Source organism: Eulemur rufifrons, chromosome 20, assembly GCF_041146395.1.
Source record: "Eulemur rufifrons isolate Redbay chromosome 20, OSU_ERuf_1, whole genome shotgun sequence".
Lineage (NCBI taxonomy): Eukaryota > Metazoa > Chordata > Mammalia > Primates > Lemuridae > Eulemur > Eulemur rufifrons.
Genome location: NC_091002.1, coordinates 51,742,278 through 52,285,657, shown reverse-complemented (window position 1 = coordinate 52,285,657; position 543,380 = coordinate 51,742,278). Strand labels below are relative to the sequence as shown.

Here is a 543,380-nt window from a genome sequence, read left to right as displayed (position 1 = left end):
GATTTTAAAAGGAAATGTTGGCTGGGCCCACGCGGGGGGGTCCACGTGTGGTATCAGGGAGACGCCAGAGACGGAGAGCCCCACCCGGACGCGCGCACCGCGCACCCCGCCAGGGGCAGGCGCGTCTCCCCACAGACCACAGCGCCGACTCACACTCAGAGTGGACTTTTATTAGGAAATCACCCTGCAAACACACCGGAAGTGCCGTGGGTTCAAAGCGTTTCCTGAGGAAGGAGGGTCACAGTATCAGAGCTGTCAGAGGGACGGGGGCGCAGCCTGTGAGCCCGGGCGGCCCCTGGGTGCCAGGCTCCCCCGCACAGCCGGGCGCAGCGCGAGACCCACACACGACAGACACGGGAAACACGCCAAGCACACACATCTGCGCTACGCTTAAATCATAATAAATACAGAATTCCGTTTGCTGTTGTCTGTGCCTGGAACAAAAGGAACCCAAAAGGGAAAAAGAAAACCAAAATGTCTTTCTCTCCACCAGACTAAGGGGGAAAAAAATCCCCAAATTATCAAAATTCCTCAGTTACAAAATACTTTTTTAAAAACTCCATTATTAAAAGAATAAATAACAAAATATATAAAAAATAACTTGGTTGCATCAAAATTATAACTAGAAGTTATATCAAGATTTTTTTTGCGGCCTATATTATAGTCAAATAGTTATTTTGCTTTGATTTCACTTTTTTCCCTTTTATGGTGCCCTGGTGTGGGATCTATTTGAAATAGTATAAAATTAATAAATAAAAATGTTAAATAAATAGCAAACGTTAACATAAGAGGTTGTGAATATAAATACTTACATCTTGACAAAATTAAATAATTTACAGAATAATTAAACTAACTACTTTTTAATTTCTTCCAGGAAGTGCAATTTCTCTACTTTTAAATACTAACTCTGACTTGCAGTCACAATTGACTTGGACTCTATTTACACAGTAGGGACATTGTGTTTTTAACACATTAAATTAAAATTCACCTTTTTTCACATCTCGAATGGATCTAAAAAGAAGTGAAACCTTGGTGGCCTCCTGCTAGGAATTTACCCCCAACCCTAACGATGTCATCCCCACCTCTGTCACCTCGGACACAAAGATCAAGCCAGACATCACCCAGAAAATGTGGCAGTGACAGGCCAGGGCCCCAGGTGGCCACACAAAAGCCAGAGGCCTGGCCTGGTGGTCCCTGGGCTTGGCGCCCAGACCCGGGGTCTAAAGGCTGCAGCCCCCAGAGGGGGCCGAGGCCCAAAGACACACACGTCCGCACAGGCTCGGGGCACCAGCAGCCCCAGACACAAGGCCGATTTTCAGGGGTGTCCCAGGTTTAAACTCCTTGAGCTGCCTGTGGGCCGCGATGCCTGTGAACCGTCTCGCGTGGTCGTCTGGAAGGCCGAGTCCTAAACTGCCTCTGGAACAGAGCTTTGTTCCACCCTTAACACAAACTGAATTAAACGAAACAGAAAACACACGTGCCACAGGCCCTCACTGAACACAGACACGCTGCCCCGGGCGCTTCCTCCAGGCCAAGACTCGGCCCTCCCCACCCGCCGCCGTGCCCGCGGCCACCCTCCCGGCCTCGACAGACAAAATACTGTGGTTGCAAACTCCAAAACTTCCCTGAGAACCTTGTCCATGAGCTTCCACTGGAGACTTTGAGCTGCTTTTCGGATTTCTTCCAGAAAACAAAAATAAATCACTTTGTAATACTTCAGTGCCCCGGCGCCCCCTCGGGGGCAGGTCACAGCCCCAAGCCTGGCGGGGGCATCGTGGGAGACACTGATTTCCAGGCACCCCTTTGGATAAACCCGCCCGAGGCCGCAGCGGGCTTCGAACAAGAAGTCACTGCGCGTTGGGGATCCCACCGCGAGGGCAGGGCGTAGGAGGTGAGGATGAGGCGGGCTGGGCGCTCCTCGGGCAGCACGGCCTAGACCTGGATGCCCCTCACGGCCTGCTTGATGCTCTCCAGCAGGTCCTTGTTCTCAGGGTTCTGGTAGCACTCCCGGTTGGAGTACATGTCGGTGAGCGTGCTCACGTAGGCATCGAAGTTCTGTTCGCATATTGGCTCCTAGAGAACAGCACCAGGTTAGCAAGCGCCACCCACGCAGCGGTGGGGCAGCATGACCCACGTCCCCATGTGCCCTGAGACAGGCCCAGGCCAACCAGGACAGTGCTGGCCCCACCCCCCTCGTGCACAAACAACCAGGAGTGTTTCCCTCTGCAGCGACCCCAGCAACAGGCTCTCTGCTGTTGGAACCACCGTTTAGTTTGGGCTTCCTAAGGGACCCGGGAGGGCCACCCGCCTGCTGGGGCCATGGGAGCAGAGAGGATCCCCACAGAGGGCTCAGGACCCTGCAGCAGGACCCAGAGGCAGGTGGGTGACAGACACCTGCCCTCCCTGCCCTCGGAAGAGTCCCTGGGGGGCTGCCAGCTCAGCCGTGGTGCCCGCAGGCCCGGGTGCTGCCTACCAGGTGCGGAAGGCGGATATTGGCGAGACTTTGGATGAGGGCCTGGCTCAGGCCAGACAGCTCCAGAAACAGGGCTTCGTTCTGCTCCTCGATGAGCTTGTTCTCCTCCTCGATGCTCTTCAGGTTCTTCTCCATGGAGGAGATCTGTGCCAGAGAGAGACTTGAGTGTCTCCTGCCCACGGCCCCGTCGTCCTGGGAGCTCACTGGGCCGGACCGCACATCTCCCTAGCAGAGGGCAGAGCCCTGGGGTGGGAAGAGGCAGGGACCCTGCCTTCCTGTGGGGGTCCTGCCACGAGTGAGGGGCGGGCAGTGCCCTGGCCCTCGATGCAGGAGGCAAAGGCGAGGGCCCTCTGGAGACAGCCGACCCCGGGGAAGCCAGGGAGGGGGTGCGGTGACTGAGTTGGGGCTGTAGTGGCTCCACTCTCTGGCCTCGTCTGTCCTACAGGGTGGGGTGAGAGCACAAACCCCACAGTGCCCGCTCTCAGTCTTGGACACCACCAGCTGTGCCCTTAACCCCGGGGCTGCTCATTCCTGTCTGTAAGAGGGGAGTGACCACACCCCTCACGGGCGTCAGACGGCCCTGGGGTCTCCCCCCGGCTCAGAAAGCTGACAAGCTGCCTCCCCAGGCCAGGCACGGGGAGTCTTCTCGCCGCCCCACCTGGCCACGAACCTGCCCAGGGTCACGCTGGCCCCGAGGCCCTTGGTGTCAAGGGACAGCCCCCAGCCTGACTGCACATCTCCGAGGAGCCCTGGGGGCAGAGGCCAAGTGCCCAGGAAGACCGTGTGTGTGGCACGCGGGAGCAGCCTCCCGGGAGGCTGTGTTTGGGCCTCGCCCTCTGCCAGGAGTGCCAGGCGGGCAGCTCCGGAAGGCACGAATGGGAGAGAAGGACCCGCCTTCCCTTCGCCTTCGGCCTTCTGGAGAGAGTGCCACTCACCGCGCTCCTCAAAGGGACGGGGGCTCCTGAGTCCTTCCAAAGAGTTGCCAGTGAAAGGCAGGAATCTGTCTTTAAAACACTGGTCTTGGCAAGTAAGGAGAAATCAGGACGCTGCTAAGGGCCCCGGGGCCTTGAGAGGAAGGAGCAGGGAGCACAGGTGTGGCCCCCCCCAGGGCCGCAGCTCTACGCCCCAGAGCCCTCACTGGGGGACGGAGACAGGTCTCCGTGGCCGCGGCCTGTGAACCTGGGGGTGGCTGCGTGGGCGTGTGCTCCACACGGCGAAAGCCCTCCCAGTGGCCACGGGCCGGCGCGATTCGTATGCAGGCTCTTGACGTGAGCCTGTCGACCAGTACAGAAAAGGGCAGAGTGACAAGACACGTGGGGTAGGGACACGTCACGGGCCCTCTGCAGCCTGGGGCACAGGGCTTGCCACCTTCCCATCTGTCCCTGCCCGGGAAGGGACTCTGCCCACAGGCCCTGAGGGGCTGGGTCACCTCCTTGTTCCTTGTCCTTCCAGCCACTGGGGACACACTGGGTGTTTCTGCCCCCCTCCACGCTGCCAGCATTGCTCCAGGCTCCACTCAGCTGCCCGAGGGTGGGGACGTTCTTATTTTCAAAATAAAATCTTTACTGTCTTTTTTTCTGATTACAAATGCTCACTTTGGGGAAATCAGAGAAACATGACGCACACGTTTGACGTAATTTGTGACCCTGCTCCTCACAACAGCAGCTGCATCGACCCCACTTACTCCGGGACAGTCACTTAAGCTAAAGAAATGCGGTCATCACGCCACGGTCGCAGGAGTAGAATCCTATTCTTGAATTTGCTGGTGAAGAAATCGAGGAACAAAGAGGCCAGAAGGGTTGTCAGGTGACTCGGCTGGCACCTGGCTGCGCCAGGGATCTCTGTGTCGCCAAGCTACAGAGATCAGGCCGTCAGGCCCTACACTGGTGGGACCAGTAACCCTGACAGGACCGCTGACCCTGACAGCCCTGCTGACCCTGACAGCCCTGCTGACCCTGACAGGAATGCTGACCCTGACAGGACCGCTGACCCTGACACCCCCGCTGACCCTGACACCCACGCTGACCCTGACAGCCCCTGCAGACCCTGACAGCCCCGCTGACCCTGACAGGACCGCTGACCCTGACAGGACCCTGACAGCCCTGCTGACCCTGACAGGACCGCTGACCCTGACACGGCCGCTGACCCTGACAGCCCCGCTGACCCTGACAGGACCGCTGACTCTGACAGCCCCGCTGACCCTGACAGCCCCGCTGACCCTGACAGCCCCTGCTGACCCTGACAGGACTGCTGACCCTGACAGCCCCGCTGACCCTGACAGGACCGCTGACCCTGACAGCCCTGCTGACCCTGACAGCCATGCTGACCCTGACAGCCATGCTGACCCTGACAGGACCGCTGACCCTGACAGCCCTGCTGACCCTGACAGGACCGCTGACCCTGACAGGAATGCTGACCCTGACAGCCATGCTGACCCTGACAGCCATGCTGACCCTGACAGGACCGCTGACCCTGACAGGACCGCTGACCCTGACAGGAATGCTGACCCTGACAGCCCTGCTGACCCTGACAGGAATGCTGACCCTGACAGCCATGCTGACCCTGACAGGACTGCTGACCCTGACAGCCCTGCTGACCCTGACAGGAATGCTGACCCTGACAGCCCTGCTGACCCTGACAGCCCTGCTGACCCTGACAGGAATACTGACCCTGACAGCCATGCTGACCCTGACAGGACCGCTGACCCTGACAGCACCGCTGACCCTGACAGGACCGCTGACCCTGACAGGACCGCTGACCCTGACAGGACCGCTGACTCTGACAGCCCTGCTGACCCTGACAGGACCGCTGACCCTGACAGGAATGCTGACCCTGACAGGACCGCTGACCCTGACAGGAATGCTGACCCTGACAGGACCGCTGACCCTGACAGGACCGCTGACCCTGACAGCCCTGCTGACCCTGACAGGACCGCTGACCCTGACAGGACCGCTGACCCTGACAGCCCTGCTGACTCTGACAGCCCTGCTGACCCTGACAGGACCGCTGACCCTGACAGGAATGCTGACCCTGACAGCCATGCTGACCCTGACAGCCATGCTGACCCTGACAGGACCGCTGACCCTGACAGGACCGCTGACCCTGACAGGAATGCTGACCCTGACAGCCCTGCTGACCCTGACAGGAATGCTGACCCTGACAGCCATGCTGACCCTGACAGGAATGCTGACCCTGACAGCCCTGCTGACCCTGACAGGAATGCTGACCCTGACAGCCCTGCTGACCCTGACAGCCCTGCTGACCCTGACAGTCCTGCTGACCCTGACAGGAATGCTGACCCTGACAGCCATGCTGACCCTGACAGGACCGCTGACCCTGACAGCACCGCTGACCCTGACAGGACCGCTGACCCTGACAGGAATGCTGACCCTGACAGCCCTGCTGACCCTGACAGGACCGCTGACCCTGACAGGACCGCTGACCCTGACAGGAATGCTGACCCTGACAGGACCGCGACCCTGACTGGACTGCTGACTCTGACAGCCCTGCTGACCCTGACAAGACCGCTGACTCTGACAGGACCGCTGACCCTGACAGGACCGCTGACCCTGACAGGACCGCTGACTCTGACAGGACCGCTGACCCTGACAGGAACGCTGACCCTGACAGCCCTGCTGACCCTGATTGGAATGCTGACCCTGACAGCCATGCTGACCCTGACAGGACCGCTGACCCTGACAGCCCTGCTGACCCTGACAGGACCGCTGACCCTGACAGCACCGCTCACCCTGACAGGACCGCTGACCCTGACAGGAATGCTGACCCTGACAGCCCTGCTGACCCTGACAGGACTGCTGACCCTGACAGGAATGCTGACCCTGACAGCCATGCTGACCCTGACAGGACTGCTGACCCTGACAGCCCCGCTGACCCTGACAGGACTGCTGACCCTGACAGCCATGCTGACCCTGACAGGACCGCTGACCCTGACAGCCCTGCTGACCCTGACAGGACCACTGACCCTGACAGCCCTGCTGACCCTGACAGCCCTGCTGACCCTGACAGGAATGCTGACCCTGACAGTCCTGCTGACCCTGACAGGAATGCTGACCCTGACAGCCATGCTGACCCTGACAGGACCGCTGACCCTGACAGCACCGCTGACCCTGACAGGACCGCTGACCCTGACAGGAATGCTGACCCTGACAGCCCTGCTGACCCTGACAGGACCGCTGACCCTGACAGGACCGCTGACCCTGACAGGAATGCTGACCCTGACAGGACCGCGACCCTGACTGGACTGCTGACTCTGACAGCCCTGCTGACCCTGACAGGACCGCTGACCCTGACAGGACCGCTGACTCTGACAGGACCGCTGACCCTGACAGGACCGCTGACCCTGACAGGACCGCTGACTCTGACAGGACCGCTGACCCTGACAGGAACGCTGACCCTGACAGCCCTGCTGACCCTGATAGGAATGCTGACCCTGACAGCCATGCTGACCCTGACAGGACCGCTGACCCTGACAGCCCTGCTGACCCTGACAGGACCGCTGACCCTGACAGCACCGCTCACCCTGACAGGACCGCTGACCCTGACAGGAATGCTGACCCTGACAGCCCTGCTGACCCTGACAGGACTGCTGACCCTGACAGGAATGCTGACCCTGACAGCCATGCTGACCCTGACAGGACTGCTGACCCTGACAGCCCCGCTGACCCTGACAGCCATGCTGACCCTGACAGCCATGCTGACCCTGACAGGACCGCTGACCCTGACAGCCCTGCTGACCCTGACAGGACCACTGACCCTGACAGGACCACTGACCCTGACAGCCCTGCTGACCCTGACAGGACCGCTGACCCTGACAGCCCTGCTGACCCTGACAGGACCGCTGACCCTGACAGGACTGCTGACCCTGACAGGACTACTTGTACTAATGACACTAATACCGGTACTACTGCTAATCGTCATGAGCCTGGCAAAGCTAATGCACTGCTAACACTAACACGACCGCCAGCCCTGGCAGGGCAACCAGCACCGGCAGGCCACCCCATTGCAGCGTGACCTCACAGACACCGCGCACGGACTGCCAGCACGCGCCCAGTGTCCCCGTGTGTCAGGTGCCACGGTGTCCACCAGCCCAGGCCTGACAGCAACCTTGATGGGTGCTGATGGACACTGCGCTGTCCCCAGGACGGACGTTTGGGTTGGGGGGGCAGAGAGCCTGGGGCTGGGGACAGTGCCACCCACCTGGGACTGCAGCTGCACCATGGCGGCCTCCATCTCCGAGTTGGACTCGTTCAGGTCTCGGATCTCCTGGTTCAGCTGCTTGATCTCCTCGTCGTTCTCCAGCACTGCCCCAGAGAGAAACCCCAGTGCTGGCTCTGCCTCAGGCCCGGCCCGCGTGGCATCGGGGGGCCTGCTCTCTAGATGGAGCCGGAAGCCCCCGGTGTGGCAGACACTTCTGCCTGGCTTTGCAAGCTCGTCTCTCACTGGGGCTCGCACCCCTCACTCCGCACTGGGAAATCTGACTTGAACACTGGGAGAGGGGTGTTTGCTGTTCGCCTCCTCGCCTATCTGGCAGGTGGGAAAGGTTCAGTTTCTCTGGGAGGTATTCATTGCTAAGACAAAAGTGGAATTTTGTGCAGATCACGCTACATTTCCTAGTCACCTAAGTGGAAATGAGTCACCCTTTCCACACACTCATCAGACATGGCTTCTTGTGCCAGCAGAATTGATCCCAGTGGTCACCAAAGCCCAGGGTCGCGCAGGCATGGCGGCCTCCAGCCCAGGGCCCAACACATGGCATCAGGAGCTTCAGAGCCACGGTCAGGAGAGCCGTCAGCTCAGGGCAAGGGGTCTGTCTCCACCATGACTCATTCCTGGAGGGGCTTCATCTCCCTACTCCCTTCCAACCAGCAGGAAGAGGGGCCGGGCTCTCGTGCACCTGGGTCCCCAGTCGCGAGCAGGGAAACGCAGGGGGCCGTGCTTACCGTCACTGGTCTTGAACTTTGGGCTGAGAACCTCTTCCCCTGAGAGTTTTCCCTTCTTTCCAGCAAATGTTGCTCTGGGACAGCCTGACAAACTGGAAGCAGAGGTCACACATCATTGACCAGCACAGGGTCCCACACCGTGGCCAGTCCGAGGTCAGGCTTTACGGGCCAGCACAAGGCAAGTTCCAGCTCACCCCGATGACCCTGTGGGCCTTCCTACGGCCAAACTGCTTCTCGTCACCTCTCTGTCCTTCCTGGAGTGGAAGAAGCTACCCCCGGTCAGGCAGGGGCCAGGCAGGTGACGCCCCCTGCCTGGCACGCCATGGTGGACCCTGCCTGGTGCTGGAGGGGCCGGGCTTTGCTGCCCTGAGCGCTGCTCCCTCTGTGTCTCAGGCCCACCCGACTCGCCTGCCGGTGCTCTGCAGCCCTGACTGTGCCCCGACCCCGAGGAGGCCCCCCTAGTGGACACTGCCCCAGGAGACCCTTCAGGTTGTGGCTGCAACGATACTCACAGATGATTCCTTGGATATAGACATTAAAACAGAAAAATGCATAAAAACATGTGGATTCTAAGGCATGATTTAACTTAATGCAGCAATTGCATCCACATCGCAAGTAAAGGTAGACTGAGGCAAGTTGCAGCGTCCATGGGAAGCCCAGAGCGTGATCCTCCGCCTGCCCGACCCAGGCCCCAGCAGCGGCCCCTGCGCCCCTGCGTCTGCCCCAGCCCAGGCCAGACGCAGCCCCTCCTCCGCTCCTCGCCGGGCCCTCACTGGCGCTGCGAGCTGAGACCTCACCAGCTGGCAGCCTAGAAGGTCCTGGCTCGGAAATTTCCGCCTCAACTCCTTTTGCCCCCCCTTCCCGGGCGGCAGCACGCCCCAGCCCCAGCTCCTCCAAACTTGTCCGGCAGGCCAGGCCGTTCCAGCCACTCCACCGAGGGCTTGTGCCCGGACCCTTCGGAGAAGTTCCTGCCTCCTCCCCAGGGAGGCCTTCCTTGCCCGTCCCTGCCGCTCTTTCCCCAGGGCACCGCCCACCACCCGCCACAGCAGGTGTCTCACTTATCTGCTTAGGGCTGCCCCCCTGCTGTGTGTCACTTACTGCTCCCGGCTGCCTCCCCGCCTACCCCGCCAAGGCTGCGCTCCACAAGGACCAGGGCTGCTTGTCCTTTCGTTCTCGGCCCTATCTCCAGGGCTTGGTGCACAGTGGTGTCAATGCTTTGTTAATTGAATGAGTTAATTAATCTTGCAGGGTTAGGGTTGGGGCAGAGGAAATAAGGAAGGAAGGAAGGAGGAGAAAAACTTTTCCTGAGAAGTTAAGAGGACGTGAGTGTCGGACACAAGGCTCTGCTCACGTGTGGCCCCCACGTCCAGCTCAACACCCGGCCCGGAGGGACTCGGGGAGGCTGTGGAGGGAGGCCGGAGAGGAGGCCTGTGGCACAGACGTGGCCGGCACCACCCAGCACCAACACAGCGTCTTTGGCTCCCTCCGTCAGCTACCCGCTTGGCCTTGCCTGTCTTCTCTTTCTTTCTTTTCTTTCTTCCCTCCTTCCCTCCTTCCTTCCTTCCATTTCTTCCTTCCTTTCTTCCCTTTCCTTCTTCCTTTCTTTCTTTTCCTTTCTTCCCTCCTTCCTTCCTTCCTTCCTTCCATTTCTTCCTTCCTTTCTTCCTTTTCCTTCTTTCTTCCTTTCTTTCCTTTTCTTTTTTTCCTCTTGAGACGAGGTCTCGCTCTGTTGCCCGGGCTGGGGTGCCGTGGCGCGATCACAGCTCACTGCAGCCTTGAACGCCTGGGCTCCAGCGACCCTCCTGCCTCAGCCTCCCCAGTAGCTGGGACACAGGCACGCACCACCATGCCCAGCTAATTTTTTTATTTTTATTTGTTTTTTGTAGAGACGAGGTCTCACTAGGTTGCCCAGGCTGGTCTTGAACTCTTGGCCTCAAGCGATCCTCCCACCTTGGCCTCCCACAGTGCTGGGGTTACAGGTGTGAGCCACCACGTCTGGCCCTCCTCGGGGGTCCTGCCCCGCCCCAGCTGGGGCCCCTGCGTACTGCACAGACGGGGACCGTTACCTTCGGTGGGTGAGGAAGCTCCCATTGGCGTGGCCAGAGCCATCGCAGCCGGGCGTGGGGCAGGCTGGCCCCTCGTTCTTCAGGGACTTCCAGGAGAACGACGAGCCGTTGAGGGAACCTTCCTTCTGCCGCCGGGCAGCCAGCGGGCAGCCAGACGCGCTTCTGTGAGAGGCGTATTTACCGCTGATGTGGCCAAGCCCCACACAGCCTGGAACCGGGCACCTGGCACAGAGAGGCCAGAGGTGAGGACGGAGGCGCCAGGGTTGGGAGGAGAAGCCTGGAGACCCTCCCGAGACAGACCCAGAGAATCCGCGTCGCACACCAAGGGGGCTCCTGAGTGCCGGGCGAGGACAGCCAGGGTCCCGGAGCCCTGGGGGAGAAAGTGGCCTCCAGGCGGGGTGTGGAGACCGCAGGGCCATGCACAGCCGGGGCTTAGCAGGCCCTCCCCTCCCCACCCTCCAGCAGCTGTGACCCTGCGCCTGGGGGCGGCTCTCGGGCCCTCACCAAGGCCTTGCTGCCGGGGTCACTTCTGTGCCACTTCAGCACGTAGACTCTTGCTGTCAGCCAAGACCACCCAGAGGACAGCCCCCGGGACCTCGCACTGAGCGTGGGCCTGGGGAGGCCGGGGGGGCTGTCGACCACAGGAGGATGACAGGGGCACCCTATGCCACTGGGATATCCCATAATCAGTCCTACCAAGGCTGGCCTGGGTGGCGTTTTCCTTTCCTTTGCTCTGGGTGTTCACGGAGAGACGGAGGCCCTCATGGAAATAGCACAGATGTGGGCTGACGAAGGCCCAGCACAGGGTGCGCCGGAGACACACAGGACGGTCCCTCTCCGGGTGTCTGTCCCACTGCCTCGCGGCTGGGAGACCAGATCACCCAGGAACTCACACCTGGCCCAGGACAGGATCTTCGATCTGCAAATTGCAGTCTCCTTTCTCCAGCAAAGGAAACTCATCCAAACTACCATCGGTCACACAGTCACTGTGCGCTCAACTCCTGGTGGCCCAGGACCCCAAGAGGGGACCCCGTTGCCCCATTTACAGAGAGGGCCCAGAGCATACAGAGGAGTCCAGGGCAGGCAGCCCTCAGGAGGACAGAGGGCCGTGAGCAGGGGCTCGTGCTGCAGGGGGGGGGGCCCGGGGAGGGCAGGGCAGGGCTCGCTGCCCCCACGATTCTGGCCTCATCTTAGGGCAGTCATTGCAGACATCTTCCCAGCCACAGCGGCCAGGGCCCGGCTTCCTCCTCTCTCCTTCCCGGTCCCTTTCCTATTCATCCTGCCCACGGGCTCTGGGACACTCAGAGATGTGCCCTGGGCCAGTCCGAGGTCGTCCGGCCAGCCGGCCAGAGCCCGGGGCCAGAGCACCGCCAGGGGCTCCTGTGGAGGCCCCGGTTCCATGCGTGGCCCCCGCAAGCCCGGATGCCTCAGCCGGACCCGGCACAGACAAGCCTGAGGTGGGGCCTGGGCCAGGGAGAGGTGCCTGCTGAGGCTGTGACATCCCAGGAGCAAGTGGCCAAGGGAGAGGTGGCTCTTCAGTCACTCTACACGGTGGAATCTGAACTGAACTTTTTACTGACTTTCTCGCAAAACCCTAAGACCCTTCCTCGGGAGGAACTGCTGATGCCCCTGGAACTGCAAACCTGGAGAGTATTGCGGACACGGTTTCTTCCTCCCAGCACCCGGTGTGGCACGTCACACCGTTGGGGACGCCGTGCTGAGGTGAGCGCGGGGCACTGGGTCGGTGCGGTTTCCTCGCTCCTGGGTCAGCCGGGGTTTCCTCACGCGTGGCCGGGCCCAGGGACCATGGGTGCATTTCATTTGTCAGATGCCAGTGTGGCCAGGGGCAGGGGGTGGGGCGGAGGAAGCATTCACTTCCTGACTCCAGGCTGGAACCTCCACAGACTGGTTTTTTTTTTTTTGGAGACAGAGTCTCGCTCTGTCACCCCAGCTAAAGTGTGGTGAGGCCATCACAGCTCACTGCAACCTCAAACTCCTGGGCTCAAGCGATCCTCCTGCCTCAGCCTCCCGAGTAGCTGGGACTACAGGCATGCGCCACCATGCCCGGCTAATCTTTTTCTACTTTTTGTGAAGACGGGGTCTCGCTCTTGCTCAGGCTGGTCTCAAACTCCTGACCTCAGGCGATCCTCCCGCCTGGGCTTCCCCGAGTGCTAGGATTGTAGGCGTGAGCCACCGCGCCCGGCCCACCAGAGTTTTATGACCAGTTATAAAGCTGTGGCAAAAGGGATTTACCACTGAGTGCCGACGTGACTTAATTTTAAAGGGTGCCGGCAGGAGATGTCAGCCCCTGCAGAAACACGGATATGCGTGTGATGGGAGCCCACGGAATCCTACGCCTCCGCAGGACCCGGTGCGTCCTGCAGAAACACGGATGTGCGTGTGATGGGAGCCCACGGAATCCCACGCCTCCGCAGGACCCGGTGCGTCCTGCAGAAACACGGATGCGCGTGTGATGGGAGCCCACGGAATCCCACGCCTCCGCAGGACCCGGTGCGTCCGTCCAGTGTCTGCTCCAGTCTGCACTTGTTTAAAGATGCTCGTCAGTTATGAATACAGTTAAGGTGTGTGGCAGGGGGCCCCTAAAACGGAGGTGCTAGGTGGGCGGCCCCCGTTTGCCGTGGAGCTGCTGGGACTTTATCCTGCAAACGCTGAACTGTCCCTGAGTCACAGTCTCCACTTGGCTTCAGAACTCTTGTTTTTGTAAAAGCAATGTTGACAGCACATTAAAAAGAGGAAAAGCATTTTTCCTAGTTAATTTGAAAAATGCTGATCTTGATTTTAATCCTTTGCAGACGTAGCGCAGTTCCCTGATAATGTCCGTGCGGCAGGCTGCTTGCTAAATCAGAGCATTGTGTTTACGTGGCCACAGACCAAGCCCTGGTTCCTCGGGGGGAAAGTACTTTCCACACAGCCCGGCATTTAGCATGCAGCATCCGTCACACAAACAGCCTCCTAGTTTGCATTGGCAGTTTCGCACTCATTCCAGTTTTATTGTAAAAATTAAATAAATAAGCCAACTACAGCCCTGTTACCCCAAACAGCTGGGGGGGCTGTCCCCTTCTGAAGGAAGTGACGTGAGTCCGTCAGGCCCCTCCCCTGTGGCCGAGCAGACGTTTGGGCACAGCTGAGCGAGCGAGTCTGGGGCGAAGCCGCCGCTCTGGGCTCAGCGGGGAACGGTCAGGGCAAACCTGCTTCCCGCGGGCCTGCCAGGCCCTGCCCCACACAAGCTGCCCCGGGACGCAGAGGGCAGGCACCATGGCGGCCACAGCCGCAGCCCCCACTGCTCACCCGCCAGGGCACCCACCGTCCATTCTGCCAGCGCCAGGCGAGAAACCCCCGGTCCTGGGAAAACCGGCCAGGGGGTCACAGCACTGTCCCCACCCACGAGTGGGCGGCGCCGGGGCCGCGTCTCCTGCTGGGAGAACAAGCTGGACACGAAGCAACCCCCCCCCCAAGCAGGGTCCCGCAGAGCCAGGGCTCAGCCATGACCCCCCAGAACACACATCAGCCCCCCCCCCCCTCGCTGCTGTGAGAAGGGCAGTGGAGTCTTTTTGCTTCAGAAACTCGGGTCACTTAAGGCTGAAGATGTCCTCTCTCCTCCTCCAGCAGCGTCTGGTTCCCAGTTCTGATCGTCCCGGGCGTTCTCACCCTCCTGCCCTCCGCACGGGGGCGCGGACGGTTGGACACACAGAATTCAAGGTCCAACGTCTTTCTAACCATCCTTTCCTTCCGGACTTCTGCGCCTGACCTTCCCTGCCCGACGAAAGCCCTGCAGAGGCCCTGAGGCCATGCCCAGCCGGCCCCGGCCCCGGCAGCAGGGCGCTCTGCCCCTCAAACGCCCCAGCTCTGAGAAGCCCAGAGGGGCCAGCGGCCAGGCTGGACAAGACACCGGGCTCACGGCACCGTGGGTGCCCATGCACGGGATATGAGAGCTTCCCTAAAAGGGCATGTTGGCACAGGGCCACTACTGAAAAGGGGATCTAGGAGGGCTTCTTAATTATGAAACACAGAAAAATCCCAATTCTGCAAAGCAATGAAGAAGCCAGCATGGCCTGACGTACTTCATCAGCTCGGGGTCCTCCTTGTCGTCCTTGGTGGGGGCCACTTTCACTCCGCTTTTCTTGGCACGAGGGCAGCCTGACAAGCTGGTTTTGAAAGAGGAAAAGGGGCCACCTTAGTCCCGGAGCAGCAGCTTCCGCACCCGCCTCATCCCCTCCCTCCAAGGTCCGGGAGCCCCGCGCCGAGCCGGGTGGGAGGACGGGTCATCGGCCCCCACTGCCCAGGAGCGTCTGCGGCCGCAGGGCCTTCGCACAGGGCGGGGCTGGGAGGGAGACGGCTGCCGAGTGCCGGCTCCCAGCCTCGACTCTCTCTTCCTGCACGGGGCAGCCTGGGAGCAGCAACAATCCGGACTGCAGAGGCGGGACGGAGCTCCGCTGTCAGCACCGCCCAGGTCTCACTCAGACCTTCGTCCCAGGAAGTGCTCCCCACCCCCCGCGCGGGCCCAGGACCGAGGGGCGGCAGGCTCACCTGCGGTGGGAGGCGTAGTTCCCGGTGATGTGGCCGGAGCCGTCGCAGCCGGGCGTGGGGCACCTGCAGACGAAAGGCAGCTGGGACCGGGGCCTGCGAGGACGCCTGTCCTCAGTCCAGAGACCCGGGACCCCCGGCAAACGACCGTCTGGGCTCAGTCCTCGCGGGCACCCACCCCACCGCCCCCAGGCTGCAGTCCTCAGTGCTCCCCTGCGGAGGAGCTTGGCGGAAGCTCTGCTCACCGGCCTCCTGCCAGCAGCAGGGAGTCTCAGGGCTTTGGTGTTTTGCCCTCAGCCCTCCCAGGGCGGCCAGGGCAGCCGACTGCGGCCCAGACACCGGGCCTGGGTGTCGGCACCAGCCTGTCGGCCCCCTGCATCCAAAGGGGTGATGGGCTGCCGTCTCCACCTTCTACAGGGTCTAGGCTGGACTAGAAGCATCCAGAACACAACCTCAAACATGAGAGCTCAGGAAGGCAAAAGTAACACTGAGACCAGTCGTCTTCCTGGACGGGCCGCGAGGGCTGCGGCACAGCCGGGCGGTGAGCTCGCCACACACCAGACAGCGCCGGCCGCTCCAGCCCAGCGCCTGTGGGCGTAAGCGCAGGGGTCACAGCCGGTGGCTTTGGCAGGGCGGTAGGTGCCAGCAGAGGGTAAGGACGGGAAACACAAAAGTCCAACTTCATACACCCAAAAATGCTTGATGAATGTATCACATAATGTGGTAAAAAATTCCACTCCAATATTACAAGTGTGGACGTTCTTTAGTTATTTTCTCCCTGACGTCCACCGAGGAAGGTGTGTGAGTTCCGGCCGGTGTTGTGGGGCTAAAGCCACCCCTCCCGGGTGCCGATCCGCCACGTCGACTTCCGATTACCCCTGTTCTGGGAATGCCTCTAGATCCCTGTTTCATCTGCTGTCACCGTGAACCCTGCCCTGACCTCAGGACAACCTTGACCGTGAACCCTGCCCTGACCTCAGGACAACCTTGACCGTGAACCCTGCCCTGACCTCAGGACAACCTTGACCGTGAACCCTGCCCTGACGTCAGGACAACCTTGACCGTGAACCCTGCCCTGACCTCAGGACAACCTTGACCGTGAACCCTGCCCTGACCTCAGGACAACCTTGACCGTGAACCCTGCCCTGACCTCAGGACAACCTTGACCGTGAACCCTGCCCTGACCTCAGGACAACCTTGACCGTGAACCCTGCCCTGACGTCAGGACAACCTTGACCGTGAACCCTGCCCTGACCTCAGGACAACCTTGACCGTGAACCCTGCCCTGACCTCAGGACAACCTTGACCGTGAACCCTGCCCTGACCTCAGGACAACCTTGACCGTGAACCCTGCCCTGACCTCAGGACAACCTTGACCGTGAACCCTGCCCTGACGTCAGGACAACCTTGACCGTGAACCCTGCCCTGAGGCAGATTCGTGCAGCAGCCTCAGGTGTCCGTCCCGTTCCTTCCCCGCCGTCTAGAAGCCCGGGGTCGGGGGTGACGGTGCGGAGACCCCCCGGCCCGGCTCCCCTCACCACTGCCGGGACAGTTTCTCTCTGTCTGAGACACGGGGTGGGTCAGCCTCGTTCTCTGGCCTCTCAGCTTCCTCAGACTCTAGGGCAGGTTTGCACAGAGCTGCCCACCGTGGCACGGCGCTGGCGAGCGGGACGAGGTGACCCGGGGCTGCAGGTGGACTCAGCCCTTCGGTCTGCAGCTCTGCGCCTGGCCCCGGTGAGCCCCCCAGCCCCGCGGGACCTGGGCCGGAGTTCGTGCCTTTGTGCAGACAGCCTGTCACGGGGCGCTTGGCGGAGGCTCTGGGGCCCCAGGGGGCCTCCGTCTCCGTGCTGTGCACATGGCCCTTCCTGGCCAGCGTCTTCCCCAGCACGCGCAGCTCTGGACTCCGGGGCAGGACGTCGTGCTTGGAGGACAGGCGAAGTCGGGCGCTCGACGCAGTCCTGTGGCAGGGCTGGCCCCGCCTCCTGCAACCTTCTCTCTGGCCCCTCGGAGTTTGCCTGGGGTGCCCTCCTGGGGCGTCTTGGGTTTTCTCATCCTTGCCCTGTGGGTCACATGTCAGACGCCTCCCGGGCCCACCTGTCAAATCATTCCTCTGTCTCTATGGGATCACACTGTGGGCACCACGCCCTCCAGCCGTGGGACGCGTCACCAACATGTTCCCGCTCTCCAGAAGGCCAAGTCCAGGGAGCTGGAGACAGCCCACGGCTCCTTCTGAGCTGGCAGTTGTCTGGTAGCCGGTCCTCTTCTCGGTGGCAGGGAAGCCCCTGGCAGCGCTCAGGGCCAGCGCCGTGAGCAGTGGCCACTCGGGTGTCTGGGCCACAGACCCACCCAGGCCTCAGCAGGGCGAGCAAAGCCCCGGGCTGGGAGTAGCACCAGTTGTACAGGGACGCTCCGATGGCGCCTGTGTGTGCGTGTGGGCGCGACTCCCACGAGGTCAGCAGGCACCTGACACACAGGGGAGCCGTCCGGGACACCCCCCTGAGACCCGGTTCAGTGTCTTTTCTCAGGAGTCACATCCAAGCGAGGACAGTGTTCACGTGGTCAGAGGAGCAAATGTCCTCCCGGGGGCCCCTCACAGCCCTGTGGACCCACAGCGTCAGATCCAGGAACAGCGTCAGATCCAGGAACCCGCAGCCACCGCCGCCGTCCCCCACCCGCTCCTGGGCACCGTGTCTGGGCAGAAGGAAGCAGGGGTGTCTGGGGACGCCCTGCCCCTCGGCGGTGCCCACCAGGGCTCCCCTCCGAGCCCAGCCCCGTGCTGGGGGCACAGAGACTGCCACGCCCAGCAGGTGGGCCGCTGCCCTCCCTGCACACGCTGAACTGGGCGGCCTGAGCCAGCCGCGTCCTCCCGGCCCCACGTCCCCGTCCCTGACCACACGGCGCGTAAGGAAGGGAACAGCAAACACCCTCGGGATCCACGTAAAACACGGAAACTGCATCATCCCAAACTGTCTCCGCCACGAAAGGAGCCTCCCGTGCCCTGGCTCTGGCCGGGTCTCCTGTGCCCGTCGCTGCCACAAGGCTGGCCAGGGGCAGCCTGTGCTTGGTGCACGCGGGCCCGGTGGGGGGGGAGTGGGGAGCGTCACACACAAGCCACATGGTGGGCGGCCACCAGCGTCCCAAGCCCACGCTGGTCTGCGGGAGGCAGGGAAGCGGCCTCCCCGCGGAAAGACCCCCGGGCTGGAGAAGAGCTTCAGGGGGAGCCAGGACCCCCTGCGGCCCCCAGACCTTGCTGAGGCCGACGAGGCACCGGCTTTCACTGACTCAGAGAAGGTTTTCTGTCGCTGTTTCTGAAGAAGTTTCCAGCGGAAGCTCTTCAGAGGCTCTCAGTCTTCCAAACGCACCGAGCGCCCCCGACAGCTGTGCCCCCCGACCCAGATCACGCCAAGCTGCCTCCATCCGCCTGAGCCTCTGCCTCGCACAACACAAGGGACACCAGCAATGTCTGGGGACACAGTGCACGCGGCCACCTCTCTCGCTCTTAAATTACTTAGGCCCTCAAGTTGGAAAACCATGGAAACCAATCAGAGTTACAGAAGAAAAGCAAAATCGGAAAAGAAAATAGGAAAAAGGAAGCAGGAAGGACGGCAAGAGCAGGAGAAGGGAGAGGGGAGGGGAGGAGTCTCCGAAGCCGCAGGGCTGTCTCCACTCTGGGTTTCTGGGGCAGAACGGGTGAGTAAGTGAACGTGTGAATCTCCTCTGGCGACCTCAGCCTCAGAAAGCGCTTGTGTGAAACCCGTCGGCTTCCGGACACAGACTGAGATGGGGAACCCGGCCCCGGCCTCCTCTGTGGGAACGGGAGGGCCGTGGGCAGCCCGGGTGGCTGGGGCCGCAGCAGCCTCCACAGAGAGACCCAGTCAGGGCTGCCACGGGGGCTCTGGAAGACCCAAAGCTTTCCGTCCTTCCCTGGGCCAGCTCAGGTCCCTAGAAACTTTGGCAACTTCATTTCCTCGTTTTAGAGGCACCAGTGCCTGGCTGCTGTCTGGCCCCAAACAGAACGCGCCAGGGAGCCTTGGCCTGGATCCAGAGACCCAGCACAGAAGCCCACAGGACAGAGGGACAGCCCTGGAGAGCGGGACCTGAGGAGACAAGAGTGGGACCTCCTTCCTCCAGTGCCCAGGGTCCACGGGCTGTGAGGTGAGGTCACACAGCCCAGCTGAAGGCGCGAAAGCCAAAGGCAGCGAGAGTCCCCAACTGCAGCCCCGAGAGGACACGGACACCTGGAAGCCTCTGAGTGCTTGTGCCGGGCACGCGGGGCTGCTGGGCAGGCTAGCGGGTGCCGCAGGGCCGGCCGTGCCCACGCGCCCGGGACAGGCTAGCGGGTGCCGCAGGGCCGGCCGTGCCCACGCGCCCGGGGCAGGGAGGCACAGAAGCAGAAGGGCCGGGCTGGCAGAGAGAAGGCGCGGCTAGCATGGAGCAGAGCACGTCAGGGGCCCAGGGCCAAGGCAGAAGCAGCTGGAGGGTCACAGCAGGAGGGAGGGGAAGAGCTTTCTCGTCACCACCAGCGTCCAGATCATTCAGCAACAGCCACCCAGCCTGCAGCCGCCAAGCCACGGCCAATTCCGGGCTTTTCCAAAATCTCTAGGGCACGAGGAAAGCAGGCCCAGACGGCCCTGCGGGAGGCTGCAGGAGGAGCCGGGGTGGGGGGCGAGAACCGCGCAGGAGCTGCAGCAGCCCTGGCCCCCGGGAGGGGCAGACAGCAGCCCTGGCCCCCGCCAAGCGGGATCGGCCCGTCCACAGCCCTGCCCCTGCCCCTTCCAGGACTGCGGGGCCAGCCCGGGCCGGGCCTGGGAGGGGCCGATCTTGGCAGGGGCCTCGCGGGAGGAAGGAGAGCGAGAAGCGAAGCAAGCTGCCCTAGACAGGAGGTCAGGGAGCGCAAACATACTTGAGGTCAGCAGAGTGGGCAGCCATGAGGTTTCTGAGGCTCTTGTCAGCAAGAGGGCAACCAGAGAGGCTGAAAGAGAAGAGACGGGATATCGGGGTAAGCCAGAGAGGGGAGCAGAGAGGAGAGGAGGAAGACCCACCGCGAAGCACCCAGGCCGGGCCGAGCCGGGCAGGGACGAACCTGCGGTGGGAGGCATAGTTCCCGGTGATGTGGCCACTGCCGTCACAGCCGGGGGTGGGACAGCTGGACAAAGGAAAAAGAGAGTCAGAGGAGGGCAGTGCACACCTGCCGGCCTGCCCCAGGCCGGGCCTGCTCCGAGAGGGAACCGGCGCCCGTGCCTGGCTCGCCCGCAGCCGCACGGCAGCTCCCGCACCCGGTCCCGGGAGCACAGCCCTCGCCTTTCCGACCTGGGTTTCTCCCAGCGACTTAACTCAAGGAGGAAAACGCAGCCGGATTAAAGTTGAATACGGAGCTAGGATGCCTCTGAGGCACACGCTGTCACGTATGTGCACACGTGTGTGCCTATGAACACGCAGGCAGGGAGCTCCTCCCTTCTCCCGCCCCTGAAGCAGCAAAGCCTCCCCCGAGGAAGAGGCTGCAGCCCAGAGCCTGGGTCCAGCCAGCCCAGGGAGGGCAAGTCACACGCTGTGGGAGCCCAGTGGGATTCAGGGCGGAGAGAGGGGACCCCGGGAACGAGCACGTGTGGGGGCTGGATGTCCTGTGGCCCAGCTGTCTGCGCTGCCTCCCACAGTCTAGGACGGGGGGCTGGCAAGGGGGTGCTGACCAGAAGTGCTGACACTGGCATCCGACAGCACATGACCCCTGTCTAGCAGCAAGTGTGTCTGTCTCGACCGAGAGGACGAGCCCAGGGGGGATGGGCCATGGGGGACGAGCCCAGGGGGCACGAGCCCAGAGGGGACGAGCCCAGGGGGGACGAGCCCAGGGGGGACGAGCCCAGGGGGGACGAGCCCAGGGGGGACGAGCCCAGGGGGGACGAGCCCAGGGGGGATGAGCCCACGGGGGTAAGAGCCCACGGGGGGACGAGCCCGGGGGGACGAGCTCAGAGGGGACAAGCCTAGAGGGGCAGCCTCGGGCCCCGCTGGGCTGCAGGGCCACGGCTAAGTCTCAAGGCGGGACGCCGACGCCGCAGGCGCTGAGCCCAGGGCAGAAAGCACCGGCCGTGGACTCAGGGAAGGGCCCCGGCCTCTGGTCGCCCCAGGGGCGTCCTCCAGAGCTCTCTGCTCTCCCCTCAGCTCCCGTCCTGTGCACTGTCCTGATCTGTGAGCTGGGCCCGGGGCTCTTCCTTCTCTGAGTCACCTTTAGTGGGTTGTGTTAAGGCCCCATGCAGTGCAGAGATGACACCCTGTCACCTGTGGTGGGCTGCCTGGCTCAGGGAGGTGGGACGGGGCAGGGGAAGGGCCTGGACCGAGCAGGCCTGGTCACCATGGGTTGGGACCAGGGCCTGTTCCTCCCCAGACGACTGAAGGTCTCCTAGGAGTTGTGCTGGCCCAAGCGGGGACTTACGTGAGCAGCTCTTTCTTTATGTCCTTGGAGAGAAACTTCAGCTTAAAGTTGGTCAGGGTGACTTCCCCCGGGTACTTCCGCTCCTCAAAATTCTCTTCCGACACTTCCTGGTCATCTGCTTCAGAAGAAGCAAAAGAATGGGCTGCTGGCTCTGACTGCAAAAGACCAGCAGGGAGATGTTTTAACCGGCTGGCGGGGAAGCCCGGGCTCCCAACCCGGGGGGCAGGGGAGAGGGACCCTTCAGGACAGTGACAACAGAGGCATTTCCCGGCATCTCCTGCCTTCTGGACAAGGAAGGACGACTCGACTCCCCGCGACGGGACACAGAAGACACACCCTGAGGGGCTGCTTTCCTCCCCCCCTTCCGCCAGAGCCCCCGAGCTGCCCAGAGACAAGGAGGCCTGGGGGTGCTCAGTGCGGCCGGCTCTTGACACCCTCCGTGGCCACCACCACGACGTCACCGCAGCACGGGAACACCGGGGCCAGCTCCCTTCACAGCCAGGGATGGTGCTTGGCCGGCGACAGGTGCCGAGTGAGTGCCACTGCAGCACCGTGACGACGGTCGGCACCGTGACGGCCACAACACGCAACTCGGGAGACCACCTGGCCTGGCACTGCCCCCACCACACGCGGGCCCAGCACCGCGGGCCGGGCCGGGCACAGCTGCCCCCACCGGGGAGCCGGGGTCCAGGGAGGCTGGGAAAGGCCCAGGGACACACAGGGCCCGGCGTGTCCGGGACGGTAAATGGGGGCTGCCGCCAGGGGTGGGTGCGGGGGCCAAGGCTGAAGACGGAGCGGCCTTGCCCAAAGCAGGGGGAGGCCAGGAGCCTGGGGCGGAGCTGGAAGGAGGGGCTGAGTCAGGAGTCCAGGGCAGTGGTAGGAAGATGGGGAAGCCCCAATTCAGGAGGCATTTCTGGGGGTGACCGTGCTGGGGAGATGGGGGGAGGAGAGGCAGCGTTTGGGGGTGAGCCCAGGCTTCTGGCTGCAGAGTGGACCATGGACCACAGCTGCGGGGTGGAGCATGGGGACAGGCTTCGGAGGGCAAGGACCCCAGGAGTCCTGAGACCGGAGTCACCCACCGACGGTGGCTGTATCCCTGGGAGGGGACGTGTAAGGGGAGAAGCGGGGCAAAGCAGCCGGGGGAGACCAGTGCTGAGCCGGGGGTCGAGGAAAGAGGCAGCAAAGGAGACAGTTCGCAGTGTGGGGGCCCCACACCCCCTCCAGCCCAGGCCACGGCGGGCCGGGAGGACACGGCAAGGAGGGCGGAGCAAGGAGGATGAGGAGGGTGAGGAGGATGAGGAGGATGAGGAGGGTGAGGAGGATGAGGAGGATGAGGAGGGTGAGGAGGGTGAGGAGGATGAGGAGGATGAGGAGGGTGAGGAGGGCGAGGAGGATGAGGAGGGTGAGGAGGGTGAGGAGGATGAGGAGGATGAGGAGGGCAAGGAGGGCGAGGAGGGCGAGGACGATGAGGAGGATGAGGAGGGTGAGGAGGGCGAGGAGGATGAGGAGGATGAGGAGGATGAGGAGAGTGAGGAGGATGAGGAGGGTGAGGAGGGCGAGGACGATGAGGAGGATGAGGAGGGTGAGGAGGGCGAGGAGGATGAGGAGGGTGAGGAGGGTGAGGAGGATGAGGAGGATGAGGAGGGTGAGGAGGGCGAGGACGATGAGGAGGATGAGGAGGGTGAGGAGGGCGAGGAGGATGAGGAGGATGAGGAGGATGAGGAGAGTGAGGAGGATGAGGAGGGTGAGGAGGGTGAGGAGGGCGAGGAGGATGAGGAGGGTGAGGAGGGTGAGGAGGATGAGGAGGATGAGGAGGATGAGGAGGGTGAGGAGGGCGAGGAGGATGAGGAGGGTGAGGAGGGTGAGGAGGATGAGGAGGATGAGGAGGATGAGGAGGGTGAGGAGGGCGAGGAGGATGAGGAGGGTGAGGAGGGTGAGGAGGATGAGGAGGGTGAGGAGGGCGAGGAGGATGAGGAGGGCAAGGAGGGCGAGGAGGGCGAGGACGATGAGGAGGATGAGGAGGGTGAGGAGGGCGAGGAGGATGAGGAGAGTGAGGAGGATGAGGAGGGTGAGGAGGGTGAGGAGGGCGAGGAGGATGAGGAGGGTGAGGAGGGTGAGGAGGATGAGGAGGATGAGGAGGATGAGGAGGGTGAGGAGGGCGAGGAGGATGAGGAGGGTGAGGAGGGTGAGGAGGATGAGGAGGGCGAGGAAGATGAGGAGGGTGAGGAGGGTGAGGAGGATGAGGAGGATGAGGAGGATGAGGAGGGTGAGGAGGGCGAGGAGGATGAGGAGGGTGAGGAGGGTGAGGAGGATGAGGAGGGTGAGGAGGGCGAGGAGGATGAGGAGGGCAAGGAGGGCGAGGAGGGCGAGGACGATGAGGAGGATGAGGAGGGTGAGGAGGGTGGGGTGGGCGGGGTAGGCGCTCAGTCCCACGAGTCAGACGTGAGCATCGGAGGCCGCCAGGCCCAAGGTGGGAGCAGACGGGGGGACACAGCTGGGGGTGCCCCGCGCCGGACACCCCACCCCAGGCAGGACCCCGCCGGGCACAGGCGAAACCAGCCTCAGCAGTCCCAGGCAGACGGGGGTCCCGGCCCGGCCTCCCCCCGTCCGGGGCTCAGTCTGGGCCCCTCCTGGGCCCTGGCAGCTGAGGGGAGCTAGTGGCTGAGCCACGCGACCTGCTCCTCTGTGAAACGGGGTGATCAGGACGCCCACCTGCCAGGGCCCCATGAGGGGGTCGGCCCAGCCCCCACCTCCCGTCCTGAGGACCCTGGGCTGCCTCAGAGCCGGGCTTGGCTCTTCAGGACACGCGTCCTCGGGGGAGCCCAGAGTCAGCCGCACCCTGTCGGGAGCAGGTGCTGGTCGGCGGTACTGCCCCCCGGAAAGAGGCCAGTGAGCATCTAGAACCTCACGCCCAACGGCAGACACTCGCGGCCAGTTACCGTCCCCGGCCAGGAGCTCGTGTCACGGTGACCTTTCCCCCTAACACACGTCAACAGTACAAGTCACCCGCCAGCGCCACGGCAGTCTGCTAATGGCACGGCAACCCCAGGAAGTGACCCCGTAAGGACAAAAGTGGGGCGAGCCTTAGCTCTGAGAACTCCCACAAGGACCATCCCGGCCACCACTCGGCACATCGCCAGGTGCAGACGCAGAAGCCGACGTGAGGTGAGACCCCGGCGTCCTCTGCGCTTGCGAAGACAGCCCCGTTTCCCTTCCGGAAACGTCCCCTCGCTTTCATCTCTGCGCAGAAACAGCCCGCAGTGGAAGCTGCCTGTGTGGGTCACTCCCGTCTGTCCCCTCTGCCGCACGCGCCCGGCTTGGGACTCTTCCAAGCCAGGAGCCACAGAACCGGGGCGACCCCTCAAAACCATCGACCCTGACACACTGCGGGGCTCTTTTTTTACATGTTTTAAGGAAGAATTGGGAAAGGAATGGCCACTGCTGCCCAGACCACAGTCCAACGCCAGTGCCAGCTTGGGTCCGGTCTCAGGAACTCAGGCCGCTGCCCACCACGGGGGTCCGAAGCCCACGGGCCCTGGGCCAGGAGTTTCCCCGAGGCCTGAGCCCAAGCAGCCGAGCCCCTGTCTGGGTGGCAGGGGTGCTCAGCAGGGCTGGGGGTGGGCGGCTCAAAACCCTGAGCCTGTCCCCGGTCATCTCCCGGGATCTAGAATAATCCAGGCCTCCAGAGCCACCACGTTCCACAGAAGTGGGCAGACCACCTCCCTCTTGAAGGGACAAGCCTACAGCCTGGCCCCGCGGCCGAAAGCCCCTCCTGGAGGGCAGGACTCTGAGCCCCAGCGGCCTGGGCGCAAGGCCTGCCTGGGAGGGAACGGGTCCCCCAGAGGCCCTGCCGGAGCCTGTGAGGACGAGCGGCCGGAGAAGCGTGGACGCTGCCGCTGTCCTCAGGCAAGGCAAGCCGGCGGCAGCTGCCTGAAGCTCTCTCAGGCCCCCGGCACCCACCTCCTCCGGCTCCTCCTCTCTCAGGCGGCTGGGCTTGGTGTAGTCCAGGGGCCGGTCCCACTCGTCCTGCCGGGAGGCCTGGCTGGACTGGGGCGAGGTCATGGAGCTACTGGGGGCGCTGGCGCTGCTCTGGCGCGGGGCGACGTCCGGAGACTTCACGCCGGGGCTGCTGCTGCAGCTGCTGCCGCCGGGGAAGGCGTTTTCCCGCCTGCGGTGCTTGTGCATGCTCAGGTCCAGGGTTCCGTTTTCGTCCACCTCGATGTCCGCAGACTGCCGTTGGAAAGGTGAGCCCGGTTAGCCGTCCCCGCCCTGCCCTCGCACGCCCTCTGGCGCACTTTAATCCGATTCACAGAGTCCGAACACCAGTTCCCACCGAAGGAAACGGTGCCCAGCACGGACAGACACTGGGAGGCAAGAAACCCAACCGCCACGTCCCGGTTTCACGTGAGGGAGGCCCTGCGATTCCTCCTGCCTCCCGGCAGCGGGAACCCAGTCCCCCGGGACGTGTTGGAGGCATGGTAAGACCAGGCCCTCCGAGCCAGGATGTATCGGCAGCTGCAAGACTGCGGGAAGCACGTGTGAACAGGGCGTGTGCACAGCCCTCAGACTCTGGGAAACACACGTGCACAGCGGCCGACCGAGCGGGAAACACGGAACACGCCGTGTGCACCACCCGCAGACCCAGGGAGACGTGTGGGAACCTGGCCCACGCAGGGCCCTGGGCCCCCCTGCTCAGCACACGGCTCTCTCTTGGGAGGACACGTCCGGCCTCTGCAGTCACCGGGGCACGTGCAGGCGGGACAGGAAGGAAGAAGGGGACTTGCTAAGTGCCCTCAGCTCCTGAGGACATTTGTGCAGGGAGCGGGCGGGCGGCTGCGGATTCTGCCCGCGCACCTCCCTCCAGACGGCTCCGTGGGACACACCCACCTTGCCGGGCGGGTCCTGGGGCTTCGTGCTGAGGTTCTCGGGCATTTCCCAGCAGCGCGTGGAGAGGTTCAGGATGGCGGTGGCCGCCATGTGGGCCGCCTCCGCGTCGTGGGAGTAGTCGAAGCCTGCAGAATAGGAGGGGGTGCTCCTCACGTGCCCACGGGAGGGGCTGTGCCTGGGGGAGGAGGCCTTTGGGAGGGGTTTGGCTGCAAAAAGGGAACAAGACCAGCTGACACAGCCTGAACGCAGGTGACGACGCAGACACATCGGGGGCCGTGGGGGGCTGCGAGGGGCCGGGGCACCACTGCGTGGACGTACCCAAGGGTGCGGCTCCCACTCCCACCTGCCCTCCTTCAGCCCTGCGTCCGGCCTGACCAAAATTTGGGCAGAAAGAGCAAAACCCTTCAACGATATTCCAGCAGCCCCGATGTTTCAAACAAAACACTTTGTCTATCAGCAAATGCCTGCTGAGAAACTGAAGATTTCTGCACCAGTGACAGGATGAGTGTTTGGAACATCACTCAAGTGGGAAACCTTTGTCACATCGTCTCAAAAGGGCGTCACCATAGGTAGGCGGACTTTGGTGTCCCCAGTAACAGCCACTGCCTTAGTGGAGCAACATTATCATTCAAATAAGCATGACAAATTAAGGCATAAAGTGTTATCTTTTCTAGCAACGCACCCAGGGCTCCGCCCCCCCCAGCACGGCACCGAGGGCTCCGCCCTGGAGCACAGGTTCCGCCAGCGTCGGGGGAGAGGCCCACACCCAACTGGCACCCGCGCCAATCGGTGCTGCTACGATCAACACGTGGGAAGCGCATCCCTGTCACCGCTGGTGACAACACCCACCCAGAGGGGACACTCTCACGCGGTCGCTGGGGCCCTTTTCCACCCCACAGGCCTCTCCAGGGCTACGAGGCTTATGGCACAAATTACTGCGCCGAGTGACAAGACAAGACAAGAAGGGCTGTTCTCGAAGATTCGTAGGGACTGTTTCGGTCGGTACAACTACCCAGAACATCTGTCGCTGACGCGACCAGTAACGCCCAGAAAGAGCGCCCCACGCGGGCAAGCAGGGCGGGCAGTGGGCACAACGCCGTGCGGGACTGGACGGTGGGCAGGAGAGGGGCTCTCAGGGCAAACCCCCTCCGTGAAGTTACCCTTAAGTCTTGGACACACGTGCCCATAAAGGGCCCATGATAATCAGGAGACACGTAACAGTCAATGGTGAACACGGCAGCAGCACTGCGGGCGAGACGTCCCCCAGGACAGCCGTGACCGTGCCCGCCGGGACAGCTAAGGCCTCGGGCCTGCACCCTGGTCCCCCAGCGAAGGCAGAGGCCCCTACTGGCTCCTCGAGGGGCCCTTCCCCACGGCCCTCGAGTCCTGCTGCTCCCGGGAGCAGCGCAGGAAGAGAAACAACAATTCTCCCAAACTTACACTGAAAGGCTTTAGGTGAGGTTTCGCTGGTCTGAATCTTTGGGGCAAGCATGCGTTTGCCGAAAACCTGAGCATCGAAACTTGCGTAGTCGAAGGTGACCTTGGAGAACTTCTCCAGCTCCTTGGCCAAGTTGGCCCGGGGCGTGGTAGGAGCCACACTGGGCCGGTAGCTCCCGTACGGAGGGACCTCAAGCTGCTTCACGAAGCACATGGGCCTGGGGTGCAGGACAGGGGCAGAGCCAGTGAGGAGGGGATGCAGGGACCCGGTGCCACCCCCAGACACCATCCCTGGCCCAGGCACGGCCCCCCCGGGGCCCTGAGAGAATGGGGACCCAGGGGTACACACATCCCACCGCTAAAGCCTGGTCAGAATTTCACCGCCCGGAGGGAAGGGCTCCTGGCGCAGCCTGTGATCTGCGCGAGGAAGAACTGCCTGCAGGGAGGAAGCAACCAGAACCTCAGAGAAACCATGGCCTGTCAGGCTGGCAGCGTTAGCGGAGGTGGGAGCCCCGGAGACTTTCCCAGGACTTAGGAAAGCAGGTTTCAGACAACTCAGCTACAGTTGGTGTGAGCTGTCGGCGGGGACCCCAACCGCGGCACAGCCCAGGACGACGGCAAGCCATTCCGAGCCAGAATTCTAGCAGCAGAATATCCTAGAACTCCCCGGCAGGGCGGGAGGTGGGAAGCTAGCTGGAGGGGACACTGGCCGGGTCAGGAGCGTTTCTGTGGAGCAGCCTCGGGGCCAGTCCCTGCTGGCTCCCCACCAGCCGGGGACTCCGCCCTCAGCTGCTCTCTGCTGAAAGCCAGGCTGGTGTGCCGTGACCACAGGCACGCAAAGGCCACAGCGAGACCACAGGCACGCAAAGGCCACGGCGAGCCCTCAGTTCCCTGTTGCCAAAGCTCTTGGGAGACCGAAGGTTCTTGCGTGCACAGAAAACGGCATGAAGACACGGCACAAGGGCACAGGAGGCGGGGAAGGGAGACTGGCGGTGGGGCTGGTGACCACACAGGGCACAGGAGGCTCCGTCTCGTCACCCCAGAGAGGCAGAGGGTCCTGTCTGCCCCAAGCACGGACCTCAGTCGGGAAAGGGTGCAATAAATGGGATCGAGAAGGCGCCAACAGTGAGGCCTGCAAGGAACTAGGTGCCACCAGACGTCGGTGTGGACCGAGCACCACCAGGGACCACCAGGCTCCGACAGGGCCAGCTCTGAAGGGTCTGGGAAAACTGGGCACCACGGGGGGTGTATGCCCCTCCCCCGAGACAGGCGGGCAGCCTGGGCAGGGCCTGGCCCGGCAGCATCCGGAAAAGTTGCAGGAGTGAGGCCAGTGGGCACCGCAGGACAAACCCCAGGGCACGACACGAGGAACTCGGGCCAGACAGAACCCACAGAGCCCAGCGGGCGGCTCTCCCCCCGGCCACAGTCCCCAGCTCGCCGTGGCCTGGGGGGCAGAGTGTCACCTAAGCCACGTGAGCAGCCCTGTAGTGTGTTGTCCTCCTTTTACAGGTGACAAACTGTCGATGTCCCAGGGCGTGCAGCCTCCGTGGCGGAGCCTGTCTGACCCCGTCTCCGGCCCACCCAGCCTCACACCCAGGCCAAGCTGCTCGTGTGACATTTTGCCAGTGACTTAGATCAAAGCAAGGGAGAGACTGAAGTGGCAACTGACAGGCAGCTGGAAGGCAGCAGATCAGATGGAGGGAAAAGGAGGCGTCAGGCCACCGTGAGAGCCAGCCGGGGCTCGCAGGGCTGAAGGTGCCCCGTGGCTGGGACGGGAGGTGCCCCGTGGAGCACGTGTGGGACCACCTTTGAGGGACCCTCCAGAGCAGGCCAGGCAAGGGCCAGGGCGTGGCACAGCCAGGGTGAGCGACCAAGGCCATCTGGCTGGGTCTTCGCCAGGCAGGTGCCCGGGAGGGACGGGGCCAGGTGGGAGGGACTAAGCCGCCATTCACAGTCACACCTGCCAGGCCCTCCGCACTCTTGCTCGGGGAGACAGACAGGGAACAGGGGTCTGAGAGCCAGGGAGGACGTGTGTGTCATTCTGGTTCCTCAGCCAGACGGGGAGCGGCAGGGGGGTACGTCCTCCCGGGCAGGGGGCGCCTCGTGGGCGGGACCGGCCCCACTGTGTAGGGACCCTGAAGCCAGGCAGGCCGGGCAGGGTGGCCCTGGGCAGGTCTCTCGGTCTTGGGATATTTGTAGCGTGCACTTCGCAGTGTCACGTGGAGGGAGGGGACACCGACCAGATGCATTCTGAACGGTTTTCACAGTCCCCTCATTGCTGAGAGCCAAGCCTACACGTGCACACACGCATGCACTCACACACGTGTGAACATACTTGTACATGTGCACATGCAAACACGCATCCCTACACACATATGTGCACACATGTCCCCTGCTGTCTCAGAGCCTCGGGGCCACAAAGGAGGGAGCACTCTGGGGACCAAGGGCTGCGCCCCACCCCCCGCCTTGGCTGAGGGTCTACCCCGGGGCAGGGGAGGCCAGCAAGGGATGCGTCCGGGACGGCCGTGGCCCTGTCTGGCGCAGCCTGCTCTCTCCTGTGGGGACCGGAGCCCCACAGACGAATCCCTGAGTGGTCCCACGTGGTCACGTCAGACGCCTTTGGGGAGGCAGAGAGCCCTGCAGCTACGACGGGCCAGGCGTGCAGGTGCTGGTGCTGGGGGGCGGCTCGGCCAAAGGTGGCGGGCATTAGACTCCGTCCAGTGTGACCCCGAAACTGCCCCGAGCTCCGAGCCTGGCGGGGGGAACCCTGGGGCACGTACACACTCACACACGCGTGGGCACGGCCTGGGGGAGCCTGGGAAGTCGCCTGCTCAGCTCCACGGCTCCTCACACTCACCTGAGGATTCGATCAGAATTGGAGCTATTCTTGGAGGGGTCTCCCGTCTGCGGCTGCTGCTTCTCATGAGATTTGGCCAATTTTTCGGCAGCAGCGATGGGACAGCCAGATAAGCTAGAGGAAGGAACAGGAGGGACACCTGAGCCTTCTTCTCCAGGCCTGCCCCACCCGGGGGGCGGAGTGTGGGTCTCGGAGCAGGACGGTCAGGCGTGCGGGCTCCAGGCGCGCAGGACGCCCAGAGCCGGGAACCGGCCTGTCGGTTCTGCAGGACGGGCTTCCCCTCCGGCTCTGGCCTCGAGCCCTCAGAGCACAAGCCACCCAGTCAGTCTCTGTTTCGGGAAATTCCAGGCCAATGACACGCATGCTAAAGGCTTTCAGAGCTCTGGACAGAGATGCCGCCCTGCCTGGGTCCTCGCCTCCCTCCTCCCCCTCCCCAGCTCCCAGGGCCAGAGTCTGGAACCATCTCTGGCTCGTGTTCAGCCCAGGGCCCCACCCAGGCCACGACCTGGGCGCCAGGAAAGTGCTCAGTCTCAGACGGGCGGCAGCTGCACCCGAGGGGCCTGGGCAGCCCTCACCAGCCTGGGGAGGTGCCGGGATGGGGAATTTGGCCTCTCGTCAAACGAAGGGGCCTCAGAGCTCTGGCAGCCCTTTCGGCTGAGCACGCACCCCCGGGGCAAAGGCACACCCCACAGAGGCCACGGCCTCCCCTGGCACTTCGGGTGGGCCGGGGTGAGGTCCCTTCTCGTCACGGGAAACGAGCCTCCCTTCCGGGGGGCCCAGAGCAGCACCCCGGCCGCCGAGAGGCTCCTGCTTGTGTCCGCTGACGCGCAGAGGTTCTGCGAGGACTGCGGGACACAGGCCTCCACCTGGCTCTCTGCACATGAGACCCCTCCACACAGCACGCGCTCACTGCCCTGCAAGCCGCCCTCCTGTCTCTCGGGACCCCCCAGCTCTCCGGGGTGCAGGCAGCAACGCCACCGGGTGCTGCACCTCTGGGGCCTGCTCTGCCCGAGGGCAGCCCCCTCCCGCCCCAGGCCTGCCCTGACCTCACGCCCACCCTCGGGCAGCGGGCAGGGAGGAGGGCGGCACTCGGGGGCCACCTGGCAGGGGGGCCGCGTCCCAGGTGAGGGCCCAAGGCCTGGGCAGGACACACGCTGCAGGCCCAGACCAGCCCCCACACGCCCCCACCGCCCACGGTGCCCGCGGCTCAGCTCGGCCCTCCTACCTCCTGTGCGTGTTGCGGTTGCTGTTCACGTGGCCCTGGCCCGTGCAGCCGGGGGTGGGGCACTTCAGCACGTTCTCGTGCATGGCCAGGACTGCAAGAGAACCGGGGAGGGAGCCACGCGGTGAGGGCCCCGGTGAGCGCGCGGCCGCGGGAGGGCAGCGTGGAGGGGAGAGCCCTGCTCTGCGCAGCTGGGGACAGGCCTCGCGGAGCAGGGCCCCAGGCGGCTCCAGCCCCGGGACCCCCACGCTCAGCCTGGTCAGGACACGCCCCCCCAGCGTGGGCCCCCGTCCTGTGGCAGTAACTGCACTCAGCTTTAAAACGTCTCATTCTGTGTTTTACGCCTCTAAACGTAATTTTCAACATTACTGCTTCCAGCCTGGAAACCAGAGCGGGCATTCATTTTCTGAGCATCCAGAACACAGAGGTCACTACATGAAAACCTGGGCCTTTCCAGCTGGGGGGACACTGGCCCGTCCCCTCCCCTCGACCTGTGTCTGTGGCCGTCTTTCAGGGGCCCTGACCCAGGCTGGCGTCTCTGGGTGGACGACCGGGCAGACGGCGTGTCCTCAGCCTCACGGGGCTCAAGCCTGGGCCTGGGCAGTTTCAGGCGGTTTGGGGCGCGGGGCCTGCAGACACCGCTGGACAAACACAAGGGACAGGCCCTGGGCAGCCACCCCTGCCCACAGACACCACCCAAACGCCACAGACGGCCCTGAGCTCCACGGCTCGCGCGACTCACTCTCGGGGGGGATCCTGTCCTTGTGGGGACAGCCAGACAGGCTGCGGTGGTGAGGGTACAGCCCAGTCACGTGGCCAGTGCCATCGCAGCCCGGCGTCGGACACTTGATCTCACGCTTCTCAGCTCTTGAAGGGTCTGAAACACACAAGACGCAGCCGTGGGAGCCAGGAAGCTGCGTGGTGGGCGGAGAAGGGGCAGAAACAGCTCGGCCCCTCACTCGGGCCGTCCAGAGAGAAGGGAGAGACCTGCCCCGGAGCTCGAAAAGGGACGGGGGCTGGACAGCGAGATGACCCTGGAGACCCCCACAGGCTGTCTGCGTGGAGAAGGCCAGAGAGCGCCCGGCTGCCCCACAGAGTGGCTGCACAGCGCTTAGAAGCGACAGTCCAGACGGCAGCTGGACTCCTCGTCCTCCTCCTGCCGACAGCGTGGAGGCCTCGCAGGCAACGTCCCTCCCAGGGGACGTCTGTGGGATTTGACGAACACGGAGGACCAAGGGGGGAAGAGCCTTTTTCCCAAGGCTGCGTGACTAAGAAACGCCTGGGCAGAACTTTGACACCAAGTCCCCGCGACCGACCGCGACTGGCGTCTGGCGTCTGCAGGCCCAGGGAGGTCCCTGCTGAGCGTGGGGACCGGGAGGGACACGGACGCGTCCTCAGGGCAAAGCTGACGTCTCAGAGAAGCTCCTTGTGGATGAAAGACGCCCCCGGGAGGCGGCAGAGTCAGAGCTAAACTCAGACCCCAGCAGCGGGCTCCCAAGGGAGGAGCCCTGGGGACGGGAAGCCACACGCCCACCCATCGGGACGGGGGGGCCCCCGAGGGGCCCCCGAATCTGTGCCCAACATTTGCCTCCTGAGCTGCTGCCACTGCCCCCAGCCTCTGCCCAGAATTCTCGCTGCGTCTGCGCCCAGCGTCAGCCCCCCGAAACCCGTCCCCCCACACTGTCCCCACAGCCCGACTGGCACGTCCTGGCACTCTCGGCTCAGCCACCTGCGTCACCCCGAGGCTCTGTCCCCGCCGTGCCCTCACAGTCTGTTTCCGAAGGCAGGACACCTTGCGTCTGGGCAGCCCGACGTCTCCCCGCAGGCCCGAGTCTCCAGACGCCCGGGCCTGGCTGTCACTTGGGGACCGTGCCCCTCGTACTGTCCCACCACAGTCTGCCCTGACCTGCGGTCCCCAAGCGTGCCACACCCAGACTCCCAGCCACACCAGGTCCTCCACTCTTGTCCCCGAGTCGCCGCACCTTCAGCCTGTGTCTCCTTGTGCCTACGGCCCTCGAGCCCTGGGCCTGACGGTGCTGCCCCGTCCGAGTCCCCGAACAGCCGCCCCAGCTGTGTCACCCTGAAGGGCGTCCCCCAGAGCCACCCTTCAGGGCCATCTCACCCCGCCTGTGTCCCCTCGATGCACGGTGTCCCCCGAAAATGGGTCCCTCGTGTCTCCACCAACCCTCCGGGCTACGAAGCCCTCGAGCTGTGTGTCACTCGAGTCTGTCTCTCCCGTGACCTCGGTGCGTCCTTGGGTCGTCCCAAGTCTGCGTCTCCTGTGCTTTTCAGTTCCGGGCTGCAGCACCTGGGTCACCCAGTGCCTGTCCCCCTGCTCATCTGCTCCCTGCCTGGTCCCAGCGAACCCCCCCCAGAGCATCGCTGCAAGAGCACCAGGGACTCCCACCGCCCAAACCCACCGAGAGAGGAGAGGCCGGACTAGGGGTAGGGAAAGAAGAGACTGAGGTCAGAGCAGCTCCCTGGTCTTAGGAGAATGGAGGCCAAGTGTCCAGGTCAGGGGGGCTTCGGTATCAGTCCCAGTGGCGCGCACAGGGCCAGAGCTGACCTGCCGCAGACCTGGCCCCCCTGGTGGTCAGGTTGGCTCTGTGGGGAGCGGCCCCTGGCCAACCCCGAATCCTGCAGCCTGAGCCCGTCCCTGGGCCTAGCAGGTCCTTGAGATGGGCAGTCAGTGCTGCCCAGACCCGGACACCCCAAGTAGCCGTGGTGGCTACGGCTGGTCACCAGGGGGCCGTGCTCAGCCCTGGCGCCCCGGCCACATCAGCCAGCCCGGGCCCCTCCCAGCAGCCCTGCGACCACAGCTGCGGTCGACTGTCCTCAGGCGACACCCGCGAGGCCGGGGTGCTGCCCCCACACCCTGCACTAGTTAGGGCCGAGTCCAGACGCAGGAGCACAGCCCGCAGCAGGCTGCGCCCTGCAGACAAGCCAGGGACAGACGGACACGCCTCACGGCCACCCGCTGGTCCCAGCCTCCCCGGGGGTCAGAAGGCCCAGCCCGGCTACAGGAAGCAGCTCTCCAGGGCCGGAGGCAGCCAGTGTGGGCTCCGCCACAGGTGTCAGGCGGGGGGCAGGGACCAGAAAGGCGGCAGGTGCTGCTGTGAGCGGCCACTGTGGTGGGGTCACTGTCCCTGCCACCCCCCTCTGCCACCTGGTTCCTTGCCACGTGTCAGCTCTGCGTCCCTGTCCAGACCCCCGGCACAGCGGCGCGAGCCCGTTTCCTCGGCCCCCGGCCACGGTCTGGCCGTGTCCGCCCTCCCCTCCCCCAGCCTGCGACACGCGTGTGCCGGGCGGGCGGCCGTCCCTGCCGCGGGGCCCGGGTGGCTGTGCAGGCCCCGCCCTGCCCTACCTTTGCCGTAGTAGCTCTTCCGCATGGCGTCCAGCGGCCTCGCCGCCTTCCCCGGCTCGCCCAGGCCCAGCGGGCTCTGCTCGGCGGGGCCGCAGCCCGGCTCGCACACGGCGCGCACCTGCTCGGCCTTCAGGGCGATGGCCTGCTCCAGGAGGCCCAGGTTCCCCCGGGTCATCATGTCGTGCATCTCCGACTCGTCCGTGACCGCCGACTTCTGGGAGCCTGCGTCCTCGTCCTTGTCGTCGTCCGAGCGGACCTCCACGATGACAGAGTACTCGGGCTTGGGACTGAGCGGCTCTGGGCGCCGGAGCTCAGGGGCCTTCTGGGCGGAGGCGTGGGAGGCATCCTCCTCGAAGATCACATCGGGAGCCGCCCCCTCCTCGCCCTCCTCCCCTTCCTCCTCCTCCTCCTCTGCTTCTTCCTCCTCCTCCTCCTCCTCCTCATCCTCCTCCTCTTCCTCGTCCTCCTCGTCCTCCTCCTCCTCCTCGTGACCCAGGATGCCTTTTTGCTTGCTGGACTCCTCACTGGCCACATCCCCCAGGGACTGGGGACACAGCTCCTGGGAACGCTCGCTGGTGACTTCAACCACCTCCCCTGCGTCCTCCGGCTGGATGAAGAGGTCCTTTTCCCCCTCGTCACTGGTGGCTCCCTCCACGGCCTCCTCCTGGAGCAGGTGCACAATGCTGGGGCCCGGCTTGGCCACTTGGCCCAGGTCCTCCCCCACCAGGGTCTCCTCAGCGATTCGGCCCAAGTTGAGCAGAGAAGCTGCGATGATTCCCTTGTAGCTGCCGTAGCTGCCCTTGGAGGAGCCAGTGGGGCCGCTGATGGGGCTGGATCCAAAATGGGACTTGAGGGGGCTCCTTCCTGCACAAAACCAGAAACGCCATGGGGGCGCGGAGGAGAGCACAGGGGGAGTCCCCAGGTCTCCCCGCGTCCCGCCTCCCAGTCCTAGCACCGCGGCCCGGCCCGGGAAGACAAGGAAGCCCCCTGTGGGGGGTTGCACGGGCGTTTCTGTCTGCCCCCCCAACCCAGATGTCATGGCGCACTTATTTTAGGAGGTAGGTCATGGCTGCTGATGTATTTTTAAAGCTGAGAATCATTTTAATTTATTTTCTTAATGCTCTTCCCCCATTACATGAGCTTTCTCAAGTCAGATGAACCGGCGTTCGTAAAATGGAGCAAATAGGATTTTCAAAAACTACTTCATAACTGCAAAGCAGTAAATCACTGGTGGCTCGCACTTTGGGAGGCTGAGGCAGGAGGATTATTTGAAGCCAGAAGTTCAAGACCAGCCTGGACAATATAGCAAGACCCCCGTGTCTACAAAAATTTTAAAAAGTAGCCAGGTGTGGTGGTGCACGCCTGTAGTCCCAGCTACTCAGGAGGCTGAGGTGGGCGGACGGCTTCAGCCCAGGAGGTGGAGGCTGCAGTGAGCCATGATCACACCAACGCACTCCAGGCTGGGTGACAGAGCCAGACCCTGTCTCTAAAAACAAAAAAATTTAAATTTATAAAAAAAAGAAAAGCAGTAAATAACTTTTATTTTAAAGGGGCCCAAATTTAATTCTTTTAACCACAATAACGAAGACACAGTGGGTGCCCACTACAGGCAGGCCCGTGGGATCATCCGCAAGGACTCCTGGGCCCGCACCCCGGCAGTGGCGGGACGGCCCGGCCCCTCGGGGGGAAGAGGCTAATCCCAGGGCTCACGTTGCAGCTGCAAATGCCCTTCCTTGCGAGGACACAGGCTAGTTGTGCCTTTTCCACCTGGAACCCAGGGCTGCCTCCATTCCAGGGGCCGCACTGACTCAGGGCCCCAGGAGCGAGGGAGGCGGCAGGACCTGCCTCGATTGGCCTCAGAGATAAAATGCGAATACTCCTCAGACCCTTCAAGGCCAGGCGACACCAGGAGCCGGGGGGCTGCTGGGCCACTGGGCCTTAGACTCAGCCCGGCCCCGGGACGCCTTGGTCTGCAGGGCTCTCAGGGGACACAGACGCCTCCCTCCCGGTCTCAGGGGCTCCTGTGCCTGCTTTTTTTTTTTTTTTTTTTAATTTAAATCCTTTTCTATCTTTTTATTTTGTTTAAATTTTGTTACTTTTTTATTTAAATAATTTTTAAAAATTCACTATGATGCTTGGTTCTGAAATCCTGCACTTGCTTTTGCCGAGGGCCAGGCACCCTGACACGGCCAGTCCTGGTGGGACCCTCCACTTCCCTCCCTCCCCTCGGGGCTTCCCAGGCGCCCACCTTCAGAAGCCCCAGGGGGTCCTCAGTCACCTGCTGTTCCGTCCCCCTGTGAGTGACCCTCAGCCCTGCCCCAGGGCGGCTCTCACGGGGGGGGGGGGGGGGCAGGCAGAACGGGGTCTGAGACCCCACCAGGGACACACAGAGACACAGCCGTGTCTGTCCCTCGCACACGCAGGCAGACACACCTGCTGGAACACGCTACAGCTGCGCACCCCCCGTCCTGCGTCTGTCCCGTGTCCCGCATGTGCACAGGGCTCGCACACAAACGCGCCGCAGACCCGGCCCGCGGGCAGGCCGCTCTCCCAGGAAGCCCAGCTCACGGCAGGACAAGACGTGCCTTGTTCTCGGGAAGCGCTTTCTCTCGCCCAGAGCGCGCCCCTCCCCGCTCACAGGCTGCATTCTCCAGGACACACTAAGTACCCTTTATCCGGGGCAGAGCGGGCGACAAAGCACCTTCAGCTGGCTCGGGACGATGAATCTCCTCCTGTCCAGACATCTCGGCCTCGGCCCCCTCCAGAGTTCCTTCCGATTCATCTGAAACAGAGGCGTCCTTCACCTCGGTGTCCCCACTGCCGTCGCTGTCCACACCAAAGCCCTCGTCCAGAGCCAGCTTCAGGGGCTGCGACTTCCTCTTGGACTCCAGGTGCTCGGCCTCAGCGCCCTCCAGCTTCCTCTTCTTGGCCAGAGGGCAGCTCTGCAAACTGGAGGGAGGCGTGGGCGGTGGAGGAGCCGGCTGGGGCCGCAGACCCCCGTGCGCCTCCCGGGGGTCCCCGCTCCCTCCGCCCCTGCAGCCACTCCTAGCCAGAAGCCCCAGACTCTGATCTGTCTGAATTTTTACATCTAACTGTACACGTTTAAAAGTTCCCGATTGTGTTTTAGGTTGTATTTCCTGCTTCGCTTGCGCGCGGGGAAGACCCAGCTGCCGCGAGCCAGGTCCACACCCGTCTGAGCCGAGGCTTAGGCCCGGCCGGTGTCCACGCGCACCCTGATCTGATCTTGGCCCGCTGCCTCCCGCCTGGAGCCTGTCCTGCCCCCCCACCCCCGCAGCCCCCCGTGCCCACACCGGCCCTCCGAGACCGGCACAGGCCGACCGCCCCAGCAGCAGGGCCAGAGGCCGCGCTGACTGCACCACGCCCGCCCTGAGCCTCCCCGGAGGACTCGTCTGGTCCTGGCAGCGGCCGACAGGAGAGCCGTGATGCGGAGCTGGGGGCCGGGCAGTCTAGCTGCCCCTGCGCGGGGAGGCCACAGCCACGCTTGGCACCACGAAGGCGCCACGGTAACGTGGCCGAGGGGGAGGCCCCGCGGCACAGAAGAGGTGGCTCGGCCTGGCCTCAGCCGCCTCGGACCCAGATGGGAGGTTTTCAATCCACAGAAGAGTCCGGAGCAGGGGTGGGGTCTCGGGGAGGGAGGGGGGCCTCTTACCTACGGTGCCTGGAGTACTTGCCCCGGACGTGTCCCGAGCCTGTGCATCCCGGCGTGGGGCAGCTGGGGACAAGCGGAGAGGTCATCCTGACAGCAGGGCCCACCCCAGACCCCCGCCCTGGGGAGCAGATTATCTCCGTCTCGGAACGGCTACTGTGCTCAGCTAAAAATTAATGAAATAACTCGCCCCATTTAAATAAATGAATGGCTCCTAGAGTTCTACGAGTGTGTTCAGTTAGGGATCTGCAGGTATAAGGCTCCTCACACAGACGCAGTCGCCCGGGTGGCTGCCACACAGGTGCTCTGCCCGCTGCCAACGGGCTTCCAGGGCCCCATGGACGAGGCTCGCGGGGCCCTGAACACGGCACCCTCAAGAAAGAGGGCTCAGCGCTCGCTCGAGTCTGGCCGGCGCCCAAGGCAGGAGCACCAAATTCCCCACGCCTGTCACTGACGCTGCCGGGCCCGTGGCCGCTGGGGGCAGCACCCCCTGCTCTGTCTGCCGGGGGTGCCCCTAACCCCAGCGCCAGGGGTGCCCCTCACCCCAGCCACCGGCCCAGGGCAGGAAGGACCACGGGGCCCAGCTGGCCACACAAGCCGCACTTGCCCACAGTGCAGGGGGAACAGTGTGTGGAGCCAGGCCCCACCCTGACCCCCAGCTCGACAGCGGCCGTGGGGCGGGTGGGGGCTCCAGTGAGGACCTTCCCTGCAGCCTCCCATGGTGGGGCCACCGTGGCCGATCTTAGTGCTGATTTTCAATGTGTTAAAAAAGAGAAAAGAAAGGGAGGGGGAGGGGGAAGGGGGAGGGGAGCGGGGAGAGAGAGGGAGAGGGAGGGGGAGGAGGGAGAGGAGGGAGGGGGAGGGGGGAGAGGAGGGAGGGGGAGGAGGGAGAGGAGGGAGGGGGAGGGGGGAGAGGAGGGAGGGGGAGGAGGGGGAGAGGGAGGAGGGAGGAAGAGGGAGGAGGGAGGAGGAAGGAGAGGGAGGAGGAGGGGGAGGAGGGGGAGGGGAGAGAGGGGGGAAGAGGGACGAGGGGAGAGAGAGAGGGGGGAGGAGGAGGAAGAGGGAGGAGGAGGAGGGAGAGGGAGGAGGAGGGAGAGGGAGAAGGAGGGAAAGGGAGGAGGAGGAGGAAGAGGGAGGAGGGAGGAGGAGGAGGGAAGAGGGAGGAGGGAGGAGGGAAGAGGAAGAGGGAGGGGGAGGAGGGGGAGGAGGGGCGAGGGGAGAGAGAGAGGGAGGAGGAGGAGGAAGAGGGAGGAGGAGGAGGGAGAGGGAGGAGGAGGGAGAGGGAGGGGGAGAGGGAGGAGGAGGGAGAGGGAGGAGGAGGGAGAGGGAGGGGGAGAGGGAGGAGGAGGGAGAGGGAGGAGGAGGGAGAGGGAGGAGGAGGAGGAGGAGGAGGAGGGAGGGGGAGGGGGAGGAGGAATAGGGAGGAGAGAGGAGGAGGAGGGAAGAGGAAGAGGGAGGGGGAGGAGGGGGAGGAGGGGCGAGGGGAGAGAGAGAGGGAGGAGGAGGAGGGAGAGGGAGGAGGAGGAGGGAGAGGGAGGAGGAGGGAGAGGGAGGGGAGAGGGAGGGGGAGAGGGAGGAGGAGGGAGAGGGAGGAGGAGGAGGAGGAGGAGGAGGGAGAGGGAGGGGGAGGGGGAGGGGGAGAGGGAGGGGGAGGAGGAATAGGGAGGAGGGAGGAGGAGGAGGGAGGGGGAGGGGGCACCTCACGCATCTCACTGCTGATTTCCTTTCCAAACGGAGGGGGTTGCCACGGCCCCCCAGTCTACTCTGAATTCCAGGCCCACACTTGCTTTCACTCTCTCAAGAACTAGCTTTGAGACTTTTCACAAAAAGCTCCTTGTTATTGGGGATTTGAAGCTGAGGTCCCAATTAGTCGATTAATCACTGAGTTAATCAGGCAATTAGGTGACAGCTGCCATGGAGGCCTGTGGGGACTGGCACTACCCCCGAACACGTCACCTGCTCCAAGCCACTCCTCTGTCCCCAGTTCAGAAGAGTCCTGGTCCCCTGCCAGGTGGGCCGGCACCTTCCAGCCGCAGCCTCTGCGGGTGCGAGACAGGCTGAGCCCAGGTGCGAGGAGCTGATGAGGCCACGCAGGGACAGGGAGCCGGAGCCCCGTGGACGCCTGGTCCCACCCAGCAGCCAAGGGGCAGCGGGCAGAGGGGACAGGAGACCCGGCCGGGGTCCCCAGAGTTCCTCATGCCGGCACACGTCCGCCTCGGGCCTCGCGGCGCACACAGGTGCTCCCACGCGCACACGCGGTGCGGCATGTGCTCCTCCGTGTGCTCGGGCCGGGCTGCAGGGGAGGGAGCGGCGGGGGCTCCAGGCCTAAAGAGCCCTCCCCACGGTGGGCGGAGGGACAGACCATGGATTCCTCTCCTGCCCCTCGACAGCTCGACCCTGAACTCCCCCGAGTGACGAGGGTGGCCTCAGGGATGCGGGCGCGGCTTGGCAGGGGGCACGGCTCACGGCCGCCCTCAGCAGGCACCCGCGTGGCAGCGTGAGGGACCCGGGCGTGAGCAGCGGGCATCGGGGTCCCAGCGCGGAGCCTGTGCTTCGGCCACCCCCCTCCGAAGGGACCTGCTTCCCTCCCACCCCGGGGCAGACGCAAGACCCCCCACTCCCTCCTGTTTTCTGGGCGGAGCCGGCTGTGGGCACAAGAAGCGAGGCCCCAGCAGAAGGGCCAGGCGCAAGGAATCGGGGACAGGTGTGGTCTCTTCCTGAACTTGGCGACGGCCCCGAACAGCCCGACAGCACCCACAGCCAGGGCCACCCAGCGCGGAGACGCCAGCCCCCGCCTACTCCTCCCTAACCTTGGCCTCTAGCGGGGCCACCCAGGGCTTGGGGACAGCAGGTGCAGCCCTGCTAGAGCACACGCTGAGGCACCTCAGTCCTCCCACTGGCACGAAGGGAAAAGCCACGAACCCGTCTCTTCTCCTGGGCCCTCAGAGCGTTCACGGGGCACAGGGAAGCACGGCGCCCCCAGAGGTCAAGGCAGCGGCTCGGGCAGCTGCCCAGAGCACGGGGGTCTTCCTGGGAGCTCCCCCCGGGCCGGCCGAGGGAGGGTGAGCTGGGCGGGGGACACTGGGCTGTGACACTCTGAGTCAATGGGGCGCAAGCACCTCCCGTGCCTGTGGCCCCCCAGCCCCTCCCCCCACGTGTCCCCAGGCAGATGCCAGGTGGCACCTCCTCAGGCGACACCGACACCGTAATCTCTGCTTCTCCAGCAGTTCAGCCCTCGGGGGGTGTCTCCCCTCCAGGGAGCTGGTCCTGCGGGTTCTGGGGCCGGAAGTGTGGCCCGGCTCGGCTGCAGTTCACCCCCCGCCCCACACTGTGACCCGGGCTGGGCTTCCAGGAGGACGGCAGGTGACGTAGCTCTTTTAAACCCCACCCTAAACACGGAACGATGACACCGTCAGGCAGTGCCTCCGCGACGTTCCCAGAGACCCAGACTGAAACGAGCGGCCACGGAAGAGCTGGGGGCTGAGGGCGCCCGGGCCACACCCCTCGCCCTCCGTCCTGAGTTGCAGCCTCAGGGCTGGGGACACTGTCTCATGTCCCACCTCCGTGCGAGTTTGCGAGGTGAACTTTGCGGTCCTCCTTTCCCTGATTGCAGGAGCCAACCCACCCTGGGTTTGTTCACAGATTACTGAGCATCTTTGCCCCAAGACGTGGGAAGCAAACAGTCACGGAGCCCAGGCGGCCAGAGCATCGGCACAAAACCAGCGTCTGCGTCTCGAGTCCCGGAAGACTCAGGATGTAGAAGACCCTGTTCTCCCACCTCTGGCCACGCTGGGCCTCCAGCCGCCAGGCACAGAAGCCCTTGTGAGATTCCACCAAGAAAGTGCCTTGTTCCTGGTTCGGGGGACGGTGGTGACAGTCCGGGTCCTGGTGGTGGCCAGGCGTGAGCACGCTTGCGTCCCGCCCTGAGGCTGGGACATCCCATGGCGGGGCCAGGACGGGGATAAGAAGGGCAGAGGAAGAGCCAAGGTGGCCGGACGAGCGGCCGGGGACAGGGGCTTGCCGAGGGCGTCTGGTCAAGCCGGGAAGACCCCACCGGGGACACCTAGGGGCCCCACAGGGTCACACGCACAAGGGCAGTGCTTGGGCTCCCAGGACGACCCTTACCTGAGGTCTGCGGCTGCGGCCTCCGGGGCTCCTGGGTGAGAGAGAGAAACAGGGAAAACGCTCGCGGGAGGTTGGATTTCAAAGGCCTGCTGCCTTAACAGCACAAACTACGTCGAATAGCTGAGGTCTACCACGGACGACTGGGGTGACCCCGGGGGGACTGGACTGTTTCTCCAGGGCCCCACCCTTGCCTGACCCTACAGTGTCCGAGGTCAAGGACAGGAGCTGCTTCTCGCAGCCAGGGCTCACGCCAGGCCCTCCCCTGGGGGCCTCGCAGTTTTGCAGAGTGGAACAAGCGTCCCCCACGACAGGCCCTCTGGGCCCCCAGGGGCAGGGCCGCATCCCGCTCTCCAGCTGCAGACAGAATCAGCTTTGCCAGGAAGCCCCCCAGCAGTCCAAGCTGGGCAGACAAGAGGACGCGTGGTCACGTGGCCGGCCAGGGCTGGGGCACGGCCTGTGACAGGTGCCCGGACCTCCTGGCCACTCCACGGGCACAACGGGAAGCCCCCCAGGTGCCAGAGAAGCGAGACTGGCCAAGGGGGTGGGGCTCGCGTCCCAGCAGAGTGAGCAGAGCCCCGGCCGCCCCTCCACGCCCCACACCGTCCCAGCCCCCGTCGGCACCAAGACGGACCTCCCAGAGGGGAGGGCTGGGGGCAGAGGGGTCTCCTGACTGAGCTTTGCTGCCCCCGCTCTGCAGAGCTGGGTCTGTCTCCGCATCTCTGGCCCCAGCGGGGGTGTCCAGCCCGAAGCCCCTCAGGGGTCCTCTCAGGTGCCGGCTGCAGAGCCCGGCAGCCCTCAGGGCGGAAGCGGCTGAAGAGGCTGAGGGTCTCCCTGAGCAGGTGCTGCGCCACGGGGCCAGTCCTCCTGCGGGACCTGCTGGCGGCCGCGGCACTCGGCACTCGGCACTCGCGGCGTCAGAGAAGGCGGCAGCCAAGGGCCTGGGGCTCGCGACCCGGCCAGGAGGGAGGGGCGTACTCACCTCGCAGGGCCTTGGACCGGGTGCGAGCTCGCTTGTCATCATTTTCCAAGCTCATCTGCAAGCAAAAGACAACCGCGCTGTTAACGGGAACCCAGCCTGCGCCTTCCAAGTGCAGAACCATCGGGGTCGTCTGGCCATTTTCTGGCTCGAGCTTTGAAGGTGAAGTTACTTCTGTGGCCCCGACTGCCAAGGGTGGGCGCCCAGGACAGGACAGGGCGGGGCCAAGAGCGCAGGTGGGAGGCCGTGGGGAGGTGACGCTGGACAGAGGCTGCCAGGCTCGCGTGTCCTGCCCGCCCCTCCCACCACGCCCGGGCGTGCGGCTGCCGGCGAGAGCTGGAGCTGGGGCCGGCCCCACCGAATCTCGAGAATGTTGTCTTGTAACACGAGGGTCCCCTGGCCTGGGGAGGAGCGACGCTCGCTGCCCCCTGGTGTGGCCGATGCTGAGGGACCAGGGCGGTCATTGCCACAGACCCCGTCACCACCAGCGGTGCCAGGCGAGCCGAGTGCTACTCGGCAGAAGGCACCGTGCCCGGCACACGAGGGTCACCCTGTCGGAAACAGGCAGTCTGGGGAGCCCCAGCCCCTGTGGCCTCCAGCCTTGGGGTCCGGCCGCCTTGCCTGAGCCCCCCGGCCCCCACCCACCCACATTGCCCGACTCTGACCAGGCCCCATGGGGACGCTGCCCACAACACTGTCCCGCAAGGGAGTCAAGGGAGCTTCCTCAGGAGGTGACAATCACAGAACGGACAAGCCTGGGGACCACGGTCGCAGACGGGTCCCTGGGAGCTACAGGGCATCACGCAGAATCCTTGACCTATGTCGCCCGTGACAGATCTGGGCAGGAGGTAAAATCCCACACTCCGCCCTGTGCCAAACGGTCCTCTCCCAGGGAGAGGCCAGGCGGGGAGCGCTCCATACCCGCCAGGAGCCGGGCGGGAGCAGCCCAGCGTGGCCACCCGTCAGCCGTGGTCGGGAAGGTGAGGCAGCAAATCCTCACCTGTCCCAGGCCACAGGCGCCAGGGCCGCCCAGGCTCCGTGTGTGAGGCTGCCAGAGGGACGGGGGGAGCAGCAGCAGGAGGAGGGAGGCGGCAGGAGGGGCTCAGCAGCCCCGTCTTAAGTGGGGTTTAGTCCCTAAGAGCCAGCAAGAGACAAATGTCTACGGTACCACCTGGGAAGAAAGAAAAAGGAATTCCCCCAATTAGTAAGATGAAAAGCGAACCTCCCCCGTGTGGTGGCACCAACGCACACGGATGCACGTGATTTGTTAAGGAAGAAAAATCAAAACCTGGGTAATTTACGCAACCTGCTGGCTCCGGGCTGGGGGCCCGGTGCCGTGAGCCGTGCGTTCGCTGCCGCCTTCCAGAACAGAAGACAATTACTGCGATTTCCCTGTCTCGGCAGAGGTTCCCCACGGGCCCATGGCTCCCATTTAAAGTGAGGAGAGGAGCAGGCGTCGCGGGACTTCATTACATTAGGAGCCTTCAAACGTCGTCTGCGTGAGCCCGAGCGCGGCGCCTTCCGACGCGGCCGCACAATGGGCTGGTGCGTCCGACTGCCGGGTGCTGCGTTCGGCTGAAATGCAATCTGCAGCCTTTTTGTGTGCGTCAGTTTTCCCGAGAAATTGGCAAGCATTCTGCTAGGTTAAAGCGTGCCTTGGCAATTTGGATTTCCTGCAGATAAATTATTCAAAGAGCAGAGAATGGAGGGGCTGCGGGATGCGTGGTGGGCGCTGCTTGCGGCCTGTGAGGGCCCATTGACGGAGCCCACAGCTGCGGCAGCCACTCTGTGGAGCACCTTCCCACTTGCAATGTATCCGCACCCAACGGCCAATAGTGAGACGTTCTCTTCAGTGCATGCGGCTTTGATTTTGAAAGGGAAAAAATGGAACGTGAGGGAGGAAAACCAGGCTCTCTAATATGAGAACGAGTCTGTAAGAGCTGGATGAGTTGGGACAGAGCAGGGAACCACGGAGCGGGGAGCCACGGAGCGGGGAAGCCACGGAGCGGGGGAGCCACAGAGCAGGGGAAGCCACGGAGCGGGGAACCCACGGAGCGGGGGAGCCACGGAGCGGGAACCCACGGAGCGGGGGAGCCACGGAGCGGGGAACCCACGGAGCGGGGGAGCCACGGAGCGGGAAACCACGGAGCGGGGGAGCCACGGAGCGGGGAACCCACGGAGCGGGGAAGCCACGGAGCGGGGGAGCCACGGAGCGGGGGAGCCACGGAGCGGGGAACCATGGAGCGGGGAACCGGTTTCTGGGCTGCTGGGATGGGCTGTGCCGGCCACAGGCAGCACCTGGGCGGAGCTGGTGACCCCAGCACTGTGCGACTTGCATCATCCTCCTCTTCAGGGGAGCTCGAAGCCCTTGGGAACTGGGTTCTCTGCTGTCCTCCTGCCTCACGATGGGTGCCCAGACCCCCAGGCCTTCTGTCTGCACCCCCACAGCAGCCGTGCCTGGAAGGGCAGCTAAGTGGTGCAGAGACAACGCAGCATTTCTCAATTTCTCATTGATTTTTTTTTTTTTTTTTGAGACAGAGTCTCACTCTGTTGCCCAGGTTAGAATGAGTGCCGTGGCGTCAGCCTAGCTCACAGCAACCTCCAGCTCCTGAGCTCAAGCGATCCTCCTGCCTCAGCCTCCCGAGTCGCTGGGACTACAGGCATGTGCCACCACGCCCGGCTAATTTTTTATATATATATTTTTAGTTGTCCATATAATTTCTTTCTATTTTTAGTAGAGACAGGGTCTCACTCTTGCTCAGGCTGGTCTCGAACTCCTGACTTCAAGCGATCCTCCCGCCTCGGCCTCCCAGAGTGCTAGGATTACAGGCGTGAGCCACCGCGCCTGGCCTCTAGTTGATTTTTAAAAAACCATTTACTTGTTCCAAGCACAAACCGACCAGGTCCCTGTTTTTGTGCAGCCCACAAATAATTCAAAGTCCCTCCCTTGAGGGTGAAAAGGCCCTTTTGTTGAAAGAGGCCAACCTCACGCCGTCGTCGCCGGGCCGGCGATCTCTGAGAGCGAGGCCGGCTCTCTGCCGACTCTGCCACCGGCAGCGTCTCACAGTCTGATTAATATTTCAGTGCTTCTGCCTCCAATGCGAGAACCGTGGGGAGGAGAATAATTTACAAATGCAAGTACGTCGTGTTTCGCCACATCTGTTAACCAGGGAGAACTGTCTCTTCGTCCATTCATGTAACTCGCTTTCTTAATACCATACAAAAGTAGTCTCCTAGAGAGGATGGCTTTGCTTTGTTCTGTTTTGTATTTCTTTTTAATAAAGTCAACATTAATCACGTAGTTTCTTTTCAAAATACACACGGTTCGCACCAGGACAGGCGACAAAGCCCAGCCCCTCTTCCAGACCTGTGTGCACGCTCCCCTGGCCAAGACCGGTCCTCCGAGCTGGGCGTCTACAAACTTGCGGAGCAGATTGGTCAGCACCACGGCCAGTCTCTGCTCCCCCAGCGGAGGGCAGGGAGGGGAAAGGGCCACCGTCTGGCTGCTCTCCTGTGGCCCGTGTCGCAAGGGCAGCAGCCACTTTCCTGTCCCCGCTGTGAGGCCGTCACAGCAGGCGGCATTAACGCAGGTGCCTGTTCCCACCACTGGGGACAGCTCCGCGAAGGGTTAACGAGTAACAGTTGAGCGCTATCCATGCTCCTTCCCAGACGCTCCAGGGGACTGTTTGCTGCCTGCCTACAGGGCCTCACCGACCCTTTCTGTTTTGAGACAGAGTCTCACTCTGTCACCCCAGCTAGAGTGCAGTGGCGCCATCGTAGCTCACAGCAGCCTCAAACTCCTGGGCTCAAGCGATCCTCCTGCCTCAGCCTCGCGAGTAGCTGGGACTACAGGCACATACCACCACACCCGGCAGTTTTTCTGTTTTTTGTAGAGATGGGGTTTTGCTCTTGCTCAGGCTGGTCTCGAACTCCTGAGTTCAAGCGATGCTCCGGCCTCGGCCTCCCAGAGTGCTGGGGTCACAGGTGTGACCACGGCGCCCGGCCTCCCCTCCCTCCCTTTCGAGCACACACCTGTGTGCGGTGCAGCCCACAGAGACGTGGGAGCCTGCTACCTCCGCAGCCCCAGTGCACATCCTGCTTCCATCCTCTGGATCTCGGAGGCTCAACTACGTGCCCTCACCCTGCCCACCCCAAAGCGGCCATCGCAACACTCCCTGGCTCCTTGCAGGGACATCCGCCCTCCCACTTTGGAGGATGTCCTGCGGCCCGTCTGAGACTCGCCTGACGTTCCGTGCACTGAGCAGCCCGCTTGCCGCTGGACAGACCTGCCTCCTCCCTCGGGTACAGAGAGGCCCCCCGTGGAGCATTATCTAGCAAGTCTTAGGGGGATTCTCCCGACAGCTCTCATCCTGGGGTTCTGGCTTACTCCAACCCCCAAATTAAAAATTGTGGCTACATCGTGGACACCCTGACGAAGAGCTGTGTCTGCACCCACCTGTTCAACAAACTCCAGCATTAATGGAACCTCTAGCCCCCCAGGGTAGAACCCGGCGGCGTGAGGCGAGGCCGGCCAGGGGCCACACCAGTGGCACCTCCCTTCCTTGCAGGAGGCTCCCCAAGGTGGCAGGAAGGAGCGCTGGCAAAACACCCACACAATCAACCTCCTCCTTGGCTCCAGAACTCTACAGTCATCCACCGGATATTATGCAATTTGGGGCCCAAATCTGTCCTGTTTTGAGGTCAGGAAGGGGCTTAAGGAGCTACCAGCAATGCCTGCACTTCCTCCCACAAACACGCCACCGGCCTTCCTCCCGGCCGCCCCTTCCACGTGGTTCTGAGCTGTCCACACGCCTGGTGCTGAACTCAGGCACACGGCGCTGCCCGAGCCCCCCGCGAGGGATTTGCCTGCCCGGCTGCCCCCCCCACCCCGTGCTGGCTCCGTGACCCACCCACGGCTGTCCGGTCGGACCCTGCAAGGCGGACTGTGCTCTACGTGGCTGTGTGACATGCTCACACCGCGGCCACCACTCGCCTCTGAGCTGCCACCTCTCGCCTCTGAGCTGCCACCTCCTCAGCCACCTGCTCAGAAGACGTCACCTACGGGCCAGGCACAGTGGCTCACACCTGCAATCCCAGCACTCTGGGAGGCTGAGGCGGGAGGATCGCTCAAGGTCAGGAGTTCGAGACCAGCCTGAGCAAGAGCAAGACCCCATCTCTACTAAAAATAGAAAGAAATTATATGGACAGCTAAAAATATATATATAGAAAAAATTAGCCGGGCATGGTGGCACATGCCTGTAGTCCCAGCTACTCGGGAGGCTGAGGCAGTAGGATCGCTTAAGCCCAGGAGTTTGAGGTTGCTGTGAGCTGGGCTGACACCACGGCACTCTAGTCCGGGCAACAGAGTGAGACTCTGTCTCAAAATAAATTTTAATTCAGTATTTTAAAACATCAACACTAATGCAAAAAGTCCATGATAAACAAAATACCAAAACTTCAAGTAAAGACAGGGTCAGTATTATTGACTCAGGCCGTAGGCTCCAGCTGTGGTCAGCAGAGCTCTGATCGCCACAGCGTACATTCTCAACACCAGATTCAAAAGAAAAACGTCAGGTTTTGAGAGTAAAATATAAGCTCCCACCTCAACCGGGTAACCCTCCCTGCCTCCACCCTGGGCCTCCACCGGCTTGGTGGCCCTGCCCCGGGTGGCAGTTGGATCCCTGCTGGACATGTGAGGAGACGGGGCTGGGACTGTGGGCCGGGAAGGGCTGCTCACACCTGTCGTTGGCCTCCTCTCCGTGTCTGAGGCTCACCCGGCCCGGAACCCGGCCCGGAACCCCGCCCGGAACCCGGCCTCACCCGCAGCATGTTGGTGGGAGATTCTGGGGCAGGTCCTGGAGAACAGAGACCGAGTACGAGCAGTGTCCCGGGGAGGGGTGTCCCCTGGGGAGGCGGGGCCTGACCACCTCCATCGTGGGCTCTGGGCAGGTGTGAGAGGAGCACCTGCCATCCGCCTCCACCGGGGACGATCGGAGTGAAACGAGGCCGCAGACCTCATGAGCTCCTGGCAGCCAAGTCTGCTGTCGGCCCCGAGGGACTCTCAGCCTGCCCAGGCAGAGCAGGGCAAAGGAAGAACCGGTCGCTGAGGCACAGCAAGGAGCCCAGGTGCGATCACACCTCAGAGCAGGAACTGTCTGGAAAGAGGGACTCTGCAGGCACATTCTAGCTGGGCTCTACTCAGTCATTTTTCTTCTTTTAATTTAATTTTACGTATTTATTTATTCATTTATCTATTTAGTTTTCAGATGGGGTCTCACTCTGTTGCCCGGGCTGGAGTGCAGTGACATCACCATAGCTCACTGCAGCCTCCAACTCCTAGGCTGCAGGGATCCTCCTTCCTCAGCCTCCTGAGTAGCTGGGACTACAGGTGTCACCATGCCTGGCTAATTTTTCTATTCTTTGTACTGACAGGGTCTCACTAAGTTGCTCAGGCTGGTCTCGAACTCCTGGCCTCTGGTGATCCTCCCCCCTCGGCCTCCCAAGGTGTTGGGATTATAGACATGAGCCACTGTGCCCCGCCTCTTCCTTTAATTTTAAAGTGACAAGATCACTCATGGTCCTGGTCCCCATTTATTCTTCGCCTAATCTGGATCTTGAAGGTGATTAGGCCAAAGTCACCTCCGTGCGTCACGCCTAGGAGCCGAGAGGAGGCTCTGCACAGGCAGCCTGCGGCGGGGCCCCAGCACGCGGCTGCCCTCCGAGCGCCTCACCTTGCTGTGCCTGCCCGGGAGGGGTCTCCAGGTCCTGCAGCTGCTGGCCCTGCCTCCGTGTGTCCACTTGGGTTTAGCAGCTCACCCCGGAACTCATTTTCTGAGGATTTAGAAAGATACAGGGTCACCAAAGGCAGGCCTGAGAGCCAGCCGTGCTGGCTCAGGGGAGAAGCAAGACACCGGGGTCACGTTTTCAAGGGACTTACACAGTCTCTGCTTTCTGGAACCCACCAGAAAAATGGACAAGCTCATGGCCCCACGGCCCCTCCAGGGACAAGAGAAAATCTGTCTGTGCCTTGGGAGCATCCTCAGAGCCTTCTGGCACCCGCTCTCCTCCGCACCCCACCTGCCCTGGTGCCGTCTCGGGGTGCTGGTCCCCTCCAATGCGGCCCCTCCACCAAAGGGTGCCGGGGCAGGTCAGGTGAGCCCACCTTGAGAAAACTGGCATTCAAATTCCAGCTTTGGAAATGAGCTGTCTGATGAGTGATTATTCATGTCACAGCTAGGGCCTCCCCTGTCCCCAGAAGAACGCGCAGCACAGACCCACTCGCACAGAGATCGCTCTGCACAACTTCTCGGGGCCCCTGAGGACGGTGAGGTCCACCCCCCGGTCCCCGTCAGCTCTGCCGCCCACAGGGCCGGGCCCTCCTTGCGGCATCTTCTCTCGCCGCCCGGTGCCGCCGCCTCTGCCCAGGGCAAAGGCTCCAGTTAATATTTAATTCCTTACATACATTCGCAAGTCTCAGCCAAGGCTGAAAGCGTCAGCTGGACATGACAAAGAAATGCATTGTGTACCTATTCCCTGCACGTCACTCTGTTTCCATGACAACCCGCTTTCTACAACCGCAGCGGCATTTCAAAGGAAGGTCATTAAGCAACCAACAATAAAAACAGGAAATGAATATTTCTGCATTCTGCTCTCCGCTCCTCCTTGGAAGTGAGTTTGGATTCTGCTGAAAGCCGGCCAGGCACGCCGCCGTGCCCATCGGTTTTCTTCTCCTCACATCTTCGATACGAGCTTCCCCAGGTGCTGTTTTCCTCCAGATTTCCACCATCCTGGCCCCAGGCAGCCCCGTGGCTCTGGCCACACCGTCCTCCTGTTACCTAGAGATGTGCCCACCCCTGTGAGGGCCTCGGGTCACCCTCCCGACACAGACACACGGGAAAGGAGATTTGGGAGTCAAGGAGACGGCACAATGCGGGTCTTCGAGGAAGGGTCACCACTAGGATTTGGAACCCACTGTGTGCACCTACTATGTGCCTCCCGCATTGAGCTGAGAATCGCCAGCCACAGGCGACTGCTGTGATGACAGAGCTGTGAACGCAAGCCCTGGTGCCCTGACCGGTGAGCAGGGGGCAGCGGGACCCTCCCCACAGCCCAAGATCTCTGGGCCCCCCGGTCCCCTCTGCTACTGGCTGTCAGCACTGCGCCGCGGTAGGTCCTCTGCGTGGGGCCGAGTCTGCTCACCAGGTAACCAGGGCCTCAAACCCCGGGCAGGGGTGGGGGTGGCGCTTCAGAGACCCCAGGGCACTGAGCCCACAGGGCAGACGGAGCCTGTGGCTGAGGGGTTAGAGCAGCAGGACCCAGCACGGGGAGGAGGAGGGGGAGGAAGGACATGTTGGAAGATGAGGAATGAACACGTAGGAGCCGTGCCAGCTGCAGGGACCGCGTGTGGGCTGTGGTAGGTGCTGCGGAGAAGCCGCCTCTTCTGAGCGCGACCCCCCTAGGTTCTAGGTCTCTCCTCCTCGGAGAAGCCAGGTGGGTGTGAACTACAAGTCTCTCTGCAAAGGGACCCCCGGTTTCCTGTGTGACGGGGACTGGGTGTGGGACTTCTCCACACTCGCCCCCCCGGGGGTCTGGAAATGAGCCCCATGGAATTCTCATTGCTCACACCCCTCGCACCCCTCGCACCCGGTCCCTAGGCCAGCCCTCGGCTCAGCGCCCTTGGCCCACGTCTGCTCAGGCGAAGCACCGGGATCGTCCATCCCTGCAAAGAGCCCCCCCTGCCCCCCAGGCAGCAAAGCCACCCAGTGTCTCTGGGCGAGAGAGCAAAATGGCACCCGGGGAGGCCTCTGCTCCACACTCCTGGGATCAAACACAGACCCCCGAGCTCAGAGCCACATTCACAAGGACCCAGCTTAACCGTGACGCGACTCTGCTTCCCTTTTCCAGGGAATTTCTTGGCAGCAAACAACAGTCGCTGCCAGCAGCCCAGTGGGGAGTCCCAGCCCTCCTCCCGGGGGCCCCTCGGTCCCCGCAGGGCCCTGCCCCGTGCACCTGGCGCCTGCACGTTGCCCCCGGAGAAGACCCGCCTGGGTGCAGCACAAGCAGCGTCCCCGGCGGCACATCAAGCCTCCGTGCTCCGGCAAAAGTGCAGCGGCCCCAGGCTGAGGAAGGACCTGCGCAGAGACTCGGGGGCTCCACAAAGGCACCGTCCAAAGACATGCCACTGCGCAGACAGTCCGTGGTGTGGCCAGGGGGCTCACGCGGGGCCCTGCCACCACAGACCTGACCGACGGTCACCCCCTCTGAGATTTAAGTTCTGCATCCGCAGAGTAGAAGGCAAAGAATCACAAGGAGATGGAGGGACACGGGTGGGAAGAGCCCCAGGGACTGCGGGAGGCCATCGCTGCGCCATCAGCGTCACCTTTCTCAACAAGACTCCGAGGTGAGGAGGTTGCATCAAGGTGATTTCTGTTTGGGGCCTCTGAGTCTCTCATGAGCTAACCTGATCCTGCTCCTAGATGCAAACAGGGCTCTGGGCGTCAGAGGCCGCCACACCCTGAGCTGTCTCGGACACAAGCCACACCGGAGCCGAGGGGTGGTGCTGGCCGTGACCCCTCTGGGTGCCTGGCGTCTGCACCTGCCCGCCCTGCGGTGCCCTGCACGGCCAGACCTGCTGCCACAGGCCTGCGGCCGGCAGGAACCCGGCACAGCAAACATGGCCACCCAGCTGAGACAGATGTTCACGGGTCCCCGGGAAAGGGACTCGCCCGTCACGGGACCAGACGCCAGCTCAGGCCAAACGCAGCCCGGTCTGTCCCGTCCTGAAGAACCCGCCGTCTCCGGCTCAGCAGCACCGAGACCAGCCTGACCCGGCCCCAGACGCCAAACCTGCAGCGAGAGCAGCACAAAGACCCAGACCCAGAGCCCAGGCCGGGCCAGTGCGGGCGGAGCTGCCAGCCTGCAAGGAGGCTGCCCCTGGGGTCACTCGGCCGCCTCGACCCACAGACAGCCTCACTTCCTGGTGGCCACTCCCAGCACACAGCCCCACGGAGGACCCCCCACGGAGGACTCCCCACAGAGGACCACCCCCCCCCACAGAGGACCCCCCACGGAGGACCCCCCACGGAGGACGCCCCATGGAGGACTCTCCCCCCATGGAGGACCCCCCACGGAGGACACCCCACAGAGGACCACCCCCCACCGAGGACCCCCCCCACACGGAGAAACCCCCCCCCCACAGAGGCTGCGTCTGCTGTGACGCGTCCTGGGTCACTTGAGCCCTGCGGCAACAGCACGACACCCCACCCCTGCCAGGAGCCCCCAGGGTGGTCGGCTCCGGCTCTGCTCCAGCCCTGGCAGCCCAGCCCCCGCACCGTGCAAAACCTCCCACCCCCAAAGTCGGAACAAATAGCAGGAAGGCCGGGCGAGAGGCCAAGCGCTGAGTGTGGAAAGTCAGGGGGTCTTCACTAGGTGCCACGTCTCCGGGGACCACGGCTGCTGCCACCTGCCCCCAGCACGCAAAGAGGGGAGGGGTGGCCACTCGAGGGGGCCCACGTCTTGGCTCTCCCATGCCCCCCACCCAGTGCACATGGAGCCAAGGGTCTGGCCGCCACGTCCACGGGGCCCGTTAGCCCCTCAGCCCTCCTCTGCCCCCCACGTGGGGAAGTGAGGTCTTGCCCCCCAGCGGAGCCAAGCCCTCCGTCCGGGTTTCACACGCCTTCGTCCCACCGTCACCTGGAGGGTCCAAGGTTGTCAACACGACCCTCGTTCCTTTGAGATACTGATGCCCCCTTGCCAGCTCTTCAGCGAGCTTGAGGCACCCACGCTCAAACATCTCCACACCTTCACAGCCACGTTTCTCAGGGGGCCGAACGCGCCCACCCTGTTCCTCACTGCACCCCCCCCCCCCCCCGCAGCCGGCCTCCACCGACAGCAGCCACGGCGCGTCCGCCCCTCCTCCTGCAGCGCCACTCACCCCCACCCCCTCCTCGTCACCTGTGCAGCCTCCTGCGGCGCCACCTGGCCACCTGGTGACATCAGAGGCCCTCTCCTCTCCAACGCCCCCTCTGCCCACAACACCTGCTTCTCGTGTGACTCGGGCTTGTCCCTCCCCCTCTCAGCCGTCAGCTCCCCAAGCCAGAACCCTGGGGGTGGTCCTGGGCCCCAGATCGTGCCCGTGCTGCTTTCCGAATCCTGCCAAAATCTGACCACTCTGACCGCTCCAGCTGTTGTTTTGTTGCAAAATTTGACAAATTCATCCTAAAATTCATATGGTAACTCAAGGAATATAGAATAGCCAAAACGATTTTGAAAAAGAACAAAGTTGGAAGACTCACGCTTCTCCATTTCAAAACTCAGTGCGAAGCTGCGGTCGTCACGGCAACGCGGCACTTGACCCGAGGACAGACAGGCGGGAAAAGGGATAGAACTGAGAGCCCAGGACAATCCCGGACACTGACGGCCAAGTGATTTTTGAGAATGGTCCTAAGACAATTTAATGGAAAAGAATATTCTTTTCAACAAATGTTCTGGGACAAGGGGATATCTGAAAAAAATGAATATGGACCCCTCTCCCACAAAAATTAACCCAAAACGGATCACAGATCTAAAGATAAGAGTTTCTAAAACTCTTAGAAAACACAGGAGTGAATCGTCCTGACTTTGGGTTAGGTAATGGTTTCTCAGATACATCAAAAGCACAAGCCATAAAAGAAAAAATTGGTATGTTGGACTTTATCAAAGTTTAAAACTTTTGTACTTAAAATAACACCATCAATAAGGTGAAAAGACAACCCACAGACTGGGAGAAAATTCTTGCAAATCATGTATGTGATAAAGAACTCTTACAGCTCCATCATAACACAAATAACCCAATTTAAAAATGGACAAAGGATTTGAATAGACATTTCTCCAAAGACAACACACAAATGGCAAATAAACACATGAAAAGATGCTTAGCGCCCAGTAATTAGGGAAATGCAAATCAAAGCCTGGACTCAGACACCACGGCACAGTCACTAAAATGGCTGCAACTGAAAGAAAAGAACAGCCGATAACAAGTGCTGACGAGAGTGTGGAGAAACTGGAACCCTCGCACATGGCTGATGGGAATGTAAAATGGCGCCATGGCTCTGGAAGACAGTCTGGCAGGCACCCAAACGGTTAAACACAGAGTTATCATATGACTCAGAAATTCTGCTCCTCTACATCCACCCAAGAGAAATAAAAATATGTCTACATAAAGCCTTGTACACAATTATTTATAGCAGTTTTATCATCCTAGCCAAAAAGTAGAAAAACCCAAATGTCCATTAACTGCTGAAGAGATGATGCAAAATACAACTGCGTAGTGTCTGGCAACAGAAAGGAACGGAGCGCTCACACACGCTGCAAAGTGGGTGAACAGCAGAACTTTATGCTCCGTGAAAGAAGTAAAATGCGAAAGCTCACATACTGCACAATCCTGCGTTTACGAAGCGTGTGGAACAGACAGACCCGCACAGAGGAAAGGCGGCCGGTGGTGGCTCAGGACTGGAGGGCCGGGTGCAAACGCAGAGCCACTGTTAACGGCGTGGGGTGACAAAGTGCTACCAAATCAGATTGTGGTGACAAATGCACAACTCCACAAATACGCTAAAACCATTCAATCGTGCACTTCTGATAGGCAAATTACACGACGGGTAAATTATACTCCACTAAAGCCGTTTTTAACAAGTGGCATGTGAGCCACCACTGAGCCACCTCTGGGCACGTTGGCACGGAGCAGGGGTCCCGGCAGGTCACCTGTGGCCCTCCAGCCTGGGCCCCGGGAACCCACGTCCTGGCCCGGCCTGGCCCATCATGGCCACTCCCTCACCCCGAGGCTGGACCACTCCGGACTCCCCGTCACCCCTTCCTGCTGGGGGCCAGGGAGGGCTGGGGCCAGGGGTACGGCCGAGAACAGGCGACGGCAGTGCCGTGGGACCGGCCGCGAAGGGCAGGGTGAGGTCTCTCGGACCCCCTCACCTCCCGCTCCCCTGGGGCAGTAACGGCTACACACGGTCAACACGGGCCGGGAAGGCGGCTGCTTCCGTGCAGCCAGGAGGCACCATGACCCAGAGCAGCACAAACTCATCTCCATCCTGCCAGGGCCGCGTCAGGGCGTGTCAGCCGCCGGCTGCATGGCTGAGCTGGGCCTGCAGCCTGGTCACCACCCAGAGACACAGGGACACAGGGACACAGCGGCCGCTGCCACGCCCGGGACACTGCGGCTGCTCCAGCCACACCTGCCGGGTCCCCCGCCCTGGAGAGGGACGGCGTCCTGGGCTTTCATCACACCTTCCTCAGAGTGAAGCCGAAAACCTGGGCCCTGGGACTCAGTACAAACTCGTGTCTTGCCATTGGAAAGGAAAAAGTTTGTTCTTACTTTCCGTCTCAATCCTCGTTTATCCCCTCCTTGCTGCTACTCAAGTTCAAAGCAAAGCCTAGCGAGGCAGGAAGAACGGGTTCAGAATAAAGATGCAGGAACAATTTAAGGCCCTCACGAAACCAGCCACAGGTCAACGGAGACTTCTGGGGGAGCCACCACCCAGAATTCCAGTCTCTGGGCCCAGAGACCCCCGACACCCACGGGCCTGAGGCCCACGCTGTGCCCCAGACCGGGCAGCCCCGGCCCTCGGAGGCAGCAGGCTCACAGCACGTCCACGGCTCCCAGAGGAAGCTGCCGAGAACCAGGTCCAGCGTCTCTCCAAGGTCAAAGTGAGGTCCCCATGCCAGTCTGAGAGCCACCAGGGAGCTTAACGACACCACTCCCGGGACCCCCCCGACGACACTGGACGACGGAATGAACGTTCCGGGAAGCTCCTCCCTGCACAGTGTGGACGGGCCGGGGCAGGCGCAGGACAGACGCAGACGGTCCACGAGCACAGGACAGAACAGGTGTGGCCTAACACGGGACAGAACAGGTGTGGCCTGGCCCGGGCAGGGACAGGGAGTCGCTTCAGAAGGTCTCATACCGGTGTCTGTCTTCCCCAACTTGGAAATCAATTACGAAACCAAAATGGAAACTTCGGTGAAAGAGTTGAGGGATAGAGTTGAAGGAATCTTCTAGAAAACTGAACAAAAAGACAAAGCGAAGGGAGACGAGGAAGAACGGCGGCGTGAGCCCGGCCGCCCGGGGAGGGACTCCAGAGAGCGAGAGCCACGAAGGCAGGAGGGACGGTGTGAACTAAAAATGGGAAGAGATTCCACAACTGAAGGAAATTATATTTTTAGATGAAAAGGCCCATTAGGGGCCCAGCACTGTGCACAAAAACAGACCCACACCCAGCCACTTCCAACACTGAAATTTTAAAGCCCCAGGACTAGAAAAAGGGCCCTAAAACCTTCCACCGAGGGGAAACGGTCACCAACAGAGCCCATGACCAGGCTGGTGTCACATGGCTTGGTGGCAGGGGAGGCGCAGACCACGAAGAGAGGCCTTCGCAGTTTTAAGGGCAATTTTCAACTTCAGGGTGTCCCTTTATGCCCAGACAAAATATTAATCAAAGGAAGTAGTGGAATAAAAGTGTTTCCAGAAATGCATGGCTTCGAAAACTGCCCAGAGGACACCAAGCAAGGGGGCTGAGGTGCGGGGGGTGGGGGTGTTGTCTACAAGGAAAACAAAGATTCGTGTGAGAGTGAACCCTGGTACACGCTGCCTGGCCCAGCAGCGAAGCATGAAAAATCCATAAACAGAGACGTTCAGTTCCGCAGGGGAGGCCGAGGGGCTGCTGTGAGGCAGACGGCGGAGGGAACAGCTCTGAGCCCCAGGGAGGCCGAGGGAGGCGTCCGCCACCCCACCGCCCCGGGCGAGCCAGCAGGCAGCGGGAGGTGCCCCCAAGGCTCGGCCTGGGGCGCAATGTGGGGCTGCCCCACGGAGGACAAGGGGGGCACCGAGGACAAAGGGGCCCAGCAAGCGGCCGGAGCCAGCCGGAGAGCCCGGGGTGTCGGTGCAGGGAAGGGGATGGGCGAGTAAGCGTCGAGGATAACGGGGGAACTTCTCACTGTTGGAAGTTTTGCGTGTGCAAAGGCGGAGCTCGGAACCACGCTGTGGGGAGCCGGGCTGTCAGCGGGAACGCGTGAGAAACAACTACAGACCTAGGTGTGTGTGTCACTGTGTGTCACACACGTGCGTCTTCCCAGCCCTGCCCGCCGGGAGGCGCTCAGCGCCCGGGCCCTGCTGACCACAGGTCCAGGGAAAGGGACCCGGCTCTGGGCCTGGGGCCGGAACAAGGAGCAGAGCGGGCGGGGACAGTGCTGGGCCTCCACGGCCGGTCAGGGCCACTCTGAGCACCAGGACAGAGCTCAGGACACACTGACAGAGTGAGAAGCCACACGGCTACAGAGATGGCCACGAGGACACACAAACTGACAGTTTGGGGGGGAAGGACATACCTTCGCGGTTTCAGGACACCCCCAAACACCAGCTGGAAAGGAGTGGGCGGTGCTGGGCAGAGACGCTGGTGCCCTGTCCATCCGTGAGTCCCCGTCACCGGTTAAGGGGCAGGTCCAGGGCGGGGAAGCAACCGCACACTCGGGTGTCCCCGAGCCCCCGAGACAAGCCCGGGCTGAAGGGCGTCCAGCTGCTGCTCCTCACGAGCCTCAAGGGCACGAAGGACAAGGCAGGCGGAGACTGTTCCGGGCTGCCAGAGCCCACGACACCCAGACTGAGCACAACACGCCACCCAGCCCCTCCTCGGAAGGGCTCGGGGACCCCGGCTGTGCGGGCAAGGAGGGTCGCGCGGCAGAGGGTCCTCCCCGTTGGGAACACCCCCCCTCGCGCTCTGGGTGACGGCATCACATGGGCAAAGCGCTTCCAGATGGTTCAGGAAAAACAGTTTTGTCCTATACCTGAAATGCTTCTGTGGGTTTGAGATTGTTTTTTAAAAAAATTTAAAAATCATAAGGATGGGGCTGTGATGTGAGCAGCCAGAGGTCACCGGAGGCCTCTGTAAGGAGGAGACTGCAGCCAGGAGCCAGGGGACCCTCAGGCAGGACACCCCAGCCCCAGGTCCCCGTCTAGGATGATGGCTCTGCCCCGAGGCCTCCTGGCCGGGCACCCGGGACAGTGTGACAAGGTTGAGAATCTCCTCGGGGAAGGCGGAGCCTGTGCCTAGACAGTGGCGCCCGGGGGCTGCAGGGAAGAGGACCCCCCCATTTGCCACTTGCCCCCACCCTGCCCTGTAGAGGGTCTGGAACAGCCCCCAGAGCCCCGGGAAGGGGGGCGCCCTGTCGTCCCGGCCTCCAGCCGTGTGTCCACCCCACGCGCTGGGGGAGCACAGCTGGGGGAGCAGAGCTGGGGGAGCACAGTTGGGGGAGCACGGCTGGGGAGCACAGCTGGGGGAGCACAGCTGGGGGAGCAGAGCTGGGAGAGCAGAGCTGGGGAAGCAGAGCTGGGGGAGCACAGCTGGGGGAGCACGGCTGGGGGAGCACGGCTGGGGGAGCACAGCTGGGGGAGCAGAGCTGGGGGAGCAGGGCTGGGGGAGCACAGTTGGGGAGCACGGCTGGGGGAGCACGGCTGGGGGAGCAGAGCTGGGGGAGCACAGTTGGGGGAGCACGGCTGGGGGAGCAGGGCTGGGGGAGCACAGTTGGGGGAGCAGAGCTGGGGGAGCAGGGCTGGGGGAGCACAGTTGGGGAGCACGGCTGGGGGAGCACGGCTGGGGAGCACGGCTGGGGGAGCAGAGCTGGGGGAGCAGAGCTGGGGGAGCACGGCTGGGGGAGCACAGCTGGGGAGCACAGCTGGGGAGCACAGTTGGGGAGCTCAGGTGGGGGAGCAGTTGCCGCAGGGCTCAGCTCCGGGACTGCCGTCCTTCCCACTGGAAGAGCTTCTGGCAGGAAACACGGATGGGCTGAGGGGAAAATGAGGGCAAGTTTTGGTCTTTTTTTTTTTTTTTTTAAGCTGGAATCCGGAGAGAAGTAAAATGAAGACTTGCTGAGTGGCGCAAAGACCAGCTTTTGCTGAGTTTAGGTGAAAATGAGAGAAGGGAGAGGTGGGGGCAGGGGGAGCCGGCAATTCTATAGCTTTGCACATTTCTCTCATTATTTTGCTTCTAAATCAGCCTTGCTGGTACTTTCTCTATTCAATAAAAGCCAAATGCAAGCCATGTCCCTTAATCTCTCCAACAGCAGCTCACTGCTGAGAAAATAATACAGATGTAACTTCCAGCATCATACACTTTCTTTTCCATTTATATGCAAATAGTGACCTTTCACCCAGGCTGCCTCAAAGAAGTGTTTCCTTAAAAATGCAAATAGCATGTTGCAGGCAGTTACTGTGGCTGAGTCTTTCTTATATTATTATCATTATTTCTTTTAACCTTACCAACGCTGTAAAAACAACAGCTAAACTGCGCGGCAGTAATAATGACTTTCCTCCAGGCAGCCTGTCCTGCCAGCCTGCAGCAGGGGCGGAGGGTGCCCGGCCCGGCGGGCGGAGAGTCCCAGGAGGGACACAGATAATGTCACCCTGCCCCTACCCCAGGGTGGCCTGAGAGAGCAGCCCGGCTCACGTCGCAGCCCGGCGCCCAGAACCAGGTGGCACGAAGCCATCTCAGGACACTCTGCCCCCCAGACACAGATAGGGTTTCCCCTGAGATGTAAACATGCTCAGCCCCAGGTGGAGCCCAACACGGGACCCCCGTCCTGACCTCCATCCCGCTGGCACGACCTGCTCTTAGAGCTCAGGGGTTGGCACACTGGCCCCCGCCAGGGCGAGGAGCCAGGAGGGGTCACTGCAGAAGCAGGCAGCCCCCAGGAGCCACCAGGGCGGCAGAAAAGATGCCTCGGCGGGCAGGGGACGCACCACAGTGCACACAGGAGGGGAGCAGGGGTCCCTCCCGCTCCCCTGGCCCACCCCGCTGACCAGTCCAGGCCACCCGCCAGGAAACCGTCCCGGGAAGGGCCCCCAGCCACGCTCACCCACCTGCCACCTTCTGTGTCTGTGGCTGCTGTCCCCAAGGCCGGCCTGAGGGTGCTCAGGAAGGAGGGAGGGAGCGTGGCCAGGCTGGGCCACCATCACAGACACCTTGTCAGCCCAGGCAGAGCTGGACTCACCTGTGTGAATCCGGGGCGGGGGCAGGGGGGGCACAGAGAGAACAAAGGCAATGGGAAGGGGCTGCGACAGGGACAGGCCGGCCCAGCCCCTGTCCCCACCGGTGTTCCAGGTGCAGGACAGGAACTAAGGGCTTGGTTTCAGAGACAGCCTCCTTGTGGGTCTTTGGGAGCCATCAGAGGACTAGTCGGCCTCCCAGGGATGAGAGGGGCCCACTCTGGAATTCTGCTCCAGCGTCTCTCATGCCTTTGTTCCAGAGACTTCTCTCTCAGTCAGAGCCGCCCAGCTCCGCAGCACGGGGAACGGAGAAATGGCCAACTCCTTCTTCCTTAAAACCACGCTTTAGCCGGGCGCAGTGGCTCACGCCTGTAATCCCAACACTTTAGGAGGCCGAGGGGGGAGGATCGCCTGAGGCCAGGAGTTCAAGACCAGCCCGAGAAACACAATGAGACCTCATCTCTACGGACATTTTATAAATTAGCCAGGCATGGTGGCACATGCCTGTAGTCCCAGCTACGCCGGAGGCCGAGGCGGGAGGATGCTCGAGCCCAGGAGTTCCAGGCTGCAGCGAGCTGTGATTGTGCCACTGCACCCCAGCCTGGAGACAAAGTGAGACCCTGTCTCTAAAAAAATTTTTTTTTTTTTTTTTTTTTTGAGACAGAGTCTCACTCTGTCGCCCAGGCTAGAGTGAGTGCCGTGGCGTCAGCCTAGCTCACAGCAACCTCAAACTCCTGGGCTTAAGCGATCCTCCTGCCTCAGCCTCCCGAGTGGCTGGGACTACAGGCATGCACCACCATGCCTGGCTAATTTTTTCTATATATATTTTTAGTTGGCCAGATAATTTCTTTCTATTTTTAGTAGAGACGGGGTCTCGCTCTTGCTCAGGCTGGTCTCGAACTCCTGACCTCGAGTGATCCACCCGCCTCGGCCTCCCAGAGTGCTAGGATTACAGGCGTGAGCCACCGCGCCCGGCCTAAAAAATTTTTTTAAAAACGTAAAACATACTTTACTGAGGTCCTTGAAGATAACCCAACCAGAAAGAGCTACCTCAACATTCCCGTTAGGGTCTGTCCACACCCTGGCTCACCTCCAGTTCAGAAAGGAGGCGGCTCAGGGGACGCAAGTCAAACTGGCCTGTGAGGCTCGGAGTCCCCGGGGATGACGGTTTTGACAGTGGCCCCTTTTGCTTCTCCCGCCCAGGCTCTCCAGCTGCAGGGGGACCAGTTCCTGTCTGGGTGCAGAAGAGCCAGCCCGGGCAGCTGCTCCCTGCTGGGCTTAACTGCAGCCCCCGCTCCAGGGCTCAGCGTGGCCCCTTCTGCTTTTCAGGTTGGAAAAATGGGGGGTGCACGTGCTAATTTCCCAGCATGGACGGACAGCGCCCAGCACAGAGCAGAGCTTGAGGAAAACACACGCGCTTCACACACCGGGGGTGGCCTGGCCGAGTGGCCCTGGGCGGGACATGGCCCAGGAGGGGCCGAGTGACCCTGGGCGGGATATGGCCGCTCAGCAGGAGGGGCCGGCACCAGGACAACGCCCAGGCCCGAGGCCACGCCCGCACCGCACCACACACGAGCTCCCACTCGGGCTCCCCTGGGTGCCAGGGCTGCCGGTCACCAGCCCAGCATGAAAGCTCGGGCCCTGGGGATGGAGGGGACCCCTCACCCAGCTGCAGGCTCTAGCTCAGAAGCTGCTCCTGGGATGTGCAGTCGGCCCGGGGCCTGGTGCGGGCCCCTCTCGACAGGCCCCAGGCCGCCCACTACCGGGGTCAGAAAGCTCCACTAGACGCAAGTCAAACAAGAAACCGCTTTTCTTTTCCCGTCCAACTGACAGGCCTGGGGAGCAGACGTCTGACTCTGGGGAGGTGCCCCCGGGTGAGGAGGTGCCCACGGCCCCTCACGACTCCAAAAGTTGGGAAATTGCTCGTCTGTGTGCTGTGGGGGGAGCAGCTCGTGGTGACCCACCACGATGCCCCGGTGAGACCCGGAGAGGTGACCGCGGCTGTGTCTCGCCAGCGCAGGGCTGGGCATGGCCTCCTTGGAAACGGCGTGGGCAAAGCAAGCCAGAGCATTAAAAATTGACAGTGAGAGGAACTCCTTTAGTGCCGATTTGTAGTCCAGCCTTTTATCTGGGCGGACTTGGTCTCAAATCACCAAAAGGCCGCGCTCAACCTCGCAAAGGAGCAGACAGTGAAGGGAAAATCCAGAACCGAAAACCCGCCAACTGCGCGTGGGGGCAGTTTTTCTTCCTGCTTCGAGTTTGCTTCCTGTCTCGGAGCCAAAATGCAGACCCTTCCCCGGCGCGCTTAGCCCCGACCTGGGAGCTCCCCTTGCTGGGTGCAGGGAGCCCCGGGCGGGAGCGGGGACACATCTGCTGTCACACGTCACAGAGCCGTCACAGAGCCGGCGGCGGCAGTGAGAGCAAAGGTAAGCGGAGGGGCCACCTGGGGTGCGGAGGGGCCACCTGGGGTGTGGAGGGGCCTGGGGGGGGTCGGGTACCTGTACCAACCCTCAAAAGAGAAGCAAAAATCCAACTGCAGAAGAGGGAGGCAACTGAGGACCTTGGGGACAAGACTGGGCTGGACGGCAGGCCGGGGACAGACCCAGATGTCCCCCAGGCCGTGGGGAGGAGACAGGACAGCAAGGGCCGTCCGTGCTGTGCAGACGAGCCCAGGGCTGTCCGGGGCGCTGGGCAAGAAGGCTGGGGGGCTGCGAGAGGGGGCCCTTCCGGAATCGTTCCAAATCCCAGCTGTACACTCAGCTGGGAGCAGACGAGCCTCCCAGCCTCCGCATCTAGCACAGAACACGTTAACGAGAATCAAGCGAGTTCACATAGCACCACGCACAGTGAAGAAATAACGTCACATGCGTTTATTTGCCCTGCACAAACTAAGTCATGTTTTTGGTCCCGTTTATAGGTAAAGGCCCAGTCTCGGTGAAAATAATGTTAAATGTAGCAGGGCTTCCCAGCTTCCAGTCCCTGTTTTTCCCTGAACAGAACTTTGGTAAAGGTGGGACGTATGAGAAATGACGCGATTTCGTGTGCTGACTGGTGTTAACAAACCAACTGTTCAGTTAGCAGTTTGGTAGCTGAGCGGGTCCGTGTGAACCACCCACGTCGGGGTCCCTAGGAAGACAGATGCCCCGGGAAACCCGGAGCCCGGAGGGTCCCTGTCTCCACGCTCTAAGCCTAGGACAGACAGGCAGCACCTTCGGTTAGAAGCCGCCTGGGCAGCCCGCAGAGAACAGCTGCCGAACGAACCCTGCAGGTTAAGACCCAGCTGCTCTGACAACTCTCAGCACGATGCACGCAGAAATCAGGCCGGGGGCGGGGCAGCCTCCCCAGCCGTGTGGGTCTCTGAGCCGGGAGACACGAGGGCGCTGGGCCCAGGTGATAGGGGACAGGCCCCTCTGCCCCGCCCCACACTGGGGCCGTCTTCTCCCCTCGCCTCCCCGATGCAGGGACTGTGGGCAGCGACATGGGGAGAAGGGAGCGGACCCAGATGGTCGTGCCCAGGCCCTCAGACCAGCGCCGAGCGCAGCGGAGGTGTGAAGCCAGGCGTGAGGGCAAGGTGGGGCCCAGCAAGCTGAGCTGTCAGCAGCCCGGGCCATATGGCGCCTCCACGCTTCCTCCACCGTGTCCGGATCCCGAGCGCTCGTCCCTGCCTTGCCCAGACACCCTGGCCCACAACGAGTGCTGTGCCTGCTTGCTGACACGCGTGTGGACCCCCAGCCGGCCCCCCACGCCCTCCCAGCACAGGCCCTGCCCCCGGGCCACAGCTCCAAGTAACCCCAACACCGTGGCCTGGTCCAAATGACCCCAAGCAGCCCCAGGGCGAACCTAGACCCTGCAGCTGCCTGAGCACGAGGTCACCACGGACACCCACGACTGCCGGCGACCTCTGTCCTCTCCGAGGGCCGGACCGGTCCTGGCGGAGACAGATGGACTCCGCTGGGTCAAATTAACAGGGCCTCTGAGTTACTTTCATTTTCCTGATTATAAAAGATTTTATTTCAATTTATTTTATTATTTTTAGAGAGAGGGTCTCGCTCTGTCACCCAGGCTAGAGTGCAGTCATGTGATCGCAGCCCACAGCAGCCTCCAGCTCCTGGTCTCAAGTGACCCCCGGCCTCGCCCTCCCAAGCAGCTGGGGCTACAGGTGTGAGCCACCCACCTGGCCAATTTTTCCCACTGTCTGTAGTGACAGGGCCTCAGTATGTTGCCCAGGCCTCAAGAGGTCCTCCTGCCTTGGCCTCCCCGAGTGCTGGGATTATAAGTGTGCGCCGCTGTGCCCAGCCAACATTGCGTTTTTAAGTGCAAATTTGAAAATAAAAAAGAGATGCCCTAACCTGGGCAACAGAGCAAGACTTTGTTTAAAAAAAAAAAGGTAATAAAAAAGGGATGAAGCAAGGGGTAAAACTCATCTTCTCACAAAAACACAAGAAAAGCGCACAGGCTCCCAATGGCCTGGCTGGGGGAGAAAGGTGGGAGGGAGGCCGGGTGGGACCACGCCCCTCGCAGTGTTCGCTGGTCTGTTCTCTCCGACAGGCTCAGTGGAAGCCTGAGAGCAAAACATCTTGATTCAGGGGAAAGCGCCTCTCGCTCATTTTTGTTTTGAGTTTTTCAAAGGGAAATTTGGGGAAATTCAGCCACCTATGGAAGACGGGTGATAACACGCTGAGACCCTCCAGAGGCCACGCAGGCACGTTCCGCCCTAAGCCCCTGCGAACACCGGCTGGGCAGTGGGCGGCCCCGGCGGGGAGCCCTGGGGAAGGGACAGGCCGGGTGGTCGGGGGGGGGGGGGGGGGGGGGGCCTGCAGGGGCAGAGGCAGCTGCTCTCCTCCCTTCCGGGAAACGGGACGTGATTTCAGTCTGACTAACCCAGTGATGCTGGCTCCCCAGGACAGTCTTCCTGTAAACACACACCATAAAATTCCTGATAAAATCACATCTGCAGACAGCTAACTTCTGTTTATTCACAAGTGAGTTCACAGGACAGAGCAGAGGGGAGGGTCCAGGATGAGGAGGATGAGGAGGATGGAGGGGCTCGGGGGAGGGGAGAGAAGGGACCCCCAGCCCACGCTCCCCGCTGGGCTCCCCTGCCCAGCCTTCTGCAAGAAGGAGTCAGCAGAAAGGGGGCTCTGGGTAGAGTCTTCTGGGATTGGGGTGGGCCGAGCACTCATCTCCGAGGTGCCGAGTGACGTGCAGGTTGGCCAGCATCCAGGGCCTGCTCGAGGGCCACGTGACCACCAGCCGCACACCCCGTCTCGGGCGGAGCCAGCCCCTGCCCCCCCCAAGCCAGTGCTGTCCAAAGTGCTCTGGCTGCTCCTGGCCCCACGTCCCCCCAACCCGGCAGAGGGTGGCAGCTCCATTCCCTGCTGCCCTTTCCCAGAGGAGGCTTTGCCCACCAAGCCCACCCAGGGCAGCTCGGCCCCCACTGCCTCCGAGGGGCCTCTCTGGCACTTGTCACTCTGCTGGCACTTGTCACTCTGCTGGCACCTCTCCTGCTCTCTGCCCAGTGTGGGGCCGTGAACCCGGCATCCCAACAGGTGCAGACACCGCCAGGCGGGCAGCACCAATAGAGGTGGCCATCGCCCGGACGCGGGGTGGGGGTGGGGTAGGTCTTCCCTGCACCCAGGTCATCGTCCGCACGTGTGGCGATCCCGGGCCAGCGGAGGAGGGAAGGGGCTGCAGGCAGCAGGCAGCAGCAGGGAGCGTGCCCACCACGGCCAGGGCACAGGTCAAGGCCCAGGCCACCATCCGGGCTGCCTCCCGAGCGCGCACGGCTGAAGTGAGCTGCCCGCGTGTACACCCACACGGCACACCCCCCGCCAGCCCCGGCCTGGCGTCTCTGGACACGACCAGGACTTTCAAGTAGAGGCTGCTTTAACCCCCAGGACAGAGCAACTCGCAGCCCCAGAGGCCAGAAGGGGTCATCCAAGAGTGGGTGCTCGGCCGGGCGCAGTGGCTCACGCCTGTAACCCCAGCACTCTGGGAGGCCGAGGCGGGAGGATCATTTGAGCTCAGGAGTTCGAGACCAGCCTGAGCAAGAGCAAGACCCAGTCTCTACTAAAAATAGAAAGAAATTATCTGGACAACTAAAATATATACAGAAAAAATTAGCCGGACATGGTGGCGCATGCCTGTAGTCTCAGCTACCCAGGAGGCTGAGGCAGGAGGATCACCTGAGCCCAGGAGTTTGAGGTTGCTGTGAGCGAGGCTGATGCCACAGCACTGTAGCCCGGGCGACAAAGCGAGACTCTGTCTCAAAAAAAAAAAAAAAAAAAAAAAGAGTGGGTTCTCCCCACTTGGGCACCAGGGGCATTTAGGGGTTATGAGTGACCACTAGCTATGCTGGAACCTTCCGGGAGGGGCCAGAGCATTGGCTCCAACATTTGGGGTTGCCTCCAGGTCTGTGGGCAATGCCTGAGGGTCGCACACAGGCCCCCTGATTGCACTTCAGACAGGAGCAGCCCCTTGCCTGGGTGAGCTCCCAGGCCCACGTGGGGACTCTGTGGTCCAGGGGGTCGGCGCCCAGGCTGACCCAGGGTGCAAAGACCTCCCAGCCCAGCTCCCAGTGACTCCTGCTCAGCCTCCTGGGATAGCAAACGCTCGTGTGAGGCCCAGCCTCGCCCGGGGCCCGGGCGGTAGGGGGCCCTGGTAGGAGCTTCGGCCTCCACAGGACAGAGAGTTCGCAAAGCTGCCTCTTTCTCCTCTGCGCCCTGACCCAGCCTCCGCTGCGCAAGGGACAGCCGGCAGCGGGACAGTGCCCCTGCCTGGCCACCGCACGACTCCAGTCCCTGCTCCCCCACTCTTTTGTTTACCGTCAGTTAACCGGCCATATGGAAGGGGTGGTAATCACAGCCAAGAACCGGTGGCGGGGGGCAGGGATCAGGGGCCAAGTCCTGGGTGAGCACACAGCACTGCCCAGGCCGGAGCGAGGTCAGGGCAGACTCTGCCGGCTCCTCCGAGGAGACAGAGCCCGAGGGCACCCCCAGCACCACCCTGGGCCCCCCAGGCCTGTCCCAACACCCTCTGCCTTTTGTTCACTCGGCCACTGGCCTCAGAGACGTCCTCAGGTTTCTCTGTGATTTTTTTAAACCACCGGGACAAAATTCCCCACCTCCCTTTCCCCAAAGGATAATCACGATCATCACTGTGATCATCGTCTTTGTGGCCACACAGTCCGTGCCCCAAGACCAAATCCACGCGCAGCCCCCGACCCCCCCGGCCCAGATGTCTGGTCATTAAACACCCAACTTCACCAGCCAGTGATGTCAAAGGTGAGGCTGAGGCAAGGCAAGCTCTGGGTGACTCAGGAAGAGCAAGAAGCGAGGACCCACAGCAGCAAAGCCCGAAAGCACAAAAGCCACTGGGGGCCTGTTTATGTTCCCGGTTTATGAAGAACAAAGTGAATTCCATGGGCAGAACCAAAGTCCCCAGCCCCAGAACTACGAGTGACGGCATTAAGGTGCTCAAAGCTCAAACTGGCTTCTTGGCCAAGACGGATTTTTAGCCTCCAATATGCAAATCCAGTTGCACGACCCCCATAAACAGCCCCACTGCACGACCCCACGACCACGAAGGGCGGAAGGAGCCGGGAAGGAGGCTGACGCCTAGTCCTGCTCAGCCACCCCCGACACAGGCTCCCTAGATACCGACCCTCAAGTTCAGAAAAACATGACACGCAAAGCAAACGCTCACGTGAGCATCTCCACTCGGTACCTTGGGTACAGGTCACGCGCGAGACGCCCCAGACTCTGAGACCCCGGTTCAGAGAGACCTTCTGCTCCGGGGACCGCAGTGCCCCCGGCACGGAGCCACCGGGTCCCACGGCTACGGGCATCTCTGCCGTTCCTCCTCCGGAACGTGCACAAAGTTTCTCCTCGTGATGCGGCCCCCCTCCCCGCGGTGGCCTCGTCAGATGCACAACATGTCCCCTGGATCGCAGGGAGGCACAGGGCGACGGAGGCAGCGCCCGGGCGGACACGGGCGGACGGGGAGGAGAAGAAAGCCGCGTCCTCCAGAGCAGTTTCCAAAGCCACCCCCAGACCTGCCTGGGCTGCAAGGAAAGCCTTCGTCTCGGAAACCCACTCTGCCCGCCGCCCTCTCCGCCTGTCCAGGGGGAGAAGCCACGCCGGGGACCTGCCTTTGTCAGCGAAAGAACGTAGCGTTGACTTACCTTTCCCCGCAGCTATTGTCTGTCCTCCTTCAAAATGACATCACGGAAAGCAATCATGAAATTTACATGGGGGTGCAGGCTGGCCGGGGGAGGGGAGGCAGCTGCCTCCCTGGCAGTGGTCACATGTGGGGCAGCCTGCGTGTGGGTCTCAATTAAATGTCTTCTCCGCTCCGTGCGCGAACTCCTGAGCCAGCTAAAGGCGACGTCTCATTTACTTAATGACGGCTCTCATTAGCGGTGGCACGGGCTGGCGGAGGAGGCTCCTTTGTAAATACGCTACCCATGAACCCTTGGGGCGCCAATATATCTGTTTACTCTCTGAGGTGAAATAAATTTACAGTACAGCATCGGAAAGACGGATCTGGCGAGTTGGGGGCGAGAGGCGCCCGGGCTGGCGGAGCCCGGCCCCTGCCCCGAGCCTCGGCCCACAGAAGGTGCCTGCCCTCGCCCACGCCGACTCCTGATCTAGACCCGGCACGCTGAGGTTTTTTTTTTTTTGCTGTGAGACACACAAAAGGGCAGAGAGCTTTACAGCTGCCTGCTCTCCCCCCTCTGCTTCCTCTGCCAGTGGTTCAGTCCAATAATTCCTAATAGCAGCGACCAGAATGACAGATGCCCTGGGTTAGCACGGCTACAGCGAAAGTGCTTTACAATATTTATTGGTGGTTAGGAATATGACCCACCGTCGTAAAGAACAGGCTGTAGAATTTATTACTCGAGTGAACCAGGAATATTACACATTGGCTCATCTGCATATTCAAGTGCCAGGGACTTAAATGGATATGTGTTTTTCTTTTAACTGCGTAAAAGGTACCTATGGCTACAGACCAAAGATTAAAGTCATGCACACAAAGACTAGACCAGGAAAATACATTTTTCTGTTGTCACACTGTCCCTTTCTGTTTTAATTTTTAAAATAATAAAGCCATCCCAGAGAGAACTTGGGGATGCCTGAGGCGCGGGCGTCCCAATCCCTAAAAGCACGTTGCCCAAGTTTTCTGCTCTGTCTTCTTCCAACTCTTTCTCAGACTGCCTGAAACCAGCTGCCCAATGAAAATCCAGGAGAGAAGAGCCCACAACACACACAATGGAAGTGCCGCCCACCGGGTGCAGCTGGCTGTGTGCTTCCTCATCTGCCAGGTTGTGATCTTTCTCCACGTCCAGGGACGACACAAGGGCCAGGGTGCTCCTGTTCGCTGTCCAAAACCCCCTCGTGTCCTGATAAATCAGGCAAACAACTGTCTCTGGCCACCCCAGGACGTCAGAAGCTATACTGCGAAACACAAGAATGAAACCTGAATGTCAGACACCTGCCAAGGCCGCCACAGGCCAGCTGGAGAACCAGTAAAACTCAGGTCTCAGAAGTTCCACGCAGAGATTTCAACAGACACTAAATATCATTTCCTGGTAAATTACACAGGAAAAAAATACCCTCACCTCAATTAGCACTGAAGGACTCAGGCCCCCAAAAGTGTGAACGAGACGGAACTAAAACATTTAGCTTTCTCTAAGACAGCATGTTTTGAAAATGTTAGATTCTTAGGACATGCAGTTCATGCTCTGCACATTACAAATAAACCTATAAGCTTCAGCCCAATAGCAAGTATGCTAGATTTTTATGCACACACATTATTCTCAACAAATAAAACACCAAATGCATGCAGGGCGATCGTTTAGATTGAGCAAAAGGAAATGAACGCAGCCTGCGCTGGTCAAACTGAGGATGAAATATTAATTAGCCAGATGAGAACAGTTTGCGGCTCCCGCAATGACTGCCTGCCGGTTTTTTATTCTTTCATAAACTCATATCCATTAGCATAAAAGGACACATTGAGCTGAGAGCTCTCCTGAAAAGCCATTCTATCTCCTCTGGACACGCTGCGAGTGCCGGGATGGTCCACATCCGAACCTCCGGCATTCAGAGATTCTATTAAACTCTTATCGGCCGGCTGCAGGCGCAGGGCAGCCCTGCGGGCCATTGTTCAGGATGAAGATGGAATCGGAGGGAGGCCGGTGCTGAATCAGCCGTACTCCCCAACGCCCGCGTTCCCGACAGCTATTTAATTCAGAGACGCCCCAGCGAACGTGAGGGACAACAGCAACATGGGGGTGACGATGGGGAGGAACCAGCACGTGCAACAGAAGGACCTCAGGAGGCACGATGATTTTTTCAGGTAGTAGAAATTATATTTGCACAAACCTAAGTTCCCAGCATTTCCCATTCCCCTCTGGACAGTCATGGGCTTCCTGAGGGGTGTAGCTCTGGGAATGGGGGCCCCAGGCCCCACCTGGGGCTGCTGGGGGAGGGGCATCCAGGAAGTGCTTGAAACTTAGAATCAGTGGCGGCTGGCGGAGCCCAGAGCCCCGGGAGCTCCCACTGGGAGATGGCAAAGCCGCACGAGCGGTCTCAGAAGATGGGTTTGGGTGAGCACAGGATCAAAATCTGTAGCCGACACCATCAAGAGAACAAAGAGGGGGTCACAGGAGGGGAGCAGGCAGAGAAGGCGTTTGCGGCCAGGTCTCAGCTTTGCCACCTCCCTCCAGCCGCGGGAAGGAGCCTGAGCGCCGCGTGGACCGAGCTCTGATCAGCACTTTGGACAGCTCCCCCCGCGCCGCGGCCTTTGTTCTGGCGCCCGGAAGACTCCAGGTCTGCGCGGCATCCAGCCCTCGGCGAACTCCGGGCTGAGAGAGGCGATTCCAAGCCCGCAGCTCCCAGCCCCGACAGCTCCCTGCTTGTAAGTGACAACACAAAGTGTCATCTAAAACTTTTTTTCTTACATGGGATGAACATTTAGCAGGATTTTTAAAAATCATAAAATACTCTCTTTCCCATAACTGAGCATGGAGCACACTATTCCTTTAGGTTTTATTTCTTAAACGGTAGGGACGTCGCATGCCAACTTTTAATATCAGGTTTGGGAAGATCCATCTACAGGGAAACAACTCCGTCCGATTGGAGGGTTCTCAGAATCCTCACGGGAGGAAAAGGGAGTTTGCAAAACTAAACTGGAACCAAACTTGCTCCCCAAGACAGAGCTTTGTGTGCGCTGGGGAGGCAGCTTAGCGGGCGCCTAGCGGGCAAGATCACTCCAAATAAAGTGCAATCACTTGTGCAAATCTGCACACAGACACTCCGAGTGTCAGTTCATTTGCTTCATAAAAACTCTTTCAAGTAATTTCGGTCTAAACTTTCTGCATCTGTAATTGGCACCACCTTCTCCGGTGACCAGCTGGGGGTGAGGGTTTCCTTGTTTCCTTCTGAAAGCTCCCGCAGATGGGCGCCTGCCTTAATGCCGCAGCGACAATTAGCGCCGTTGTGTGCGGCGAGAGGGTTAGCATTAATATTGTATGGAGCAGCTGAGGGCGGGGGCGCTGCCCCGGGCCGGCCCCGGCAGATGGAGCGAACAAAACCGGAGCCGCCGTCACCCACACTCCGGGCTGACTCTGTGCGTCTGTCTCACACTCGGGCAGAAACTCACAGATACTTGGCAACTGGCTTGTGAGACTCACACACGCGTGCACACACGGACTTTGCCTGTGATGAGGACACAGGGAGCAGCAGTCTGGCCGAGCCTCAGGGGGACATCTGTCACACACACACTCTCCACCCACCTCCTCACAGGGCCTCGCGCCTGGGCCGGGGTCTCCCGACACCCTCCGGCTGCATTTGTCTGCGGGGCGGAGCCGAAGGGCAGGTGAGTCCGCTGAGGAGGCCCGGCCGCCGCCCTCCCCACGCCCTTCCGCAGGGCAGCCCTCCCGGGCTCTGGGCCGACAGGACGTCTGCGAGCCTCGGGGTCCGCGGGAAGGGTGGCTGTCGTTCAGGAGGGACCCTGTGTCTGTCACCTCCTCGGCTGCCCAGAAAAGAGCGCTGAGCTCGGGTGGGAGGACTGCGTCGCCGATCAGTCCCTTCGGCATCTCGGCAGAGACGTGCGAGCAGCCGGGCGGGCCGAGGGGCCGGGGTGGTACGCACCCAGGGAGAGCCCGCAGAACACCATCCTGGCCGGGGAGGTGCCCCTTCTCTCCGGGCCTGGACACATGTCACTTCCTGCTGGAAAAAGTTGCTGCACAAACTTGTGTCCCAGGGCCCTGGGGAGCCCCCTCCGCATCCAGCCAATCGAGACCAGGGACAGATAGTCACAGCCAATGTCCCCTCGCCTGCCAAGGAGGGTTCCTCGCCCGCACAATGGGCCTCCACCCCAGACAATGCCCCCCGCGGGGCGGGAGACGCAGCCCCGCCCCACACTAAGGAACGGCAGGGAGGAGGGGGAGGGGCTGGCAGCGAGGTCAGGCCTGAACCAGGGTGAGACCGGTCAGGAAGGTGGGTGGGTCAGTCCTGGCCTCTTCCCACCCAGTCACTGGCTCCCGAGAGGGCAGGCCCCCCCCCCCCGAGACCCCTCGGCTGTGGCTGATCCCACTCGTCGTGGGGGAGGCGGAAGGGAGGGGAGGGGGCAGGGGGGGCAAGCAGAGGGGGACACGGCCGGGCCAGGCCAAGGGAAAGGGGTGGTGGGGGTGGGGGAGTTGGGCCATCCAGACGGGGGAGGGGCGGGGGGGGCTGGGGAGGCCTTTTCTGGGATGGTCCCTCCTGCCTCCCCCAAGTTCAGGACCCTTCGCTGCCCACTGAGACCCTTTGCAACAACGAGCTTGACCACAGCTCTGAGCTGCCCCTGCCCAGCCGCCCCACGCGGGGGAAGCCCCCACTCACCCCCAGCAGCGCAGGGTCACCTCCGGGGCCTCCGGGCTGCAGGGGTCTCTCCGGACAGGGGGGGTCTGGATGAGCTGTGGCTTCTCGGTGACTTCCATCCTCAGCAGCACCTGGGGCAGGTAGGGGACCCCTGGCCGCCCTCACCGCTGTGCGGCCCCGTCTGCAGTGAGGCCTCTGCTGAGGTTGCAATGGGAGCCCAGGGGCGTCCCAGGGAGAAGCAGGCGGCCATGGGGCCCCCAAGCTGGGGCAGCCCTGGGGGCGGGTCCAGGCAGCTGAGGGCTGGGGCACACACAGGCCCACTGGGGGCCTCCTGGGAGGTGGGCAGGGAGGTGGGCAGGTGTGCGGGAATCCAGGTTACCGCCAGGTGTCTGAGAGCCGGCCACGGCCCACAGGACCGGACAGCTGAGGCTCCCGCAGAGACTGGGCTGGAATTAAAAGGGGAATCTTCTCCCCTGGAGGAGGCAGCTGTGAGGGATGGACGTGCTGAGAGGCAGGTGAGGGTGCAGGAAGGAGGAGAGAGGAACAAACCTGTGGTAGGCAGAGAAAGGAAGACAGGAGGGGAAGGTGGGCATGAGGGGAAGGGGGGATGAGGGGGAAGGGGCATGAGGGGGAGGGGGCATGAGGGGGAGGGGGGATGAAGGGGAAGGGGGATGAGGGGGAGGGGCATGAGGGAGAGGGGCATGAGGGGGAGGGGGCATGAGGGGGAGGGGGCATGAGGGGCAAGGGAGGATGAGGGGAGGGGGGGCAGGAGGAGAGGGGGTGCATGAGGGGAGGGGGGCAGGAGGGGAGGGGGCAGGAGGGGAGGGGGCGGGAGGGGAAGGGGGGCGGGAGGGGAGGGGGGGCGGGAGGGGAAGGGGGCGCGGGAGGGGAAGGGGGCGCGGGAGGGGAAGGGGGCAGTAGGGAAGGGGGTGCATGAGGGGAAGGGGGTACAGGAGGGGAAGGGGGGCAGGAGGGGAGGGGGGCAGGAGGGGAGGGGGCAGGAGGGGAGGGGGGCAGGAGGGGAGGGGGGCAGGAGGGGAAGAGGGACAGGAGGGGAGGGGGTGCGGGAGCAGAATTGCAGGGAGGAGGGAAATGGGGCCCAGACATGCAGGGTGGAAGGTGCCGTCCAACCGGGTCCTGTCTTTCCCCAGCGAAGACATCCGTATCAGACAGGGGAAGCAACCTGGGCCGGTTTCCAAACTCTCTGTGACTCAGTTTCCTCATCTGTCAAATGAGGGCAACAAGAATGCCAGTGAGAGCCAGCAGCGGTGTGCGGACTCCCTGCCCACGGAGGGTCTCCCACCCCCGACAGCCCTGTCCCCGGGGGCCTGGCAGCTCCTGTGTGCTCACCTGAGTGGACTCCCCACCCTTGGGGAAGATGCATCCCTTGGATGGAGTTAATCAAAATCGATTATTTAAAGAAAAACTAGTGAGAATCCAGGAGACATGTGTGCTGCTTCCTGTCCGTAGGGCCCCCCAGCCTGGTAATCCGTGCTGTGGGAAACACCTGGACAGGTGCAGACTCCGGTGAGACTGGCAGGTGACACTGCCGTGCTCTTCTCCGCTCCAGGCCCCGCCCCCACTGGACCTGAGCTTGAGGAGCGAGTCCCACCCCACGTTCAGGACGAAGCTCTGGCTGGGGGGGTGGTGTCACCCCAGCCTGGTTCAGGGGGTCTGTCTGGGCAGCCACGGTTGGGCGCAGGGGCCACGGCTGACCCACGGGAAGCCCCCCAGAGGTCACCCGCCACAGCTGGGTTCCCAGCGAGACCCTGAAGTGGGCGGTCGCCAGAGCAGGGGTCCTGCCTGCTGGGCCTGCCCTGCGCTCCAGAGGTCACTGACCGCCCAGGGTGCTGTGCGTCCCCATTGCTGCCCCTCAGCCCTCCAGGCTGGTGCTGCTGTGGGGGGGACCCCTGCTCCGTGTGCACCAAGACGCCCCTCGGGTCTTCCCATGTGGCTCCCCTGCCAGCCCCGCCAGGCCTCTCGGGGCTCAGAGACCCAGGAACTCCCCTGCCGGGGACACGGCCTCACCTCCCTTAGACTGGAGGGTTCCAGGCACGGACTCAAGCCACGCACAGGCCAGCCTGCGGCTCGGGTGCACAAAGGGACACACCCTGGAAGGAGCTGTCCCATGGGGATGGCTGGGCTGGGGGACGCGGCCACAGGGACACAGCTGGGGCTCTGGGCACAGCATCTGGAGGACAGAAGCCACTGCAAGGACCCAGGTCACCGGGCCTTCAGGTGTCTGGGAGGGCCCAGCCCACAGGTCCTGGGGTCTGTGGGCAGCTTGCAGCAGCCTAGGCCGAGGGACAGCCAGGGACCGGGGGCACCTCCAGAAGGCAGTCACTGTGGGGGCCGCGGCACAGCAGAGACGCCTCCCCGCCGCCCGCCAGTCTAGGCCAGATCCCAGCAAGGGCTGGAGCAGCTGCAGAGAGAGGCTTCCTCCCCGCCCACCTCGGGGCTCACAGGGCCACAGGGCAGGGGCAGCTGGACGAGGGACAGAGGGCTCAGCCGAGCTGGCTGGGAAGACGCGGGTGGCCCAGGACACCGCACCTGCCCACGGTCGTGCTGGGGGGACTGGACCTGTTGGGGGAAGGGGTGTCAGGTGAGGCCAAGCGGAGCACAGGCCGGGTGGCCTGAAGGGGTGGGTCTGGGGTCAGCGGGAGGCTCGGGGTTGCTGAGGGCCCAGGACGCCGAGACAGTGACCCAAAGTACGCACACCGGTGGCCCGGCCACCCTGAGGCAAAGGAGAGAGGGAAGGAGGCAGGTGAGCCCAGAGCAGACCAGGTGGGCAGTGGCGGACAGACCCTGCCTGACGGCTCGGGCAGCGTCAGGGAGGGGAGGCAGCGGCCAGAGGGCCCCTGAGGGCCTGTCCTGCCAGGACAGAAAGGAGGTCAAGGGCGGAAGGCAGGGCAGAAGGAGAGGCCGGGGTGGAGGGACAAAGGGCAAAGGTCACAGGTCTGGTGGGCGGGGCTGCTGGGGGCCGGGGTCAAGGGGATTAAACACGGACAGGAGCACAAACAGGCAGGAAAGGAGACAAAGGACGTGGGGACACTGCGGGCACAGTCCCCACACACGGAGCAGGCGCAGACAGACGGACCGACCGCCAGGGCTTCCTGGGACTGGCTCGGGGAGGGCGGGAAGAGTGAGCGGGAGCCCGTCTGTCCCCGCGGCGCCTGCCACCCTGCGGGGTCCCCCGGCATCCGCACGTGTGCGTGGGCGGGTGCACACGCGTGTGAGGAGGGAGGGCTTAGCGCCTTGCACTGCTCCAGGCTCTGTTTAAATGGCTTTGGAATTGTGCTCCCGGAACAGATGGCCTTGGAGATAAAGCCACCAGGCGCCTGGACGGAGAGCGACCGGGGCGGTTGCCATGGCAGGCCGGGCTGGAGGAGTCGGCTCATTAGTGGACAGAGCGAGGCCTGCAAACGTCAGGACAGGCCCGTGGGGAGGGCACCCCGCACGGCCCACCGAGGGAAAGACCCCCACCTGCGCGGCAGGCCCTGCGGTGCCCAGCACGGAGCCGGGGAGCCGGAGGCACAGCCGCCGCGGGCCGAGGTCCCGCCCGGCCGCTCTGGGAGAAACTCCCCGCGGAGGGCGGGGAGGCTGGGAGGGCAGAGGGGTCCCCGGGCAGGTGCTTCAAATCACACCCACCAGGACAGCACAAGGGACACTGGCCACGGAGCCCGGAGAGCCCGGGCCCTGCTCAGCCTCTAACTGTCCAGCTGGTCAGGGGGCCGGGGCCGGGCCAGGCCCCACAGCCTCACCCTCCCCTGGACCCCCGCCCCACGCAAGCCCCAGACAGCCCAGCCCTCGCCAGGGGGCAGTACGGACCCAGCACGCCCCAGAGCCCAGAGCCGCCCTCCCACACCACCTCATACAGGAGACCACACACCACACACATGCACACCTGCCCATCACAGGAACATGCGCAGCCCACACCCCACACAGATATACACGTATGTGCCACACATGCACACACCACACACATGCACACCTGCCCATCACAGGAACATGCGCAGCCCACACCCCACACAGATATACACGTATGTGCCACACATGCACACACCACACACATGCACACCTGCCCATCACAGGAACATGCACAGCCCACACCCCACACAGATATACACGTATGTGCCACACATGCACACACCACACACATGCACACCTGCCCATCACAGGAACATGCACAGCCCACACCCCACACAGATATACACATATGTGCCACACATGCACACACCACACACATGCACACCATACACAAACATGCACAGTCCACACCCCACACAGATATACACGTATGTGCCACACACACCACACGCGAACATACACATACCACACATACACACATGCACACCTACACACCACGCAGATATACACGTATGTGCCACACATGCAGATACCACACACGAACACATACCACACACATACATACCACACACATGCACACATACCCATCACACGAACATGCACAGCCCACACCCCACAGATATACACGTACGTGCCACACACATACCACACACGAACATACACATACCACACATACACACACATGCACACCTACACACACCATACACACAAATACACACATACATACCACACACAAACATGCACACCCCACACACCACAAATATACATGTACATACCACACATACACACACCACACACACACATACCACACATGAACATTCACACCCCCCACACACACACATGCACACATACACACCACACACACAAACGGACACACAAACCCAGAGCCCTGCGCCTGCTGCATGAGGCTGTGTCGACCCCCGACCTCAGCGCAGGCCCAGCCTTGAGCCTCCGCAGTGGGGGTGGGGTGGGGGGCACAGTGGGGGGCCCAGCAGGCGTGGGAGGGGCCGTCCCTGGGTGTGGGCGTCCCTGAGCCTCCAGGGTGACAATCCATGGTGCGTCCCTCGACCTGACCCCCACCCCACCCCCAGAGCCCCAGATAGCAGCACCAACGCCAGCCAGGTGCACACGCTGGGCGTCGGAAAGCGGGGAGGCCACAACACGGGCTGGGACCCTCCCTGGCACTCACCAAGGGGACACTTCCCGTCCGCAAGGCTCCCTCCCAGGGTGCAAGGGGGCCAGGTGGACGGGTCACTTCAGATACACCGTGGGCCTCGCGGGCTGGCGGAGGTGGTGCAGGTGTGTGAGGCCCCGGGAGCCTCGTCCTGCCTGAGCGTGGATCCTTCTGGAGGAGCCCAAAGGCCACGGGAGGCCTTGGGTCGCCTGGGCCAGAGGGTCCTCCTGCAGCCACGGCCGTACCCCAGTGTGCAGACCCACCGGGACACCCCCTCACAAAGGGCTGCGTCCGCAGAGTGGGCCCCAACCTCCGAGGTACCCTCGACGCAAACACATGCCCGGCGCCCTCCCACCGAGCACTTGGGGAGGGCCGGGGTGGGCAGCACCAGGGGGGTTCTCCTCCTTCACCCCGGAGAGCCGGGGTCTCCCCGCCACCCTCCCTGCCGCGCAGGCCTCCTCCTGAGCCGCTCCCTGCTCCCCCAAGGGGTGCCGGCCCTGCCCGGAGCTGGGGGCTCTGGCGGGCACAGGAGCGGCCAGGGCCCCCCTGGTCAGTGCTCCGAATGTGCAACAGGCGTCCGCGGCCTCGCTCTGGCCCACGCCGGCTTCTGTCTCCTCCCCGCAGCAGCCATCAGGCCGGGGGAGCAGGGGGGAGGGAGGGGAATGGGCACAGCAGTGTCTGCCTGCAGCAGTCTGGCCACTAATTCTCCCTAATTGCTTTAAAGTTGTACTAATGGGACTGATGGAAAACAGAGTCTTGGGGGTTGGGCGGGTTCCTGTCCAAGAAGCCACAGCCCATCCCCCAGCCCCAGCAGACACCGAGGGCAGGGGACGTCCCTCAGCTGCCAGCGCCCCAGCCAGGGTGGCTGTGTGTCTCCTGAGCCAGCCGGGCTCCGTGGGGAGGGGCCAACCTCAAAGCAGGGAGCGCCCAACCCCAGAAGGGGACACGGGTGGGGCGATGTGGGACGAGACCAGGTGTTCAGTCTGTCACACCTGTGGAACCCGGGAGGCTGCTGGGTCACCGTGGCACTCCACGAACCTCAGCCCCCACTGTGCCAGGGCCAGTGCTGACGGGGGTCGCAGGGGTCGTGCCGGATCCCACAGCCTCTGTGCACCTGGGCCTGTGCACCACAGCTCAGCGTGACCGTGACAGGTCTGTCCCACCGCCAGCCAGGAGACCTGCCCGGCCGGCGCCAGCACAGCCGATTCCTGGCACGGGATCCTCACGAGAGGCTCTGCCCACAGAAGTGCTCAGCCAACTTCTCTGCACTGAGGGAGCCCGGAAAGGACCCGGAGCGTTCCTCAGTCACTCCCAAAGAGATCAGAAATCAAAGCCCGGGCCTTCTTACTATCCTTGGGCTTCTGGGGACCTAAGGGACAGAGACAGGCCCCCAGATATTCCTCTTTCCCACCTTCTCACTTCCACGTAGAGAAATCTGGGCTGACCCAGACAAAGAGTCAAGTGCAAACTCAGACTCCTGGGCACCTGCTGTGTCACTGCACCTTCAGCGTCCCCACTGGGCCCCCAAATACACCCAGAGTAGATGCCTGTGCCCACAGCCAGACACAGTGCCTGCAACACGTGCACCACATGTACACACACACATGTACAAGCACGTGCAGCCAACTGCAACCCCATATCCCCCCAAGCCAGACGTCCGGGTGTGTGACTGGGCCCGGCGGAGGTGGCAGAGCAGGAGATCACGGAGCACACGCCACCCTCTCATTCAGCCCTGCCACCAGGTTCCAATGACGTGTCCCCAGCCTCCCCGCTCCAGAGCTGGCAGGAGCCCCCACCAGGCTCAGTCTGAGGCCTCTGTGCAAACCCACCACACACACTCACAAGTACACAATGCACATGTAACACATGAACACACCTATGTGCACACATGCATGTGCACATGCACCAAACACATACACACATGCACACACTGCACACATTTGTGGGCACATACACCTGTACATAAATACATGCACATACAGGCATACATACATGCACACCACTAGTACCCTATACACTCACAAGCACATGCATGTACATATATGCACATGAGCAGACACACACACGAATATACATACACTCCACTCACACGCGTATATGTACACCATTTATATGCACATTCACACATGCACAAAAACCTACACGTGAACATGCAAGAACCATTCACACATTCACACATGTATGCACATTTACACACACAGGCACATTGTGCGTGCAATGCACACAAGTATGAATGCACGTGCATGAATATATGCATGCCATTCACGTGCACGTGCATGTTTGCATATCTGTGTACATGTGTGTACGTGCATACACCATTCACATGCACATGTGTACTCACCTAAACATGCACATGCCACATGTGTGTGCTCACACTAACATACATGCTTGCTAATGCTGATGTCCCCAAAGTGTGTGTTGCTGAGCAAAGGGAACATGTAGCCTAAGACTCTGGTCCCCACCCCCCCTGGTGCCTGTTCTCTCATGGGGCGAGTGTCACGGTAACTGGCAGGGCTGGGACTTCCGTCCACCCGGGGACCTCGCGGCTCAGGCTCACCCTGGGGCTGGCCCTGCAGAGGGGACATGGGGGAAGGAGGTCACACCGTGGCCCCCAGGAGGTGGCCACAGCTGCATGAACCAAGGCACGAACGAGGGCAAGTCCCGCCTCGACACTCGGGGAGATGGTGTGCGTGGGAGCCATGCTGGACACCAAGAAGCAAGTGGCAGGAGCTGTGTGTTGGGAACAGGGTGGCCCTCAGCAACACAGGCGTGAGCTGTGTGTGACTCCTGGTCATGTAGAGAGGCCGGTGGGTGGGCTGGAGGCAGAGAGCAGGAGGTGAGCCTGCCCAGAGGCTGTGAGGTTTGGGAGCCAGAGGAGAGTGGGCAGGAGGGCCCAGCAGAGCAGCACCAGGCCAGCCATGGGGGCAGCAGGACAGGCCTGGGCAGCGCCAGGCCAGCCACGGGGGCAGCAGGACAGGCCTGGGCAGCGCCAGGCCAGCCACGGGGGCAGCAGGACAGGCTGGGAAGCCCGTGGAGGGACCAGCCACGGGGGCAGCAGGACAGGCCTGGGCAGCCCGTGGAGGGATCAGCCACGGGGGCAGCAGGACAGGCCTGGGCAGCCCGTGGAGGGACCAGCCACGGGGGCAGCAGGACAGGCCTGGGCAGCGCCAGGCCAGCCACGGGGGCAGCGGGACAGGCAGGGCAGCCCGTGGAGGGACCAGCCACGGGGGCAGCGGGACAGGCAGGGCAGCCCGTGGAGGGACCAGCCACAGGGGCAGGAGGACAGACCTGGGCAGCCAGTGGAGGGACCAGCCTGCCAGGGGCCGGGCCAGGCAGCCAGCCTGGAGGACAGCTGCGGGGGAGCCGCCGGAAACAGCGGGATTTGGGAAGTGGGAAGGCAGGAGCCAGGCGAGGTAGCTGGCTGACGTGCTGATTGGCAAATGAGTAAACAGCAATTGCTTGATGAAAAATGTTTATGGTGCAATTAGCAGCTGTGCCATAGATAAAAGTCTAACTGTGTTTATTATAAACTTGTTGGGCCCCAGGAAACAGCTCTCCACGACCGAGCCAGGCTTCAGCTCTGTTTACGTGTGAACCGCCCTCCGTGATGCCCGGCCGACAGTGCTCTTGCCTCCCACTTTCTGCAGACCTGCAGCCCTGGCGTGACCCAGCGCCGCCCCCTGAAGCCGGAACAGAAAGGAACGGACCCTCCCGAGGCGGCCACGGCCTCCCTGCCCAGACCCTCGCGCACCACCATGCTGAGACACGCGTGCACACACCTGCTGGGCTTCAGGGTCCTGGAAGAGCCCCAGAGCCTGGCCCCCACCCATGCCCCGGCCCCCCGGCCCTCCCAAGCCTTCGCCCAGCTCCCCCCCTCCTGCTGGACTCTGCCTGGAAGCCCCACGTGCCCCCTGCCTAGCGCCCACCCGGCTCACCCTCTGCCCCACCCGGGGGTGGGTTTCCTTCGGCTGCCTCCTCGCCGCCCCCCATAACATGTTGCGGTTTGATTTTTAAGCTTGAAAATATTCACACACACAAGGATGAGCGCTCGGCGCACACCGGCCTCCCCGGGGGGTTCCCTCTGGGATTGGTTTGCGTCCGCTCCCGGCATGTTTCGCAGCTTCAGCGTCTACACACACGTCAAGGACGACGCGTGACGTTTCTTCGGTGCATCGGCGGCGCCCGACTTCCTGGCACTGGTTTCACGGAAGACGGTTCCCACGATGGGGGTGGGGTGGAGCTCAGGCTCTGGTGTGAGCCACGGGCAGCGGCTGTAGAGACAGACGCAGCTTCTCTGGCCCACCAGCCCCTCCGGCCGTGCGCCCCCTTCCCGAGTTTCACGGAAGACGACTTTCCGCAGACAGGGGACAGGGGACAGGGGACAGGGGACAGGGGCCGGGAGGGCAGGCGGCGCCACGGAGCTCTGTGGCCGGGTCCCTAACAGGCCACGGACCAGGGCTTGGGATGGCAGGTTTACGTCAATGGCCTCGCACAGAACAAAACCCTCGAAACCTGCTTTTGTCACTGGACGTTATTTCTGAGGTTTATCCAGGGTGACCTGACCGCGGGTGGCGTCACACCACGGGAGCAAGCCACACCTCTGTCCTCCAGGACACTGAGGCTCACGTTTTGCTGTTCCAGGTGCATTCTCAGCGACCCTGTGCCCTGCGCCGGTGCCACCGAGGCGGCTCTCCGGGCTCGTGCTGGTGCCCCGCGCTCCACACCCGAGGCCCACGACATCACAGGCCCCCTGTGCTTCGAGCGCCTCGGTTTCCAGTGTCGCCAGACTGCAGCGTTCCCCAGGTGACCAGTGAGGGTCAGGTCTTTTCACACAACTCGGGGCCATGGAGACAGCCACGTGGACAGGGGCTGCCACACGCTCAACTTCCCAATTTGGTGGCCGAGGACCCAGACCTTCCAGGGCAGAGGGTCACAGAAGGTGGGAGAAGCTTCTCACAAGCTCTTGCTTCTGGGGGACTCTGGGGCCTAGAACATTCTCCACACCGAGCAGTGAAGCCCCGAGCCCTAAGGCACTCGAGGAGACCCACCCCCAGGGGCCACAAGCATCAGGGTCTCCAGCTTCTCAGCTGCGGCCCGGCACCTGCAGGGCCCCCTCTTTTCCGGGGAGAAGGGGAGGCGGATGCAGGAGTCCCCCAAGCCATCTCTCCACCTCCACTGTCTTCTGGAAAACTCATCTCTGCTCAGCCTGTGCTTGTCCATCTTTTCCTACGTGATTGTGGTTTTCTGTTGATACGGAGCCGTCTCCCCCGTAGTTTGGAGGCTAGTCCTTGCTGGTCACACGTCACAATGTCCACATCCGGCTGTGGGTCCCTCCCCTTGGGTCGTGACTGCTCCGTAGCCCTGGACCCACTCGCAGAGCCCACATGGCCCTTCCTGGGGAGCCTTCGCCATCCTCCTGGGGGCTCCCGGCCTCTTCCTGGGAGCCGGGACCCTCCCCGCGGCCGCCCCCAGCGCTTGGCTGCTGCACACTCTGCAAATGTTTTGAGTGTTTTTAGAATTCCCTTTCGTCCTAGGAGGAGGAGGGCAGCGGGGACGCCAGCGGAGACAAGCACCTTTTAGGGTCCCCAGTGCATTTGCACCCGCCGGCTGTGGCCGTCACCTGCTGTCTATGGATGTCACCCACCGGCTGTGGACGTCACCCACCGAGGCTGTGGCCGTCACCTGCTGTCTATGGACGTCACCCGCCGGCTGTGGCCGTCACCTGCTGTCTATGGACGTCACCCACCAGCCTTGGCCGTCACCCACAGCGGCTGCGCAGCACCGGAGACACCGAGGGCGGGGGAGGAAGAGACCGAGAGAGGCCGAGGTTTGTTTCTGACGACAGATCCTGGGTGTCTGGAGTCCCAAGGGCAGGGCGGGGGGGGGGGGGGAGGCCACCCCCTCAGCGCCCTCCGTGCGGTGACGGGTGACGTGCCCCTACGTGCTCCACCTCGCGGGACTCACCCACACTCCCACGGCCGCGTCATCGCTCTCGCTGTTCCCTGCCCCCCAGCCTGCCAGCCTGTGAGCTCCACCGTCTGCTTCTGAGTAAACACGACCTCCAGTCTCAAGTGGCCACCTGGCCACAGGTGCACCTGCCCCCCCACGGCGGCCTCTGCGGGGCCTGAGGCGGGGACAGCCACCACCTCTGCGTCCCGCCAGCACCTCGCCCAGCCCAGGGTCAGAGGTGGCCTCCGGGCAAGGCGCCCACCGGCCCGAGAACAGCGGCAGAACAGTGGACTGTCCCTTTAATTTCTCCCCTCTAGACTACAAAAACAACATTTTAATTTAAATTCCAATTCCACATTCATTCACAGAGCAGCTCTGAGCAGGGATTTCATTAAAGGCTTTAATAGATTTTACAGGACTTGTCACATCAGGAAAGGTGATGGAGCAAATGCATTTTCTCTGCTTCCAGGATTTCAACAACGGCTTGAAAAACAAACTCACCATGACAAGGCAGAGACGTGGGCCTCGCACAGACGAGGAGAACCGGGCCTCACTGCAGGTGAGCAGAGCGCTGGGACCCTCCCTCCTGCCACCAGCACCAAGGACAACACAGCAAGGCCCAGGGACCGTGACAAGGGGGTCTCGGGGGGAGAAAGGGCCCCAGCACGCCCTGGTGGGCTGCCCTCAGTCCGTGGCCCCTTGGTGTGGGGCAAGGGAAGCTGTCTGCACTTTGACCTGGCCCCTGTCCCTGGCCCCTGGGACTTGGGCAACACCAGGAACATACGCACGCAGGGCGGCCAGCTCACCCCGGTCTTCCCGGACTGTGCCCATCTTGAAACTGGGAGTTCCTGGAAGCCCCCCATCCGGGCAAACCAGGACGTGGACCTCGGGGCTGGACAAGCAGCCCCCACCCGACGGCTTCCCGCTCACGGCCCCCAGGTGCACCTGCCCGGCCCCCACCTAACCCAACCCAACCTCACCCTGCTCTGTCCTAGGACCCCCGCCCCAGGGCTCCCGGCCCCAGCCTGCCCGCAAGGCGGACGCCACTTGCCCTATCAGCCCCCGCCCAGCTCTGCCCACCACCCCTCTGCCCTGCTGCCACGGACACCCCCCCCCCCCGCCACCCCTGCAGCCACCAGGTGCTCCAACAGGAACATCCAGTAGATTCCTGGGCCCCCAACCCGGCCACGGGGCTGGGGGTCCCTCCCTCTGACACCGCACTGCCGAGCCCGCCGGTGGGCGTCCTCAGTAGCCCTGGGCCCTCGGCCCCCAGCGGCCCCCAGCGGCCCCCAGCGGCCCCCAGCGTCAGAGCTCGCAGGACAGCGGCCAAGCCCCTCCCCCAGCCCGCCTGCGCCGGCCCCAGACCCCACCTCCTCTCCCCCCAGGCCTTCCCTGCACGCTGAGTTTCCAACAGTCAGAGCAAGTGTTCAGGGAACCATCAAATCAGGGCACCAAATCAGCTGTGCTAAGAAATTTGGCATTTTTTCCCAAAAATGTCCAAGTAGTCAACCTGGGGGAGACCGGCAGTTTTAGACTTTCTTACACTGATTTATGGTTTGATGTTGAATTTCATGTGAAGGAGCGTCGTAACTGTGGGCAAGGTCTCCACACACGGGCGCCACGGAGGCATGAACGACCGGTGGCTGGCGGTGCCCCAGCTCAGCACTGACCCCCACTGTCCCTGCAAGTCGACGAGCCCCCCCAGGGCAGGACGGACTCCCCAGAAGAGGCAGCCCGGCCTTCACCTCCACGAGACTTGCTGGACGCAGCAGCCCAGTCTGGCAGGACAGAGCCTGCGCCCCGGCGTCAGCGGTCCCCGTCCGAGTCCCAGCTCTGTGATGAGAGAAGGTCACATGACCTCTAAACCCCAGAGTCTTAACCGAGGGTGGGGCCGTCGTGAGCATTCAGTGAGCTCACGGAGGCCAACACAGGGGCCTGCACACGGCGGGTGCTCACTGGACACAACCACGAGCCTCGGCCCGGGGCCTGGCTGGCACAGGGTCTCCCCAGTTCCTGCTGAAAGAATGGAGGTGCAGTGTGGAGTCCAGGCACCCCAACAGCTCCCTTCACCACCCCCCGCAGACCCCGCCCCAGCAGCACCAGCCCCCAACCCCACCCCAAAACACTGCAAACACTCACGAGGTCCACACACTCTCCAGGACGGCCCTGAGCGCAAAGGCAGATGAGAATCGTGTCCAGACCAGTTGAGGTCAGCTCGCCCCCCACCAGCCCCTCCCGAGCCTGAGCCCTCCCACGTAAAGCCCACCCCGTGCCCCTGGGGAGCTCCTAGGACTGCCCGTTCCCCAAGCCAGTGTGCTGGCTCCGTCGCCGGCTCCCGTCCGGCAGGGCACGTCCCGGCACCCGGCCCACCCCACTTCCCACTTCCTCACCCTGCCCGGAGCCCCAGGGGGACCTGCAGGCTGCCCGTGGGCCACCTGCCTCCCGGCTGCTGGCTGGGATTAGCCGACAGGCAACAGGGGGGGGGCGTATTTATCCCCCAGCCCTGCCTGCGGGGTCCTCACCAACAGGTCCCAGCTCCTGCCCGACAGCCCCCGCAGCCCTCCCGTCCTCTGGGGCCTGACGGTGGACCCAGCAGCACTGTCCCGAGTGGTTGCTCTACACCCTGGTCGCACCCTGATCCCTTTATCCAGCTCTCCTCAAATGCCCAGTTTGAGGGTGACATCTGTCTCTTACCTGGACCCCAGCTGACACGGACCTTATACCAAATAAAATTGGTAGGATTTATAGCAAAATAAATCCTAAATGTGTCAAAGATTTAAAAGTTTTCAAAATAACTATGAAAGTACTAGAAAAAAACATAACAAATAACAAGCCAAGAAAAACAAACAAAAGTCAAATAACAAAACAAGAAAAATATTTGCAAGTATTGAGGGATTAAAGCCCTTAATATGTAAACAGCCTGTACAAATTAATAAGACAAAGTCCACTAACCCAATAAAAAAGTGGGTCAAGAATATAAATACAGAACAGGGAAGGAATGAGGTTGAAACAAATGAAGAGTTCAACCTGACTCACAGTAGGAGAAACACAGATTCAAACTGCAGAGACTCTCTCTTTCCAACTCTTAGATTCGTACCGAGCCAAAGGTTCCGCAGCTCAGACACGCGAGGAGGGCGAGGGGAGCCAGGCGTGTCTGCCCGCCGCTGCGGACTGGACGCCGGGCCCAGCTCCGTGGACGCGACTGACCAGGGACCCTCCGCCCCAACACGGACTCACCCCGGGGAAACGGCACGAGTCCACGGACACGGCCACCAAAAAGGTCGAAACAGCCAAAGTGCCCGTCAGCGAGGATGAAGTCAGCTGGGCGGCAGCCATGCCACGGCCGAGACGCCCTGGTAACGTGGCGTCCCCAAGGCCACGGTGCCACGGGACGGGCAAGGCCAGAGTCGGTTGTGGGAACACGCATGTCCGTGACGCCCGGTCTCCGTGGGGGACCCCGAGAGACAGCCGCGGAGCAAAGGAGCGAGGCTTCCTTTCCTGTGTCTCTCTTTGTGCCTTTTGCTTTTTAAAAAACTACTATTTACTTTTTAAGCCTTTTGCTTCTCAAACTATCTACAGGTATGACCTATTTCCCCCCAAAAAGGAAAAAAAATTTAAATATTAAAATACTTAAAAATACATTTTTAAATTCCCACTCCTGCGGCCGACCCCAGGGCCTGGGGGGCTCCAGAGGGACCCTGACGTGTTGGGCGCGACAGGCTGTCACCTCCCGTTCCAGGGGGCCCCTGGGCCTCGCCAGCCCCGCAGGGAGGCCCAGGTGTGAGCGCGGACGCTGCCGCCCCCTGCTGGACCGGGGCGGGGACACAGCCCGGAGGCCCAGGTGGGGTTCCGGAAACTTCAGGGAGCACCGAAGACCCCAAGACCCTGTCAAAACCTCACAGGGGCTTCCGGGGCCGTGTTGTGTGTGGCCCAGAGCTCACTGTGGGAGTCCGCGGGGCCACACCCTCGTGCTCAGCGTGTTCGTTGTGCTTCGATTTATAAATAAACAAACAGCCAAGTGCCAGCGCCTTCCGGAGCTGCCTGGGCGGAAGGATGGAGTCGAGGTTCACCTGCTCCCCAGAGGCAGCGGGAGCAAGTGACCAAGGGCCCCTCCAAAGTGGGCCAAGACCCAGGCCAAAGTCCCAGGACCCGGGAGCAAATGCCGCCCAACCCCCCAGCCACCGAGGGCCCAGGATGGGGTTGGGGGGGTCCTGCAGGACTGGACAGGGGCCAGGACAGGGCTGGGACAGGGGGAGATGGGACCCCCACCAAGCCCGCCCACCTGGGCTGGGGCTGAGTTTCAGCCACACCCTTGTGAGCCGCCCAACCCCTCCCGGCCCCCCGCTGGCGCCTGAGCTCGTGGACCACCCTGCGCCGGCCTCACCCTCCCTCCCGCCCAGCCAGCGCCTCGGGGCGCCCAGACGGCCCCTGTCACCCTCCCCCCAGGCCTGCTGCTCAGAGCCTGGACCACAGTGCTCTGCACGAACACGTGGGCACACGCGTGACTGTGTGGGCACATGCTCTCACATCCACAGAGCCACTGTCGTCGTGGGCTGGGCGACACGGTGTCCACAGTCCAGGACAAACGTGCTCCAATCCCACCGTCCACCCCTCACACACACCCTCCCCCTCCGTGAGCCCCACTGGCCCCCAGCTCTGAGCGCCCTGGTGACACCTGCTCTCGGCCCCAGGGGTGAAAACTAACACAAGCTAAATAAAATCCCTGACGTGAGGGTCGTGGTTTTGCCTGCAGAAATGGATCCTTTAATATTTCTGGAATGAGGAGTTTCAGTGAATGAAAATCCAACAATATACAGAAAGGGTACTGTATCACGACCAAGTGAGGTTTACTCCAGCATGCAAGATTAACGTTTAGAAAATCAATGCAATTCAGTACATTAACAAACTAAAACAGGAAAACACAAGATTTCCACAATCGACGCAGGAAAAGCGCCCGACAACATCCAGCAGCCAATCCTGACAAGGACTCGGCAACTGGGAACAGGAGCTCACCAGCCCGAAACAGCCCACCCCCAGGTCACTGCCCCGGCCCGGCTGCGGCAAGGAAGTTCGCTTTCCCCACAGCTACTCAGCGCTGCTCCGGAGGATGAGCGAGAAAAAGACATAAAAGGCACCCAGGTTGGAAAGAAAAAAGCAAAACTGCCCTTAGTCACATACAGAATCACCGTACAGAAAGTCAGAGGAAATCCACAAAAAAGCGCCTAGAACTAACAAGTGAGTTTAGCAAAGTGGCAGGATACAAAATCAATATACCAAATCTATGAGATTGCTACATCCTAGTAAAATGCAATCAAAAAATTCTTCAAACGCCGGGCACAGTGGCTCACACCTGTAATCCCAGCACTCTGGGAGGCCGAGGCCGGAGGATCACCTGAGCTCAGGAGTTCGACACCAGCCTGAGCAGGAGCGAGACCCTGTCTCTACAAAAAATAGAAAAAATGAGCCGGGCATGGTGGTGCATGCCTGTAGTCCCAGCTACTCGGGAGGCTGAGGCAGGAGGATCCCTTGAGCCCAGGAGTCTGAGGTTGCTGTGAGCGAGGCTGACGCCACGGCACTCTAGCCAGGGCAACAGAACGAGACTCTGTCTCAAAGAAAAAAAAAAAAATCTTTAAAAATAATGCTATTTACAGTAGCATCAAAAATTATGAAATACCTAGAAATAAAACTGACAAACGATATCCAAGACCTATACATCCAAACTGCAGGCCCGGCATCGTGGCCCTAACAATCACGATACTGTGGAATACATGTTTGCTCTTTGTCCTGTCCTAAAATCCTCGGCGTAACCAAAGTAATCAGTGTCTCCTTGTTTGCGAAGCAGTTGCTGGTGGCTCCTCCCAGGCAGCTTCGGGTAGAGCTGTCTCAGGAAAGACCAAGGCAGGGTCAGAGGTGGGACTTTCCGCCCCAGCCCCCACCGTCCGGGGAGGGGAGAAGGTGAAGTCGGTCACCAGCGGCCAGTGATGTGGTCAGTCACGCGGCAGCTGAACACGGGGTGTCCCTGGAGGGCGGTGCAGGAGGGGGTGCAGGGGAGCTCCCCCCCACCCCCCACACAGCTCTTCCGTGTGGCCGTTACCTGCATCCTCTGTGATACCCTTCATGCTAAACTAGTAAACGTAGGTGACTCCCTGAGTTCTGTGAGGGGCTCTGGCAAATTAATCCAGCCCAAGGGGGTCCTGGGAACCCCGATACCTAGCCGCTCAGTCGGCAGCACCTGGGGCTTCCACCTGTGCAGTCTGACGCCACCTCCAGGCAGGTGTCGGGATTGAATTGGGGGAGCCCAGGGGTGTCCGCGGCACAACTGGTTGATTGTGTGGGGGGGGGCGGGGACTCACACGTTTGGGCACGGAGGTTTTCTGCGTTGATTGCTGTGCTGAGAGCAGAGGAGGAACAGTTTGGGTTTTTTCCTTACAGAACGACCAACCCAACCATTAAAATGGGGAAAAGCTGCGACCAGGCTCGTCCCCGAAAGAAACAAGCGAATGGCACACGACCAGGTGGCGGAGGTCGCGGAGGGGGACACGACCTCCGGCCGCGGGGACAACGCGGGCGAATCCGCGAGACGCCCTGACGCTTATCGGAACGTCCAGAACCGAGAGGACGAACCGCGCGGGGGAGGGTGGGGCAGCTGCACAGGAGAAGAGGAAACACGCGTCCACGTGAACGCTCACACACGCGTCTCACAAACGCACACACAGGCGCACACACAGCATCAGTTGCCGCCGTGAACACGTCAATCACGGCTCAACACGGCCCTGCAGCGGCTCCGGGACACCGTGTCACCACTCGGTCCCGGAGACTCCGTGACCTTCCCGCACTCAAGATCCCATCTCAGAACCTGTTTCCCAGGAACTTGACCACAACGAGGAGCACGTCCATGCTAGGGCCAGAAGGGGAAACTGAGGCACGGAGGTCAACCGCAAACCCAGGCCCTTCTCCAGCTCCACCCCTTCCTGCTTCTGCCGCATAACGAGACTGCTGATGATCTCACCCCAGAACGTGTCCCTGTGGGGTAGGAGGGGACAGTCCCTGAAACTGTGTGGGGTCCTTGAGGGCAGCTCAACCCCACTCTGTGGCCGTGTTGACAGGACCCTTGAAGCCCACCACGCACCGCTCGAGCCTTTGGACCCAGTGGCAGGGGGGCCGTCACAGCCCCTCCGCACGGCCGGGCAGTGGGGGCCGCGGGAAGTGGCCGGAGGTCCGGAAGGTTCTCGATCCGGAGGAGGGGAGGGTGCGGCTGACCCCAGGCCGCCCCTCTGCCCCTGCCCTCTCCAGCCACCGACGCGGCACTCGGGGACGGGACGTGCTCAGGGTCTCTCGCCCGCCGTGGGCAGGCACTGTCACCGCCCCTCACAGACGGGGCGCGAGGGGGACCGGGCTTCCCAGGGCTGCGGCGAGCCAGACTCGAGCCCTGCAGCCTGGCCTGGAGCACGCGGTCTCCACGGCACGCGGTCTCCACGGCACGCCTGTGGCGTCAGGCTTAACACGGCCTCACAGACGGATGATCATTCACTAGAAAATACGTGGAGATTTGGGAGCAGTGGAACAAATGGAGCAATTACAATTGCCTTGGGTTAGCAACGTGATCCGATACAAAACCGCAAAAGTCCGCGTCAGGGAGGCTAGAATGAGCCAGGCATCAGAGAATGGCCTGAAACGGGGTAAGAACTTTGGTACCTTTGTCGGAGGAGGAGGTCCCAGGTCTTCCCCGAGGACTTGCTGCCCCCGAGGGCCGAGGGTCCTGGGAGGGGAGCCGCGCGGCGTCCAAACCTCAGGGCTCCGGGCGAGTCTGAAACACAACACGAGCCCATCTCTGCCGCGGGTTAAAAACACCTGGGAGGGCTTCGAATACCAATGCCAGGCCCCAGCCCAGACCAGGAACCGCGAAGCCGGGGAGGGCGGTGGGCGCCCAGGTGATTCTAGCACCATCCGCGATGGGAACCGTGGGTGTAAACAGTCCACAGGCAAAAACACGCTGCGTAAGATTAGCTTGCCAGGTTCTGACACAGCCTTAACTTTCACCACGAGAACATTCGCCTGCTGTTGAAATTGTGCACACACTCACCCTGAGTTTGATTTGTTATGGAGAAGTGACTCGGTTCTTTTACAAATTGCTGCCTTGAATTCTGTGGTCATCGTACTGCCTTCTGGCTATAAAACTCACTCAATTCAGGCCAGCTGTGACGTCAGTGACGCTGTCCCCCGGGAACCAGCTCGCAGGACGGCTGTCACCAAATCTGCGCTTTACCTCCCTGTTTCTGGCAGCTGGAGGCAGAGCCCTCCCCGGAGTCCCCGAGCCACATGTCACTCCGCCCGCACCCCACCGCACGTCTGGGCTGCTCTGCGTCCCTCGTCCCTCCCGGAGCCGGGGCCCCTCTCTCCACAGGGCCACAGTCCTCGGGGCCTCTGGGTCCCCTCCTACCCCTCTGGCTGTTCCTTCTCCAGTTCTTTCCTGGGCTCCTGTTCCTCAGCCTGGGTTCTGCCCCCCAAGCCCACCCACCCAGGCACTCGGGGGTCTCCGGTCTCCACCTGGCGACGTGTGCGAGGAGGGTGTCTGTCTGGCGCCCACAGCGCTGGAGCTCTGACATCCAAAAGGACAGAATCATCTTCCCAAGAAGCTGCTGCTCCTTTGGCTTCAGTCTGCAGCAAACATCCCCAAGTGCTAATCTCAGCTCCCACTAAGACGCACGACAGGTGAGCACACCTGGGCAGGTGTGACCCGTCTGACGCTCTCTGGGCCCCACTGCCCAGAACTAGAGTGACATCGTCGGGGCCTGCGGGGTGGGGAGATGGCATCAGGAATGAACCAAGGCCCAGAGAGGCCACGGTGCGAGGCAGCCTGAGATGGCGGGGTGGGGGGTGAGCGGATGGCGTTTCCGGATTCCAAGGCTCCGCCCAGCCGCAGCTCGTCCCCTGGCCACGGCAGGCGCGGCTCTCCCCACCGCAGGCGTAAAGCGGAAGGTCAGAGGGCGGAAGTAGCTTGCCTGAGACCACCCAGCTAACACTGGCAGACGTGTGATCCCAGCCCTCGGACCCCAACCTCAGCCTGACCGTCTCTGTCCCCACAGACGCCGGCATCCGGAACGCCCTCCGGGGCATGCTGCCCCCACGGCCCGGGCCCTGCCCGCCAGGCCCTCCTCTCAGGGCAGGCTGGGGTCTCCGTGGCTGCCGCCCTTGCTGGTCACCTGCTTCCGGCCTCAGTCCTTCCAGCCACCCTCCACCCGGTGGCCAGAACGATTGCTCCGAAGCATAAACGTGGCCCTGTCACTCCTCCACCTTACACCCTCTGTGGCCCCGCTGCCGGCAGACAGAGGCCCAGCCCACCTGCCCGCTGGCCTCCCCGTCCCCGACTCAGCCACCCGACACGCGGGGCTCCCGCCAGCCTCGCTCCCCCCCGCCCCGCCCGGGCACGCCCCACTCGCCCCAAAGATGCCGCTCCAGGAGCCTGCCCAACCCCCCAAGGCTGAGGCCGCCACCAAATGAGTCTCCAGTGTGACCAAGGTCACGGCTGTGTGGTTGGGTCTCCCGGCAGCAGAATGGGCCCCTTGGGGGCAGGGTCGGACTTGTCCCTCGTCTTAGTCTGTGTTCTGTTGCTCATGACAGAATACCTGAAACTGGGTAATTTATGAGAAATGGAATTTATGTCCTACAGTCTGGAGGCTGGGAAGTCCAAGGCTGAGGGGCCGCATGTGGTGACAGCCTCCTGCCACGGGGACCCTGTGGCATCCGAGGCGGCAAAGGGCGGAGCAGGTGGGAGGCCGACGTGTGAACGTGCTGGCCCGGGTCCCTCCTCTGCGTGGAAGCCCCCAGCCCCGAAACCCATGAGCCGTGAATGGGTGGACCCACTCCTGGGCAGAGCCCTGGGGACCCAGGCTCTCCCTAAGGGCCCCGCCTGTCCCCACGTCCACCCTGGGGTGACGTTTCCGCGTGAGCTGTGGAGGGACAAACGTCCAAACCACAGAGCTCTGCACCCTCAGCATCTGCCCGCCGTGCCCGCACGCAGACGGTGCTGGACGCACGGCCGGGCCTGGGGCTCAGCGCGGGGGCCTCCCTTGGGTGCGCCCAGGCCAGGCTCTAGGAAGGTGCCGGGCCCCAGGCTCCCACCCCACTGTCCCTGCAGCATGCTCAGAACTGGCCACTGGGGGTCAGCATCGGGCCGTGTCACACAGGACCCGGCTCTGCCAGGAACGAGGGGACCCGGCCCTCTCCCTCTGGGGTTGGGCAGGGCTGGTCCGGGAGGCCTCCTGGGAGAGCCAGTCTGCAAAGTGCTTCCCTGCACCAGCCGCAGGCCTGAGGCCAGGGCCTGGTCTCCTGATCTGCGGGTTCCCTGCACAAGCTGAGAATCACATACACACACACACACACACACACACACACCACCTCCAGGAAGTCCTCCCTGCTGCAGCCTGCCCCTTGCCAGCCTCCTGTCCCACTCCGCTGACTTGAGGTCAGTGTTCCCTTCAGGTGCCCACGTGAGCTGCCCAGGCCCAAGGCTGAAACACCAGGCCAAGTCCCGAGCAGTGTGGGCAGTTGGGGCTCCTGGGACAACACACGTCGGCCCAGCGCGTGCAAGCCTGGGGCCGCGTGACCTCAGCCTGATCCTCTCCTCACTCGGAGGCAGGAGAACTGTGACCCCAGTTTGACAGATGGTGACACGGAGGCTCAGAGAGTTTGGGTACCTGGCCTGGGTCACACAGGAGGGACAGAGCCAGCTCCAGACCTGCACCCCTGGTCTGCCTCCCGGAGGGGACAGTGGAGGCCACGGTGGCCCCCATGCCTGACCCTGGTGCAGAGCGCAGGTCCGCGGGGCTGTCTGCCCAGACTGTGCCCCAACAGAGCCCGGGCTGCATGCGGTGAGCACGGCTTGTGTGGCGGAGCCATGTCGGGCCGGGTCACAGGCGGCAGCCCGGGCTCACCCAGATGGGCAGGCAGGGGACAGGGGCCGCGTCCCAGCTCTGCCTCCAGCGTCTCGAGTGTCCACGGTGTCCACGGTGACGAGCAGCGGGTCTCAGGTCTCCGGGCGGGGTGGCTCCCGCACGCGTCACGCGCCAGAGCCCCCGGAGGAGCCTCGGCTCTGAGTTTCCAGGGAGCCCAGGGTGGCGGCACCTTAGTGCCCTGTGGCCCTCGGGTCGGCAAACGCGTGACACGGAGACCCCTCATCAGAGCCTCGTTCCCATCGCAAAACGGGGCAACAGCCCTGCTGCCTCCCGGGCCACTGCGGAGACAAACACACACAGACGTGCTTTCAGCTGTCAGCAACTGACACACAGAAGCGTCCAGAACTGGAGATGGACAGGGGTGCTTGGGTCTCAGCAACTGGCAAACGGGCGCACAGGAGCCAGCCTGCCATGCTGGGGGCAGGGCCCCTCCCCCATCAGGATGCTCTCACGCCCCCACAGCCTCCCCCGGGGACACCCTCTCGTGTCCCCCGGTGACCCCAATGACACGGCTGTCCAGGACCAAGAGGTTTCCTGGGAGGTGGGACACCCCGTGCGGAAACCTGGACAGTCCAGACATGTCCCGACGCTGGGTCATCCTCCTCCCACAGAGGGGAGGTGGGAGGTCACGGGGTCACCAGGGCAGGGCTCTCGAGGGGGCACCACCGACACCAGGTGCTCACAGCATCCTGACACGGTCGCCGTGGCTGCAGGAGAGCAAGGCCCTGACTTGCCCACGCGTGGCGGTGGGGCCTGGCCTTGGCAGAGTCGCCCTCGTGCCAGCTGGCACACCAGCCCCAACACGCACACCCAGCCCCAACACGCACACCCAGCCCCAACACGCACACCCAGCCCCAACACGCACACCAGCCCCACCACGCACACCCAGCCCCAACACGCACACCAGCCCCAACACGCACACCAGCCCCAACACGCACACCCAGCCCCAACACGCACACCAGCCCCAACACGCACACCAGCCCCAACACGCACACCCAGCCCCAACACGCACACCAGCCCCAACACGCACACCAGCCCCAACACGCACACCCAGCCCCAACACGCACACCAGCCCCAACACGCACACCCAGCCCCAACACGCACACCGGCCCCAACACGCACACCGGCCCCAACACGCACACCCAGCCCCAACACGCACACCCAGCTCCAACACGCACACCTGCCCCAACACGCACACCCAGCCCCAACACGCACACCAGCCCCAACACGCACACCCAGCCCCAACACGCACACCCAGCCCCAACACTCACACCAGCCCCAACACGCACACCCAGCCCCAACACGCACACCAGCCCCAACACGCACACCAGCCCCAACACGCACACCCAGCCCCAACACGCACACCAGCCCCAACACGCACACCCAGCCCCAACACGCACACCCAGCCCCAACACGCACACCAGCCCCAACACGCACACCAGCTCCAACACGCACACCCAGCCCCAACACGCACACCAGCCCCAACACGCACACCAGCCCCAACACGCACACCAGCCCCAACACGCACACCCAGCCCCAACACGCACACCCAGCCCCAACACGCACACCAGCCCCAACACGCACACCAGCTCCAACATGGGGACATCGCACCCACTTGGATACAGCTGCCCAGCCCCAGCAGGGATTCGGTTGCCGTGGCAACCTCAAGACCTTTGAAAACCCGCTTCTTCCAGTTCTTCCTCTCCCACCACCTGCCACCCCTGGGGGTGGAGGGAGGAAGCCGTCCAGGGCCCTGGGGGAGGGGCCCAAGCAGTCTGTCCTGCCACACCTGCCGAGCACACGGGGATGGGGACAGAGGGGACCCAGGCCCCAGTCCAGGACTCCACAGAGGGCTGGGCAGGAAGGACAGATGTGTGTGACCTGCAGGGCCTGTGGCCACAAGGGCCAGGACGAATGGGGAAACGGAAGCCCCTTCTGACCGTAGAGTCTCCTTTGCTTCCCAGACCTGAGCCCCGACTCACATCTCTGCCCAGCTCAGCCCCTCAGACAAAAGCCCCCACCCCAGACTCTGGAAGTAGCTCCCGCCGCCGCCTGGCCAGCGGTTCCAGGCTGGGCAGAGCTGCAGTCCTCACCGGGGCCCGGGGTCGGCCTCAGCCCCCTCTCCTGACCACTGCCAGGACGGTCGCAAGAGGGGCCCTTCCATGACCCTGGACAGAGGTCCGCCCCAGCCCCAGGTCCGGCCCAGTCCGGGCTCCCAGCACTGAGCCTAGGCCCTGGCGCTCAGTGGGGCCCAGCGATGTCGCTTCCCAGACCATTGGTGCACAGCAGCAACGGAGCGAAAGTGACGCCAGCGCAGCCCCACCAGCAGGAGGCCCGAGCGGGTCCCCAGGGCTGAGGCTGCCTCCGCCCCCGTCCTGGATCAGGGCGAATTCCCCACCGTGCAGAGTTCGGAGATCCAGAGGGAGATGGCACAACAGGCCCAGAGGGTGGGTGCCGCCCCCGCCCCCAGGTGCAGCCTCGGACCGGCCAGGACCGGGTCCTGCAGGTCCCTGAAGCTGCACCGACGCCCCTCGGCCCCCCCCCCCCCGACCACGACCTGCTCGCCGGACGCAGGGGCCACAGAGAGCACGAGGGCAGCAGACGGAGCCCCCCCAGCCGCCGGCCCCCCTCACCGCCCACCCAGAGCCTCTTCCAGGCTCCTCCAGCAGGGGGCCCCGGGCACAGGCCCCCCAGGCAAGAGGCGCCCCTCAGGCTCCGGACCTAGGGAGAGAGCTCAGAGCACGTCCGTGAGACACGCATGCAGGAACACGTGCAGCCAGCGCGTGCAGGCCCGAGCCGGGGCGGGGAACGGCAGCGACACGTCACGTGTGTGAATGTGTGTGGACCGTGTCAGCCCGGCAGGAGCGAATGGGATGGGGCATGTGAACACGGCACATGTGGGTGAGGTGCCACGAACACGGGACAGGAAACGCATGTGGGACAGTGAACATGTGGCCACGGGGCCCCACCCCTGCGCTGAGCAGCTGCTGCTCTTCCTCCTCCTCCTCCTCCTCCTCCTCCTCCTCCTCCTCCTCCTCCTCGCCGAAGCCCCCCCACCGGTCCCTCTCCAGCCACCTGCCCCCGCCCAGCCTCTCCGCGAGCGGCCGGGAGACCCTACCCCGCCATCCACACGCTACAGCGTCAGCAGGACACGGCAACGCACGGCCCAGGATTGATCTGGACACGCTCGTGCGAATGTGGGGTGCACGTATGTGACTGTGCCGGGGGGGGCATGTGTGCGTGTGCTGGGGTCTGTGTGCAGGCGTGTGTCTGTGCATGTGCGTGTGCTGGGGTCTGTGTGCAGGCGTGTGTCTGTGCATGTGCGTGTGCTGGGGTCTGTGTGCAGGCGTGTGTCTGTGCATGTGCGTGTGCTGGGGTCTGTGTGCAGGCGTGTGTCTGGGCATGTGTGTGTGCTGGGGTCTGTGTGCAGGCGTGTGTCTGGGCATGTGTGTGTGCTGGGGTCTGTGTGCAGGCGTGTGTCTGGGCATGTGCGTGTGCTGGGGTCTGTGTGCAGGCGTGTGTCTGTGCATGTGTGTGTGCTGGGGTCTGTGTGCAGGCGTGTGTCTGTGCATGTGTGTGTGCTGGGGTCTGTGTGCAGGCGTGTGTCTGTGCATGTGTGTGTGCTGGGGTCTGTGTGCAGGCGTGTGTCTGTGCATGTGTGTGTGCTGGGGTCTGTGTGCAGGCGTGTGTCTGTGCATGTGTGTGTGCCGTGCGCAGGACACGCGCACTGACCAGGCCAGCTCCCTCCTCTGAGCTCCGGGTCGGCGCCAGGCAGGTAGAAGGCGAAGGAAACGGGCCGGGCCACAGGCTCCCTCACCACTGGGAGCCCCTCATTCTGGCCCTCCCAGCTGCCAGCCTGGCTCTGTCCCCCCTGCCTGGGAGCCCCAAACTGGGGGATCCGGAAGACGGGACCTGCCTCAGCCCAGCCCCCTCTCCTCCAACCTGCCACACTGCCTCAGTTGCCCACGGAGGGAGAGCCTGGCCCGAGGGCGACAGTCCCGGCCCCTGCAGCACCCAGGGCTGACGCCCACTCCCCACAGCCCCAGAAGCCAGCCGGGCCCTGCAGAAGGACAAGGCCCTCCGGCCTGCAGGGCCATCTCGAGGCCCGGCGTTCCTGTCTCAGTCCCAGCGACTCGGCAGGAGCCAGGGACGGAGTCGAAAGCCCTGGGACTGAGGCGCGAGTCAGCCCTGCTGTCCGGGGATCATTTGCAAGAACACACAGCCCGAGAGGGACTGGGCTCGTGGTCCCCGGCGGGCACCGGTGGGGGCACCACAGGGCACATGGCCTCCTGCCCACCCTCATGCATGTCCACGAGCGCTGAGCGCCCACTACCCCTCCCACTGGGATCACCCCCACTCTGCCTGTGATCACGTGACCACAGCTGCCTCCAGCCTGGGGACCGGCGAGACCCCTCGGCCCTCTCCTACCCACAGGGGACTCTCCAGCCACGCTGAGCACCAGGTCGTGTGCACCGAGACCACCCAGAGACAGGCTCAGTGACGCCTCCTCAGCAAAGCCCCCTGGGATTGAGCCGCAGGTGGAGGTGGGAGGGCCTGGAGGCCCCGGCACAGGGCGTCCTGGTTGCTGGGGCAAGGAGGAGCACAGCCAGGGCCGGGAAGATTGCCCCTTGGGGCCGCCCTCCTCTGCCTGGATCGATGGGGGGGGGGTTGTGGGGGAGGAAGCAGCGAGCGGAGCAAGCGCCTCGGTAATTGACTCAACCCACCCCAGCCCCGAGACCCAGCCGGGCCTCCTTCCTGTTAGCGTGTGCAAGTCACGATGGAAGCCGTGCACACAGTTCCCCGAGCCGGGCCCTGCCGCCCACACGCGCCACGCAGGGTGGGGACACACGGGCAGGGCAGGCACAGCCTTAGAGCAGGGGGTGCCGCGCCCCAGCGGCTCTGCCAACCCCTCCCGAAGGCCTTGGTCACGGTGCTGCCTACAGGGTTTGTCCTGCCATCCTGACCTCCGACCTCCCTGCCCCCCACAACTCCCCAGGGCGGGGCCCTGCAATGGCTCCTGCCCCGGCTTGCTCAGCCCCTTCTGCCCCCGACCTCTGGCCTGAGGCCCTGGCCTCCCCCAGTTGCCCGGCCTCCCCTGCCAGCCTCCCTGCTGTTTCTCCCCAGCCCCTCCCTCTAGACACCCTGGCCTCATTCTCCATCCCCCGTCTGCCTCCCCGCTGCAGGGTCGGCCCAGGGAGAGCGGTTTTCCCTCTCTGTTCCCTGCTACATTCCTGGGCAAACATCTGTGAAGCTGGTGAAGGACTCAGGGCCTAAGGCCGGGGTCTTTGGGAGGTGGCTGAGAAGCCCCCGCAGGAAACGCTCTCACCTGCCCTGAGCCCAGGGCCTCCCTCCCCCAGCCACTGCCTGTGGGCCCGGCCTGCACGGGAGGGTCCGGGAGACAGAACCCCGAGCCAGGGCCTCCCCGGGACGGCCCAGTGCTGGCTGGCCGGGAGAGGTGGCAGGTGCCCAAGGGCCTGGTGGGCGTCCTGAGTCTCAGGGTGAGAAACGGTCCCTCCCAGTTTTGCAGATACATTGTGTTTTCTGCCTCCCTGAGAATCCACCTCGAATCCCGAATCCCGAATCCCGGGGGAAACTGGCCCTGAATCACTGTCACTTTTCTCAAGAGCGAAGCAGCCCGCTTACCTGCTCAGAGGCGGCTGGAGCCGGGGCCTTCTGCTGGCCCCAGTGGCCTGTCCCCAGGAGCGGGCGGGGGCAGGGAGCAGGGCAGAGCCCACCCCCTACCGCAGCTGAAGTGGTCAACATGCACCCAAGTGTTTTCACCTGTGTCTGTACGGCCGCTGCGTGTGCGGGCACACACCTGTGCACACGTGTGTGCAGACCTGAGCCGCGGGAGAGGTGGGGGGCGGGGGCGGCTGCCACACCCTCCGTGCAGTGACGATGAGAACGAAGCTCGAGCTCGCCCAGTGCTCCGGCCGTCTGGGGTCCCGGCACTCACACACCCGGGCACAGTCCCCGGGCTTGGCCCTCCAGCACACGCGTGTGGTCTGCCTCCCCCCCAGGTGCCTGTGAGAGCCCCCCACGCAGCCGTACACTGACTCGTGCCCCCGTCCCGGCACCCCCAGACACGCGGGGCACCCGGGCCCCCCACCCTCCACCAGACGGAGCTTAGCACGCTGCCTCCCTGGCCTCCCTGTCCACACCCCAAAGATGCCGCTCAGGGTGATCTGAAAAGGCCGAGGAAGAGACGCGGGAGACGGGAGGGACGTGGGGACCAGCCCGGAGCAGAGCGCAGCTCTCACCGCCCAAGCTGACTCGCCCGCGGCCGGCGGCAGCTCAGGGCGGGCGCCAGGGTGGCCCCAGCAGCCTCTCTGCAGCCTCTCGCGGGGGTCCGCGCTCCTCTTTCAGCAAAAGACAGAGGAGAAGTGGGATTGTCTGTGGCCAAGTTCTGCTTCCACCTGACGACAAAGAGACCCCCAGACCCCACGCTCAGCTAAGGGCACACACAGACCACCTCAGACACGGTGCCGAGCCCACCGCAGAAACCCCCATTCGGGCAGACCCAGGCCCACACACGCACACGCACCAGGCACACACCACGCACCCGCACGGGGTCAGACACGAGACCCGACACGGCTCCCGTGTGCACAGGTGAGGGTGCCCAGGGCCACGTCACCCACAGACAGAGGCACCGACGCCCGCGGTGCCCGCTGCCTGCAGACCTGGGCACAGCCCGAGGCCCCGGCACGGCGTGCCTTCCTGACACGCAGGCACACGCATGCACAGCCCCGGACACGCCCCTCAGCCCCCACCGGGGAGTCCGCCTGGGTGAGTGAGTGCTGAGACCTGCGACAGCCAATCGCAGGCGCCACTGCAGGGTGGGGGGGGGGCGCCTCCTGGGGCTCCGCGTCAGCGAGTGGGACCCACCTCCCTCCCTCACCCGCTGGGAGCCTCCCGGGGAGCCAGGGAGCCAGTGCGGCTGCGGCAGCCAGGCAGGTCCTGGAAGCTCCCCCAACCCCGGGCGGGCAGCGCAGACGGGGACCCCAGCCGGGTGTGTTGGTGAGGGCCACGCCTGCCCCCACACCCCTGCCACCGCCTGCTCCAGCCACTGCCAAGAGCACACCAAGGCCACCAACTTCTGGCCACGAAGCCCCGACAGGTCAGTGAGAGAAGAGCAGGGCACGGGGGGCCACGGGGGGCGCGAGCTCTGGGGCACCGGGAAGGAGGCATTTGGGGTCCGGGGCTGCAGATGCGTCGGGAGGTGCGTTTGCCCGGGGACCACCTTGGTTTAGTTTAGACGGCGCCCTGGGGACGGCCAGGGCCGCGGTGGGTGGGCACATTCGAGTCCCCTGTTCCCAGGAGGGTGTGGTCAGCGGGAGGGGCTTTGGGGAACTGACCTGCCCAAGTGCCCCCCGGAGGAGGGTGCAGGAGGCCCCCCCGTGCCCCACCAGGCTCCCTCCAGCCCCAAGGCCACGTTGGACAGAGTGACCCCGTGTACCCTTGACCTGGCAGAGTGGCCACAAGCCTTGCCAGAGAAGTCGGGGTGGCTGCTATTCTCATGGCCGGATCCCGGAGTTTCTGGTTGTTTCTTCCCCAGAATCCAGGCCGAGGCGGCCCCTGCCCGGCTCCGAGGCCCCCTGGCCTGCCGGGGCACCAGGCGCCCGCAGCCCCAGCTCACGATGCAGGCCACCGGGCACCCGGGACCCCCCGACGGCAGAGGTGCCCCCTTCCCCGCCGAGACGGGCGCCAACGTCTCCCAGGACAACGGCACCAGGCCCAACGCCACCTTCCCCGAGCCACTGCCCGCCCTGTACGTGGTCCTGCCCGTGGTGTACTCCACCATCTGCGCCGTGGGGCTGACCAGCAACACGGCCGTCATCTGCGTGATCCTCAGGGCGCCCAAGATGAAGACGGTGACCAACGTGTTCATCCTGAACCTGGCCGTGGCCGACGGGCTCTTCACGCTGGTGCTGCCGGCCAGCGTCGCCGAGCACCTGCTGCAGCACTGGCCCTTCGGGGCGCTGGTCTGCAAGCTGGTGCTGACCGCCGACCACTACAACATCTTCTCCAGCGTCTACTTCCTGGCCGCGATGAGCGTGGACCGCTACCTGGTGGTGCTGGCCGCCGTGCGGTCGCGCTGCACGCCCTGGCGCACCTGCCGCGCGGCCAAGGTGGCCAGCCTGTGCGTCTGGCTGGGCGTGACGGTGCTGGTCCTGCCCTTCTTCGCCTTCGCTGGCGTCTACAGCAACGAGATGCGGGTCCCCAGCTGCGGGCTGAGCTTCCCCCGGCCCGAGCGGGCCTGGTTCAAGGCCAGCCGCGTCTACACCCTGGTCCTGGGCTTCCTGGTGCCCGTGTGCACTGTCTGCGTCCTCTACGCCGACCTGCTGCGCCGGCTGCGGGCCGTGCGGCTCCGCTCTGGCGCCAAGGCTCTGAGCAAGGCCCGGCGCAAGGTGACCGTCCTGGTCCTCGTGGTGCTGGCCGTGTGCCTCCTGTGCTGGACGCCCTTCCACCTGGCCTCCGTCGTGGCCCTGACCACGGACCTGCCCCAGACGCCACTGGTCATCAGCGTGTCGTACGTCATCACCAGCCTCAGCTACGCCAACTCCTGCCTCAACCCCTTCCTCTACGCCTTCCTGGACGACAGCTTCCGCAAGAATTTCCACGCCGTGTTCCGGTGCTGAGGGGCCCGAGCGCCCCCGCCCCCGCGGAGCACCCTGCCTGTCCCCAGCCCCGTCTTGTCCTCTCCACACAGAGAGCCTCGGAGACCGGCCACCAGACCTGCAGGACAACCATGTCCCGTCCACGCCCCTGCTCCCTGGACAGCCCCTGGGTGGCACAGCAGGGACTCGGGTCCTGGCAGAAGGTCCCCACACGGCCGGCATCCTGGGCCACCCGCCCTCAGGGCGACGGGCAGACAGACGGCCCCCAGGCGGCGGACGGCCCCCCAGACATCTCCCACGTCCTCTCCGGGACCCGAAAGCCCCAGACACAGAGGTCTTGGGGGGAGGGAGCCTGAGCCGTGACCTTGTCCTTGAGCACTGGGGCCACAGGCAGGACCCCTGGGTCTCCTCCAAGACGGGATTGGCAGGTGACAAGCGTGGGCACCTCGGGCAGCAACGCTGGCATTGCGGTGGTGTGAGGCTGCACACGCCAGACGAGACACGAGACCCGCTCTCATCTCCCCAGGAGGCCCGTCTCCCCCCGTGCTCCCGCACCGTGGCCTGTGGCCTCCTCATGGTCTGCCCCAGGACGGGGGGCCCTTCTGCCGGAACCTCGGGGCCACCACAGTCTCGGGGCCATCTGTCACCGGAGCCCCTCCCTCCCCAGGTGTGGCCTGGGCCTGGACTTAGCCGGCGGGAGCTGGGTGCCGACACCCCGGGGCGCAGGGTCCCGCAGCGCAGGCTGCTCAGAGGCCGGCGGCTGCCCGTGGGAGAGGCCAGAGGCAGGTCCTGGAAGACCACCCAGGTGTGCCGTGGCCAGACCCCCTCGGACCCCCGGCTCTCGGCTGGTTCCAGCCTTGCTGCGTGGCCAGTTGCCCGGTACGGTGTCCGTCCTCGTGACCCAGAGCGCTGACCAGCCCATCCAGCCGGCACGCAGGACCCACCCGTGACCTCCCCACGAGTGCCTGCCCGGGCGGCTGCCCACCTGCCCCGCCGCCCACCCCAGGCCGCGTGGGCCCCGCCTGCTGAGCCCGGGACTGCGGGGGCCACAGCACCGCCCTGCGGTCCCCTGCCTGGCCCGGAACAGCCCAGGTGCCCCCGACGGCAGCGTGTTCAGCACCTGCTGCTGCACAACTGACTTCTCCAGAGCTGAGCAGCTTAAAACAACCTTTATTATTTCACAGCTTCTGCGGGTCGGGGACTGTGAAATGGCTTGTTTGGGTGGCTCTGGCCCAGGGCCGCTCGTGAGATTCCAGTCGAGACTTTGGCCAGGACTCTGGTCAGCCACAGGCCGGGCGGGGCTGGAGGAGCCGTCCCCAAGAAGGCGTCCGTGACACGGCGCTGGCAGGAGCCTCGGCCGAACACAGGCCCCTGGCGGGGCCGAGCGTCCCCAATGCGGGGCCGAGCGTCCCCAATGCGGGGCAGAGCGTCCCCCTCGCGGGGCTGAGCGTCCCCCACCCGGGGCTGAGCGTCCCCCTCGCGGGACTGAGCCGTCCTAGGGAGCCAGAGGGAGCCTCAGGCCGTTGGTGACGAGTCTCCAGAGTCCCTCGCGTCCCCAGCACCACACTCTGTGCCTCGGAAGCAAGTCGCCAAGGCCAGCCCCACGCGGGGGCTGCGGACTCTGAGTCACCACCGGCACCCACCTCCGCAGGGACAGGGACGGCCACTCCTGGACCCGCTTCCTGCCGCTGCTGCCGCAGTCACAGTCACACCTCGCAAAGCCTCATTACCACGTCCCTGTCCCTGCCAGCTCCTTGAGGAGAGGAGCTGACACTCCGCCTGCGCCTCCGACACCTGGCGGGTGAGAACGTCTGTGCCAGGCAGGTGTGAGGCGCAGGGAGGTGTGAACACAACAGGGCTGAAAGGCCGGAGGAGCAGGGGGGGCACCGGGCCAGGAAGAGGCCTCGGCCCCCAGGCCCCTCTGGCCCCAGCAGGACAACGCAGCAGGGACGGTCCCACCAAGCTTCCTCTGGGAACCAGACCCGTCCCCCCCCAGCCCCGCAAGGGAGCCCAGCGTCTTCCCCTGGGACCAAGGCGGATCAGGCACAGCCACGTGGTCCCCGGGCCACCCCCAGCCAAGGACAGAGGGGGCCTCCCCCAGGGCCCAGCAAGGCCCAAGGACTAGGGAGCCACAACCAGCCAAGAGGGAGGGGAGGGCCAACCTCTCGCCAGGGTCTGTGCCCTGCACCGAGGACTCCCTGACACTGAGGGGCACAGGGCAGGGGCCCACGCTGGGGGGCTCACTCTGCTCTGCCCCCAGCTCTGGGAGAGCCTGTCCCGGCTTCCAGACCCCAAATCTCACGGCCACCCCCACCGGGACTCTCAGCGGGGCCCGCCCGGGGCCACTGCGCCCCCTGGTGGGCAGAGTCCAAATCAACTGGTGACCCCAGGCTTTCCTGAGGTGGGGTGGGACCCCTGAGCCCTCGGGACCCCCCCACCTTCCCCCACAGCCCACAAGGAAGGCTCCACAGTCGCCTCGCCCAGAGGAGGAAACCGAGGCTCGGAGAAGCCAGAGGACTTGACCAAGCCCAGCAGCAGGGGATGGGGTGCAGGGCAGGGAGAGGGGGCACAGTCCTACAGGCCCCACCCCTCCTGCGGCCCCTCGCCCCTGCGGGACCTGGCTCCTGGCAGACGCCAGCCGTGGGGTTGGCGCTGGACCCACCCTGCGGGGACGGTCCGCAGCCCAGGACCCCACCTGGGGCCTCCCCGGCCAGGACCACGGCGTCCCCCGGGCCAGGGGCACTGAGGCCCCCAGGGGGCCTGTCCAGCCGCCCACATTCTCCCCCGATGCTAAACCTTTGCTTTCACAGCAGTGTCTGCTGTGGACAACGCCTGTCCCCCCAGACCCACGTGTTGAAACGCTGACCCCCTAGCGGGAGGGATCAGGAGGGGGGCCCTGGGGGGTTAGATCATGAGGGTGGACCCTCCTGCGTGGGGTCGGGGACACTCCGGAGCCGGCACGGCGAGAAGACGGCCCTCCGCGAGCTGGGGCAGCCCTGGCAGACGCTGAGCCCACGGCGCCCTGCTCGGGGCTTCCAGCCTGCAGGACTGCGGGGAATAAAGTCTGTGTTTCCAAGCCGCCTGGTCTCTGCCGCTTTGTCACGGCAGCCGGGGTACGAAGGTGCCCATCCTCCAAACTCGCACAAAGCCAGCCCTGGAGACGAGCACTGGGACCCGAGCACTCCCACGGCCCGGGCAGAGCGGGGCCTGGACGGAGCCAGGGCGAGCCCAGCACAGAGGCTGCTCGGCCTCCAAGGGGCCGTCGGCTCATCGTCCCCCAAGCTGTCCTCGGACCTGCTCAGGGAAGGGACGTGGGCAGCCATGGGCTTGGGCTGAGAGGAGATGAAACTGCCCCCCAGGTGGGACGGGGACCTCTCTCCCCAGCGGGCCGTCGTTGGTTGTCGACGGAGAAACTGTCTGTGAAGAAAAGGAAGCAGCCCCCTGCCAGCAACCGTGACCTAGACTCGCCCCTCCCCGGGCTGTGCCTCGGGGACCCCACTAGGGCAGAGCCTGTCGAGAGCGCGAAGCAGCCGGGAGGGCTCCCTGACCAGACCCCACAGCCCCTCCCACCCGCGGGCCACCAGCCGGTCCCCTCGCGGCAGGACTCGGAAGCTCGAGCCGTAAGGGGAGCCCCGGTCGGTGAGCAGGTGCTGGCAGGGACTCCGTCACTGCTGCAGGACAGCTCCAGGGCTGGCCGCGTGCACGGCAGATGAGCCTTGTCACATGCAGGATACACGAAGATGCAAATTACACCAGCACAAATTCATGAATTTTTAGCCTTGGCAAGAAAACAGTGCAGCCAGCCAGCTCCTGCCCTCAGAGCCTCCTACCACAGGCATCGGGAGAGCCCGGCCGCCCCAGGGACAACCTCACGTGGCTCTCGGAGGCAGGCGGCAGCCCAGGCCCTGAGGCGGAGATAGCCAGCGCTTCCTGGTTTTCGCAGGTGCCTGAGGTCACCTGGCCAAGGTCTCAGTAAAAAAAAACAAAAACAGAGTCTTTTCAATGTTGCAGGCATTTCAACAGTTCATCCGCAGGAGGAGACACCAACCTGCAGACCAGGCAGGCTGAGTCCTGGGCATCCCCAGGGACAGGGACAGGGACAGCCCCGCAGTGTTCCCGGAGCCCCGGCTGTCCTCGCAGCTTGGCTCAAGCCAGACCCGCAGGCCTGTCCCTCACGCTCTGCGTGCGAGGCGTCTCTGACTCGGCAGCAAGCTCAGGCCTCCCCCAGAGACTCCCGACGCTGGTGACGAAGCAGGTGGTCGCTGGGTGGGGCAGGACACGTCCGGCTGCCACTCGCCAAGACAGCCGGGCTCTCCCCCCACAGCCTCCCCCACGGCCCAACGCAGCGCCCATCTCTGACCTCAAGCAAAGGAGAGGCTGTGCGGGGAGTCCTGGAAGGACGTGGGGGTCCCCAGAGAACGTTCCTGCCTTGTCCCAGACAGAGCAGCCGAGACTGGGGACGCAGGGCGTCTGCCTTGGGAACAAGGGAGCAGCGCCTTCCTCCGGCCACTTCCCGCACGCTGAGCAGCAGAGTTCACCGGACAGCCCGTGACAGCTCGTCACGTTTCTGGAAAGCGCCAGGGCCTCCCTCAGGCGTCCTGCAGGGAGTGGTCAGGCCCAGAGCCGCGCCGCGGCCGGGCACGGGCAGTCGGCAAGTGCGTGCCCTGGCCGGCAGCGCAGCGCAGGGAACATCCAGAAAAGCAGCTGCCCGGCCCGCTCAGGGCCTCCAGCCCGGGGCTTAGGCCGCCCGGACGCCCCCTCCTTCGGCAACCCTGGCTGCACAGGAGGGGCCGGAGCAGGTGTGGTAGCTCCAACCTCGGGGCAAGGCCCGTCCCAAAGGAACACTGCAGTTCCTGGGCTGTCCCCAGCCTGTCAGCTGCCCTGAGCAGACGCCACAGGGCTGACGGCAGCCAGAGCCCCGCGGTGCAGACAGCAGGCAGCACGTGGGTGCACACGGCTGGACACGGCTGGACGTGGGGTTCCACAGACTCCGCAAGGGGACAGGCCCAGACAGTCACCTGGAGCACGGAGGCAAGTGCGTGGGCTCCAGCCAGGCACGTCCGCAGGGCGGTGGGTGCTTCCGGGTGGTCCTTGTGCCCCCAGCCCTGCACTGGGAGGGCAGCTTTAATCTGACGGGGGCCACGGAGGCAGCCCTAATGCTGGGACCTGTCCCATGATGTCACCAGGTCCTCCTCGGGCCCACGGAGGCAGCCCTAATGCTGGGACCTGTCCCATGATGTCACCAGGTCCTCCTCAGGGCCACGGAGGCAGCCCTAATGCTGGGACCTGTCCCATGATGTCACCAGGTCCTCCTCGGGGCCACGGAGGCAGCCCTAATGCTGGGACCTGTCCCATGATGCCACCAGGTCCTCCTCGGGCCCACAGAGGCAGCCCTAATGCTGGGACCTGTCCCATGATGTCACCAGGTCCTCCTCAGGGCCACGGAGGCAGCCCTAATGCTGGGACCTGTCCCATGATGCCACCAGGTCCTCCTTGGGGACCTAGTGTCCCTGGGCCAAAGGGAAAGCTCATCCAAGGCTCAGGCTGTGTCAGCCTACAGGGCAGTGACCTGCGTGAGCTCCGTGTTGGGCGTGGACGGGCTCTGCGGGCTGACAGGCACCATGGGCAGGTCCACGCCTAGTCATGCGGGCCGCGGAACCGTCTCGGAGGTCTTGCAGGCCAGGGCCACGTCCTTGGCGATGCTGCGCACGCGGTCAGACACCTGCGTCTCCCGGCGCAGGGCGGATGCGCAGCAGAACTTCCGGAAGCAGGCCTTGAAGTTCTCGTCCAGGAAGGCGTAGAGGACAGGGTTGAGGCAGCTGTTGACGTAGCCCAGGGCTGTGCAGAAGCGCAGAACGGCCACGGCGGTCTCGCTGCCCGGCTGGACACCCAGGCCCTGGACCAGCACGAAGACCTGCACGGGCGTCCAGCAGCCCACGAACACAGCCACCACCACCAGCACCAGCCGCGTGATGCGCCGCAGGTTCCGGTCCTTCTCGCGGGAGCCCGAGAGCAGGCGCACGCCACGGAGCCGCCGGATCATGAGGCTGTAGCAGACGGAGATGATGAGCACGGGGATGATGAAGGAGAAGAGGAAGATGCAGACAGCGAACACGGGGCCCCAGTAGTCCTGCGGGGTGGGAATCTCCACCAGGCACTCGATCTCTGCAAGGAGAGAAACGGGGTCAGGGTGGGCCCCGGGGACAGGGAGGGCAGGTGGCTCAGAGGAGCCCCCGGAAGCACAGGGAGCCTGGCACGGGGGGAGGAGCCGCCCACCAACCTTCATCCTCGACCTGTGCGGAGCCCATGATGGCGACGGGAACCCCAACCACGGAGGCCAGGGCCCAGATGGCCACGTTCACAGCCTGGGCCTTGCTGGACGTCCGGACATCCAGGGCACGGATGGGGTGGCAGATGGCCACGTAGCGGTCCACGCTCATGGCGGTCAGTGTGAAGGTGCTGGTGAACATGTTGTAGTAGTCGATGGCGATGACCGCCTTGCACAGGGCGTTCCCAAACGGCCAGAAGCCCAGGAGGATGTCTGTGCCCTGGAAGGGCAGCGTGAGCAAGACCAGGGTGTCTGCCAGGGCCAGGTTGAAGATGTAGATGTTGGTGGCCGTCTTCATCTTGGTGTGCCTGCAGAGGACAGGGAGGAGAGGGCTTCGCGTGGCCACCCTGGCTGGACCCGGCAGCAAAGGGCGAGGGGCTCATCTTTTTGGGGCCCCAGGGAGGGACACCATCGCTGAGTCCCTCGACATCCACATCCCCCAGGGGCTGGCGAAAGGGTGGGCTCGGGGACCCAAACCGAGAGCCACTGAGTCACCGCAGGGGACGGAGCCTGGAATCAAACTCTGTAACACGCTCCTTGAGCGATTCTGACACACACAAAAGGGTTCCGACCCTGAAGACTGGTGGAGGGCACGCGGGCGGAGCACACCGTGGGCTGTGCACGGCTCCAAAGGGGCACAATAAGAGAAAGAGCTTGTCCTTCCCCCTCGAGTCTCCCCAAAACCCCTCATGGACTCAAACGCTGGCCCCACAGCTGCCAGAGGATTCTGAGGGCCCAGCGTCTGCAAGAGAACAAGACCCCAGTCCACAGTGCCGTCTAGCAATGGAGGCAGGAAATGGTGACAGGGACAGGAGGGATGCTAACGGGGTCTGAGTGTATCCAAGTGCCTGGAACAGGGCTGGGAAAGTTATGGGTGATTAATAAATTTTTATTGAATGAATTAATGGTCATAACACTAGAGGGAGAATTATGGTGGTGATGATGATGGTGGTGATGATGATGATGAGGGTGACGGTGGTGGTGATGATGATGATGCTGATGAGGATGATGATGAGGAGGATGACGGTGGTGGTGATGATGATGGTGGTGGGGACGACAGTGGTGGCGAGGATGATGATGATGAGGATGATGGTGGTGATGGTGATGATGATGAGGGTGACGGTGGTGATGATGATGATGAGGGTGACGGTGGTGATGGTGATGATGGTGGTGGGGACGACAGTGGCGAGGATGATGATGATGATGGTGGTGGCAGCGGCACCAGAGATCACAATGTTCTACATCAGTTCAGCTGCCAGATTTCCATCTGGGATCTAGTTCTGCCTCTTAGGGAGGAATTAGGAATAAACACAAAAAGGCCTCCATTACAGCCAGGTAACAACAATGAAAATGATCGTGGCAGATACCTGAGCCAAGGTCTTCACGTGGATTTTATGTCACTAAATGCCATTTGATCCCTGCTCTATCAAGGAGGAAACCGAGGACCTAAGTTGCTTCTTAAGACCTTAGAGCCCGTGGGAGGCCGAGCAGGGCTCAGAGCCAGGTGTTTCTGACTCCTGGGCTCCGCCCCAGTCCACTGGCTCAAAGCATGACGTGTGCTGCCTCCAGGCCGGCGTGGCAGCTCCTGACACCGTTCGCTCTGGGGCTCTGATGGGCAAGATGGCCTTCCTGGTTTGCTCTAACCCAGGAAGCGGCTCTGAGAGTTTTAAGCCCCACTGCAGAGGACAGACAGAGAAGAGAAGCAGCAAGACCAGGAAGGGGCCAAGACCCACGGACCTGCCCAGGCTGCTGTACGTCTGCCCCGCGACACACCCTCCAGCCACGAAGGCGCAGGTGCATCGTGGAAGCGTCTCCCAGGATCCTCCCCCGGGGGTTGGCACTGGGGAGGGGGCAGCTGCCCTTCCTCCCCGCTGCCCGACCATGCATCACACACACATGTACACACGCAAGCACATACATGTGGTTATACGATCCTCCTTCCATACTTTCCAGATGGGAAGAAGAAGGACCAGAGGGGAACGAGGTTTGCTCAGGGACACTCAGAGGATGGGGCTGGGGAGGCAGGGCCTGGACACCCCCACTTCCCTGTCCTGCCTCTACCGACACCTTTCCTGACACCCCTGGTTGGGGCCTTTGAGGTTACAAGGAAGAACCATTCTCTTTAGAGCCCTGAGCACTTTCTTCAGGATTCACCCTGGGTCAGCAAGAAACTTCATTCCCGCTGTGCCATGTTCTTGCTCGGGGGCCTCCCACGGTGCCCACTGCCTGGAGAACAAAGTCCCCCCAACCTGCCACTCCAGACTCCACCTGCCGTCCCAGCCCCTTCAGCCCTCTCGTCGGCATGGGCGGGGCCACCGTTTCCTGCGCCCACGAAACGCTCCCCTTCCGCCTGGGTCTCCGCTACCCTGTTTGCCAAAGCTCATCCATGGGAATGGGGGTCCTGTCCTCCCCACACACGGTCCCCTCCATGCTGTCCCCCTCAATGTCCCCCCAACACTGTCCCCCATGCTGTCCCCCTCAATGTCCCCAACACTGTTCCCTCCACACTGTCCCCCTACAGTGTCCCCCCACACTGTCCCCTCCACACTGTCCCCCATGCTGTTCCCCTCAATGTCCCCAACACTGTCCCCTCCACACTGTCCCCCTCAATGTCCCCCCACACTGTCCCCTCCACACTGTCCCCCTACAGTGTCCCCCCACACTGTCCCCCATGCTGTCCCCCTCAATGTCCCCAACACTGTCCCCTCCACACTGTCCCCCATGCTGTTCCCCTCAATGTCCCCTCCCACTGTCCCCATGTTGTCCCCCTGCACTGTCCCCCATGCTGTCCCCCTACAGTGTCCCCCCAACACTGTCCCCCACGCTGTCCCCCTCAATGTCCCCCCAACACTGTCCCCCATGCTGTCCCCCTCAATGTCCCCAACACTGTCCCCTCCACACTGTCCCCCATGCTGTTCCCCTCAATGTCCCCCCACACTGTCCCCTCCACACTGTCCCCCATGCTGTCCCCCTCAATGTCCCCCACATTGTCCCCCTCAATGTCCCCCACATTGTCCCCCATGCTGTCCCCCTCAATGTCCCCCACACTGTCCCCCATGCTGTCCCCCTCAATGTCGCCCCCACACTGTCCCCCCACACTGTCCCCCCACACTGTCCCCCCACCGGCTGCCCCGGCCCCCCCCTCCCTTGGCCCCACCACTTTCTCTGCTCTGAGCACCAGCAGGTCACAGACGCAGCCACAGGGCAGAGAAGGGGCTTCAGACCGTCCACACCTGCCCTGGTCCCTCCCTCTGCCCCTGAGGAAGGGGGTCTCGTGGGGTCGCCGAGAGCTCACAAGGTCACTCCCACAGGCAGCTCGGCATGGGGTGGCCCCGCAGCTCAAACCAGGGTTCGGGAGGTGACACCTCCGCCCGGCAGGGACCGGGGAAGGCAGGGCGGGCCCCACTGCCCTGGTCCCCCTTCCCCTCGCCAGGCGCCTCCCTGGGGGGCTGAGCACCCAGCGACCCCGGACTGACCCCACCCCCTGGACGGGGCGAAAAGGCATTTCATGGGGGGCCAGGACCCCGGCACCTGCTCCGGCCCCCAGACGGCCTACCTGAGGATGACGTACATGACGAGGCTGTTCCCCAGCAGTCCCCCCACACACACGGCCAGGTACAGCCCCACGATGGTGACCTTGAGCCCGAGGGGCAGGAAGGCACCGTGGCTGGTGTTGAGCAGCAGGTGGGGCGGCAGCAGGCTGTGGTTGGGGGTCAGCAGGGACAGGTTGTCCTGAAGGTGGCCACCGTAGAGAACCTCCCAGAACGGGGCGGGGAAGAGCGACTCCATGCCGCCGTCCTGCAGAGCCGCCGGGCACAGCCCCTGGGACAGAGCACAGACAGGTGACTGCAGTGCCAGACACGCGCAGCCCGGGCCTCGGAACACGGCACGCGCGGCCCAGCAGGCACACAGATCCCCCGGGCAGCACCGACCCGAGGCACACGGCACACGCGTGCAGGTGCAGGAGCACGGGGGACCTGAGGACGTGTGTGCACACACAGGGACACATAAAACACAGAGACACACCAGCACCCACAAGGACATGATCTCAGTCGGCTCACAGACTCACACGCGGGCTGCGCGACAGCAGCTACACATGGGGACACGTGTCCACCCACAGGGACTCCCCGACACATGGCTGCTCATGTGCTCACAGGCACAGGGACGCAGGGACACACGTGTGCCCACCAACAGAGATGGCGATGCCCAAAGCGCCCCGTGCACATGCAGACACAAAGGAGACCGAGACGCATCCAGGCGCCTGAGACACAGACCGGGGCGGCGGGCACAGCTCCCTCCTGCCTCCCAGCCCTGCCCGGGCGGCTGCCGCCACCCGCGGGTCCTTACCTCAACCTCCCAGGGGGCCGCGGCCACCCTGACCCTCTGCAGCCAGCAGGCAGGGCAGGCGCAGGGCAGGCGCAGGGCAGGGCGTGGCAGGGCCGCCGGCCTCAGCACAGGACCTGGCCGGGTCTGGCCGGGGCGGCGGCGCAGGCGGCTCCTTCTCTGCAGACGCCAGACCAGACGCAGCAGCCAGAAGCTGGGGGAGGGGGAGGCGGCTGCAGCTCCAGAGGGGGAGGGGCTCTGCCGGCTGGAGGAGGGGTCCCGCAGGGAAGGTGTGTCACCTCACCCAGGGCCCCACGCTGGATGGGGACAGACGGGCCAGGGCACACATGCAGAGGCGGACGGCGAGGCTCAGAACCACAGACCCAGACAGAGACGCAGGCACAGAGGCTTCCACAGGTTCACAGCGACTCAGACACAGGCACAGACACACACAAGGACACACAGACTCGGACACGAGGACGGCAACTCGGGGAGACGCACACAGAGACGTGGGACCACGGGGTGGCCAAGCGGGCACACGGCAGGCCCCGCGGGCGCTTCCGGCAGATCTGAGCCTGCAGGATGCGGCGCTGGCCCAGCGCTCCCTGCGTGGCCCGCGCCCACTCGGCACAGGCGCGAGCTCGTTAACCCCACCGCACCCCCACCCGGGCTCTGCCGGGAGCGCACGAGCCGAGCGTGGAGCCGCCTGCCGCCGCGCAGAGACGGGGGACCCGGGTTGGTCTGTCGCCGGGGGGCACGAAGAGCGTCTCTGCCACGGCGGGTCCCCCCGCGGAGGGTCCCAGAGCGAAGCCTGGGGTCAGACGGGCCCCAGCACCCCCCCGCCGGGCAGCTCCTGTGCCGGTGCCACCTTCTCAGCACGGGGGCGGGGCACACACGGTCCACCGAGGTGAAAGGTCACAGGTCAAGCCACGCGGGTGACCCCTAGGCTGAGTCACCAGCCCCCAACCGGTCACGGGGTTGTTCTTCCCGCTGGGCTCTGAAGGAGAGCCAGACCCTGCTCAGAGCACCTTCTCCAAAGGGGACCTTGTTGCTAGGCAACTGGCAGCAATGTTGCTAGGATACTTGGCAGATCGGGAGAGGACGGCACAGGCAGACGCTCCAGGACTCAGCATCCGACCTGACCCCCAGGACTCACCTCTGCCTCTTCACTGCAGCCGGGACGCAGGGACACGTGTGAAGACACGGGCAGGTCCACAGAGACACTCAGGGACGCATGGGGACATACATTCCAGCAGACACACACAGAGGCGCCCAAACAGGCACACGGGTGAATGCACAGAGACACGGGTACATACTCAGAAATGCACATGCCCTCCAGGGACGCACAAACACGTGGGCCACACGCATGCCCACCCCAAGCTGCACGCAGGCACACGGGCAGACAGGAGGGAGGGGACAGGCAGACACAGACCAAGGGCCTGACTCCCAGGGGACACACACACACACACACGCTCCACATGCAAAACGCAAGGCCCCGCTCTGCTGACCTCGGAGCCCAGGAGGGACAGGAACCGGGCAGGCTGGGCTCACCGAGGCCCCAGCAGGACTCTGCCTGCAGACCCTCATTTCCTAACGGCCTTCAACTGCCTCCCGCCCAGGACCCCCGCTGGTGAGGGGAGCCATGGGCACTGTGAGGGTGGGCAGGGCAAAGACCCCCCGGGGAAGGGGACAGAGGATGCTGATGCTCCAGCCCAGGAGCCAGCGTCAGGCCAGGGCGGGAGACGGGGAGCGCCCACCCCTGCAGCTGCAGACCCTCCCCCTCTGGAGGGGTCAGATGGGGGCTGGGAGGAGGAGGAAGCAGTGAAGAAGGAGCAGGGGGCGGGAAAGACGGGGAGAGGAAGAGGAGGCAAGAGGTCAGCCAGCGCAGGTCAGAACTTGCTCCCATCCCCCCACCTCTTTCGACCCTGGTCCTTCTCGCCAGGGTCCACCTACCTGCCGCCCCCGGGGTCGCCCCCAACCCTGCCCTGCCTGGCCTCTCAGGGGTCGAGAGCGGCCTCGATCCCTGTGGGAGACAGTCGGGGTCCAGGCCAGGCCTCAGCACCCTCACTCCAGAACACTTTTGCCTCCTCCAGCCCGTGTTCCGTGTCATCCCGCCCTGACACACATGTGCCAGGATCACACCTGCGTTCTTCCTATGTGGGCTGGGCCTGCTCTCCCCTCCCTCACGCCTGCTCTGCGCTTACCCTGCGCAGATCCTCCCCCACCCCAGCCAGCTCCAGTCCTGCCTCCTCCAGGAAGCTCCCCTACCCTGCCCACCCGCCCCGGCCCTGGGAGCCCTGCAGCCTGGGCCACGACTCAACCGTGCTGCACCAGGCCGGGCCTGTGAGCTCCAGGCACAGACGATAACCCCTGCGAGCGTGTCCAAGGGAGCCCAGCACGGGGACCAGCTGGAGGCAGACACCTGGTCCCCCACGGGCACAGTCTCAGGTGGAGGGACAGCCTTGGTCACCCGGCCAGTGGATGGCCAGGAGGGGGTGCTGAGCACACTCTCTGGGGGGCCCAACCCAGGCCCTGCAGGGCTCCCACAGGGGGTCTGGTGGTGCAGGGGAAATGGCCCAGGGGGACAGGACGCCCCCTCCAGAGGGCCAAAGGCAGAGCAGGTCTGACACAGAACATATGTGTCATGCAAGGGACACAGGGGACATGTGTTACATGAGACAGCACGTGTTGTCAGAGTAAGACAACCTTAAACACACATGTCATATGCAAAACAACATGCAGGTATACCCAGGACAGCCCAAGACACGAAGTTCACATGACTGATGACACAGAACACACGTCTACAAATTCCGGTTGAAGCCAGACGTGGGCTGGACCGGGAGGGCCTCTGTACTTGAGCAGGCCTGGCCACCCAGGCCACAGGGCAAACACGCCGCACTCCCACCCGGAGACTCAGCCTCAGACAGACGGGGGACCGGAGCGCCGGCCCAGGGAGCTCACTGTCCCCTCCCCTCCTCCCCCACAGCTCCCCACCCTGGGCTGGGCACAGGCAGCCCCACACAGAGCAGCTGTCCCCCGGGGAATTCAATCACCAAGCCATCCCTGGCCATTTGTGCTATTAAAAAACTGAAAGAATTTTAATAGTTCTCAGTTGTATCAAAATATCCGGGAATACCGGGTGCTGTAGGCTTAAACAAAGAGAAAAAAAAAAACAAAAAAATAAAAAGTAAATAAATAAATTACTTTATCCTTGTGATTTTAACCATAAAAAACTTATATATGACAAAAGAATTGAGTTACAGTTTTTTAATGTAATGTTAAATTTAACTTTGTAGTCACTTAATAAAGCTTATTAATTTGAAGTTTTTTTTTTCAAGATTGCCATGTCAGCCTAGCTCACAGCAACTGCAAACTCATGGCCACAAGCCATCCTCCTGCCTCAGCCTCCCGAGTAGCTGGGACTGCAGGTGCCAGCACCACACCTAATTTTTTCTATTTTTAGTAGAGACGGGGTCTCGCTTTTGCTCAGGCTGGTCTCAAACTCCTGAGCTCAAACGATCCTCCTGCCTCGGCCTCCCAGAGTGCTGGGATTACAGGGCAAGCCACCTCCCCCGGCCTAAACGTGTTTTTAGATCTCAGCATCTCCATTAGCCCTTGAAAAATCCTTACGTCCTGAGGACAGAAGCAGCCGGGAGACCCTGGTCCGGAGGGCCCAGCACAGTTGCTGGGACAAGTGTGGAGAAATAGCAGGGTTAGGGACGGGAGTGGGGTAGGCCTGGGAGCACCTTGCTGGGACTTAGGGGGTGCAGTGTCAAGTTTTCCAACCCTACAAAAACAGAAAGAAGAATATAAATTCTTTCTTGCAGGAGAACAGAACATTCCCTACTTCCTGTGTGACCTCCACCCCACCACCAGGAGCCAGCTAGCCCCAACTCGTGTGAGTCCCTGGCCTGGACACAGGGAAGCTGAGAGGAGGATCCGGGTCCTGGTCTCAAAGGACTCACCCCAGTGGGAACATAGAGGCAGCTCTAGCCTGAGTTTCCTGTATCCTGGAAGGCTGCATGGAGGAGGTGGCCTGGTGGGTGAGCCTCTCTAAGCCTCTACTGCTTCTTCCCAGAGCCCAGGGAACTTCCACAAGCCAGGCTGGTGCTGAAGCTCAGGCCACAAGCTGAAGGCAAATGCAGGAGGGGAGGCAGCAGGTCAGGAAGGGTTTTTCCACCTAACTGTGGGAACAGGGGTGCAGGCTCTGGACACAGGGCACAGGGCCACGGTTTGCCCTTCCACTGAGAGGTCAGGGCGAGCTTCCAAACACAAGGGGACAGTCAACAGCCTCCTGCAGAAAGGCCAGAACCTCAGCTGAGACCCCATCCCATAAACCAGGCTGGTCCCACTCCCGGGTGCTCAGGCCCCAGACTCCCAGAGGCAGGTCTGTGAACGCAGGGGGGCGTCGCGCACACGCTCTGGGACACACCCACTAACAGACTATGGATTTACGCTGATTCTTGCCGAACTTAAACCATGGAATGAGCAGGTGAATGAACGAATTCTAAAATACACCAGTTAATGCCTGGATAAATTATAGAATTAATTAATAAACTGAGAAGTGAACTAGTTATAAAATAATGTAAAATTAATGAATGTACAAATAGATTTCAGAAATCCAAGACCTAGGACCCCAGACCCAGAGACTTAGGGTTCAGTAAAACCCAGGGGGAACCCTGGACCCCCGAGGCCCCACACTTGCCCTAGAAGAGTTGAGGGGCCCCAGTTACCCCTTTCCGTGAACGCCGGTGACCGCAGATGCAGAGACAACCGACCTCGGCCGCAAAGGTCCCCCCTGCCCCGCCCCCCACACCAGCCCCAGAGACCCCTCAGGCCAGGAACCCGGGCCCCCAGCCCCCGAACTGCAAGCCTGCCGCCGCCTGGAAAAGACGGTGCCCGGCTGGGAAGGGTCCCTACTGCGGGGCGCCCCTACGCCGTCCCCTCCAGCCCCCCCAGGCCCCCCACGCCCCTCCGGAAGGGCCGCCCGCCCGCGCCGGGCGGAGGGAGGGGCGGGACTCCTGGTTGCCAGGCAACAGCGTCAACAACCCCCAGAGAGCCCCGGCAGACGGGTTCCCACCCGAGAAGGCACAAGTATGGGGTGTGGGGACCGAGGGGCGGGGACCGGGCCCTCTGCTGCTGGAGCTGAGGGTGGGGAGGGGCGTCAGCAGGCGCTTGGACCGTGGCTCTGCCTCCGTGGGCCGGGCCGGCGGGAGACGGGGAGGGCGCCGGGGGAGGGGCCCGCTGGGGAAGGAAGGAGCCGGCTGGGCTGGGGGCTGCGCTGGGACCCTCGGGCTCCCTTCCTTACCCCCATCCTCCCTCCTCTGCCCCCCCATCTAGGCCCAGCAGGGGACAGGCCAGCATGATGGGGACTCCCCTGCACGGAGCCAGCTGTCCCCTGGGCTCTGAGCCTTCCCACACACGTGCACGCACAAACAGCTGCAAAGACCTCCCACGGACACGCGCCACGCACACAGACACGCACAGACCCAGTTATGTCCACACACGTCTCCCCAAGGGCCTGGGTCCTCTGCCCAGGACAAAATGAAGGCCCAGGCCCCCACCCCGTCCCTAACACAGGCTGAGGGAGGGTCCCGGCCCGTGCAGGGCAGGACAGACCAGACCGGTCCCTGGGGTTCCAGTGGAGTGGGAAGGCGCTGGCTGACCGGTGACCCCGCGACGTCTCCTTTGTGCTCTCCAGCCCTGGGTAGGGCCTGAGATCAACGCAAGAGGTCTCAGCATTTTCTCGGTTCAAACAGAACAGCCGTAGGGTGGGAGAGGTATTTCCTAAAACTAGCCGGTCGCAGTGCCGCGGCTGAGCTGCTGGGGACGGGCACTCAGCGGAGGAATCCGCCTGGGAGAACAGGCAGAGGCCAGACGTGCGGGCCCGCGGGCCGACCCGGCAAGTCCAGCCGGGCCAGAGCGGAGTGAGCGGTGCGGTCGGGCCGGGCAGGGCCCAGTGCCCGCCCGGGCACCGACGGGACGCGCTCTTCCCTCGGCAGGGCGGAAGGATGCAGCCGCCACCGAAAGAGGCCGGGCGCAAGGGCACGCGGGAGCGCGCCGGGAAAAGGCCCGGGAAGGAGCGCGCCAAGGGGGCGCCCGCGGCGGAGCCCCCCAAGCCGGGCTGGACCCTGACCCTGGAGAGGTTGGCGGCCATGCTCCCCGCGCAGCGCCACCGCCACCTGCTCTTCGGCGACCTGCTAGAGGACGTGGGCGCAGCCACCTCCATCTTCCCGCGCGAGTCGGTGGAGCTGCGGTACCGCATGCCCGACCCGCGCGTGTGGGCCCAGTCGCTCGAGCTGCCGGCCGAGCGCCAGAAGGCGCTCCTCGGAGTACTCAAGGCGGCGGAAGCCCGCGGGCGAGTCCGCGCCCTGCGGCTGCGCTACACCCGCATGCGGGTGAGGCCGGGGGGCCCGACCCGGAGGCCAGAGCGGCCAGGTCCCCTGCGGGCGGAGGCAGGGCGAGGAGGTGGCAAAGGGAGGGGACAGACTGAGGCGCCCCGGGAGGGCGGGGAGCAACGGGGCAATGCGCGGCGCCTCTCAGCGATTCCGGGCACCCGCAGGAGGAGGAGATCTCGTTCCTTATCCAACGGCAGAAGTCCGCGCGCGCCGCCATCCGGCTCGAGCTGTTTCTGCCGCCGCAGCTAAAGCCCACGCGGATCCCGGACCCCCTGGACCGCCAGGAGGTGCCAGCAGGCCCGGGAAGGGGCAGAGCGGGGCCCCGCCCGCCACCGCACACACCTGGCGCCAGCCTCTCTCTCCCGCAGCGGAGGCGCGTGGAGACCATCCTGGAGGAGAGCGAGGGGGGCACCTTCCCGCGGTGACGGCGACCTGGAGTGTGCAACCGCGCCAACCCTTCCGCATAAAGTTCTCGTTCTCCGAGGCTCTCTGGTCTTTCTGCTCCCCCTCCCCAGGACCAACCCCCGGAGGCAAGGAGGAGCACGGACGCCCTTCTCCCACGTCCGGCCTCGCAGACATCGGGGTACAGGGAGCGGGGCTCTCTCAACAAAGAGGGAGGTGATGCGAGTGGGCGGCTGTCGCAGCAACAGGTTACAGGGACACTCCGTTCCTCCAAACTGGCTGCCCCCATCAGGCAGCCTGGTGCCCTGCGGGTCCACGGGAGGACCCCAGTCTGGGGGGAGGACAGGAGGAAGAGCCTGTTCCCAGCAAGTCACACCCCAGGAGTAAAGGCAGCCTCAGGCTATGGCGGGCCCCAGAGTGCGGGTCATCCCATTGCGGGTGGGGGTGGGGGGCATTCTGGGATTCTGGGCAGGGGGAGGGACTGCACCAGCTAGAGCTGGCCTTTGGAGAGCTGCCAGCGATGCCCAGAGGACCGAGAGACTGGGGAAGGAGAGCGCCTCTCTGGGAGGGCCCTGCTGCCCCAGACAGCCAGCCCACCCTCTAGTCTTCCTGTCCATCCTGAATAGCCTGGGGGGGGCACGCCCCACAGAGCACAGGAAGGAAACCACCCCTATTCCATTCTGACAAACCCACAACCGACAAACCTCCAGACTCTGAAAAACCGCCAGGTTTCTGGGTAGATCTTACTCTTCTCCCCCAGGTGGGCTCTTTGCAGACCCCAGGACTTGTCTTGGCCACCTCTGGCTCTCCCCCCGCCCCCCTGCCCAGCAGGCTGCCCACGAGAGGGCGCAGCAGGGACTCAGGAAAACCTGTCCCCAGCCAGGGCGCCTGCCGCCGGCCTGGAGCACAGAGCAGCTCTGGAAGGAGGGCAGAGGTCAGAGCTGGGATCGGTAGGGATCCCCCTCAGTGGCAGCTAATGTCTCTCCCTGACCCCAGCTACAGGATGGGGACCTGTGCCCTCCGTCCTCACAGCCAGCCCTTCCCCCTTCCTGGGCTGTTGATGCCCTTGGCCTTGATCCAAGCCTAGCAGGGGGAGAGATGGGGAGGGGGCCGGAACGGGGGACTGGAGCAGGGGCAAACGGACAGGGAAGGGGAGGCGGTCTGTGTCCGGGAGCGGCAGCTACTCGCAGCCTGATGCGGGGCACGTGATGACAGCCAGTCCTGGTGTCCTCCGGCCAAGCGCCCTGAGTTCCGAGCCCCAGGATTCTGTCTCTTGGGGACTGACTGAGTTCCTAGAATGACTTCATCTATTTACTAAAATCATATATTATTTCATCACTTCTCTGAGCCTCCATTTCTTCATCTTTAAAGGGCGGGTCTCACTTGGCACCGTGGCCCCCCACAAAGTGGATGCTCCACGAGGGGAGGGGTCGCTCGTGTCAGGCAGGTGCCCTGCCAGGGCCAGCAGGACAAGTGGCTTCACTGAGAGGGTGGGGCTGGCCCGTGGGGAGGGGGCTCTAGGTCCGCAGAGGAGGCTGGGGAAGGTGGCCCAGGATGTCCAGCGGGGCCTGGAGGAGGCTTCTGCCCCAGAAAGCTCTGGGAGAGCAGAGCCTGTGGGCCCAGGCCCCGGGTACTGGCGGCCATGATGAGGCAGAGGGTCCTGGGCTCCAATCGCACTCCCACCCTCAACTGCCCGGCTCACCTGGATTCTGGGGATGCTTCGTGGTGAGGGGCAGAGGCCAGGGAAGTGCAGAGCAGGCCCCAGGGTCCAGGGGACACGGGGGAATGGTGGGGGGTGTAGGTGACCTGTGGTGGAGAGAAGGCGCTGGCCACTGCCCGCGCCACAGTTGCACCTCCTGGCATGGAGACACCACACCAAGCACTGCAGGATCAGCCAGGGGGTGTGGCCTCACAGGTGCTGGCACCCCTCTGTTGAGCCTGCCTGTCCTCACCTGTGCCTACCTCTCAGGACCGTCATCTGGGCTGGATGAGCAGCAGCCCACCTGTCCAGATGCACTTCTGGCCCCTGCCCCGCCAGCTTGGCAGTCAGGTCGGCCGGGCCCTGGGCACACGGCACCTGAGGCAGCCTGTCCAGGGCCCCTCCCCTCTGATCTCCCCTCCAGCCCTTCCCCCACCCCTTGTTGGCTCAGCAGGGCCCCCTGGATGCAGTGCCCTCCCCACCGCGCACCCAGTCCTTGTCTGCTTCCTACCAACCGCCCCGCCCCCCAGCAGTCAGCTCCAGGCTGTTCTGTCCTGCTCCCTGCTGGGTCCCACCACTTGGCACACCAGAGACACCCAGATACTTGCCAAGTCAATGAAGAACACTTGTAAAATCGCTTCCCTTTGCCCCTCTCGGAGTTCTGCTAAACGTGTGCACCTACTCCTTGTGCAACTAGAAGGCATTTTATGAGCAGGACGCTGACACCAGGCGCTGGCAGGGCTGGGTGCCCGAGCTGGGGCGCACAGGGGCTGCACACAGCCCGGCCTAGGGGGGGCCACAGACACTCTGCAGACCTTTTCCAGAGCAGGGTCAGGGCCACTCTGACCCTGAGCCAAAGCAGGCTAGGATGAGGCGCTCAACCCACACCTGCACCGAATCATAAAGACGACGAGAGTTGGCCAAGAGAATAGGGGATTCATTGCAAAGGGGACTTAAAATTTAGAACATCTTGGGGCGACTGGAGGGGTCAGCAGGGATTTAGCAAGCCCCACGCGAGACATCCGGTGTGGCTCGGGACGCGGGAACCGGCACCTCTAGTTGCCACCAGCACCGCAGCACAGGACCCCCCCTCCTCGGGAAGACTCCCCCGCACAAAGCTCTCAGCCGCGCTGAACAAATGCGGCTCGGCGCGGTCGGTCCGTCCTGGTGGCCTCCTCTTGCCCAAGCGGAGCAAGGAGCGTGCGGGCCCAGCTCCCGCGCCTCCACCCTGGAGTCCCGCGGATGCCCCCCAGAATGGCACAGCAGGAGGGGCCCCACCGAGCAGAGCGGGGGTCACGGCCGCACCCCCGTCTACCGCCCGGCCCGCTCAGCCCGCCCGGAGACCAGAGGCTGCACCCCCAGAGCCTCACCTAGCGGGGCACCCCCGGCGCCGGGGGCACGACGCGCCGCGCGGGGCGGGGCGGGGCGGGTGGGCGCGCAGCCGGCCGAGCGCGGGGCGGGGCGCGGCGGGCGGGGCGGGCCCGGCGCCACCCGGCGTGAGGAAGTCCCGGCCCCTCGCTTTGGGGAAGTGCGGCCGAGGCGCCTGCGCACTGTGCCCCCGCGCCCCCTCCCCGACGACCGGGCCGGACCTCGGAGCGCGCGGGCCGGCGGCAGCGCGAGTGGCTCGGGAGCGCGGCCGGTGAGTGCGCGCGGCGCCGGGCACCGCAGCCCGGCCGCCCCGGCTCCGACTCGGGGCAGTGAGGGACGGGAGCCTCGCGAGCCGGCGCCCGGGGTCCGCACTCCAAGGACTCGCGCCGCGGGGTCCACGTGGACCCTGGGCCGCGGGGGCACTGGAGCCCGCCCCCCGCGCGTGGGGGAGGGGCGCTGCGGCCGGTTCCCCTTTTTCTGCAGCTCGGAGCCTGGAGAAGTGATTGCTCCAAGGTGGGGGCCGGAAGAACCCAGGTTTCCGCGTCTCCCGTCCCCCCCAGCCTGGTGGGGAGGGGCCGGGGCGGGACACCCTGTCGCCCCCGCCCCCACCCCGTTGGATCGGGCAGCCACTTGGCCCCGCGAGCTGTAGGGGAGGCGCTGCGCCCCCGGCCCCAGCCGATCGGGGGGCTCCTGGCGCCAGCCTCCCTCCAGAGCGCTGCAGGAGTAGCTCCTGCCGTCTGACTTGAGTCCGCGCCGCCGCAGTGCACGCCCCTTCGGCTGCCAGGGTGGGGCCCACACCCCAGCGGGCCCCTCCCGCCCCCACCCCCACTTTGGGTCGCCGGTGAGTGGGCGCCACGGCGAGTTCCTTGAGGTAGGGGCAGGGGCGTCAGCGGCTGGAGGGGGGGCTCCTGGAGGAGACAGGCCCCCCCAGGCTGGCCGCTACCAGCTGGGCGAGGAGCAAGGTGGGGGGGTCGCCACCACCACTTCAGAGGTGGGCTGGGGTGAGGGTCACAGGGCCAGGGAGGGCTGCCCTGCTTGGAGGGGTGGCCGGGCCCCACCAGCCAGAGGAGGGGGCAGCAGGCAGGAAAGGCGCTGGGCAGGGTCAGAAGGACTGGGAACGGGCCTCTCTGTCAACCCCCTCCCAAAGGTTATGACATTTTTTTCTGAGATTGTCACATTTTCTTATTCTTTTTTTGGACTGGCCGGGCTTGGGGACGTTCTTTTTCCTTCTGTGGAGCAAAGCAGCAACTGCTCCTCAGGGAGCCTCTGTCCCCAGAGACCAGATTTGCTGCCTGTCTGGCCTCTCCCCTCTCAGACTTGGGGGGCCAAGCCTTGGGGGGCTGGGGAAGGGGAGGAGCCCCCCAATACCAGGACGAGGGGTAGGACCCTAGTTCAGACTCCGTATCCCCCTGGGAGAGGAGGGGTGGCCCAGGGCACCCACGGGTAGCCTGGGGACATGGGTGGCTGCAGCTGACCTGGGAAGGGTGCGGGGAGCCAGGGACAGGCCACCAGGTCCAGGGCCTGCAGCTGGAAAGAAGGGGCCGGCCCCCTCCTCAGCAGACCCCCAGCACACGGCCCCAACCCCCTGGACGGGTCCCTCGCTCTCCTGAGAGCCTGGGTGGAGACGGCTGCCCAGGAGGGACAGTCTCAGGGTGCTGCAGTCCAGAGTGGGGGTGGAGATGAGGAAGTCACCCCGGGCTGGGTACAGCCACCAGACCTCAGGCTGCCACGCCCCTTCCTTTCCCTAGAAACTTGACCCCTAAAGGAAAGCCCAGCCTCAGGGCTAGGCTGTCTCCCCGTCTGCTCCCTGGGGGCCTGGGAGACCCACACATCTCAGGGGACCCTGCGCCTGTCCCGGACCTGGGTCAGGGCAGCCGCCTCTGTGTGCCCAGACCCGGGGCAGCGGGTGCCCTGAGCGTGCGAATCTCTGGCTTGTCCCCTCTGAGCCAAGCTCACACACTCAGGCCCCACGGCCCAGAGAGGCCAACAAGGGCAGAAACAGGGATGCAAAGGCCGCAAGCCCGGAGTGGCTTGGCGGGAAAATGAAGATCAAGTGACAAAACAAAGTAGAACTGAGTCCTGGGCCTCCTGGCCGCTGAGGAGGGCAGTGGGCCTGCAGGGAGGCCCCGAGGGCCCTCACCTGGGCAGTGGCGGGCTCAGGTGTTCCAAACTGCCTCCAGGACGCTGACTGGCCGCCCTGCACCACTGCCCAAGGGGACGCTGGGACCCATGGCAGCTTCTTAGGTGGCACTAGGGCTGTGGGTGGCTTCGAGCCTCTGGTGTGCACCACCTCAGGGACTCCGAGGAGGCAGCGGGAGCGAGGCCAGGGCACCCCCTCTTCCCCGGCTGGTGTGCCCTGTCCCCCGCGCTAGGGCCTTTGGGCTGCAGTGTCCATAGCCTGGGGGCGTGGGCAGGGGGGAGGGAAACCCTGGGTGACAGCAGGGGGTCAGGAGGTGTCACGACCCAAGAACCATGTTCCCTGGGAGGCACATGTGCCTCTTTGCCAGGGCCCTGCCCCACTTCCCACACCCTCAGGAAGTCCTGCCCTGAGTCTCACTGAAATCCTCAGTGCTGCAGGCCTGACCTGCTGCCCCTGGCTGAGTCCACTGTGGCCCATAGACAGACCTGGACTCTCAGTGGGGGGCAGCGGTACCCACCTCCCTCCCCCAGAGTCGGAGCAGAAACCCCCAGGAGGGCCGTCTGGCCGCCACCCCCACGCACAGCCTTAGCCCCAGACTCTTGGGGCCCCAGCCCCTTTGGGAGGGGCCAGGAGCCGGAAACCAAGAAAGAGGAACCCAGGCTTCCGGCTTCCCAGGGACTGGGCAGATGGGGGTGTCCCGGAACTCCTGTGGGGGGCCTCATCTGGGGCCCGGGCTGGGAGGAGGAGCCAGAAGCTGCTGCGGCCCCCTCCTCCTTGACCTTGGACCCTTCCCGGCCCTGGTAGGGGTCGCGGTGGGAGCAGAAGCCGGGCAGAGCTGGGTCTGGGTGGGGTGGGCAGCAGCAGGCCCCTCGAGGGCTCTGAGGAGGAGGAGGGAGGAGATACCCTCTTGAGACCCCTCCCAGGGGACAGGTGGGGGCTGGGGTCAAAGGTTCTCGGTCAGAACCGTGGCCCCTCTCCCCAGACCCCCAGGCTGTGGTGAGGGTCCGGTAGCTGGCACCACGGAGCCCGGGCAACCTCCTCTGCCCACCCATGCCCACCCCGCATGAGGCGGAGAAGCAGGTACGCTGGGTCCCCCCTGCCTGTTCCCTGGGGAGTGGGGGTGGGCCACGGAGGGGCCACCAGGAGTTGGGAGACCCCCGAACACTGGGAGACCAGAAGGGTCCTGTCCCTGGGAGCATGGCCACCAGTGGGGTGTGGCCTGGGGGTCTGGCCTGGAGGCTGAGGTGGCCCTTTCCCCCAGCACACAGGGCCAGAGGAGGCAGACCGGCCCCCCTCCATGACCAGTCATGACGCAGCCCCGCCGGTGGCCCCCGGCCGCAACCCCTGCTGCCTGTGCTGGTGCTGCTGCTGCAGCTGCTCCTGGTACGTGGCCCGCCTGGGCGGGAGGGGCAGGGGGGGACCCTCTGCTGGCTCCTGAGGCGTCCCCCGCAGGCCGATCCCTGCCACCCTCAGCGCCAGCCTGTCCAGGGCTGCTGGGCCCTGGTGGCCGGTGGTCAGCGCCTGGCGCCCGGGAGGCTTGCCCGTGGCTCCTGCACCTGTTGCCGTGTGCACACGTGCGCCCACACGCTCAGCGCATGCTTGTCCGTGCCGCCGTGAGCCCCTAGGCTGGGCCCCGGGCCCCACCGGCTGTGCGGAGTGGAGGGTTGTGTGGGCAGAGGCCGGAGTGAGGGAGCAGCTCGCCCGCAGCCTGCCTGGCGGCGGAGACGAGCACTGGGGCATCTGCTGTCCGCGGGGCAGGAGTGGGGTCCCAGCTGGTCAAGGGTTTTCTCGGAGCGTAGCGAAGCTAGGGGGCGTTTCCCTGCCTTGCAGAAGCCTGGCCCTATGCAGGCTGAGGCCCTTGGCTGTTGAGGGGACAGCACTTGGGGGCCCAGAGTGGGCTCGGCTGCCCAGAGAGCAGCAGGCAAGATGCGGGGGGTGAGAGGAGTGTGACTAGTTGGGGCTTGCGAGGAGCTTGGCGTGGGGGAGGCAGGAGGTTTGGGTCTTGCATCTGGGGGGCGGGGGCAGGGCAGGAACTGGTCCCCACCTCTGGGACTGAGAAGTCTGCCGGCCGCCCAGGCCCTGGGCTGTGGATCTGGCCTGGCAGTGACGGAGCACTAGGCCCCAAGGCAGGGAAGAAGGTTCCCGAGGCAGGGGTCAGGGGTCAGGGGTCAGGCTCCAGGACCTGGCAGGTTGGACTGTGGGCCAGGGGCTCTCACCCGCGTCAGCCGACACGACACGCTGTTGACACGTCGGACCTGCGGCAGGACCGGGCCCATGTCAGGCTGAGAGCCGGGTCTTGCCTGGGGGTGGAGCACAACGGGAGCCCCCAGGGTCCCCGCAGGGACCTGGACAGGAGGGGAGAGGTCGTGGCCTGGGCGCTGTGGCAGGGACAGCACCCTGGACCCTTGGGGGCCGGCGGGGAGGGGCCGACAGCGAGCGTGGACGCGTCCCAGGGGGGAGTGAAAGGAGCCAGTTCTCGGGCTGCTCCCCCGCAGCAGGTTCACACACGTGCCAGGCACCCCGAGTCCTGCGTGTGCCCGCGTGCCCGGGCCCGCATGTGGCCGCAGTGGCGTGTGTGTGCGTGTGGAGGCCCGTGTGCCGAGGGCCCGCGTGTGGCCGCAGTGGCATGTGTGTGCGTGTGGAGGCCCGTGTGCCTGGGCCCGCGTGTGGCCGCAGTGGCGTGTGTGTGCGTGTGGAGGCCCGTGTGCCGAGGGCCCGCGTGTGGCCGCAGTGGCGTGTGTGTGCGTGTGGAGGCCCGTGTGCCCGGGCCCGCGTGTGGCCGCAGTGGCGTGTGTGTGCGTGCGGAGGCCCGTGTGCCGAGGGCCCGCGTGTGGCCGCAGTGGCGTGTGTGTGCGTGTGGAGGCCCGTGTGCCGAGGGCCCGCGTGTGGCCGCAGTGGCGTGTGTGTGCGTGCGGAGGCCCGTGTGCCGAGGGCCCGCGTGTGGCCGCAGTGGCGTGTGTGTGCGTGCGGAGGCCCGTGTGCCGAGGGCCCGCGTGTGGCCGCAGTGGCGTGTGTGTGCGTGCGGAGGCCCGTGTGCCGAGGGCCCGCGTGTGGCCGCAGTGGCGTGTGTGTGCGTGTGGAGGCCCGTGTGCCGAGGGCCCGTGTGTGGCCGCAGTGGCGTGTGTGTGCGTGTGGAGGCCCGTGTGCCGAGGGCCCGCGTGTGGCCGCAGTGGCGTGTGTGTGCGTGTGGAGGCCCGTGTGCCGAGGGCCCGCGTGTGGCCGCAGTGGCGTGTGTGTGCGTGCGGAGGCCCGTGTGCCGAGGGCCCGCGTGTGGCCGCAGTGGCGTGTGTGTGCGTGCGGAGGCCCGTGTGCCTGGGCCCGCGTGTGGCCGCAGTGGCGTGTGTGTGCGTGTGGAGGCCCGTGTGCCCGGGCCTGCGTGTGGCCGCAGTGGCGTGTGTGTGCGTGTGGAGGCCCGTGTGCCGAGGGCCCGCGTGTGGCCGCAGTGGCGTGTGTGTGCGTGCGGAGGCCCGTGTGCCGAGGGCCCGCGTGTGGCCGCAGTGGCGTGTGTGTGCATGTGGAGGCCCGTGTGCCGAGGGCCCGCGTGTGGCCGCAGTGGCGTGTGTGTGCGTGCGGAGGCCCGTGTGCCTGGGCCCGCGTGTGGCCGCAGTGGCGTGTGTGTGTGTGTGGAGGCCCGTGTGCCCGGGCCTGAGTGTGGCCGCAGTGGCGTGTGTGTGCGTGTGGAGGCCCGTGTGCCGAGGGCCCGCGTGTGGCCGCAGTGGCATGTGTGTGCGTGCGGAGGCCCGTGTGCCCGGGCCCGCGTGTGGCCGCAGTGGCGTGTGTGTGTGTGCGTGCGGAGGCCCGTGTGCCGAGGGCCCGCGTGTGGCCGCAGTGGCGTGTGTGTGCGTGCGGAGGCCCGTGTGCCGAGGGCCCGCGTGTGGCCGCAGTGGCGTGTGTGTGCGTGCGGAGGCCCGTGTGCCGAGGGCCCGCGTGTGGCCACAGTGGCGTGTGTGTGCGTGCGGAGGCCCGTGTGCCGAGGGCCCGCGTGTGGCCGCAGTGGCGTGTGTGTGCGTGCGGAGGCCCGTGTGCCGAGGGCCCGCGTGTGGCCGCAGTGGCGTGTGTGTGCGTGTGGAGGCCCGTGTGCCGAGGGCCCGCGTGTGGCCGCAGTGGCGTGTGTGTGCGTGTGGAGGCCCGTGTGCCTAGGGCCCGCGTGTGGCCGCAGTGGCGTGTGTGTGCGTGTCGAGGCCCGTGTGCCAAGGGCCCGCGTGTGGCCACAGTGGCGTGTGTGTGCGTGTGGAGGCCCGTGTGCCTGGGCCCGCGTGTGGCCGCAGTGGCGTGTGTGTGCGTGTGGAGGCCCGTGTGCCTGGGCCCGCGTGTGGCCGCAGTGGCGTGTGTGTGCGTGCGGAGGCCCGTGTGCCCGGGCCCGCGTGTGGCCGCAGTGGCGTGTGTGTGCGTGTGGAGGCCCGTGTGCCGAGGGCAACGCCACCTTCTCCGCTGCCAGGAACGAACGGCGGCGCAGGGCGTGGCAGGCCTCCCGGGAGAGCAAGCTGCAGCCCCTGCCCAGCTGCGAAGTGTGGTGAGTCCCGCGGCCCGAGGGTGCGCAGGGGTGGGCTTGGGCTTGGGCCGGGCTCGGGGCTCAGGGCTCGGGGCTCGGGGCTCGGGCCTGACGTGGCCCGGCCCCCTGCAGTGCCACGCCGAGCCCCGAGGAGGTGCAGAGCTGGGCGCAGTCCTTCGACAAGCTGATGCGCAGCCCGGCGGGCCGCAGCGTGTTCCGGGCCTTCCTGCGCACGGAGTACAGCGAGGAGAACATGCTCTTCTGGCTGGCCTGCGAGGAGCTCAAGGCCGAGGCCAACCAGCACGTGGTGGACGAGAAGGCGCGGCTCATCTACGAGGACTACGTGTCCATCCTGTCCCCCAAGGAGGTGCGCCGGCGCCAGAACGGGCACGGGTGGGGGGGCCTGTGTCGGGCCCTGCCGGCCCCTGACCTCGGTGCCCCTTCCTGCAGGTGAGCCTGGACTCCCGGGTGCGCGAGGGCATCAACAAGAAGATGCAGGAGCCGTCGGCGCACACGTTCGACGACGCGCAGCTGCAGATCTACACGCTCATGCACCGGGACTCCTACCCGCGCTTCCTCAGCTCCCCCGCCTACCGCGCCCTGCTGCTGCGGGGGGCCGCGCCCTCGGCCTCCGAGGCCTAGGCCGCACACCCGGCCCGTGGGCAGACTCTGGGTCACCTTCACACGCTCACGCCAGCGGGGGTGTCGGGGCGCACACCTGAAGGCCCAGCTCGCAGGCTGGGGCCCCGGCCTGGAGGCAGCCCCGGCCCCAGAGGGGCGGCCGGCCCGGTGCTCCTGCCTGGCGAGAGGAGGGGCCCTCCCGGGAGGGGCCTTGGACCCGTGAGCCCCGTGGGGCTCCTCCCCGGGCAGCCGGCAGGGAAGGCCTGCAGGACCTCCCGGTGCCTCGGATTGTAACGTGAGACCTTCCTACGTGAGCTGTCTGCGCCTCAGAACCAGGCTCAAGGGCACAGGACCCAGTTTTTCTTTTATATGTTCACGAACTTTAAACCTGGAAACATGTCCTTACTGTGTTTTATCTAAAAAAAAGAAAAACTGTTTTCATATTTATCTCTCTGTCCTCACCCCCAAATAGGATGTCTTATTATTGAAGATATTTTTAAAAGAAAAGTCTCTGCTGTGTTTCCAGGTTTGTGGGGAGAAGGATGAGGAGGAATCGCCCCAGGCTCGGCCTCGGTGCGGGCCGAGGGCTCTAGCGCCCACTCGCGGGCGGGCAGCCCCGGCGCCCTGCCCCGCGCCCACCCCCACTGCACGCCGCGGAGCGGTGGCCCCGGCCTCCTGGGCCGTGACACGGGTCAGCACAGTGTGGCCACAGCACCTCACGAAGGCTTGGGACGCAGTGGGACATGCCACCCGGACCTGTGGTGGACAGGGGTCCCCAGCAGGGATCAAGGGTGTCCCCCGGAGGCAGGCCAGCAGGGAGAGTCCCTTGATGCTGGACGCAATGCCATCTTCGTCACGCAGGCCCCTCCAGGCAAGTGCTCACCACTCCATTGTCCCGAATTTCTGGGAAGTCAAGCAGTTTGGAGCTGGGATGGGCTCAGGGTCCCGAGAACCCCACTCTACAGGGCGAACCCCACAGACAGGGTGCGGACAAGCCGTCCTGGGGGGCAGGCACCCGGGCCCTGAGCTGCCCGTGCCTGAGCCGGAGGGGAGGACGGAAGGCGGGGGGCTGACCAAGGCCTGCGTGGGACCCCAGGGTCTGCGTGAACACGGGGCCCTCTCCCCACCTGTCCGCACAGCTCGCTGGGCCTGCTCTGCGCATGCCTGTCCCCCGGTCCTCGAATCGTACGGCAGAGGTGACCTCTCTGAGGGTCGGTCGAGCTCTTCCCCAGCCCTGACCCACCAGGGCCCGGCCCAGGCCTCGCCTGACCCCAGGGAGACGTGCTGTCCCACAGCCGCGGGGGACGGGTAGGACAGGGGGCCCTCCAGGAGCAAGGGCCAAGGACAGCGAGGTGGCAAAAAGAAACATTTAATAACGAGGGAAATGAGCAGAAAGGTGCACTCAGGCAGGCGGGGTGGGGCAGGGTGGGCTGCCTTCGGGGGCCTCCAGGGAGGCTGTGTCCGTCCAGGACGGGGGGACTGGCACTGGCCACGCCCGGGGCTGCAGGACGTCTGCAAGAGGCTCAGCAGAACTGCAAGAAGTAGGCGCGGCATCCAGGGCGCGGGCAGGACAGGCCCTCCCGGGGCGGGGGTCCCCACCCACCCCCGAGACTCCGGGAGGCTGGCTGGGCACGGCCACCCATAGTTCACAGCACGAACCCCACGGCAGCCGGGACACCCACCTGAGAGCAGGGTCGGGGGGCGGCCTGGGCTCACCCACCTACCTTCCAGCGGTTTCCGCACTCGTTGCAGACAACGAAGGTGGTCATCGGCTCGTCGGAGCTGCGGGTCTGCACCTGTGGGCAGGGCCGGGTGAGCCCGGGGCCGCCTCTGGGCTCTGCTGCCGGGGGCATCCCCGGCCTTGGCTGCTCCGCAGTCCCTGCACCCCCGTGGGTGACCTGCTCTGAGGCTGCCCAGCAACCGCAACCCTCCACAGCTGAGCCTCTGGGGAGGGGGGGGGTGGTCCGCCACGGCAGAGGCCCTCGTGGGGGCCTAAAGCACCTCACGCTGGCCTGAGCCCTGCAGGGCCCGGACTCGGCTGAGGGCAGGAGAGTGGCTGGTAGGAGGGGCCCCGTGGTGGGGCGCTCGCGAGGATTCCCAGTGGCCCGTGCCTTCCGGGAGGCCCGAGGGTGGGCCTCCCCCCACAGGTGGGGCCGATTCTGACCAGCAGCTGGGGGTGGGAGCAAGCGCGGCCCTGCACAGACCAGACCTGTGCGGCCCACACGGGAAGACTGTCCTCATGAGCCGTCTGCCAGGTGCAGCGGCCACCGCGAACACGCTCCTCCTGCCAGGCCCCGACATCTCGTGAGGGTCCACACGGTCTCCCCAGGGCGCCTCAGTGTCCTCCGCGGCAGGGTCTGAGGGTCCGCGACCACCCCGCCCTCCCACCAGCACCCACACTCGTGACACCTCCTTGCTGAGCCGGGCCGGTCCCCCACTTCAGCACCCTGGGACAAGAGGGACCTACCACGCAGACACTGCCTGGGGCCAAGCGTCCTGGGTGGGGGAGCAGGCCCCGAAGGTGACTGTCACTCCCTGGCCTCGCCAGGGCCCGAGAGGCCCAGAGAGACCCCAGGCCGGACCACAGCCCTGGCGCCACGTCCACGGGCGAGCGAGCGTGGACCTGCCACCGGCTGCGGCGGGCACAGGCACGAGTCCAGGAGGGCCCCGGACGCCCAGCGCGGCTCACCTGAGTGTAGGTGCAGTTCTTCTTCCTGCACCTGTTGCAGGTGAACAGGTCGGTCTGCGTGCCGCCCGTGCGGGCCATCTGGTGCTCGCGGATGGCCTCCTTGGTCATGGCCTTGCGGATCTCCTTCAGCTCGTCGCTGGCCATCTCCTGAGGGGGGCCCGGTGCTCAGCGCGCGCTCGCGGGGCGGCCCCCAGCCCGCCCGCCGGCTCACCTCTGACGTCATCACCGCGATCTGCTGCGGCGTGATGGCGCCACACAGCACGTTGCGGCGCAGGTCGGGGTTCTTGGCGTCCTTCAGGTTGGAGATGCGGCTGCGCACACGGTTCTTGTACTTCATGTCCGTGTTCCCGACGTCCCGGAAGATGCGTGCAGGCGTTAAGGACCCACCTGAGGCCGAAGCCGCTGCCCTCCAGCTGCCACCCGGCACACCGCGGGCCGCGTCGGGCTGGGGACCGTATCGGGCTGGGGGCCGCGTCGGGCTGGGGACCGTATCGGGCTGGGGGCCGTGTCGGGCTGGGGGCCGGGAGGCTCTGTCTGGCCACACAGGGGTCGGCCTGCCCACCCGGCCCTGGTGAGCTGGGCCACAGCGCTGGGCCCCACAGACCCACTCCTGGCTGGCACGGAGCTTCAGGCTCGAGGCCCCGGGGACGGGACCAGCCCCTCGGCCAGTCCAGGAGGCCTTTCCTAGGGCAAGGCTGCCCGACCGCCTGGGCAGGTGACCGCCAGGCAGGTGACCGCCTGGAGAGGGCCCTGACGGCCTGGCAGTGGCGTCCAGCAGCCACCAGGGCGAGCCGGGCCCCGTGGCCTCCTGACTCCCCCAGAAACCCTCGGCCCGGAAGCCCCTGCACAAAGGATATATTCCTCAATCTGCGCCGACAGCCGCTCGCAGTCCGCACCAGTGGCCACGTGGTCATCTGCAAGAGGGGGCCCTGACAAGCTGCCCCACCGACTGCCCTGCCTACACCCCCCCGGCAGCTGGAGGGGAGAGCCATGGCCCTGGGGGGCACTGCCCACGACCCAGCCACTCTGATGTCCCCAAAGACCTCGCCCCCTCCGGGGTCGTGACGGTGGGCTGGGAGGGGAGGGCCATCTCTCTGGACGGAAGCCTCTGGGGACAGGCAGGGTCCCGGGCCCCCCGAGTCTGAGCCGTCCGTCAGGGTCGGGGCCGGCCGGCACTCACGGTCCGTCTGCAGGGCGGCGGTCAGCATCTCGCGGCACTTGTTGCGCACGGCGTCGCAGGTGACGGGCACGGGAGGGAACGTGGTCATCCTCGGGGTGGGTGGCGTCCTGGGCAGCTCCGGCCTCTTGCGTCTGGAGAGAGGCAGTGCCGGGTGGGCTTGGGGAGGTGCCCACCCCCGCGAGACGCTGGTCCCCAGAGAGCAGACGCCCTGGCACCGTCCCCACCTCCCAACCCTGTGTGCTCCGCAGAGCCCAGCTCCAGCTGTGAGCCTGTCCCCACCCAGCTGGCCAGGCGAGGGGCCGAGGTCCCCCGTGGGCCAGGGCGCCCTCCCCAAGTGGGAACAGGATGCCAGATCCTCCCCCGGCAACCGGCGCCCGGGCAGCTCCGCCACCTGGTCAGCCTGGGCTGTGCGGTTACTGCCGCCTCTTGGTGTTCACACTCTCCAGGAGGCCCAGGGCACGGGCCTCCTGCGGACACCTCTCCGCTGATGGCAGCTACGGCTGCTGCCCGGTGGGGGACAGGCAGAGACCTACAGCTGCCCGTGGGGGACACAGGCTGGGGGTCACCCAAGGCCGGATTCTGCTGTCATGGGTAGCCCTACTTGGCGTGCACAGACTGGGACAAGGACAACCCTCTCGGGGCTGCCTGAGAACCGGGCTCCGTCCACCCAGGGGCAGGCGGCTTCCTGGAGGAAAATCAACTCAAGCAGGCGTGCAGGTCGCTGCGGCCGCACAGCCCTGAACCCAGAGCTCAGCCTGTCCTGCCCAGGCCGGTCCCAGCCGTGCCACCCGGTGCAGTCGGGGCAAAGCAGCCTCTGCCCACGGCCTGTCACTGAGCACCCAGCCTCCACGGCGGCAAAGCCCCGACTGCGCTCCGGCCGGCGGTGTCCTCGCTGCGCCCGCACGGCAGGAGCCGGGAGCCGGGCACCGTTGGCCTGGGCGAGACTCTGCAGGGAAGGGGCCCTCGGGTGAGACTGAGGGGCAGCCGGGGCCGGCCACTGAGAACTGAACCCCAGTCTCGGGGGCAGGGGGCAGGGGCTCCCACGGCCCACTCAGGTGTGCAGGGGCTCTCTGCAGGGGGCGCGTCAGGGTGGCTCACTGACAGCCGTGTGTCCCAGGGGGTCAGCGCGTGGGCCAAGAGATGCAGCGTCCAGCAGGGGGTGGCTAACCCTGTGCACAGCCCCCCCGAGACGGCCCCTCCTGCAGAGCAGGGCCCAGGCACCCCCTTCTCTGCTGAGGGAACAGGCTGGGAGGCGGAGGGTGTGCACCTGCCTTCCGGGTGTGCTACCTGGGATCCGCGGCCCCTGAGGCATCCTTGGAGGACGACGTGGGCAGAGCTGTGCCCCTCCCCCGCTCCCTGGCTTTGGCATCTGAAGCATCTGCAGTTGCCCAGAAACGAGGGGACGGGCTGATCAGGGGGGAAGGACAGATCCCACCCGGGCACAGCTTCAGCGAGACCACTGGCCCTGCCGCCAGCCCTGACCCCTGGCCCCTGGCCCCTGACCCCTGGCCCCTGACCCCTGGCCCCCAGCACCCGGCCAAGCCAGATGGAGCCAGGGCCGGGAGCCCACCAGGCCTTCCCGCCGACCGGCCCTCATCAGCCTCTGCAGCCTGGAGGCCACCTCCCAGGACCCCTTCCCACACCCGCCCCCGCTCAAGCCACCCACCGCTGGACCTCTGCGGGGTCCACCCTCCTGCCTGTCCCAGCCGGACAGACCAAACGTCCCCCCACGAGGCTCTTCCTAGACCCCAGCCTTCGGTGGAGCCAGGCCCGGGGCCTGCGCTGGGCTTGCGCCAGGTGTGGCCCAACGGCCACCCAGGGCTGCACAGAGGCCCAGGTCAAGTGGCTGCTCCACAGGGTGTGGACAGAGCCCCCCCCCAGCGTCCAGAGGTGGGGCTGCCCTCCTGTCCCAGGCAGGGGCATCTCTGTCACCCATCACCCCACTGTGCCCAGGAAGAGGCTGCCTTCTGTCCAGCTCAGCCCTCCCTTGGCCTGAGGCGGCCCCTTTGTTCCCTCTGAGCAGCTGCGCCGGCCCCACCTCCTCCCTCCCCCTTCCCCCCTCTTCCTGGAGCATCTGGCCCTGCCCCCACCTTGCTGTGACCCCCCAGCTCAGCCCAGTCCCTCTAGGGCTCCTGGCCACCCCCACGCTTGTCAGCTCAGGTCCCCTCAGGTCCCGGCCTCCACTCTCTTGCCTCCCTGTTTACAGGGAACCCCTCCCCAGCACACACCCTCCCACCCAGCCACGCCTCCCAGGCCACCCTCCCAGCTGACGCTGAGGGCAGCCGCCAGTCAGCTCCCGCCCCTGAGCTGGGCGCTTCCTGGCCCGGGGTTGCCGCCACCCCACTGCCACCCCGCTGCCAGGCGCCCGGCCAGGGCAGCACTTCCCAGGGGCCCCAGAGCTCGGCCGGCACCGCCTGGCCCGCACCCAGCAGCTTCTTCCAGGACTTGATGAGGGACTTGGCCAGCGCGATGACCTCCTCGTCGGAGCTCTGCTTCCGCAGGGCGTTGACGGACATGCCGACCCGGGTGGACTGCAAGGCAAGCGGCCTGGTCGGGTGGCAGTCGGGGCCTGTCCCCGAAGTCAGAGCCTCCCAGCAGGCCCTAGCGGCTCCCACAGGGCAGGGGCTGGGCCTGGCGGGGGAGGCAGACGCCTCTCTTCGTGGGTACTGTCCCGTTGGGAACCCCGGAGCCTCGGCCATCAAGGACAGGACAGGCTGTCCCTGGACTCCCCTCCCTGTCTCATGGGGCACCAGAGGGGAGCAGGGACCCTCCCCTCAAGAACAGGTATTTGTGCCAACCAAGGACTGGGGGTGGGGGGCGGCGGGCAAGCCCTGCCAGGTGCCCTTGGAATGGCTGTCCCCTGGACTGTGCCCAGCTGTCCCGGGCCTGGGGCAGGCAAGGACCTACCTGGAGCAGGTGCAGTGTGACAGGCATGCCCTTCAGCTCCCGCAGCAGGTCCACGGCTCCCTCCTGGAAGGAGAAGAGCGGCCTTTGTAAAGGACTTTAGATCTCAGTGGACAGTCTCACCCCTCCTGCCCACTGCAGGGGACACAAGGCAGTGACAATTTGGAGATTCCACCTGGGGCCAGAGGTAAGCCACAGTTCCTCCACCTGGAGACACCCCGGGCTCTGCCCACCTGTCCTTGCTCCAAGGCAAAGGGCCCTTCCTGCCTCGCCCCACCCCAGGCCAGGGTGAGAAGGGAGTCCCAGTCACTGCAGGTCACATGACTTCCTGACCCACATCTGTGGCGATGACCTCACGGGCCTCACTGTCACATCGGGTCACAGACCAGCCCAGAAGGGAATGCCAGCCCCCACGCACACTGGGGGCGTTGAGGGCCGCAGGTGCAGGCAGCCCAGGCTCGCTCACTCCGTCTGTCCAGGCCCTGGTGTGCAGGGCAGCTCTCCCCAGAGTGCCACCGGCTGGGAAAGGCCACCTGGGGACCTGTGTCCTGCACTGAGGCCAAACCCTCAGGGCACCTCCTTCCTGGCACAGCTGAGCCAACACCCACAGGGCCCACAGCCCACTCCTGGCCGGTGCTCCAGGCTTCCGGGTTATCCCCAAGCGGCCGCCTGCACTCTTGCCACAGGCCCCTGGTCTCCTCCTCTGCCTCCTCTCACCACTCGAGCTCCCGTTTCCTCCAAGACCTCACCCGGGATGAGGCCGGGCACAAACAGGTCACGCCTCCACTCCAGGCATAGTGTCTCGGTGTTCCTCAGGGTGCCGGGCCACTCACCCCAGGACCTTCGCACCTGCTGCTGCACTGCCTGGAACACGCTCCCAGGGTATCTACAGGGCTCATGCCCGCCCGCCCGCCCTCCAAAGCTTTGCTCAAAGCTTCTCAGCAAGGCCTCTCCTACTTAAAACTGCAACTGTGCCATGCACCACCCTACCCTCCTCCTCTGGTTTGCTTCCAACAGCCCCAGTCCCCTGTGGACGTCCCGGTGGGTCTCCATGTGTGTATCCTTCCCCGCACCATGAGGTGAGCTGACCGGCTGCTCAGATGTCCTGCAACCCACAGGCCATGGCAGGGGCTTGGCCTACCCACCCCCCACTCCAGGCGGCAGCTGTCCAGGGTGCAGTCCCCTCCTCACACAACCCCCCAGGCAAGCCTGTGCAGAGTCCAGCCTTCAGGTGAACCCCTCAGAGGGGACACGTGACCACCAGAGCCAAAGGCACTGTTCCCTGACAGTGCCGCACACCAGGGAATGTGGCTTCCAGTGGGCTCAAGACCAGAGAGGCATAAAACCCCCAAGTACAGCCCCCAAGTTCCCCAAGGGGCCTCAGGCACTGGGACCCTCCAGGAGCCTCTACTGGCTCTAACTCCCCACTCCACAGCGCTCCCCGACTCTGCTCATGCTTTGACCAGACCCGCCCACCCCGGGTTCCACCACCCACACTGGCTCCTGGCTTCATCTTCTGTGCTTTGTCTCCTTTAAGAAGGGAGGCAGCTTCATTCTCTGCTCATCTCCCTCACACACCCCTACTTTGTGCTGCCCACAGTCTCTCAGGGGTGTGAACACAATGGAGGGGGCTGCTTCCAGCATGAATGAATGAGTGGGAGCCCGTCCCCTTCCCAGTGTAGACCCCAGCCCAGAACCGTGGTCAACAGGAAGCTGGACTCAACCCTGCTCAGCCCACAACGCTCTCCCCAAATCCCCACTGCAGTCACACAGGGGTGGCTGCGCAAGCCGGTGACTCGGCCACCTTCACCACCCCGGGCTGGCCCCGCAGACACACAGCCCTGTCCCAGCAGCTCACAGTCTGGGTGGGAGGGCACAGGTCATGTTTATTGAGCCCGCCGGGCACTCCGTGTGAACCCCTGGACCCCTCCCCACCCCCACTGGGCAAGTACCATCTGCTAAGGATGCTTCTGTGGGAGGTGGCGGAGACTGCACAGGTTGCCAAGGTCATGATGCTGGAATTGGACCCCCACTGGCCTGGCCCCTCCCAGAGGCCTCACAGGCGGCCTCCGATGGCTCACTGTGGCCGCTGACAACAGAGGCCCGGCTGCACAGTGAGCAGAGCTGGCCGGAGGTCCAGCGCCCAGACACTGCCCGGCCAGGCTCGCCCGAGCTCCTAGGTCTCACACAGCATTCTCTTTTCCAAGGTGTCTACATATCTACCCACACCCCCGTCGCTGCTGGCTGAGTCCTGGCTAAGGAAGGGAGAGAATTTATTAGAGAAACCTGGTTCTTGCAGGGTGAGGACAGAGAAGAAAATGGGCCCCACAGCCAGGGAAGGCCTTTGGCCAGCCTGTGACGGGGGATGACGCCGGCCAGAAAGGGCGCAGGAGGCCCTATAGCTCCAGGGAAAAGGGGTCCAAACTCTCGCAGGCGGCAAAGGGCATGGAGACCAACGGGGGAGAGGGCTCCAAGCGGGGGGCAGGGCTCGGCGGGGGACAGTGGGGGCCCCTGAGGGTGCCCAGGCCGGGATGGGGAGGCACGGGGGCCAGGCGGTCCGTAAGAAAGGGCCGAGTTGTAAGGGGGGGTGGGGCCTGGGAAGTTGTCCACTGGCCGGGCAGGGGGTCTGGAGTTCGGGGACAGGGCAGGGTGCAGGGCCCGGGTCTGCGGGGTCTCGGCCAGGCAGGAGGGGTCTGAGTCCAGAGCGTGGCTCCCGGGACAAGGTCCAGGCCCGACCGCGGCCCCTGTGGGAGTGCGGGGGTGAAGGGCGGGACAGGGGTCTCGGCCACGGGCGGGGGTCTCCCCGCGTCCCGGGAGTCTCTGCCGGGGCAGGGCCTCGTTCTGCCCCTCAGGTGGTCTCCCCGCCCTGACGGGGGTCGGCGAGCTCGACGGGGTCTCGACGGGGCGGGGGTCCCGGGGTCCTGGCGGCCCGCGCCCCTCACCGCGCTCTTCTTGGTCACCATCTTGTCCAGCCTCCGGGCGATCCGCGCAATCTCCTCCTCTTTGCCCATCATCGCCACGGGAAGAGCGGCCCCCGCGCCCGCCGCGCCCGCCTCAGCCGCCCGGCCCGGAACCCGGCCCCGGCCGCAGCCGCCTCCTGCGCCCGCCGCAGCCGACTCAGCCCCGCCGCGGGCCGCGGACCCCCGGCCCAAACCCCCGGCCCCCGCGGCCGCGCGTTGCATCCCGGGAAGCGTAGTCCCTGCGCCCACCGCCCGCCCGCCGCGCGCGCGCGCGCTCGCCCCGCCCCGGACCACAACTTCCAGGAGGCCCCGCGGCGCGCGCGGGCTCCCGGGAAGTGTAGTCCTGACGCACCGCCCGAGCTCGCGGTCCCGCGGCCGCCCCGTTCGCTCCCCGCCCCCCGGCCCCTCCGCTCTCGGGGCGCCCCTGAGAGCAAGGCCAGCGGGGTGCCCCCGCAGCAAGCCTCGGCCCTCCGAGCCCCGCGCTCCGGCCTGGCCGGCTGTGCCCGCTGGAAGTCCTGCCTTTCGCCCTCCCGGGGCCGCGCGGAGTCACCCGCGCCGGGAAGCCTCCCGTGGGGCTGTGGCGTCCGGAGGGGCCGGGGCTGCGGTGACAAGGCCTGGCCTGCCGGGTGCGCTGCGGGCTCTGCACGCTGGCTGCTCCGTGCCTCGGTCTCCCCACCGCGAAACTGGGCCGGCAGCAGTGTCTGCCTCGCAGGGCTGCGTCGAGATGTGAGCTGGGGCAGGAACGGAGCAGGGGCTTCCCCTGCCTGGGCGGGCTGGGGCGGGGAGAGGTGCAGGGCAGCATCCCCCAGATGCCCGCCACCTCCCCAGTAATGCCGCAGGTGCTGGGGGGCGGGGCTGGGGGGTGCGATGTTGGGGGGGGTGCAGACCAAGGGGCTGATGTCCATAGTGTTTGGGGGCCCATGGTCACTGAAGTTCAGACCGAGAAACTGTGAGGCCAGGTGGCAGGTGGGATGGCCAGATGACAGCGGCTGACCATGCCTTGAGCTCTTGGTGGCATTAGATAGAAATAAGCTCCCCAGCAACCAAAGTGAAAAGGGAAATATGGTCAGTTATGAGATTCATTTTTCCCCCTGTTAATGATGGAAGAGATTCATCTTAATCATAAGGAAAAGGATGGAATTCTTTGTAGAGAGCAAAGCTTTTCCAAGACACAAGGCTCCGCGATGGATGAAGACAACACCTCTAGTTTCCAGACTGACTCTAATTCTGCCCGTCACTGTGAGCTGGGGCCTTCGCTCTGAGCCCGGCCCAACCAGGCAAGTCCCTGTGGCCAGAATCCCGTGGTTTGAGCATGTGTGATGCCTTTGAGGGTCCAGCCATACCAAGGGGACCAGGAGAGGCTAGAGCCTCTGACCCTTCAACCACCCTCTCCGTGGCTGACAGGTAACCAACCAGGGTCCCACAGAACCAGCACAGGAGCCGCCTTGCGCAGGAACCAGAACGAACCCCAGAAAACATGGCTTCAGAGATCCAGGCTGCAGGGCTCCAACGCCGGCTCCCTGTCATCCATGGCGACGCTGGACCGGAGGCAGCCCAGCCAGCGCTCAGAGATGCAGGCCTCTCCGACAGACAGGGTGGAGGTGATTCGAGGACCACGTAAAGGCAACCCTGCCTGAGCTGGGGGAGACCTCCAGACACCAGAAGCAGCCCTCCTGGGTGGGAAGCTTGAACTCAGGTGGTCAGCACAGAGGAGAACGAAGCAGGCAGGTGTGTGTCCAGGTGACCCCAGCATAGCTTCATCACCAAGATTAAAGTCAGAAAGGGCAGAGGGCCGGGACAGGCCTCCGCGAAGCATCACCGTGCCGTCAGGAGTTCGCGCAGAGTTTGTGCAGGTTGTGCTGCGGTGCCAGCAGGGTGCCAGCACCCCACCCCCCAGCCCCGAAAAAGTTGCTGTCACGGAGCCAGCAGGCAGGCTGGTCCCCATCTGATTTCTCCGCAGGGCAGACAAGCACAAAGTTCTGGGCAGGGAGCACACACAGACACCTGGAAAACCAGACTGAGGCCCCCCCTTGACCCTGCCTGAGTCAGCAGACCCAGTGAGGGGACTTCGCATGAGGGATGCTTTTAAATACTCGGCTCATTTGGATGTTTCAATCCACAGAGACGCCCTGGCACAGGGACTCTCAAAGCATCACCTAGGAGGCTGGTTAAGGACAAAGACTCCTGCCTTTGCACCCCCGGGGTGGGGCCCTGGGGTCTTTGTCCTCTGTGATAGCTCTGTGCGGGTCAGAGGTACAGGCCGCAGGCCAGCGGGGTGCAGGAGGAACAGTGGGTGCTCCGAGGAGGGGACAGGCTCAGGAGGGCGGAGGCTGCATTTCAGGGGTGCAGAGGGTGTCCGAGGGGTCGGGAGGTGGGATGGTGGTCTGAGTTTCTGTCCCAGCCCCAGGTTGTGGGGAAGGACAAATGCCCTGCAGGACACGGCCTGTCCAGACGGAGGGTGAGACAGAGACAGGGTCTGGGAGCCGTGGAGGGGCCGGGTAAGGCAGGAGGGAGGACTGGGAGGGGTCTCCATCGTCCAAGGGGTCAGTGGCCAACCTCCCGATGGAAAAAGGACTGAGCGGGAAGAAATCACCGTCTGCTTTCTGCCGACCTCTGGGGGGACACATCAGTCCCTCAGTCACAAGCGAAGCCACGAGCCACATCTGGTCAGCAGTGCCCGTGACTGACCACAGCACGGACCACAGCTGCTTCACACCAGCGACTGTTGCTTCTGACGCCACACACGTCACCGCTGCTGCTCGGCCCAACCCCACATCTTGTGTTGTTTTGCAGTGAGCTAAGAAAGGCACTCGGAGGCCGGGCGCGGTGGCTCACCCTGTAATCCCAGCACTCTGGGAGGCCGAGGCAGGAGGATCACTTGAGCCCAGGAGTTTGAGGCTGCTGTGAGCCGTGATGACCACACTGCACCCTACCAGGGCAACAGAGCGAGACTCTGTCTCAAAAAAAAAAAAAATTAAAGCAGCAGCACTCGGGTTTCTGTGCCACACGTTTTAGAAAATATTTTCACAACCACGCGTTAGGATAATCGGTTTCCTGTATAATCCTATGAACCCTACAGTGTGCACGGCCCCGTGGCGTGGTGGAAGGACAGAAGGACACAAGGACGTGGCACTGAGGGAGCCCCCTTTGGGAGCTAGCACTCTCCCTAGCTGAGCCGCAGGGGAGGTCGGACCACCTGCCACGGGCCCTTTGCCTTCTCCACGAGGTGCCAGGTGGACCAGGGACTGGGGAAGGGCCACAAGAGACAGAGCTCACGGGAGCCTGCGATGTCTCAGGGGGCCTCCATGGGGGCCCACCAAGGCTGCAGACAGAGGTAGCCCCAGATCCTGCAGCCCCTTCAGGAGGTCAGGGGATCCCTGCAGGGCCTGGGGGCCTGGCCGTGGGCCCAGCCTGCTGGGCTGCGTCAGGGATCTGGGGACCCTGATCGGCTAGGTGGCCTGGCCCATGCTAGGGCGATGATTGGGAGAAAAGAGGGGACAGGACAGGTGGGGTGGGTGGCAGAGGAGGGGCTTCCCACTTGGGGGCCACGGCCCCCCAGGCCAGGAGTCCCGACCCCTGACATGGTCCAGCCCCGAGTGGAAGCAGCCCCTGCAGGGGGAAGGGTGTGGACCCATCTGGGGCCATCAGCTAGCCTGGAACCTGGTGGGGCCACCCTGCCCGTGGGGCAGCCGGTGATGGCCCCAGTGGCCAGTGAGGAGCGGGGGCCTCTAGGTGGCGGGAGTGAGCCACAAACCAGCTGGCCCGGCTCTGACGCCGCAGGAAAAGCCACCGCTACCCGGCCAGGGCAATGTGGCCAGTCCTGGCGAGAGGCCCTCGCTTGCAGGGCTTGTGGCACTGACCAACCCCCAAACTCCCAGCTCCACACTTTAGAAATCCCTGGTCCTGGGGTCCCTCATGAACCTGTGGGAACCTGCTCAGAGCGTGCACACCCCAGACCCCTCTGGGCCTTACCGACCCTGCGAACTTCCTCCTCCTCCGCGTTTCCCCCAACAAGCCGCCTGGGCCACCAGGCCCTCCTGTGCCCTCAGGAGGCTCCACCCGAAGGGTGACAACATCAGAACCACTGGATTCTCCTTGGGACATGGACCCCAGCAGGGTGCCGTCCCTCCAGAGCCTACCCCAGCCCCTCTGCCATTGAAGATCCCTCCTCTCTGATGCATCTCTGGCGGGCACGCACGCACCCACACGCACGCACACGCACACGCACACGCGTGCACACGCACGCACACACGCGCACACGCACATGCGCGCGCACACACGTGTGCACACACACACACGCACCCACACGCACATGCGCGCACACGCACGCGCACACACACGCGCACACGCACACACCCACACGTGCACACACACGCACATGCACACACGCGCACACGCACACACGTGCACACGCGCACACACACACGCACACGCACAGGCGCACTCGCGTGCGGAGCCACCGTCGACTGCTTGCCGAGGCATCTGTCTCCCAGGGGACGCGCTCCGAGGGAGGACCCTGTGCTCCCCTCTCTGCCCCATCCCCGGCCCTGAGAACAGAGTCTGGCACCCACTAGGTGCTCAGGACACACATGTGGGCTGAAGGGAGGAAGGGCCTGCGGGTGGCGGGGGACACGCCTGCTCCGTGCTCCATGCCATCGGGCCTGCCGTGCCCAGAGCAGGAGCCAGGACAACGTGACCTGCAGCTGGGGGCACAGGACCCCGACCAGGAGCCACCACGGGGCGAGGGAGTGCCCTGCTCACCCTCCAGACCCCCAGCCCCTGACACCCACACCAGGCCCCCGGACCAGGAACCCCGTCTCCCTGGGGCTGAGCCCCCCTTGGCTCATCCATCAGGGTTTTGTTGCCTCCTCCAGGAGGCCCTCCACACTTGTCTTCAGGGACAGAGACACACCGTCTGCCCTCAGGGGCCCTAACAGGGGTCTGGGGAAAACCCCAGGGTCCACTCAACTGGGCCGGTGGCACCTTTGTCCCAGAGGTCAGCCCCCTCCCCCGTCCCAAGTCCAGGAAACATCGGAAGCTCAGGCCATTTATTTTTCTATTTGTGTCCCCCGCCCCCCGCCTGCCCAAGCTGGCCGTGACCCCAGGGGCCGCATCCGCGCTTCCCCTCGGGCTGAGGCAGGGCCTCGGTGGGAAAGCTCGCGCTGCCAAACTCACACAGAGTCCCCAAGCTGCCGTGACCGACCCCCACCATCCCAGCCCGGGACCGGGGCTGTCTCTGCAGCCCACTCCACCAGACCCTCCGGCCCACTGCGACCCCAGCCAGGCCTGGGGTCTTGGATGCTGGCCTCCGAGGACAGCAGGGCAGTGACCAGGGACTAGGTCCAGCGAGAGTGCCCTGCTGCAAGTGCCCACAGCAGAGGACAGGGGACGGGGCCTAGACCCACTGCTCCTGGCTCTGCCAGCGCCGCAGCCAGACCGCTGGACCTCAGTCCCACAGTCTGCGGAATGGGAAGAGCCCGGCGGGCAGTGGCTCTCTCGGAAAGTCCCCAGCCCCGCCCAGGCCCAGCCCCCTCCCCCAGAGGCTGTCTCAGGGAGGCAGGAGGTGTCCCCAGAGGCCAGTGGCAGCCCTGGCGGCCGCTCCAGGCTTGCTCGAACAATGCGCTTCCCCCACACAATTCCCAGAAACGCTGCCCTGTCAGCCCGCCAGCCTGGCGGCCCCTCCACCCTCCCCCTCCCCAGGGCCCCAGGCAGCCATGGGGTCAGGGGCGACGAAGCACGGAGGTCTGACTCACGGGGGACTCACAACACCAGGGTCCCTGAGGCAGTGCCTCCCGGAGGCCCAGGCACGCTGGCCTGGCCCTGCCCGCCCTCCCGGAGGACCAGCAGGCCCGGGAGACCCCTGGGGCAGCTGGGGGCAGGGGGGGAGGGCCGAGGGTCTGTGCCCCTCTCTGCCCCCCACAGACCCGTGTTCCCACGCAGCTGTGCTGAGGCTGCGGGAGCTAACTCAGGTCGCAGCCCTCCGCGTTCGCAAGTCTCTCTCAGACAGAGAAGCAGGACCCTCCCAGACCCTGCTGGTGCCCCTGAGCACTCGCCCGGGCTGCTCTGCCCACAGCAGCTCCCCCGCCCCAGGGCCTGGCCACATGCCCCTCCCTCTGTGTAAAACACACCTCGGAGGACCCCGTCCCCTCGTGTGTTTCCTTCAGGGGCTGCCTCGAAAGTCACCTCATGAAAGAACAGCCAGTCAGCACCCCAGAACAGGCCCCTTCTTAGCCCTGGCACCCCAAATTCTGACTTGGTGTAGATTTGCTGCTGTTTCGCCGCACCGGAATGGAAGCGTCCCACGGGCAGGGACCTGGTCTGTTTTGCTCCCCGCCAAGTCCCTAGAGCAGGGCTTGGTGCACGACAGGTGCTCAGTGACACACAAGCAGATGGAGCGATGACTCCTGTCCCCACGCAGGACGGGCTGGGTGGCCCCCAAGAACACAGACCCGCTCCTCCAGCCCATTTGGTAGCCCTAGCCAGTTGGGCTACCAAAGCCACTTGTCACCAAAGTGACAAGAACACAAGCAACAGAAAAGAAACGCAGAGCAGCTTCCAGCCCTGCAGGGCTGCAGCCGGGTGGGGAGGTGACCCCTGCGGGGGCCCTCTCCTGTCCTGGCCTCCCCCGGCCTCTGTTTCCCAGTCTGGCAGGGAGGGAGCGGCCGGGCCAGCCCAGGGCAGGGAAGTCACCGTGGGCATTGCCTTCCAGCGGCCTTGGGTACCCGAGCGTGCCAGCACACAGCCCACAGTGCAGGGCTCACAGAGAGCTCCCCTCTGCCTCCACAGAGCCTCCGAAGGGACCCGGGCGCACACAGGTGGGGACAGGCCAAGGGTGGGGCCGCTGGACAGAACGTCTGGCGCCTGCTCAGCCCAGGCTGGCCCTAGGCTCCCTCCTCAGGCACAGCCAGCCTTCCTTCCTGAGCTGGCTGTTTCCTGACCCCGCCCTGCTGTTGCCATGGGAATTCAGAGCAGCCCCGGCCCCCCGGCCTGGTTCCCATGGAGCTCCTGCCCAGCAGCACTTGGGGAGGCCCACACAGCACGCAGCAACACCCAAGCACACACAGAGCCCCGCAACCACCCCCAGAGCAGAGCACCCCCAAAAGGCTGCACAACATCCTCCCAGGGCTCACACGTCTGGACACCCAGCTCTCACCCAGTGTCCCTAAAAGGGGACTCGAGCCCACCACAGCATAACAGCCCCAGAATTCAGGAACAGCTTCTACATTGCCCGGACCACAGCCCCCACCTTCAGACCCCCCACCGCCCTGACGCCCCACGAGCACACCAACACCCGTGCCCGCGGAACACCCGCTCTACATGCAGCTCTCGGTCCGCAGGGCACCAGTGAACCGAACACGTGAGCCCTGACCCCACGCCCGACACTGCAGAGCCACCACCCAGGCCAGCGTGAGCACTGGGACCCTCACACCTCCCGCGCTGCACGTGCCAGAAGGCAGGGGCACCTCCTGCCCACCCCACGGCCCTTTCCCGAACTTCAGAGCCAGTGTCTGCGCACGGCGGGGCCGGCAGCCGGAGGGTTCGAGGCCGGGAGAGCCCTCCGTGCCGAGAAAGGCCCCAGTCTCCACCTGAGCCAGACCTGCCCTTGGCCAAGAGACACACAAAGTGAGCTCACCTGGCTCTGAGGCATCAGGTGACCTCCCCAGAGACGCTGACCCTGGGAGAGAGGCTCAGGCTACCCCCGGCCTCCGATGCCCCCACCCTCTGCCAGGTCAGGCCAGGCCGGGAGCTGCAACGGAAGGACCGGCTGCCGCGCACAGAGGCAGGAGGCAGGCTCCGAACCGGGCAGCCAGCTCCAAAACTGAGGTCTCAGGAGACCAGAAGGTCCCCTCCACCTGGAGCTGCATCCGACAGGGACCCCCACCTCCGCCCTCGGGGAGTGGGAGAGTTCGGGCCCCGCAGGAGGCAGTAATTGGTCCCAGCCTCGCTGCTCCTGCAGCCGCAGGGGCCGGGCTGGTGGGAGCCTGGGAGGTCTGTGCCCAGGCAGTGCCTGGGAGGTCCCACCACCCCCTGCCCGGAGCCGCGCCAAGCCAAGACCCCACCCAGAGCCACGGAGGGGGACTACCCGGCATCCTTTGCCAGCCTCACCCGGAGGCTGGGGCTGTCCAGGCGGAGGGAGGAGCAGGTGGCGGGCGAGGACAGTGTCCACTCCACACCCAGGCCAGCCCCACCCGTGCAGGGAGAGCTCACCCCGACTCTCTCTGCCGGGGGTTGTGGGCCACCACATGGGCCCTCCCCGAGGGTGGGCAGCGGCCAGCCTGGGCCAGGCCAGACTGAGGTGCGGTTCCAGGGACATGGGGATGCCCCTAAAGTCACGAACTGCTCCCCCTTTGAGCAGGGCGGGGCCGCAGCTCGATGGCCAGAGAGGCCTTGGTAACCCCTCCCTTTCTGGGCCCGAGGGCCACCCTTCACTGTGCAGGACCCCTGGTCCTCGACCCACGGGTCCCAACTGCCTCGGGGAGTGCAGCTTGTCCGGCTCTGGGTCCACCTTGCCCCACACCCCGGCTGACGGCCACGCAGACCACACACAGACCCGCGGACCACACGGGACGGATGCTCCTCCCTCGGCAGAGCTGGCCACACCCCCGCCACCCTGTGCAGCCCTCGTGAGTCCCCCAGCCTTGTGGCTCCGGGGTCAGGGCCACCTGACTGCAGTCCCCACCCGCGCTGCCGTCCTCACCTCTGCAGGGCAGTGAGCAGGGTGGGGGCAGCCTGACCCCGCAGAGGGCAGGCAGCACCCCCGGGGGCTCACAGGACATGGCGGCCGACACCTGCGTCCACAGTGCAGCCCAGAGCAAGGGTCACTGGCCAGCGCCAGACAAGGCAGCTCTGGGGGGTGGGGGACAGTGGGACAAGGGGCAGTGAGGTAATGCCAGACGCTGCCCACCACCAAGCTCCGAGACGCCTGGATCACTCTGGGCTCTCGGGGGCTGCAGAGGACCAGGCAGGGCCCGGGAACCGCAGATCCACGTCGGTGTGCAGAGGCCTCTTTCCCAAGCCCTGGTGACCACCGCCCCCGACCAGCCACCTCCCAGGCTGAGCCCAGCCCTGGTGACCCCAGACTGCACCCATGAAGCTGCGCATAAAGGTGGCCTCTGCCGCGTGCTGGCTGAGGGGAGGTCGGGGAGCCCTGGCTCTGTGGCCCCATCCCCTCGCCCGAGTCTTCCTCCCAGAGGCCGGCGAGCACCCTCCTGCCGGCTGCCCAGGCCACCCAGCCACCCTGACATCTGCTCGATGGGACGGGGAGCGGGCAACACGTCGGAGAGCCCGTGAGCCCCTCCGTCCCAGCAGCCGCTGCCCCTGAGAAAAGCCAGAGACCCCCCTGCCTGGTGCCCCGACGGCCCCCCGACTTGCTGGCACCGGCTCAGTGTCCTTGACAGAAGTGCCGGGGCCTGAGGGAGCTCTGGGGAAACCCGGCCCCCTACCACTTCCATGACGGACGGCCACTGCCAAGACCTACGTGACAGAATGTGACGCAGGACGTGGGGAAGGGCTGGACACCCAACAGCAACAGCCCCCGGGTGAGGTGTCCTGTGGGGGCGCTGGCCTCTCCTGGGGGCAGTTCAGGAACAGCCCCAGAGGGACGCTTGGACCCAGGGACCAGCCCCACTCGTAAGCACAGACCGTGTGGGCCAGAGGGGACCTGGGCAGAACCGGGAGCCTCTGGCCACACAGGCCCAGCGTCACGGATCCCTGTGGCCTCAAGCCCTGGGGCTCCCCACACTCAGGGCTGAGGCTCCAGACACACGGGGGGCTGCAGAGCTTCACGGCTACGAGTGGCCATGCAGAGGGGTGGGACGTTCTGAAACCTGCCCCCCCAACAGAGCCAAGCTTGGCAGGGGGAAGGAGGACCTCCCTGGGAGAGACCCATCAGCTTCTGGAGCCCAGGTCCCCTCCAAATGGGGTGGGAGGGGACAGTGAAAATTAAAAAGATGGAGTCGGAGCACCTGTCGTCCCAGCTGCTCAGGAGGCTGCGGCAGGCGGATGGCTTGAGCCCAGGAGGTCAAGTCCAGTCTAGGCAACATATCCAGACCCATCTCAAAAAAAAAAAAAAAAAAAAATGAAGACTAATAGAGGCTCCTCTGGAAAGACACTCCCTCAGGTGAGGTGGCCATGGGGCGGGGACACCAGGAAGGAAGGCCCCAGGTTCCCCTGCCTTCCCTGGCTCCGTCCGGCTTTGCTTTCTTGCTGCAGCAGCGGCCTGGGCAGGGCAGGGAGCCAGCCAGCTACGGGCGGCGCAGCCTCCCACCCGCCACGCAGCCTCCCACCGGCCACAGGCCCTGAGGAGCCAGGATGAGGCCAGGGGCTCGGAGCCCCCCGTTCTCCTTTCTCTTCAAGGTCTGTCTGGAGTGGTGCCCTCTCCCTTCCTGTTGGGAGTGGAGGAGGAAACACCAAGACCACCTTCTCCTAAAGCCACCCCCTGGGCAGCCTGGGGGAAGGTGCTCAAAGTCCCCCAGTGCTGAAAGTTCCACGTGCGTGTGGAGCGCGGAGGCCTAAGTGCCCTTTGGGGGCTCAGCGCACACCCCCCACACGGGGGCTTCTCCCAAGGCGCCAGACCCACGGAGGCACTTACCGCTGTTGGCAAGGCAGCCTCCCAAGACCCTGGTGTTAAAATAAGGCCCCCTCCTCCCAATGTGATCTCATGTAGCGGGGTGGCAGCCGGAGTAGGGCACCGCCACCCTCCCCCAATTACCGCCCAGGGGTCTGACTCCGTGGGTGGGGTGGCAGCTTAGCTCGGAAAGTCTGACAGCCCCGGCCCACATCGGCAGCCCTTTCCCACTCGGGGGTCTCTCCTTCAGAGAGGGTGCGGGGGACTCTGCGCGGGGGAGGCCTCGGAGGAATCTGGCCGGGCCTGAGAAGAAAGGGAGCCCCCAGGGAGGGGGCGGCCCCGCCCCGCCCCGCCCGGCCACCGCCGATTGGCCCCGCGCCGCTATATCTGGGCGCCCGCCCGGCGCGAGGCCACCGCCGTCCCCACCGCCACCGCCCGCCCGCGCTCCGTGCCAGGCCCGCAGTGCCCGCCGCCCGCCCTCCGCGCTCCCGCGCTCGGTTCCGCCCAGGTCGCGCCCAGCTGGAATGCAGAGATCGCCGCCCGGCTACGGCGCACAGGACGACCCGCCCGCCCGCCGCGACTGTGCATGGGCCCCGGGATCCGGGGCCGCCGCTGAGCCGCGCGGCCTCCCCGCCGCCCCCGCCGCCCTTGCCGCGCCCGCCGCGCCCGCCTCGCCGCCCAGCCCGCCGCGCAGCCCGCCGCGCAGCCCCGAGCCGGGGCGCTATGGCCTCAGCGCAGCTAGCCGCGGGGACCGCCAGGCAGCCGACGAGTCGCGCATCCGGCGGCCCATGAACGCCTTCATGGTGTGGGCAAAGGACGAGCGCAAGCGGCTGGCGCAGCAGAACCCGGACCTGCACAACGCGGTGCTCAGCAAGATGCTGGGTGAGCGGCGGGGAGGGGACGGGAGCGGGGCAGGGGCGCGCGGGGGTGGGTCGGGGCGGTCCAGGGACCCGGGGCCGGGGTGGGTGCCGTGCCAAGCCCTCGCAGAGCGCCCAAGGCGCACGCAGGGCTCGGCTGGCCGCCCGCCCGCCCGCCCGCCCGACGGCGGCCCCCTGACCGGCGCCCGCTACCCGCAGGCAAAGCGTGGAAGGAGCTCAACGCGGCGGAGAAGCGGCCCTTCGTGGAGGAGGCCGAACGGCTGCGCGTGCAGCACTTGCGCGACCACCCCAACTACAAGTACCGGCCGCGCCGCAAGAAGCAGGCGCGCAAGGCCCGGCGGCTGGAGCCTGGCCTCCTGCTCCCGGGCCTAGCGCCCCCGCAGCCGCCGCCCGAGCCCTTCCCCGCCGCGCCCGGCTCGGCCCGCGCCTTCCGCGAGCTGCCCCCACTGGGCGCCGAGTTCGACGGCCTGGGGCTGCCTACGCCCGAGCGCTCGCCCCTGGACGGCCTGGAGCCCGGCGAAGCTGCCTTCTTCCCGCCGCCCGCGGCGCCCGAGGACTGTGCGCTGCGGGCCTTCCGCGCGCCCTACGCGCCCGCCGAGCTGCCCCGCGACCCCGGCGGCTGCTACGGGGCTCCCCTGGCCGAGGCGCTCAGGACCGCGCCCCCGGCCGCGCCGCTGCCCGGCCTGTTCTACGGCGCCCTGGGCGCGCCGGGCCCGTACCCCGGCCCCCTGTCGCCGCCGCCCGAGGCCCCGCCGCTGGAGAGCGCCGAGCCGCTGGGGCCCGCTGACCTGTGGGCCGACGTGGACCTCACCGAGTTCGACCAGTACCTCAACTGCAGCCGGACTCGGCCCGACGCCGCCGGGCTGCCGTACCACGTGGCGCTGGCCAAACTGGGCCCGCGCGCCATGACCTGCCCCGAGGAGAGCAGCCTGATCTCGGCGCTGTCCGACGCCAGCAGCGCCGTCTACTACAGCGCCTGCATCTCCGGCTAGGCCCCGCGCCCTCGCAGCCGCCCCCGCAGCCGCCGCTCCGCTGAATCTCTGCTCCGCTCTGTCGCAGGTGTATGTGTTGGCGACGTGTAACAGCCGCCCCTTAGGAGCCAGTGACGCTACCGGCCTTGCCCCACCGCCCCTGCGGCCTCCCCAGGCTTCCGGGCCACCTGCCCTCAGGGGACTCCAGGAAGGTGACTAGGGCGGTCCCACATGTCCAGGGCTTTCCCAGGAGGCCCAGGCCTAGGACCTGTTGGCTGGCCCTGCCAGGGTTAAGTTTTGGAAGCGCCTAATCCTTTTTCTTCAGTATATTTTCTAGAACCAGATTGTATTTTTTACTTTGCCTTTTTTATATACATAATACAGTATATTTAATTTTTATTAAACTTTTAAACTTTTTCTTTTGAGGGGTTTCAGTGATCCAAAGCATCACTGTAGCAAAGGCTTTTTAAGTACGAGAAATAATGACGTTTGTTTGCTGTAAGGGAGGATCCCGGAGCTGGGTCCCCTGGGCCAGGAGCGGCCACGCCACAGTAGAGCCCGGCTGTTCCTCCCCACGCTCCCTGGGTGGTGGCTGGCAGGAGGGAGAGCAGTTCCCCCAGCGAGCCCTGGACACGCCCTTCCCTCCCGCTCTCCCCGCAGCCTGACTCCCAGCTTAAACCCACGGCACACGCCATCCTCCCGGGACACGTGCCCGGACCCAGGGTGGGAGGCGTGGGGTCCACACCACCCTGAGGCCCCCTGTTCCCCTCCTGTACAGCCCCTATTTTAACTCAAGCCCACTGGGGCAAGGACAGCAGTCCACCATGCCCACTGGGGAGCACCGTCCTCACCTCCTCCTCAAAACCTCCTCCAGGCCCAGGGACTACCCAGAACCACCCCCCAGTGCACCCCCCCCCCCACTGCTGCCAGGGGTGAGCTGTCCAGCCTTGTGCAGAGAAAGCGTCCACGACCAGGCAGGAGGGCCCAGGCCTCACAGCTCAAGACCTCAACTCTGAGGACCCGTCACAGTAGCCCTGTGGCCCCTCCAGGAGCACTGGACACCCTCCTTCCACACCGACCCCTCGGTCTTCCCTGCCCTTGCCGAGCAGTCCCCTCACTGCGTGACCCTCCGTGTTCAGGGAAAGTTGGAATAAGCCCCAGAAGTGAACCCCTGCACACACACTCGCCCCAGGGCCAAGCAGGTCTCCTGCACCAAGAGGAGGGTTTGTGTGTCTCCCTCTTGGGGGAAGGACCGTGTCCGGACCCCCACTCCCCCCAAGCGTGTGCCCTGAGGGTGGTGCAGCTGGTCCCCGCAACCCTGATGTGGAAAATCACTCACCACTCAGTCTCCCCCTGAGAACATGGGTGTCTCTAGTTCTGCATGTGTGTGAGTGACACTCCCAGGGTGGCCACCCACACGGGTGACTGCATGCGTGGCACACGGACATGCAGCAAGCCTGGGGCTGGCTATGCGTGTGCCAGCGTGTCCATGTGTGTGGGTCCACTGCCTGGAGGCTCGGTGACCTCATTGAACCAACATGAGCCCCACACCTCAAATGGTGGAGCAAGGGGGCTGCCCCGGGTGGGTCCCCCTGCCTTATGCCGTCAGCAGCAGAGCACAGAAAAGGGACAGAGACACACAGAAGGGGACAGGAACAGATAAGCTGAGGAGGGCAGGAGATGTACTCAGAGGTGCACCAGATTGCGGAGGGACAGACGGGACAGAGGAGCAGCCCACAGGATGCTGAGGATAGCAGCCACTCCTCCAAAACACACAGTAGGGAGGCAGGGAAGCCGAGACTGAAAGGGACACAAACAGGGTGGTCCCGTCCAGCCACATTTGCAAGGTGGGGCTCCGAGGCACCAGTGCTGACTTCCCGGGTTGATGCAGTGGGAGAGGTGCACACCACCCACGAGTGTGCAAGCCCCACCCAGCTCCGTGGCCCCAACTCCAGCTCCGGGCCACCCCTGGAGCCCCGGGGTCAGCAGCCCAAGGAGCATCCCTTCCGTGGGAATAGCTTCAGCCAGACGGTGAGCCAGCAACCAAAGCCTGCAAGTGGCAGCTTCAGGTGTGGGGCCATCCGCACCCCCCCCAACCAGGGCAGGAGACAGAAGATGGGCACAGTCTGTCCTGCTGCCTAAATGCACGTGAACAGCCCCGAGTGCCTCCCTGCTTAGGCTGGGGCATCTTCCTTCCTGCTCCTATCCCAGAAGCACCCACAGCCGCACAAACAGGAGTGCCAGACAGACAAACACAGCCCGGTGCAGGCCAGAGTGACCACCAGGACACATCCCCCTGTGGGCTCCTCACTCCATCCCACCCCAAGGGTCTGCCCCTCCAGGTCAACAGGGGTGGGAGGCAGCACAGGCCCATTGTCTGTGGGAGGAGGGGACAGAGCGGGGTGCTCTGGAAGCCCCTCCCCCAAGGGCCAGGGTGGGAGGCCAGTAGGGGGGCCCAATTTGGCGGGAGTCCCAGCCCAGGGGCTGGAAGTACCCAGGAGCAGGACCAGAGGGGACATGAAAGGGGCAAGGGCAGCTGGTTCTAATAGCAGCTTCTCAGCAGCGGTGAGCAGGTGCTGGAGGTGGGGGGTCTCACCGCAGGACCCTTCCCAGTGCCCTGCCTGGGGAACCCCCCGTGTCCCCCAAGAACTGAACAGCCCTCCTACGCAGGACCATAGCCCCAGGGCCAGGTGGCTCCCACCCTGGGCACCAGCTGCTCCTGCTGAGTCAGGCCTTGGTTCCTGGAAGTTCTAGAGGCCGGCCTGGCACTAGCCACAGCTCCCTCTGCTCCACTGCCTGGACCTGCCTGTCCCTGGAGTGCCCTGGGTGCCCTGGGTAAGGTGTTCATCCCACCCCAGCAGGCAGCCAAGGGCAGAACCAGAGCGTGGGGGCTGGGAGTAGGTGTGGGACACCCCTCTCCCCAGGAGATACGGTCACCACCTTGCACGCCCTTGGGGACACCAACACAGCCACACGCCAGATGAAGAGACATACCGGACTCCAACAAGGCTATGCGGGGCAGGCAAAGAGGACACGTGTGCAGGGGGCACCTACGTTTCCCTCTCACTCAGCGGGACAAACACCCTAGAAAACCCAACTGCTTAACTTACATTCTACAAAACCTACATAAAATTGTAAGTGGACAATTCAGTGGTCTTGGCGTATTCACAGGGTTGTGAATCATCACCACTATCTAACTTTGGAGTTTTTTTCTTTTAAAGACACGAGGTCTCACTGTGTCGCCCAGTCCGGCGGGCAGCGGCTGCTCACAGCGCGGCCCTGGCGCACTGCAGCCTGGCTCCAGCCGTCCCCCGCCGCAGCCTCTGAGCAGCTGGGACTGCAGGCACAGTCACCACCCACCACGCTGGCTGTAGTTTGAGACCTTTTTCATCACCCCCCAAGCAGGCCTGTCACTCCCCATCCTCCCTGGCCCTGCCCCAGTCTCCACGGATCTGCCTGTTCTGGGCTTTTCTTACAGATGGGATCACACGGTACGTGGCCTTTTCTGTCTGGTGTGGCTCACTGAGCACGGTTTGCAAGGTTCATCCACATTGTGGCGTGTGTCAGAACTTCACACCTTTCGTGGGTGAATGTTATTCCATCATTGCATGGCTAGGCCACATCCTACTCATCCGTTCATCCACCATGGACATTTAGATCGTTCCTACTTTTTGGCTAACAATGCTGCTATGAACATTTGTGTATAAGGTTTTGTGTGAACATGATTTCATTAAAATTACAGAAATCTGTATCTCTAATGACCACGTCTGAACAATTGGTTGAGGACCTCGAACCACATGCTAGAGTAGCTGCCCCCCAAAGGGGAGTCCAGAGAGGCTCACCTCCAAACCCAGCAGGTCCCCCCCAAACTAAAGCTGGGCAGGGATTGGCTGGATCCTCACCCAGCCCACCCACCACTTCTGCCCCAGGCAAGGGCAGGCTCGGGCCACCATGAGGAGAGGGCTGTGGCCAAGGGTGCTGGGGGCCCAGGACCTGGGGAGGGCGGGCTGGGAGCACAAGCTTCCTCCTCCTCCTGTCTCAGTCTGCTCCGGGTCTGCCCACCACCGGCACCTCGGCTCCCAGGGAAGCCCCGCGCCCCACGACCCCGCCCCGTCCCCCGCGACCCCGCCCGCGCCCCACGACCCCGCCCCGTCCCCCACGACCCCGCCCCGTCCCCCACGACCCCGCCCGCGCCCCGCGACCCCGCCCCGTCCCCCGCGACCCCGCCCCGAGCCCCACGACCCCGCCCTGTCCCCCACGACCCCGCCCGCGCCCCACGACCCCGCCCCGTCCCCCACGACCCCGCCCCGCGCCCCACGACCCCGTCCCCCACGACCCCGCCCGCGCCCCACGACCCCGTCCCCCACGACCCCGCCCGCGCCCCACGACCCCGCCCCGTCCCCCGCGACCCCGCCCCGCGACCCCACCCCGCGACCCGCGACTCCGCCCCGCGCCCCACGACCCCGCCCCGCGCCCCACGACCCCGCCCGCGCCCCACGACCCCGCCCCGCGCCCCACGACCCCGCCCGCGCCCCGCGACCCCGCCCCGCGCCCCGCGACCCCGCCCCGTCCCCCGCGACCCCGCCCCGTCCCCCGCGACCCCGCCCGCCAGCGAGAAAACAGGAAGCGGCGGCGGCGCTGCAAGTGCGGAAGCGGCCGGCGGGCGCGGCGCTTATCTCGGGCCGCAGCCCCGACCCCTGGCCTCACGCCGGGCAGGGGGCGCCAGGGGCGGCCCAAGGACGGGGCCTGCTCACCTGGCGGGCAGCCCTGGCCGCCCCTTCCCTGAGCCACAAGCTATCACGATCAGCTGTGGGGGGGGCTACAGGGCCTGCGACAGGACCCCACTGAGCCAGGGGGTTGTCCCCCTCACACCGAGGTCCCAGCGACAGCGGGAGGTGGCCCGGGAGCCAGCATCCGACCCCAGGAATCCCCCTCCCCCGCAGCACAGCAGGCCGCTCTGCCCTTCCCCAAGGCCTGAGCACCCCATTTCCCCCCAAAGGACTCACTTCCCCCAGCAGGTGCGAGCTCCCTGCTGGTTCTTCCCGGATTTTAATTGGGAGGGGGAGCAGGGAAGACGGAGCCATCGTTGTTTGTTTCTGTGTTTACAAAGCTGGGTCTTTTCCTGGGGAGGGGGCAGGATGGGGGCTGTCCCTGGGCCTCCCCAAGGGTCTTGAAGGCCACTGACAATGGGCCCCGGCACCTGGCACCCCCCCCCCCAGTGAGTGTGTGCTTCCTGGGGGGGGACTTGTTTGTTTCCAAGTCAGCCACAGCTGGAGCAGGGGCTCCTTGCACACTTCGAGGCTCCAGACCGCGGGGCCAGGCATCCTCCAGGTCTGGGCGCAGGTGTTTCCTCCTGGGGTCGCTCACACGCTCCCCTGCCCTCTCCCCAACCTCGGACACGGGTCTGGCCTGTGCTCTCCTGGGGCCTGGGCATGGCCAGCTGACAACACCCACTCTCCCCACCTCCTCTCAGCTCAGCCCAGTCCAGCACAGTTGGGGGGGCGGTGGAGGGGAAGGTGCCGTCACCCCTGCGGAGGGAGAGGTGCAGTGGCGGGAGAGAGGAGCATGGGAGCAGGGTGAGGAACACACAAGTGGCGAAGACAGGATTAACTTTGGGTTCTGCAAATCCAGAGACTAGTTTGCTGGGTGCCCGAGTTCCAGATGTTCTTTCAAAGGCTCCCAGTCTGGGGAGGCCGTGGGACCCAGGCTCCCTTCAAAGCCTGCCTGGCCCCTCCTGTCAGCACTGCACGTGGGAGGGCCTGGCTCCTGGGCTGCGGGAGGTTGCACAATCATGGCCAGTGCCCTGCAGGGCCCATCTGCCACCCTGGCACAGTCCCCTCCTTCTGGGACACAGCCCCCACCTCTCTGGAACAGCTGAGCCCTGGAAGGCGCGAGGATGGGATGGGACATTACTATGTAGGCCCAGAAACATGTTTTGCAGAGGAAGAACCAGGCTCGGGCCACACAGGGAAAGCACCACCAGGTAGTCCGTGGACATGCAGGCTGGTTCGTGGCGTCTGCCCCTGTGGCCCTACGACCGGGACCTCTGTCCCCATGAGTGAGTGTCTTCCCATCTTTGGGTTGGCCTGCTCAGTTCCAGCCAACACGTGTGCGGGCCTGGGCCAGGTGCCTCCGTCCTCACGAAGCTGCAGAGCAGCTGTGGGGACACGTCCTGCTCAGTCTGCAGCGAGCACCTCAGGGTCCGGGCAGCCACCCACAGCCTCCCTTCTAGTCTGTGGCTCCTGGTAGCTCTGAGCCTCTTCACGGGGTCTGCACCTGCCCCCAGACCTAGCCTGGTTGAGATGTGCCCACTCTGGACAAGTGAACTTTGCCCCAGAAGCCCAAAGCCCACCCTGCTCCCATCCCTCGTGAGGGAGGACCACGGGGCCAGGGTGCAGGGGGTTCCTGCCCATCCATGTGGTCCCGGCCCAGGACTCGGCGTCCACATGTGTTCCCAAACTCTGAGGCCTCCTCCTGCCCCCAAGAGGCTGTGGTTTCTGTTTGAAACTTTCCCAGCGGTGGCTGGTGGGGGGCTGTCCCTGTTGCCCACCCACTTCTCCAGCCTCTGACTGCTCTGAACAGCAGGAGGGGAGCACTGTGGGTGGGAAGCAGACTTCGAACGGCCCAGGAGGTCGTCCCCAGGTGCCGAGGAGAAGAGAGTAGTGCTCTCCCCACGGCCCCGCACTGGGGCAGGTGCAAAGGCAAGAAGCCAGCTGGTCCTGGGGAAATGGGGCAGTGGGAGCCTTCGTGGAGGGCCTGTCCCCTCCTGCCCCTGGACCCACGCCTGACCCCTGGACTCTCTCACTGACCCCCAGCTCCTAGCTCAGCCGCCCCCGCCAGCCCTTTTTTGCTGCCATACACCTTATGTTCCCAACCACGTTGGATTTTTTCTCTCCACCTGGACACCTGGCCAGGCCCCAGCATGCCCAGAGATGTGAGCCATGCCCAGTCCATGCCCTCGTCTCCCAAGCTCCCTGGAGTGCCTCAAACACACCTCCACTCCCTGTTAGCACTTCCGAAGTTCAAGATGAGGACGGCCCAGGGACTCAGGCCAGGGCCCTGGGGTTGCCTGGCCCTCCCCTCACCCCTTCATGCTCAGGACCACCAACCCCCTGGTACTCAGTGGGAGCCACAGCCCCTCAGCCTCACCTCACCCCCACCCCCCAGGCAGCCCCCCAGGCCACACAGCCACAGGAATGTTTGCAGATGCCAACTCTAACATCCCTCTTCCACTGAAGACCCTGCACTGCCCGCACCGCCTCAGGACAAGTCCAAGCTCCTCCCCCACGAGCTCTGACTCCACTGGAGCCCCTGCACCCTGCCTGTACCCTTCGTACCTCCCACACCTGCCCACGCTGCCCCCCTGGAGCACGCAGTGCAGGAACTAGACCTACTAGGTGCATGTGCGTGGTACGTGGCCGGGGAGACTGCCAGGAGGGCTGAATCTGCAGGTGAGGCAGGTTCTGAAGTCCAGGAAGCTCAGCTCTGCATCCTCTGGGCAGGGAGCGCGTGGCAGACAAAATGCTCTGATCCTGTGATTCGAGGCAGGTCTCGAAACCTCCCCGTGCCTCAGTTTCCTCATCTACAAAACAGGGACAGTCGTTGCTGTGCAGGCTAAATGCACTGACACACATGGGGAACCGTGGAGTGGAAAGCAGGGTCAGGATCAGCTTCGGTGGTTATTTCTTGCTTGTGCCACTGGCCTCAGTGCTTCCTGGGCCCCTCTTTCTGGGGCGGGGCCGACAGGTGTCAGGTGTTGTACTTGCTCTACTCTTTGCAGCTGTGGATGGGGGGTCAGCCCCACACCCTGCCCAGCAAATGTAGGGTTCCAGGGACCACACGGCAGATCCCGGGCCGGCCTGGTCAGTCCTGCAGAGGGGGCTGGGCCGGTCCCTGGAGCCCAGGCCCGGGCCACCCCTCCTGAGGCAGCAGGAAATGGCCCTGCCGGGCTCCGGCTTCCCTTCAGGCCTGTTTCCTTTATCCGGTTGTTTTGCTCTTAATTCGCCAAGTTCAGCCTTCCCCTCCCCTCCATTTCCACCCCCTCCCCTGTTAGGTCCACAGTGGAGCAGGACGGATACATGACGTTTTAGGGGCCCCAGGAGTCCCCCGCCCCCAGCTCGGAGCCGGCCCAGCCCGGGCCGCGCGCAGCGTCCCGCGCCCGCCCCCTGCTGCCCAAGGCTGGGAGGGCGGCCCGCCTCGGCCCAGGTGCGGCGGGAGAGACGCTCCCCGCACCCCGCCCCATCGAGGCGCAGACCGGAGCGGCCCAGGCCCCACAGCCACGCAGGCGAAGGGAAGAAGAACAGGACCCGCAGCACCAGCTCCGTTTATTGAGGTCTCGCTCCGCGCGTGGAGGGCGAGCCACCTCCGAGGCCCAGCGTGGCCGGGCGGGGCTCCCTGCTCCGCATCCTGGGCCCCCCGGGGAGCGCGGACTGCGTCGAGGGAGGGGCTGAGGTCGCCCAAAAGGCGTCAACGTAACGAGGCTCGTCTCCGGGCTCTGCCGCAGCCCCGCTAGTTCTCCGCCCCGCGCAGGGCCCCGACAAGCCGCGCTAGGGTACCCCGGTGGCCGCGGCGCGCAGCGCGAAAAGCTTCTCCCAGCAGGTGGCGACGGCGTCCAGGGCGCGCAGCAGGAGCTGCCTTTGGCCGCGACGCCGGGCCGGGCGCGTCTCCAGCCGCCGGATCCGCTGTCGGGGACCGGGCGGTCAGCGAGTGCGCACGGGCCCCCGCGCCCACCCCTGGGGAAGGGGCCGCAGCGGGCCGGTGGGTGCGATAGGAGCCCCAGGCCGTGGAGCCAGGAGAGGCGCAGCGGCCCTGGGGGTCGGGGCAAGGTTTGGACTGGCTCACACCCAGGGACGCACACCTGGCGCAGCGTCCTGCAGTGGCGCCGCATCACCGCCTCGGTGCGCACAGCCACGGTCCACGCTGCTTTCTCCAGGGCCCCGCGGCGGCCCCCGGCCGCCGCCCCGCGCAGGGTCCGACCCAGGGACGCGATGGACAGTAGGATACTGTGCTCCTGGGGAGGGAAGAGAGGAAAGCGGGGGGAGGGGCGTGAGGGCGGGAGGGGACTGGGAAAGGAGCCCCATCTGGCGCCCCCGGGGAGGGGCAGACGGGCGTGGGGGGGCGCCTCCTCCGTACCTTCTGGGCGCCACAGGAGACCCCAGGCCGTTCCTGCCGCCCTGAGCCCCCAGCTTCTGTCAGGTTTTTCCGGACGAAATGGAGGTGTCTAGAGCCTGGCGAGGTCCCTTTGGGCCCCGGCCCGACCCGCCTCATGGCGGCCTGCAGGTCCTCGAAGATGACCGCGCGATAGTGGCGGAGCACGTCGGGGACGCTGCAGGAGCGGAGCCGGGCCCGGCCTGGCGCGGTCCCCAACAGCACCAGCAGGAGCGCCCAGAGCGCAGACCTGGGGGGCACCTGGAGGAGACGCCGGGTTGGCCTCCCAGCACAGGGAGCAGCCCGGCCTGCATTTTGGTTCAGCCACCACAGAAGGTGCACCCCGTGCCCGCACGCCGGGGATCTCAGTTGCATAAAATGGAACTGTCAGCCCAGCAAGGGCTCCAGGCATAGGCCCAACCGGATAAATCCCTGAGACAAGAGATAGGCCTGCAAACCAGACAGCTCCATGCTGCGTGCAAAGATCTGCAGGGTGAGTGATGAGGGGCTGGGGAGGCCATTTCACTGAGACCTAAAGAGCCCCCTAGGAGACAGAAGGGACAGGTCCAGTAGCAGGAGGGCTTGACCCTGCGGTCTGTGTGCCAGTGAGGCCAGCAAGGGATGGTGCGCCCACCAGACTGCCCAGGGCAGGGCCCACCTGGCTCTGCACAGCTCGAGTGGGGCCAGCGCTTAGTGGGGTACAGCAGGAAGTCCCCCAGTACAGCCTCACCCCCGGCCATGCTGACCCAACCCCTCAGCTCCCAAACCCACTGGCCCCCTCTGGGTGCCCACAGCACAGGCTGCACAGGCGGGAGCTGGGGCTGACCCTCACTGCTCCTCTCTGTGGCCGGGCAGATCCCACCACCAGTAACTCATCACAGTCAGCTCACGGAGACGGGAACTGGGGTCTCCCTGCACCCCCAGGCCGACTGAGGCAGGGGCAAGGGCTCAGAGCTCCAAGCCACATGCCCCACTGGAAGGGGAAGGCTGGGGAGACCCAGGGGAGGAAGGGGGTCACGACAGCAAGTCCCAACCAACGGTTGGGACCGACTGCAAAAGCCGCCTGCGCCTGTGAGCACCCACCCACCCAGGGCAGAGCGGACTGGATGGCACAGGAAGCCCAAACACCACGGCGACGGCTGACTGTCCCCAGGTTCCCAGCCACTGCAAAGGGGCCAGCCCCCTAAACCTGCCCCAGGGAAGGGGCAGACAGCCAATCTGGGGCTGGAAAATTAATCATGCGAACCGACCAAGATGACAGGACTCGGCTTCCCAGCCCAGGCAGGGCAGGTAAACAAGCAGCACCCCAACCCTCACCTGGAGCCCTGTTTGGGGGGAGGGTCCTGCCCAACCATGAACCAGCTGTGGCTGGAAGAGCAGATGCGGTCTGCCGTGGCCCCCTTCTTGTAACCTGCTCCCCCAACACACAGCGGCCAATTTGGTGAGTTCAAGAATTGCCACGTCACCCACTCTGCCTGCTGCAGGTCAGAGGTCACTGTGAGAACAAGAGCCTGACCCTGAGCAGCCCAGCTGGCCTTGCTGAAGGGACATCAGCACCTGCTATGCCCCAGGTGGGCAGGTTGGCTGCCCGGGGAGTCCCAGACGCCTTGTCTGCACCCCCCCCCCAGGGCTCAGCCTCAGCACCCTGAGAGAGGAAAGGGTGCCCAGCGCCAAGAGACCCCTCCCGCAGTGCCGGGAAGGCCAGGGCGCGTGCACCCACAGCCAGCCTCCGTGATGGGAACCGGCAGGGGATTTCCCAACGGGGCGCAGGGGGACAAGCAGCGTCTCTTGGGCTGTGCTCGCTCCCAGCCATCGGCCCAAGTAAGCCCCCTCCCCAGAGGCCCGCAGCCGCTCACCATAGGCCTCTCGGGGTCTCGCCCGCCCTCACTCCCGCCAGCGGGTCACGCACATGATCCTGGGGTCCTCAGACGAGGGAGTGCAGCCACACCAGGCCCCACCGCCAAGGCCAGGCAGTGCAGCAGGCGGCTTTTGAAGTTGGCTCCTCCAAGCAAAGGAGGGAGGGAGCAGGAGAGGGAGGAAGGGCCACGCAGTCTCAGCCCTGCCCCCTCCCTCTCCCCACCTCCTAACCGATGGCTTCAATTAACCTGACCCTGGAGCCCAGCAGCCACCTGTCCCAGAGGATCCAGGGCTGCTGTGGGTCTCGATTCAGTCGCCAGCCCCAGGGAGACCCTGCTCTGCCAAGGAGCAGGCGGGGTGCCCAGTGGGCAGAGGGCAGTGCAGGGTCCAGTGGGGGGGGAGCCAGGTGAGGCTGGGGCCTGCCCAGTGGCAAGTACCGCCTCTCCCAGGGACCTGGCTGATAGGTAGAACCTAGCGGGCCCTAACTGCTCGCCCCACAGCTGCCAGGCCCTGCACCCTGACATTCAGGGGGTCCTGCCCCAGCAGGGCCTGAGATTTGGGACTTCCTGGGGTCCCACCACTGGCCCAGCCTCACCACTCCTGGGCTGAGGGGGTCTTTCACTGGGGAGGCCACACCCCGAGGTTGGTACTGTGAGGCCTGCCGTGCCACAGTGCCTGGGTGTGAGCGCTGGCCCTGGTGGGCGGCAGAGAGAAGATGCCGCAGAACAAGAGCAACACTGGAACACGACCAGCTGAGAAGCTGAGGCGTGCTCTCTCAGGGAGAGAAGCTGGTGAGCCACACAAGCACAGTCACGTACGAAGGTGGTCCTGAAAGATTATAATCCTGGACTGGGCGTGGGGCACACGCCTGTTCCCAGCTACTGGGGAGGCCGGGGCAGGAGGACGGCTTGAGCCCAGGAGTTGGAGGCTGCAGTGAGCTGTGATCACACCACTGCACTCCAGCCCGGGCAACAAAGATTATAATGCTGTATTTTTACTGTGCTGCTTCTATGTCTCAACGCACAAATACTTTCCATTGTGTTACGCTGCCTACAGTACGCAGTGTGTCACACACCGTCCAGGCTTGCAGCCGAGAAGCAGTGGGCTGTGCCACAGCCTCAGTGTGCGGCAGGCCCAGGTGTGCGGCGGCCCAGGTGTGCGGCAGGCCCAGGTGTGCGGCGGCCCAGGTGTGCGGCAGGCCCAGGTGTGCGGCAGGCCCAGGTGTGCGGCAGGCCCAGGTGTGCGGCAGGCCCAGGTGTGCGGCGGCCCAGGTGTGCGGCAGGCCCAGGTGTGCGGCAGGCCCAGGTGTGTGGCGGCCCAGGTGTGCGGCGGCCCAGGTGTGCGGCAGGCCGTGCCGTCTGGGTTTCTCTAAGTGCACTCACTCTATGGTGTTCACACAAGGCGATCACCTGACAATGCGTTTCTCAGAACTGTCTCCACTGTTAAGTGACATGATTGTAGTCTGACCACCTCAAAGTATTTGAGAGAAGCCCCCACAGATGAGTACAGATGCCCTAGAACGTTCCGAGGGCCCTGCAGGAGGGCTCATCAGAACGTGGCCTGACACGTTCTTCTCCCTGTGACTCCTCGACACCCACGGAGCGTCGCCCCCGCTTGGCCCACGATGGAGGCCGGGCCAAGAAGCCAGGCCCAGGCGCAGGGCGCAAAAGGCCACCAGCAGCCCTGGGGGCTGCGGCCAAGTCACCGCCCTGCCCGGGCCCTGGTTCCCACGTCTGTAAAAGGACACGCTGGCTCTCAAACTCCAAGAGCTGTAGGGCTCGTCCTTCAGAGAAAACCCAGACTCCCTCATGCCCCTCTCTCCAAGAGAGATCACAGGAAACTCCCAAGTTTCAGTCAAACATCCACGAAGCTCTGGCAGCCACTCCTGGGGGGGGTGGGGGGGACAGGGAGGACGGACTTCCAGATCCAGACTGCTCATCTGTGAGCTGGACCCATCCCAGGGTACCTGTCCAGCACCGACCACCCAGCAGTGCCTGACCCACACGGGGGAGGCTGGTCCTTTGCCCCTGGGCCAGCCGTGTCCTCAAGGTTTGCAGGACCACAGAGAAGGTGGACCCCACCTTCCAGTACATGGGGCCCCACCCCAGGTGCTGATGGCGAGGCGAATGCTCCTCTCGTGGGCACCCCCAGGGCTCCCCCAACCTCGGCCACTCTCAGCTGTCCGCGGCAGGGCAGGGCCACAAGGCCTGGGACAGGCCCCCAGTGTAGAGGGTCTGAGCTGTGGGCCCGTGACTGACCACCACTGCAGGCGCCGCCACCGGTACCACAAGACACACAGGCCCCCTCCGGGGCTACTCGCACACGGAGTGTCCGCGAACAGGGACTCTGCCGGCTGGCCAGCCTCCTCTTCACCCCACTGACGGCACCCCCTGCCCCCTGGGCAAGCTGAGAGACTGTCCACCCACAGCCTCTGGCCCAGCCGTGACCGCCGGCCAGACCGCCCAGCCGTGGCCTGCACGCCCCCTTCCGAGAGGCCGGCTCCCGAATGAACACACATGGACTCCAGGTCTGAGGAATCCTTTATCCTCACACAGCTCAAAGGCTGAGAAGAAGCCAAGTCGCCCAGGCAACACAATTTTCAACCTAGAGATGAGGACAATTACAAGTGCTTTAGGATAAAATCGCTGATTATAAATTGGCAAAAAGAAATTCACCTGCAAAAGTGAGAAAACCTCTTCCTAGCGACATGTTCATTCCACACACACCGGGGGGGCTGTCGGGGGTGGAGAGGCACCCCAGGCAGCGGTGGGCTCTGCTCTCTGCACTCAGGCCTGGGGGAGGCCCCAGCAGTCCCAGATCAAGACTGGGGACGTTCTCTGCAGGTGGCAGTGGGGGCTCCTGCTGGCGCCTTGGTGCTACAGTTTGGTCCCCACACGCTTCTGACCTGGTGTCTGCAGACCCGTGGCCTGGCGCCCCCCTGCTCCCCCTGTTCCCACACACGGCTTTTACCCAGAGCTCCCGAACCCCACTACCTTCTCCGCAAACCCTGGGTGACTCCTGGCTGGGTGGTGCTCCCTCTGGGACACAGGCCGCGGGCTGCAGGAGCCCGCCCCCGCCCCAGGACCGAGGGAAGGCCGGGCTGGGGCGGCAGAAGCACGAGCCAGGGAAGGGCCCCCGAGCAAGCCAGCAGGTCGCCAACCCCGACAGCTACGTGAAAACTCTTTAATGGAGGAGGACAGGCAGCTGGAGGCCTCCCCGTCCCTGCCAGGCGCCGCTCCGAGGCCCCAGCCCACGCACACTGGACCATCAGAAGGTGTTCCTGATGCGGCCGGCCACCAGCACCAGGATCTCCCCGATCTTCCTCTGCCAGTTGGCGATGTCCTTGGACACGGCGCACCACAGCTCCCCGTGCCGAGGCTCCGCGTTCTCACAGCGCTTCCTCACCTCCCCCTGCTGCTCCTGGGGGCACACGGCGCTTCAGGCAGGGCTCCTCCCCGGCCGACCCGACCCTCCCGGCCTCACGCCTGCCCCCGCGCAGACCTGGCCCCAACGGCACCAAGCCCAGCTTCCCGCACCAGGAGGCAAAGCTGCCTCTCGCTGTCTTTCAGGTGTGTCCCTCCAGACAGCCCCTCCTCCTGGGGCGCGTGGACCCCCAGCCTTGGCTCCCAGTGGAACTGAGCCGGGCTCCCAAGTCTGAGCCTCACACAAGGGCCCACATCCGCCCTCTCTGAGCTGACCAGACTCAACACGGTCTGGCTTACTGCTTCCCAGGGACCCCAGGACAGCCTGACGGCACCCCAGGCGCTGTGACAGCGCTTGGCTCTGGGAGAAGTGGGGACAGGGGCTTCCCCAGAAGGCCACCCCTGGGCTAAGGCCCTAGTCACAAACAACTCGTTAAAATGTGCTAATAGGCCACTTAAAATGGACCAAGCCTCTCAATTTCAGGGTATGGGGCCCTAAGGCTGTAACGGAGGCTGCCCTGGGAGGCCGTGGAGGCCCCGTGCCCCGGCCCTGCCCGTGCACCCCCGGTGCAGAGTCATGCTGGTCTCGGCCACTCCTGGCTGGGGGAGCCCACTGAGTCCCGGCAGGCACCGACAGCGGGGCCTCACCTCGGTGCCGTGCTGCAGCTCAAACTTGTAGAAGAAGGCCCAGGCGTCCCCCAGGTCTGAGTCGATCTTCACAGTGCGGTGGAACCACTCGCGGGCCTTGGTGATCTTCCGCTCACTCCAAAACAGCCTGTTCCAGGAGGAGGGTGGTGGGAACCCAGAGTAAGTGGCCACGGCGCTCAGGGCTGTGCCGTGACCCGACCGTGAGAGGCGTGGGGAGGGCGCCCGGGGCCCGGCGACCCCTTCTCCTGCAGCCCAGGGAGGCTTAGGCTCAGGCCTGGGCCGCCCGGCAGTACCCGGGGCTGTTACCCTGAAGCCGTCCTTCAAGTGTCAGACCCGCCTGCTGCTTACAACAAAAAATCACATACAGAGCAAGGTTTTCAAACTCCTTAAAATTATTACTTTTCTCTGTGTCAAATACAAGAAGATAAAACTAAACCTGACAAAAAGTTAAATTAAGACTTTCAAGTGTCAGCCTGCTCCTCAGTAAGATACCTGCTGGATCATTCCGCCCCTCCAGCCTCCAGCAGCAACCCCAGCAAGCCCTAAGACCTCGGGCTTCCGGTCCCACTGGGGCCCGGGGGCTACGGCACACATGCCCCGGTGCCCGCCAGACACAGACACCGGAAAACCAGGCCTGCGGAGGACCACACTGGCGTGAGGGTCAGGGTCTGCGTGGGCCTCCCACCGCCAGAGCGGGCGGCACAGCGGAGTGCTGGGGTCCCCGACAGGCTGGGACCCTGTTGCTTCCACTCACCTCCCCGTCACCAGAGGCACCGCAGCAGACGAGGACACAACTAGGCCCTCCATGCCAGGCAGCTGTTTGGCCTGGCCTCGGTTACCAAACGGAATAACTCCATGCTGATAACCTGATTGTTTTTTAAGCCTTGCGGTATTCTTAATTGCTTGGCGCTAGATAAACTGTGATTTAAAGAGCACAAACCCAGATAGCAGACGCACAGGACGCTGGCTTGGGAGCGGCGAGGAGTGACTTATTTACCTTAGCAGAGCCTTTTATGAGGTTTTATGGCTGCCCTATCAGAGTGTCACACGAAAGTCACTCGGGAACGGAAGCACAAAAGCAGGACCCAGGGACCCCGAGGGACCCGTCTCCTCTGGGGCTGCAGGCACCGAGGGGAGGAGCCCGGGCAGGACGTGAGAGCCCCAAGCCCGAGGGCAGCCACACCAGGCCTGTGGAGACCGAGCGCCCGTGCCCAGGCTGGCGGAGCAGGGACGTCTCAGCGCACCACCACGCATGGCGCCCGGCGAGCACGGGAGCTTCTGGGGCCAGACACACGGCCCCTGCCAGGCAGGCTGCCGTCCTGCACAGCAGCCTCAGGAGCCCACGTGGGGCCGGGGTTCCTCCTGACAACCCCCTGCATGCCCCCAGTCACCCCCGACCTCCCGGCCCACCACACGCAGGTCCAGCTCTTCTCAGGCCATCTCCCTCTGTCTAGCAGCGGGCAGAGGCCCTGTGAGTCAGGACGGCTCTCAGGCCCTGCAGGCAGCGGCCCAGCCACGCCCTCACCCAGCCGTCCCACCCCCAGGGGCCGTGGCCTGCGCTGCGCGTGGACAGCCGCACCCTCTGCCATGCGGCCACGTGGCTGCCCTCCAGCTTCCAGAGCTGCGTCCCCAGGGAGCCGCTGACCAGCAGCCAGCACGCCCGTGCCCAACACACGGTACGAGGCCCCTCGATGACCTCTTCCTCCCCTCGAACCACGCGCTGCGAGGGGCGGCTGCGACAGCCGCCTCCACACCCCCAGCACACAGGGCAGGTCAAGTCAGCCGTTCTGGATTGTTTCTGGGGTCGCAGAGCTGGATGCGTCTGATTTCTTGCCCTAACACAGTAAGAACAAATTTCCTGGCTGAAGCCCCTTGCATTCCGTACGTTCGTTACTTCAATTCGGTGCGGACCAACACCAGCAAATGCATCCACCTCGGACCCCAGGCCAGGTGCAGGTATGAACTGACAAGGGGCGGAGACAGAGAGAGCAGTGCCCCCCAGAAGATGCCAGAACAGAGGAAGGGCCAGACACACCCAGGGGGACCCTCGAGAGAGGGAGGTACCAGGGAGCCCCCGAGAAGGCCCCCTCTCTCCGGGGGTTTGGGACGGAAGCCCAGGCGACCCTGGCAGTGGGCGTGCGTGTCTCCTCTGCCCGCAGACGCGCCACCCCGGGAGACGAAAACAAACCAACGTGTCCGCAGACGCCGCGGCCCAGCAGACCAGGGCAGCCCGCCCACCCAGCACCTTCTGGACCACCAGGGAGGGAGACACGGGCGGCCCCGTGGGTACGCCTCACTCACTTGGCCACAGCCAGGAGCACGTGCGGGTCGTGCTCACACTTCTTCAGGGCGTCCACGCTCTTGGTCTTCCTCTGGGGCCTTGCCTCAAGGAAGATGGCTTCAGACCACAGGATACCTGGAATTCAGGAACGAAGACCTCACCTCAGCTCTCACCTCCGGGTTAAGAAACACGCCCAACCCACACAGGCAGCCCTGCGAGGGGCCGGCAGCGATTCTAACCCCGACATCTCCTACCGCGCTGGGGCCCCCGCGCCCCCCGCACTGCTGACAGAGCCTGTGGCCGAGCGCTCCGCCCACGCAGCCGCCCGCAGAGGGACAGCAGCCCTGACAGCACAGACCCCACAGCCTGCTGGGGGCGCCCGGGCTGGAAGCGTCGCCAGCCTGTGAGGGTCCATTCCCCCTGACTCGGGGGTTTCACATCTAAGCATTTATCGTAACAAAACAACCAGAAACACTAGTAAGACCCGTGTGGACAGTCAGCTCAAAGCAGCGTCAGAGTAAACACTGGCGTCACCTAAACGTCCGACAGTTGGCCAGCGCGTGAGCGGTGCAGGCCTGACACATCCACACAATCACCCGATGCCACTAAAAACATTTGCTGTTTTTTTCCTGAGACAGAGTCTCACTCTGTTGCCAGGCTGGAGTGCAGTGGTGTCATCACAGCTCACTGTGACCACACAGTCCTGGGCCCAAGGGATCCTCCCGCCTCAGCCTCCTGAGGAGCTGGGACCACAGGCACCACCACGCCCGGCTGGGTTTTGTACTTTTTGTAGAGACGGGGTCTCGCCATGTTGCTCAGGGTGGTCTGAACTCTTGGCCTCCAGAGGTGACTCTCCTACCTTGGCCTCCCAGCGTGCTGGGATTACAGGTGTGAGCCACCACACCCAGCCACATTTATATCCTTGAAGATTCAATGAGAATATAAAATTCTCACAAAACTTTCAGCTTTAAAAAAAAGATACAAAATTACGCAACATGACTTTAACTCTGCGCGGTGACACAAGGTGCAACAATATAAACAGGCCAAGAGCAGTGATCCCAAGCAGCGCGCCTACGGGGGTCTCCATTTCCTCCCTCCCCCAGATCTGTTCATCCTGCATTTCCATTACTTTGAGTAGAATAATGAAAGTTAAACTGCAAAAGAAAAATAAACAGGAGCGCTTCAGAACATGGAACCAAACCGTCCCACGTGGAGACCACGGGTAGCTGAAACACGGACTGGACGGAGTCTCGGCTCCCAGGAAACGCCACCCCTGCCAGGTCCGGGAAGCCAGGAGGCGCCGCTTACCAGAGTTGGGGCACTCCTGCAGCGCCTTGGCCATGAGCGTGTTGGCGATGTTCTTCAGCCCCGCGCGGTACTCCAGCCGCACAGACTCCAGCCTGAGGAGACAGCCGGATGCAGGGTCCAGCACCAGCGCCCGACAGAGCCAGCTGGTGTTCTGGAGGCTTCTGGGAGGCCTTGCCTGAGAGGGCCCCGGCCCCGGCCGCAGCAGCAGCTTGAATTCCCTTCTGCAGAACAGAGCTCGTGCACCAGAGAAGCGAGGCGCCAGTGCCCACCTCCCGCCAGGCCCACCGGCAACTGCCCCACGGCGAGACCTCCGACCCCAACGTTACCCAGACGCAGGCGAGGGCGGCCAGAATGAGCACGGGCTGCATGGGGAGACCAGGCGCCATGCGAGAGGCACCCAGAGCAGCCCGTGTCCAGCAGCGTGTGCCACCTTCCCCCAGCAAACGCCCACCCTCTGCTCTCTCAGCTGCGTCCCTTCCTCGTCCCAGGTGTCACTGGCCCCTCACTCCCCCAGGTGCCCTCATCAGGGCACCAGTCAAACCACATCAGACCATCTCCAGGCCTGTCCCAGCATCTAGGCTGGACTCTCCACGGCAGGAACCGGGATTCCTCGTGGCCAGCACCAGCCACCCCACCCCAGGAGCCCAGAGACGGTGCCCAAAGACTCCCACACACGCAGCCGGGTGAGGACAGCCCCAGGAGTGAGCTGGACCAACAGCCCAGGCTGCCCAGAACCCCTAGGACTCACCACAGCCCCGGATTCTTTGGGTTCTTCAGACGAGACTTCTCCAAAATGGCCCGTGCCCGGGTAAGCTGCCCAATCTTCTCCTCCAGCCGGGAGAGCAAAAGCCACAGGGGTGTGGAGTGGGGACATTTCTTCAACTGCAGCCAAGAAATCAAGTACAAGAGGAGCTCAGGTAGCGTCTATGAAGGACTGAGATGGCCGTGGCCAGCTTCTCACCTGTGCTGGGAGCACCTCAGGGCTGCCTGTGTCCAGAGAGAGATACCACTTCATGCTCTGCGTGTGGGGTGTGTATATGGTTGTGCCGTGCACACATGCATATATGTGAGGGTTATGTGTACGCTTGTGCTGTGTACACACATGCATCTGTGTGAGGGGTTATGTGTACGCTTGTGCTGTGTACACATGCATAAGGGGTGTGGGGGGTACGTGTATACTTGTGCTGTGCACACACGTGCAGGGGGTGTGGGGGTATGTGTATACTTGTGCTGTGCACACGTGTGTAAGGGGTGTGGGGGTATGTGTATACTCGTGCTGTGCACACATGCATATATGTGAGGGTTATGTGTACGCTTGTGCTGTGTACACATGCATAAGGGGTGTGGGGGGTACGTGTATACTTGTGCTGTGCACACACGTGCAGGGGGTGTGGGGGTATGTGTATACTTGTGCTGTGCACACATGCGTAAGGGGTGTGGGGGGTACGTGTACGCTTGTGCTGTGCACACACGTGCAGGGGGTGTGGGGGTACGTGTATACTTGTGCTGTGCACACGTGTGTAAGGGGTGTGGGGGTATGTGTATACTTGTGCTGTGCACACATGCGTAAGGGGTGTGGGGGTATGTGTACGCTTGTGCTGTGCACACGTGTGTAAGGGGTGTGGGGGTATGTGTACGCTTGTGCTGTGCACACGTGTGTAAGGGGTGTGGGGGTATGTGTACGCTTGTGCTGTGCACACGTGTGTAAGGGGTGTGGGGGTATGTGTACGCTTGTGCTGTGCACACGTGTGTAAGGGGTGTGGGGGTATGTGTACGCTTGTGCTGTGCACACGTGTGTAAGGGGTGTGGGGGTATGTGTACGCTTGTGCTGTGCACACGTGTGTAAGGGGTGTGGGGGTATGTGTACGCTTGTGCTGTGCACACATGCACACAGGTGTGTACACGCCAGCCCTCACCTCAGGCGTGCCACACCCTGCACTGCCCGAGTGCAAGTTGCACGTGCACCTTTGCAGAAAGTGAGTGCAGGGCTCAGAGCAGGGACCAGGCCCCAGTCCAGCGTCCACAGCCGTTAGCTGGGGCCAGCGAGGCGCTAACCCCGGCCCCCGTCCTCCTGAGGGGTGTGGGGCGCGCGGCGGGCTGCGGCTGAGGCTCACCCCCTGGCTGTAGGCCTCCCGGGCTCTCTCCATCTGCCCCTCCTGCTCTTCGATCTGCCCCTTCATCATCCACAGCTTGGGGAAGTCCTCGTAGGGCCGCAGCGCCTCCTCGCACAGCTCCTGCGCAGCCGCGATGCCACCTAACACCCACTCCAGCTTCACGGACTTCATGAACACCTGCGTGGCAGACACACACCGCACACTCGTCCTCAGCACCTCTGCTCTGCCCTGCCGCGTGCGCTTCTGTGAGCCTCTCACAGCTCTGTGTGCACAGCAGGTGGGGTGAACACAGGAACACGCTCGCGCCCAGGGACAAGGAGGGGCCTGTGCTTGGCCTGGCTTGCCTGCCCCATCTCAGCCCTCCCGTCACACACGGGCCAGGCTCCGGCCACGCGCACACGCCTTGCACCCCGGCTCACCCGGGCGGTGGGTGCACTGCTCCGCGCCTTGGCCAGCAGCCTCCGGGCCCGCTCGTACTCGTTGTTCTCGGACTCCAGCTTCACGGCCGCCAGCCAGATCTCCTCGCTGTTAGGGTTGGCCTGCAGAGCAAGCACAGCCGCGCCCGCGGGGTCAGAGCAGGCCCTGTGCTCGATCACACTAATCAAAAGCAGGCGCTGGCACCAAGCAGGCCTCGCTCTGCTGCAGGACTGGTCTGGCCGGAGCCTCGCCTGGGCTGGCAGATGACAGAGCAGACCCAGCCCAAGAACCCAGACTCACCTGGAAACACACGTCCATTCCACTCTGGTACAGAGAGGAGGCCTCCGCAGCGCTCAAACAACGCTGGCAGCTACCACGCCACCCTCTCCGGGACCCACCCAGACCCTCTCAAAAGCCCTGACTTGGCCACTCACGTCGTGCACACGTGGACCCGCTGCCCCAGCCGTCCTGGTGTGCCCACCTGGGCAGGACAGAAGGGCGCCCCGCGTGTCGCCCTTTGTGGAGAGGGCTACACACAACCCAGGGTCCAGTGGACACGCGGGCAGCGCCCAGACTGACCCTCGCCCGCACAGCCGCCCGCGGCCAAGGGCACGACGCCCACCTGGACGGGCAGCAGGCGCCAGCTGGGCGGAGGCGGCGCTGCGACTGCGCAGGGCAGACCTGTCGCTGCAGGGTTTTCTCAAACAGGCGACGGAGAGGAAGGCCAGCCCAGGCCGGCCCTTCTCACCGTGTTTACTTAAGGACGGACAAACTTTACGGTGTCAGCCTGGGTGACGACAGCAGGCTGACGTTTATATGGCATTCTATGGTTTATTAAAAAACCTGCTGCAAAACTATTTGACCGACACCCACGCTGACATAAAGTATCACGGTATTGCACGTAATAAAAGTAAGGTACTTCAAAACCTGCACACCTCATGACAACCGGGCACACTCGGGCCTGCGGTGCAGCTGTTGGAATGTGGCTCCACATACTCCGGGGCCCTGGTGGCACCAGGCAGCCCACGTGCTATCCTGGGTTCTGTGTCCTGGAACAGTTCTGTGGCCACACTGAGTGGCAGGACGGAGAGGTAAGTGTCCACCAATTGGGCTGTTTTTCCTGTTCTCGGCCCCCCTCAAGGCCCAGGTCCAGTGCACCCCAACTACAGCACGTGCCAAGGCACACGCACACGGAAGTTCTCAGGCGCCGGCGGCACCAAGGCCAGGCTTTGTGGACGCGTGACCCTCACCCACCTGGAAGGCCAGAGCCAAGATGCTCCTTGCGGCGGGCACGTCCCCCGCCAGCCACTTGGACTTGGCACCCATGAGCCACAGCACCTCCGCCTTGGGGCAGTGGGCCACAGCCCTTTGCAGCAGCGCTTCCAGGGACTCCCTGCAAGACAGGCGCCGCGGTCACCAGAGCCAGGGCCATAAACCAGGGCACACAGATGTGCACGGCCACGGCGCGGGCACGAAGAGACAGTTGCTGCTCCAAAGTCCGACGCTGTAAATGATTTACCAGAGTTTACAACGGGGAGAGTGTGGGGAAATCTTCTCTCTCCATAAAGGTCCTAAAAGCAACCCCCGAGGAGGCTTCCACAAAGCAGCGCATTGTCTAGACGGCAGAGCCTGGTGGAGGAACTGCACAAGAGACCCTTTTACAGCCATGTGGCCTGGAGGCAGCGATAACTCCAGGGTCTGGTGACAGGGGAGGCCTTTTCATCTTGACCCCAGAGTACACCCTGGATCCACCAATAAAGATTATGACCCCAGGTCTACTCTCCTGGCATCCAAAAAAACGATCTGATTGGAAGAAGGTGATTCTAGATCACTGCTGATCAAGACGACCGCCAGCCCTGGGTGCCGGGCGTGACGCCCTCGGACTCTCCTGCGGCCCACTGCCCCGGGACACATCTGGCACCAACGGCCCCTCTGAGCCTGAGCTGAGCGCAGCAGCGAGACGAAGCGAGCACGGGAGTTGTGCTGCGTGGAGTGAGGCCTGGCAGAGCACCAGCCCCAGGCCACTGCCTCCCCTGCCCCTCTGAGCCAACCACAGAGAACCCAGCACGGTGGGAGGGACCTGCCCACTGAACCAGGGGTCCAGGGCAGCAGAGCCTACTCCGGCCTCAGCCCACGCCTGGCACCATCCTGGTTGGCACTTACACAGCCCCAGGGGACTTTCTGCAGGGTGAGCCACTGGGGTCATTTCGAAACGTCCCCAAAGGAGTCAATGCTGAAACACCAAACCAGCTGGCAGGGGTGGGGAGAGGGACAGAACTTCGGCAGCACACGTGGAAAGACACCCTGAAGAGACTGAGATTAATTCCAGAGAAGAAACGAAACGGGGGCTCAGCAGGCCCAGCTGCAGCGCCAGTGAAACCAGCAAGGCCTGTCCCGGCCCAGCACAGGGAGCAGTGCCCGAGGGCTTGGGGTGGGACTGACAGGGGTGCTTGGGGACGCCCTTAAGAGCTGCCCATTTAGAACAAGAAATTGCAACGCCTAATTAAATTAACATTTATAGCCAATAAGGCAGACCCAAAAGGCTTTTTCAATTAAAGAGTACAATTAAAGAAAACTTGCAGACCTCCTCTGAGCATAAAAACTAGCCAAAACTCAAAGCCAGCAGAGCTTAAATGGAAAACACAGATGCTGCCCTGGCCACTGCTGCAGGCGTGAGCCGTGCTGGCCCGGCCTTCACCCAGCACGCCTGGCGCTGCCGGAGCACAGGGCACTTGGGCAGGCTCCCTCAGTGCCCAGGCTCTCCAACTACGAAACAGCGATAATCCTATCACAGGCAGGGCTATAAAGACAGCTCCAGTCGAAAGTCCTAAGTGTCATAAAAGCTGCTGTCCCCACCGCTGGAGAAGGCCAGACCTCAAGGGTGCACGAGCAGATCTGCAGGGACGAGGGGCTTAACATTAGTGCGGAGCAGACGGGACTGGAGGGGCCAGCAGGTCCCAGCACGTACCTGGTGCCATGGTTCTTCTCGAAGTAAGCAGCTCGCAGCCACACGCTCTTCTTGCTGGGGAACACTTGCAGGGCGTAGGCGTAGATGGCGCGCGCACACTCCAGGGCGTTGTGGGCCACACACTAAAGCAGAGACACACATGAGGACGGTGGCCCAGCACTGGCCACAGGACAGGTAGCGTGATGCTCTCCCAGCCTTGTGTGGTTCTCAGTAATGGCATCTGCTAGCGAGCGCACGACACCGGTCGATCTAATTAGAACTACAACCCCGGACAGGGACACCAAAATAGGAGCATGTGAGGCTGCCAGCCGGCCCCTCAGCCTGCAAGGAGTCAGCACAGAGCACCGGCCACACGCTCATGCAGCCCACGCATGCGGGGCCGCGGCGAGGCACGCGCACGTATGTGCACGCACACACAAGCCGTAACTGCAGACCATGCACACTGGTTCCTTCTTTAAAAACCAGGGATGGCACATATTGCGCATTACAAAAGTTACACTGATTTGAGATCTGAGAGACAAGTGAATATAAAGAGAAAGAAAAAACCCATCCACTCAAACAGAACTACAGCAAACACTGTTCTATTTCTTTAGACTTTATATTTCTATACTCAAGAGTGATTTTAGGATGGGCGCAGTGGCTCAGGCCTATAATGCCAGCACTTTGGGAGGCCAGGGCAGAAGGATTGCTGAAGGCCAGGAGTTCAAGACCAGCCTGGGCAATATAGCAAAAATTCCATCTCTACAAAAAATTTAAAAATTAAAAAAATTAGCTGAGCGTGGTGACGCATGCCTGTGGTCCCAGCTACTCAAGAGGCCAACGCAGAAGGATCACTTGAGCCCAGGAGTTGGAGGCCGGGGTGGCTGTGATCGCTCCACTGCCCTCCAGCCTGGGCAACAGAGTAAGACCTGTCTAAGTGATTTTATTTCTTGGTTAGCATCAAATAACAAAACAAGAAAGCCAGTCACCATCTGCAGTGGCAAAACATCCAGGCGCTGGTCTAACTGACCTCTCACGACAGTCGTGACGCCGAGTCCAGAACAGGCTGAGACGCCCACTCCCACTCGGCCTCACCCTGGGCACGGGCACTGCCCCCCACACTCTGCAGACGCAGGACGCATTTCTGCACCAAGAAGGGGTCTGTATCTGACGGTGAGTGAAAGGCCATCAGGAAGCGGGACAGCAACAGAGTTTTGCAACTGTGAATGTCAAAACAGTGTGGACCTGGACTGGCAGCTCACGGCTGTCCACGCCCCCACCTAGGGAGGGCACCCGGGCCGCCCAAGCCCATGCCCAGATGGAGGACAGCGAGCCTCCCTGTGTTCAAGGACTCTCCGCGAGGAAATGGGGGCAGGGAAGGAACAGGCGCAGCGCCGTAACTAGGGTCTCCTCACTCAGACCCCTCGCCTCTCCAGTTACAGGGCCTCAATCGGACTCAGCCGCCAGAGAGCAGGAAGGGCCCTGCCTCGGGCAGTGTGCCCACACCAGGGGTACCGCAAGGGGTCCGGGGAGGATGCCAGCGAGGGCCGGGCCCTGGGCAGAGCAAACTGGTCTACGTCCCTCTCTGTGACTTCTGGCCCGAGTCCTGGGAGTCAGTTACAAAGCCTTTCAGGCCCACCACGGCCTCCTGTGATCTTCACAATCGCCTGAGAATGGCTTTACCACCCCAGAGGACCGAGAGACACTGCTCAGGGTCTTGCACGTGGGGCCGGGCCAGGCCCTGGGTGGGAGGACACTGAGAGGTGTCGCCACGCGTCGGAGCACAGAAGACCCCAGTCCTTGCCCCAGCACTACAGAGCAGGGTGAGAAACAGCTGTGCTCACCCCAGGATATGTGAAAAAGACAACAAAAAATAAGAGAAAAACTAAAATGGCTCTTGGACTTCTGCTCTCATCACTTGTTCCCTACAGAGTGAGAGCCCCACAGAGAGTTTCCACGGCTGTCAAAAGCAATAAAGAAAATAACAGAGAAGCAAAGCATTTAACTTTGCATTCAAAATAAAAGGGCTTTATTGAGGATTTTTGATTTATTTATTTTTTTTAGAAACAGGGTCCTACTCTGTTGCCCAGGCTAGACTGCAATGGCATAAGCATAGCTCCCTGCAACCTTGAACTCCTGGGCTTAAGTGATCCTCCTGCTTCAGGCTCTTGAATCACTGGGACTACAGGTGCATGTAGTCAGGTGCACCATACCTGGCTAATTTTTTGTAGAGATGGGGTCTTGCCATGTTGTCCAGGTTAGTCTCGAACTCCCGGCCTCGAACTCTAGATCCTCCCGCCTTGGCCTCCCAAAGTATTGGGATTATAGGCGTGAGCCACTGCACCCAGCCTGGAATTTTCTTTCAACATACAGACTCTGTGGATTTTTGTTAAATTATTCTTTATAATTTTTTTAGTCTTAAATACTATCGATACATAACAAAAATCTTTCTAAAAAGCCATTACCATTGACCAGTGTCTTAATTCACTTAAGAAACTAAGTCTGTAGTGTGCACAAGACCATCTGCAGGCCGCGCAGCCCTGGTGGCAGGACCGGCACAGCCAGCACCTGAGCTCTGGGTCGCACCACAGGAAGGTGTGAAGCGACCCCAGGTGCAATTCACACGGACGGTGCTGGCAGAGGGGCACAATCCCACACACCACAGGAGGGGCCCTTGGTCCACCTGAATGTACGGAGTGAATATAAAAAAACAAAAAGGGAACTTTTTTTAACTAAAAAGAACAGGTGTTTATTAGTGCTATTTAGAATCATGGAGGCGAACAGCAGAAGGAACAGCTAAACGAGGTGAGCGTCACTCCCCTGGTAGAGGCTGTCCACACTGCCGACTGTGTGGACCGTAAGGGACGCCGGGGCAGGGGGACTGGCCCTCTTCATAATGAAAACAAAACTACGTGGCATTTGAAACGATGAAAATGTGTTACTTTGATTAAAACTAAAAATTTACTATTAAAAAAAAGAAGTGAATATACACATAAATGAAGAGGAAAGGAAAGCTCTCCATTACTGTAGAATTCCAACTAATAAAATATAGGAGAAACTGTATTTAGAAAATCAACATTCGGCAAACATCATGGTAATACCTGATTCAGGCCAAAAAACATCATTAAGGATCCTCAAACTAGTCAGTCAAAACTTGCCAAGAAACAGAGTATTTACAAAGTCTCAAACTGTCTCCCCATAAACATTTACTAATGACAAAGGGAAAACCCGTAACCTGACAGTGGAGTCACCTGGCCGCCAGCACCTGAGCCGGCCGCTCGGAGCTGAACGGGAACTCGCACCTGCACAGGCCACGCCGGGGGGACCCCACGGCCTCCTCACGGGCGCGACCTCCTTCCACCCAGCAGGAAACACCACAAACACCCAGATCAAAGAGGATTCTACAAAATTACTGGCCAGGGGTCCTCAAAAAATTAAAAAAAAAAAAAAAAGAATATGCCTCAAGGGACATAAAAAAATTTTAGGCTGGTGAAAAAGAGAGAGGCTGGGCTCTCCCGCGGACTGACCCGTGGGGGCCCGCACAGAACACAGCTGCGCTTCTCTTGCGCTGACAGGACGCCCAGGCGCGGGGTTAGGCCTAAGCTCTGCGGGTTTCCCAAGAGCCCTGTCCCAACTCTAACTTCCTGATTTTGGTAACTGCCGTGGGAGATGACAGCCCAACGTTGTGGGAGAGAACGTCTTCTGTTACAGAAACACACGCTGCCGTGTCCAGAGGTGAAGGGGCACCACACCTACGCTCACTCTCAACACCTGAGGAACACGGGACAGGGTATGTGCTCGCGTGTGAAGAGAGAACACAGCAAACGCAGAACAGGTAAAGCTGGGTGACGATCAGAGAAGAATTCTTCGCACAGCTTGGCAATATTCCTGCATCTCTGAAATTATTTTCATTTCAAAATGAAAAGCTAAAAAAGAGGACCACATCTGTATTAAGTATCTTAAATATGTTTATCGATTTTGGTCCCCTGATCTTTCTCTGGAACCCTAGTGCACAGGAAAATCTCAAAGGCGGCAAACATTCTGTACGCAGTGTTTTCTCAGGAGCCATTCACAGCAGGAGTGGGGAAGGGGCGACAACCTAGAGGGAGACAGCTACGAAGCTGGTGAACCACTCCCGCCCCCCAGGCTGCCCCTTCACCGTGGCCTGGGACAGTGTGCTGGGAGCCCACTTAGAAAGAACTCAAAACGTTAGCTCTTCACTTAAACTTAGGCTAACAGAAAACTGTGTATTCCTTTCAACTGCACCTACATTTAAAACAAGTGCATTAAAAAGATTTTTTTTTTTTGGTAGAGACATGGTCTCAACTATGTTGCCCAGGCTGGTCTCAAACCTCAGACCTCAAGTGATCCTCCTGCCTCGACCTCCCAAAGTGCCGGGGTAACAGGTGTGAGCCACTGCACCCAGGTTTTTTCGTTTGTTTTTTAATAAAAAGACTTTTGAAACAGCCTCCTACTAATAGACGCCTGCCCTTCCCCACAGAGACTCCGCGACGGGGACAAACACCCACGCAGCCAGACTCACGCTGTCAGCATCTTCCATCCAGGTGTGCTTCCGGTCCTCCTCCTCGATGCCAATGCCGATCACGGCACGCATGACCGCCTGGCAGGTGGCTACGCTCCCCGCCCTGTCACACTCCTCGGCATCCTGAAAGAGGGACGAAAACCTTGTTTCTGACTTTGAAGTCAGAGCTGCAGGTGCCTGACACGGAGCACGCCATGCTGGGTGGTGAGGACCGAGAGACACCGGGTGCCCCGGGGGTGACGCCGCTCACCTGGCCGTGTCCAGGCGCGGGCGCGTCTGTCCCTGCCTCCCAGTGCGTCAGCGCTTGACAAACACTGAGCAACTGCAGCCACACCCACTCCCTGCACACACTGTAAGCCCTACTATGTACGAAAGGTTACAGGCGGCCACTCAGTGGCTGTGCTGAAGAAACTTCCACAGTAACACGAGTAGAAGACAAGCCCAATCACTTGTATCTGTTGGCTGGAACTCAAGACCTGAAACTGACCAGACGAGGAAACACTCTGATCCAAACAGATCAGCCTGCCGGGCGGGGAAACCCTGTGCACAGGAGGTGGGACAGCAGCCCGGCAAGGGACCAGTCCCAGAGGGATTTGTCGCGCGGGCCGGCCAGCAGGGCAGCAGATTTCAGGGCGTGCAGAGAGAAGCCACATGAGGGTCCACAGCAGGAGCTACAGAAATGGGTCACTGCAGACCTGAAGAAATAGAGTAAGTCACCGCCGGGCGCGGTGGCTCACGCTTGTAATCCCAGCACTCTGGGAGGCCGAGGCAAGAGGATCACTTGAGGCCAGGAGTTCGAGACCAGCCTGAGCAACACAGCGAGACGCTGACTCTAAAATAGTATGTTTTTTAAAAAAATTAGCAGGCGTGGTGGTGCATACCTATAGTCCCAGCTACTTGGGAGGCCAGGGCAGGAGGATGCCTGAGCCCAGGAGTCGGAGGCTGCAGTGAGCTGTGATGACGTCACTGCATTCTAGCCTGGGCAACAGTGTGAGACCCAGTCTCCAAAAAAAAAAAAATCAAAGTCCTTCAGGTAGGAGGAAAATGATGCCGGTCGCTAACCTGGACTGACACAAAAGATGGAGAGCATCAAAATGGTAACATGATTAAAAAAGACTAAAGAAATAAAGAGGTTGAACAGATCGTTAAATTTTAGCAAGACAAATAACCTGATGCCTTGCAACTGAGACTTTTAAAAAACAAATCAAAATTGCCCAAACACAGAAGAGGGCCACATGGCTTAACAAAACATGCCTGGGATGGGAAGCCCAGGAACATGAAGTGGCATTAAAGCCCAGGCAGCCTCCTGAGGAGAGGACGGTCGCAGAGGCAGAGGACAGAGAACGGTCACAGAGGGAGAGGACAGAGGACGGTCGCAGAGGCAGAGGACAGAGGACGGTCGCAGAGGCAGAGGACAGAGGACGGTCGCAGAGGGAGAGGACAGAGGCCGGTCGCAGAGGGAGAGGACAGAGGACGGTCGCAGAGGGAGAGGACAGAGGCCGGTCGCAGAGGGAGAGGACAGAGGACGGTCGCAGAGGGAGAGGACAGAGGCCGGTCGCAGAGGCAGAGGACAGAGGACGGTCGCAGAGGCAGAGGACAGAGGACGGTCGCAGAGGCAGAGGACAGAGGACGGTCGCAGAGGGAGAGGACAGAGGACGGTCGCAGAGGGAGAGGACAGAGGCCGGTCGCAGAGGGAGAGGACAGAGGCCGGTCGCAGAGGGAGAGGACAGAGGCCGGTAGCAGAGGCAGAGGACGGCACCGCCTTTCGCCCGGGGCGACACGTGGCTCGGGATGCAGACGGCATCACCCATGGCAACTGCGGCATCACCCATGGCAACTGCGGCATCACCCATGGCAACTGCGGCATCACCCATGGCAACTGTGGCAACAGGAGGCAGCAGGGCAGGGAGGGTGCAGGGAGGTGTGAGGCCACCTTCCAGGACAGAGGGCAGAGGTGGGTGGAGGGGCCCTGGGACAAGGCAGCTTCCAGAAGTCACTGTGTCAGGCAACAAAGCGCTTTCCGCGTGGCAGAGCCACACGCCAGGGAGCTCGCTCAGCGGACAGCTGCTTGGAGGAAGACGACAGAGGGGAACCAAGACCCAGCGGTCAGGTCAGATGAACTGCGGGAACTCCCTGGCGTTACAGAAAGTGAGAAGGCAGGGAGGAGGGAGAGACGCCGTGAGACTCCCTGTCATTCTCTCCAGGGAACATCGTTCCCACTGGCAAGGCATGTAGGCTCCCGGGTTGCACAGGGACAGCAGCGCCTCAAGCACTCGCCCCTAAGACAAGCTCCCGGGCTGGATCTTCCCAGAGCGCTGACAAGTGGCGCGTGACCGGACTGCTTACGCCTGTGCCTGCCTCTCCTGCCAGCGCAGGACTCCCCAGAGCCACCCAGCAGCCCCTACCCTGCGTGAGACTCCAGCGTGCAGGAGGACACGTACTTCTGAAGCAGACCCCACAAGGCCTGGCTGCAGCCCACCTGAATCCACTGCTCGCGGTTGATCTCCACGCCGTTGGCCCGCAGCGAGGTGATGGCTCGGTCGATGATCTTCTCCACCATCTGCGTGTTCCCGTTGGCTTCCTCCAGCTTGGCAGCCGTGATCCAGATGTGCCGGTCCGTGGGAATGTTCTCACGCGCTTTGTTCAAGACTTTGCGGGCATTTTCGTAGGTCTCCAGCCTCGCCAGAGCAAGCCAGAGCTACAGAAGACACCGGCAGAAAGAAAGAACAGCGCACTGAGAGGACGGCTCCGAGCCAGACGGGGAACCCGCGGCAAAGGCGCACAGCACCGTCACAAGGCTCTTTCCCAAAACCTGCAAGGCCCGTGCAGTGGTGGGTGCCTGCAGGCTCAGCTACTCAGAAGGCTGAAGGGGAGGATCACCTGAGCCCAGGAACTCGAGACCTACCTGGGAAACACAGCAAGACCCCATCTCACAAAAAAGAGCACCAGTGACAGCTCGCAAGGACCATTTAAGCAGAGCCCGTGCAATGTGCCCAGCCGTGCTTCCCACCCGATCCACTGTTCATTCAGCTTCTGGACTTATGAGCATTTAGTGACTCTGGCTAGCAGGAAAGTAGGGACGGTTCTCGGTCAAATGTCCACACACACTGGTCACACGCACACAGTGTGCCAGACTTGACACCAGGTGCCGGTCGTGAGCTGGCGGGACGCGGCGGCTGCCCTCACGGACCAGCGCTCAGCCTCCTGCGGCTCTCCTGCTCTGGGCAGCCCTGACGCTGCAGCATTCCACCCCAAATGTGCACGGGCTCTATTTACTTTTACGTAAATAAAATAAGATTAATTTTGTTTAGAGAATTTCACAATACCCCTCAGGATAATTAAAGACATACTGGGTATTATAAAACCAAGACCAGTAATCACTGCACAGAACACTGTGAACTGAAACGCTGAAAGCTAAAGAAATCCTACTGGCTTTGAGGCGAAGAGCTGACCTCATGCTGGGCTGGCAGAAACACAGAGCAGTGGTTTCCATCGCCCGGCCGCTGCCGGCTCCCATGACAAACTCTGGGCGGAATTAGGAGGCATGGCCGCTAAAGGAGCACCCAACACGGTGTTCTGCGGTGGTCAGTGACAAGCGAAGATTCTCTCCCGCACTTCCGCCCGGGTGTGACTCGCCAAAGCCACCGTCCGCCTGGCCTAGCAGCTGTCACGGACCAGCATCCTGGGACTCCACACGGCCTGCTACTCCCAGAAGCCGCAGCCTAGGTGAGCTCAATGCTCCACTATGCCACAGCAGACACGGACCTTGGGCTCAGGCCTTGAGCCCAGCCAACTCACCTCCACGCTGGTGGGGCAGCACTCCACGGCCCGGCTGAGCATGATCCTAGCATCTTCAGGCTCTTCCAGCTCAACGGCTGCCTTCCACAAGCGAACTGAGTTTGGAACATGCTCAAGAGCTGGGCAAGGTCAAACAAGAAATCAGGTCACAGGAAGGGAAATCAAAGAGGAGGCTCATGTCATGAGCAAGCTGCTGCCAGCAGGGTGAGGCAGACCCTTCCCTGGTGACAGTCAAGGGCCACATACCCACCCCTCAATGGAGCTTTGCAGGTCTGGGGAGACGCAAACAAGACAAGTGCAGGGCATCCTGCTGTGGCAAGAGTGAGGGAGTATCAGGGTCACTTCAACCGCACTCAGCGAACAGCGGCCACGTGAGTGTACCTCAAAAGTATGCTGAGCAAAAGGAACCAGTCCCCAAAGAGTCTACACTGTCTGGTTCCTTTTATATGAAGTGTGAGAACAGGCAAAACTAATCTTGGTAAAGAAATCAGAAGCTGGCCAGGCGCAGCGGCTGACACCTGTAATCCCAGCACTATGGGAGGCCGAGGCGGGAGGATCACTTGAGCTCAGGAGTTCGAGACCAGCGTGAGCAGGAGTGAAACCCCATTTCTACTAAAAATAGAAAAAATTAGCCGGGCATGGTAGTGCACGCCTGTAGTCCCGGCTACTCGAGAGGCTGAGGCAGGAAGATTGCTTCAGTCCAGGAGCTGGAGGTTGCTATGAGCGAGGCTGACACCATGGCACTCTAGCCCAGGCAACAAAGCAAGACTCTGTCTCCAAAAAAACCAAAGAGGCCGGGCGGGGTGGCTCACGCCTGTAATCCTAGCACTCTGGGAGGCCGAGGCGGGTGGATCGCTCAAGGTCAGGAGTTCGAGACCAGCCTGAGCGAGACCCCGTCTCTACTAAAAATAGAAAGAAATTATATGGACAACTAAAAATCTATATAGGCCGGGCGCGGTGGCTCACGCCTGTAATCCTAGCACTCTGGGAGGCCGAGGCGGGTGGATTGCTCAAGGTCAGGAGTTCGAGACCAGCCTGAGCGAGACCCTGTCTCTACTAAAAATAGAAAGACATTATATGGACAACTAAAAATCTATATAGAAAAAATTAGCCGGGCATAGTGGCGCATGCCTGTAGTCCCAGCTACTTGGGAGGCTGAGGCAGTAGGATCGCTTAAGCCCAGGAGTCTGAGGTTGCTGTGAGCTAAGCTGACGCCACGGCACTCACTCTAGCCTGGGCAACAAAGTGAGACTCTGTCTCAACAAAAAAAAAAAAAAAAAAAATCTATATAGAAAAAATTAGCCGGGCATAGTGGCGCATGCCTGTAGTCCCAGCTACTCGGGAGGCTGAGGCAGTAGGATCGCTTAAGCCCAGGAGTCTGAGGTTGCTGTGAGCTAAGCTGACGCCACGGCACTCACTCTAGCCTGGGCAACAAAGTGAGACTCTGTCTCAAAAAAAAAAAAAAAAAAAAAAAAAAAAAAAAAAAAAACAAACCACCAAAGAAATCAGACAAGTAATTGCCAGGGATTGAGGACAGTGTGTCAGTGTGTGGGGACTGACTGGGAGGCACCAGGGAACTCTCTGGGGTGAGGAAAATGTTTTCTGTCTCGGAGTGTGGGGTACGTGGGTGTATGCACAAATATTTAGAAAAAGAAAAATGACCAGTGTCAGAAAGGCCTCATTATTACATGTTTTCCCTTAAAATAAAAATACTTAAAACATAAAAAAAAAAAAATTTAAGAGCCAACTAGAAGGGATTCCCATTGGACAATGATGGAATGGGCTGGAGGCCAGTAGGAATAGTAACTGCTACCTGGAAACAGCATCAGAAAGAAAATAACTGCAATGTGTTCCAACCCATGAAATAAAAAATATCAAAGAGTTCATGGCCCGGCGCGGTGGCTCACGCCTGTCATCCCAGCACTCTGGGAGGCCGAGGCAGGAGGATCGTTTGAGCTCAGGAGTTCGAGACCAGCCTGAGCAAGAGCGAGACCCCATCTCTACTAAAAATAGAAAGAAATCATCTGGACAACTAAAACTATATAGAAAAAATTAGCCGGGCATGGTGGCACATGCCTGTAGTTCCAGCTACTCAGGAGGCTGAGGCAGGAGGATCGCTTAAGCCCAGGAGTTTGAGGTTGCTGTGAGCGAGGCTGACGCCATGGCACTCACTGGAGCCTGGGCAACAAAGCGAGACTCTGTCTCAAAAAAGAAAAAAAAAAGAGTTCATGACAATGCCAACAAAAGACCATTAATGACTTTGGAGAACACTGGGAAACACCCCATTATTCCGGCAGTTGAAAGGAGAACACATTAAGCATCTATTCTGCAGAACAGAGAGGGAAGTTCTCTTTAAGAAGAGTCCTGGCAATAAAAGCAGGAAGAGTGACAGAATTGTAACGTTTTGCACACCCTCATGCAAGAACGGGCGCAGGCAGGTGACCAGCCACTGCCCTCAACCATCACCGACAACACACGCCCTGAGGCTGGCGTGGAAACACGTATTCCTCGCCCTACGTGCAGCTGAAGATGTGACCCTGCAGAGGCCAGCGTGACTCCCTGACTCCACTGAGCCCGCAGGGAGGACACTTGATGGACTGAGGGCTGTGCTGTCCCTGTGCCCCATCACACACTGGTGACGGCTACTAGAAGGTTCCGTACCTCATGAGCCAGTGCATACGGTTTCGCTGTAAAAACAACTCCACTTTCATATTTCTGTGTGGACCAGCAGGGGAACACAGCATTCCCCACACATCGAGTGAGGGGCAGACAGGGAACAGCCAGGGGCCTGGCCCCTCCGGGGCGCCCTGACCGTGAGCTCACAGGCTGCACCATCCCCCATCCTGGAAAACCTCCCCCTTTCACAGAGACGACCCTGAAGCTCAGAGGTCAAGCGCCTGCCCCAGGCCTCAGATCAGCACCCAAAACGCCTGCTCTCCCAACAAAGGACTAGCTCTGCCCAGCTCCGACCCAGAGCTCGCAGAGACACAGGCCCCACCAGGGCTCCTGGGGGCTGGCAGGTGTCCCAAGGCACTGATGGAGGTGGCTGTCATCTTCATTTCAAAAACGAGACCTTCAAATACTGAGCTTTGCCCCAGGCACCCCAGAAAAAAGAATGCCGTTTGAGAAATACTCGAAGGAAAGGGGAGGCCAGCCCAGGGTTAGGGCAGCGGCAAAGGCCGGCCTGGTGATTCAGAGTTTGTTCCACCTCACGCAGCTTCTCAGCCCGAGACAGCAAAGCCAGCAGGCTGCCCCCCAGGCCCAGGGTGCCTTCGCAGAAGCCCCCCCAACACCGCCCACCTCCACAGGCACGTTCACCTCTCCAGATCTGAAGCCAACTGGAAATGAACCCAGACCTTGTGGTTAGCAGGGAGTGGCCACAAAGACATTCACGACCATTCATCAAACTGTGGCAGGGGGAATCCAGTAGAGCTTTCCTAAATAAATAATGCTAATTACCCGGAGTTTAATGTGCTCTCCATCAAAGAACTGTTTTCCTGGCTGAAAAAGATAAGCAGCTGATTTCTACAAACGGAGACAGGTGCTAGCGCTCTGCTCCTGGCCCCGCTGTGAGGGACAGGCTCCGAGCACTCGACGGGTCACCGGCTGCCACCAAGAAAGCAGACCTCACGGAGGAGAGCACCTTGAACTGGACGCACACGCGTGCACAGGCCAGGGAGAACTGGAGAACACAAGCTACGCACTGGCAGGCTTCATCCAGCCTCCAATGAACACAGTGAATGGGCAGAAGCTGCATTTGATAAGAAGTTTCCTACCGCAGAGCCCTGGCCGCTCAGCACACTGGCCCAACGTGACCCACATCTACCGGGTACTTCGCTTAAGCACACAGGTAAAGAAACAAGAGCCAGCAACCTCTCTGAGAACTGCCCTGGAGTCTATGAAATATACCTTATTTTACCCCGGCTACAAATTCACAGAGAATACGCCATCTGCAGAGGTTCACTCCGCTGACTGGTGTCTGTTCTGGAACATTCCAAAGGGGCGTGGACTATACAGTTCTGGTGGAGGGAGACACCGTGCGCCTTTTATGAATCCAGGGTAACGAATACTAAACTGCCCACGAAGTTCCACCGTGGCAGGGATCCCTGTACAGGATCAGTTTTCCGGGCAAACCATTCTTCACTTCTCTCACCATGGGCTGATGGCACAGGCTGCAGGAAATCGTCCAACCAATGTGCAACTCTGGCGTTTCCTTGGCAGAGAAAATGACTAACACCCACCAAGGGCCTCCTACGTGCCAGATGCTGGCGTGGCCTGCTGCCTCCTAGAGACCATCTCACTTGGCCCTCCAGAGACCCCAGAGGGAGGTTTGAACTGGTACCGTTCTCATCTTGTAGATGAGCAAAGCCAGCACCACAGTGACTGCTGACGCACTCCAGGCCACACGCCGGAAAGAGGCATCTCAGCCAGGATAGGAACTCCCCCCCCACCCCCGCATCCCTCCCCCGAGAGGGGTCCGAGGGCTCCTTATCCAGAGCCCAGGATAAGGCCTGGAAAATGGCACTGGTTCCTCAGCCACTCTCACCAAAAGCCCGAGCCAACAGCAGAGAAGCGGCTCCCAAGAGCACAGGCACCGGAGGTGGAGACAGCACACCGCCCTAAGGACGCTCGGGGCCCGGGAGCCCTCAGGGGACGCATGGGGCCCAGGAGCCCTTAGGGGACGCACAGGGCCCAGGAGCACCTGCTAGTTGACGGGCACCACCGAGGAAGGCTCACCTTTCCGAAGAACCCGCTTCTTTGCTCGAATGTCTGTTTCCAGCTCTGCTGCTCGAATGTAAATCCTAACAGACTGTGGAAGATGACGGACAGCTTGGGCCACCACGGCCTTGGCCGTATCCCCGGGCTGCAACCTGGCCGCTTCTAGCCAGACGTCTTCACTCTGTCAGGCCACAGAAAAGAGCAGTGAGGCTGTGGGCAGACTGGACGCCACGAGGGAGAGGCGGGTGGCTCTGCAGCAGACCCTGCGGCCCCCAGACTCCATGACAGTCAGCCAGCTGGGCGCGTCCACGCCAGAGCTCTCCATTGTGCCAATGCTCAGGGGCACAGAGCCTGCATCTGAATGAGGGCCACGTACGACACTTCATGAAAGAATACAACTTGCCCAGCAGAGCAAGTCCACAGAGAAAGCAGAGACTGCGTGTCTGCCTGGGAAGCTCTGTCTGCACGGCGTGTCCGGGGATAATCACGCACAGGGCTCCTTCCCCACCAAGAACATCCCAGTCTGCACAGTAAAGGCCGTGGGCACTTGGAGGGTTTCACAGCACTTTCCAAAGCTTGTCTAATCACTCCACCTCCAAAAACAAAAGCGCTGGATTATTCTTTTAAGAGTCACCGGCCATTGGGTTTCTTACATTAGGGGGGTGAAGGGCTAATTTAAGCTCTTCCCAGGTAAGGTTATCCTGCCACTAAACTGACAGGGGAATGGCCTCACTCCGTGTGAAAATCAGCAGGACAAAAACCGCTTTCCCACTTTCCACACCTCCCCAGACCGCGCTGCCGTCTGCAGTTTCAACACTGTAAGACAAACAGATTGGCTGCAGCTTGAGCTCACTCCCGTGGGGGCTGGCAACCGCGCAGCATTCCAGGAAAATGCCCTACCATGGGCCTCACCTTGGGGCACATCTCCGTCCCCTTCATAATAAGGTTTCGAGCTACTTGGAGCTTCCCAGTGACTTCTTCCAGGCGGGCTGACGCAATCCAAGCGGGCGGGTGATGCGGGTTTGTCTCCCGAACAGACTTGAGGAGCAGTCTCGCCTTCTTGATATCACTGCAAGAGCGGGAATGCACTCAGCATCAGGCCACGCTGCCAAGGGTGCGCCCGAAACCCAGAGAGGAGGCGCCCACTTCACAGAAACAATGTATGAGCTACTAATCCCAATGTCCCGAGAGATACAAACCAAATCAAGACTCCAGTCAGCACCATTCCAAGCCCATCTGGCATCCCTGCAGGCAAAGTCTAGGAACTAAAGGTCCAGACAGCACACGGGGGCGCAATCACAAGCTACTTTCTGGCCCAGCACAGCCTCAGACTTGGAACGTTATTTGTAAAACATTTAATGTACACGATGAATGGATACAGATGTATCTTAAATGGAAAACCAAACTAATCCACCATGTATTTCTTAGAACATCTATGGCCCATTTTGGGTTTTTTGGATCTTTTTTGTGTGTGAGACAGCGTCTCACTCTGTCGCCCAGGCTGGAGTGCAGTGGCACAATCACAGCTCACTGTAGCCTCAAACTCCTGGCCTCAAGAGATCCTCCCACCTTGGCCTCCCAAAGTGCTGGGATTACAGGTATGAGCCACTGCGCCCGGCCCTATGTCACATTTTGTCCGCATATTTCCCAAATGAAATCCAAAACATTCTAGGCAACTAGAGTTCCCATCCCAACCCATCGACTCTGCAAAGCACTCACTTGATATCCCCTCCGTGGGTCGGGATCATAGAATTTAAATCCGTCAGGTAGCCTTTGGGGTCAACTACAGTCTGTCCGCTCACCGAGTCAGACACCTGTGAGACAGGCCAAGCTGAGAGTCAGCTGGACGTGACCAGGGACATCTGAGACAAAGTGCCCCTTCCCACAATCCTGACCGCCAGTGGGTAGTCAGAAGGAAAAGGAAGAAAACAACCTTAATGTCATCCAGATAACAGTTTGTGATAATAAACAAATTTCTTCTATAGGAAAAAAGGATTTGTATCTAAAAAACCCCAGGAAAAAAACAAAGTAGACATTAAAAAACTCTAAGAACAAGTGAAATCCAGAAATCATAAAGCACTGATAACTTCTACTAAAAATAAAAACTTGCATATAGCAGTTCCTTATGCTATAAACAAATAAGAAAACCAATTGAAACATAGGCAAGAGACCTGAATAGACATTTCTCTAAAGAAGACACACAAACGCTCAGCATCAGCACTCATTAGGGAGATGCAAATCGGAACCACAGTGAGACACCACTCCACGTCCATTAGGACGGCCATGTTCAAGGAGAGAGGCGGGAGGCAAGTGTTGGCAAGAACGTGGAGACGCTGGAACGCTCGGGCACTGCAGCTGGGAAGGCAGCACGGCGCAGCTGCCGCGGAAGGTACTGTGGCAGTTCCTCGAAAATTTAGACGTGAAACTGCCACACATTTCGGCAGTTCTACTTCTCGGTACAGACCCAAAAGAATTGAAAACAGAGGCTCGCTGGGCGGGGGAGGAGGAGCCTGCCTCTCACACTGGCAAAAGTGACAGCAACGACAAGCCTCTGACCCAGCAGTGCCCCATGCCAAGGGCACGATCACACCGGCACACTTTCCCAGTTCAGTGACAGTGAAATGACACACTTTGGAAAATAATTGACACTAAGTAAGTGTATGTGAAATTTTCCCTTAAAATATTTTAAAAACAAGCTCCCACCCAGCAGCCCCACCTCGGTCCCGGGGGTGATCTCTACGGAGTGTAGCCCTGGACACCTCCTAGGTGTGTGCAAATACACCCGTGAAGGGACATACTTTTCTTCCAACACACAGAACATGACACACATTACTCTGTAACTGGTTCTGAGGGTTTTCTTGTTTTTTGCTTTTGTTCTTTTTAGAGACAGGGTCTCACTCTGTCACCCAGGCTACAGAGCAGTGGTGTGATCATAGCTCACTGTAGCCTCAAATTTCTGGGCTCAAGCAATCCTCCTGCCTCGGCCTCCCAAAGCACTGAAAGTACAGGCCAAACCCAGCCACATTTACTTTTTATGCAAAGAGGAAGGGACCTTAAGCTTCATCAACAGGGCACATGTGACTTGTCCTGAGTGCCCTCATTACCTACAGTGGCCGCCGGGTTCCCAAGGGGAGGGCAGACGTGACACACGGGGCCAGCCCTTGGCTCGTGGCAGTCTGAGGGCACTGGGCCCGCCCACCCTACAGGCGGACACACAGACCCAAATGCACACAGAATCTCGACTGCTCTTTGTAATGGGGGCAGGAAACCACATATTGTCACAAGTCTGCTTATCTCATGACAAAGTCCTTACAAAGGATGAAATTTTCACATTTCTGTTTTGAGTTTTCTGGTTTCTTTTGAAAACAAGCATACATTAATTTTGTAATCAGAAAACAAAAATTTTCAAATGCCATCTGTAAGAAAGCATTGCATGACCAATTCTCACCTGGCTCAGCCTCATGTCCATCAGGGTGTTCCTCGCTTGGCCAATCTTCCTCATGTCCAGCTCACCTGTGCCAGGTGTCATCAATCCTGGTGTCATTCCACCTGGGTAGGGAGTATTCAGTCCACCTGGATAGGGTGTATTAAGACCTCCAAATTGCTGTGGGGAAGGGGAGAGAATAAACTGCTGGCTTGCACTGTCACGCCGAAGAACTTATTCTCTCTGAAATCTTTCCACTGTGGCCTGACATGTCCCGGTTTTGCAGACAGACTCAGCCACAGCGCAGCCACTAACCTGGAGCCCTAACCCAACACTGCCCACCAGTCCCACCACGGCTCTGTCTAACCAGACTAAGGGAGCCCCCGCTGCCTTCCTGGATGCTCACGGTTTGTCGGGGATCCACTGAAGTGTGGTTCTCTCCAGTCTGTAAGTGTTTGGCGAAGAAACTGTCGGGAACAGGGGTCAGCTTCTCATAGCGTGGGTTCCGCTGGCGTTTGTTTCTGGCATCGCCAACCTCAGGGATGCTCAGCCACTCTTCTTCCGTGACTTCCGCCAACTTCCGCTGGAGACACCCAGCCCCGAAAACATTAATTCTCTGGCAGAACTTCCCGTGCACAGGTAGACTCATGCTCTCCCTCGCCCCTAGCCTCCTGATCCCCACACTTTAGAAAGGATTCTGACGCAGAAATGATTTTCTACTTCACTTAGAAAAATCAATCTATTAGATCTGCTCTACATCACTAAAATGTAAATTATTCTATCAAAGCCTAGTAGACATAGTTGAGAAAATCTTACATAAAAATGGAGTCAAAATTACAAAGAAAGTAAGTTCATTTGTCCACCTTTTACAGTAGAGGGGGGGAAAGGGTTTTTTTACACACATAGCCACATAATTGCACATACTGAAGCAAAGACCTTCTTCTAAGCAATAAGCCTGAATGAGACATAAAGCAAGTCAGTAAAGTCTCGTCAACGCCACACCGGGAGAGCCTGCCTCTCTGCCAGTTAGGGTGAGAGCATTAGGAACAGCATGCCATCTGTCCACTTACTTTGAGATCTGAGAATTGCTGTTGGATTTTGGGGCGTTCCATACGGTATTTCTCAATTTCTTCCTTCTCCCTTTGCTCCCTAGAAAATAAACACGTGCATACATTAGAAACAGTGGATGCCGATTCTGAGCAAAGCTGCTCTATTATGTTTCTTAATTAAAGCATCAAAAAGGACCATTCTACGCTCTCAGCAGCTAAATCAAATATATTTTAATGCCAGGTGTGGTGGCTCACACCTGTACTCCCAGCACTTAGGGATGCTGAGGCAGGAGGATCACTTGAGGCCAGGAATTTAAGACCAACCTGGGCAACATATCGAGACCCCCATCTCCACCCAGAAAAAATTTTAAATTGGCCAGGTGGGGTGGTACACAGCTGTAGTCCCAGCCACTTGGGAGGCTGAGACAGAAGAATTGCTTGAGCTCAGGAGTTTACAGGGAGCGATGATGATGCCACAGCACTCTACACTCTAGCCTGGACAACACAGTGAGATACTGGCTCAAAAAAAAAAAAAACAACCTTAATATGATGACTTTCCATATGTGCCCATGTCACCTGCTGTTTTTTAAAATGAATTAACCTCAAAGGATTGAAAGCAAACCTTTAAAATGCAAAACCATTCACACTTAATTACTATAGACATAAATTCATGCACTTTGATTTAATAACAAACTTTTTAAAAAAATTCCCCAAAGAACTGTATTTACTTCTTCTACAATGATCTTGAAAAAATAAAAAACCCTGCATACATCATGGAAAGTTACCAAATTATATGTGTAAAAAGCAATAAAAACAGGAAAATAAACCAAAATATTAACTGTTACTTTCTGGGCTTATAAATAAATGTTGCACTGTTATCCATATATACTCTCATTTTCTTAATATTCTATAATGACAGTATTTCCTTTTTCTAATAAAAAACACTAAAAGATTACAAAGCCGTGTGTTATTTCACTTGGCAGCATCACGTGTTCACTTCACATAAATTTCCTTAGGGCATGGACAGGGAATTCGGAAAGCTGCCATACAAACGGGTACCCTGAGGTACATCAATACAACAGATTTGCTAAACTAGAATTCGGAACAAGACGCCCCCCTTGGAGGTCTGCAGAGAAAGCTGAGGGCCCTGCGGAGGAGCAGGCACCCAAGGACAGAATGCTCGCCCACCTGGCACCAGCACCGCCCTGGCCCGGCCTGCTCTCTGCATGCTCCCCGTAGCTTGCGTCACCCACGGCCCAGCTTGACTCCTCAGGGTCATGTCACCACACTGACATGTGGAACGAGCTTCCCAAACTACAACCACCTACCCATGAGAATTTAATGTTCATGTGCCATCTTTAATTCATTTTCAGATTATTGATACTTGATTAGATTAATTAACACCTCTAGGCCCACCTCAAAGATGCTAACTCTGAGATATAGTGAAAGTCACCCCGAAATTCTGCCGACTTCTGGAAAGGCAGACAGAGCTCCTAAGCTCTGCACTCCAGCTCCCAGGCCCTAAAGCTGCTCCACAACAGCCCAGCGCTCGCCCCAGTGTGGCTGCCGCAGACTGAGACCCCAGTGGGCCTTGAGCTGGGCAGACACACATTGTTTTTATTTTTGCAACTTTTCTCCAGGTGTAAAACAAGTCAAGACAAAGCATTTTTTAAAGTTAAAACACAGATAAACACTGTGAAAGGCAACAATTTGTTTTACCTTCTTTCTTTTCTTCTTTCATCCATCCTTTTATCCAGAGCTGCGTAAATAGCATCTGCTTCCTCGTCATCTTTTTCGTAGGGCCCACTTGAGAAGAGGCTCCCAGCATAGCCGTTGAACTGAGAACCAAAGATACGGAACCAACCTTGAGTGCCCACTAATGGAGGAGTGGGTAAAGAAAATGTGTGTGTGCCGGGGGGTGTACTATACACCACACACACACACACACACACACAGCCATCAAAAAGAATGAAATAACAGGGCCAGGTGCAGTGAGTCACACCTGTAATCCCAGCACTTTGGGAGGCTGAGGCAGGAGGATTGTTTGAGACCAGGAGTTTAAGACAAGTCTGAGCAACATAGCAAGACCCCATCTCTACAACAAATAGAAAAATTAGTTGGATGTGGTGGCACATGCCTGTAGTCCCAGCCACTCAAGAGGCTGAGCCAGGAGGATCACAAGAACCCAGGAGTTTGAGGTTGCAGTGAGCTATGATGATGCCACTGCACTGTAGCCTGGGCAACAAAGCAAGACCCAGTCTCAAAAAATATATAAATATAAAAAATAAAAAGAATGAAATAATGTCTTTTGCAGCAACTTGGATGAAACTGGAGACCATTATTCTAAGTGAAGTAACCCCAGAAAAAAACCCAAATACTGCATGTTCTCATAATTTATAAGAAGGAGCCAAGCAATAGGTATGCATGGTCACACAGAGTGACTCAATGGATATCAGAGACTCAGAAGGAGGAGGGTGGGAGGGGAGTGAAGGATGCAAAGTTACCTATTGGGTACAACGTACACTACTCAGTTGATGGACACACTGAAAGCCTCAACTTCTCTAATATGCAATTCGGCCATGTAACAGAAAGCACTCATACCCCCTAAAATCTGTTGGGGGAAAAAAAAAAACAAAAAGAAAAAGTAATTTCCTGGTTTTAACAAATTGTATAATATTAAGGTCATATAAGATGGGGGAAGTAGGTGAAAAAAAATTTTTTTAAACTTTTTTTGGTATTATTTTTGGAAGTTCCCGCACATTGAAAATTATTTCAAAATTAAATTTTTTTTTTCCTTTTTTCTTTTGAGACAGAGTCTCATTCCGTCACCCAGAGTAGAGTGCAGTGGCATGATCATAGCTCACTGCAGCCTTGCTCTCCTGGGCGCAAGCGACCATTCCACTCCAGCCTCCCAAGTAGCTGGGACTACAGGCACATGCCACCACGGCTGGCTAATTTTTTTTTTTTTTTGAGACAGAGTCTCTCTCTATTGCCCAGGCTAGAGTGAGTGCCGTGGCATCAGCCTAGCTCACAGCAACCTCAAACTCCTGAGCTCAAGGGATCCTCCTGTCTCAGCCTCCCGAGTAGCTGGGACTACAGGCATGCACCACCATGCCCGGCTAATTTTTTCTATATATATTTTTAGCTGTCCATATATAATTTCTTTCTATTTTTAGTAGAGATGGGGTCTCGCTCTTGCTCAGGCTGGTCTCGAACTCCTGAGCTCAAACGATCCGCCCACCTCGGCCTCCCAGAGTGCCAGGATTACAGGCGTGAGCCACCGCGCCCGGCCTAATTTTTTTATTTTTTGTAGAGACAGGGTCTCCCTGTGTTGCCTAGGCTGGTCTCAAACTACTGACCTCAAGCAATCCTTCCACTTCAGCATCCTAAAGCTAAAATTCTTTTAAAACTCTTTTCCTCAGAGGAAAGATGTCACTTGTTAGAAGACATGTGAAGAAACCTCAACTGACTGAACGCTGATTAACTAGGAGGGCAAGCACTAACCTAAGAACAGCAAATATCACTGATCCCACTTTAAGTTTACATCATTAAAGACTGGCCAATACAAAACACCAAAGCGGTGGTCCTAATATTTGCAAGTATCTCTCTTTTGAAGAGACAAAAAAAGTGCACGTTTCCATTCTTCCTGCTCCTCCCATGCTACCCCATGAACAGCTAAAATACTAAACGCACGGCCCCCCGAGCCCCTCATCACAGACGCCGACAGCTCGCGGGGGTGGGAAGCTGGGGAGCCCTCCCAGGAGCCCAGCACAAGTTACCTCGTCATAGTTGGTGTCGTTCAGATCCTCATCGTCATCGTCAGCAGCCTGATTTTTCTTCATCTGGTCCCCGACGGTTCTCTTGCCTGGCGGTGCATGGCGATCGTCCACAGGGTCGTTGGCATCCCGCGCCGGCCCGATGTCTGACCGAGTGGTAAAGCCAGTGGCCCTGCAGGAGACCCCAGGGCACCCGTTACCTGGGAGACCCGGTTGCTGCGCTCTCCCTCCACCGCCAGTCATCACCTAAGAACACCTATCGGACACCTCTGGGGAACCTCCAAACATGCCGGCGACAGTGCGCTGCACCCTGAAGCACTACCTACCCTCAGGAGGTTACCAAGGCAACCTCACTCCACCCCCAGGTTTCGATCACCTTTCCCTCCACATTCATCCAGGCTGTCAAACCCAACTTGGCCCAAACTGAGCTCCTCTTCTGTGCCTACCGTACGGCTGCTCTGGGCTGTTTCAGCTACAGCACCACCGTCCCAGGTGCCAAGGCAGGCACCATGACATCACCTGTGCCTCCCTCTCCCACCTCCGGCATCCTGTCTGCCCCTCCCCCCAAACCCCGCACCCCGCACCCCCACCAATGACGCTACCTCCAAAATCTCTCCTCCCCAAACCATGACTCCCGTCACAGGTGGGACCAAGTTGGCCAACCCTCTTAGCCTTCCCCTACTTCAAACCATGCTCTGGTAGACGATTCTTCGCAAAACGCAGCTCTAAGGAATACCGCAGTGTCACTGTCCTTCCGAGTCCTCCAGGAGCTCTAGCCTGACTTTCAGGGACCCTCTGACCTCCCGCAGCTCCACCCATGGGTGTACATTCCACCTCCGGTGCCCTCCTGATGTCCCCTGGCTGTCCTCTGCGGCTGGCCTTTCTGTTAACCACCCACACATACAATGCCAGTTTCTCTTCTTCCCCTGCCACACTCCTACATCCCCAAACCCAGCTCACCTTCTAAACTTGACTCAAATGCTATGCTCCACTGTACATCCTCCAATCTCTGGAAGCCAGAGCTCTAAATCTGTTCCTCTTTGTGTACTTATCCATGCTAATACCGAACCTTCCCTAGTAGAGTGCAGGTCCTCTGAAGATGCTGCCAATATGTGGGTCCTGGAGGTACCCCACACATTCTAATACGATACCACCGACAAAAGAAACCCCACAGTTTTCTAACCAAATTGGATGACAATGACTGTTTATCCAACAACTCATGGTGGTCATGTGTGGCGGGCGGGGGGACCCAGGCACAGGCCTCACAGATGCCATCGCTGGCCCGGTGGAGCTGAGTCTGGACAGCACGTGATAAGCAACGCTCTGGGGAAGAAGGGGCACCGTGACCAGCCAGAGGGGAATCCTGCGCAGACTACACGGAAAGGACCGGTTGCGCTTAAGAGGGGATGGGGGGTCGTCACGTGTTACTACCGCACATCAGAGCCTCATGGACTCCTCACAGCCAACCTGCACACGGGCGATTGCCCATCTGTAGAGACCAAAAACCTCGGGCCCGGAGCCCACACGTAACCAAGCCCCAAGTCACATCTCCTAGGTCGCGGAAGGACTCACAACCGGGGCTGTCCTGACCCCAAAGCCCGCTGCCCCCCGCAGGAATGAAGCCAGACCACCCGGCGTCCTTCAGAGCGTGCGGCCCGAGCGCGCACCCCGCCCCGCCGGCCGGGCCCGGGCCCTCGACGCCGGCGGGCCTCACCCCCGGCCCAGCCCCGGCACGTAGCCGAGGGGCGCGGGCATGCCGAGGAACGGCTTCTTCTTCTTGTTCATGGCGGCGACGACGACCAAGGCTGGGAAGGGAAGGGACCAGGCCGCGGCGCAGGCGACGACGCAGACACGACCCAGGCCCCAGCTTCCGAGGCCCGCCCGAAGAAGCGGTCGCGACCGCCGCGTCACGGCCGCCCCGGAAGCAGAGCCCTCGGTCCGCGCGCAGCCCGCCCACCCTCCACTCCCGGGGCGGAAGTTCCGAAGCGCATCTTCTGATGACTTCCGGTCGCGGTCGCGGGGCGGGTACGCGGGGCGCGCGTGCGCAGGAGCGCCCGGCCGTGTCCGAGGGGGTGACCGGGCGCACCGCCCTGACAATCCTTGGGCGCAGCTGCCTCCTGGGTGCTCTTGAGGCATTCCCGAGGAGACCTGTGTGACGAGAACCCACGGTCCCCTCCCTCTCTGAACCAGCCCGGCCTCCCACCCTGCCCTTCGGAGTGGCCCTGACCTGGCAGGGCGTGATGACTTCGGCGCAAAGCTGCACACCTACCTAGCTGTGTGCAGCTCGTGCGTTGTGGTTGTAGGCACACTTGTCTGTGCGTGCGTCCTGCGTGCAGACTGCTGCCCTGCGCTTTGATCACTCAGAGTCTTGGGCCCCAATTCAGGCACCTGTCCCTGGAGGTAAACATGGGGACTCCCGCCAGACCACAGGCTCCACCCACGCCCCCCACCCTGCCTTGAACATTCTGGTCAGGGTTATGGTGAGGGTTAGCCCAGCCACATCCCGGGCTCCTGGAGAGCTAATCGAAAATAAATGAATGCAGCCAGACCTGTCAGGGTGAGGGTACATGAACATGCTGGTCACAAGCATGTGGGTGAACTGTGTGTGTGCATTAGTGGGGTGTGTGTGCAGGTAAGATCACGTGCGCTCATGTTTGGGGTGTACGTGCATGACTGCATTCTGTGCATGCGATTCTGCATGTCTACATGCACGTCTGCTCCTGCTGTGAGACATCCTCAAGCCCTCACATACACCTGGGGAGAGCATCGGGCTCCTGGGCAGAGCAAGCAAAACTCAGTCGGCTGCAAGCCTGGCCTTCTGCGGGACCAGGCAACCACCCAGCACTTCTCGCTGAGGTCCTGTGGAGAGACACATCCCTCCCGCCCTCCTGCTGCAGCCTCCGTGAAGTTCTCTCTCCCCCACTTTAGGTTAGTGAGCACTGTATCGCCACCCCTCCCCCCAGGCACTGAGCCAGGTTCTGGGCTGCAGAGGGAAGGGGAATTCAAAGTTGGGGAGTAAGCAAAGGTGAAGCTGGTTCCTCTGGGGAAGCAGGTGCCATTTCAGAGAGGGAGACCTCCTGAGGTCTGGAGAACAGCTAAATGAGTGAATAAATTAATGAGGAAGGAGAACGGAGGGAAGCGTTTGGGAAGGGGTTGATCTGGCCCTTGGCCTGGACTCCGGTGGGCAGAAGGCCCCAGGAGTAGGGAGGATGCCCCCCACACACACAGAGGGGACTGACAATTCCTCACTTCCCGGCTCAGAGCCCCCCCGCCCCCCCCCAGCGCCGCAGGTGCACAGAGACTCTCGTCCGTCCGCGGAGTCCTGCCCAGGTGCGCGTGGACACCCTTGGCCCTGGCAGACACCCTTTGCACACGCAGACCCGCGCGCCACCGACACACCTCGGAGCTCCCGGAGCGCGCCCGGCACTCAGGGCTCGGCGGCAGGTGCCTCGCCGCGCAGACTCGCCGGCCGCGGGGACCGGCTCAGGCGCGGGGCCGGCTGGGGCGGGGCGGGGCGGCGGCGCGCGTTCCCCGCCGGCCACACCGGCCGCCCTGCACTCGGCGAGGGGCGTGTGCGCGGGCCTGGCACCGCGGGCCCCATGTTCACCGAGCTGAGGTCCAAGCTGAGCCCCCCGCGAGGCCGCGCCGGGGCAGTGCGCGCGGGCTTTGGGGAGCGCCGGGATGTGGACGGTGAGCGGGGCTGGACGGGGGCCCGGCGACATCGCGATGGGGGTCTCGGGGACCGAGAGGCATGGGGGGCGGGACCGGGTGGGCTTCGAGCAGCGGCGGTGAAGGAGCTGGGGGCGTCCTGGCCTAAGGAGGTCCCTGTGGCCTTTGTCCTGCACTGGGGGGCGGGGGGCAGCCTCAGGCCTCGCGGATCAGCTCGCCCTTGGCTTGGGGTGAGGGGGTGACAGGCGGGGGCTCCCGTCTCCAGGCTGGCACCACATTCGGGTCACCTTTTCCCTCACGCGGAGAAAACCTCCCCAGCCCTTGCGGTGGGGCCGAAAGGGGGCCGCGGTCACAGCCCAGCTCTGGCGCCCCCGCCCCCTTGCCTTCTGGAATTCTGGCGCTGGGGCTGGGAGGTGCGGACCGACGGACGGACTGGCTGAGCTACCTCCCCGGGTGCGGGCAGGAAATAGGCGGGGCCTGCTTGGCCCGGGCAGGTGCCGCGCGGGCGGGGGCGTCCGGCTGGTTCCCGGCGCGCACCCGCCCTGGTCCTACGCTCCGGCCCCTGGAAAGACCTGAGACCACCGCGCCTGTCCGCTGGAAGGTGCGGGCTTAGAATAAGTCTTTTTCCAGGGCACTAGAGGCTACCGGGGGGCGGTGGCCCACTGGCCACACCCTCTGCTGACCGCAGACCCCAAAGTTGAAAGAATTGGAAAGGGGGGTGCTGAGTCTCCGGAGTCTTACAGGGCTGGAAGGACAGTAGGATGTGAGTTTCCCCCATTACTCAGACCTCCTAGACTCTTCACCAAGCATCGCCCCCAGTACAGAGGGGGTGTCTGTGTCTGGGAGGGCGGTCCTCTCACGCTACTGCTGGGGTGAGGGCAGAGAGGCAAGGGCCTTGACACGGGGACCTCGTCCTGCCCTGCCGAGGCAAGGCCTGGGTGCTGAAAAGATGGGGGCAAGCCTGTGCCCACCTTCCCGCCTCCTCCCAGGCTCTGTTAACTTGCGGACACCCTACAGAGCCTTCGTTCATTCACAGTGTTTCTCAGGTGCCTGCCGTGCACCAAGAACTCGGCAAGGCATGGGAGTCCCACCCTGGGACCTCATCACGGGGTCTGTCCCCTCCCAGACTTGTATCAGCAGTCACCTCAGAAATGAAGATAAAACTAAAACGTGATGAGTACAATGAAGTTGAAGGAGGAAGAGGGACCCCAGGGCATGGCCGTGGGTCCCTGAGCACATGGCTGCATCCTTGCATACCTGTGCTAAACAGCCCACGCCCAGTGGGCATCCGCCGTCCCCACGGTGCTGTCCTGAGCCCGCAGGCCCTGTGGGAGGTGGCACAGCATGTGTTTGGGGAATGAGTTCCACTTATCTTGTCAGCTTGCCCAGAGTTCAGCCTTTTTGTCAATGAGTCATAGTTGGTGAGCACAACATGGCAGGGACCAAGACTCAAACACCAGGGTAAGGTCAGGGTGGTCCCAGGATAGCCCCCCTTGCCTGACTGTAGGCGTGTACGGGGAAAGGTGTTTCCAGTTCTTCATCTGTGGACTGGGTGGGGTCCTCAAGACAGCGTCTGCCATTTCCTTCTGCCTTTGGGGGCTTGGGAGCCCCTCCCTGGGGAAGTGGAGGGAGATGGGCTAGGCAGGGAGCTGGCTCTCGGGGGGAGGAGCCTCTGGCCCTGCCCTTGACTGCTCTGACCAGTCACCCCCGCACACAGCCACTGCCCACTTCAGCTTCTGCCGGACCCTCCTAGAGCACACGGTGTCAGCTGAGAGCATCCCCTGCCACCTGCCTCGGACGCAGGTCACCAGCCTCACATGGCATGACTCCCGCAGCCAGAGGGCAGCTGGCAGCAGGCCAATCAAGCTCCTGCAGCAGCCGGGCACAGAGACTGCCCAGGTACCCACCTCTCTGCCCACCTCAGTCCCTGCCTGCCCTGCCCACCACTGTCACTCTGCCCGCCACCCTCCTCTCCTACAGGGCCGGCTGTACGCTGACCACTACGGCCTGTACCACACAAGCCCCTCGCTGGGTGGCCTGACGCGGCCTGTGGTCCTGTGGAGTCAGCAGGATGTCTGCAAGTGGCTCAAGAAGCACTGTCCACACAACTACCTCGTCTACGTGGAGGCCTTCTCCCAGCATGCCATCACCGGTATGGCAGGACGGGCGGGGGAGGGGCCAGGACGCCTGGGAGGGGCCCCTCCCCCACACCCAGCCGCCTTTGTTTCTCTTGCTATTGTTTCCATCTCTTGTCTGTTTCCTCCTCTCTCCCAGTCTCTGTTATGTCTTCGTCTGCCTTTTCCCTGCGCAGTCTCTGTCTTTTCCCTCCATTCCTCCCTCTGCCTCTCTCCCTCCAAGTCTCTTTCCCGGATTCTCTTTCTGTCTGAGTCTCTCTGTTGCCCTCTCCTCACCCCTTTCTCTCTGGGTCTCTGCCTGGGCTCTTGATGCCTCTGTTGGCCTTGGCTCAGCCCCTCTTCCCTCTCCAGGCCGGGTGCTGCTGCGGCTGAATGCGGAGAAGCTGCAGAGGATGGGGCTGGCACAGGAGGCCCAGAGGCAGGAGGTATTGCAGCAGGTGCTCCGCTTGCAGGTGCGCGAGGAGGGGCGGAGCCTGCAGCTGCTCAGCCAAGGTCAGTGGGAGGGGCCAGGCGGCCTGGAGGCTGGACTGAGAGGCCCCTCTGGGTGCAGGGGTGGGGTGACCTCAGGAGAGTGCCTGGGGGCCCCATGAGGGCTGTGCTGCGGGCGGTGCCAGGGACCCCAACCTTGTCACCCTTGTGCACCTACAGCTTCCTTTGGAAACATGTCCTAGCTGCTGTCCAGGCTTGAACCCCAGACCCCAGCACTGTGACCAGAGCCCACAGCCAAGGATGAGGCAGAGCTGGCTGTGCAGCCCCTCGTGAACCCTGCCGGACGCCCTGGTGGCCAAGCCTGGCTCAATGGACAGGCGAGACCAGGATCACCACCTCCAAGCACCTCTGGTTGGGCGTTCCAGGCTGTGCCCTGGGGCTGGGTGGGCAGGGGGCTGCTTGAATGTGGCCGCTGCTCCTGGGACCTGAGCCCAAGCCTGCCCCCAGTGCGCCGGCAGCACGCAGGGCAGCCGCTTGGAGCAAGAGCTGGTGTGGACGTGCCCCGGACTCCCAGGGGCTCTGTTTATTTACATCCCCGACCCACAACATCTGTCCCCCGCCACCTGAGCACTCACTCATCCGCCCACCCCCCATCCAGTCAGCTCTGAGCCCTCCCTTGGCACTGCCGGCTGGCACAGGTGGGATAAACAGCTGTGGCTCCCTTTGCTTGTGCCCTTCCCTTCCTCTGCCAGGGCCCAGCAGGCCCAACCCCCCTCGAGAATAATGGGCATCAACCCCCACCCAGCCAGGCACCACGCCGAGCACTTCACTCATTATTTATGAGCCCTCGTCACAGCCCCGTCTAGTCATGAGAACTGAGGCTGAGAGAGGTCTGGTGGCCCCGGCTCCAGCGACAAATGTGGCACAACGAGGACTGCAGCCCTGTCCAGGTGGCCCCACGCCCTGTCCACCAGGCTCAGCAATGCTCCCGACCCTGTGTTTGGGAAAATCTTGCTTTTGCACCTCTTCCCTGCTCCCTCCTTCAAGGCACAGTTGTGCACGGCATTCCCACGGTGGCTTTCCCAGGAAGACCTGGGATCCCAGGAGAGGCTGTCCCGAGGGCTGCTCCCCCATGTCCACCCAACAGATACCTGAGCAACCCCTCCCTGGGTGGTTTGGGGCTGGTGCTGCCTGGCAGAAGGACAGTGGGGTGGCCAGTGCTCCCTCTTGCTCCTCTGCCCTCTCCGACTCCCCTTGGGGACTCTGAAAATCTCAGGGACAGATGAGGCTGAGCTCCCAGTCCCCTCTATATGCTGGTCATCATAGGTCCCGAGTGGAATTTGGACACCGGCCTGCCCTGGCCCTCCCACCCCGTGAGCCCCCTGCGGGGAGCACCCTGGCCCTTCCAGCTGCCCAGGCACCCTGCCCACCTGTGCCATCAGCCTTCTTCCAGAGGGCCCTCCCTGGCTCTGCCCCTTTTCTCCCTCCTCCGTCTTGCCCCACCTTCGTGATCCTGTTTTGTCTTCCTTGTTTTGCGCTCACTTTTTTATACTCTGACAAAAAATCAGAAATAAACCTAGTTCTCAAGTGCCCAAGGTGCTGCTCTGGGCAGAGGGGTGTCCTGCACCTGTGGCCACCAGGGGGCAGTGGCGCCGCATCCCGGAGGGGCGTCCTGCTCACCCCAGGACGTCACCCGGAGGAGAGGCAGAGGCTGGAAATGGGGGACCAGAAGCCACAGCGTGGCACCCAGCGCTGGGCACACCACCAGACACCTGGTGTGTGAGTTTCTGGGGTGCTGAACAAAGGGCCACATGCTGGGTGGCTGGAAATTTATTCTCTCACAGTTCTGGAGGCTGGAAGTCCAAAATCCAGCAGGGCAGCGTGTCCCTGGGGGCTGGGGGGTGGGGGATCCTTCCTCGCCTCTTCCAGCGTCTGCAGGCTGCCTGGGGACTCCCGGGCTCAGGGTTGCTCCAGTCTCTGTCTCTGTCAACTGCTGCTTCCTGTTCTGTCCCTCTCAAATGTCCCTCTGCCTCCCTCTTAATAAGGGGACCTGGATGCAGCCCCAGCTGGGCAACACAGGATGATCTCCTCTTCTCCAGATCCTTAATCCCATCTCCAAAAACCTTTTTTCCAAATAAGGCCCCAGTCACAGGTTCAGGGATTTGATACGGACCTCTGCCGGGCGCTCACCGCTCAGCGATGCCGGACATAGGAAACACACAGACTGCAGCACACACCGTGACACACATGCACACACAGCAGTCAGACACACAGATAAGAACACGGAGGCAAAAACCACACATAGACACGAATGCACAGAGACACAATGACAATGACATCCACAAACCCCAATACGCGCACACAGGTGCTGTTGGCGAGACAGACACAATGACACCCTGATGTGCAGACGCAAAGATATATAGCAAACCCCCCCAAAACAGATGTAACTACACAAACACAGACACACAGACGCACAATGACTTCCTAACATGTAGAAACACTATATCACACACACCCTGGTATCTAGATACACACAGAAAACAATCACACCCTGACATGCAGGTATTTACACACAAACCGCCGACACCCTGACAGTCATGCCACCGCCTGGACAGGTACACCAAGATCCAGACAGCCAGCCCCCATGCACCCTGATGTCCAGTCACCTGGGTGCTGACACACGGACAGGCATAAATCCCACCAAGCACAGGACACGCAGACAACACGCCCTGCACCGTGATGTCCAAACATGGGTGCTGCTGAGCACGCACCCACAGACGCTGACGTGTCCCACATGTGGACACCCAGACTTGCACGGGGAGAACTGACGACCTTGGACCCGCCTCAGGATATACACGCTGACCCCCCCGGCCCCCAAATCCTGCCGGTCCTGTCCCAGGGGTGGGGATGGTCAACGAGTGAGGGACACGGTGGCACTGGCCTTGAGGAGCTCCCCTCTTCCTGCAGGGGCTCACGCCAGGTCCTCTCTGGCGTAGATTTCTGAGGAGGTGACACTCCTTGGCAGACGGCCTGTTTCCACGCGAGTGCTCCGCGCCATCCGTGAGCGAGGCGCGTCCCGGGGTCCCCTTGAGAGAAGGCAGAAAGCTGCCCGGCTCCCATGCAGCGCAGCAGAGCTTGCTCCAGAGGGGACCGGGCAGGGGCAGCTGGCAGGAAGGGCCCTGGGGAAGGAGGCGCACCTTGTAATTGCACTTCCCAACTCACAGCGTCCAACCCACACCCAGGTCGAAGAGTCCAAAGTGTTGGTGGAATGTAAAAGGGGGCCTTAGAAACTTAAAGTCAGTTTTAATTTTAAAAGTAATATATATACATGATAAAAAAAATGTGATAGTATTGGGGGCACAAGATGAAAACCCAAATTTCCCTCTCTCTTCCTTCCCGAGGCCCGAGTTCCTCCAGGGAGATGGGTGCTGTGAACAGGTAAGAATGGCTCTCTTTGGGGGATGGCTCTCCTGGGGCCCTTGCCACCTTCCTGGGGGGTCTCCCAGAGAACACGTGCTCTGCCTCCTCCCTAGTGCCCCCTGCGGAGAAGCACCTTCCTCTGCTTCGTCGTCTCCAAGGCCTGTGGGGCCGGTGCCCCGCCGGCCCCAAACCGCGCAGCCCAGATCCACGCAATGCCCCTGCGGCACGCGGGGCGGGGGCAGAGAGGAGCGAGACGCTGGCTGCTGGGCTGGGTCACCGCCTCCGAAGCTGGGAGGTCGATCCAGTGGTCAGCGCCCCCAACAAAGCTCCACGGCCTCAGGCTGCCCCGGCACTGCCAGGAGCCCGGTGAGCCCCTGACGGCGGTCACAGCAATCCTGCCCCGCCGGCCCCTGGGCCCCAGGGCCAGGCCAGGGTCCCGGAGCACGGTGGCCTCCCTTGCCGCACCTGCCCGGGCCGGGACGGGAGGCATCGGGTCACCTCACCCCGTGCGCGTCTGACTTGGGGCTGTGCCCAGAGCCCCTATCGTGCCTCAGTTTACCCCGCTGTCCACCAAACGCCTCCCGCCCTGCGGGCAGCATAACTGGCCGCTGCGGACTGGGGGGAGGCCGGCCTGACAGAGGCGACGCAGGGGGAGCCCGGCAGAGCAGGCCTGCCCGACGGGCCCCCTCCCCCAGACCCACCCTCCCCGTCGCGGAGCGGCGGCAGGAATACCGCGAGAGTTCGCCCCCCTCCCCCCACAGTAAAACTGTCAAAGGTGGGAGGGGCGGGAGCGCGCATGTGCGCAGCGCGGCGCGCAGCCTGCGCTGCCCGGACCCCGCGCCCCGCGCCCCGCGCCCCGGCCCCGGCCCCGGCCCCGGCCCGGCCCGGCCGCGGCTCCGCTGCGCGCCGCAGGTAAGCGCCCGGCCGCCCCCGCCCGGCCCCGCCGCGGCCCCGCGCGTTCGCGCCCCGCCCCGGCCCCGCCGCAGGCCGAGGGCCCGCCCGCGCCCCCCCGCGCCCCGCCGCCCGGACCCCGCGCCGCGCCCCGCGCCGACGCCGTCTTCCCGCCTCCTCCTTCTCCAGAAAAAGTCGCCATTTTGGTTCACTGCTTCGCCCCCCCGCCGGCGGCCCTTCCGGGGCCAGGCCGCGGCCCGCGCCTGCACCGGCCGCAGGTGACAGGTGGGTGGCGCGGCCGGCCTCGGGGCGCGTCCCGGCCGCCTCGTCCGCGCGCCGGGCCTGGGCCCGGGTCCCCGGCGGAGCGGCCTTCGCGGCGGCCCGGCTGCCGGTCTCTCCCGCGGTCAGCGCGGGCTCCTCCCCCGGGGGTTTGCGACCCTCCGGGTCCCCGGGAGGGGACGCCCGTTCTCGTCCTCGTGCGCGAGTCACAGGCCGGCTTGGATGGAAGGAGGGTCTCTGCCTCCCAGGCCAGCCCCGGCTTCAGACTCGACTCTGAATTCCGCGCCCGGGTTTCGGGGAAAGTGGAGAGGGGCGCTCGGCGGGCACCTGCACCGCAGGCCACTGGGGCCGTCAGAGTCTCCTTTCAAACTTGTAAAGTGAGGACTTGCAGGGAACTTCGTGTCCTGGGACTCTTCCTCCCCCCCAAGCCCAGGACCTGGCATCCCCCTTGGCAGTGGGCAGTGACTGTCCTGACCTCCGACCTTGGCCCTCTGGCCCTCCTGGACGCAGCAGCCCCTTCCCCTCTCCTCTGATCTAAGTTAATTGGAAACTGCCAGGAAGGGGTCGTCTGTTCACATGACCTTTACACTGGTTCCTGGGGCCACCCCCTTCTGTGGCTTGGGGTGCTGCTGTGGGAGGGTCCAGCAGGGCTAAGCTTGGCGTCCCTCTGCTCCCCAGTTCTCAGGGGGTGTCCTCTCCAGCCTGGGGCAGCAGGGTGCTCTCTCTGGCCAGCAGCCTGGCGGACTCAAGCTGGGCCTTCACTGCCTGTGCTCACCGCGGCTCGTGGGGCTGCGGGCAGGGGACGGTGGGTCTGCGGGCAGGGGACCGTGGTGGGTCTGCGGGCAGGGGACCGTGGTGGGTCTGCGGGCAGGGGACGGAGAGGCTCTTAAGTGTGGAGGTCGGGGGAGGTCAGCCAGCCGGGGGTGGCCAGGGGCTAGGCAGGAGGTCTCCGAGTAGGTAGAGGGGTCCCTGCTGGAGACCAGGGCAGGTGGGACGGTTCAGCTGGCACAGGGACCAGGACTGGTGTGCTGGGGTCCTCGGTCTGCCCACTGGGGAGGGGGCTGGGGGCCCACCCTGGCTGTTTTCCCTCTGTGTCGGGGGAGAAGAATCCAGGGACGCCCACCCAGGTAGGCTGGCATTGCATCAGGGCTGGGTGGGAAGACGTGAGGGTCGTGTGGGCGAAGGGGTCTCCCAGCGCTGGGGCAGCCTGTGAGCCAGCGGCCGTCACTGGCTTCATAATTGGCCCCCAGAGAGATGTTGTCGGCCTCCTTCCTCCTGCACGAGTCACCTCTCCTGGGGACACCCCCCCACCCAGCACGGGGAATGGGGTGTGTAATCCTCGGCACACTTTGGGACCGTGTGTCTGGGACAGAGGGCGTCTGGTGAGGCTGCCGAGGGTCTTGGGACCCGATTAAATGCTTCCAAACTTACCGTGCTGCTTGGGTTATCTGGGGGACTTTGGCTGGGCAGCTCCTTGCCCAAATTGCAAGCCCCGACCCCTTTCCTTCCTGTGTGACCACAAACACAGGAGGGCAGGCTCCCCTTCCTGGCCAGAGAGAGGCCCGTCCGGGGCTCCAGGGCGGCTCCACAACGTGTCCTGAGTCAGGTCTGCTGGGCCTCACAGGTGTGTCCTCGTGCTCTGAAGAGATGACGGATCCCTTCTGCCTTGGAGGTGGCCGTCGGCTCCAGGGGTCCAACAGGAGTGGACCCGGGAAGGATGGTGGCCGGAAGGAAGTGCGACTTCCCTTGCTGCATGACCCACCGAAGCTGGGTGAGAGGGGTCGGGGCCAAAACAAGTTGTAGGCGACCGTGGGCAGCAAGCGATAGGAGTGGGCCCCCTTCCTGGGCCCCCAGTCCCTGGACACCCAGCCAGGCACTTGAGTTCCTGAGGGCCTTCCTGGGGTGGGGACTGTCTTGGACATAGCCCAGGGCCTAGGGTTCCTACCCGAGGCTGGCCATGCTCTCCCCGCTGCACCCTGGTGTTGGGAAAACGGGGCTCACTCTGGACCCTCGCAGCCCCCGGGCGTGGGTCCGAGGCACGGCGTCCGAGCCCGGGTGTGTCGTGTGCTGCAGGGATGCCAGTGGTCCGCAGTGGACAGACGGTGCCTGGCCAAGCCCCGCTCTGCTTTGACCCAGGAAGCCCAGCCAGCGACAAGATGGAAGGGAAGAAAAAGGGGCGTCCAAAAGCTGAGAATCAGGCTCTCCGAGACATTCCTGTGAGCTCCCTGAGGGCCGGGGGGGCGTGCCGAGCTCTCCTGTCCAGGCCACTGCCCTGCCCTGACTTGCGTCTGCACATAAGACCCCGGCTCCATGCCCCAGGGTGTGGGCACTGGCCTGGCAGGCTTCACGTGGCTGACGTGCCGTGAGGTCCTAGTGGATCACGGCGGGGGGCTCGTAGAACAGGTCTGGTTTGTGGCCCCTGTGTCGGTGGCTTGCGCTCTGGCTGCATTCCCAAGGCTGAGCGGCTCACGTGGGGCATGTGCCCTGCAGGCCCGGGGGGCTTGGGGGCTGGGGCGTGGGTGGGCTGAGCCCTCAGGTTGGCAGCTTGGCCCTTCCTTACACCCAGCTCTCCCTGATGAACCAGTGGAAAGATGAATTCAAGGCACACTCGAGAGTGAAGTGTCCAAACTCGGGGTGCTGGCTGGAGTTCCCCAGCATCTACGGGCTCAAGTACCATTACCAGCGGTGCCAAGGGGTAAGGGACAGGGGGTTGGGGAGCAAGAGGCCAGGGGGTGTGTCTGGGCAGAGGCCCTGGGGGCCCCGGCCCACACCTGCCCTCCCTGCCCAGGGCGCCATCTCAGATAGGCTGGCCTTCCCCTGCCCTTTCTGTGAGGCTGCGTTCACCTCCAAGACCCAGCTGGAGAAACACCGGATTTGGAACCACATGGACCGACCCCTGCCTGCCCCCAAGCCTGGGCCAGTCAGCCGGCCGGTCACCATCAGCCGGCCTGTTGGGGTCAGCAAGCCCATTGGCGTGAGCAAGCCCGTCACCATCGGCAAACCCGTGGGTGTCAGCAAACCCATCGGCATCAGCAAGCCTGTCACAGCCAGCAGGCCTGTGCCGGTCACCAAGCCCGTCACAGTCAGCAGGCCCATCCCGGTCACCAAGGCCATGCCAGTCACTAGGCCCGTGCCAGTCACCAAGCCCATACCAGTCACCAAGCCCATACCGGTCACCAAGTCTGTGCCGGTCACCAAACCCGTGCCGGTCACCAAGTCTGTGCCAGTCACCAAATCCATTCCGGTCACAAAACTTGTGACAGTTACGAAACCTGTGCCGGTCACCAAGCCAGTGACGGTCAGCAGGCCCATTGTGGTCACCAAGCCAGTGACGGTCAGCAGGCCGATCGCCATCAGCAGGCACACACCACCTTGCAAAATGGTGCTGCTGACCAAGTCTGAGAACAAAGCTCCTCGAACCACAGGGAGGAACAGCGGTAAGAAAAGGTATAGGCGCTCGTTCCGGGTTGGGCTGCTCCTCGGCGTGGCTTGGGCGACAGGGCGCGGGTCAGGCCCTCACCTCCCCTGCTCCCTGCAGGGCTGCGGACAACCTGGACAGCTGCCCCCTCCCACCCAAGCTGGCGAGGCCGGAGAACGGGGAGTATGGCCCGTCCACCATGGGCCCGAGCTCGGCCTTCCAGCTGAGCGCAGACCCCGGCGGTGGCTCCTCGCTGCTGGGCAGCAGGCCCCCGGGGGGCAAGGAGGCTCTGCGGGCGGCGGGCCCCGTGTCCCTGCCGGAGGAGGACCCGGAGCGCACAAGGCACAGTAAGAGGGCCCCAGGGGTGGCAGCCGGGCCAGACCCCCACCCCCGATGGTTATTTGACCAGAGTCTCGGCCCCCCTTTTTCTCCCCGAGTCAGGAAGGAAACAGAAAACACCCAAGAAGTTCACAGGGGAGCAGCCATCGATTTCAGGGACTTTTGGGCTCAAAGGTGAGACCCTGTGGGCATCTCCAGGGTTGCGTGTGTCCACCCATGTGCCGGCTTCCTCAGACCACGCCGTGCCGTGTGTGCACAGGCCTGGTCAAAGCTGAGGACAAGGCCCGAGTCCACCGCTCCAAGAAGCAGGAGGGGCTTGGCCCTGAGGACACGCGGAAGAAAGTTCCGGCCCCCGTCACTGTCAGCAAGGAGCCACCGGCCTCCACGGCCCACCCAGCCCCAGGTAGGGGCTGCCTGGCCACGGTGCAGGGACGGGGGGTGAGTGTGGACCCTGGAGTCTGCGCCTGGCGTGCAGGGCGCCCCCAGCCCCTGAGGCCCGGCCCCGCCCCACAGGTGGCCCTGAGGAGCAGTGGCAGCGGGCCATTCACGAGCGAGGGGAGGCCGTGTGCCCCACCTGCAGCGTGGTCACCCGCAAGACCCTCGTGGGCCTCAAGAAGCACATGGAGGTGTGTCAGAAGGTAAGGCTGCCTCCGGAGGGACGGGGCGGGGACCCCGGGTGCCCAGGCCCAGCTCCTCACGGCCGGGCCGCGTGTGCAGCTGCAGGACGCGCTCAAGTGCCAGCACTGCCGGAAGCAGTTCAAGTCCAAAGCCGGCCTCAACTACCACACCATGGCCGAGCACAGCGCCAAGGTACGCCGCCCGGCCCCCACCCCGCCCCGCCGACCTCCGACTCCTCAGCCCGCCCCCCCTGCGGCCCCTCCCACGCCTGGCCTTGGGCGACGGTGGCCCTGGCCTTGGGCGACGGTGGCCCTGGCCCGGGCGGGGCAGGGCCCTGGTGGAGGGTGCTGAGGCTCGCCCCGTCCCCAGCCCTCCGACGCCGAGGCCTCCGAGGGGGGCGAGCAGGAGGAGCGCGAGCGGCTGCGCAAGGTGCTGAAGCAGATGGGCCGGCTGCGCTGCCCCCAGGAGGTCAGTGGAGGGGCAGGCGGCGGAGCAGGGGGCTGGCACCTCGCCGGCCACCCCCCTGACCTCTGGCCCCGGGACCCCCAGGGCTGCGGGGCCGCCTTCTCCAGCCTCATGGGCTACCAGTACCACCAGCGGCGCTGCGGGAAGCCGCCCTGTGAGGTGGACAGCCCCTCCTTCCCCTGCGCCCACTGCGGCAAGACCTACCGCTCCAAGGCCGGCCACGACTACCACATGCGCTCAGAGCACTCGGCCCCGGTGAGCGGCCTGCGGTCACCCGCGTCCTTGTGGCTCGCACGCGGCCCGTGCTGTAGCTTGGTTCCTTCCTGTGTGCCACGCGTGTGTTCCCACGTCCCTTGGGTCTTGAGCGTGCGTGTGCGTGTGCTGCCTAATCCGTGTGTTCTCCGTCCCTCCCTGCGGGAGACGTGTCCCCGTGGGTGGGAGCCTGGAACCCTGGTGCCTCTGTCCCGCAGGCTGCCTGTGTCCCCCGTGTCCCCAGCGTACTTGTGCGCCTCCCGGGTCCGCGTGCCTTCGGGGCCCAGGCCGCACGCCACGCCGACCCTGCCCCTCGCCGCCTTTGCCCGTGGCTCACTCCGGCTCCTGTGCCTTCCTGCCCTCCAGCCCCCCGAGGAGCCCACACACAAGCCCCCCGAGGCGGAGGATCTGCTGGGCGTGGAGCGGACCCCCAGTGGCCGCATCCGCCGCACGTCGGCCCAGGTGGCCGTGTTCCACCTGCAGGAGATCGCGGAGGACGAGCTGGCCCGGGACTGGACCAAGCGGCGCATGAAGGACGACCTCGTGCCCGAGACTGCCAGGGTGAGCCGTCGGCCCTGCTGGCCCGGGCAGTGGCCGCGGTCGTGCCGTCTGCTCTTCCGAGCCCGTGGCCCGCTGGTCTCTGGGCGGGACGTGCCTGGTCCCAGAGTGGGCCGTGACCCAGGCCGGCTGCCCCTGGGGTGTGGCATTCTAGAGCAGCCGGGGTGTCCCCTGGGCCTCGGGCTCACCCCGGTGCTGCGCCTGACTCCACAGCTCAACTACACGCGGCCGGGCCTCCCCACGCTGAACCCGCAGCTGCTGGAGGCGTGGAAGAGCGAGGTGAAGGAGAAGGGCCACGTCAGCTGCCCCAACGACGTGAGCTGGGGCACGGGGGGCGTGGGGACATGGCTCAGGGACGGAGAGCGCGCGATGGCCCCGGGCAGGAGCAGAGGCTGAGATAGGGACCTGTTGGGAGGTGACCAGCCACTCCTGGCCCTGCACCCTTGCGGGGTCCTCAGAGGGAGCCTCATCGGCAAAGAGGACCTGGACCTCAGGCCCTATGTGCCCAGCCTGCCCGCTCCCAGGACTTTGGGGGTCAGGCCCCCCACTGCCCCAGAGAGGCCTCAGAGCTCCCCGGGGCTAGAACAGGGGTCCGTCTGTGTGCGGGGAGCCCCCCGCGGCCCCCACCCACGCTGCCTCCCCCCGCAGTGCTGCGAAGCCATCTACTCCAGCGTGTCTGGACTCAAGGCCCACCTCGCCAGCTGCAGCAAGGTCAGCCCGGGCCCCTCCGTGCCGGGCGGGTCCTCTGCGCTCCCAGCTGACCCCGCCAGGGGTCCCCACTCGGGCACAAGACCCCACCCTGTGCCCCATGGAGCTGCCTCTTCCACAAGCCCAGAGACTGGCCAGTGGTCGGTGGCCAGCCTAGTATTCGTCCTTGTCCCCCGTCCCCAAGTCAGCTGGTCCCAAGTCCTGCCCTCAGGGCCCTTGTCGGTGTGCACACGGGTGGTCACCCTGACCGGGGCACAGGGCACCCTGGCTCCGGATGGGGGACCCTTGGCAAAGTCCACAACCCTTCACCTGGGCACCTGCCTCTCATACCCTCTCCTCGCCTGCCACCTGCTGCCGCAGCGCGACCTGGCGCCGGCCTCCTCGCGCCTGTCCTGCCCCTTGGCCACGGGGGAGGCTTAGAACAGACCTGGGTGCTGTGGGGCCTCCAGGGTTGGGCGGATCTAACCTTGGGGACTGGCCGGCCGGTGTGTTGCAGGGGGACCACCTGGTGGGGAAGTACCGCTGCCTGCTGTGTCCAAAGGAGTTCAGCTCCGAGAGCGGCGTCAAATACCACATCCTCAAGACCCACGCGGAGGTGTGAGAGCCATTGCTGCCCGGGGGTCAGGGCTACCCCAGCAGGACCCCGGGCAGGGGGCGGGGCGGTGCAGAGCTCTGTGGCCTGCGTGGTGCGTGTTTGAGCCAGTGACCGATGTTGGGAATCCAGTGGTCTCTCCTCAAAGTGGCACCTTGCTGTCCTGGGGCGCTGAGAGGCTGGGCTGCACCCCACCGGGCACCCTGGCAGGAGCCCCCGCTGTGGTGGGTGCCGGCCCCTCAGTCACCTTGTTGCAGTTGCCCGATGGCTCCGGAGGCTGCTGGGTCTGCCGCCTTGGGGCCAGGGTCACACCTGGCTTGGTGCTCAGTATCGTCCTGTCCCCAGGTCTGCATCGCCGCTTTTCTCTCCCCAGAACTGGTTCCGTACCTCAGCAGACCCACCTCCCAAACACCGGAGCCAGGACTCAGTGGTGCCCAAGAAGGAAAAGAAGAAAACCCTGGCGGGCGGGAAGAAGCGGGGGCGCAAGCCCAAGGAGCGGCCCCCCGAGGAGCCAGTGCCCAAGCTGCCCCCCCGCCGGGACGACTGGCCCCTGGGATGCAGAGACAAGGGGGCCCGGGGCGCTGCTGGCCGCAAGGGGGGAGCTGGCAAAACACCTGAAAAGTGAGCTTGGAGGGTGGGGCCCGGCCCCCGCCCGGCCGCCACGCCCCACTCTGCCCAGGCGGGGGTAGCTGGCTCCAGGACCCGCTGTCCTCCAGTTCTCCGTCCCTCCCCCTGCCCGTCCGTCCGTCCGTCCGTCCAGCGGGGCGGCCAGCCACTCTCCCCTCCCCGCAGGTGGCCCTTACCTGCTCAGGGCACACCTGGGTTGGGACCCCCGGGGCCGGAGCGGAAGTGCAATAGCCGGACGGTCAGCCCTCCCTGGGAGACGGCGTCAGGGCTGCAGCGGGGAGCGGGCACATGGCCTGCGGGTCCTCGGGTCTGCTTCCTCGGCCCTGCTGGATCCCACCCTGGCTCCCCCAAGGCTCAGGCGGCCCTGGCCCTGGGCTGGTGAGGGCACCTGCACAGCCCTGGCAGCCGCCCTCCGGGCCTCGCCTCCACCCAACACTGGAATCCGGTACCCCAGCTACCTCCCAGGACAGACCCCGTCCAGCCACTGCCATGCTGCCCTGACAGGCGCCTGCCCTTCCTGGTCGCCGCCTCTGGTTCCTCTGCTTCTGTTTTCTACCTCTCCAGGCCTGTCCCCTGCTCCCCCCTCCTCTGTCGTGTCCCCTGCTTGGCTGTGCCCAGCCCCTCTGGCCTGTGTCCCGGGGCAAGGGAGGGATTCTGCTGCTCCCACCTGCAGAGTGGCAGGAGCGGCGGCTTGAGGCTCCTGGACAGAGCTGCCAGCCCTGGGGGTGAGGGCCCCTGTGTGCTGTCTCCCACCTTCAGCTTCCGGACGTGGGCGCCTGGGTCCGGGTGGCCTGGTGGGTGCAGACAGCCTAGTCTGGGTTCTGGGGCCCACGGGCAGGAAGCTGAGTGGGAGCAGCCTGGCTCGAGTGGCCACTGGGGGGAGGCAGCCTTCCTTCTGCCAGTCCGGGTTGTCCCAGTGGCCACTCCTGTGGGAGCCCCTAGCCCCCCATTTCTACCTGCTCCTTAGTTTCTGGTTGTGTTTCATTTGGTACAGGAGCGGCCAGGGGAGGCGGCTTCGCCAGGGTCACAGTAGGCTGGTGGCGCTCCGGGGCTCTGTCTTTGCTCCTTGTGGGGCCCCCAGGTTGGTGGGGTCTGCAGGTCGGGCGTTGGGTGGGCGGGGAGCCTGGAGGAGGTGGCCGCACAGCCTCTGGCTGCCTCCTGGGCCCCCACCTCCCAACCACGGCCTCGCAGGGAGGAGGGTGCTCAGGGGTGGGCTTGGACGGAGGCCGTTTTCCAGGGGGTGGGCTGAGGGCTCATCCTTGCCGATCCTGGATGATGTGAATTTTGATATTTGCCCGTGTGCGTGTGTCTCCTGGGTGTAGTGGATGCCAGTCTTGTTGCTGTGACAAGTAACAACCTTTTTTTAAATTCTGTTTTTTATACAAAAACTCACAACAATCTGACATTTTGGTGCTAAGGGTTTCCTGGTGCCGACGCGGGGCTGGGGGCTGGGCCGGGTGTGCCCCTGGGTGGGGCCCTGTGCTGCTGCCTGGGCACCCCGCCTGCCCCCGTGCTCCCCAGGGGGCTCCAGCGGGGCTCAGCTCGCCTTGCCCTGCTGGGGGGAGACGAGACCCGGGGGCTTTGGGACTGGGGTCGCTGTGCTCTGCCTCTGGCTTTTTCCTGCGGCCGGAAGGCTCTGACCCTGGGCAGCCCTGGCGTGGTGTGCTGGGGAGGGGTGTGGGGACGTGGACCCCCCTCGCCGTCACCTCGACCTGGTCAGAGGATGGGGCTTGGACAGGTGGGCGGTCCAGCGGCAAAGGTCAAAGGGTGGGTAGGGTTTGGGGCAGGAGGGCTTCCCGTCCTGTGTTCCGGAGCTTCACCGGGGGTGCGGCTGGTGGGGGGAGGTGGGGCCAGGCAGCTCTGCAGGGGCAGCCTCAGGAGTGGCGGGGAAGCAGGCGCTGGGCCGGAGCTTCGGTGCACTTTGTCCTTGTCACCAATGGTGGGGCAGGTTGGACCCCAACACCGCTGCAGGGTGTGGCTGCCCGCCCCAGCCTCTCAGGTACTTGGCCCTTGGGGAGAGGGGGAGGGCTCTGGCTTTTGCTGGGGGATGAGTTTCCAGGACACCCTGGAAGCCCACAGGTGTCCTGTGGGACGGGGGCCCTGGATGACTTGATGTTTAGCACTTTAACCCCCTTCTTTGTCACGTCGGTGTGGGGGCTGCTGCCAAATGCGGCTGTTGGGTCTGAGCGCCCCCCCCCAGGTGCTGGCAAGCTGGTCTGCAGGGCCCCCCTGAGGGCAGGAGCTCCCGTGGGGCTGGGATCTGCCCCCTCCGACTCTGGCCCGCGTGTGGCCAGGTGAGCGCCCTGGAGGCCCCTGCGAGGGGACCAGCGTGGTAGAGCCCAGGGTGTGGTGGGCACGGGCCCTGCCCGCAGCCGGGCCTGGAGCCCTCTCTGCGGATCTACCTCTGGTTCAGCGCAGCTCCCCACCCCAAAGGACGGAGAGTGCCCGAAGGGCCGGCCCGAGGGGCTGACACCTCACACGAAAAGGATGCACTTTACTCGCCCGGCAAAGGAGTTCAGGGGCCCCCGTGTGCCGGTGGGGGCGCCCGACGGGCGGGCAGGCTGTCCCCGCCCTGCTGGGAGGGCCGGGAGGTCACACCGCCTGCCTGGTGGCCACGCGTCCTACACTTGGGGTTTCTTGGTTTGGGTTCTTATTGCCAGTTCTCCGTACATAAGTGCATTTCGAGAGGCTCCAGCTATCACTTGTAACCATATATATACATATATATTCTATCTACAAAGTGTTTATCTGCAAGATGTTTTGACGGTGAGCTCGGGCCGCCTGCCCTGTGACCATGTCCCCGGTCCTCGTCCCTCCCCCCCGCCCCGGCCCGAGTGGCGCGAGGCGGGCCATCACTGTATGTATTAAAAATGACTGTATCGAATAAATGTTTATCGATTTTTTTTCCAGGGTGTTTGTGCGGCTGAGTTTGTGGTAAAAGGCGGGCGGGGGGTTTCCTTCGGGCGCGGGGCCTCGTGGGGGGGCTCGTAGTCCGCGGGGTCGAGTCCCGCCCCCGGCGGCTCCAAGCGGCTCCCGTCCGGGCGCGCGGCCTTGTGGGGCTCGTAGTCCGCGGGGTCGAGTCCCGCCCCCGGCGGCTCCAAGCGGCTCCCGTCCGGGCGCGCGGCCTTGTGGGGCTCGTAGTCCGCGGGGTCGGGCCCCGCTCCCGGCGGCTCCAAGCGGCTCCCGTCCGGGCGCGCGGCCTTGTGGGGCTCGTAGTCCGCGGGGTCGAGTCCCGCCCCCGGCGGCTCCAAGCGGCTCCCGTCCGGGCGCGCGGCCTTGTGGGGCTCGTAGTCCGCGGGGTCGAGTCCCGCCCCCGGCGGCTCCAAGCGGCTCCCGTCCGGGCGCGCGGCCTTGTGGGGCTCGTAGTCCGCGGGGTCGGGCCCCGCTCCCGGCGGCTCCAAGCGGCTCCCGTCCGGGCGCGCGGCCCTGTGGGGCTCGTAGTCCGCGGGGTCGAGTCCCGCTACCGGCGGCTCCAAGCAGCTCTTATCCGGGCGCGCGGCCCTGTGGGGCTCGTAGTCCGCGGGGTCGAGTCCCGCTACCGGCGGCTCCAAGCGGCTCCTATCCGGGCGCGCGGCCTTGTGGGGCTCGTAGTCCGCGCGGTCAGGTCCCCCCTCCCGTTGGCTCCAAGCGGCTCCCATCCGGGCGCGCGGCCTTGTGGGGCTCGTAGTCCGCGCGGTCAGGTTCCCCCCGCCCGTTGGCTCCAAGCGGCTTCCGTCCGGGCGCGCGGCCTTGTGGGGCTCGTAGTCCGCGCGGTCAGGTTCCCCCCGCCCGTTGGCTCCAAGCGGCTCCCATCCGGGCGCGCGGCCTTGTGGGGCTCGTAGTCCGCGCGGTCAGGTTCCCCCCGCCCGTTGGCTCCAAGCGGCTTCCGTCCGGGCGCGCGGCCTGGTGGGGTTCGTAGTCCGCGCGGTCAGGTCCCCCCTCCCGTTGGCTCCAAGCGGCTCCCGTCCGGGCGCGCGGCCTTGTGGGGCTCGTAGTCCCCGGGGGTCGAGTCCCGCTACCGGTGGCTCCAAGCGGCTCCCGTCCGAGCGCGCGGCCTTGTGGGGCTCGTGGTCCGCGCGGTCAGGTCCCCCCCCCCCCCCCCCCCCCCCGGTGGCTCCAAGCGGCTCCCGTCCGAGCGCGCAGCCTTGTGGGGCTCGTAGTCCGCGCGGTCAGGTTCCCCCACCCCCCCCCCCCCGGTGGCTCCAAGCGGCTTTCGTCCGGGCGCGCGGCCTTGTGGGGCTCGTAGTCCCCGGGGTGGAGTCCCGCTCCCGGCGGTTTCAAGCGGCTCCCGTCCGAGCGCGCGGCCTTGTGGGGCTCGTAGTCCGCGCTGTCAGGTTCCCCCCCCCCCCGCCCGTTGGCTCGAAGCGGCTTCCGTCCGGGCGCGCGGCCTTGTGGGGTTCGTAGTCCGCGCGGTCAGGTCCCCCCTCCCGTTGGCTCCAAGCGGCTCCCGTGCGGGCGCGCGGCCTTGTGGGGCTCGTAGTCCGCGGGGTCGAGTCCCGCTCCCGGCGGCTCCCGTCCGAGCGCGCGGCCTTGTGGGGCTCGTAGTCCGCGCGGTCAGGTCCCCACCCACTCCCGGTGGCTCCAAGCGGCTTCCGTCCGGGCGCGCGGCCTTGTGGGGCTCGTAGTCCCCGGGGTCGAGTCCCGCTACCGGTGGCTCCAAGCGGCTCCCGTCCGGGCGCGCGGCCTTGTGGGGCTCGTAGTCCGCGGGGTCGAGTCTCGCTACCGGCGGCTCCCGTCCCGGCGCGCGGCCTTGTGGGGCTCGTAGTCCGCGCTGTCAGGTTTCCCCCCTCCCCCCGCCCGTTGGCTCCAAGCGGCTTCCGTCCGGGCGCGCGGCCTTGTGGGGTTCGTAGTCCGCGCGGTCAGGTCCCCCCTCCCGTTGGCTCCAAGCGGCTCCCGTGCGGGCTCGCGGCCTTGTGGGGCTCGTAGTCCGCGGGGTCGAGTCTCGCTCCCGGCGGCTCCCTTCCGGGCGCGCGGCCTTGTGGGGCTCGTAGTCCGCGCTGTCAGGTTCCGCCCCCCCCCCCCGCCCCCCGTTGGCTCCAAGCGGCTTCCGTCCGGGCGCGCGGCCTTGTGGGGTTCGTAGTCCGCGCGGTCAGGTTCCCCCCCCCCCCCCCCCCCCCTCGTTGGCTCCAAGCGGCTTCCGTCTGGGCGCGCGGCCTTGTGGGGCTCGTAGTCCGCGGGGTCGAGTCCCGCTCCCGGTGGCTCTAAGCGACTTCCGTCCGGGCGCGCGGCCTTGTGGGGCTCGTAGTCCGCGGGGTCGAGTCCCGCTCCCGGTGGCTCTAAGCGGCTCCCGTGCGGGCGCGCGGCCTTGTGGGGCTCGTAGTCCCCGGGGTCGAGTCCCGCTCCCGGTGGCTCTAAGCGACTTCCGTCCGGGCGCGCGGCCTTGTGGGGCTCGTAGTCCGCGGGGTCGAGTCCCGCTCCCGGTGGCTCTAAGCGGCTCCCGTGCGGGCGCGCGGCCTTGTGGGGCTCGTAGTTCCCGGGGTCGAGTCCCGCTCCCGGTGGCTCCAAGCGGCTCCCGTCCGGGCGCGCGGCCTTGTGGGGCTCGTAGTCCGCGCGGTCGGGTCCCCCCTCCCGGTGGCTCCAAGCGGCTTCCGTCCGGGCGCGCGGCCTTGTGGGGCTCGTAGTCCCCGGGGTCGAGTCCCGCTCCCAGCGGTTTCAGGCGGCTCCGTCCGGGCGCGCGGCCTTGTGGGGCTCGTAGTCCGCGGGGTCGGGTCCCGCTCCCGATGGCTCCAGGCGGCTCCCGTCCTGGCGCGCGGCCTTGTGGGGTTCGTAGTCCCCGGGTCGAGTCCCGCTACCGGCGGCTCCAAGCGCCTCTCCTCCGGTCGCGCGGCCTTGTGGGGCTCGTAGTCCGCGCGATCGGGGCCGGCTCCTGGCGGCTCCTGTCGGCCCAGCTGCGGCGCGGAGAGGCCCGCGAACCCCATGGCTGCGCCCCCGGCGCCCGCAGACGCCGCCCCGCCGGCCCCGCCGCTCCCCCGGCCGGCCGAGGAGAGCGAGGCCGCGAGCGAGGACCGGTAGGCGCGGCGCCGGCGAGCGGGGGCGCGCTCTCTCCCGTGCACGCGGCAGCGGGAAGCGGGCGGGCGCGGGCCGCGGCCCCTCGGGGCTGGCGCTGGGCCTCCGCGCGGAAGGCGGCGTCAGTCCCCTCCGCGCACGTGGCTGCGTCGGACAGCGCGGGCGGCTGTCGCGGGGGTCCCAGCCGCCGCGTGCGCGGACCTCCACGCCCGGGCCTGCCGACGCTGGCCCCCGGCGCGAGTGGGCGGCCCAGCCGGCTGTGCCTTCCTGACCTTCCGGCTTAGGCGCGGGGGGTTCAGCCCTGCTCGGCCGGCTCCTGCCCCGCCGGGCCGGGGCTCTGCTGCCTGCGCGTGGGGGGACCCTGAGGCTCTGCAGGGCTTCGCAAGAGCACGAAGAGAGGGAGCTGCGGGGTGCAGGGGAGGGCCGTCCCCGGGGCCCGGTGCGGAGACGCTCCCTGGTCCCTTGCGGCCGTGGCCGTCCGTGGCCGCGCGGTGGCAGCAATCGCACCTCCTCCCTCCGGGTCTGAGCGGAGTCCCCTGGGGAGGCGACGGGGCGGCTCGGGCACCTCTTCCCTGCGTGCCAGCCGCCACTCAGAGGCAGACCCCGAGTGCCTGGACTGCAGGGCCGGTCTGGGTGCTGCTGCCTGGGGAGGGGGCCCTGTCCTGGGGAGGGTCTCTCCACGGAGCTGCCGGGCTGAGCGCCTTTCCCGGCCCTGCGGGAGTGAGTCCTGTGTCCTCTCGCCCGCCCTCCCGGTGGGCAGTGGCCAGGAGCGCGCCATGGCTGGGGGCCAAGAGGACTCGAGTCTGTTCACCTGCCGGTTCCCAAGTGGGTCTTTGATCTAACTCAAGGCGGGAGAGGCTGCGGGCAGATAAGCCCTGACGGCGTGAGGGGTGGCAGCGTCCGCCTGGGCCTGCCTTGTGCCCAGATGGTGCCCTGGGCACAGTGCCACGGGAGGTGGAGACTGTTGCCCTTCGTCAGCGTGGTCACGGGGGCACAGTGGGGAGCTGGGACTGCCGGCAGCGAGTGTAACCACAGCACCCTTCGTCCAGGGCTGCGTCTGGACTTCTTGCCCCTTTCCTGGTCCCGTCCAGGGCTGCTTCTGCCCCAGCCCAGTGGCTCTCCTTGCTGATCCTCAAATGTGTCCCCCCACCCCGCCTTCAGTGCTGCCCCGGTGTCCCAGGCCGCCTGTAGCTGGTGTCCAGGTCTGTCCCGACACCCCCAGGCTCCCCACCACTGCTCCGGTTTCTCCTTCCGCGTCTTTGGGCTGCGAAGGGCGGTCTGTCTGCCTCGTCCACCGTTTATGGCCTCCCTGGCCCTCACGGCTCCGTCTCCACACCTGCCGCAGAGCTGGCCCCGCTGGTGCAGGACCCAGTCCCCAGTGGTGGCCGCAGTGACTCGTGGCTGTGGTCGAGACGTGGGGAGTGGAGGGAGGCTGGAGGGACCTGCCCAGAGCAGCCGGAAAGAGTCCTGCCGAGGACAGGTTTCCAGGGTGGCGGGATGGGCCAGTGCAAGCCCCCCACCTCCCAATCCCCCGTCACCCCAAGAAAGCCGCCCGAGCAGCACCGTCCCTGAGCCAGTGTGGAACCCTGGGGTCTGGCCCACGTGGGCTCCTGTGGACCAGCTGCTGCCTCCCCCCTCTGGCCTCGTTCTATTCGTCTGGCGAAACTTCTCTCAAACCCGGCCGGGGGTCAGGAGGTGCCGTGCTACGGGTGTTGGCTGGGAGGGTCCTCGGGGCACGGTGACCCGAGTGGCAGGAGAGCAGCACGGAACCACAGCAAGGCGGGCGAAAACCTTCCCGCAGCGTCTGCTCCACGCCACGGCTCTTTCTCCAAGGTCCGTTTCAAGCGTACCAGGTCCCCGCCGTTGGACGTGGTTTCTGACTTCACTGGCGTTGCAGACAAGTCAGTGGGGAGCAGCTCTGCACAGTCGGTGCTCGTTTCCTCACGATGACGTCACTCATGGGGTCCTTGTCACTGATGCAGCACCTGCTTTGGTCCTTGTGACCCTCCCGCAGTGCCCCTGTCGCTGTCCTTGAGGAGAACGAGGCAAGCGGCGGCCCCATGGTGGGCGGTGAAGGGTGCTGAAGCGCAGAGTGGGACGGCGGGCAGGTGAGGGGGCAGGAGGGGTGTCCTGAGGTGACTAGAGCAGCCTCCGGCACCACCTGCCTCAAATAGCCCTGACACCTGTGGTGGGAGGGAACCTCGGGCAGAAAGGTGCGTGGCCAGGCGGCTCCGCCAGCAGCCCTTGCGCCCTGTCGTGGTCTGGGAGTGGCTGTTCTCTGGCCCTTCCCAGCCCTGGTGAGTGGGGACCCGGCGGGGGCAGGGGCGGTGTTCTGGGCGTATAGGTTGGCAGATATTGGCGCTGGGGAGACCACAGCAGGGCAGTCTGGAAGTCACCTGCTTTGGAATGGCCAGAAGGTCCTGGCCCTCCTTGCCATGGGCTGCGTGGCCAAGAGACCAGCTCTGTGGAGGGGCACGCTGGACATCGTCCTCGGCAGGGTGGCCTGTGGCAGGGCCAGGCAGTTCCAGGACAGAACCTGGTGGTTCCGTTAGCAGCTGCTTACCTGGGCTCTTGCCTCCCTTTCTGGGGCCAGCACAGCGCTGGCTTCCCACAGACCTGTAGCCGCCTACCCAGCCTGCATCCTGGCCCGCTGGGGCATCCAGGGTACATGCCAGGCTGACCAGCCTGAGTCCACTCTGCTGCTCAAACAGCCACGCTAGCGAACCCCCAGGAGCCCCAACTCCTCACCCGCCTGTGGGTCGGCCCCGTCCCGTCTCCCCAGCCGGCGGCGTGGACAGCCAGCTCCCGGGAGTGGGTCGGGAGGTGACGCTCCTGTGCACACAGACAGGTGCCGCGTGGCAGCTCCCCAGGGGCCACCTTTCAGGTGTGTGGACCCCGTGTAAAATCTTCCCTCTCCCCTGAGCCCCTGACGGCCCCTGTCTCCGTGCTGGAAGGCAGCGAGCAGAGAGACTGTCATGGCACACGCCATTGCTTCATCCCTCCCCGGGGACAGCAGGGATTTCAGCTGTGACACCTTGCTCAGGCGGGGCTGGCTCCTGGAGCTGGGGGCGGGGCGGGCACTTACTCTCGGCTGGTGCAGAGGGTTGAGTTTCAGATTTGTTTATGCCTGTAGGAGACACCTTGGGGCCAGGGGTGGGGCGCCCAGCTCAGCACTGACATTCGGGTCACCTACCGAGAGGCGCCTCCCATGTCCCGTCTTGGCTGTGGGGCTGGGCTCTGCAGCTGTTTCCACGGAGTTCTGGGAGTTCTGGGAGAGTGCAGGCGCAGGAGCACGGTGGCCCTCAGGCCCACGGTGGGTGTGCCGCCCCCCACGGGAGGGCCCTGCGCGCTGAGGGCTGCCCTGGGGCTATCCAGGCCACACCGGCACAGCCAGTGCTATTAATATCAGGCGTGCACAGGCCCCCGGCTCGGTGATCCGCTTATGCCTGGCCTTGGCCTCGGAGGACAGTGGTGAGTGTGTTCCCTGCGTACGGTGGGGTCACAGGGGCCTCCCAGCTCTGCGCCCCCCCTTGCCTTACGGCAGCCGCTCTGCCTCCCTCACCAGCCAAGGGGGTCCCCCCATGGAGGGGCCGTGTAGGCGGCCAGAGCTCCTGAGCTGGCCTCGGGGCCACTGTGAGTGTAAGAGGTGGTGACGCCCCCATAACTGCCATCCTAGAGCCACACGACACAGAGCTGGGGTCCCCCCGCCGTCCAGGAGCTCCCACCCCGGGACCAGTGCCCGCCCGCGCCCTGCGCCATGAGCGCCCCCCGGGCTTACCCCGGCGCCAGGATCTCAGGGTGCTGGGCCCTTGGCACAGAAGGCAGGTGAGTCACGGCAAGGAGGCCCCGCGGGGGCCCCCTTCACGGTGGCCTTGGTGGGCTGCGTGTCTGTGGGTGTCAGGAAGCAAACGGGCTGCGGCCGCGCTCAGGCGCTGGGCCGAGCTTGGGCCGTCGGTCACGCTGCGTCTTGTGCGGTTGTGGCTCACAGCCCTGGGTTGAAATTAACTTTCCTCACTGTGGCCAGAAGCACCCTGGTTCATCTGTGGACAGGAGATGGGGCTTTTGTGCTACTTTGCTTTCTCAAGGGGTCTCTTGTGGACAACGGCGTGAGGCTTGGTCCCGGGCTCCCCGAGGCAGACAGGCTTTGGAGACGGCAGCGGGGCGGGCTTGGTGCGGACGCAGCCTGAGCCTGCGGTGAGGCCAATTTCAGGCAGAGCTGCCCCTGGCCTGGCAGGTGTCCCACCCTGTGGGCACCGTCCCCAGGAGCATGAGCCGTGGCAGGGATCCGTGGTGGTCATTTCAGCAGTATGAGGAACAGTCACGGGTGGGGACCCGAAGGCCCCTGCCAAGACAGGTGTGTGTGAGCGCTCGCCCCTGGGCCCCAGGGCACGGGGCGCTGGGTGCTGCTGGGGGCGTCATCCCTGAGGTCTTGCCCTTTGGGAGTCAGATTTTCTTTGCTGGAGTTTCCTCCCTGAGGCTGAAGAGAGAGGCGATTCCCTGCAGATGGTGGGGTTAGGCACAGAGGGGAGGGGACCGCCTGGGTTTGTTCTCTGCCCGCCGTGGCCTCCAGGGCCACCGGAGCCGCCCTGTCTGCTCAGAACACACCGCTGCTGTGGGCCAAGGCGACCCCAGTCCAGTCTGCCCCGCTGTGGCCACCGACCATGGCCCGCTGGGAGGGGCAGCCCCCAAGGAGGAGCCCTGAAGGCCCGTTTGTTTACCTGGGGATCCGTGTGCCCCGTGAGCAGCAAGCTGCCCTCCCCCCAGGGGCCCAGGGACGTCATTGCTTTCGACTGCTGGGTCCCACTGTCTGTTCCCGGCTGAGTGGGCTGCAGGCCCCGGCCGGGCCGAGTCCTTGCGTGCTGTGGGTGGCTAGCTGCTCCCGTCCCAGCACCGCCGCGCGTGTGTGCACGCGTATGTGTGTGTGTGTGTGTGTGTGTGTGTGGGCCCAGCCCTGCTGCTGACGCCAGCGCGCAGCTCCGAGAGCAGAGGGAGGCTGAGCGCAGCAGCCCGCGGATCATCCCCGCGCTCTCCCGCCCGCGCCCTGGGGAGCTGGAGCAGCAGACCTGCCTCCGTCTCCAGGGAGACGCGGCTGGTTCTCTGGGGCCGGGACTCGCCGCGTCCTTCTGTGGGCCTGGGAGCTGCTGCTCCTTCCACCGCCCCAGGCGAGCCACAGACGCCACCTTCCCGCCCCGGGCACCGCTCGCTGGCGCTCTGGGAGGTTGCGCAGCCGGAGACACGGGTGTTCTGGAGCTGGAGGGAGTCGGGCTGCCCCAGGGGCGGGAAGACGCTTGTCTTGGCCCGTGTCCCCAGCCAGGCACCAGCCTGGGGAAGCGTGGCAATGCCCCCTCGGGGTCACGGCAGTGACAACAGGACAGCAAGCTTGAAAGACAGACTGGTGTGGTTTTGATGACAACGCGGCACGTGCTTATAAGACACTCGGATGAGGCAGGAGTCCCTGTTCCACATGTGGGCACCCAGGGAGACCCTGAGCGCGCCTGGCCCGTGCGGGTGTCTCCCTGCGCGGATGCTCGCGGGCAGACGCCTCCGCTTGCCGGTGTCTGCGGACGGAGCTGCCCCTCCCGAGGGTCCGCTTTTCCCGCCTGACCCTGCTGCTCCGAGGATGCCTTTCCCTGTCCCCCCGCAGTGTCCCCCCGGGTGTGGCATTTCCAGCCGTGGTGGACACGCTGCTCCTGCAGGCGCGTCCTGCACACCCACTGCACGTGGGACCCGGGCTCCGCCCTGCCCGGTCAGTGGCCGCGTGGGTGGGCCGTGACCTGCGGGGCCAAGCCGCCGACCCCTGTGCTTCCTGCGCAGGCCTGAAGCATGACGCTGGGCCACTGTGGCCGGCCAGTCCCTCAGGCAGGGGACAGAGTGTCTGTGTCCCGTCCCCCCAGCATCCGAGCCGCTCAGAAGACACTGGGCCGTATCGGGCTGGTGCCGGCCACTGCACCACGTCGAGCCTCCCAGAAGCTGTCCCCTCCCCGGGTTTGAGGCCAGGGCCCCCACCCACTTGGGGATGTGAACCAGCTGAGGGAATTAGCAGGGCCCAGAGTGTCAGCTCAGCGTGAGTGACGCGTGTGGGTGTGACTTTCCTCAGGTTGGGTTTCCAGCCCCTCCTCCCCAGGCAGCCCCGACAGCTGTGTGCAGGTTCCGCCTTGGGGACCCCGCAGGGACCACAGCAAAAGAGGGCGGGTTCCCCTTAGGTCTTTCAGCCCAAGACCCCGTCCTGCACTCTGACAGCCAGAGCGGCTGGGCCACAGGGCCACCCTGCCCTGAGCACTGCTGTCCCTGGCGGGCACAGGTCCTGGCTGAGCCCCCAGCCTCCCTCTCCCCAAGCCACTCGGCCTCTTCACAGTGTGGCCCCTCACCTGGGCGCACACGGCCTGCTCTGGCCTCGCCTCCGCCCGTGGCTGCCTCCTGTCTCAGCCGCTGTCCTCCGGGGCAGCAGTGACTGCCTGCTCAGAGCGTGTCCCCGCTGGGGAGAGGGACGGGGCCTCTGCTGGGTCGTCATCGTGCCTCTTTCACGTGCCCACCCTGGGGGGACGGGGCACAGCCCGGCCCAGGCGGGTGGCCCTGGGACGTGTGTCTCCTCGTGTCCCTGTCCTTTGCCGTTGCCCAGTGGTGGTCCGAGGCCCTGTGCCCAGGCCAAGCCACGAGGGTCTGTCTGCCCAGCGGGCCGAGGCCCCCCGCTCTGCCGGCGGGTTTCCTGTGCGCCCCAGCCGGCCTGCCCCTCTGCCCTGCCCGTGTGTGAGGGTGCCCATGGCCAGGGGCCAGCGAGGCTGCCAGCCCGGGGCCGAGGCCAAGCGTGTCCTTCTCTGCAGCAGCAACACGGAATCCCTGGACAGACTCCTCCCCCCCGTGGGCACCGGGCGCTCGCCCCGGAAGCGCACGACCAGCCAGTGCAAGTCTGAGCCGCCCCTGCTGCGCACCAGTAAGCGCACCATCTACACGGCAGGGCGGCCACCCTGGTACAACGAGCACGGCACCCAGTCCAAGGAGGCCTTCGCCATCGGTGAGCGTGGGGAGCGTGCAGCCCACCGTCCGACACCGGGGCCTCCTCGAGGGGCTCAGCTGTCCTCTCCCCGAGCGGGTGGGTGTCTCTGGGCCTGTCCGTGCAGCCCACCTGCTCCTGCTCACAGGGCGTCTCTGCTCCTCCCCGCAGGCCTGGGAGGCGGCAGTGCCTCCGGGAAGACCACCGTGGCCAGGATGATCATCGAGGCGCTGGACGTGCCCTGGGTGGTCTTGCTGTCCATGGACTCCTTCTACAAGGTGAGGCCCTGCCCGGCCCCCCAGAGTGTCCACAGACGCAGGCTCCGGGCCTCCAGGCCCCTGCATGGCTGCCCCTGCCCGGCCCCCCAGAGTGTCCACAGACGTGGGCTCCGGGTCTCCGGGCCCCTGCGTGGCCGCCCCTGCCCCAGCTCCTCGGCAGCCTCCCCCGACAGGTGCTGACCAAGCAGCAGCAGGAGCAGGCCGCACACAACAACTTCAATTTTGACCACCCGGATGCCTTCGACTTTGACCTCATCATTTCCACCCTCAAGAAGCTGAAGCAGGGGAAGAGCGTGAAGGTGCCCATCTACGACTTCACCACGCACAGCCGCAAGAAGGACTGGGTAGGCCGGGTTGAGGCCTGGGGGAGCTGCGGGCGCGCGAGCTGGGCGCCGGCAACTCCCCGGTTCCCTTGCAGAAAACGCTCTACGGCGCGAATGTCATCATCTTTGAGGGCATCATGGCCTTTGCCGACAAGACGCTGCTGGAGGTGAGGGTCCCCTGGGAACGCCCGCCCCTCGCTGTCCCTGCTCCTCCTGCCACGCACCGTTTGCGCACTTCCTGCAGGAAGGCTCCGGCGCCCTGTCCCCTAGGGGCGCAGTCCCCTGTTCTACCCCATCCCAGAGGTGCACGATCCCCTGTCCTGTCCCTGAGGCCTCCGTTCTCTAAACTGCCCGAGCCGGCCGCTCCTCACCGCGGGGAGGGCCCAGTGGTGCCACGAGTGGTGGAGTGTGGCTGCCGGGTTCCCACTTCCACCTGCGGACGAGGCCTGTGCTCAAACCTGGCCTGTTCTTTTTTTGTTGAGACAGAGTCTCGCTCTGTTGTCCGGGCTGGAGAGCCGTGGCGTCAGCCTCGCTCACAGCAACCTCCAACTCCTGGGCTCAAGCGATCCTCCTGCTTCAGCCTCCTGAGTAGCTGAGACTATAGGCGCACACCATCCCCGGCTAATTTTTCTATTTTTATTTGCCCAGCTAATTTTTTTTTCTATTTTTTAGTAGAGACAGGGTCTTACTCCCCTTGTAGTCCTGAGGGACGGGTGAGGACCCAAGGCCAGTGAGTTTGAGGGAGTTGCGGTCACATGGGCCTCCAAGGGCAGAACTGAATCTGAGTCAGGTCTGCCTGGCCCCAGGGCCCAAGTCCTGCCCCTGGCACAGGCCCAGAGGACCCCATTGTTCTGCACATAGCAGTGCCCAGTCCCCCACACGGCCACTTCAGGTGCCACCTGCTGTGTGCTGAGTATCAGGCCAGACCCTGAACTCACCGAGCCCCAAATTTCCCAGTGTGTTTGTGGGAGCTTCGTCCAGTGAACATGCTCCCCAGCCCGTTCCTCCCGTGCCTAGGAGACAGCACTCTGCCCCCAGACACCCGCTCCCCATACACACCCCACACCCACGCCCACCCCTGCTCCCGCCAGGCCCAGAAGGTGCCCTTGCGCGGGCGGCCCTGGGCCTGGCACACAGACCAGGTCTCGCTGCGGGAGCTGGGCCTGGCGCCTCCACACTGGCCGCGCTGGTCACAAGCCCCACCCACGGGCTTGCCGTCCCCATCCAGCTCCTGGACATGAAGATCTTCGTGGACACGGACTCTGACATCCGCCTGGTGCGGCGGCTGCGCCGGGACATCAGCGAGCGGGGCCGGGACATCGAGGGCGTCATCAAACAGTACAACAAGTTTGTCAAGCCCGCCTTCGACCAGTACATCCAGCCCACCATGCGCCTGGCCGACATCGTGGTGCCCAGAGGTGAGCCTGCAGGCTGCCTGCGGGGGGCAGGCGGGTGGCCCGGCCCCCGTCACCCTCCTCCCTGTCCCCCCCAGGGAGCGGCAACACCGTGGCCATCGACCTGATCGTGCAGCACGTGCACAGCCAGCTGGAGGAGGTAGGCCGCCCGGCGAGGGGTCCGCGTCCCTGCAGCCCGCCCCAGCCCCAGTGCCTGCTTCCCTGCCGCCACCGCCCACAGCAGCCTGCTCAGCCAGCCCCTGTGTGTTCACAGTCCCTGCAAGGTGCCAGCCCCGAGTGTCCTGTGCCTGCTTGGGTGGCCTGGTCACCCCGCTCAGCCCCCGCCTGTGTGCTGGGCAGGGGCCTGGGCTCCCTGAGGGGATGGGGGAGCACGGTGCTCAGGCCCAGCCCCACGGTGCACCTGGCCTGAGCCTGGCCTTGCACAGAAGGGCATGCTCCTGCCTCTCCCAGCCTCTGAGGGTGAGGGGAGTGGCCAGGGCTGGGGGGGTCTCGGTGCTGAGTCCCCTGTGGAGCCAGAGCGCCTCTCTTTCCCCGTGGGTCACCCTCGGAGTGATGGCCCCAGCGGAGCTCCCACGTGCCCTGTGGCATTCTGCGGCTGGGCCTTGGATCCTGGGTGGGCTCCGGGCACACCCCGTAGCAGCCTATTGGAGGCCTGAGGCCTACAGAACAGAGCCCAGGGGCCCTGGCTCTGCCCCAGCCCAGAACCGCAGGCCCTGGCCCAGGGCGAGAGGCCACTAGAAGCTCACCACCTCCCCTGGCTGGCCGTGTTCCCATGGGGCTGCAGCGTAGCCATTCCTGGGTGGGAGCGGCCTGGCCAGCTGCCCTGGTCACTGACACGTCACCGTTCCCTTGTGTCTCCCTGTGCTGCTGCCCCAGCGTGAACTCAGCGTCAGGTAAGACTTGAGCAGCGGTCGCACAGATGGAGGCATTTCCAGCTCCACACGGAGCTCCGGGGCTGGGCTGTGGCCCAGGCAGGCGGGCGGCCCCTCCCCAGACACAGCGGGGGTGGTGTGGCGCAGTCCCACCGCTGCCTTTGCCTCTCCTTGCTGGCAGACGAGGACACTGAGGCACAGAGTTTAAGTAGCATGCCCAAGGTCACGCAGACCTTGCTGGAGCCTCCCCCAACCCCGGGGACCATCTCTGGATTCGACTGCACAGAGCACAGCTGTTCTGAGACAGCACTTCAGGCTCCCAGGGCAGTGACCACAGGCACGACCGCAGACAGAGGGTGCCTGTTACGGCCCCTCCGACCCATCTCATGGGGCCGTCGACTCTGTCTGGGTGGTGAGGACCTGGCCCCCCGTCCCTGCCCATCCTGGTCCTGCCCTGTCCCACCTTTGTCCTAGAGCCCAGTGCGACTCAGGCCAAGAGGAGCAGTGTTGTTGCTGCAGGCAGCAAGCTCTGCCTGGGCTGGGGTTGCCTCCTGCAGCCCCACCACGCGAGCAGGCAGGCTGGGAAGTGAGCACCTGCCTGGCGTGGCCAGCCACGAGGGACCTGCCCTTTCCCAGGCTTTCTGTGGAGTTGGGAGGCTTGCGGCTGGGCCACCTGGTTGGAGAGCCTGTACACTGGTACCCTCGCCCTGGCTGCCCCCAGGGTTCACTGTGGTTGGAAATGCCTCCAGGGCCCGTCCGCCAGCTGTGCACCCTCCCCACCGCCACCCCCCACCTCCTGTCCCCGCATGAGGCTCTGCTTGGCCCCCACCAAGACCCACAGGGCTTGTCACGGCAGTTTCCTCTTGAAGCCTTTGTTCTCAGAAAAAAAAGTTTCCAGGGTTTCAACTTGAGAAAAACGCCTGAATGTGGCCAGCTACAGTTTCCATTCTCTGGTCAGCCCAGGAAGCGGTGGCCAGAGGCCCGACGCGCGGCTCGCGGCCCAGGAAGTGCTGCTGGTGGCAGCAGGGAGGGCTGCGGGGCTGGGCGCGGCTGGCTGGCGCTCCGGCCCGGCCTCATCCTCAGGCCTCGTGACCGCCCTGTTGACTTCTGCCGGGACGGGCCCTGCTCCCCGGACTAAGTGGGCTTTTCTCTGTTCTCTTCCTCTTCTGTGTAAACCCCGTCTCCTGCCTTGTTCCCTCCCCGAACGCGCTCTTCACCTGGCGAGCAGAGGAAGCTGCGTTGGGATATGTGAGCGGAGTGTGCTCTGATTGTAGTGTTGCCGTGTGCGCTGCTCCTGCTGCGCCGCCCCCAGCCCCGCACCTGCCCCTGCGGTGCGCCGGCCGCGCTCCCCGCACCTGCCCCGCCCCGCCCCTGCTCCTATTCCTGCCCCGCCCCCTGCTCCTGCCCCGCCCCGCCCCTGCTCCTATTCCTGCCCCGCCCCCCGCACCTGCCCCGCCCCCTGCGCCTGCCCCGCCCCGCCCCTGCTCCTATTCCTGCCCCGCCCCCTGCTCCTATTCCCGCCCCGCCCCGCCCCCTGCACCTGCCCCCTGCTCCTATTCCTGCCCCGCCCCCTGCACCTGCCCTGCCCCGCCCCCTGAACCTGCCCCGCCCCCTGCACCTGCCCCTCCCCGCCCCCTGCTCCTATTCCTGCCCCGCCCCCTGCGCCTGCCCCGCCCCCCACTCTAGCCCTTCCTCGTGGCCCTACCCTCTTCCCTCTCCAGGCCTGGGGCAGCAGGGCGGGGCAGTCAGGCGACACTGAGCCAGCTTTGCCCTCCTCTCCTGAGACGGGCCACGCACCACCTGGAGGATGAGCCAGGGCAGGGATTGAGCCAAAGCTTAGTCGCCCCACAGAGAGGCTGGGGATGAGGGCCCATCCGCGGGACTCAGATGTGTCTGCATGCCTGAGCCCACCCTGTGCCTGCCCTTTTCTGCTTGAGCCCGGGAGGGTGCTGGACTGGAAGGGGACGCCTCACGGCCCAGCCCCTGGCTTCCTGCCGGACAGTCGCTCCGCCTCCCGCTGCCCTTTTACCTTTGCCCAGGGGTTGAGGTGGGGGGACATCTGCCCCTCAGGGCAGCCGCAGGGAGGCAGCCAGGTGCCACCCTGCACATCCAGCGGTGCCCCCACAGGTGTGGCCTCACAGTGACACGTGCTGTCCTGTGGGGGGAGGGGCTGTGGGAGAAGACACCGCTTCTTCAGTGTCCCCAATTGGCTTGTGTCCCCAGGGCTGCACTGGCCTCAGCCCACCAGTGCCACCCCCTGCCGCGGACGCTGAGCGTTCTCAAGAGCACGCCGCAGGTGCGGGGCATGCACACCATCATCAGGTGAGTGCCCACCTGCAGGGCGGGGGGCCCGGGGGTCCACCCTCTGCTGACCGCTGGCCCCACAGGGACAAGGAGACCAGCCGCGATGAATTCATCTTCTACTCCAAGAGGCTGATGCGACTGCTCATCGAGCACGCACTCTCCTTCCTGCCCTTCCAGGTGCGCAGCAAGCGGGGTGGGAGCGTCGGACCCGGGCTGGGGAGGGGTCCTGCACTCACGGCGCCCCACGGTCTGTGCAGGACTGTGTGGTGCAGACCCCGCAGGGGCAGGACTATGCCGGCAAGTGCTACTCCGGGAAGCAGGTACTTGCCCGGGCGCCTGGGGGCGGGCCGGCGGCTGGGGTGGGCGCGGGCTCGCTCAGCCCCTCTGCTCCCAGATCACGGGCGTGTCCATCCTGCGGGCCGGTGAGACCATGGAGCCTGCGCTGCGTGCCGTGTGCAAGGACGTGCGCATCGGCACCATCCTCATCCAGACCAATCAGCTCACGGGGGAGCCTGAGGTGCCAGGACGGGGCTGGCCTGGGGGCTGCGGGGACGGGGAGCCCGGGGCGGAGTCAGAGGCGGCCTGCGGGAGGGGCCGTGGGCCCCCCCCACGTGGCCCTGACCCGCGCTACCTGCAGCTCCACTACCTCCGGCTGCCCAAGGACATCAGCGACGACCACGTGATCCTCATGGACTGCACGGTGTCCACGGGCGCCGCGGCCATGATGGCTGTGCGCGTGCTCCTGGTGAGTGGGCCCCAGGCGGGCTGCAGACGGTCCCGCGGAGGACTGGGACTCACCTGCCCCTTGTGATCCGCAGGACCACGATGTACCGGAGGACAAGATCTTCCTGCTGTCACTGCTCATGGCAGAGATGGGCGTGCACTCAGTGGCTTACGCATTCCCACGTGTGAAAATCATCACCACGGCCGTGGACAAGCGAGTCAATGACCTTTTCCGAATCATCCCAGGCATCGGTGAGGCTGCCTGGGCCCCTTCGGCAGAGCGTGGGGTAGGGGGTGGCCCCAGGAGGCCCTGCCATGCTGGCTTCTTTCTCTAGGGAACTTTGGTGACCGCTACTTTGGGACGGACGCGGTCCCTGATGGCAGTGATGAGGAGGAAGTGGCCTCCACAGGTTAACTGCCCAGGCCGAGCCACCCAGTCCGCACCTGACTTCCGCTTACCCCAGGATTGCAGTATACAACACATAACTTAATTTTTAAAATGTCATCAATATAGCTTACTCTACGCATTTTATAAAATAAAGCTTTAGAAAAATGGAGGTGTGGCTGGTTAGTTATGGCACGGGAGTGGTACCTGGCCAGATGTGGCTTCTGGAAGCTCGCCCGGCTGCAGGAGCCAGGAGCCTCGAGGCCCTGGCCTCCCCCCAGCAGGACCAGGCAGTCCCAGCCTTGCACTTGTGCGCCCCCAGCTCTGTGAGATGGGTCCCCTAGAACCACACAGCTTAGTGTCCACCTGGCCTGGACCTGGGAAGGGGACAGGGCCACCTGGGGCCCACAAGAGGCAGCCCCACCCTGTGACGGTTCCCCGCTACCCACAGATTTGTACCATCAAGGGACCCAGCGGAAACTGGTGTGTGGGCGGCCGTGGGAGGGAGGCCCCGGCTGCAAGGAGCGGGCCAGGCCAGCTGTGCAGCTCAGGACTAGGCGCCAAGTCCAGCCCTGCAGCCGCTGCTCCTGCACTCAAGGATGCTAGGCTTCCCTGGCCACCGCCAGACGTCCCCCCATGGAGAGCCTGCCTGGGTGTGGTGTCCACGATGCATACGTGCGCACGTGACACCCAGTGCTCGTGTGGGCCGTGGGCTCAGCCATGGCAGATGGGCTGGGACCCTGAGGCAGACTCCCTCCTCTGTCCCTCCAGACCTCCTCTTGCCTCTTTCCTGCTTCCCTGGTCTCCCCTCCCCCCCAAGGCCTTGTCATGGAAAAGCTTGAGAGGGGGTGGGGACAGGAAGTCACCGGGTGGAGGCCAGGCCAAGGCAGGCAGATAAAGACAGGAGGCTTGTCCAGGGGGCAGCCAGCCACCACCGGGGACAGAGGACCAAGGTAGGGCTCAGAGGTCAGCAGGAGGGTCTTCCCTCCCTGCCCTGGTGAGTAGACCCCTCTCCCCTCCCTCCCTCACTCGCACTCGGGCGACAGCCTGGCCCTGCCCTGTGCGCCCCGGAGAGGGGGCCTCTCCTTCCTTTCATCCAGGTCTTCCCAGAAGAGGGATGGTGGAAACGGTTAGCTAGGAGCTGGCGGGGCCAGGTCACTCCTGGGAGGCCTCAGCCGGGGGCTGATCCGCTCCAGAGAGGCACATGTGTGCCAACCCCCCCCCCCACACACTGCATGCACGGTGCTCAGGGCTGGAGGGAGGGGCCCAGCCGCCCCCACTCCAATTAGCCCCCAGCCCCAAGGGAAAGGCAGCTTCCTCCCTCTTCTGAGGGTCAGTGGAGGCCTGTGCTGGAGCCCGGCCTCAGATCCCCGCCCACGTGGAGGCTGAGGTGCTGCCGGCAGGCCCTGGGGGGGGGGGGTCTCCTTGCTGGAGGGCAGCTCGGGCCTGGCAAGGCTACATGACAATTTAGGGGAGTTCTTGGGCCCACTTCCTGCCAGTGCCCTGGGGGGTGTCAGAGGTGGGCCACCTTTCAAGTAGCCTGGGGGAGGGTTTTCAGGGTGCCAGTGCGGGGGAGCAACTCCTCCAGCCCCTGGGAACTTTCTGGTCCCACGAAAGAGGGCCAGGATCCAACGTCCAAGGCCTCCATCAGACCAAACCCCAACACAGCTGCTGGAGACACTGGGGGCGTCCAGTGTGGGCCGGGGCCTGGGTGAGGCTGGGGCCGAGCTCTCCAGGGAGGGAGGGTCCCTCCCCAGGAAACCCTCAAGGGGCTGACGTGGGGCTGGAGCCAGACAGCCTTGTGCTGCTCTTGGCCACCCGGGCTCCTCTGGGCCCAGCAGGGGCTGAGGGTGCTGGAGAAGCCGAAGGGAGCAGGGAGCGTGACATGGGGCCTCGTGACATGGGGCCTCGGCCCAGAGCTACTCTTCAGAGCCCGGGAGGGAGCGGGGCAGGCTGGATGCAAACCCGTGACACCTGGTGTGAGTGTCCCGAGGAGAAGCCTGCCTGCCCGCTCTGCCAGCTGCCCCGGGCAGTGCCTCCAGGACTGTCCAACCTGAGAATGGTGAGTCTCCAGGGTCAATCTCAGGTTCGTCAGCCCGTGAGGTGCTGCCCCTTCCCCACAGAGTCTGACATGGGGGGTGACGGCTTGGTGGAAGGGAAGCCTGGGGTGCCCAGTGCCAGGGGACGGGTCTTTCCCCAGCACAAGGCACATGCTATCAGCAGTAGGGTCTGAAAATCTGGGGTGGACTGGGGCGCAGGCGCCCTACCTGGTGCCCGAGATGGGCCACCTGGAGTCAGGAAGGCAGCAGATGTGCCTGGATTCCTGGGCCCGGCCTGCTGTGGGCCCACGTGCTCCAGGATGAATCCTGGGAAAAGGGCATCTGGAGGAAACGCCTGTAGGGCTGGACAGGTTCCCCACCATGTGGGCGGCACGAGGCAGCCAGAGAGGGCCCCGGAGGGTAGGGCACTTTCAGGCTCACGGAGGGTCCTAAGCAAGGCGGCGGGGAGGCAGGTGTGGGGGAGGGGCAGCGGTTGACGCACCAGGGAGGGGGGGGCGGGTGGACCTCGGCTGCGCCGGCTGAGGAGGAGGCGGGCGGCTCGCATAGGGTCTGACCGAGGATGCTGGCCCTGGAGGGACGGGGTTGGGTGCAAGGGCGACTTCCGCGGTGACATCCACTGGGGCGGCCGGTGAGCGGGCAGACCTAGCTCGGGGCGCGGGTCCACGCACGTCCCACCAACCGGCTTCCAGCTGGAGCCCACGGCCCGCCCCGGCGTCACGCGGCTCGGGGCCGGGGGCCGGCGCCTGCCCTCCTCGATCCCCGCCCGGAGCCCGCGTTCCTGCGCGGGTGGAGCGGAGCCGAGAGTGTCCCCGGCGGAGGGGCCGCACGCGCGGGCGGGCGGAAAGCGCCGGCGCAGCAGGCGCTCGGGGTCCTGGATGCGGGGCCGGGGCCGCGACACTCGGAGCTCTGGGGAGTCCGCGGCTGAGCTGGGCGCCGCGGGCCTTGTTTGGGTGGCGCCGGGGCCTCCAAAACAGAAGCGCGCGGGGGCTCCGGACCTGGCGGGGCGAGCACAGCGGCGGGTCCATCCGGCCGGGACTGGGCAGGGCCGTGCGGTCGGCGGGAGACCCCCGGCGCTGGAGCCACGCGACACGGCGCGGTCCGGGGCGCCACCTGCTGCAGCGCGGGCAGGTGACAGGGGACGGCAGGCGGCGCCCGCCCTGCGCGCTTCCGCAGATCTGGAAGCCCAGGCGCGTCCCGTGGACCCTGCCGCGCCCCCGCGAGCCAGGCAGTCCGTGTTGCTCGGGTCCCGCGCTCCCCCTCGCGCCCGACCCAGGACCCAGCACCGGCGCGGAAGGCGGGCAGGGTCAGGGCTGCACAGCCCGGGGCCAGGAGGGGCGGGGACGGCGCGCCCAGAGGTCCAGCCGCCCACCAGAACGTCCGTCATTCCGGCCTGGTGTCACTTCGTGTCTCTCTGTAAGAATCCCATATATAAAACACTGAACGTGTTATGATAAACGTGGACTCTACCTGATTAAGAAAATGTAGACCAACCGAGAAAAACCGTGCGACAGCGCTAGGCCGGCAGGGAGGTGAGGAGGGCATGGCAGAAGACAGGGAGGCCCCCTCGCAGGGCAGTTGGGGCCCCCCAGTAGTCACGGAAAGCCTTCCAGCCCCGCCCCCGGGGCAGCTTTGTTTCAACAGTGAAAACCCGAAAATCTGTGTGGTTGAGTAGACCAGGGCCAGGTAGCACTAATTCACGGGCACGTTCTGTACCGCAGTTACAGCTAAGGGCCACATGGAGTTTTCTGTTTTTTTAAGACAGGGTCTCGGCTGGGCCCGGTGGCTCACGCCTGTCATCCCAGCACTCTGGGAGGCCAAGGTGAGCGGACCGTTAGAGCTCAGGAATTCCCAGCCTGAGCAAGAGTGAGACCCCATCTCTACTAAAAATAGAAACTAGCTTGACAACTAAAAATATATAGAAAACATTAGCCAGGCATGGTGGCACATGCCTGTAGTCCCAGCTACCCGGGAGGCTGAGGCAGGAGGATCGCTTCAGCCCAGGAGTTTGAGGTTGCTGCGAGCTGGGCTCACACCACGGCACTGTAGCCCGGGCAACAGAGCGAGACTCTGTCTCAAAAAAAAAAACAAAAAACAAAAACAAAAAAAAAAAACTTTAAATTGCCTTTCAGTTCTGAGAACTTTCTGCCTTGCCCTCAGGGCACAGGAAGGTCCTGTCTCCTGCTCCAGAGGGGCGCAGGCCAGAGAGGAGTCCCCCCTGTGTCTGCTTAGGGACAAGTCACAGGGTGTGGAGGTGCGACTGCAGCTGAGGGGCGCTCAGCCCTGTGAGCCTCCCTGGGCTCTCAGGAGGGCTCCTGCCCTGACCCAGGGTCCCCAGGCAAGAGCCTCAGCTTGGTCCCAGCTGCGCCCAGGCAGGCCCCTCCCTGGCCCCTGTGTGCAGAACAGCCCCCGGCCAGAGAAGAGCCTCCTGCAGGAGCCCAAGACCAACGCCTATCCCGGGGGTGGGGAAACCACCAAAGAGCCACCCAGGCTACAGTCTGCACTGCATCCCGGTGAGCCTGGCTGGGCCCGGGCTCACCTGCTCCTCCCCCTGCCCAGGTGCCAGGTGAAGGGAATCCCAGAACATACCCAGTGGCTGTGGCTCCTGAAGGGCTGGGCGGGAGGACGGGCTCTACCCTGAGATGTCAGGGCACAGGGTGGGGTCACCCTGGCTTGGAGACATCCAGGCAGTTGGTGCAAAGAAGTTGCTGCAGCCACGTGTCCAGGTACCTTGGTTGGGGCAGGAAGCAGGACAACCCTGGGAAATCTGTCCCTTAGGGCCAGGACACCAGGTAGACGTGGAGACAGAGCTGCCTGAAGGTCAGCAAAGAACACAGGCTCAGCTGCGGTGGCCACTGCCCCAGAGGACAGGAGGGGCCGACCCGCCTGCGTCAGAACTCTGCTCTCGAGACGGCCTCTGCCTCAGCCTCACCCTCCACGGCTGGCTCAGGACAGAGGCCTGCGGTGCGGCTGAGGGCTCAGGCCCAGGACTGGCTCACGACGGTGCTCACCGTGTGCTCACCAGCAGCGGTCTGCTCCTCCTGGAACTGCGGCCAGCACAGACCGTCACCACCAGGCACTGGAGGGTGGCAGGGAGGGTTCTTGGAAGCCCAGGCAGGTAGCAGCTGGCAATAGGTCAGCCAGGTGGACAGCTGGCTGGACCAAGGGCTGGTGGCCACCGGCTTGGTTTGGCCACCAAGGCCACAGGGCTACCACCGGGCACCAGTAAGGTGTTACCTACTCTGAGCAGCCCAGCCACGGGCTGCAAGAAAGCCGCTGGGGCTTCAACTGTTGGGAGCTGGACATGCCCCACGAGGGCTCCAGAACCCGAGGTCCCAGCTGCCCCCAGGTCCCTTTCTGTCACTGCAGTCTTGGCCTTCAGAAAGCGGAAGTGAAAACAGAACCAAGGGGAGGGTGGTGGGCCCACACCTGGACCAGGCAGCAGGAAAGTGAAGTCCCAGCCTCCAGGGGGCCCAGGAGGGGTCCCAAGGTCAGCTGCCACCTCAGTCCGAGACTCACCAAAATCAGGATCCTGCAGGAAATCAGTGAATAAGCCATGCACGTGGTCTGCAGTGAAAACATTTATTTTTACAACAGATATCTTTTATTTTAGGTCAACATTCAGACACACAAGACAGCGATCACCATGCGACACCAGGCTGGCCCTCAGAAGTGCACGTGGGAGCCAGGGTTGGCCAAAGGTTCTGACACAGCCTGCACCCAGCACGGTCCGATTCCAGTAAGAGGACAGAACCAGAGCATGGACAACTGACTTCCACGCGTCTGCATTTAATTTTAGAAACAAGGTATGTATGTTTCAGTGTAAACTTCCTCCCCTCTTTTGGCTTGAAACATTAACCCCATTTTCCAGGAAAACAAAATCTGCCGGAAGAGCCCCAGCCCCTTCCCTGGAGGGCGGTGGCCCCCGACCCCTCCTGCCCCTCCTGCTCGACCTCTCAGGGTGGGCCTGGGGCCAGGGCGAGCCTTCCCAGCTTGCCCGACAGGCGCTTCCCCACCCACCGTACCTGCTGCTTGGAAAACTGGTTTTAATGCTTCAAGGGAGGGAAGGGCTTCCGGTCACACTTAGATTCACATGGGGACACACACCTGTGATCGGAGGACGACGACGGCCCCAGGGATGGGCAGGTGTTTGACAGTCACCCTCAGCCGACCCTGCAGACGCCTGACACCGGGCAGCGTGCTCGGGCTCACACGCTCCCGGCACACCACGGCTAAGGCGGTCCCTTCTGTGCGCCCTCCACGGGGAGACCCTGTCCCTGTCAGGCTTGCCAAGAAACCAGAGGCCACTCTAGAGCCAACATTTATTGTACTTGTTGCTTCGCTGCCAGACAGCAGCATGACACGCCTGCTGCGTGATATATACATATACACATATGTACACACACGGACACATACCACAGCCCACACTCACAGTATGTGACAACGCGAACCGTGCTTGTAAGGACAGTAATAATGTAGCTTTTGCCAATTCCACAGGAGCATGACTCACAACCAAATAACAGGTCAGCCCTGTGCCACACGGGTGCACAGCTCAGACCACTGGGAGAGGAATGAGATCAGTCGCTTTTTCTACCCCTCGAAAGCCACCCCACAGCAGGCTGCACCGAGCCAGGAGAGGATGGGCAGGGCCCACCCCGTGCCCTGCCTGCCTGCCAGTGCCCACCTGTCCGGAGCTGGGGAAGGCGGGCACCTCCCAGGCCACCAGCTGCACGGGGAGATGTTCCGGCTCGAGGCTCACCTGGAACGGACGGCCAGGGGCTCCACAGGACAATGGGCACCGCTACGGTGACACTCGGGTTAGAACGTCTGAGGACAGTCCTGACTGTTCTATGCTACGGGCCCTTTCCTGGACTGGACCCTGGCGGCCAAGTCCAGCAGCCGACGACAAGGAGACGGAGCTTCCTGCCGACCACAGCACACTCGGGTTTCTCTCTCTAAAAGGTCCCCATTGGGTGTTGGCTGCATTAACCGAACGTCAGAGAACTAGGAAAGTCCACGAACATTAAGCAGTGTATCTAAAGCAGTTTAAAAATAAAGCCAAAAGGAAGACAAGAAAAGCCCATGTCACTGAGGGGAAACAGAAATCTACACATCGGCGGCTACCGGGGAGGGACCCGCAGGGCTCCTGAGCCCGCTTCCTGCCGCTCAGACGGGTCAGCGCTGCCGGCCCCCTTAGGGAACCCTGGGTGAACCTGCAGGGTCTTCAGCACACACCGACCCCAGCGCCCCCCTGGCAACACGCCGGCCGAGCCACCCGCTGCCAGGAGTGGGGCTGAGGCGCCCCTGTCACCACCACCGGCAGGCGGGGGTGCTGGGGACTGCAGGGGCGTCCTGACCTGGCAGCAAGTGAGCAGGAAGGAGCTCAGGCCGCCCCTGGGACACACCAGCTCTGCTTCTTAGAAAGGAAACAGTCCACTCAAGAGAAAGGGAAACGAAACCGGGGAGATCTTTTTCCTTGAATCAAAACAAAGCCTTACAACCCACAGCGTGAACCGTGGAAAGGGGCTTTGCCTCAGGGTCGGTTGGTGGGAAGGGCGCCGGGCCCGGCTGTCCGGAGTCCGTTGTGGTAGCGGCCATCCTTGATTTAGGGTTAGTTTTTACAAATGATACGGGGGCCTGGGTTCCACAAACTTCCAGACCTGCTGCTCTTTTCTGCTATGCCCCACCGTCCGGGGGACTGTGCAATTCTGAGACATAGTGGGGGGGGGGGTCTGGAACTGGGAAGCCACCTGGCAAGGGGCCCACCTGGACAGTGTGGAAGGGCCTGGGCGTGCTCCAGCCACAGAGCTGCGTGCAGACCCCGAGGGCCAGGTGGAGCCTGGCTCTGGGCCATTCCAGGGGAAACAACTCACTTCCTAAGCTGCGTCTAGAAAAATCACCACGGCTGCAGCAGCACCTCAGACTGAATCCTTTGCTGTCCGGGGTCAGCAGAGGAGGGTCCCTGTCATCTCGCCTCCTCCCTTGCTCCAGGATGGGTCAGACAGTAAATCTCTTATCCTTTTATGAGAGGTCTAATTTTAACAAATTATTTCTAACTTAATAACACAGTGGAGTGCATATCTCCCTCTCACGGAAGGTCTTCATGATCATTTCAATGAGTAAAAAGCAAAGAAAATGGGTCGAGCTGCCCTAGGACCCGGTGCTGGCAGCCAGCTCGGGCCTGTGTCGGGTCTGCGGGGGCCAGCGGGGGCCTGGCCGCCACACAGCCTGGCTGGACCTGGCGAGGCCCCCACCAGCAGCACCTTCCTGACACGTCCTCCTCTCACAGCCCCAGGTGGGCCAGAGTCGGCAGGTGGGCGGGGAGGAACGGGCTTCGGGACCACCACCTGGTTTGGCCCAGCCAGAGCCAGCAGAGGCACAGCCTCCTCCTCCTCCTCATCTCTACTGCAAGTTCGGAAGACCCTCAGCAGCAGCCAGCGGCAAGTTCTGCAGAAACCAGCCCTGGACTCTGCTCCGGGGCCAGGGCGGGGGCAGCCTGCGCTGCCAGGGGTGTGGGCAGCTCCCAGCCCTGGGCCGGCACGGCACGTCACACCCACACTTCCTCAGCCCCCACCCAGTCTGGGAGACAACTCCCAGCATTCCCAAAGGGATCCCGTGGCCTGGCCACTGGCCTCCCTGGGACCCAGCCCTCCCGCGGCCGAGGGACCTTTGGTCCAGCCAGCCCTTCCTCCAGGGACCCAGCGTCTCTAGTCCTGCCTGACCGTCGGGGAGGGGCGAAGGTGAGTGGAGTCGGGGCGCTCTGGCCAACACACAGGGCTCTGGGGGCTGCCCGTCGCCAGGGCAGGGCACAGGCGGCCGTGCACCACCCACACCAGAACTCAGTCCCTCTGACTGTGACTGACTGGGCTGGTCCCACCATTTGTGGTTCTAAAGGTCCAGAAAGGATTTATTACAAAAGGGACAGGTGGCTTGAAGGAATGTGGAGAGTGACCCGGGGTGGGGGCGAGGGGAGACGCGGCCCCCACAATCCAGCTCGCAATCCAGCTCGCTGCCTGGGAAGGGGCAGGAACGCAAACGACCTCCCACACACTGGCGAAGGACACAGCTCCAAGGACAGGACCCTCGCAGTCCCTGTGACAGGGACACTCAGGCTAGAAACACCGTGCAGAGAACGTGGCTTCAGTCCCAGAAGGGGCCCTCCTGTGCCTTCCACAGCAAATCTGCCCACAGGAAAAATCCCACTGCGAGGCCCGTCAACAAGGCGAAGAGACCCCACGTAACCCGTGCCCACCACAAACACGCGAACGGGCAAGGATGCTGGTGGTACCCGGGAGGACGTGGCCCAGCCCCTTCCCCGGCAGGTGACATCAGAACTTTGGGCAGGTGACATCAGAACTTCGCTGCGGCCTTGGGGCTGGGGAGCACAGAGCGCAGACCAGGCCCTGCGGCCGACGCGGAGACGCAGCTCCGCCAGGCAGCACCGGCCTCGGCCCAAGAACACAGGGCAGGAGGGGCAGCTCCTTCCTCTCCTTGCCCACCTGGCCGGGCAGCACCTGGCGGCTGCGACCAACCCTCGCTGGACCGACCTGACCGAGAGCCCCCAGGCAGCCCCACCGTCCGGCTGACGCGGCCACGCCGTGCACGTCCACAACACAGACATGGAACATAACCCCACACATGCTATTAAAAAAGGAAAAACAGGAGGAGGCCGTAGCTACACTGCTTTAAATACTGCATGCTACGCACTTCGTGGGTCAAGGGTCGATGCTGGGCGGGCGTGGAGGTGGCGGGAGGGGCCCAGCGCAACCGCGGCAGGCAGGCAGCAGCCTCCCCGTGTCTGTGACTACAGTTCATGATTCTAAGGTTGGGGTGGCCAGGCGCTGACCGCCTGGGACCACAGCTTCTCCCGGATTTAGTTGAACCCGTCAGTGTGGTAGCTGGGGTGGGAGTCGGCCGTGAGCTGGGTGGTCTCGGTGGCAGACGCTGGCTGTACGACGATCGGCGTGTCTGTGGCCTCTGAAAAGCAAGCAGACGAGGGCACTGCAGGAGGGCAGCTGCCCGGCCTCGCCCGGCCACACCGGCCTGTGTGGCAGGCGCAGGGCTCTGCAGGAGGGCAGCCGCCCGGCCTGGCCCAGCCACACCGGCCTGTGTGGCAGACACAGGGCACTGCAGGAGGGCAGCCGCCCGGCCTCGCCCGGCCACACCGGCCTGTGTGGCAGGCGCAGGGCTCTGCAGGAGGGCAGCTGCCCGGCCTGGCCCGGCCACACCGGCCTGTGTGGCAGACACAGGGCACTGCAGGAGGGCAGCCGCCCGGCTGTGCCCATCAACACCGTCCTGCACACAAAGTTCAGTCACCTGGACAAACGCTCCATGGGGAGAGGCTACTGGCTGACCTCCACCCAATACGGCTTTCCTCAGGCACCTCCGTCACCGCCAGCCCTGGCCCTCGGCCCCTGCCCACCTGCTGGCCACCCGCCCCACCTCTCGGCCCCTGGGATCTATGGCTAGCGCAGGTCACGGGTGGGGACAGCCCTCTGCGCCTGCTTTACCTCCAGGGTCCATGTTCACACCTCAACAGTCCCAGCTGCCACCACAAACACTCGCGGCACAGTGTCAGTGCCCTCCTGTTTGACAAGACAGGTTGACAGCACTCAGGGCCCGTGCGGGCGCGGCCCCACACAGGCACACGGGCCCTGGGACGGGCACTCACCCCTCTCGTCGGACTGCAGCTGCGCCTCCAGGTCCTCGGGGGACACGTAGAACTCCGTCTCCTCGCCCTCGGGCGCTTTGGGCTTGCACTTCCCACAGCAGCAGTTGAAGCAGCAGCACAGGCAGCAGCAGCAGTAGCAGCACGTGAGGAGGCCACAGAAGACAAACAGGGCCTGGGGGGACAAGAGCCTGGCGTTGCACGGCCTCCGAGACCACCGGCAGGCTGTGGCACGTTCCACGCCAAGAGCACTGTTTTCCAGGTGAAGGATAAAGAAAGAACTAAATAGAAGAGACAAAGACATCAGTGGCTTAAAGAAAAATGTTTAAAGATGGGAATGGCGGCTGAGATGTAAAACCTGGAACCGGGCTTCCTACAGCTAAGGGCCGGCCTTACTCGAGATGCACATTGGGAGTAAAATAAGGAAACAGAGAAACGCCAGCAAGAAATGAAGGCCTCTCCCCCACCTCATCCTTTTAAGAGCCTGGAGTCACTTATAAAAGAACATCGTGTTGATTCGACGGGCTCCACAGGTCTCGCTCCGCATCCCGCGCGCTTTGATCATTACCGCGGGCCGCAAGCAGCCTCGGACCCTCACCCGTCACAGGGCGAGGAGAAAGAAACCATTTCTCAGGAGCGTAGGTGTTTGAATCAAATGCACGGGTCCTTCGGGTCTGAAGCCCTGGCAGGCAGGAGGCACCCTCAGTGCCCCGCAGCTTGGTGGTTCACCACCTGCCCCTCACCTTGGCCCACCAGCTGGACAGCACGAAGTAGGTGTTCACGTTCTCCTCCCCAAACTGCTCCGCCACGTAGAGCCCCAGGGAGCCGTACTTGTCGTAGATGTTTCTTTTTGTGGCGTCCGTCAGGATGGCGTGGGCGTTGTTGATCTCCTTAAACTTGTCCGCAGCCTCTGGGTTATCAGGGTTCTTATCAGGGTGATATTTCAAGGCAAGTTTCCTGCAAACCAAAATCATTTCCTGGCTGTATCTTGGTTTCAAGTTTTACACTTACCCATTGGAGGGCCCAGTGGAAGAAATGTTTACCCATTACCACTTCACTTTCCAGCTTTCCAGAGTTCCAGAACGTCAGGGTCGTTTCAGGGCAAGCCCCCTCTCACCCTGACCCACCCACAGAGGTCCCGAGGTGAGTGAGGGGCTGGGCCCCGGTAACTTCCACAGTGCAAAGGCAAACCCCACCACTGAGCCCTGGTGTCCTAGCTGGCTCACTGCACACTGTCAAAGGTGGTGGTGAGCGTAGAGAGCGTAATGACAGCATTTTAATGTTTAGTAAGTTTTACAACGCGAAGAACACAAAAGGAGGACTATTTGAATGGTCTGGATTAATGATGATATATGTCTCTTACAGGTCACTCAATGAAACCGTACCTGAGAGTTAAGTTCTTCAAGTTCAATTGGAAGAACACAACAGAGCAAAGAGACTGTTACCACTGTGTTCAAACAAGTAACTCCCTTGGCCATTCCAAAGCTCTGCTTGCACCAAGGCGGTCTCTCAACAAGCCCAAACCCTGACTCCCTGTGGAACTGTGCGCAGTCTGTAAGATCTACAGAGTGCTATTTTTTGTTGCCAAGAGAGCATTAATATAACAATTTTAGGCCATAAGGAGCACACTAGACACACAAAGATGCAACAGAACTGTTACTAGTCGAACACCAAGTCTGCCAGGGAAAAGTGCGTGCAGTAGTTCTTGGTAAAATGCTGACTAAACCACAGGAGGGAACAGGGTGGCCTATGCGTGGCCTCTTACCGATAGGACTTCTTGATGTCATCTGAGGTTGCATTCTTGTCCAGCCCAAGCACGTGGTAGAGTGAATCCCCCGAGGTAGAGAGTGAGCGCTGTCTCTGGTCTGCCATGTTAGGCTAATCTACAAAAAAAATTAAAACAAAACAAAACAAAACAAAAAAACCATCAACAAGTACAGATGAAAATATAAAGCGTGGAGCTGATGGACTTTATTCCATAAGACTGTTCAAAGTAAAAAATCAAAACACTGTCTCGTGGGGTTTATAATATTTACAGACAGACCCCACAGTATATGGGCGTGTGGAGGAGCAGGCCCACGCCACACTGGACATGACAGACTACAGTACTGCTACCCTAAGCAGACCCTGAAAAATTAAAGATATGTATTTTAATCCCCAGAGCAACCCCTACATAAAAAATAAGAAGTATAGCTAAAAAGTTAAAAGATAAATGAAAATGAAACTCTTCAAGTCAGGGATTGTGAGAATGGATGAAAATGTAATACCCAACTGTAATTTTAATACTTTCCTCAGAAATCGACGACATAAAAAAAAAAAATCATGAAAAACACTGATGATTTAAAATCACACTCCCGGCAGGGTGCGGTGGCTCACGCCTATAATCCTAGCTTTCTGGGAGGCCCCGGCGGGAGGATCGCTGCAGCTCAGGGGTTCGACACCAGCCTGAGCACAGTGAGACCCCCGTCTCCAGAGACAGGAAACAAACAAACAAACAAACAAAGATAAAACCACACTCTCAAACCACCATGACCCAACTGATAGTCACAGAACCACCTCCAATCTACAGAACAATCTTTCTAAGCACACACTGCACACTGACCAAGACATATCACATGCTGGGCCTTAAATTCCAATAAATTTAAACTCACTGAAATCACACAGTGTGCCCTGACCTTAAGGGAATCAGAAACCCTAATTTAAAGGTTTATAGTAAGATACATACGAAAACCTCAAGTATTTGATATCAAACAACATACTTCTTCTACATAATTCTAAATAACATGTAGCCCAAAGAAGAAATCACAAGGGAAATTATAATTGTTTTTCTTTTTTTTTTTTTTTTTAAGAGACAGGGTCTCCCTCTGTTGCCCAGGCTGGAGTGCAGTGGCCTGATCATACCTCTCTTGAACTCCTGGGCTCAAGTGATCCTCCCGCCTCAGCCTCCAGATTAGCTGGGACTACAGGCGTGCGCCACTGAGCCCAGCTAGAAAATGTATTAAATTGAACAATAAAATACAACATATGTGATGGTTAATTTTAAGTGGCACCCTGACTGTGCCGATGGGTGCCCAGATTAAACATTATTTCTGCATTTGTCTGTGAGGATGTTTCTGGATGAGATGAGTGTTAAGACCCATGGACTCAGTAGACTGCCCTCCCCAACATGGGTGGGCCTCAGCCAATGCCTGGATCCCTGAGGACAGGGAATAAAAGGAAGAGGTAAAGAGGGTTCATCTCCACAGATCCTAGAGGGATGAAAAAGATGAGAGAATATTACAAACTTCACGCCAAGAAATTAGAAAAGTTGGAAGAAATGGACAAATGCCTTGAAAAATACAATTTACCAAAACTGACACAGAATGGAGTATAATTATCAATAAGACAGGGTAAACTTTATCAAAATATCACATGTACCCTATAAAGATATACAACTACTATGTACCCATAATAATTTTTTAAAAATCGACACAGAATGAAACAGAAAATCTGAATTGCCCTGTATCTATTAATAAAACTAAATTTGTAATAAAAAATCTCCACCCAGCCTGAGCAACACAGCAAGACCCTGCCTCTACAAAAAATACAAAAATTAGCCGGGCATGGTGGCGCATGCCTGTAGTCCCACCTACTTGGGAAGCTGAGGCAGGAGGATCGCTTGAGCCTGAGGCTGCAGTTAGCTGTGATGATGCCACTGCACTCTAGCCAGGGTGACAGAGTGAGACCCTGTCTGTCTTAAAACAAACAAACAAACAAACAAACAAAAAAAAAAAAACCTTAACAAGATATTAACATATTGAATCTAACAATATAGAAAAAGTTATATACATCATGATTAAGTAATTATTCCAGGATTGCAAGCTGGATTTAACATTTCAAAATAAGTCAATGAGATTCACTATGTGATACTGTACTGTATTCAGAATTTTTGGTAAGTGAGTAGATTATAGCTGCTCTTGCCACACAGGGGAAAATGGTTAGCTACACGAGATGACTGCCACGTTAAGCTGTTCGTCTGTGGTAACCATCTCACTATCTATGTATCCCATAACATCAGGTGCATACCTTCAGTATACACAATAAAATTTAAACAAACAAACAAAAAACCAGAATTCTATTTCCAGCAAAAACATCCTATAGAAACAAAAGTGAAATAAAGACATTTTCAGATAACCAGAAGCTAGAAAAACCCATCACAAAGAATTAAAATACAAGAAATGCCAAAGAAAGTTATCTGGGCTAAAGGCAAATGGTACCACATACAAATTCAGATTTTCAGAAGGGTACAAAGACCACTGGAAAGGGCAAATCTAGGTAAAAGATCTTTTTTTCCTTTTTTTTTTTTTTTTAATACATAGGATGGTTTAAAGCAAAAATTACCAACATTGGCTTGGGGGTACAGTGCAAGTGAGGTAACACACAGGGCTACTCTACTGATGATGCCGAAGGTCTCTGGGTTTTACAGGAACTGGCACTATACCAGCTCTAAGTGGAGAAACGACCCCAGTGGCCACTAACAGAAGTGATTACTATTCACCAATAAAAAGAATGAAATACACAAGCAATAACACAGATGGATCTCAAACATATTATGTTAATGAAAACAAACTAGATACAAAATTACTCCATCTATATAAAGATTAACAGGAAAAATAATCTATCATGATATAAATCAGTAAAGTAACTGTTTCAGAGCGGTGAAGCAAAATCTTCTACCTTGATAAAAATATCCTATAACTTGGTTGGGCACGGTGCCACACACCTATAATCCCAGCTCCTTGGGAGACTGAGGCAGGAGGATAGCTTGAGCCCAGGAGTTCAAGACCAGCCTGGCACACATAGTGAGAGCCTGTCTCAAAAAAAAAAAAAAAAAAAGAGAGAGAGAAAAGAAAAGAAAGAAATATCCTATAACTTAATTGGGGTGGTGATTTCATAGATGTATACATATACAAAACTCACTGAAATTCACAGTTAAGATCTGCGCATTTCACTGTATGTCAATTTTACCTGCAGTAAAAAGAAAAGAAACTATCTAATTAAGGTTATTTGTTCTCAAAGCAAATTAGATACAAGAAAATCAAGTGAAACATAAAATTCTCCAATTTTCTACAGCAGGCTACCTGTTTTTACAAATAAACTTTCACTGGGACGTAGCAATTTGCTTCTGTACTGTCTGTAGCTGCTCTCAACAGACACAAAGCCTAAGATAAAGTCTGCTGGCCCTGTAAGAAAATAGTACATCAAAAGCCCATTCCAGAAGTAGCTACTACTATGAACATTATTCAAATTGGCCTTCTATGCCATACATGGTGGCTCATGTCTGTAATCCCAGCACTTTGGGAGGCCAAGGCAGGAGGATCGCTTGAGGCCAGGAGTTTAAGACCAGCCTGGGCAATATAGCAAGACCCTGTCTCAACAAAATAAATACTTAAAAACTGGCATTCTATATTTTGAGCCAGAAAATGGAATAAATGTTGTCCAAGCACAGAAATTATTAAATTTAGATTTCTATACCATTTCACACACATTTCAAAAGTTAACCTTCTAGTTAAAAAGTAACCACTGTAGGGGAATATGAACTTTTAAAAGCTTCAAGTTCATTTGGAACATAGTCTTATGACTAAAAGACAGACTTAAGTCCCAAACGGCAGTGTCTGACTTCGTTGTTAGGATATGTGATACTGGGAAAGAGAAATGAAGTTTTGTGGGTTTTAAAAAATTAACATTAACTTTTGGAAAATAAATGTTTTATAAAAAGTTGCTGTTGAATTCAACCTACTGTTGGGGGGAAAATCATGTGCCAACTTTGAAAGAACAGAACTTGAAAACACCTTAAAAGGAAGCCTATTTTTGTTCCTTTTTTTGAGTTTTAAAATGAATTTATTAAAGAATGTATTTAAGAAGGCAATAACTTGTGATTTGTCATTAAAAAAATTATGTTTATCCTGCGCAATAGAGAGAACCCATCTCTATACAAAAATTTTAAAAATTAGCCAGGTGTGGTGGTGCGCCTGTAGTCCTAGCTACTCAGGAGGCTGAGGCAGGAGGATTCCTTGAGCCCAGCAATTTGAGGCTGCAGTGAACTATGATGACACCACTGCACTTCTATCCTGGGCAAAAGAGCAAGATCATGTCTCAAACAATCAAACAAACAAAAAAAGCTAGGCAAAGTGGCTCATGCCTATAATCCCAGCACTTTGGGGGTTTGCAGTGGGAGGATGGCTTGAGGTGAGGAGTTCAAGACCAGCCTGGTCAACATAGTGAGATCCCATCACTACAAAAAGTAAGAAAAAATTAGCCGGAGGTGGTGACTGGTGCCTGTAGCCCCAGCTACTCAGCTGAGACAGGAAGATCACTTGAGCCCAGGAGTTAGAGGCTACAGTGAGCTATAATTGTGATACTGCATTCCAGCCTGGATGACAGGGTCTCTGAGACCCTGTCTCAAAAAAAAAAGAAACCGAAAAAGTTATGTTTTCTCATGCTGTATAACAAAGGTAATATATGAGGCTACAGAGTTATAAGCTGCTTTCTACTGCAATTCTCTGATATAGCACAGTGTAGTCATTTCTGCAATGCTAGAATAAATTTTTAAAAAGTTTCTTCCATGCTTCTTTTCAAAATTGATAAATAACAGAACATGGCATAAAAAAGCCATTTTTTCCTATTCATCCTGTAGTATTAAAGCCAGTATTTTTACCATCATAGGCTACAATTTTTACTTTATCCATTTTAATAAATTCTGTCGCCTCTCTGAATTCAACATCACTGAGACTGAGTTCACCTAGGCTCTCCTGAAGACTGCTTCTCAAAATGGCATTTTGTTCGGTTTTAAATATTATGTAATATGTGAACGACAGAAAGGAATATACGTTATAATGCACAGTGATAAAATAAATACCACGATCCCATCCCCAATTTCGAAACTAGAAAATTATCAATAACCCGGAAGCTCCCTGTGTTCTCCTGTATATACCACATTGAATTTAATGTTTATTACTCTCTTGCTTTTAAAAAACATGACCTCACATGTATATCCCAAAACACTATTTAGTTGTCATTTTTTTTTAAGAGATGAGGGTCTATGTTGCCGGGAGGTGGGGGGGGGTGGTCTTAAATCCTGGCTCACGCAACCCTCCTACCTCAGCCTCCCCACCCCCAGCAGCTGGGACTACGGGTGTTTCTAAAATTCATCCGAGTTGCGGGACATAGCAATAGCTCATCCGTTTCCGGTTGTGGTCACACTGCACTGCGTGCAGACCACGGCTTATCCATCTGCTCTTCCGTGAAGGGCGTGTGGGCTGTTCCCAGTTCTCAGTACGGGCAAGGTTGCTCTGCGCATCCCTGAGCAGCTGGAGCAGGGTGGCGAGCGGAGGCAGGGCACGAGCCACAGTGGGCAACCGCTGCTGCAGTGAGTAAGCACAGGAGAAGATGCTCACATCTCCGCTCACTTGGGAAATCGAGTCAAAACCACAAAGAGATGCCGCTACACACCTACCAGAACTGCTCTAAACCCGACACCACCAAGTGCCAGCGAGAAAGAACAGCAGCGCTGCCAGCAGGATGCAAAACGCTCAGCTGCTCCGGAAAAGTTCGGAAGTTTCTCATCAAGTTAAAAACAGACTTACTACCTGACCCAGCAACCCCACTTCCATGTGTCTACCCAAGAGAAATGAAGATGGATGTTCACACAAAAAACCTGTATAGGAATGTTTACAATCTCCAAACTCCAGAAACACACACGTCCTCCAACTAGTGAATGGATCAACAAACCACGGAGCCCCCACGCCCCTTGGATGACTCTGCAGACGTCATCCTGAGTGAAAGAAGCTCGTTTCCAAAGGTGAGACACGCTATGATCCCATTTGTGGGACACTCTCAAGAATGCGTAACTATAGCAACTGCGAACAGAGCAGCCAGGGGTCAGCAGAGGCGGGCAGTTGATGGCACTATTCTGTATCCTATGGGGACGGCTGCATACAGCTATATATATCAAAACTCAGACAGATGCACATCAAAAAAAGGTCAATTTTACTTATGTTCTTTTTTTTTCCATCTAGTTTTGGAGAGTGTGCAGAGAGAAGTTCCAGGCCACAAAGATAATACATCCTACAATGGATGGTCCGAAAATAAAGAAGCCAAGAAAAGGGCTGTTAGCAACCTGGCTGGGGAGGGGACAACTCTAGAGAGGACAACAGACATCAGGGGCAGGCGAGGGAAGGAAGACATGCTGACGCCCTGAAGCTGGGGAGACAGCAGATGATGTGTACCTGTTGGTAAAGCACCGCAACGTGATGTCACAGAAAAACACAAAGGAAACAAGCAAGAAACTGTCAAGAGTGCCCGTCACACCGGGACGGGGATGACACAGGTACTGCCTCGTGTGTCGGCGAACGGGCACGGCAGGGCACGCAGGGTTGTCGGGACGCAGGTGCAGACAGGAGAGGGGCAGGTACCTGCTGCTTTGCGGAGGCGCCCCCAGCCCAGTGTGCAGATGGAAATCTCTTGCTAAACATAAAAATACTAAAGATGAAATAAAACTGGTGTTACTTCTAACTTTCTGGGGAATATTTAAAATCCATCATGAACCACGTAACAATCGACTGCCAAAGGACACTCCAACAGGCAGGTCCGGCAGCAGGCTGGGGCAGGAGCCGGAACACAGCGAAACGGAGAAAGGCCCAGCAGTACGAATGTGTAACTCTGAATTTCTTATTTATCCCAAAAGGAAAAATTTAGCAGACTGCAGAACAGAAGGAAACGGCCACCATCCGACTCCACGAACACATGTGAAGCAACAACAAGCCAGAGCCAGCGTGAGGGCTGGGGACACTGAGTGCCACGCAGCCTCCTCATCTGCACTCCTGACTTTCAACCCTTTAACGTCATTTATTTTTTGTGGAGACAGACTCTCACCACCTTGCCCAGGCTGGTCTCGAACTCCTGGCCTCCGGGGATCCTCACGCCTTGGCCTCCTACAGTGTTGGGATCGCAGGTGGGAGCCACCGCACCCAGCACGCTTCACAAAATTAACGCAAGGAAGCAAAACTGACCACCACTTGCTGCAGGCAGACACCTGGGGAAAAACTGAACTGCCGCAACCCAGAGCCACACCCTTGCCTGGAACCCTTGCCTGGAACCCAGTTTCCCAAACCGTAAAACCATTCCAAGGGTGTGATTAGCTATAAAGAAAATGAAACCCAGCACCCTGAAGCCCTTTTAATTTATAAACAGCTATTATTGCCCAGGTTTTAGCAGAGCATTCAATAAATGTTTGTTGAATTAATTCTATCAGTACTGATTTACAGCCAGACATCTAATGAGGATTTTCCTTAGAAACTGATGCTTGGAATACAATCATTCAAGGTAGAGGACAGAAGTTGAGCCAAAATACTACAGATACGCGTTTAAACACAGGAAGAGGCCAAAGAGTCACATACTCTCCAACCCCACTGCTCAGGGAGGAGGCTACCTGTGACCCCATCCTCTAACGAATGCCCTGGTGCTCAAACGCCTCTGGCCCCACCCCCGCAGTCCTGCGCACACATCACCCTTGAGGGGACCAACAGCAGAGAAACAATGAGGTCACAGGGCGTGACACCTGGGCGGCCAAGGCTCCGGCAAGCTGGCACCCCGAGGAACCGAACGGGACTGCGGGAAAGCAGGGCATGTCCAGGACCTCAGCACTGCCATGAAAATGACTCATGGAAAAGATTCTAGGACAGAACCGCCACCATGACCCAAAATTCTTACCGCAGTCCCCAACTTAAAATGAGACACGCCTACCAGGAAGAATTCTCTTATTACCTGAATTAAGAGATAATCGTAACACTCAAATCCTCAACTTCAAATAACACACAAATTTATAAATGCCCATGACCACAATCCTACTGGTAACACATTTACTCAGTAACCTCTGCCCTGCTCGTTTTATGATGCTGTAAACCCCATGACCCACCCTCCAGCCGCGCCCCACCCCACAGGGTGGACTGCTTGCTCCACCAGGCGGACTCCGGAACGGGAAGCTTGAGACACACACAGTGCGTGAGTCAGAGCTCATAAAATGCCACCGGCGACACCAGGGTGTTTCCTGCACTTCCAACGGCAGTACTTCTGAAACAGAACTGACGGAAATGGCACCAACTTTCCGGCACTGACGCCCTGGCCTGGGGCTGCCCTTAGAGAAAGTCACCCTGGAGAGACGGCAGGCCAGTGCCTCCCACTGTGGACCGCCTCTGCCGGAGCAGACAAACACGGTTTCAGAGTGACTGTTTCCCTGCAACGACGACTAGAATCAGATGATTCCGTCAAACAGAGTATGCAACCAAGCACAAGGTGCCAGTTAAACCCTGACAAGCCAGGTGTACAACATGCTGAAATTCCGAGGCAGTGCTAAAACACACACGCATCTCAAAACGGAAAGACAGTAGGTTTGGGACAGAACTTGTGGTCACCGCTACAGTTTGTACCTACACGGCAGCTACAACTCAGGGAACGCTTACCTTGTGGGAGCACTCAGGGGCACACGTGCCTGTACCCCACCCAACACCCCCAGGCGGCCTGTGAGATGGACGCCTGGCCCAGCGGGTGGGAGGGCAGCTCTGGGTGACCTGCCTGGACTGGAACGGGGCTCTGCCACTCGCAGGGCTCAACGACCGGACAAGGTACTGACATCTCCACATCTCAGTCTCCTCTTTGTCAAATGGGATAAAAATAGTCTGGAGCAGGGCCTGTCTGGGAGCTAGCTTGTGTGATGTGATCAGACCAATGCCAGGCACACGATAACCCTCTGCGGATGAGAGGACCGAGGCTCAGGAAGGTTGAACATCTACTTGAGGTCACGTTGCCAGGGATCAGTAGGGCTGTGATCCAAACCCAAGTCTGATTCCCAAGCACTGTACATCATGACCGATTCTCAGCAACCATTTGGTACAAGGGAGTAATTCTTCCCTGCCCTGACATCTAGCCTTCTCTGAATAAGGTGCTGTATTAACCCCTGATAATATGTTTCAATAAAAATGAAAAACTAGCCAGGCATGGCGGCACTCGCCTGCAGTCCCAGCTATTCGGGAGGCTGGTCAGAAGGCTCGCTTGAGCCCAGGAGTCAGAGGTTACAGTGAGCCGTGATCATGCCACTGCATTCCAGCCTGGGTGACAGAGTGAGACCATCTCTAAAAAAAATAAAAAAGATAATAAAATAAAATAAATACATGTACAAAGTTTATATAGCTGAATAAGTTTTGTTGGTTATATTTTAATTAACTCTCAGCTTAAAGACTAATAGTAATTATTATTGCATAGCACTTTAGATGTAAAAAGGGTTTTCCTTAACAAAAAAACTCACAGTTCATTAATTTGCCTTATTGTCCTTTGCCTTTTAGAAACAGAGGCGCTGGGTGTGGTGGCTCAGGCCTGTAATCCAAGCACTTTGGGAGGCGCAGGCAAGAGGACCGACTGCTTGAGCCCAGGAGTTCAAGGCTGCAGTGAGCTATGGTCACGCCACTGCATTCCAGCCTGGGAGGCAGAGTGAGACCCTGTCTCTAAAAAAACCCAAAAAATAAAAATACAGGGGAAGACCTATGTTTAAGGCTTTGGGGGAGGCAGCTGTCATTCAGCAGGACGGTTAAATGGTGAGTACAGGGCAAAGACCACCAGCCCATTCCAGCACCCAGGTCTGCCGCGTAGCTACGCTGCCTTTGTAACATGCTGCCAGTTTAAGACGCGCCACAAATAAAAGGTACAAATCACAGACACTTAGGAGGTGTCGGTATGTTCCTCCTAAACTAGAGCACGTTCGTGAGGATGCCCCTGCCATGAACACCTAGAGCACGTTCGTGAGGATGCCTCTGCCATGAACACCTAGAGCACGTTCGTGAGGATGCCTCTGCCATGAACACCTAGAGCACGTTCGTGAGGATGCCTCTGCCATGAACACCTAGAGCACGTTCGTGAGGATGCCTCTGCCATGAACACCTAGAGCACGTTCGTGAGGATGCCTCTGCCATGAACACCTAGAGCACGTTCGTGAGGATGCCTCTGCCATGAACACCTAGAGCACGTTCGTGAGGATGCCTCTGCCATGAACACCTAGAGCACGTTCGTGAAGATGCCTCTGCCATGAACACCTAGAGCACGTTCGTGAGGATGCCTCTGCCATGAACACCTAGAGCACGTTCGTGAGGATGCCTCTGCCATGAACACCTAGAGCACGTTCGTGAGGATGCCTCTGCCATGAACACCTAGAGCACGTTCGTGAGGATGCCCCTGCCATGAACACCTAGAGCATGTTCGTGAGGATGCCTCTGCCATGAACACCTGAGTGCATCTCAGTCCAGCTGCCTGAGAGGAGACGGGTTGGGGCCAGGCTGCCTACTCATGGCCACCTCAGGCTCTGCGTGAGTCCTAATACCTTTGTCTTAAAGCATGTTCACAAATAAATTTTTATGAAAGAAAAAGGCAGGGGCAGACGAACCAAGCGTGGGAGCCATGATGCTGTGAGCCCATCTGTCAATAACAATCCACTAGGATGACATGAGAAAATGCCACCAACAGAAATGAAATTGTTTAACAAAAAAATTTATTTATTTTTAGAGACAGGGATCTCACTGTGTTGCCCAGGCTAGCTCAAGTGTTCTTCCACCTCAGCCTCCAGAGTAGCCGGGACTATAGGAATGCATCACCACGCCCGGCTAATATTTCCACTTTTTGTAGAGATGAGGTCTCCCTATGTTGCTCTGGCTGGTCTCAAACTCCTAGCCTCCAGCAATCCTCCTGCCGTGGCCACCACGTCAGGCCTATAAAATTGTTTAAGAGCTACCCTGCAAGGCTGTCCTGGGAATAATGGCTAATGCATATTAAGTAACCTTGGCCCAGAGTGCCTGTTCAACAAACTACACATAGTATCATTTCAGAATGTTTGCTACTGGGGATGGGGGGGAATCCTTCAAGTGAATTTCATAGGAAGATACACTGTTTCAAAGGGGGAGCAATACAGCTTGGACAAGTTAAGAAATACTTCATAGGTATCAGCCTGAGCAACAGTGAGACCTCTTCCCTACAGAAAAAAAAAAAAAAAAACAGAAAAACTAGCTGGGCATGGTGGTGGTAGTACCCGCCTGTAGTTCCAGCTTTTCAGGAGGCTGAGGCTGGAGGATCGCTTGAGCCCAGGAGCTTGAGGTTGCTGTGAGCTATAATGGTGCCACTGCACTCTAGCTGGGGTGACAGAGCAAGACTCTGTCTCAAAAAACAAAAAAACCTGTTATATTTAAACTGCAGACTTTATAAGTTCATCTCAAAATTAAACTGAACAATTATATGGTGTTAATTTGTTTAAAAATTTCCATGTGAAGAGTTTCATCATTAAAACATTAAAATATAAGATGGTTTACAGCCATTAAAGTTTTTAAAAAAAAAAGTAGAAGCTGAGCAGAGTACAGTGGTACATACCTATATTCTCTACTTGAGAGGTTAAGGTGAGAGGTCACTTGAGCCCAGGACTTTGAGGCCAGACTGGGAAAACATAGCGATACTCTCTCTCCAAAAAAAAAGAACATTTATTAACTAAAAAACAAAACAACAAAAAAGATGGATACCATCCAGTAAAAGCCCTTGCCTGGAATACAACTTTTTCAGTTACTTTTAAAAACATAGTGACTGGCCAGGTGCGGTGGCTCACGCCTGTAATCCTAGCACTCTGGGAGGCCGAGCCGGAGGATCGCTCGAGGTCATGAGTTTGAGACCAGCCTGAGCAAGAGTGAGACCCCATCTCTACTAAAAATAGAAAGAAATTAGCCAGGCAACTAAAAAAAAAGTAGAAAAAATTAGCCGGGCATGGTGGCACATGCCTGTAGTCCTAGCTACTCGGGAGGCTGAGGCAGAAGGATCGCTTGAGCCCAGGAGTTTGAGGTTGCTGTGAGCTAGGCTGACGCCACGGCACTCTAGCCCGGGCAACGGAGCAAGACTCTGTCTCTAAAATAAAAATAAAAAAAATAAAAAAAAATAAACATACTGACTCATTCAGGGAACTTTACAAGTCCATTTACAATTAGAAATGTATTTTTTCTTAAGAGAGGAAGGTCTCACTGTGTTTCCCAGGCTGGCTCTGAACGCCTGGCCTCAAGTGACCCTCCTGAGTTGCTGGGACTACAGAATAGCTGGGACCACAGGCGAACCACCACACCTGGCTCATAAGAAATTTCTTACTTTATTTTTATTTACTTATTTATTTTTTGAGACAGAGTCTTGCTCTGTTGCCTGGGCTAGAGTGCCGTGGCATCATCATAGCTCACACCAACCTCAAAGTCCTGGCTCAAGCGATCCTTCTGCCTCGGCCTCTCAACTAGCTGGAACTACAGGCATGTGCCACCATGCCCGGCTAATTTTTTCTACTTTTTTTTTTTTTTTTTTAGTTGCCCGGCTAATTTCTTTCTATTTTTAGTAGAGATGGGGTCTCACTCTTGCTGAGACTGGTCTCGAATTCCTGACCTCAAGTGATCCTCCTGCCTTGGCCTCCCAGAGTGCTGAGATTATAGGCTTGAGCCACTACACCCAGCCTGAAATTTCTTTTTTTAAATACATCAAGGGAGATGTAGCAAAATGTACTGCACTGGCAAAAAGAAAAAGCAAAGCCACTCAGATTTTAATATCAAACCCTACAGTAGCAGCTAAATGAACACGAAAATATAAAGTGTTAAAATCTCTTTTGAGTAAAGGGGAAAAGACACAGATACATTTGCCAGAGGGAATTTGGTAATACATGGCAAAAATTATAAAGTTTGTACTCTTGGACCCAGAATTTCTTTCATTATTTTTCTTAGAGAAGCCCTCTCACAATAAAAGACACTCCTATTTATTAAAGAAAAATGCAATGGAGCTGCGTAACGAAAAAAATGAAACATTTGCTCCGCTACTAATCCCTCCCAACAACAGAAGAAAAAAAAAGAAAGCTAGGCAGTGGCACTCCCTCCCTCTGCTGAGCTGCCGTCACCCCGTCGCCTGGCCGGGCACCCGCAGCCTGGCCGTGGCTGGAGGCCTCTGGCCCAGCTCGCCTCTGTTCTGAGGCTGTGGGGTGAGGATCCTGTGGATTCGACCTCTGGCACCTGAACTCAGCCCCTGCCCCTTCAGGGCCAGCAACTCAGGGTCAGAATTAGACCGTCTAATGCTGTATCTGGGTACTTGGGTTCTGCTGGTTTCACGAGAACACATTTCCACTCCACCCAGAGAGAGCAGAGGATGGCGCCCGGAGAGCTCTCTAAGCAGAGGCTGGCCACACTCCAGAGACCCAGGAGGGCGGGGCACAGCTGATAGGAGGCTGGCCAGTCAGCATTCCAAGGCTCTGACTTGCCAGATCGTAACTTTATAACCAGTCTGCACAGAACTCCTCGGAACACAGCAATGCAGACACCAAAGGACTCTACACTTCATCTGGTAAATGACCACTGCTGCTGGTCATACATGTTCAATGTAGAACAATTAAAAGGACAATAAAATTACAAACAATGCATGATGATAGGTTTATTTGTATTCACATATTTAAGGAACATTCACTAAATATCCACAAGGTATCATAAAATTTAAAAATGCTAATCAAGGCCAGGCTCGGTGGTTCATGCCTGCAATCCTAACACTTTGGGAGGCTCAGGCAGGAGGACTGCTTGGGGTCAGGAGTTGGAGACCAGCCGGAGCAATATAGTGAGACCCGTCTCTACAAAAAAATAAATAAATTAGCCAGGCATGCTGGTGTGTGTCTGTAGTCCCAGCTACTCTGAGGCTGAGGCCAGAGGATTGCCTGAGCCCAGGAATCCGAGGCTACAGTGAGCTACGCGATGACACTACTGCACTCTAGCTTGGGCAACAGAGCAAGATCCTATCTCAAAGAAAGAAAGAAAAAAAAAAAAAAACAGATACAAATATTAATATTGGTTTAAGATGTCAGGTTTAATATGTCAGGAATAAATGGCAAAGTTCTCTGCCACAGAACTAGGTCTGTAAAACTATTCATGTAAAACACAGAATGATTTTTGAATGAAGTGAAATTTTGGTGTATACAGATCAGTCCTGAAGCAGAAACTGATCAAGACAGAATGTGCAACTGATCAAGACAGCATCACTGGCCGGGCGCGGTGGCTCACGCCTGTAATCCTAGCACTCTGGGAGGCCGAGGCGGGTGGATCGCTCAAGGTCAGGAGTTCAAGACCAGCCTGAGCAAGAGTGAGACCCCGTCTCTACTAAAAATAGAAAGAAATTATATGGACAACTAAAATATACATATACAAAAAATTAGCCGGGCATGGTGGCACATGCCTGTAGTCCCAGCTACTCGGGAGGCTGAGGCAGAGGATCGCTTAAGCCCAGGAGTCTGAGGTTGCTGTGAGCTAGACTGACGCCACGGCACTCACTCTAGCCTGGGCAACAGAGTGAGACTCTGTCTCAAAAAAAAAAAAAAAAAAGACAGCATCACTTAGAAGCGCCCCAAACCTGGCCTCATTAAGTACTTCCTTCTTTAGAGAATGAGATGCTGACCTCTTTCTTTCAAGAGAGGGGTCTTCTTCTGTCACCAGGCTGGAGTGCAATGGCACAATCGTAGCTCACGGTAACCTCACACTCCAAGGCTCCACACTCAGCTAAATTTTTTTTTGTAAAGATGGAGTCTTGCTGTGTTGCCCAGCTGGTCTCAAACTCCTGCCCTCAAGCAGTCCTGCCTTGGCTGGGATTACAGGTGTGAGCTATCGCACCTGGCCATTTCTTCAATTGCAATGTGAAATAGCAACATATTTGGAAAACTCTTAAAATTTAAAACAATTTTTATTTTTAATGACCTCTATCTATTGAATGTCTGCCACGCACCAACAATGAAACAGAACACACTTTTTCATCAACACACAAGGTACTCAAAGTCAATGCAAAGGATGATGAGAAACAAAAATCTACGCTAAAGGTTGCTGGGTAATCTAATCCTTAAATCTTCAGAGCAGAATTGCTAGTGACTGGTGACAGACTAGCTGCTAATCCTCTTCCACAGATGTCATTATCTGGAGAGGGGGTCCAGGCAGTCCCAGCTCTTAGAAGTAGCATTTCCATGAACTAAGGCTATTATGATTTTGCAGCATCTCAGTCACTTCTATCAGGAAGCAGCGGACAAGATGTCTTTCCGGGCAGGCAGGGTAGGGACAACCACCCTCATTTCACAGAGTGCAGAGGCTCAGAGACAGAACGGGCCTCAGTCACGGGAGCCCTGGTCTCATCCTCTTTCAGGAAGGAGCATCTAGCACAGAGCTGCTGCTGCACAGAGGGAAGGCCTGCGATGGGCAGGGGGTGTGTCTGACAGGAGATCACACTCCCTGGACACATCCCAGCAACCTGCAGCCCAAGAATGCTCCAATCAGAATACGATCATGAACTCGCTTTAGGAGGAGGACAGTGTGAACTGCCCAGCGTGGGACACCTGAGATGCACGAGGGCCACCACTGAGAGTCAGGGTCTCTCCTGTGCAGGACCAGTCGTCACGTCTCACTTCTGTACAGACGTATTCTAATCTGTCTCCTGAAGACCAGGAGTCTGTCTCCTTACGGGAGAAAAACTGGCTGCTCTCATTTGCTGGTATGGTTTGCCCACAGCACCACACACTCCAAACCCTGTATACCACCCCCCTTCACCTTACTCCCCAACTTCAGAAGCGAACTCCCACCTTAGATAAAATTCTACCTTATCATGACCTTCGGCCCCACTGCACTTTAGTTATTCATTCAACAAACACCCACTGACCACCTACTATACCTCAGGCACCAATGTGAGCACCTCACATCTGGGCTCTAGAGCTACACCATCAGCAGCTTATTCTAGGATTCTTCATGGTAATGTCAGGTAAGTGGTCAATGAATAATCAGAAGAAACCTGGTAAAGAAGGCTTGAGTTCAAGTTCCAGGTCTGACAATTATTAACAGTGAGATGTTGTGCAAGGTACTGGTGCCCAGGATAGTCCTACAACTGAGCCCACCAATGTCCACCCTCTGCAAGTGAGGGGGACTCGAGAATACAGAAATGGCTTAGGAATGTGCAGCACCTGTTTACTCTCTGAACCATGTTACAAGAATCATCTCCAGGAGCTCAAGAAAACCCACTCACTCTGAGTTAATGTGGACATGAGGTGAAGGTTCTGGAAAGGACTCCAGAGCCTTGAGTCACAAAGCAGGCCCTGCTGGGCTCGGATACAGCATCAGGGCCGATGGGCCTTGGGCTGAGGGCATCAGGAAGGCTCATCTCAGAAGTTCTTCTCAATTAAGAGCCAGGCACACGATCCCACCCCACTCTACTTACCAAATGTCACAACAGAATGTAAGGACTAGCATGGGGGTTTTTTCTGGTGATCAAAGACAAAATTTCTAAAAGCATTCTTACCAGTGGCAGATTTGACTTTTAAAAACTTTTTAATTTTTAAATAATTATAGATTCAAAATTGCAAAAAGATTTACAAGAAGGTACCAAGCAGCCCCCAATCCACCTGGTACCCGGCCGTCTTTCCTCAGTGGACAGGTGGGAGTTGGTGACTCTGTCCCAAGGACAAATGTTACTCATCCCACAACTCCCAGGAAGCCTGTACCTCTGTGCGATCAGTACTCACCCACAAGCACTTCCAGGTGACGAGGCCATCACACTGCACAGCTGTGGCTGGGCTCATTTTCCTTCATTCAACAAATATTTACTGGGCACATACCAAGTGCCAGCACTGCTCTTTGCACAAAGCAGTTTCCCCACGGACCTCACCTCACAGCAAAATATTAAGTATCATAAATGCATTAATAGGACGTTAGAAGAATTACGTGCCGTGGGAAAATTAAGCAGAGAAGAGAGAGAGGAAATAAGGAAGCAGAGAGTTGAAATAAGTAGGGTAGTCAGGGAATGCCTCAGAGAGCTACGAGGGTGAGAAGTGAGCCTTGCAGGCAGGCCTGAGGACAGAGCACACGAGTTTGTTCACGGACCAGAAAGGAGCCTGCTGTGGCAGGTGCAGGATGAGTCGGGGGGCCAGCGGTCACAGAGGGGTGGGGGGACTGAGACCCTGCAGGCCATCCCCCCTCACCAAGGGTTTCCACCGAGAGGCCACAAAGTCAGCCAGCCAGCGGCGGCTCCCAGAGCCCTTCACTTGGCCAGAAGCCACCTGGAGCCCCCAGCCACCACCGGTCCTACAACACTCCGCAGTGAAGGGAGAACCGTGGATTGGAAACTTCCCCCAAGCCCTTAAATAGAGGCTTCCAATTTCACCGTGTTTGACAGATTATATATTCCTGAAACTCAGCGTGATACTTTTCAAAAAGAGAGAACAAATAAATGCACATAAAATCTTAGAAGCTCTGGGTATGGTTTTGCCTTCAGGCAACCGTGACAATAGATGGAGCAATGTCACTGTTTTTATCATTAAAATAGGTTTTTCTAAACAAAGTGTCTAACAATTCAAACCCAGCACCTAGCAGGCTCCGAACCACCAACAAGCAACAATCCAAATCTTCCCCAGCAAGCCTAAACCTGAAAACAAAACTAAAGCTGGACTTCTTACTTCCTTTTCCTGTATGACACAACGGAATGAATTCTGAGAAATCATCTCTTAGGGACATGAAAAAGGAGTCCTTAATCCCACCACTTAACACCAAGTTAGAACCCGAACGGATGAGTTCCTAATACGCTCTCCGTAAGAGTGCGATACAAAGCGCTTCTTAAAATAATGTTTTTATACAGCGGATGAAAGGTTTGTTTTAAACAAATCAAATGCTTTTCGGAATTTACAACATCTAGCAGACTCATTTACAGAGCGCTAAAGGACAATCTTCAATTCTCCAAGCCATGTATACAGTGACCCGGGGACTACACCGTCCGGCTCCCTTAAACCGGCGGTTCCGGCTTCCTCGAGCCTCCCACGGGCGGACGACGCGGACCCTCGGCCGGGCCGCGGGCCGGAGGGGCGCCGCGGTGGGCGGGCGGGGGCCGGGGAAGCCCCGGGGCCGGCGGCCGCACAGACCCGGCTCCGCGGAGCCGGCAGGTGAGCGCTCCTCGGCGGGCCCGGGCCGCCGTCCGCCGGCGACGCCAGGCCCGGCCCCCGCGGCCGCCTCGCCCCGAGCGCAGCCCAGGCCCCGCGTCGCAGCCGCCGGCGGCCCGCAGCCCGGCCCGAGGGTCGCCGCCATTTCCGGCTCCGGCGCGCCGGCCCCGCGCCCCCGCCCCGGCCTGACGTGGTCCCGCCCGCGCGAACTCACCTGCCCGCCCGGCCGCCCGCCCGCCGGCTCCGCGGCTCCGCTCCCGCTCCCCGCTCCGCCGCGCTGCTGGGCAGCGGCCGAGGCGCTCCTCAGCCTGGGTTCCCGGGGCGGCGGCGGCGGCGGCAGCGGCGGCGGCAGAGGGCGCGGGAGCAGCACCGGCAGAGGTGGCGGGGACGCGCACGCTCACGCACGCTCGAGCACGCACCCGCACCGGCGCGCGCGCCCCCGGAAAGACGTGGGCCCTGGCGGGTCGGAGCCGCGGCCGCGACTGGCGGCGCGTGCGCCCAGAGCGGCGTGCGGAGGCCCCGCCATTCGGGGGCGGAGCCCGACGGCCGGCCGGGGCAGAGGCTCAGGGGCGCCCGGCGGAGGCTCCACCCACGAGGGGTGGGGCTCAAGGTGACAGTCCGGGAGAGGCTCCGCCCATGCGGGGCGGAGCCCCGATGACGGCCGGGGGCGGAAGCTCCGGAGCGGTGGGCGGAGCTCGCGGCGGCCGAGCCGGAAGTTCCCGCCGCCCGGCAGGGGTGGGGCGGGACCCCAGTTCCGGGGCCAGCCGGGTGGTTCCAGTGGCCCGTGGGCCGGCCGGTGCCGCGGCAAGCCGCGAGGAAGGGGCGGGAGGGGGCTCGCCGTACAGCGGAGCTTCCTCAGCGCGATGGTTCCCGTCAGAGACGCGGAGTGGGCGCCGGTGGGAGGTGGCGGAGCCCGACGGCGCCGCCCCGCCACGGTCGCGGGGCCGGCACTCGCTCGTCCCCGGAGCGCCGATGTGGCACCTCCTTCCACGCCGGAGCCCAGCCACCTCCAGATCCACCCCAGAGAATGGCGGGGGGAGCAGGACAGGCGGCCCGCCGCCCCTCGCCCGGCGCCAGTGCCCGAACCCCTGCAGATTCCCGCGTTTCCTGCTGTACGCAAATCCGGCCGATTCTCGTAGCATTGCCTTTGCCTTGCGGGGCCAACTTCAGTGGTCCCGCCCATTCCTTCCCTGTGGTCTGCAGTCCCCAGCCCCGGGCCCGTAAGGGACAGGGCCGCAGAGCTCCGCCGCCCGCCCCTCCACCCTTTGTCCCTGGAAAAATTGTCTTCCAGGAAACTTGGGAACGGGGCCGCACAGCAGGAGGTGAGCAGCGGGCGAGCAAGGGAAGCTTCATCTGTATTTACAGCCTCTCCACATTGGCTCCCCTTCCGCCCCGTCGGAGGAAAAACTCTTCCATGAAACCCGTCCCTGGTGCAAAAAGGTTAGGGACCGCTGGTCTGGAAGCCCTGGGTCTGGGGGTAATGGTGCGGGGATCCACCAACTCGTCTCCCTTCGCCACCACCCAAGATGTGGCTTCTGTTTGTAAGTCCCAATTAAATGTTTCTGTCTGAGACACTGGGTAAGTCAGCCTCTTTCTCTGGCCTCTCAACTTCCTCAGACTTTGGGAGTAGGTTTGCATAGACCTGACCGCAGAGCACCTGTCACCCGGTACTGAGTGCCTACTCTGTGTTGGCTGGGCGGAGACGTGCCACTTTTAATCCTAGAAGCCACCCAGACAGCCCCCTGCAGCCACTGCTCCTGCCTCCTCACTTCCACTCTTGCCCGTTGAGCATTTTGCATTTACTGGAATCATCTTAAAACAAACCAAGTGACATCCAAGGCTTCCCAGGGCACACTGAGTGAAATGCAAACTCCTTTCCAACACGCTCTGGCCCCACCTTCCTCTGCCACCATCTTGTAGCTCACTGTCATCATGCCAGTCTTGAACTGCCAGGCTTGTTCCAGGCTCAGGGCCTGTGAGTGAGTGGCTGAGAGCTTCCTAGCAGTCATTAACTGCGACATCAAACAGGCAGCAAGAAAAGACTTATGAAACCAAGAAGCAGAAAGGCCAGATTGATATCCCTGCCTCTTGATTCAAGAGAGTGAAAGATTTCAGGTCAGAATTGGAGGACTGAGAGAACAAGATAGACCTAGTACCAATTTCAGATTGAAGCCGTGTTCAGCTTGTGTTGGGAGCTGCAAGAATGAATGAATCAGGCCTTAGGTGAGTCCCTCTGGGACCTGTAGTTCCACATCAAGGATATTCTTCCCGATAAAATGTTCCTAAATACAGAAAAAGGTATATGCCCTAAGATGTTCATAATGGTGTTATTTATGATAGTGAAAAATGGAAACCTGCCCAAACATACAAGCAAGTACACTCAAATGGAATGTTACAGTTATTTAAAATGTGTACAGAGGCTACACAAGAGCAACAAAAATGTTTGTGATAGCTCCTGAAATTAAAATGAGCAAGACACGTGTCTGTAAAAGGTGCATTACAAATAAGTTTATAATAAAACAAGCCAACCTGTTCAGAGGAAATGAGACAGGAAGATAGCTGTCAAATGTCAACAGTGGTTACAGTTTGGAGTCTCACACTGACGTCCCACATCAGAGCCTGTGTTAAGTGCTCTATACACTTTAAGCCCTTTAATCAGATGAGGCAGATACTGATACCTTCGTTCAAAGCTCTTCACGCCTCAGCCACCACAAGCCACGGTACTTAGGGGAACACCTCGCCTTCTCCAACAAAGGAATCACAGAGTCCTCAAGGGCTGGGTCCACACTGAACTCACCCTTGTACCCCACAAAGCCCAGCAGACTCTTACCCAGAGGACATTTCCAATATTTGTTTAATAAAGACCACACAGAGCCCATAAACACAGTTCCCATAAACCAACATAAAGCAGAGTAAATACTGACTGCAGGTGGCGATGGTGCTTTTGCCCTTTGTTGGGACCAGTTCACCGTCCTATCGGGGCACACATTCATACAATTCCCGGTCACTTAACTTCCCTTGCTGTTTCCTCCGGGGCGATCCCCACTACCTCTGACCACCAAAGGAGGTCCGATGCTCCCGCTAAAGCAGCTTCCCAGAGGGAACTCCCGTGATAGCAGGAATGGACAGGTGCAAAAGCACCGGGAGTGGTGCAAAATGGAGCTTCTCCCTCAAGGGTCTTACGATGTGGTGAGCAACCCAGAGCGCAGAACGTTGTATGCCATCCTTTTTTTTTTTTTTTGGAGACAGAGGTCTTGCTGTGTTGCCCAGGCTGGTCTTGGACCTAAGTGTTGGGACTACAGGTGTAAGCCATTGTGCCCAGCCTATGCCATCTTTGGGTAAGAAAGGTTAAGGAACTGAATATTCGTATTTGCGTGCTCCTCCATTGAAGAAACACTGGGAAGACGAATAAGTAGCAATAACTGAGCCATCATGGGGGGGGTGAGGTTTCTGAGCTTTTGTACACTTAACAGAGGAGTCCTCACATCACCCTGGGCCCCCAGTCACATGCCCACTCCCCCACACCTCGGGGCAGCTCTCAGCAGGCAGAGAGACTGCATCCTGCCCCGCAGAAGCTGACGGGACACTGCCGTCTGGGGGAGCCTGCCCTGTGCGAGGGCCGTTCCTCCATTCCACCTGTGCCATCTTTGCTAATCTGACTTGGGCCAACTACTCCAAACTTGCCTTGTTTGTTCAGCACTTGAGGGGCTTCAGGTACCCACCCTGCTTCCCACGGTCCCCTCATCTGTAGAATGAGATGCGTTCAGAGGGCCACTGTGAGCACGGGGTGACAGAGCCACTTTGAAAGCCATCAGGTGCTGGCCCTAGGAGTGGGATCCTCTTCTTCCCAATGCCCACTTCCACCCAGTGGGCTCCCTGCGCCCGGGTGTGACCCAGCCTAGCTCTCCACCTGCACAAGAGGGACAATACGGGGCCTTCCCAACGCCCAGGGCTCTACACTACAAGAGCTCAATTGTAATTGCAGCTAAATGCGTGCAGGGGCAGGGAAGCCCCTTCAGTGGGGGCCGGCCCTGGCTGTCTGGCAAGCCTCTAGAGTGCCCAGCCCACCCTGTGACCTGGTGGGCTTCTCCTCAGAGATGTCGGGTCTGACCCCACAGGTTTGTCACCGTTACATTCTCACAGTTCACTCCGTTTATATTTGCAGCATTGAAGATTTGCAATTTGTATTTGGGATTGTTTCCTGCCTCGCCCAAGGGTACGGACTCACTGTGCCAGGGACCTGTGTTGGTTTATTTGCCACTCTTGTGTCACAGTCCTGAAAGACACACCACACAAGCTGAGGTGGGTTTTCCCCCAAAGGAATGGTTTATTGACAGGTTGCCCATTACTCGCTTTAAGAAGATACATCACTTCCCGCCCCCGCAGGCTGCCTTCTCACTGCGCCCCACCACGCCGAGCAGCTGTCTTCCCTGGGCCCTGCACCGGCTCGTGTGTGGAGTGTCTGAGATGGCCTGGGATACTTGGTTACCAGAGGACACCTGGAGCCCAGCATCCCGTCCCCTCTGGGGAGTGCAGAGCAGGCCAGGCCTCAGGGCCCGGCTAGCAGCCACTAAGGCACAGAACTGCCCCTCCAGACCACACCTCCTGACACACAGGGCCCTGATGGGAGGCTGGGGCGTGACAATTTAAAAACTGGAAAGAGATCTTTGTAGCTCTTGAGAAAAAGTGAGAGCGGAGTCCTGGCTGATCCCAACACCCACCCTGACCTGACCTGTGGGTCAGTTCTGTGTTTCACTGATCCTACGTGCAGTAAACAGGCAGGCCGGAGTCAGGGACCAGTGGGCCGCCCCGCCAAGGTGGCACTGTGCTGGGGGCACATCTCTCCTGAGGACAGAGGCTCTTCCCACTGTCTCCCCTCCCATCCCCAGGGGCCCGGGCGCCTTTAGGGCAGAGTGGGGAGCCAGTGGGGACGGCCGCAGTCCTGGAGAGACGCAGGTTTTGTGGCCGGGGATGCAGCGTGCTAGTGAAATGCAATACACCAACTGGGCAGCCGGGCTGCCACGTGCGCTGGACATAAAATTCTGCACAGTGCTCACAACCCATTAAAGGACCCCCATTTTTATATATAAAAAAACCATAAACAAAGCATAAGGCAATGTAAGGCTTGTATTTCAGCTTCAGTCCAAAGAAATAAAATTCTCTAACTATGAGGCTAAAGTTGTTTGCCTACTTTTAATTTTGAAACGTCCACTGCATTTAAAAAATAATGAATTTGCTTTTGTAAAAGCTAGATCATTAGTGTAACAATCAGGCAGCTGCTGTGGTAATCAGTCTCCCCATTCGGCATTTTGAGATAAAAAATTTCGATCAGGCAGGGCTTCTGGGTGACGGTGTTCCTTCCGTGAGTCAGGGAAGGAGGAGGGGGTCAGAAAATGCCACTTATCTCACAGAAATGACTCTTCAACCCTCGACATTCTGATGAGCTAACGAGAGGCCCAAGGGAGCCCGGGCCTGGCTGACTCCCCTCCAGATCCTGCACCCCAGGAAGGACGGCACAGCGCTCTGTTTCGTCTGCAAACTTTAGTGTGAAACATCTGTGTACAAGACCGTGTTCTCTGAGCCATGCGAGCGCAGCAGCCACATCTCCGCGTGGACGGCACGACCGTCCTCCAGCCGGCTCTGTCCACTCAGCGGACGGGCGCTCCGCTGCGCAGCGCAGATCCCGGCCGTGAGGAGGAGGAGGAGGGTGTGCTCGCACGTGTTCTGTGGCTGGGCGAAGCTGCTGCAGGCTTAGAAAGGCGCGGGATCCGACAGGGGCTGGTCGCCATTCCCCGTTGCGGAAGGGAGGTTGTCAGCGCTGTTCTCTCTGTCACCCACAACCTTAGACTATGGGAGGGAAACGATCAAGAAAGAAAAGCCTGAGAGAGCACACGGCACCTGGCAGGTCCTGGGTCCACGCTCAGTTCCCCACCTGGGTTCATGTAACGTGAACACCGCTCAGCCACGGAGAGTGACAAATCGCCGACAGGCAGCAGCCTGGACAGGGCTCCAGAGAATTATGCTGAACGGAGAGAAGCCCAAAGGCTGCATATTGTAGGGCTCCATTTATGGGACATTCTTGAAATGACATAATTATAGAAATGGAGAGGAGATTAGGGGCCGCCGGGGGCAGGGCAGTGGCTACGAAGGCGCCACAAGGGATCTTGGCGGAGGGAAGTTCTGTGTCCTGACTGTCGGTGTAGGTGCCCTGGTTGTGAGGCTGCACTACGGTTTTGCAAAACGCTGTCACTGGGGGAAGCTGCGTAAAAGGCACAAGGGACCCCTCTGCATCATTAAGGTTGGTGTAAAAGCAATCGCAGTGTTAGTAAGAATGTACTGGAATACGTTCTTAAATAAACGTGGTTATGTTCTACATCATTTTAATATGCATTTCTCACTTTATGTTTTTTTTGCTAATGACTTATTTACTTGCTGTTTATTTTATATGTATTTTAGACTATGGAAATGATGTTAGACAAAAAGCAAATCTGAGCGATTTTCTTATTCAAGTTCAAAATGGGTCGCAAAGCAGCAGAGACAATTCACAACGTCAACAACGCATTTGGCCCAGGAACTGCTAACGAACACACAGTGCAGCCGCGGTTCAAGAAGTCTCGCAAAGGAGTTGAGAGCCTTGAAGACGAGGAGCCAGTGGCGGCCATCGGAAGTTGACAACGACCAATTGAGAGCAATCATCAAGCTGATCCTCTTACAACTACATGAGAAGTTGCCAAACGACTCAACATCCACCATTCTACAGTCGTTCAACATTTGAAGCAAACTGGAGAGGTGGAAAAGCTTGATAAGCGGGTGCCTCATGAGCTGACTGAAAATCAAAAAAATCATCATTTTGAAGTCTCTTCTCTTATTGCTTGCAACAAAAACGAACCATTTCCCAATTGAATTATGATATGCCACGGAAACTGGATTTTATGTGACAACCAGCAACGACCAGCTCAGAGGCTGGACCAGGAAGCAACCCCAAAGCACTTCCCAAAGACAAACTTGCACCAAAAAAAGGCTGTGGTCACTGTGTGGTGGTCTGCCGCCGGTTTGATCCACTACAGCTTTCTGAATCCGGCGAAACCATGACATCTGGGAAGTGTGCTCAGCAAATCGATGAGATGCTCCAAAAACTGCAACACCTGCAGCCGGCGGGTCAACAGAAAGGGCCCGATTCTTCTCCACGCCCGACCACGTCGCACAACCAACGCTTCAAAAGTTGAACGATTTGGGCTACAAAGTTTTGCCTCATCCGCCATATTCACCTGATCTCCGGTCAACCGACTGCCACTTCACTTCTTCAAGCATCTCAACAACTTTTTGCAGGGAAAATGCTTCCACAACCAGCAGGATGCAGAATACGCTTTCCAAGAGTTTGTGGAATCCCGGAGCACGGATTTTTACACTACAGGAACAAACAAACTTATTTCTTGCTGGCAAAAATGTGTTGATTGTAAGGGTTCCTATTTTGATTAATAAAGATGTGTTTGAGCCTAGTTATAATGATATAAAATTCATGGTCCGAAACTGCTATTACTTTTACACCAACCTAATACTTCCTACAACTGCATGTGAGCCTCTCTACAGTGATTCGATCACTGATGATAAGCTGACGTGAGTGACGCGTCACACACCCCATCGAGAGAATCAGACAGTCCAGGTACAATTACCTTTATGGTCCCGACTCGGTCTTCAAACGACTTGAAAGTTGCCGAGTTCCTTTAGAGAGAGAGAGGACACGCTGGTGTAGAAAGCAGACTGTTGTGCCGCCCCCCGAGACCTGAAGGGTCAGGGCTGGGGCCGCCGGGCTCCCTAACAGCATCCCGTGATCTCAATGCAGAAACAGGGGGGCCCCTGGCAAGAGGGTCCAGCCAGGGTCACTAAAGAGGCTCCCCAGGTCAGAGTGGGGTCAGCCATGCCCACCAACCATAGGGGCAGGCCCGGATGTCACACGGGGGACTGCAAGCCCCCTGACTGCAGTGGGTGGGACCCCAGCACACCTTTGGTGCACCCTAAGTGCACACCCTTGGCTCTTCTGTACCTCGGTTATGAAAAGTCCTAGAGTTCCTCACACACGTCTCAGAAAAGTCAAGCGCAAGGAAAACCAAGGACAATGCTGGGACAGCAGGGTGGGGAAGAGGCGGAGGAGGAGACGGTGGCCCAGCCCCGTCTCTCAGTCCCTCTTACACAGCCAGAGCCCCTTCCTGCCCCGCGGCCTTGACGACACCCAACCAGTCTCCACAACAGGGCTCCCCTGAGAGTCGGCCACGCCTGACACAGCAGGCACGGGAACAACAGACCACAGCTCCGGGGTTTCCACAAAGGCTCTGAGACACTCAACCCCCCACCCCCTCAGTGACAGCAGGTGCCAGTGCCCACGTGGGAGCCCCCATACCCGCCCCCCGGCCTCACCCTGCAGGCCGCCAGGACTCGGAACATTCAGGACAGGGCCCGGTTTGGCAGAAGGGTCTCCTCTGGAGGCCACAGGATAAGAGTCTCACCCCCACCCACTCCCCCTCGTCAGCCTCTGGGATCTTTCCCAACTCTCAGCCGATGGGTGGGACACAGGAATGGAAAGGTGTGACCAGCAGGAGCCGCCCAACCCCCACCCAGAGACACCCCAGCTCCGGCGCCGCGGGGGGCAGGCGTACGTTACCTCATGGCCGGCATACTTATCGAGTGGCGGATGGAGTAGCTGCTGCTCGGAAGCATGGCGGGAGCAGAGGAGGAAGCGAGAGTTAACACGGGGGGTGAGATCGGCAGGCGTGTCAGCGTGTAAACCCAGCCCCGCGGGCCCGCTGCTCCAGCACAGCGGGAGCAAACTGCCTGCTCCCCCACGCAGCGCCCCAGAAGGAAAACCGTCCCCGGGCTCCTCTCCCCCAGTCCTCGGAGAGTGTCCACAGCCACCGGCAGTGTGGCACTGGGGGCAGGAGCCTTGCAGAGGGGACTGTGAGGAGACCTAGGCCCGGGCTTTCACAAATACGTGGTGCCCACGGCCTTCGGATGCCCTTACTTGACTTCACAGCAAGTCAAATGACCTTTTACTAAAAGAGAAACAACCAAGTCAAGTAAAAATATCTGAAATCAGATTGTTCTGGATTCGGCTCTGGACCTCGGAGCTCTAATGAGAAGAGCAGGCTTGGGAGAAAGACCTAAGGTTCTCGGGTAAAAAATGAGACGAAGCTCACCCGGGGGCACAGGTGTGCTTCTCAGGAAAACAAGGACACGGACTAGCGTACGAGACAACAGCAGTGAGGGGGGCAGCACAGCCCTTCCAAGTCAGAACGCTGCTTCTTAGGAATAAGCTCAAGTGCGGACGCCGAGAGGCCCATGCTGCACGAGGCTGGTCGGCCACGGGCTGAGCCGGGCAGGTGGCCTGCACGTGCCCAGGTGTGAAGCACTGGGGGGGGGGGGGGGTCTCTGCATCCATCACGCGCTGGCTGAGCACAGAGAAGCCAAGGCTTCGTTCCCTGCGGCGCCAGTTTCACGGCCACGCACCCCCCTCCGCCCGCACAGCCCCCACAGGGCCCCGCCAGCGTCCGCCCTGCCCTGACTCAGGGACAGCCTTCCGCAGCCGCGGCCAGGCTCAGTCTTACCTAAAGGAGTGTGAGAACGGGTGGGCCCTAGAAGGCGGCAGCAGGAGAGAAGAAAAGCAGCGTTAAGCAAGGGAGGCCAGCGCCCGCCCACGACCGTCCGCGGGGAGCCCCAGGCCGCTTTGCTCACGCCCTGGGCGGCCACTGCAGTCCTCACGCCGTCCAGGAGAGCAGCCCTGGCTCCAATCCCCCACGTCCTGACTCCACGAGAGACTCCCACGAGCGCTCAAAGGGCAACTGCACAGCCCACAGCTCTGCCTCCTGGCACGGTCCCTGTGTGAGCAGCCCCAGCTCCCATAGCCCGTGCGGAGGTCAGAGGGGAGAGGCCCCAGAGAGGGCCAAAGCCAGCACCCGGAACACAAGTGCCCCTCGGAGCAGCGCAGAGGTTTGAGGGGCACTGCAGCGAGTCCGGCAGGCTCGGCCAATGGTTGGCGTCAGGGGCCTGTGTTCCCCAAAGCACTTCAGTTGAACGGGAGCACAAGCTCCACGAGGGGCCTGAACACTTGCGGGGGAAGCACTTCTGCGCTGAGCCCTGTCCGTGGACAGCAGACGCCAGCCTGGAAACTGCTGTGCCCGAGGGTGGCTGCAGGCACAGAGGACACAGGCAGCCACTCCTCCACCGTGCGGGTGGCCCACGCCACAGAGGGAGCTACCGAGGACCGGCAGGCTCACTCACGGTGCCTGAGGTGGCCACACCCCCTCACTGCCACAAGTGGGACCTGCTGCCCTAGGGGAGAGAGGAGCAGCCTGAGGTCCAGAGGAGGCAGGTGCCCTGGTATAAGGTCACAGAGCTGAGGGTGACCCGACCCTGGGGCAAACCGCGCTCTGATCTGAATCCAGCTCCCTCTTCCCATCGCGTAGGCCCGCAGACACAGCAGGGGCCTCACGGTCCAGGTGACCCATGACGGGCCATCACAGACACATGCGTTGTCTGGGCAACTGTCCTAAAGGACCTGCACCCAAGGATTAGGGGGGGCCCCCTGGGCTCATCCAACCCGGAACCTCCCCGAACCCGACTTTCATTTTTAACAAGCAGCGAACTCTCAGCCAGGACGTTAACGGGCCTCAAACTCAGAAACCACCTGTGACCACCTGCGAGACCATGGGCAGACACCAAGGCCTGCGGTGCCAGAGTTCACTCCACCCCTGCAAACACCACCAGCAGGGCCCTAGGCTCAGACACGCCAGCAGACATGCCGACCTCCCCTCGGCAACACGGACACGACCTGCCAACTGCAGAGAGCACCTGCATGCCAGAGCACCTGTGCAAACACCACACACCGCACCCTGGGGCCAGGCACTCAGACACAGCTGTCCTGATGTCATTGAGACCAGAACCCCCTCACTGCCAGCCACGGCCCTGGGGCCACATGACATGGGGTCTCCCAGGTCTCTGAGGAGAGAGTTGGGGCTGCACGCTTTGTCCAAGGAGGAGGAGCAGACAGCGAAATGGGACTGTGCCCCCTGTGCTTCCGGAGAAGAAGAGGCCACAGAAAGAACTGCCTGGAGCCAGGCGTGGTGGCTCACACCTGCAGTCCCTGCTACTCGGGAGGCCAAGGTGGGAGGATCCCTTGCGCCCAAGAGTTCGAGGCTGCAGTGCTAGGGTCGTGCCACTCCAGCCTGGGCGAGAGAGCGACACCTTCTCATTTACAAAAAGAAAAAAGCACCTGGATCAAAAGGGCCAGGCCGGTTCCTGCCCAGTCCCTCCCGTCAGCGCCAAGGGCTCCGCACGCCCACCTGATTTCCACCCAGGACGCTCTGCACTCAAAAGGGAGTGAAGATACTTAAAACCAGTAACTCCAAAGGTGAACACACTCCTAGCAGGGCACAATGTAGGCACAGCAGATACCTGTTGCTTCCTTAAAATGCTCTGTGGTACAACTGCTCTGTGGCAAGACAGGCGTTTTCAGGAGGAAACAGGCAACAGCCTAGTGCGGTCCCTCCTCACCCTGGTGCTCACTCTGCGGCTGTCCCTGGGAGCAAGGCCCCACCGCGTGTGGTCAGGGACTGTCACTGCACTCACTGCCATGCAGAGCAGGTGGCCACAGGAGGTGCCCCAGGGTGAACTCCCACACAGCCTGGGGGGGATCATGGCAGACCCTGGCTGCCAGCTCAGAGCCTTTAAGGCTGAGCTCAGCTGCAGCTGGGGGGCACGGCCTCCTCCTGGGCCCAAGCTCAGCGGTGGAGGACAGGGCCTGCATTTATAGAGTAACCCACAAAGGACTCCCCCAGCCACAGCTACCGGGGGGAGCATGGCTGCAGCCCCAGGTGTGAGGATGCACAGAAGAAACACACAAGGTGTACTGACCGTGCAGCTTCTCCGAAGGTTTGACCCTTCTCAAAATAAAGGTTGTAGGGTGGGGGTAAATTACACCTCAAACAAAAATAAAAGGTGAGCACAACTCCCAGGCAGAAGCTGTCCCCTCTGCATGGCTGGGTGGGTCCCCAGTGTGGATGTCTGTGTCCTCCCCTGCGGCTCAGTGGTCAGGGCAACAGAGCCCCCCAGCCTGAGGCCCCATCAGCCCACCCCAAGCCAGGCAGTGGGACAGGCTTGGCCCGAAGCAGGCACAGAGGGGTCAGCCCAGGGGAGAGACACACCCATCACCGAGTCCTGCAGAGCCACGAGAAGGGAAGAGGGGAAGGGCCACATGGCGCCCAGCACACCGGGTCCTCGGGGCACCACCAGAAGATTCTCGACTATGAGAGGCCAAAGCCCAGAAACTGCCTTTGTCGGGATGGGGCGGGGGCTACAGGGAGGCACTCCCTAAGGTCTGAAAATGAGGGGACTGGTTTTGAGTGTGGGGGCTGGAGCCAGGATGCTGCTGGTGATGGTGACAATCCACACTATGGTTGTCACCTGGCCCTCACACCCTGTGAGGGAGGCCTTGCCTGAGACACGGCCAGGAGGCAGCACGGCCAGGCTTCGCACCAAGGCTTCTGGCTCCAGGGCCCAGTCCCCCCATCACCTGCTGTGTGTCAGAGATCTGTGGTGTGACCGGAGAGCCCAGGACAGGGACTGCCGGGCAAATGTGCTTGGCCCATCAGGCTGGGTGGGAGCTGCTATGTGTGGCCGCGAAGTGCCTGGCTCTCCACTCACTTCTTGGCCTCTGTCCTGCTCTGCAGCACCTCTGATGGCCAGAAGGTTCTACCAGCCTCTGGGAAATCACACTCGGAGCTGGGCTGCACTCTCAGACACCTGGGGCAGGCAAACACCCCTGAGGAAATGCCCTGCTGAGCACCTGGCCTAGAGGGGCTGGTGACCTGCCCAGACTGACAGCCCACCCTGAACCCCAGGTCAGAGTCCCTGTCTCTCACTGGAGCTGCAAGCAGCAGACTCCTGCCACCCCCAAGCTGCCCAACGGCACTAACGACTGCCCGTCCCCGAGGAATACTGAAATGGCAGAAAGGCAGCCAGCGGGAGGCAGATGACCCCCCCAAACAAGGCTCCATGTGCAGACTGTCCCAGGCTGGCAAGGCCACAGCCCCAGGCCTAGGCAGGCTTCCTGCAGCACCTCCAGCGTGTCACACCTCGCTGTCCCTGACCAGGGCAGTGAGGCCGGGCCGGGGGTGTCTCACCTCATGTCTCCGAGCTTCCTGCTGATGGCAGAGCCCACCGTGGACAGGGCAGCCGAAGTCTTCTGTCCTGCCTGTGAGAGAGTTTCCTGAGTCTTCTTGTAGCTGGAAGGAGACACACCAGTTCAACCAACCATCCAACAGCAAGGGCCGGCCACGGCCACGGCCAGGAACCAAAGCACAGGAGAGCCCCCCAGGGGCAGGCCGGGGGGAGGCCACTGGGAGTGAGACCTGCTGGGGGCTGTGCAGGGCACTCGGCCCAGGGCTCCTTGGCCCTGGGGAAGCTGCAGTGGCAGCAGGAGTGGCCGGCGCTGCAGACACACCCACCGACTCTCAGCAGTGCATGGAGTCACCACCTCCCAGTCCTGCGGACACTTCCTGTTCTCTGTCTTACTGGTCAACCTCGCCTCCACCTCACCTGAAACTCGGCCCACTCTCCTGCCTCCTCTCAGCATCTGACTGCTTGAAAGGCACCAACCTGCCTGCCCCAGAGCAGACGGGCCACTGAGGCCCTGGATCCGGGCAGGCAGTGCCAGAGCAGGAGAAGCCAGAGGAGAAGCCAGGAGTCCTCCTGTCAGCTCCCTGCCCAGGCCAGCGCAGGCTCAAAGAGCTCCCTCCCCTCTTCTCACAGACGACAGTCCCCGGAGGGGAGAAAACGCAAGCTCAACCACACCCACTCGGGGACGAGCTTCGCAGCACGGATGTGCAGCCCGTGGTCTGGTCCTGGCCACAGGGAAGACTACCACATCGGTGCCCTCCCGCCCTCCAGTGTCACCCACACATGGGCGCATCACACGAGACAGCTCTGTAACCTCAATGTGAGCAAGGACACAGCGGCACAGGGACACTCTTGGGCCCACCGCGAGAGTCAACGCCTGAAGCTGCTGCCCTTGTCCAGCTGCCCCCAAAAGACATGGCAGCCTCTAACACAACAAAACCCATAAACAGAACCCAAACCCAAAGCCACCTGGCCACGGCTCCTCACTGAACAAAGCCAGGGAGCCAGAGGCCAAGCGGAGACGGGCTTCTGAGGCTGTCTCAGCGCCACCAGGGCCAACCTTAAGAGCCGGCAAGCCTGGCAAACCCCGAGGGAGCAGCAGTTGGAGACGACAGGCCTCTGGAGCAGATGCAGGCTCTCGTCCCCAGTGTGAGTGTCACCAGGATGCAGCAGGCATCAGCAACAGGCCCTCCCCCTCCCCGCAGGAGGCTCCCAGCCCATCCCGGCGGCGTGCGAGGCTGCGGCTGTGCACTGCCTGCTGAGGCGACCTAGGGCCTGGCCAGACCATACACTTGCCTCTCAAAATGAAATTACGAAGATTATCTGCACCTACAACCATTGTTTTAAAATAAAACACCAGGGAAAAGATAACTAATGACCTGCAACATTGTTCTAAAAATGCAAATTCAGAACACATCTTCAACCTCCATTTTTCCTGGAATAACAAATACATAAAACCATGTTAGCATTCTGTGGTCTGTTGAACTAAAATGGTGTAAAGCAGAGGATTTAGAGAAAAATCCTCATAGAATCGCTGTTGGTGCCCAAAGGGTGGAGGTGGGGAGGTAGAGTCAGAAGAGTAACAAGCACCTGTACCAGGTGCTGCCCTGGGACGGCCCGGAAGGTGACTCGGGCAGGGCGGAGAGCACCGACACCAGCAGCCAGGAACTACACTTGCATCACACCACAGCCCCCAGCATTTCTCGGGTGTGGCAATGGAGGGTCACAGTGAGTCTCCTTCAGAAACAGGAACCTCCAAGCCGGGGAGGCCCCTGGAAGCAATGGGCACCACCTGCACGGCCCGAGGCCACCATCGGCACCTCGCTGGCCCTTCTCTCCCTGCAGCAGGGCCCCGCCCAACACGCGAGAACCTCACACACACACACTCTCCTTGGTGAACGGGGAGGCCGTGGCCAATACCACCCCACGACACAGGTGGGGAGGCTAAGCTCAGGGGACGGGGCTGGGGTCAGAGCCAGCATCTACACCCAGATAACTGGGCCCAGCTGTACTGGAGAGTGCCAGGCTGTGCCAACCCAGCCAGCTCCCCTTTGGGAGTTAATCTGACCTTTTGGGGCAGGACCCTGGACAGACTGCACTCTCCCCCCGCTGCCAGCGAGTGTGCCCGTCAGCCAGCATGGAGCATCTGGCGGGTGCTCCTCCTCCTCCCCTTCTCCTGCGTCTGCCTTTGGGGGCCACCCCAGCACCACCTGGGGTGGGCAAGTGATCCAGGCCTAGCCAGAGGCGGCCAGAGGACACCAGCTCCCTGGCCACAGCCACTGGTCCAGCAAGGCCATACTGGGCCACAGTGCTGTGGGACTATAAAGCTGGGACAGGGCTTCTCTGCCAGGTGAGGACTCCCTCCTCCCTGTTCAGCTGACACACCTTTAACTGTGCTTTCTGTCACCTGCAACCAAAAGAGCTCAAAATGAACCAGCTAGCAACTGCAGAAGTATATGGTGCCCACTCTTAGCACTAGGGTTTCTAGCGAGATCTACCTATAAAAAAAGACTCCAATGAGGTGATTGTTTCATGACTCATTTCCGCATTTCTGCTCAGATACAGAAGTGCTTAGCCGAGAGAAGAGAGTGTTGGCAGCATCACAACTATTTAGGTGCAGCACGGCTTTACGAGGGCCAAGCACCAGAGGTGTGGACGCTCACATCACCTACCAGGCCACGTTCTCATTCCAGTCCTCCAGGGGCTACTGGCTGAAAAGAACCTGCAAACACGTGGTCAGCAAAGTCTGCAAGCTGCTCTCACCCCCTTCCCTGCAAACGCACCGGGCAGCGGAGCCTCGCCCACAGCCCCCTCCTGAAGCCTGACTAGAGGGGCGCCAACCAGGCTGAGAGCATGGCATGGCCAACATTCTTAGCCACCCTGTCCCCTAAGCTGTGCTGCCCTCTTCCTGGCCTGTCACTGCAGAAATGCCTCCAGCTCTGGAAACACCAATGTGACAACTCTTCCACCGACAGAGTCAGGGGTGACACTCGGGAACAGCCTCTGCCAGGTGGAGCAGCAGCTACCAATGTCCACGCTGAGCCACCAGGTTTCTCTCAGAGGGGCCAGAAGTCTCAGTGTCCAAAGCTCTTTGAAGAACTATTATTGGAAACAGTATCCCAGCAGCTTGACCTCAGTGGTTTTGGAGAATAGCACTCAAGTCTCCCAAGACTGTTTTCAGATGGAGCCTGCACTACGTGTCCGCCTGGGGCCCAAACTGCACAGACGACAGTCACCGTCTCAACCCAAGAAACGCTTCCTCCCCAGCAATGTTCGAGTGCAGCCCTAGAGACACAATGCAGCCCACCAGCGCTCCTAGAATACCTAGGGCACAGCTGGCTGCCAATGCTCACGGACCACCAGAGCTTCCTGGCACCTGCCTCCCACGGTGACACTGGACCGTGACGCTCCATGCACGCAGCGAGCCGACCTGGCCCCCAGGCACCTTTGAGACAAGCCCGGCAGCAACCACTTCCTCTCTGCTCGTGTTCTGTGGCAACCGTGACAGCACTTCCTTCTAAACAAGAAATGGAAAAGTCCCACAGAGGCCATTTTTAAATATTCCCCTGCTCAGTTCAAAGAGGTTGTAATCAGACTGGAGCACAGATAAATGAAGGGCTACTATCTACTTCAAGGGTCTCACAACACCAGGGGTCACTCTGCGGCACACCTCTGGCACACACACAGCTATCCACACATTACGTCCACTCTGCTGACACTCCGTGTGAGGGCAATGCAGTGCCTCCCAGACCACGAGGACTTCAGTTCCCAACAGCACAACCTACTCCACACCCTCCTCTCAAAACCACCCCTAAAGTAGGAGTGAAGCTCTGAGAACCTGACAGCTGGAGCCAAGTATGCAGGCGCACGAAGACAAAAAAAACCCAACCCAACAAAAATTCACCACTGACACAATCAGGCCAGGTGGTGCCCTCCACTTTGTTCACTGTCGAGAGCCGTCTGCTAGTCAGAGGTGCAGCCTGAGCCCAGCCAGGTCTCCCATCTAAGGGACACGCGTCAGGCAGAAGGGACTTAAGTGTGGTCTGGCTGCTGAGTGAATCTCTTTCGGCTACTGTACCTGTTCCACAAGAGTTGAAAGAATAGTTTCATTTATACTTGAGAGGAGAAAAGTCATAGTGAGAAGAAATACCCAGCCAACACCAAAACACCAAAACACGGTTTGTGCCTCGCGTGCACAGCCCCCTGCCCCTAAGGAGAGCCAGAGGCGGAGAAGAGCAGGGAGGTGCTGACGGCACTCACAGGTCCGACTGGGTCACTTTCTCATTCCACTCTCCAAGTTTCTCAGAAGTTTTCACGTAGCTAAAAACAGAAAGTCTGTGGTGAATTATTTAGAAGAGCTATTGCGACCCAGGCTTCAGACTGCGGTGAGATTCCAGGGAAGACAGAGAAGGGCCGGCTGGCAGCCACTCCGTCTCTCTGGTGTGCCTGTGAGCAGGGCCCACTGCCTCGGCCACACCCTGTGCAGGCCTGGGGAGGCCGGGGTGTCAGCGGGCCAGAACTGCCCGTTCCCTTTCTTGTCACATGAAAGGAGCCCTTGTTTTCCACTTGAAGGCTCTTGGGGAGCACCGCTGCTGTGGGGAGTTGGGCGGGCACAGCCCACAGGCCACAACCTTCTTTGGGGTTTAAAACCTACAGTGTCCTAGGACAAAAACATGGGCATTTCATAGGTGAGATACATGAAATGCAACTGAATCTTTCTGTGGGGACATGGCTTCTGGGAAACATTCCACCCCTCGTAGGTTTCAGAGAAGCCACATAGACAAGTCCAAGTCAGAAAGCAGTGCTTCCCAAATTCAGAGAGCTGAGTGACATCTGGGTCAGAGGTCCTGGGGTTATGGGGCCACATGGTATAGTCTGGGTCAGCAGACATAGTTACGGAGACCACAGAAAAGCCATTCTCATTAAGGGCCTAATTAGTGCTCTCTCAAACTGGACCCTGAAATATATCCTTCCTGTCCATTTCTGCCAGGACAACTAGCCACTCACCTTTCTAAAACACACATGGACTCCAAGCTCTTTGAATCAACAACATTACGGTCCCCAGGTTGAAGACCTGGGGCCTCCCGATGGCTGCTTCCAGACAGGCTCACTGGACCCTGCCCGTGTAAGGCACCCTGCCCCTAAACACGAACACTCTCTACCCCTGGGCAGAGGCACACCCCTGCTGAACATCTTCTCCAGCCAGCAGGGCAGCCCCACGGTGGGGCAGGTACCTACGCGTTGGAGACCTGCACGTCATGCCAGCTCCTGGACAGATTCTGCTTCAGACCCCCCAGCGCGGAGAGGCCCAGCCTCCTTTTGAGCTCCCCGCAGTGCCTCTCCTTGGCTGCCAGCACCTGGCGCAGAGTGACGATTTCCTCTTCCACCTGCAAAGCATGCAGTTGACATGATGAACCATCACCATCACAGGAAGTGACTAACATCCTTATACATGCTGCAATGAACTATGTAAAAACAAGCCAAAAAGTAAATTCCCTTTTGTGCTTAAGGCAGTTTGAATTGGGAAACAGAAAGATGCCCGATAACAAAGCCCTGGGAGGCAGGAGGATTGATTACGGACAGGAATTCCAGGTCGCAGTGATCTGTGAACACACCATTTGCACTCCAGCCTAGGCCACACAGCGAGATCCTGTCTCTAAAAAAATATTCATTAATTAAATTTTTTTTTTTTTTTTTTTAGACAGGGTCTCACTCCATTGCCTGGGCTAGAGTGCAGTGGTGTCATCATAGCTCACAGCAAGCTCAAACTCCTGGGCTCAAGTGATCCTCCTGCCTCAGCCTCCTGAGTAGCTGGGACTACAGGCAGGCACCACAATGCTCGGCTAAATTTTCCATTTTTTGTACAGACAGGGTCTTGCCCTTGCTCAGGCTGGTCTTGGACTCCTGGCCTCAAGCAATCCTCCTACCCTGGCCTCTCAAAGTGCTAGAATTACAAGCGTGAGCCACTGCACCTGGCCTAAAAATTTTTTAAATAAATAAATAAAATAAAAATTTGGCCAGGTGCAGTGGCTTATGCCTGTAATTTCAGCACTTTGGGAGGCCAGGAGTTTGAGACCAGCCTGGACAACAAAATGAGACCTTGCCTCTAGAAGAAATAAGAAAAATCAGCCAGGTGTGGTGGCATGTGCCTGCAGTCCCAGCTACTTCAGGAGGCTGAGGCAGGAGCATCAGGAATTTAAAGCTGCAGGGGGCTACATAGTGCAACTGCACTCCAGCCTGGATGACAGTGCAAAACCCCATCTCGTTAAAATAAAATAAAATAAAATAAAGGCCTTGCTTCTTAAAACAGAGCAAAGGCTTGCAATGAGCAGTGTTCCAAACTCTACAAAGTTCATTTCCCTAGATTTCAGGATCTGAAGTGAGTCACTATTAAACTCCGTATTACAGGGTGAAAAGCACTTTTCACAAAGGAAGTAATTTTAGAAGAAAAATTAAGATCCAGGGCAGAGAGATTCATGGGGTCTTAAGAATGACTGTCAAGTACTGATTCCAACACAGAAACTCCCGGCAGATAGCATGCTAAGGGAGGCCACCCCTGTGTGCACACTCTCCTCACGCAGCACCTGAGGTCTAGGCAGAGGTGGGAGGAAGAAATCAGGCCCTGTCTCCACTGTCAGGTGGCTCTGAGTCCAACACACGGAGCTGGGCACATGCAAAGAGAGCCCTGTAATCAGTGGGAACACAGGGCAGGGTGAGAGCTACTCTTCCAGAGCAGTGGCCCTCACTAGCCCAAGAGAGCCTTGACTCACGGCCGCCCCAGGACAGACAGTCAAGCCACAGCACCTTGGTGAGCTCAGCCCTGAGCTCCTCCTCCTCAGCCTCCGTTAGGCCCTCGACAGCCAGAGTCCGGGCAGCCACACCTGTGTCTACAGGGACATCAGTCATGGAGTCAGACAGCAGACCTTTGTTAGGAGAATTCAGGTTGATGTCTGTCAGAGACAAAATGAGGCAGGCAAGTGTCAAGTAAGTTCCTAGGAGTTAAATGGGGTAGAGGTCTCCACCAGGGGGAAAGTAACGGTGGGAGGGACACTCTGGAGACTAAAACCTCTTCTCTGAAAGGTCTGTGAAGACAGTCTGGGCGTTAGCATGAGAGCAGCCAGACCTCAGGCCACATGAGCAGCAAATCTAATACCAGTACGAGAAATGCCGGCTCAAGGCACCCAAACCCTAACTCTGGTTTCCCTGTTTCTCTAGTGAAGCAGGAACCAGTACTGTAAAGACAACAGTCCAACCTAACAGATCTTCCAGTTTTTATAGAAAAGGAACTTAGCATGGCTTAAACACAATAAGGATCACTTTCCACCCAACTCATCTGCCAAGGCACATGCTAAAATTATGTACAAGGAGCATGTGCTAGTCACCAATCCCTGCAGGGAGTCAGCAAAACAAAAACCCCCGTTAATCACATCCTTGACCCTCATCCCTCAGCCAGGACACTACCAGCATGTGGAGAGGTCCGTGCACCTCAGCTATACCCAGATCAGATTCCAATTCCTGCAGTCACTATTTTTTCTTCATGTAAAATGCATCTTCCTGTCCACACTAACAGTCTACAAGACATCATGTAAGGAAAAATGGTTGACTTCAGTTCTCTCCACCTCCAGACACATGACCATTGTTCAGTACTCTTATGCAATTAGTATTGAAAACATCTTCCTTCTTGACAAGCAGTTTGTAAAGAAACAAGCTTAGTATGGTGTCTGATGTGTTTTTAATAAAAGCAACAAGCACACTGATCTAACATGTTTAAAGGTAAGTTAAAAGGCATAAAGATTGGAGAGAAGGGAAAGTGTCTTTAATTACAGATATGTTAGTCAACTGTATAAATCCTAAAGAGTCTACTAAAAATAGCCTGCACTTAAAACAAGGACGTTCTGTTCAGAAGCAGCCGGCTGCATCCCATTCCCTTCCCGTGTCCCACACAGCTGGAGCTGCACAATTTCTTGGTGTTCAACAGATGTTTACTAAATGAACTATACCCACTTTTTATCAACTGATTCTGATTTTTATCTGAGACCAACCTACATGATTCTATTTCATCATTTGTATCCACTGTGTTCAACCTACTCAAGTTCAGCAAGTGCCTTAAAATCTCTATTTTTCTTTTCTATTTCTGAAACAGAAGGCTTTTGGACAGTTTCTGCTGATGAAGCTAAAATTGGATCCCCCGGAAATCACCCTCAAGATAGAAACTGGACACTTAACCAAGAACGTGCCAGGCACCTCACAACCACTCTGCGAGATACCAACCTCACCACAGCCCTGCAGGTCGGAGCCACTCACATTCTGATTTATGGATGAGACTGGAGAGGCCAGGACAGTCTTACCAAAGTTACTACAGAAAGTAAGCATGGGGCTGGCGCCCTAGGTGGGGAAAAAAAAAAATGTATACTACCTGAAAAATGGGGGTAATAGAAAGACCAATCTCAAAGGGTTATTCGGAAAATAGTAAAAGATCATTTGAGAAACAGGCTTACAATGGTGTCCAGCACACAGCAAGTGCTCAGTGAGTGTTTTCTGTCATTCTTATGACCAGAATCTAGTTCTTGTGATGCTTAATTAGAGATGCAAACTAAACAGTGAAAAGCCTCCTGAATTTAACAGACCTGGGGGCGTTTGATGTTCAAATATTTTGTAAACAGCCATTAAAAGTATAAAAACCTTCAGAATGTACCAGAACCCAGGAATTCTGATAATTAATATGTGGATGCAAGCCAAACATTAGGAAAACTTCCTGGACTTATCCAGTGTGGTTATGACAACGTAGAAATTTAGCATCCCCTCTCTAGAGCCCCCAACTGGAAGACAGACTTGTATTATCTTCTCAAGATTTTAACCTCCTGGGCCTGCTCCACGTGCCACCTCATGCTGGTCTGGGGTGTCTGTTCTGGAAACTGGCGTGGGACGCTGGGTGTGCCCCAGCCTCACTCCACCCCTCTCCCCGCGAGGCAACCCCGAGGTAGCCTGGGCTCCTAGCAGAGTTACCACCCAAGGGGCGCTGCGCAGTACGGGAGGACGGTTCCACCTCCCCTTGTCTTCCCCGGAGCCGCCCTCAACACCTCGGCCCGGGTCCAGGGCCACCACACAGGAGTGTCCCCGAGGCCCCTTCGCAGAGACGGAAGGCGGCAGTGCACGGGCCGGGCGGGGAATGAGTGGCATAAGGAGACCTGCCTGGAGTGAGGAAACACAAACTCTGGGAACAAGGGAGAGCGCCAGGGAAGCGGACCTCAGAGCGGTCCCAGGGGAGACAGGGAGGGCAGCTGGAGGGGCCAGGAGGCAGTCCGAGCCGGGGGCGGAAGACGCACACCACGACCTGAGAGCTTCGAGGTGACGGGCCCGGGAGCTGAAGAGGGGTCGCGAGGCGGGCGGGCAGAAGCTGTGGGGACCCAGAGTCGCACAGGCGATCCCAGGGAGGAGCGGGGCGCGGGGAGGCCCGGGCCCATCTGCGGCGGAGGCGCCGGGCCGGCAGGTACCTTGGCCGGCGGAGTCCATGTTCAGGCGGCGGCCGGGCCGCAGCTGACGTCTGGGCCGCGGTTGCCCGAGCTGTAGAAGACAAACAGGCCGCGCCCGGAGTCGCTCGCCGCGTACACACAAGCCAGCGGAACCTCCTCGGGCGACGCGGCCTTACGTAATCAGCGACGCGACAGCTCACTTCCGCTTGGGCGCTTGGTCCGCCTTCCTCCCGCCCCCCACAAGCGGCGTCCAATGAGAGCGTGGCTTGGCCCCGTCCCGGTTTATCCGGTTCAACCTGATAGGCCGAAGCTGCGGGCGAAGCAAGAAACGGAGGCTGAGTTCGGAGACAATCCGTACTGCGGTTGGCTCCACCAGCGAGACGCACAGGTAGAACGGTCAGAGCAGCGGTGCGCGGGGAACTGGGAAGTGGGAGGACCGTGCAACATGGTGCTGCGGAAAGCCAGGGCTGAGCCCCGGGGGACCGTCGGGGACGTATGCTGATGCCTACGAGCGCCACGGCTCGCGCCCCTCTGCGGGTCAGACTCAGACCCTAGGAGATCCCTTCAAGTCCTGACCACCGGATTCTGGGGGTCACCTTCCCCCCCGGAAGTCTTTTTTTTTTTTTTTTTTTCTTTTTTAGTTCTTTTTATGGAGACTTTATTGTATGGGGGTTACGCAGAAAAAGACGAGACCGGGATTCGTCTGCTTGCCCTGCAGGCGCCGCTGCCCTCTGGATTGCTCGGACCTGGCTGGAGGCGTCTCGGTCTCTGAATTCCCCTAGTCCAGCGAGTCTCGGCCCGCGGAGTTCGCACGGGCGTGGACACTGCAGGGAAGCCCTCGCCTGCGGCCCGGCCCTGTGTCGCCCCGCTGTCCTCTCACCTCCTTTTCACAGCAACCACAGAGCAAGTACTGGAGCCCTCCCCATTTCACAGATGAGGAAACTGAGGTCAAAGTGACTCGCCCAAGGTCACTCAGCCGGATGAAGGGCTACCAGGAGACTCTGAAACAAGAGTCTGCCTGACTTCAAAGGAGAGGTGTGTAACCACCAGGCAGCTGGCCCCACTGAAACAAGTCCCACAATTTCCCTTCTTTGTCTTCTACCTGCCCCTGGAAGGATATCCTTAAATGGTATTCAAACCCTTTAGGATCTGATCCCTCTGGACTGCACTTCCCCTTTCCAGCCAGGCCACTCTGCAGGCACTGACGCTCTAGGCATGGAAGCTCCAACCACTGCCCCTCCCTTCACCTAGCCCACCTCCTCCCACAGGTGTCTTCTTGGTATTCTTGCATGGTCCTAGGGCCTTCACCATCATGGCCTTATCCTGCTCTGGTGCTCCCAATAACATGTCTTCCCACCTGCCACCTTTTACAGAGATTCTTGTCTAACCTAGCCTGGCCTGTCCAGGGGCCAGGGACAATAGGGATAGCCAACAGTCCCTGCTTCATGCAGTTCAGGGCAGAATATAAAGAAGTGACATTATAGACGGTGAGCAGAGGCCTTGTCTCTCCTTCTATGTTGCATCCCTGAGTCGGGAGCAAAACCCAACCCAGGCCTGGCTCCAGGAGACACCCAGTAATTAGGGTCAGTGCAGGTGTCTGTAGCCCCACGTGCCACTGTGCCTGTTACTCTGAGTCTGTAGTCCCTCTGTGAATCCCCTCCTGTAGAAGCCAGAAGTGTGGGGGTGGGGAGAAAACGCTACGGATTAGCAGCATTACACTCTGGGAATGTCTAGGTACTAAGACCTGCCTTGTATCCCTACAATGCCAATGTCTTCCTTTCACAGCTAGGGGCAACCCTTCAACACTCAGTGGGTGTCATCTTCCCAGAAGCCGTCCTGGAACCCAGGCCAGGTGAAGAGTTCTTCCCCATGGCCCCACAGCCCCTGCTCCCATCAGCCTCTTGTGGTGATCAAGGCACCCATCACAGCACTGCCATAAACTGGGTCAGGTTAATGTTTGCATTCCCTTTAGGAGCTGGGTGCAAATGTCCAGAAGCATTTTGGGAGGAAGATGAAAGAGGCAGGGAGCAGGGAAGAACAGAGGAAAGGGCAGAATGCCCGGTGAAGGAGGGCACCAGGTCCCCATGTACTGCCCATCCCCCCAAAGACACCAGGTCAGGATCCCCTGGCAGGGCTAGCTTTACTGGCTGGGGCTGTGGGAAGGCGAACCAGCAGAAGCCTGGAAGGTGTGCGAGCGTGCAGACCACCACTGGCTCGTGGGCTACAGCTCCCAGGGCAACTGGAAGTCCTCAGGCTCTAGCGGGCTGCAGTGAGTCACTTCCACGTTCTTGAGGTGCTTCCGTGCTAGAAACAGCGCAAGCTGTCGGCGCCGTCTGGGGCTCAGGCCCCGGCCCACAAGCCAGGGGAAGGCGGGCCCATGCGGCCCCCAGGCCTCTTCGTCCTCCAGTTCCTCCTTGCAGTGCGCTCGGTAGGAGCGCAGCAGCGCCAGGCACCACTCGTCGTCCACGCGGTAGCGCCGGTAGAAGGCAGCCTCCTGCGCCAGGCTGCCAGCGCGCAGCCAGCGGGTCACGATGGCCTGGCCCTCGCGTGCCATCACGACTGGGTAGCGATGCTGCAGCAGACGAAGCAGCAGCTCGTTGCCGCGGTTGCCCTCCACGTCGCCGGAGGGCAGCCGGGGCAGGTGGCCCGAGGTGCTGACCACGTCGTCCTGCGTTCGCCGGAGCAGCAGCACTGGCCCCGGGTAGCGGCACAGCTGCTCAGCGACATTGAGGTTGAAGTGCTCGCGCACGGTGCGCACCACCAGCCCTTTCCAACTGTGGGGCATGACCTTAAGTGCCAGTGGCACGAGGTCGTCGAAGGTGGCGTCGAGCACCAGCGCACCCAGCTCTGGGTAGGTCATGGCGGCCCAGGTGGCCGTGAAGCCGCCGATGGACCAGCCGTAGACCACCACCTGCGCCGGCGAGAAGTGCAGGCGGTGTAGCGCGTACTTAACCACCACGTCCATGGCGTTGGCGTCGTGCTGAGGGAAGGGCGCGCCCGTGCTGCCGCCGAAGCCTGGGTGGTTCCACCCCAGCACCGAGTAGCCGGCCTCGAGCGGCGCCGACAGACAGCCCATCTCGTAGAAGCCAGCATTGCCCTCGCAGCAGATAACGAGGCGCAGTCCACGACCCTGGCTGCCGGGTTGTTGGCGCCGATCCATGAACATGGTGTCGATCTCATTGCCGTCGCAGGCCACCAGCTTGGCGCGACGGCCGCGGTAGCGCTCCACGAGGCGCTCCTGGCCCTGGTGCAGCAGCGGCAGCAGCGCGCGCGTCATCAGGAACATGGAGCCGGGGTACACGAGCCAGCGGCCCAGCGAGTGCGCCAGCGTGTAGCTGGCGAGCTGGCCCGGCAGCTCGCGGATCTGCTGCAGGAGGCACCGCGCCTGGCTGCGTGCCCCGCGTGGCAGCCGCCCCGGCGCGTCCCCGCCCAGCGCCGCGTCACGCAGGAGCCAGACGCCCGCAACGGCCGCGGCGCACGTCAGCGCTCGGTGGCCGCTGCCACCCCCGCCGGCGGCGCACACGTCATCCCAGCGGAAGTCCACCGGCCAGCTGCGAAAGTTGTAGCTGTAGTTGGCGGTCAGGTAGATCTTAAACACGTGCACCAGCGCCTTCACGAAGCAGATGACACACATGGACGCCGAGGCTACGGGCCGCTCCGCGCTAGCGCGAAAGCCAGTGGCCGGGCCGGGTTCGCGCGGAACAGCCCAGGCCCGGCCCGGCGGGCGGCTGCAGGGGCGAGCGCCGCGCAGGGCTGTCTTGGGGCATGCCTACTCCAGGCGAGGCCCTGAAGGCCTTTGTGACCCGGGCCTTCCAGGGCCGAGGGGAGGCTTTGTGAGTCACTGTTGCTGGGGCAGAGGCGACACTAGGGTGATGAGCGCACAAAGGGCTCCCGGGATGGTGGGCCTCAAGTTCTGTCCTGCCCCGCCCCCGCACCAGACGCCCTGGGACACGCAGCGGCCGCACCCTCCGCGGGCCACCGGCCCCCACCCACACCTTAGCCGCTTCCCCAAACTGGAGATGAACAACCCGACCGGCAGAAAGGGGCAGCCTTGACCTCCGCCTGGCGGACGCGGGGGTCTCACTGGGAAGAAAGCTGCCGTGAGTACGCGGCCTCGCCAAAGGCAGGGTCAGGACCAGGGCTGCTCACCCTGCCCCGACCACCTCCTTCTCAGGAAAGGGGTGACTGTGGGCTAGAACCCCCCCCCCCCCCCCCGTTCTGCATCCTCTTTTCACTGGCTGCCGGCAGCAGCAATGACCTTCTTCAGGTGGGTCTTGCCTGGCTGAGGTTCCTCTTTTTCGGTCCTTGGTTGAGCCCCCCACCCCCACCCCACAAGCTGTACCTTCCTCTTTTCCGGAGGGCTCTGGTGGGTTCCCCTTTTTCTCCTGCGCTGGGAAGGGTCAGCCCACCTGAGAGGGAAGGGGCTGGTTGTGGGCCACCAGGGGGAGCCCCAGGGAAAGGCGGGGGCTCAGGGTTCCCCACTGAACAGTTCCCCAGACCTGAAACAAAACCGCTAAAACCAGGGACTCCGGCAAGCCCAGCCGAAGCCTCCAAGCCCAGGAGCCAGGCCTGCCTGAGAGACCTTAGCCTTTTGGGGGAAGGGGAGTCCGGAGCCCCAGCCACCCCTCTGATGTCCTGCTCTGTGCCTGGGTTGGACACTGCCTGGCCCAAACAGCCGCCGCCAGCTCTGAGAACCTGCTGCTGCTGTCTTCAGAGGCTGGGGACAGAAGGACAGGGATCAACTGGCAGAGTGAGTGATTGAGGGTGCGAGGTATTCCACTCATCCCCAGTTTCCAGATAAAATCTGGAATACCCAGTGAAATTTGAATTCCAGATAAACAACAAATAACTTCTTTTTTTTTTTTTTTTTTTTTAAGAGAGGCTCTTGCTGTTGCCCATGCTGGTCTTGAACTCCTGGGCTCAAATGATCCTCCCAAATAGCTGGGACTACAGGTGAATGGCACAGCAGCAATTACTGTTCAAGTATAAGTGTGTTCCAAATATTGAATGGAATATACTTATATTTAAAAATCGTTTATCTGCAATTCAAATTTAATTGGATATCCTGTTTTTAGGTTTGTTGTGGTTTTGCTAAATCTGGCAATCCTACCCCCAGCACATGTGAACACACACACACACACACACACACACAGCTAGCTGAGATCCAGATTTTCCTGATTATCTAGCTTTTATCCCAGATCGGGCTCCTCTGCTTATTGGTCAGGTTCTGAGGACCAAGGGGGTGTGTCTCAGGGCCCACCGGTGCTCCTGGTCAAGGTCCCCACCCTTCTGTCTGCACTAGGTGCTGGGCGGCAGCAGGAGCTCTGCCCCAGGAGCCAGCCCATGGGTGCCATACCTGGGGCCAGGGATGGGCAGAGCTTCCCGCAGGAATTGGTGGTTCCCCTCCTCCTGAAATGTCCACCCCTGGCCCGGTGGGGAAAGGAGGCCATGTGATCAAGGGTGGAGATGGAAACCTTGGAGGAGGGTGGGGACATTGACTCTCCCGGGAACCTCTTTCATAGACTCAAGATGCTACCTCTCCTAGGTGTGGGGGGCCCATGGGCTCCAGGCTCATTTGTGTGAGACCACAAGAGTGACCCCTGGCAACACAGCAGAGAAGACCTGATTGGGGGTCCTGCCTCCTTAGCCCAGGTCCAGGCAGTGGTGGGGGAGGGTGCCTTGAAGGCTCCCTTCCCGGGTTCGGACCCTGCAGATGCGGCAGCGGGCGTGCTGGAGGACTGTGCACACAGGATGCTGGACCTGCCACATTTTGTTCTGATTCCTCAGGAGAAGATCCTACTCGGCTCCTCCCGGGGGCAGTCTCCCACCTTGATCTACTCTGAGACTTTGAAACTTTTTTGGAAATGGAGGCTTTTCTTCAACCAGGCCCACCTGCCCTGAACTCAAAAAAACAAAAAGCTAGAAGCTCAGAGGAGGAGGAGGAGAGCCAGAGATCACATTTGGACTCCCAGGGGCAGAGGTCAAGAGGCTGGAGCCACTGGCCCCCAGGGGTTCCAGGCCTTATCCTGTGTCCTGGCCCCTGACCCCAGCAGCCCAGGGGAGCCCACCCGAGTGCCCCAGAACCACCAGCTCCGTTGAGACAGGAAAGCATGTGACAGGAAGGGGGCTGCCCCTCTCCAAGAGAGCCCCCCAGCCCGGACCAGCTGCATCGGTAGTGACCTCTTGTGCCCCTGCCCCCATCTGTTCAGGGAAGTATCCACAGCAGGGCAGGGGGTGGGTCTGTGTCCCTCTTACCCATTTGTGGAGGCACCCCCCCTGAGCCCCCTGTGCCCTCCAGGCAGACATCTGAGCATGCACCCCACCCCCACAGGGCCTGCTGGTCTTGAGAACTCTACCCCACTGGGCTGTCACCCTCCCCCACAGAGGAGCTGGCCTCCCTGGAGGCCCTTGATTTATGCTTTGGGAGCCTGCAGAGCCAACCTTGGAGAAGAAAGAAAAGGAGAGAGAGAAAACCAGTCCCAGAGGCTGGAGGGGCAGGAGCCAGGATTAGAACCCCTGGCAGAGGGCATCGAGCTGGGCATAAACCAACCCAGCGGCCCCACACTCAGGGAGCACTGCCCGGGCCTCAGGAAAGCTGAAGCCGTCCTGGCAGGAGGGGGAGCTGAGTCTGCACAAACGCCTCTGCTCAGGAAATGGGGTACAGGGAAGGTGGGGGTGGCTTGGAGCCCAAGGACAGGAGGGGATGCTTCCTGGCGGATGCAAGGTCAGAAGAAGGGGCGGACGTGGCCAGGACAGCTGCAGAACATCTGGAGTCACAGAGAATTAATTACCCAGTGCCCGCAAGGACAGTGGGGTTGGGGGGGCGTGGTTTGTGAGGGAGCCTGCTCCTTCCTGGCTCCCTGCGGGGCCTGTCTCTGTCTCTGTCTCCTGCCCAGGATGAAGGACACTTCTGAGCAGCCCTTCCCCCCAACACCTATCCCAGGAGAGAAGATGCCATAAATTGTTCCGTTCTGAGTCTTCAACCACACTGGAAGCCTGTGACCACACAGGACACACCCTTTGGGTGACCATGCTGTGTGTATGTGGAAAGGAGGGTGGGAAGGGCCAGAGCCCCACGAGGATCTGGGGAGAAGTCACTGTCCGTGCCCGACACCGCTGCTTAAGCCTCTGGGCCCCCCAAGCCTACAGGTGGCTCCTGCCCCAGACCTACTTCCCCTCCCCTGTGGGAATGGGTCAAGGTCACTCCAGAATCCTTGACCCCTACCTCGTGCTCTGACAGGTGGCAAGCGGGGGACAGCCACATTGCTCCCCATGTCAGGGTAAAGTCGTAGGAATCAAGAGCCCTGCAGCCCTGATGTGATCTGAATTCCCTGGGACTCACCACCCTTCCCGGGCAGGGTGCAGTTTGCACGATTTCTGCAGAATTTGAAGGGTCATCGTATGTTCTGGGGCCAACCTCACCCCTGGCTTAGAAGACCTTCAGAGGTCTTATCCTTGCAACACCCAGGCTTTGATAAAATGTGAGTGTTTAATTATTGTCATTGCTAATAAAAGCGCAACATTCTCACTGCAACCAGTGAAACAAGGATGTAAAAAATGTTAACCGTCCTTTCCTTGGCCCTCCTAGGTATCCAGAGTCACTAACCTGGACTGTGTCTTTTCACGCCCTTCTCTGTCTGCCTTCCAAGCACACACAGTCTTATCTAGGGGCCATTCTGTCATTTGCTTTCACAGCCACCGATGCAGTGTACAGGTCACTCCGGCGCTTGCCTTTCTCCAGGGTGCGTCTGTCGGGAGCACCGCTGCCTGCCCTGGCGGGTGGCAGCACATTCCTCCGGGGCGGTGTACTGATGCCCAGCGTATCCTTCCGCTGGTGGACACATGTGTTCTAGACCTCCTGCGTCTGCAAACATGGCTGCAGCGCACACCTTGTCCAAGGACCCTCGCCTCTAGGCACTTTTCCTACACCCTAGATTTCTACAACTGCGTTGCTCGGTCAAGCAGTGTGTTCTCAAGGCCAAGAGAGTTTGCCAAATTGCATTTCCAAAAGGTTGTGCCAGCCGGTGAGTCCCTTGAAGGAGCTTGTCTCTGTCGCTCCGTGTGCTTAGTATTTGTCTGTGTCATGTGTAAATCTAATGAATTCTGACTGATCCTGGCCACCGACCAGACCAGCACCAGAAGCCATTCCGCCCCGCCTGGCGATCCGGTCCAGCTTTCGCTCCCTGTCCCTTGGAGACCCCTCACCTGGGGGACACTGGCGCCAGCCGCCTGTAATGACCAGAGAGAAACTACGGCCTGGATCTCGGAGAGGAGGGGATGTTAAGCTGGGCAGGAGGGGAAAGGTGGGGGGGATGGGGTGCACGGAAATCATGGGTGTCCCTTGGCTCTTGGCTTGAGAGCCGGTCCTGGCGCTTCATGGATCCTTTGCATTTCGCCTTGCCAGCGTGGACCCGGGAAACCAGTCATGGGGCTGGCGAAGGGCTGAGCTCGGAGGGTTCCAGATGTGCTTCCTGACTCCTTGAAGGGCGCCAAGACCCCTGGAGGACACAGAGGTTGCGTCCTCTTCCTGGTTCCTCCACATTGTGGAACCATCGAAAAGTTCCGCAGGGTCAGATGTCACCAAGGGGCGGTCCACAAGGCAGCCCTTGGAGAAAGGAGGGGTGACCTAGGTCCCTGCCTCAGCACCAGCTCACCCCCCTCCCACCGCACTGTGGCTCAGGGCTCCTCTCCGAGGGGACTGCAGTTTGCAGTGGGGAGGGAAGGTTACTGCACATCCCCTTCCGGGATCCCGAAACCCACACCCGACAGCCACCGGGCGGAGTGGGAAAGCCGTATGTGCGGTCAGACCTCCAGCCTGAGCTGCAGCCAAGCCCTCCCTGCACCTGGAGTGGGGGAGACAGCCTAAGCCCAGGTCGGGTTGGCAGGGGCTGGGCGCAGGGAGGCTGGAGTCATGGTCCTGAGTGGAAATCTCACGGAGCTGGAAGTGCCCAGGAGGCCCCGCGGCCTGAGGCCAGGACCCTGGCACCCAGGCCTTCCTTCCTGGGGAGCAGCTACCACCTGCCAGGTGGGTGGGCTGAAAGCTGGCTTCTGCCAAGGCCCAGGCGTCTGTTCTACGAGGTCAGGGATGGGGCTCCTTCAAGACCCCAGGGGAGGCCCCTTGCCCTGCAGCCCAGAGGCCCAGTCTCTGGGCCTCAGCACCAAGAGTGGAAGAGCAGCGGAGGGGGAGTGGAGAGCCAGCCGCATTGAGCCACCCACAATGCCGGGTGGGACCCTGCAAGGCCGCAGACAGAGCTTGGAGGGCCAGGGCCACCAGGAACCCAGGTTTCTGGCCTGTGCCACAAGATGAGGCTGCATCCACAGTCCCCACTGCCCCACTCTGCACACGGCCGGGGGAGGGGCAGCTCTTGGGCCGCGCTGCCCTGCACCTCCCCAGCCTGCTCTGAGCGGATCTGGGTTACAGCCCTAGCGGCTCCTAAATCACTTGTGCAGATTAAAAATGGCAACTGTCCCAGAGCTGACCCCAAGGGACCCTGAAAACTCCCCTCCCAGGCACTCTCTGTTCTCAGCGTCTGCCGGACTCTGGGGCGGCTGCTCCTAGGATCCGGCTCCCCACACCCCACCCAGCCTGGTCCCTGGGGAGCTGGCACCAGGTCAAGCCCACCACAGCCCAGCCAGGGTGGGGGCAGGGGGACACAGGGCAGGCCCTCCTTCAAGGCCCCTCCCCCCGAACACCCTCCCCTCCTTCCAGCTGGAGTGGGGGGTGGAAGGAGGAAGAAAGGGAGGTTGTCCTGTCCTGAGAGGTCCTGGAGAGGTGCCCCCACCTTGGTTCCTGTGGCTTCTCTAACCTGGACTAACTCCAGGGCAAGGCCACCCAGGCCCACATGCATACCCCTCAAGGTGGTCCTGCTTCAGGACAGGATGGGGGGGGTAGGAAAGTGTCTGGGCCTCTGGCCTGAGCCCACCCAGGAAGGCAGTGGGATGAGAAGGATGAAAGAACAGAGGAGGGCCCTGCCAGGAGCCCTCCTGACCCCTTCATGTCTCCCACCCTGGCCCTGGGGATGCGCTAACCACAGGACTGCCCGCCCCTGCTGCTTTGAAGCTGCCCTAGGGGGAGGCGGGTAGCAGCCAGGGGTGCGTGTGCCTGCCCAGCCCCTCCAGCTGTGTGGGAGCCTAGAGTGACCACAGAGCCGCCAGCGGCCTTTGAAGTGCTGGGGCGTGGCTGCAGGAAGTGGGCGGCAGCCCACCCAGGCCCTGGGCCCAACCTCCCCAGGGTGGGTGCCCCTGCCCACCAGGCTGGGAGCCCAGGCCTGCAGCGGCCCCTCAGCTCCCCAGGTGCTCCTGGGCTGGGGAATGGGGGAAGGGAGGGGCTGCAGGACTGGACTGCAACCTCTCCCCACCCCCGGCCCAACCCAGCCCCAGTTTCACCCAGGCTGGAGGCAGCAATGGGGCCAGGAACTGGTCCCTCTCCCTCAGCTAAAAATAGCAGACCTCAGGCTTTGCGGAAAGCCCCCAGGGCGGGGGAGGAAGGAGCAGAGCTGGGAGCTGGGGCCGCAGGAGGGAGGCCACGCAGGAAATGTCCCGTGTCCTGGCTGCCCGGGCAGAGGCTCCTGGTCAGCGGCTCAACCCCCTGGAAAGTCCCCGGCAGTGACTGTAGGCCTGAGTGGGGGGCAGCCAGGCGGGTGTCTGGAGTCTCCAGGGTCCGCCAGGCCAGGCCTCGTACATCCAGGTGGTTTCCCTTCCCACCGGCCGACGTCCCTCTGGGCCTGGCTGGTCTCCGGCCAGAGGTACCGGGAGGGCAGGTTGCAGGCTGCAGGCAGTTCTTTCTCCCCTGGGCAGGCTCTGCACCCATCCCCTCCCCCTTTACCACCCGCAATCACGTTCGCCAGGGCCTGCAGGGCAGGCAGCTAAATTCTGGTAGGTGCCACCCTTGCCTCAGGGCCCTAGCCCACACTGTAAGGGTTTAACCCCAGGGAGAAAACACCTAGCAGCTGCCAGCCTGGAGGGGGAAGAGGGATCAGGAGCTGAGGCTAGAAAGCCAGTCAGAATTCGCCCTGTGAGTTAGGCTTTGGAGGGGGCCTGACCCTGAGAGAGGCCCAGGGCTGGAGGGAACTTGGCCTTTTGGAGGCCTGAGAACCGGGCAGTGTGACTGGAACCTGGGCTCTGCAGACTGGGGCAAGGAGCTGGAAAGGAAGGCGCTTCTCCTAAGCAGCCACCGAAAGATTCTAGGCCAGAACATTCCAGGCTCCTGTTTGCGTTTCAGAGGTGTTGCTTCTGTGGAGGGCTGGAGAGGAAGGGTCTGGGAGGGCAGGGAGCCCTGTGGGGGCCCAGGCAGCTGTCTGGTGCCCCAGAGGGGGCGGCTGGCAGCCTGGAGGGGCCCAGGGGCGTGGTCGAGGCAGAGGTTCCAGTGCAGATTCCTGGTGGCACCAGTCTTCCCGGGTGGTTTTCTCAGCAATGAGCAGGGGCTCAGGTGTTGGCGAGGCTGGCGTTCTCAGAAAGATGGCATGGCGGGAGACAAATCTGAGGACTTGCGGTGTTTGCGAGAGAGAGACCGTGACTGTGGGCCACAAAATCCAAACTGGACGAGAAGGAAGCCCAGACAGGGGAGCCTGCCCGTTTGGGAGAAGGGAGGGTCGTTCCTGCGGCAGGGGCTTGGTGGGGTGTGACAGCGGTGGGACAGGCTGGGCTGGGCAGTTGTGGCCACAGAGGGAGAGACTGGAAATAGTCCCCAGCCAGTGTGAGGCCAGCACCTTGCAAACGACCACAGTCACCAGCAACACCGTCTCCTCGACGCCCCCAGCCTCACTGTCACCTCCCCATTGGCCCCACCAGAACCCACGGTCCCGGCCCGCGCTCATCCACTCAGCGGGCAAGTGGCTGCCAACAACGTGTGTTGGTGAGGAGCGGTGCTGGCTCCGTCATGGCAGGCGCAGCGCGGGTGAGGCCCTGCCCTCGGGGGCGGATCAGGCCCGGCCAAAACAGACGTGCAACAAGGTTTAGAAAATGGGACGTAGAACAACGCGCAGTCCCGCTCCTCGGCATTTACCCAAAAGAGATGAAACGTACTCACAAAGACTTGTGCTGAAGTGTTCGTAGCAACATTACAGTTAATGTCACCAAACTGGAGAAACCCAAGTGTCCATCGACTGGCGAATGATAAACTCTGGCATCCCGTGAAGGAAAGAGTGAACTCCCGACACACGCAGAAGGAACCTCAGAAACATTATTCTGCGTGAATGAAGCCGGACGCAAAAGACCACGTACCGTGCGGTTTCCTTTCTGTGAAACCCTAGAAGAGACAGAGCTACGGTGACACAGCAGGCCGAGGGGTGCTGGGCCCAGGGTCTCTGCGGTGGGGGGCTGTGCTGCGTTGCGGCCGTGCAGGTGGTTGTGCGACTCTGCGTTTGCCAAAGCTCATCCAGTGGTGCGATTAACGTTAGGGAATATTGGCCGGGCGCGGTGGCTCACGCCTGTCATCCCAGCACTCTGGGAGGCCGAGGCAGGTGGATCGTTTGAGCTCAGGAGTTCCAGACCCGCCTGAGCAAGAGCGAGACCCCACCTCTACTAAAAATAGAAAGAAATTAGCTGGACAACTAAAAATATATAGAAAAAAAATTAGCCGGGCATGGTGGGGACGCCTGTAGTCCCAGCTACTCGGGAGGCTGAGGCAGGAGGATCGCTTGAGCCCGGGAGTTTGAGGTTGCTGTGAGCGAGGCTGACGCCTCGGCACTCTAGCCTGGGCAATGAAACGAGACTCTGTCTCAAAAAAAAAAAAAAAAAAAAAATTAGGGAATATTGTATGTAAATCACATTGCGATAAAGCTTGATTGCTAAATGGAGGGAGAGACTGTGAGTGGAACCACGGAAAATGTGGGCAGGTGGGCGAGGAGGGAGGTCGCCCTGGACGGAGCCTCCTCTGGCGCCAGCCTTGCTCTCGTGTGGACGCCAGGCCACGCTCAACATCTCTTTCGGTAATTTTAACTCTTAGGGAAACAGGCAACTCCAGGCTCACTCTGAGGGAGGCAATTCGTTTCACAAGTTCCCACTTAGGTAATTGGGACAGTCGGGCGGGAGGTCCCTGGATGGCCAACGGGTACCTGTCTGGGGCAAAAGCCTGCAGCCAGGAGCCTAGTGTGGGAGGGGTGGGGAGGCTCTCACCGTCCCGCCTTCAGGCACCTCCTGGGACCCTCACCTCCCAGGCCAGAGGGCAGAGGTCAGGCCCTGCTGCTGCTCAGCCTCCGGGAGGGTGCGGGACCAGAGCTCCCCATGGCCTTCACCCAGCTGGACTGGCCCTGGGCTTCCTGTCCGGGGCCGGGGAGGGCCAGGGCCAGGCCGAGGCCTCTCCTGCAGGGCAGCGGCCCGAGATTGGCCTGGAGGAGAGGGCTCCTGGGTGGGCACCGAAGGCAAACCTAGGCCTGCTGCTCTCGCCCACGCATTGAGGGACTCCCTGAGGATGGTCCCAGAGGTGCTGCCACCTGGGCTGGCTGTGTGGACAGCGCCACACTGACTGGCTATGCTGGGGCCTGGGGACAGGTCAGGGACTGGGCTGTCTAACTGGCCCCCTTCTCCAGGCCCTGCTCAAGGTGACTTGGACCGGCCATGGGGCTCCACTGGCTGATCTTGGAACTAGTGCAACCCAGGCCCCAGTGACCTTTTCCCCTGTGGCCTCGCCTGGGAATGAGAACCTCCGGCCTGGCGTCCTGTGTCCTGCCAAGAGGATGTCCTGTCCCCCGGCTCCCGCCCTCCTCATTCCTCCCAGGAGCCGCCCCAGCCTCCAGCGTGCAGGGGTGCGGGGTGGAGGGGATTGCAAGTCAGCAGCTGCCCTCACCTCCGCATCCTGAGCCCCTGCTCTCTGGCTCCCCCGCTCCTCCCCCTGAGCCGGAAGCTGTGGCCCCTGGCCGGCACCTGGGGTTTTTCCAGGACAGACTCCAATTCCCCCAGCGGGGGTCAAGGGGCAGTGGCTCCGCAGAACAAAGGCTGGGGGAGGCGAGGGGAAGTGGGGAGCAGGGAAGAGGAAGGGATGGGGCTGAGCACATTCTGAGGCCAGCTCTCCGCGGGCGCCTCCCCCGCCACCCCAGGGTGGGGCAGTGTGCGGGAGAGGGCATGGCCGTCAGCTCAGCTCCGGCAGCCGTCCGCCCCTGCTCAGGAGAGGATGCTGAGAGCCTTGGCTCTCGGCCCCTTGGGGCGAGCCTGTCGTCGTCCCCCACCCCCCAGCCCAGCTGGTGCTCCCGGGCCTGTGTGCCCGTGTGTGTGCCGGCGTGGCTGTGCCGGCGTGGCCTGGCCGTGGTGCTGCTTCCTCTCTGGTGTCTGGGTGGTCTGAGTGTGTCCTTGTGTGCCGTGTCCGCGCACAGCCATAGTGTCCCTGTGTCCCTGGGAGTCTGGGATGCTCCTGAGCTGAGCTTGTGTGTGTGCGCGTGTGTGTGTGTGTGTGTGTGTGTGTGTGTGGGTGTGGGTGCACCACCCGGGTGAGCTTCGGAGTGTGTGTCTCCGGCATGTGTGTGAATCTCAGAGTGTCTGTGTGGCCTCTGTGTGTGACTATGGTGGCAGGGTGCAGTGCTCTTTCTGCTCTAAAGTCCAGACTGAGCAATCCCCCCTGGAAAGCCCAGACCCTGGGAGGGGTGGGAGCAGACAGCAGGTGCTGGGTCCTGTCTCCTCCCCTCCCCCCGGGCTTGTCCACCTTCAGCTCAGGCTGCTGAGCCAAGTTAAAAATAGCCCAGCCCGGGGCCTCTGGAAGCGGAGGGGGCTGGGGAGGAGGACGTTGGGGGCACCCCAGCTGGGGCTGGGTAGGGACAGGCGAGTCCCCAGAGTCCCACACTAGGGCTCCATGGCCAGTTGGCCCCTCGGCAGCATGGCAAGCCCCACATCCGCCGCCCCACCTGCGTAGCTGCGGAGACTCCCCACCCCTCATGGCTCCTCCAGGCTCTGCCAAGAAAGGCCCAGCCGGCCCTGGGGCAAAGGCCTGGCCACCTTCCCTCCTGCCCTCGCCGGCGCTCACCCTCGGAGGATGGAGGGTCTGGGTTCGGACCTGGCTCCAGCCCAGGGCAGCCCTGACTTCCCTGGAGGGAGAGATGTCACCCTCGCCCCTCTGGCCTGGGCCAGGCGGGATGGGGCAGGGAGGGAGGCCTCTGGGAACATTCCTCCCTCAGGAAGGGGTCAGTGGAGGGTTTTCTGGGATCTTGTGTGTACATTTCTCTTGAAGTACCGCATGCATACAGGAAAGTACACACAGTGCACATATGACTTAATGAATCTCCATAAACCTCGTGCATCTTGACACCAGCACCTGGATGGAGAAAACAGGAGGCCCCTCGGGCACCGCAGGCCGACGCCCTTGCTCCGCGCCCTGCAGCCTGCACTAGTCGTGCCAGTCACCACGCCCGGCCCCCCTTGTGGTCACCCACAGAGGTGGCTGGAGGTGAAGGTGGCACATTCTCGTGGTGGCATCCACACTGGGGGTCGATGGCTTTGGGTTTTTCCAGGTGGGGCCATTACAAACAGGGTGGCTTGGGACATTCTTGTATGTGTCTTTCAGTGAATCCAAGCACCGATTTCCGCCAGGCATACTGCAGGTAGACAGGTCACAGGTCCCCTCAGTATCTCATGGGGGCAGCTTCGGACACTCCCCGGAGGATGCTGGGATTTGCCATGATTTCAGGGAGTGCCGACCTCCTGGAGGCCCCTGGACTCTGGACCCCCAGCCTACGGGGTCTCCCCAGCCTTTGAGCCTGTTTGCCTTTGGTGGGGCTGGGTCTCGGGCTGGGGTCTCCCCAAGAGGTGTTCTTTCCTGGGAGGGACGCGCAAGGCACGTGTACCCTCCAGTGGGCTGGGCACACCCTGAGGAGGCGACCCATCCCGGAGGCCCACACCCACCTTCCTTCCTCAGGAAGACCTGTGGTCTGATAAGGCCTCCAGTCTCTGGTTTTCAAAACCACCCCGGCACCAGGACCCCCCAAGGGAGGAGGGGCCTGAGCCCTGCAGGCCTGTGGTGGCTGGGCACACCCACCCTCAGCAGCAGAGCCTCCTGCTCGGCTCCAGGGGACAGGAACCCTGGACCTGAGTGGGTGGGGGTCCTGGGGGTAAGGAACAGGGGTGGCCAAATCAGCGGCAATAGCTGCTCCCTCCCAGGGCCCCTCCAGCCCCTCACCTCAGGTTTTCCCTCTGACCTGACCCTGTCCTGGGGTGGACCCTCGGGGACAGCGGGTCCCCCAATTCTTGCTCACTACCCGCGTGCCTGCCCAGCTTCCAGGACCAGCAGGCCCCTTTCCCCCAACACGGCCTCTCTGGGGTCCTTCAGTCCCTGGCCCCCCAGGAGCAGCTGGAGATGACTGTGAACCCAAACCCCAACAGGAAGGAAGCCCCGCAGGGCATCCGAGATGGGAAACCGCATCCAAAGCCAGGAAGCCAGCCCTCTGCCCCCCCCATCACGTCACGTCACGTCACGTCACGTCACGTCACGTCACTGCCCCCCTCGCAGGTGTTAACCCCCTGTGATAATGACGCCAGCAGGAGGGCTGCATCTTCTGCGCCTTTGCTCGTGAGCTGGGTTCTGGGGCAGATTGGCCCAGAACCACAGCGGACGGTGTCCGGCTCTGGCGGGGACGGCTCCAGAGCCCTCAGGACGCAGGGACACATAAGTGCAATGAGGGCAAGGGAAGGGGAGAGGCCAGCGCGCCTGGGCCTGTGGGGTCCCCTAGCAAGAGGGCAGGGCTGCGTCGGGGGCGCCAGGAGCCGGAGCTGGAGGTGGGTCGTCTGGGATGGCTGAGACTCATCAGGTGGGCAGTGCCAGAAAGGGTGCTCCAGGTAGCGGGAACGGCAGGTTCAGAGCCCAGGGTGGGTGCAGAGGGCCGTGGTGGGTTCCGCCGGGATGGGTGTTGGCGGTGGCGGTATGGCTGGGCTGCCGGGCGGAGGCTCAGCGGCCGTCTCTCTCCCCGACATCCTGAGCGGGTGAGCAGGCCTGGGATCTGTGCTGCGTGAGGCCGGCACAGGTGCAGCTCAGAGGAGGCGGGCGTGGGAGGTGGAGCCCAGGCCATCTGAGCAGGCTGGTGGGCAGGAGGGAGGCCTGGACACCAGGACAGCAGGGGAGGCGGCATTCTATTTTTATTTCAGATGTTTCCTTCTCACTTCAGGCTGTGCTGACCCAGAGGAGACCCCATGGTCTGAGCTGTGCAGGGGAGCCTCTGGGGAGGGAACGTGGCCGGCGGTGGGGGGCAGGGGACAGGAATGGGAGTGTGTTCTGGGGGCTGGTCCCTCCTGGCTGGGCTGAGGTCATCTTGCTCCATCTTGGTGGCGTCCCCAAGCCCAGGGAGCAGGCCCTGCCCGGGCGGCAGCTCTGGGTCAAGCTGCGATCCGGCCTGGGTTCTGCAGCCCCGTCCTCTGGCAGCAGTTTGTGGAAGCCCCCTGGGGTGTCCTGAGCACGGGCTCTGGCCTGGCCCCGCACAAGTGACCACTGGCCCCCGTGAGGAAGAGGGAGAGGCACTGAGGTCACCTGTGCTGCATGGCCTCCCCGACCCCAGCCAGGGACCCACGGTCAGGGACCCTCTGCTTTCCTCCCAGGGGCTTCCCCACCCCTCCCATGAACCTGCACCCCGGCCTCTGTCCTCCGACCTGGGCCAGCAGCGTCTACGCGCCCCACATCCGCACCTGCTCTGGCTGCCCTGCTTCCTCTGGCCTCTCCCATCACCCACTCCCCCAATCCTGGGTGCATCAGCCCAACATCCTAAGAATTCCTCTGACTAATCATTGTTAGATCAAGTGTCCCTTGTTCAAAAGTCCTCAATGGCATCCCCCAGCCTGCGGAAAAACCAAGCCCCAGCCTGGCCAGTGCTGGGGACGAGCTCACCCCACAGTCCCCGCAAGGCCTTCAAGCCCCGTCTCCAGCTCGAGTGCACACTCAGCTCCAGGCACTCCCTGCCCGCCACGCTGCACGCGGCCTGTGCTCAGCCCTCGGCATAGCCGCGCCCCCCAGGAAGCTGCCCAGAGCCCCCACCTCCCTCCAGAGGTGCATGTGGCCTTCGACCCCGAGACGTGGCTCATGGCTTGTCCCTAGTGGGGTGGGCCCCGAGGGCAGGACCAGTGTCCAGAACTGGACTTGCTCACGGACCGCACGGGGCTTGCGGAAGAGAGGAAAGTGCTGGCGTGTGTGCACCAGGCACTCTCAGACCAGCCACACGTGGGCACATGGGGGCAGACGCACAGAGCACACAAACGCCACACGGACACACATGCAAGGTGCAAGCCAAGGCTCCTGGGAGCCGTCAACACGAAACGGCCCTGGACGTGCTTTGAAGGAGGCAAGACAGGTCATTTCCAGAGAGCTGCGGTCACTGCAGCTCAACTCCAGCAGACAGGGTGACCGAGGTTTTAAAGCGGGCAGCAAAAGGGGGCTGTGGGGAAGTGATGCAAGGGGTGCCCGGAAAGGGGCTGGGGGAAATGGGGATCCCAGAGGGTGGGTGGGTGGTGGGAACGCTGTCCCGGTTTGTTGGCGTGGCTGGGACCAAGCATCTCAACAGCATTTTCAGCACAGGGTGGCGTCACCTTTGGGGACGCTCGCAGCTTCTGCTGGCCAAAGCCAGGCTGACGTTTGTGAAAGTCCCTCAGCCCGGTGTTTGGCGAGTCCTCGGTGTGGGGCGAGAATCCACAGTTCATAACTCACGGGCGCATGCACACGGGAGAACTGTCCGCACCCCGGCCCGGCGTGGCTGCTCTGTGGCCCCGGCTGCGTGGCTGGGCTCCCAGGCCGGCAGCGCCAACAGCACCGACCCTCTGAATTCTCACGCTGGGACTGGGCACCGGGCAGGGACAGAGCTCAGGGGCCATTTGCCCCCCAACGCCACAGCTAAAGGGGGTGTTTTCTTTGATCGTTTGGTTTGTACTTTTTCATTTTTAAAAGATAAAATTTATTTTGGAATATTTTCAGGTTTCAGAAAGGCTGCAGCGTTGCAAAGCGCAGAGAGTCCCGCGTCCCCTCACTCAGGGTCGGCTTCCCCGACGCCACCACCCCCGTCGCCATGGCGCCTTTGTCCACCCCAGCTGCAGCCCAGGCGCCCTCGATTTCATCAGTTTCCCCATCGGTGGCCTCTGCTCCAGGTCCCCCCAGGGCCACAGTGCTTAGAGCCGTCACGTCTCCTTGGCTCTTTCGGTCTGTGACAAGTTCTCAGACTTGCCCTGTTTCCGTGGCCTGGGCAGTTTTGGGGAGCTCTGAGCAGTGTTTTGGGGAGACCCTCGGCCCAGGCCCCACTCCCGGGGTGTGGGGGTGTGGGGGGCTGACCCTCGGCTCCGGGAGGGGAGAGTCGCACACACGGCTTGGACCTCCTCCGCACGGAAGGGCTCCCCTGCGTTCGCCTGTTCTTCGTGGTGCTGCGGGCAGCCGGCTCCGGCCCCGGCCCCTTCCCCAGGCCCACTGTCCTGGCCACCGTGTGTCCTTCCTGCACTTCTGGGTGCCCATGTTGCCTTTCCTGCCCCAGCCTCTGCCGCTCCTCCGGGGAGCCCTGCTCCCTGCTCCTTTTCCCGGTGCTCCTGCCCGTGACCTGCTGACCTGTTTGCTGACTCCCTCCCAGAACACAGGGGCTTTGCCTGGCTCTCCCGGCCTCACTCCCCTGCTGCGGTGGGCTCCTCGTGTCCTGTGCCGCTGCCCAGCCAGTGAGTGGGTGAAGGAACAGGTGAGGCCGCAGGCGGGCACTGCACAGGGCTGGGGCCTCTCCACACCCACCCAGGGCCCCCCAGAAGACCTCTGGTGGGAGAGGAGATGCCTACACCCCTTTGGGGCAGGACAAAGCCCCATCTCCCAGGCCTCGGGGGGCCACAGCCACCTCCTTTTTCTCCCCTTCCCACCAGGAGGTGGACTGGGTGACCATGGGCAGGCACCTCTCCTCGCCTCTGTCCCTGCGGGGAGACTCCTGGCACACAGTAGGTGCCCAGCAAACACGGCCTGTCTCTGCCTTCCTCCCAGGGCCAGCCTGACCAACAGGCTGACAGGCCTTGGTGCCTCTCCTCCCATCCCAGCCTGTGGGTCCTCGAGGGGATGTCGGGAGAGCCAGGGGTCCCTCCCCCTGCTGTGGCTGTCTGCCCAGCCATCGCCACCCTCTGCAATGTGAGCCCTTGGAGGCCGTGGGCCCTGGGGACCGGCTGTCCCTTCAGCCGGGACGCCCTGCTGGATGCTGACTGGCTGCCCGGAGCCTGGGATGGAATTACAGCCAGGCCGGCACCCGCGAGGGGCATCAATGTGTCCCTAGGCTTGGCCAGCTGACTCGAGGGCACCTGCCGTGTGCTCAGGGCTGGGGGAAGGACAGGCTGTGGGGGCCCCATGTGTGGCGGGGCTCAGGGCCACCGGGATGAGGGCAGAGGGGCTGTAAGGCGGCCAAGGCAGCAGGGCCAGGGCCGGGACCCAGGGAGGCAGCCAGAGGTCAGACCCTAAAGGGACTTGGGCCGGCCCCGGGTGCTGGGTGGTAAAGCAGGCAGGAGCTCAGGTTAGCCTGGGACAGCTGAGACCCAGAGCTGGTCCCCCCGGGGCTGTGGAAGGCTGGGGGGGCCCTGGGGAGAGGGCTGGTGGGGGAACCGGGCTCTCTCCCGACATTGCCAGGAGGACCCTCCCAGGGTCCGTGGTCAGGCCAAGCTGTTCACAGGCCCTCAGAGGAGAGGCCCCGGCTCTGCTCACAGCCCCAGGCCTGCTTGGGCTGGGCCCCGCCTGCCTCCCGGCTCCCGAGCTGGGCCTGGCCATGGCAGCTGGCACCGAGGGCTGCCCTGTCCTCTGCCTCCTCCCCACCGCTGCCCCTCTGTGCCGGCCCAGCTCCTGCTTTCTGCCTGTGCCCTGCTGCACAGCTCCTCTGGTCTCAGGCCCCCGGCACCTCCGCCCCCACCCTACACAGCAGGTGTGGCCTGGCCTCTGTGGGCAGGTCTGGAAAGCGGAGTCCTGGTGCCCCGGCCGGGAGCGGTGGAGGGAGCCAGGGCTCAGGAAGGAAGGGGGCTGGCAGTTGGCAGCGGGGTTTGGAAGGACGACTGGGGGTGAGTGAGCTCTTGGAATGGAGGCGGGTCGACAGTTGGCCGTGGCAGCTGGAGCGGCAGTTGGGGCTTGGCAGGGGCGCAGGCCCGGCGGACAGTGGGGTGGGGCAGCCGTGGGCTTGGCAGGTAGCCCCTGGCCCCAGAGCAGCTCTGGAAGGTGGTCTCGGGGAGGCCTGGACAGGAAGGCAGGGCCAGCTGGCACTGGACCCGGGCGAGCCATGCCCAGGAGGCCCACCTTGCTGCAGCCTCAGTGAGCAACTCCCCCACCCACGGAGGGGTCCCTGCTGCAGCCCAGGGCCAGCCTCCAGTCCCCCGGCAGGACCCGGGATGACGCGTGGTGGGCGGCTCCCTGGACAGCCCCAGCATCTTCAGGCCAGCAGGGGCCTCTCTCCCGCCCCCGCCCTGCCCTCTTCCTCGCCCTGACTGGGCTTCCAGCAGCGTCCTGGAGAGGGCAGGGACAGGTTCTGGGCAGTTCCCTGGGAGGGGGCAGGACTCCCAGGGCTGTTGCCATGGGGACGACTGAGCAACACCACTGGCTGGTGAATAAACAGGCAGGTTCCCTGACCAGTGACTGAGACAAAGACAACCACAGAAAACCCACTGGGGGTGGACGAGGAAATGCTGCCTTGGGGAAGATAGGGGGGTGGTGAGGCCCTGGCAACCGTGGGGGGCTGCCCAGGGTGACACTAGGAGAGAAAATATGAAGGGAGGCTTGTTGTTCCTCCATAATTTTCCTTCCCAAATCTCCTCCCAGGCGCAGACCTGTGAGGAGAGGCAGTCCCTGCTCTCAGGTGGTGCCAGCACCCGGCACGGTCCCCTGCCAGCCCCACTGCCCCTGTGAGGGTGGAGGGCAGCTGGCCAGCGCCAGTCCAAGTGGTGTCATCACAGGGGTCCTGTGGGCACAGGTGTGCAGAGGCTGTGAGTGCAAGGCTGTGCCAGGACCCTTTTGGGGGCCCCACCAGCCACAGGGCTGTCTGTGGTTCGAGCACTTTGTCCCACGTCCCTGGGTTCAGGGGCATGTTCTGAGGGCTGCCATCGCGAGAACACCTGCAGACCCGACCGGCCTCTGCACCGTGGTCTGGGCCCGTGGCCCCCAGGCCTGTTGCTACTCATCCCCTCGCAGCCTCAGGGGCCCCTGCGCAGGCTCCAGACGCGCTTACCCGGTAGCTGGGTGGGGGGTTCTGGAACGTCTGCAGCATGCAGCAAGGACAACTGTGCCCTGGCTTTCACCTGTCTTGTGCACCCACTTAAGGACCAAGTCCAGTTCATCACGGTGCCCTCAGGCCCCCGGCCCCCCAGCTGCCCCCAGACACCCATTGGCTTCCCCCCGGCCTTGGGTGCTGAGATGCTCAAATCCGAGTGCTGCTGCGGCCAACCCCACATGCCTGTCCTCTCCTGTCCCCAGAGCTGTCTCCTGGCCAGTTTTCAGGGGGCAGATCCCTCTGGAGGTCTGTGGCCAGGTCTCAGGGGCGAGGTGCAGCATGTGTCACCTGCACGGTGGTCCAGGGAACCCCAGAGGAGGAAAGGCGTCACGGCCCAGCCTGGCGCCTGCCCGCCTTGAGGACAACCTAGCAGCAGCTGAGCAGATGCTGAGCACCGAGGAAGGGGCTTCCTGGCACCACGTGGCCAACCTCCCCCATCAGGGACACATCAAGGTGGCCGTGGGGGGGGCCAGCTATGTGACCCTTCTCCTTACCCCCGGTTCTCCTGAGAGGCCATAGCTGCTGCTGTTTTCTTGTTTTTAAGAGGTAAAGGTGTTTATTAGCTCTCAAAACGATATGGTGTAGAGGGACAGTGGGCTTTGGGCATGGCTCAATCGGGGTGCCATCTCTGTTGCTTGGGGATTGTTCTTGGTTCTGCCTGTTTCAGGCGTCGGCTTCACCTCCAGGTGATTGACCTGTTGGTTCTTGGAGAGAGAAGACGGGGTGTTGGTCCCCAGTCACTGGCAGGGCTGCTGGGGTGGCGGGTGGGGGCAGGACTCTCTCTGAGGAAGGAGAGTGGACGGGCTCCACAGGAGGTCCCTGGGGCAGGCGTCAGGGCTCTGGTTCTCCCGGGTTTGGGTGGGCGGCCACGAGTCTCCTGTCTCTCTAGGTCTCCTCTCTCTGAGGGCTGCAGTTGAGCTCCAGGCAGGCAGGCGTGGGGGGCACCCCTGCAGACAGTGCCCTCTGTCCCCTGAAAGGGAGAAGGCATGTGGCCAGCCACACCCTCCTGGAAGCCTAGAGACTGCCGCTTCTTGCTTCTCGGGTGGCTGTGCTCAGCCCCTACCTCCGCAAGGCCAGGGAGGTTAGTCGTTTCAGACCAGGGGATGTGACCAAGAGGGTTCTCCAGAAGAGAGGCTGGAGACGGGGGCTCCTGGGCTGGCACTGCCAGCCCACGGGGCTGGTAAGGGGATGGGGCGGGTGTCTGCACAGCCATTTCCAGGCGCCAGCCAGCAGCAAGGGAGTGTCCGAGGCTTTCATCGCTGGCTGCCAGACCTCGCGGCTCACCCTTGCTCACTCAGGGAGAATTCCCCCCAGCCTGCCCTCCCACTGCCTCCGTGAATGCCTCCTTACACAGCCTGAGACAGCATCCAAAGCGGCCCGCCGCCTCCCACCTCCCGAGGAATGCCGGCGCTGGGCCCGCGGGGAGGCCCTTCCCATTGGTTGGCCCCGCCGAGCTTGACTCCCTTGCGCGGCCGGCCGGCCACAGGCTCACCTCCCTTCCCGCCACCGCGCTCGGGGAGAGGAAACGAGGTGGCCTTTACCCCCGCGCTGGCCAGCCAGGAACGCGGATCCGCGCTTCTAATTCCACCCGCCCGCGAGCTCGAGGGCAGCGGAGGCGAGAGGGGCGCCGGGGCACCTGGGCGTCGCCGCACCGCCCGGGGCAGGGCTGGGGAGACTCGTCCCGGGCAGCGCGAGTCGCGACTGCAGGCGGGGTGCCCGGGCAGGGCCCGGCCGCTCGTCTCCTGCCCCCTCCCGGCCCTGAGGCCCCACGGGGCAGACGACTCCACAGGAAGGGCCGATGGGCGGCAGCCGGCGCTCCTCGTTGGCCAAACCCGAGCCCGGGAGGCAGGCACCGCCACGTGGCCCGCGCCCCAAGGTGCGCCTGTCCCCGGAGCGCCAAGATCCCCCGGTGCTGGGGCGCGCGGTGCCCAGGCCTCCCACAGCCCGCGCCCGGGACGTCCTGGGAGCGCCTTTTCACTGCATGGCTAGCGGCCCGCGGAGCCACCTGGGCGATGGGGAGTCGCGAAGTTTGCGAGACGCGCGCGGCGATGGCGCGTCGGGGCGCAGGGACAGCCGTGTGACCGGGGACCAGCGCGCCCCCGAGGAACAGGCGTGCGGGCAGCGCCGGGGCGCGAGGTCGGGAAGGGCGGGCGCGCCCTCGCCCAGCTCGCCCTCCTGTCCGGGCGGTCTCGGGCTGCTCGACACCCGCAGGGAAGGGGCACGCGGGCCACGGGACCCCGCGCGCGCCGCCCCAGCCCCGCGCCGGCCCAGGGGAGGGGGCTTCCCACAATGCCCAGCGAGCTCCAGCCCGCGCTTCCGCTGTCCGGCCGCCCACGGGGGGGCCCGGGGGGAACCGAGTCCCCGCGGCCCCCGCGACCCCGCGGCGCGGAGCCGGCCGGGCCGGGGGCGGGGCGGGCGGCGGGGCTGGCGTGGGCGGGGCCCGGGCGGTGGCCGCGGCCGGGGCGCGGCGCGGCCAATCAGCAGCGGCCGGGCGCGCGCCGGGGGGCGGGGTCAGGGTCCGCGGGCGGGGCGCGCGCGCGGGCGGCGGGGGCCGCGGGGTTGGAGCGGGCGCGGGGGCGCGCGCCGGCCTGACGGACGGACGGACGGACCGACGGACGGCCGAGCGGCCGAGGCGAGCGCGCACTCGGACGCGCCCGGACGCAGCTCGCCCGGCGGCGGCGGCGATCACCGGCCGGTCCGGCAGCCGCGGCGCCCGCCCTCGCCCGCGCCCCATGGGGTCACAGGTAAGCGGCGCCGGCTCATTGTCCGCGCGGCTGGCCGGCGCGTCGTGGCGGGGCCGGGCCGGGCAGCTCGGGGCCCGGCCGCTCCGAGCCGAGGCGCGCCCCCGCCCCGCCGCCCGCCACGCCCCGCCCCGCGGGGGCGCCCTCCCGGTGGCGACCGGCGCGCCCGCCGCAGCTCCGAGGCGGCGGGGACCCCGGCTGAGCGCCCTGGTCCCCGGGCCCCGCGGCGTGGGCGGGGCGGGCGGCGGGGACCCCGCGGGGCCGCACGCGGAGGCGGCGGCGGTGGCGGCGGCGGGGCTGCCCGTCCTCGGCCCCCCGCACCTCCCGCCGCCACCGCCGCCGCCCGGTGCCTCCGCGTCACCTCCGAAAGGGGAATTTTCCAGCTGGTAATTTCTGCTGCGTCAACGCTGGCCCCGGGAGGCAGCCCCGGGGCGTCCCCGCGCCCCCCGCCCGCGCGCCCCGCGCCCCCCGCCGCGCTGCCAAGCCGCACCCGGACCCGCCCGCGCCGAGTTTGCCAAGAGTCGGAACTGCGGGAGGTGGCGCGGCAGGTCTGCGCCCCGCGGGCCTGGAGGGTCATTGTCCCTCCTGGGGGCCGGACGCGGGCGCCAGCCCGGTCTCCATCTTAGTCGCCGCTGGGCCCGGCGCGGGGCCTCGGGGCGCGGCGCGAGGGGCGCGCGGGGCGGCCGGGGCGCGCGGAGCGAGCGGGGTCCCTGCGCGCCCGTCTTTGTTTCTCCGTAAATAGACATGTCAGTGGCACCGGGCAGCGCGAGCCGGCGTCTGACAGCTCCATCCCGGCGGCAAATGCGGAATTTTCTGCGCCGGGGGAGGGCTCCGGCTAGTTGAGGGTCTCCCTGCCCGGCTGACAAATTCACTGTTTGTGGGTTTAGCGAACCGCACACAATAGGGCTGGACCACGCAACCTGGGTACAAACCCAGTGGGGCGAAGAACAGATACGTTCTGACACCAGAGAAATACAAACAAAAGAAAGTTTGACTGAGATTCGAAGTGAATTTCCTCCGCTTTCCGTGCTGCAATCTCAGCGACGCCTTTGGCGCGGTGACGGTGACAAGATTGTTATCAGCATTGTTTAAAGAAAAGCTAATTAGGAGACGTGTTTAGCAGAGGGCCTGGCGTAGACACCTGTGCACCGCGCTCATTAATTGTATCCGTGGTAGAATCTTTCCAGGCGGGTTTATCATCAGAGCTGACGCCCGTGTGGTGACGACTTGTGGCTACGTCTCTGGTTGGCCCTCACGCCGTGCGAGGCGACACTTCCACTCTACGGGGGTGGAAAATAGCTCGTTCATCTAAAGGAAATTTATAGAAGGGCTTTTCACAGGAATAATGAAGCAAACAATAGTATTTTAGCGTAGCAGAGCCCTTCCACGTGGTGTATTTTATGATAGTAGCAGGTATTTTGAACTGAAAAGTTCGGGGCACCAGAGCCGCCTCTTTGCAGAAAGGGCAAGCCGCCGGGGGCAGGACTTAGGCAGAAGTCGCAGCAATGGAAGTAGGAACTTAAACACCGTGACCCCTAAAGAGCTAGTCATTATTTTCATATCCTTTGCGGAAGGGAAGAGGGGTGGGAAGTTATTATAGGATTCCTTTTTAGAGTGGTAGCATGCACTCACTTTGAGGAGTTTAGAAATCCAAAATTTAGTCTTGTCTTCAGGCCAGCCTGGGGACAACATTTAATAAAGCCTCTCACCGACTTATCCTGGATGTAAGGATTTTGTTCTGCTTAGGTAATTTCTGTTCAGGTTTCGCTGTTTTGTATGTGAAAACAAGTTCCTGTGCTCAGACCTCAGCTCCACTCCTCTCTCTGACGGCAGGACCGCTGGACTGTCGTCCCCAGAGGCGCCAGCCCCGGGGAGGTGCCAGGCCAGGCTGACCTGTTGCTCCCCCAGCAGTTTCCCAGGTCCCTTGGCCACACGGTAGCACAGAGGTCAGGTCGACACCGTGCAGCGGTGAAACTGCTCCAGGATTTAGGAAAAACACCCTCCAGTGTGGACACTGTCACTGTTGGAGGATGTATTATGTACACACGCTGTTCCACCGAATTAGATTTTAAGAGTGAACTTTCCAACATTGTCCTTATGTGGGGCTTTTCAAATTAAGGAAAATTGGGCCACTTTGTCCCTGTGGTCCGTGTTTCTGGGACAGTTGTACGACTCTCTTGCTCTGTTCTCCATCAGAGGTCTTAGACCAGCCTCCAGGAGCTGAGGAGACCCATTTAGTGCACGGTGTTTAGGAAGCGCCACAAGCCTGAGAACTTGCGCTAATTCCTCACGTTGCTGTTACTTTCTGTGCTCAGGCGCCCTCCCGCCAGCCGCTGCGCAACAGAAGCCGGAGTTCCAGAAACATCGCTCCTTCCCAGCCCCACACCTGAGTCACCGCATCTGCCGTGGTGGCCCCTGTTCTGGGGCTTTGTGTCCTTGCCCAAGTCATGTTCTGTCAAAAATGTAGACTTTTCCTTGTGATCTGATTTAACATATTTTACCTTAAAATAATTTTAGTATTGGTAGATTGTTAAGAATTCCCCTGTGTCTTTTCTGGTGTTTCTACAGGATTAAAAAAAAATTCCCTTGTGAATCTGTCCCCTCTCCTGGGAAAAAAAAAAAAAATTCTTGTTGCTACAAGTTTGCTTGAATGACCTGACTCCTAAGAATAAATGGGCGATTAAAAATTTCTGTTAAGGCCACAAGACTTACTTAAGTCTGTGAAATACGGTTGTCTTGTCCTAATCACGGTCCTCCTGTCCTCTCTTGTGGCTCTGGCTTTGGTAGGGCTAGTTCTGGCCATGAACTTGGACGACGCTGGGGTCTTAGGCCAGGGGGTCCGAGGGGTTTTCTCCTCTCCACCATTCTCTCTTGTACGCTGCGTGTCTTGCACATACAGAAGCCGGCTTGGGATTCTGGTTTGCTGGAGATGACAGAATGTGCCCCTGTGGTATTATTCGTAGATGGAAAACAGAAAGAACCTTTTCTGACAAACTAAAAAGTTATTCTGTTAAAGGATAAAACCAAACAAAACCAGTAAAATTTTGTCCTAGCTATGATTTATGCAAAGTTTTCTGTTGAATAGCTAAATATCAACAGTGCCATTTAACTCTAATTTTGATTAAAAAATTGCTACCCTAGGTATTTTAGAATGGAAAGTTGAGAAACAGTATATTTTTCAAAAGCGTTTACAGAGCTTTTGTGTTTTGATATGTGTTCCGCGTCCAATCGGAGACATTCTGGGGGTTCTCACTGATGGCAGTTCTTTGGCATTTTGAGGGCCTGCTATGGACCAGCCCGGAGGGCAGGTTGAGCGGCTGGTGGCCTGTTGGGATGGGCTGGGAATCACACAGGCAGCTCTGATGTGAGCCGATGTGGTGACAAAGGCTGGTGAGAACTCGGAGGAGGACAGTGTAGACGGCTGCAGGGGGGGCGTTTGAGTCTCTAAGGATGACTTGAGGGACAGCGTGGCCACTCAGAGACCCTGCTGCCCAGCACTGGCCCACAGTGGCCTCGCCTCTGTGCAGGGAGTTCCATTCTAACTTCTGTCTTCCAGAGAGTGGCCCGCTGGTGAGAGGGCAGGGCCGGGGGCCGAGGTGGCTTTGGGGAACTGATGGGCAGCGGGGCAGGCAGGGGCCGGATCACAGTTTCAGTCTACACCTTGCGAAGCCTTTGTTTCAGCCACACAATCCTTCCTGGGTCCACGGAAGCCGAGCTCTTCCTGGCCCCAGGTGTCAGCAGGTATCGGAGGTCCTCTTGCTTCCCCTCTTGGCCAGGTGGCCTCTCTGACTTACTAATGGCCCAGTCATCGCCAAGCGCCCACAAAATAAAAAAGATCCACCTGTGTGAATGCTTGATTTAAAAAAATGTCTTCATTTATATAAACCTGGACAGCAGTGCTGCCTGCACGGGATACAGACACTTTTGTTTCTAAGACATTTTGTTTGCCTCATCCCGCCATCTCCTCGCAGCTACTCTGCAGAAAATGAGGCCTCTTGGACGTGACAGAAAGTCTTCCCCTTCGCTGCCCTGCCGTGCGCACGCGTGGCCCTGCGTGTGCTCCTCTCTACGGTGACGTGGAGGAAGGTGCCCCTGCGTCGTGGGCTACACAGACAGGGCTTGAGAACTGCAGGTCGTACGAGCTGCCCTGGGAAGGGTGGGCACACCTGGGTGGTGCAGCCCATGGACTTTGGGGACGTCACCTTCCTAGTGTCTGTCTCTTGGCAAACAGTGGGTTTGACCTGTGACCTTCAGTTCCTTCCACTCTTAATGCCCAGCTCTACGTATCTGCCGCAGCCTGGAGAGCCCAGCAGTGATTTTTCCTTGGGCAGAACACGAGGTCTGTCCCAGACTAAGCATTTACCTGCTGCAGTGTTGGTTCACTGTTTTACTGCCTGACTCGCCTGAGCTCACCCACTGAAAGTTGCGGAGATTAGGTGCTTTGCTGAGTTGGGAAGACACTCGAAGGCCTGGCTGTCGGTGTCTGGGTTGTGGAGGGCACGTCCTAAACACGTGTCATCCACCCATCGGCCGCGGCAGCCCACCTGGCGTAGGTGGAGGCGGGTGGGGGTGTTCTGGTTGCAGGGCCAGCGTGTGCAGTGACAGAACCAGAGAGCAGGACTGCTTATCTGCACCCAGGGCCGCCTGGGCAGAACGGGGTCACCTGGCCTGGGGGGCACCAGGGCAAGGGAGGGGCAGTGAGGGGCAGGGATGCGGTGGCTGGGAGGACTGAGTTGTCCTGCAGGCCCCGAGATGGCAGGAGAAAGGAGGGTGGTCGAGGAGCAGTGCTGTGTGGTGTGACGAGACAGCACCGCCAACGTCAGGCTTATCAGATACACGCCTGGAATGGGCTGTGAAGAGAACACCGTTCACAGTCTTTCTTGTCTGGTGCAGCCCTGTTTGGGTCTTAAAATAGGTTTGTTTTGTGTTCTCATCTCGTCCCATCTAAAGTATTGAAGATTGTGAATGGCAGTATCCTTTTATTTAGGAGGTTCAAAGCCAGCTTAGGAATTTCTTAAAGAAGCAGAAATTACTCAGCTTCGCTCAGAGGTAGGGAGTGAGCTGGCTAAAGAAGGTAGCGGTTTGCTCAGGTGGGACTGGCCGCTCTGCCGGTTCTTCATCATCGGTCCCGGTGGGGTCTGCAGACCCCGGAGGACCAGTGTTTCCCGGGCTTCGGGGGCACCTGCCCGGGCCCTTGCAGATCAGAGATGCTCAACTTCTAGGGTGGTCACGATGCTTAGACTGGACGTGTGTTTGGTGATCACGCATTCAACGAAAGCGTGTGCTTTGGCTTGAGACTCTGTCCTGAGCCTCCCTCTGCAGCCAGAATGCCCACTTTTCAGATGTCATTTGCTCAGTCACATTAGTCCTGGCGGGAGCTCCTTGGTGGGCATCTCCTCTTACAAACCAGTGCGGACCACACATACGTCACCTTCCGGGCATCACCTTCCGAGGGGGCTGAGGTCAGGGCAGGCGTCGGGACAAGGAAAAGGAATTGGAAGATGCAGGAATGGGGAAAATCGTCCTGGGGCGTGCGGTGGAGGACGCAGGGGTACCAGGATCCAGACTATGGATTCTAACCCTAACCTCAGCGCCGCTCCCGCAGGGTTTCACGCTGGCAGACCGGGCTGCGTTCCGCCCTGGGCGCCCGCGGGGCGCTGGGTGCTGCTCTGCTTCTCCCAGACAGCAGCCGTTGAGTTGAGGTGCATCCTCCTGTGGACTCACCTTCAAATTGGGCGTCGGGAGGGCAAGGAAGCTGTTATGCCTGCGGTGGCCGGTCGGGGACCCTGTGAAATGTAACGGTCCTCCTGCCTTCTTTGCGTCTCAGGGCAGTCCCCAGAGCTTTCTGCAAATTCGCATTTGGGGCCAGCGTCACACACAGAAAGGTCAGGCTCCACCGATAAATGTTTTGGGTGTTACTTCAGGGCACGCAGGTCAGAAAGGCTGGGCCTGGGCTCTCCCATCCTCTCCCCGCTCTCCCGGCTCCCCAGCCCCACCAGGCTCTTTGTGTACAGCTTTGCTGGCGGGTGCTGTAAGTGTAGTTAGAGTTTTCTCCTGTTTAGTGTGTGTATCAGTTCCACTTAACGCTTTCGTCTGTTTCTAAAATGTCAATAGTAAGAATTCACTATTGAGCAAAAGTACAGATGGTAATTTTTCCTGTAAAAACCTTTTACGAGAGAGAGTTAAAGGTGTAAGTTCCAGGCTGGGCGTGGTGTGCGGCCTGTGGGCCCAGCCACTCAGAATGGAGGGGTCACTGGAGCCCGGGAGCTGGAGGCTGCAGTGAGCGGTGATGACACCCCTGTGCTCCAGGTGGGGCGAGAGACAAGACCCGGCCTCAAAAAAGAAAAAAGCAAAGTGTGAGTCCTTGCAGTACCCTGCACACCTAGATTTTCCTGGGTGGTAGGTGCTGACGCTGAGCTCAGGAATTTGAGGCTGCAGCGAGCTGTGATGACATCACTACACTCCGGCATGGGCGACGGAGCAAGACCTTGTCTGAGAAGAAAATATACATATAAACAAGGAACTTGGTTTGCGAGGGAAAGAGGAGTCCGAGCAAACAGCCGAGAGCCTGGTCAGCGAGTACAACCACACACGGCGCGACATCGGGGGCCAGGTTTTCTGTTCTCGTTTCTCCCATTAATTTCTTACCAACTTCTAACACCCACATAAACAACATTTTTAATGCTCCTCCAGTTGGTTTTTTTTCAGTTTTAATACTTTGTAGTTTTCTCAGCCATTTTCCAGTTGTCAGGCGTTTGGGTTGTTTCTTACATCCATAGAATGCTCGGAACATCTCAGAGCAATTTAACTTTTTGGGTTGTTTCCTTGAGGTAGAGTCTTTAAAGTGGAATTAGTGGGTCCAAGATGTGCACACACCTGCAGGCTCTGAGCCTCCTGCACCCCGGCCGTCTGTAGGGATTTGTGACTGTATGTTCACTTTTGCCAGCTTCACATATTTTTCTTTGAAATCTTTTCTCGGAGTCAGTACATTTCACTTTGTTTCTTTTAGGCTCTGCCCAGAAACCTTTACATTTTTTGTGTGAGATGGGGTCTCACTGTGCTGCCCAGGTTGGTCTCAAAGTCCTGGGCTCAATGGATCCTCCTGCCTGGGCCTCCCAAGTGGCTGGGCCTGCAGGCATGGGTGCCACCACGCCTGGCCAGACCTTTGAAGTTTTCACATTAAGTTAAGCCAAACTCGCAGTCACGGGATTAACTTGACTTTAAAAGAAGAGAGGAGATAGGGTTTGCCCAGCACCTGCCGGCCAAGACCACGCCGTGCGCCCATCGGCCTCGGGCATCCCCGCATCCTCCCCGCCCCACCGGCTGGGCAGGTTTGCTCAGGGAGGGCGTGAAGGTGAAGCCCAGGCCCTGTGCTGGGCTCTGTGGCTCCCGGTCCGAACAGAGGGGCTGCGTGGGAGTGTTTGCTGGATCCCACGACACAGTTCCGGAAGCTTGGGCTGCGGCCGGGTGGTTGGCTCCTTCAGCCCCCGCCCAGCCCGCATTTTGATGCCCGTTTCAGTCAAACCCTCCCTGACGTCCTCCAGTGCGCTGTGACCACCTGGTAAGGCAGACCTGGAGACCCCCGAGCACCCCCGTGGCCCCCCAAGGCTCGAGCCGAGCACCTTTCCCTGTGCGACCCCTGACACTTGGCCTCCGTCGGCCGGTTCCAGCTCTTCCCCTGGACTCACGGAGTTTTATGTCTGAAAGGGCCCTTGGAACCTGTCCCTGGGAGGTGGGAAGGGTGGCCCTGCCCTGGAGCCCCGAGCCCAGGCCCTGCCCAGGGAGGAAGAGCCCCCCGCCCCCTGCCCGCCCCAGCGAGCCCTTCCCCCCGACAGCCAGGCCTGTCCCAGCCACCCTGAAGCCGGGCGCTCTGTGGCCTCTGCTTCTCAGTCCCCGCCTGGGGCAGCACCGGGCCCCCCACAGGCAGGGGCGGCAGAAGGACGGCTCAAGCGGCCACTGTGGGGACGAGGGACCCCTGGCCGGCCCGTCGCCAAGGCCTCCACATGCTCATCAGCCCGTGTTGTTGATGCCACATGCACTGTGGAAACTGAGGACACGTCAAAGGAAGCCAAGCGGTGACAACTCGACGTGTCTGTGTGACATGATCACTGTGCGCTACGCGTGTGGTTTCCCTGCTCACGACAGCTGTCCGATCGCAGCATCCGAGGAGGCCGCTCTGCAGGGCCGGCCCCACCGGCACTGGGACTGGAAACAGCGTCGGGCCGGGGTCGGGCGCCGGGGCCAGGACGTCCCTCCCCCCGGCCTCAGGCAGACGGGCGGCCGTCCTCGTCGTCAAGGATACTTCTAAGTACTCGTACGAGAAAAGTAACTGGGATTCTGTCATATTGCTCGATATAAACAAGTGTGGCAAAATGTTAAATAGTGCGTCTGGGTGAGGAGCGTGGCGAAGCTGCATTATTCTGACAACTTTTCCATAGTTTGGAAAGTTTCCAAATAAAAAGTGAAGAAGAAAAGATCCCATCATTTCCCCTGAGTGTCTCCTTTATTTTAAGCAGGAATCACGGCTTTCTTACCGGGGCTCTGTTCTTTCCTTGGTGGCAGGGAGCTCAAGTGTTTCAAGTTAAATTTCAAGTCGCAGTATACCCCAGATCTGTAGTAAAATTTATAGACAAAGTTTTCTTGCTCTGTTAAGCTGGTCATGTTTCTTGCTAAGAGAATTACAATTTTTAAGCAGTTGGTGTGCGGCTCGTTTCCCAGGCTGCTGCGACAAGGTCTGCAGTCCGGCAGCTCAGGCAGCAGCAGCTTATCCGCTCCCAGCCGTGGTGGCCGGAAGTCTGAGATCACCGTGTGGGCGGCCGCGCGCCCCGGGGGCTCCAGGGGAGGGTCCTTCCTCTCTTCTCCAGCTCCTGGGGCTCCGGCAATCTCTGCCTGTGGCCGTGTGGCCTTCTCTTCCTCCGTCTTCATATTGTCTATTTTCTGTGCGTCTCTGTGTCCAGGTCTGCCTCTCCCTGCCCCCGATTGTTTAGAGACAGGGTCTCGCTCTGTGGCCCGGGCTGGACTGCAGTGACGTCATCACAGCTCACTGCAGCCTTGAACTCCTGGGCCCAAGCATCCTCCTGCCTCGGCCTCCCGGGGCGCTGGGACGACAGGCGTGCGCCACTGTGCGCGGCCATGATTTCCCCATTTCATGAGGACGCTGGTCGTGGAGGGTTAGCACCCAGCCTGTTGAGCTCATCTTGGTGAAATCTGCTGAGACCTTATTTCCAAATAAGGTTGTGTTCACGGGCACTGGAAGTTGGGGCCTCAACACACCTCTCGGGGACACAGGTCACACGCAGCAGTGGCCGCTCTGCTCCTCGATGCCAGTTGCAGCCGACGCGGAACCTCAGCCGCACGTCTGGGGGACCCCGGGCACGTGCCGCTCCACCGGACCCTCACCACACCCGGTGGCCTCACTGTCCACCTCCTGGTCCACGACCCAGGGCCGGGTTTGCCGTCTGTCTTACTACCATTTATTCTACCATCTCTCGGCACTTAGTGCGAGACATTTTTGAAACGTCTTCCCATTTCTTGAGTTAAAAATGTAAGATTTTGGTATTGCAGGTTTAATGTGAAAAGGGTTGAGTGTAGCTGTTGAGCCTGTCCAGCATCGAGACGTGGTCCCTGGGCTGACGGGCTCCCGGGCCTAGCGCAGTGTGTGTTGTCAGAGTAAGGACAGAGGGGCTCTTCCCCCAGGGCATCCTGGAGGGCTTCCTGGAGGAGGAGGCTGCGTTGGCAACTGGGAAGGGGCTCCGTGTCCCTGGTGTAATCCATGGCATAATTTGCCTTTGTGGGTCTGGCCTGTTCACGGGTATTGCTAGATGCTCATCCGTAACCTAAGCCAGCTAATAGGAGTTTAGCTGCCCATTAAAATCATGTGACTTAAAGATGAAAGAAAGATCTAGAAGCCAGACTCCAGCCTGGAAGGAGGCACGGCATAAAGAGCGGCCTCTTCCCCTTTCTCCCACCCCACGAAACAGGGAAATTCCCCTGAACTGACTTCCCAGCAGCCAGAGAAGAAGCTGGGAGTTCCTGGGGCGCCGCCCCGTCTGGCCTCGCCGCCGCCCCTCGGGGAGGTTTTCCCGGCGTCTGCCTGGGCTGGTCCTTCTCTGAGGTCTTGTCCCCAGGGTCCTGGGTCCCTCTGCCCTGTGCCAGAGCCCGGAGGAGGGTGGCCGGGACCCCCTGCCGGTGGCCGCCCAGGTGGCCTGCGCCTCCCTGGCAAGGGGGCTTCCTTCCTCAACCACTCTGAGGCCCAGCAGCCCCTCGGCCGAGCGGGCGCACGGCTGGAGGGAGGTCTGCGGTGCGGCCCCTCACCCGTCTCACCCGGGCCCTTCCTCCCCTGCGGCTCCCGTCCCCAGGGTCTCCACCGCCCCTTCTGCCACTTCCTGCTCACTCTCTTGCCAGACTGTCCTCGAGGAGCTGCTCTGGCTGCCGCTGTTCCCACTGTCTTGCTGTGACCCAGCCATCCTGTGGCTCAGGCTCAGAGTAGCCACCGCGACTCCGCCAGGCTCTGGGCTGCCTGGCCTCCGCCGGGGGTTCTTGTGCCCCAAGTGATGTCAAACGGCCGCAGTCCTCAGACCACTTGGTGGTCCTGCACCTTGGGGGGTCAGTGGGAAGGCTGGGCTGGGCTGGGAGGGGGTCCCGGGCTTTCTCTCTCCACATGGCTGGGTGGAGGCTCGGGCCGGGGCTTGGCCCGGTCAGCTGGGGGGGCCGCTCGGGGCTGTGAATCCCGGGCCGGCTCCTTGGGGCCTTCCGAGGTCAGCTGTGACCCTGAGCATGTGCGGGTCTGGGCCCCTCCCTGTGTCCCTCCCGGCCTGTCTTGGCAGGTTGGGGGTGGTGACGCTGTCCTGAGGACACAGGGCAGGAGGGGCAGGAGGGGTGTCTGGGCGGTGCCCCCGGCAGAGGGAGGTGGGCCCGGGCAGGTTCCTCCGCGGAGCCGGGATGGGGTGAGGGAACTGAGGAGGGGCCAGGCTGGGCCGGGCACAGGCTGCCGAGGGGCCGCCGGGGGCGTCACCCAGAGGTTGCACTTCAGGCCACGCGGCGCAGTGTGGCAGGACCGAGCCCTCCAGCGCCAGAGCCCGCTCTGCTCACCAGGGAAAGCCCGGGCAGCGCTGCCGTCTCGCCGTCTGGGGGCCTCTGTCAGCGTTTCTTTCCAGCCAGGAGCTCACTTTTAAATTTAAAATGCAGCCACGAACACTGATAATACGACGTTTGTAAAAATCGCAGGGAAGTCACGTCTGAACGGGTGCAGGAGGGCTGCGTGGGGCTGGCCGGCCGGGGTCGCCGTGTGTGGCCGGGCAGCATTTTGTCTGGGACCGTCCCCTTGTGTTTATTGTTCACCTGCTGACGCACACGTGCGTTGTTTCCGAAATCTGACCGTTTCAGTGACACTGCCGCGAACACCTACGTGGGACTCTCTGTGTGGACGTGTTTTCGTTCTCCGGGCAGGTACCTCGCCTGGAAGTGCAGGTCACACGGTGCTCGTTTCACTTGTAAAGATTCCGCCAAACCGTTTGCCAACGTGGAAGACGCCAGCGGTGTGTCCCGCCCGCAGGGCATGAGGTCCTGGTGGCTCTGGCCTCGCTGACACCGGTGTGCCTGTTCCTCTCACGTGGCCTTTCCCGTGGGCGCAGTGGTGTCTCCTCGCGGCTTTCCTGTGATGACCATGAGCAGCCGTCCCTGGTTGGCCATCGATGTGTTGTGAGGCGTCTGGTCGACATGTTTGCCCACTAACAAAATTTTACCAAAATAATTATGAAGAGCAGTTTTTATTTTTATTTATTTATTTATTTATTTATTTTTTGAGACAGAGTCTCGCTCTGTTGCCCAGGCTAGAGTGAGTGCCGTGGCGTCAGCCTAGCTCACAGCAACCTCAAACTCCTGAGCTCAAGCGATCCTCCTGTCTCAGCCTCCCGAGTAGTTGGGACTACAGGCATGCACCACCATGCCCGGCTAATTTTTTCTATATATATTTTTAGCTGTCCATATAATTTCTTTCTATTTTTAGTAGAGACGGGTCTCGCTCTTGCTCAGGCTGGTCTCGAACTCCTGAGCTCAAACGATCCACCCACCTCGGCCTCCCAGAGTGCTAGGATTACAGGCGTGAGCCACCGCGCCCGGCCAAGAGCAGTTTTTAGAGCAGTTTGAGGATCGAGTTAAACTTGGGCTGGGCAGACGTCCGTGGCCACCTCTCCTCTCCCGGGAACCTCCTGGCAGTGGCGATCGGGTTCAGACAGTTTGGTTCTGAAGCTGAACCACTTTAAAGTACTGATTTGTCTGTTAGATCAGTGGTCCCAACGTTTTTGGCACCAGGGACCGGTGTCATGGGGAGGGGACACAGGGGGTGGGCGGGGGAGGTGGAGCTCGGCGGTGACGCGCGGCCCTGTTTCCCTAACAGGCCACGGACTGGTACTGGGGCCCAGGGCTTGGGGACCGCAGCGTTACATTTTAAGCAACATTATAAATGAAATGTTTAAGCCTAACCAAAACGCAGAATGTTTAAGTCGGAGGTAAAAGTGAGATGAGGTTTGAACGTGGTGAAACAGTTTGAGCTCTGGCCGCACAGACTGATGGTGTTTGGGGACGGCAGACACACGGTCTGAATTACACCCGCTCTTTCACGTTCTTATTAGAGCAAATAGCCCTCCTGGTAGAGCTCCTTGGGCACAAAGGGACAAAATAACCCCATCCTGCTCCCTAAATCAATGCTTTGAACACACAGTGCAGCAAATGAAATATATTCCTAGCAGCCGTCAGATTTCATGGTTCTTGTGTGTTTTCGGATGTGGTGGTTGATTTGGACTTTACCCAGCAAGCGTCAAGGGCTGCGTGGGAGAGCTGGGTGGGCAGGGAGTGCAGCCTCTGTCTGTAGTTGTCAGAACAGCTTCATGGTTGAGATCCCCGTCCCTGCAGGTACCGGGGGAGAAAGCTCTCGGGACGTGCACCGCTGCTTCCACGGTGACTCCGGGGATGCAGCCACCGAGGGCTGGGTGCCGTTGACGTGGCTGGTTTGATAAAGGCAGCTCATTCCTCTTCCCTTCACTGTCACCTGACGTGACGGCCCATCCCAGAGGGCAGGGACTGGGAGCCGGATGTTGGAGCTTCGGGCTTGCGGGTGGTTTATTCTGTTGGCGACACCGCAGCACAACCTGGACCCCTGGGCCGAGCAGGGCTGGCTGAGGGTGCCCCGTCCGTCTGTGAGGGCCACCTGGGCTTCGCAGCCATCGCAACCTGGGCTCCAGAGGCACCGGCTTTTTGTTTTTGTTTTTTTGAGACAGGGTCTTGCTCTGTCACCTGGGCTGGGGTGCGGTGGCATCGTCACAGCTCACTGCAACCTCTAACTACTGGGCTCAAGCAATCCTCCCGCCTCAGCCTCCGGAGTATCTGGGACTACAGGTGCCACCACGCCCGGCTAATTTTTCTGTTTTTCATAAAAATGAGGTTGCGATCTTGCTCAGGCTGGTCTCGAACTCCTGACTTCAAGCGATCCTCCCAGACTGCTGGGATCACAGGTGTGAGCCACTGCGCCCTACCCAGATGCCCTAGTTTTGAGGCCATCAGTTTCCTTAGCCTGCAGCTGGGGACGGCTGTTGGGATTTGGAAAGGCCCGGAAAAGCGCGAGGCATTCGGCACACTGCTGGCCCAGACAGGGCGCCTGGTGGCCTGGACGTTGTGCCGTGTGCACCTGGCTGCCCGTGGCGGAGACGGAGCCACTCAGGAGCCCTTGTGCCCCCAGCACTGTGTGGGGTGACGTGACCTCGGGAGTTTGGTTCTGGAACATGGATTCCAGTGGTTTTGGTAGCCAAAGCGGTCTGCGGACGCCTGTTTCGTAAGTGATTCTGTTTGAAGCGGAAGCATCCTGGGATCAGTGGGTGTCGGTGAAGCAGACGCAGGGAACCTGCAGAGAAACCAGAAGTGGCGTCTGGAGGAAGCAGCAGAGCTGGCGTCGCTTCGAGACGGTGCTTGTGCGGCTCCTGTGCGGGCTGGTGCCACGGTGGCAGCAGGATCCCGCCCGCCCCCCGGGCCTCCCTGTGATTCGGTGTCTAGGTCCCCTGGTGAGCCGGGGCTCGTCTCTGCGAGGGCTGCCTCCTCACCTGGGGTGCGCCGAGCGCCCTGCGCTCCCGCAGCAGCACAGTAGCTCAGAGAAAAGGGGAGGGCTGTGCGTGCACAGGTGTGTCCCGTGGCCAGGTGTGTCTCCATGAGACGGTGCACTCGGGCAGGGCAGGTGCCTCCCGCAGGGGAAGTTGTGACCATGCTCAGCCTCAAGTCTGCCCCTTGCCTGTCGAGACGTGAGACCGCAGGACTCGCCGTGCTGCCCGGGGGCTTCCGTTTTTGGATCGCAGCTGCCAGAAAGCAGCTGGCACCAGCGTCCGCGGGGCGGACGGTCTTCTGCTGCACTGAGGTCACGCAAACACCCTTCTGGTTCTGAGAGACGGTCAGACCTGAAACGTAAATTCCAATATTCTCTGAAGCACCCCTGGGCTTGGAGAGGTGGCGTAGATCCTTAACGTTCGTTTCCATAGCACACCAATCTCTTCAAGATCATCGCTCTTTTCTTTCTAGTGTGCAGCTTACTTTTTCCCCAGCTGAAAATTTTGGTTTATTTTTTCACTACAAGGCTTCTGTGAGTGCATAACTGATTTTTTTTTTTTAAAGAGATGGGGTCTGGCTGTGTTGCCCAGGCTGGAGTGCAGTGGCTTTCATAGGTGCGATCACAGCTCACTGCAGCCTCAGACCCCTGGGCCCTGGCGGGCCTCCCGCCTCAGCCTCCCGAGTGGCGGGGACCACAGACGCTTGCTGCATGTGACTGATTTTAAGCTGCCCTGGTTGAAAAGGAATTTACTTCAGAACTTTTGATTTCAGTTAAATTTACTTAGAAGGTTGAGCCCTGTAAGGCAGTCGCTGCTTGGATAAAACGTCACTGGTGTTTTCTGTTCTTTTCATCGTTCTCCCTAGTTCTGAAAGGATCTGTTTCCCTGGCAAATAAAAAGATTCCTTGTGCCTGTAGGAACCAGATGACGGCTCTGCCACTTCCTGGTTTGAACACACGGTGCCCGGAGCATCTGACATTTCTGGCCCCTGCAGTAATCAGGTGTCACACGCGGACTCCGGGCGTCATGTTTACATCATCGTTTTCCTCGATTTGAAGCGCTTTGGTCCCTTCCTCAGTGTCTAGGTCGCCTGTGGCCGTGAAGACGGGTGTGAAGAATGAGCCACCCCCGGGTGAAAGCGCCTGGGGCCGTCCCTCTGCCCCTGCCCCGTGGGCTCTGGTGCTCCCCAGTGGCCACACTGCTGTGGTCTGTGAGCGCGAAACCCTCCCTGTGGCCTTTCTGAGCACGAGATTCGTTGTCTCCTGTTTGGTGGCCCGTTGTCCGGGCGGGTTCACAGCTGCACAGCGAGGCTGGCGCGTGGCCGGGGCGGACGTCTTCCTCCAGCCTCCGGTCTAGGGGCTGGTGTGGGCCGGGGGGCTTGGCTGCAGGGAGGCTGGGGACCCTCCCCACCTGGGGGCCGGGGCTGGGGACCCTGGCAGTCTGGAGGGAGGAAGGGAATGAAAACCTTTTACTCTTGTCTGCCTCATTTTCCCAGCTTGCAAAACGTGAACCGGAATGATGACTTTGCTCGCAGGGGCGCTGTGAAGGCGATTTCAGTGGATGTCTGGAAATACTTCGTAATGACTAAAGGCAGACGCATGTGTGGTGACAAGTTCAACACGTGTAGCAAGTAAAATCCAGGGTCCCGGCTTCCCTCTCGGCCTGTGCCCGGAGCAGTTTGGGGCGGCTCCGTGGGGGAAGGACATGCGCCATTCCTACCCGTGACCGGGTTAATTTGCTTCTGTTAAATGCTTTCTGGCATTTCAGGTGAGCGATACCACGTGCACAGCTGGCAAAGTGGGATTTGTGACAGGGAGAGATCTGGCAGCTTTGTCTCTCCCAGGCTGTGCTGTGGGTCGCCGGTGTCCCCCAGGACTTCCTCTGCTGGAGTTCTGGACCCTAGAACCTGAGAATGTGACCGTATTTGGAAGTAGGGTCACTGCAGATGTAGTTGGGTAAGATGAGGTCACTGGGGTGGGCCTCGATCCCCGTGTGACTGCTGTCCTCGTAAATGGGAAGTTTGGACACAGGCGCCGGTGGGAGAACGCGGAGTGAAGATGGAGGCAGAGATTGGGTGACGCCTCCACACCGTGCCAAGGGCTGCACTGGCCCCCGGAAGCTGACAAGGGGACAGAGACTTCCCGGGCTCTCTGCTGTGTCGGTCTCGGACCTCTGGCGTCAGGACTGTGCGAGAATAAATCTCTGTTGTTTGAGCCGCGGAGTCTGTGGTGCTTTGCTACGGCAGCCCCAGGCAACGGCCGCGCAGCAGGGAGGGGGACTAAGATGCAAATGTCAGGACCACTGAGTCGAGGAGCGAGTTCGGTTCTCTGAAGTGGGCTGTCCTGTGCCGAGGGAGTCGCTGGAAGCTTCTTGCGGCTCCTTGCACGTCCCATGGGCACCGAGACCTCTCGGGGCTGAGCTGGTCTTGTGTCCCCCGGGTGGGCAGGGACCCGGCCAGAATCACCTCCCGCTGGGAGCTTCGAGCTGGTTTGAGCTCAGATTTTTGGAAAGTTTTAGGGGTAGGGCTGTAGACGTGTGCACCTCGTCCTTCCTGCTCCTGTGGGTTTTGTGTGTAGGAAGTTACCTGAACACACGTTTTGAAGGGTGTTTCCTCAAGTGTGAAGGATGCCGGCCCCGACTCCTGCCGTTTCGCCTAGACTTCCACTTGGGCAGGAAGTGACTTCCACCACTGGTGTGTTTTCATCGCTTCGGGATGTGCGGTGGCCGACGTGCAGGGCTCTGCTTGGAACCCCAAGTCCGTTCATGGCGGGGTTTAGCCGCCGGCCGGGAAACTCGCTTCAGGTGTTCCTCCTCAGGGACGCACTTCCACGCCCCGGCCCTGGGCTGCCGCAGGTGAAGGCACAGGCACTGCCTCTGTGCACCTGTGCACACCTGGGCCCCAGGGCGTGCGGGTGGGGGCGGCGCCTCTCCCCTCCCGCAGCCTGTCCCCTCCGCCACCTGTCCCCTCCGCCCGCCTATCCCCCTCTATGGCCACAGGGGTCAGGGGTGGGGGTGGCACCTCTCCCCTCTGCCGCCTGTCCCCTCCACCGCCTGTCCCCCTCGGTGGCCACAGGGGTCAGGGGCGGAGGCAGCGCCTCTCCCTTCCGCCGCCTGTCCCCTCTGCCCACCTGTCCCCCTCGGTGGCCGCAGGGGTCAGGGGCGGGGGCAGCGCCTCTCCCCTCCGCCGCCTGTCCCCCTCGGTGGCTGCAGGGGTCAGGGGTGGGGGCGGCGCCTGTCCCCCTCGGTGGCCGCAGGGGTCAGGGGTGGGGGCGGGGCCCTGCGCTCGCTCTGCCCGACCTCGCCTGACCTCGCCCGCTCTGCGTAGCCCCTGCCTGTGTTGCACTGTGGGTAACTCTCGCGTTCTTGCCCCGCAGAGGCTGTAGAAGAGGCAGCAGCGGACTTCCCAATGAACAACCGAAAGGAAGATATGGAAATCACGTCCCACTACCGGCACCTGCTCCGCGAGCTCAACGAGCAGAGGCAGCACGGCGTCCTGTGCGACGTCTGCGTGGTCGTGGAGGGCAAGGTCTTCAAGGCGCACAAGAACGTCCTGCTCGGGAGCAGCCGCTACTTCAAGACGCTGTACTGCCAGGTGCAGAAGACGTCGGACCAGGCCACGGTCACCCACCTGGACATCGTCACGGCCCAGGGCTTCAAGGCCATCATCGACTTCATGTACTCGGCGCACCTGGCGCTCACCAGCAGAAACGTCATCGAGGTGATGTCGGCCGCCAGCTTCCTGCAGATGACGGACATCGTGCAGGCGTGCCACGACTTCATCAAGGCCGCGCTGGACATCAGCATCAAGTCCGACGCCTCCGACGAGCTCGCGGAGTTCGAGATGGCGGCCCCGGCCGGCGGCAGCGCGGAGGCGCTGATCTCCGCCGTGATGGCCGGCAGGAGCATCTCCCCGTGGCTGGCGCGGCGAACAAGCCCCGCCAACTCCTCCGGCGACTCGGCCATCGCCAGCTGCCACGAAGGAGGGAGCAGCTACGGGAAGGAGGACCCCGAGCCCAAGGCCGACGGCCCCGACGACGTCTCCTCGCAGTCGCTGTGGCCGGGAGACGTGGGCTTCGGGCCTTTGCGCATCAAGGAAGAGCAGATTTCGCCGTCGCCGTTCGGGGCCGGGGAGCTGCCGGCCAAGGACGCCGCGGTGCAGAACTTCTCGGAGCAGGGCGCCGGGGACGGCTGGCAGCCCACGGGCCGCAGGAAGAATCGGAAAAACAAGGAGACCGTGCGGCACATCACGCAGCAGGTGGCGGACGACAGCCGCGCCAGCTCCCCGGGCTGCCCCTTCCTCCCGGCGGCGGGGTGGCCCTTCGGCAGCCGAGACTCAAGTAAGCCCTTTGCTCGTTACGGGCAGGTCGGCCGCCCGGGGCACGTGTCGGTGGCCGCGTGGCTGCTCGCTTTGTGGCCGAAGCGGTGCCTTCCCAGGCCCACGCTCGTGGCCTCCTGTGGTCCCCTCCTTCCACAGTAGATCCGTGTGACCCCAGACAGCGCGACCAACGTGACTCCCAGGCCCGGGCGGCTCCTAGATGAGCCCCTGCGTGTCTGTCCCCATCAGCACAGCACTGGTGTCACCCACACACGGGGCCTCCCCAGGGGCTCCTGTGAGGTTGAGAGGGCTGGGCTGGGGCTGGTGACACCTCGGGGACCCGCTTGGCCCCGGCGTGGGCTGAGGTTTGGCACACGGGGGCTGCTGTCCCTTGCGTGTGGGAACACGCCGCCAGCACGACTGGGGGTGACTGACCCGGCAGTGCAGGGCGGCCTTCAGCCGATGCCCCGCCCCGCAGACTGGCGTGGCCGCTGCTGTCGGGCACGTGCAGCGAAGACGTCACGTGAATGTGTTTTGTCCTTGGAGCCTCAGCTTGCCTTGACCTCGGTGACCGTCCGCAGAGCTGGGGGACGCATAGGATGTCGGGGGATGCATAGGACGTAGGGGGGCGTATAGGACGTAGGGGGACATAAAGGATGGAGATGGACGTATGGGACATAGGGGGACATACGGGACGTAGGGGGACATACGGGACGTAGGGGACGTACAGGACGTAGGGGACGCACAGGACGTAGGGGACACATAGGACGTAGGGGGACGTATAGGACGTAGGGGGACGTATAGGGCGTAGGGGGCGCATAGGGCGTAGGGGGCACATAGGACGTAGGGGGACGCATAGGACGTAGGGGGACGTATAGGACGTAGGGGGACGTATAGGGCGTAAGGGGCGCATAGGACGTAAGGGGACGTATAGGGCGTAGGGGGCGCATAGGGCGTAGGGGGCGCATAGGACGCAGGGGGACGTATAGGACGTAGGGGGCGCATAGGACGTAGGGGGGCGTATAGGACGTAGGGGGACGTATAGGGCGTAGGGGGCGCATAGGGCGTAGGGGGACGCATAGGACGTAGGGGGACATATAGGACGTAGGGGGACGTATAGGGCGTAGGGGGCGCATAGGACGTAGGGGGACGCATAGGACGTAGGGGGCGCATAGGACGTAGGGGGACGCATAGGACGCAGGGGGACGTATAGGGCGTAGGGGGCGCATAGGGCGTAGGGGGCGCATAGGACGCAGGGGGACGTATAGGACGTAGGGGGCGCATAGGACGTAGGGGGACGTATAGGGCGTAGGGGGCGCATAGGACGTAGGGGGACGCATAGGACGTAGGGGGACGCATAGGACGTAGGGGGACGTATAGGACGTAGGGGGCGCATAGGACGTAGGGGGCGTATAGGACGTAGGGGGACGTATAGGGCGTAGGGGGCGCATAGGGCGTAGGGGGACGCATAGGACGTAGGGGGACGTATAGGACGTAGGGGGACGTATAGGGCGTAGGGGGCGCATAGGACGTAGGGGGACGCACAGGACGTAGGGGGACGCACAGGACGTAGGGGGACGCATAGGACGTAGGGGGACGCATAGGACGTAGGGGGACGTACAGGCCGTAGGGGACGCACAGGACGTAGGGGACGCACAGGGCGTAGGGGGACGCGGGAACCTTCGAGGACGCTGTGCCGAGAAGCCGCCTCCCACGGGAAGGGCTGCGCATTGGGGATTTGCTGGAAGTGTAGGTTCAGACGCACAGATGGGAGTTTTTTCTCGTTGTCGCGAATGTCCTGCGCAGTGTGGGGGCCTCTTGCTGGGCCCCACGTGGAGTCCACGGGATTAGTTTCGAGGGGCTCCAAGCTCCGCTTTGTGGACGCCGAGCCTCAGCCCGGAACGGCCCTTTGGGATGCGTCTCCCGGACGAGCGAATAATAATCGAAGGTTGCGCGTCCCGGCACCACCTCCGTGCTGAGCGCGAGACGCCGCGCGGCGGCAGGCAGGGGACAGGCCGACGTCGCCCCCTGCCGGCGGCTCGGCGAGGACTTTCTCCAGACCCCGGGGCCGCGTCCCAGGTCCCGGAAGGCCGTCTGGAGCCGGCCAGTCCCGGCTGCTCGGAGGCCGAGGCGGCAGTGAGCCGTGACGGTGCCGGGGAGCAGACCCCGCGTCCAGCCGTGGGGACGCCCCTCCGGGATGCAGCGTAGGAATCAGCCTGGGAGTGCGCGAGTCAGCAGGTGCCCAGGACACAGCAAGCCGTGAAGTCACAGCCCTGGGAAGTGTCACAGCCTCTGAGCGTGCTGGGTGCTGGGTGCGGAGGGCTGGCTGGTCCCCGCCTGGCAGTTCCGGGCAGGCCGGGCGGGGGCTCGCCACGCTGGGGGCGAGTGGGCAGGAAAGGAGCCCGCGGGGCCAGCCCAGGTATGCCGTAGCGTTCGTTATTGCGGTGAAATGTGCGTGACAGAACTTCAGCGTTCCAACCATTTAAGCGTACAATTCACTGACATAAACACAGCCACTCCTGACTTATCGGCAGGGATGGGTTCTGAGCAAAGCTTCGTGAGGCCACTCTGTCACCATGGGAGCAGGCAGAGTGCGCGCCACCAACGCAGGTGCTGCATCTGCTGCACACCTGGGCACACGGCACAGCGTCCTGCTCTGGGCTGCAGACCTGGACCGCGTGTGGGTGCTGAATGCCGCAGGCGGCTGTAACACCCGGTGTTTGTGTGTCTAGACACGTCAGAACGCAGCGGTGAGTATTTCTGTGTCTGACACAGCTTAGAAAAGGCGGCGGCTCCTGCCTGTGATCCCAGCTACTCTGGAGGCTGAGGTGGGAGGATCACGTGAGCTCAGGAGTTTGAGACCAGCCCGGGTGATGTAGCGAGACCCTGTCTCTCAAATTAAAAAAGATAAGAAATGTAAAAAACAGTGCAGTCGCCGAGGGCACTGACCATGACTGGAGCCGCTCTGGGGTCTCAGTGAGTGGGGAGGGGGTGTGGAGGCCTCGGGCGTCTCCGTGAGCTGCCGTGGACGTGTGAACACTCTCGCTCAGGCTACGCTGACTGCACTTTAAAAATTGTGCTAGGACTCACGACAGCTATGCCGTCATTGGGCAATAGGACCACCTTTGCACCTTCCGTCCCTCGTGACCAAAACATCGTTATGTTAATAGGGTGCGTGACCACATTCAGGCTGTCCTGCACCCACCTGCTGTCCACTTCCAGAACTTTCTCATCATCCCAAACGGGAACTCTGTATCCATGAAACAATACGTTCCCATCCCCCTGTCCCCACCTGGGAACTGCTGTCCCACGCGACACACCGGAGCTGTTCCTGCTTGTCCCGACTGTCGCTGTGTGTCCCTGCAGGGCCAGACTCTGGGTGTCCCGTGAGCGCTGGTTCAACTCGGGGCTTCTCGACTGGGGCCGGGCCCCCTGGGCACGGCGGGGTGCCGGCAGCAGCCCAGCCTCCCCCAACCAGATGCTATAGCACCTCCCCCGCCCCCAAGGTGACAACCTAAAATGACTCTAGACATTGCTAGGTGTCCCCTGGGTCCCCCACCCCTGTGAACTGTTGGAGTTTAAGGAGCCCAATCGGAAGAACATTAGTTTCTGAGCTGCTGGAGTTGCTCGTCTCCCTGCTCGCTGTCCCTGCGGAGAGGCGAGGACAGCGGCCTTTCTGCTTGCAACCGTTTCTGATCTGTCGCCAGCTCCCACCTTAACGTGACAAGCAGCAGTCCCTGGTGGGGGACAGGGCTTTGTGGGAACGTCCTGATGTTCACAGATGCGCAGCGCGGCCTCCGTCCCCAGTCCCAGGACACCTCACTGTGCGGCCCCTAAGTCACCTGCAGGTGACGCGTTGGAGGCCTTCGTGAGAGTCGATCAAGGTTTGAAGGAATAGTGCGCTCCTCAGGCCTGTGGGTTGGATGTCTTAAATGCGCTTGTCGAGCAGAAGGTGTTTTTAGAATCCAACAAGTGATTTCGGCTGTGTACTTTTGTTAGAGTCTTAAATTGCTTGGGTTACCAAGGCAACCATGCAACTCTTCCGTCATCTGAGTCTGAGTTGCTAAGACGGGACATGAGGCTGTGGGCTTGTGCGTAGGACGGTTCTGCCCGTGTTACCGCGGCCACCGGTTTTACGCCCTGAGCCTCGAGCCTCCGTCCTCCTCCCGAGCCCTGGGGCTGGATTTGGAAGCGTAAATCCTGATCTCGATGGAGGTCAGTTTGCCTTCATTAAAGATTTATGACATCTTAGAGAAGAGTATTTTTTATTCTCATCCCACTTATAGGAGAAAGGCCTTTTGTAAAGAAGCGTGTCAGTGGTCCCTGCGGCTCACTGGGGCGTCCAGCACAGATGCCGGGGGCCTGGCCCCATCGCCCGGGGCTGCCTCCTCGGGTCTTGGGGCCCCTGGGGCCTGTTAGCTTTTCAGAGTGATTTTCCAAGCAGATGCCCAAATGCGTCCTAACCTGGCAGCTTCCAAGAAACAGTGTCCATTGAAACTTACTCACGGTTACAGCGGTCATTTCGGTGCGAGCCTGCGGGACTCAGTAGTGGCAGGTGCAGATTCCAGGGTGGTGGGGGCAGGCCCCTGGCCAGGCCACGCTGACACCCCCTTGGCCTCCCTGGCTCCGGGGAAGTCCAGTGACCACCCCAGAGGTGGCCGGTGAGGCTTTGACAAAGTGCACTTGAAGTTTCTAGCTCAGAATGTGGTAAAGAATCAGCCCCGGCCCTGACCGAATGTCCCGCACACGTTCCTAGAAGGTTGTAGAAGGTTCTGCTACAGTGAAATTTGTGGGTTTTGTAAATGTTTGTACTTGATTTGGTAAGGTTGGAACTTGACACGTGGACGTTTGAGAACACGCCGGAGCTGCAGAGCAGCCCAGAGGGAGACGTCAGTGTCTGCAGGCCCCAGCGCCGCGTGCTGGAAGCCTCCTTCCTGCCCAGGGTGGGGGGCGGCGGCGCCTCGGGCTCCTCGAGCTGCTTCCTGTGTGGGCCCAGCCTGGCTCCGCCGCGCCCAGGTTTCTCCTCCTTGTACCGAGAGCGGCTTTTCTCAGCCGCTGGGAGACCATCCTGCAGATGAAGGAGGAGCTGGCAGGGGAAGGAGCTGAGGCTGGTGTCCCCTCCCATGTCCTTCCCGGGTCCCCTCCTGTGTCCCCTCCCGGGCCCTCTCCTCACCCTCCCGGAAGGTGGGAAGGAGGAGCCACCCCCGCTGTCCTGGCCCCCCCCCCCCCACTGTCCTGGCCCTGCCACGTGGCGGGCGTGGCAGTAACTGTTGATTCCTGTCTGGTCGTGGACGGCGGCTCCCCAGCCCTCCTGGCGCGGATAGAGCGCCAAGTCCCACACGCTTGGCCCTGGATGGCGTTTGTGGAAGAGGCCACCTTTGCATGGCGCGTGTCAACAATGCAACAACTTGGATCACGTCTGTTAAAGAAGACTGTCTTTGCATGTTTTGGGTGGGAGAGTTTCAAGGGAAAGACGACCCCTGTGTCCGGGGCAGGGTCCCCCTGAGCCCACCGTGAGGGCGAGCAGTCCTGCTGACCCCTTTGAACTGCACTCGGGGGCTTTGTTCCCTCCCCCAGCCGCTGACTTCCTCCTTCTCAGGGGTCTGTGGGCCGCTCCGTCCGAGTGAACCCTGCGGTGCCGTCTTGTGAGGCGTCTGCCTGGCCACGGTGTGTTCGTGCCGGCCCCGCTTGTCGTGTCTACCTGCTGTTCACACCTTGTTTTCGCGGCATCGTTTTCCGTTGTCTGAATATCCCGCCATTGTGTATCTGGTCTCTTGTCGGTAGACATCTGGGCCGTTGCCAGTTTTTGCTACTGTGAAGAAAGCTTCTGGGAACATTCTGGCAAGCCTGTCTTGTGGATCTATATCTTCATTTCTCTTGAGTAAATACCGAGGAGTGGAATGGCTGGGTCGTAGGGAAGGGATGTGTCGAAATTCATAGAAACCACCAAACTTTATTCCCACCACCTCCCCACCGACAACAAGTGAGGAGTTTGGTCGCTCCTCACCCTTGCCAGCTTTGTGTGTTGTCTGTCTTTGTCATTTTAACTGCTCGAGTGGGGTGTTTGATGAGTTTTGACAAACGTGTATACCTCTGTCAACAAGACAGTGGCCAGGAGCTGGGGCTCACATCTGTAAGCCCGCTCTTTGGGAGGCTGAGGCAGGAGGATCACCTCAGGCCAAGCGTTCGAGACCAGCCTGAGCAAACATAGTGAGGCCTCCATCTCTACAAAAAATAAAAAAATTAGTTGGGCATGGTGGCACGTTCCTGTAGTCCCAGCTACTCTGGAGGCTGAGGCAGGAGATCACTTGAGCCGAGGAATTGGAGGCTGCAGTGAGCTGTGATGATGCTACTGCGCTCCAGCCTAGGGGACAGTGTGAGACCTGGCTCAAAACGAAAAAAGACGGAGAACATTTCCCTCACCCCAGAGTCCCCCAGCCCCCTCCAGTCAGCCCCTGCGAGGGCAGCCACCTGGGTGACGACCATGTGTGCTTGTGTCCGGCTTGTTTTACTCAACCTTTTTTTCCATCTTGAGATACGTAGCTTCACATGCAGTTACAAAGAACGATACAGAGAAATCCCGCATGCCCTTTGCGATGGTTGAGTGTGCAAAACCCAAGTTGAAATCTAATTGCTCTCGTAGCTGTGCTGAGGGGGACCCCTGGGAGCAGGTGAGGGCTCGTCCCTCTCTGGTGGGACTTGTGCCCTTAGGAAAGGGCCCCGTGGCCCCGCCCCTCTATCCCTTCCACCTTCTGCCACGTGTGACACAGTTTCGGGGCCCTCGCCCAATGCCGCCAGATGCTACCAGATGCCACCAGATGCCAGTTCCTTGACCTTGGACTTTGCAGCCCCCCGACCCGTGAGAAGTAAGCTCCTGCTGTTTGCAGAAGCGGTGTCCTGTCACAGCAGCACAAACGGACGAACAACAGCCTTTGTGCCATTTTCCCAATGGTGACACCTTGCAAAACGCCACAACCAAGACTTTGACGTCCTCTGGCTGTAACACAATTGGCTGGCCTTATTCATATTTCTCCGCTTTTTCCTGTACTCATTTGTGTGTGTTTAGTTCTGTGCATTTTTGTCACCTGTGTGGGTTTGTCTGACTGCCCCAGCCCCGTCCCGTCCTGTCCTGTCCCGTCCACCCCGGTGCGCTGATTCTCGGCGTGTTTTTGAGGCTCATTCTTGTTGGATGCATCGATAAATCAAATCATGTTCTGTTGTCTGGCTGTAACACAATTTGCTTATTCATTCACCTGCCGGTGGACGTTTGGGCTATTTCCGGTGTTTGGCTGTCATGAACAGAGCTGCTGTGAACAGTCCTGCGTGAGCCTCCGAGTGCGTGTTCTGATTCCCTTTAGGTAAACACGCAGGCGTGGGATTGCTGGGCCACGGGCAGCGCATGTTTAGCTTCATGAGAAACTGCCGGGCGGCTTCCCGGAGCGGGTGTGTGATTGTACACGCGTACCCGCAGTGTGTGAGGTTCCACGTGCTGTCTTTTAAATTCTAACCGTCCTGGAGTGGCATCGATGGTTTTTAGTTGGCACTTCTTTGATGGCTAACGATGTTGCATTTCTTTCGAGGGTTTGTTACCCGTTCACACGTCATTTTTGGTGAAGTGCTGTGGAGGTCTTGTTGCCCTGCGTTACGTTAGTGACGGCGTTTGCACCGCGACTCGCTGACGAGAGCGGTGCCGGCGGGCGCGAGCGGTTTGCGCTCGGCAAACACCCTGCGTGCACTGCTTGCCGTCCACGTCTCTTCCTTGGGGAAGCGTCTGTTCGGCTCTTTGCCCCTGTGTTCACGAGTTGTGAGAGTTCTTCGTATGTCCTGGCTGTGAGCCCTTTGCGAGGCGTGTGCTTTGCAGGTGCCTCCGCAGCCTCTGGCTCCTTTTTCACCGAACAATGTTTTTTGAGGAGCAGACGTTTTAAATTTTGATCAAGTCCGATTTGTGAACGTTTTTCTTTTACAGCTCCTGCTCTTTGGATCCTAAGACATCTTTGCCTGTGGTCACAAAGACTCTCTCCTGTGGTTCTTTCCTAGAAATCTTACTATAGATCCATGCGCCAAGTTGGTTTTTGTATGTGGCACAAGGGGCTTGAGGGTCACCCCCTGGGCAGGGGTGTTCAGTTGCCCCGAGGGTCACCCCTGGGCAGGGGTGTTCAGTTGCCCCGAGGGTCACCTCTGGGTAGGGGTGTTCAGTTGCCCTGAGGGTCTCCCCCTGGGTAGGGGTGTTCAGTTGCCCCGAGGGTCTCCCCCTGGGTAGGCGTGTTCAGTTGCCCCGAGGGTCACCCCCTGGGTAGGGGTGTTCAGTTGCCCCGAGGGTCACCCCCTGGGCAGGGGTGTTCAGTTGCCCTGAGGGTCACCCCTGGGTAGGGGTGTTCAGTTGCCCCGGGCCACCACCCAGAGGCCTGTCTTCCACCCACCGAGTTACCTGACTATAGAACGATACAAAGCTAGCTAACTGGCTATGTGAAATTAAAGAAAATTTCTTATATAAAACTTTTTGATAGTTATAGTAAATGAGGAAACTTGATTTTAACTTGGATAAGAAGCGTGACACTTAAGAAATAAAGAATAAATTTTAAACACTTGTAAAGTGAGAAGTAAAATTTTAGACAAAGTGCATCTGTAAGCATTTTTCTGCATAATTACATTTCTTTTCTTTTTTTTAGAGACTGGTTGGGTCATCATAGCTCACTACAGTCTCAAACTCCTGGGCTCCAGGGATCCTCCTGCCTCGGCCTCCCTAGGAGCTGGGACTGCAGGCGCCACCACCTCGATCCCCACCCCCCACTAATTTTTAAAGTTTTTGTAGACACAGGGTCTTGCTATGTTGCCCAGGCTGGTCTAGAACTCCTGGCCTCAAATGATCCTCCTGCCTCGGCCTCCCAGAATGCTAGGATTTCAGGAGTGAGCCACCATGCCTGGCCGATCCTGATTTCTTTTACATGATTTTCAACTTAGATTGTTAATATAACCTATATTAAAATTTTGCTTTGGGGCCAGGTGTGGTGCACACGCCTGTAATCCCAGTGCTTTGGGAGGCTGAGGCAGGAAGATCGCTTGAGCCCAGGATTTCGAGGCTGCAGTGAGCTGTGATTGGGCCACTGCACTGTAGCCTGGGCGACAGAGCCAGACCCCTTCTCAAAAAAAAAAAAAAAAGTTAGCAATTCCTTAATATTAACGTTTGTTGGCTGTCCTGTGACAGCCTCCTCTCTCTGACGGCCTCCTCCCTCTCACAGCCTCCTCCCCCTCCTTCTGCCTCAGCCTCCCGAGTAGCTGGGACTACAGGCACCACCACCACACCTGGCTAATTTTTCTCTTTATAGTAGAGACAGGGTCTTGCTCAGGCTGGTCTCAGATTCCTGAGCTCAGGTGATCCTCCTGCCTCGGTCTCCCAGAGTGCTGGGATCACAGGGTAAGCCCTGCACCTGGGCTGCTATCTGACTGTTTCATTCCAGCCATGGTGGGTGTGAGGTGGGGTCTCCCTGTGGTTCTGATGGGTTCTTCCCCGGTGATTAGTGACCGTGAGTGTCTTGTCAGGTGCTCACTGGCCGTCTGTGTGTGTCTCTGGGCAAATGTCTAGTGAGATCTTTTACCCATTTTAAACTGGGCTCCGCCGTGTGTTTTCATCCTCACACTGTGACCGGCAGACGTGCTTTTCCCGTTCTATGGGCTGTCTTCTCACTCTCCTGAGAGCAACCTTTGAGGCCTAGAAGTTTTTAATTTTGATGAAGTCCGATTTATCTATTTTGTTGCTTGTCCTTTTTGTGTCCTATCTAAGAACCTGTCACCAAATCTGAGATCACACAGATTTTCTAAGAGTTCAATAGTTCCCGCGCTCACATTCAGGTCACTGATGCGCTTTGAGTGTCTCCTCTCCTTTGAGGGACGGAGACCTGCGGCCCCCAGAGCCTCTGCTCACGCCCTGGGCCCTGGAGCAGAGCCTGGAGCCAGGTCGGGCCGCTCGTGGGGCCCCCATAGATCTGCGTCCAGCCCCACCCTGACACCTGCAGGGCCGAGGGCTTGTCACGACCTGGGCTGGCAGGACAGGCCGGGTGGGATGGGGACGGGGACGGGGTGGTGCCCTGGCCCCTGGGGTGGGGCTGGGCCTCCTCCAGCTCTGCAGCCGGCAGCTGGGCTGGCAGGAAGCTGGCACCCTCCTCCTCCCAGATTCCCCGCGGTTCCCTCTGGGAGAGTCTTGAACCGACCTGCGTGTTTTCTAACGCGTGTCCCCTGCCCCCAGATGCGGACCTGACCGTCACGGAGGCCAGCAGCTCGGACAGCCGCGGGGAGCGGGCGGAGCTCTACGCGCAGGTGGAGGACGGCCTCCTGGGAGGCGAAGCCGGCTACCTGGGCCCGGCCCTCACCCCCGAGAAGGACGACGCGCTGCACCAGGCGACCGCGGTGGCCAACCTGCGAGCGGCGCTCATGAGCAAGAACAGCCTGCTGTCCCTCAAGGCCGACGTGCTGGGGGACGACGGCTCCCTGCTGTTCGAGTACCTGCCCAAGGGTGCCCACTCGCTGTCCCGTAAGTGCAGCCCCTGCGGTGCCGCTTTGCTCTGGCTTGTTTTGGTCGCTGAGGCTGCGTCGGGTGGGCCGGCCCCGCAGGCCGGTCGGCTACGGGCAGCAGCACCTCTAACCTCCGGGTTTCGGGCCTCTCGGGTCACATGGGGCCTGCCGGGCTCTGGCTGTACAGAGTGAGGGCGGTGATGTGGTTGCCAGGGCGACGGGACGGCAACAGCGGGTGCTTGATGGAGTGTTTCACACTCGGATTTCAGGCGTCTCGAACCCACCAGGCTCGACTGTGCGCCCGGGTAGTAACCAGACCTGGAGCTCACGCCCTGCTGGGTCACAGAGGGCAGGGGACGGGGGTCTCTGTGTGCGAGGGGTGGGCACGGGCCCCCTCTGCCGGCCGCTGCATCCGCCTTCAGGCCGCGATTCCTTGCGCGCGGGGGACGGGCAGGAAAGCCTTGCGAGCAGGCGTCGGGTGCGTGTCCTTGCTTGGTTACCATAGCGAACGCTGGTCACGTAGGAGTTTTTGAAAAGGAGTTGGATCTCATATATAAAATGTAAATGTCTCCAGCTGAATTCCAAATGACAGACCCGCCCGAGATGTCACTGAAGGCGCAGCCCCTGCCTGGCAGCTGTCACCCGAGACTCCCGCTCCTGGCGACACGGAGGGTTTCGGCTCTTCCGGTTAAAAGCCCGCAGGGCTGCCCCGGGAGCTGCGTGGCCGCCGCAGGGCCCAGCCTTGGCTCTGGCACCGGCGTGGCTGGTGCGCAGCGTGGGTGGGGCGGGGAGGCCCGGGGCTCCCCACGGTGGCAGATGCCCCAGTCCGGAGGCCCCGGGTCTGGGCGTGCGGTGAGCGGTGTGGACGCAGCGTGTCCTGCGGAGACTGCAGTCACCTGTGTGATGTTGGGGACGGGGGAAGCGTATCTTTGCTCTAATTTTTATGCTGTATTTTGACAACTTTGTTTTCACGAGCCCTAAAATACTGTCTTGCGTTTCTGTACCGGCGAGAGTCGAGATGCGAACTGTCCATGGCCAATAAAGACCTCGGTGGAAATAACGCTCACGTTCTCTTCATTTCCACGTACGGAGTTGAGAGCCGTTGCCGGGTGACAGGACTTGGCGCGAAGGCCGACCCGGGCCAAACACTTCACAGGCAGGCGGGTTGTTGGGCGCTGGGCGTGCGTTTAAAACATCTTTTCAAAACATCTGAAAATGGGGTGGCACCACGTGTACAGCTGTGACTTTAAAACCAAACAGTGTATCTAAAACACAGGACGCGGGAGGGGAAAGTGTACGTGATAAATGCTCCAGTGTCAGTCTGTCTCCCTTTGCAAATGCAAAATGCACTTGTCGGCAGAAATCGCTGGATTCGTCAAGAGCCCAGGGTGTCGGGACTGCTCAAGCAGGCAGCTCCGGGCACGCGGCCCCCGGGACTCACAAGAAGAGGGGTTTGCAGGCGGGTCTCGGCTGAGGGCGTGATGGGACGGGTGGGGGGTCCCGGGGCAGGTGGGAGCGGCCGCGGCCTGTGCCCGGGCCGTGAGGGTGGCGAGACACCGCGTCCTGACCCCCTCTGACTGCTGTTTCGTGCTGCAGGGGTGTGGACGTCTGTTCTGTTTCTACGGCTTTTGCACCGTGTGACACACTCCTTGGGGGCAGGGCTGTCACGTGACCGGCTCTGTGGCGCCTTGGATCTGACCGAGAGGTCTCTGTCCCTAAGAGAGGTTGTGGAACGAGGGGAAATGATTCGTTTGTGCTTTCTCTGCCGTTTCTGCTGTGAGTTTGTGCTGGGAACCATGCTGAAGACGGGGGGCGTGGTTAGCCCAGAGCCACGGATGTCCCCCACGCGTGGCCCGGCCGCGGGTCTGACCTGGGGGCCACTGGGAGGTGAAAACTCCGCTCCGGCCTCCACCCTGGCGGCTTCTCCCCCGTCCTCCTCTGGGGTCCTCTGTTCTGGTCCCGCCCGGCAGCGGGTGGCCCCAGACCGGCTGCACGGCCCCTCCTGTGGTGGGAGGGGTGCTGGCGGCCGACCCTTGGGGGCCTCCCTGGGGACTTTCAGACCTTTGCCTCACGGTGGAGGCGCCGTGTGCGTGTGTCCACCGGATCTCGGTGCTGGGCCAGGGCACAGCCCTCCTGGCGTGTTTGGCGGCGCCGCCGCGTGCTGGCCTCACGCCTCCCTGCGCTCTGGGGGGAAGAGAAGTCCCGTCTCATCCTGTCTTTAGTGCGTGTGTGACAGTTCCAGGCGGAGTCACCTGCTGGTTTTTTGTTCTTTCCATGGCGTTTTAACCTTGTTGCTACTATTTTAAATTTTCCACTTTTCTTTAAGAACTGGCCCTTTTGTTTTCCGTAGGGCACTGGGAAGCCGGCAGAACCCTTCCCTGCCTGGCTGCGCGCGATGACGTGGGCTGTGCGAGGTGGCTGAGTGGGACATCTGCCCCTGCGCTCCCTGGGCGCCAGGGCGCGTGGCTGTGTGACAGAGGCCCGGTCACGGCGGTCCTGCACGAGAGCGGGGAGCAGCCCCAGGGTTCTAATAAAGGAACCATTAAACACGCAGGCGATGCACCAGCAAGACAGAGCAGCTTTTCGGGATGGTTCCGGAACATTCTAGAAAACCTGAAATGTTTCCTTGTTTTTGTAGGACTGATAATATTGGCTTGGCTACCAAATTCCACAGATGGTGGTCTCTTTACTAGTTCATCAGCCCTCTAAATGATTCCTCTGTGAGAGGACGTTTTGTACTTCTCATCTGGATTCAGTGTAACGTGATTCTCTTTCATTGTATCACTTTCTCAGCAGCAGGCCAGCGTCCCACCTGTCAGTAGTCACTGTCCGCTGAGTGGACACCGTGACGTGTCCTTCTGGCTCAGGACGTGGCTGTCATGGGGTGTTCATCGATCCCTCGGGGACCTAGACGCACGCACCGCCTCCCCGGGCCGTGGAAAAGGCCGTGTGCGCAGGCCGTGTCTGACGTCACAGGCGAAGCTGGGGACGAGCCAGCTCACCCGCACGGGGCGCAGCTCCCCCCACGACCGTGGTGCGTTTTGCCACCTGTGACCACCGGAAACGTGAGAAGCCTCACTCTGAACATCACGGCGTTTTCACACCTTGTTACTAATTTTTAAAAAGAATCGAGATTCCCCTAACGGTTCTGGGTGGAGCTGTGCTGTCTCACGGGGAGAAGATGCCGGCTCCCCGGTTCTTCGGGAAGGACCTCGCTCTGCTGCGATGTCTGCGGGTGCCGCCGGCCGTGCAGCCGGGAGCCGCCAGCCGTGATCCGTCCGAGGCCACCCCGATGTCCAGCAGGCGTTTGTGCAGGACAGTTGCAACTTGTTTCTGTTTGGTTGCAGTTTAAAGCATGTTTCTCTTTGGTTTTTAAAAAACGAATCAAGGACTCACTTGATTCTGGATGGATGCTGGAATTTTAAACAGTTTCTGACCAGAGGGCATTAGGTGGAAACATTGTTGCACTTTTAGATAAACAGCCAGGCGGGCGCGTCTCCAAGTGCTTGTCAGAAGGTCGACTCTCAAGCTCAGAGGCGTGTGTGCTCCGACTTTCTGTACCGAAACCCTCTGTTGAAACCATTTTGCTCCTGGGAGAGACCCCAGCCCAGACACGGCTCGTGCAGAGACCCCGGTGTTCGGGGCTGGCCGGCTGGGACAAGCAGCGAGGCCCACTCCCGCAGACCCGGCGGCGTCACTGGCCACACACCGCTCCTCGCAGGAAGACGGACCGTGATCTGGAACTCGAAAACCCGCCGGCTGGCGTGCATCCCGTGGGTGAGACTCCTTTCCTGTGTTCCCAGGGCCTGAGTCACTCGTGGGGGACGCTGGTCGCAGAGCGGAAGCCCCTCCACCCTCCTTCCCACTCAGAGCCGCAGGATGGTCTCTGGGGAATCGCCGGACCGAGCCCCGGGCACCGGCGCTGCCTCCCCAAGCCCAGGTAAGACGTGAAGGCGGCCGGCCACGCGCTCAAGGAGGCAGCGCTGCCGGCCCCGTGGACACAGCGCCCGTGACACCCGTGTCACCCGTGTGCTCTTGGCTGTGTCCCAGTCGTGCGTAGAAGGAACCTCCACGTGGGTCTCTGCAGCCGCTGCTTCCCACGCAGCCCCTTCCCCACGCCCAGCCGAGCCGGCACGAGAGCCCACTCTGGGTGAGGGCGTTAATGACGGTTTCCCTCCCGCAGCAACGTGTTGTAGGAAGTTAAATTGGTTTTCATATTTAAATTAAAATATTTCTCTGAGGCATTTTTTTCCTCTGGTGTAAAGACATTTGATTCACTCTTGGCGCTGAGCAGTGGTGGCCGAGTCATCGCATGTTTCTGGCCCCGACGCGAGGGCCACTGCCCCGGCCTGGCCCCACAGAGAGCTGGCGGGAAATTAGCTCGCCCTTCCTCTTCCTAAAGTCGCAGGGGCTGCTCACGTGGAGAAAGCTCTGCTGGCCGGGTGCGGGGGCTCACGCCTGTGATCCCGCACTTTGGGAGGCCGAGGTGGGAGGACGGCTGAGGCCAGGAGTTTGAGACCAGCCTGGGCAGCGTAGTGAGATCCCGTCTCTACCAGAAAAAAAAGAAAGAAAGGTCTGCTAGGTTAGTATTGCCTCCCTGAAGAAAAAATTCTTTTAAGATCTTAATCACATATTTCAGATTTTGAAATTAATTAATTGCTATTCCTCTGTGAGTCATTTCTAACAGGATAGTTTTGGTGGGGGTGTCAGTGTTCTGTTAACGCCAATTTTTCTTTCAGTGTCTGTTCATGGAGAACTAATTATAACCTTCCTTTCCAGATGGCCAGTGACGCGTTGTCTTGGTAGCGCTTGGACAGGGTCCCAGGTGAGTAAGAGGTGACAAAATGTATCGGTCTTGCCTGATTTTAACCCATCCTGATGGGCTGTAACTTCTCTGTCTCTGGTTCTAGATTGACACCTCTCCTGCCGTGGAGACCTGGCCTGGGCTGTCCTCTCTGGAATTGGCTCCTGCTGGTACCTGGGTGGGTTTCTGCAGGGGCTGCGGCCGTCCAGGACGCCCGGGGAGCCTTCTCTCTGCACCTCCGTGGCCAGCGTCCCTCCCACAGGCTGGACGGACTCACCCGGTCTTGGATGGCTTGGCCTCCCCCAGAGCTCCGCGGGCTCGGACAGCCTTGCCCTGAAGTCACGGGGGAGCCCCCGAAGGAAACGTCCTTGTGGGAACAGAAAGGCACCTCCCCTGCTCTCGGCGGTTTCCAGACAGGACAGAACTGACCGGGCGCCTTTGTCCATGTGCTGGAACAGACGTCTCCTTTGCCTCGAGACTGCGGCCGGGCCTTGGTGTTCAGGCCCAGGCGGCCGCCTGGGTGCAGCTCGCCCAGGCGCAAGAACTCCTGAGAGCGTAGCAGTAGGTAGGGCGGCGGGAGCCCGCAGAGCCGCGCTGGGGCCGTGGGGAGCGGGTCAGTGTGCCGTCGCCGCCGGCTGCCCCGGGAAGGCATTTCCGCGCCCAGCCGGTGGCAGGTGGCGCAGAGGAAGCTCCAGCTTCGAGGTGGCAGGGATTATGCGGACGGGCTCACGTGGCATTGCCAACGTTGGGGGCAGAGGAGGAGCACGGGGCAGAAAAGCACAGCACCGTCCACGGAAGTGGGTCCAAGTAGCTCTGACCCAGCTGCTTTCTAGAAAGATCCGAGGAGCCGTGATGTCCGCGGCGGTCTGTGCCCCACGTGCGTCTCTCTCCACGTGTTGATGCAGAATTGCCAGAAACGGCTTGTTTTCCGGAGGAGCGCCTTGGCTTGCCGCCGTCCATCCTCGCTGGACACCTGGGTGCAGAGTCGGCTATTTCTTCGCGCAGGGCGTTGCGCACTCGGTGGGCTCAGGAGGGAGACGGACGTCCCGTTCCAGGTTCCGGGTACCCGCACGCACCGTCTCCGGGCCAGGCAGCTGTCTGGGGAAAGGTGCTTCCAGACGGGGAGGCCCCGTCCAGTGCCTGTCAGCCCCCGGCCCTTCCCGGGCGCGTCCCCACGGCCACCGTGTCCCGTCCAGTCTACCTGACCCTGCCCCCGTTGCCCGGATCTTTATCATCACAAGATGAGACTCGGGAGACGGAGAAAAGTCGGATGTTGGAGAGGCTCGGGGTGTTGCTGCCAAAGGTGACCAACTCCAGAGGTGTCTGCGCGAGTTAAAAGACCAGTCGGTGCAGGTCACCTCTTCTGAGTCCTCAGACGCCGTTTTAATTTGTGTAAATGCCTGTTGGGGATGAGTGTGATTTCTAGAGAAAAGGGAGCTTTTCTCTCTTTCTCTGTTGGTGACAATGGGGTCTTCCGGCTGTCAGGTCTGGGATGAGTGTGGCGCGGGCGGCCGAGTGTGCGGACGACGGCGGCCGCCTGTGGGGTCGTTGCAGGGTGGTCTGCGTTCACGGGCGGGGGTGCCGCGGCGCTGCTGGGGGGGAGACGGCAGAGGCCGGGCGGCCGCTCGCCTCTCGTTTCCTGGGGATGGGGAGGGGGCCGGGCCACAGGGCACCGCGCTGGGGAGACTCCGCACTGTCGCGCTGAAAGCGTTCGCTTAATTTTAGAAAATAATTCAAAAATCATGGACAAGTTCCATAGAACCTAAAAGAAATAGGTTTGTGGCGGCCGGTGAAACGATAGGGCTGTAAGAAACGCGTTAGCATAGGCAGGTATCTGGTTTCGTTCTTACGTCTGACATGGCAGCCCCTGGAACCACACAGCCGTTGCACACACGGGATTTCTAGCCAGTTCGTTGAAGTATTTCATCCCTTACATCTCGCTGAATTCGTCACTGAGATGCTGTGGCTCAGGGATTGACTTCCAAGAGGCTTTCTAAAAAAATTTATCAATATATAACATTAATCTTTCTTGAAAACAGAATTTTGGTAATAAAAGGCTGGTTCTTTCTCCAGGTCTATTTATTGCCACAAAACTTGCTCCGTGTCTACAAATTCGCTTTAGGCTTCTTGGCACATTCACCGTTTTCACAAGACGCGGCCGGGCGGCCTCACGAGCCGGGGTGTCGGTCGGCACGGCGGCAGCTGTGTGTGTCTGTGCTTACAGAAACCAAGACTTCCACTCACTCGGGGATATTGATTCACTAATTTAGACTGCATTTAAAATATATAATTCAGTCTAGATCATTGTCAGTCTGACAGTTTGTCAGGTGCTGAGGAAAAAGCATTATTTGTTTTAAAGAAACCTTTTTTTTTTTTTTTTTTTTTGGGACAGTCTCACTCTGTTGCCCAGGCTAGATTGCCGTGGCGTCAGCCTCGCTCACAGCAACCTCAAACTCCTGGGCTCAAGCGATCCTCCTGCCTCAGCCTCCCGAGTAGCTGGGACTACAGGCATGTGCCACCATGCCTGGCTAATGTTTTCTATACATATTTTTAGTTGTCCAGGTAATTTCTTTCTATTTTTAGTGGAGATGGGGTCTCGCTCTTGCTGGTCTCGAACTCCTGAGCTCAAACGATCCTCCCACCTCAGCCTCCTAGAATGCTAGGATTATAGGCGTGAGCCACCGCGCCCAGCCTGGGTTTTTTTTTTTTTTTTTTTTTTTTTTTTGAGGTGGGGTCCCTCTGTCGCCCAGGCTGGAGTGCAGTGGTGTCATCACAGCTCACTGCAGCCTTAAACTCTGGGGCTCAAGCATCCTCCCACCTCAGCCTCCCTAGTAGCTGGGACTGCAGGCGTACACCACCATGCTGGCTAATTTTTCCATGTTTTGTAGAGATGCGGTCTTGCTATGTTGCCCAGGCTGGTCTCAAACTCCTGGCCTCAAGCCATCCTCCCACCTCGGCCTCCCAAAGTGCTGAGATTACAGGCGTGAGCCACTGTGCCCAGCTCTAACCTGGAATTCTATACCCTGCAAAAATATTCTTCACAATTGAAGGCTGCATAAGCAAATTATCATACAAGCAAAACCAAGAAAAGTCATTGCCAGGTGACAAGAATTACTAAAAGTTTTTGTTTAAGCTGACAAAAAAGTATCCCAGATGGAGGCACAAAACTAAAGGAATAAAAAAGCACCAGAAAGGGTGATTTTGTGAGCAAATATAAAAGAATCTTGATGGCTTAAAGCCACTGTTATAATTTTTGTGGGTTCTTAACATAAACAGAAGTAAAACACGAGGCCGCGATAGCTCGCCAGGCCGGTGAGCGTGCGGCAGTGCCGCGGCTCCGCGGTCTCTGCGTGGTCGCGGCGGACAGAGACTAGAATAGTAAAACGATGTGTGACTCCAACACTTACTGAAAAGAATGGGAAAACACTTGATAAATTTGAAAGAAGGCAAGAAAGGAGGGAGAAGGAACAAAACACAAAAGGACAGTAGGAGGCGAATCGCAGATGGTGCCGTGTCGCCGCGGCTACGGGTTACAAGGGACTGGGGACTCCAGTAGCAAAGGTGACCGGCCTGTTTTTAACAACAGTTGTTCACAGATGACATACTTTATGGATAAGGACGCAGAAAGGCTTAAAACAAAAATATAAACCGAGCAGACATGGACCTAAAGAACGTCCTTACAGCGAGGTCAGCGCCCGAGTAAGCTTGAGAAGTGTCGCTCGGGAGGGACTTGAGCAGTGATACAAGGGCCGGTCCCGCGGTGAGCACGCCCCGCACGTGTGCGCTGCCCACAGTCAGAGCTGTCGGGACCACAGCGATGACGGCCCCGAGCTGCCGCTGGGGCTTTAAACGCTCTTCTCTCGGTAGGTGACGGAGCAGCAAACACAGTCTCTGTAGGGTGGAGATTTCAGCACAGTTTTCAAATGTTACATTAACCTCGAATTCCTGGAATGAGCCCCTCTGGCCTCCGTTATTTTCTGCAAGGTGAGAGTCCGCTTGCTGCCGTTTTATGGAGGAGCCTCACAGCTACGTCCGCAGAGACACCGGCCTGTGGCGGCACGATGAGCCCCATCTGAACTTGGTGCCAAACAAGTGCAGAATGTTCCAGACGGATGGGAGCGTCTACCAGACAGACCGGCCGGGCCGTGACGCAGGCCCAGCAGATACCAAAGGGCCTGTGTCACGCTCTCGCCGCTGCGCAAACCGAGATCGGAAATCAGTCTCAGGAAGACGGTGGACTGTCCCCAAATGCTCGTCAATGGGGTGACGCACTCGGACGTAACCCGCAAGGCAAGTAAGCCACAGTGAAAACGATAGGATATTTTTAACTGAGCAATAATGAAAATACACCGTATCAAAACTCTTAGGCCACATTTAAAGCAGCGTTTACAGGAAATTCGTAGCTCTAATTGCTCTGATCAGGAAAGAAGAAAGGTTCTAAGTTTCTCTCAGGAAGTGAGAAAAAGAACAGCAAATTCAACCTAAAGAAAGTGGAAGGTGGGAAATGAAGGGCAGATTTCGGTGAAATAGAAAAGCAGACGCAAGTGAACGACGCCCAAAGCTGAGTGTTGGAAAGATGAGTAAATCCGGAAACCCCTGGGAAAAGTGACCGATAAAAGGGAAAGTACTAATTACCACAAAAGTCACAGGAAGAGGTCATTCCTACGGAGTCTACAGACGCTGGAAGATAGTGTTATAAACGACGTCCCCCCAGAGTCGTGAAGGTCCCACATGTCAGTGTCAGAATGCAGGAAACAAGCCTCGGTTCACACAGACCCTTACGCTGGTCTCGAAGAGGACGGGGAAGACGGGGCTGCCAGACACCGAGGCTCGCGGAGCTGGGTGATGGGGACGCCGAGGTACCGCGCAAGGACAGAGGAGCAGCGTGGCGTGCATGTGCCACCAAGACGCACCAGAGACCCCTCCGCGGTTCCGTGGGGTGGGTGGTCCTGTCGACGTGTGGTGCCGAGCTGGTTGTCAGTACGGAGAAGACAGTGAATCTTGGCCCTTGCCCCTCACCAAGCGCAAAAGTTAACTGGAGCCGAATCGTAAACCCTAGAAAACTGTTTGGCAATATCTGCTAAGCCAAACACGTGAGAACCTTTCTGTGATCGAGAAACCCGTCTCTTTACTGACAAAGGACCTTGTGCGTTAAATAGAAAAGAAGAAATAAAGAACCCCCTCTCTTGTGTGTATGTGCACCGGAAATGACAGTGTGTGTCCGCGGAGGGACACGGGTAAGCCGTCCACTCACCACCGAGCAGTAGGTGCACACTGGGGCCGCAGAGTGGGCGCCTCGTGCCTTTGTGGGCCGTGTGTGCTGTGCGGTGGTGGACGGGGACCAGCGGGGGCAGGGCTGAGTGAATGAAGCCACACGTGAGCACGTGTCCCACAGAGACGAAGCCCCAGGACCACAGAACAAATGTGGGTGACCGAGGGCACAGCAGTCGTTGCCTCTGGGGGGTTGTCGACCAGGAGAGGGTCAAAGGCTCTTTCGAGGGTGCGGCGAATGTCCGGTGTCTGACGTAAGTGATGCATGCAGGTAGGGACACAGATAAAAGTTCATGGAGCCATCTGTTTAAGATGTTTGCACTTTCTGTAGAATTAAAAACCTTTTTAAAAATCATTTGGACACATAATTTCACCATATTCTAACACAAAATAAATGGCAGCCTAATAAATTTGCAAATGGAAAAACAAAGTATGGTTCAAGTTTGGATCCATTTCTAGAATAATCTTTTGAAAATTACATTTGGACCAATGCAACATCCAGGATGTTCCCATGACTGAGGACCCTGGAGACAGTAGCTCCGTCCCCCTCCGTTTGGTTCGCGGGTGGTTTCTTGCAGTCTGACACGGTCACGAAAAGGTTCTGGAGTTTTCACTTGCGCCGTGGCTGTTTGCGACGGCCGGTTCTCCCGTGCCGGGGGCCGAGCCCAGCTGGGGTGCAGGGAGGGCGGAGACCCTGCTCCTCCCTGGGCTCCTGGGCGCTCCTGGGTCACGTGGGAACTGCTGGGCGGTGTTTTCATAGATACAATTCTGCAAAATTGTAGCCAAATCTCACTGAGCTTCACATTTTAGATACTCTGATGCCAACTTTTGCAACCCTGCTTCCAGGTTCTTCACTGGGAGCCTGCCTCGTTCCTCCTGAGAACACTCGGTCCTGGCAAAGGGCTCAGCGCTCAGCACAGACTGGCGGAGGGCGCCGGGTTCCGTTTAGTGGTCTTTATGCTTTTCCATTTAATTACTCTTTTACGGTATGGATTTTTTGAGAGTTTATTAGTGTTTATGAGAATGATGTTGAAAAATTTTCTAAGATATGTGGACTGTAAATCACAAATGATTTGCAGGAGGTTTTTCTGATAAGAAAGTATTTTCACAGTAATGGCCAATGAACATTGCCCTCTGCAATCGCGGTGCTGTTAATTAAATGTCGTGGGTTGAAGGGCAGCCCCGGGCCCCCGCCCCCCAACATGTCGGTGCCCTGACCCTGGAACCCGTGAATGTGACCCTACTTGGAAAGGGGTCTTTGCAGATGTGGTCAAATGAAGGATCTCAGTGAGACCCGCCCTGGGTTCGCCAGGTGGGCCCTGACTCCGGTGACAAATGTCCGTATAGGAGACAGAAGAGGAAAAGACAGGCAGAGGAGAGGCCCCGTGGAGACAGGGCGGAGACCGGAGTGATGCGGACACCGAGGCCTGGAGCCACCAGAAACGGGAAGAGGCAGAAAGGCCCCCCAGAGCCGGCGGAACCAGCGCAGCCCCGCGACACCCCCCTCTGCCCCTCAGACCTGGGACCTCCAGGCCTGCGAGAGGACGAATTTCTGTTGTTTTGAGCCGCCCCGTTTGTGGCATCTGCTCTGGCGGCGACAGACCGATACTACGTGGAGAAACCACGAAACGCGTCACCGCAGGGCAGCCGCAGAGGGTGCGTTGGTGGACGTGCGGCCGCGTCCCTGCCCGGCGTCCGGCTCCGCCGGGTGCTGCTCCCAGCACTCACAGTGCGTCTTGCTCACTCCACTGCAAAGTGTCTTTCTAGGGAAAATATGCGGGTTTCTGTATAGATAAGTATTTATTTAACATGCATCTGAATTATTAGAGACGGCTAAATATACGATGATTCAAAATTTTAAGGTTCATGGCTGTAGAAGCAGAGCAGAAACCATGAGTGAATATGTTCTCAAAAAAGTTTTAAATAAAATAATCTAAAAACTCATTTCCTTGTTCTCTTTTCCCTCTTAGAACAGGTGGAGCATTTGCTCCGCTGAGTGTGGAAATACGCAAACCAGGAACGATCCCACTAGGAGCGCCCTCGGGTGCACGGTGTGGCGGGAAGAGGCAGGACGTGCTCGCTGCCTGGAGTGCGGAGGCCACAGTCGGGCAGAGTGTGGCCGTCTGAGGAAGGGCGAGGAAGAGCTTAGGTCTCCTCCTCGGGGGCGGCTGGGCGAGCCGTGTGCGGCTGCAGACCGTGCCGTGTCCGGCTGGTCGCTGCTGCCCAGGAGGCTGGTGCCGCGTGGCTGCCGACGGGCTCTGGTCTAACAAAGCGGCGTCCAGCAGGTGCCGCTGGGAGGGCCTGGCGCGGAGTGTGCCCGTCTGCTGGAGCCCACGGCCGTGGCAGGCCCTGCCCGGGGGCCGGAGGCTGGCAGCGGAGGGGCTGGGGGGCAGTCGCGTGCGCCATTCTCAGAGTTACCTCGGGACGGTGGAAGACGGTGCGGAGTCGTCTGCGGGGCCTCCCTGAAGCTTATTCGCAGGGTAAAGACAGAAGCAGCTTAAGTGCTCAGCAATAGGACCTATTTAATAAATTACGGTATATTCAAACATTTAAAAGCTGTAGAGTTGAAAATCGTGGCATAAAAAGTGGTCACAATATGTTAGGTGGGAGATGTTCCGTACAGCCGTGCGTGCCTTGTGATTCCGGAGTGAGGCGCGATCGGCACGTGAGTGTGGACGGGCTCACGTGGATTTCACGGGGTCTCGCTGGTGTCGCATGGATTTCACGGGGTCTCGCTGGTGTCGCCAGGCCCTGGGCGCAGCGACTCTGGGCTCTGCGGGTGGTGCGTGCGTTGCCGTGTCTGGGGCCGCAGCAGCAGGACAGCACCAGGGTGGTGGGCCCTGGGTTTGCCATGCCGGCTCCAGCGCACACTTCCTGGGGCTGGGTGGTGGGGAGGGGTCCCTGCGCGTGTGAGGTCGGGGCCCAGACTCGGGGGCACAGAACCTGGTTGAGCCCCAGGGCTTCGCGTCACCCCCACTTCTCCTGTTTCCTCCGCACTCGTTAGGGCCCGTGTTGCTCCATGGTGTTTGGCTTCTCGCCTGCCTCCCTAGTGCCTCAGACCAAGACCCGACTCTGTGCCTGGGGCCGGCCCCGCGTGGCTGGAAGGGAGGGAGGGCCGACAGGGTCGGGACGACACGCGAGACGGTCGTGCCCTCCGCTTGCTGCGGCCTCTGTCGGGGCTCGGCCTCGGGCTTCGCAGGGGAGGCTCCGGGAGCCGGGCGTCGAGCTCCCGGGCTTGGCCCTGCCGGCGCCCCCCACGCGACGGTCCGTGCGGAGGGCGGGGGGCCGGGCTGACGCTGCAGGCGTGGCCGAGGTCCCGTGCCGTTAGCGGGTGTGGCTGCGGGGTGGGCGAGTCCGGCCACACTGACGCCCGCGGGCCTGTCTTTCAGTGAACGAGTTCACGGTGATCAGGAAGAAGTTCAAGTGCCCGTACTGCAGCTTCTCGGCCATGCACCAGTGCATCCTGAAGCGGCACATGCGCTCACACACGGGGGAGCGGCCCTACCCCTGCGAGATCTGCGGGAAGAAGTTCACGCGGCGGGAACACATGAAGCGGCACACGCTGGTGAGTGCGGCGGGCGGGCTGGGCCGGCGTGGCAGCAGGACGAGGTCAGTGTTGGGCCGAGGCGTCCGGGCAGGCGGGTCACTGATGGGGGATGCAGATGCCACAGCACCCCGGACGTGGGGTCTGCCCTGCGGGGGGAGGGGGCAGCAGAGCAGGGAGAGCCGCCCCGGCTCAGCACAGGTCCCCCCCCTCCCCCCGGCCCGCCCTGGGCCTGGGAGCAGAGCAGGGCAGCCCGTCACCCCGCCTGAGGCCCCCGGGACGTGCCCTGCCCACCGCCGGCCTCCTTGCTCCGGCCAGGCCTCGGCAAACGCATCTTCCGCTGCTTGGACCCCCCAACCCTTGGCCACACTGGGGTCAGGGCGGGGACCCTGCTGCTTGCGTCTGCTGATCTGTCTGTGCCCACCACGACCAGCCCGGGGTTCGTACCCAGTAGGTGGTTGCAGGTCACAGGTGTTGAATAAACCAGTCTGCTCAGCAGGGAATTGACGGAGGGAAAAGGCAGCCTGAAGCAGGGAGGCAGATTTGCCCAGAGCAGCCGGGAGAGGCCGTCCCGCGTGGGCCAGGTGAACCGGCGAGCAGCCGGCGTGGGGACTGGGCCTCCAGGGCCTCCTCGGAGGTCTGAGTTCTCCCCTGCCGATGTGCGGGGCGCAGGGCCGCGGGCAGACTCGGGGCTTGCGGTGTTTGCGGGGAGGTGGTGGAGGGCCCTGGGCTCAAGGCTGAGCCGGGCGTGTGCCGCTGGTAAGGGAGGCGTGGCGGTGTTGCGTTTGCGGATCTGAGGCGTGTCCGTGCTCGGCTGCGGGGTGGGAGCTGGGGTGCACGGGCTTCCCTGGGGGGCTGCCCCCACGCAGGCCGACCTTCCTGTGCAGACCCACCTGGAGGTGAGGGGCGAGGGGCGAGCCCAGTGCGTGGGGCTCCCCGGCCGTGTTGGTCCTTGGGGCGAGCAAAGCCCCCCCCACCCCGCCTGGGCGTCCCGCCCACCACTCACAGGGCTCTGCTCTCAGTTCCGGTCCCACGTGATTCTGGTCCCACGTGACGCTGTCGGGCCCCCCAGCTCGCCGTCTGGGTCAGGCAGGCGTGTTAGAAGGTTCTGGTTTTACTTTTCTGGCTCTGTGGTGAGTACTCATTTGGGGTAGGGACACCCGGGGCCCTCCTTGAGGTCGACGCCGAAGCTGGAGGGAGGCTGAGCCTGGGGTGGGGCCCGGCCGAGCCGAGGGTGCCCGTGTGCCCTGCCGGCGTGTCCACCCAGCTGGCCGTGGTGGAGGGCCACACTGTGCCCCTCGGACCCCGCCTGGGCTGTGTCCTGGCACGGACGTGGGAGCTGGCTGGGCCCTGAGCTCTGGCCGTCCTCGGAGGTTTCCTCCAGCCCTAGAGGACAGCGTGGAAGGATATAAGCCTGCGTGTTTCCTGGTCAGAGAGAATCCTATCTTGTTTTTGACACTGTTAGGCCCTAAGAAGTTGTACCAGTGTGGGTTGCTGCGTCTTTCTGTAGCGAAACCACGTTAACGGTTCAGTCAAGGTCTTGGTCCTGTCGGGGTCCCATGGGGCTTCCCGGCGCGCAGGGCCGGCTCGCACCCTGCGCTAGTGCCCAGAAATGTGCTTAGAACATCTGGGGGCTCGGTTTTTTCTGAGGAGGGGTCTGTGTGTGGTCTTCCCTTCAGTTTCCCTGGGTCCCTGCCCCGCCCCGAGAAGGGCCCGGGTGTTGGAGGCAGCTCTGCGCAGCTGCCTGGCCGGGCCCGGCGGCACCACGGCAAGGACGGCAAGGACAGCACCTCTGCCCTGGCCCGCGGGCCGGCCGAGCTCCCGCAGCCTCAGGGCCTGCCCGCTTCCTGCCAGAGCCTTTGTCTGAGTGGACGAGGCTGGGCCTCCGACCGGGGACTCCTGTGGCCTCCCCAGGGGTCCTGGCACAGCCCCCAGCACACACAGGGCCCTCGGCCTTGCGGGCTCTCTGGACGTGCGGCATGCGGGCTGCACGGGGCCCCTCCCGCGCCTGCCCAGGCCACATCCCTCGTTGGGAGCAGTTTCTGCTGTGACTGGGTCTTGCACGTTTGTTCCTTTGTGTCGGGGGCGGAGGAGAGGAAGGCCCTGGGGTTAAAATACAGCAAAACGGACCAAAAGCTCAAAGGAGGGGTCCTGGGTACTGAGCCACGGGGCTGTGCTGGTGCTGCCCCGACTCGAGGCCACGTCCCCACGTGACAACCCGTCGTCCCTGGTCATGCCCGAGACCTCACAGATCGTCCTGAAGTTGCTCCCGCAGCAGGCGTTTGAGCAGTCGGACCCCTGTGGCTCCGGGTTTTGTGCAAGTCAGTGGCAGCCCCTAGGGGTTCAAAGGGGAGGACGGGGCCGGGCGAGGTGGCAGCGCCCGTGGTCCCAGCTGCTCGGGAGGTCCCAGCCTGGGCGACAGAGTGGGGCCTGGCTCTAAAGTGACCAAAACCAGAAGGGGAGGACGGACAATTGCAGGCGGCCTGTGGCCCAGGGACTGGGAAGCGGAGGACAGGGGCGCGAGGGCAGCTCGGGGGGCCCAAGGCCGGGCGGCGTCGGCCGCAGTGACTGCCCCTCAGAGGTCTTCGCGAGGACGGAGGAGCTGCTTCCGTGACAGCGCGGGCGAGTGGGACTTTACCGTGGTGATGCGTCCACTTGCCGCTGTGGAAAACCGCAGAGTTCTGAGCGGTGTGAGCAAGCACTAAACTCAGTCGCTTCCGCACCGCCACCCACGGCGCGGCTTCCACCGCGGCAAAGCTGGGGGGAGACGGCCCTTGGGAGGGAGGAGTTGAGGGGCCTGGGGGTCGGGGCGGACAGAGCTGGTCAGTGCCAGGCGCCTGCCGAGGCCTGCGTGCTGTGTGGCACCTCAGCCCGTCCCGCGGCCTCCTCGAGGCCCCGTGAGCCCCGGCCCGAGCTGGCTGTGCCTCCCTCGGCTCCGCCCCGGCCGGGCAGCCTCCGTGCAGGGCAGAGGGCTGGGCCGGGCACAGGGGGTGTCTGTGAGCTCCTGTCCAGTGAGAGGGTCCCTCAGCCTGTCCTGGCAGGGAGGCTGGGGGGAGCAGTGTGACCCGGGCGAGGACGTGTGGCCGTGGGGGTGCTGGACACACGGCGTGGGTGGAGACCCGGGTGCTGCTGCCGGGTGCCCCCGTGCCCGTGCGGCTCCGGGTCCGAGCCCCCCGGGAGGGTCTCCCCGTGCAGGTGCCCTTGGGCTGGCGGGGGCTGCACCTCCCGCTGGGCCCCACCCCTCGCTGACCGCCCCGTCCCCCCAGGTCCACAGCAAGGACAAGAAGTACGTGTGCAAGGTGTGCAGCCGCGTGTTCATGTCTGCCGCCAGCGTGGGCATCAGGCACGGCTCCCGGCGCCACGGCGTGTGTGCTGACTGCGCTGGCCGCGGCGTGGCCGGGCCTCGGGACCACGGCGGCGGGGGCGGCGAGGGCTCCCCGGAGGCGCTGTTCCCTGGCGACGGGCCCTACCTGGAGGACCCCGAGGACCCTCGTGGCGAGGGTGAGGAGCTGGGCGAGGACGGCGAGGGCCTGGCCCCGGAGGATGCGCTGCTCGGGGACAAGGACGAGGACGAGTCGCCGCAGCCCGGCAGCCCCTCGGGGGGCGACAAGGACTTCGCCTGGATCTCCTAGAGCCGCCCCGCGGGCGGGGCGGTGGCCGCGTCACTTTGTCCACCTGCGTGTGCGTCTCCACGGGTCCCACTCCCAGGGGCCACACTGACCCCTCCCGTGGCCCCTCCTGCGGCCCCCTACAGAAACCAGCTCCGTGGGCTAAGCCGCAGGTTGGACCTGGCGCCTGGGGAGCCTGGGGGGCCGCAGCGAAGCCCAGAGAAGGGGGGCACGGGCTGGGTTTGCGCTCGGCTGGCGCAGGGGTGAGGCCCCAGCAGGTGGTGCGAGTGTGTGGGCGCCCAGCCGGCATGGACGCCTCCTCCGTGGCCTCCAAGGAGCCCCTGTGGCCAGCCTGGCTTGGAGGCACGATGATGGCCCACGGCCAGGTCCCGAGTGCCGCCCGGGGCCACAGGTCTGAGTAGGTGTTGAGAGCTTTGCGTACCCCTGGCCCCCGCTCAGGCCCACCCGTCCCCTCCCCTCAGCACCAGGTCACTGCCGTGCCCGTCCCCTTGCTGGCGCCAGTGGCCCCGCGGCAGCCTGTAGAATCCAGGTCCGTGCACGGAAGGCCCCACGACCCTCTTACCTCTGGGCTTTGGTGCTTACACAGAACACGCTGCAACCCCGCTGGAGGCCGGGGGGCGCCAGGTGCTATTTTCGGGTGGAGCTGGCCTCAGTGGGGTCTGGCCTGGCCCCTGGATGCCTCCTCAGGCCACACTGGGTTCCCTGTGCCACCGTGGCCATGTGGCCTGCGCCTACCGGGAGACCCTCGGCCGCCCTGTCCACCCTGGGCCTGCCGTCCGCTGTGTCCCGGCCTGGCCGCTCTGGCTGTCCCCCCAGGATGGGCAGAGCGGGCTCCTGCCTTTGTTGCTGCTAACGCCGGCGGTGGGTGTTCCTAACTGCAGTGTGCTGCTCACACCTTCCCGCGTGGGTAACCAAATTTTTAAGTAGTCAGAGACATATTGAGGTAGTTACATAAAGTTATTTTGTTTGGCATTATTTTTCTCACTTGACAAAACTATATGGGGTTGATTTCCTTTAACTTGTGGTCCAGTCCTCTTGCTGTATTTTCAAGGAGCTCTCAACGTATTCTTTCTTTTTCTGGGTGAAAAGCAAAGGTCCCGCCCTGTGCCCCGCAGCGCAGCCCTGGCGCCGAGGTTCGCGGCTGCGGGGCAACCCTGCCGCCGTCTTCCCGTCCGGCCGGGACATTCCGCCTCCCTCCGGCGCGCCGGGCGTGGTGCTTTCGGGCGAGGCGGACGCAGCTGAGCACCCCAGACCCGCCCTGTGCACGGACTCCTTGGGGCGCTGAGCGTCAGCGCCAACCAGAGAGAGTTTTTATTTTCTCTTTCTCCAGACCGTAGGCCAGAATGGCTTTTACCAACTGTCAGGCAGCGCGTGTCCCTGACACCAGGCCCGAGTGCCAGCGTCCCCTCCTGCTGCTGCTTGGGGGGCGCCGGGCTGGCCCCGGGGTGGACACACGGTGGGTGGCCCTGTCCTCGGGGGTCCTGTGCCACAGGGAGAAGTCGGCCTTTGTTTTTCTAAATCGGCCACTTTCTATGGCTCCCAGGAGGTGCTATGCCCGCACACAGCCCGCAGCGGGCGCCTGGAGGCCGGGTGCTCGGGGGGCCAGGCGTCGGGGCACAGGGTCCTCCCTGCCCAGCCTCTCCCCGCGGTGGGTGGGCTCGGCCGCGTGCTCCCCAGGGGGACAACACAGCCGAGCCCCCGTCCCCCAGGGAAGCTGCAGGCTGAGCCCCTCCGCCCTCACCCCGGCCAGACCTCTCCCTCACTCGTCGAACCCCTTTTCTATACTTTCTTATAAATCGCATCTGGAAACCAGACCTTTGCTACCAAGTGTCCCTGGGTTTTGTACCAGTTCCCACCTCTCGGGCCGTTGGCCCAGGACCCCGGCGCCTCCCACAAAGGCGCCTCCCCGGCCACACTCAGGGTGTCCTGCTCTCCCCGGCCGGCTCGCGCCCGCCTGGGCCGCCTTCGCCCACCTTCTCGGGGCTTCCCTGTCGGTGCCACGGGGGCGTCTCCTTCCTTAGAACCGACACTGCCCGAGGCCAGGGGTCCCGTGCCGTCCCCAGCTGCGCAGCGGCCCACGGCGCTTGCCCGCGGCGCACACTGCAGAGTGTGGAATCTGCAAGACCCAGGTGAACACGTCCATCTCTCAGGAGGCGTGGAGGGAAAAGACGTATGTAATGAAGGTTTTTTTTACGTGACTGATTTTTTTTTAATCAATGTTCAAACTAATAAATATTTTTTTATAAAGAAGAAAAATATGTAGATTACATTTCACATTTTGTATTTTTTTTGTTTGTGTCTGTTTATATTTTGGTGTTTGCAACACCAAAGTGGAACACGCAGTCCATTGGGGCGGTGGTGTGGGGGGAGGGCAGGGAAGCCACACGGTTTTTGTACCAAGCTCTGGATCCTGACAAGCTTGTGTGTTTGGACTCTCTGGGTTTTGGGGAACAGGACGCTGCCAGGACTGAATAGGGACCTGACTCAAAAGACACAGCTTACTGCTTCCAACTTTGCACATCTTCCTTTTTAAAAAAGAAAATTGAGAAAATACAAAAACTGGAACTTTTTGCAATATTATGAAAGATAAGCTTATTTTAGCTCATTCTGTGACATGTGCAACTCTTAAGAAAGCCATACTTAATGGTGGTTGTTTTTTATTTTTTAGATCCTATACTGTGTTTTGTATGCGGCCCTTTTAGAACTACTTGTAGTGAGGGTGCTGTGTGTGCTTTTCTTAAATATTTATTTTTTCAACATGCTTTCAACCTGTCAACAGAAACAGACAAAAAAAGGGCAGTGTTTGAAGACTGTTGATTTTTTCCTGGGGATAATCTATATTATATTGACTTTATATTAATTATTATAAACCTGTGTTTGTACTGAAGATGTGTTTAATATTTAGGGGAGATTTTCGTACTCAGTTGTGGGCAATCGTGGCTCCGCCGTCCTGCCTCGCCCTGGCCGCAGGACGGGCCACTGTTACCTTCTCCACGCGGCTCTGCGGGTTCTCGTGTGCCGAGGCGCGCTCCCAGCCTGCCTGTGGGTTTTCTTTCTGTGACGGGATTAGCTTAGACATTCTTGCAAAGCGATCACTTTCAATAAATTGGGAAATTGCTGCTCCGCGAGACGCCTCCTGTGTGTTTCAGAGTGTCCCCTCCTCCAGCCTCACCCAGGTGGGGGTGGCCAGAGGGTGACCCCCAGCCCTTCCCACCCCTCTGCTCACCGTGGGGTCCCAGTCCCACGTCCTTCCTCCCAGGAGACAGACTCGACTTCTGGAAAAATCTCAAATCTTTAATTTTCTCCTCGCCTGGTGCGGCCCAGACGCGAGACACCTGAGCTTCGGAACGTGGCAAAAGGTCAGCCCCAGGGCCCTCGAACCGCCGGGTTAAGTGCGCGCAGGGGAGCCCTCTTCCCGACACCCCTCAAAGTGCATTGCAGGCCGGCCCCAGAGCTGGGCCCGTTACACCTTTGACAAGTCCGTGGACCGACAGGCTGGGAGGATGGCCGACCCCAGGGCCCCGGTGGCCAAGGGGGCAGTGGTGTGGTTTGGCTTTAGTGCAAAAAGCTGGTTTCTTCAGAGGCACTTTGAATGGTGGGACCCCTCCCCCACCTCTGGGGGTCCAGGGTCACCAACTCCTCCTTCCCCCATTAAAAAGTAGACCCTGCGGCTGGGGGAGGCCCCGGGGCTCTCCCAGGACAGTGTCACCCAGGCTGGGGGTGGGGAGAAGGTGGTAGCTTATTTTCTCCTTTCAACAGCCCTGGAGGCTGCGTGAGCACAGGGGGCTCAGTCCAGAAACCGCTGGCAGGCCTTCTTCCAGCGGCAGGCTGTGCACCACAGGTCCCGGTGGTCCATGCCATACACCTTGCGGCACTTCTTAGCATCACCCCGGGGCTTCCTGGGGGGACACACGGGGGCATGGGCACTGTGGGGCAGGGACGCTCCCGCCTGGCACCTGCCCCGCCCTCGGCCCACACGCACCTCAGGCTGGCGCCCATCCTGGCAGGCAGGGCCGGCACGCAGGGTCTGACCTCCGTGGGCTGCGGCTCCAGGCCTCCAGAATGCTCCGAGAGCTGCCCCCAGCTGCCGCCTGCGGCCTCGCCCGCCTGGTAGGCGTGGTCACTGTGGCACGCCTGGGGGGTGCCCACGGAGGTCAGGACAGGGGGCTCCGGCAGCTCTGGCAGCCCCAGGCGGGGGAAGCTGGGCGGCAAGGAGGCCGTGGGCGATGCCGGGGTCAGGCTGGACAGCCCGTCAGCCAGCGTGTCCACCCCAGCGTCCAGCTCTGTGTAGTAGAAGTCCTCCTCGCCGTCACTCTGCTCTGGCTCCGCCTGCCTCCTGCTGGGACACAGTGCGGGACTGAAGGGGTGGCCTGGCGGGACCCCACCCCGGCCCAGCCCAGGCCCCTCCGCACCCCAGGTGCACCAGGCGGATGTGTCTCTGCATCCCGGACGCCGTGCTCAGCACCTTCCCGCAGCTCTTCCACAGACACTGGAACATGACCTGGGCGGAGCTCTGCGGACGGGGCCGGCAGTCAGGCTCAACCCTGGCACCCCCGCCCCAGGGGCCTCCCCAAAGCTCACCTTCCTCTTCCTCACGGTGGGTTCCCCGAACAGAAAGTGAGCTGCCTCGGGGGGCAGTGGGGGTGACGGGGTGGACGGAGAGGACTGGTCACTGGCCAGGTCCCAGCCCCACTCGCCGCTGGCGCTGCTGCTGCTGTAGCTGCCCGGGGGCCGCACCAGGGCCTCCTTCCAGGACTCCAAGCCGGGCTCTGCGGGGACATAACCACAGGGGTGGGCTCGAGCTGCTCTGCAGAAACTGCTGCCCGATGGCCAGCTGCTGGCCTTGGCAGGTCCCTGACTCTGAGCTGCCACCTGTTCACTATCCTCAGGTAAGTGTGGTGGGCAGGGCCTCTTGGAGGAGGCATTGGCCGGGAAGAGTTGGCCACAGAGGCTTGGGGAGAAGCCTCCCTGGCGCAGGAAGACGTCCCGTGCAGGGAGAGGACAGCTCACAGAGACCAGAAGACGGGGTACTGCAGCTTTGGCCTCCATGGTGGTACTGAGGGTCCAGATGTCCGTTTCAGAAAGCAGGCTCAAGAGGTTTGTTTGCAAGGTGGTGTCCAAGATTCGAGGGCTCTCCTTGCCCAAGAGGCTGGGTGGCTGTAGGGTCCTCAAAGGACATGGGTCTTGGGCCCTGTCCCCACCCACACCCCTGAGCACAGACCTCTGAGTCTCACCTGGGCTGAAGGCTGCAACCGGGGCCCCCAGGAGCAGGGGGCTGGTGGATAAGCTTGTGAGGGCTGCGGCAGCCATGACCTCCTCTAGCCGGGCGGCTGCTGCGGTGGCTCTAGAGGAGATGGGGCAGGTGCGGGTGGGGCCGGCAAGTGCTCTGGGTCCCTCCCCGGCCTGGGTACACGTGCAGGCCCAGGCACGTGTGTGCACACCAGGCTGCCTCACTCTTGGCCCAGGATTCGAGGCCTGGCTCCTCCCCCAGCTCGGGTTGCAGAGTTGAAAATCGCCAGGAATCACCAGGAACGGGGCCGGGGTCCCACTGCAGCCTGAGTTCTCTACACCCTGGGCTTTGTTCCACTGTGGCTCCTTCAGGCCTCGGTGCTGGGCAGGGGTCTGAAGCCCGCTGGAGTTGGGGGCCAGGCCAGGCCCAGCCCAGCCCTCCCCCCGTCACACATTAACCAGGGTTGTGCAACAGCAGCTGTGGGCCCAGGGCCAGGCCTGGGAGGGTGGGAGCGGGGCGGTCGCCAGCAGCCAGGAGGAGCCCAGGCTCCAAGCGGTCCGAGGCTCCAGTGAGGCAGGCCAGAGCCCGTCCCTTGCCCCCCGCAGCCAGCCCCAGGTGTGGGGCACGCGGGATTCGGGAGGTGGAGGTGGGGAGCCCCAGGGATTCCTGGACAGTCAACCCCAGGCCGACTGACTGCACAGCCTGTTCTGCACAGAAACTGACATCCCCCCCCCCCAGTTCTGTGCTCTGGCCCCCAAGAGCTGGGGGAGGGAGAATAAGGGGCCGTAACATCTCGATCATTTCTGCTCAACTCCTCGGGGCTGGAGACCTTGGAGGGGCGATTAGAAACCGGGGATCCTGACCTGCCCTCCACCCAGGCCTCGCGAGGCGAAGGCGGGAAGGCACGTATCCACACCCACCCTCCGACACGCGCCCACCCAGTCCCCGGGCGCCAGCACCGCGGCTCACCTCTGCGCTGGCACCGGGATGTGCGCCGACGGAGTCGGGAGCCCCGCCGCCGCCCCCGCCCACGTCCCCGGGGCCCCGAGGTCCGCGGCCCGCGGCTCCGGCTCCTGCGGCAGCGCGAGCTCCAACCCTGCACAGCCGCCGCCCGCGGCAGGGCCCTGCGGATGGGGCAGGCTCAGAGGCGGCGGCGGCCGGGGGCCCCCCAACCTCCCACCGGGACCAGCTCGGCGCCCGCCCCCCCAAACCGGCTGCGGCCGGTGTGGACGGCGCGGCCCCGCCTCCGGCCCCGCCCCCGGCCCGGCGCGGCGGGAAGCGTCGCCGCGCCGCTCCGCGCTGCCCCGCCGCACCCACGGACGCGCTCGGACCGACGCGGCCGCGCCCCCGCCGTCCCCCGGGGGCCCACACTTTGCGCGGCCCCGACGCCATCTTTGCGGCCCGGGAACTTGGTCGGCGCCCGCCCCGGGCGCCCGGTACCTGCGGCGGCGTGGGCACCGTCACGGGCGCGGCGCGCGGGCCTGGGCCCTCCGCGCGCAGCCGGGGCGCCTCGGCCAGCAGCGCGCTGGGGTCCCGGCCGGCGGCGCGGGGCGGGGGGCGCTCGGCCTCCATGGCCGGCCGGCCGGGCGCCGAGGCTGCAGCGGCGAGGGCGCACTCTCAGGACGCAGCCCCGGGCCAGGCCGGGCTGGCCGGGCCGCCGACCCCCGCCCTGGATCCGGCCGCCGCCCGCGCCGCGCCGCCCGGAGGCTGCCCGCGGGCCCCGCCCCTCCGCCCGCCCGGGCCCGCCCCGCCCGGCGCGCGCCCCATTGGCCCGCGCCCGGTATCAACATTCCGCGGTGGACCGCGGCCCGGGGCCCCGCCCCGCCGGGCAGCTCCCGCGCCAGCCGGGGGAGGGGGCCGGGCCGGCACCCGCGGCCCCGCCCGCCGCCCGGGAGAGCCGGCTTCCCACGGGCGCGCTCGGGCGCTGCCGGGGCCGGGGAGGGTGCCGCGCTGCCTGGACGGGCTTCCCGGGAGCAGGTTACTTTTTAACGTACGGCCGCCCACCCCCCAACCCCTTATGTAACACCGGAGCTGGGTGGCGGAGCCCTCCCGCGGAGTTCAGGGCCCAAGTCCCACCCCGGACGGCCACCCTGCCGGCCGCCACACCGCCCCCTCGTGCAGACTCGGCCTGGAAGCGCCAGCGCGAGCTCCGCCTTCCCCTCCGCGCCCGGCTCCGGGGCCGCACCAGCCGGAGCACGGCCTCGGGCGACTGGGCCGGAGCCCGCTCCCCAGGCCAGAAGGGACCTCTCTAATCCTTCCGGAGAACCCCGGGCCCGGCCCCAACCCTCCCAGCTTTCAAGAAGGGCAGGCTGTGAGGCACGGCCCTGTTCATCCCCTGCGATGCGATTTATTCAGACGCGGGCCTTCTCGGCCGCGAGGCCGGGTCTGTCAGAGCAGCTCGCACCTCAGGGACCGCACAGCCCGGCAGCCCCGAGATCTGGGGTTGGTGCTGCCGGCTGGGGAGGGGGAACGGGCCTCACTGTGGAGGACGGGACGTGGGCACTCGAGTGTTTCCGGCAGGGCGGGGTTTCCGGCCCCTCCCGGGGCTGAGGCAGGTGGCAGCAGGGGGCCCAGGTGGCCCGCTTATGTCCACTAATGCTGACAGCCAAAGCTGGGGGCTCTGGGCACGTGTGGGCCCCCATCTCCTGGATGCTCTCATACACGTTTTCCAGGGGGCCGCTGTCCACACGCAGGCCCCTGAGCGGGATGGCCTCATAGGCCGAGTCACTGCCCAGGGCTGGAACTGCTCCCCTGCCCTCGGGGTCCAGCGGGGCTGTGGTGGGTCCTGTGTCCCTCCTTTTAGGCTTGCAGACCCTGGAGTACAGGGCGTCCACCTGGAGCAAGGAAGTGGACGGCGAGGTGTCAGCACCATCCACTCTGCAGAGGACCTGCCCAGCCCACCCACCGTGCCCACCCTGACCCCTTTACCTGAGCAGCTGGGGACTCCTTGGCCCTCCCCTGCTGTTCTTGGGGGCCCCGCTGTGCTCCCTTGAGCTTTTGGATGCAGGCGTACTCGGCCACCACAGGGCTGGCTGCCAGGCCAGCCCTGGGCATGGTCGCCAGCCCCACGTTGGAATAGGTGGCCAAGGGGCCCACGGGGGGTGTGGCAGCAGGTGGGCCCTGGGGCAGCTCTTGGTGTGGGAAGGCAGAGGTGGCTTTCTGCAGCCCGGGGAGGGCCCTGGACATCTCTGGCCAGTGGGGGCGAAGGAGATCCACGCTGACAGGCCGCTGGGCTGGGGGTGGGGCCAGAGCAGAGGTCACTGGGGAGCAGGGAGCAGGTCTGGCCCAGGGTTAGGGTGCTGCGCAGCAAGCCCCGCCCAGCCGCCCACACCCGACCCTGGGACACGCTGAGCGCCCTGCTCACCTCTGCAGCCCTGCGGGCCCGCGTGCAGCTCGTGCAGTCTGGTGTCCGACTTGCTGAGGGAGCGGAGCTGGGTCCGTCTCAGCAGTGCCTGGGGGCAAGGCGGGCAGGTCGGTTCCCAGCCGGCCCCGCCCTGGCCCTGGGACAGCCAGGCACTCGCGGCTTCCGCCGGCATCACGCTGCCCTGCAGCCCGGCCCAGGGCCTCCGCGCCCGCTTCCTGGGGGCAAGAGCGTCGTCAGGCCAGGGAGGCAGAGGTGAGGGCGGGGGCGATCGGCCTCGGGTCCCAGGCCCAGGGTGGAGGCGCGCAGAGCTGGGTGCTCGGACTGGCTTGCAGCCCCTCCCGAGCTGTGCAGTGGAGGGCGGGCTTCAGTAGGCCCTCGAGCAAACCCGCCACGGACAGACGTACCTGCCACAGGCCGTGCACAGCGCCCACAGCCAGAGGAGCAGGGCGCAGCACCCTAGGACCCAGAGAGCAGGAGGGGCCGAGGGCACCCACAGCCCCATCCTGTGAAGCCAGGGGCCTGGGGGCAGAAGAGAGAGGGGCACTGCGGGCAGGCTGAGGGCACCGGCCTGGCCCCTGCCCCTGCCCCTGCCGGGCGGCCCCTCCCCCTGGGTGCTGACTCAGCACAGGAAACCCCACGCTCACAGCCCCTCCCGCCCAGAGGCGCCCACCTTCCCGCCTCTGGCTAGGGCTCCTGGGGAGGTGAGTGGAGGGTGCTCTGCCTGGCCCCCATCGGAGCCGGGGAGGGCAACCACAGCAACGGAGCACGGCCAGCGAGGAGGGGCAGGGCAGCTGCGTGCTGGCCAAGGCCAGCTGTGCTCACCAAACCCAAGATCTGGGGAAGCCCCAGGGCCTGCGAGCCCCAGGCCAGACCTCATCGGTGGTCACCCCTGCCCGGGGGTGGCCCCCTCATCTCAGGTGATGCCCCCAAGCCACTCACTACAGAGCCCAGCACCCCAAGAAGCTGGAAGAGGGGCAGGAGGCAGGAGGGGGCTGCTGTGGGCACCGAATGTCCCCATCCCACTTCTCCCTGGCTCTCCTACCCTGCCACAGGATCTGACCCCTTCCTGGGGGCTTGGCAGAGCTTTTGGGAGGGACACCCACAATTGGCACAGCTCAGCAGCAGGGAGGCAAGAATTGGGGGGCGAGAGGGGTGGTCCCTGGAGGTCAATGCCAGTCTGCCCAGACCCAGGGAGTGGAATGCTCTCCCAAAGGACCCAGCTGACTAGCCAGACCTGGCAGGGCCTGGCCCTCCCAGACCCCAGCCCTCCAAAGCCCCCACCTCGGTGGGCACCGAGGGCACCGAGGGCTTAGGACCTGTCCAGGCTGCAGGCTGGAGCAGGCACTTACCACGGCCGTGGGCCCGGCTCCTCCTCAGCTGTCTGGGGCAGGCCAGGAAGGCCTTTGTGCAGCCGAGCTCCCACCTCACTTCCTGCCCCTGCGGCTCAGAGCGCCTCCCCTGCCGCCTCCCACCCACCTGCCTCAGCCGCCTGCCGAGGCCTAGACTAGACGGAGTCGGTGAGTGTGTGCTTCCAGCTGGCACTGTCCTGGGGGCCCAGCTACGTCCCCTCCGCCACGGGCAGAGCAGGGAACTGGATGGTCAGTGGCCACCAAGCACTGGGGCGGAATCCCCACAGCCTCGAGGGCAGCCAGGTCCACCTGCCGCCCCAAGTGCTCTCAGCGGGCCGTCAAGGGCCATGGTCGTCCCACGTCCCACCCACCAGAGCACCACCACGCTCCACCTGTTTGTGGGTGTCAGCCAACCTGGCAGGCACCCCCAGCTCGGACCCGCCTTGGTCAGAGAAGGGACAATTCTGGCCCTCCTCGGCCCTCCGGCCCTGGGCAGGGGTGGCAGCCTCACCCAGGCCCTTCCAGCCCAGCCTGGCTGTGGCCACCTGCGCAGCCCCTTCTCTCCCCAGAGACCCCGCAGCCAGCCGAGTCGCCACGGAATGACACTGCGGCAAAATCGCTTTAATGTCCTGGAAAAGGAGATGCCCCAGACACTGGCAGGTAGGCTTGGTAGACAAGTGTCCAGAGGTGACCCTGCAGCCCCGTCTCCACTCAGCAGCGTCCACAAGTCCCGGGCCAGCAAGGCTGACCGAGAGGGCTCGCCTGGGAGTGGGCTGGCCCCTCCTCAGGGGCGGCTGAGGTATTGGGGTGACAGCAGGTCTTCCTGAGGGCAGCCCACGCCGGGGTCCCAGGCTCTGTCCATGGTGCTCGTGGGTCTCTAGAACTCAGTCATCTTCTTGTGGGTGTCCGCCTTCCTCTGCTCCCGCTGCAGGCCCGCCTCCTGAGCCTGGAGCTGCCCCAGCTGCCGCTGGGCTCCCGCCAGCTTCTCTTGCAGCTGGGCCGCGGCCACGCTGTGCCTGGGGAGGGGCTGCCAGTCAGCGTGGCTCCTGGACCGCTCCCCCAGGCCGCTGTGGCCACTGCCGGACGCTTGGGTCCAGTACCACCCGCACGCGTCTGGTGGGCAGGGCCACCCGGGCCCACCCTCTGCCCGGAGTCGGGCCCCACATGTACCGGCCGGCATGTCGGGCGAGGGCCTCCTGGATGCCCCGGATGTCCCGCTGGGTCCGCTCAATCTTCTCCTCAGTCTGGAAGAGCCGCAGGCTCAGGGCCCGCTTGGCGCTCTTGCTGGCGTGATACATGTCCTTGCTCTTCCTGCCTGGCGTGGCCTCCGCAGCCTCCAGGGCCCCAGAAGCCTGGCCTTGCAGCTTTTCGTTGAGGAAGTCAAACACATTCCGAGGTGGCGGGCAGCCCCCGGGCCTACCCCGCCTCCCCCGGCCCCTGGGAGGCCTGTTGGCGCCAGCCTTGCCGCCCTTGGTCCGCTTCTGCAGGATCTCCACACACTGGTCCAGCGACTTCCCTCGCGGCAGCACCACGGCGTGGACGGGCTCCACCCGGCCCTCCGCGTGCCGGCCCAGGCCTGGGGGAGACACGGGCTGGCACCAGGGCCGCTGCGGCAGCACCCCGCCCAGGGCAGCGCGCACTCACCCTTGCCAAACTCGTAGCCCATCTTGGCGAGCAGTCTGGAGCCGATGCCCCGCGTGTGCACCTCCCAGCCCGCGAAGGCGGAGCCGCAGGTCCCGGGGTCCGCAGGGCCCGATTCCACCACTGCAGGAGACAGAGCAGCGGCTCGGCCAGGTCAGAGGTCGGCACGGCGCCCTGGGCTCTGGCCAGTGTTAGTCCAAGAGCTCAGCTACTGGGCAGGGCCCTAATCCCCACACCTGCGGCTCCCGGACAGTCACCTGGGCCTGCTGTGGGCACGTGACGATGGACAGCGGACTGCTGCAGCCTCCACCCCTCAGGGCAGCACCTGGTTGCACCGGGCCCCTCCACAGGCCTCCGCTGCCCTCATGGGGAGTGGCCGACCCCACCTCCGTGGCTCCCTCCGCTCCTCGATCACATGGACGTGGGGCTTCAGCCACCCCCAACTCCCATCACAGACGCCTGGGGACAACTCCCAAGCTTGGTGCTAACTGACCTCTCCAAGGGCCGCACCCTGCCCCAGATCCTACCGCTGGGCATTCACCCTGGCTGCCCGCCAGGCCACCAGACACCAGGCCCTACGTCTGGGAAGCCACCCGGAGGAGCTGGTCCTTCCTGCACTCTGTGCCCACCAACCGGTCACTCCCTGAGACTTCCTTGGCAGCTCCGGCATTGGGGGCCCCTCCCCTCCCGGGGCCACAGCACGGCCTCGCGTCAGCGAGACTGTACTTGCTGACTCCTTGAAGACAAAGACTGGCCTCTGCATCTCGGGGCTCTGGATCTGCTCCAGGCCCTCCACGTGCTCTTGTCTGCCCGCCCCCTGGGGGACAGGGGCCCTCTGCTGTGCCTCCCCTCCTGAGCATGGTGGGCCTCGCCACAGCCACTCACTCCCCAGATGTCGCAGGGTGACCACCCCCACCTTCCTGGCCTCTGGGTCCCCCGAGCGGCTGCCACACCTCGGGCATAGCTGGAGTCGTCCACGCCGCCGCCGTCGGAGTCAGAGGACTCTGCAGCCTCTGTGCGCAGCGGGGGCAGGATGCTGTCCCCCTCCACCACAGCCTCCCTCAGCAGCAGCGAGTCGAACTTGACTGTGTAGTAGCCACTGTCCACATCTGGGGGCAGAGACAAGTGCAGGTCAGCCCCAGCCAGAGCCTCGCTGCAAGTTGGGAGCAAGACGCTCATCTTGGGCCCAGAGCCGCAGTCCTGACGCCCAACCTGAAGGAGGCAGGGAGTGGCCACGTGGTAACAACACGTGTGAGGCACGGGAGGTTTCCAGGAAGGGCCCTGTTAGATGGAGCCCTGCGGCTCCCAGACAGCGCCAGCCTCACCAGTGATGCGCGCAGAGTGCCAGAGGCCGTCCTGGTGCTTGGCCAGACACGCAGAGCCGGCCTGCAAGGAGCTCAGGTCCGGGTCCTGGAAGGGGCGTAGCTCATCCAGAGAGACCACCTGCCCGTGGGAGAACCTGCAGAGAGGGCACAGGAGGCAGTGGCTGAGACATGGCCCAGCAGGGGCAGGTGAGCCAGGAGCACTGAGCTCATCCACCTGGACACTGCCCTGAAGGGAGAGAGACAGCCAGACAGACACACTGAGGCACACATGCGCGCACACACATATACACATGCACTCACACATATACACATGCACTCACACACGTACACACATGCACTCATATATACACATCCACTCACACACGCATACACATGCATGCACACACGTATACACATGCACACACACGTATACACATCCACTCACGTATACACATGCATGCACACGTATACACATGCACTCACACATATACACATGCACGCACACATATACACATGCACTCACACACGTACACACATGCACTCACATATACACATCCACTCACACACATATACACATGCATGCACACACGTATACACATGCACACACACGTATACACATCCACTCACGTATACACATGCACGCACACGTATACACATGCACGCACACGTATACACATGCACTCACACACGTACACACATGCACTCACATATACACATCCACTCACACACGTATACACATGCATGCACACACGTATACACATGCACACACATATACACATCCACTCACATATACACATGCACGCACACATATACACATGCACTCACACACGTACACACATGCACTCACATATACACATCCACTCACACACATATACACATGCATGCACACACGTATACACATGCACACACGTATACACATCCACTCACGTATACACATGCACGCACACGTATACACATGCACGCACACGTATACACATGCACTCACACACGTACACACATGCACTCACATATACACATCCACTCACACACGTATACACATGCATGCACACACGTATACACATGCACACACATATACACATCCACTCACATATACACATGCACGCACACATATACACATGCACGCACACATATACACATGCACGCACACACGTATACACATGCACTCACATATACACATCCACTCACACGTATACACATGCATGCACACACGTATACACATGCACTCACACAGATACACATCCACTCACACATATACACATGCACGCACACATATACACATGCACTCACACATATACACATGCATGCACACACGTACACACATGCACTCACATATACACATGCACTCACACACATATACACATGCATGCACACACGTATACACATGTACTCACACATATACACATCCACTCACACATATACACATGCACGCACACACGTATACACATGCACTCACACATATACACATGCACGCACACACACATGCACTCACACACGTATACACATGTACTCATACACATCCACTCACGTATACACATGCACTCACACATATACACATCCACTCACGTATACACATGCACACACACACGTATACACATGTACTCACACATATACACATCCACTCACGTATACACATGCACGCACACACGTAAACACGTACTCACACATATACACATCCACTCACATATACACATGCACGCACACACGTATACACATGTACTCACACATATACACATCCACATGCACACGCACACGTATACACATGTACTCACACATATACACATCCACTCACGTATACACATGCACGCGCACACGTATACACATGCACTCACACATATACACATGCACACACATACATATGCACTCACACACGTATACACATTCATGCACACACGTATACACATGTACTCACACACATACACATGCACTCATGTATACACATGCACTCACACATGTACACATGCACTCACACACTGTCTCACACATACGTATGTGCATGTGTTCAACACGAATACACATACACTGTCATATACACATATACGTACACTGACACACGCTGTCACACATGTACACATGCCCCACATACAGTAACACATGCGCACACTAAACACACAGATGCACATACATGCACATATACATATATACTCTTGCACACTTGCATATACATATACAGTTGTCCCTTGGTATCCCTGGGACGGTTCCAGGACCACCCTCAGATATCAAAATCTACAGATGCTCAAGTCCCTTATGTAAAATGGTGCACTATTTGCATAGAACATCCTCCTGTGTACTTGACATCATCTCTAGGTTACTTATAACACCTAAGATAAAGTAGATGCTACGTCAATAGTGGTTATATTGTATTTCGGGAATAACGACAAGAAAAAAGTTGTTTGGTACAGAAGGAACCATCCTTTTTTCCCCAAACATTTTTGATCCATGGTTGGTTGAATGCATGAATGTGGAACTCATGGATGCCAAGGGCCAACTGTATACACTACACACACAGACACATACACGAACACGCTTGCATTCTCTCTCAGGACGGACGTGGCCACTCCGAGCAGCGTCCTGGGCGCGAGGACGGCGGTGGCAGCAGCCCTGTGGTGACGGCGGGCACGCTCCCCACCGGGCAGCAGCCAGGCAGGCGTGCTGGGTGCGTGGGCGCGCGCTCACACGACTGGGCCCTCCCGGTTGTAAAAGTGGTGCCTTGACTTTGAGATACCAGTGAACGAGTAAAATTAAAAACAAAACCGAGACAGAGAGAGAAGGAAGAGGAAATGTGAGGACAGACTTAGGACTTCCGCCTTGAACGTCGCCACAGAAAGACACGAACAACTAAGCACCACCTGCTGCTGCTGTGCCATCACCTCACACAGGAATTGTCCTGGCCCTGCACGAGCGACCAAGAACTGGCATTTGCCACGCGGCACGGCTGTCCTCCCAGGTGGGAAGCAGCGGTGGGAACGAGAGGCGTGGCAGGAAGGCGTCCCGGGCAGCTCCTTCTCCCGCACGGCACCGCCAGCGACCAGGCGGCTGCAGTGGCCACAGGCCCCGCCCGCCCGCACTGCACCGGACACGGCTGAAAAGGCCGTTCAACCGGGGGGCAGAGAGCATGCTCCGGGGGGCCAAACCCAGAGGGGAATCTGACTAAATAGCCCCCTTCAACACACACCACGTCAGCTACCAGACCTTTCTGGAGGAACATTCCATAGTATCAGAAGACTTAAAACGTGGTGTACTCTTTAACCCAGCAAGTGCTTCTAAGGAACGATCTTTTTAGAGCAATAATAATGTATGCTAAGATTTGGCCACAAGGATGTTAATCAAATATGAAAAACCTGGAAATCCCTACATTTCCAGCCTTGGAGAGTAGTTAATGACATAGCCACGAGAGGACTTTGGGACAGAGAACGGTGCACCCCCCCGCACAGGACGACTCCACACGACAGAGGCGGCACCACACGGCTGGGAAAACGTGGCCCATGGATTTCACAAGGAAAAATTAAAGACCAGCTTTCACATATGGAAACCCCAACTCAGTCGCCCACCTCACAGCACTCACTGAGACGTATTCCAGAACAAGTAAGGACTTAAACCTGAAAACAGCACTGAGAACTGAAGTGGGCTCTAAGCTTCAGCTATGGCCAAGTGGAAAGGATGTTGAATCCTCCCCACGGAAAAACAATCTAAAACTTGACAAAATTGTCAAAACTCACCCATGCAGAGTTCTGGAAATTGACCAAAGATGACAACACCCTTCTCTGAGAAGAGATTATTCTGGAAAAACTGCTTAGCTTCAGGTCAGAACAGTGGGCAGTCGTCAGCCTCTGCACCTGGGGCTGCACCTGCTCCCACTCCCGGGTCAGCACACCTGAGTTTTGCTCACGTGGTGCTGGCTGCAGAAACAGCAGTGACACCCAGGGCTTTGCAGCTTGGTGATTAACTTGACGAAAAACCAACGGGGACACTAACTCTGATCATCTGGGGTTGTGACCTCAGGTGGGGTGAGCACTGGGCTGGCCAGATATTGACCAGGGAGACCCTGGACACGACAGAGCCGTGGAGGAGCTCAGCCCTCCGTGTCCCTGGCTCTAGTGCATGTGTCAGCGGCTCCAAGAGGCCACGGGAGCGAACGAGGAGGAGGCTGGGGACTGGCTGCACTCGCGGTCTGCTCCCTGACCCCAGCCTGAGGGGCTGGGCAGGGAAGCCCTTTGGGCCAGAAGTGTTTGAGCACAACCTCTGCCTAAATCACTGGCTGACCAGTATACGGCACACACACACACAAATGAAACCCAGGAAGCCAGGCGAAAAGATAAAAATGAATTAAAAAATCTGAGCAGAGATATCAGAGGCTGCACACTATGTAGAGGGAGACAGGTTTTGCAGTTTAGTCCAGAAAACTTAATTAAAACAAACACCACAAAACTCAGGAAAACGACTCAGAATCCAGATATATATCATCTGACTTAGCCAGTTTTCAACAAAGGACGATGAGACAAGCAAACAGGAAAGTGTGATCCATATTTAGGAAAAAAGCAGTGGATAGAATCTGACTCTGAATGGGCCCAGATGTCAAACTGAGCAGACTCCAAAGCAGCCATTGTAAGTACATCCGAAGAATTAAATGAAAATATGACGACAATTACTCAAGAAACAGAGAATCTTAAAAACGTGGATATTACATAAAATATATCAAAGGGGAATTCCAGAGCTGAAAAGCATAATCACTGACAGGGAAAACTCACTAGACTTGGGGGAGGGACGGAGGAACAGGTGCAGCAGAGCATGCTGGGGGCAGGAAACCACCCTGTGTGACACTACGTGAGTAAATCCTTGTCATTACACATTTGCCAAAACCCACAGGACGCACACCACCAAGAGTGACCTGGTGTCGACCGCAGACCTGGTGCCGGTGACGTGTCAGGAGGCTCGAGGACGGGAACAAACGTGGTGCTGGTGCTGGGTGGTGCTGACGGGGAGGCCTGTGCATGGGGCAGGGCCAGGGGCACATGGGAAATCTCTGCATCCTGCCTCAATGTGGCTGTGAAACTAAAGCCTATTTTTTAAAAAAATCCACTAGATGAACTCAACAGATTTGAGATGGCAGAAGAAAAAAGTCAGCAGAAATTTTCCCATCTGAAGAATAAAGAGAAAAAAAGATTGAAAAAACTGAACAGAGCTTCAGAGACCCGCAGGGAGATGAGAGAGGCAGGAAAAGTTATTTGATAAAATAATGGATGAAAATGCCCCAAATTTGATAAAACAAAATAAAACATTCATCTATGGATCCAAGAAGCTTACTCAAGCCCAAATAGCATAAACACAAAGAGATCTGCACCTGGACACATCACAGACTGCTAGAGGTCAAGACAGAGAAAATCTTGAAAGCAGCAAGAGCAAAAAGCTTTTTCAATGTACAAGAAAACAACAGTTTGATTGACAGATGACGTCTCATCGGAAACAACGGAGCCAGAAGACAGTGCGATGACATTTTAAAGTGCACATTGTAATTGTGAGGCTGAGGAAAGAGCTACGTAAGGGAAAGAGTAACCACGAAGAAAATAACATAAAAAAGTGTAGCTGAAAACATTAACAACAGAGGTGGGTGTCACTAGCAGTGGAGTAGGCAGCTCCAAGAATCCATCTCTCCACTAAAGCAACAATTAAGCTGTCAAAAACTGTCACAGTCAGGCCCGGTATAGTGGCTCATGCCTGTAATCCCAGCACTTTGGGTGGCTGAGGTGGGAGGATCGCTCGAGGCCAGGAGTTCAAGACCAGCCAGAGTCACATAGCGAGGCCCCGTCTCTACCAAAAAAAATAGAAACATTAGCTGGGTGTGGTGGCGCATGCCTGTAGTCCCAGCTACTCGGGAGGCTGAGGCAGGAGGATGCTTGAGCCCAGGAGTTGGAGGCTGCAGTGAGCTATGATGATGCCACTGCACTCTAGCTTGAGCGACAGACCCTGTCTCAAAACAGACAAACAAAAAGCTGCCACAATCAACTTTCTGGAACTCTGGACTCTAACAGCTAGATGAATGCTTAATGAAGTAAGAAGCTACTAAGTTCAGCAAAAGCGAGTCGTGGCATTTATGCTGAGCTGCCGCCCATCTTCCGTTCCCCGGCTCGCGGGCAGCCACGGGAGGGCAACAACCTGCATTCCTGGAGTGGCTTTGGTGTCAGAGGGGACAGTACGGACCCGTCCTCAAAGAACCATGGTTGTGTACTCTGACCTTGCTGGTGTCCTCTGAGCGGCTGGCTTGAGGGCGTGCCTTTGTTTCCCCTGCCTGGAACTCTCTCAGGGCCGGGCAGCCTCCAGAGCAGCCCTTGTTGAAGGCCTGGCGCGCGGCCCCTGAAGCCGGCGGGAGGGACAGGCTGGGGAAGGAGCTACTGAAGGGAACAGGGCTTTGGAAAGCTCCCACGTGTGGCTGGAAATCCGTATCTGACAGGCCGAGCCCCTCGTCGGGGGTTAATGCCTCCGTGAACTTGAATTGAAGTAATGCTCATTTACCATTCTGAAAATCCTAGGGCCTTAGGAATTATACTAAATCTATTCTGTCTGTGCTCTAGAAATGGAAGAACAAAGCCTAGATGGCAGCACGTCTGTTTACAGCATCGTGTACTAACATTTACTATTTTAAGACCACTGTTGAGGTCTAATGCTCAGGAAAAAACACAAAGATTCCTTTAAAAATATCACTGGTCACTGACAGTGACCTGGTCACCCGACAGCTCTGAGAGGGACGTTCAAGGAGATGAATGTTGTTTTCACGCTCCTAACAACACCCCCCTGCAGCCCACGGATCCGTGAGCAATCGCAGCCTTCAAGCCTCACTGTTTAAGAAATACCTCCGGTGAGGCTACAGCTGCCACTCGAGTGATCCTCTGGCGGAGCTGGCAAGGCAAACTGACACCTTCCGGAAAGGACCCGCCATTTTAGGTGCCGTTAAGAACATCCGTGATTCACGGGAGTCAACATAACACACGACAGGGGTCTGGAAGCCTCCTGTCACGGACGGCATCGAGGGATTCAGGACTTCAGTGGAAGAGGCAGCCGGAGCCGTGGCGGAAACAGCAAGAGAACTGGAATGAGAACCGGAGCCTGCGGACGCGACCGGGACGCCGCCCCCGCATAGGGAAGTGGCTTCTCACAAGCAAAGCAGGCCGTTCCTCGGGACGGACCGGCTCCTGGGGAAGAGGCCGCGACACTGTTGAAATGAAAGGATTTAGAATATCACACAGACTGCGCTGACAAAGCAGCGCCAGGGTTTGAGAGGACCCACTCTGACTTTGAAAGACGTTTTACTGTGGGTAAAATGCTCTCAAACAGCATCACACGATACAGAGAAATCTTTTTTGTTTTTGAGACAGGGTCCCAGGCCCCACTATAGCTCACAGCAACCTCAAATCCTGGGCTCAAGCGATCCTCCTGCCTCAGCCTCCTGAGTAGCGGGGACCAGCAGGTACCACCACCATGCCTGGCTAATTTTTTAATTTTTTGTAGAGATGGGGTCTCGCTATGTTGGTCAGGCTAGAAATCTTTTTTTATTATTTAACAGATAGGATACACCAATTACCCTGATTTGATTAATACATTTTGTATGCCTGTATCAAAACATCACATGTACCTTATAAATATATACTCCAAGGTAAGCCTGCACAGATGGAATGCAGAAGAGGTTAATTAAAAACACTACAGTCATTAATGTGCACTGGAAATATCAGTGTGAAATTACAAGGCATTTTATCTTTGAAAACATAGGTGTGTGGTTTGCACGTATATACATGTACACGTTTGTACATATGTGCTCCCACACGTGCATCTGTCCACTGAATGACCTAGAAACAGTGCCCGACCCAGTAACAATGAGCAACCGGTGGCTGCATTGTGGGTTTTGAAATATCATCTCCTATAGAAACCAGGGCCGAGGTGGGAGGATCCCTTGAGGCCAGGAGTTCAAGACCAGCTTGAGCAAGAGTGAGACCACATCTCTACAAGAACTGGAAAAATTTGCCAGGTGTGGTGGGGCATGCCCGCGGTCCCAGCTACTCAGGAGGCTGAGGCAGGAGGACTGCCTGGCCCAGGAGTTGGAGGCTGCAGTGAGCTGTGATCGCCACTGCCCTCCAGCCTGTCTCCAAAGAATAAAGGCAACCAGGCCTGGCTGCTTCTTGGAGACTGGGCTAACTCCAATCCTGCCTCCCAGACAGCAAGGGGACCACTGAGGTCCCTCAGACGGATGCAGGAGTCGACTTGAAGAGCCACCCACTGGGCAAAGGTGGGACAGTTTGGGGCTGAATAAGGATTAGACTTGCAGTAGATTAAAACTCCTTAAAAATATTTAAATCCATGAGTTCATTGAGGGTATGAAATGCTTTTTGAAAGCTAATTCATCACCTTCCCAGGATGAAAAAGAATCAATTCATTATCCTGGAAACTAAACTAAACAGAAAAATCCAGCATTTGTTCTGCCTTTTCTGTGCGCACTCTGCCCCTGGGGGCCCAACTGTAGGTGAGGAGGAGCATCCCTTTCGTTCCAGCCAATGAATGAAGATGAACTGACAGAACTGAAGTACTAAATATTTCCACTCGGCCATCCCCAACGAGCGAGCAAACCCAGGCGTCACGCACCAGCGGCTGCTGACGTCACGAAAGAAACCTGCATCTAGAATCTTGCCAAAGGGGCTGGACCTGGTGATCAAGCGCCTGGTTCCCGCTGCCAACGCGCAGGAAGCAAAGAAGAACGTTTCCAACTGCCGCTTGGCTGTTCAGCTGGGGGCCCTGGGGTAGGGCCCTCTAGCAGTGAGACAGTGAGGACAAGAGAAGCATGGAGGCCGGGCGCGGTGGCTCACGCCTGTCATCCTAGCACTCTGGGAGGCCCAGGCGGGAGGATCGCTCGAGGTCAGGAGTTCGGGACCAGCCAGAGCAAGAGTGAGACCCCGTCTCTACTAAAAAATAGAAAGAAATTATCTGGCCAACTAAAAATATATATAGAAAAAATGAGCCGGGCATGGTGGCGCATGCCTGTAGTCCCAGCTACTCGGGAGGCTGAGGCAGGAGGATCCCTTGAGCTCAGGAGTTTGAGGTTGCTGTGAGCTAGGCTGACGCCACGGCACTCACTCTAGCCCGGGTGAGAGAGAGAGAGACTCTGTCTCAAAAAAAAAAAAAAAAAAAAAAAGAGAAGCGTGGAAGTGCGTGCAGACCACCAGATTCCGACATAATCAGGGTTAGAAAACAAGCAGGATTGAACCAAAGTGTTTCCACCACAGTTACACAAGGGGGTGACTATCACACAGGTGAGGACAGTGGCTGTGCTCAGAGGAGGCAGAGGCTGTTTTGGGTTGAGGCACAGGGAGGGGCTTCGGAGGGGGGGTTGGAAAAGTTGTATTTTTTTTTTTTTTTTTTGAGACAGAGTCTCGCTTTGTTGCCCGGGCTAGAGTGAGTGCCGTGGCGTCAGCCTAGCTCACAGCAACCTCAAACTCCTGGGCTTAAGTGATCCTACTGCCTCAGCCTCCCGAGTAGCTGGGACTACAGGCATGTGCCACCATGCCCGGCTAATTTTTTCTATATGTATTTTAGTTGGCCAGATAATTTCTTTCTATTTTTAGTAGAGACGGGGTCTCGCTCTTGCTCAGGCTGGTCTTGAACTCCTGACCTTGAGCGATCCACCCGCCTCGGCCTCCCAGAGTGCTAGGATTACAGGCGTGAGCCACCGCGCCCGGCCTGGAAAAGTTGTATTTTTGACCTGAGTGGTGACAGGGTGTTCACTTAATAATGACTCCCTGCACTTTATGTTTACTTCCTGTGTCTGAATTTATTTTACAATGACAAGGTAGAAACAACTTGCTGTGTGTTGGCTCTTGGTTAGTCGCTGCTCTGAATTCCTTGCACACGTGAATGCCCTCCATCCTGCCAGTGGCCGTGAGAAACAGTTCTCACTTCCACTTTATAGACGTGGAGGTGGAGACAGGGAGAGATTAAGTTCTAACAAGTGTGTGAAGAGATGTTCGACCTTGCCAGCGATCAAGGAAATCCTAATCCAGTCCAGATGCCAGTCCCGCAGCTTTCAGGGGGCACAAATCCGAAAGTCAGGAACCGTCACTGTGAGCAAGCAGGGGGAGGACTAGGCACAGGCCCTGCCACACAAAAGCAAAAGTGTGTATGTTCTCTCCACGCTGGTTACACGCTAGAGAAATACTCACTAGTGCAAAAGGCGGCATGTGCTGGGATGTTCACTGCACAGGACTGCAGTAAACAGACGCTGGAGACATCAGAAGGCGACACAGTAAAGCAAATGCAGTGTAGCCACATGCAGGAAAATCATATAGCAGTTAAAACGAACAGTGCCATAAATATCAACATGGTGTTCTCAAAACACGCTTACTGAAAAAAGCAAGTTGCAAATGAATCATACTGTATGATGCCATTTACTTAAAAATTTAAGAAATAAAGCACAGATATATACACATGTCTGGAGGGAATTACCATGCAGTCATGCGCCGCACCACCTCTCGGCCAATGACGGAGCCACCGTATGTAGGATGGTGTCTCTTATCACCTGCTGACGTCATAGCTGTCATGATGCTGTAGTGCAATCCCGGGATACTTTTTGTAATTTAGTGTAGCCTGAGCGTACAGTGATTATAAAGTCTAGAGAGTGCACGGTGATGTCTGAGGCCTTCACACTCACTCACCACTCAGTGGTTCACCAGAGCAACTTCCGGTCCCGTACGCTCCATCACGGCAAGTGCCCTGTACAGGTGCGCCATTTTTATCTCTCATACAGTATTTTTACTCTACCTTTTCTATGTTTAAATACACAAGTACTCAACTTACCATTGTGTTACAAATGCCTACAGTGTTCAGTAAATAACATGCTGTAAGGTTTGCAGCCCAGGTGTGCAGTAGACCACAGGACCTAGGTCTGCTTACGTGTTCTTTGTGATGTAACTTTACAATGAAGAATTGCCTAGGCCGGGCACAGAGGCTCACGCCTATAATCCTAACACTCTGGGAGGCTGAGGCGGGAGGATCGCTTGAGTTCAGGAGTTTGAGACCAGCCTGAGCAAGAGTGAGGCCCCCTTTCTACAAAATATAGAAAAATTAGTTGGACGTGGTGGTGTGTGCCTATAGTCCCAGCTACTCGGGAGGCTGAGGCAGGAGGATCGCTTGAGCCTGAGAGTTTGAGGTTGCTGTGGGCTGTGATGACACCACTGCACACTCGTAGGGGCAACAGAATGAGACTGTCTCAAAAGAAAAGAAAAACAATTGCCTGACAATAAACTTATTTCTGTTGTTAGGTGACACATGACTCCATACTGGAAAGATACCTGCCAAAGTTGTGGTAATGACAGCTTCTTAGGAGGAAGAAGGGGATATGATACAAAGGGCACTTCAACATTATCTATATATTGTTAAAATTTTTTTAACAGATGAGGTCTGGCTCTGTTGCCCGGCTGGAGTCCAGCGGCGCAATCATGAACTCACTGCAGCCTCGAACTCCTGGGTTCAAGCGATCCTCTTGCCTCAGACTCCTGAGTAGCTGGGACTACAGGCATGTGCCACCGTGCCCAGCTAATTTTTCTATATGTATTTTTAGCTGTCCATATAATTTGTTTCCATTTTTAGTAGAGACGGGGTCTCGCTCTTGCTCAGGCTGGTCTCGAACTCCTGAGCTCAAACAATCTTCCTGCCTCGGCCTCCCAGAGTGCTGGGGTGACAGGCGTGAGCCACCGCGCCCGGCCAACTGCGGATATTTGAATATGAACAAGGTATTACCATTAAATTTGTCAGGTATGATACGAAAGTTACTTTTTAAATGACATCCTTATCAGTTAGGTTAGGGGTGCATCTTGAGGTACTCACAGGTAGGAAAAAAACAGTAATTTCTGGAATTTGCTTTAAAATAGTCCAGGAAAAGAAAAAAGTCGGGCAGGGAGAACAGATGAAACGAGACGGACAAAACGTTGATAAACGCTGAAGCTGGGTGACAGACCACGGGCAGTGATTACACTACGCTGTCTGATTTTGCATGTTTGATGATTTCCACACAAACAGTAAATTCTAAAAGTTGCATTCTGGAGAACAAAATGAACAATAGGTCGGGGGCCTGTTCTCTTCAAACGCTTCTTGGTTTAGCAAAGAAATACCAAGCGGACACCTGAACAAGGCCACTGCTGTAAAACCCGCCCACCCGACGAGGACAAAACTGCCAGGCACAGAGGGCCCTCACGCGTCTGGCGACAGAGCTTTACCTGCAGTTCTCCTTGAAGCGGCACTTCCCCTCCAGGAAGAACGGGCAGGGCTTCAGGGACTTGTGCGTGGGGTAGAGGTACAGCACGCGGACTCCCGCCGAGCCGTCCGCGGCCTCCTCAGCGCCCACGACCATGGCGCTGTGGTACTCCAGGGTGCCCCACGAGCTGTAGTAGGGGGCGTTCACCTTCGTCCCGCTCAGCTCTTCCTCGTCATCGCCGCTGTCCTCTCTCTCTTCCTCCTCCTGCCCCCCTTTGGATGGCTCTGGCCCAGCCTCTCTTTTAGGAACAGTCTCCAATTCTGCCGCAGGGGCTGCTGGCACCTCCACTACCTCGGCGATGGCCTTCTGGAAAGCCAGGTACTCAGCATCTTCCTGGGCTGGCTGCTCTTCATCCAGTGCGGCCAGCAGCTTGCTCTTCCGGACAGACACCAGGCTGGCCTCAGTGAGCTCGATCAGCTCCTTCAGGTCCCCCTGCAGCTGGCGCAGGTCGGCCTGCTCCGAGGGATCCAGGCCGGCACCCAGGGCCAGCTCCACCTGCTGCAGCTGTGCCCGATAGGTCTGGAGCGCCGTCTCCAGGCTCTCCTCGTCCATCCTGGGGCAGGGACGCTGGTTTCCCCGGGAAGGCAGGGGCGCGTCCCCGGGGCCTGGGAGACGAGCTGTGCGACCAGAGCTGCAAGGAAGAGAAGCCAAGTGAGCCCTGGATCTACCGCCTTGCTCGAGCGGAGGCTCTCACCGGGTCCTCGCAACAGCCTGCGGGAACGAGCTCGGCTGCGTGTCCCTTTGGACGAGGAGAACACAGGCTCAGAGGGAGCCGCTCCCAGTGGGAAGGCCAGACCCGGGCCCTGTGCGCGGCCCGGCGCCCGGCTTCTCCCGGCAGGTCCGCTCCGCGTCGTCTCAAGCGCCAGCTCCAGAGCCCCTCCCCGGGCGGCCCCGCCTGCGCCCGCCCCCCGGCCGGCCCTCGCCTCCCTCAGCCGAGCCCACCTCCCGAGGAGGGCGCCGCCCAGGCACGGACCCTGTGCCCGCCCAGGCCCGGGCCCCGTCCCCGCACGCCGCGGCCCGCTTGTCCCGGGCCGGGCTCCGCCTCCGCGCGGCTCCCCGGCCGCCGCCATAGAGAGCCCGCCGGCCTCACCGGCTAGAGCGGCCCGACGCCCCCTTCCGCCCTTGCAGCCGCCCAGCACTTCTTCCGGAGCCGCCGCCGGAAGTGCCCGGCGCGGGTGTCGCTGGGACGCGGCGCGCAGGGGCCGCCGGGACGCGCCTCCGCCTCCGCCCCGGCGTCCGGGCCGCGTCCCGTCAGGCGCCGCGCGGGGTCAGCGGGGCTGTAGCGCGGCGGCTCCAGCGGCTCCGGGGCCGCGGCGGGCGCAGGTAGGCCGGAGGCTGTGCGGCGGGGACGGGCCCGAGCGGTGGCCAGGGCCAGGGGAGGCGCGCGGGTCTCCCTGCGAGCCTGGAGCGCGGCGGCCGCGGCGTGGGCCGTCGGAGTTGGGCCGCCGGTCCAGGATCCTGCCGCGGGAGCCTGTCCCGGCCGCCGGCCGCCGCCACCAGACCCGGGGCCGCCCCTCGTGCCACTGCCCTTTGCAGGGGAGGGGGGACGGGGAAGCGTTGCCGAGGCGCGCGCCGGCTGCTTGCCGCTCCGGGGCGGGGCGCGGGGCCGAGCGGCGGCGGCTGTGCTGCCCAGCCCGCTGCGGCGAGCGCGCTCTGCGTCCGCGCGTGCGGGCGGGGAAGGAGAAGCCTCGGAGGGCGGGGCCGGGTGGGCCCGTGAGCTCCCTGTAGTCGCCCGGCGAGGTAGTGCCTGCTGGAGCGGGCCCAGAACTGACTGATACTCTGAAAGATCGCAGCCGTTGATTTGAGCTGAATGACTTGGCGTGGCCAATCTGGGAGAAGTTATGGAGGCAGAGCTGAGAATTCTCACAGTGAGAGGGTGGAAAGGGACAAGGAGTCAGGAATGGCCCCAGGCTCTAGTTCTGGGCGGGTCAGCGGGACGGACTGACGGGGGAAGCCAGCGGGAGGTGGGTGCGTGTTGGACTGCACGGTGACATCTTTTGGGGTGCTCGGGACAGGATGTACACGCTGCTGTCGGGCCTGTACAAGTACATGTTCCAGAAGGACGAGTACTGCATCCTGATCCTCGGCCTGGACAATGCCGGGAAGACGGTAGGTGCCAGGGCCCCTCCGCTGTCCGGCCGTGACCTTTGGGTTTTACACTGTGGGCTGCATGTTCACTGCCCACACAGGACCCAGACTCCTCCTGAGACCACAGTGGAGCAAGGCATTGCTCTGTTTTGCTTGTGTTTTTGTTTTTAAAGGAATAGGCCTAAGAAAGGCTACTTGGGGGGCAGACTTGGAAAGCTAGTCCTTACCTTGTGTGTATCTCTCCCTCTCTCCTCAGACCTTCCTGGAGCAGTCGAAAACCCGGTTTAACAAGAACTACAAGGGGATGAGTCTGTCCAAAATTACCACCACCGTGGGTCTAAACAGTAAGGGGGTGCTTTAGAGCTGCGGGTTTGGGGCCCTGAAGATGCTGTGATGGCCACAGCCCAGCTGGCCAGTGGCCAGAGCTCTGTCTGCCGGCTCTCTGCCCAAGCCTCCTTTGAGCAGCACCAGGGGGGTTGGCTCCATCCCCTGGGAGAGCCGGGACCTGGCGTGTCGAGGACTGAGATCACGAGCCCTGCCTGTTCTCTTCCCAGTCGGCACTGTGGACGTGGGAAAGGCTCGCCTCATGTTCTGGGACTTAGGGGGGCAGGAAGAGCTGCAGTCTTTGTGGGACAAGGTAAGCCAGGTACCAGGTACCCTGCCTGGGGGCACCGCCTGCATCCCCCAGCCCACTGGTGCCATTTCTCTCCGGGTGGTGCCCCTGGCCTCTTGCTCCTCAGCAGCTTCCTTTACCCACTTTGTTCCTGAGGTTTTTCTCCCCAGTCCTGTCCCAGGTTCCTGAACCACTACTCCCTGTTTTGTCCCTGCCAAACCTACAGCTGGAGTCACCCCGACAGCAGCAGCAGGGGAGTTTTGCGTAATGGAGTACCCCAAGCCATCCCGAGATGGGGCCAGTTGGGATTCCAAGGAAAGAACCGTTGCACACCAGGGTGATTAGGTCAAGGCATTGCTTAAGGGAACTAACTTAAAAAGGGGGACAGCGAGGGAAGGGTGTTTCACCTCCGTGTGTCCGCAGCGATGGGCTCAGAGTGTGCAGTTTATGGGAGTGTTTAAGGAATTTGGTTCGGGGCTGGGGCCAGTTTCTTTCAACGTTTTGGGTAACAAGTTAAACACTTTTATGAGGGCCTGGGAATGTTTAAACCCCTGGCTTGGGTTTCACCCTACAGGGGAAAATGTGTAGCTGGTGAGGTCACAGAGCAGTCAGGGTAATCTATGTTTCCCAGTTAGGCCAAGAAAAACAGTGTGGGGACCCTGAGGACCTTCCACTTCCCTAAACGTGAGGACATACTTGCTTCCTTTCAGCTCAGCGAGCTTGCTGATCACCGCAGGCCACAGGCAGAAGTGGCCAAGATCAGGCGTGGGGAAGGCACCAAGCCTGCGTCCTCTGCAATGGGTTCTCTCTCTGTTTCAGCTTAGCACCCGTTTTTCCGTGGCGGCTTCTTCCCCCTCACAGGGAGGACATGTTCAGAGCTGGACAGCAACTGTCCCCTCGTTGATAAAGGCTTTGGGTGTTGCTGAGCTCCCAGCGTAGCACCCCTCTCCCCACAGACCCCCAGGCTTGAGTCTGTCTCCATCTCAGCCTCTGCCAGGCCCTGGGTCTAGCACTGAGCAGGACAGACCGGCCCTTTCCCTCACCTGGCGCAGCCCAGGGCTGGGGACACAGAGGCTCTGGCTGCCCTGTTGCTTGCCAGTTGCTCTGCGTTTACAGCTGGGTGCCTGATTCACATTTTGGTCTCAAGCACCCTGGCCTGGATCCCACCAGGGTCCACGCCCACCCTGACTTCTAGCCAAGAGGGCTGTTTTCTCCCACGGCCAGAAGGTCTTTGACAAGTCTTCTGGCCACTTGAGTCCAACAGGACAAGCCAAGTCAGGGGCTGCTTGTTCAAATGTCCAATGTATGTGGGTCGTGACAAAGATGATGCTCTTGTCATAGACCAGAGTCTCAGGCACGGACACAGAGACGGTTTGGGATACAGGATGCCCTTGGAGATCAGTACCGGGAAGGCAGCAGCGGGGCCGGAGAGAGGTCAGCTCGGTAGCAGGGCTGGGGCCGGGGCTGGCCCAGCAGAGGCACTGCAGGAGTCAGAACGAAGCTGTCCACTGGGCGCAGTACGTGCCGCCGGGCAACAAGGCCACGGTGGGGCCACAAGTGCCTGCACTGGCCACAACCCACCCGTGCACTGCTTGGATCCACACCTGTGTTGGGACATGGTTCCTGCAGGGTTCTGGTGGCCTCTCACGGGGGGAAACTGGAGGAGGGAAATTAAAGGGGAGACTCTGTCCCCTCCTCGCAGATAGTCTTGGGGCGGTATCCATCCTTGTCCCCCCACACTTCGCTACCACTTTTGCTGGGCTGTGACCTCTTCGAGGCCTGAGCCCTTCTCTGGGCACCATCTTGGTGGGGCCGGCTGCTCCCGGGTTCTCTGCTGTGTGACGGTGGGCCTGCCTCCTGCCCACTGGGGTCTCCTTGGATGGGGGGGCGTGATTCAGCAGGTCTGAGCATGTGCTGCATTGGTGGCCGGGAGCCCCGCCCTGCCAAGCTCAGCGTTGAGTACGGGCAGCAGAGTCCCCTGAGGGTCACCGGGAGGGGCAGGAGGGGACGCTGCATCCTGTGGGGAGCCCAGTGCCACGGAAGAGTCTCGGGCTGGGAGAGTGGGTCTTGCTCTGGGGCCTGGACCCCAGCAGCGCTGCTCCACAGGGCGCAGCTGCCACCGAGCCCTGGGTCAGCACGTGCCAGGACGGCAGCCCACGGGTCCCGTGCGGGGACGTGAGGCTCCTGGGCTGCTGTGGCATCACCGGCTTGCTGGCTGGCACCTTGTGCTTGGGGAGCTCCCATTGCCCTGGGGAGACAGACTCAGACCCAGGGTCCCTCTGATCTTGAGGGACAATCCCCCATCGGGCTCAGCCACACTGCTGCTCTCAGCCGGGGCGTCTGGTAATGGCTCCAGCCATGGTGGGTGACGCCTGCCCACCAGGCTTTTGTTTGTCATCCAGTGCCACGTCACTGTGGGGCCACCCTATCGCTTTGTTTCCAGGGGACACTCTGGTGGGCTTTGGAAGGATCAAGGCCTCCCTTCCCGAGTCCACTGTTTGCAGCCACCCCAGGCCTTTTGGTGCCCACAGGCCTGGACACACGCCAGCCGTGGGCCACAGCTTCCCACGCGAGCAGGACCGGGCACGCTGCCTGGCATTCTGTCTACAGGGAGGATGTCCCCTGGCCTCTGGCCTGTCCCCACCCATCTGCTGGCCCACATGGGAGCCAAGAGCCACGCTTGGACCTTTCCCTCTTTCCACCAGTTGTGCAGTGTCCCCCACGTGACACAGATGTGGCAGCCCCTGGTCTGGGGCCTCCTGGTCCTGCTCCCACCTCACTGTGGCCGCTGCTGGGTGGCCCACGGTGTGCCCAGTAGGTGTGACGGGCACCTCTGTTTGGTGCCATTGTCAGGTGCCTGTCTGTCGGGGCCCAGGTGCACGCGAAGTGCTCAGGAGCCGCAGGAGGTTGGTCCCGGGGGGCTTGCTGTAGACCCCACGGGGCTGCCCTTCCCACCATGGAGGCCAGCACCACAGGGCCTGCCAGCTGGTGACTTCGGTGCCAGGCCTGTTCTAGCCAGAGAAGTTCCTGTGTGGGGGACTTGCTGCCTGCAGAGCCCAGGACACCTGGCACTGGGCTTCTGTCACCACCGGGACGCGCAGGTGCAGAAGGTTGTCCGATACTGGGGCGGGGTGCCCGGTGCACCTGCTCGTCACACCCCGAGGGCGTCTCTCATCTTGGGGGTGTGTCCCCACACAGTGACCACCGGGTCGCCCTGCGCAGTGTTGTGTTCCGGGTCTCTGGGTGCCCACGCCCGGGTGGGAGAGCTGGCTGAGCCCTGGGAGGTGACCAGCGTGTGCTGTTGTGTGGTCCACGTGGACACAGATGGTTTCCCATGTTCTTTTCTGATTGGGACAGGAAAGCACTGGCCCCGTCCTGGGCTCAGACTCGCGCCCGAGGCCACCTGGGTCTGTGCTCTGTCGTGCCCAGTCTGGTGGGCGCCACTGCAGGCCCATTGCTGTCTGTGAGCCCAGGACTGACTGGGTCCCTCCTACAGGGGTCTGAGCTGGGCAGTGCTGGCCCTATCCAGGCAGAGAGAGCTTGCTTCACAGGGGGCACTGGTGCCACTCCTCAGGGGCACCTGTCAGGCTTGCCGTCCATGTGGCTGCACCGCCTGGCACCAGGTGCCAGCGTGAGGTCTAACTAGGGCACTATTCCCTCCCATGGGAATGCAGCTGTGGTCTGGGGTCCCCCAGCCCCAAGCCCTGTGTTTCCGTGGCCACCGCCAGGCCCAGGGTCACATGCAGGTTCTCAGGAGCAGTGTGGGGAGGGGGCCGGGGGAGGCTGACCACGCCTGCCAGGGCCAGCAGACCTTTCCCACGGGGGTCTGGGGGCACCTCCACCCCCAGACCTCATCCAGTTGGGTGGCTGAGTCCCTGCTGCCCTCTGCCTTCCTCTTCCTCTTGTGGGCCCCTCACAGCGGCTGTGACATGGGGACCTGGCCGTGCTGGCCCCTGGCAGGGTGGCAGCAGCAGCCCCAGCTCCCACCACTTCCTTCTAGTACTACGCAGAGTGCCACGGCGTCATCTATGTCATCGACTCCACCGACGAGGAGAGGTTGGTGGAATCTAAGCAAGCCTTTGGTGAGTGGCCTGGCAGCTCGCGGGCGGGCGGGCGGGAGGGAGCCCAGGGCTGTGTGGGTGGTGGGGAGGCGCCGGGGGAGGGGTCGGGCCGGGTTTGGACCTCCCGCCACCCTGGAGCTGGCCTGGGCGAAGGTGCCCCTGCTGATGACATGCTGCCTCGTGTACGAGGGGGCAGGTGGGGTGCTGGGTGCCAGGTGCTGCCTCTGCCTCCTCCCCAGAGAAGGTGGTGACAAGTGAGGCACTGTGTGGTGTCCCTGTCCTGGTGCTGGCCAACAAGCAGGATGTGGAGGTGAGCCCCCAGCCTGCCCTGCCGCAGGCTCGCACGCCTCAGCCCAAGCCCCGGTCTGCCCAGGGCACGCTGCCCTCCAGGCCTGTGCTTTCCCTGCCCCCACTAGGGCAGACCTGTGCCCCCCAGAGGCCCTCCCACCTGCTCCCCTCCCTCCTGGGGCCTCTTCCTGTCCTGCGGGACACCCTCCCCTGCTGGAGGGTGGCTGTGCCCTGTCCCGGGGTGTGTTGCCAGGCTGTGGGCAGACCCAGCTGGAAGCTCTGAGCTCAGGAGTGCCGCTGTGGCTCCCTGGGTGGGCATCAGCCTTAACCCTGACCTCTCTGCTACCTTTGCCCTGGCATCCATGCCAACCCCACTTGCCAGAACCTGGGGGCCTCTTGATGCCCCACGGGTGATGCTGGCCTCCCCGAGTCCCTGTCCTCTTGGAGGGACTCTAGACAGAAGCAGCCCAGGGTCTGGGTTCAGCCTCCCCCACCATCCCTGCTGGCAGGAGGGCGTTTGGTACGGGGCGGAGGTCTTCCCCTGGAGGAGACGGGAGGGCGGAGACGCTGTTAGGGCTGGGCAGGTCATCATGAGCAGAAACCACCGTGATGGCAGGTGCCACTGCTTCCCAGCCCTGCCTCCCGCCCACCGTGGGGACCACCGGACCTGCCCCTCCACCACCAGGGCCTCGGCCCTCAGCACGCCACCTTGGAGGGAGCTCACCCTGAGGGCCTGGCGGGGGGTGGGGGGGGCGGGGGCGGTCCCGTGATGCCAGTTTCCTGAGCCGCTGCCTGGTGGGAGCTGCATGTGGACGTCTGGTCGTCCCCAGGCACCATCAGCCGCGTGTGGACTCGGCTGAGCTCAGGGTCCCGGTCCCCGTGGCTTCCATGTGGGAAATCCTGGAGCCCTGGTCGAGCTCTGCCCACGCCATTTCCGGGGGTGAAGAGCCAACGCCCTGAGAGCCCCAAGTCGCAGGCGGGATGGGGGTCCTGGCCTCCCCCCAGACTTGCCTTCTCTCTCCGTTGCCCCCCAGACTTGCCTCTCGATCCCTGACATCAAGACGGCCTTCAGCGACTGCACCTGCAAGATCGGCCGGAGGGACTGCCTGACCCAGGCCTGCTCCGCCCTCACGGGGTGAGTGGCTTCGTCCTCGGGGCCTTGGGGGCGCGGCAGCCCCGCCTCACACCTCTGTCTTCACAGCAAAGGGGTGCGCGAGGGCATCGAGTGGATGGTGAAGTGCGTCGTGCGGAACGTCCACCGGCCACCACGGCAGAGGGACATCACGTAGGTGCTGCCAGTGAGCTGTCAGGGACAGCTCACCCCCTTTTGCTGGAGGAGTGGCCTTCCTGCTGGCCCCTGTGCCACGGACCCTGGGGTTGGGTTTGCTTTGCTTTGTGATTCTTCATTTGCTTTTTGTTTCTGTAAGACAAACTTTCCTCTGAGTCCGGAGAGGTGCGGGCGTCCAGGGCCTCTGCAGGGGGTCTGGCAGCAGCTCCCAGCGCCGCTCCGTCCAGCTCGCCTGCGGAGGAGGCCGGTGTGTCCAGTGCTCACTGGGCTCTGCCCCCGTGACCCTGGAGGTGGTCTGGCCTTGACGAAGACTTGGCCTACGTCCCCAAAGGCCAGGTGGGGCCCTGGGTTCTGTCACAGCCTCGGAACAGGGCCGAGGAGACCTGCCTAGGAAGACAGATCCGCTCCCACGCGCACTGGCGACATCGCCGCATTTTAGTCCCCTGGGGAGGGGCAGCTGAGGTGGAAGAGCAGGGGGCTGATGCTCTACGTGCCCCCACAGGTTGGGGGGGCCCAGAGCCCTCCCCCAGCCAGGCGTAGCTGCGGCCAGCTGAGGCGCTGCCCTGGCTCTACTGGGCCAAGGCCTGGGCGGCAGGTGGCAGGGTCTGCCTGGGGCCCAGGTCAGTGGTGTTGCTGGGCCTGTGTTCCTTGGTGGGGGGGGTCCCTGGAGGTGCCTAACTGCCCCCCACCCCTCGTGCTGGGGACAAGGCATCTAGACTATCCTTTCCGGGATCCTCAGAGCCCTCCCCACCCCAGGAGCAGGAAGCACCCATGGGCCTGGCCATGTGGCCGTGGGCTGGCTGGGTCTTGTGCACAGAATAAAGACGGTCTGACCTGCTCCCGTCCGTCCCTTTCTCCAGGTGGCCCAGAGCTGTCTGGGCACAGTGACACGGCACTGGGCCCCCAGTGGGCTGGTGGGCAGGTGGAGGAAGCTCCCAGGCAGGGCTGGAGCTGTGGCCTGTAGGGCACACCCTTCCCACGAATGTGGGAAATGGCCTGGCCCCAGCCCCTGTCAGAGGGTCAGGTCATGCCAGACTGCTCCCTGGGGGGCCTGGGAGGAGTTGCTGGGAAGGGGCCCAAGGGGGTGGGGGCGGTGCCTGTGACTCAGCAGCAGTGTGCGCTGAGGGCCCCCAGCCTCAGAGGGGAGGGACCTGGCGGCGGGGACGGTTCCTGGGCCCCCAGGTTGCCCTGGCTGTCTGGAGGCAGAAAGGAAAGGCCTCACTTCCCAGAAAGCATGTGGGATGCGGCGGCGGAGGTCTGGCACGTCCCCTCTGGGAATTCCCCTGGCACGGGGAGGGGATGAGGCCTGTATGAGCCGGCCGGGTGTTTCCTGGGCACTCCCTGGCCCTGCCACTCTCCACGCCGTCCCAACCACAGAGGGTGGAACTGGGGGTGTCACTGAACTTCAGAGGCCCCCCACCACGTGCCACAGCCAGCAGGGGCCTCCCTGCCCTAGCCGCAGGGACCATCTGCAAGGGCCCTCGGTGGGGTGGGGGTGTCCCGAGTCTGAGGTAGGGGCCTGTGGGTGGCAAGAAGCCTGAGACTGGAGCGGGGCTTCTTGCCCAGGGGTCCCCCCACCCTCGGAGTGGGCGCGCGATGCGGGCACAGCCAATGTTACGGAACAGCTTTATAAAAAATACTTCTAAGAAGCTTCCTTTAAAAACATAGAAAGCTGCCTTAGGGGCGACACCGGCACAGACGCGGGGCCTGGCTGTAGGATAAATAAGGGGGCGAGGGCGGCGCTCAGCGCGCAGGGAGGAAGCGGGCGCGGACACTTCGCTCCAGCCCCGGCAGCCGGGCCGCCCGCAGCGCCTGCAGCAGCCGCGCCAGCAGCGCCCCGGCCGCTCCACGCAGCTCCGTGAGCCGCCGCCGCAGCTTCTCCTGCAGGGCTGCGCGGTCGCCCCTCGGCGGCGACGGGTCCCATCCCGCCGGGCCCTCGAGGGCCTGCTGCAGCCGCTGCAGCCTCTTGGAGGAGATGTCCTGGAAAACCACGAAGTCGATGACAGCGCGCTCGCACTCCTCAGTCCCTGCAGGAGGGTCAGGGCGAGCGGGGTCGGTCATTTAGCCCACAGGCACTGGCGGGGAGTCCTGGGGAGTTCCCAGAAAACAAGAAATCCCTGTGCACTAAGCGAGCAAAATGTAGCTACCTGGAGAGGACAGTCCAAGCGGGGATAAATCAGTGAGCAGGTGCAGGATGTCAGGACCGGAGCTCCCAGCCAGGGTGGCCCGGGCAAAGGCCCTGGGGCAGGAGAAGCTGGGCTGGGGCCGGCAGGGCCACCGTGAGGAGTGAGGAGCCACAGTGGGACTGGTCCCGCATGACCTGACACTAAGAGGTTAGCCCCTCTGCCTAAGCCTACAAAACTTTATACTCTCTGGACCTCAGTTTCCCAGCGTCAGAGGAAGTAGCCACCTTCCTCCGAGGCTGCTGGGAGGATGCGCTGAAGCCACTTCCCCAGGGATCCCCGGGAGAGGCTTGTCCCTGGCCTGGATCCTAACCCTCAGCCACCCTGAAAGGGCTAAACTGGGGAACCCTGAACCCCGCAAAGCTAACGCAGGCCCTTGCCAGAGACTACCAGGAATGCTCCTTGCTCTAGGGCTGGGAGGGGGCACAGGTGGACCTCACCAGCCCCCTTGGTCTTGCGACTCACCTGGCTCACCGGGCCCCTCCCCGCCGCGCGGGAAGCCAGTGCAGTTGGTGCACAGGGCGTCGTGGGAGGGGGAGCCCGGCACGTTGAGGGCCAGACCCAGGGCTGTGCAGTTGCGGTGGGGCTGGCAGTGCTCTGAGCTGGAGCTGCTGGCAGAGAAGGTGCCTGGGGGACACGGCTGGCACTGTGTGTTCTGGCCGGGGGTACCTGGTGGGGGCGGAGGGAGGTAGGACAGGATCAGGGAAGCTGGGGTGTCCTTGTTCATGGCTCAAGTCTGGGACCAGCATCTCGACCCTCCCAACGCACGCCTCGCGACACCGCTCCTCCTCTAGGCTCCCGTCCTCCCCGCGGCGCCCCCTCCGGACACCCAGCACACACCCAGAGCGGTCACGCCGGCGCCGGGCGGACACGGCGCGTGCTCCAGGCAGAAGCCAGCGTGCGCGAAATAGCCGGGGCGGCAGCGGCAGGCGCGGTTGTGGGTGGCGCCGCACGGCCGCGCCTCCTCCTCGCGCTCCCCGCAGAGGACGTTGCAGTAGCGGCAGCGCTCCAGGTAGTTCCAGAACTGCGTGTAGTGGCGTGGCGGGCATGCGCCGCACGTCGTGGGGCTGTCCCGGCGGCACGGCTGCTGCACGAAGGTGCCTGGGGGGCACTGGGCGCACGCCAGCCACTCTCGCGTCTCCACGTCGCGCCACGGGTAGGTGGGTGTATCCGCCGCCCCGCGCACAGCCAGCGCCAGCAGCAGGGAGGGCAGTGCCCACGGGGGACACGGCAGGGACAGGCCCAGTCTCTCGTGCACCCTCATGGTCTTCGCTGAAGCGGGGAGAGTGAGGCTCAGCGCGAACACGGGGATACGGCCAGCCCACCAACGCGCCGCCTCCCCGACCCCCAGCCTTCCCGGAGACGGGCCCCGAGTCCCGAAGCGCAACCGAGCAAGCGCACCCGAGCGCGGGCCGCTCCCGCCCTACCTGCCTCCGCCTCGCGCACTCCAGCTCCAGCCGCCCGCCGGGCAGCAGTTGTATACGGGCGGGCGGGGCGGGCCAGCCTTGCCACGCCCCCGCGGGAACCCCTCCCCTCCCGGGAGCCCCCTCCCTCCCTGGCGCCACCTCTCCCCAGGTCTCAGTCCAGGGGCAGTTCTGTGAGGGGCCTCAGCAGTCTGGGAACCGCCCTCCGCAGCACCAGGGGCAGCTCCGGACCCAAAGACCAGGGTATGGCAGCCCAGCGTGGAAGTGGGGGAGCCCAGAGCTACACTGCAGTCGTGAGGGCCCCGGGGAGCCCATGGAAAGAGCATACAGGGCACTGTTCTCGCAGGGCAGGGTGGGAAGGGGACCCGCGGGCAACCCCCATCCCTCCCTGCACCCCCAAACCCCACCACCAAGCCCAAGCCATACAGACGCTGTCCAGGGCACCGCCACAGCTTTATTAGAGAGCCCTGTCCTTTAATTAAAAGAGAGCACATGTCCACGTGGGCTCCCCTCCTTCCTGGTTGGGGGCTCAGCTGAGAGGCCCCTGGGGCGCCACTCATCAGCCAGAGCTGGGGAAAATCCTGGGGAAGCACCTTCGACAGCCAGGGATGAACCACGGGCCCCGTCTGAGGCCTGCACTGGGCCTGGCGGCCGGGCACTAGGCCCTGTTGGGGGGGCTCAGCCACGCGAGAGCTGGACACACAAATGCCACGTCAGGGGTGACCCAAGGGTCTCCACGAGGAGGGTTCACTGGGGCTCTGGCCAGAAGACCTGCGTGATGTTCTGCTTCCTGCAGGCGGCATGGCAGGCTGGGCATGTCCTAGAGGCCTGTGGAAACACCCAGGCTGCCAACATGCCTGCCAAGCACCACCGCCAGGCTGAGGGCCTGCCCAGCCCCCCGAGCCCACCCCGGGGACGACATCCAGCAGGGAGTACTGGGGGCCAGGCGCCAACCTGGAGGTGCCGCCACCAGCAGGCCTGGCAGCGGTGGAAGTCACAGGAGGGGCACTCGAAGAGCATGGCGTCCTCTGCCCCGCAGCCCTGGCACACGAAGCCTGCCTCGAGGGGCCCACTGTGAGTACCCGCAGCCCTGGCACACGAAGCCTGCCTCGAGGGGCCCACTGTGAGTACCCGCAGCCCTGCCGCTGGGTGCTGCCCCTCCCAAGAGACTCACCTGGCTCAGACTGCGCGTGCCTGTGGAGCCGGCTGGGCCCTGCGGCCGCACTGTCCAGCCCCGAGCCCTCGGCTGGCTTCTGTCTAAGAAAGGACAAGATCTTGCTCTGGGTCTTCCTGGGTTTCTCCAATTGTTCGGGGTCTGGAGACAGAGAAGTGAGTCCAGGGGGTGCCTGGTGCTTCTCTGCCACCCACCCCCCAGGGCTGCATGGGATGGGGGTGTCAGAAGCATCTGGGCACACCCCCTACCTGGCCGGGGAGGCCCCTGGCTGAGCTCAGGAGGCACAGTGGAGCTCTCCTCCTGGGGTCCCACCGGCTCCGGGTCTGTGCCCAGGCAGGGCAGGCTGGTCAGGTCTGTGCACGTCTGCAGGAAGCGCTGCTTGTGGTGGGGACGCACGAACAGGCGAAACCCTGGGGGGAGCTTCACTCAGACCCAGGACAGCACCCCACACTCTCCGCTCTCCCCAGCACCGCCCCATCCCGCCCACTGCCCCGGTGTCACTTGCTGTGCAGCAGGGGGAAGTCCTCGGGCCTTGCTGTGGTCAGGGCAGCCAGCACAGCCAGCACCTTGTCCAGGTCGTCATCCTGTTTGTAGGCTTTCAGCGCTGTCAGGAGCTGGTGGCAGCCTGCGGACCCCAGGGCCCTGCGGGCATCTGCCAGGTAGGCGCTCGCGGCGGGCCGGCCCCTGGATCCCACTCGTGGGCAGGTGCCACAGTCTCCTGGTGAAACCGGGAAGCAGCGTCAGGGGGCCAGGGACCCTGAGAGTTCCACACCCCCACCCCCACCTCCTCCCAGGAGGGCCCTTTACATTGCTCAAGTGCAGCCCCCACCAGGCCTCCCCACAGGGGTCCGCAGCCCCAATGGTGGCCCTGGTTCAAAGACGCTCTGCAGCCAAACTGAAGGCTGAGCCTCCTCAGGGACTGAGGGCCCCACCTAGGGTCTGCAGGCCCCACGGGACGCAGGAGCCAGGCACCTGTGCTGAGCGGCCCGGTGGACAGGTGGGGCCCACCCTGGTTCAGGTGCTCTCTGGGATCCAGTTGCCTGGCCACAGCCTTGGACAGGGTCAGCCTGGGGCCAGGCTCCCTCCTTCCTGAAGAACAAAAAACACAAGGAGACACACAGCTGGTTCCTGACGATCTGGAAGGTTCCCTGGGGAGGAAGCAGGTCTGGCTGGGGGAGACCAGGCCTCACAAGCCCCCCAGCCAGGGAGGGAGCACCCTGACACACGTGCACACCTCGGGCACCCAGGGAAACCGAAGCACAGCAGCCCAACCCTGCCGCCCTCTTTGGGGGACCTTCTGCTGGGCTGTTCACTAGGAGGCCTGTGGCAGGCGCTCCCACCTCTGGAGGTGCCAGGTTCAACTCCAGATAGGGACAGAAGTAGGGAGGAGGGGGACAGGAGTCTACCGGTCTAAGGCCCTGGCCTGTGCATGACTCCCCAGGTGAAAGTGTCTCCTGGGAGGCCTGGGCCTGGGCTGTGCACGGTGGGGACAACGGGCAGGGCTGTGCAGGGGGGCAGGGACAGGGCTGTGCACAGTGGGACGACGGGCAGGGCTGTGCACAGTGGGGATGATGGGCAGGGCTGTGCAGGGGGCAGGGGCAGGGCTGTGCACAGTGGGGATGATGGGCAGGGCTGTGCAGGGGGCAGGGACAGGGCTGTGCACAGTGGGATGACGGGCAGGGCTGTGCACAGTGGGGATGATGGGCAGGGCTGTGCAGGGGGCAGGGACAGGGCTGTGCACAGTGGGATGACGGGCAGGGCTGTGCACAGTGGGGATGATGGGCAGGGCTGTGCAGGGGGCAGAGACAGGGCTGTGCACAGTGGGACGACGGGCAGGGCTGTGCAGGGGGCAGAGACAGGGCTGTGCACAGTGGGACGACGGGCAGGGCTGTGCAGGGGGCAGAGACAGGGCTGTGCACAGTGGGACGACGGGCAGGGCTGTGCAGGGGGCAGAGACAGGGCTGTGCACAGTGGGGATGATGGGCAGGGCTGTGCAGGGGGCAGGGACAGGGCTGTGCACAGTGGGATGACAGGCAGGGCTGTGCAGGGGGCAGAGACAGGGCTGTGCACAGTGGGATGACAGGCAGGGCTGTGCAGGGGGCAGGGACAGGGCTGTGCACAGTGGGATGACAGGCAGGGCTGTGCAGGGGGCAGAGACAGGGCTGTGCACAGTGGGGATGACGGGCAGGGCTGTGCAGGGGGCAGGGACAGGGCTGTGCACAGTGGGATGACGGGCAGGGCTGTGCACAGTGGGATGAGGGGCAGGGCTGTGCAGGGGGCAGGGGCAGGGCTGTGCAGGGGGCAGGGGCAGGGCTGTGCAGAGGGTAGGGCTGTGCACAGTAGGGCAGGGACAGGGCTCTCCCGAAGTGATACTGCCTCACCATGGCCCTGATCAGCCCCGGGTGCCACCTGCCTTCTGGGTCTGAGTCTGAGGGTCCCGCTAGCAGCCCCCCTTACCGCTGACGTCCAGGGCTGGCTGTGCCCGCTGCTCTCGGGAAGGGCTACGCTCGGGCTGGTAGCTGCAGCCTTGGCCCATCAGCTGGACGCACAGTTCCTTGAACTGCTGCTTGTGGTGGGGCCGCACAAACTTGTAGAAGCCTGTCAGGGAGGGGGTGTCTGGGCCTGTGGGCTGGGGGCTCTGAGGACCATGGGCCACCCGCCTGATGCCTTCTCTAGGGAACGGGGACAACCTGGGGCCCTGGTGGCCCGCCTGGCTCTCCCAGCAGGCCCCCACCCCACAGCCGTGGTACTGTCCCCGGGGGGCACCCTCTGTGGGCCGCGGCACCTTGGAGCAGGCTGTGCTTCTTGGGGTCCTCGGCAAAGAGGGGGCCGAGGCAGGCTGCCAGAGCTGCAAAGTCGTCAGAGCCCTTGTAGTCCTGCAGCGCCTGGGTGAAGGTGTCAAAGCTGGCCTGGCTCAGCACCTGCTTCACGGCCACCATGAAGCGCCTGGCTCTGCCCACCTGCGCGCCAGCCACTGGCTCCTCCTGCTGGACACAGGCCCGAGGCTGCCGTCAGTGCCAGCCTCATCCGCCCAGCCTCATCCGCCCCGGCCTCATCCGCCCCAGCCCGGGCTGCAGAGCTGTGCCGGCCTTCCCCGGCACGTCTGCGGTTCCCCGGGGCCATGGGTTGCCATGGGGCGGCTACTGGAGAAGCCCCAGTGATGGGGTGGGGCTGGGCCCGACCCGCCTGGGGTCACACAGAAGGTGGTCTGCAGAGGCCAGCAGGGAACCCACACGACTTCAGGGTAAGGTGGCATGTCTGCTCTCCACACCCCTTGAGAGCAGCGAGTGAGCAAAGACTAGGTTTGTTCTCCCGCAAGCTGGGAGCTCCCGTGGGGCCCTCTCTCTGCTCCTCCCTCAGGACCCCTGCCCCAAAGCGGGTGGGCGGATGCTTGGAGGACAAGAGCTCACAGTGAGGGACTCCTCAGCACACAGCACGCCACTTCTGCACACCCCAAAGACCGACAGAGACAGTCCAGGAACCCCCAGCCCTGCCCCCGTGTGGCCCTTGGCAGGCCCAGGCCCCTCAGCAGCCAGCCCACTTCCTGACAGGACCGGCCCTCCTGGGCACCGCCTGGTTTTTCCCAGAAGGCAAGGGACATGGACAATGGATGCCACACACGGGGCTTTCCAGCAGGCAAGGGCTTCCTGCCTCAGGTGTCACTCGGACGCTGTTATCTGAGGTGGGAACGGCTGCACCTCCCCACGTGGGGCAGGTCAGCGTCCACTCTCGAGTGAGAATGGGCCAGGCCCAGCACTGCCCAGGGCTGCAGGCCCCAAACCAAACATGCCCAAGGCTGGGCCCGGCCCGGCCAGGAAGGCAGCGGGCTCTTAAGACCCACACAAGGACCGCAAATGTTGAGCCCTTGGACCACGTCCACTCCATCGAAGCCTGGAAACCAGCTCCTGGGGGTGGCCTCCCTGGGTCCGGTCCGGCCCACGCCCCTGCCTGGGTGGGGGCCACAGTCCATAGGCGCCAAGAGCCAGGTCCCCACAGGCGTCTGCGGCAGCCAGCACAGGCTGAGGGCGGCTCACGTACCGGGAGGCTGAGCAGCCTGACTTTCCTCCTCCCTCCTCTCTGCGCATCTGCCAGCCTCTTGTCACAACGGGTGGGCAGCGCGGAGCCACCATGTGCCTGCGGAGGACACAGCTGTGGTCCCAGTCCACACCTTTGGGGGCCTCGAAGCCCCTGTGACATCCACCTGGTCCAGGGGAAGATGGCACCTGGGCCCCAAGGCGCCCTGACCAGCAGCCTGGACGGAGGTCCCAGGTGGGGGGGTCAGAGAGTAAAGCCCCTGGGGGACAGTGCTGTGATTCGTCCCCTTTCCAAGTTATGCCACCTGCCCCTGGAAGAGCAGGTTCAGGGAGGACAGTTTCACGATAACTGAGCGGACAGATGGGGACAGAGGCGCCTACTGTCAGCACCGGGGGCTCACTCCAGGGGTCCACAGAACAGAAGGGGGGCTGAGGGATGGCTCCCAGCAGAAGGCAGGGAGAGCTTCAGGGCAGGCCTCGAAAATTACGGGCTTCTGGGAAAAGGCCCCAGGGGGCAACGAACCTGGGGTCCCACGCACAGCCCAGGCCTGGAGAAAGGGTGGCCTCAGGCACAGAAGGTGTCGGGGGGGGGGGGGGGCCCTAGACCTTGAGTGGACTGGGCCAAGTTGACCTGAAAGAGCACTGCGGGGGCACGAGCTGAGGGCCTGGGTGCACCGCCTGGGAACCAGCAGCCTGGGGGCAGGGGTCAGAGCCGGGTGGGGCAGAGGGCACGCAGGACAGCCGGGCAGTGCTGGAATCCCCGTCTGCCCAGAAGGGGGTTTACAGGGGTGAGTGGGGCAGTGCCTGAGGCCAGACGGGCTGTTCCCCCCACCCCCAAGCCCCCGCACCTCCTCTGCACCAGGGTGGGCCTCGTCCCCAGGCCCCCTGGCCTGCTGCTCACTGTGCTCCAAGGCGGCCAGCAGCCCCGTGGGCCTCCGCTCGGTGTGGACTGGCTCCTGCTCGTACTCCACACACAAGCTGCTTTTGGGGTCCCCGGCAGCTGGTGGCCCTGAGGGAGCACCACAGTAAGCAGCGCAGTCCACGGGGAAGGCCCAGCCTGGGGGCCACCCATGATGCCAGCAGAGCTGCCGTCGCCACCCTGCATGGCCCCGCGCCTGCCCCTCACCCACCGGAGGGCCTCTGCTTCAGGCTGGGCACGTGCAGGTCCAGACTCTTAGCTTTCCTGGTGGAGAGGGAGGGGCCCGGCTTCCTGGCCACCCTGACAGCATCTTCGTCCTCACCCGGACTCGGGGCCACAGCCTGAGGGGCGGGAGCCCGGGGGGATGGCGCCGGCATCTGCAGAATCACAGGGCGGGTGGGGCCCCTGCCTGTTTCTGGCTCCTCAGGGGACAGTACCCGGCCCCCTCCCTCGGCAGGGCACGATGGCACAGCCAGCTGGGACTCGGGGCTCACAGTTTTCTGAGCGACACGGAAGAACTGGGCCACATCTCGGATAACGTGGCCAAAGTTTTCGTACACTTTAACATAGGGACGCACCCAGGAGGGCAGCTGGGCTCTGGCATCGGCGTAGGCAAACCTAGAAGGCAGGTGTGGCCCTCAGCCCCTGCTTCCTCTGCCCCGAGGGCCGAGGGGCCGCGGCTGCCCTACAGCCCACTTCTCAGGGCTCCATTCACCCAGGTGAAGAACTGTTCCGCCACAGGAGCCCCCAGGCTGAGACCCCAGGGGGCCAGAGACACTGCTAGGGAGACGGGGGCAGCTCGTGGGTCCAGAAAGGGGCTCCGCCCAGTAACGGGGGGGAGGGTGTCCACGTGGAGCCCCACCTACACCTGCACACCACGCACCTGTGGTCACAGAGGAAGACAGCCCCGTAGTCCTGGCGGTGCCGGATCACTCGCCCGATGGCCTGGTTCACAGCCCTGGATGCCTGCTGCCGGTACCACTCCTGCCCAGAGAGGAACTGTGGGGGCAAGGGGACTCGGTCGCGGCCCTGGGTGACGGGGGGCTGGGGGCTGGGTCATGGCCCTGGGTCACGGGGGGCTGGGGGCTGGGTCGTGGCCCTGGGTCACAGGGGGCAGGAGGCGTAGTGTGGTCATGGCCCTGGGTCATGGGGATGGGGGTGTGGTCCTCCCCCACACTGGCCAGCCCTGCGGTAGCTCACCTGGACCCCAGCTCTGCTCTGACCCTGCATCTCGTCCAGGAACTGCATCTTGAGGACAACCCGGGGGTCCATGCGTGGGGGGTATGGGAGGCCTGTGACCATCACACCACGGCCATTCATGTCTGAGAAGTCCAGTCCCTCACTGGCCTAGGGAACAGGCCAGGGAGCTGCCTGGGAGCAGTGGGCACTCTGCTCTCCTCGCTGCCTACATCCGAGCCCAGGGACCTTCCCCAGGGTCCGTCCACGCCTGACCCTCAGCCACATGCTCCCGGGCAGGGCAGAGGCCCGGCTTGGAGTCCATGGCTCCCAGAATACCATGGCCAACTCCTACGCACCGAGAACCTCCGGATGTCGGCCCATGGCCTGCGAGTGGGACTCCTGTGCCCAGCCCCACACGGCCCAGGAGAGCCGCTCCTTCCAGACCTCTGTGTTGGGTATGGGGCCCGAGGAGGGGCCCAGGCCTGTCCTGCCTGAGTCTGCTGATGAGGGCACAGGCAGCCAGGCTGGGACAGTGACCACAGAGCACGCACCTTGCCCCGGCACACTGCCAGGAAGGTGGCCCCGCTGGAGCCGGGGGAGGCCACCCTCTCATAGTAAGCACCGATGACCTGCAAGGAGAGGCTGGTTAGCCAAGTATCGAGCCACCACCAGACCCTTCCTCCTCCTTGAGCAAGACCCCAGATCTCATCCTCCAAGGTGAGCCATCGTCCCAGCCAGGAGGGCCAAGCAGGGTTCTAGAAGCTTCTTCATGGCACAGATCCCAGCCGACCCATACCTCACACCCAGAGCCCACTCAGTGTTTCCCAGAAAACACGGGGACCCCAGGGCCAGGGTGGCTGGCAGGGGCCTTGCTCTGCTGCCGGCTCCTCAGGCAGGAGGGTGGCCTGCCGTTGCCACCACACCGGGGCCAAGGAGGACACCCAGGGCCCCACGGAGGCAGCCTGGAGCGCACCTCCGAGAAGCTGCCCTTGCTCCTGGGCTCCACAAACACAGGCTTCAGCGCTTCCACCTTCCTGGCCAAGTCTCGGGCCTGCAGGGCAGGAGGGAAAGGCACAGGCTCCTCAGGCTGGGTCTCGGCAGCCTGCTCTGTGCTCGAGCCCTGCCCCCTCCCCGCCCAGACCCTGCCCATGTCGGGGGCTCCCCGCCGCCCCTAGGAGGACACACAGGGAGACACACCCGCCAGAACTCCAGGCTTTTCTCCATGACGGGGTAGGAAGGGAAGAAGACCAGGAGCCCGTGGGGCACCACACGGGCGACGTTGCCTGGAAGCACCAGGGCTGTGGTCAGGGCCGGGTCCAGGTGCCCAGAGCCCCCCCGGCTCTCACGAGGGGGGGTCCAGCACAGGGACAACGGGGGGCAAGGGCTTCCCGAGGGATGCAGGTTCCACGTGACATACTCACCCAGAGTCTTCCCCAGGGAGGACAAGTACTCCTCGGAAAACCTGCACAGAGCCAGGGAGGCCACTGGCACGAGGGCCCCGGGCTAAGCCCCCAACTCCCGTCTCCTCACCCTGCAGGCCTGAGCCCAGGCCCCCTCACCGTTTGTCAAAGGCGGAGCTCAGCTGGGCTCCGTCGGGGCCTCTGGCGATGATGCCCACCCAGATCTGGTGCTGGTGGATGACGTGGGGGTTCTCCAGGCAGACCGGGAAAGGGCTGAGTGTGGCCAGAGGGAGCGGACAGTGGGCGGCAGCACAGAGCACCACTGCAGCCCGCGAGGTCCGAGACCCCCAGCACCCTGGCTAGCAGGGACTCCTGGTGCCCGCCCCAGCCGGTGCACCCCACCCCCACCCGGCTGGCGGCACCAATGTCACCGGCTCCTGGGCTTCTGGCAGGGCATGACCCGTACATCTGCATCTCCAGGGCAAAGGAGGACACGGGGGCCAATGTGCCACTGGTGAGGATGAGGGTGTGGACACCCTGGCGGACGAGCTCGCGCATGCTGTGGCCGGGGCTGAAGCACCAGTAGCTCAGCACCTTCCCTGCGGGGGTGGGAGGCCGGGTGTGAGGGTGGGGCGGGCCCTGACCACCTTCCTGACCGCCATCCTCTCCACCCCGCCAGCATCACCCGAGCGAGGCACTTGCAGCCCCAGGCCCAGTGTGCAGGGGTCAGAACAGGGGTCTGCCCAGGGCCCGAGCCCAGACTGCGAGCTGGACCCTCCCTCGGGGTCCCAGGAGCAGAAGGCAGGCACCAGGCAGATGCTGGGGGACACTTCCAGAGAGGCAAGGCAACCCCAGCCCTGAACTCCTGCAGGAACTGTGCCGTACGGCTCAGGGCACGAAGCCCACCCCACGAGAACACACAGGAAGGAAGCAGCGCTCGACCTACGGACATTCCAAGCACGGATTGCAAAGAGGGAGTGCGAGTTCCCAGGCTCTCCCCGGAAACGGCCGCCCTGCACGAGCCGCTGTGCCGTGCCAGCAACAGCAAAAGCCTCGCGGCTCGGAAAGGCCTGCCCGTTCCTGCAAGTGCTTGACTGTGGCCAGGGTCCCCCGAGAAGCTCCGGCAATGAACACTGCACAAGTAGGATGACGCGCACTGTGACTCAGGCATGACGGCCCATTTCCTGAAAGGGGCAGACCACTGCCACGCGGGGACCGTTTCTGCCCCAGATGAGCAGGCGGCCTGGGGCCGGGGCCAAGCACAGGGCGCTGGGAAGCGCCCACCCCATGAACTCATTTCCTACAAACACCCACGGGGAAGCCACGTGACTTCAGTACACCAGTGCTGCCTGGGGAGCTCTGGTCCCTCCCTCCCCAGGAGGGACACTTCCTACTGGGACAGGCCTTGTCACCCTCCTGGCCCTTCCCTTCCAGTGTCTGCACACACTCCAAGGGGCTGCTCCTGCTGGGGCTGAGTTGTGCCACGTGCCGCCTGAGGCAGCCTGAGGAAGGACAGCCTGCAGAGGGGGAGGACAGAGCCTGGGGGAGGGCAGAGCCTGGGGGAGGGGCACCTGAGCAGCCGAGGCCCCATGCTGGCTCCCAGAGCAAAGCCCTGCTCTGACCTCTGACCCCCGCCCTCCAGGCTGGACACCAGGCAGGGTGGGTGAGGCCTGCTGAAACCTGGGAACCGCAGTGCTCCGGACCCCGAGCCCAGGGCACAGGCACAGAGCCTGCCCACACAGCATCCCCAGTGGCACCGACGCTGAGACACTGAGAAGCAGGGGAAGCCACCATGGCACGTGGAGAAGGCGGGACTTGGGGCTCACGTGTACAGCAGGGCCTGGGGCAGCAGGGCCAGCTGGGTGCGCCCTTCAGACTCAACCCCGAGGCCCGGGGGCCTCCCTGCAGCGCAGCGCAAGGTGGACGAGAGCCCGGCCTCGCGGGGCAGGTCCGTGCACTGACCTGCCCTGGGCAAGCAAGTGGCTCCCAGCTGGGCCGGGAGGCCTGGCCAGGCCCTGGCTCTGCCACCAGCCAGGTGACTCTGGGCAGGTCCCAGTGCCACCAGACCTTCTCTGAGGTCTCTGTAGCTCAGTTAACTCTGACTTCCAGAGGCGGCACGAGCAGGCCACCCTGGGGAGGGCTGGCCACAGAGAGGCGGCAGACCCGCGCGGGCAGCAGTGCGTGGCCAGTGCTGTGGTGCTGCGGGTGCGCTGGGCCAGGCAGGGGTAGCCGCACCTGGCTTCCTGGGGGCCGTGGTGCTCCAGGAGTCTGACCGCGGAGCCGCCTTCCGGTGGCCGGCGTCGGGGTGGATGTGCACCTGGGGGGCGCGGGGACGGGGGTGCTGAGGTCCCACACGCGTCCTGGAGGAGGCCCCCACCTCACAGGCCTAGGGACCCCCAGCCTTATCCACTTCCCGTAGGCAGTCCCTACCTTATAGGACCGTAAGGCCCCCAGTCTCGCCCCGGAACTGGAGCCGCCCTCAGGGGCATCCACGCTGAACACGATCTGAAAGGCAAAGAAAGCACGACCTACATCAAGGGCCTGGGGCTGGGAGGGGCACAAAGCCCCTCCCTGGTGTGCCCAGGGACAGGGAGGCTCCTTGGCCCAGCATACGAGAACGCCGAGTCACCCACACGGCAGGTCAGACGGGCACCCAGGGCACCATCTGCTCCGCCTGCCATGCCGCCGAGCTCCCCTTGCGTGACCCCAGGCTGGGGCACAGGCACCTGCCCGAGTGACCCCAGCAAGTTCTCTATGAGCCTCCCACCACCGCGACATCCACGTGCTGGAAGTGCAGCAGCCCTGCAGGGCCTCCGCTGCGCGCCCTGCCCCAGTCCACCTAGGAACTCAAGCACTCCCGTCGGAACCGCGGCAGGATTCCTGCAGGAAGCGAACAGCCCCGCCCAGAGCTCACCAGGCGGAGAAAGGCCCAGCCAGCTAAGGGGCCACGAGAAGGGATCCGCTCTGGCCAGTGTATGCTCTGACTCACCAGAGAGCTACAGTAAACAAGAACGCAAAGCAAACCACTGCCAGGAAGACATACACCTATCGTGTGCCATAATAATTAAAGGTTAAAAGCAAATAAATAAAATCAAACAGCTGTCAGGCATGGTGGCCAACGCCTGCAGTCCCAGCTACTCAGGAGGCTGAGGAGGGAGGATTGCTTGGGCCCAGGAGGTAGATGCCAGCCTGGGCAACACAGGAGAGCCCGTCTCGAACAACAACGGAGCAGGTGCCCGAATGACAGAGTCCGGGAAAACCCGGTTGCTTAGTCAATAACAGAACAACTGGCTTGTGCTGGAAAAATAAAAGAAGATTTCTGTCCTCCACATCCCTCACAGATGACTTTACAAGGATCAGAAGCCTCGGTGCAAAATATCTAACCGGACAGTGTGGTTTGGAAAAACGTACGAGGCCAGGCTTATCACCTGGGGCCAGAGGGCTCGAGCCTACAGGACAAACACCCGACCGGGAAGCCTGTTCACCAAACCCAACATGAAAATGGAAGAGACAAGTAGAGAACACGTGTTTCACACACGCTAACACTGAGTTCACAAAGCACCCCGCAGACCAGCAGAGAGAGACAACCCACGCGCCAGGAAAGGGGCAGAGAAAAGGAACCACAAATGGCCAAGACACGTCAGGAGGCCACAGAGAACACGCCCTGCTCTGCCCAGCCGACTGGCCCAGCGGGCAGAGAGCTCTGGGGTCAGCCCGCCAGCGCCAGCAGAGAAACACGTTCGCCGAGGGCTCCAGGAGACGCAGCGACGAGCAGGGGCGGAGGCCGCCTGGGGCAAAGGCTTCCTTCACCACCTCCTGTGCCTCAGCCCCAGGCAACCCTCACTCTGGACCTGCGGAGTCTGGACAAACCCGCTTCCTCGCCCTCCGCAGTCTCCCCAGCAAGGGCTGCCCCAGGCTGCCTGTCCCTCTGGTCTTGGGCCCAGCCCTCGCTGTGCCTCCAGGCTGGCCTCCAGCTAAACTGTATGTCCCCACATCCCCATTCTACCCAGGAGACCCCGCTTGTGCTCAGGAAGCAGCGAGGGATGAGCAACTGCTCCGTCACACGGTGTCCAGGCCAGCACAGCACCTCACGCCGGGCAGGGGCTGAGTCACCTGCCAGGGACTTAGAGCACAGCCAAAGCGGATTACAACCCATGGGGTGAGCTGCGTTTTGGCTCCAGAGAGGGTGGAGGGAGGAGGAAGCTCCACAAACGGAGCCTGGGGAACCGCATGGGGGTCAGGCCGGGGGCAGCAGGGCCTGCCTCACCTGGCCGTGGGCCGAGGCTGGCCTTGGAGCCCAGCAGCGGCACCAGAGGAGGGAAAGAGCAGATTCCCTGGAGCTGCTCCCGCCGCAGCAGCCTGCTAAACCACAGGGACCCGTCAGGACACAGAAGCAAGGCCCACCGGCAGGAGCACAGCCAAAGGGGTCTGGCCCAGGGACACCCGCTGGGAGGACAGAGCGGTGCTGTCTTTCCAGCCCGATCCCTTCACAGAAGAGGAGACGGAGGCTGAGGTGGCCAGAGCTGCGTCTGTCCGGGAGGGCCCCCTGGCTGTCCTGGCCCACGGCTCCAAGCCCATCAGCAGGGACACGGCAGCCTCGGACCCCAGGGCTCTAGCGCTGCCTCCCTCCCGCATGAGCTCCACAGAGGTCCAGGCAGACACTCGCGGAGCCATCACACAGCTGGGCAGCTCCTGCCAACCCCTCTGTGACCTCAGGTGGCCTGAAGGTGCACAGGGTGGGAGGGGAGAGCCCCATGAAGGCAGTCTTGCACAGCACCACACATGACACGGCTTCCTGGGCCTCAGTTTCCCCAAGGACCAACAGCCCCACAATCAGGACTCTTGAAAGTCTGCTTCCAAAAGACCCCCAAGGCTCAGGAGAGACACCTGTGCCCAGAGCACCCAGAACTGGGCCTGCCCTCGACCAGCTGGCCAAGCAGCTTCTGGAGGGAGAACAGGCACTGACTGAGCACGTGGGCTGAGGGCGTGGCTCAGCTGACGTCCCACGAGGGAGGGGAGGAACGTGGCCAGGGAGAGGAGGGATGGCGCGTCGCCCTCCTTCTCGGGCCTGCAGCGCAGAGCAGAGCAGAGCAGAGCAGAGAGGCGCAGAGAAGAGCAGAGCAGAGCAGAGCAGAGAGGCGCAGAGCAGAGCAGAGCAGTGCAGAGCAGAGCAGAGCAGAGCAGAGAGGCGCAGAGAAGAGCAGAGCAGAGCAGAGCAGAGAGGCGCAGAGAAGAGCAGAGCAGAGCAGAGCAGAGCAGCGCAGAGCAGAGCAGAGCAGCGCAGAGCAGAGCAGAGAGGCGCAGAGAAGAGCAGAGCAGAGCAGAGCAGCGCAGAGCAGAGCAGAGAGGCGCAGAGCAGAGCAGCGCAGCGCAGAGCAGAGCAGAGCAGAGAGGCGCAGAGAAGAGCAGAGCAGAGCAGAGCAGCGCAGAGCAGAGCAGCGCAGAGCAGAGCAGAGAGGCGCAGAGAAGAGCAGAGCAGAGCAGAGCAGCGCAGAGCAGAGCAGAGAGGCGCAGAGAAGAGCAGAGCAGAGCAGAGCAGCGCAGAGCAGAGCAGAGAGGTGCAGCGCAGAGCAGAGCAGAGCAGAGCAGCGCAGAGCAGAGCAGAGAGGCGCAGAGCAGAGCAGAGCAGCGCAGAGCAGAGCAGAGAGGCGCAGCGCAGAGCAGAGCAGCGCAGAGCAGAGCAGAGAGGCACAGAGCAGAGCAGAGAGGCGCAGCGCAGAGCAGAGAGGCGCAGCGCAGAGCAGAGCAGCGCAGAGCAGAGCAGAGAGGCGCAGCGCAGAGCAGAGCAGCGCAGAGCAGAGCAGAGAGGCGCAGCGCAGAGCAGAGCAGCGCAGAGCAGAGCAGAGAGGCACAGAGCAGAGCAGAGCAGCGCAGAGCAGAGCAGAGAGGCGCAGCGCAGAGCAGAGCAGCGCAGAGCAGAGCAGAGAGGCGCAGCGCAGAGCAGAGCAGCGCAGAGCAGAGCAGAGAGGCACACAGCAGAGCAGAGAGGCGCAGCGCAGAGCAGAGCAGAGAGGCGCAGAGCAGAGCAGAGCAGAGAGGCGCAGAGCAGAGCAGAGCAGAGAGGCGCAGAGAAGAGCAGAGCAGAGCGGCGCAGAGCAGAGCAGAGAGGCGCAGCGCAGAGCAGAGCAGAGAGGCGCAGCGCAGAGCAGAGCAGAGAGGCGCAGCGCAGAGCAGAGCAGAGAGGCGCAGAGCAGAGCAGAGCAGAGAGGCGCAGCGCAGAGCAGAGCAGAGAGGCGCGGCGCAGCGGCCACAGTCTTTCCCGAGAGGCTGTCTGGGAAGGCTCCTGTCCCCAGACTGCTGCTCACGTGCAGCTGGGCCTCTCCATAATGAGGCACCAACAGGGTGGGGCAGTTCCCTGGCCCTCCCCGCCCTGGGGGTCCTCACCCACCAGCACCACCCTGCGGGACTGGCCAGACCTGTCCCCCGTCACCTGGCTCCGAGGCTAAGTAGACTTAGGACGGGAGGAAATGAGTCTAAGGGTGTTTTGACCCAAAGCTGGTGTGGGGGCCTCAGTGCTGCCCCAAGGCAAGACTCAGCACCTAGCACGGCAGAAGGAAACACCTGCCCAGGGCCGAGCAGGCCCTACCTGGATGATGTCTGCCAGCTTCTGCAATCCAGCGGTGTTGGTGAACACTCCGGTGCCTGTGGGGTTGGGGGGGTGGCATCCTGACCACAGGCAGGGGAGGCCCGACCTGGCCACCCCAGCCACGAGCCAGCTGGCCCACACTGCCCAGCTCCGCCTCACACCCAGGGGGTGACCAGCTTCCTCTTCCCCGCAACGCCCTGTAGAGTGCGGGGTCTGCTCTTCCCAGTGGTCGGGGGAAGCCAGACAGGGATGGGGCCTCAAGGGGGCCCGTGGGACTTGACAAGAGGCTCTGTGGTCAAATACATGCTGGAGCCCCTCCCCCCAGAGCCCGGGAGCGCGGTGAAGACCCCGCTAGGTCCTGCACCTCCTCCCTCCCGAGACCCCACTCTGCAGAGGAGGCTGCACAGAGTAGGCCGTGGGGAGGCTGCCCAGGGAAGCCCCCTGGACCTCACGCTCTAAACACAAACGGGACTCGGGTGGCACCCAGGGGAGGCTGCGGGACCAGGACCCACGACCCACCCGGGCCTCTCTCGCTGCTCTTCCTGAAAGGGACTAACTGGGACAAGGCTGCAGGCAGAAGCTGCCGCCACAGAACTGGAACGTGCTCGACAGCGGCCGCCAAGGGGCACTAATGCCCCCGCGTCCTGGGCGGAAAGGGAAAGCTCTGCAGGCCGAATGCCTGCTCGTGGGGACGGGCCACCACCAGGTGCCACCAGGCGCACAGTGCCAGCGGCCCAGCTCGGAGAAGCAGCCTGATCCAAGGCCTGACCCGAGACCACTGGGCTGACGCGGCCCCTGGGCAGCCGAGACTTACGTCCTGCCAGGTGCTGGATGATCTGGTCCAGCGAGTCCAGGATGCAGCCCTTGGTCTGAAGCGTTATCTGGGCCTCGGCAAACAGCTCGAAGATGTAGCTGCAGGAGGAGGAGACAGCTCAAGCCTGGGAGGGGGCCAGGCCGCGGCCCTGTAAGTTTCCTTCGCTCAGAAACAAACTCTGAGCCCCTCCAGGAGAAGCCTCTGCCCTCAGGAGCCTCCAGGTGGGGAGAGATGGTCCAGCGCAAAAACCACGTCCCAGGGAAGACAAAGCACCAATCAGACGGAGTCGTCAGAGGCTTCCTGGAGGCGGTGACTCTGGGGAGTGCCTCCAAAGCTTAGGAAAGTGAAGGGGTGGAGCAGAAGCTCCAAGAGGGGCCCTTGGGAGTGCAGGTCAGGGGCAGGCTGAGGAGCATCTGCCGGAATCAGAGCCCAGAGGGCAGACAGGCGCTCTGGGGAAAGGCAGGCAGCCCAGGCCCAGGACAGGCTCTGCCCTCGACAAGCCTGGGCCTGGGTCCCCAGCGGAGCCACCACGCAGCCCCCAGCCGTGAGCCCTCAGCTGCCTGCAGGACAATACACCTGCTGCCCCAGGCTGCGGAGTAGACTGGAGCCTGTGGGACATTGGGAACACTCTGGGCCTGCTGGGGTCCTAAGGAGGCGATGCGGGGGGACGCTGGTTGTCCTCATGAGAAGGTCTGGTTCTAACCGGCACCTGCACTGCCAACGAGAGCCTGGAGGAGGAGGGCTGGCAGGGGCTCGGTGTGGGAGTGTGTGCCTCCCTCCCTCAGGCACAGGCGGGCAGCCCCTCCCAGGTGTAGGCACGGAAAACAGGCTCACCGGCGAGTGAAGGCCCAGGCCAGCCAGCCATGGCCCAGGCACGGAGCGAGGACAGAGCCCACACGCCCCCTGCCCGTCTCGAGCTCCAGGCTGCTCGCCTCTTCCCTCACCTCCCTGGCTTGGTGACGCCACTGTTGTCTCCAGGCAGCTCGACAGCGTCAATGGCGCCCTCCAGGCGAAGCAGGATCGCTATGGGCCAAGGGGGTGTCAGGGGGTGTCAGGAGAGGCCCCAGCAGCCGCGAGGAGGAGGGGAGGGCGGCACTTACTCTTCAGCTTCGCGATGTCTTCCAGCTCCATGTTCAGCCCTGGGCGAGAGAAAAGCAGCAAATACACAATCCTGCAGACTGACTAATCCCTCCAGCCGTGTTCTTAGGAAGCAGGACTCCCAGCGTGGAGGAAAGGACACAGGTGTAAGAGAAGAGGCTACGTAGAATCCTCTCGTCCAGCTCTGAATCAGAAACAGCATGTGAGCTCAGCAGCGCACATACGCACAAGCCCCTGCACACGGGTGCACTTCCTAGCTCTGCCAGCTGAAAAGACAGTGACCAACCCCCTGTGGGGCTTAAAACACCTTCTCCCACGAAAAGAAACCAGGGCTTGCAGAAGACTCGGAAATGCAGCGGGTGTGGAGCACCCTGACTCCCGGGCAGCTCTGAGGCCGCCAACCACCCCGGATCGTGCCGACAGGGTGGGGGACGAGAAAACACCTGAAGATGGAACAACTGAGCTTTAACGTGGGATTTGCAGTGGATTGGACCAATCATATGTATTTAAATGCACACAATGACGGAACTCCCAAATTTGAAAACTGGGAAAGCAAAAGGGGAAGAAAAAAATCGGCATTAATATTTATGTTGCTTGTCCTGAGTAAGTGGTATCACCACCGGGCTGATGCAGCAAAGAGTATCTTTATAGATTATTCCTGCTAACATATTGGTCTTGCAATCCCCGGATAATGAACTAACGCAGGCACTGAGCAGCAACAATGTTACCAGCAAGAGTATCTTTATAAATTATTCCTGCTAACATACCAATCCTGCAATTCCCAGATAAGGAACAAAGGCAGGCACTGAGCAGCAACAATGTTACCAGCAAGAGTATCTTTATAGATTATTCCTGCTAACATACCCATCCTGCAATCCCCAAATAATGAAGGAAGCAGGCACTGAGCAGCAACAATGTTACCACCAGGAAAGCTGCGAGCCTCCTGAGAGAAGAGATGCTGCTCCCGGGCCTGCCAAAGGACACCTGCTCCGAGCCTCTGAACCCGTCTCTTGGGGCACAGGACCCGGTGGCGCGTGGACTGTGCCACAGGCGCAGGCAGCAGGCTGGGGCTCTGCAGGTCGACGGCCTGGGTCCTTCGACAAATAAAGTGTAAGGAAAAGAACAGAACGCAGATGAGAACTGCACTTCCCATCCCGAGCAAGACATGGTAGGAAGCACTAGTTTAGTTTCCCACCAATCACAACAAAAATCCCTGCACTAAGCAACTAACGGAAGACTCTGAAGGCAGAGAAGGCGGCAGGCAGCGGTGAGGGCCCTGGGGGTGGGCTGCCTGCTTGCTGCATGTTATATAACCTGGCCGAGGCAATAGGAACCTCGCAACCTGCAGACAGCAAGACACCAACAGGCAAACCTAACAGAGCCAAAAGAAGCCCACTCTGCTAGCCAAGGGACCAGGGAGAGGACAGAAGTGCTGCACAGAAGTCTTGTGGTCACATCTGCCCTGCCCACTCCACACAGGCGCGGTGGTGTGGAGACCATCCCCCTGCATTGAGCAAACATCAGCAGAGAGGTGGTGGGAAGAGGCAGCCACCCCTCCCAGCTGAAGAGTGTGTTGGGGGGCTGTCCACAAGAGGAAGGGGGGTGAGGGATTCTTTACATCTGCACATAAAGTCCTAGGGACCCCACCGCCCCGCTGAGGGGGCCGGGTGTGAAAGCTCTGACAGCTGGACGCCGGTGTGGATGCCGCCCGGATGTCACACGGGCAGGTGGGCTGGTAAGAGTGGCCCCGGAAAGGCGTGAAGATTAACTGACATTCGAACCACAGCCCACCAGAGTGAGCCGGGATGTGCTTCTGAATCTGTGCAGACTGCTTGCTAAAACAGATTTAAATAAGAGCCACAGTCTCAACAAAGTACTCAGAATATCCAGGATGCAACCCAGAATTACTTGTCATAAAACCAAACAAAAAGACACAGGGAAATCTCAACTTGAAAGAGAAAGGACAATCAACAGATGCTAACACCAAGATGACACAGATGTTACAATTATCTGACAAGGATTTTAAAGCAGCCATCAGGGGGCAGTGGAGGCTCACACCTGTAAAACCAGCTCTCTAGGAGGCCGTGGTAGGAGGATTGCTTGAGACCAGGAGTTTGAGACCAGCCTGAGCAAGAGCAAGACCCCATTTCTACAAAAAACACAAAAATTAGCCAGGCACACCTGTAGTCCCAGCTACTCGGGAGGCTGAGGCAGGAGGATCACTCAAGCCCAGGAGTCAGAGGCTGCTGCAGTGAGCTGTCATGACACCACTGCACTCCAGCCTGGGCAACAGAGCGAGGACCCTGTCTCTGAAAAAAAAAGAAAAATGAAAACAAAAAAACCACCATAATTTTAAAAATTGTAAAAAATAAAGCAGCCAACATAAAAATGTTCCAACAAGCAATCATGAACACTCTTGAAACAAATGAAAAATAGAAAGTCTCAGCAAAGAAAAAGAACATACAAAGAACTAAGTAGGAATCTAGAACTAAAACCACAACAGCCAAATTTAAAATCCAGTAGACAGGCTCAAGTAGAATGGCGATGGCAGAGGAAACAGCAGAGAACACACAGACAGACGTATGAGATTATCCTGCTCGAACAACGGAGAAAGTCGACTGAAAAAACAGAACACACAGATCCTCGGGGACCCTGTCACAACAGACTAGCGTGCGTGTGGGACTCCCAGTAGATGAGAAAAGCACAGGACTGAAAAAATATTTAAAGAAATAACGGCTAAAAACTTCCCCAACCTGGCAAGGAACTACAGCTCCCCAAAGCTGAGTACACCCCAAAAAGGATAAACCCAAAGAATCCCACACCAAAACACATCACAATAAAACTGCTGAAAACTAAAGGCAAAGACAAAAATCTTGAATGTAGAGAAAAATCCTGCATTAACAATAGGAAATAACCATTTGCATGACGGCAGAGTTCTCATCTGAAACCAGAGGCCAAAACCCAGTGGAATGTTTTCCAAATGCTGAAAGATACGAGCCTCGGACCCAGAATTCCATATCCAGGACAAATATGCTTCCGGAATCAAGGTGAAATAAAGACATTCTCAGATGAAGGGAAACTCAGAATTTGCCACCAGTTCTCTCAAAAGAATTGTTAACCACAAATAAATGGTAAGTATGTGAGTGATGCATATGTTAATTAGCTTGATTTAACTATTCTACAATGTATACTTATTTCAAAACATCACGTTGTATACCATAAATATATGTAACTTTTACTTATCAATTAAAAAGAACAGAAATATATTAAACTAAGAGTTGTTAAAGTCTTTCAGACAGAAGGAAATAATATCAGAAAAAACTTTGGAACATTAGGAAGAAAGAAAGAACATCAGAAAAGAGTAATTTTTGGGGACTGCAAACTAGTACAACCTCTGTGGAAAGTAATATGGAGATACCTCAAAGAGCTACCAAGTAGAACTACCATTTGATCCAGCAATCCCACTACTGGGCATCTACCCAAAGGAACAAAAGACATTCTATAAAAAAGACATCTGCACTCGAATGTTTATAGCAGCACAATTCACAACTGCAAAGATGTGGAAACAACCCAAGTGCCCATCAATACATGAGTGGATTAATAAAATGGGGTGTCTGTATACCATGGAGTTCTACTCAGCCACAAAAAACAATGGTGATCTAGCACCTCTTGCATTATCCTGGATGGAGCTGGAGCCCATTCTACTAAGTGAAGTATCACAAGAATGGAAAAACAAGCACCACATGTACTCGCCATCAAAGTAGTATTAACTGACTTAACTGACCAACACTTAAGTGCACATATAGTGGTAACATTCACTGAGTGTTGGGCAGATTGGGGGGGAAGAGGGGATGGGTATATTCACACCTAATGGGTGCAGTGCATACCCTCTGCGGGATGGACACACTTGAAGCTCTGACTCGGGTGGGGCAAAAGCAATATATGTAACCTAAACATTTGTACCCCCATAATATAATGAAATAAAAAAAAGAGTAATTTTTTTTTTTGAGATAGGGTCTTGCCCTGTTGCCCAGGCTGGAGTGCAGTGATGCACCATAGCTCACTGCAGCCTCAGCCTCCCGAGTAGCTGGGACTACAGGTGCACACCACCACGCCTGGCTAATTTTTTTATTTTTTATACTCACTGTGTTCCCCAGTCTGGTCTTGAACTCCTGGCCTCAAGCCATCCTCCTACCTTGCCCTCCCAAGTTGCTAGGATTATAGGTGTGAGCCACCAAAGCTGGTAATATCTGGGTAAATTTAATAAACAATTATTTTCTTTTGTTAACCGCTTAATGGTCATAAGCAAAAATCGTAACATCATCTGGTATGGTTCTCAATGTATGTAGAGGTATATAAATATACAGAAAAACGTATCCTAAGAGGGGGATAAAGGATAAATGGTAGGCTGGGCGCGGTGGCTCATGCCTGTAATCCCAGTACTCTGGGAGGCCACGGCAGGAGGATTGCTTGGGCTCGGGAGTTTGAGACCAGCCTGAGCAAGAGCGAGACTCACCTCTCTACTAAAAATAGAAAAATTAGCCAGATGTGATGGTGTGCACCTGTAGTCCCAGCTACTTGGGAAGCTGAGGCGGGAGGACTGCTTGCACCCAGGAGTTGAAGGTTGCAGTGATCTATGATAACATCACTGCACTCTAGCCCTGGCAACAGAGCGACACTCCGTCTTAAAAATGAAAAATAAATAAATAAGATAAATGGTGGAAAAAGAAACTTAAAACTCAGCAAATGTTAAAAAGAGGAAGACTAGACATGCCAAAAGATGACAGACTTGGACAACACGTCCCAACCTTACATCACACATCAGAAGAACTGACCATTGCTGGCACAACTTTTATAACTTTTGATCTGGATGGACAGGCTCAAGTTCGAAGAGTGTGGAAAACTACCTTCCTGCTATCAATGGCCGGATGTTTCTGGTGGATTGAGAAGACCACGGGAGACTGCTGGAGTCAAAGGAGAACTTGATCCCTGATGACAGAGGAAACCATTGCTAATGTGCCTTCCTGATTCTTGGGAGCAAGATGGACAGACCTAAGGCCATCAGTGAAGAAAGGTCACAAGAGATGTTTGGTCTGTGGTCACACAACAGGAAGGGCAGCGAGTCTCGGAAAGAACCGAATGCCCAATGCTTGGACATTTTCAGTGCAGGCTGCTCACAAGACAAGGCCGTGGAGAGGCTGCCACTGGATGCCACCAACCCGTACGGACCCAGGTCTCAACACTCAGGCCTACTCAGAGATTTGATCACTCCACGTGCATAACTTGAATTCAATAGATTTTTGTTCCTTATAAAACAGGTTTCTTTAGATTATTAATATTATATCAGCTGAGCAAATATGGACTCCCAGTCAGGTGTTAACAGAGACTTTGTAGAAAATATGGACCAATTAACCACATCCATAAACGTATTCCATGATTACCGTGTAAAAGTACGCTTTGGACAAAAACTGGAAAGGAATCTATGGGACTAGCAAGTCATGCGTGGCCGTAGACGCACAGGCTGTTTAACACATTTACAGTGAGTGCACTTGGTTTTCCAGGTTTACACGGTAGAGAGGCGGTCAATACTGGCTGGGGAAGGATGTAGGTCTTCAGAAAATGTCAGAACTACTGAGTGATACCAGTCCTTCCCGGGTCTACGGGACCCTGAACCATCCTCAGCTGAGAAGCCCCTTAAAGAAGCCGACGCTGTCCTGAAAGGTCCTCGAACAAAAGGCACCCACGAGTCCAGACTCAGCTGCACGGGGGCTCCAGCCTCACAGCTCCAGGCTGGAAACTCACCTGAGCTGGAGGAGTCCACGCTGAGCTCCAGCCGGAGCTCGCCCTGCTGCGCCACCTTGGCCTGCTCCTCCAGCACCTGGTCTATGGCGTCCAGTCCCGAAGCCAGGTCATGAGGGGTCAGGTCGAAGGATGCCGACTCCTCGCACATCTTCTCCTGAGAGCACAGGCATCCACGTCACACGTGGCAGGGCAGGAAGCTGAGCACCAAGTCCCCAGAGCCACGTCCCCAGAGCCATGCCCCGAGGGCTCCTGAAGCCCCACGGTCTCCAGGCCAGGTCACAAGCGGGCAGAGATGTCCGTCTGGCCCACACAGTCATTTTTAAACACCGATGTTTAAAAATGACTATTTTACTTGAGTTGACATTTCTTAATTGTAAAATTCTCAATTAAAATCTAGATTTCTGGCTTCTCCCGAAAGTCAGAAGACCTGGCCCATCATCTCCCACAGCAGCAAGTTCTTGGAACCACATGGGGGCCGAGGGTGGACACCGAGGTCCCAGGCACCAGGCCCCGCAGCGAGAGGCCGGGACACCAAGGTCACAGGCACCAGGCCCCGCAGCGAGAGGCCGGGACACCAAGGTCACAGGCACCAGGCCCTGCAGCTCTCAAGAGGCCGGGGCCCTCACGGAGCCCCACCCAGGCTCCAGCGTGGCTGGGCACGGCGGACCCCGGCAGCCACTCTCCAGCAGCTCTGCTGGGGACACACGGCCCTGCGCCATGGCCGGTGTGGGAACGTGACCGTGGCTCTCCACAGCAGCCCTCCCAGGGCCAGGGACACTGCAGGAGAGATGACAGGCCTGTGGTCGTCCTGGTGACAGCAGGGAGAGGAGAGAGCCCCAGGCCAGGCTGGTCCCACCAGCCAGCCGGAAGGAAAGGGTCTGGTGAGGGGCACATCCTCAGCCCGGCCGGCCAGCCAGCCCCAGCGAGGCATCTGACTGGCGGGAGGGCAGCAGGCACACGGGGGGGCTTTGTTCAGAAGCCCAGGGCCTCAGGTTTGGACAGTGCTCGTTCACAAGGGCTTGCGCTGGTTTCAGGGACAGAGGCCAGTGGAGACTCACCACATTGTGAGCTTCATCAAAGATCACGACTGTCCCCTTCAGGTCGATGTTGTGCGCCCTGCGACTCTAGAAAAAGGGACAAAGGGCTGGAGTGGAGCAGGACAGGGGCCCACTGAGTGCAGGCTTGAAGAGCAGAGGGCAGGGAAGGGGACAGAGGCACAGGCAGGCACCCACTAGCACGAGCACAGACCACAACCGCTGCCGGGAGGACGTGGGGCAAGGCCCTCTCACACCGGGCTGGGGGTGCAGCTGGCCAAGGCTGGTTTGGGACAGCAGCCTGGCCACACCTGCCCGGTGTTGACCAGCCTGACATCGGGCCTGTTCTGGGGAGACAGGCACACAGCACAGAGGGGCAGGGCTGTGGTCACTGGGGGCCAAGGAAGCCAGGGGAGCCCCGGAGTGTAGCACTCAGGGAGATCTAAAATCCAGCAAGCAGGCCTCACCCCAGAGTGTGACAGAGCAACCCGGGGTGGGGTCCAGCTTTGGTATTTGTCTTAACTTAATTTGAAGCTTAATTTTCATAAAACAAAATACTCATTTTAGGCAAACGTTTGAGTTTTGACAAACGTGTGCACTGTGTAACCACCGGCCCTCCCCTGCCCTTTCTAGCACACCAGAGTCCTCCACGCCGGACCCTCTGGGTGGGCAGGTCTGAGGCTGCACCCCCGACGCTGCCGCGTGGCCAGCAGCTCACACCCTCTGCCTGCTGGCAGTCATGGTATAGACATGCCAGGATCCGTCTGCTCCCCTGTCGGTGGGCCCACGTGGTTGCTCCCCGGTTCTGGCGACCATAACTAAAGCTGCAGTCCCAGTGCAAGTCCAAGGCTCCGGACACAGCTTTCGTCTCTGGGGCTGGGCCAGGTGGCACCCGTGTACAGAACAGCCGCACCATGCCACACACACAACCAGCAACGGATGGGACTCTAGTTGTCCCACATCCTCGCCCGACATTTAAGTCTTTAACTTCATTCATTTTAGTGGGAATGCGGTATTAGCTCCCTGTGGTTTTAATCTGCATCTCCCTGGTCCCCAGTGATGCTGGCAGTCTTTCCACATGCCCAACTGGCCATTTCATCAATCTTGGTGAAATGTCTGTTCAGATCTTTAACCGGGGGTTAATTGGGCTGCTCAGTTATGAGAGCATTTTACACACTCTAGTCAAAAGTCCTTTGAGGCTGGGCACAGTGGTTCATGCCTGAATCCCAGCACTCTGGGAGGCCGAGGCGGGAAGATTGCTTGAGCTCAGGAGCTCGAGACCAGCCTGAGCAAGAACAAGACCCCCTCTCTACTAAAAATAGAAAAATTAAGGCCGGGCGCGGTGGCTCACGCCTGTAATCCTAGCTCTCTGGGAGGCCGAGGTGGGCGGATCGTTTGAGCTCAGGAGTTCGAGACCAGCCTGAGCAAGAGCGAGACCCCATCTCTACTAAAAATAGAAAGAAATTATATGGACAGCTAAAAATATATATATAGAAAAAATTAGCCGGGCATGGTGGTGCATGCCTGTAGTCCCAGCTACTCGGGAGGCTGAGACAGGAGGATCGCTTGAGCTCAGGAGTTTGAGGTTGCTGTGAGCTAGGCTAACGCCACGGCACTCACTCTAGCCTGGGCAACAGAGTGAGACTCTGTCTCAAAAAAAAAAAAAAAAAAAAAAAAGAAAAATTAGCCAGGTGTCATGGCGCACACCTGTAGTCCCAGCTACTCGGGAGGCTGAGGCAGTAGGATCGCTTGAGCCCAGGAGTTTGAGGTTGCTGTGAGCTGTGATGACAACACAGCACTCTAGTCCAGGACAACACAGTGAGACTTTGTCTCAACAACAACAACAACAACAACAAAAAAAAAAAAGAAAAGCCCTTCAAAAGACAGAAGCATTTTCTCCCTTTCTGACTGCCTTTTCTTAACTTTCCTAACCCTTTAAAAGAGTTGAACCTTTAAATTTTGGTATAGTCCAATTTTTGAATTTTTTCTTTACTGCTAGGGCCTTGCATGTCCAACCTAAGAAATCTCAGCCTACCCAAACGTTGCAAAGACCTCCCCCGTGCTCCTTCCAGCATGTGTAGTTCTCGCTTTCCATTTAAGTTTCTATAGCGTGGTATGAGGAATAAAAGGTATTCTCTTCCAAATGGACATCCAGGTACTATAGCACCATTTTTTGAAAAACCAAAACCAACTTTCCTTTCTCCACAGGATGACTTTGGCATATCTGGTGAAAACCAGTGACCACATGCGTGTGGGTCCGTGTGGACGGCTGTCTGCTCCCTGCTGTGTGTGCATCCTCAAGCCAGGGCACCCTGCCCTGTTACTGCAGCTTCAAGTCCCCTCAAAAACAGGGAGGACGAGCCCTCCAACTTCATTCTTCTTCAAAGCTCTTTGAAAGCTTTTGCATTTCCACGAAAACATCAGAATCAGCTTCTCGGTTATGACATAATTGTTCCAGGGCAGGGCCCTGTGTTTTTAGAAGCTCTCCAGTGGGTTCCCACCGGAAGTCAGCACTGAGCTAGAAGAATCGCCAACCGTGGCAAAGCTCACCAGCTCGCTGTGCCCCAAATCTGACACCACTCTCCAGGGCACGGCCACCTCCCATAGGGCTCTGCCATCACCCGTGTCCACCCCTGCTCCAACCCTGCAGGCACCTCCCTTGGGCTTCTCTCCAACCCTGGGCCCCTCCGCGTCCCGTCCCCTGGCGCCACCTCTGCCCCACCCCTCTCCGTTCCCCCTCACAGCCCTTCGGTGCCAACAGCTCCAGTGCTTCCTCTTGTCTGTCAGCCCCAGAATCAAAGCCCCACCCGAGTGAGCCAGCACAGCGGGCTCTGGATAAACACCCACCGCGGGAAGGAAGGAATGAACAAAGGGATCTGGACAGGATGACACCCGCACCGTCACCGTGGCCTGAAAGTAAAAGCCGCCAAACCCTGGGGCATGCTCCCACCCGCGCAGAACGGAAGGAGCAGGGGCAGGAAGGGCTGCAGATGAGCACGGCACGAGCAGGACAGCAGCAGAGGGTGCTCAGGCTCCCGAGGTCCCTGCGCCTCCCCCAGTCTGACCCGAGACGCCACGCTGAGCTGCCAGGACCCAGGGTGGGCCCTGGTCTGTGGGCCACAGCCCCCGCGTCTCCTCACTCCCACCAGCCCGCCCACTCCCAGGCTGCTCAGAAGGACTGACCCACAGCCTTGGCTGTTCACAGCTGCATCTGGCCAGGTTTTCAGCCCCGGACCAGTGACAAAGGCGGGTCCTTCCACCCACACCTGCTGCTCTAAGGGCCTGAGCCAGCAAAGGCTTGAACGGCCCCTCCTGAGCCCGGACACTCCCTGGACAGCAGGAACTGTCAGCTGCACAAGACGAAGGCCTCACCTTGGCATCCAACAAGTAATTGTACGGCATAAAGATGATGTCAGCTTGCGGTTTCAGGTTCCGAGAAAGGTAGTAAGGGCACACTCTGAGGGAGAGAAGATGCTGTGAGCACCCCACGGAGGGGCCGGTGCAGAGTGCAGGGTGCCAGGGGCACAGCCACCACTCAGGGCCACCACAGCCTCTGGCCAGGAAGGAGCCCTGGTCCTGCCCGTGGGGCCTTGGCAGGAAGCTGGTGTCTGGGACAGGCAGGGAGCCCACCTGAGTTTTCAACCATGTGAATGTACCACCTGTTTTAAAACTCTATGCAAAACAAACAAAAAGAAAAAAACCAAACACCCCTCAATCCTATTCCTAGACAGAGGTCATTAGGAAAAAAACAACATACAAGCACTAAAAAAAGTACAACTTTTTCCCTCGATATAAGAAAACTCTTTCTGATCACAACTGCAATCCTCGAAGCTACAAAGGTGGACAGGCCAAGCGCAGTGGCTCACGCCTATAATCCCAGCATTTCGGGAGGGTGAGGCAGGAGGATCACCTGAGGCCAAGAGTTTGAGGCCAGGCTGTGCAACACAGTGAGACCCCGTCCATACACAAAATGAAACAATTAGCCGGGCATGGTGGTGCACACCTGTTGTCCCAGCTGCTTGGGAGGCTCAACCCAGGAGCGCAAGGTTACCGTGAGCTGTGATTGTGCCGCTGCACTCCAGCCTAGGCAACGGAGCGACACCTTGTCTCAAAAAAACCCAATTTTTCTGAATAAGAGCAATAAAAAAAAAATAAAAGCGACATATCCGTGGCCTCCACACATCATGGGAGTCGGCTGTGGACGGACTCGGAGGCCTCAGCCTCACCTGTGCCTGCTCCCACTCTTGACCAGGTCCTCGATGTCCAGGATGGGGGTGGCCAGCTCCTGCTCCAGGCTCTTCCCTGCGGGCACCAGGCAGGAGCAAACACACTCTCAGGGCCCATCGTGAGTTGCCCAGACCCCAGGGGGGTGCCCAGGACAGAAAGGCTCCCACACAGAGGGCAGTGTGGGGTGTCTGCCGCCTGTGGACGCACCACCGAGAATGCAGCTGGGCTCTCAGGCCCCCAGCGAAGGCCCCCCCAGCCCAGGAATCCCAAGGGAGCCTTGCACTGCACCCCAGGAGGCAGGCAAGGGGCCCAGGCTCAGGGTCGATCACAGCTGGAACCGACATCCCGAGAGTCCCACTCATCCTCTCCAACACGGATGGCCACAAGGTGGGACAAGAGTGGCCTTCTGGGGGAGGGGAAGAGCAGCCCCTCAGCCTGTCACCCCAGCCCACAGAGGCACCCAAGTCCTGTAACTGGCAGCACCGTCACTCGGCTCCCTGACAACTAAAGCAGGCCCAGAGTTTCCGCCTAAAGGACAGCCAGGCTCAGGGCAGGGCACAGGCAGGAGCACCAAGGCAGAGCCACCTGGCCTTTGATCACAGTGGGGGCCAGGCCGCCTCTGCTCCTGCCCACGAGCTGAGGAGTGGCCCATCCCCTTCCTCAGGATGGCAGCCCCAAGAACGGGCACTACCTGTGGTGGCTGTGAGGCCTAAGCCAGAGAGGACTTCGAGGAGGTGGGGAGCTGTCTTTCCCCTCCCCTCGGCACAGGCCCCCAGACTAGAATGACAGGAAGCCCTTGCAGAGCCGCCTACACAGACAGGCAGGGCCAGAGCCCTTTCTAACAAGTGCCCTACAGGTCTTAGGGCAGCCACATGCGAAACGGGGTCTCCCCAGCTCCCTGATCCATCACGGCTGCATCCCGCCCGCCCCAGCAGGTGCTGGGCCCCTCGGGGCGGGATGAGGCCCAGCCCTTCCTGCAGAGGCCAGAACACACATGCAGGCACACACGCCAGCAGTGAACCAACCCCAAATGCCCCCAGACAGTGGGGAAGGCAGGAGAGGAAGAGCTGCCCCTCAGCAACGCGGCCAACCAGCACTTTCTGCAGCAGAGCAGGGAGCAACGAGGAGGGGGCGAGAAGAGGGGCCGAAGCCCAGCCCCCAGCCATCCTTGTGCTCACTGCTCCACCCCCAGGTCTTCACAGGGCTGCAGCTCTCCCCCTACTCACCCTAAATACACCTTCCCTTCCCCTTGGGCCCCTCCGGGGGCTGCAGCCCAGGGCTGGGCAGCTGCTGGAGACACCACGCCCTCACATCCCATCTGGGGGACAGGTCTCCAAGCTGAACCACCCCCACCCCCCAGCAGACATCGAGAGAGCCCAAGCCCAGGGGGTGAGCTGGGGACTGGGCTGTGGCTTCTGGGACTGAGCCCACAGGCCTGAGGCGAAGAAGGGTATAGCCAGAAGGCAACGGGCCAGCTAGGACAGGTCCTCCTCTCCTCCATGAAGTGGGAATGGGGTCCACAGCCCAGGGGGCCAGCACGTGCACCTACACCAGTGGGGTCTCTGCTGCTGGGGGCCCAAAGCTCCGCTTAGCTCCCAGCCCCTCCCTCGGGTTCCTGGCCACTCCCTGCTCAGGACCCTGTGGGGAGGACCAGGTGGCAGCGAGGGAGCTGACAGGCCCTCAGATGCTGATCCACAAGCGGCCTGGAAGGCAGGCTGGAGCCCTCCCGGCAGTGCTGCTCCAAGGCCCCCAGCACAGGCAAACAGGGCACCTGTCCCCACCTCCTTTGCCTGCGCTGTGGGTGAAGGAACCGCGGTAGAGCAGAGAGGGGCGGCTCCATTAAACACGCATGTGCGGTGCCAGGGGCCGTGCGAGGGCAGGACTCGGGTGGGAGGGCTTTAAGCGGAGGGGTGGCCAAGTGAAGGGAGCGGACACCATCAGGGCGACCCGACATGGACAGAAGCAGCCGCACGAAGCGGTCAGTGCTCTCCCCACCAGGGCCAGGACCAGCCGCCGCACAGCGACAGCTGCCCTTGTTCAGGGCGGCTGCCGACGAAGCCCCTGCTTGGCGCTCCCTGCTGTCCCACAGACTGCTGCATCGGCCTGGGGACGCCCAGCAGGTGTCCCTCCTGGAGCCAGGCAAGGACAGTGGGAACAACAGCTGTGGAGAGCTTCCAAACAGCACACCTGGCCCACCTGGCCCAGACTGTCTTCCAGGCATCGCCAAGATCGGAGGGGGCAGCTCCCAGCAGGGCACCTGGGAGCACAGGCACATGGCCCCTTCTCAGGATGCCCGACAGGCCTGGACAATCTCAGATCAGGGCCACCACACCAAAACACAGCAAACAAGGTGACAAGGGACACACTCCCAGTGAGCTGGGGTCCTCCCTGCAGTCACCCTGTCTCTCCAGGGGGCAGGCACAGGGACACTTGGTGCTGGGTCCTGGGGGACCACCCAGCTCAGGCCTCTGGCAGGGGAGTGCCACCCTGAACACCAATGGCAGCTTCAAAGGCCTCAGCCCTGGCATGCTGGATTCTCAACAAACGTCAGGGCAGACGGTGTCCCACAAGACTGCCGACACCTCGGTTGTGCTCCAGGGCCATGTCACCCCAGCCCTCACACTCTGGGACAGGAGACAGAGGGAACCCTGATCCCAGAGAAACTCAAGCCCCCTGAGCCATACAGCCCTGACTGCAGACGTGCTGCCCTCAGGGTACAGGAAACCGTAAGGGCCACACCATAGTAAGGCTGGCCCTGCCACCGTCTCTGGGTACCTGAGATGAGCCCAGAAGTTCTTGACAAACAGGAGGGGCAGCCACGTGGGCAGGACAGATTTGGAGAAAGGGCACTGGTGCCAGCCCCCCACTCTGGGCCTCCACGGGCAGTGGGCACCTGCACTTACTGTGGCAGCTGCCCGGGTAGGCTGTTGTCACTAACCCTGTGCTCACTCCATCTCTGGGGGAGGCAACGTGTCAGGGCCCCAAGGCCACCCCAGGCTGGACTCCCAGGACTCAGGCTGGAGTCACACTCAGGGCTGTGATCTGCTAGAGCAAAAGGGCGCACGGCAAAGCCCCCAAAGGGAAAACGCTTGGGGTGAATTCAGGGAGAGACTGGATTCGGGTTCCAGAATCCCCTCAGTGGAGTCTTGCAGGATGACTCAGGGGCTGGTCAAGGGGGAACCCACTGCCCGGCACACACGGCAAGTCCAGGCTCCTGGCAGAGAAAGCAGTTGTCCAGCACAAACCCTGCCATCTGTGCAGAGCGTTTGGGCACAGGCAGTGCCTCTTATCAGGAAAAAGTGGGAGCCTCCCAAAGTCCTAGTTCCCAGGGGCCAGCCCTGCCAGCTGGCAGTTCTTGGACCTCGCATGAGTTCGTCTGCACTCCATACTAACACAGGGCCCCTTCAAGTTGGGAGACAGTGCTGAGGACACGGCTGCGCTGGCTGCCCCACGGGGCAAGAGCAAGCAGGCAAGGAACCTCCAAGCTCAGCCCTTGCTCCACGCCAACCCTGGCTTCCCCAAACAGCTTCTCACCTTCCACGTTGTTATAGAAGTGACAAGAGCGACTTGCCACCTTCCTGCGGCACAAATGGATCTGCAAGAGAAAGAGCAGGGCGCACAGCGCCCTCGAGTGATGGCCAAGAGCCACCCCCCCCCCAGCTCCTCCCCTGCTGCCCCTCAGGTGCCCCGTAACCCTAGCCCCCCCAGCAGGCAGTGTGGGGTCGGGGGCAGCATCTGCTGCGGCACAGCCTGGGGCTCTGAAGGCCCGGCACACCGCCTGGCAAAGCTGGGAGGCCGCGGCAGACACCCTGGAGCCCACCTGCACGTGGTTGCTCTCCTGCTTCTTCACCTCGGGGTGGATGCACAGCTGCTCCCGGGAGCCCAGCACACACACCTTGGGCCTGGCAGGAGCAGAACCACAGGGTGGAGAAAGAACTACCTCCAAGAACAGATGGCCACAGTGTGGTCCAGCTGTATGGAGACCCACCAGAAACTTGGCAGTGAGACTCGTAACTGGAACGCAGCCCAAGCTCGGGAGGGGACAAGGAGAAAGACAGGGACTGGGCAGGAGGGACGGGCCTCAAGGGCTCCACAGTGCCCGTCACCTGGGCTCCCTTGCAGGGGAACCAGAGCGGGACACCAAGGCTCGGTGAGCTCTGACAGGGGCAGGACTCCTCCCCTCCACGTGCAAAGCTGCACGGGGTGGGGGGCTGGTTCTCCTGACCATGCCACAGCCCACACAACAGACCTGGCACGAGTCCAGGGAGCCAGCCCAAGGCCGACATGCACACACACAGCTGCTGTCTCACGAGTGATGGGCACAGAGGACAGCCCAGCCTTGTCCTACCCCTGAGCACCCACAGGCTGCAATTCTCAGGGGGGCCAGAAAGAACATCATCCACCACAACGCAGCAGGGGCTGTGGGCCCAGCACCACGCCAGGTCCCTCTCGGCAGCCCTGAGGCAGGTGTGAACCGCCTAACTCACCGGTAGGAGGTGTTCCGGAGTTCGCTGATGACCTGCGTGAGCTGTGAGTGGGTCCTGGAGGCGTAAATGATCTTCGGGATGTCCGTGTAGCAAGCTGCCCAGGAACAAGGAGGCACAAGTGGTCATGGTCTGAGACAGTGTTCTCACGTGTTGGTGTAACACAGGCAGCACTGGGCTAACTCGGCCCTATAGGCGGCCAGGAATCTACCACCCCAGGTGCTCAAGTACCAGAAATGGGCTAAGTGGGCCTCTGCGGTGCCCTCATTCAGTAAAAAGCCCCAACCCTTATACCCAGGATGGTGAGAAATGATACGGCAGCTACAAAATTCTCCTTGCTCCAGCTCTGCCTGAGAGATGGCTTTAGTCCAGGGGCTCAGCCCCTCCCCAGCTCCATCCGTCCCCTTCCATCCCCACACACAAGGTGGGGAGAGCCCTGGGAAGTAGGGTCACCTATGGGGTCTCCATCAGTAGCAGCAGCATTCCCCCAGGATGACAAGGCCCGATCAAGGAAAAGCTCCCCCTGCACCCTCTCGGCAATCTTGTGGGCAGAGATGGTGTCTCGGAGGTGTTCCCGCCAGGCCAGCGTGGTGCACAGGAGGCAGAGTGTCTTCCCAGTGCCCGTGGGGCTCTCCAAGATGCCGTTCACTCTCTGAATGGAGTTGGGAGCAGGGTTATGAGGAAGCAGGGAGAGATGAAGCCACGAACCCCACCCTGAGACAAGCCCCCGGCGGCGAGCAGGGCAGCTCTCAGCAGACACATGGCCCACTGTGGGGGGGGGGGGGCGCAAAGCCCCAGGGGACTGCAGCTAAGTCCACATGATACTCTCCACTCTTACCCCAAAGGCCCTGGGTTAATGCAGCCCTCATTAGCAAACAATTCGCAGAACATTATCTAAAATGGCAATATAAATAGCAAGATGACTAATTAGGTGTCAAGTCTCAAAATAGGAAATTGCTCTGAGTTTCTAGATCCAGACGTTTACACTGTCCTATCTGAGCCGAATCTGATGTCCTACATACGCGCTCTCAGATGGAGCCTGAGAGAAAACTCGGGGAGGGAGTATGAGCAGGGTACAAGGGCACCTCAGAAACCCAGCAGAAAGCACCTGCCCCACTTCCACCTCCCTGCACACCCCTGAGGTTCAAAGGCCTCCCAAAGCGAGGGCTGGATACCAGTGGCCCCTTTATCAGAAATGCTTCCTAAATGCCACCTCCTCAGAGAGACCCCCAGGGCACTCCCAAGCCTACCACCACCAAAGACTGTCGCTTTTGTCCACTGTCTCTCCCACCCCACCTAGAGCGTTAACACTGTCTTCCACACAGCAGGGCCGGGCTGAACCGGACAGGAGGGGAGAGGGACATCCAGCCCCTGCTGACGCTCCACCCATACTGACTGGTGTCCCGGTACAAATTCCTCAGGGTGGCAGCTCTACCTTCTGCAGACACTCCAGGACTTTGGTCATGTATTCCTCTTGGCATTTGTACGGCTGGAATGGGAAATCCACGGTCACACCATTCAGGACTATCTTGGGCATATCAGACTGTTCTCAGGAGGGCACAGATGTTGGTGAGAGGCAGGCCGTTTGGGTCTGTGAGCAAAAAGCCCTCTGAACATCTCAGGGTCTCGGCCACTCCGGTAAGTGATGCTGGCACGTAGCACTAGGAGACAATGTTCTCCGCAGAATCCCTGTGGCACAGACTTGGGGAAGACGACAAGACTCCATTTGCAGACAGCCCTCCAGGGGTACCAGGCCACACCACACCTTGCCAGGCATTTCAGTAACTCCCCCCGTGGAGAAGGTCAGAAGGCAAGCCTGTTACAGCCCATCACAAGGAGCTTTGGGTAGGGGGACGGGGGTGAAGATGCTGAATGAGTGAGCCCTGCCTTCTTCCACCCCATGCAACGCCATCCTGCTCTGGAAGAGGTGACCAGGCTCACAAAAATAACAGGAGCCCAAGCTGGGCACGGTTTTACAAGCTCTACCTGCAATGATTCAGTTACTCCACAAGAGCATGAAAAGTTAAAAACCAAGCAGCACCCTGCTCGGCCCGGGGAGGCACACCGTGCAGAGTGGAGTATCTAAACCTCCTGCCCCCGTCTCCAACCCTTTGCTCCCCCCGCTCACTGGGGACTATTCTCCGTCCCGTCCAGGTAGACAACCAAGTGTAGCCAAACTAACGAGTATCCTGCGGTGCCAATCCGTGCAGCACTCAGCAAGTCACTCATCTCTGGGTCTCAGTCTCACCTGGAAACTGGGACTAACGGACCAGATGCCTAAACACCAAATGACGGCTCTACCCTCCGGCCCCATAAACCACCGCCGAGGACTGGCTCCGCAGACGCCACGGCGCCCAGAGCCCAGGGGCGCAGGGAACCACAAGCCCCAGGACGCGGCGCGGCGCGGCCCGGCCCGGCCACCGCCGCGGCGCGGTTCCTGCCGGGAGCCGTAGTTTCGGGAGCCGCAACGTACCCGCGAGTCGTCCGCGAGCCGCTTGGTAAAGGGCCCGTCGCAGGATCTCAGCGACTCCCGGCTCACTTGTCTCCGCGGGGAGCCTTCCAGAACCGGGGATCCTCAGGAACTCTGCCGACTCCGGTCCAAATGCCTCCACCGCGTTGTCATCCGTCAGCCAATTCGCAATTGGCGCCTCAACGCAATGCACTTCCGCCCCCACTTCCGGTCCGCTCTTCGGCGCTCCCTGCGGAAACCGTTCCCCAGCCGACCGGGCCTGTGTGCTCTCGGGCTCCCGGAGGTCCTCAGCCTCCTCGTGCGTTCCGTGTGCAGTCTCGGTCCTGCCTCTTCCTTGATCCCAAGCCCAGTAAACGCCACTTCCGTCGCCCGCAGGCCGAACCCTGGGGTCCGCCGTCTTCTCCCTCAAGTCATCCCGCAGCAGGGTCTCCATTCCAACCCACCACCATTGCCCAGACAACTGCAGAAGCCTCCTGTGATTTCCCAGCTTGTTCTCCAAACACCCAGAGGCGTTTTTTTGTTTGTTTTTTGAGACAGATTCTCACTCTGTTGCCCAGGCAGTAGTGCACTGGCGTCAGCCTAGCTCACAGCAACCTCAAACTCCTGGGCTCAAGTGATCCTCCTGCCTCAGCCTCCCGAGTAACTGGGACTACAGGCATGCACCACCACGCACCGCTAACTTTTTTTCTTCTATTTTCAGTTGTCTGGCTAATTTCTGTTTTTAGTAAGATGAGTCTCCCTCTTGCTGAGGCTGGTCTCAAACTCCTGAGCTCAAGGGATCCTCCCTCCTGGGCCTCCCAGCCCAGAGGCATCTTTTGAGTCTGAACAGACTGCTTTCCTTAAAATCTGAAAGTGGTGTAACTGACCCCATAAGCAAAAAAACATTTTTATAGTTTTTTTTTTGTAGTTCTCTTATGTTTCAAGCTCCCAGGCCAGTAAAATTTACTGACCAGAACTGTGTAACTTTCTGTTGCACGGACGCATTCCCTTTTGAGTTTCTTTCCCAGAAATGGTGGGGCCTCCTTGTAATCACGAGATAACTACAAAGCCTTACACCACCTGTTTGTCTGGAGAAGACAAGATAAGTGATACCCCGCCACAGATTGTGCCCAAGGACACACTGCGCTGCACACAAGGCTGAAAGAATGACCAGTGTTAACCCCTAGCTCATTATAATACTAAAATCCCCACCCGGGGAGGAACTTATCGGCCATTTTTTGATCATGGGATATATGTGCTAGCACGATTCCTCACTGCGCTTGCGTGCCCGGCACTCCACCCCAAACGCATAGTGAAGCTCACTCCCCTCATGCATTATTCATTTCACCTCCAGAAAAACCCCCACCCTGGTGGTCAGGGAGGCAGATTTGCAACAGTCCATACCTCCCACCTCCCAGTTGACGAGTACAGCTGTAACAAATGCTTTCTTTCTTGACAATCGTTGCTGTCTCAGTAATTGGTTTTCTGTGTGGTGAGCAACAGCAACCCCCCCTTGTGGGTTCGTTAACAATGGCTGCCCCTTGCCCAGGCCCTGTCTCCTGGGCAAGCCCTCACCACCTCCTCTCCTTACCCTCCCCTCAGTCCAGCCGCTGTTACAATCAGTGTACCCCACTGGTCAGGGGAGGCCCTTCTGAGTCCTCAGAACCTAGCACTAGCTGCCAGTCAATGGGGGATTCCAAGAGAGAGGTCCGCTCAGCTCTGTGTGGTCAGCCCGGCCATCAGAGATGTGTCAGGTGACCTCAGCAGTCCCAAAAGACACTAGGAGGAAGTTGATGCTGCAGTGACAGCCCGTGGCCAGCAGGCAACATTAATGTCCAGATGCTTTCCCACTGATGGCACATGTGCATGTCACATGTGTGCCCATGCTCGTGTGTGAGATCATGCTCAGGGAAGCAAGCCCCTGTCACATGCTGGCACCCACCTCCACACACCTGTTCAGGTGAAGGAACTGCATCTATCCCAGACTCTCAGCAGGGGGTTGGAGAAGATAAGGAGACTTGGGCCCACACATTTGCTGACTGGCCACCAAGCACAGGGTTCAAAACCAACCTGCACCCACTGACACGTTTATCCTCCTGGCGATGTCTGAGATAGGGCCTTTCTTTACACGTCACATGTGAGAAAACTAAGCACAGGGTAGTTAGTAAAGTGCCCAAAGCCTGCCAAGACCCTTTGCTCCCACACCCCATGTTCTGAGAGCAGCGGCCAGAGAAGGCTGCCCCGCAGACTGCTGAGAAGGCTGCCCCGAAGACTGCTGAGAAGTCTGAGTCTGCCGATAGGTGCCTGCTCATTGCCAGTTGCTACAGGAGTGCTCCTCCAGGCCCAGGGCTATCGGGAATTCTGTACATCCAGCCTTGCCCTCGTGGCTGATGTTTTCCCAGCCTGGCATATAGGAGGTGCTTGACAGATGTCTGTGGAATGACTGGGTGCCCTGCAAGGTCCCTCCTGGGAAGAGCCAGGGCTAGGTTCTGGAGGTCAGCATAGAGGTCTGATCTATAAAGTCACAGTTTAGGAAAAACATCTTTGAGATGGCTGCTCATGAACTTGCAGTTGGTCTTGGTGAGAAGTCAAAATCTGCTCCAAGGCCTGGCATCATATGGGGGCAAACGTTCAGTACACCTGTTGTGTGCTCCTACTGGTGCACACCAACTGTGCGAGCCTATTGTGTGCCTGGCAACATGCCAGGGGCTTCCCACACAGCTGGGCCCTGTGGTCTGGATGAGGACACGGGGCTCAGAGAGAATACGCCCAAGGGCACAGTGAGCCTGAGGCATGGCAGTCTTCTGAGCCTGCCAGGGCAGCTTCTGCCTCATCCACGTGAGAAGGCTCTGGAGGACACTGCTGTTGATGCCAGCACCTGGGACTTGAAACTGGAGTTTGTCTGAAGGACACTGATCGTCTCATCAACAGTTGTGGTGACCAACACGGAAGACATGGTTGCTCTGTTGGGAACAACTTTGTGTGCTTCTCCTGCCTTCCTGCGATTTCCCAGGGCTGAATTCCTAGGCGTGGGCCCAGCGGTCCACACTTCTGTGCATGTATATTAGCTTCATATGGCTCTGTAACAAGTTACCATAAACCTGACAGCTTAAAACAACTCTCATTTATTAGCTCACAGTTCTTAGTATCCCAAGGCTGAATCCAAGTTTTCCAGGCTGAATTCTCATCCGGAGGCTCTGGGGGCAAACCTGCTTCCAAACTCTTTCTTTCTTTCTTTCCTTCTTTCTTTTTTAAGACCCAGGGTCTCACTGTCACCCAGGCTGGAGTGCAGTGGTGCGATCACAGCTCATTGTAGCCTTGAACTCCTGAGCTCCAAGTAATCCTCCTGCCTCAGCCTCCTGAGAAGCTGAGACTATTGGTGTTCACCACCACATCAGGCTAATTCTTAAAATTTTTTGTAGAGACAGGGTCTTGCTGTGTTGCCCAGGCTCAAGCTCATTCTTGTTGTTGGCAGAATTCACTTCCTGTGGTGGGAGGCCTGAGGCCCCCATTGTCTTGCTGGCTGTCAGCCGGGAGCAGCTCTCAGATCCTTGCCACGTGGCCCCTCATCTTAGCAATAGAGAACCTTCCTGGTTTTGGGTCCCTCCTGCCAGAGAAAACGGTTTTTATTTATTTATTTATTTTTGAGACAGAGCCTCGCTCTGTTGCCCGGGCTAGAGTGCCGTGGCGTCAGCCTAGCTCTCAGCAACCTCAAACTCCTGGGCTCAAGCAATCCTCCTGTCTCAGCCTCCTGAGTAGCTGGGACTGCAGGCATGTGCCACCATGCCTGGCTAATTTTTTCTATATATATTTTAGTTGTCCAGATAATTTGTTTCTATTTTTAGTAGAGATGGGGTCTCTCTCTTGCTCAGGCTGGTTAGGAACTCCTGACCTTGAGCAATCCTCCCACCTCGGCCTCCCAGAGTGCTAGGATTACAGGTGTGAGCCACCGGTTTTTAAAGGGCTCCTTTGATTAGGTCAGGCCCACCCAAGGGTCCACTGTGCCACACAATATAGCTTAATCCCAAGCATCAAACCCACCACACCCGCAGTCTCAGGGATGATGCAGGCTTGCACACCAGGGGAGCAGTGCTCCCCGGAGTCTCCTTGGAGGGTGGCCGGCCATGGGGTGCTCCTGGCTGCGGGGTCTGCTCCAGGCTGACTGCTGGTCCTTAGGCGCGTACCTGGCTTTTGCTTTTCTGAGCTGGCCTCATCTCCCTGCAAGTCTCCTGAGGTTTCCCAGGGTTTTATCCCAGCCCTGTGACTCAATTGCTTGCAGGGCAAGCACTCCACTAGGCCTCAGTGGCTCCATCCCTAAAACCGGGATGGCACTCCATCTGTCTGCCAGGCTCCCTTTGGGGTCAGGAGGAGAGCGGGAGGCAGGACAGGCGCCCCCCCCCCCCACCTCACTAAGTGCACACAGTCAGCTCTGGCATCTCTCCGCTGGGTCCTGGCACCACTGTGTCATCTTACACCCACGGAACAGAGGCCCAGAGAGGTGAGAAACTCACGCTGGGTAACACAGAGAGAGACTGTCCGTGCTGGGGTTGGAGCACACGTCTATCTCTTTCAAAGCCCTGTTCTAGCCTCAGCGCCTCCACTTAGCCTGGTCTCTGCTCAGGGCCGGCCCAGCCTCTGGGATCAGAGGAGACGCCCCCTTGGAGGGTTTCCAGGCCAGCACCCACCCTGTGTTGCCTGGCATCCTTTCCTCTCAGTGGACCTGGACACAGTAGGCACCGTCCCAGCCTCAGAGGCCTTGGCCAAGGGCTCTGCGACCCTACCCTGTAGTGGACCCCTCCCCTCCTCCTTGCTCCGCCCACCCCGGGGAATGGGGGCTTATCTCCACGGTCCCCTCCCCACCCAACCCCACCCCGGGGGAGCAGCGGGTCCAGGGCTGGGAGCGGTTGGAGGATGGGGATCTCGGGCACCCGCCGCCCTCCTCTCTCCTCCCCTTCCCTCCCTCCCCCCGCCCTTTCTTGGTGACGGGCGCAGCGAGGCGCTTCTCTCTCCCCCTCTCTCTCCACCCCTCCCCGTCTCTCTCCTCTTCCCCTCCCCGCCTCCCGCCGCGCCCGCCTCCCGCCCGCGCTCCCTCCCCTCCGCGGCACTGCAGCAGCCGCCGACCGCAGCTCCAGCCGCCGCCCGCGTCTCTCCGGCTCCGCAGCGCCCGCCGCCGCCAGCACCATGGCCAGCACCGTGTCGGGTAGGCGCCCCTGGCCGCGGGCTCCCTGTGGCGGCGACCGGTCTGAGCTGGGGCCATTGTCTGGCTCGGCTGACGCAGGAGCTGGTTGCAGACTCGGTTTTCCCGTCTCGGGCCTTGCGCGTTGCGAGGCTGGGCCAGACCTGCGGGAGCCTTGGGTCTGGGCGACCCGGTGCCCCAAGGGCAGGGACTGCGGCGACCGCAGGGCGGGTGTGGGCCGCTGGGCAGGGGCTGCGCTGGGGACGCGGGCGGCGGCGCAGGGACACATCGGCCAGGCAGGACACGACTGCGGTAGTGTGGCCCCGAGGACCTGGGCGCTGGCTCGTGACCCTGGGTGGGCGCGCTGGCGTGTGGGGCGGTGTCCCCTGAGACGCCTGGCGACCTTAGATCTTGGTCCCACTGTGCTTTTGCCCGGGAGGAGGGGAGAGGGCGGGACCCTTCGCAAGAGCCCCTGCAGAGACACGAGGTCCCTGCGCCAGTGAAGCGGCGGGGGCTGGAGAAGGGAGACCAGGGCCCCGGGAGCCCGAAGCCAGTGGGGCAGTGCCAGTACCTTGCGTCTTCGCCCCCTACACCCCCGCCCCATTGCTGCGGGCTGGGGACCACCCTCCGCGATGCCAGGGCCACCTGCTCTGGCAGGAAAAGCCACCGCCCTTTGCACGGCGGGGGTTGGATTGGAGAGGGGCTGCTGCCATTTCCAAACCCAAGATGAGAAGGGTCTGCTCCTCCCTCCCCCTCCCCCTGGCACGCTGCCCACCTCTGCCCTCCCGGCCTGCGTCTCTGGAGGGCTCTGGCCAGGTCGCGGGCACAGGGGAGGGACGGATACTGGGCGCAGGGCTCTGCCCTATCCCGAGCGCTGTGCTCCGCCCGAGAGCCCCCCCCCATCTCCTCCCCATCCCCCCTCTGTCCAAGAATCACCCCCCCACTCACCTTTCCTTCTGCCCTGGGGACGGGTCACTGCCGTCCCCTCTCCCTAGCTACCTGGGTTCTCTCCCTGTGGCCTGCTTGGGGCAGAACTCTGCCCGCCCATGTGTGCCCCGCCCCGCCCCTCAGGCCAGGTGTTCTTGGAGACTCCAGGTGACCTCTGTACTTGTCCAGGAGGGGACAGCATGTATCAGTGAGGACATCTCTCCATACCCTTTCTGAGGGTCTTGTGCATCTGGGCTTCATCCTGCCTCTCCCCCTCACACACACCCCTAAAGATATTGGGACAGATTCTCAGCAGATTGGGACTCTCCTCCTGCACCTAAGGGTGGCTCTGTCCCTTCCATGGCCCAACCCACACTGAGACCTGGCTGCAGGTCCTGCTGGCTGCCTGGGCCTGGGCCTCCCCACGGGCTCTGCTGTTGGGGTCACTGTGGACGGCCTGGCCGTCTCTTTGCACCCTTCAGGCACCCCGCTCCTCACACTGTTGTGGGCTCTGACTCATTTTCAGCTCCTTATGCAACTCAGTCTGATCCCCTTGAGCTGTGTGGCCTTACACAGGCTACGTAACCTCTCAGGGCCTCGATCTCCCCATCTGGAGGGACAGGATAGTGACGGCACCCCCCACCCTGGGCTTGTTCTGAGGGTCGAATGAGATATTTCAGGAGGGATGCTTGGCCCGTTGCCTATCAAGAAGTGAGAGGCCACTCCATGCCAGGCGGCCTGAGCGTGTGGCCGCATTTCCCAGAGTATCCTGCCCAGAGAAAGGCAGATCTGCCGGTGGTTCCCACCAGCTGTGTCGACACTGTCTGAGGCAGCCAACCAGTGACAGAGGGGCAGCCTGGGTGCGTGAGCTCCTTCTGTCAGGGAGCAGTCTGCAGCTACCTCCAGGGCCCTTCCAGGGGTGAATGGACATTTGTGGTCCCCCCTGCCCTCCCAGTTCTGGACAGACCCTCCCTAACGAGGCTCCTAACAGGAACATGCATGCAGTCAGAGGCCCAGGCTCGTGACTGGGCTCTTACCCATGCTTTTGTGCATGCTGTGTGACTCTGGGTGGGCCACTTGCCCTCTCTGAGCCTGTTTCCCTGCTTGGTACAAATAAGGCTGATAAGGGCATCCGCCTTGGCTGGCTGGACCTGAGGGTCAGCTGGGAGGATGGGTGTGATGCTCCCACCCCTGGGAGCAGCGATTGCTGTTACCATGCTGTTCCAGGCCAACCTGGTGCCCCTTTCTCACTCCTGCATATGTAGGATCTGACCATCCAAAAGGCCAATATGCACGTTTAATGTTCAATATGAAGCGGAGAAGAGAGAGGAAAGCAACCAAGCTCTTGGCAGAGAATTGTTTTCTTAATGATTCCCTGCAGTCAGTGGAGGGGAAGGAGAAGAATTCTGGGTGGGGGGTCAGAACGGAGGGAGCCGGGGGGAGGGGGTGCCTCGAGCTGTGTCTACGGAGAGGTGGCCTGGATGGGTCTGGGCCTTGGCCTCCTTCTCTGCAACGGGAGGCAGAAGCCATGCCCTTTAAGCCTCTCCAGCTCTGAAAATACAGATATGATCTCCCGCCTCGCACTGTGGCCAGCCCTGGCCCTGTTCTCCACCAGCCCACGGGCAGGCTTCCCCTGTTCGTTCTCTCTGAAGTTCCTTACCTGCCTCTGCTTTCTCACCTGCCTGCCCCTCCCACCTCCCAGGCCTCTCCTGCGGCAGTACTGCCTCATCTGCTCCCTGAGGGCCCGTCTTCCGGGAAGGAAGAAGGGTCCGTCTTCCATCAGCCTGGAAGAAACAAAACCAGGGAAGCCCCATGACCACTGGATGCAGAGCTATGTCTGTCCCCTGGTCAGAGCCATGACCTTCGAGAGCTCTGACCTATGTCAGCAACCCCTTCCCCGCTTCTTTCCTGATGATGCAGGTGCTCACACCTGCCCCCCAGATTGTTGCTGGCCACTCTCCCCATGCTGAGTGACAGCTAACTGGAAGGGAGCCTCCCTGGTGTTTGTCCTTCAACTTTTCCTCTGTAATGAATCTGCCGCTCTTCTTCCGGTGAAAATTTCAGGCTCATGGCACAGAGAGCTCTGAGCGGCTGTCAGGCCCCAGAGTCCTGGCCTGTAAGGTAGACTGATTCGGGGTTTTTCACATGTGATGAGGAAAGATGATCTGAAAGGTCAAAATTGGGGGCTGGGGTCTGTTTGGCAGGGAGGTGGGTGCTAGCAGAGTCAGACTTGGAGGGGCCAAGTCCCCTCCTTCCTGCCCTCTCTCAGGACCCAGGTGTGTCCCTATCCAACCCAGACTCCCTCTCAGCCCCTCCCCTACCCCCAGCACGGGGCTGGCTCCTCCAAATGTTCCCTGAGTCTCCTGACCTGCTGCTACCCAGCACCTGTCACACCCTCTGACTCCCTCATCACACATCCTGGGGTATACCCCTCTTCCTCCTTTTTTTTTTTTTTTTTTTTTTTTTTTTTGAGACAGAGTCTACCTCTGTTGCCTGGGCTAGAGGGCTGTGGTGTCATCACAGCTCACAGCAACCTCAAATTTCTGGGCTCAAGTGATCCTCCTTCCTCAGCCTCCTGAGTAGCTGGGACTATAGGTGTGCACCACCATACCTGGCTAATTTTTCTATTTTTTGTAGAGATAGGGTCTTGCTGTGTGGCCCAGGCTGGTCTCGAACTCCTGACATCAAGCAATCCTCCCACCTCAGCCTCCCAAAGTGCTAGGATTATAGGCATGAGCCACTGCACCAGGCCTCTTTCTCCTTTTTAAAACTAACTCTTAATAACACAAATAGGTTTTTCTTGTAAAAAAAAAAAAAACCCGCGGAGTCAGCCCAAGTCCCCTGTGAAGCCTCCTCCCTGCCCATTCGTGATGAAAATGGCCACAGTGTGTGTCTGCCCTGCTTCCCCTCTAAGGTTGGTCCCCCTGCCCCCCTCCAGGCTCGCCCTCGTGCTTGCTCGCTGCAGGGTTCCTTTCTGCGCCCTCTGCAGCCTGCGGGGCTCCGTGCTGCTCTCTCCAGAAAAGCCTGGGACACCAGGATTTTTAGATCAAGTAAGACCACTCTTATGGCCTCAGGAGGTCCCAGCTCACCACGAAGGGCTTCACTCTTTCTGCGGGTGTCCTGTTCCTACACCAATGGTTTTCTCAATTTCATGTCAACTCGGTTTAAAAACATTATCTTGTGTGAAACTTGATCCAAAGGTTTCTTCTCCATGTGAACGCTTGTCCCAGTTCTTGTCCTTCTCCTTAAAGGATGCTGGATCCCCTCTTCCTGGAGTGTCTCTCTGAGTCCTCTGCCTGGTCCCGCTGTGGGCATGGGCAGGGGCACACGGGTCCCAGAGCCTCCTAGTCGTTGGGACCTGCTTCTGTGGTGGGAACAGCACAGAGCACCTGGGGATGCACTTCCAGGAACACTGGGCATGTCACCCCAGCACCCTGGGCCCCACTGCTGTCCCTGTTGAACAGGGTGACTGTATTGGGCTCGCTTTGGAGTGTCTACTTTCCAGTGTGGCTCACGGGGAATAGACCATGAAGAGCTTGATTATTTTCATTCTGGGAGAAGGCACCTTCCCCTTCCTCTGAGCGGGCTCAGGGCCACAGTGGGCAGCTGAGACGGCGGCTCACGGGCACCTGATCTGAGAGGGCAGAGGTCCAGCTGTGGTGCTGAACGGACAGCTCCCTCACCTTTGTCCTCGGTGGCATCTGTGGCCCAAGGCCAGCCTTACGAGGGGAGTGAGTGTGTGTCTGGTGAGGGCCTGGTTTCATCTTGGGTGACCACCCTAACATCAGAGAGGACAGAGGAGGGTCTGAGGGTGTGTCACCCAAGTTTGCAGTCCAGGAAAGTGCTGCTCACAGAGGCTTCGTGGCTGTCTGGTCCCAGTCATGAGTGTGGTGGTCAATCTTGTCTACCTGAGCCAGCAAGTGAGAGGCAGTGAGGAGGAGGGAGGCAGATGGGGCAGAGGGAGATGAGAGTCAGAAAGAGACACTCAGAGAGAAAGAGACACCCCTCCCCCTGCCCCGCAGAACAGAAAGATACAAAGACAGTGACTGACAGAGACAGAAAGAGAAGGATGAACAGAGACCCAGACAGATAGCGGCAGAGTCTTCACCTGTTTGAGCTGCTCTAACAAGGCACCTGAGACGGGGTGGTTTATAAACTACAGAAATTTATTTCTCACAGTTCTGGAGGCTGGGAAATCCAAGATCAAGATTTGGTGCCTGGTGAGGGCCTGCTTCCTGGTGCTCAGGCAGGCAGCTGTCTTCTTGCTGTGTCCTCAGCAAGGGGTCTCTCTGGGGTCCCTGTCATCCCATTCAGGAGAGCCCCACCCTCCTAATCACCCCCAAAGGCTCCACCTCCTAACACCATCACCCTGGGGGCAGGGTTTCAACGTGGATTTTCGGGGACTCCCAACATTCGGACCACAGCAGGCAGGGAGAAGCATACACGAGAGTGAAAGATGGGGACGGGGACACAGGCCAGCGCAGAAGAGCGAGACTCACAGAAGTGCCAAGAGAGAGAAGGGGGAGAGGAAAGCGAGACAGAGACAGAAAGAATCAGAAGGGACTATGCCCGGGAGAGTCAGAGCCCAAGCCCGGGGGGTGTAGAGGGTCAGAGATGTGGACACAAAAGAGGGCGTGGTGAGCAGCCGTGCACCTCACGGGGAGACTTGCCAGGGGCAGGGAGGGGAGGGAGAAACGGGGCCCTGGGGGGCAGGCCTGGGTGGCGGGGGTGGGGGTGCCTGCTCAGCTCGGCTTGTGCCCGCAGCCTACAAGGAGAAGATGAAGGAGCTGTCGGTGCTGTCACTCATCTGCTCCTGCTTCTACACGCAGCCACACCCCAACACCATCTACCAGTACGGGGGTGAGTGTGCTCCGGCGGCTGCCGGCCCTGTCCCGCAGGACCTGCCCACCTTCCCTTGTCCCCTGCCTCTCGTGGCCTCTCTGAACACCCCTGGCATGGCTGGCCTCTAGAGAGGGAGGTTCTGGGGGGCTGTCCGGGGGCTCAGGCCTGCACCCCCTCCCTCAGCCCGACCCCTCTGGCTGGGCCTCTTGAAGCCCCTGTCTGGTTTTGCCCCGCAGACATGGAGGTGAAGCAGCTGGACAAGCGGGCCTCTGGCCAAAGCTTTGAGGTCATCCTCAAGTCCCCTTCTGACCTGTCCCCGGAGAGCCCTGTGCTTTCCTCCCCGCCCAAGAAGAAGGACACCTCCCTGGAGGAACTGCAGAAACGGCTGGAGGCAGCTGAGGAGCGGAGAAAGGCAAGGAGACCCCCACCCCACTCCAGGCCATGGCAGACAGGCCCCAAGTTGCAGGGTGCTCCAAGCCCCCTGCTTGGGCAGAGCATTGACCTGGGACAGAGAGGGGTGCCTGGCTCCTTGGGCCTCCTCCTGAGAGATCAGAATGGGATGGGAGGAGGGAGGGTCCCAGCGTGGCAGCCAGCTGGAGGGAGACTGGGGGGCGGCACCCTGGGGCATGGCTAGGTGTCAGCTGGGGGTCTCCAGGATGGAGCCTGGGGACACGAGGTGGAGACAGCTCTCTCCCAGGCAGGAAAGTGAGAGGAAGGGCCTCGCATCTGAGGACCAGGAGTTGGGGGCTGCTGGGGAGCTTGGCGGGGCCCTGGGAGAAGTGGGGGTGGACACCAGGCCCCTCCCTGCTGCTTCCCCTCACACTGGCCCCTGTGAGACTGAGGTGCACAGAGATAAGGCTGTGCTCTGGGGGGTGCCACCCTGGAGCCCACGGCCATCGGGCAGGGGAAGTGGCTCAGTCCCACTCTAAGCAGGTCAGAGCGAGACCTGGGAACCCAGGCTGCATAAAGTAGGGACTGGCGCATGGCGGGGGCCCAGCAGCTACCCCACCCTCCTCCCAGGGGTCACCAGGCAGCCCCTCCGCCAGCAGGGCCAGGCAGTGTGGCGCCAGCAGCCCTTGGGGACCCTAGGGACCCAGACCTGGAGTGTGCGAAGCACCTGCTGGGTGCTCAGAGGGCGGAACCGTGGGGAAGAGAGACGGAGAGAGCTCAGTGGCAGCCCACAAGTTAGAATTCCCTGCGCTCCCTCAGCATTCCCTGGACGTCAGAGGGGCAGATAGCAGGACACGGCTTGCCTTGCCGTGCGCGCCACCGGCCTAGCGAGCAGAGGGGCAGCTCTCGGGCCAAAAGCGCAGACGCGAAGGGGTCTCCTAGCAAGCGGGACTTTCAGTGCCAAAGCCTGGGAAGTCCCAGGCAAAGCGGGAGGAGGTGGTCACTCTCGCTGACGGCAGGACAGCGTAGGCCGGCGCTCTTGAAGGACACGTGACGGGGGCAGCGGGCAGGGTGGTGGGCCCTGGGCGGAGCCGGGACAGCCGGGCAGTGACGGTCAGCTGGGAGCAGAGGAAGGGCTGACCCGGGAGGGGCGCGGAGGCCCTCCTCCCTGCCGGACCTCGCAGACGGCCCCGGGGTCCAGGCACCCTCCGAGGCCGCGGGCAGGTGCGGGCGCCTGGCGTGCGGGCCCAGTCCCCGCTCACGGGCGCGCCCGGTGCAGACGCAGGAGGCGCAGGTGCTGAAGCAGCTGGCGGAGCGGCGCGAGCACGAGCGCGAGGTGCTGCACAAGGCGCTGGAGGAGAACAGCAACTTCAGCCGCCTGGCGGAGGAGAAGCTCAACCACAAGATGGAGCTCAGCAGGGAGCTGCGCGAGGCGCACCTGGCCGCGCTGCGCGAGCGGCTGCGCGAGAAGGTGCGGGCGGGTGGGCCGGTGGGCCCAGGCGCTAACTCGGGGAGCGCCCCGAAGCACGCACGTGCGGGGCGAGCGGCCCGCGGGCGGGGCGGCTTCGGGTGCCCCCCCCCCCCAGGGCTCGTGCTTCGGCTGGCCCTGTTCACTGGTCCCCGGCCACCGTCCTGCTCAGACCGCGGGAGGGGCGCGGCCCCCTCCTCCGGACCCCCTGGGGCGGCCTCTGCTGTCCTCTCCGGGACGTGGGAGTCACAGGCCCCGCCCGCCCACCTGTCCCCGCAGGAGCTGCACGCGGCCGAGGTGCGCAGGAACAAGGAGCAGCGGGAGGAGATGTCCGGCTAAGGGCCTTGGACGCGGCGGTGGCGCCTGGATCCCGAGATGAGGCAAAAACACGTTCGGGTTTCGGTTTCGTTTTGTTCAACCTGTCTAGATGCAACTTTTGTTCCTGCTCCCCTCCCCCACACTCCCGGCTTCATGCTTCGCTTCCCGCGCCCCCAGCTGTCCAGTCTCTGTGGCGAGCTGGCCACGCTTCCCTGGCGGAGCCCCCAGGGGCCTCAGTCCAGACGCCAGGCCTGGCGGTGGCCGGGGTCCCCTGGGGACCGTTTCCTTGGGTGCAGTGGAGACCTTACTAAACGCAGCGGAGCCACGACTCACGGGTCTTCCGCTGGGCTGCTTAGTCAGCACCCGTCACGAGGCTGTGCTCCGAGCCAGGTCCCCACCGGCCAGCAGGCAGGGGCTGGGCACCTGCGTGTCTTGTGGGGAGGGCTCCGCACGGGGAGAAGAGTGGCCCTGGAGGAAAGCGCTGGGCTAAGGATGACCGCTGGGCAGGTGGGGTGGGTCTCCCTGTCACTGAGGCTGCCCTGGGGGCCTGTGTGCCAGGAGCTTTTTGAAACTGGTGGGTGGGGGTGGGAGGCTGCAGCACTCTTTAATGTGGTTGATTGCACAGGGGTCCTCTGACCACCTGGCCTGAGGTGGGCACCCTGGGCCCTCCTGGGAGCCTGCAGTCATCTTACAGGGCTGGAGCCTGGGGTGCCGGTGGGTGGGGTGGGGGCTATGTCCTGGCCTGAGTCTGCTGGGAGTGAGCGTTCTCTGCCAGGGACCCAAGAGCAGGCTGCTGTGGTGGTCTAGAGAGTTGTGGGCAGCATGGACGCCCCCTGTTGGCCCCACCCACTTCAAAGAGCCCCTAGCCCAGGTACCTGTGTGGGACAGTCCCACCACCCCTTCCCCCAGGGCTTTGCATAGGCCCTTGAAGACCCGTCCTCATAGCCCTTTGGAGTCCTGGCCCCATCCCTGCCCTCTGCTCCCCTAGGATGGTGCTCCTGGCCCCTGGGTCCTCAGGCTGGCCTCAGGCAGGTGTGGCAGGTGTGAGTGGCAGCAGCAAGTCCTCTTTAGGGACCCCCAAGGGGGATTCCACAGAACCAGCTGCCTGCAGATTCCAATGTCAGAAGGGCAGGGAGCGGGGTTCCCAAGCCAGCCCCTCACTACACCTGCTCCATTTTTGAAATTCTGCGAGGGAAGGGCTGTGGGTCGGACACCTGGCCTTAGGCCTCTACTGCCAACAACCTCCTAGGCTAGGTTCCTGTCCCTCACCCCAGGGGTCTGCAGATCCCCCATGTTGGCCGTTGAGGATGGTCACCGGCCTGGGCAAGAGGGAGCCTGTCTTTGTGCCACTGCGACACCCCCTTCTCCATGGCAGCGCCACCCACAGATGAATGTCAGGGCAGGGTCCCTGCTGCCCGTCTGCTTGGTGTAAAGTGTGAGGGGCACAGACTCCAAGTTGTCTCATGGCCCAGAGCCAGGGCCCCAGAAACCAGCTGGCTGCAGCCCCTGTGCCCTCAGCCGCCATCCTACAGAAATTCCATGGCAGGGGCACTGCCAGGGGTCTTCTGGGGCCAAGCCAGAGATCACAGGTGGATACTTGTCCCCTACAGTGGGCTTAGGGGCACGCAGGGACCCACTGCCCCATCCCTGTCCCCACCAACACAGCATCCGGAGGGAGTAACAAGCCAGGATGTGAAGCCAGCAGAGCTCACGTGTGCGTTTTGTGGGACGCAGAAAGGGAAGCAGAAAGGAAACAGGGCTGAAAATCTTGCGGGTGGCAGCTCTCTCATAGCGGAAGCCTCGTATAATATGCACCCATCTCATCCACGTAGTGAACTTGAAAATTAAATCAATGAACAATTAAAGGAGAACCTGTGTGTTTAAGAAGTGGCTGAGCTGTCCCAGTGTGTGTCCTGTGTCTGCGGGGTGGGGAATGGGCTGTGAGCTCACTGAGTGGCTGCTCCACGTGGAGCTCCAGGCTGGAGCCCGTCAGGAATCTTGTTTCTATCACCATGATGATGAATTGTTCTAGTGACAGTGGTGGTTTGCAGAAATGAGCATGCGAAGGCCATGCAAGCCCACTTTCCTCTCTGGAGCCCAAGGGGTGGGGGTAAGGGAGGAGGTGAGGCCCACTGCTGGGGGTGGGGCCGGCTGGGGCCACCCCTGCTGCCCCTCAGGGCCCAGCCCCTCCCAAGGAGCTTCCTGCTGGCCCAGGATTGCGCCTGGGGCCATGAGTCTTCCCGAGGTGGGGAGCCGTGGGGAGCCGCTGGCCCCCAGGGGTGTGCCCTGCAGTTCTCAGTGGAGGGTCTAGACCAGGATGGGGCTTGGAGTAACAAAAGGAGAAAAGGGGACACCCTGACTGGTGGACCTGCCTGTCCCAAGCACCCAGTGGGGCGCCCAGTGGGGCCTGCCTGGGAAGGCGGCAGGTCTGTGGTGGGCGTCCACACTGCCCGGCTGAGGCCCCTGCCCCGGTCAGCTCTCACCACCACCACTCCTTCCCCAGTCCAGGGAGACGTGGGCAAGTCGGGGCCCAGGACACATAGCCCCTGAGGAGGCGGAGACGTGACAGGTCCGCAGGGGATGATGCGTGGCAGGAGGGAGAGGGGAAACTGCTGGAAATATTTCATACGGCGTGAGCTCTGCATGCCTGTGTTTGGGGCACACAGACACGTGCACACCACACACAAGCACACGTGGGCCCTCACGAGGCCAGGCTGACCACAGGCCAGGGCTCAACTCTTAGGGGGATGGTGACAGTCATCCGTGTGGCACCTCCAACATCAGACAGGAACGGGAACCCTGAACAAATTGACCAACTTTACCTTAACAAAGGAAAGCAAAGAAGGACTCCTGCCGGGAAGCCAGGCTGAGCTGACTAATTGCCCTTAACTTGATAAGCTCCGGGAAGCAACCAATGTCATCTCTCAGCGCCTGTAGGTCAGGCACAGGGGCTGTCACGGGCTGCTGTCATAGCGTTGAGGACACGGTGACTGGCAGGAGGCCTCAGTCCCTCACCGAGTGGACCCTCCACACAGCTGTCTGAGGGTCCTCACAACATGGCGGCAGGGCCCCCAGCGCCAGTGGTCCAAGAGGGAGTGGGTAGGAAGAGGCACAATCTGACCCCGGAAGTCTCGTTCTCTGTTAGCAGTGAGTCCCTAAGCAAACCCGGGCTAGAGGGCCCTGGGGTCAGCCTAGCTCACGGCAACTTCCAGCTCCCGGCCCCAAGCCATCCTCCTGCCTCAGCCTGCCCAGTAGCTGGGACTACAGGTGTGTACCACCACGCCCAGCTTTAACATTTTTAATAGAGACAGGGTCTCGCTGGTGCTCAGGCTGGTCTTGAACTCCTGTGCTCAAGTGATCCTCCTGCCTCGGCCTCCCAGAGTGCTGGGATTACAGGGTGAGCCACTGCGCCCAACTGGCTCCACCTTTTGAGAAAAGGAATGTCCAAGAATTTGTAAACATGTTTTACGCCGCCCAGAGCGACTGCTATGGTCCAAAATTAACGTGCTGGACACCTAATCCGCTGTGCAATGGTGCTGGGAGGTGTTTAGGTCGTGAGGGCTCCGCTCTCGTGGATGGACCACGCAGCTATGAAAGTGGCTTGTGGGGTGGGTTTTCTCTCCCAAGTTCCTGCCACGTGGGGCCGCAGGCTCCTCCCCACCAGAGAATGCAACCATCCAGGCACCATCTTGGAGGCAGAAAGACTGGGCCCTCACCTGGCGGTCCCTTGATTTTGGACTTCCCAGCTCCCAGAACTGTGAGGAAATAAATTTCTCTACCACCTCCACCCAAGGAAACTTCCCAGGTCTCTGATGCCCTTCCTGAAACCTCAATTTTGACAGCCCCTTTCCAGGTAAGACCCCCAGGAAGAGGTGAGCCTGCTATTGTGTATGCCGCTTGGACAAAGGCTGAACTGACAGATATCATAAACAGGCCAGCGTGGCGGCTTACACCTGTGATCCCAGCACTGTGGGAGGCTGAAGTGGGAGGGTCACTTGAGGTCAGGAGTTTGAGACCAGCACAGGCAACAGCAAGACTCCATCTCTACAAAAAAAATTTAAAAGAAACAATTAGCCAGGTGTGGTCGCACGCACCTGTAGTCCCAGCTACTCGGGAGGCTGAGGCAGGAAGATGGCTTGAGGCCGGGAGTTTGAGGTTGCTGTGAGCCACCATGATACCACGACACACCAGCCCCGGCAACAGACCCCGTCTTAAAAACAACAACAAAAAAAGATACCAGCTTAATTGGGTAAATATACCCACAAATTAGTAAGTCTGGCAGATCAACTTTTTTAAACTATTCAAAAAGAAGACAAAACTGTTGGGGTGGAGATGGAAAAAAAAGAAGAAGAAAAAAACTAAAAGCTTTAAAGATTATGAATTTGCAACTACAACATCCGATTAGGGAAGCCAGGCCTTTTAGGACAAGACAGGTGCCTCCTTCTCAGGATCAAGGGCGTGTCTGTGGCTGCTGTAGGAAGCTTCCGTTTCAGAAAAGACTGGAAAACTTCAGCAGCAACAGGACTCACACAAAGACGGGACCCCACAATAGGGTGTCTCCAAGGATCAAAAGGAGGCTTGCCCATTTCTCCTCACTAAAACCTCGGGAGAAATGGAAATTTCCACAAACAGACACCGCTCTACTCTCTGTGTCCTCAGCCCCACCACCTTAACCTGTCCCCTTCCTGGGAGTAATGACACTACAGGCGGTAGCGTCTCTGGCCACCCTGTGCCTGTACACAGGGCCAGACCCTCAGAGCCAGGCAGCCTTCCTCAGGGGCCTGCGTCCACACCTCTCCCAGGCAGAGACTTCTGGGACTTCACAGGGCACACACTGCCTGCTCTCAAAGGGAGGAAATGTGTTTAAATTTGGAACAGAAGGAGCAAATAGGACTACAGAATGAGAATGAAATTATAAAAACGTAGATCTGACAAATTTTTTCCTAGACCAGGCCCAATGAATGGCTACTGCGACGGTCCATTGATGCCGGTCACATATAATCAGTCACCCCATTAGCATGAAGGTGAACCTCACGGGACCTTCACCCGAGAGCAGACAACAGCTCTAAGGCCTGACACAATTCAAGGGATCAGACTCATAACAAAAGACTATATATATGTTTTAAAGAGCATAATTATTCCTTGCCCCAGCCCACGTAACATTCCTACCCTTCCCAGGGGGAAGCCAGACAGGGGGGCTGGCGTTTTGTATGAGACTCGAGAACTGCCAACCACGCTGTGATTCCAGGACGTCTGTTGACAGGAGACGTGCAAGGTGCTGGTGTGGTCCTGAAAACAGGTCAGGCCTCATGGATCCCCGATGGGGCGTCAGGAGCCCCCAGAAGTCCACGGGTCACACTGTACAGTGTTTACCTAGTCGGCCCTTACCAGACATTATGTTTTGATTCTTTGGTCTCACCAAGGCACTGCAGGGAACGTCTCTCCACACAAACAGGTGTGTCCCTGCCACTGGCCTCAGTCCACGAGCTTCCCTGTGACTGGTGCACAGCCGGCTCCAGCTGCAGCTCCATGACCCGTGGTGTCCACCGGGCCGCTCAGAAGTGAGCGTGTGACCCAGTCCTGGCCAACTCACGAGGGACGCTGCCTTGTAGTTGCTGAGGGTGCTGCTTCAGGTTCCTCTAGATGCTGGGAAAGGACGGATTCTCCCCTGACCTTCCAGAAGAACCGGTCCCGCAGATACCTTGGTTTAGCCAGTGAGGCCGGGCTGGACTTCTGACAGACAGAGCAGTAAGAGAATACGTTTGTATTTTCCGGCCACCAAGTTAGAGGAAGTTCGTTATGGCAGCAGTGGAAAGCTAACGTAAGTATCTTGGAGGAGATGTTTGGAGACCATGCAAATCTTGTGTCACCTCACACTGTCTCCCACTGCTTTTAGCACCTCTCTGAGGATTTGTCTGTAACAGACAATTGTGATTTTCTAGTTCCTTCCACGCTTATTAATTGGAAATCGCAGTCAGGAAGAGTAGCCCTGTCTCCCCACTTACCCAATTATGTATTTCTATCTGTGTGGACTCCTCGGTATTTATTCTACTCTGGGGTTAGGGTCTGGTACTGTCCTCACGTCCAAGCTCCGGCCGGCGGGAGCCCGCAAGCTGGTTCCTCTGTCCTCAGTCAAGGCTCCATCTTTTTCTGAGGACCTCCCTGTTTTCCAGGTGTTCATTAAACACCGGCTGGGCTGTTATAACAGAAATACCGTACACTAGGTGCTTATAAACAGCAGGAATTTGTTGCTAACTGTTCTGGAAGCTGGAAGTCCAAGATCAAGGCACCAGCAGGTGCGGTGTCTGCTGAGGGCCCCCTTCCTCGTTCACAGATGGTGCCTTCTCGTGTCCTCACATGGGCAAGGGGTGAGGGGTCTCTCGGGGCCCGTTCTATGAGGGCACTAATCCCATTCAGGAGGGTCCCCCCAGAGACAGCAGCCCTCCCTCGAGACTCCCTCACCTGTCTCAGCAGACTCAGGACTAACTCTAACTTCAGGCTTTGGAGTAAACAGAAGCTGTAACTCTCAGTAGACCGCAGCTTTTGAAGTTTCGATGTTTGTGACGCAGAACTTAAAAACCTCGCGGGTCTGGTTCACCCCTGTGCCTTCACACCCTGGTGGTCTGGCCTCCTGCTCCCAGCCTCCCTGGAAGCGGGCTCAGCGGAACAGGGGATGGGGTTCCAGGGAAGGAAGGGGTGCAGGCCCTGCCCTTCCCCTGCCAAGCAGGTGATGCAGCCGCCGCCCAGTCCCCGGGGCCCTCCACCACTGCCCTTTGACTTCACTGGCATTTATTTCCAAAAAGCGAGGACAGGCAAACTCAAATGACAAACACACAGACTGTGCACACCTCTCATATTTACCAGATGATAATTAAAATAGCAGCACTGACTAGGGCTCAATAGTTTAATTTTTAAAGGCTTTCCCCGTTGTTGAAAGCAGAATGAAACTGCAACTCTCCTAATTACAGTATCACCCAGGCCTGCGGCAGCTCCTCCCCGCAGTGCAGTCAGGGCTCCGCCCCAAACAAGCACTTGTCTCCCACTTCCTGACTAACTTCAGGCAATGCAGCTTTTCATCCAACTCCTGAGTTCTCTGACAGCTGCTGAGGGCAAGAGCAATGATAGTGATCACATTCGAGAGGTCACACAAGCTGCCCTGTCCTGAGACCCAGAAGTCTCAGCCGCTCGGAGGTCACACAAGCTGCCCTGTCCTGAGACCCAGAAGTCTCAGCCGCTCTCCTGGCAGATGGGAAACCAGACACAGTAAGGCCGCAGGCCCGGCCGGACAGGCTTACCCCAGGAGTCCTGCCCGCAGCCCACCGGCTGGGCCAAGGTCCTGAGGCTCTGGGCAGGGCAGGTAAGTAGTGCTCACTGCCAGGTGGGGGCCTCACACTGTCCATTTTAATCAAACAGCAAGACTGGCTGTCCCCGCTCTCAAAGTTTGCTGAATGATGCTTACCTTCTTAACATTCTGGGAAATCCAAGGACTTTATATTCCAGCCCTTTACTCACAATTGTAAAAAACGGGAGCAATTCTCAGGGCATCCCTAATACTACAACTATGTGATTTTTGTGGCTCCGAGTTAATTGAGGAACTGAATCTTAACTTTCATCAAGCGTAAATCACCACACGTGGCCAGTGGCCACAGCACCGCGTGGCACTGCGCAGACTCAGAAGTAACATAACGTTCAAGGCTCTTTTGACAGTTTATTATAAAAAATAAAACACGTGAACTGTAACATTTGAACTACAGACAAGCGTGAGGAGTAAAACGGAGCTAGTACCCCTCCGAACGCGCCCTGCAGCCTTCTCTCTTCCTGGGTCTTCGTTGCCCAGGTGTGCGATCCCAGGTAGACCGCAGCTCGCTCTGGCCGCGTCGCCCCTTCGCGCGCGTGTCCTCCACCCCTAACGCCTTCCCAACGCCCGTTCCCACGGCGGCTACTCCGCGGGCTAGCCCGCCGCGCGCCCGTGCGGGGGCAGCCTCTGGGCCCTGGGGGCCGGTCGCAGGTGCGCACACCTGGAGGCCCATCGGTGCCGTCCCCGCTGGCCACCCCGGCCCGCCGCGCGCCCAGCCACCGTGCGCCACGGGCCGCCATCCCCGCGGTCCGCCCGTCCACAAGGGAGTCAGCGCCCCAGCCGGGCCCCAGCGCAGCCCGCGGCGCGCACCCGCCGCTCAGCAGCCGGCGGCGCTAGGACCCCACCACGTCCGCCCGCGCACGTGCGCCGAGGCCCGTCAAGCCTTATTTCATGGCTCCTCCCGCCTCCTCGTGGAGCGCCAAATAAGTCGCAGGCCCTCCCGGCCCTGCGTGCGCGTCTCCGCCGACTGCGTCACTAGGAAGCGCGCGCCCGCGCCGCCGCCGCCGCCGCCGAATCCCCAACAAGGAGCGAAGCCCGCGGCCGCCGCCGCCGCCCGCCGCCGCCGCCGCCCGCGCCGCCGCCACCGCCGGGCGCCCGAGCAGGCCGGGGCGGCCCCAGGTAAGCGGCGCCGGCGCGCCCGCGGCCCCCCCGCGGCGAGGCCTCTCGCTCCGCTCACGCGCCGCCGTCCAGTCAGGGGTCCCTGCGGAGCGTCAGGACGTTACGGCGGGGGGAGGGGAGGGCCGGGGGAGGGGCGGCGGGCGCGCGAGGGCGGCGGCGTCAGGCGCGACGGCGGCGTCAGGCGGGCGGGCGCGGGCGGCGGCGCGGGCGGCGGCGCTTCCTGCCTCCATTTTGGGCCGGGGCGGGCCGGGCTCTTGCGGCCTCGGGGTCCGCGTCGGCGTATGCCGCCCTGTGGGGACCGGTGTCGGTGGAGACACCGGCTGGGGGGGACCAGGATCACTGTAGACCGGCTGGGGGGGACCAGTGTCAGTGTAGACCGGCGTGTGGGGACCGGTGTCGGTGCAGAGACCGGCGGGGGGGGGAAACAGGATCAGTGTAGACCGGCCGGTGGGGACCAGGATCAGTGTAGACCGGCCTGTGGGGACTGGTGTCGGTGCAGAGACCGGCTGGGGGGAGGAACAGGATCAGTGTAGACCGGCCTGTGGGGACCGGTGTTGGTGCAGAGACTCGGGGGGGCGGGGAACAGGATCGGTGTAGACCGGCCTGTGGGGACCAGGATCAGTGTAGACCGGCCGGTGGGGACCAGGATTAGTGTGGACCGGCCGGTGGGGCCCAGGATCAGTGTAGACCGGCCTGTGGGGACCGGTGTCGGTGGAGACACCGGCTGGGGGGGGACCAGTGTCGGTGCAGAGACCCGAGGGGGCGGGGAACAGGATCGGTGTAGACCGGCTGGGGGGGACCAGTGTCAGTGTAGACCGGCCTGTGGGGACCGGTGTTGGTGCAGAGACCAGCCGTGGGAGGGGAGGAACAGGATTGGTGTAGACCGGCCTGTGGGGACCGGTGTTGGTGCAGAGACTCGGGGGGCGGGGAACAGGATCGGTGTAGACCGGCCTGTGGGGACCAGGATCAGTGTAGACCGGCCGGTGGGGACCAGGATTAGTGTGGACCGGCCGGTGGGGCCCAGGATCAGTGTAGACCGGCCTGTGGGGACCGGTGTCGGTGGAGACCGGCCGGTGGGGACTGGTGTCAGTGCAGAGACCGGCTGGGGGGGGGGACCAGGGTCAGTGTAGACCGGCCTGTGGGGACCAGGATCAGTGTAGACCGGCCGGTGGGGACTGGTGTCAGTGCAGAGACCGGCTGGGGGGGGGACCAGGGTCAGTGTAGACCGGCCTGTGGGGACCAGGATCAGTGTAGACCGGCCGGTGGGGACCGGTGTCGGTGCAGAGACCAGCTGGCGGGGGGGGGGGGGGAGGGGACCAGGGTCAGTGTAGACCGGCCTGTGGGGACCAGGATCAGTGTAGACCGGCTGGTGGGGACCGGTGTCGGTGCAGAGACCGGCTGGGGGGTGGGGAACAGGATCAGTGTAGACCGGCCGGTGGGGACCAGTGTGGGTGCAGAGACCGGCTGGGGGGGGGGAACAGGATGAGTATGTAGATCTACTGGTGGGAACCACGTTGAAGCAAACCCATTTGTAGCCACTGAGTTGGTGTGGATGGGTTGGTAGGAGTTGTATTAATGTGGATCCATTAGTAGGAACCATAGCAACACGGGCCAGTTGTTAGTAATGATTTGTTACATATTTGCTTAACTTTGCAATGCATTGAGTTGACTGAGAACCAAAGTTCTCTTTCTTTGCTAACAATTAAAATACAACAGTTTCAATTACATCACCTTATTAAAGGTAAAACCAGATGACTTACATAAACCCCAAATACAGCAAGATTAGTAGACCACTTGTTCAGAAATCGTTTCTTTAGCTGGGCACAGTGGGGTACAGCCTGGAGTCTCAGCTACTGGGGAAGCTGAGGCAGGAGGATCAAGAGTTTGAGGCTACAGTGCTATACGCACACCTGTGAGTAGCCTGGCAACACATCAAGACTCTGTCTCCAAAAAAAAAAAAAGTAGAAATTGTTTCTTCATAGGCAGTGCCCTAAAACTTTTTAGGAAGACATACTGGAATGCTGGAGGGTGGAGGGGTTAGCATTCATATATGTGCAATCACGGTAAGTGTGTCTATGAATTTAGAGCACTTATATAACCACTTTCAAACCTGGGCTTTAGGATGCCCCGTTTTATGCCTGAACTGGGAAGGGAGGCTGTTCAGATACCTGCTCAGGGCCAGGAGACAAGTCCACTGGATTTGGGGCTGCACCCGTGCATGCCTGGGTGTGATGCCGAGGGCGAGGTTGCTCCTGCCGGACTCCTGCCAGGGCAGCGTCACACCCATGGCTCACCTCTTGTGATATTTTTCAAGACAAGCTGGAGATTTGCAGTTTTGGAGCTAGTTAAAATTTTTTGAAGCACCGTGAGGATCAAAGAAATTGTGCCTGTGGGCCAGTGGTTGGTGACCTCTGCAGTGGTATTTTTATCAAAGGAAAACAACTTTGTCCGGAAGAAATGGAAAGCCACGTATTGGAATCTGATGTACTGACTGACTCCTTGGCTCAGGTGGTCCTCCTGCCTCAGCCTCCCGAGTAGCTGGGACTGCAGGTGTGCGCCACCACGCCCAGCTTCACGCTAATACTTTGATACTGGTTTTGTATATTTATGCCTAAGAATGCTATTTTGAAAATATTTTCTGGGCAGGTGTGGTGGCTCATGCCTATAATCTCAGTGCTTTGGGAGGCTGAGGCAGGAGGATCCCTTGAAGCCAGGAGTTTAAGACCAGCCTGGGTAACACAGCAAGACCCTGTCTCTACAAAAAACAAAAGATTAGGCGTGGTGGTGTGGGCTTATAGTGCCAGCTACTTGGGAGGCTGAGGCAGGAGGACTGCTTGAGCCTAGGAGTTGGAGGCTGCAGTGAGCTGTGATGATGCCACGCCACTCTAGCCTCGGCTACAGAGGAAGACCCTGTCTCTAAAAAAGTTTTTTTTTCTCCTATTCAATTGACCTCTAAGTTAATTTGGGGCTCGATTTACACGAGTCTTGGAACCCAAGCCTTGGGATCAGAGCTGGGTTTGGGTTGTGGCTGTGAGCGTGTGCAGGCTTGCCCCTGGCGCCCTAGTGGGCGGCCGGATTGTGGGGAGTGCTTGTTCTGTGTCTAAATATTGTATCAAGCACTTGGAACTATTTTCTGTGAAGTAGCTTTTGTGTGTGTTGTTTTGAACATTTAATAGTTGGCATTGGAGAGGATGGAATTCAGTTCTGTGCATTTTTTTTTTTTTTTTTTGACGGAGTCTCAACTCTGTTGCCAGGGCTAGAGTTCCGTGGCATCAGCCTAGCTCACAGCAACCTCAAACTCCTGGGCTCAAATGATCCTTCTGCCTCAGCCTCCCAAGTAGCTGGGACTACAGGCATGCACCACCATGCCCGGCTAATTTTTTCTATATATATTTTTAGTTGTCCAGCCGATTTCTTTCTACTTTTCATAGAGATGGGGGTCTTGCTCTTGGTCAGGCTGGTCTCGAACTCCTGACCTCGAGCGATCCTCCTGCCTCGGCCTCCCAGAGTGCTGGGATTACAGGTATGAGCCACCGCCCGGCCTAGATGCATCTTTTAAGTGAAATTCTAAAGTCGTCTTTTGTTCCTGTTTGTTTGAAGCTCTTTGTTTCAAAGCCTAAATCTAGAACACCAAAGTTATGGTAGTGAAAAGAAATATTTCAGAAATGTGAAGTAAATCTGTCAGTGTAAATGAATTCATTGTTGTAGTTTTCCTGGCTAAAAGACACCTGAAGACAGTCTTCAGACACTGGCCCACCGTGATGGGGGAGGGTCTCACATGAATTCAGGCAGCTGCAGGTGTCACATGTGAGCTCCTGCACCACTGAGGCACCTGTCAGGTGGCTGCCAGGTTTACATTGGAGTCATAGTAAAGGCTCATTATATTTGGGAACATTCTGAATTTTTGAAATATTTTCCCCTGATTTTTAAAAATGCTTTTTCCTTCCATCACTCATTTTCTTCATCCTTCCACTCATTTTCTATATCGAAGCAGAAAAGGGTGAATATTTTGTTGTCTGTAGCATCTAATCCTTAATTCTTGTGTTTAGATATATCGTACTTACAGTCTCACAGTGCTCTCGAAGTTAAATTCATGTGTCTTTCCTAGTTGACTATTCTTGGCTCTGAAGGCTCCCTCTCGCCACCTCACCCCGGCCCCGAGGGCAGGAGCTCACCCGCCATCCCGCGGGTCAGACAGCACCACTGTTCTCCCAGGGCCAGCCTGGCTTCAGTGTCACCGGTCCTTTCCGCAGCTGGCGCCAACTCCCCGCGGCTGCTGCTTGCTGCTTTTGCTGTGGGAGTGCGTGTGTCCTTGCGCGTGTTCGCCACCGGTGGCCTGCTCCCATCACTGACGTTTCTTGGATCCTGGGGTCTCTGGGCCAGCGGTTGCTGCAGACTGGCCGTCACTGCAGCTGGGGGGCCTGGAAGGCCGGGCTCTTTCTTTCGCCCTTGGAGCTGCCTGGGGACCGTCGTCAGTCAGGAAGCAGTGGCGCTCTGGCCCTGCTCTGTACCAAGACAAGGGCACATGTGTGAGACGGAGATGCAGAGGAACTCCCGTGCCAGATGAGCAGGTGGCGTGTGAGTTAGCAGAAGCCGGAGCTCCTGAGGGCATGCTCTGCGATTGGTGTTCAGGGTGGGCTGGTTCGTTCTGGCCTGGAAGGCTTCCTGGGCGAGGCTTGGCTGGGTGTGGGTGTCTTCTCTCCGGAGCTGAGGGCAGTTCATCCAGTACACAGGGCGGCCCCTGTGTGCCAGCGCCGGGTGGGCCTGGCTCCTGGCCTTGGACACGCCTATGGTTTCGTGTAGGCCTAGGGGCAGGTGATAAAAAAGTAGTTCTGAAAATTTTTCTTGTCTTTTCCTTTTCTTTTTTTAAGAGATGGGGTCTTGCTCCATCACCCAGGCTAGAGTGCAGTGTCGTCATCATAGCCCACTGCAACCTCAGACTCCTGGGCTCAAGCAATCCTTGTGGCTCAGCCTCCTGAGTAACTGGGACTATAGATGCCCATCACCACACCTGGCTTTCTTTTCTATTTGTTTATAGACATGGGGCCTCACTATGTTGCCCAGACTGGTCTTGAACTCCTGGGCTCAAGGGATCCTCCTGCCTCAGCCTCCCCAAATGCTGGGATTACAGGCATGAGTCACTGTGCCTGACCCATTTTAACCTTTTTTTTTTTTTTCTTTTTTGCGATGGTCTCACTCCATTGCCTGGGCTAGAGTGCCGTGGCATGCTCATAGCTGCAGCCTCACTCACACTCCTGGGCTCGTGGACCCTCCTGCCTCAGACACACCACCACACCCCGCTGATTTTTCTGTTTTTTGTAGAGATGGGTTTTGCTCTTGCTCAGGCTCGTCTTGAACTCCTGGCCTCAAGTAAGCTCTGCCTTAGCCTCCCAAAGTGCTAGGATTGCAGGTGTGAGCCACCATGCCCAGCCCATTTTAACTCTTTTTAAGAGTACAATTCAGTAGTAGTACACACATTCACGGTGCTGTGCAACTATTGCTGCTGTGCATTTCCAGAACATTTTCGTCAGCCCAGACGGAAATCCTACGCTTGTTACAGAATGAGTCCCCATTCTGCCTCCCCCGGCCCCTGGTAACCGCTGTTCTGCCTCCCGTCTCTATGACTTTGCCTGTTCTGGGTAATTCGCGTAAGTGGGATCATACAGCATCTGTCCTCTTGTGTCTGGTCTCTCTCACTTAGCACGTTTTCAGTGTTCATGCGTGTCGCAGCAGGTGTCGGGATTTTATTCCTTTTTAAGGCTGAATAGTACTCCGTTGCTTACACGCGTTGTGTTCTGCTTACCCGTCTGCTGGTGGGCGTGTGGGTGTTTCCGCTTTGGCTCTTGTGGACGGTGCTGTTGCCGACGCTGGTGTACTGGTGTCTGCTCTAGTCCCTGCTTTCCGTTCTCTGGGTCCATACCTAGAAGTAGGGTTGCTGGATCGCGTAGCAATTCTAAGGTTAACTTTTTGAGGAACTGCTGTGCTGTTTCCACAGTGGCTGCATCATTTTACTTTTCTACTAAGCGTACATGGGTTCCACTTTCTTTACATCCTCAACACAACTTGTTATTGTCACATCCCAGTGGGTGTGAGGTGGTTTCTCACTGTGGTTATAATTTGCATCTCCCCACGGGCCAGTGATGTGGAACATCTTTTCATGTTTTCATTGGCCAGCTGTATATTCCTTCAGAAATGTCTATTCTCAGTCTTTTGCCCATGTTTTAAGTTGGGTTATTTTGTTGTTCTTGTTTTGGGAATTCTTTATACCTTCTGGAATTAACCCCCCACCAAATATATGATTTGTAAATATTTCCTCCCATTCTCTGGGGGGTTTTCACTCTCCTAATAGTGTCCTTAGTGCATAAGAGTTTTAAATTTTGATGAAGTCCAAATTATCTGATTTTTCTTCTGTTGCCTATGTTTCTGGTGTCATCCAAGAAATCATTGCCAAATCCAATGTCATAAAGATTTCCCCTCTGTTATCTTTTAAGCATTTTATACTTTTAGCTCTTAGGTTTCTGTCTTTGATCCATTTTGAATTAATTTTTGTATGTGATGTAAGATAAGAGCTCAGCTTTGTTCTTCTGCATGTGGATGTCCAGTTGTCTAGCACCATTTTTTTTTTTCCTTTGAGACAAAGTCTCGCTCTGTGGCCCAGGCTGGAGTGCCGTGGTGTCATCATAGCTCATTGCAGCCTCCAACTCCTAGACTCCAGCGATCCTCCTGCCTCAGCCTCCCTAGCAGCTGTTACTACAGGCACGCGCCACCATGCCCAGCGAATTTTTCTTTTTTTGTAGAAGCAGGGTCTCACTTGTGCTCAAGCTGGTCTCAAACTCCTGGCTTCAAGCAATCCTCCGGCCTCGGCCTCCCAAAGTGCTGGGATTACAGATGTGAGCCACCATGCCCGGCCCAGCCCTGCATTTTGAGAAGACTGTCCTTCCCCTGTCAAATGGTCACATCACGCTTGTTGAAAGTCAGTTGACTGTATGCAAGGGTGCGATAGCTTTTTTTTTTTTTTTTTGTGGCCAGTTTGATTTTTTTTTTAAAGATTTACAAACAGTGAAATAAACTTTTTTTCTAGTATACAGCTCTGTGAATTTTAACACGGAGATTCATGTAACTGCCCCCACAATGAGAATGGAGAACAGTCTGTCCAGAAACGTCCCTGTGCTCCTTTTGTAGTCACACCCTCCTCCCTGACCCTGCCGTCCTCGATGTGTTGTCCGTCTCACAGCTTTGTCTTTTTGCAGAGAGCATGTAAGGACTCTCGCGGTGTGCAACCTTCGGGACTGGCTGTTCTCACTCAGCATGCCCTCCGGAAACGCATCCAGGCGTCCGTGGTGTGTTGCTTCGTGTGGAGCAGTGACGTGGTGCACGCGTGTACCGCGGCTGCTTTCTCCGTCCTCCTGGTGAGGGACTCGGATTCTTTCCAGTTTTTGTCAGTTACGAATAAAGCCACCATAAAAATTTGTGTACAAGCTTTCAAGTGGACACCGGTTTTTATTCCTCCAGGGTGGATGTTTAGGAGTGGGATTGCTGGGTCTTGGGGGGAGAGTAAGTTTGACTTCGTAAGAAACCTCCCGGGCTGTCCAGAGCGGTTGTGCCACTTTCCGTCCTGAGCAGGGCGAATGCGACTGTCCGCTTCACACCGTCGTGGCGCTCTGCAGCGTCAGCTCCTCGTCGCGGCTCTTTCACGCTGTGCCTGCGCGTGTCGACGGCTGGACGGGCTAGTGGCGTCGACCGTCTTTTCACGTGCTTATTTCCCGTCCGCGTGTCGTCTTTGGTGAAGTGTCTGTTCAAGTCTTTTGTCCGTTTTTAAAACTGGGTGGTTTGTTTTCTTACTGTTCCTGTTTGCACGTTCTGGGCGCAGGTTCTCTGTGGGATATGTGATTTGCAAATGTTTTCTTCCAGCCTGTAGCTTGTATTTTCATTCTCCATTTGGCCCACTGTAATACACACACTTAATTTTTAAAAATTGACAGACTTTATTCTGTAGACAAGTTGTAGGTTCCCAGCAAAACCGAGCTGAGAGTGCACGAGCTCCACGCGCTCTCCCTCGGCCTCCCCCCCCCCACCTTCCCGCCGAGGGGCGCTTCCCCATCCACGACCTGCACTGGGGCCGTCACCCCAAAGGCCTCTCCCACCACGACTCCCTGCTGGTGTTCTGCGTTCTGTGGGTTTGGAAAACGCATAATGACACGTATCCACTGTCGTGCCTTCGTCTTGGACGGTTTCCCTGCCCTGATGCCTGTCCCTCCCTCCCTCACCGTAAGCCTGGCAGCCACTGATCTTTTGCCGTCTCTGGGGTTGCGCCTTTTCCAGCGTCGTGGAGCGGATCACGCCCTGCAGCCTCTTCAGGTCGGCCCCTGTCACTGAGCGATGCGCACTAGGCGTTCTTGCACGTCTCTTCACGGCCCGATCGCTCATCCCTTCTCATCTCTGCATGCCGTTCCGTGGTCCGGAATGTAAACGAACGGTCTGTCCATTCGCCTCTTAAGGAACTTCGTTTTTTCCGGCCTCCTTAGAACGATGTCCCTCGACTTCCCGTGAAATGTGGAAGCAGCCGCACCGCGTAGCCCCTGCCTTCTGGCTTGGGGCTGCCATGTGTCTGCACGTGTGCACCGAAACCCCGGACGGTGCTGGGAGCTCAGCTGTGGCGCACACGTGAAGAACACCAGGGGAGAGCAGCTTGTCACGTCCCCGTCCGGGTGCTGTTCCGGGTGTCCCTCTGGGCCGATTTCCTTCTGTCTGAAGAACTTCCATTCACATTTCTTTTCCAGCAGGTCTGTTTGTGACCGATTCTCTTAATTCTCCGTCATCTGAAAATGTCTTTATTTTGCTTTCATTTCTTTTTTCTTTTCCCCATTCAGACCTGATACTTTGCTTTCACTTCTTTTTTTTTTTTTTTTTTTGAGACAGAGTCTCACTCTGTTGCCCAGGCTAGAGTGAGGGCCGTGGCGTCAGCATAGCTCACAGCAACCTCAAACTCCTGGGCTTAAGCAATCCTCCTGTCTCAGCCTCCCGAGTAGCTGGGACTACAGGCATGTGCCACCATGCCTGGCTAATTTTTTCTATATATATATTTTTAGCTGTCCATATAATTTCTTTCTATTTTTAGTAGAGATGGGGTCTCGCTCTTGCTCAGGCTGGTCTCGAACTCCTGAGCTCAAACGATCCGCCCACCTCGGCCTCCCAGAGTGCTAGGATTACAGGCGTGAGCCACCGCGCCCGGCCTGCTTTCACTTCTAAAGGGCCTTTTCACTGGTTGTAGAATCCTAGATTAACAGTCAGTTTGCTTTCAGCGCATTAAAAATGTTTCCTTGCCTTCTGGCTTCTGTGGTTTGGTGAGAATTCCAGTCAGTGAGTTGTTTCCACGTAGGCCATGCACACTTCTTTATCTGACTGCTTCCAGATTTTTTTTTTTTTAACTTTGTTTTTGGTTTTCAGCAATTTGATTATGATTTGGGCATGGGTTTCTTTGAGCTTATCACGTTTGAGGTTTGCCAGGCCCATTGAATGTGTATTTATGTCTTTCACTGAATTTGGGAAGTGTTCAGCTAGTATTTCTTTTTTTTTTGCCTGTCAAATTTAGTGGGGGGGAGGTGCAGTGTATACCAACTTTAGTAACACTCCTGTTAATAAATTCTGATAACCCACTGCCATTGGACCAGCCCAGCTATTATTTTATTTCTTCTTCATTTTTTTTTTTCTTTTTTGAGACAGAGTCTTGCTCTATTGCCCCAGCTAGAGTGCAGTGGCGTCATCACAGAATCACTGCAGCCTCAGACTCCTGGGCTCAAGCGATCCTCCTGCCTCAACCTCCCGAGTAGCTGGGACTGCAGGCATGCGTCACCACACCACACCCAGCTAATTTTTCTATTTTTGGTAGAGATGGGATCTTGCTGTTGCCCAGGCTGGTCTCGAACTCCTGAGCTCAAGCGATCTTCCTGCCTCGGCCTCCCAGCGTGCTGGGATTACAGGTGTGAGCCACCTCGCCTGGCCTATTTCTTCAAATATGTTTTCAGCTTAAAACTTTTTTTATCTCTCCTTCTGGAGCTCCAGTGCGCAAATGCTCGGCTTGTGAACCTGGCGTGCGTTCCCTGGAGCTCTGTTCGTTTGGTGTCCTGATCTTTTTTCTGCTCAGATTGGGTGATTCTGTTGCTGTTTGTGTTCGCCGACTTCCCCTCTGTCAGCTCCATTCTGCTATGGAGCCCATCCCCTTAATTTTTCATTTTAGTTATTATATTTTTAAACTCAAATTTCCATTTGGTTGTAACTTCTGTTTTCTGTACCGAGACTTTTTTTCCCTTTGGTTCAGGAAGGTTTGGCTTTACTTTTGGGAACTGGTGTGGTAGCTACTGTAAGGGGCATCTCCTGATGGTTGTTTGCCCAGAGAACTAAGCAGACGTCCTGGCTCTCTGCGTGTCACGTCCTATTAGGTCACGTTCTGGATGACTTTGGGTACGATGTTACCAGACTCTGGGACTTGTAGTCTCACCGAGAATGGAGACGTTTTTGTGACAGCAGGACATCGGCCCGTCAGGTTCGGGGCAAGTTTTGAACTCCTCTCCTGTGGCCGCGTTCACAGGCCAGTTCGGTGTCGGCGCCTTTGCAGACGTGTCCCTTAGCCACCGTTCGGGGCCAGTGTGAGACCTGAGCGCTGGTCTAGCCTTAGGTCAGTTCTCTTTGGTTTGCCATGTAGGGTCAGGTCCACACCTGGACCGTTGTGGGACGACCTAGGCATTCCCGCACAGCTGCGTGCAGCCCAGTCCGCACCCTCCTCTCACCACCTCCCTGCACTGGGGCTCCCAGGTCCCTTCTGTGCCGTGGCACTCGGGACGGAGCCTACTCAGGGACGAGCATAGAGGATGGGCAGCAAGAACAACGGGGACCCCTGTGCTCTTGGGGCCACCGTTCCTCCAGTCGGGAGGAAGGCCCCCGTCCCCCCAGTCAGGAGGAAGGCCCTTGTCCCCCCAGTCAGGAGGAAGGCCCCCGTCCCCCCAAGCGTTAGGTGCCTGCTGGGCGCTGCCGCCATTCACAGGGTTTCAGCAGGGCTCACGCTCCCTGCAGGCAGAGCCAGCAAAGACAACGCAATAATGGAAGGAACCAAGGCATCTGCCCTCGCTGTCTGCTTTTTATGGGTTTCCTGTCCCTTTCCCCAGACCAGAGAGAAGACTTCTCTGGGAGTGCTTTCTACCTGCACCTGGTACCTGGTCAGGGATTTGGGCTGCTCTGCGTTGAGGCACAGAGGGCGGTGGTGTCAGCCAGGACTCACCTTCAGGGACGCTGTGCTTCAATTCCAGGCCCATGCCCGTCCTCCCGCTGTGCTCCTGCGGGGCTTGCAGGCCTGTCTGGCGCAAGCGGCTCTGCGTCCATCCAGTGACAAGGACGGGAGAGTTGTGCTTCTGCCACCCGAGAACCAGAACCCTGGGGTAGCCCTTCTGTGGCTGTGATTTCCTGCCAGAAAGGAGTGGCTGGGGCTTGCAGATGGGTCTTTGGAGATGAAGAGCCGTCGGGGGATGTCCTGTAACGCAGTGCCCGCCTCGTCTCTGCAGGACGCAGGCCCTGGGGAGCGACGCTGCTGGTCCCAGGCAGCTCCCCAGCTGCGCCATGGCCACCCCAGACGTGAGCGTGCACATGGAGGAGGTGGTGGTCGTGACAACTCCGGACACCGCGGGCGATGGCAGTAACGTGGAGGGGGTGAAGACGGTGCTGGTGACGACCAACTTGGCTCCTCACGGGTAAGGCCTGGGCCGCGGTGCTGCTGGGGCCGAGTGGGGCGGGGCGGGCTCGCCCTGGCGTGGCTGGCGTGGACTCACGTCTGGGTGAGCTTAGGTTTCCTTTACTTCTGAGACGGGACACAGTGTCCCTGTGAGTGCAGAGTGTGAGGGAAACAAACGCGTGTCGGCCGGGAGGCTCCGGTGCGGACTTTGGTAGGACGCCGCCTCTCCTGCATCAGCGTGGCCACGTGGTTTCCTTTCCCGAAATACGTGGTAGTTTCCCTTCTGACGAGAGGGAGCAGCAGGGATGGCTGGGAGCCGTTTTTCCGGAAATGAAGCGGAAGGGCCAGTGCTTCTCTTGACATTCCGCGTGAAACTGAGTTTCTTCCTCAGCTCTCGTACCAGCTGTCCACGTCGAATACTAGTTGGCAAAAGGCTCACCTTTGCCCAAACTGCCAGCTTCCTTTTGCTGGCCCGTAGGCGGGGCTGCTAGGAGGTGGCCGTGAGGCTCCTGCTGTGAACGGCATCCCCTGCCCCCTGGGGTGCCACGAGGGCGCGCTGCGCGAGGGGCCGTCACTCTGGCCCCCTTGAGGGGCCCGGCCCCTGGGCTGGGACGCTCTTCCTGACTCCCGGTCTTGGCCGTGTCTTAGGTGTGGCAGCTTCTCGCTAACCTCAGCCTATCACTGACTTTCTCCCTGTCTGGAGGGGACAGCTGGCGGCCTCTGCTGGGACGTGTCACCTCTGTCAGTGAGGTCTCATCCGCCACTGGTGGCCTGCACGTCCTCACCTGACAGTCTCAGGACTCCATAGAAAAATGCACCATTTGCACGTGTCCTGTGGACTGAGGCCAGTCCCGGGACTGAGCGCAGGCTCGGGGGTGAAACTGAGACTCTGCCCCTTGGCAGGAAGTTACAGAGTATTGTGGCCATTTCTGTGTTGGCGGCAGCCTGTCCTCTGGCCTGGCCAGTCCGCCTCTCACTTCTTCCTGGACCTTGTGCGTCTCAGCCGTGAGTGGCGCCTGGCCCAAGGCCTGGCCTCACATGGCCTCATGTCTGGGTGGGCTGAGGCTGGTCGGAGGTGCCGACCGCTGGTGCAGAGACCTGTGAACTAGGCGGCCCCCCGTGCGCCCACGGTGCAGTGGCAGCAAGACGGGCGGGCAGCGGGCAGGGGTCCTGTTCAGAAGCCACCGTGCCCAGCCGTTGAGGGGCCTGCAGATTCCCAGGAGCCCTTTGGCTGGACGTGGCCTCAGAACTTGCCCAGGCTTGAAGGTCTCACAGCCACAAGCCGTGGTCTTTGCCCTGAGGCCGTGTCTCCTGTGAGGGTCTTGCCGCCTGAGAATGGGAGATGTGACACAGTCCAATCCCCTTCAGTCCCTGGAGATTTTTGTTCAAGAGAACAATTATCCAACTTCAGAGAAGCCAGTTGGCACTTTGTGCCTTCTGCCCGAAATTTCCCTGAGGAGATCCACAAATTCACCAACGATGTTTCCTCCTTTGTCACCCCTGTGCTGTAGGGTCCTGCCCCACAGCACGGAGTCTCTGCCTGCAGCCCGCGTGTCTCCTGCTTTGCCCCTCCAGCCTCTGCCCCTCCAGCCGGAGGCGGCGCCAGGGTGAGGGCACACCCGCTCTGGCCCCCTCCTGTAGGAGCCTGTTTGCTGCGCACAAAGCACCACGAAACTTGGTGGCTTAAAGTGACCGATGTTTGTCATTCCTTAAGATATTCTGGCCCCGGCCAGTGCTGCTGGGCCTAGCGGGTGGTCTAAAATTTTATATTTTCTGATAGTTTCTATAACCATATAAGGGAAATAAAAAGCTTTATCAAAGACAGAAAGGGACGTGTAGAACTCCCGCGTGAGCAGTCTTTGCGTCCACAGCCCTGGCGTGTGGGTTGTGTGTGCCAGGTGCCGCTCTGGCACCAGCGACGGGGCCGTGGACACAGCGGGAGCCTGCGCTGGCGTGAGGGCACAGCGCAGAGCCGTCAGCGCGCAGCCCCCTGACTTCATGCCTCTGCCATTGCTGGGTACATTAGGACAGTGTGACAGAAGATCCACAGCGAGCGGCGTCCTTGGCGGAAGTGCGCGAAGGGCACCGTGTCCTGCAGGTGTCTTGCTCAGGGACCCTGATGTCCTCTCTCTTCCACCGTCCACAGGGGCGACCTGGCGGAAGACAGCATGGAGACGGAAAATGCCGCAGCAGCCGCCGCCGCCGCCTTCACAGCCTCCTCACAGCTCAAGGAAGCCGTGTTAGGTAGGGCCTGTCCTGCGTCTGCCGGCACCTCCGTCTCGCCTGGAGCTGGTGCGAGCGCAGAGGGCTCAGCCCCGGGTCTCGCAGCCCGCTCTCCTCGGGGATTCTGTTTCCTTCTCGCTGTCTCTCCCTGTTGTCTTTCACACGCCTGTCCGTCGTAACTCTCGGGGAGTGGTGGTAGAAGTTCTTTATAACACCTTTGGTATTTTTCTGTTGCTCACGGTTAAAGGCCCTAGAATCTTTAAAACCTTACATTTTCCTACAGTTGTTTCAAGTAAATCTGGTTTTATTTCTTTAACTGGCTCTTCAGTTGAACCACAGTTTAATGGAACTACATTAATGTTCGCAGTGAGGTCTGTTTGGGCTGTGGAGAACACCCTCCCGCCGTGGTTCTCTCTCGGGCCTTCCTGGGCTTTCGTTTTGGTTCCCAGATTGGTAGCTGTTTTCTGTTGGGGAAGTGCTTGCAGAGGTCATGACTGACTTTCTGCCTTTGCGCTTTCCTCTCCACGTGCCTGTGAGAAGTGAAGATGGCTGAAGAGGGGGAGAACCTGGAGGCTGAGATCGTGTACCCCATCACCTGCGGGGACAGCAGAGCCAACCTCATCTGGAGAAAGTTTGTGTGTCCTGGTATCAACGTGAAGTGCGTGCAGGTAAGGGAATTCTTTTTGGAAGAATTCACCTTTATCTCAGGTTTCAAGTAATTTCCACAAATTTCCAAGGAAGGTAACAGCTCAGAGTGAAACAAAAAATGCTGGACATACAGGAAAACAGTCCCCAGGTGAGAACAGGCAGAAGCAGCAGACAGCAGAGTCGGCCCACAGAAACAGCTCAGGGGTTGGCATTTTTAGACATGGGGTATAAAATAATTACATATAATTTATGTTAAGAAATAACATGAGGCCGGGCGTGGTGGCTCACGCCTGTAATCCTAGCACTCTGGGAGGCCGAGGTGGGCGGATCGTTTGAGCTCAGGAGTTCGAGACCAGCCTGAACAAGAGCAAGACCCCGTCTCTACTAAAAATAGAAAAATTATATGGACAGCTAAAAATATATATAGAAAAAATTAGCCGGGCATGGTGGTGCATGCCTGTAGTCCCAGCTACTCGGGAGGCTGAGACAGGAGGATCCCTTGAGCTCAGGAGTTTGAGGTTGCTGTGAGCTAGGCTGACGCCACGGCACTCACTCTAGCCTGGGCAACAGAGTGAGACTCTGTCTCAAAAAAAAAAAAAAAGAAAAAGAAATAACATGAGTAAAAACATAGCAGATTTTATAGAAACACAACTGGAAAAATAGGATTAAAATTAAACATTTAGGCTGAGTACGGTGGCTCACACCTGTAATCCTAGCACTTGGAGGCCGAGGTGGGAGGATCACTTGAACTCGGGAGTTTAAAATCTTCCTGGGCAACATAGTGAGACCCCATCTCTACTAAAAATAGAAAAATTAGCCAGGCATGGTGGCGCACACCTGTAGTCCCAGCTACTCGGGAGGCTGAGGTAGGAGGATCGCTTGAGCCCAGGAGTTTGAGGTTGCTGTGAGCTAGGCTGATGCCACGGCACTCTAGCCTGGGCAACAGAGTGAGACTATCTCAAAAAAAAAAAAAAAAAAACCCACAAAAAATAAAATTAAGCGTTTAGTGGCTAGGTCTCTTATAGCAGATGAGACATAGCTGAAGAGATAATTAGTGAAATGGAAGATAGAATTAAAGAAATCATTCAGGGCTGGGCGCGGTGGCTCACGCCTGTAATCCTAGCATTCTGGGAGGCCAAGGCAGGAGGATCACTCAAGGTCAGGAGTTCGAGACCAGCGTGAGCAAGAGTGAGACCCCCATCTCTACTGAAAAATAGAAATTATCTGGTCAACTAAAAATATATATATAAAAAATTAGCCGGGCATGGTGGCACATGCTGTAGTCCCAGCTACTTGGGAGACTGAGGCAGAAGGATTGCTTGAGCCCAGGAGTTTGAGGTTGCTGTGAGCTAGGCTGATGCCACGGCACTCTAGTCCGGGAAACAGAGTGAGACTCTATCTCAAAAAAAAAAAAAGTAAAAGAAAAAAAAACAAAAAAAAAAACCATTCAGAATATATTCCACAGAAATAAAAAGAAGAAAAATAGGAGCATGAGAAAGTCTAACCCATGTTTAGGTTCTGGGGGGAGAAGAGGGAGAGGCTAGGAACTCTCATGACCAAGGAGAGACAGAGTCCACAGTGCAAGAGCCCTAACGAGGCCCAGGCTGGATGAAAAGACCACACCACCTCCATCCGGAACAGTTTAACATCAACATAAATAACCATACTCATGAATTTTAACTCAAGTGAAATAAAATCTACGGGGTCGTGTTTATTGCAGTATATTTGACATCAGTTATTTACCTTGAGTAACTGTGTAGCGCGGTCAGCTCTTACGTTAGAACACCAGCTGCAAAGCCTGGTGGGAATGGGGAGGCCAGTGTCACCGCGGGTGCTCAGACTGGGTGGTGGAGCCCGGGGCGGCAGCGAGCTGTGGTCTTGCCACTGCACTGCACCTGGCAACAGCAAGACCCTGTCTCTGAAAACAGACAAGAATTAGGCCGAGATGAAGACATTTTCAGACAAGACTGAGTTTGCTGCCAGCATGTCGTCACTAAAAGATGTTCCGAATACGCATTTCAGGCTGAGGTGCAAAAGGCCTGGGGGTCAGGGTGGAGAAACGACGGTACATCTAGTGGTTGATGCTGTGCGCCCAGAGTGGCGTCTCGGGGGCTTCTAAAGGTGCACTGTGGGGCCAGGCGGCAGCAGCAGCAGCACTCAGGGGAGGCCACGTCAGCTCTGGGCTCAGACGGCCCAGCGGAGCCAGAGATGCTCAAGGCTGGGGGCCCCTAAGGAGAGGAGCACGCAGCTCCCCCGCCACAGGGAGCCCGGAGGGAGGAGCCGGCAGCCCCGAGGAAGGCGAGACGGAGGAAGGCAGTGCTGGAAGGGCCGGCAGGGCCGGCCCCAGACCTGCAGTGGGAACGCCTGTCCAGTGCAGCCAGGTGACCCGGGTGTGAGCTATGGTGGGCAGTGGTGGTGGCCAGGAGGGGCCTCAGTCAGGGCCACCAGCTGGGGCTTCCTGCTGGGCTTGGTCTGCCAGACTCCAACTGCCTGTGCGTCCATCTGGCTCCCTGAGCAGCTGTGCAAGGCCAGGCACCTGCAAGGCTCTGTGTCCTGCCCGTGGTGTGGGTGTCGTGAGAGTGGGCGTGCCGGCGCCCCACAGACTGGCCTGGGCTTGGCAGTGCCCTGTCCTGGCGTCCGCTACTGAGACCTCCCTTCCCCAGCCTGCTTGTTTTCTGAGTAACCACAGTTTTTTCATTCTTTGGTTCCAATAATTACTTTTTTACCAAGACGACAGGATATTTTTCCTTCTCAGGCTCTGAGCACCAGCTGGGGTGAAGCTCGGCAGCCCCAGAGCCACGTGAGTCGTGGCCCCTGGCTTTGAGACAGACGTGTGCACCAGCGTGGGAGCAGGTGCCGTGTGCTTCCTGCACAGGGGACGGCGGTGTCGGGGGGCTGGGCCAGACCAAGGGGTCCGTCACAGCTCAGGCTGCGTGCTGGTGTCCTTTGCCATGTTAGGGTGTCGTATACATACGTGTTATTATGGAATAGGTAGCACAGAAGAGGTTTGCTGAGAAGAGAGGGCCACATGCCTTCAAACCAGCTGACCCTGCCCTGCTGGGCCCGTCGCAGCGAGGGCAGCACTCGCGTCAGAGGCCACAGCCGTGCTGCACGGCAGCCGCTGCGTCAAGGGGCAGGTCCTTGTTCTGCCTGGTGCTCTGCGGGGGTCGGGCAGGAGAGGAGGGCGAGCCCCGCCTGCCTCGCGAGCCTGACCGCACTGCTGTGCTCTCTCCGCAGTACGATGAGCACGTGATCAGCCCGAAGGAGTTTGTGCACCTGGCGGGGAAGTCCACTCTGAAGGACTGGAAGAGAGCCATCCGCATGAACGGCATCATGCTCAGGTGGGTGTTGCGGGCGCCCCTGCAGCCCGGTGGCGGCCATGGCGCCAGGCGGCCCTTCCCGGTGGAAGGGGACACAGCAGCCGTTGCTTTTTCATTTGCTTTTGGGATTTTGAAGACGAGGCCCATTTTAGATGTGAGTGCTAATGACCTCCCAGGTGGCTGCACCTCCCCACATCCCTGCCAACACAGACACGTTTTAGTTTCCACCAAGTTTTTACCTGGAGCACTTGCGGCTATTTCACTGTTAGAAGGTTAAGGGTTGCCGGGCATGGTGGCTCACACCTGTAATCCCAGCACTCTGGGAGGCCGAGGCGGGAGGATCAGTTGAGGTCAGGAGTTCAAGACCAGCCTGAGCAAGAGCAAGACCCCGTCTCTACTATAAATAAAAAGCAATTAGCCAAAACAACTAAAAATAGAAAAAATTAGCCGGGCACAGTGGCACACGCCTATAGTCCCAGCTGCTCAGGAGGCTGAGGCCGGAGGTTCACTGGAGCCCAGGAGTTTGAGGTTGCTGTGAGGTACGCTGACGCCACGACACTCTAGCCTGGGTGACAGAGTGAGACTCTTTCTTAAAAAAAAAAAAAAAAAGAAGGCTAAGGGTATAATCTGGCATTTGTGCAACAGATAGGTGTAGGCATCACGTTTAATCTCTTAGCGTGGCCTTTTATGTTGTTGTCTATTTTGTCCTTGTCATCACTTTTTCCTGACGTATACAAGTGGTGTGTACAGTTGCTCTCTTTGTCCCTGTGAACCACAGCCTACATCTGTGTGTCTGGAGGGTGCAGACGCCCCAAGGACAGGGTGGCCGGTGGGCCTGGCCTCCGCCACGCTTCCTGAGCAAGGCCTCTGCTCCGTGTCGGGGTCTGGGGCCTCCGGAGCGCTGGCCTTGGTCCTTGCCCAGGCGGTGGCTCCGTGCTGCAGAGCCTCTGATTCCTAGAAGGTGCTGGTGGCGTGGCTGTGGAGACCAGTGGAGGAGCCGCTCGCACAGGCGCCAGCCCAGCAGATGCCCGAGGTCAGCTCTGCCCAAGGGCCGAGTGAGGCTGGAGCCTCTGACCCTCCTGTCATGGGTTGAGGCAGCTCATCAAGGCAGGCTGGGCTGCGACCTGGGACCTCCAGGCGGGGTCGCCCCCTAACACCTGGGCATCTGCGGTTCCCGTGCTCAGAGCCGTGCTCAGAGCAGAGCAGAGCCCAGCCCTGCCTCGTGGAGCCCACCTCTGCCTCACAGAGCCCACCTGGGCAGCACCTCTGCTGGGACCTGCCCACGCAGGTGGTAGTTCTGGAGCCGTGACCTCACCTGGACCCCCCGGTCCTCTGTTCTATGCCCCAGGAAGATCATGGACTCCGGGGAGCTCGACTTCTACCAGCACGACAAGGTCTGCTCCAACACCTGCCGCAGCACCAAGATCGACCTCTCGGGAGCCCGCGTGTCCCTGAGCAGCCCGGCCTCTGCTGAGTACATCCCGCTCACGCCCGCGGCGGCCGACGGTAGGTGCGCAGGGCCGCCCTCACGGGTCACGTGGCTCATGCTGCCCTGGCGAGGGGGGCTCAGCCTCTGCCCTCCTCACAAAGGGAGCCGCTGCGTTGCTATTTTCAGAGACAGGAAAGGTGAAGTTTGGGTCTTTCTAAGGCGCGTCTGCTCTGATGATGACATGTGCAGAAGGCGCAGGAGCAGTATGGGACCCTGGACCCCACCCCCTCGTCCCCTCGCCTGCCCCAAATCGGCAGCCGCTTCCCCCCTTGCTTGGTGGCTGTGGATCTGCGTGTCGTCCTTCCAACCTGCTGTGCTGGGCGTCCTGCTACAGGTGTCCCTGCTGCCTGGATTTTTGGGTGATGATGTTCTTCCATGGTGGCATCTGTGGCTCTGAGTTGTAGAAAGAGTAAATATCTTTGGAATCCTTTCCAGCTTTGTGAATAGAGAAAGTCTTCTAAGAATGGAAGTTAGAGTGAAATTAGGTCCTGAGTTCTCTGGCCATGTCATCACGTGATTTTTGGCAGTGTCGTGTTCCCAGAAACGTCACTTGCATTGTCCCCAAACTGTCCCTCTGCAGTGTGGGCTGGAGTGTGCTTGTGTGTGACCAGGGACGTCCTTGTCACTGGCCCAGACGGTGACCAGTGGAGGCCTTTGACCCATGTTTGAGAGGGAGGGTGAGGCCGGGTGGCAGGGAGGCCGTACCCTGCACCCCAGGCCTTCCGTGTGCCTGGCCAGAGCAGGCGGTAGCTCGCGGAGCTGCGTCCTGAGGGGAGCAGGACTCTGTGTTGCTGTGTCGGGCTGACCTCTGTTGGCCCCGTCCTCGGTTGGTGGTTAAGGTTTGCAGCCATCGGGGAGGTGGGGGGTCAGCGCTCTCTGCACCAGAGCCCAGCCTGGGTGCGTGGGGTGGGGCTGGCCAGGCGCTCCCGGTGGGCCAGGGTCGATGGGGGGACCGAGGCCCAGCCTCCCGTCTGTGCCCTGCTGGTGGCTGCCCCAGTGACCGACACAGACAGACCAGCCTGGTTCGTACCTTCTCCCCAGCAAGGACGGAGCCCCTGAGCCCTCCATTCAGCGCCCGCTCGGCCTGGGAGAGGCAGAGTCAGGTTCAGGGTTAGCTCTTCTGAGCTTTTGTTTCCTTCCGCCTGGAATCTCTAAGGACCTATGACCTGGCTATTGTGTAGTCGGTAAAAGATTGTGTATCCGCCCCAACTATGAAAACCAGTCCTTCCTGCCCCAAATGCCAAGTATGTGACAACACTCCCCACCACATCCTGGAGGCGTGTGGAAAAGGCAGCGTGAGAGCAAAACACCCCAGGCTGCGACCTGTGGCAGGTGTGTCTCGGCCAGGCCGGAGCTCAGAGCCCCAGGTGTCCGTGGCGCCAGCAATGGCGGGTTTTTGCCACCAGAAACGACAGATAGTTGGTGTTTCTCCCAAAGTCCCACCTCTTCCGATTTAGAAAAATGGGCATGTTTGGGTGCTGAGATTGACAACGGCGTCAGGGAACGTGGAGTAAAGACACAGGGCGGGGAACCGGGCGGCAGAGCCAACCGTGAGTGGCCCAGGCGCTCGTAGGTGGGCGAGGAGGTTGCCCGCCTCGCCCCACGATCGCAAGGTGTGCTGGGTGGAGTCGCGAACACGACAGGAGGAGGAAGGTGGAGAGTGGTTGAGAACAGCGATGGCGAGGGGTGGTTCCCGGTTCTCCCCTGGTCTGTCTGACCCCCAGACGTGGGCCAAGCCCCGGCTTCTGCCCTGCGAGCCCACGCTGCGCTGGCTGCCTGGGCGAGAGCTGTGGGAAGGAGGGGTGTGCGCGCCAGGGGCTGGCAGAGGGGGGTGTGGACTTGCGTCCGCAGCGGCGCTCACCCGACTTCCGTCTCGGCCGCAGTGAACGGGTCTCCTGCGACCATCACCATCGAGACGTGTGAGGACCCTGGCGACTGGACGGCGGCCATTGGAGGTACAGGGTCCCCTGCGGGCCTCTCACGGGTGCAGGGCTGGGCAGTAGGGTTCGTGCCCGCCGCGGGCCACACGGGCTCGGGAGCCAGCTGGGGCTGGGCTGCTATCTTCCGGGGTGCTCCCAGCCCAGCCCCGTGGCCTGCCTACTGGACTTGGGGTGCTGTGACGTGGCTGGGTGCATTGCGACCCCCAGGTGGTGTCCTCTGCCGTCCCCTGCTCTCCCCATGGTGGCTGCCCTGTGAGGCGATGCTCTTCCTGCCCACCGAGCCCTTCCTTCCCCCGCAGATGACACGTTTGCCTTCTGGCGGGGTCTGAAGGATGCTGGGCTGCTGGACGAGGTCGTGCAGGAGTTCCACCAGGAGCTGACGGAGACCATGAGGGGCCTGCAGCGGCGGGTCCAGGACCCCCCCCTGCAGCTCCGAGGTGAGGGGCTCCTTCCAGCCAAGGCAGACAGCGTGGCCAGCGTGGGGCACTCAGTCCCCTCTGCGTGCCTGGGGTGGAGGCCGAGGCTGAGCGTCTGGTGGGGGGGAGGTTGCCGTGCCTGCTCCTCAGACGTCTGCTGAGTGCGGACCCCCGTGGCCAGCTGGGGCCAGTCCCAGGGTCCTCAGCGGGTGCTCGTGTCCCCTCAGACGCCGTGCTGCTCAACAACATCGTGCAGAACTTCGGCATGCTGGACCTGGTGAAGAAGGTGCTGGCCAGCCACAAGTGCCAGATGGACCGCTCGCGGGAGCAGTATGCCCGGGACCTAGCAGGTATGCCCGCCGCGCCCATGGGGTCGCCTCTCTGCCGTGCACACACTTCTGGGGCACAGCTGTCCTTGGAAGCCCAGGCAGGGGGTGACTGGCAGCTGCCATGCGAGGCAGCTGTCAGCGAGGGGAGTGACGTGTCAGACTCCGTTGCCGTGGGGGTTGCCGTTACCGACTGTCTGCGGTGCACCAGGTGGTCACTTCAGAGAGAGTGATGGGGAAGTGGAGGAGACCACCCGGAGCCCAGCTTGCCTCTGTGACGCGTGTGCACTGCTCTCGCCACATGCTTGGGCTGTACCTACCGTGTGTGTGCACGCGTGTGCTCACGACACACTTGTAGATGCTGTTTTGACCTGCTTTTTATGTCACCGTATCACAAGAGCAACTTCCTAGGCAAAAATAATGACTGGGACATGTGAGAGCCCGAGACAGGTCCGGCAGCACCGCCACACCGCACGCAGGCTGGGTCCCAGCAGCCCACTGAGGGCCCTTCCACTGACCTCTCCTGCGGTGGCTGCCATGTGGCCACCTGGGTGTGTTGTGTGAGGCAGGCACACCTGGCTGGCCATTGGCCTGAGGGCCACCCAGTGATGGTGGGTGTCCATGTCCCCTGCAGTGACACTGTCCCCGTCCCTATCCTCGTCCCTTGCAGTGACTCTGTTCCCATCCCCCACAGTGATGCTGTCTGCCCCTTCCCCATCCCCCTCGGTGACACTGCTGTCCCCCGTCCCCACAGCCCTGGAGCAGCAGTGTGACGAGCACCGCCGGCGCGCCAAGGAGCTCAAGCACAAGTCACAGCACCTCAGCAACGTGCTCATGACGCTGACACCTGTGTCCCTTCCACCCCCAGTGAAGCGGCCTCGGCTGGCACGGGCCACGTCAGGACCAGCTGCCGTGGCCTCGCAGGTGCTCACCCAGTCCGCCCAGATCGCGCTCAGCCCGGGCGTGCCCGTCTCCCCGATCACCAGCGTGCCGCTCGGCAAAGTGGTGTCCACCCTGCCCTCCACGGTCCTGGGCAAGGGCTCCCCTCAGGCCCCTCCTGCCAGCTCGCCGGCCTCCCCGCTGCTTGGGGGCTACACAGTCCTGGCCTCCTCGGGCTCCACCTTCCCCAGCACCGTGGAGATCCACCCGGACGCATCCAGCCTCACGGTGCTGAGCACGGCCGCCGTGCAGGACGGCAGCACGGTGTTCAAGGTGGTCAGCCCGCTGCAGCTGCTCACCCTGCCCGGCCTGGGCCCCGCCCTGCAGAATGTGGCCCAGGCGTCGCCTGGGGGCAGCACGATTGTGACAGTGCCTGCGGGGGCTGCCCCGGGGCCTGAGGAGCACACGGCCACCATCGAGGTGGCCACCGTGGCAGAGGACCACGAGCAGAAGTAGCCGGTGGGAGGCGAGGCCCCCGGGGCGGACAGGGCTGGCTGCCTCTCCGCAGCCGCAGGCCGGAGCACGACAAGGCCGCAGGGCTGGCGTGGGCAGGCGGGTTGCGTGGGCTGCTGAACCAAAGAGAGGAATCGCCAAAACCAATCAAGACAAGAGAGAAAGGGACGATGATAGCAACCTGGAAAATCGGTCTCCAAGTTCCAAACTTCCTCCCCCTTTTTTCTTGGGAAATATATTTTTCCATCTGTTGCTTATTAATACTGTTTACACGTTGGGCCGTGGTCAGGAGCCAGGTGGACGAGGACAGGAGGCGGCCTGGGTGCTGCGGGTGCAGGGAGCAGGATGGGCCGCGGCGCCGAGACCCTGCAGGCGCTAGAGGTGCCGCCGCCACCCCGCACACTCCGGTCGCTGCACCTGCAGCCCCTCGGGACCGAGCCTGCCGGCAACATTACTACACATGTCTTGGGAACCTCACCCAAGTGTGGAAACCCGTGGATCCTATGGATTTGGTTTCTTCCCACAGTTTTCTGTAGGTTTAGTGTGGCTCGCGCCCCGTCCTGCCAGCGTGGAGCCCTCTCCGGAGCCTCGGTGCAGGTCCCGGCGGGCTCCGACCTCCCCGCCCTGGCAGGTGCATAGGTGGCTGAGGGGCCGCACAGACGAGGCGTGGTCCACGCACCGCTGCACATGTGCTGCAGGTGTTTTTAAGTGAATTGCTTAGTAGGCTTCTAGGAAGAGTCAGATTTATAGCATTCTCAACCAAAACGATGCTGAGTGCCTCGGCTTCCCAAGTCGGCTCTGGGGGTGGGCCCAGAACCTGTGTGGTGAACCTGACCAGGTGCGGAGTCCTCGGTGGTGCCCCTTCCCGAGACGGCCCCTGCTAGGTGTGAGATCTGTGGGGGTGTCCCTAAGGCTCGGTCCTGGGGTGGAGGCGTGAGTAGAAGGAGAGGCGCGTGGATGGTTTGTGGGGTTTCCCTTTGGCACTTGGGAGGCTCAGTGTGGCCCCTGCGTGCAGCCTGCCGGTGGGGCCACCATGACGGCCCCCAGTCCCCAGGCCCCCTGGGGGTCTCCTGGCTGATACCCAGTAGTCCTGGTCCAAGGGAGAGCCCAGGGCATTTAAGAGGGGCCGTCCAGGGCAGGGTGGTGGGTGCCAGCTGGGGAAAGTGCAGCCCAGACGCGCCTTGCAGGGCCGTCCGCAAGCTGCCTGCAGTCTGGGTTGGTCTCGTGAGGACAACCACGTAGGGGGCCACCCTCCAGGCCAGAGCCTCTGGGGCCAGATGTCTCGGGGGCAGCAAGCCCAGCCTCCTGCTGCCTCCCGCAGGGGGTGTCCTCCACAGTCCTGGGCGCCCGGCAGTGGGAGGGAGCCCTGTCCCACTCGGCGGCTCTGGAGGGAACCGGCTGCCCACCTGTCCATCCCTGGGGTGCCCTGGGCCCCACCTCAGCGCTGTTGTGACGGGGCCTGTCCTGCTCCCCACCCCTTGTCAAGCTACTGAGTTTCTGTCTTTTGTTTTCTTTCTGTTACGTTTCTGTTTGCAGTTGTCAAAGTCAGCTGGTTTCGGCACGGTGTTTACTTGTTTGTGTACATACACCTTTTTAAACCCATTTTTACTCGAGTGTGGGTCCTGTCACGTGCGTCAGCAGGGCCCTGTGCCCACCCACCAGCTCGGCCGCGTGACGGACGCAGCTCTGTGGCCTGAGAGCCTGGGACCTCCTGGCGGCTTCCCTCTGTCCGGGTCGCACATGCGTCTGCCCTCACAGCCGGCCGCTTGCTCAGTCGAACTTGAAGGGGCTGTGGGTCAGTTCTTTCTGCCCGTTGAAGAGCAAGGGGGGGCCTGTTCTGCCCCCACCCCGGGCTGGGGGCCTTTCCCAGTGCTCCGTGAAGCCGCTCTCAGCCGGCTGGCGGCTGCTCCCGGCAGGGGCTCCAAGCCCGGCGTGGGGAAGGGCCCATCCTCAGGGCAACCACACGTGCTGCAGGGAGGAGGTTGGTGGCACCACCCCCGTCCCCAGCGCATGCCCCCTGCGCCCTGCAGGGTCCCAGGACCTCCTGGTCCTGCCCCTCAGGGCCTGACCGGGACCTAGAAGGGAAGAGCCTCTTGACCACCTACAAACACGGGTTTTGTGGCTGCCTGGTCTGGTTTTCCGCGGAGGCAGGATTGGTGTGTTTCTGCAGGAGAGTGAGAACTCCTCTCTGTGTGTGCTCAGAGGCACCTGGGGAAGGGCTGTGTTTGAATTCTGCTTTGTATGTTCTTTTGCAAGTATCTGCTTGGTATTTTGATTTAAAATAAAAACATTTTTCTTAGTCTGTGTGTCTGTCTCTTATAAGGGAAGGTTGTGGAGAGAATAGAATTAAATTTGTAAGAACGTGCCCACTGGACAGCGCCAGCTTGTCCAGGCTGCTCACGCACCCACTTAGCCTTTGCAGAGTGTGGTCTGGGGGCTCCAGGACCCTGCCAGGTGTCCCCAAGGTCAACACTGTTTTCGTGACAGCACCAGGTGCCGTTTGCGTTCTCGTTCCTTCCCAGAGGCCTGACGGATGGGCGGCGGCTGTCTCAGCCTGTCCAGTTGCTGCAACAAAGTAGCGCAGGCTGGGTGGCTCGTGACCAGCAGGTTTGTTTCTCGTGGTTCGGGAGGTTGGGAGGTCCGAGGCCTAGCTCAGGTTTGAGGCTGTTCCGCCCGTCGCTGGGGGTCGAGGGCATGAGAACAGCCTTGGCTCCCCCTGACCCCGGGCTGGGGTCAGACGCCTCCGCCAGCGGGCGCGGCCTATGCCTGCCGGTAGGAGCCGGACAAGCTCACCCTCCAGCCGGCCACTTCCTCCCCTCCCCAGGGCTCGGTTCCAGATCCTCCCCTGTGCCAGCTGCTGCTGTCCTGGTGCCATCGCCTGCCCCAAGGCTGCAGGAGGTGGTGCACCCCAGCCACCGGCCAGCCTCCCTGACACCGCAGACGCAGGAGTCCACACCGCACGACGCCACTTAGGGAAGTTTGACGCTGCCCACAAGGCAGAAACACGTGCTCTGAAAGTCGGGGCACCGTTCCTGGTAAGGAGTGGCCAGAGCAGTGCGGGGTGCTGGGTTTGAGGACACCTCCGCCTTGATCCAGGTGTGGTTACCAGGTGACCTTCAGAGGTGGGTGGTCTCCCAGTCACACGCTCCCCGCGGTGGGCGTTAGCGTGCCCGTCCATGCGCTCATGCCGGACTCCAGGCGTCTGTCTCCTCACATCTCGTGGGTCTAAGACAGCTCCTGCCTCTTGTTATCCCAAACCTGCTCCTTCCCTGTCGTGCCTCGGGGTGGGGGTGGGGAGGCACCAACGTGCCCCCAGTGGCTCAGCCTCTTCCTGTAAGATGTGTCCCCTCCTCGCTGGGCAAGTCCCATCTCTTGGCACAGACAACCCCAGCTCCTGCCTCTGGCCTCTGAGTCTCCTGCCCCCCATTCTCTGCCTGGGCCCCTGGTGTCCCCTCTGCCCTGGCGAGGGCTGCACCCTCATCAATACCTTCTGTGACACTTGCCACTCCTGGCTGCAGCATCGCAGCCAAGGAGCTTTATCCGAGGCACGATTATTGCTAAGTGAAAACTTTCCCCAATGCGCCGCCGTGACGACTTGCAGTGTGATGACACTGATAGTGACGCCAGCGCATCCAGCACTGCCTTCGTGGGTCGTGGTTTGGTGTTGTCCTCGAAAGTCACCGTGGCCAAAAGTCTTCTAGAGTTTCCTCTGCGTCATCTTCTAAGCTTTATAGTTTTGTGTTTTACATTTAGGTCAATGAGTCATTCTGAGTTAAGTTTTATGGAGGGTATAAGGTCTGTGCCTAGATCCTAGATTCTTTTTTCTTTCTTTCTTTCTTTTTTGTATGTGGCTGTCGGGTTGCTCAGCAGTTTGGTGAAAGGCTTTCTTTCCTGTATTCACAGCCCCGATCCTTTGTCAGAGGTCACTTGCCTATGTCTGGACTCTATTCTCTTCCGTCGATAGCTTTATGCTCTTGCCAATGCCACACTGTCTGGGTTGCTGCAGCTTTATGTTGAGTCTGCGTCGGGTAATCCCTGTGCTCCGACCCCATGCTCCTCCTCCACTCTCGTGTGGGGGATTCTGCGTCCTTTGCCTCCCGTGTAAACTGGAGAACCAGTGTGTCGATAGCCACGGAATAACTTGGTGGGATTTGGGTTGGGATTACATCAAAGCTCTAGATCAAGTTGGGGACCTTATGTATTTTAAGGTCAGGTTATTACAGGGGTGGGGACCTGTTCATGTTGGAAGCCCCATTAATTTAGCTGTAATCAAATAAGGCCACATTCAAGAAACTTCAGATAAAAATATACCTTATTTTGTAAAAATCTAACTATTATGGACTTAATAATTTCAAAAAATGAAAACTATTTTTTTTGTTATTTTTTTGAGACAAAGTCTCGCTCTGTTGCCCAGGCTAGAATGCCATGGCATCAGCCTAGCTCACAGCAACCTCAACTCCTGGGCTTAAGCGATCCTCCTGCCTCAGCCTCCCGAGTAACTGGGACTACAGGCATGCACCACCGTGCCCGGCTAATTTTTTCTATATATATATTTTAGCTGTCCATATAATTTCTTTCTATTTTTAGTAGAGATGGGGTCTCGCTCTTGCTCAGGCTGGTCTCGAACTCCTGAGCTCAAACGATCCGCCCACCTCGGCCTCCCAGAGTGCTAGGATTACAGGCATGAGCCCCTGCGCCCGGCCTTAAGGGCGTCTTGATTTGGGTTAGGTAGTAGATTCGCAGCAATAAGTGGTTGAAAAGCAAGAAAGCATTTTGGGGGCATGTTGCGAAGGCCTGGGTGTTCTGTGATTTTCCATATTCCAATTGGATCTTTGTTAGCATCAAACAATGACTTTAAAATGTCATCTACTGAGAGCTCAAACAATTCCATCTGTAGTCTTTAGGTGCCTTGGTGATATCAAGTAGGTGAGGCTGAAGTAGGTGAGGCTGAAATGCTGATCTGAGTGGGATGTCGGGATTCTCAAAGTCAGTGAACCTTTCATTGTATTCTCCAGTTAATAGGTCTGTAATAGCTGGGTATTCAAATAATTCACATATATCATCCTGCTCATGAACGACCTTTGCCAACTGGGGAAAATGTTCATCCAAAATTTCCTTCTGAAGAAGTGTTTTGAAAAAAGATAGCTTTTGTCGAAATGCTTATATTTTTTTGCCGCATATCATATATAGACTTAGTTTTACCTTGTAAAGAAATATTCAAGTCATTTTTATTTGACATGATATCACACAGAAATGGTGCATTCCTATAGAAATCTTCTTTCAACAATTCACATTGCTGTTCTGTTCTTCATAAAATTTAACTCTCTGTTCTTGCAGAGATAAAATTTTGGCTAACACCTGTCCCTGCGATAGGAGATGTGGCAAATCCACGCTGAGTACCTCCTCATTCAGCATGTCACGAAACTGATGATGCCCTGTTGCATTTGCACAAATATAGTTAACAATACTTATAACTTGTTGCAAAGTGTCACTTAAAGTAGTAGCTTTAGCAGGGGATTTTGCTGATGCAAGATACAATGAAAAGAAATGAGAGCATCTGGATCTGTTAATACTTTTTTTTCTCTGTGCAATAAACTCTTCATGTTTTCCTGTTGTGGAAGGTGCACCATCTATACATACACTCACTAAATTTACCAAGTTCAGTCCAACTTCATCACATTTATCTTGAAAGTTGTTGAGGATATCTGTTCCCCATATTTTATGTGCAAGAGTGCCCAGCGCGGGTAACTCTTTGTAGCAAAGAAAATCTTCTGTTATGACCCGAATGAAGTATAAAACCAGTACCAAGTCAGTAGTGTCAGTTGATTCATGTAAAGCAATTGAATAATATGTATTTTCCTTTTTTTTTTTTTGAGACAGAGTCTCACTCTGTTGCCTGGGCTAGAGTGCCGGGGTGTCACCATAGCTCACAGCAACCTCAAACTCCTGGGCTCAAGTGACCCTCCTGCCTCTCAGCCTCCCGAGTAGCTGGGACTATAGGCATGCGCCACCATGCCCGGCTAATGTTTTCTATATATATTTTTAGTTGTCCAGTTAACTTCTTTCTATTTTTAGTAGAGACGGGGTCTCGCTCTTACTCAGGCTGGTCTCGAACTCCTGTGCTCAAACAATCCTCCCGCCTCAGCCTCCCAGAGTGCTGGGATGACAGGCGTGAGCCACCTCGCCTGGCCCAAGACAACCCATCTTGAATTAACTTCTTTGTGCAGCTTGGGGTGCGAGCCGCGCTTCCTTCCTCTCGGTTGCTCCGGCACAGACGGTTTGGAGACCAACTGGCCACACGTGTGGGTTTGCCCCGGGCTGTCTTCTGTCCACCCATCCCGTCTTCCTGGACTCGAGCAGCCTGCTCTGTCGGGCACTGCACACATTTCGATGGCCGCGGAGGAGCTGCCTCCAGCTCCCCAGGAAGCCCCGGCGCCTGCTGTGAGTAGCTCGTAGTCACTGTTCATTTTCTTTTGACCACGGTCAGTCTCCGTCCACAGCAGCAGGTCCTGCAGCCGCCAGGCATGGGCTGGTGTTGCTGGGGTGGGGGACAGGGCGGGATGCACAGTGAGGGGTGGGGCCTGGAGCGTGATCTTGAACCTCTGGGCAGCCAGAGCCGGTCATGTGTCTGTGTCCCTGGGAGGAGCAGGGAGGCTGGGAGGCTGGCTGGGGTGGAGGAGGCGCTGGCCTGGGGCAGGGGGAAGAGAAAGGCACAGCCCACTCAGTCCTCACCGAACAACTGACCAGCTGTGCAGCCACAGGGCTGAGTGCTCCAGGCGGGGTTCAGTTCGGGGTGGGGTGAGAACCTCTGAGGATGTTAGGAAAAGCTACACGGCGCTTTTGCCGTCCTCTCACAACAGATCTCTTCTGACACCAGGTGTGTGTGTGGGGGGTTTCACTCCAACATCAAATCAACCAGTTGTGCCGAGGGCACCCCCTGGGCTCCCCCAATTCAATCCCGACACCTGGCTGGAGGTGGTGTCAGATCGCACAGGTGGAGGGCTCTCCCACTTCCGATGCCAGTGGAAGCCCTGATCGGCTCGGTATCGGGGTTCCCAGGACCCCCTTGGGCTGGATTAATTTGCCAGAGCCCCTCACAGAACTCAGGGAGTCACCTACGTTTACTAGTTTAGCATGAAGGGTATCACAGAGGATGCAGGTAACGGCCACACGGAAGAGCTGTGTGGGGTGGGGGGAGCTCCCCTGCACCCCCTCCTGCACCGCCCTCCAGGGACACCCCGTGTTCAGCTGCCGCGTGACTGACCACATCACTGGCCGCTGGTGACCGACTTCACCTTCTCCCCTCCCCGGACGGTGGGGGCTGGGGCGGAAAGTCCCACCTCTGACCCTGCCTTGATCTTTCCTGAGACAGCTCTACCCGAAGCTGCCTGGGAGGAGCCACCAGCAACTGCTTCGCAAACAAGGAGACACTGATTACTTTGGTTACGCCGAGGATTTTAGGAGTCATATGCCAGGAAAGAGGACAAGGACCAAATTTATATTTCACAGTATCAGAGAACCCTTGGTGCAAAGAAGCTGTGGGCCCCAGGCAGCCAGGAGGCCTCAGGGCCACGTCTGTCCCCCTGGCGCAGCTGTGTGGATCAGGACTCGACTCCACCCACCTCCCACACGGACCCAATCACCCTCCACTCAGGGCGTGACCTTTTGGCTGGGTGGGCGGGTCCCTGGGCAGGTCCCTGGGCAGACAGGAAACAGGGTACTCAAGTTCAGCTTAGGTGGGTCACGCCCAGAGGCTGCTGATGTCTGCTTGAGAGCACAGGTAAGCCGAGGCTCCCAGCCTCTGGGGACCTCTGTGCTCACTGGGGTGCGGGGAGGGTGTGGGGAGGGTGCGGGGAGGGTGCGGGGAGGGTGCGGGGAGGGTGCAGCAGGCTGGGGAGTGGCAGGTGCAGATGCTGAGGGGCGAGTGACCGGGAAAGAGGCCAAGTGAGGACGTCCTGGTTTACCTGGGGGGAGGCGGAGCGGAGGGTGTGTCAGGCAGGTGTTTTGCTTACTTTGTAACTTGATGTGGTACTTTAAGCAAATTTACACAAAAGTTGCAAAAATTGTGTTCAGGGGCTTCTTTCTATATACTCTGTCTAGATTCGCCTACTGCTCACAGTTTGCCCCATTTGCTTTATTGCATAAAAACCTTTATTTCTGGAACCATTGGCACGACATCTTGCCCTTAGCCCTCGCACCTTAGCGTGTTTCCTGAGCACACGTGCTCTGCCCGCTGTCGCGGCGGGAGGCCTGCCTGACACGGTGACATTGCTGGTACTGAGCCTGCTCCGCTCTCTTAGCGCCTGGCAGGCATGTCTGTGCGGCCCCCGGGCCGGGTGGTTCCTTAGCCCTTCCTCTTCTTTTACCTTTTACCTTTCATGGCGTGGAGGTTCTGAGGGGCACAGGGCAGCTGCTCTGTAGAACGTCCCCCACCCTGGGTCTGTGTGGTGTCTTCTGGCGACTGGGTTGAGTCTTGCATTTGGGCAGAGACCACGGTGTTGTCGTGTCCTCCTTGGGGCCCTGTGTCCGGGGGCTTGTGACATCTGTCTGTTCTATCCTGGGATGTGGAAGTCTGGTGTCCAGGGAAGAGACTGGGCCCGGTGGCAAAATGCCGTCAGCAGCTGCTTGATCAGGCCAGAGCGAAGCCTGCAGAACGTCCTGCTGCAACTCGCAGGGCACCCACGGAAAGGGGCTGCGACTCATGCTTAACGTGGCACTTTTCTTTTCTGTTTGAGTAAAGACGACGTGTGCTGGACACACAAACACCGAAGGTGTGAAAGGCAAGTCCCCTCCTGTCCCAGCCACACAGTTTACTTCTGTTTCTGTAACAGGTTTTTGTACTTAACGTATGTTTTTGTTCTTGCATTGTTGTGCTCCTCGATTTCCTTCCTTGGCAAGGAAAAGTCCCCATTTCAGAACACTTGAGATGGCTCCTTTTTAATGGCTTCAGAATAAGTATTTCATGGCACGGGTGGGGGAGGCTGCCGGCGACCCCCAGGGCCACTGGCCTGGGGCGCCCAGGTCTGCTGTGAGCAGAAAGGAGGCTGCAGCGGCGGCAGCCACACCTGTGATCCTGTGCTCGGGGAGGCCGAGGCGGGAGGATCGCGTGAAGTCAAGGAGTCGAGACCAGCGTGGGCGACAGCGAGACCCGGGCTCTACAACGACAAAGAGAAAGGCTGCCGTGAGCCCCGACATGCACAGACGTCACTTGTCTTCACGCAGGTGTGTCTGCGGAGCGCGGGTGACGGGCGTGTGCCCTGTGCTTCTGGGGGCCCAGTTGCCACGCGGGGCTGCCGGTGGCCGAGTGCAGGGCAGTGTCAGCTCTTCCTCATGGAGGGGTGAAATGTGACCCTGTGGTTCTAATTTTCATTTCCTGAGAATGAGGTTGAACATTTTCACTGCACTTGGAGCAATTTCTATGTTTTGGTGGTGGTGGGGCGTCAAATGATCCTGTGTACTTTCTGACTGGCTGGGCTTTCACGCACCCCTGTGGGTGTCACCTGTGATGCCACGAGGGTGGCAGCCATCAGCACTGCAGCCCGCAGAGGGGCAGTCCCTGGGATCTCTTCAGTGGTTCCAGAGAGTTCTCTGGCTGAAGACCTGTCTGGCAGTGTCGACACTCATCTACAGTGATATTTCCGGTGTTTCATGCTTTCCTGTTTCTTTCTGTCTCTTGGTGGTTCCTTGATGATCAGGCAGAGGCAGAAGGTGCCACGTCAGTCCGGGCCTGTCTGTTCTGAACAGTTTCACTGTAAACTCAGACCTTCCAGTCACCGGTTGCCTTGGCAACGTCATCACCAGCCTATTTTGGAGACAGACCCAGGGGCCGGTCTTGGGGGCCAGGGCAGGTGTGGCACCGACTTCACCACCCGGGCACCTCAAGTACGCGACCTTGATCTCGCTGGGGTCAAACTTGGGCGGCTAGGCTGGGCGTGGTGGCTCACGCCTGTAATCCTAGCACTCTGGGAGGCCGAGGCGGGTGGATCGCTCAAGGTCAGGAGTTCGAGACCAGCCTGAGCGAGACCCCGTCTCTACTAAAAATAGAAAGACATTATATGGACAACTAAAAATCTATATACAAAAAATTAGCCGGGCATGGTGGCTCATGCCTGTAGTCCCAGCTACTCGGGAGGCTGAGGCAGTAGGATCGCTTGAGCCCAGGAGTTTGAGGTTGCTGTGAGCTAGGCTGACGCCATGGCACTCACTCTAGCCTGGGCAACAAAGTGAGACTCTGTCTCAACAAAAAAAAAAAAAAAAAAAAACTTGGGCGGCTTGGTGGAGGCAGCTGGTGTCCGGTTAACCTGGATTCGGGACCAAAGACAGCTGTACCTTGGCCTCCTCCAAGCCAAAAACCAAAAGTATTTCTATTTTTTTGTAAAATATTGCTTCCCATCCTTTGCCTATTTTTCTCTTGGAATATTTTTCTAATTTATTGGCTCTATAAAATACATATTGAAGAAATCAGACTTGTGGCTGTGATAGGAGCCGTGCCTTTTTTCCAGTTAGTATTTGGCTTTTGACTGTGTTGATGGTGTTTTCCTTCTCCGTATAAACTTGTATTTTTCTGTGGTTGAACGTATCAGTGGCGTCTTGCAGATGTTCAACAACTGGTTTTCCAAGGAGGGAAAACAATGCCCCGCCTGCCAGCGTGTGTTGGTCTGCGTCACGCGTGTGCCCTCCGTCCTGGAGCTCTGGCCGGAGCCCTTTCCTGCTCAGCCCTGCGGGTGGCGTCCCTCTCAGGCCTCTCCCGACAACAGCACTGGTGAAGAACACATTCTGCCTCGGTTTCTCTGGGCACCTCTGTGGTTCACCGCTTCCCTTTTTTTTTTCTTGTTTTTTCCACGTGGGCTCTGCAGTCCCGTGTGGTTGACCAGTTCTTCCTGTGTACATCTTTGACCCACCTGCCGTTTAATTTTGGTGTTAGGTGCTGGGTGGAGACCTTCCTTCCGTTTTTGTTTCAAGATGGTACCCAGTGCTCACGAGACACCGGCCTCGTGACAGTCTGAAATGCTGTGACTGTGCCCCGGACCCCTGTGCACCTCAGCCTATTCCTGGACTCTCCGTCCTGCTCCGACCCGTGTCCCCCGTGCCCCACGCTGCTCCCGTGGCTGTGCCGCGTGCTTTGGTGTCCGGGTGCCCTCAGACCTGCCAGAGGCCTTTTAAATCATTTTCCTGCCTGTTTCCTCATTTCTCTTACGCTTTTGCAAATGAACATTCAAGTCGCTGTGCACCCGGCCTCCAAGTCCTCCCTGGCATTTAGCTGAGGTGGCACTAAATTCACAGACAGAGTTAGGAAGAACCGGCACCGCGGTGTGGTGTGCAGTCCCCTATCCAAGAACATAGTATTCCACACCAGTTTAAACTGTGTCTCTCGGCAACATCCCAAGAAGTTTTGCATCTTTTTAAAGCGGTCCCTGGGTCTCTTGTTGCTATTTTTATGGACTCTCTGTGCAGAGGCTCCTGGTGTGACTATGTGACTGTTCGTGGCATTCCCAGCCCCATGGTGGCTTGAATGGGACACATCCCCAAGACCCCTGCAGACAGGGTGCCTGGGGTGCGGAAGGCTGCTCTGTTGCTGGAGGCTGGAGACAGGCAGTGCTTGTCCACTGCTGCGCAGCAAACCACCCCCAACGACAAACACCCCTTATCCCACAGTGGGGAATGGCAGGGTGGGTGGTCCAGGCTGGGGGCTCCCCTGAGCTTGCAGTCTGTTGGCTGGGACTGTTGTTGGCAGGAGGCCACAAGGGCGCTGGAGGGTCCCCCAGAGCCAGGGACAGGGCCACCGCTGGGCAAGGGTCTCGGCTTTGTGGCTGGCCAGTGCTCAGCCTGCTCAGCCTTCTTGGCCACAGTGCCTCAACTTACCCGGGGCTGACAGTGGCTGCCCCAGCGAGGTTGGGAAGCTCCCGCGGGACCACTGTGGGACCACCGTGGACCTGCCCTCCAGAACCGGGAGTGTCCTCACTCCGCTGGGCTCTGGCGCAGTCCCGACTCAGGGTGTTCAGGGGTTGGAGGTGCCGCTCTGGCCACCTCCCCAGGGCAGCCCTTCCCGCCCCCTCCCCTCCCAGGGTGGCCCCAGCGGGTCGGCCCGGGCTCGCTCGCCCGCGGTTCCCCAGGGCGTCCTCGGGCCCAGGGGTCTCCCTTCGGCGCGGCGGGAGCGGGCGGGCGGGGGCGGGGGCGTGTCGCCGGGGCGGGGCGGGTGGGCAGTGAGGTAATTTCCGCGATCCGGCGGCGGAGGCTGAGTCGCCCCGGGCAGAATCGAAACTGATCGCAGAATCGAAAGTGATCGCGGGGCGGGCAGGCACAGCCGCTGGGTCGTCGGAGGGTGAGCGCGGCCGGCGGGGTCTCTGCGGCAGGGCAGGGCTGGCAGCAGGGGGAGGTCGGCACGCCCGGCACCCACTGTCCAGCCCCAGTGAGGTGGCAGCGCAGCTCCCGGGGAGGGTGGGGGTCTCGCGCGAAACTTTGTCTGTCCCCGCTGGCTTCAGCCGCGGGCTTTGGAGTCAGCTCTGGCGACTTTCGCGACTGTGGACTCAGTTTCCCAGTGCACGGCGGTGAGTCCCCAGACGGGCTGGGCTTCTGCCTCTCCTAACGTTTGCCAGGGGTGCCAAGGGAGAAGTGGGGACTCAGGGTCCCCATCCCAGCTACAGCTCCCTGCAAACTGCCGGCTGGGTCTAAAGGGACTTTCACCCAGCCGGCAGTTTGCAGGGAGCTGTCCCCTGGCCCACCTTAGCTGGGATGGGGACCCTGAGTCCCCACTTCTCCCTTGGCACCCCTGGCAGGAGCGCTGACCCAGACTCCCCACCTCACAGGCCAGGCCTCTGCAAGGCTGTGTCCCCGCCTGGGATGCCGCCTGCCCAGGCCAGGCTGGGGGCCTCTGTTCCTAGGAGCCAGCTGTCATGTCACAGAGAGGGGGTGCTGTGTCTTTGGAAGTCAGGAGACTGGAGGCCTAAGAGGTCTTTGGGTGCACAGGACCCTGGAGGGGGTTCTGCTCCGGGGGAGCCGCCGGCCACAAGGGCTCTGCCTTCCTCCTGGGCTCCAGGAGCCCCAGCGGCCCCACAGCAGTGGCTTTGGCACCTCTTGGGTGGGGCTTGGAGACCCTTCAGGAGGTTGGGGCTGGGGTCGGGTCAGTGGGCCCTGACTCCCTCCCCACCCCAGGTTGGGCAGGGGGAGGGTCGTGTGTCTGAGCCCCCCTGGGGCAGGGTGCCTCTGGCCTCAGCCTGCCCTTGTCCCTCCTGTCCCAGACTTCACACCTCCGGCCGTCCCAGTGGACCAGCTGAGCTCAGCAGCCTCAGATCCTGTCCGGAAGACCCAGGGCAGCCTCGGAGATGGAGGCCCCCGGGTCCCGTCCATTGCCTGCCAGCCCCACTGCCAGCAAGGGGCCGTCCCTGGCCAGGCTGTGTGCGCAGGTGGACCTGCATCTAGGCTGCTCCCGCTGCACGCAGCGCCTCAATGAGAGCACGTACGTCCTGCGCGGGGTGGAGCACAGCTGCCCCCGAGAGATCCTGCTGGCCCGCTTCAGGCAAGCCAGCAAGAGCAAGGTCTGGCGCAAGGTGGGCCACCGGCCCAGCTTCCCAAGGCCTTCCCGCTACGAGGTCTGCCGCTACTACAGCCCAGGGCTCGGCTGCCGGCGCCACCGGAACCAGTGCACCTTCGCCCGCAGCCGAGAGGAGGCCCTGGTCTGGACCTTCGAGCGGGAGCACAACCTGCAACGCCTGTGGCTGAAGGCAGCGGTGCAGGGCGGCAGGGCCCAGGGCGGGCCAGGTGAGCCAGGCAGGGTGGCCGACGCCATCCGAGAGGAGTTTGGTGGCCACTTCGAGGTACTCTGCTCCCTCTGCTTCCGGCACAGCCCCCAGCACATCCGCCCTGTGGACCCCCAGGGGCAGTGCCCCGAGCACGGAGCCTGCCCCTCACTCCTGACTCACGTGAGCACCAAGGGCACCCACAAGCAGCAGTTCGTGGAGGTGCGGCCACAGCCCCAGTATGGCCAGCCGCTGGCCTACTGCATGTTCGTGGGGCGGGGGCGGCCGTGCCGGCACGGGGCGTCTCGCTGCCAGTACGCGCACAGCGCCGTGGAGATGGCTGTGTGGGAGGCCGAGCAGCTGGCCAGCCTCAAGCGGGAGGACCTGCTCACTCCCGCTGCCCCGAGGGACGGGTGCACAGCGCCACGCAGCCAGCTCCCCGGGGCCCAGCTGTACTGCCACGCCTGCCTGGTTACCTGCCCGTCTCAGGAGGCTTTCGAGAACCACTGCTCCTCCTGGGAGCACACACACATGGTGGCCGTCGACCTGGCTGTGCCCTGGGAGCACCGCCGCCCACCCACGGGGCTCTCCAAGTTCGAGCTCTGCCCAGAGTAAGGGTGCTAGGCATGGGGGCTTAGGGTGGGGGATGAGCTGCCAAGGCCAGAGCCAGGGACCCTCGTGTTCACTGGGCCTAGGGCCTCCCAGGACCTGGGTACAGAAGGTCCGTTGCTAGGCCCTGCTCACGAGTGGAGAGGACAGGTGAAGTCCCTGCCCCCTGCCACCCTCTGGGCTGGAGCCTATTCCTGCTCCCCCCACACAGGCAAATATTGGACCATGGGGGTCCCAGCCTTTGAGCCTGCATCGGTGGCTGCACCTGTGTGAGGCCCTAACCTCCCTATGCCCAGGCCTGGCCTCTGTGAGTACGGGGACCACTGCACCAAGGCACATTCGGCACAGGAGTTGCAGGAGTGGGTCCAGAGGGTGCAGGCCGCACAGCTGCGGGAGCAGGCGGCCTGGCAGGACGGGCTGGTGCCCTACCGGGAGCGGCTGCTGGCTGAGTACCAGGGCGGCAGCGGCGAGGCCCTGGTGGTAAGTGGGACCCTGTGGGCAGGTGTGGGGCGGGGTCCGGGGCAGCCCTACTGAGGGCCAGGCTTCCCTGTGCAGCTGTCCGAGACCGTCGAGGGCGTGTCCGTCTCCTGCGACCAGCCCCTGGTGCATCAGGCCCGGGAGAAGAAGACCCAGCACAGCTGGGTGTTCACCATCCACTCAGAGGTGAGGGGTTAATGCAGCTCCCACAGCCTCGGGCCAGCAAGGCGCCCTGGCCCCGGGTGGAGGGGCAGCAGGGGTGCAGACCACACGGTGGGCCGACGTGGGGACCCGGGGGTCTGGGCCGACACCCAGGCACTGCCTCTCAGTGTCTGTGTGGTCCGGAGCAGGGCCCCAGCCTCTCTGCCTCAGTTTCCTCTCCTGCACACATGGTGACTGAGACGTGGACGGGGTTCTCCGTGTTTGGGCCTAGGGAGTGAGGGCCAAGCCCCAGGGCCTCAGGCAGGTTCTGTGACCCCCACTTTGCAGAGGAGAAAACAGGTCGAGAGAGTCTCGGTGACCTGCCTGGGCCACACGCCAGCTAGTGGCACAGCCGGGACCCGAGCTCTGCACTTCGGCTGCTCCCCGCCCGTGGCGTCTCGGGAGGGGAGGGGTGCTGGGGCCACCTCACCATGTCTGTCCTCCCCAGGACCCCCTGTTACACGTGGCCCTGCTCAAGCAGGAGCCAGGAGCAGACTTCTCCCTGCTGGCGCCCAGCCTCCCGCCAGGCCGGCTCTACGCACAGGGGGAGCGCTTCCGCGGGCCCCAGTCCCCGACCGACTTCCGGGTGGGAGTACGCGTGCAGACTACCTCCTTTGGCACCTTTAAGCAGTGGGTGGTCTTTGACTTTGGCCGCCGGCCGGTGCTGCTTCAAAAGCTGGAGCTGCAGCTGGGCCAGGTGCACTGCCCGGAACTCCGGGGCAGGACAGTGCCCGGCCACTCTGAGGAGCTGGAGCGCTGGCACGCCGGCAACCGCCACGTGGTGCCTGGCGTGGAGCAGACGGCCGAGCAGACAGCGCTGCTGGCCAAGTACAAGGTGCCCGCCCAGGCCCCGGAGCTCACGCGCAGCAGCCCTGCCTCGGGCCCCCTGTCTCAGACCAACTATCGGCAGAGGATGCACCAGTTTCTCTATGAGGAGGAGGCAGCTCAGCAACGGCTGGTGGCCAAGTGAGTGGGGCCGGGGCAGGCAGGGACGGCCGGGAGTCGGGACTTGGAGCCGGGCCTGGCGGCTGTGGTCCTGTGGGCTGACCTGGGCCCTCCTGCCAGGTTGTCCCTTCGGGCCCAGGTGTCCCTGAAGACGGCGCTGCAGACGCCAGCCCTGGGTATGCTCTTCGCGCCGCCCGGAGCGCTCTACGCTGAGGTCCCCATCCCCGCCTCCCTGACTCCCGACACGGATCAGGGCTTCCTGCTGGGCCGGGCGGTGAGCACGGCCCTCGTGGCCCCCGTGCCTGCGCCCAACAGCACAGTGTTCGAAGTGCGGCTGGAGCCACGGGCCCGGTCGGAGCAGGCGCTCTGGCTGCTGCTGCCGGTCCGCTGCTGCGTGGCCCTGGGGCTGCGGCCCAAGGCCAGCCCCCTCCTGGAGGTGCAGTTCCAGATCAACCCGCTGACCTTCTGCCTCTGGCACGAAGCGGTGGACGCGCTGCCCGAGGAGCACCTGGTGGTACCGGACTTGCCCGCCTGCACCCTGCCGAGCCCGTGGTGTGTCCCACCCTCTCTGCGCGGCAACAGCAAGCAGAAGCTGGCCATGGCGCTCATTGCAGGCAGTGGCCCTGGGGACGGGAGGCCTGTGTCCCCGCTGCTCATCTACGGCCCCTTTGGCACTGGCAAGACCTACACGCTGGCCATGGCCTCCCTCCAGGTCCTGCGGCAGCCGAGCACCAGGGTGCTCATCTGCACACACACCAACAGGTGGGCCGGAGCCGCCGGCTGCCCTGTCCACACCAGGCAGCAGTTCCCGTCCTCTGACCCTCGCAGGGACCCTCCCCATAGGGGTTGGCCTGGGCTTTACCAGGCGGGGGGCCCCCTGGGGGTGGGCCTGCTGTTCAGGTGAGGGGCTGGGGGGCTACACAGAGGCCAGGAGGAGGAGACGGCCACGGGGAGGGTGCGGCTCGGCCCGCCTGGCACTTCCTGGGGCGAGGCTTGTTCTTGATTCTTACGGAAACAGGTTTCTGTCACAGCCCTGCGGTCCCCTCTGGCCAGCATGGTCTCCCCCCTCCCCCGACTCCCCTGCCCAGCGGGGAGGGGGAGCCCAGGACAGCAGCCACGTGCCCCGGGCTGGTTCTTGGTGTGGCCTGGTCTCTGCAGAGTGTCTGAGGGGCTGGTGGGGCAAGGCTATGCCCGGTGGTGCCCGTAGCCCTTCCCTGGCCTCTGCCCTTGAGCCTGCTCGGGCAGTGGGTGCCGGCTGTGGCTGCTCACCCGGCAGTGTCAGGGGCTATGCTCAGGCTCAGCTCCAGCATCGGCCACCCCGGCTGCGGCCCTGCTGTGTCCTTTCCAGTCCATACGGGCACCTCCTTCGCCTCCTCCAGGGAGCCCTCCCTGACCACCTGGCTCTCAGCCGTGGTCCTGTCCTCATTGGCTTTGACCTTATTTTTCATCTGTGTGCCTGTCCCCTTCGCCGGCCTTGAGCTGCAGGGGCAGGACCTGCGTCTGTCTGCCTGGTTGGGGTCCCTGGGATCCAGGTGGGTGGGGCACACGGTGGGAGCCTCGGCCGACACCCCGAGGCCTCAGTGAGCAGCCAGGCCCTTCCCCACAGCGCCGCCGACATCTACGTGCGGGAGTATTTCCACGACTACGTCCGCAGCGGCCACCCCGAGGCGGCTCCGCTGCGGGTGATGTACACGGACCGGCCCCCCAGCCAGACGGACCCGACCACGCTGCGCTACTGCTGCCTGACCCAGGACCGCCGGGCCTTCCGCCCGCCCACGGAGGCGGAGCTGGAGCAGCACCGCGTGGTGGTCACCACCACCTCCCAGGCCCGCGAGCTCAGGGTGCCCGCCGGCTTCTTCTCACACATCCTCATCGACGAGGCCGCCCAGATGCTGGAGTGCGAGGCCCTCACCCCGCTGCGCCACGCCGCGCCCGGCACCCGCGTGGTGCTGGCGGGCGACCACATGCAGGTGGCGCCCAGGCTGTTCAGCGTGGCCAGGGCCAGGGCGGCGGAGCACACGCTGCTGTACCGCCTGTTCCTGCACTACCAGCGGGCGGAGCACAAGGTCGCGCGGCAGAGCCGGGTCGTCTTCCACGAGAACTACCGCTCCACGGAAGCCATCGTCAGGTTTGTCTCCCGCCACTTCTACCTGGCCAAGGGCAGCCCCATCCACGCCAGCGGCAAGGTCCTGCGCCACCCCCAGTGCTACCCACTCGTGTTCTGCCACGTGGCGGGCAGCCCCGAGCGGGACATGGCAATGACGTCCTGGGTGAACCTGGCTGAGATTGTCCAGGTTGTCGAGAAGGTGCAGGAAGTCTACGACACCTGGCCCGGCTGCTGGGGCGAGCGGGAGCAGAGACACATCTGTGCCGTCTCCCATGGCGCCCAGGTGAGCTGGCCTGGCGGGCGGCCCCTCCGACCACCCCAGCCTCGGTTTCCCCATCTGCAGGGGGCTCAGCCCCTGGGGCGTGCGGGGCTGGGGGTGTGGCATGGCCTCTCCTTGCCAGCAAACAGCAGGCGCCTGCTGCCCGGCCCGTGTTGCCTGCAGGTCGGCGCACTGAGGCAGGAGCTCCGGAGGAGGAACCTGGGCGAGGTGTCCGTGGGCAGCTTTGAGATCCTGCCAGGTGGGTGACGGGGGCCGGGGCAGTGCGGGCGCCTCGTCCCCACCCTGTGCCTGCCTGAGCCACGTCCCTCCGCAGGGCGGGAGTTCCGCGTGGTGGTGCTGAGCACCGTGCACAACCGCGACAGCCTGCTGGGCCCTGGGGCGCCGGCCGCGGACTTCTTCACCGACCCCCGTGTGCTCAACACCGTCATGACCCGCGCGCAGTCCCTGCTGGTGGCCGTGGGTGACGCCGTGGCCCTCTGCTCCTTCGGGACCTGCAGCAAGCTCTGGAAGAGGTTCATCCGCGAGTGCATGGAGTGGCGCAGCGTCCACCCCAAGGGCCTGTCGCTGGAGCAGATCGAGCAGGCCGTGGCCCGGGGGCAGCACGGCGCCCTCAGCGCAGACAGGGCCGGGGCGGCTGCGCCTAGCAAGTCCGTCTTGGAGGGGCCCGGGGGGGGCCTGGCCGTGGAGTGCACAGCTGCCGCCACAGCCACGGCGAGAGCAGAGGCCGGGGACCAGGCCTCGGGCACCATGGCCCGTGACATCACAGCCGTGGGGGGTCCCGCTGTGCAGGAGGCGGCCCCAGCGCAGACAGCGGCCAGGGCGGCAGCGCCGGCAGGAGACGCAGCGCCGGGGAGCCAGGCAGCAGGAGCGCCTGCCCCGGAGGGCGGGGAGTCCGAGGACGCCGAGTCTGACTTCTGGCCGTCTGACGGGGAGCTCAACACGGATGACTCCATCCTGCAGGAGCTGCTGGACGAGAGCCAGAAGGTGACGGTGACCGTCGGGGAGGATGGGCTGCTGGACACTGTCGCCAGGCCCACGTGCCCACGCCAGGCCCGTCACTATGTGAACCTGCCCTCGGCGGTTCTGCTCAAGCTGCTGGCCCAGGAGCCCGAGCTGTACCGCCGCTGCGCCTTCCTGCAGGAGACCTTCGACCGGGCGTCCGCCGTGCCGCTGGAGGGGGAGGCCTCGGGCGCCATCCAGCTCAGGGGCCGCCGCAACTGCGGGATGGCCTTCAGCGGCGACGAGGTCCTGGTGAAGGTCCTCCCCGGGGCCACTAGCGACAGAGGCCTGGCGGAGCAGTCGCAGGGCCGCGTGGTGGGTGTGCTGAAGAGGAGGCGGCAGGACCTGGCGTTCGTGTGCCGCGTGGACGAGTGGGACCCCCGCATCATGGTCCCCATCAATGGCTCCGTGACCAAGATCTTCGTGGCTGAGCTGAAGGACCCGCTGCAGGTGCCCGTCTACCGCCTGTGCCAGGGCCGGGTGCAGCGCGTGGGCCAAGAGAGGCTCACGCCCGAGGCCCGGCGTGGCCGGCTTTTCTGGGTCCGCATCGTCCTGTGGCGAACCCGCTTCTACTACCCGCTGGGCGTCGTCCTGGAGGTGCTGCCTGAGGCCACCAGCTGGGACCGGGGCCTCCGCATCCTGGACCTGGAGTTTGGCCTGAGGGAGCCCTCGCCGGACCCAGCCGCCGTCACCAAGGTGCTGCAGAAACACCGTGCAGAGCTCGGCCGCGTCGGTGGCCAGCGGGAGGACTGCCGCCGCTTCCTGACCTTCACGGTGGACCCCCAGGGCGCCTGCAACCTGGACGATGCCCTCAGCGTGCGGGACCTGGGCCCCAGCTACGAGGTGGCCGTGCACATCGCCGACGTGGCCAGCCTCCTGCCCAGGGACGGGGCGCTAGACGTGGAGGCCCGCAGGCGCGGCACGGCCTTCTACGCGCCCGGCCGCGAGCCTGTCCCCATGCTGCCAGCCAGCCTCTGCCGGGACGCGCTCAGCCTCCTGCCGGGCCAGGACCGCCCGGCCCTGTCGCTCTTCCTCACCGTGGAGAAGGGCAGCGGCCAGCTCAGGAGCCTGCGCTTCAGGCCCTCCGTGGTCTGCTCCGACCGGCAGCTGAGCTACGAGGAGGCCGAGCGGCTGATCCGGGAGCACCTGGGCGCTGGCCGAGAGCTGCCGGCCCACCTGGACTCCGTGGACGCCTGCGTGGTGGCCGCGTTCCACTTCTCCCGCGTGCTGCGCCAGCGCCGCCTGCAGGCCGCCTGTCTCTACGAGCAGCTGGACGAGGACAGCGCCCTGGGTTTCCGCGCAGCCCACCTCATGGTGAAGGAGTACATGATCCAGTTCAACAGCCTCGCGGCCGAGTTCCTGCTGGGCAACGAGCGCACGTGCACGGTCACGCCGCTGCGCTGGCAGCCCGCGCCCGGCAGCCCCCAGCTGAAGGCCGTGGCCGAGAAGCACGGGCCGCTCGTGCCCCTGTCGCTGCACCTCAGCCACCACCTGCGCGGCAGTGGCAGCCCCGCGCCGCAGCTGCAGCTCCTGGCCTCGCTGTGGAGGCAGGTCCAGTGCGCCGCCCACGGCCAGGACTACGAGCAGATGGTAGACTTGATCGCCACGGACGACATGCACCCTTCCCTGGCGCCCGCGGGCCTCGACTTCCGAAAGGCCCTGGGCCGCTCCGTCTTCGGCTGCTCCAGCCAGGGCGCACAGCAGCAGGCCGGCCACTACACGCTGCAGGTGGACCGCTACACCTGGGCCACCTCGCCCATCCGCAGGTACCTGGACGTGGTGCTGCAGCGGCAGATCCTGCTGGCGCTGGGCCACGGGGGCGCCGCGTACTCGAAGAGGGACATCGACAGGCTCTGCCTGGACTTCAGCCGGCAGCACTCGCAGGCGCAGAGCTACCAGCGCCGGGCCCGCAGCCTGCACCTGGCCGTGCAGCTCCAGGCCCAGCCTCGCCACAAGCTGGGCTTCGTGGTGGACGTGGACGCCGGCAGCCACGGCTTCAAGCTGCTCTTCCCCACCCACCGGGAGACGCTGCCCGACCCCTGCCCCGTCCACTACCGCTCCCTGCAGCTGGCCGAGCCGCCCCGGGACCTGCCGGGCCCGCCGGGCCTGCGGCTCCTGTGGCGGCGCCGCGTCTACTCCGTGCGGGGCCCCAAGCTGTCCTTGCCGACGCCCGGCACCCTGCGCAGCCCGCACACCCGGACCGTCAGTGCGGCCATGTGGCAGCGGCTGCTGGCGCTGGTGGAGAAGCGGCGCTGGCCAGAGGCGGCCGCCCTCGTCCGGGAGCAGGGGGAGGAGGCGGCCCCGGGGCGGGAGCTGGTGCAGGTGCAGCGGAGCCGCTGTGGCCACTTCCTGGAGGTGGCCCAGGAGCTGGGCAGTGGGGACACGCTGCAGGTGCAGCTCGGCGCCAGCCTGCAGCGCGGCTTCCTGGTGCCCACCCTGCAGCTGTGGGCAGTGGCGCCCGGCCTCAGCCTCTGCCTGGAGCACGTGGAGCGGCCCGGGGACTGCTTCCTGGGCCACACACAGCAGGCGCCTCAGGACTGGTACCAAGACGTGGGCGAGTACGCCCGTGTGTGGGCGCCGTTCTGCGCTCTGGAGTCGGTCACCAACGCGGTGGCCGAGAACAGCTCCATCACGCTACAGCACTTGCGGGTTTGCTGGGACGCAGAGCGGACGCCGCGGGGGCAGCTGCAGGGCACCTTCCAGCTGGAGACCTCCTTCCTCTGGGAGAACGGCATCGACGTCGACCTCGGCTGCTGCTACCTCTGCCTCCGGCTCGAGGGGCTGCCCGCGCCCCCCGGCACCCCGGCCCCTGGGCCCAGCAGCCCAGGCCCCGTCCTGAGCGTGGACCCCAGCACGTACACCTGGGTGGCCCACGGGCTGACCGAGGATGGGGACCGGGAGGGCTGCGCGGACAGGCAGGAGGCCCCCAGGCGGGTGCACTTCTACATCCACCACATGGCCATGGAGAAGGTTCCAGAAGACGTGCTGAGGCCGGGCACCCAGTTCACCATCGAGGTGCTGCCCAAGCAGCTTCCCGATCTGTGAGTGGCGGGGCCGGGCGGGGTGGGGCTGGGTGGGCTCCCCGGCTCCCTCCTCGGGGGCAGCGGCCTTGGGGCACTGCCCTCCCTGGGACTATGTGTCTCCAGTGTCTGTCTCCACCCAGCCGCAAGGAGGAAGCCGTTCGTGCTCTGAGGAGGGCGTCCCCGCTGGTCACCAGCATTGCCCTGGGGCAGCCCATCCTGCAGGCCCGCCACCTGCCACGCCACCTGCCCTGCCACCTGCCCTGCCAGCAGCCCCGCCCCCGAGGTAGGCCTGCCTGGCCCCCACCTGCCCCGCCCCACCCCACCCCACCCCACCCCACCCCGCACCCCTGCTCAGGCCGCCTGTCCCCACACCACACCTCAGCGGCCACCAGCAGGTTCTTGGCGCGACAGACCTTCAACATCCCCGGAGGCCACCACAAGCTGAATGCCAGCCAGAATGGGGCCGTCAGGGAGGCCCTGAGGAAGCCATTCTCAGTCATCCAGGGTCCGCCAGGTGGGCGTGGGGGGCGGTGGGGGCGGTGGGGGCGGTGGGGGCGGTGGGGGCGGTGGGGGCGGTGGGGGCGGTGGGGGCGGTGGGCTCTGCTCACCGTTCTCTGCCCACAGGTACAGGGAAGACGGTCGTGGGCCTCCACATCATCTACTGGTTCCACAAGTCCAACCAGGAGCAGGGACAGCCTGGCGGCCCCCCTAGCAGGGAGAAGCGGCCCGGGGGGCCCTGCATCCTGTACTGCGGCCCCTCCAACAAGTCGGTGGACGTGCTGGCAGGTGTGCGGGGGACGCCGAGGGGCTGCGGGGTGCCGGCGCAGGCCGGGCACTCAGCCCCCAACTCCTGCAGGGATGCTCCTGAGCAGGGCGGAGCTGAGGCCCCTCCGGGTGTACAGCGAGCAGGCGGAGGCCAGCGAGTTCCCGGTGCCCAGCGTGGGCAGCAGGGCCCTGCCCAAGAAGGCCCCTCGGGAGGGGCGGCCCAACCCGGCCCTCAGGTGCGGCTGCCTGCCCTCTGGCCTGGCGGGGCGGCCCTGCTGTCCGTGGTGCTGCCGCGGGCGGGGCTCACTGACCCTCTGCCCACAGGAGCATCACGCTGCACCACCGGATCCGGCAGGCCTCGAACCCGCACGCGCCCGCCATCAGGGCCTTTGACGCCCGGCTGCAGAAAGGGGAGGTCTTTTCCAGGGAGGACCTCGTCTTGTGAGTGGCTGGGGCCGGGGCGGGAGCTGCTGGGTGGCGCGGGGCGCCCGGCTGATGCAGCCAGTGTTCCCGCCGCAGGTACAAGAGGGTCTTGGCGAAGGCTCGCAAGTTCGAGCTGGACCAGCACGTGGTCATTCTCTGCACGTGCTCCTGTGCGGCCGCCGCCAGCCTCAGGGCCCTGGACGTCCGGCAGGTCCTGGTTGACGAGGCGGGCATGGCCACCGAGCCCGAGACCCTCATCCCCCTGGTGCACTTCCCCAGGGCTGAGAAGGTGAGGGTCGGCGCCGGCCCAGTGCCCCGGCTGGCGTCCCTGGGGCAGCTTCCTGCCGGGGGTGCCCTGTGCAGAGCCGGGTGCTGATGGCTGGTGTCCCCCAGGTGGTTCTTCTTGGGGACCACAAGCAGCTGCGGCCCGTGGTTAAGAATGAGCGGCTGCAGAACCTGGGGCTGGACAGGTCCCTCTTCGAGCGCTACCACAGGGACGCCTACATGCTGGACACGCAGTACCGCATGGTGAGTCCCAGCCGCCACAGGGACGGCCGCGTGCTGGACACGCAGTACCGCAGGGTGAGTCCCAGCCGCCACAGGGACGGCCGCGTGCTGGACGCGCAGTACCGCACGGGGAGCCCCGGCCGCCACAGGGACGCCCGCGTGCTGGACGCGCAGTACCGCACGGGGAGCCCTGGCCGCCACAGGGACGCCCGCGTGCTGGACGCACAGTACCACAGGGTGGGCCCCGGCCGCCACAGGGACGCCCACGTGCTGGACGCGCAGTACCGCACGGGGAGCCCCAGCCGCCACAGGGACGCCCGCGTGCTGGACGCACAGTACCACAGGGTGGGCCCCGGCCGCCACAGGGACGCCCACGTGCTGGACACGCAGTACCGCAGGGTGGGCCCCGGCCGCCACAGGGACGCCCGCGTGCTGGACGCGCAGTACCGCAGGGTGGGCCCCGGCCGCCACAGGGACGCCCGCGTGCTGGACGCGCAGTACCACAGGGTGGGCCCCGGCCGCCACAGGGACGCCCGCGTGCTGGACGCGCAGTACCACAGGGTGGGCCCCGGCCGCCACAGGGACGCCCGCGTGCTGGACGCGCAGTACCGCACGGGGAGCCCCGGCCGCCACAGGGACGCCCGCGTGCTGGACGCACAGTACCACAGGGTGGGCCCCGGCCGCCACAGGGACGCCCGCGTGCTGGACACGCAGTACCGCAGGGTGAGCCCCGGCCGCCACAGGGACGCCCGCGTGCTGGACACGCAGTACCGCAGGGTGGGCCCCGGCCGCCACAGGGACGCCCGCGTGCTGGACGCGCAGTACCGCACGGGGAGCCCCGGCCGCCACAGGGACGGCCGCGTGCTGGACGCGCAGTACCGCAGGGTGGGCCCCGGCCGCCACAGGGCCACAGCTGGCCACCGATGGGCCTCTCACCAGCACGTCCTTCCCCGCAGCACGATGGCATCTGTGCCTTCCCCTCCGCGGAGTTCTACCACAGGAAGCTGAAGACCTGGCAGGGCCTGAGGCGGCCACCCAGTGTCCTGGGCCACACGGGCAAGGAGAGCTGCCCTGTCATCTTTGGCCACGTGCAGGGCCACGAGCAGAGCCTGCTGGTGTCCACAGACGAAGGGAATGAGAACTCCAAGGCCAACCCAGAGGAGGTGGCGGTGGTGGTAAGTGTCAGCGAGACCCTCCCTGGAGCCTTGTGGGTGGGGAGGGGGCTTCTTGGAGGAGGGGGCAGAGGAACTGAGGGAACAGGTGAGGCTCCCCTGCCCGGGGCAGCAGAGGCACCAGGGTCATCTTCGTCCCCCAGGTCTCCATTGCCAAGCAGCTGACCCTGGGGAGGACGGTGGAGCCCAGGGACGTCGCCATCCTCACCCCCTACAACGCACAGGCCGCGGAGATCCGCCAGGGCCTCCGGCGGGAGGGCGTGAGCGGAGTGACGGTGTCCTCCATCACCAAGAGCCAGGGTGAGGCTGGTTCGGGGCGGGGTGCACCGGGCTGGGGGCAGCGCGCAGGGCCTCACCTGCCCTCCCTGCAGGCAGCGAGTGGCGCTACGTGCTGGTGAGCACCGTCCGCACCTGCGCCAGGAGTGACCTGGACCCGCAGCCCACCAAGGCCTGGCTCCGGAAGTTCCTGGGGTTTGTCGTGGACCCCAACCAAGTGAACGTGGCCGTCACCCGGGCCCAGGAGGGGCTCTGCCTGATCGGTGAGGCTGGGGCTGGCTCCTCCCGGGCAGGGGCGGGGGCGGGGGCGGGGGTGGGCCGGGGGTGGGCATGGCAGCCTCGTCTGACCTCCCCACAGGCGACCATCTCCTCCTGCGCTGCTGCCCGCTCTGGCGGCACCTCCTGGACTTCTGCGAGGCCCAGCAGAGCCTGGTGCCCGCCAGACAGGTGCGGGTCCGGAGGAGGCCGGCGCTGTCCTCCTGAGGAGCCTCCCGGTGCCGGGACGGGGCAGGCAAGTCCCAGCGACTCCGCTGCTGGCCCGGGGGTCCACTCTGCAGATTGCCACGTGCCTTGGGGACCACTGCCTCAGCCCACCTGCCCTGGTGGGGGCCTGCCGGCCCGTGACTACAGCAAAGAGCACGGCGCAGTGGTGGCCTCTGCGGGGCAGGACGCAGGCCGGGCATGGCCGCTGTAGGGTGCAAACTCGGCAGCAAGGAGAAGCACTTAGAGGGTCCCTCCCCTCCCTGCTGGGCTGCTATTGTGGGGACATTTGGGGACAAGGAAGCCCTTCAGGGACTGACGGGGCCTCGTTGGACCGGCTTGAAGAGGTTCTGCTGTTACTGGGACGTTTGGGGCCAAGAAGAAAACTGCACTTTGATCTTTGGAGGCCGCCCCTGGAGTTGGGCTTGATTTTCTATTTTGAAATAGACCAAAGCCAGTGTCCTCACTGGCACAGGGACCAGCCCGACCCAGGCCAGGGAGGCCTGTCTGACGCTGGGACCCGGCCCTGTGTCCTTCGGGGGCCACACACCGGGCACAGGGCAGACCAGAACCAGGTGCCCGCACCAGCCGCCCCCGGCCCTGCGGCTGCACAGTGGCCTGTGGGCAGCGGTGGCGGCGGCTGGGCTGGCGGCCTGTGGGGTGTCTGTTCCCAGCAGGCTCGAGGACGCCTGCGGCCCACAGACTCCCGCCGGGAGGTCGGCCCCCACTCTCGCCCCGTGAGTCTGCGCTTGTGCGGCCCCCGGGCCTCACCGCGGCCCCCGGGGAGACTGTCCTGGGGTTTCCACAAACCCGATTCCTACATTCCGATTTTTGTATCTCAGACTCTGAATTAGGTGGTTGTATAGGAATTCCATTATAAATGCCACCCTGAAAGCTCTGCTCACCTCTGGGTGTTTCGAGCTCTGGCTGGGGAGGGGCTGTGGGGTACTGGACTCCGGAGCCCATGGGGGGCGGCCCCCGTTTTGTGGCCGACGGCTCAGGCTGTGGAGGCTGAGGGGGTTCTGCCGGGAGCTGGGGGGCAGTTCCGGGTGCTGGGGGGCCCCCCAGTGTGCTGTCCCAGGTACTGCACACCCCCCAGGCCGACTTGGGCCTGGGATTCTGTCAGCATCTGGCTGGTTGGTGGCCGGGTCCCCAGTGGCCCCCAGGCCCGGCTGCCGCTGGAGTTGCGGGGGGGCCCCGCTGTGGAGGGGCTGCAGCGTCCCTGTGGGGAAAAGGGCCCTCACAGGCCTCCGTGGCCTGGGCATTTGCAGGGGAGGACGATGCCTGCTGCCCTGAAGATGCTTCTCTCCACGGAGGGGAGGGGCTTCCGGGAAACCACGAAAGGGCCTCTAGGCGAGGGGTGAGAGGGGTTCTGGGAGGAAGGGGCATTAGCAGCATCTGGACCATCTGGAGGGCGGTGGGGAGCAGTGGTCAGAGCATGGGGTGGCGGGTGACCCCCACCCAGGCTGCCCCTCTCCTTGGGGTTGGTGCCATTTCTGGGCAGCGCAAGGACCCTGCCCGAGACTCTGGGGGTGGCCCTGTCCTGTGGGACATTCAGGAGTGACTCCCCACAGCCACAGGGAGGGCAGGGAGCCCACAGCCATGGGACACCCCCACAGAGCTGGGGGGAGCCAGGCCTTTCTCACCAAACCACCCCACTGTCAATAGGGGCTCCCTGTCCCTGCCTGCCCTGTGCCCGCCAGACCCGGTCATCCCAGAGCAGGTCCCAGTGGCTGCAGTGGTGGCCGGAAGACGGCGGCCGTGTGCTGGGTGCAAGGTGCCATCCCTCCGGACTGTGGCGTGGCCCACCGTGGGGCGGGCAGAGCCAGGCATCCACAGCGTCAAGCCGGACAGCGTCTGGGGAGCGAGCTGTCGGCTCCCCCCTGGTCACATGACCAGGCTGGAGGCTCCCCAGGCAACGGTGGGGCTGGGAGTCGGGGGCTGTAGGGATGGCCACCCGAAAAGCAGCCTCAGCACTGGCCAGTAGGACCACTCAAGATGGGGGTGCCCATGAACTTCAGCTTTTCTTGGGGAGAAGAGAAGACTTTTATCCTTTATTTTAAAAATAAAATATTCTCTTGCTGAGGCCTTGGCCATGGGCACCCTGGCTCCAAGGAAGCTGGGGGCGCTAGCACCAGGGTTGCGACTGTCCCCAGACAGGACCCAGGAGTGCCAGCCCCCCAGGAGCCCCCCACCCAGGAAGTGGGTCAAGAAAGCCAGAGCCTGGCTGTGGTGACGGAGTGGACGGAAGTGGGGGACTGGCTGGGCCCCCGCGGAGTAGCTCTCACCGCGGGAGCTGGCGCTTGTTGCTCCGGGGTCAGCCCTGGGAAGGTCCAGCCCTGGCTGCCCCCCGAGGACACAGGCACTGAAGGGGCAGAGCCAGGAAGAACACACCCGCTGCTGCCTGTGAAACGTTAAGTAGGTTGCTCCTCTTTATTAGTGGATAAATACTAGAAAATCATCTTTAGGAAGGTGCAGTCAGGGGCGGGCCGGGCTTGCCCAGCCAGCGGGGGGCGGGCCCTTTGGGAGGCCCCGGCTTGGTCCGCAGGGTGAGGCTGTCCCGCCAGGGCTCGTACACCAGCGTGTAGCTCTCCGCCCTCTTGATGGTGAACTTGTAGGAGCGGCTGGGCAGCAGGTTTCGGATGTCGAAGGTGCAGGCGGCCACCGGGATGATGCCGTGCTGCGCGCACTCCTGCTGCGTCCGTGGGTCCAGCAGCTTGAAGCGCAGCTCGAACGGCTCCGGCGCTGGTGGCTGGATGGTGACGAACCAGCGCAGACTGACCCAGTCCTGGTGGGCCACCGACTCCTTCCGGTCGAACATGACGGGCATCTTCGTGCTCAGCATGAGCCGGATGTGCGGGATCTTGGTGGCGCCAACATCGGACACGAGGCGGTGCTTGATGTGCAGGCGTCCCGGCACCATCATGGCCAGGAAGTTGTCCATGACGGCCGACAGGTCGGCCAGCCGCTGCTCCACGTGCCCCCAGCCCGCCAGGAAGGGCCGCGGGTCCGGCGACTCGAGCAGGGCGTCCAGCTCGGCGCGGCTGCGGTCCAGTTGCTCCAGCAGGTCCCCAAGCAGCAGGAGCTGGATCTTGGTCTGCGCCGTGCCCACCTTCTTCATGCGCTGGAACTTCCAGGGGTCGATGAGCTGGAACATGGTGTTGGGCAGCACCAGTGGATTCTGGTCCCCCAGGGCCAGGTGCTTGGGCAGGACCTCGATGTAGTAGGAGCACTTCCTCAGCAGCTGCAAGCGGGCATGGTGGCGCTTGAGCAGGTGGGGGCTCAGGTCCGTGGTCAGGAACTCCTGCAGCGCATTGCGCCGGCCCATGTAGGTCCTCCAAGCCTCCGGCTCCAGCAGCTGCTGGTCCTCGGCCTCCTCGGCCTCCTCCTGGTCCAGGAAGGGCTGGCGACTGTCCAGCTTCATCTCATCCAGGCCCAAGCCTGTCACCAGGAAGCTCATGGTCTAGGAGCTGGGGGTGGAGGGCCAGGCATGAGCCGCCACAGCCAGGCTGGCCTTTGCCACCCACCCAGGGGCGTGCTCGGGACAGGGTTTCTGTGGGTAGGGGAAGCGTCAGGCCTCCTGCCCCACACTGGGCCTCCATCCTTCCCTCAGGGCTTGTCTCTCGGGGAAGAGGCTGCCTGGAGGGCCGGCCAGAGGGCAGGCTGTGGTTTGGACAAAAGTGCGTGTTGAGGGCCAAGGAGCCTGTTCCAGGGGCCAGTGGCCATTTGCAGCAACAAGACAGGGTGGGGCCAGGACAGTGGCCCCTGGGCCCAGAACATCCGGGCAGAAGCCCCAGCCACTGACCAACATGTGGCCTGGCCAGGGCCTCAGTTCCTCATCTGAAATGGGGCACTGGTGCCCCTCAGGGCTATGGAGAGGATTCAGTGTGACCCCACGTGGCAGGAACCCCCTTGGGGACACTGGTGGACTGTCCTTCCTAGGTCCTCCCCTGGGGACTCTCCACAGCTCACCACTGTGGCAGTCGGAGGGCAGCCTTGGGAACAGGAGGGCACTGGCACCTGCTCGCCAAGCCCGTGCCTACCGGGGCCTCCTGACATGCTCCCTGGCTCCCAGGAAAGCCCCACCTCACAGATGGCAGCCTGGGCACCTGCTCTTGCTTCAGGGGTTTGAGCCCAGCTGGGGCCCCAGAGCCTGACCCCTCCCTGGACCTCTGCGCTCTGGGTGCTGGTGCGAGGGGCTGGGTGCAGCTGGCTCCAGGCTCCCAGAGAACAGGTCTGCATCCCTGGCCACCGTCCCCACTCCCAGCCACCCCTGGGGGGAGGCAGCCCCTAGGGCTGGGCCATGGCATCCCCTGGAGAGTCCAGGTTGTCACAGCCAAGGGTGGTTGGTTGGAAAAATCACAAATGAGAACTGCCAGGGAAGTGGGCAGTAAAGCTCGGACTCAAGTCTGCCCGACTCCTGAAAGGCTGAGCCTTGACCTTCTTGGTGGGGGGGCCAGCACAGAGGCCAGCTGGGGTGAGGAGCAAGCTGAGAGCAGGCCCGGGAGCCCCGGCGAGTCTCACCAGGGCAGCCCTGCTCCGCGGCTCCCCGTGACTTTCCAGTGGCCACCAGCCCCCCTCCCGGAGCACTGCAGAGGGCTGGTCGTGACCCAGGGGAAGGTGGCTCTGAGCCCCCGCTGCAGCCCTGAGACCTCCTCTCCCAGCGCGGGGTGCCCCCCATGCCAGCGCCCCGCCGGACCCCACCCCCACTTGCCCTGTCTCGCGCAGCGGACGGAACCGAGGCCACTGCCGGGTGCCACCAGGCCAGCGCCTCGAAGGCCAGAGGTTGCCATGGCGACCGCGGGCCACTGTGACGGCTGGGGTGGGGGCAGGGAGCCCACGGCGTCGGGTGAGAGAAGAGACTGCCCCCGTCGCGCCTCCCAACGCAGGGGCCGCGAAACCGGGGCCTCCTGCGCCAGCGCGGCGGGGTGCACGCGCACGCGCTTTGCCCAGGACCGGCCGCGGCTCCCGGGTCCCCAGCGCGGCGCCGCCCGCCGCTCGCAGCACCGGGAACCGTCGGGCGGCGGGACCCGCGCCCCACCTGGGGCCCCCGTGGGCCGCCCAGCCGCGGGCCGGGCTGAAAGCGGGTTCCACGAATGCGGGGTCGGGACCGGCGGTCCTGCGGGCACGGCGCTCCCTACCGGGGCCTTTCCGGCTGGGCGCCGGGAAGGGGGCTCCTGCTGGACGATCCAACCCGAGCCGCTCTCGGGAACCCCTCGGAGGAATTCGGGAGAGGAAGAGGCCGAGACCTGGGGGGCGGGTGTGGAGGCACCCAACCTGGTCCCCCAGCCGGGTCTGGAGACAGCTCCAGGGAGCCCCCAGAACATTCCACGAGGCCCTCCGATCCCGTTGGTACCCCCAGCTGGACTCGACCGCTGGGGTGGCCACCCAGCCCCGACCCCGCGGCTCTGCAGCCGCCGCAGGAGCACTGGAGGCGGAGCAGCGCTCCTGCTCTCCCAGCCCCACCCAAGTTACACTTTTATTTTGGAGATAATTGTAGATTCACATGCAGTCGTAAGAAATAACACAGGTCCTGTGTACACTTCTCCCAGTGCCCACCAACAGTGGTGTCACCAGATGGCACCAGGACACTGACACTGGTGTGGACACTGCAGGTCCCCACGGCCACTGGTCTCTCCATGGCTGCGACTGCCCATTCCAGAGTGTTCTGTTCATGGAGCCGCACAGTGCACGGATCTGCCTGCAGCCGCCAGGGTGAGCAGGGAGCACTAGGGTCTGCTGCCCCAGGGGACAGAGCTCCCCTGGCCAAGAGGGTGTCAGTGAGGTCAGGCCCTGGGGGGCGAGGGGGTGAGCTGCAGACACCCGACCCGGGCAAGGGGCAGCAAAGCTGACACGGACACAGCAGAACCCCAGCTGCCAGCCCCCCAGAACCAGGAAGGCCCCTCCACCCCATTCCGTGTCCTCGCTTGGCTCAGTGCTCTGACAGGGAAGGACTGAGGCAGGGAGAGGTTAGCCCCGTCCCCAAAGGCACATGGCCGGTGAGTCTGAGAGCCAGATTCTAGCCCCAGTCTTCTGACCCATCCAGAGCACTCCTGCGCCCAACGGCCCTCCCCCCACACCTCTGCCCCCCCCGCCCAGTTAGGGCCACGGGGGAGACAGCTCATGGGGGTGTTGGGCAGAGCAGGGGAGGGGCTGTCCACGGGTTGCCCTGCATTGCCCCAGACGGAGGTGGTGGGGAGGGAAGGGGTGTGCAGGACTCTCAAGGGTGCTGAGGACCACCCAGGAGGAGGGGGCAAAAACCAGCTGTGGGCAGAGCAAGCGGCAGCAGGTGCTTGGAGGAGAAAGATGGGGTGGGCTGGATGAATAGTACTGATTCAGGGGTTGGCAGGGTGGAGGGGCGGGGACATGCCAGGGCAGAGGCCCACCAGGGGCTGAGGGTTTGATGGGGCTGCAGCCAGGACTGGGTGGGGTGCAGGGTCAAGGTGGGTGAAGAACGGGGTGGGTGCAGGGTCGAGGTGGGGTGGATGGCTCCCTACCAAGCTTTCTCCACTGGGCAGTCCTCTCTGGCCTGATTGATCTCTCTATGTATATATCTTTTTTTTTTTTCCCCTTGGGAAAATAAACTTTGACCTGTGTATATCCTAAACTTGGAGAATTCTTTCTCCCTCTACGGATGACTCCACGACTAACAGGCATGAGCTCCGGGCCCTTCCAGGCACCCCAGTCTCACCCGTGCACGCAGCTGCCTGAGCCCCACCTGGCAGGCGTCTCCCTGGCACAGAGCCTGGTGAGGTTGGCCACTCACCCAGCCGTCCCACTGTGCCAGCCGGGAGGGCAGCTCCCTCTGACAAGGCCCATGAGGACCAGTGCATCCCTGTCACTCACATCGAACTCACACTCCGTCCCCCAGATGTGAGGGTTCAGAGAAGTCACCTGCAGCTCCGAGCCGGGCAAGTGGCTCTTCAGTGGCAGGTCCAGCCACAGCACTGGGGCATCCATCGGGGGTGGGACGTGGGGCTCTGCAGCAGGCACAGAGGGGCCTGAGGGGCCATGAAGGCCACCACACACCAAGGGGGCCACCTGGGGGAGGCCAGCGAGGGGAGGGAGGGCGGGCCTGCAGCCAGGACCCTCTCCAACCCCAGCCCATCCCAGGACCCTGCCCCAGACCTGGGCTGGCTGGGATTTTCTCCCCTAGCCCCGCCCCAATTCCAGAAGGGGATGTAGGCCCCAGAGGGGACTTGCCCACGGCCCTTTCCCGGCACGCTGGCTTCCCAGTTCATTCATATCCCTGAGCTGGGGGACGAGATGTCCTGGCCACAGTGGCCTTTGGGTGTCTACTGGCCATTGGGTGGCCCAGAAGCCACATGACGTCATCTGTGCCTCTGCCGAGGCTCTGTGCACCCACCCTGAGCCTCCCGCAACCGGCCCTTCATTTCATGGTGTGGAAATGGGGGCACTGGAAGCCCACCTCCTGCCTCTCCCAGGGGTCTCAGGCTGTCATCAATACAGGATCTGGCCCATATGGAAACAACCAGGCAGCTTTTCACACAAGTCCAGCTTGCAGCTGGCGCCGTGCAGCAGCTACCCACCCCCACCCCACTTCTCCAGGGGTGGCTGCCAGGCTGGTGGTGCCCTTGTGTCCCCCTGTCCTGGGGTTGCCACACACCTGGCCTGGGCGGAGGGAGAAAGAAGGTTGCCAGTTCCTGCCAGCCCCACCCCACTCCAGTCTGCACACCCACCGGAAGCAGGCGGGAGCCTCTGGAATGACTGCAGGGGCGGTGTCACCTGTCACCCCCCTGCACATGTGGGCAGGGACGCGGCAGGGAGCTCCTGGACCCCGCCCCGGCCATCCCACTGGCCCTTCCAGTTTCTCCCCGGAGTCCCAGCCACTCCCAGGGCCACAGCACTCAGCTCTGCCCCGGCAGGGCCTACAGCCTGGCGTGGTGACCGGGCCGACCAGCACAGGGCATGGAGCCCTTCCTCAGGAAGCGGCTGACCTTCCTGTCCTCCTTCTGGGACAAGGTCTGGCCGGCGGGTGAGCCGGGTGGCAGCATCCCGGGGCCTCCAGATCCCACTGCTGACGCAGGGCCAGAGCCCCCTGCCGCTGCAGAGCCCTGCAGCCCCCTGGTGCCGGGCACTCAGCTCTATCGCGCGCTGCACGACTTCACAGCACGGAGCGCGGAGGAGCTGAGCGTCAGCTGCGGGGAGCGGCTCTACGCCCTCAGGGAGGAGGGGCCCTACATCCTCGCCCGCAGGCTCTCGGGCGGGCACAGCACCGGGCTCGTGCCCATCACCTGCGTCACCAAGGCCACCCCAGAGACGCTCACAGAGCAACCGTGAGTACCACGGCCTCAGAGCCCAAGCCTGCCGCCCCTGGCAGGGAGCCGGGCATCACACGCCCATAGCCACTCATCTTCCGAACACGGGCAGGGGCAGCATGGCACCCAGGTACGGCCTGTGCTGCCGGGAGGGGCAGCTCCAGCAGCAGGAAGGGGCAGTTCTGGAGGCCAAGGAGCTGCTCAGGCCAGGCACCCAGCAGGCATCACCAGGCCCTCCGGCCCTCATGCGGGGAGTTTGGTGTTCAGAGTGGGCAGCACCAGGTGAGAAGGGGCTCATGCTCTGGGAGCTCCCAGGGTGCACACAGTGAGCATGGGACTCAGGTGCCGAGTGCCGAGAGGGGTAAGCCAGCCAGGTGACGTGTCCTCCTGCCCCTCATGGGTCCACACTCAGTCAACCGCCAGAGCTGGGCCCAGGTGTGGGCAAGTGCAGCCTGACCCACACTTGCTCCCCACAGGCTTATTTGGTGAGTGGCACAGGTGGGGCCCACCTGTTCCCCCAGATCTCCTGGGCCCCGGGCCAGGGGCTCCTCAGAGGTGTGCAGTGGACACACAGCAGGGCAGAAACTCCTGACCCAGATCCTGGGATGTGACCCCATCTGCCTCCCCCAGTGCAGTGGTCAGCCCAGAGTCCTGGCGGCTGCAGTCCCCACTGTCCAACAGGCCAGGCCCTGGCCCAGCCAGGGACCCTCAGGCAGAGCCACCTCCTCCGGCAGCAGCCACCAGGAGGCATCATGCCCAGGAAGTGCTGCCCAGTGGGGCTGCCCCAGTCCCGTGCCTAGCCAGGCCTAAGCCCTGGCCTGCCCTCTGCAGTCCCATGACAAGCCATGGCATTAGCCAGGGCTCCTCCAGTCTCTTAGGGACCCCAGGCACCCCCATGTTCCCCTGGGGGGGTTGCCCATGGTGGGCAAAGCTGGGCTCCAGCCCTTGCCACATACCTGCCAGCTTGCTCTGGGCAGCAGGCAGGGCCCAGGAGCGGTTCTGGGGTGGGGCCTCACAATCACCACAGTGTGTAGATCCTGGAGGCCAGGCAGGGCTGAGAGCTAATGACCACCCGGCAGGAGATGAAAGGGCTGAGCACACTCATGGTGTCATTAGCCCGCTGCCCGGCCCACACCCCAGGGAGAGGCCCCAAGGCCTGTCCCCTGTAGGTTAGGGGGTGCATGGGGGCCCAGCCCACATCCCCCAGGCCTTGCTGTGCTGGGAGGGGACCCTGGAGCCCCTTCACATGTGGGAAGGTGTCATCTCCCCATGGCCCCAGCGCACCTTCTCCCCAAGAGGTGGGTGGCAGCTGGGCCAGCCAGGAGTCAGCACAGAGCAAGGCACTGGGACCTGCAGCCAAGGTGCCCATGGCCTGGCAGGGGTCACGGGGCTCCCAGGCCCCCAGGCTGACCCCACACCCATCGTTGGCAGCTGGTTCTTTGGCGGCACCAGCCGGACACAGGCCCAGCAGATGCTCCTCTCCCCGAACAATGCACCAGGGGCCTTCCTGGTCCGGCCCAGCGAGAGCAGCCTGGGGGGCTACACACTGTCAGGTACACGGTGCCCCGCCGTCCCTGCAGGGGCGCTCACCCAGCCCACCAGGCCAGCATCCCCAGGCAGTGCTGGCCCCTGGCTCACACCCAGCCCCACCTGGGCCTGACGGAGACGTACCGGTCATCTCCCACACTCGCTCGCTCACTCCCTCCTGCTCTCCTTCCTTCACATTCTCCTGCACCCAGCAAGTATCTATTAAGTGCCTGCTCCAGGCACTTTGTTGACAGAAAAGCTCCCCCAGCTGCCCCCTGGCCAGCTGCTGTGACCTCTCTCCTCCTCCCATGGCTCTGCCGTCCGGAGGCCCAGGCCCGGGTGGAGCCAGGCCCCGGCAGGGTGTGGGGCCGTCTGTGGTGTGGACGTGGGGCCGCCGCAGCCAGTGTGGTCTCCACCCCTGCACCCTCCCCAGTGCGGGCCCAGGCCAGAGTCTGCCACTACCGAATCTCCACGGCGGCCAACGGCAGCCTCTACCTGCAGAAGGGCCGGCCCTTCCCCAGCCTGGAGGCGCTGCTCGCCTACTACAGGGCCAACTGGAAGCTGATCCAGCAGCCGCTGCTGCAGCCCTGCGCGCTCCAGGTGGGCCCTGGCCTGCGCCCACCCGTCCCAGAGTCCTGGGGTGGGCAGCGGACGAGCTCCCAGGGGGCCCTGCCCGGGGTCCGGGTCGGGCTGCTCCCGGCAGGGGTTTCATCCCGGCCCCTGAGGCTGGCGGAGGAACCTGCGGGGATTCCTGGGGCCTGGGGTCGGGAGAGGAGGCCGCAGGCTGTGCCCGGCTCTGCAGGGGAGCAGCGCCCGCAGCTGCCCCAGGCCCCAGGTGGAACCTGTGGGAGGCGGCGCCAATCACAGGGCGCAGCACCTGGCTGGAGCCGGGGGACTGTCCCAGACAAGCAGTCCCAGTCCTGCCGAGGGGCCAGGGCAGCAATCTGGTTCCTCTGGTCCCACGATGGCAGCCTGGCCGGAGCAATAATGAATGTTTGTGGATGGATATCTGGCTTGGGCAAAGGTGCCACTTAGGTCCCCAAAGCAATTAGCTCCTGCTACGTTGGGCGGGGCTGCCCTGCCAGCACCCGGTGAGCGTGGGCAGGGGCGGGGGGGCCCGAGGCCCTGGGAGGGCAGGCCCTGAGCGCCCCTCCCCGCAGAAGCCCCCGGAGCAGGATGAGTGGGAGAGGCCGCGCTCCGAGTTCGCCCTCCGGAGGAAGCTGGGCAAAGGCTACTTCGGGGAGGTGTGGGAAGGCCTGTGGCGGGGCTCCGTGCCCGTGGCCGTCAAGGTCATCAGGTCAGGTGAGGCCACCGCCCTCTGCCCCCCGAGCCCCGGGCAGCAACGCCAGTGGCCTGGGCGGTCCTGGAGCTGGGCCCTCTCCCGCAGCCGACGTGAAGCTTGCCGACCTCGCCAAGGAGATCGAGACGCTGAAGAGCCTGAGGCACGAGCGGCTCATCCGGCTGCACGCGGTGTGCTCTGCCGGGGAGCCCGTGTACATCGTCACCGAGCTCATGCGCAAGGGGAACCTGCAGGCCTTCCTGGGCAGTGAGTACCCCCCGCCGCCCGGCAGCCGAGCCCCAGGGCCGTCAAAGGTGATGCGGCCGTTGGGTGGATGCAGGTGGCCCTGCTGGGGGCCCTGCAGCCGGGGTCGGGCCGGCCTGGGCTCTGCTGAGGGACCGTCGGAGCCCTGTGGGTCCAGGGCTGGGGCCGGAGTCCAGACAGAGGGTGCAGCCCGTCGGGCCACAGCCTCTGTCCGTGGGCCCGTGGACCCAGCCCGCCCCAGGCCCCTCCCCTCTGGCCCTTCTCTGCCCCTGGTTTCCGACAAGGGCCTGGGCCACGTGCCAAGGAGCAGCTGCCCTGCAGGGTCACTGGGGCACGTGACCCCTTCCTGTCTTGCTCAGTGCCCGGCGCAGCTTCTCGGGCGGTACTGTCCCCACCCCAGCTTAGAGAGGAGGGGACACTGAGGGGTGAAGTGCCGTGGCAGATGCCCCCATGTGGTCCCTGCCCTGCCGCGTGAGCCCCTGAGCCCCCTCCCCTGCAGGCCCCGAGGGCCACGCCCTGAGCACCCCCCTGCTGCTGAGCTTCGCCCGCCAGGTGGCCGAGGGCATGAGCTACCTGGAGCAGCGGCGCATCGTGCACCGAGACCTGGCTGCCAGGAACGTGCTTGTGGACGACGGCCTTGCCTGCAAGGTGGCCGACTTCGGCCTGGCCCGGCTGCTCAAGGTCAGCGGGGGCCAGAGCGGGCAGGGAGGGAGGTCGCGGCTCCACCGGCCCCACTGCCGGCCTCCCCGCCCCAGGACGACGTCTACTCCCCGCGTAGCGGCTCCAAGATCCCCATCAAGTGGACGGCGCCCGAGGCGGCCACTTACCGCGTCTTCTCCCAGAAGTCGGACGTCTGGTCCTTCGGCGTCCTGCTGTACGAGGTCTTCACCTACGGCCAGTGTCCCTACGAGGGTGCGTCCCAAGGCCTCAGGGCTGCCGCTGGAGGCTGCAGGGTCCAGCCGAGGGCGGGCACGGCGTGGGGGTGGGGCTGGGGGAGGTCCCCGCGGCAGCCCTTCTCGCATGCCCTCCCCAGGAATGACCAACCACGAGACGCTGCAGCAGATCCTGCGGGGCTACCGCCTGCCGCGTCCGGCCGCCTGCCCGGCGGAGGTCTACGTGCTCATGCTGGAGTGCTGGAGGGGCAGCCCCGAGGAGCGGCCCGCCTTCGCCGCGCTGCAGGAGCGGCTGCGCGTCCTCCACCGGGGCCTCCCCCTTGCCCCGACGTGACCGGGGCCTGACACCTCCCGGGCTATGGCAGGAGGGCCCCCCAGGACAGCATGTCCAGGACAGCCGGGCACAGGACACCTCTGGCTGTGGGCCTCGGGCACGGACACGCACACGTGTGTGCACAAGAGGCAGACACGCGTCCAGACAGCGGAGGGGCCGACGTCCTCTGCCCAGGCAGCACAGAAGGGTCAGGTGGAGCCCTGGGGGGACGCCGGGCAGAGAAGCCTGGGGCCCAGCGTGGTCCCTCCTTGCCCGAGCCTGCCGCTCCGGCCCCCCGACCCCTCCAGGGTCAAGAGCTGGAGGCCAATTTCCCCCCAAGTCCCACGTCAGGTTTGCTGAAGCGGCCGGTGCCAGGTTCCCAGGCTGCGCATGTGCGGGGACCGCCCTGCCGCGGCCCCCCGGCACTCTGCTGCCGGTGTGCAAACCCGTGTGGGCATACAATCAGCACTCAATAAATGCGTACCACCCGACTCAGACACGCACAGGCATGCGTCACACACAACTCAGCCCCCCAAACCCAGACCAGGTGTGGAGCTGAGGGGGTCCCCGCGGCTAGAACAGGTAGGAGGGAGCTGGCCCCATGGTGCCTAGAGAGTGGGGGCCCCTGGGGCGCCCGCAGGAGCTTCGTGAGAAGCGTTTCAGTCCCCGGGGCCTGAGTGGAACGGACAGGCTGGGACGGACGTGGCAGAGGTGGCGTCAGGCCACAGGGGCCTGCGAGCCGTCCCCGAGCTGTTCCCAGGGCCCCGGGATGGGCCGCGGCAGGGCGGTCTCCTGGCTGGGCGGGGTTGGGGGCGGTGGGGTGAATGCTGCGGGCACCGCGTAACAACCAGCTCTCTGGGGAAACGGTGCGGACCGCAGAGTCGGCCTCGCGGTGCGAACCCACCAGCGGCCGGCAGAGGTCGGCACAGCGGCCCTCGCGCCCCGCGCCAGGCTGCGGAGGCCTGCGGGGCAGAGAGCGCAGAGACAAGCTCAGCCGTGCCCGGCTCAGCGTCCCTCACAGGGGCCACAGCCCAGGGTCCGCGCTGCCCTCGCTGAGGCCAGTTAGCGCCGCAGCACTGACCACAGCCCCGCCGGGCGCCGGCACGGAAGGGGCCGGGAAACGCGGCCTGCGGCAGGTGGGCAGGGTGGCACAGCAGTCGGATGTGGCGGGAGCAGGTGGGCCCGGCAGGAGCTCAGGCGCGGAGCCGGGAGGGGACAGAGGTCCTTGGATGCTGGCTGGGGGCTGCCACTGAGCCCTGCAGTGGGGGGCAGCAGGGTCTGTCTGGGCCTCTGGGGCTCTGGCCAGTAGGGCCTCACCCCTGCCCCGGCCTCACCCCTGACCTCCGTCCTGGGAGGGGGTCGGTGTCGGTGCGGCTGGGCCGCCGCTCACGGTCTTCGGACGCCCCCTTGTGTCTGTCTTGGGGAGGGCAGTGCCAGCTTCCTTAGCCGGGGTCTGTAGCCCAGGCGAGCCCGCCGGGAATCCCAATTCCACCTCTGGGGACCCCCATGCCCTCCGCCCTTTTCTGGGAACTCCTGTGGCCCCTGCACAGCTGTCTCTGTCCTGAGCCCCGACGTCCCCGGCCCTCTCTGTCGGCTGGGGTGGCCCCTGCAGGGCAGAGCCTCACACGCGGACAGAGCCGCTGGCTGTCCCGCGCTCAGACCGAGGTCTGGCCCAGGTGGGAGGTCTCTCCCGGGGCCCCTCGCCCAGGGAGGCGGCTCTCAGGCCACCCTGCCCACCGCGGATCCTCCTCCTGTCCACAGCGGCTTTCGCCGCAGGCCTGTGGCTGGGTGGCTACTGCATTGGACCCAGCCCCACCGAGGCAGCCGCGGCTTTTCTCTCCTGGGGCCGTGCGGTGGTTCTGCATCTTGGCGGGGCACATCTGTCCGCACGCTCTTCCGAGGGCGTCTCTTTTGTCCATGGTCAAGTCCTAAAAGGCTTATTGGTCTTGGGTCTGAGTCACTTAAAAAGTATTTTGGGTGTAAAAGAAGAAAATGAAAGAGTTCAGTACTGCCAGGAATGATGTTTACTGTTTGTTGCAGCTGAAATTTGACAGCAGGATGTTTGGTTTTTTTCTGTTTGTTTTTGAGACCGGATCTTGTGCTGCCTTCCGGGCTGGAAGGTGACGTGCAGTGGCCTCACCACGGCTCACTGCAGCCTCGGACTCCTGGGCTCAGGTGATCCTCCTGCCTCAGCCTCCCAAGTAGCTGGGACTACAGGCACGTGCCACCACACCCGGCTGATTTTTTTCTATTTTTAGTAGAGATAGGTTCTCACTCTTGCTCAGACTGGTCTTGAACTCCTGACCTCAAGCGATCCTCCCGCCTCGGCCTCCCAGAGTGCTAGGATTACAGGCGTGAGCCACCGCGCCCGGCCTGAAAGGATTTTTTAACAAAGAGCTCTATGGTCAGAAGTTGGCCTAATTGGAAGTTGACATTCAGGCCATCTGTCTAACTTTTTAAGGCCTCTCTCTTCTCTCTATTGGATCCTGCTTCTCCCGTGGGAACGTCTCGGTTCTTGAACCCCTGCCCACAAGACGCCCCGACTGTCCACTGGCCATTGGAGCTCCCGGCCCGAGGCCTCTGCTTTCCGCTGGCTTCTGACACCCCTGCCCTTGGCCAGCCGTGGCCCCGGCCAGCTCCCGTGACTCTTGGTTGGTTCCCCAAAAGCCCAACTGCTCCACTGCCCACCCCTGCCAGAGCTTCCCTTCCGGCTGCAGCCCCTCGGGCGTTGGCCTCGGGCCCTGCTCTCAGGGGACTCCAGGTCCCCCAAAGCGACCGCCTGGAGCCAGAGGGAAGAGGCTGGAAGAGACCTGACAAGGCTGATGCGTGAAAACGAATCCACTGCTGCCCAGACCGGCCCGCGAACAGGCAGACGCCCCAAACTCCTGGAGAAAACGTCCTCTCTCTGCCTTCTACCCTGTCACCTCTAAAATCTGTCATCATTTCAAAGTACAAACTGCAGGGAGATGACTGTTATCAGAAAGGAAAAAAAGAGGGATTTGGAAACTGGGCAAATGAAAAATCTTAGAGGTCTTTCCCACAAATATTAGCAAAAAGCTCTAGCCATCTGAGTGGGTGGTATTAACTCATCTTGCCGGAAACACAATTTGGATAAAAACATAAATGGGGATAAACCTGTGTGTTTGTCTGACTATGCTCTGCTGACTCATGAATAAACATTTCAAGATTAAAGTTATAAGATCTGTTTGCGTCTGTCTGTATCTTTATGTACATATGGGTGCTTACATTATGTGTGACTTTGTCTCCAGATGGTATTAACCAAATTAATTATAAAATACCTGTAAAAAGTTCTGTTCAGATTGGTTTAGAGATGAGTGCTTGTATAAAGTAGATATTCCTAAAACTCTCAGAAATATAGAAACTAAGTCAAATTTTTTTTAAAGTTTATGAGATCTGGGACAATCTTTGGTAAATAAAATTAGGTCTCAGATTGTCAGTAAAATACTTTAAGCCAGAGGGGAACGTGGACACGACCTACACCTGTGAGGCCGCCCCCGTAACTGCGCTCAGCTCTGGCCCCAGACAGCCGGCGACGCCCCCACGTTGCCAGAGGGATTTTCTGAAGGCTCTGCCCGGTGGTCGACAGAGGCCAGCGGTGGCCGTGGAAACGGGACGTGTGTCGGCATCAGCAGGGCAGCATGTGGGGTCGGATGTGGCCGTAGCCAGACCCCGTGGGCGTCACACGCTCGGCCGTGCACAGCGGCCGCGAGACACAGACGCAGCGTCTCCACGTCTGTTGGCGTTCGCCGCGTGGCAGCAGCAGGGCCGGGGCGGCAGCTCTGCAGGCGCTTGTCACTCGCCTGGGACCTGGCAGGAGGCGCCCGGTGACGTCTGTCTGGGCAGTGGAACAAGAGTCACAAGCAGACGCCCAAGTATCTCATCAGACGAAACAGAAGTAGCCCAGGAAAGAAAGCGGCCGTGACAGTGCCCGTCCTGCAAGGGCTGCGCGTGGACGGGCGGCCGGCAGGCCCCGCACCTGCGTCCCTCCACGCAGCCGGCAGGAGGGCGTGGCCCGGGGGGTTAGCGTCACGCTGCCCCTTCACGCTACGCACTTCTCACCCTCGAGGCTCCCTGGCACCCGAGGGGAAACCCCACGAACACGAACCTGCTGGATCCACGACGGGGTCCCGCACGCCATGGCTGCCACCGCGTGTCCCGCACGCCATGGCTGCCACCGCGTCCCGCCAGGGAGGACAGGAAGCCTCCGGCCAGACCAGCAATGTCCCAGGACGGACGGGTGGCCGCTCTTCCAAGGTCTGGCCGTTTACACGAACGTGTCATATACAGAGAAGAAATGCTCAGCTTTTTTTTCTTTTTAAAGGAGACTCCATTAATTATCCTTTTAATTAAAGAGAAAACTTGTGGGCAGAACCAAAAAAGCCTTGAGAACAATTTGGAAGCCGAGATTCGTTAGGAAACATTCAGTCCGCGGCTGTTGTCTGACCTCAGAGGAGTCGGCGCCTCCTGCCTGCCTCCTAGGGATGGTTTCTTTCTCGGTTTTCTTTTTAAAAAACATTTTTTAGAGACAAGATCTCGCTACGTTGCCCAAGCTGATCTCAAACTCCTGGTCTCAAGTGGTCCTTAGAGAGGGTTTCTGAAAGTACCTGGAATACTTTGGGCAGCGTCTGTGGTCCTTGGGTGAGAGTGCAGCATGTTGAAGGTAACTGTTTGTTACAAAATGTTACTAAATGTAATAAATCATGTAGCGTCTTAGTGAAGTAGTTACACATTTTAACAAAGAAAATATTCCTGGTCAATAGAAAATAAAATTTTAACATAGTTCCCAAAATCTTTTTGCTAATTTGCAACCTGAAAAATTGTGCTAAGTTAAATTAAGTAATAGATATTCCTTTGACGTCTGGGGCATTTCCAAGTAAGATAAAATACTGAAACGTTAATTACTAAGCATAAGTTTAAGCTTCTATACTTTTGGAATCTTGTTCCCACACGGTATAAAAAAGCCAGACATATCTGGGTCTGTTGATAAACATGAGGAGGTGCGAGCTTCCAGAAGAACCAGTGTCCCACGGGAGGCTGCTGTGACAGACACCAGCCTGGCTCGCTTCCTGTTTTCACTGGAAATTAAGGTTACTAAGAGTCATGATTGATACATATAATTAAAGCTACCAGAAATAATAAAGGAAGTAACTCTGTATGCAAAAGTACATAAGGAAAAGTAAACGCACTTTTGGTGAGGCAAGTCATAGGGGCGGAGGGAGAGGCTGTTTCCTGGTAAGGGAAGCAGCAGCAATCAGTTCTGTGCTGAAGTAGAATTACTGGTTCTTCCAGAAGGAGAAAAAGAAAAATGCAGGAAGGAAAAAGCATTGGTGGATATTAAGAAGAGATCGTAAAAGGTTTGTGGAAAAGGAATCTTATTTGCATAGCCAACACTGGCTAAGACTGGATGATTTATTTATAAAGCTCCGTCCAAAATTAGCTTTAGTATTAATAGTATACAGATGCAAAACTGGAATTTGGTATTAAGAAAAGTTTTCATCTTTTTTAAGGTAATTTCTTGTGCTTCATATCTTTTATTTGGTCTTTTATTATTGAAGAAAACTGAATCTTCTCAATATTAAAAGAGCCAACTTTTGTTTACAACTACGTAACCCATTGTATTTGCCTTTAATTTTATTTTCACTTTCATTAAATAACCAAGATCATATTTAATCAAGTTTTTAAAACTTTTTGAGGCCGGGCGCGGTGGCTCACGCCTGTAATCCTAGCACTCTGGGAGGCCGAGGTGGGCGGATCGTTTGAGCTCAGGAGTTCGAGACCAGCCTGAGCAAGAGCGAGACCCCATCTCTACTAAAAATAGAAAGAAATTATATGGACAGCTAAAAATATATATAGAAAAAATTAGCCGGGCATGGTGGCACATGCCTGTAGTCCCAGCTACTCGGGAGGCTGAGACAGGAGGATCGCTTGAGCTCAGGAGTTTGAGGTTGCTGTGAGCTAGGCTAACGCCACGGCACTCACTCTAGCAGGGGCAACAGAGTGAGACTCTGTCTCAAAAAAAAAAACAAAAAAAAAACTTTTTGATATTTGTTACAACCTCCTAAAATAAAATTCTAAATTAAGTCTTTTTGACCATGAACTAACTTTGTGAGTTTCCAGAAAGGCTCCTGGGACATCTCAAAAGAATTTGTCTCCCACCTTATAAAAGAGAGATGTTAAATTAATTAGGTTTAATTTGATATGTTAAATTATATGGAAAGCATTTTCAAACAGTAAGTAATGCTAAATCTTCTTGCGGTTATATTTATGGGCGTTATTGATGAGTGTTGAAGAAATTGTATAAAATTCCTAGAAATCTACTATGTTACCCTATGATACATATTCTATCTGACGTTATTCCTAGAAATCTGGTATAATGTTACCAGTCATAATTCTGGCCATGTTAAAATGTGCCACAGAAGCGACGATGTTTCCTTGTTGACGGCATCATTGACATAACGAACGTTCATCAGGTCCTTAACGACGCTATCTTAAGTCTTCAGCAATTCTTTTTTTTTTTTTTTTTTTGAGACAGAGTCTCCCTTTGTTGCCCGGGCTAAAGTGAGTGCCGTGGCGTCAGCCTAGCTCACAGCAACCTCAAACTCCTGGGCTCAAGCGATCCTCCTGCCTCAGCCTCCCGGGTTGCTGGGACTACAGGCACGTGCCACCATGCCCGGCTAATTTTTTTCTATATATATATTTTAGTTGGCCAGATAATTTCTTTCTATTTTTTTTAGTAGAGATGTCTCGCTCTTGCTCAGGCCGGTCTCGAACTTCTGACCTTGAGCGATCCACCCACCTCGGCCTCCCAGAGTGCTGGGATTACAGGCGTGAGCCACCATGCCCGGCCTATCTTTGGCAATTCAGTTAGTGTTTTACTTTCTTTTATGAAAGTGTTTGCAATCAGCTACAGTCCCAACTTGTTTCCTCTTCAAGGAGACCCATGGAGAAGTGGGACAGGCATCTGGAATACAGGCTTCTGATAACCCCGAGATCACACCATCGACCGGGCAAGAACCTCCAGAACACTGGCGAACCTGACAGGTCCGTGAAGCTGCTGTCCGAGGTCCATCAGAACAAGATTTAATTACATGGGAATGAATGAAGCGATGAGGATAATTTTTTATGACTTTTTGTTTGAAACATTACTAATTCTTTACTGTTTGGTTTTTCAGATTTAAGGCAATGCTTTCTCTTTTCCTTAAACTATCTATAGCTTACAGCAATTTCGTAAAGGATACCTTTGTAAACAAGGTGAAACATTTTTTTCTTCCTACCTAATCCCTCCAAAATTCAAAAACTATTAGTATTCTTATTTTTATGGCAATATATAGTTATTTGCATGAGTTCAGTAAGAACCTGTTCTTGAAATGACACAGTTGGAAACACTGGTTTTATTGCCAAGGCTTTGACTGGAATGTCATTATTTTCAGATACAACCAAATGACTTTAAGGAGCCAAAAAAGCCCCCTGGAAAAAAACTGGCCTCCTACCTCGTACATGGTTCCCTTACACAGCTGTGTTACAGATGGGTATGGAATGTCAGTTCCTGGCATGCCCAGAAATCTTAAGATACTTCAGAGACTTCAAGAGAGGAATTCACCCAAATCTATAGGTACTGCAGGGAAAGGCTTTGGCTTGGTTTCCCGGTCCCAAGAGGCTTTTAAAAGTCCACTCGGCCAGGCGCGGTGGCTCACGCCTGTAATCCCAGCACTCTGGGAGGCCCAGGCGGGTGGATTGTTTGAGCTCAGGACTTCAAGACCAGCCTGAGCAAGAGTGAGACCCCATCTCTACTAAAAATAGAAACAAATTATATAGACAGATAAAAAAAATATATATATATATATATATATATAAAAATAAATTAGCCGGGCATGGTGGCACATGCCTGTAGTCCCAGCTACTCGGGAGGCTGAGGCAGGAGGATCGCTTGAGCCCAGGAGTTTGAGGTTGCTGTGAGCTACGCAGACACCACGGCACTCTAGTCCGCGGAACAGCGTGAGACTCTGTCTCAAAAAAAATAAAAATAAAAAAATAAAAAATAAAAGTCCACTCTCAGATTCCTCATCAAAAGTTCTAGCAAAACAAACTTAAACAGAGTCTATTGGTTAATCACTATTCTTGCTGCACTTATGTGAATAGTCAGGACAACTTTAATATGTGTTGACTGTAGACAGAAAAGTTGTTTCAGAAGAAAATGGTGGTGCACCTGATATTAATAGATTCTAGCCCTGTTCAGTGTTTTTGAGATCTGTTTTCTACCTGTAATTATGGACTGGATCCTGAATCCTCCAATACCTGGCTACAAGTCTCCAAACTAATATTTCCGATTTCTCTCCCATCGTTCCGGCTCGGGACTGATTACTAAAGATTAAAACTATCCTTTTTCCTGAAGCCCTGCAAGCCGGAGCTGGGCCCCTGGACACAGACTTCAGAGATCACCACGACTCACAAGTGGACCACCTCCGTGACATACAGACTGCAGACCAATCTGTCTGCTTGCCACTGCCTGCCCTCCCTCTGAAGATGCTTCAAGCGCAACACCTAGAATCTCTACCGGCTGCCCTCTGGACTAAAGCACTGAGTTTATAGTTTGCTCTAATCATTAGCCTTTTTCTTTTGTTTGCACAGAAATGCCTCTTATTAAACACCTGATTCAGCACCCACACACAGGCCTACCTTTGGTGGAATCTCACCTGCAACGGCCTCCTGAACTGAGACAACTGCTAACTGTCTAACCGGACCGGCCCACTCCCCGGTGCAGGAGGCCGGGCCACAGTGCAGTGGGACAATCCACCAACATGGCATCTGGACCGCGCTGCTGCCTGGGTGTGACGCAGGAGACCCAGCAGCTTGGAAATTGACAAAACAGAAGCAGGAAGCCTCTCTCACCTCCCCCGACCCTTCTTTCCCCTTCTTCCCTGAAGCAGGCCCAGGAAAGGTGCGCTCTGACCTCCTCCCTCCCGACCCTGTGAAGACCCACCCCCATGTGGCAGGTGTCTTGCTCTATGTCCAGAGGGAAGGAAGGCCCACAGGGTGACCAAGGAGAATCTGCACACCCAGGTGCTCAGTTGCCCCAGTTTATTGCCATCAGATTACACTGTACCTCTGCACCACTTTCCGTGAAACAGAGATTTCCCCGTTTCTTTGGACCTTCATTCCAAAGGCTCCCATGTCCCATAAAACTTGTATCAAACAAATACGTGGCTTTTCTTTTGCTTATCTTTTTTGTTATAAGGGTCTCAGCGATGAAGCTTGCAACGGGTAAGGAAAAGGTAATACTTTTTCTCCCTACAGACAGCTACCTGCAGAGGCAGCCCCCAGGACTGCTGCCTCCAGGCCAAGGGCACTGCCAGGGGAGGGAGCTCCTCCAGCCGAGGCCGCCCTGGCCAGGGCAGAGGAAGTGCGCCCTTCTGCAGACACCAGCTCTGGACAGCGCCAGGCCCTGCCCGGCACTGGGCTGCCCATCCCCCGCCGACTCCAGAGCCAGGACTAACCCCCGCCAGCAGGGCCCCATCGTTGGTCCTGACCCAGAGCCCTCCCCTGGCCGTGCATGGTGGGGCCCTGAGCTTCAGCTAGGCTCTCCCTGCAATACCAGCCCCCACCCACCCCCACAACCTCTGAGTGGGGCTCAGGCTACCCTCTGGGTACTCCCCATCGTGGGACCATCCGAGGTGGGAAAGAGCACTCCGAGTCCCGGCCTCAGCACTGACCACCTGGCTGGGGCGCCTGGGTGAAGATGACCCCACCCGGAGGGCAGGCAGGAGGGAGGCTGGGCCATCAGTGGCCACAAGCCACACAGATGCCTTCCAATGCACTCATGCAGGTATTTATAGCACAGTGGGGGTGGGGCAGCAGGCCAGGACGGCCCTCCCCTCACTGTCCCTGGCCTACCACCAAGCCTTCATCCACCTGACTCCAGCCCCTAAGATGCCCCCCAACAGATCTGAGTCCACGCCTGCTGGCCAGCCGACCACTCACCTTGGTTGAGGATGCCTATCCCAGGAGCTAATGAGCCCTGCAGAGCCCCTATCCGGGGCCCTGTGCCAAATGCTTGGCCTGCACGCCCCAGGTACTCCAGTGCACCGGGCAGGTGCCAGCCTCTGACCTATCAGCTGGGCTACCTGTGCCAGGAGGCCCCAGCCTCAGCCGGTTTGGGTGCTCCCAGGGTGGAGGGCAATTGCAGGAGGCCCCCAGGAGAGACGGCCCCATGCAACTGCCCCATGACAGCCGGGAGGGATGGTCCCCTCAAGGGGCACCAGGTCCTTCCTGTTGAGGGCTCCCACATCCAAGGCCAGAGGCCCAGGCTCCCCCAGTAGCCCCACCTGGTGGCCATGGGGCAGAGCCCGAATCACTCAGAGCACCAGCCTCCCTGGCACAAGGTGGGCACAGGAAGCCCATCCTGAGTGGCTGTCCTGGCGGTTTCCTGTCCAGCTCCAGGACTGCCTGCTGTCCCAGGGCCCCAGGAGCAGCAAGGCACCCCACCCTTCCCGGGCCTGGGCTCAATTGCACCTGAGCGAGGCCTCAGAGGTGGCCCTGAGGTGAGGAAGGTCGGTGGCCGGGCCTGCCCCTCGCTAGGGAGGGAGGAGGTCAGGGGGTCACCAACTGCTCAAACAGAACCTGGGTCACACAATTCACCACACACTACCGGGCACGGCTGGCTGCTTGGAGTTTATTTTCCAACTAGTGAGAGGCAAGGAGTTAGGGTATCAGAAAGCTTGCGTGTGCTGGGACAGCAGAGTGCAGGACTTGCCGACTTCCGGCTGGTGTCTGTGGTGTTGCCATCAAAGAACCCAACTTCCTTCCTGCTCCGGCAGCCTAGTCTAGGGCGGGCCAGGCCCTGCAGCCCAGCCTGGGCTGGTTGCGGTGGTCAGGGCGGGGGCCTGGCTGTGCCGGGTGGGCTGCAGGGCTGCGTCCTCGCGGTTGCCGGGGCCAGGCCGCAGGTGGTCAGGCTCCTGGAGGCCTGGGGGACTTCCGAGCTGGGGGAGAGCATAGGTCAGAGGCTGCCTGACACCCACCCCACCCCTCCCAGGAGGAGGTACTCACTGCTCCGTGGACTCCACAACCGTGGTCATGAACGGGAGAGTGGACTTCCCGAAAAAGAAGCTCGCCCACCAGTGACCTGGGTCGGCCTTGGGCAGACCTGGGAGAAGCAAAGGGGGTCACAACGCGGCCCGCTCCCGGGGGACGCTCCCGAGGTCGCGGGGCGCAAAGGCGGGGCGCACTCACCAGGGGGGTGAGGGATGGCTTCCCCGGGGCCCTCGGCGCTCCCGCAGGAGCTGCTGCTGGAAGCGGAGCCCAGGCGGCCTGGAGCGGAGAGGCCCAGGGGGCGCACAGTGAGGACGCGGAGCCCCCGCCCCCGGCCCAGAGGCAGCCCTGGGGGTCCACGCGGGGTCTACTTACGCCGGTAATAGTCGTGGGTGGCCACGAGCGAGCCGCCGGAGGGGATGGCCGCCATGGTCCGGCTGGGCTGGGGGGCAGCTGCGCGCGGCAGGGGAGCCCGCGGTCAGCGCCGCGCTCGCGCGGGTCCGCAGCGAGCCAGGCGGGGCTCGGACCGCGGCCGCCGTCGCCGTGGGGCGCGGGCGGCTCCAACCGGTCCGAACCGGCCGCGCAGGCGGAACAAAGGCGCTTTGTGCGCGGGGCCCTGCCGGCCCAAACCACCCGGCCAGGAAGCGCGCCCCGGGCCCCGCGCCCCCACCCGAGAGGAGCCCTGGGCCCGCGTCCCCGCCCGCCCGCCAGGCGGCCCTCACCTCGGCGGCGACCCCTCGCGGGCCTCGGCGCGGGGTCGCGGGTGGCAGGGACGGGGACGCTAGGCCACGAAGCCCATTTGCAGAGAGCACTCCGGGAGCCGCTCTTCGGCCCAGACGCGCGCGCACGCGCGGGGTGCGCACGCGCGGCCGTGCCCCCTTATATGCGCGGGGGCCACGGCGGGTCACGGTGGGGCGGAGCGCCCCGCCCCGCCCGATTCGGCCCCGCCCGATTCGGCCCCGCCCGATTCGGCCCCGCCCGATTCGGCCCCGCCCGATTCGGCCCCGCCCCGCCCGATTCGGCCCCGCCCCGCCCGATTCGGCCCCGCCCCGCCCGATTCGGCCCCGCCCCGCCCGATTCGGCCCCGCCCCGCCCGATTCGGCCCCGCCCCGCCCGATTCGGCCCCGCCCGACCCCCACCTCCGACCTCGGCCCGGCTCCCGCATCTGTTCCCGCATCTGGCACCTGCCCCGCTGCGTTTGGTAGCCTGTGGCGGTCCGGGAAGCGTGTCGTGTCGCGGCCTGGCCTGAGCTCCGAATGGTTAAGGAGCCCCCCGCCCGGGTCTTAGGGCTGGGCTGTGCCTCCTCCCCCGGCCCGGGTGTCCCTCTCGGTCCGGCCCAGCCTGGCCAGCCCGTCTCACGCTCTCTGGCCCGGGAGAGACGCAGCCCTGCAGTGTCCCCTCTGCGGTCCTAGCTCCGGAGGGGCCTGCCCCCCCTCGCCCGGACAGGAGGGGGCCTCTGGTCGTGCGCCCTCCATCCCGACAGGGGCCCCCGCGGCGTCCCCCTGCCCTCAGCTGTGGGCACTGGGCGATACCCAGAAATGCCATGTGCCTGGATCCCTCCAGCCCGGCCTTCCAGGTCTTCACAGCCCCGGGAAGCTGGGCACTCCGCCCGCGCCCCGCTCGGGCTCTGCTGGCTCTGTAACCTTCAGCCCGGTCCGTAGCCCCAGCTGGCATCCTGCCAGGGGCTGTCGCAGAGTGGAAGGTGGCCCAGGCGCAGAGGGAGGCTTATTTGGGTGGTTCGGGTCAGGGGTTGCTGTCTGGGGACAGATCTCCAGTCGCTGGAGGCAGAGGCTGGGCCCCACTGCTCAGAGGCCCCCTGTTGGGGGGACCCCAGAATGTCTCTGGCAGGTGCCTGGGGCCTTGGGGATGGCCTGCCACACCCTCGCTTGTCAACCAGGAGGAGGTGCCTGGCTTCCTTCCCAGGCAGAAATCAGCCTCCCTCTTCCTGCCGGAACCTCCCTGCCGCCTCCCTCAGTCCCAGAGAGGAAGTCGCCCTCTGAGCTGGAAATTTGGTTTCTTTACCTCCCGGTCCTGGCTTCCCCCTGGATGAGAGGGTCTGGGGAGGTCCCTGGGGACGGGTAGACTGCAGGGCTTCCCAAATCAGCCCTGGTGGGTTTGACACCTGACGGGGTTTGCTCTTCCCAGCTGGCAGGGATGGCTGTGTGCTGGCTCCCTGCTGGGTGCTGTTTGGGATACTGAGAGGGACGGTGCCTTCGTGGGGTGCACGTGGCTCAGCCAGGCGCAGGGAATGGTGGGTGAACCACACAAGGGCTGCCTTCCGGTGGAGGGGCCAGTGCGGTGGGAGAAGGGGCGCTGGGTTCAAGCTGCAGTCTAAGGAAGGAGCCTGGGGGTGGGCCTGGGTGGACACCCTGGGACGCGGTGCCCGGTGCTGTGGGCAGCAGCTCGGGGCCAATGGGCCTGGGCCAGGGCCACTGAGGAGGCAGGTGGGTCAGGCCGGCTGACACCAGGAGGGTGGAACTTTTTGGCAAGGCCCAGGCTTGTCTCGTGGCTGCTTGAGCCACACGCTCTGAAGGACTGAAGCTCAGGGCTTGGCCCTCCCCCGGGCTCCTGTGCTTGTGTGGCCTCAGGGCCTCAGACGGACTGTGGCCAGCTCCAGGACCTGCCGGCAACTGCCAGCACAGCAGCCTTGGGAGAAGACCTCGGCCGACTTCTAGAGCCCAGGAAGTGGGGTTAGGGCCCAGGCCACCCCGTCTCAGAGGCGGGGAGCTGCCCAGCCAGATCCTGGGCATGCTGGTTACTCGGGCAGGGGCATAGCTGGCTGGGGCGAGGGCAGGACAGAGAGTGCCGCGGGGCGGGCGGGTGTGGGAGGACAGCTGGGCCAGGTCTCCTGCAGCAGACCCATCCCGTGGGGGCTCTGAGCAGAAACAGCTGGGCCTGGGGGATTGCCCTGAAGAAGGGGGCTGGCTTAGGGATCCATGGGGATGGGAGGCCTGCCTGGGCTTCTGCTGGGAGGAGCTTGGGGCTGGGCGCTGGCTCTGGCCTTGTTGCTGTTGCTTCTAGGCTGGGACCTCCTGGTTCATTCGGTAGGTTCCACTGTGTGCCAGGCACAGTGTGCGGAGATGGGTGGGCTGGGTAGTCTCAGCACCAGAGCAGGAAGGTGCTCCTAGTGGGGGGGACCAGCATGTGCAAAGGCCCTGGGGCTGGCTGTGAGTGTGGGAGGTGGGGGAGCAGAGAGTGAGATGTTGACCCCAGTGCCTCATGGCTGGGCTGTCCTGCCCTGAGGCCATGGCAGCACCTTCTTCCCCAGGGCTCACGAACTGGGCTGGCCCTGGGATGTTCCCAGTAGGCCTGAGGCTCCCATCCCTCCTTCGGGCCTCCCTGGCTGGCTCAGGCCCAGGCAGCTGGGGGAGAGGAGAAGGGGAGAGGGGCCAGGCTGAGCCCTCTGATGCCCCACTTTACTTGGGGTCCTGAGAGCCCTCTCCAGACCTCAAAAAGCCACGGAGCCTGCACCACTGACACAGAGCCCCACCCTCAGGAGGGAGAAGTCTCGGCCATCACAGAAGGGAGCTCGGGGCTGCCCAGAGCACCTCTAAGGCTGAGGGGACACTCTGGACTGTCCTCTCTGGCTTGGAGCTGCAGCTTCCCAGGATGCGCGTGGGGGACCTGCTGTGTCTCCTTCTGTATTCAAGAGCTCATCGCTGCAACCAAGTGGTAACCATTATGTGCTATGATTGGATTTGATTAGATTAGGTTCTGTTCACTAGGTACAGACACATGCTGGGCGTGGACGCTGGGCAGAGCCCACGTTGTCCTCTGAGGCCAAGGGCAAGGCCAGCCACACCCCTGGGGTCAGCCTGTGGCAGGCCAGTCTGGGACCCTGCAGGGAGCCGGGTGTTTGTCTGGCCCTCCGTGGCCACCCTGCTGGGCTCCCTCCCGAGGACGTGTGGAAGTGCCCCAGGTTCCGGGGCAGACGCTGAGATGCAGTTTGGGGTGCAGAATGTGTGTTGGCCTCGGCACCTGGGAAGGGAGCGGCCAGCCGGCACCACCTTTGTGCCGCGCGCGGGCTGACGCAGCTGCCCGGGGAAGTGGGCAGCAGACAGCCTCTGCAGTGTCCCCGAGGCCCAGGAATTCTCAATCTCACCAACAACGTCAGTATCAGAAACTCAGAAAGTAAAAGGTGCATTTCCTGAGTCAGGAGTGGACGGTGATCCGGGTACACCCTGGTCTGAGAGGGGCAGGGCTGCGGGGCCTCTGTCCCCATCCAGACAGCCCAGCCTTGGTGAAGACTCTCCGAGACGCGGGGCCAGGTTGCTGTCCTGCCGTGCAGCGGCTGACCAGCCTGGACGGTGCTGGGGCCGGGAGAACCCAGGCTCAGGAGCTGCAAGGCCTGGGTGGGACCCACAGCCCTTTCTCTCGGCCGCCAGGGGCCGGCTCGCTTCTCCGTGGCGGTTTCCACGGACACTGTGCGTGGCGGGAGTGTCAGTCCTGCTCTGCTGCCGGCTCCGAGGGCTCCGCAGCCCACTGGGCGGGTTGGGAGGGCTGTTGGGGCCACAGAGGCCACAGGGCTGGGAAGCAGGAGCAGGAGAGACACTGCCCCTGAGTGTCCAGCTTCAGGGAAACGGGGACAGAGAAGCCAATGGGATGGGAGACTCGTCACCCGCAAGCTGTGAGGCTGAGGCTGGACCCAGAGGGCTTCTGCAGGGAGGGAGGGAAAGGCTCCGTCTCCCCCCATAGGTGGGGATGGCGGTGCCGCCTTCTGAACCGGTGGGGGGGGTCTCGGTGGGAGCGGTGCCTGTGTGAGGCTCTCGGCCGTCTTGGTGACGGGGGTGCCGTTGCCTCCTGTGCTGTCCCGGTGTTTGGGGGCATGGTGAGGTTTTTGCCACCATGCTGCCCAGCCCCTGGCAGCCACTCATCTGCGTCCTGCTCTGGACGGTTCGTATCAATGGACTCAAACACTATGTGGCCTTTTGTGTTGGCCTCTGTCACACTGTGTTTCCAGGGTTCATCCACATTGTAACACGTGTCAGAAATTCATTGCTTTTTATTGGCTGAGTAATATTCCATTGTGTGGACACACGACATTTTATCCACTCACCCTGCGATGGACATCGAGTTGTTCTACATTCTGGATGCTGTAAATGGTGCTGTTGTGGACATTCCACACACGAGGTTTTGTTGGGAGGCCTGTCTTCAGCTCTCTCGCAGCTGCACCTGGGAGTGGAATCGTGCTGGGTGATCTGTGTCTCACTCACTGGGAAGCTGCCGGACTGTCTTCCACGGTGGCTGGGCCACTTTATATTCCCACCAGAATGTAAGACGTTCCAATTTCTCCACGTTTTGCCAACACTTGTTGTTTTCCGTATTTCTGGTTATAGCCGCTTTAGAAAGGGTGACCTGGTATCTCATTGTGGGTCTGATGCGTTTTCCTAATGCCCAGTGATGCCGAGCATCTTTCTATGCTTATTGGCCATTTGTGTGTCTTCTCTGGAGAAATGTTTCTTCAGACCCGTCGCCCATCTCTGGGCTGGGCTGTTCGTCTTTTGATTTTTGATTTTTTTGTTTGTTTGTTTTATTCACTCTCCATAGGGAGATGATTTTTGATTTTTCAGAGTCGTTTATGTATTCTGAACACCAGACCCTTAGGTGATACGGTTTACAAATATTTTCTCCCATTGTGTGGGTTATATTTTCATTTTTTTGAGTGTCCTTTGATGCACAAGAATCTTTAATTTTGGTGAAGTCCACGTTATGTACCTTTTCTTCTGCTGCTTGTGGCTTTAGTGTCATGTCTAAGACTTTGTTGCCAAATCCAAGATCATGAGGATTTACACTTATGTGTTCTTCTCACAGTTTTACATTTTATGAGATTTTTGCTTCATTTCTAGTTGACTTTTTACTATACGGTGTGAGGGTCCAGCTTCCTTCTTTTGCAGGTGGACTTACAGTTTCCCAACACCATTTGTTTCCACATACTCTCTGATTTTAGAAATTCCTGCAAAACTGAAATAATCAAGACAATGTGGTCTTGGTGAGGAGACAGACACATAGATCAAGGTGACACAATGGAGTCCAGAAATCCACCCACACAGATGTGTCCAATCGTTCTTTGAGAACGGCACAACAGTGATTCAATGGAGAAAGTATAATCTTGTCAACAGATGGTGCTGGAAGAATCGGACATACCCATGCAGAAAAAGATAACCTTGACCTAAATCTCACATCTTATACAAAAATTAACTACACAAATGGATAATGTATCTAAATATAAAATGTAAAACTATAAATCATTTAGAAGGAAACACAGGAGATAATCTTTGGGACTTCGGCAAGCTAATGTCAAAAGCACGATCCATTTAAGGAAAATATGGACACATTGGACTTCATTAAAATTAAACACTCTGTCCTGTGACCGACGCTGTTAAGAGACCAGAAAGACAAAACACACACTGGGAGAAGATATTTGCAAATGACACATCTGCAAAGGACGTGTATCCAGAACACACAGAGAACTCCCAAAACTCAAGACTGAAAAAACAACTCAATTTAAAAATGGGCCAAGGATGTGCATGGATATTTCTCCAGAGAAGACATACGCGTGGATGATAAGCCCATGAAAAGATGCTCCACGCCGCTGGTCATTAGGGAAACACACATCAGAATAGAAGATACCACCTCAGCCCACCGGCACAGCTCCAGTCAGACCTGCGGTAGGACATGGTGACGCGGCTGTGAGGACAGTGAGAGCCGCTACAGAGCTGTCGGGAAGTGAAACGGTGTAACCGCCCTGGAAGACACTGTGGCAGTTCCTCCAAAGGCGAGTCACATGAATTGCCGGTTTGCTCTTAGGTATCGACCCAGGAGAGGTGAGGACATGTCCACGTAAGCCCTTGTACCCCGTGGCAGCGTCACTCACATCAGCTCTAAAGCGGGCACAGCCCCAGGTCGGGCACCTGAGGAATGAGTGACAAAGTGTGCTGTGTCCATACGGTGCAGTGTCATGTGGCAACCAAAAAGAACGAAGCGCCGGTCCATGCTACAGCCGGATAAATCCCGTAGACGTGCTACGCGGAAGCAGCCGGTCACACAGGACCACGCGCTGTGCAATTTTATTTCCACGAAATGTCCAGAATAGGCTCGGAGACAGAGAGCAGGGCAGCGGCTGCCCAGGCGTGACGGGGCAGGAGAGGCAGCAAGCGTTTCTGCCTTGTGGCGCAAGGTTTCTCTCTGAGATGGCGACCGTGTTCCCAAATCAGATGATGGTGATGTCACACAACCCTGCAAATGCACTGAGAGCCATGACATCATACACTTTGAATGGGTGAACCTTATGGTATGTAGATACCTCAATAAAGCTGTTTTTAAAAAGGGTAAAAGACTCCCGTGGGAACGTCACTGAAGACGACGTACCGATCTGCTCATGAAAAGATCTTCGACAGCGTTAACTGCCGGGGATGTGCATGATAAAACCACCTGTCATCGCACACCCGTCGGGACAGCTGGAGAAAAGACTCCAAACCAACCAACAGTATCAAGTGCTGTTAGGAGATGGAGCAACTGGAAGTTTTCCCGGCGCTGCCGGTGGGCGTGCAGACGGCCCAGCCACTCCGGACGGCAGCCGGGCAGCTGCCCCTCCGTGCCGCTCGGCAGTTCCCCTCCTGAGCATTTATGCAGGAGAAATTCAAACTACGTCTAGAGAAAACATTGCATAGAATGTTTATCGCAACTTTGTTCACAATCGCTCAAACTGGAAACAACCCAAACGACCTTCAAGGGGGTGATGGTGCACCGGGGACTCCTGCTCAGCGACGCAAAGGCGCGACCCACCGACACACAGAGCAACCCGGATGGACCTCGAGGCATTGTGCTAAGTGGAAACAGCCGTACCTCACCGTGACGCAGCGTGTGTGCCCGACGCCTCAGCGACATTCTCCGGAAGACAAGCTGTCGTGATGGGGAAGCAATGAGGTTTCCGGGGCACGAGGCGCTGACACACGGGAAAGGTCCACGTGGTGGAACGTCCTGTGTCCTGGCTGTGGCGGTGGTCACAGGCCTCTCTGTACATGTGAGACTATCCACAGAGCTGTGCTGCTTCCAAAAAAGCCAGTTTTCTGTATGATAATTCAAAAAGTAAAAACATACGTATACGTGATTTGAAAAGCACAACCATGATAGTGAACATCGACGCGGGTATGAGTCCTCAGTGAAGCTAAGTCTGGGGAGGGATGCTGGACGTTTGCACAATCCGGTCCGCCCTCACCGATAGCTCAGTAAGTGCAGAGGGGAGGTGTCACTTGACTGAGGAACCTGCGGACCCCACCCAGCTAGATGACGGAAGATGGCAGAGGTCACCTGGTAGCAGGCAGCATTCAGTTCCTGCAGTCGTAGGACTGGGGTCCCTGCTTTCTTGCTGGCTGATGGCTGGGGGACCCTCAGCTGTGAGGCCCCCTCAGCTGTGAGGCCCCCGCAGCCCCCCGGTGTGTGGCCCCTCACAGGCCTTCGGACGCCCGCGAGGACAGTGGAGCTTGCGCTGCCCAGTCCGCCAGGACGGAGTCCTGAGAGCCGGGAACCAGTCAAGGGCGGCACCGCCTCGTCCCCCCTCTCATAGTCCACGGCACAGGTTTCCTCTGCACTCAGGGCAGGGCATGACTGAAGGCCGTGGCTCACCAAGGTCAGAGGGGAGACACGCAGTGTCAGGCCGCACTGCATTTGGACACAGCCGGAGTGGAGCGATCTTCCTCTTCTATTTTTAGGAGAAAACTTCCAGTAATGCCTACTCCAGACCCACCAAGCACAAGCTCAAACCAAGTCCCACCGGCATCTGCAGGGGAGACAGAGATCAAAGATTGACTCTCACCATGTCGGGGGGGCTGGAAACACCGTGGTTTCCACAGACGGACACTAACAGCACGAGGATGAGCCTGCAGTGCTTAGACAGCTACAGGAAGAACCAATACTCTTCAGAGAAAGACAGCAAAATCCAGAGTCCCTACACGATATCCGGCGCTCAGTAAAAATCACTAGACATACAAAGAAATAGGAACGTGCACCCACAGTCAAGGAAAAAAGCCAATTATCAATTAATTTCCTCTTAGGTGCAAATTCACCCTTCCTTGCCTGCCGGGAAAAGATGGCTCTGCTTCGTGCAAAGGAGAAATGCTCGGTAATTCCTGTCTGTTGCTGTGGAACAGGTATTGAAGGGTGAACGTAGAGCCCAGAGACAATAAACTACTGATTGGTGAAACGCACACACCCCGGGACTCAAAACTGCTCCTGGGGCACACGCCAAACAGAAGCACCTGCACAAGCAACACGTGCAAAAGTGTTCACAGCAGCTTTGCTTGTAGCAGCTCAAAATGGGCAGTGGAATACTATACAGCAATGAAAACGAACGAGAACTGCTACATGGGACAGCAGAGGCGACCCTCGCAGACACACCGGCGTGTGAAAGCAGCCAGGCCCGGGAGACGCACTGTATGTTCATCTACAGGAGGGTTAAAAGCAGGCAAAAGCGATCTGTGGGGTAAGAAGTCAGCATGGCGGTCACTTCTGAGGGGTGAGAGGGCACGTTCTGTTTCTTGGTTGGGTTCTTTGCAATAATTCATCCAGCGCGTTTGTAACCTGTGCACTTTTCTCTAAGAACACGCCCAGTGGCTCTCTGACGACAGGCAGCTGTGCCCCTCGGGGCTCTCTCTGCTCCTTCCCCGCCACGGCCTGGCCTCCCGCTCTGGCCTGTGGGGAGGGGCCTTCCTGGGTCTCTTCCCCGGACCCCGAGAAGGATGGCACCAGCTGCCTCCTCGGCGGCTGGTGGCGAGGACACGGCGGGAGTGGCCAGTTATCCCCCGGTGAGACTCCAGCCGCTTAGCTGGGGGGCTCTGTGCCGGGGCGAAGGCAGGGCCTCGGGGCTGCTAACCACCCCACGCCGCCTGCTTGAACCTGGAGTCCAGTGTCCGGGAAAGGACATGGGGCCGGGGGTGCTGGGGGGGGGGCTTTCAGTGAGCCCTTGCAGGGGACCTGACCACAGACCCGGGACCCCCTCGTTCTCCACTGGACCTAGCTGTGCAGGTGAGGCCTTTCTCACCTGGGCCTGGGGAGACCAACCGTGGGGCGGTGGGCCCGCAGACCCTCTCTGGGTTCTCCCCCATCTCTGAGCATTGGAGGGTCCTGACCTGCCCTGACCTCAGGGGCTGCCCCTTCTTGGGTCCCTGAGGCTGACCCCTTCCCCCGTCAGTGGCCCCTGCCTCTTGTTTCGCCTCCCAGCCTGCAACGGGCTCAATGTGGGGGGCCTGCATCCAGAAGCTCAAGGCCCTGGGCTTGTGTCCCTGCTCTCCACCAGGTGGGCTGCGCTCCTGGGGAGGAGGGGCCTCGCATGCTCTGGCTGCCTGTCCTCTGGCCATGATCCCTGCTGGGCCACTGCAAGTGGCCTAAGATGGGGGGCAGGCCAGGCTTCCCTCCCTCTGTGGGGGGCTGCATCCCTCTCTGGGCTTCCCTGGGAGACTCGGGTCTGCCCCAGACCTGCCTGACGCTGGGTGTCAGGGGACGCCCTTGGCTGGCCCTGGGCCTGCATGTTGCCTGCGCAGCCCCAGCTCCCCTGACTCGGGGGACCTGGCCTTGCTGTTCTCAGGGGCAAGAACTCCTCTTGTGCCTGGAGACAGTTTGATTTGCTGCCACAAGGGCTTGCCCAGCCCCCAGGCAGGCTGCAGAGCAGATGCTCCGTGAGGTGACTAAATCCTCGTGTGCTCTGGGGTCAGAGGGCAGCTGTGGCCCAAGGCCAGGGTTGAGGTCATTCTGAGACACTCCGAGGCCAGGGAGGGGCCTTCCCCAGCCCCGATCCCCACCCTGTCCCAAGCCCCGTCTGGATCTGGGCTGCAGCCACCACCTGCTCAGGGCGGCAGCCCCCAGGGTGGCAGCCTGGCTGTGGCCCCGCGGCAGGGCACACGCACAGGTGGTTGGTTATGCACACGCGGCTATTATTAACCCGGCAGTGACGTCACCGGCAGCCAATGGGAGGCAGGTTTATTTCCAGGGCTGACAGCTTGATAACGGTTAATTTTAGCTGGATCTTCTTTCCTGAGGCTGGTGAAACCCTAGCCAGCCAAAGCAGGGGCTGCCTGTGTCTCCCCAAACAACTCGTGAATGTGCCCTGGGGGCTCCGGGAGGGGGGGCGGGGCCTATGCCCCTCCCTCAGTCCTGCTCCCTGAGCCCTGACTGCTGGTGCCCTCCCCCTCCCCCGGCTGGCCACCCTCCACCGGCTGTCACCGGCCAGTGACTCAGACGCAGCAGGAGGGCCACTGAGGGGGCCTAGGCCTGACCGGGGGGCAGAGAAAGCACAGGCCGTGGCCAAGGTGGGACCTGGGTTTCTGTCCGGAAGTCACACTGGCTTGGCTAAGGCCTTCTGAACCACCTACTTGCTGTGGTGACCTTGGGCAGGATGCTTGGCCTCTCTGTGCCCAGGTGCCTCCTCAGTTCCCGAGGTCCTCTGTCCTGCCCCGTGGGGCCGGCCTCACCGCTCCTGCCCGGCACACTGAACTCGCATGGCCTGGTGACTGGCTGTCAGTGCCTGCTCTAGTTATTTAGTATTGCTTGGTACTTGGTAGTCATTTGGTGCTACTCACTAGTTAGTGGTTGCCTTAGTCCTTTGTGCTGCTCTAACACAATACTTAAGACTGGGTAATTTATAAAGAACAGAAATTTATTCCTCACGGTTCTGAAGACCAGGAAGTACAAGATCAGAGCGCTGGCACCTGGCGAGAGCCCCCTTGCTGCATCCTCACACGGCAGGATGAGAGAGAACCCAACCCGCTCCCACAAGCCCTTTTTATAGGGCATTAACCCATGCCCGCCCAGGTGCTCACCTGTAGTCCCAGCACTTTGGGAGGCTGAGGCGGGAGGATCGCTTGAGCCCAGGAGTTTGGGGTTGCTATGAGCGAGGCTGACGCCACGGCACTTTAGCCCAGAGCAAGGGAGTGAGACTGTGTCTCCAAAAAAAAAAAAAAAAAAAGTCCATGCCCTCTAGGGCTCCGCCTTCCTGACCCAGACACCTGCCCAGAGGTCCCACCTCCCAACACTGTTGCGTTGGAGATTAAGCTTCCAGCACATGGATTTTGGGGGCCACGTTCAGACCATAGCAGTAGTTATTCAGCCGTGCAGTACTATTCAGTATTGGTAGTTCCTTGGTACGGTTAGTGTGTTATTATTTAGCAATATTACCTAACTTAGACTCGTTAGGTTGAGTCTAAGCACAGCTGCCGGCAGACCGAGGGCATCCTGGCAACAGGAGACCCTTTGCAGGAACCACCTGACACCCTCCCCAGGGTCCGTGCGCAGGTGCTTCAGGGAGGACGCGATTTCCCCATCAGCAGCCACTGCCCTGGCGCACATGCCCCCAGCCACAGGGAGCCTCTGGCCCGGGGGCCTTGCCAGCCGTCTGCTGTGGGCGAGCCGGGAGCAGCAGCTCAGCCTGTCATGGGGAGGGGGTGTCTGACGAAGACCCTCCCACGCAGCAGGCAGCCCAGGTCCTGGGTACTGGTGGTCCCTTGGAAGTAGTGGGAGTGGGCTTCCCAGGGACCCCAGCCTCCTATCCCCTTTGTTTGACCCACTCCGGCCTGGGCCAGCTGGAGCGGCAGCAAGCCAGCCTCCTGCAGGCGAGGCCTAACCTCCAGGCTCCGAGGGAGGCATTAAATACAGAGACCAGCTGGGGGTGCTTTCCCACCAGGCGGTTATTTTTAATTCCTGGCTCCTGTTTGATGGTATCAGCAGCACTCAGAAATGCTGGTCACCTGGGAGCCCCCCCCTGCACTCCCTCCCACTGTGGTCCTGACCTGGAGTGAGGAGCCCCTCCTGGAGACCCTCTCCATGGCTGGGGAGAACGGCCTGGCCCCCAACACCTGCCCAGGGCCCCCGTCTTCCTCCCTCCTCACACCTGCCGGCCGGGCATGGCCCCCGCGGAAGGGCCAGGTCGGGGCCTCCAGACCCAGGGGATGCTCACAGGACAGGCACGGCCCCGGGCCACTCGCTGCTCAGCACACACCTCTGAGATGGACCCTGTGCCTAGAAGACCCTGTCAGACGGGGAGCATGCGAACCCCTGGGTGAGAGGACAGGATGGGGTCTTGGGAGGAAGTCCTGACCTCCGTCCTCACTCATGCAAGCCGGCCACACCCCTCCTTGCACCCGTTTTGTCTGCTGCCTGCATCTGCCTGGGATCTTCAGGGACACCCACTTCCTACAGCATGGGGCCTGCCTCTGGCTTGGCATTGGGACCCCCAAGGGCCGGGGCGAGGGGGCTCTGCTGGGGGAGGCTGCAGGTGGGGCCTGGGTCTGCTTGGACCTGACTCATCCCTGGCTGGTGCTGCTTTCCCGGGAACTGCTGCCCAGGAGGGCACACCAGGGGCGTCCCTTGCAGGTACCCGTGGGCTCTGGGCGTGGGCTTCGGGCACCCCCTGCACAGGGGGACCCCTGGACAAGGTTCTTTCCAGG

At 61.1% G+C, this 543,380-nt stretch overlaps 28 protein-coding genes and 1 long non-coding RNA gene across 59 annotated transcripts; 14 read left to right on the top strand and 15 right to left on the bottom strand.

The window, feature by feature from the left end:
* Window positions 1-1,932: 1,932 nt before the first annotated feature.
* Window positions 1,933-44,064, bottom strand: MYT1 (myelin transcription factor 1). Its single transcript, XM_069495952.1, has 21 exons — window positions 44,010-44,064; window positions 43,031-43,061; window positions 38,909-38,971; window positions 37,940-38,187; window positions 35,239-36,102; window positions 32,617-32,751; window positions 31,878-31,968; window positions 30,653-30,766; window positions 27,799-28,013; window positions 26,359-26,483; window positions 25,432-25,701; window positions 21,472-21,626; window positions 20,128-20,190; window positions 19,948-20,016; window positions 15,048-15,110; window positions 14,582-14,665; window positions 10,500-10,721; window positions 8,434-8,525; window positions 7,691-7,794; window positions 2,474-2,617; window positions 1,933-2,073 (listed from the first exon to the last, which is right to left on the bottom strand). Exons 1-21 carry the CDS (start codon window positions 44,062-44,064, stop codon window positions 1,933-1,935), a joined length of 3,348 nt encoding a protein of 1,115 aa, XP_069352053.1.
* A 60,412-nt stretch (window positions 44,065-104,476) lies between these two features.
* Window positions 104,477-105,478, top strand: NPBWR2 (neuropeptides B and W receptor 2). Its single transcript, XM_069496427.1, has one exon. It carries the CDS (start codon window positions 104,477-104,479, stop codon window positions 105,476-105,478), a length of 1,002 nt encoding a protein of 333 aa, XP_069352528.1.
* A 5,475-nt stretch (window positions 105,479-110,953) lies between these two features.
* On the bottom strand, window positions 110,954-115,595 carry OPRL1 (opioid related nociceptin receptor 1). 2 transcript variants are annotated; one of them, XM_069496072.1, is made up of 3 exons: window positions 115,342-115,595; window positions 111,738-112,093; window positions 110,954-111,622 (listed from the first exon to the last, which is right to left on the bottom strand). In XM_069496072.1, the coding sequence occupies exons 1-3, from the start codon at window positions 115,572-115,574 to the stop codon at window positions 111,099-111,101; spliced, it is 1,113 nt and encodes a 370-aa protein (XP_069352173.1). In that variant the 5' UTR covers window positions 115,575-115,595; the 3' UTR covers window positions 110,954-111,098. The 2 variants fall into 2 exon arrangements, with proteins under 2 accessions (XP_069352173.1, XP_069352174.1); XM_069496073.1 differs by having other exon boundaries at window positions 115,357-115,593.
* Window positions 115,596-121,181: 5,586 nt separating this feature from the next.
* On the top strand, window positions 121,182-122,989 carry LKAAEAR1 (LKAAEAR motif containing 1). The gene is made up of 4 exons (XM_069496390.1): window positions 121,182-121,209; window positions 122,111-122,506; window positions 122,671-122,793; window positions 122,875-122,989. Exons 2-4 carry the CDS (start codon window positions 122,120-122,122, stop codon window positions 122,929-122,931), a joined length of 567 nt encoding a protein of 188 aa, XP_069352491.1. The 5' UTR covers window positions 121,182-121,209; window positions 122,111-122,119; the 3' UTR covers window positions 122,932-122,989.
* Window positions 122,990-126,154: 3,165 nt separating this feature from the next.
* RGS19 (regulator of G protein signaling 19) lies at window positions 126,155-133,389 on the top strand. 3 transcript variants are annotated; one of them, XM_069495915.1, is made up of 6 exons: window positions 126,155-126,246; window positions 129,098-129,195; window positions 129,377-129,498; window positions 132,554-132,628; window positions 132,740-132,974; window positions 133,058-133,389. In XM_069495915.1, the coding sequence occupies exons 2-6, from the start codon at window positions 129,166-129,168 to the stop codon at window positions 133,247-133,249; spliced, it is 654 nt and encodes a 217-aa protein (XP_069352016.1). In that variant the 5' UTR covers window positions 126,155-126,246; window positions 129,098-129,165; the 3' UTR covers window positions 133,250-133,389. The 3 variants fall into 3 exon arrangements, with proteins under 3 accessions (XP_069352016.1, XP_069352015.1, XP_069352017.1); XM_069495914.1 differs by lacking the exon at window positions 126,155-126,246 and adding an exon at window positions 126,591-126,816; XM_069495916.1 differs by lacking the exon at window positions 126,155-126,246 and adding an exon at window positions 126,804-126,846.
* Window positions 133,390-134,596: 1,207 nt separating this feature from the next.
* Window positions 134,597-144,258, bottom strand: TCEA2 (transcription elongation factor A2). 3 transcript variants are annotated; one of them, XM_069495566.1, is made up of 10 exons: window positions 142,944-144,258; window positions 140,005-140,067; window positions 139,523-139,628; window positions 138,385-138,475; window positions 137,098-137,228; window positions 136,775-136,831; window positions 136,129-136,283; window positions 135,918-136,064; window positions 134,953-135,024; window positions 134,597-134,760 (listed from the first exon to the last, which is right to left on the bottom strand). In XM_069495566.1, the coding sequence occupies exons 1-10, from the start codon at window positions 143,181-143,183 to the stop codon at window positions 134,752-134,754; spliced, it is 1,071 nt and encodes a 356-aa protein (XP_069351667.1). In that variant the 5' UTR covers window positions 143,184-144,258; the 3' UTR covers window positions 134,597-134,751. The 3 variants fall into 3 exon arrangements, with proteins under 3 accessions (XP_069351667.1, XP_069351668.1, XP_069351669.1); XM_069495567.1 differs by lacking the exon at window positions 142,944-144,258 and adding an exon at window positions 140,235-140,291; XM_069495568.1 differs by lacking the exon at window positions 142,944-144,258 and adding an exon at window positions 140,177-140,234.
* On the top strand, window positions 140,030-142,301 carry LOC138400590 (uncharacterized). Its single transcript, XR_011236373.1, has 3 exons — window positions 140,030-140,188; window positions 141,019-141,080; window positions 142,209-142,301. It is a non-coding gene; the product is annotated as an uncharacterized lncRNA (long non-coding RNA).
* Window positions 144,259-153,940: 9,682 nt separating the features above from the next.
* On the top strand, window positions 153,941-155,948 carry SOX18 (SRY-box transcription factor 18). Its single transcript, XM_069496065.1, has 2 exons — window positions 153,941-154,410; window positions 154,605-155,948. The coding sequence occupies exons 1-2, from the start codon at window positions 154,053-154,055 to the stop codon at window positions 155,396-155,398; spliced, it is 1,152 nt and encodes a 383-aa protein (XP_069352166.1). The 5' UTR covers window positions 153,941-154,052; the 3' UTR covers window positions 155,399-155,948.
* A 7,731-nt stretch (window positions 155,949-163,679) lies between these two features.
* Window positions 163,680-166,482, bottom strand: C20H20orf204 (chromosome 20 C20orf204 homolog). Its single transcript, XM_069496443.1, has 4 exons — window positions 166,381-166,482; window positions 164,510-164,785; window positions 164,235-164,387; window positions 163,680-164,058 (listed from the first exon to the last, which is right to left on the bottom strand). Exons 1-4 carry the CDS (start codon window positions 166,381-166,383, stop codon window positions 163,924-163,926), a joined length of 567 nt encoding a protein of 188 aa, XP_069352544.1. The 5' UTR covers window positions 166,384-166,482; the 3' UTR covers window positions 163,680-163,923.
* Window positions 166,483-169,551: 3,069 nt separating this feature from the next.
* Window positions 169,552-202,734, bottom strand: PRPF6 (pre-mRNA processing factor 6). Its single transcript, XM_069496344.1, has 21 exons — window positions 202,542-202,734; window positions 200,831-200,999; window positions 198,771-198,889; window positions 197,073-197,151; window positions 196,409-196,585; window positions 196,027-196,182; window positions 194,298-194,392; window positions 193,491-193,647; window positions 192,597-192,759; window positions 187,860-187,978; window positions 186,541-186,759; window positions 184,062-184,184; window positions 179,540-179,661; window positions 177,826-177,964; window positions 176,574-176,693; window positions 176,155-176,331; window positions 174,789-174,922; window positions 174,041-174,132; window positions 172,753-172,867; window positions 170,452-170,578; window positions 169,552-169,801 (listed from the first exon to the last, which is right to left on the bottom strand). Exons 1-21 carry the CDS (start codon window positions 202,610-202,612, stop codon window positions 169,649-169,651), a joined length of 2,826 nt encoding a protein of 941 aa, XP_069352445.1. The 5' UTR covers window positions 202,613-202,734; the 3' UTR covers window positions 169,552-169,648.
* Window positions 202,735-204,421: 1,687 nt separating this feature from the next.
* Window positions 204,422-207,445, top strand: SAMD10 (sterile alpha motif domain containing 10). Its single transcript, XM_069496264.1, has 5 exons — window positions 204,422-204,517; window positions 206,214-206,395; window positions 206,477-206,648; window positions 206,983-207,123; window positions 207,280-207,445. The coding sequence occupies exons 1-5, from the start codon at window positions 204,427-204,429 to the stop codon at window positions 207,300-207,302; spliced, it is 609 nt and encodes a 202-aa protein (XP_069352365.1). The 5' UTR covers window positions 204,422-204,426; the 3' UTR covers window positions 207,303-207,445.
* A 3,894-nt stretch (window positions 207,446-211,339) lies between these two features.
* ZNF512B (zinc finger protein 512B) lies at window positions 211,340-222,085 on the top strand. Its single transcript, XM_069495705.1, has 17 exons — window positions 211,340-211,392; window positions 213,275-213,421; window positions 213,724-213,866; window positions 214,217-214,345; window positions 214,439-215,097; window positions 215,189-215,415; window positions 215,510-215,581; window positions 215,667-215,810; window positions 215,921-216,045; window positions 216,125-216,217; window positions 216,395-216,493; window positions 216,575-216,745; window positions 217,109-217,303; window positions 217,514-217,615; window positions 217,949-218,011; window positions 218,505-218,603; window positions 218,974-222,085. The coding sequence occupies exons 2-17, from the start codon at window positions 213,298-213,300 to the stop codon at window positions 219,223-219,225; spliced, it is 2,697 nt and encodes an 898-aa protein (XP_069351806.1). The 5' UTR covers window positions 211,340-211,392; window positions 213,275-213,297; the 3' UTR covers window positions 219,226-222,085.
* A 2,993-nt stretch (window positions 222,086-225,078) lies between these two features.
* UCKL1 (uridine-cytidine kinase 1 like 1) lies at window positions 225,079-238,671 on the top strand. Of its 6 annotated transcripts, XM_069496492.1 has the most exons (16): window positions 228,083-228,683; window positions 228,889-229,037; window positions 232,034-232,224; window positions 232,375-232,481; window positions 232,655-232,825; window positions 232,900-232,971; window positions 234,033-234,222; window positions 234,297-234,358; window positions 235,096-235,112; window positions 237,315-237,413; window positions 237,479-237,572; window positions 237,653-237,715; window positions 237,790-237,912; window positions 238,033-238,140; window positions 238,214-238,370; window positions 238,454-238,671. In XM_069496492.1, the coding sequence occupies exons 2-16, from the start codon at window positions 228,970-228,972 to the stop codon at window positions 238,531-238,533; spliced, it is 1,602 nt and encodes a 533-aa protein (XP_069352593.1). In that variant the 5' UTR covers window positions 228,083-228,683; window positions 228,889-228,969; the 3' UTR covers window positions 238,534-238,671. The 6 variants fall into 6 exon arrangements, with proteins under 6 accessions (XP_069352591.1, XP_069352592.1, XP_069352589.1 ...); XM_069496490.1 differs by lacking the exons at window positions 228,083-228,683; window positions 228,889-229,037; window positions 235,096-235,112 and adding exons at window positions 225,079-225,214; window positions 236,320-236,339 and having other exon boundaries at window positions 232,037-232,224; XM_069496491.1 differs by lacking the exons at window positions 228,083-228,683; window positions 228,889-229,037 and adding an exon at window positions 225,079-225,214 and having other exon boundaries at window positions 232,037-232,224.
* Window positions 238,672-247,905: 9,234 nt separating this feature from the next.
* Window positions 247,906-269,596, bottom strand: DNAJC5 (DnaJ heat shock protein family (Hsp40) member C5). Of its 4 annotated transcripts, XR_011236371.1 has the most exons (6): window positions 269,466-269,596; window positions 250,994-251,111; window positions 249,972-250,185; window positions 249,232-249,403; window positions 249,071-249,145; window positions 248,480-248,537 (listed from the first exon to the last, which is right to left on the bottom strand). XR_011236371.1 is itself a non-coding variant. In XM_069495524.1 (5 exons), exons 2-5 carry the CDS (start codon window positions 251,098-251,100, stop codon window positions 248,434-248,436), a joined length of 597 nt encoding a protein of 198 aa, XP_069351625.1. In that variant the 5' UTR covers window positions 251,101-251,111; window positions 269,466-269,596; the 3' UTR covers window positions 247,906-248,433. The 4 variants fall into 4 exon arrangements, 3 of the variants coding, with proteins under 3 accessions (XP_069351625.1, XP_069351626.1, XP_069351627.1); XM_069495524.1 differs by lacking the exon at window positions 249,071-249,145 and having other exon boundaries at window positions 247,906-248,537; XM_069495525.1 differs by lacking the exons at window positions 249,071-249,145; window positions 269,466-269,596 and adding an exon at window positions 252,861-252,879 and having other exon boundaries at window positions 247,906-248,537.
* Window positions 269,597-273,065: 3,469 nt separating this feature from the next.
* Window positions 273,066-292,039, bottom strand: TPD52L2 (TPD52 like 2). Of its 10 annotated transcripts, XM_069496217.1 has the most exons (9): window positions 291,913-292,039; window positions 289,223-289,368; window positions 287,657-287,805; window positions 286,679-286,738; window positions 282,424-282,525; window positions 278,851-278,877; window positions 277,911-277,952; window positions 276,925-276,973; window positions 274,926-275,098 (listed from the first exon to the last, which is right to left on the bottom strand). In XM_069496217.1, exons 1-9 carry the CDS (start codon window positions 291,929-291,931, stop codon window positions 275,003-275,005), a joined length of 690 nt encoding a protein of 229 aa, XP_069352318.1. In that variant the 5' UTR covers window positions 291,932-292,039; the 3' UTR covers window positions 274,926-275,002. The 10 variants fall into 10 exon arrangements, with proteins under 10 accessions (XP_069352320.1, XP_069352318.1, XP_069352319.1 ...); XM_069496218.1 differs by lacking the exon at window positions 278,851-278,877; XM_069496221.1 differs by lacking the exon at window positions 286,679-286,738.
* Window positions 292,040-293,680: 1,641 nt separating this feature from the next.
* On the bottom strand, window positions 293,681-295,569 carry ABHD16B (abhydrolase domain containing 16B). The gene has a single exon (XM_069495810.1). The coding sequence runs from the start codon at window positions 295,523-295,525 to the stop codon at window positions 294,113-294,115; it is 1,413 nt and encodes a 470-aa protein (XP_069351911.1). The 5' UTR covers window positions 295,526-295,569; the 3' UTR covers window positions 293,681-294,112.
* A 21,209-nt stretch (window positions 295,570-316,778) lies between these two features.
* Window positions 316,779-363,424, top strand: ZBTB46 (zinc finger and BTB domain containing 46). The gene is made up of 5 exons (XM_069495492.1): window positions 316,779-316,792; window positions 334,254-335,216; window positions 345,438-345,722; window positions 359,168-359,343; window positions 362,589-363,424. The coding sequence occupies exons 2-5, from the start codon at window positions 334,286-334,288 to the stop codon at window positions 362,952-362,954; spliced, it is 1,758 nt and encodes a 585-aa protein (XP_069351593.1). The 5' UTR covers window positions 316,779-316,792; window positions 334,254-334,285; the 3' UTR covers window positions 362,955-363,424.
* A 2,151-nt stretch (window positions 363,425-365,575) lies between these two features.
* On the bottom strand, window positions 365,576-369,816 carry SLC2A4RG (SLC2A4 regulator). The gene is made up of 7 exons (XM_069496558.1): window positions 369,622-369,816; window positions 369,151-369,305; window positions 368,186-368,295; window positions 367,533-367,720; window positions 367,364-367,464; window positions 366,934-367,287; window positions 365,576-366,850 (listed from the first exon to the last, which is right to left on the bottom strand). Exons 1-7 carry the CDS (start codon window positions 369,751-369,753, stop codon window positions 366,739-366,741), a joined length of 1,152 nt encoding a protein of 383 aa, XP_069352659.1. The 5' UTR covers window positions 369,754-369,816; the 3' UTR covers window positions 365,576-366,738.
* Window positions 369,817-370,509: 693 nt separating this feature from the next.
* Window positions 370,510-372,966, bottom strand: LIME1 (Lck interacting transmembrane adaptor 1). The gene is made up of 4 exons (XM_069495635.1): window positions 372,895-372,966; window positions 371,546-371,760; window positions 371,110-371,414; window positions 370,510-371,015 (listed from the first exon to the last, which is right to left on the bottom strand). The coding sequence occupies exons 2-4, from the start codon at window positions 371,715-371,717 to the stop codon at window positions 370,587-370,589; spliced, it is 906 nt and encodes a 301-aa protein (XP_069351736.1). The 5' UTR covers window positions 371,718-371,760; window positions 372,895-372,966; the 3' UTR covers window positions 370,510-370,586.
* A 479-nt stretch (window positions 372,967-373,445) lies between these two features.
* On the bottom strand, window positions 373,446-389,251 carry ZGPAT (zinc finger CCCH-type and G-patch domain containing). 3 transcript variants are annotated; one of them, XM_069495631.1, is made up of 7 exons: window positions 389,216-389,251; window positions 388,088-388,756; window positions 375,861-375,994; window positions 375,489-375,644; window positions 374,539-374,658; window positions 374,065-374,470; window positions 373,447-373,910 (listed from the first exon to the last, which is right to left on the bottom strand). In XM_069495631.1, exons 2-7 carry the CDS (start codon window positions 388,675-388,677, stop codon window positions 373,772-373,774), a joined length of 1,545 nt encoding a protein of 514 aa, XP_069351732.1. In that variant the 5' UTR covers window positions 388,678-388,756; window positions 389,216-389,251; the 3' UTR covers window positions 373,447-373,771. The 3 variants fall into 3 exon arrangements, with proteins under 3 accessions (XP_069351735.1, XP_069351732.1, XP_069351733.1); XM_069495632.1 differs by lacking the exon at window positions 389,216-389,251 and adding an exon at window positions 389,068-389,088; XM_069495634.1 differs by lacking the exon at window positions 389,216-389,251 and having other exon boundaries at window positions 373,446-373,910; window positions 375,522-375,644; window positions 388,088-389,167.
* A 76-nt stretch (window positions 389,252-389,327) lies between these two features.
* ARFRP1 (ARF related protein 1) lies at window positions 389,328-397,301 on the top strand. 2 transcript variants are annotated; one of them, XM_069496632.1, is made up of 8 exons: window positions 389,328-389,448; window positions 390,141-390,234; window positions 390,470-390,557; window positions 390,768-390,850; window positions 394,827-394,908; window positions 395,127-395,197; window positions 396,210-396,310; window positions 396,377-397,301. In XM_069496632.1, exons 2-8 carry the CDS (start codon window positions 390,142-390,144, stop codon window positions 396,462-396,464), a joined length of 606 nt encoding a protein of 201 aa, XP_069352733.1. In that variant the 5' UTR covers window positions 389,328-389,448; window position 390,141; the 3' UTR covers window positions 396,465-397,301. The 2 variants fall into 2 exon arrangements, with proteins under 2 accessions (XP_069352733.1, XP_069352732.1); XM_069496631.1 differs by lacking the exon at window positions 389,328-389,448 and having other exon boundaries at window positions 389,473-390,234; window positions 396,377-396,460; window positions 396,603-397,301.
* An 859-nt stretch (window positions 397,302-398,160) lies between these two features.
* On the bottom strand, window positions 398,161-399,910 carry TNFRSF6B (TNF receptor superfamily member 6b). Its single transcript, XM_069495596.1, has 3 exons — window positions 399,487-399,910; window positions 399,121-399,315; window positions 398,161-398,490 (listed from the first exon to the last, which is right to left on the bottom strand). The coding sequence occupies exons 1-3, from the start codon at window positions 399,908-399,910 to the stop codon at window positions 398,207-398,209; spliced, it is 903 nt and encodes a 300-aa protein (XP_069351697.1). The 3' UTR covers window positions 398,161-398,206.
* A 935-nt stretch (window positions 399,911-400,845) lies between these two features.
* On the bottom strand, window positions 400,846-434,507 carry RTEL1 (regulator of telomere elongation helicase 1). 2 transcript variants are annotated; one of them, XM_069495594.1, is made up of 34 exons: window positions 434,257-434,507; window positions 433,275-433,473; window positions 432,825-432,918; window positions 432,158-432,239; window positions 431,872-431,932; window positions 428,337-428,412; window positions 427,483-427,567; window positions 424,135-424,200; window positions 423,077-423,230; window positions 417,277-417,315; window positions 417,121-417,199; window positions 416,177-416,274; window positions 415,363-415,418; window positions 411,207-411,281; window positions 411,012-411,093; window positions 409,243-409,375; window positions 408,936-409,049; window positions 408,798-408,838; window positions 408,574-408,659; window positions 408,350-408,427; window positions 407,928-408,005; window positions 407,398-407,544; window positions 407,081-407,196; window positions 406,692-406,815; window positions 406,409-406,574; window positions 406,127-406,287; window positions 405,283-405,378; window positions 404,030-404,228; window positions 403,702-403,842; window positions 402,217-402,333; window positions 401,750-401,962; window positions 401,493-401,654; window positions 401,245-401,385; window positions 400,846-400,898 (listed from the first exon to the last, which is right to left on the bottom strand). In XM_069495594.1, exons 1-34 carry the CDS (start codon window positions 434,356-434,358, stop codon window positions 400,891-400,893), a joined length of 3,669 nt encoding a protein of 1,222 aa, XP_069351695.1. In that variant the 5' UTR covers window positions 434,359-434,507; the 3' UTR covers window positions 400,846-400,890. The 2 variants fall into 2 exon arrangements, with proteins under 2 accessions (XP_069351695.1, XP_069351696.1); XM_069495595.1 differs by lacking the exons at window positions 400,846-400,898; window positions 401,245-401,385; window positions 401,493-401,654 and having other exon boundaries at window positions 401,676-401,962; window positions 404,030-404,231.
* A 5,944-nt stretch (window positions 434,508-440,451) lies between these two features.
* Window positions 440,452-448,664, top strand: STMN3 (stathmin 3). Its single transcript, XM_069496012.1, has 5 exons — window positions 440,452-440,470; window positions 446,138-446,233; window positions 446,452-446,627; window positions 447,885-448,076; window positions 448,353-448,664. Exons 1-5 carry the CDS (start codon window positions 440,452-440,454, stop codon window positions 448,410-448,412), a joined length of 543 nt encoding a protein of 180 aa, XP_069352113.1. The 3' UTR covers window positions 448,413-448,664.
* Window positions 448,665-456,807: 8,143 nt separating this feature from the next.
* Window positions 456,808-482,632, top strand: GMEB2 (glucocorticoid modulatory element binding protein 2). 3 transcript variants are annotated; one of them, XM_069495854.1, is made up of 10 exons: window positions 456,808-456,867; window positions 468,423-468,608; window positions 470,736-470,833; window positions 471,353-471,480; window positions 474,698-474,801; window positions 476,129-476,286; window positions 478,153-478,224; window positions 478,509-478,646; window positions 478,853-478,975; window positions 479,706-482,632. In XM_069495854.1, the coding sequence occupies exons 2-10, from the start codon at window positions 468,478-468,480 to the stop codon at window positions 480,344-480,346; spliced, it is 1,593 nt and encodes a 530-aa protein (XP_069351955.1). In that variant the 5' UTR covers window positions 456,808-456,867; window positions 468,423-468,477; the 3' UTR covers window positions 480,347-482,632. The 3 variants fall into 3 exon arrangements, with proteins under 3 accessions (XP_069351955.1, XP_069351954.1, XP_069351956.1); XM_069495853.1 differs by lacking the exon at window positions 456,808-456,867 and adding an exon at window positions 467,218-467,542; XM_069495855.1 differs by lacking the exons at window positions 456,808-456,867; window positions 468,423-468,608 and having other exon boundaries at window positions 470,774-470,833; window positions 471,358-471,480.
* Window positions 482,633-492,644: 10,012 nt separating this feature from the next.
* On the top strand, window positions 492,645-507,235 carry HELZ2 (helicase with zinc finger 2). 2 transcript variants are annotated; one of them, XM_069496624.1, is made up of 21 exons: window positions 492,645-492,665; window positions 493,582-494,690; window positions 494,985-495,168; window positions 495,244-495,351; window positions 495,815-496,332; window positions 496,432-497,073; window positions 497,918-498,701; window positions 498,861-498,936; window positions 499,012-502,738; window positions 502,861-502,942; window positions 502,991-503,003; window positions 503,103-503,234; window positions 503,345-503,506; window positions 503,577-503,721; window positions 503,810-503,926; window positions 504,005-504,197; window positions 504,302-504,436; window positions 505,372-505,590; window positions 505,731-505,887; window positions 505,959-506,126; window positions 506,222-507,235. In XM_069496624.1, exons 2-21 carry the CDS (start codon window positions 493,666-493,668, stop codon window positions 506,344-506,346), a joined length of 8,712 nt encoding a protein of 2,903 aa, XP_069352725.1. In that variant the 5' UTR covers window positions 492,645-492,665; window positions 493,582-493,665; the 3' UTR covers window positions 506,347-507,235. The 2 variants fall into 2 exon arrangements, with proteins under 2 accessions (XP_069352725.1, XP_069352724.1); XM_069496623.1 differs by having other exon boundaries at window positions 502,861-503,003.
* Window positions 507,236-507,340: 105 nt separating this feature from the next.
* FNDC11 (fibronectin type III domain containing 11) lies at window positions 507,341-509,803 on the bottom strand. Its single transcript, XM_069495793.1, has 3 exons — window positions 508,843-509,803; window positions 508,632-508,708; window positions 507,341-507,565 (listed from the first exon to the last, which is right to left on the bottom strand). Exons 1-3 carry the CDS (start codon window positions 509,801-509,803, stop codon window positions 507,341-507,343), a joined length of 1,263 nt encoding a protein of 420 aa, XP_069351894.1.
* A 4,469-nt stretch (window positions 509,804-514,272) lies between these two features.
* On the top strand, window positions 514,273-519,285 carry SRMS (src-related kinase lacking C-terminal regulatory tyrosine and N-terminal myristylation sites). Its single transcript, XM_069496045.1, has 8 exons — window positions 514,273-514,640; window positions 516,054-516,175; window positions 516,583-516,749; window positions 517,310-517,451; window positions 517,537-517,695; window positions 518,192-518,373; window positions 518,448-518,604; window positions 518,726-519,285. Exons 1-8 carry the CDS (start codon window positions 514,273-514,275, stop codon window positions 518,917-518,919), a joined length of 1,491 nt encoding a protein of 496 aa, XP_069352146.1. The 3' UTR covers window positions 518,920-519,285.
* Window positions 519,286-529,569: 10,284 nt separating this feature from the next.
* PPDPF (pancreatic progenitor cell differentiation and proliferation factor) lies at window positions 529,570-531,566 on the bottom strand. Of its 2 annotated transcripts, none has more exons than XM_069495964.1 (5): window positions 531,477-531,566; window positions 530,320-530,397; window positions 530,146-530,223; window positions 529,963-530,059; window positions 529,570-529,895 (listed from the first exon to the last, which is right to left on the bottom strand). In XM_069495964.1, exons 1-5 carry the CDS (start codon window positions 531,487-531,489, stop codon window positions 529,787-529,789), a joined length of 375 nt encoding a protein of 124 aa, XP_069352065.1. In that variant the 5' UTR covers window positions 531,490-531,566; the 3' UTR covers window positions 529,570-529,786. The 2 variants fall into 2 exon arrangements, with proteins under 2 accessions (XP_069352065.1, XP_069352064.1); XM_069495963.1 differs by lacking the exon at window positions 531,477-531,566 and adding an exon at window positions 530,667-530,822.
* Window positions 531,567-543,380: the final 11,814 nt, after the last annotated feature.

What these genes read in the sequence shown, in the direction of transcription:
- MYT1 (XM_069495952.1), bottom strand. Translation starts at nt 44,064, where the DNA reads ATGAGCTTGGAAAATGATGACAAGCGAGCTCGCACCCGGTCCAAGGCC. An exon ending in GGACAGGATCCCCCCCGAGA is followed by an intron (nt 31,969 to 32,616) that starts GTGAGTCGCGCG and finishes GTTCTCTTGCAG; the next exon opens with TCCTGGCCATGCACGAGAAC. An exon ending in AACTACGCCTCCCACCGCAG is followed by an intron (nt 14,666 to 15,047) that starts GTGAGCCTGCCG and finishes TTTCAAAACCAG; the next exon opens with CTTGTCAGGCTGCCCTCGTG.
- NPBWR2 (XM_069496427.1), top strand. Translation starts at nt 104,477, where the DNA reads ATGCAGGCCACCGGGCACCCGGGACCCCCCGACGGCAGAGGTGCCCCC.
- OPRL1 (XM_069496072.1), bottom strand. Translation starts at nt 115,574, where the DNA reads ATGGAGTCGCTCTTCCCCGCCCCGTTCTGGGAGGTTCTCTACGGTGGC. An exon ending in GTCATGTACGTCATCCTCAG is followed by an intron (nt 112,094 to 115,341) that starts GTAGGCCGTCTG and finishes TGTCCTCTGCAG; the next exon opens with GCACACCAAGATGAAGACGG. An exon ending in CGCACAGGTCGAGGATGAAG is followed by an intron (nt 111,623 to 111,737) that starts GTTGGTGGGCGG and finishes CTCTCCTTGCAG; the next exon opens with AGATCGAGTGCCTGGTGGAG.
- LKAAEAR1 (XM_069496390.1), top strand. Translation starts at nt 122,120, where the DNA reads ATGCAGCCGCCACCGAAAGAGGCCGGGCGCAAGGGCACGCGGGAGCGC. An exon ending in TGCGCTACACCCGCATGCGG is followed by an intron (nt 122,507 to 122,670) that starts GTGAGGCCGGGG and finishes GGGCACCCGCAG; the next exon opens with GAGGAGGAGATCTCGTTCCT. An exon ending in ACCCCCTGGACCGCCAGGAG is followed by an intron (nt 122,794 to 122,874) that starts GTGCCAGCAGGC and finishes TCTCTCCCGCAG; the next exon opens with CGGAGGCGCGTGGAGACCAT.
- RGS19 (XM_069495915.1), top strand. Translation starts at nt 129,166, where the DNA reads ATGCCCACCCCGCATGAGGCGGAGAAGCAG. An exon ending in TGCTGCTGCAGCTGCTCCTG is followed by an intron (nt 129,499 to 132,553) that starts GTACGTGGCCCG and finishes CTCCGCTGCCAG; the next exon opens with GAACGAACGGCGGCGCAGGG. An exon ending in CCATCCTGTCCCCCAAGGAG is followed by an intron (nt 132,975 to 133,057) that starts GTGCGCCGGCGC and finishes CCCTTCCTGCAG; the next exon opens with GTGAGCCTGGACTCCCGGGT.
- TCEA2 (XM_069495566.1), bottom strand. Translation starts at nt 143,183, where the DNA reads ATGCAACGCGCGGCCGCGGGGGCCGGGGGTTTGGGCCGGGGGTCCGCG. An exon ending in TCACACTGCACCTGCTCCAG is followed by an intron (nt 139,629 to 140,004) that starts GTAGGTCCTTGC and finishes CTTGCCTTGCAG; the next exon opens with TCCACCCGGGTCGGCATGTC. An exon ending in AGAACTGCACCTACACTCAG is followed by an intron (nt 135,025 to 135,917) that starts GTGAGCCGCGCT and finishes CCCTGCCCACAG; the next exon opens with GTGCAGACCCGCAGCTCCGA.
- SOX18 (XM_069496065.1), top strand. Translation starts at nt 154,053, where the DNA reads ATGCAGAGATCGCCGCCCGGCTACGGCGCACAGGACGACCCGCCCGCC. An exon ending in GGTGCTCAGCAAGATGCTGG is followed by an intron (nt 154,411 to 154,604) that starts GTGAGCGGCGGG and finishes CGCTACCCGCAG; the next exon opens with GCAAAGCGTGGAAGGAGCTC.
- C20H20orf204 (XM_069496443.1), bottom strand. An exon ending in TCTCCTGTGGCGCCCAGAAG is followed by an intron (nt 164,388 to 164,509) that starts GTACGGAGGAGG and finishes TTCCCTCCCCAG; the next exon opens with GAGCACAGTATCCTACTGTC. An exon ending in ACTGCAGGACGCTGCGCCAG is followed by an intron (nt 164,059 to 164,234) that starts GTGTGCGTCCCT and finishes GGTCCCCGACAG; the next exon opens with CGGATCCGGCGGCTGGAGAC.
- PRPF6 (XM_069496344.1), bottom strand. Translation starts at nt 202,612, where the DNA reads ATGAACAAGAAGAAGAAGCCGTTCCTCGGCATGCCCGCGCCCCTCGGC. An exon ending in ACGACACCAACTATGACGAG is followed by an intron (nt 198,890 to 200,830) that starts GTAACTTGTGCT and finishes TTTGGTTCTCAG; the next exon opens with TTCAACGGCTATGCTGGGAG. An exon ending in GGACGGAGATGTGCCCCAAG is followed by an intron (nt 192,760 to 193,490) that starts GTGAGGCCCATG and finishes GTGGCCTGACAG; the next exon opens with AGTGAAGACGTCTGGCTAGA.
- SAMD10 (XM_069496264.1), top strand. Translation starts at nt 204,427, where the DNA reads ATGTTCACCGAGCTGAGGTCCAAGCTGAGCCCCCCGCGAGGCCGCGCC. An exon ending in CGGGCACAGAGACTGCCCAG is followed by an intron (nt 206,396 to 206,476) that starts GTACCCACCTCT and finishes CCTCTCCTACAG; the next exon opens with GGCCGGCTGTACGCTGACCA. An exon ending in CTCCCAGCATGCCATCACCG is followed by an intron (nt 206,649 to 206,982) that starts GTATGGCAGGAC and finishes TTCCCTCTCCAG; the next exon opens with GCCGGGTGCTGCTGCGGCTG.
- ZNF512B (XM_069495705.1), top strand. Translation starts at nt 213,298, where the DNA reads ATGACGGATCCCTTCTGCCTTGGAGGTGGCCGTCGGCTCCAGGGGTCC. An exon ending in AGGGACTTTTGGGCTCAAAG is followed by an intron (nt 215,582 to 215,666) that starts GTGAGACCCTGT and finishes GTGTGTGCACAG; the next exon opens with GCCTGGTCAAAGCTGAGGAC. An exon ending in TCCTCAAGACCCACGCGGAG is followed by an intron (nt 218,604 to 218,973) that starts GTGTGAGAGCCA and finishes TTCTCTCCCCAG; the next exon opens with AACTGGTTCCGTACCTCAGC.
- UCKL1 (XM_069496488.1), top strand. Translation starts at nt 225,123, where the DNA reads ATGGCTGCGCCCCCGGCGCCCGCAGACGCCGCCCCGCCGGCCCCGCCG. An exon ending in ACAGCCGCAAGAAGGACTGG is followed by an intron (nt 232,826 to 232,899) that starts GTAGGCCGGGTT and finishes GTTCCCTTGCAG; the next exon opens with AAAACGCTCTACGGCGCGAA. An exon ending in TGGCTGTGCGCGTGCTCCTG is followed by an intron (nt 238,141 to 238,213) that starts GTGAGTGGGCCC and finishes TGTGATCCGCAG; the next exon opens with GACCACGATGTACCGGAGGA.
- DNAJC5 (XM_069495524.1), bottom strand. Translation starts at nt 251,100, where the DNA reads ATGGCAGACCAGAGACAGCGCTCACTCTCTACCTCGGGGGATTCACTC. An exon ending in GACATCAAGAAGTCCTATCG is followed by an intron (nt 250,186 to 250,993) that starts GTAAGAGGCCAC and finishes TTTGGTTTGCAG; the next exon opens with GAAACTTGCCTTGAAATATC. An exon ending in TGTCCAGCTGGTGGGCCAAG is followed by an intron (nt 249,404 to 249,971) that starts GTGAGGGGCAGG and finishes TTGTCCCCCCAG; the next exon opens with GCCCTGTTTGTCTTCTGTGG.
- TPD52L2 (XM_069496217.1), bottom strand. An exon ending in CCGTTCTCACACTCCTTTAG is followed by an intron (nt 277,953 to 278,850) that starts GTAAGACTGAGC and finishes GCTTCCGAGCAG; the next exon opens with CAGCTACTCCATCCGCCACT. An exon ending in ACCGAGTCGGGACCATAAAG is followed by an intron (nt 275,099 to 276,924) that starts GTAATTGTACCT and finishes TCCCTCCCATAG; the next exon opens with TCTAAGGTTGTGGGTGACAG.
- ABHD16B (XM_069495810.1), bottom strand. Translation starts at nt 295,525, where the DNA reads ATGTGTGTCATCTGCTTCGTGAAGGCGCTGGTGCACGTGTTTAAGATC.
- ZBTB46 (XM_069495492.1), top strand. Translation starts at nt 334,286, where the DNA reads ATGAACAACCGAAAGGAAGATATGGAAATCACGTCCCACTACCGGCAC. An exon ending in CTTCGGCAGCCGAGACTCAA is followed by an intron (nt 335,217 to 345,437) that starts GTAAGCCCTTTG and finishes CCCTGCCCCCAG; the next exon opens with ATGCGGACCTGACCGTCACG. An exon ending in GGGTGCCCACTCGCTGTCCC is followed by an intron (nt 345,723 to 359,167) that starts GTAAGTGCAGCC and finishes CCTGTCTTTCAG; the next exon opens with TGAACGAGTTCACGGTGATC.
- SLC2A4RG (XM_069496558.1), bottom strand. Translation starts at nt 369,753, where the DNA reads ATGGAGGCCGAGCGCCCCCCGCCCCGCGCCGCCGGCCGGGACCCCAGC. An exon ending in CGGTGCCCACGCCGCCGCAG is followed by an intron (nt 369,306 to 369,621) that starts GTACCGGGCGCC and finishes CCCCATCCGCAG; the next exon opens with GGCCCTGCCGCGGGCGGCGG. An exon ending in GGTTGCAGCCTTCAGCCCAG is followed by an intron (nt 367,721 to 368,185) that starts GTGAGACTCAGA and finishes ATGTCCCCGCAG; the next exon opens with AGCCCGGCTTGGAGTCCTGG.
- LIME1 (XM_069495635.1), bottom strand. Translation starts at nt 371,717, where the DNA reads ATGCCGGCGGAAGCCGCGAGTGCCTGGCTGTCCCAGGGCCAGGGCGGG. An exon ending in GGGCCCGCAGGGCTGCAGAG is followed by an intron (nt 371,415 to 371,545) that starts GTGAGCAGGGCG and finishes CCCCACCCCCAG; the next exon opens with CCCAGCGGCCTGTCAGCGTG. An exon ending in AGGAGTCCCCAGCTGCTCAG is followed by an intron (nt 371,016 to 371,109) that starts GTAAAGGGGTCA and finishes TCCTTGCTCCAG; the next exon opens with GTGGACGCCCTGTACTCCAG.
- ZGPAT (XM_069495631.1), bottom strand. Translation starts at nt 388,677, where the DNA reads ATGGACGAGGAGAGCCTGGAGACGGCGCTCCAGACCTATCGGGCACAG. An exon ending in CGCTTCAAGGAGAACTGCAG is followed by an intron (nt 375,995 to 388,087) that starts GTAAAGCTCTGT and finishes CCCTCTCTGCAG; the next exon opens with GTTCTCCCACGGGCAGGTGG. An exon ending in CGACTCCAGCTATGCCCGAG is followed by an intron (nt 374,659 to 375,488) that starts GTGTGGCAGCCG and finishes TGTCTCCTGCAG; the next exon opens with TGGTGGAATCGGGCCCTGCG.
- ARFRP1 (XM_069496631.1), top strand. Translation starts at nt 390,142, where the DNA reads ATGTACACGCTGCTGTCGGGCCTGTACAAGTACATGTTCCAGAAGGAC. An exon ending in TGGACAATGCCGGGAAGACG is followed by an intron (nt 390,235 to 390,469) that starts GTAGGTGCCAGG and finishes CTCTCTCCTCAG; the next exon opens with ACCTTCCTGGAGCAGTCGAA. An exon ending in GGAATCTAAGCAAGCCTTTG is followed by an intron (nt 394,909 to 395,126) that starts GTGAGTGGCCTG and finishes CCTCCTCCCCAG; the next exon opens with AGAAGGTGGTGACAAGTGAG.
- TNFRSF6B (XM_069495596.1), bottom strand. Translation starts at nt 399,910, where the DNA reads ATGAGGGTGCACGAGAGACTGGGCCTGTCCCTGCCGTGTCCCCCGTGG. An exon ending in CGCCGGCGTGACCGCTCTGG is followed by an intron (nt 399,316 to 399,486) that starts GTGTGTGCTGGG and finishes CGCCCCCACCAG; the next exon opens with GTACCCCCGGCCAGAACACA. An exon ending in GCGCGGCGGGGAGGGGCCCG is followed by an intron (nt 398,491 to 399,120) that starts GTGAGCCAGGTG and finishes ACCCTCCTGCAG; the next exon opens with GGACTGAGGAGTGCGAGCGC.
- RTEL1 (XM_069495594.1), bottom strand. Translation starts at nt 434,358, where the DNA reads ATGCCCAAGATAGTCCTGAATGGTGTGACCGTGGATTTCCCATTCCAG. An exon ending in CTCCGGAACACCTCCTACCG is followed by an intron (nt 432,240 to 432,824) that starts GTGAGTTAGGCG and finishes TGCTCCTGCCAG; the next exon opens with GCCCAAGGTGTGTGTGCTGG. An exon ending in AGACATCGCGAAGCTGAAGA is followed by an intron (nt 417,200 to 417,276) that starts GTAAGTGCCGCC and finishes CTTGGCCCATAG; the next exon opens with CGATCCTGCTTCGCCTGGAG.
- STMN3 (XM_069496012.1), top strand. An exon ending in CAGCTGAGGAGCGGAGAAAG is followed by an intron (nt 446,628 to 447,884) that starts GCAAGGAGACCC and finishes CGCCCGGTGCAG; the next exon opens with ACGCAGGAGGCGCAGGTGCT. An exon ending in GCGAGCGGCTGCGCGAGAAG is followed by an intron (nt 448,077 to 448,352) that starts GTGCGGGCGGGT and finishes CTGTCCCCGCAG; the next exon opens with GAGCTGCACGCGGCCGAGGT.
- GMEB2 (XM_069495854.1), top strand. Translation starts at nt 468,478, where the DNA reads ATGGCCACCCCAGACGTGAGCGTGCACATGGAGGAGGTGGTGGTCGTG. An exon ending in GCTCAAGGAAGCCGTGTTAG is followed by an intron (nt 470,834 to 471,352) that starts GTAGGGCCTGTC and finishes GCCTGTGAGAAG; the next exon opens with TGAAGATGGCTGAAGAGGGG. An exon ending in CCCCCCCCTGCAGCTCCGAG is followed by an intron (nt 478,647 to 478,852) that starts GTGAGGGGCTCC and finishes GTGTCCCCTCAG; the next exon opens with ACGCCGTGCTGCTCAACAAC.
- HELZ2 (XM_069496623.1), top strand. Translation starts at nt 493,666, where the DNA reads ATGGAGGCCCCCGGGTCCCGTCCATTGCCTGCCAGCCCCACTGCCAGC. An exon ending in CCAGCAGCCCCGCCCCCGAG is followed by an intron (nt 503,004 to 503,102) that starts GTAGGCCTGCCT and finishes ACCACACCTCAG; the next exon opens with CGGCCACCAGCAGGTTCTTG. An exon ending in CTCCATCACCAAGAGCCAGG is followed by an intron (nt 505,888 to 505,958) that starts GTGAGGCTGGTT and finishes CCCTCCCTGCAG; the next exon opens with GCAGCGAGTGGCGCTACGTG.
- FNDC11 (XM_069495793.1), bottom strand. Translation starts at nt 509,803, where the DNA reads ATGAGCTTCCTGGTGACAGGCTTGGGCCTGGATGAGATGAAGCTGGAC. An exon ending in GCCCGCCCCCCGCTGGCTGG is followed by an intron (nt 508,709 to 508,842) that starts GCAAGCCCGGCC and finishes CTGCCCCTTCAG; the next exon opens with TGCCTGTGTCCTCGGGGGGC. An exon ending in AACAAGCGCCAGCTCCCGCG is followed by an intron (nt 507,566 to 508,631) that starts GTGAGAGCTACT and finishes TTTTCCCCACAG; the next exon opens with GGACGCTGCAGCCCCTCCAC.
- SRMS (XM_069496045.1), top strand. Translation starts at nt 514,273, where the DNA reads ATGGAGCCCTTCCTCAGGAAGCGGCTGACCTTCCTGTCCTCCTTCTGG. An exon ending in TGCAGCCCTGCGCGCTCCAG is followed by an intron (nt 516,750 to 517,309) that starts GTGGGCCCTGGC and finishes CCCTCCCCGCAG; the next exon opens with AAGCCCCCGGAGCAGGATGA. An exon ending in CCTGCAGGCCTTCCTGGGCA is followed by an intron (nt 517,696 to 518,191) that starts GTGAGTACCCCC and finishes CCTCCCCTGCAG; the next exon opens with GCCCCGAGGGCCACGCCCTG.
- PPDPF (XM_069495964.1), bottom strand. An exon ending in CACCCACGACTATTACCGGC is followed by an intron (nt 530,224 to 530,319) that starts GTAAGTAGACCC and finishes TCTCCGCTCCAG; the next exon opens with GCCGCCTGGGCTCCGCTTCC. An exon ending in GTTGTGGAGTCCACGGAGCA is followed by an intron (nt 529,896 to 529,962) that starts GTGAGTACCTCC and finishes GCTCTCCCCCAG; the next exon opens with CTCGGAAGTCCCCCAGGCCT.